This window comes from Homo sapiens, chromosome 2, assembly GCF_000001405.40.
Source record: "Homo sapiens chromosome 2, GRCh38.p14 Primary Assembly".
Taxonomy (NCBI): Eukaryota; Metazoa; Chordata; class Mammalia; order Primates; family Hominidae; genus Homo; species Homo sapiens.
This window is the reverse complement of record NC_000002.12, coordinates 12,966,500-13,518,084: the sequence shown is the minus strand read 5'-3', so window position 1 is coordinate 13,518,084 and position 551,585 is coordinate 12,966,500. Positions and strand designations below refer to the sequence as shown.

Below are 551,585 nucleotides of genomic sequence, written 5' to 3'. Positions count from 1 at the left end.
GGCACAGAAAGGGATCTCAAAGATGTTAGAACTTCTTACATATGTGTGTATAATCTTTGGAAAGTCACATCAAATTAGTGGGCTTCATCTTTCACTTCTAAAAAAGAAATAAGGAATTAGATTATCAGTAAAATCTTTGCTGGTACTAATATTCTGCAAAATTTACTTAGAGGGACATTTCCTCTTAAGGAGAAATAGTTGACCTTTCTAGGAGTGGCAAGTTTGAGCAAATAGGATGCATTCACTTTTTCATTTAATTTCTCTCTGAATGTGGCACAGGTTTTTGCAGATGAGGTCATTAAAGCTCAGAGAGCTTAAATAGCTAGCAATCTACTCCAAAGCCATGCCTTTATCTCTACATTGCAAAAAAGTCAGCACATTTTTCCCCTAGCAACATGAAGATCAGGGTACATAATGGAGCTATGAGAGACACTAAATGTATCAAAATTATTATAATTAGTAACATTTACAGATGAGATGTTAAAAATGCTTTTTACTTTACCAGTTCCTGTCATAAGTGATACCCTATTTGATCTTCATGCAGTTGTTATGGATTGCAAACCTGAACAGACCTAGAGTTTTCAGTTAAGTCTTTCTGAGTCCAACCCCTGATACTGAATCAGGGGATTTTCTGAATCAGGAGTTGGACTCAGAAAGACAAACTCTAGGTCTGCTGCTTACCGGATCTAAAATTTGGTCAAAATGCTGATTTCCTAAGCTAAACTCTAATTTCTGATGTATCCATTTTACTTTACCTATAATTCTGTTGTAATCATCATTTTATAATTTGTTTGACATTCAGTGGTATATTTGACTATCTTTTCAACCAATCTATTTTGTTCATTAAGAAGAAAAAACTTCGTGTCACTGACAAATAATAATTTAAAATAAACATGTATTCAACATATCATAAATACATGTTCTATGTATTTATATTGGGATTCTCTACATGAGTGATCTGGAAACTAAAGCATCCAAAGGGCTAGTTGCAGTGGATCACACAAGGAGTACCAGAGACAGATTAGAAGCACAATTATTCTTTTGATAATAATGGAGAAATTACATTGCCTCTTCTATGTCACATATACTTTTTACGTAAGTCCCATTGTTAATCTTTGTGCTGTTTTTGTACACTGGGCATTATGGAGGATTACATTTCTAATACTACTCTTTATGATTAAAGGTAAATAATAATTATGCTTGTTACTTCTATGTGAACAGGTGGAGAACAGCAATCACCTGGAAGCATGTTTTTATGATTATGGGAGGAATCCTTTAGAGAACCTATTCTTTTTCATTAGGCAAATATAAGATAAATAGGTAAATAGTTGCTTGGGTGGAAGGATGTAACTGATTTTCTGTGGCTTGGACAATACTGCCATTCTTGAGATCCTTGAGTATACATGCTGTAGAGTGGAAATAGACCAGTTTACATAAGGAGCACCAGCACCAGGACTTCCAGACGAGATCAAGATCCCAATCCTTCTACCCTGAGACTCCGTGTTACAGAAAGCAGTTGGTATATTGCGGCACTATTCACAACAGCAAAGACTTGGAACCAACCCAAATGTCCAACAATGATAGACTGGATTAAGAAAATGTGGCACATATATACAATGGAATACTATGCAGCCATAAAAATGATGAGTTCATGTCCTTTGTAGGGACATGGATGAAACTGGAAATCATCATTCTCAGTAAACTATCGCAAGGACAAAAAACCAAACACCGCATGTTCTCACTCATAGGCGGGAATTGAACAATGAGAATACATGGACACAGGAAGGGGAACATCACACTCTGGGGACTGTTGTGGGGTGGAGGAAGGGGGGAGGGATAGCATTAGGAGATTTACCTAATGCTAAATGACGAGTTAATGGGTGCAGCACACCAGCATGGCACATGTATACATATGTAACTAACCTGCACATTGTGCACATGTACCCTAAAACTTAAACGTATAATAATAATAAAATAAAAATTAAAAAAAGAAAGCTGTTGGTATAAACAGCTGTCTTTATATACAGCATGACCTATAGTTGATATGCAGGGAGAAAAAGATAACAAGAGTCTGAAAAAAGAACTTAATAAGAGAAAAATTTTAGTTGGTACCTATGCTAAGCAGAAAGGATTATTGAGAAATGGCTGGTTGGAATGAAATTAGAATAAAGGTTGAACTTGGAATGGTGTTGAAGAAAATACTGAGTATATCAAAGAGCTATGAACTTGAAGCCCAGCAGGAGTAAACATAATGTTGCCAGGAGGAATTTGTACTTAAATATTATTATCGAAACAGAGGGCATAGTAAATTGTGTAGAACCAGTCTTCTAAATGGCACCTAGTAGCAGCATCTAAAGCAGTTAGAGTAATGGTTGACTTACTGTAATCAGTAAAGGTTAGAGTTGACTTAAGATTTTATTGGGAGAAGGAAGATTCCCTGTTAATCAGAAAAAGTGAATGCTTTTGTGTCATTTATAAACACATAGGAGATATGAAAGCATCTGTGTTTAAAGATAATTAAGCATTTCCTATAGTTGGCATTAGTCAGGACAGGGCAGGCACTACAGAGACACAGGTGCCACTCCGATTAGAGATAGTTTGTTACTATCATTTTGAATACAAAACTCTTTTCACACCTCGGTAGGGGAGAGACTATTGGGAGGTTTTTCTTGCATCAGTATGAATACACTGGTCATCTCTGCACCTGGCATTCACAAGGAACTCTTAGTATAGGGTAGACTTGGTCTTTGCCTTTAAGAGATTTACTTCTCCAAGGTTAAACGATGCTTATAGAAATAATGATTAGTGGCATAAAAAAGTTATTTGAAATAATCAGATGGAAAATACATGGAATTTTGAAGAAGGAAAAGATTCCATTTGACTAGTATGATGAAAAGCCTCAATAGAAGGAATGAAGACTGAGGAAATACGTGAATGAGGCATGGAATTTTAATGAACAATGAGAACAAAACTTGTATCCTTTTCTCTTTTTTTCCTCTTGGGAACCAAAGATAGAAGAGCGTTTTCACTATATTCTTTGCAGAAATGCTTTTGTATGTAGAATGCGGATGTTTATTTGGCAAAAAGAAATATGTAACGTATAGGTATTAATTCATACAGAGAGAAATTGCCTTATTCTGCAGAAACCAAGGTATGGTTTCTTTGCGTAGAGCAATTATTTTCCCTTGAAAAGCAAACTACCTTTTAAAAATGAGGCAGTAAGTTTTAGTATCATGTTAAGCAGAATATTATGGCTTTAAAAATGTCTTAGAATCAAATTCAAGGCTATGGTGTTCAGTAGTTGTTAATTTCACTTCACTGAAATGGGTTTTCTTTATTACAAGACATTGAAAGGAAAAACCCAAAAAGGCAGAATGGTGTTATTCCCACTGATAAGGAAGAATCATCCCTCTGATTTGCTGCTTTACTTATCTTGTGAATATTTGAGCTCTCCTCTGGTTGAATATTTATGTATTTATTTATTTATTTCATGAATTTTATTTTTCATTTAGAGCATCAAGAATAACTACTTAAAAGGAGCTCAGCATAAAGAATTGAAGTCTTTTATGTTTTTCCCTTTTACTGACTCTGTAAAAGCAGAACGGTTCCAATTGTTCCTTCCTTTCTTTTCTTTTTGTCTGCATCAGTTTTGTTCCAGGCCTGTGCTTTTCAGGAAGACATAACAATACTAGATGTAGGTGTAATAAACCATACAAATGAGTGCCTCAGTAATCATGTTATATTTTAGTTTAAATAGTCTGCACCACTGCTTGACATTGTTAACTTTTTGGAATAAATGTTTAATGAAATTCTTCTTTACTAATTTAAATCCAAATTCAGAATAATATATTCTGTGAAATTACAGGTCTATGAATCAGGTGCAGATTGTCACAGCATTTTCTAACCACACATTAAAAAAATAAAACCTTTATGCCCAAAGGTCAGCAATAGTTATCCCTAAAGCTGAATGTTCACATATCAAATGATGAAGTGCAAAGTGGCATTAAGTAACTGCATATCAAACACTGAAGAATATTTGGGGTATTTTTTCTGTTTTATTTTTGCCCCCCTCTCCCAAATGTTATTCAGGTGTAACATTACACCTGAGGGGTAAACAATCATTAGTTTTTTTCCCCAAATACTGATAAGGAGATAATCTAATGTAGCCGGACCTGAAATAATCCACATATCGAACCTGGCCTGAGATTCTCTGATAGGTAAACAATGTAAAGAGAGATAGTTGGATATGAGGTGATTCCATTGGACATGAATTTTAAATAGAGTTATACATCACCTGTCTACGTTGTAAGCAGTATTAAGGCCTCAATAGAGGACATTTTATTTAGAAAGATTTACAGCAAAATTCTAAATTTTGCTACTTAAGAAGAATTAGAACGTTTATTCAATTGTGATACTAAAAGAATGTTTTAGTGATCATATCTTCACTTTTCATCTTAGAACCCTCAGAGCAAAATTTAACAACTGCAATAACTGTGAATTCAGGCAGACTTTTTTATGATTATCTTTTTGTATTGATCTAGGCTATAAGCTCTTGAGTAGCTTTTGCATGGTCCAGGCTTGTTTATTATTTTTGTCTTTTATAAATCCACATACATATATATAATATATATATCATATATAGTATGCGTATTATACACACACACACACACACACACACACACACACATATATACAGTATATGTAAGTGGAAAACTGGAATTTTTTACTCAAATCAGTCTCCCCCAAAATTTGGAGACTGGGAATTTTTAAGAATAATTTGGCAGGCAGGGACTAGGGAATGCATACCACTGATTGGTTGGGGTGAAATCACAGGGGTGTGGAAAGTGGTCCTTGTGTGCTGAGTCAGCCCAATATGAGGGTCAACAAAAGTGATTTTTATCTATTTTTACCTATAAGTAATTGGGGAAGTTACAAGTCTTATGACCTTCAGAATAATGGCTGCTTATCATGTAACTAAACCTATATCTTAGCAGAATCCAGGCCCCTCTCATAATCCTAACATTATGGGCTTTCATTAGTACTACAATGGCAGTTTTGGTCCCAAATATGGAAGGAGTGGTTTTTGGGAAGGGTTATTATCATCCTTCCTTTAAGGTTAAACTACAAACAAAATTCCTCCCGAATTTAGTTTAAGCTAGAACCAGAAATGAAGAAGGACACCTTGGAGGTTAGAAGTAAGATGGAGTCAACAATGTCAAAACAATATTCAGGGGGAAAAAACAATCATAGAGATATACCATTTGTTGAATAATATCTGCTAGTGATTTTACCTAAATTAACTACTTTAATCCTGAAAGCAATACAATGATAACAGAGTTAGTAGATTTTAGAGATAAAGAGCTCAACCTTGAAAGAAGTTAACAGTTTCCTAATGTCCCTTTGTTACCCTCATTCAACCAAGGTCTCTAAATGCTAAACAGATGCTCTTCCCACCCCACCCTCATTGAGCAGGCTTCCAGCAATAAGTGGGGACAATGGAGCAAATACACAAACTTAAGTGCTCACCAGTAGTGTCCAAACATATGGTGTCATAATCACCTCCCCTAATAATTCCTGTTCCTGTTTCACAGTGGCCTTTTTCTAAAGAGACATTTGGATTAAACTTTTATTATATCTGATGACCTCCATGTATTGAGAAAATAAACAGGAGAGGAAGAAAAGTGTGGAGGATGACAGAAGTCAGAGGACAGTCATGGGCATGAGAAGCCAAACGATGGCACACAACTATCTCACCTGAATGGAGTCAAGTTCTGGCCCAGGAGGAAGCTGCGTTGTCCCAGATGAAAAATTAATTTGTTTTCCTGCATGCCTCTGAGGGCTTTCTCTACAGAAGTCTGCCTCTTGGAAAATCTTTCTTCCTTTCTCCTTCATTTTATTACTGTGTTCTATAGCTGTGGTCCTACCTAATCAGGTCACCCAATGCCTAAAGCACAGAAAGTTTATAATGCTGAAAAGGGAGCAAATTATCTCATCTCATTTGTTATCCCAGAGACTAATTAGTATGCAAAATGACCATTTTCCCTGGACTCTACTTTTTTCATTATCTATGGAATGACAGAGACACCTCAAGGAAGATAACTCAGTTCGACCACCTGCTTTATCCTTTGGATATCTGTGGATAAGACATGTCAGCAATGCACATTCTCCCAAAGTTATTTGAGCTCTCTTGCAGGCCATTTATAGAGCAGGTCATTCACATAAGCAACAGCAGTGAAAAGACTGGTGAAATCAAGAAAAGCTTCTATAGCTTGGCATAGAAATTAAAACAAACAAATAGACAAACAAACAAAAGCCTCCTTTAGCACTGGTTAGAATAGCCATGGATTTGAAGTCTTGTTGATGCAGAGGGTACACAAGGCACAGGATTACGGCTGAACAAAAGCATTCAAAATATGTTTTAAAGAAATCCATATTTCTAGATTCTCTTGAAAAATAACGATCCCATATTCCAACAGGACACCATTTCACTTGAACTTGGACCTGACATTGGATGTCTCTTTAGATTCGTCATGATATCCCCAGTTTTTTGCAGTCCCTACTATACATAAAATATAATCATAACTATTTAAACTTTGCTTGCTTCTCTCAGTTATGTTAAGTATTAATTCTTGTGCCTGTTGAAATTTGCTAATTCTTCCTTCAGGAAAATGCCAAAAGCAGATTAAAGCATTAGTGTGAAAATGTTAAGAGCTGTGTTTTAATGGATTTTGAATGAGACACATAATCTAACTTTTTTATTTCTTTCATTTGTAAAAACAACTCTGTGGGTTAGTCATTGTATGAGGCAATAGAAATTTATTCTATTTAATTTCCATACGAACAGTTCAAGCTTTCTGTTATCCACATTTTCTGATGGAAAAATTAGATGTGAGAAAAGTAAAAAAAAAAAATCCAAGGTTATAGAATAATTAGAGTTCAAACACAGATCATTCTTGCTCCTGTGACTTATTCAGAAGACCAAAATTTGAATCATAGCTCAATATTTACTCCAGAGAAAACCCTGAAAAAACACCATTTATCAAGAGTGTCATGGGATTCTGACAGGGAGTACTTCCCAGGCAACATGGGTTACTCAAACCCTCTGAGGCGCAATTCCTTCGAATATTTTTTCCAGAGTAATATTCTTCCTTTAGCTCTTCTCATTTTCAAACTTCAACACACCTTGCTATGTATTTTCTCCCAGAAACTTCTTAAACATTTATGGATCCTTCATTTATGCTCATACATTTTCTTCATCCTGACCAGACTTTCTCCCTTGCTTCAACTGTACTCTCAGAAGTCTCTGAACTACATGAAGACATTAAACTATTCTTGATGTTTAGTGTCATGATTGTTCTGATACAGCATTCATCACATTTTATTAGAGCTAGTTGTTTATGATTTTGTATATTTTACCAGATTTCGAATTACTAACAGTAGCATTTTGTCCCATTTTTTAACGCCCAGGAGCTACAACAGCAAATGGCAATTAAGAATTTTTTAATTAAATTTGTAGACTGAATAAAAAAGCATATCAATAAAATAATATATATAATTGTATATTAGTTTGAGAATTATTTTTCTAACCAGATCTTTCATCTTGATTAGACTTTTTCAATATCCAAGAGCCAAAAAGATAGTTGAGTATATTTGAAATAATCAAATTTTTAGGTTGCTAATTAAGATAAAAATTGGTGAGACTAAGATAGATATATAATGAGACTGATACTCTGAAAGATATTCTAATGGAATATAAATACATTTTAACTACTTAGAATCTGGAGGCAAGAAGAATATTGATTTTTCTGCCAAGCAAGCAAAGTTGGATTTTGTATGATAAATGACTGCAGAAACTCATTTATCAAAGTTATTGTGACATGAAAGATGTATAAGATCTGATTTCATATGCTTATCTCAACTTTTTTATAGGTTAAAGAGACATTTATTGAGCATATACAATGTCCTTTGTACCAAGACTATGGAAATGAAAGACTAAAGACATGATTTCTGTTATTCAGTGAACAAGATTGATAAGTCAACAGGACATTGTAATAAAACATCAAACAGTGATAGTCTATGAATTATCTCTGTGTCCTTTGGCAGGCCATGCAATTTACTTGTTTTGATGGCTTCATCTGTAAAACAAGCTAAGTGAATGAAGTACAATTTAGAGATTCTTCTAACTCTGGTATTTATAAACATTTCTATGAAAGAATAGTCTGATGTCTTTACATCTAAACATGTCTCCAGAAGAGCAAATATTAGCTTTCTAAATATTTCCAGATATGTTATGTAAGTCTACAATTCCAAAACTATGTGTTGAAGCATCCTGCAGAACCACAGAGATAACTCTAAGAGACAGTTTACATTTTTTGAAACAAAAGAAGAGATATTTAATATCTTTTGAAAGCTATATGAACTAGCAGCTTGAGATATTTCACAGTTTGCACATTAGATTCCATTGCATTCCTTTCAACAATGTGAAGCTGGGATTTTAGCAGGTGTTGGACTTAGAAGCAAACACCAATATAAAGCAAGAAAATAACTGTGGAACAGAAAATGAGGGTGGTGGTGTCCAACCTGATTCCAGGTTTTAGAGGCAGTACAGTACCCAAAAGTCACTTTTACTAGTAAGTAATTCTGATTATTTAAGAAGGAAACAAAAATGTTTTTTCTATCATTTAACATACATAACATATATATTTTTATTGTTCCAATTTAGGATATAAGTATTTATTAAGTTGTTTGAAACTTTTTAATAAATACATTGAAACTGTTTGGTACTTCTGTTGGCCTAAAACATGCCATGAAAAAATTACTGTGATGCAAAGAGCACAGTGAAATGGGAAAACTTGAAAATATCTAGGGTAAATCATTTCAAATAGGTTTCTCAGTTATAAGCAAAGTGGGTATAACATTGCTGATCAGAGCTATGTTGGAGTCAAACTTTCATTCAATAGATTAAAAATATTTACACTGAGAAAAGACATATATATATATGTTTTCCTAGAGTCACATAGCTAGTTAATGATGGGTTGTTCTATCTCTCCATGTTGTCTATACTAACGGTACACAGATAGACTAATCATCCTTCTACAATCCTTTTACAAAATACATATTTCTACAGAAAGGTTAAATAGAAAAGAAACAGCAGCTGCTAAATAATTTCCATAATTATGGAAATTAGGTGTGAGCACCATTCTCTTGGTAAATTGCCAATATGTCCAGCTGGTAGAAACAATTGGCCAGCTATGCATGAAGAGGACAGTGTTACTTTTTACATAAGACATAGAAATGATGATTTTATGTAAATAAACAATTTTTTACACATGTATTCTCTTGTCTGATTTCTTTTTCATTTTTAAAAAATGTCACCTACCCATTGAAGTAAACAGAGAGAATACAGAAATAATGAAAAATGATTACAAGAAATCTGTCATTTAATCACTCCTATATATTGATAATACCTTGAGGTATACCATGTAATACTTATTGCTTCCTATTAATGAACATTTAAAAATTATTGCAATCACAATGGATGTAAAATTGGTTATTAGTCTAATCCTCACCATAGCCAATTTCCATAAAGTATGTAATCTTTATAAAAAGTATTTTAATTATAGCATGTTGTTCCGATAAGCAGAATTACCATAAATTACTAAGCTTTTCAAAAATAATTGAACATTATATTTTTCTTCAAAAATTTCACTATCATACCCAATTCAGTTAATATGATGGATACATAGACATATTTAATTTATTATCTTCAAAATCTACATGAACCTGACAGTGAAAGAATAAAAAAAGATGTAACCTCAAAATAAAAGAAAGAAAGGGAATGATATAAGCAGTGAAAACAGACAAGAACATTTTGGAAACTGTAAGATGAATGGGTGATTTGTACTTTATGAAGGTTGAACTTCAATCTTATAGGTAGTGTCTACATATCCCTGAAAAATTTAGAAATATACTTTGTCAATATTCTAAATAAAAGTAACTTTAAATGTGGGATAAAAGGGATCCAAAAGGACAGTAGCGATATACCTTATGAAAAACAGGGGCTCAGCAAAAGTCTGCCGAAAGAATTTTGAGTCATGATTTTCCTCTTCCACATTTTGTTCTCAGGACACTAACAGCCAAGCTTATAGACCCCTCCCACCAGTAAGAATAGTGGATTACTTGCTCTGATCCAACTCGGTAGCCCCATACAAAACATCCGTAGGTGGTCTCTAAGAAGGTGCCATAGATACATCCAGGTCTGCACCTCATACCATGGCATAGACCATCAAATAGGAACACAGAGCTTTCAATAATCATTTCAGTGTTCCCTCAAATATAAACAATCTACAAGTGATTACATTTCTGATAAATGTCAGATAGAATAATAAATATTCCAAAGCAAGTATTATAAAAAGAGATAAGACAAAAAAAACTTCAAAAAATGTTAATATCCTCAAAGAGGTAGGTAAAGTTAATATGTGAAGAAAACCAGAACGTTAGGGATCATCATCCCTTTAATAAATGATTTTTTAAAAAGTTGCAGACATGTTTAATGAAGGCAGGGATGATATATTTATTATAAGTTGTGAAGGTAAAATTGGGAGTTTTCTAAGCATTATCACAAAAGTAGAAAAATATAGAGAATTGGAAGAAAAAAATAAGTAAACTAAAGGTTCTTTTCAGGAGATATCTGAATAAAAGTTGTTCCAGAACAAAGAAAACAAAAAGAATGGCAGGAAAATATCAAAGAAATAATATAAGAACATTTTTCATCATTGTAAAATATAAGGTTTTTAAATAGAAAATAAAAACTGAATGCCAAGCATAAGGAATAAAATGGAATAATAGCACATTTTTGGTGAAACATAAAAATAACAACGTCATGATCTCTAAAAGCTTTCAGAGAGAATAAAAAGCCAACCACGTAAAAAGAATCACGGAATCAAACTGGGCTCAACTTAAAAGTGGACAAAGAAAACCTTTAAAATGCTAATGGGAATGGATGTCCAACCTCTATTTTTCACCCAGAGAAGTTTATAATCAATTGTAAAGGTTCATTTAAAATTTTCAAGTAATCATGATGCTATGGTTTAAATGTGTCCCCTCTAAAATTCCCATTTAATGTAATCCCTATTGCGGTGGTGTTAGGAAGCAGAGCTTTTTGGGAAGTGACTAAGTTATAAGGGCTCTATATTAGTCTGTTTCCCCACTGCTATAAAGAAGTACCCAAGACTGGGTAATTTATAAAGGAAAGAGGTTTAATAGACTCACAGTTCTGCATGGCTGGGGAGGCCTCGGGAAACTTATAATCATAGTGGAAAGGGAAGCAAGCACCTTCTTCACAAGGTGGCAGGAGGGAGTGAGTGCAAGCAGGGGAAATGCCAGACACTTATAAAACCATCTGATCTCATGAGAACTCACTCACTATCATGAGAGCAGCATGGGGGAAACCACTCCCATAATCCAATCACCTCCAACCAGGTTCCTCCTTTGACACAGGGGGATTACAATTCAAGATGAGATTTGGATGAGGACACAGAGCCAAATCATGCCAGGCACCATACTTATGTATAGATTAGTACCTTGTTAAAGGGCTGGAGGAAACTGGTTTAGGCCCTTTTGCCCTTCTGCCATGTGATGACACAGATTTCCTCCCCCTTGGATGATGCAGGAACAAGGTATCATCTTGGAAGAAGAGACACTGGGCCATCACCAGCCAGCACCTTCATTTTGGACTTCTCAGCCTCCAGAATAGGGAGAAATACATTTTTATTGTTTATAAATGACCCAGTCTGTGGTATTTTGTTATAGCAGCACAAAATGTCTAAGACACGAGAATATTACAAATAAGCCTCTCATGGACTTAATAACATGAAGATGCTTAGAAGATGAATATTACCAAAATAAAGTGGAAACCAAGAAAGAGGATGACATGTTGTATCCATTATGGCTCTTGGTTGCAAATGAAAAAAATGCACTTGAACTGTTTGAATGAGAAAGGTGTTCATTAAAAGACATTGTTTATTCAAATACTTTGGGATGGCTAGATTGTTTGTTGACTTATACGGTACAAGGCTAGGGGTAACAGAGACAGGGACAGATTCTAACCACTTCTGAGAACTTTCTAATGAAAATATCACTGCTCTTCCTGTCTACAGTGTTGCACTTTCATGCTCCAGACTGAAAATCAGAGGTCCCATGGACTCCAGAAGTCAGTATTTCCACATGCAGCTGCCATACGGTATAGCTCCCATGCACTAACTGCCAAATCAGCAGTGGGTGCAACTTACTGGATGAATCTAAGTCACTATGCCCATACCCTAGTGGAGTTTGGAAAATGTAGATTTTTTTCATTACCCATTGGAAAGGAAGTAATCACAATGTGGAAAATCAAAAGTGAAGAAAAATTTACTTAAACATTGTTGGGGAGCCATAAGTTAAAAATAAAATTGGTTATAACAGTATAACAGTTGTCTACTATGCATGGATTCCACAAAATAGGTGCTATAACGAAGGAAAGAAGCAACAGGATTGTGCAGGTGTGAGACGAATGACAGTCCCTGGAAGAGGACTATGAAGTAGGCGTTTAGCACATAAAGTAAACATTAGCATCAGACAGTGCAGTGGTGGGAATCAAGAGAGGCATCTCCAAGAAAAATAAATGGCTTTGTTGTATTTTCTGAAATGTTTAAATATATTAAGAGAGGATCTTCAGTTCTGGTGGAAACCTGGACATAAATAAGTGATGTGGCTGTGTATGCAGATTGCTACAGATGGTCCCTGGAACATCAATCCTCCCTGTCGTCACATCTGCAGAGCATTCCCCACATTGACCCTGGTTTTGGTGTGTGAATTGCTTTGGACAATGAAATATTAGCAAAACGTACAAGCAAAGGCTTACAAAGTATGTACCTGAACAATGGAACTTGCCTTCTTTTGCTGCTGTTAACTCTTCTGCCATTTGAAGAAGGCCAGGTTAGCCTGTTGAAGATACATGACATATTTAAAAAGCAGTCCTGAATACTAAACATGTGAATTAGGGAGTTTTGGACATCCCAACCTCAACAGACTGACCAGATGATCAAAATAACATGAGTGATTCATACAAGACCATTAGAATTAGTCATTTAAGCCCAAATTTCTCAACCACAGAAAAACAAAATGGGAAAATGAAATGTTGTTTTCACAAGTTAATAAATTTGGGGTAGTTTTTTATACAACAAAAGTAACTGAAAAATAAATGATTGTTTATATGCAAAGATCTCCCATAATAGAAATCCATAATAGCTATCATTGAATATAAAGTTGGAAGGGGAAAAGAGTATTTAATAGAGAAAAGGAAATGCTGGCAAAGACTGGAACTTTTTTAAATGCTATTTTAGGCCTACAGGCCATTTTTTTCTTCATTTTGAATTGATTTAATCACATTTACTTGAAATTGATGACAGCCAGAAGAAAAAAAAAGTTTTTCAGATAAGCACAGCAAAAAATTGATGACTGACAAAATTGTAAACAGATTAAATCATTGTTTTTATAAGTAATAAAATTTGGGGGTAATTTTTTAATGCAGCAATACATATCTGAAAGAATAGAATATATGTGTGTAGTTTGAAATCACCTCTTTTAAATGTAAGTTATAGGTAGCTGTGTCAAAATAATAAAGCTTTCTGGATACACTCTGTTTCCTACTGTGCCTATCACTCAGCTTTGTGGCACAAAGTTTAAAAAAAAATAAAGCCTGGGCGCAGTGGCTTATGCCTGTTATCCCAACACTTTGGGAGGTCGAGGCGGGCAGATCATGAGGTCAGGAGTTCGAGACCAGCCTGGCCAATATGGTGAAACATGGTCTCTACTAAAAATACACAAATTAGGCTAGGTGTGGTGGCTCATGCCTGTAATCCAAGCACTTTGGGAGGCTGAGGCGGTTGTAACACCTGAGATCAGAAGTTCAAGACCAGCCTGGCCAATGTGGCAAAACCCCATCTCTACTAAAAAAAAAAAAAAAAAAATTACAAAAATTATCTAGGCTTGGTAGCGGGCACCTGTAATCCCAGCTACTCAGAAGACTGAGGCAGGAGAATTGCTTGAACCTGGGAAGCAGAGGTTGCAGTGAGCCCAAGATGTACCACTGTGCTCCAGCCTGGATGACAGAACTCCATCTCAGGGAAAAAAAAAAAAAAAAAATAGCCGGGTGTGGTGGTGCATGCCTGTAGTCCCAGCTACTCAGGAGGCTGAGGCAGGATCTGATGGGATCTGATGATTTTATAAACGTCTGGCATTTCCCCTGCTTGAAGTGAGAGAGAGAGAGAGAGAGAGAGAGAACTCTAGATGTCTGCACAAGTTACCCCTCACTATTCAGTTAAGCACAGATCAGAACATACACCTGAGGAAACTACCAAAGTCAAGGCAAGAAACATCCAAAAATATTAGAGGTAACAGTGCCCAGAGTTCTCACAGAGCTGGAACATCCATTCCACCTGCCGTAATGGAAAATGTCTTGAACATGAAGCAATGTGTAGAGTACACAGATGAGTTTTATCTTAGCAGTGGGAAATAATCACTCCTAATCTGAACAGTGCTCTGATTGTACCCAATAAATCTTAAGCTAAAGACACAAAAGAACCAAATGTTTCCCAGGTGACTTAACTATCCCGAAAGCAGAGCTCAGAAATATTTATAGGGATATTAAAATCTCCACACTCCCAAAACATAAATCACAATATCTGGCATCCAGTAAAAAATCACCAGACCTAAAATGAACGTGAAAATATGCCCTATGAGAAAAAAATTCATTTAAAACCAACTAAGAACTGAATTAGCACACATGGAAATCAAATCATTTATTATTATAATTACATTCATTCCATAGGTTCAAAAAGTTAAGTAGAGATACAGAGGATATAAAAATAACCCAAATATAACTTGAGATATAAAAACTACAATGTGTGATACAGGGTAAAGGGCAAATTTGATTATAAGGAGAAAAGTTTGATGATAATTAGATAATTTGATGATAACTAGAAAAGATCTTGAAGATACATTACTAAAAACTATTCACACTAAATGTATAGAGGAAAAAAGCAAAGAAAAAAAACCAGTGTCAGTAAGCTATGGGACAATTTCAAGCAGTTTAATGTACATGCAGTTAGAGTGCCTGGATGGTCAGGAGGGGGGTGGTTAGAAAATTATCTGAAGATGTAATAGCAAAAAAATTTCCAAATTTAACAAAACTATAAACGCACATATCCAAGAAGCTAAATAAACACAAAGCGGAAGCTGTGTGAACTAAAGAGAATATTTTAAAATCTATCAGGGGTTGGGGAAGAAAGGCATACTGTATACAGAGGTAAAAGGGGCAGGAAGATCACAGATTTCTCATTGAAAACAGAATTGAAGTCAGAAGACAGCAAAGCAACATACTGGAATAGACGACAAAAAATAACATAGCATTCATGATGGCCCAAACCAATAAGAAAAATAGAGAAGCCAAGAATCAGAAACGCAAACCGTAATGAGGAGAAAAATCAGTCAAATAAAAAAAAGAAAACAAGAAGGGACAGATACGAGGAAACAAACAGACCTGGATATTAAAACAAAACTTGTAACCATGGTTGAGTATTTACAAGAAAATACAAACCTAATGAAAAGAGAAATTAAACATATAAAACCAAAATGGAACATCTAGATATAAAAAATAAAATATGTGAATTTAAAAATTGTACTGGAGGAGAATAACAACAGATTTAACACTGTGGGGAAAAAATCATTGATTTTGAACGTACAACAATAAAAAAAGAAACAGGCACTATGAGCTTGTGTATGATAGAATGACTGTAAAACACACAGAAATAGAGTATCAGAAAAAGGGGTGAGGCAGGAACAACATCTGAATAAATAATGGCCGAAAGTTTAGTAAATTTGAATATTATGTATACAAAGATCTTAAAAGCTCAACAAATTTAAGAGAATACCAAAACAAACAAAAGTCAAAAAAGTCAAATCAAATAATTTATAAAGAGACAATGTTAAAAATCTAAAAAAATCTTAAAAGTAACCAGAGAATATTTTGTATATGCAGAGTAAAAATGACAGGATTTTCTACTAATTTTGTATCAGAATTATGCAATAAAAAGACAATGTGATGATATATTTAAATGGTGAAAGCACAATGAATAGAAACACAGATTCTAAATTGGATAACCAGTGAAATATTTTTTTAAAAAAGAAAAAAAGCCTATAAAAACCTTTTCAATCAAACAAAACATTAAGGAATTCATCACCAGCAGACCTGAGCTACAAGAAATTATAAAGAATATTATTTATTTATTTATTTAGTTAGTTAGTTATTTTTATTTTTGAGGCAGAGTCTGGCTCTGTCACCCAGGCTGGAGTGCAATGGCACCATCTTGGCTCACTGCAACCTCTGCCTCCCAGGTTCAAGCGATTCTCCTGCCTCCGCCTCTCGAGTAGCTGAGACTACAGGTGTGGGCCACAACACCCGGCTACTTTCTGTATTTTTAGTAGAGATGGGGTTTTGCCATGTTGGCCAGGCTGGTCTTGAACTCCTGACCTCAAGTGATCCACCCGCCTCAGCCTCCCAAAGTGCTGGGATTACAGGCATGAGCCACCTCACCCAGCCAAGAATATTCATGAGGCAGAAGGAAAAGGATGCCAGTTTGAAATTTGGATCTGCGGTAAGGAATGAAAGAGGGGAATGTTAAATATGTGAGTAAAGAAAGCATTTTTCCTCATTTCAAAAATTTCAAAAGTAAAATAATTTGTTAAAAGTAAAAATATAACAATATATTGGATATTTATAACATTATGTAGAAGAAAAAATATGATTATATTGCACTGATAACAGAAGGGGAAGTGGAAGTATACTGTTGAACATATTTTATGTGAAATTCCATAATAATATTTGTATGGATGATGTAAGATGTGCAACAAACATAGCATAATTCCTAGAGTGACTATAAAAAGATAAGATGGTATAACTAATCAGCCAATAAAGAAGAAAAGGGAAGAAATAACACACGGGTAAGCAGAAAACAGCAAGATAGTAGACTTACATCCAGCCATACTGAAGGTTACAGTACTGTGAAAACACCAATTAAAAGGCAGGGATTTTCAGACTATTTTAAAAGCCAATATCAGCAATATTGTTACCAGGAGGGGTGAAGGGAATCCTCAGTTACTGTCTAACTTGAGAGAATCACTTCTGCCAGGAGACAATTAGTAATGTAAAGAAAAGGCTTATTAAAGAGATAAGAGTAGCTACAAGAGGGAAATGGAAAACTCTGGGCTCATCCAAGTGAAAAATGGCAGTATCAGTGGTTATTTAAAGAGAGTGTCCACTCTGAAAGATGAGAGAGAGCGGGTTGCTGGAGAGAGTGAGCCAGCACCAGTCAGTGCTGGAGGACTCTATGAGAATCTTACATGACTATTCATGAAGAGATGTGAGAGGGTGTCATTTGCAATCATGTTTTAGGCTGTCCCCTTGGGCACGTATGCTCCGTGGTTATACACATTGACACATACATCACATGTCTCAAGCATTTAAAATTTCCACCCAAGGGTGTTTTTTTGTTCTTTTTTTTTTTTTTTTTTTTTTTTTTTTTTGAGACAGAGTCTTGTTCTGTCTCCCAGAATGGAGTGCAGTGGCGCGATCTCGGCTCACTGAAACCTCCACCTCCCAGGTTCAAGCGATTCTCCTGCCCCAGCCTCCTGAGTAGCTGGGAGTACAGGTGCACTCTACCACGCCCAGCTAATTTTTGTATTTATGGTAGAGATGGCATTTCACCATGTTGGCCAGGATGGTCTCAATCTCTTGACCTCGAGCCGCCCGCCGCAGCCTCCCAAAGTAAGTGTGATTACAGGCGTGAGCCGCCGTGCCCAGCTGTGTTTTTTTACTATTATAATGAGCAAAAGGCTACTCCAGGGTTAATTATTGGAGAAGTATACATGTTCATCAGTAGCAAAAGTCGGTACCATGATGATCTTGGCCTGGGTCCTGATTGGTAAGTCCCCTTTAGGGCCAGAGGAGCCCAACCACAAGGCCAGAAGTAGACAGTGTAGCCTTTGTCCTGGGGCAGCACTGAAGACCACTGGGCAGAAGAAGCCACAGACAGTGTAGCCATTGCCTTGGGGAGCACTGAGGACCAGTGGGGAGCATCTCCAGGGCTTCCTTTCCAGGGGCTCCCTCACCTGCTCATTTCTGGCTATCTGCCTACACTAACAATATGATGTCCATAAAAAAACAACAACAAGTCTACTTTATTTAAAGATATAGCTGAAATGTAAAAGATGGAAAATAAAAACTAACAGATACAAACACTAAACATAAGAAAAGAGAAGTGCTTATATCAATATTAAAGAGGTAAACTTCAGAACAAAGAATATCAATGAAGATAAATAGAAAGTTTGTAATGATAGATGAGTTGCCTCATCAATAAGAGTTTTAAAAGCTAGACGTTCAGGCACACCATAACAGCTACAAAACTCATGTCACACAACCAGCTAGAACTGAGAAGAGAAATAGTGAACCTAAAATTAGAGCTGGTATGAACAATGCTTTCTTAGTAACTGATACAATGCATAAAAATAAAATAAATAAATATATATGACTTGAAAAGCACTATTAACCAATTTGACTTAATTGATACCTCTAGACCATTCCATCACCAACGGCAGAATAAATTTTATTGTCAAATGAAACTAGAGTAGTAAAGATAGGCCATTTTAGATCGAGTGTGGTTGCTCATGCCTGTAACCTCAGCACTCTGGGAGGCCAAGGCACGTGGATCACTTGAGCTCAGGAGTTTGGGACCAGCCTGGGCAACATGGTGAAAAACCATCTCTACAAAAAAATACAAAAATTAGCTGGACGTGGTGGTGCACACCTGTGGTCCCAGCTACTTGGTAGGCTGATGTGAGAGGATGGCTTGAGCCCAGGAGACAGAGGTTGCAGTGAGCCGAGATTGTGCCACTGCACTTTAGCCTGAGTGACAGAGTGAAACCTTGTCTCAAAAAAAAAAAAAAAAAAAAAATTGGGCATTGACGAGGCAGAAAAAGTGTCTCAAAAAATTGAAAATAATTAAAAACATATGCATTTTATTTTAGGGTCTCGAAACTAGAAATCAATAACAAAATTACATCTATAAAATTCCCAATTATTTGAAAAATTAAAAGCCTTTTTCAAAACTCGGCATGGTACACTTCTGTTTGTCCATTTAATTGTATGTAAATTTTGGCTTAAAATTTTAAAAATGTAAATAAATGCTCACTTCTATTTAATAATTTGAATGTTAAACTTTTCAGAGGAGAGTGTCAAAATTTGCAATTTACCTTGAAATGCATCAAAAATAAGTTAGATTAATGGAAGGGTAGGGGGAGAGATAGAGGAATAGATATGTGATTTTTTTAAAAAAAAATGATGGTACAATCTAGATGGTAGAATACAGGTACTCAACTTTAAATTATTTAAACATTGTTTTATGTTTGACTATTAATTATGAAGAGACAAAACTGACAACACAAAGTTTTTTGGGCAAAATGGAGCAACTGGCATTCATATATTAATACAATGGTAGTGGAAATGTAAGGCAGTTCTAACACTTTGGAAAAGTGTCTTGCAATTTCCTATACAGTTAGTAAATACTTACCATATGATTTAAAGTATATGGGAAGATATATAGGTTGTATGCAAATCCTACACCATTTTACATAAGACACTTGAGCATCTGTGAATTTGGTATCTTCAGGGGTCCTGGAACCAATAACCCACTGATACTGAGCAACCATTAGACTGTATTATTCCATTTATGTGGAAACCTAGAGAATATATAATTACAGCAGATGATTAGTTGCTTGGGGCCGGAGTTGGTAGAAATTGGGAAGAGGCAAGATAAATTTTGGGGATGAAGATGATGTTTTATATATCTTAATTAAGGTGGTGGTCATATGAGTTTACAGATTTGTTTAAATTCAATGAATGTATGTAACTTTAAGATATGTGACTTATTTGATCCAAATTATAATCCAATAAAATAATTAAAGCACAATAAGGAAAACACAGTTTTCTGGAGCTTTCTGATACTTTTCACCTGAAATTTAACTCCAGAGGGAAAGTGTTGTAGTTAATAAGACTTTCGTTTGGTCACAGTGTACTTCACAGTTATTCATAGAATGATGGGATTTTGTGATTGTAAACAGTTTAATAGATGGTAGACTTTGTAGATACTGGGTAGCTAATGTTTCTATATTTATAAATTCATCAAGGTAATTCATCAAGATAACTGTTGCGTTCTGGCTGTTAAGCCTTTTTCTCATTTCCTTGTCTATAATTGAGACGTGCTCTTTTGTTCCATTGCTACTGAAGAATTTGTTTTTTTTGTTTTTGGTGAAAAACGTAAGTATTCAGAAGACTGCTTTAATTTGGGAGTTGATGTTTAAAAACCTATGATCACTGAGAGGAGATGCACTAAAGTATCTGTGTGAAGAGGCTGAAGTTGAGCACTTGGAGAAAAACACAACACTGATGTTTAGTATTTAATATTTGACCGATACTTGCGTGTGCACATGCGTGCACATTTGTATGCATGTATGTATGATGTGTGTGAACGTGTGTACATTCACATGCTTACTGCAGAAGTGTATTTGGACTACAGTGTGAGTTAAGTTGGTTTTAGTATTGTGTTAGCTTCATATTGTCTCCAACAAAAGAACTCTTAAATACACTGACACAGAGAATATACCAAGGCTGTGTAACACTATTTCTGCAACATTCTAGTGCTTGTTATAGAAAAAGAAGGTAAAGTGGCTTGTTCATGATATTTTGCTTATTTTTCACCTAACGTATGACATTTTATATATTTTCTCCCAATAATTCTTTGCTCTACCATTGCAGAGTGAAAACCACTATCAAGTTCAAAGCACACACAGTCATTAAATAAAAGAAAAAGAGTGCACATTTATAGTTAATCCCTGGTGTGAGTATATTTTTTCCAAGTTTAATTAGTGCTGTTTGTTCTCATAACTTGACTACAACAACAAAAATATTTGGCAACAGCAATCTTTCACAAAGATGTGAAAGTAATCAGAAAGCCTATAGTAGCGAGGAGAAGAGTCAGGCATTCTTGCTTTCTAAATAAATGCTAGGTCTGCCCATAGGTAAGGTTGTTGTGGCCATGAAGATTACTAAGCATGTTAGCCCCAGCACACTTCTTTATTGTCCTCTGGCTGGTAGCTTTTTCAGAAGAAATCCAGTAAAAATGTGTAATTAGCCTATTCACAAGTCGTGGTACTCAAGAGACCACAGTCTGTACAAACTGGACTGGCCTCTCAGAAAACAGGAATTTTGCAGGCTGCTTTAAACAGCCCTTTACATCTCCCCATGCTATAAATTATTTATGGGCAAGAGAATGTTTTGTTATGCTTTGAATCTGTATACCCAGCATAGTCCCTGAGATAGGGTAGGCACAGGCATATCTTTTTAATTAAACTAAGCAACATATTTACTTCAAGTATGTAAAGACCAATGCCCTATCATAAAGCGTAACTAATAGACTTAGCAAGAAAAAATCAGAACCTTCCATTATTTAAGACAATACATTTTTGTACACAGTGATGGCCAGACTTGTTTTTTCCTAGAGAAGAATCATAATAAGATGGTAAGTATTATAATTTTTCTGTAGCCATTCATATTTCTGGGCCTTTACCATGAGTTAAATATTGTGCTAAAGATACCTACATATTCTATGTAATTTAAGTTTGACTTGAATCCAATTGATTACAGAAACTCTCAATATCTCCATTTTTAAATTGAAGAATTGGGAACTCAGAAAAGTTTAATAGCTGTGCAAAGACACAGAGCAAGTATCTACTAAGACAGGATTGGAAATCAAGAAGTTAGATACTAGAGTCCATAGTCCTAAGTCCTTTACTGTCCCACTAAACTGATTTATTCTCCCTGCTGGCAATGGAAACATACTCAACAGAAAATAGTATCCAGCATTCCTGATCTAACTTTTCCCATCAGTATTCAACTTTACTTTTTTTTAACTTCAATTCTAAGTTCAGGGGTACAAGTGAAAGTTTGTTACATAGGTAAACTTGTGTCATGGGGGTTTGTTGTACAGAATATTTCATCACCCATGTATTCAGCCTAGTACCCATTAGATATTTTTCCTCATCTTCTCCCTCATCCCACTCCCCACCCTCTGAAAGGCCACAGTGTGTGTTGTTCCCCTCTATGTGTCCATGTGTTCTCATTGTTTAGCTCCCACTTACACAGGAGAACATGTGGTATTTGGTTTTCTGTTCCTGCATTAGTTTGCTAGGGATAATGGCCTCTAGGGAAACCTACATTTATTTTAAATGCTTGAAAATCATTTATTCATTCATTCGCTCATTCATCAGTTATCACACTTATTCTATATATCATGTATTGTGCTCAAAGTTAGGAATACAAAGAAAACCAATAATTATTTATCATACGTTGGTGCAAAAGTAATTGTGATGTTACTTTTCATGGCAAAAACCGCAATTACTTTTGCATTGGCCTGATAATATGCCTTGTTCTGTAGGCGTTCACTCTCTAGTCAGAGAGGTAGTTTGGTAAACAAGACATTTTACAGCACTCTGAAAGAAGGAAAACCTATAAGTCAACTCTACCTCTGCTGTCAGTGAAAATATTCCTACAACCATTACCAGAGGGGAAAGAATATTCTAGGCTGAGGGCTAGCATACGTTATGCAAGATCATTAATAGTTCTGGGGTGCCTGGCTATAAGGAGGTGTGTGTGTTTGAAGCATTGAGTGGAAGCTTCAGTGGGAGATAAGAATAGAAATGATGAGTCATAAGATGTAATCAGAACACAAGTTTTTTTTTTTTTTTTTTTGTCATTGTCTGTTTGTAGCAGCTATTTTAGTGCCGGGGATATATGGCCTCAAACACAAAATACTAATCTTTTAACTTGCTTTTTAACTGATTGACATGAAAAGCAAGCATTCTCACCCCATCATGAGTTCTCACACCATTTCTAACCTCAAGAGATGACAATAAGACTGGAATACAAGGCAAGGATGTCATATTCCGTGGTATCATAGTCATTTCATATTTTGACATAGCTGCTCAAGACATACTATGGAATGTGTAATATTATTGATGACCGGTGCCACTTTAGCCCTATCTTCTAGGAGCTCAAAACTCTGTCTTTGGTGCAGCCACAATGCAATTCTCACCCGGCAGTAAAGTACTCTGTGTTCTGAATGAAATCCCTAAGTCTGTTTTATGTCCTTCCAAGTCTTGCAAGTTTACGGAGCTTACACACTACTCTCCTTGCAATGAAGTGTGGATCTTGCTGTTCTAGCATGGAGTGTGTGAGATCATTCACAGGAGCCGTAACCAGTGCTGTTCAGAGAACATCTACTATAATGAGCATTTATGGAAAATTAAGATATTAAATACAGATTCTCCAAAGAACGCCGCCAAGTTAAATCAACTTTTAAATAAATCACCTAAAGTTCGTCTCAGACTCAAACCAATTAAACACAAGAAAAATGTGTTTGAATATTAGAATGGAATAAAAATGGCGTAAAAATATAAGTAGATATAAATTGTGTAGTTATTAATAGAGATAAGCTAAAATAGGACTGTGATCTGAAAAGATAGTTAGTGTAAATAGCATGGGTTTTGAAGTCTAATAAATCTGTTTTATTTAATGGGTTCACCCTTATGTAAGTAACCACTGGTAATTAATTTAACTTCACTCAGTCATAGTGTTTCCATATAATAGAGCAAAAATGTAAATAATATAAGCAATCTTGTTTTGAGTATGGACTGAAAGATATTTCTAAAACACAGTGTTTGTTACATAAAAGTTCAATGACTACTCGCTGTTATTATAATATTTATTAACCTTACATATAGTACTACATATTTCTGACATTAAAAAATAGAAGATTTTAAATATGAGATATTTGATTTCTAACCTTAGTACAACCACTTAATGTAAATGTATATGAAAATACTCAACAGACCATAAAGCTTTTTTACAACTAAATATATATGATAAAACGTTATAAACAGTCATTTGCTCATTTGATCAATATTTATTTAATACCCATCATGTGCCAGACACTTTTTTAAGATTCTAAGGAAAAATCAGTAAACAAGCAAATCAACTCCTGCCACACAAGGCATAATATCTAATGGGAAGATAAAATATAAATATAACTGAAATAGAATGTTAACTAATGACAAGTTCTAGGAAAAAATTATTTGTATAAGAAGAGCAGAGATCTGAGGGATAAACAGAAGCCAGTTGTGCCAAAAGCTGAAGAACATTCTAGGGCAAGCAAGTGAAAAGGTTGAGCTGAGTCAGAGGAAGAGCCATGGGTCCAGAGTGATACTAGTGAAGAAGTGAACACCATAGGCAGTGACGTGGCAGGGACGGAGAGATGTTGGTCAAAAGATAAAAACTTCCAGTTACAAGATGAACATGTTCTGGGAATCTAATGCACAGCATGATGACTGTCACTAATTATATTCTATTGTATACTTGAAATTTGCTAAGAGAATAGGTTTTAAGTGTTCTCACCATACACACGCACAAGTGCGTGCACACATACACACACACTTGTAACTATGTGAAGTAAAGCATACGTTAATCAGCTTGATTGTGGAATTATTTCACAAGTAATACTTGTATCAAAACAGCACATTGTGTATCTTAAATATGTACAATTTTCTCTTGTTAATTATACCTCAATAAAGCTTTAAAAAAAACTGTCAACCATACTTTTTTTTTTCCAAATTGTTGCATCATGGAATTCACTCTACTTTCTTTGTGCTAGTGCCAGTAAGGAGGTAGACAAAGGATGGCGCAAAATATCAATAGGATCCCATGTATATGAAAAGAATCAGGGATGGAATACAGATTTTTTTTCTCCCTCAACAACTATGTGATAATAAAGAAAACAAAAATAGCAATATTTCAATGTATAATGGCAGAAAAATATCATGAATTGGATAGAGGCATGAATCTTCAGAACTTGGAGGCATAAAGAATTCCATATATTATATGTAATAAATAGAAATAAGTTCACATATTTTAGGAAAGCTTCAGAATACAAAATATGGAGATCTTAGAAACTACCAGAGAGGAAAGATATTTCACACTGTCTGTTGTCTACCTCCTTACTGGCACCAGCACAAAGAAAGTAGAGTGAATTTCATAACGCAATGATTTGGAAAAAAAATATGGTTGCCAGTTTTTTCCAGATTATTATTTATTTTTTTCCAGATTAATCATACACAAAAATGCTATTAGACTGACATATTTTACAAAAGCCAAAATAGAATCCATGAAACCTTTAAGAGTAGTAAATTAAAGTTGTTGAGAAGCAAATCTAAAAAAACACAAAAAGAAATATCATCACAATTCAGAATTGGGATGCAAATATACAATGAATATATGAAGAGACTGTAAATCTCAATAGTAATCAAGAAGACTATGATGAAAGTAAAATTGAGGTACTTCTGTTAAACAAAATTATGGGAGGCCATTGTTTTGGACTGAGGTCTTGCACCAGACCCCAGCAGACCAGACAAAACCAAAATGGAGTTACTCATGTCAAGTGCCACATAATTTAACTGAATCCTAAAGGAAGCAGGTAACTCCCCAGACCAGTGTTTTTCTGAAAATCAAAGATTCGCAGCAATCAATCAGAAAGATCCCAATCTACCTGATTCAGCATAGTAAGAAATTTCCCTCTGCTGTAAATCTTACAAGAAAAGTAAACTGTAGTAACTTGATGTTAACATATCCACTTTTTTTACTGTTCTTTTTCCTTATTCCCACCTTCCAAAATCCAACTGTTCTGTCATGCTGGGCAAAGCACTTATTCTATTTATTAGAATGAGGTGTTACCTGCTTCCAGAATAGCAAATAAAAGCCAATGAGATGTTTAAACTAAATTCGTTGTAATTTTGTCTTCTGAAAATGTCTGGCAACTTATGAAGGGACTCCAAGGAGACCCCGAGGCCCCCTGGGGAATGCAGGTGAGGCACTGCTGACCGCCTTTTTGGGGATTCCTCCCCAAATCTTGAGGGTTGTGAAATCTTCTTGAGTTCAAATTCTGCTCTCTTTGCCTTGAGCCCCCTGATATTTTTGGCTTTTGAATCCACCACTTATTTGTGCTGTGAGAGAGTGTATGGTTTTGTTGTACCAAGAGCACATGACTTTTTGGGGGTTTGCATGGTGATTGATGGGTCACTGACAGTCACTGGAGTATTAAAGGTGATGGATAGCGGTTCCATCAAGTGGCTATGAAGGCATGAGATGTGTGAATCCAGATTTCAGAAATTTAACAAAATTTGACTTTTCTCCTTTTCTTGTTTTTGTTTTGCATGTTTACATAGGGGGAACTTATTGGCTAAGTTGGTCAAAGGCAATCTTCGAGCCAAGACATAACTTGAGTGGTGGACATGAGTCAGGCACATAAAAGCTGTTAGACCACTAGTCAACTAAAAATAAGACTCCCATGTTAAGATAAGCACAATGAGAACACATGGACACAGGAAGGGGAACATCACACTCTGGGGACTGTTGTGGGGTGGCGGGAGGGGGGAGGGATAGCATTGGGAGATATACCTAATGCTAGATGACGAGTTAGTGGGTGCAGCGCACTGGCATGTCACATGTACACATATGTAACTAACCTGCACATTGTGCACATGTACCCTAAAACTTAAAGTATAATAATAAAATAAAATAAAATAAAATAAAAGATAAGCTGGGTCATGAAACTGGAAAGGTGACACCAGGTCACCTACCGGTCTCAAGAAAATTTCTGTTCAATAAAAGAACACTGTAAAAGCATTACAGGACCCAACACTATGGTGTTTTCTTTTTAGTCTTTTATTTTGGCTCCAAGAGACCCAAGATTCAACGTAAAAATAAAATTCTTAATATGTAAAGAACTGAGTACTCCAACTTCTGGCTACACCTACCCTTTACATGTGTTAAGTATTAGGCCCTAGAAGCTGCAAACACTTACAAAAATGGCAAAATCTTACCAGAGATAATTTAGAATTACAAAGGCTATTATGTAGGACATTCCAAATGATCAAGACTGTTCATCTAAGGCATGTGTTTTAAAATAAGGACTCTTAAATTAGGTCCACCCTGGGGTACCTATTTTAATTGCTGTACGAAAGCTTTTTAAAAGGTTTCAAAAAAATTTTGCCTCTTCAAAACATTTCTTACAAAAGGTAAATGAAAAGATAAAGGAATTAATTGATAAGAAAAACTGAATCTGCAAACCTTTTCAATTAGTTACCATTCCACCCAAAAGGGAAAAAGAAAGCTAGATAAAGTGTTTATAAAAGCTAGACCCTTAGGCAAACACAGTTTTCTTCTTTCACCACGTTCACACCCTAGTTCAGAGCTATCTATGCTGAATTCAGGCATAGAAAATACCTTTCCCATTTATTAATAGGCTCCTCTTTAAACTCAGTAATCCAGTTGAGAAAATGAAGCTCAATTTAAAAGCAAAAAGTCACAGACTACAATGAATAAACTAGCGAACAATCACTTAGGGTAATACTCAGGAAGGTTAATCAAGAACTAGGCAATGGTCCCTCGATTCAGTTTCCTTTTGGAGTGGATAAAGTGGTCATGGGTAAAGAAGAGAGATATCCTTAGGGTAAATAAATTTCTTGGAAAGATGAATGGCTCCAAAATATACAGGAGGGTTTGTGGGAAAGTTTGGGTGTGATGGTTAGTGTTTCACAAAAATTTTCATGAGCAACTCAAGCATAATTATTAAAAACAAGTAAATTAGATGAGTGTAAATGGGATAAAAGTTTATAAATGAACTTTTCATGGTTTCAAAAATATTTTTTGGTAACTTAAAGTTTTAAATTTATATTATGTTAAGTAACAGATATTCATTAAATGTCCGAGTGATTTCTAAGTAGGTTAAAATGCTGAAATCTTAATTGCTAAACATACATTTAAGTTTATATATTTAGGCATCTTGTGTTTATGCAGTGTAGATAAGTTAAATATATTTGGATCTGTTAATAAACATGAAAAATTGTATTAGCATATATTTCTATAAATTATGATTATATTACCAAGGCTTTGACTGGGATGTCATATTTGAGAATGTGAATAGGATACCTGGCTTCAAGGGTTCCCAGCCTTACAGCGAATACAAAAATTTCACTTATTGGCAGGCCCAAGAACCCCAGGATATTTCAGAAACTTCAAAAAGAGAAGAATTCATTCTAATATATAGGTACTACAGGCAAAGTCTGAAATCTGCTGTGGTTTGGCTTTCTAACCTTGAGAAACTTTTAAAATTCTAATCAGGGATTACTTATACAAAATTCCAGCAAAGCAAACTTAAAAACAGCCCATGTGGTCAATCACTATTCTGTCTGCACTTACTTAAATAATCAGGACAAGCTTGATGAGATTAAACTTATTTTTCAAACAATCAGTCTTACTGATTGTCTTAGATTTGAGTAGAAATGAGGATGACTAGAAAAAGAAAAATGATGTTTCAGAAGAAAACTATAGTATACCTGTTATTAGATTTTAACTCTATTCATTGTTTTTAAATTTTTATTATCTACCTGTAGACTGGACTGGATCCTGAATTCTTCCAGTTTTCTCCAATCCATTTTTTTTGTTTGTTTTACTTTCATGACTTGGAATCACAAGGAACAGGAATTGTTTTGTCCTTGAAACTTTATAAGCTAGAGATGGATAAGTCAATGTAAATTTCAAAGGACAACCCTTGTACCTGATGTGTGAGCCACTCATAGAATTCACAGAAATATCCAATATTATAACCAGAGACATTCAAATTGCAAACAAAGGCAAGAAGTTGATGATGTCATTTTGTGGGCAGCTTTTCCCAAGTCATTGGAACAAGACTCTCCGTCATAATGAGACTCTAACTACTCTCAATCTTTTCTTTGCTTATGCATACCTCTTTCACTTGTCAGAATAACCCTGTAGTTAGAATTTCAAAATCCCTAGCTTCATTGGGAAACTTGACCAATGGCAAATGAAGGGTCAGTATGGGCTAAGAATTCTAATGGTACCTTCATCACTCCGTAATCCGTCAGAAGCAGAATATTGGTTCACTCTCCTTAACCTACAACATAAGTTGAGAAGAATATTGCCAGGAAGCATTAACCCTTCTGGATGAGCATTATTTTTCAGGTACCTTTTCCCATGGCTTGGAATAGGTACAAATGAGTCAAGGATTAGAAATGTATTTCTCACAATAGCCTCTATAGCAAACTCTACTACAACAGCTATAGTTGCACAACAGACTTTTCTAAATTCTCTTGTTAGAATTGTACTAGATAAGAGAATTGCTCTCAATTACCTGCTGGCTGAACAGGGAAGGGGTGTAAGGTGGCTAACACTTCTTAATTCACATATATAAGTAAGTTGGGCATTGTAGAAACTCAGTTGCAAAAAATTAATCAATAAGCTACTTGGCTAATATGGGTAGATTTCTAATCTGGTTTATTCTTTGATCTATTACATTTTAGTTGATTTGTTTTATGGGAACCCTGGCTAGTGTGCATTCTCCAAGCTCTGTATTAGTCTTCTGATAATCGTAATAGTAGTCTCTGTTATTCTGTATTCTCTCAAAAGTTTTAAATGTCTGCATGCAGCCATTCTTTGAACATCAAATGGTCTTTCTTTGGCTAGATCAACAAAAATTCAAAGTGACATATAACAAGGACACTGTGACCTATGAATGATATGTTGAGGCTAAAAACCAAGAATGGTGGTAACTGAGAGTAGTGATAACATATTAAGTTTTTGTCACACTGGCACTTAGGTGACGGCCTGACTAAACACGGGGAAATGTTAAATAAAAATATGAGAGGCCATTGTTTTGGAATGAGTTTATATAATAGGCCCCAGCAAATCAGACCAAACCAAAATGGAGTTACTCATGCTACGTGCCACATAATCAACTTGAAAATTTAAAGAAACAGGTAAATAATCAAATAGATCAGGTTTATTTTCTGAAAACAGATTCATGGCAATCGATCAGAAAGAGCCAGTGTACCTGAGTCAGCATACTACAAATTTTCCCTCTGTTTTAACAATTATTAGTAAACTATAATAGCCTGATATAAATGAATCCACTTTATTTATTGTTCTTTTCCCTTATTCTCATCTTATAAAAACCAAATGTTTGATCACACGCAGCAGAACATTTATTCTATTTTTAAGCATGACATATTACCTGATTTTAGAATTGCAAATAAAAGCTAATTAGTTCTTTAAACTAAATTAGTTGTAATTTTGTCTTTTGACACCTCTTTATAATCATCAAATTAAGACCTATGATGTGACAAGATAGACTGTCAAATCTGGCAATTCCTATTTTTATGGAAAATAAGATACTAGAGCAAGTCAGCTCTGGGACTGTCATAAAGGCTCTCATTTACATGAAAAAAAGACAAGAACTGTTTCCTAACTATTATATGCAAATCTCTGTTTCTTACTGCGATTAACATTTTGAATATTCTAGTTTTTGTTCAGCAACTTGAACTGAAACTGTAACTGTTTATTAAGAAATACATATATGTCAACTTAAACTATTTACTTGAGGAATTTTCCCATTTGTTTAACTTTGTGCTTTCAGCTAATTGGGCACATATATTTGCTGATTCAGAAGAATAAATTTTCCTCTTTCACTAATAAGAAAATTGGCTCAGCATGTTATAATTGTCTTCACTTTTTAAATTTGCCTGGTTTTAGATTATCATAATATCTTGCTCCTGGGTTACCCTAGTAACTAATCCTCTCCAAATCCCTTTCATTTATCTAATTATCTACATCTTCATCTCTGTCAAAGCAAAGTTTCTATTTACCAGGTGACCCATGTGCTGCTCAATTTTGTTCATTACTTAAAAAATAAGTAAAATAATCACTCTTTGTTGTCTTCGTTAACATTGAATAGATGCATTTGCAAAGTTAAATGGATTTTTTTTATAGTTGAGGTGAACTTCAGAGTCCCACTTTCTCATTCCACCTATAGAGAATTGAGTTTAATTTATAAACTCATTCATTCATCAAAAAGTTATTAAACCAGTGTATCTATTATAATGCTGTCTATGCTGGGCATTAAGATGAATAAGATGTGGTCCAAGTTATATGTAGATGAGTGGGTGTCTGGGGTATGTACAAACAATGAATAATAATGCATAGTGTACTAGTCAGTTTTTACACTGATACAAAGAGCTACCTGAGACTGGGTAATTTATACTAAAATAAAAAAGGTTTAGTTGAGTCACAGTTCCCCATGGCTGGGGCGGCCTCAGGAAACTTACAATAGTGGCAGAAGGTGAAGGGTAAGTATGGCGGCAGGACAGGGTTGGGGGGGAAACTGCCACACACTTTTAAACCATCAGATCTGATGAGAACTCACTATCACAAGAACAGCATGGAGGGAACTGCCCCCATGATCCAATCACCTTCCTCCAGATTCCTCCTCCAACATGTGGGGATGACAATTCAAGATGAGATTTGGGTGGGGTCACAGAGCCAAACCATATCACACAGATTGCCATAAAATTACATGGCATGAACTAGGCTGTGTCTGATTGTGCCTTTCTGTAAAGGCACAAAAACATTGCTAAGCAATTCTAACGCAGGGATTTTAGCAAGATTCATGGAGATGTATGGCATCTGTCGTAGGTGTTCAAAAATGCCTAGAAATTAGGAAGTTAGATGAGAGAAAGGTTCAAATAGGCCATCCAAAGAAATTCTGTGTGTGTTTTCTTCAACACGAAGATATATGGGATTCCAGGGAGTTTACTGGGACTAGGAAACGGGTGTGGTAAGAGATGAGAATAAAAGGATAAAATACAGAGACAAAAAGAGTTGAGTAGCACAGCCTTAGAAGGCGTTGAGTGCAATGCTGAGGATTATTATTATTATTTCATATATGAGTAAATTAAAGAAGTGGAGCAGGATATTTTAGATATCATACCGTCCCAGCTGTTCCAGAAACGGCAAAAGGCTAAGACTTTTTATCTCCACTCTGATGGATTTCTCACTGTTCCACAGAAGAACAATTAGGTTTTGCTAGAAGTCAGAAAGACAGACCATAATTAACATTTCTAAGTGGGCACAATTACTTTTTATAAATTCTGGTCTTCGAATCTTATGTACTTTAATTTTGGACACTTTCCAACCACTAGGGCTTGAATTGAGCTGGATACATTTCTGGGGTTTGAGGAAAGAGCCTATTACTCTACCTGATTGATGGAGGAAATAAACAGAAGGCAATTTGTTCATTCCTTGGAGAGCCAGAGAGTGGCCCCCATAATGTGCAATTTAAGATGAGGGAGATGTCAGCAACAAGATAGTGGATGGTGAGAGCCAACAACTTTCCCAATGGCAGGAGGGAAATTGTAAAATCACTTACTGCTTATTTGCTGTGGAACCAGGCAAGCCATTTTCTCTTCTGCTTTTGCGTACGTTTCCTTTTTAAATAAAATCAAATTACACATATTCATAACTGTCCTATGCATGTTTTTCCTTTTGGGCTAATCTTTCTTTATTTAATAAAGGACATACCATGACTTTTTAAATCTATCCCAAACTAGATTATGAACTATTTTTTGTATCACATTGATGGACTATTTTAGAGAATATAATTGACTAACATTTGTTAATCATTAATAATTTGTAAGGCACTTTCTAAGCTACTAAATGAATTAAATAATTTAATTATAACAATTCACTGAAATTCTTACTACTAATATAAACATTTTGCAGATGAGAACATATACGACCAGAAAGATACATAGACAGATTAATTTTCCCGAGGTAACAATGACAGTAGGAGTGTTCTGTGTCTTGAGTTTGTGCACTTAACCACTAAATTTCGCTGATTTTTTTAAGGTTAGAACCCAAAGATCTAACTTTATAAAACCTAACCTTATCTAACCTTTTACTCTTCAGAAAAGCTAATCAAAGAAATACATTTTAGTGTCTGCAATTTTTAGACGATAACAAAATTTGTTGGTAGCAGAGCCAGAAATGAATCCTGGTTTCTTACTCCTGAGCCAATGACTTATTTATTCCACATGATGTTATTGTTTCCCTAGTAGATGCATAGACACACACACACACAGACACACACATTTACATTGACTGGAAATATATCCCAGGCATGAAGCTGGAGAAAACAACTTATTTTTATTTAAGAGAAGTAGTATTATGTGATAATTAACAGGAGTATTTTGAAAACAAGAAGACAAACAGGATATATAAAATCTGGGGGAAATGGCATTATGGTTGCAGAAAATGTAACAGAAAATGCCAGATTTGTTCATGGGACTTATGAGTGCTCTCACACAAATGCACATATATGTATATAAACATGCACCACTCACGTGTAAGCATATATGTAAATATTTTAAAAAATTTAATTAGTTATATTCTCTCTCATTGGAATTTAGAAATATATGTGTATGTGTGTTTTTGTGTATATGTGTATGTATTCATATATGCATACACAAACACATATATTTCATACACACACACACACACACACACACACACACACACACACACACACACACATATATTTATGATGGTGGCAACAGGTTTACTGAGGAAAACATTCTCCTTAGAAACGATGATACCTAAGGCAGCACCATGAAGCCAGAAAGAACAGGGAGTTTTGCAATCAGAAGAACACAGATGCAAGTCCTGATTATTTAATTATATGACCTTATGGAGGCCATCCAGTCACTAAAACTGTTTTCCTCAATTTTAAAATAAAGAAATTAATCTCTACTTCATTGGGCTGGATTTCACTGAAAACTACACAAAGAGATACATACCCTGGAACAGGAAATATATATATATAAATATAATTTATTTTTTATATCTAAATAAATATAAATATCCTAATAAATATAAATATATCTAAAAATAAATATAAATACATATATTAGGTTCTCTCTCTCTTTATATAAACGTGTGTGTGGATACATACCTTGGAATAGGGAATATATATATAAATAAATATATACTTATATGTAAATAAATATAAATATATACACACCTATATATTTTTATTTAAGAGAATATATATGTTATATATGTATATATTACATATTATGTATTATAATATATATACTTATATCTAACATATATTATATTATATATAATATAATCCTTTTTTTTAGTTTTCTAGTTTCTGCTTTTTTAGTATGTTATATATAAATCAATGGTGATAGAATATGCTTACACCCAAAAGTATTTATATTTAGACATGATAAAAAATAAACCTTTAAATAAATGGCAGGATCTCAATGATAAAATGTCCAGCATCTTTCAGTAACAGAAGAGGGATTTTTGGTCATCTGTGCTTTGTATGCCCCCTGAAGGCCCCACAGGATAATTGACTCCTCTCTCTGATGAGCGGAAGGCAATGAAACGCTGTCAAAATTGACATATGGGCAGGGCACGGTGGCTCACGCCTGTAATCCCAGCACTTTGCGAGGTCAAGGTGAGCAGATTACTTGAGGTCAGGAGTTCGAGACAAGCCTGGCCAACATGATGAAACCCCATCTGTACTGAAAATACAAAAACTCACTGGGCATGGTGGCACCTGCCTGTAGTCCCAGCTACTCAAGGGGCTGAGGCAGGAGAATCACTTGAACCCAGGAGGTGGAGGATGTAGTGAGCCAAGATCACGCACTCTAGCCTGGGCAACAGAGCGAGACTCCATCTCAAAAATAAAAAAAAATATTGACATATGAGGTTGATTACAGGACTCTGTGGGAGCACAGAGAAGGAAAGCCTTGACCACTTGGGAAATGAGAAAATCGAGGTTTAGCAAGAACTTCTAGAGAAAATGACCACTTAGATTATTCTCAGGTAATGCTATTATGAACTTGAAAACTCTGCCCCGCCTGGAAACCACTTAGCATGCATAAGTGAGTGAGAAATAAACACTTATTGCAGTGCTGGCGCAATTAACAACTGTATATTTGGGTTCTATCTTGTTATACCTACTAGCCTATCCAAACTTTATACACACACACACACACACACACACACACACACACGTATGTACACATACACATATGTATTTATATGTAAATTACCCTGAGGTCCACATTTATGTTAATAAATATACTCTTAAGTAACACTTGCACATGTGACCATGTAGAATTTTTCTTTTATTTTAAATTTTAAATTATTGTGGGCACAGAGTAATTGTATATATTTATGTGGTAGATGAGATGTTTTGATATAGACATGCAATGTGTAATAATCTCATCATGGGAAATGGGGTATCCATCCCCTCAAGCATTCATCCTTTGTGTTACAAACAATCCAATTATGCTCTTTTAGTTATTTTAAAATGTACAATTAAATTCTTTTGAGTATAATCACCCTGTTGTGCTACCAAATACTAGGTATTAGTAATCACATCATACAGAATCGGGTATCCATGCCCTCAAGCACTTATCCTTTGAGTTACAAAGAATCCAATTACACTCTTTTATATGTAGAAGTTCTCAAGAATGTTCTAAACAGATTTTCTGGGGGGTAAGATATGCTTTCCAAACAGCGTAAGCATGTCAATTGAAAGGACAATGAATATGTTTGAGTGCCTGTATATATACATAATCCATGGTTGGTGCAAACATAATTGCAGTTTTTGCATTGTTGCAATTTGCCAATCGATATTGGAACATATTCTTAAATTTGGTTATGTTATACATCATTTTAATGGGCATTTTTCACTTTTTTTTTGCTAATGACTTATTACCTGCTGTTTATTTTATGTTTATTTTAGACTGTGGAAATGATGTTAGACAAAAAGCAAACTTGAGAGATTTTCTTATTTGAGTTCAAAATGGGTCATAAAGCAGCGGAGACAACTGGCAACATCAACAACGCATTTGGCCCAGGAAGTGCTAGCGAATGCACAGTGTGGTGATGTTTCAAGTTTTGCAAAGGAGATGAGAGCCTTGAAGGTGAGGAGTGTAGTAGCTGGCCATCGGAAGTTGACAATGACCAACTGAGACCAGTTGAGAGCAATCATCGAAGCTGATCCTCTTACAACTAGATGAGAACTTGCTGAAGAACTCGACATCAAACATTCTATGGTCCTTTGGCATTTGAAGCAAATTGGAAAGGCAAAAAAGCCTGATAAGTGGGTGCCTCATGAGTTGAGTGAAAATAAAAAAAGTTGTTTTGAAGTGTTGTCTTCTCTTATTCTATGCAACAACAATGAACCGTTTCTCAACTGGATTGTGACATGTGACAAAAAGTGGATTTTATATGACAATCAACCAGCTCAGTGGTTGGACTGAGAAGAAGCTTCAAAGCACTTCCCAAGGCCAAACTTGCACCAGAAAAGGTCATGGCCACCATTTGGTGGTCTGCTGCCAGCCTGATCCACTACAGCTTTCTGAATCCCAACAAAATCATTACACCTGAGAATGATGCTCAGCAAATCAATGAGACGCACTGAATACTGCAATGCCTGAAGCCAGCATTGGTCAACAGAAAGGGCCCAGTTCTTTTCCATGACAACGCCTGACCACATGTCACACAACCAATGCTTCAAAAGTTGAATGTATTGGGCTACAAAGTGTTGACTCATCCAACATATTCACCTGGCCTCTTGCCAACCGACTACCACGTCTTAAAGCATCTTGACAACTTTTTGCAGGGAAAATGCTTCCACAAGCAGCAGGATGCAGAAAATGCTTTCCAAGATTTTGTCGAATCCCAAAGCATGGATTTTTATGCTATCGGAATAAACATACCTATTTCTCATTGGCAAAAAATGTATTGATTGTTATGGTTCCTATTTTGATTAATAAAGATGTGTTTTAGCCTAGTTATAATGATTTAAAATTCACAGTCTGAAACTGCAATTACTTTTGCCCCAACCATATATATATATATATATATATATAAAATATTTGGAATTATTTTGTGGAATAAATAATTGAAAAGGAATGAACTAGAATTACCTATATCATCATAGGTGAATCTCATACATTTACAGAAGGGTAGATACATTATATCTTTTTTAATTCTAAATTTCAAAACCATTAAAATACCTATGTATAAATACATACATGCTGCTGATATGTACATATATTGTCAAACTAAAAATGAAATTAAAAATCTTATTTTTAAAGTTCAGGCTCGTGGTGCTATCTGGGTACTAGAGAAGGAGTGAATCAGAGAGGGACAGAGGTATTTTAACAGTTTTAATGATACACTTTGTCTCTTTTAATAAAAGCATACTGGGTACATGAGTCTTTGTTTTCTTATACCTTTTCTATTAAATATACTTAATATATTTTTACATCATTGGAAACCTTCCCCATAAAAATAAACTACAATATATGTGAGGTATGTACCACAGTGCCTGTCACATAAAACGTTCTGAATAAAGGTCATTTTCTTTATGAATTATATCCTATGAAAGCAAAAAATTATGAGGAGTCACATTCAGATGCAGTGTGCACATGAGATAATTTATTGGGCAGAGCTAAAGTCGGAGAGTCAGGACACTCAGGTTTGTGAGACACTGATGTGCTAGTACTCTACTCTGTTAAAGCACACAACAGTTTGTACTATGTCCACCCCTTCATTTCCTATAGTATAGTCTCCACTGCTCTTTTCTATCTCCATAGGCAAAGCACTTTTCTGGACACTATAGATATACTCAGTTAATGTTTACTGAATGAATTCATGAGTCATTTAGTGAATTAATGTCTGTTTCCTTTTTTGCTTTTTCTGGTAAGGTCTATTAACTTGAACAAGGCATGCTATCTCTTTCAGTTTTAGTTCCTTTATCTCTGAAATTAATAGGATCTATACCATGGTCGCCAAGATGCCACTAACTTTGAGATTCATTGTTACATTACCTGGGACTTTTCACAAAAATATCTGTTTCTTCCATTATAAAAACAAAGTTTTCATTTTTTTTTCAAAATGACAGAACTTTTTAAGTTGTGTGGAAAGTAGAGTCCTCTTTAACTAATTACAAATTGTAGATACTACAATAGTACCATCCATCCTTTATCTCGAATTAGGAGATAAGGTCTAAAGTTCAATACCAGATCCCAAAGCACAGAATATGCACCTGGCATCAGAGGAAACCTCAGAATACTTTACATGTCGCAATGCATTTTAATTCAACAGCCCTTTAGTGAAAGTTACATGCAAAATATTGTAAGGGATGGAAGGGATAATGAGATTCTGTCCAGTGAATTCACAGAGCCAGGCACCAGCTTTTAAGATCATATAACCGGCACTCATTTTGCAGAGAAATATTAAATGGTGTAAATGGGGCTATACTCTTTTCTTAGAGTCAGCTAACCACTTTCCCTGGAGTTGTAAGTTATTTAACATTTCTGTTCCTCCATTTCACCGTGAATTGAAAAGAAGTTTGCAATAAACCTCTCGTTTTTCTTTACAAGTGCTATCTGGTTTGCTATCTGCAAAATGGTGAAAATAATATGTCTCATACAGTAATTGTTAGGATTAAGAAAAATATTCTTAGGAAAGCTCCTGGTAGTGTTTTGCCGTAGCAGATAGGGTCACTGTGATGATTATTGTTGTTAGTGTTGTAACCACTAATTTAGATAGCTGTGATATTCTATATGGTATCCCCTTCCCTTTCCCTTTAGCACCAGATGGGGTGAAAACAAGATTGTGAAAATTCTTAAGACTGTCACTTTCCTAGGCAAACTCTGTGTCCATAATCCCTTTATAACCAGTCCCGTTGTAGGTATGGATAAATTAATGCAGGCATCTTACAGAAAATCACCACAAGCATTCAAGCCTCTCTACCGTCGTATACCCAGTACTTTACATATTATGTTTGGGGGTGTGGGGCTCCTCACAGTCTTGTTTCAGACTCTCCATCTTACCCTCAAGGCTAAACAGTACTTGCTATCCTCAAGCTTGACTTTGAGCATTAGGTTAAACAATAGAAACTAGTGTGATGACATCAAAGAAGAAAAGTCATACTTGGACAGAAATCAACAGAATTGTTTCCTTGCATACATACTGCAGTGCTGTGCTGGGTCTGGCATATGACAGAATGCCCTGACCTGTTTCATGAATGATTCTCATCTACTTCCCCAGAGTAGCTTCTCTGATCTCTGGAACAACATCTTATTATGCCACTTGGTCAAATTTAAGTCATAATCTAATTCCCCAGTTGATGAGACAGTTGCAAGAATGTAATAAATACATAACCCTGAAAATTCTGCAGATTGTATTACACCAAATAATATCACAACAAAGCACTGACTTTGTCAAATTTATCCCTTGTAATATCTGTTTTCTCTATTTCACTAAACATGTCCTATTTGGATAAACTCAATACATAACATATGGTTACCTTCTGAAGATATACCTTTCATATATCTCACAGGCACCTAAAAAGGTCACTGGCTGAAGACAGAGAATGCCAATCATGTCACCAATCCCACTCTTGCTAATTTTACCAAAGTAAAAAGCACCGTTCTCGCTGTAATTACATCAACTCTAGAGAATTACCAGGCTTGGCCTACTATCTGTTTAGCCTGGGCCTGCTAGAACTGAACATTAGATGATTTCTCTAAAGGAAAACTAGTTATGCCTGAAAGAAATATTTTTAGGGTTTTAGTGCAGCCATTATGTTCTAAATGGGAAACTATTAGCTACCCCATAGATGAGAAAAGCTTCCTCCCATGACTTGTGGACCTCAGCAAGTCTGTTACAGATATTCCATCAGCGTATCCAATCTTCTTCTAATCAGTTCCTTCACCATTAATGAAGGTGTGAGTACAATGGAAGCTTGACTATGTGAGCACACATGGGGGTTATCTAGTCCATGAAGAAATGTATATTAGAATGGAGAAACAATGACATTACTGTTGAGGGATTTCCCTTCTAATACTATTATTTTGTCTAATTAGCCTTTTATACAACCATTTGTGTTAATGATAAGCAGAGGCTCTTTGCACAAATTGTGGAAGACAGAGGAGAGTACCAAAAATAACCTACACCTGAAGTTGATTCTATGTGAATAATGATGCCTGTGTGATATGTAGATGGACAGATGGACAGAGACGGAGGGCATTGGGAAAAGCAGCCTCCTACATGCAGTCTTTCAGCCCTGACTCAGAAGCATTAAAATAGGACTTGGGCCTGGAACGCTCTCTTACCAAGAGACAGGGAGTCTTTACAGCCTGTGCTGGACCTGTCACCTTGTATGGGAGTATCTCTTCCTGTTTCAAATGCAATGTGTACTCCGTTGTTTTGCTTAAGCGTGTGCATCACATAGAAGCTGACCAACCCCTGCTGTTACACCTGTCCCCTGAGGGGAGAGGCAGGTTCCTTTACTCTGAAGCACAAGAAAGATTCCTGCAGGCCAATGGCCCAGTGTCAGTTGCCAGGAGGGACCCACTGGCCATGGGGGATCAAAGCCCACTGTGAAGCTGACCTTGGACTGTACCTTTTCTATGTGATTAAAATGATCCATTCAGTGCTTGATTGCATTGTGTTTTTCTCAGCGACTTTAATACTGAATAACAAGATGCAGTGGGACAGAAGTGTTTGGGATTCTACTCATGGAGATAGGCAGCAGATGCCACTTGCTTGATGGAGAGAAAATCAGATAGATAAAGTGATAAACCTGTAAACGGACATGAGGAAGGCAGAGATAGAAGGGAAAGATGAATAATTACTCATCCAATTTAAAATTAAGGAGGTGTTTTATTTAAATCTTTGTTGTGGTTGTTGCTTTACTTAACATCACATAATCAGCATTATCTATTTAATATTAGGAGTTGATGCAGATATCATTATATTTGGGGAAGCTGTCTTTCATTTTCATTTTTGCTTCTGTCCCTTTTTTACTTCTATTGTGTGTTTATTTTTGTTTAGTGATAGTGAACACTCACAAAGCTAATTTGATTTATATTTTAAATTGTACTGTCATCAGGACCTCAGTCAAAGACTAATATACTTTTGTGGCCTCCTGGCTTAGAAAATTTACCTTAGTGATATTTTCCAGTTCCATTCTGAAACCTGTCCAGGGATGCCTATGATATGTGATTCAATTTTCTTTATTCCCACATATGTACCAGCAGAGTTTCCATGAACTTAATAGAGAATATAAGAAATAATGCAAGCAGTATATTAAATAGAATCTTCAAAGTTAACCTAGGATGCATGTTTTTCTTTGATGACAACATATTATGCAAATTATTTTGTCATAGTTGTGTTTGTTCTCACATCAATTCTAAAATGAATTATAGATAAATATGATGTGTTAGGTGCTCTATTTGCATTATCAGTTGAGTGTACCATAATAATGTTGTTTAAACTTACATCAAAATTTTCCAAACTGGTATACTCTTTATGAAGCTTGGAAAGCAAAACACATAGTCTAAGGCCCTAACTTAAACCAGGCATTTATACATTTCATACGCTGCAGAAATAATATTTATATAATTAATTTCTTGCAGCATTTACAGTTGGATTAACATGGGTTTTGGATGAAAAGATGTGGATTTGTATTCACTTTCCGGAACTCACCAGTTGTGTAAATTCTAGATTATTAATTAATTTCTAACAGGTATAATTACCTCAGCTTTAAAATAAGGATCAAAACATTGACTTTGAAAGATAACTTCCAGCATTAGGGAAATACATGCAAAGTAGAAAGTCCTGTCCCTGACTCAAACTATGGGTGATGATATTATTGATATTTTTCATAATATTAATACTGTTACTAAATTATTAATATTATTACAATAATATTAATAATGTTACCATCTCCTGATGGTTACTGGAGAAAATAAGTGCTAAAACATCCATATCACCAGCCAAAATTTTATTTCAATGTAAGGCAATACCATATTTATGTGGAGGATTATATAGTCTCCCTTGAAGGTAGGCATCTGCAATGGATTTTGAAAGATTAATGGAAAATAACTAATAGAATAAGGAGGACTTTCCAGTAAATTGAATACACACTCAAAGGGAGGGATAAACAGAAACTTAGACTATGGTTTGGGAACAACAAACAATCCACTATGCCTGAATACATACATAATCTATATGTCTGGAGATGATATGGTTTGGATGTTTTGATCCCTCCAAATCCCCTCATGAAACATTACCTCCAATGTTGGAGATAGACATAGTAGGAGATATTTGAGTCATAGGGGAGATTCCTTCATGAATGGCTTGGTGCTGTCTTAACGTAATTAGTGGGTTCTTACTCTATGAATTCACATGAGATCTGGATGTTTAAAGCACCTGGCACCTCCTCTCTCTGTCTCTTACTCCTTCTTTTTGCAACGCAACCTGCTGTTTTCCCTTGGCCTTCTGCCATGATTGTAAGCCTCCTGAGGCCATCACCAGGAGCAGATGCCAGCACAATGCTTCCTGTGCAGCTTGGAGAACTGTGAGCCCAAATAAACCTCTTTTCTTTATAAATTACCTGGTTTCAGAAACTCCTTTATAGTAATGCAAATAGACTAACACAGGAGACAAATAAGAAATAATGGAGGCCTTCTATTTATAATAGGGCTACTGGCAGAATAGAAATTATAAAAAAAAAAGAACTTCTTTGCAAACACCTTGCAATAGTATCTCAAACATAAATAATTTTTTATTTATAAAGTAAATGTAATGCAGACAGAAGGGAATAGGAAGCTGAAAACTCAACACTAAACTATAGTCTGCCTTAGGCACCCATTAGTAACAAATATTAATGGCCAGGTAGGACACAGGAGAAAAGGCCTTGGGCTCTGTGTATGGTGGAGAGTCAGATTTCTAGACACAAGTATTAAGCTACGTCCTGCAAAATGGTACATTCTTGATTAAAGCATACCTTAGTACTGGTTTCATTCTTTGTCAACTATAGCAAAAAGGAAACTAATCTCCCTTAGAAATTGACTCTGGATGAAAAAAAAGCCTCTTCTAATAAATTGTAATTATTAGACTATACTTTAACTAGTTCACAATATGAATATGGATCTAAGTTTGGGCAGCTTCTAAGTATTTTAAAGGGAAGCCTCCAAGTTAACCTAACACTGGAACTAAGTTTGGGCAGGTTCTCTAGCAGCCCCTTTTAAAAGACTGGGTTTTTCTAAGTTAAGGGTTACTCATCCGTACCACATCTGACCACAAACCCACTGTGTACAGAGAATCTACCTGGGATTGCTTCTGCATCACCCCTTGGGACTTGAGAGAGTAAGGGTGATCATTGCAAACATGAGTCTCATTCTACCTGCAGTGAATGCTATGAGTAACAAAGTCCTTTGTCTCCGACCCAGGAGTCTCAAGTTTTCTGTCAGCATTTATAAAACTGTGGTTTACCTACAACTGTCAGCTGACAAAGAGAGATAAATTCCGAACCCCTTGCAGTTCTTGACAATGACGTTTGCCTTGTAACTAATGTTAGGTGATTTCAGAAGAAGTTACTTTCTTTTTCTAAGCCTATGCTTTCTAATTTGCATAATTCAGGGGGTGGGCATGAACCACCATTCAACATTAATATTTTAGGATTTGATTATTGTAAATATGTCAATTAGCATGTCTGTTGTCATGTTCATAAAACATAGCTGATTATTCACTGAACTTCAGGTGCAAATTGTAAATAAACTGAGTGTAGCTAACACAACAAATAGTATTTAAGAAGTAACTGTCTGCCAATGAAGGGCCCTGAAATCAGTTCAGTGTAGGGTTGATCACAGAACAATCATTTATTTTGGAAGAGGAAATCATGTTAATTTCCCAGAACCTGGTCAATGGTGTTTTCTGTTGGCCAATGCACGTACTATTGCTTAATATATTCTCAAGGGTGGCAGTTAGTCTTAAAGAAGCATTAGGAAGCATCCCAAAATTTAACTACCTTTAGTTCTGTGAAATTTCACAGGAATTAAAGCAAATGGGGGCCTTCTTTGAAGGAGCAAGAGTTAAAGGAAGCAAAATGAAGAATAGAGATTTTACCTGCCTCATTAGTTTCATAAAAGTGCCTGTGATCTAATAGCAAGAAATTTTAATAGTAATTATGTATAAAACTACATTGCAAATAAATGACTATCATTTTTAAGTACTTAACAAGTACTAAACAGTGTACTTACAAAACACTTTTAAAACCACTGTCAACTTTAATGTAAATAGAACCTTGCAAAATAGTCACTTTAACTGAGAATAAGTGATACTAAATGAGAAGCTTAAGGTCATACATGTAAGTGAGGTTGATTCAGATCTAGATTTCTGACAAACATCATGTGAACTTCTCAATACTTAGTTGGAAAGACTTTTTATTAGATCATTTCCTTAGCATATTACCTTTTAATTTGTTGACTTCTTAGTTTTCCCTTTTCCCAGAATATTTTCATAATATGGCATATTTTTAAAGATGTGAAAATTATAGCTTTGCAATTTCAAAATATTTTCTCATATCCATACTAGAAAAAATAGATTTGGCTGGCTAAAATTAAAACAACACACAAAAAAAATTTAAAAAAACAAACAAAACTCTGGAGGCACTGCTTAAAAAAACTCAAGGGAACCAGTTTCTTCTACCTGCTGTGCTATTGTTGAGAGAATATTTCTGAGCTTCTCCTGAAAAGGGACTAATTACAAGAGAATTACACGTAGATGTAGATTTACCCAGATAAAAATTTAAAATGACCCGTAAATGAAAATGTTTTTCTACCAGTGATTTGTGATCTTTGACAAACCTGAGAAAAACAAGCAATGGGGAAAGGATTCCCTATTTAATAAATGGTGCTGGGAAAACTGGTTAGCCATATGTAGAAAGCTGAAACTGGATCTCTTCCTTATACCTTATACAAAAATTAATTCAAGATGGATTAAAGACTTAAATGTTAGATCTAAAACCATAAAAACCCTAGAAGAAAACCTAGGCATTACCATTCAGGACATAGGCATGGGCAAGGACTTCATGTCTAAAACACCAAAAACAATGCCAACAAAAGCCAAAATTGACAAATGGGATCTAATTAAACTAAAGAGCTTCTGCACAGCAAAAGAAACTACCGTCAGAGTGAACAGGCAACCTACAAAACGGGAGAAAATTTTTGCAACCTACTCATCTGACAAAGGGCTAATATCCAGAATCTACAATGAACTCAAACAAATTTACAAGAAAAAAACAAACAACCCCATCAAAAAGTGGGCGAAGGATATGAACAGACACTTCTCAAAAGAAGACATTTATGCAGCCAAAAGACACATGAAAAAATGCTCATCATCACTGGCCATCAGAGAAATGCAAATCAAAACCACAATGAGATACCATCTCACACCAGTTAGAATGGCAATCATTAAAAAGTCAGGAAACAACAGGTGCTGGAGAGGATGTGGAGAAATAGGAACACTTTTATACTGTTGGTGGGACTGTAAACTAGTTCAACCATTGTGGAAGTCAGTGTGGCGATTCCTCAGGGATCTAGAACTAGAAATACCATTTGACCCAGCCATCCTATTACTGGGTATATACCCAAAGGACTAGAAATCATGCTGCTATAAAGACACATGCACACGTATGTTTATTGCAGCACTATTCACAATAGCAAAGACTTGGAACCAACCCAAATGTCCAACAATGATAGACTGGATTAAGAAAATGTGGCACATATACACCATGGAATACTATGCAACCATAAAAAATGATGCATTCATGTCCTTTGTAGGGACATGGATGAAATTGGAAATCATCATTCTCAGTAAACTATCGCAAGGACAAAAAACCAAACACTGCATGTTCTCACTCACAGATGGGAACTGAACAATGAGAACACATGGACACAGGAAGGGGAACATCACACTCTGGGGACTATTGTGGGGTGGGGGGAGGCGGGAGGGATAGCATTAGGAGATATACCTAATGCTAAATGACGAGTTCATGGGTGTGGCACACCAGCATGGCACATGTATACATATGTAACTAACCTGTACATTGTGCACATGTACCCTAAAACTTAAAGTATAATAATAATAATAATAATAATAATAATAAAAGACTATTTCCAAAATTACCACTCAATTAAGCAGACCTTGGCTCACTGCAGCCTCTACCTCCCTGGTTCAAGAGATTTTCCTGCCTCAGCCCCCCAAGTAGCTGGGATTATAGGTGCCTGCCACCACACCCAACTAATTTTTGTAGTTTTAGTAGAGATGGGGTTTCACCATATTGACCAGGCTGGTCTCGAACTCCTGACCTCAAATGATCCACCCACCTTGGCCTCCCAAAGTGCTGGGATTACAGGACTGAGGCACCGTGCCTGGCCTTTACCTAGTTTTTAGAAGTATAGACATTGAATGGGAAAAATCTGGATTTGAATCTCAACTCTTCCAAGTATTAGATACATCATTAAAAGGAAGTTAATATCTCTGAAACTATTTGCCTCCTCTCTAAAAACAGTAATAATAATACTTCCTTTACAAGGACTTTATGAGGATTGTAAGGGGGAAAAATATACAAAATGTTTAGAATAATATATATATATTTTAAGGGGAATCACTTAAGTAAATATTAATAATTTTTGATATTACTATATGATATACTACATACATCATTTTTATGATGCTATCTACCTAAATGAAAGAAGAAAAGAGAGTTAAATAACCTACTTTTATTTTTCTGTAAAAAAGTTTTTCTTAGTAACTAAAGCTGATAAACAAGAAATATTTCTATAAATGTTATTAAGAAATACGGGGTAAATGCCAGGATAAATAGGTTAAAACACTGAAAGCTATTGCTTTCTTGGAACAAGAATTATCAGAAAGAGGTAAGTTGGGTTATTGCTGTTTTTTATTATCAGCCTCGTAATACAATTTATACCCCTTTGTACATGTATCACATTGATAACAATGAAAAATTACATTTAAGAAGAGAAACACATTAGATGGGGAAATGGAAATACGTAGTCAGTTTCTTAATGCACTGGGATAGTTGTTTACAACCTAAAATTGCCAAATTAAAGCAGCTTGATACTTGAATATGGTTGCATTTTCTGAAAAGAAAATCAAATTGAACTATGTTTTTACTTCCATTCTGTATTTTGAAAACATAAAACAGCATCTCTCCCTTCTACTCTTTTGTCTTTTCCAGTCCCTTCCAGAGTTAACATCAATTAGAAGTGAGCGTGCTCCCTTCTAATGATGATTGGCAGGTATTTTCTTTCTGCGCTCTTCTTCATTATCCAAATTTTCAAAATGGGCACAAAGTCTTACCACATTTTTCTTCATTTGCTATGGAAATCTCTCTAAAACAATGTAGCTATAACAAGAAAAGTAAAGAAATTAGAAAGTCATGCATTATTTCATGGAATGGCACTTAGAGATACAGGCATAAAGCCCAGTGTTTTCTATAGAGCTCTTGATGACATAATTACCATCTCATTAGCCAAAAGTTGTATAAGGAGACATATTCTACATGGATGAAAAACATGTCAATAGTCTTCTGGCATTAGTTGCCTCCCTTCACACTGAGGCTACACACTCCCAGACTCATTCAGTAGAAGCCTGACCAAGTCACCATCATTCATTAACTGTCTCTTTACTGAACAGGAAAAATGAATGGAGCCCTCTAATCTGACATTAATAAATTGCAACCATTTGGGGAAGTATTCAAATGTAAAATGCTAAGGTTCATTATTGAAATTATATTTGATGACTTGTGTTTGTTCTGCCTCATTTAAAGATAAAATGTTCACAGGACTTTATCCCTGATGGTGGGTGATAATGGATACTCTAGCCAAATTGTAGAGTAAGTCTAAGCAGGGTTCACTGGGACTAAAATGCAGATCCATAGCCTGTTAATGCTGGGAGAAGACCTGGAGGCCATACAGAAGTAATTTTCAAACTTGTAGAAATCAATATTTTTTCTTTAAAGAAAAATGTACTTGAAAAAAATAGGTGAATCAGATGACCTTGCTCACCTGTTTATCCATTGAAAAAGTGAGGATCAAAAATAAAAGCAAATATGTCACTACAATTCTTTCTTCAGATGCTAATCATAGTCTGTCAGGAAAAATTGCTTTCCTCGTACATCCTCTCATAGCATTTGTAAATGCTTTCTTTATAAGTAAGTAGGTATAGAAAAAATTAATAAATAATACATAATGTTTACTTGGTATTTCTGTATTAAAGGGTTTTCAAATGTGTGTGAGGTATGTGTTTGAGATGAGGGCTGGAGACACACTTTAAAGATAAAGTGACACTTGAAGTGTCTTTGAAAGATGAGTATGGATTGCATCAAATGTGCTGTTATTTTCTTTTGCCTCTTTCATTTTAACAAGACTGTGACTTTTTGAGGAAAAAGCTTTATTTATATTAGTAAATACAATGCTTAGAATGATGTCTGGAATAGAGCATATAAATACAGCTTGCATATTTCAACTAAAGTTTAATTTGAGTGCATACATTCAAAAATCTAAACGTAAGTTAGAAACATGGATTTGGCTTCAAAAACCGCACATTTTTTTCAATATTCATTGGTTGCTAGATGAAGTTTGACTTTGCTGTGGCTACTTTTGATGGAATAATTTTAAAAAAAAATCCCTGTTACATCTCTCCAATACAGTCACTTTTTCTGAAATGTGCCAGCTTTCTTTATGGGACTCATGCATTTGCATAATTCAAATGGACATTGGAATGTTCATGAAATCCAATATTCTACAATATTGCATGTTTAAAAATCTTGTGTGTTTTAAATTCTGTGCTTAAAAATCTGTATTATATTCTGTTTACCAATTCAGGAAAGATTGAATAGATGTTCAACAAGTTCAGAAATAAATATGGCATAATAGAGTACAGGGATGATTCACTAATACAGAAAGAATATTTAAAATGTCAATGAACAGATTAAAAGTATATTACAAATGCTATTTGTGAAAACAAAAAGATGATGGGGAAGAAGTTTTAGCAGCACTCAAAGTAATATAAAATTCCTATGAAAAGATTCTGAAGAACCAAGTTAATGTTTTTGAAAATGGGAACAGGAGTAAGACAATCAGCTCTATGTTTTTTCACTCATTGATTCAGTTATCAAACATAAACTAAGAGTCTACTCTATTTCAAGAAGAGGAGTATAAGAGTCAAAGAAGGCCAGTATCTTTTTACAAGACTTTTCTCATGTCTCCATTGACAAAATTATTATTATTTATTAACTTTAGGAAAGAGGACTATGGTACATGTCAACTCTCTATTGTCTTCACTTTTCCTGTCTACACACGTCACAATCTTCAGAGGCTGCTGTCACCCCCATTATTTTGTTCCTTAAATATAAAAGTAATTGAAATGGTAACATCTATACCAGTGTGTACTCAATAATTATTTGCTATGTATCAACCAAATCTTAATTTGTTCCTTTCAAACATAGTTCAGTAGAAACTCTTTATGCTACATATGTGCAACTATGTACCAAAAATTGTGACAATGTCCTAGGAAAACACAAATAAAAGACACGGCTATTGTCTACAAGAAGTTGAGACTAATGGATGGGGGCAGATACATACACATGAAATTTCAAAAAACAACTTGGCTAGGTATGTTAGTTGAGGTGAGGACTAGTTAAAATGTAGCGTAAAAATAAAGATGATGTTTCATTAGGATTTTGAGCATCTAGGTTGAGTGACTGAAAATTCACTTCAACCAGCAATTGTTCTAGGTGAAGGAAATGTAACTGATGACTCATTGTAAGGCTGAAAACCTTTCCTGATCATGGTGTTAAAAGATTTCCAGGAACTGGCTTGAACAAATGCTCTCAACCTCATCTTCAACTCCATCATACATCTTGCACTCTAGTTCTAGGAATCAACATTCATGAAGCATTCTGCTCACTTTTATACTCCTTTATACTCTTGCTCTTTTATTGTCCATTAGTGTCTCATGCACAATTACCTTGAAGGAAGTTTACTTACCTGTCAAAGCTCAGTTCAAGTAAAATATTCAGTACCAAGTTCTCTCCTTATATACGCATAAGAATACACACATTATGTTCTTATATAATAAACACAACATTAGATTTAAACATCCTCTGGTCTGTGCAATTCATCTACTTTTTTCCCCATCTCTGTTATGGTACATATATTATACACAAAGTTTTTATATGTGGCTCTTCCTCCCCTACTACACAATGGCTTACATTTTTGTGGGGTCTGTGCCTTATTCAACTTGAATTATCTAGTTTTCAAAGAAAGAAGTCCTCTAAATATGCCTAGTGAATAGAATTTGGATAATACAGTATTTTGTTTCTTACTGAGATTTTTTAATAAATAAAAACAAAAAAAGATCAGACTCAAGTTGTCAGAAGTGTAATTCTGTGTTTATGTAATATTGTTTTACCTCAGAACTTGTATTTTGACCATTACTCTAAAAAGTCATACAGCATTGTAATAACAGCACAATAATTTTTATTTAAAGTAATTAGGGGATTACAATTAAAGTAATTGGGGGAAAATTACTTAGAATTTTGCAAATATGCAGAGATTTTACGGTTTTCTCTTTGACCTGCCTAGAGCTAACACTAAAATAACCCATATAAAACTGTAAATTTTCTTGTTGAAAACTGTCACACAAGTTCAACACAATTATTTGAGGTATTCGCTTTGTGTCTCTGTTTTAGAGCACACGTGTTACTATAAAGCAAAACATTTTTCATACTTCCAAATGAGGGGAAAATTCTCAAATTCAAGCAATTCTACAATTTTCTCTAATTCTTCCATAAATACATCTAAGGCATTAAATAAAAACTTAAATACAGTACATTTTAATCTCTGAAACATATCAAGTTATATCACCTCTATCATGTATTTATTTATACTTTTATATTTTTAATGGACTTTATTTTTAGAATGCTTATTAGATATACAAAAAAATGAAACAGGTAATATGGAGTTCCCATATATTCTGTCATACAGCTTCCCCCATTATGAACATCAGATATTAGTGTAATATATTCATTACAATTAATGAACCAATATTGACACATTATTATTTACTAAAGTTCACTGTTTATTCAGATTTTTAAAGTTATTACCTAATGTAATTTTTCTATTCCAGTATCCCATCTAGGATATTATATTACTTAGTTACCATGTTATATATATGTATAGTAACTAAGACTATACATGTCTGTAATTATTTTTGTATGTTTTTTTCTGGATCTATACATAACTAAACAAGGGTTCACACTAATGTCTCTTACTTAGCCCATTAGCACATGGATCAGTCTAGTCTCCTTCAATGTGTTATCTGTAAATCCCCACTCCATCAATGAGAAACTTGACTTCTACAATCTGCCATTTATATACTTAATTGTTCAGTTCAGTAAATATGTATAGAAGTATCAACATTGTTAACCCATATTTCCATGGAAAACAACTTCAGTAACTAGATTGCAGTGCCTACGTATAATTTCTTTTGCCTTTAATCTTACAGTCCTCACTCATTTAAGAAGTTAATCATCATCTTTCCCCTCCTTGTCCCCCACCACTCTCTTCAGTGAGGTTGTTTTTTACATTTATATTACAGTTTAGATTCATTGTCATACTCTGCATTACTTCACGGGATTTTCCCACCTCTGAAATAAATTCTTTCACATTTGCATACATTATAGTTCACTATCTACGTTATAAAGTTCTATGGGTTAAGGGAAAGGCATAGTGTCATGTAGTCACCATTATATTATCATGCAGAATTGTTTCTCAGCTCTAAAACCTCCCCTGCCTTTCACCAGTCTTCTCTCATTGCCTCCAGAATCCATGGCAACCACTGATCATTATACTGTCTCAAATTCTGCCTTTTCCAGAATGTCATATAATTGGAATTATACAGTATGTAGCCTTTGCAGACTGGATTATTTCACTTATCTATGTTAATTTAAATTTCCTCCAGGTGTTTTCATGGCTAGGTAGCTCATTTATTTTTAAAGGTAAAGAATGTTCTATTAAATGTACCACTGTTTATTTTTTCATTCATTTTAAAGAGGGTTTTGGTTGTTTCTAGTTTTGGGCAGTTATGAATAAAGCTATGAAAAATATTTGTGTGGATATTTTGAGTGGCGTACATATTTGAAAGCAATTGAGTAAATACTTGGGAAGATGATTGCCACATCAATGGAAAAACTATGTTTAGCTTTGTAAGAAACCACCAAACTGTCCCCCAAGATGAATGACCTATTTTCTTTTTCCATCGGCAACCAATGAAGAGTTTCCATTGCTGTACAGCCTCAATAGCTTTAGCATGGTCTGATTTTTGCATTTTAGCTATTTTAGCAGGAGTAAAGTGCCATTTTATTATTTTCCTTAGTAAGGTTTTTGTTTAGGTCTGTTGCCCATTTTTAGTTGAGTGACTTGTTTTCTTATGTTGAGGTTTAAGTGCTCTTTGTATATTTTAGATACAAATCCTTTGTCAAATATGTGTGTTTATGAATACTTTAACCCAGTCTGTGACTTGTCTTTACATGCTTTTAACAGTGTCTTTAACAGAAATTTGTTTTTTGTTGTTGTGGTGATGGTGGTTGTTGTTAATGAAGTCCAACTTACCAGTTTTTTTCTTTCAAGGACTGTGTTTTTGGTGTTATAACTACATACTCATTGCCAAGTCCCAAATCACCAAGATTGTCTCCTATATTTTCTTCTAGAAGTTTTATGGTTTTGCATTTTACATGTAGCTCTATGCTTTATTTTGAGTTATTATGTATAAGATACGTGTCTAGATTAATTTTGTAGCATATAGATCTCCAATTGTTCAAGCCCCATTTGTTGGAAAGGCTATCCTTTGTCCATAAATTGTCTTTGCTCCTTTGTCAGAGATCAATTGGCTATATATTGCAGGAGCTTATTGTCTTCCATTGATCTCATTACTGTAACTTTATAGTAAGCTTTGAAATGCAGTTGTCAGTCCTCTGATCTTATTCTTTGTCTTAACTATTGTGTTGGTTATTTAGGGTCTTTTTGTCTCTTCTTGTAAGCTTTAAAATGAATTTGGTAATAACTACAAAGTAACTTGCTAGAATTTGGTTTAGGATTGTGTGAATCTGTAGATCATATTGGGAAGATAAACAGTTTAACTATATTGAGTCTTCCAATCCTTAAACAGGGAATATCTCTATATTTATTTAGATATTTCATTTCTTTCATGAAGATTTTAGTATATACAGATATTGTTAGTTTATACTTAACATATTTCATTTTTGGTGCTATTTTAAATTGCATTGTGTTTTTAATTTTAATTTCAAATTCCAGTTGTTGAACTTATATATCAGAAAACAATTGACTATGGTATATTAATTGTTTTATCCTGTGGTTGTGTTAGACTTCTCACAGTTCAAGGGATATGTTTGGCAATTCTTCAGAATTTTTCTACATAGACAATTATGTTACCTGTAAATGACAGATGGTTTTAGTGCTCTCTTCTCATTCTGTACACCCTTGATTTATTTCCTTATCTTATTGCACTAGTTACAACTTCAGTTCAATATTGGATAAGAAGAGTGGGACAGGACATCCTTCCTTACTCCCAATTTTAGGAGGAAAGCATCTACTTTCTCACAGTTAATTATAACGGATGCAGTAGGCTTATTGTAGATAAAGAATAGGTTTATTGTTGTAGATAAACAATGGATGCAGCAGGTTTATTGTAGATACACAGTAGGTTTATTATTGTAGATAAACAATAAACCTACTGTATCCATTATAATTAACTGTGAGAAACTATTTTGATAAAGTGAAGAGTTTCCCCTGTAGTTCTAGTTTGCCGAGATTGTTGTTATTACATTAATGAATTTTGGATTCTTTCAAATGTTTTTATATCAACTTATATAATTGTATTATTTTTTCTCTTTAGCCTTCGATGTGGTAGATCACATTAATTGCCTTTTAACTGTTAAAGTAGTCTTGCAAATCTGAAATAAATCCCACTGGTTGTGGTTATATATGTATGTGTGTATACACACACACACATGCACACACACACACACACACATATATATATAGTTGGATTTGACTTGTGAATATTTTGAGGATATTTTTCCATGTTAAAAGATATTGGTCTGATATTTTTCTTTCTAGTAATATCTTTATTTGGCTAGGGTATTCTGGTAACAATGATTTCATGGAATTCCTTATGAGGAATTTTCTGATTCTTTTCTCTGTAAGAACTCATAGAGGATTTGTATTCCTTCTTCCTTAAATATTTGGTACTCCAAAGAAACCATCTAAACCATGTGTTTTTTTTTTGCAAACTTATTAATTATTGATCCATTTTTTTAGAAGGTAAAGGACTATTTATATTATCTTTTTCTCCTTATGTGAGTTTTGGTAGTTTTTGTCTTTTCGGGAATTAGTCCGTTTTATCTAAGTTAGAAAATGTGTGTGTATAGAATTGTTTATAGCATTCTTTCATTATCTTTTCATGTACATGGGATTAGCAGTGATAACCTTTCATTTCGGATATTAGTAGTTTGTGTTTTTCTATTTTTTTCTGTTACCTTGGCTAAAGGTTTATAAACTTTATTAATATTTTCAAATAACAAGGACTTAGGCTTGCTATTTTTCTCTATTATTTTTATTTTTAAATTTCTTTGATTTCTGCTATAATTATTATTTTTTCTGCTGGCTTTAAACTTAACCTGGTCTTCTATCTCTAGTTTTCTGAGGTGAAAGCTTAGATCATAGACATGAGACCTTTCATTTTTTTAAGCGTATGCATTTAATATTTTAAGTTGCCTTCCAAGCACTGCTTTTGCTTCATCCCACACAGTTTTATTTTCATTTTAATCTAGATCAAAGACTTTTTAAATGTCTTGAAAATCAACCCATGTATTTAATCTCCAAATATGTTAGAATTTTCCAGTTATCTTTCTGATACTAATTTCTAGTTTAATTCCACTGTGATTAAGGAACATATGTTGTATGATTTATATTATTTTAAATTTGTTAAAGTGTGTTTCATGCGAACTTGATGTGATGTAAATTCTGCTGTTGCTGGTCGAACTATTCCATTATTGTCAATTAGATCAAGATGTTGCTGTTCTTCAGTTCAGCTACATCCTATTGACCTAATTCTGCTCAATCTATCAATGACTGAAAGAGAAGTGCTGAAATCATCAGCAGCAATAGTGGATTTACTACGTTTCCTTTCAGTTCTATCAGTCTTTGCTTTACATATTTTGATGCTCTATAGTTAGCTGTATATTAATAAAGATTTTTATGTCTTCTTAAAGACTTTACCCATTTTTCACTACATAATGCCTACTTATTAGCTCCAATAATTTCACTTATTAGCTCTAATAATATCACTACATAATGCCCACTTATTAGCTCTAATAATGCCCACTTATTAGATCTAATAATAATTTCAATTTTTCATTCATCACTATAGAATGCCCACTTATTAGCTCTAGTAATCTCACTATATAATGCCCATTTATTAGCTCTAATAATTTCTCAGCTTTGTTTGAAATTAATATAGCTACTCCAACTTTGGCTTAATATTAGCATGGTAAATCTTTTTTCTTTCCTTTGTCTTTATTTTTAAGGGAGGTTTCTTTTAGACAACCTATTGTCTGTTCTTATTTATTTTCTGTTTTCATTGCTGTTATCCACTCTGATGAGCTTTATATTTTAATTAGAGTATTTAGGCAATTCATATTTAAAGTAATTATTAATATGGTTGGTTAGTTATGCATATGAGCCACATTTTAAGCTTTTTTCTACTGTTATATTTTTTCTTTTTCTTCCTTCTTTTTCTGCTGTCTCTAGCTTTAGTCAAATATTTTGTATCATTCTGATTTGTTTCCTTTCTTAGTGTATCAGTTATACATCTTTAAAAAAAGTAGTGTTTTTTTTCAGAGTATACTATATATATTTAACTGATCTAAGTCTACCTTAAAATAACTCTATATAGCTTGACATGTGGTGTAGGTACCTTAAAACAGAGATGTTCTTATTTTCTGTACTCTGATCCATGTTATTTTTATTATGTGTTTCATTTACCATATATTATAACCACCCAATATGTTATTGATGCTATTACTTTGAAGAGAGAGTTATCTATTAGATCAATTAAGAAAAAGAAAAATATTTTTATTTTATTTTCGTTTATCCCTTCTCTGAATATCTTTTTTCTTCATGTAGATTAGAATTTTTACATATGTTTTCCTTCTCTCAACAACTTCTTTTACCATATTTTTGCAGAGCAGATCTAGTCGGGACAAATTCCCTTGGTTCTTGTTGGTCTGAGAAAGTGTTTTTTATTCTTCATTTTTGAAGGATTATTTCCCTGGATATAGAATGCTAGGTTGGTGTGGTTTTTCTGGCAACACTTTTAAAATTGCAATCCATTTTCCTCTTGCTTGGATGGCTTCTGATATGTCCAATGTGTTTTTTTAATCCTTTTTTTTTCTGTAAAGATAAGTTGATATTTTCACCTCTGGTTTCCTACAAGACACTATGTTGGGCTTTCTGCAGTTTGAATACAATATGTCTAAGTGTAGATATTTATATATATATATTATGCAACTTAGTATTCTCTGAACTTCCTGGATCTATGGTTTGGTGTCTCTCATTATTTTTGAATATTCTCAACCACTATTACTTCAAATATTTCTTCTGCCCTTTTATTCTTTCTCTCCTCTCTGTTATTCTCGAATATTCTTTTCTGATTTCTTTTCCATTTTTTCTTTTTTATTTCATGTTTGGAAATTTGTATTTACTTATCTTCGAGTTCTCTGATTCTTTCCCCATCTATGTCTAGACTACTGGTGAGCCCATCAAAGACATTTTTTTTTGAAATTTGTTTAAGTATTTTTGAGTTTTAGCATGTCCTATTAATTCATTCCTGAAGTTTTATATCTCCAGTTATATTAGTCATCAATTCCTTCATACTGTCTGCTTTATATATTAAAGCCTTTAACATATTTATGATCATTATTTTAAATTCCTTGTCTGATATTTCCAATATTTTTGTCTTATCTGAATCTAGTTCTGATGCTTTCTTTGTCTCTTACGACTGTGTATTCTCTTGCCTTTAAGCTTGCCTTTAATTTTTTGTTGATGTCCAAGTAAGATGAATCAGGTAATAGGAAAAGAGGTAAATAAGCTTTGATGTGAAATTGTATGTTAACATGACTAGAAGTTGGGCAGTGTTGTTTTTTTGTTGTTGTTGTTTGTTTCTTTTGAGATGGAGTCTCGCTCGCTCTTGTCGCCCAGGCTGGAGTACAGTGACGTGACCTCAGCTCACTGCAACCTCCGCCTCCCAGGTTCAAGCGATTCTCTTGCCTCAGGAGAAATGAGAAATCCTGTCATCATGCTCCCAAGTTGCTGGGATTACAGATGCCCACCACTGTGCCTGGCAAATTTTTGTATTTTTAGTAGAAATAGGGTTTCACCATGTTGGCCAAGCTGGTCTTAAACGCCTGATCTCAGGTGATCCGCCCGCCTTGGCCTCCCAAAGTGCTGGGATTACAGGTGTGAGCCACCGCACCTGGCCCAGAAGTTGGGCAGTATTTAATGTTTGTTATATGTATAGGTGACCGAGGCTCCAATTTCTTCTAATGTTATTTTTTACCCCCGACTCATTGTCTTTACATTTCCCTAAGAACTCCTTAAATAGTCCAGGAGTTGCAATTCCTTTAGCTGTAATTCCATGTTGTTATGTTGGAGCCCTGTTGATGTGATGTTAAGGTATGAAAGAGGTGGAGAAGTACTCTATAATCTTCTTAGTAAATCTTAGACTTTTTAGTAGCCATTGCCCATGACCTTAGACCTTCAAAGTTCCTTAGATTTTTCCTCTTACTTGAGGTCATTGAGAAAGGCTGAAAGGGGCTGAAGGTGGTTAATTGTTCATCCTCCAATTTAAATAAGGCTCAGATAAAGTGTTTTCAATTGGAGTATAGGCTTCTTATTAAGAAAACTCTGGGCATATTTTAAATGGCTATTTTTGTCTTGCCCTACCTAAAACATAATAGGGTTTTTCTTGGCACTTCACTGGGGACTCCTGGTGATTTTCCTGCAAGTAAAACCCATGAATGGGTGAGGGTACTCATAAGACTGATTCCCCAGGAATTTCTCCCTCTCAAAAGCTACTCAGCACTTAGTCTCCAACAATTCACAAAAATTGCCATTTAAATGTTCCAACCAATTTATGGTTCCACCAGCCTCTATTTCAGGTAAGCTAATGTTCGCTGTGATTCTCTGCATTTGCCTATCTCCGGATTTTGGGGTGACAGATTGTCCTGTGACCTCAATTAAATGACGAATCCAAGGAAAGTCATTGATTTTCAGAATTTTTAGCTTTTTGTTATTTGGGGGATTAAATTGATGACTTCCAAGCTGTTTAAATGTCCAAGTTAAAACCAAAGGTAACACATCTCACTTTTTTTTTTCTGTTAATCTTCCACAGTGCTGTCATAGTGGATGCCTAAACACCAAACTGTTCTTTCCAATAGGCTTCTCTTGGTCCCTTTTTCCAAAGATTAAACTCACAATATCCTGCATAATTTATCCCAAACCTCTCTCTTCTCACTGTATGGCATTCAAGTTCTCATTGACTTGGTTTGACTGTTTTTCACAGATCTGTGATTCTGAATGTGTTGTTTTGTATACATCACATGTTCACTTGCCTTTCTTACACTCTCCCTCATCCAACTGGCAAGGCCATAGTCATTTGATTGCCAGTTCTATGATTTACTCCTTAGAAAACTTGCTGCTCTATCATCCATAACATTTTGAATATACAAAAAAGTCTTATAATAAAACTATTATTATCATAATGTGTCAGTCTCTCAGATTAATCCCAAAGCAGTCTCTAGTTCTAATTTATCTCTACTGCCTAAAAGAAGAACAAAATCTAATGAAAGTTGAAAGTTTCTTTTGAAACTTTCAGATACAGTGGCTCACACCTAGAATCTCAACACTTTGTGAGGCCATGGTGGGAAAATCGCTGAAACCCAGGAGTTCAAGACCAGCCTGGACAATGCAGTGAGGCCTCATCCCTACAAAAAATAAAAAATTAACAAGGCATGGTGGCATGTACCTATAGTCTCAGCTACTTGGGAGGCTGAGGAGAGAGGATTGCTTGAGCCCAGGTATTCGAGGCTGCAGTTAGCCATTATTGAACCACTGTACTTTAGCCTGGGCAACAGAGTGAAACCCTGTCTCAAAAAAAAAAAAAAAAAAATGAAGAAGAAGAAGAAAGAAAAACCCTTAGAACTCAGTATCTTTATCATTTAACAGTGATTAGCAATGTGTTGCATATCTTTTTTGCCTTGATTTAAAGTCATACTAAGAATGGAGCATTCTAGATTCTGGTATCATAAATAATGAATAAACAATTTTAAGTGTGTCATAATTTAAAGATGGTGCTATGTCCAAAACTGAGTTGAAACTACAACTTTTCCATGTTGTTTTTAACATAGACATCTGAAATTTAACAATTTACTTAATGTAGGTTTAGCTTACTTTAAGGAGAAATATGCCAATTAATAATAATAATTACATCTGACATTTACTGAGTACTTTTTAATTTATCAAGCATTGTAGTTCAGTACCTCAAAAGCATTATCTTACTTGGCACATAACTCCTTCAGTTCAGAGATATTTTTATTTATATTTTATGAGTGCATAATTTTACTAGAAATGCATTTCCACTAATATAATGAGAGATCCTATCACAGCCTGTCATCATGCAGTGGGCCAGGCTGTCCTGAGCCAGCTGACAGTCATTTAGCTTTGCATTAGTGTGTTGGACAAGTTATTGACTGCAATGATTACTTGATGAAACAAGCAATTAAAATGGATTCTGCCAAGGATGAAAAATAGTGGAAGCCTTATTTGTTTTAAATTTCTGTTCTCATCTCCCATTGCTGAGCCAACCCTGCTAACACTTTACTCTGATCAGCCAATGTAAAAGCAGATATGATGGCCCGAGAGTACAATAAGTGAATGGAAAGGGAGAGACAGAAGCAGAGAAGAAGCATGGGGAAGTTTTGTGCCAGGCACTATCTTAGTCAATTTTAGCAAATTATCTGGTTTAAGCCTCTTAACAGCTTTAAGAGTGAAATTTTCCATATGAGGACACTGATAATCCCAGAGATACAATTACTTGTCCAAGCCCATATAGGTCAATAGGAAGCAATATAGCATTTCAGAATCTGATTTAAGTGCCTAGAGTTCTTTCTGCCATATTACAATATAGTGATTTTATTAAGGGAAAATGTTAAGTTGTCACCTGTGTTTTTAGAATGGTTAACAAAGTGGATAATTTATATATTTGTAGATAGTCCTTGCAAATAATCTGAGGATTCTAAATACCTAATAGAGAACTGAGTTCAACTTGAAGCTAAAGGGATACAGCGAACTGAGCTGGAATCATAAGAGAGGATGTCATCTGAGACATACCATATCCATAGAGTAGGCTGTAAAAATCAGAATTGCTCTGAAGATCTCAGAAATAATTGCTCCTTTAATTTAGAATTTGAATTGCTAAGTACCCCAAATTTTTCAACGGTTTGTATGCAACCTCTGCATTCACCAATTTGCAAGCATATGATCATGACTGCCTCAGATATTGGTAGCCTATGTAAGCAGTTATGCTTTATAATATGCAGTTATATAAGCTTTCATTAGAATAGTTTACACTCTCTTTGCTAAAGCATAAGTTAGTAACTTAGCGTTAGGGGAGGGTAATCACAACAATACAGACATGAGTGGACTCGTGCAGAACATAAATACTCTCTTTGCTTATGTCTATATTACTCAAAGGAACCAGGGAAATAACAAATTCCCAATTACAATGCAGTAAACTTTAAGAGGAGCAGAGTGAGCTTCGTTCTTTTATGGTTGGTGTATTTCCAAAAAACACTTTCTTCTTTCCCAATTCTTTTTCTAGTTTCTGCTAAATTGGTGTTTCTTTAGGTGGAAGCAGTATCTCAGACCATAAAGCACTAAACCCATTTGAAGCACTTAAGTTAATTATTGTATTCATAAAATCTAGGTTGATCTGTCTCATAGCAAAATCAGTTAGCATAATTTTACCTTCTTTTTAAAATGCCAACGAACTATAAGTGGTGCTTCTATGTAGAAATATATAAGTAGAACTGAGTTTTTACTTATAGAACTTATATCAAATGATAAGTGAAGCAAAGTATTTTTATTCTATAACCTGGATTTAAAAATATATAATCTCTGCAATATATATTAAAGAAACTATAATTAATTTTAAGAAGTCAAATGGGGAAAATAAAACAAAACAAAATGTTCCATCCTTAGACAGATGACCTATAATTTATTTTATTTGATTCAAGCTATATCTTTAACTAGTAGTATCAGGATCACAAGTCATTTTGAAATGTCATAAAAATGTTCCAAGTTTGTGGTTTAAAGGACCTTAGAGGGACTATTTGTGGTTTTGTACTTTCTTTGTTCAGTGATCCACTTGCAGGTTATTCTGAACTTCCTTGGGAAAAGATGAAAGTAGGATGGCATTTTGGAAATGATTCTTCATTCTGAAACCTCCTTGAGTGATAGACTAGATGAAGTATAGTTATATATTTGGCAGTAGAAAGCAATCTCTCCTGTCAAATTTCCCATTCATTTTTATTTCTGGATTTATTCTTCCTACTTTTGCTCAAATACCAACACATAAAGAGTGTCCACAGATATAGGCTCAAATAATGCATTGTGGGAATTTAACACATTTTAAAAGACTGAAGGATAGTAAGAAGAGAGTTTTTAACAGATTCCTTATGGAGGGAAAAGAATACTGTTAGATGAAACAAAAATGGAAAAAAAAATCTTTTATTGATAGATGTAGCTTATATTTTCTTCCTTTTCTCCTAATTGAATTGTGAATGTTTTATTATCAAAATTCACAAAATTTTGATAGAATATGCAAAATATTTCCTGAGTTACAATTTCTCATTTAGAAACATTTGCTTTAAATTCTCATACAGATCCAATAAGTGTTCTGTTCATTTTCCTGTTGACTACTTTTTCCACCTTGACTTGGGATACTCCAGAAGAGATATCCTTGTTGTTAACAAGGAAATAAGCTAATATAAAAGGGATATATTAAAGTTAGATTACAGGCCATATACTAAGAACTAAAAAATTGAGTTTGGTGGAAACATAAAAGATTATGTAGTTAAATGCTTACAACTTTCCCTTATATCACTAAATAAACAGAAAATAAAAATATTACAAAGGGTAAAAAAAACAGAAAAGATGCCTGCAACATTTTTAGTCAGATACATATTTGCATAGATATTTCTATATATTCATAGAAATATCTAGCACCTTTTCTTTGGAAATAAGAAAGTATAAAGGAAGAAATTGATTTTGACATTATCCTAGAGAGTTTAAATGGATCCTAACCAAATACAGACACAAGTCAAACAACACTGACCATCCAAGCATTTTACACTGATCAAGATAATGGCAAAAAGGTTGAACTTATGACAAATACAGAAATAAGTAAAATTTGTGTTTTTTTTTAAAGAAATAAACTGTCTGTGATTAATCTTTTTCCATTTTATGAAACTTAAATGACATATCATTTCTTTGTAAATTGTAGACAGGGTGTTTAATTATATAAAAATGAAACCTACATTCTGTCTTTATGGAGTTTATGGAAATAAGGTAATACAGATTAATTTAGGCTAAAGTTTTAAAAATTAATCATTAATATTAGAGAAACAAGGATCAAAAACATCTAAGTAAGCTGTAGCTCAGATAAGAAGGCATAGACCCACTTCTTCTTGCTCCCTCTCACTAGGCACAACCTTAAATACTGCAAATGGTACAAAAAGCAAATAAAGGAGAACTCTGTGGGTGGTAAAAATAGAAGAGCTGGTGTGGGGACCCAGGATTTGAGCAACAACACAACATCAAGATGCCTTGTGTCCTCCCACCTGCCAGAGGAAGGCCATCAATATCCAGTATTTCTTTCCCCCATGACACAGTAGCAGAAGGCAGCCCAGATAGGCCCATTGTTTCTCCAGATCAAACAGGAGTCCCCAGGATAGCACCAGCTGAACTTAAGACATGAGAGTGCCTCTCCTTACCCACCTGCCCTGAGACTGCTTTTTTCTACCAAGTGATACCTAGGCTACAAGACAGAGCCTGCAGGAGAGACTGAACAATACCAGGCAACTTAGCAGGTCATGGAAGCCTCTTTGTCCTCATAGGACTGAGATTCTCCGTTCTTGGTCAGATGTATTAGACTACTTCATGCTGCTGTAATAGAATACCACTGACTGAGTAATGTATAATGAACAGAAATTTATTTGCAGCAGGAGCCAATCCTTCTCATCAAATGTCATATTCATTTTTATTTCTAGATTTAATCTTTTGACTTTTGCTTAAATGTCTACATTTAAAGAGTGTCCACAGATACAATATAGGTTCTAGTGATGCATTCTGGAAATTTAATATGTAGTGAAACACTCAAGGATAGTACAAAGAAAGCTCTCTTATTTTTACTACCTTCAGGTTTCTCCTCTATATTTGTCTTTTCACTACTTCTAGTGCTTAAGGTTGTGTCTCGTGAGAGACAGCAAGAAGAAGTGCGTCTATGCCTTCTTGTCTGAACCACATTTCATTTAGATGTTTTGATCCTTGTGTCTTTTATACTAATGATGATAAAAGAATCAATCAACTAGACATAAAAATTCTAAATATGTACTGACCACAAGATCATATTTGCAAAATAATGTGAAACAAAAACTGATAAAGAGTTGAAAGCAGAGATTCACTACTGTAATTGCAGACTCCAACACTATCATTATAACAATGATAATAATGATAGAATTATTAGAAAATCAGCAATGACCTGGAATATCTAGAATATCTGCACATTTAACTAAGAAGATCTAACTACCACATATAAACACTCCGTTCAATTACAGCAGAACACACAATTTTTTTCAGACCTTCATGGAATACTCATCAAGATAGATCATAGACATAAGTAGACATTAATCAAGCCTCAACAAACTTAAAAAAAGAAATAATTTAAATTGTGTTCTGTAGTTTTTATGATATCAAACTAGAAATAAATAACAGAACAAGAGGAATCTGAGAACATGTGGGAAATAACATATTTTTAAATGATCCATGGGTGAAAAAGGAAGTCTCAAATAATTTAAAAACAAATACATAGATGTGAATGATTTAAAAGATACAAAATATTATGTCAGATAGAACTAAAGAAGCGATTGGAGAAAAACTGATAGCAGTGTAGGCTTACATTAAAAATGAGAGGTCTCAAGTTGATAATCTACATTTCTATTAACAAAAGTAGAAACAGAAGAGCAAAATAAGCTCAAAACAAAAAGAAAAAATAATAAAAAATCAAAGCAGAAATCAATAAAATTGAAAACAGAAAAGCAAGAAAGAAAATTAATATAATCAAATATCTTTCAAATATGTTTATCAATAAAATTGATAAAACTCCAAAAATACTAAACAAAAATAACAAAAAGACAGCTATTGCTCATGTCAAAATTAAAGTAAGAAATAACGCTCTTGATTCTGTAGCTTTTAAAAAGATAAAGAGAATAATACGAACAACTTCATGCTCATAGTTTCATCAACTTAAAATAAATGGACTAATTTTTTGAAAACACAAACTATCAAAAATTACCAAAATAAAATTAACAATGTAAAATAGCTCCATTACAATCAAAGCAATTCAATTATTAATTAAAAGGTCCTGAAAAATAAAATTCCTGGCTGAAACAGTTTCACTGGAGAATAGTAATAAACATTTAAGAAGTAATTATTACTAAATTTATACAAGCTTTACCAGAAAATAGAAATGAAGTGAAAATTTCCTAAATATTCTTATGAAGTATTACACTAATACCCAAGCCAGTGTACAAAAAAGAAAATAATTGATTAGTATCCCTCGCAAATATAGATATAAAAATCTTTAACAAAATACTATGAAATAAAACTCAATAATACATAAAAATAACTATACACATGACCAAGTGTGTTTATTCCAGCAATACAAGGATGGTTCAACATTACAAAATCAGTCATTGCAATGAACAATATCAACAGGCTAAAGAAGAAAAATCAGATGATCATATCAATTGATGCATAAAATTAATTCAGCAAAAAATAAATATTTATAATAAAAAACTGTTAGAAAATTAGGAATAGAGGAAGACCTTCTCCAAATTTTAAAGAACAGGTAAAAACCCTACAGCTAAGATTATACTTAATGATGAAAAACATCCTAAAATCCTTCCTAAAATCAGGAACAAGGTGCTATAGTTTGGATATATGTCCCTACCAAATCTCATGTTGAAATGTAATCCTCAGTGTTAGAGGTGGGGCCTGGTGAGAGGTGTTGGGGTCATGGGAGCAGATCCCTCATGTCTTGGTGCTGTCCTCAGGTTAGTAGGTGAGTTCTCATGAGATCTGGTTGTTTTAAACTTTGTGGCACCTCCTTCCACTCTCTCTCTCGATTCTGCTTTGGCCATGTGACATACCTCCTCCCGCTTCTCAGGGAGTAAAATCTCCCTGAGAGACCCCAAAAGCTGAGCAGATGCCCGTGCCGTGTTTCCTGTACAGCCTGCAGAACTGTGAGCCAATTAAACCTCTTTTCTTTATAAATTACTCATTCTCAAGTATTTGTTTGTAGCAACATAAGAACAGCCTAGCACACAAGGTGAAGATGACTACTCTTACTTCTCTTTTCAACATAGTTCTGGAAGTCCTCAACTAGTGCAATAATGAAAAGAAAGGAAACAGAAGGTATACAGACAAGAAAGGAAAAAGTAAAATTTTTTCTATTTGCTGATAACATGATTGTCTGTGTGGAAAATCCTAAAGGATCTATCAAAAAACAGAGCTAATGATGCCAGCAAGGTCACAAGATACAAGATAAGCATAACACAATCAATTTTTCATTCTAGAAACTAGAATGTGCCCATGAACACTGAAATTAAAAACACAATACCATTCACAACACTCAAAAATGAATTAACTGTAAATCTAACAAAACTGTGCACGACCTTTATGCTGAAAAATATACAACAATGATGAAATAAATTAAAAATCCTAAATAAGTGGAAAGACATTGTGTTCATGGATTGGAAGAAACAGTATAGTAATGAGGCTAATTTTTTCTAAATCAATGCAGAGGTGCAATGTAATTCTTATCCAAAATAGCCCATTTTTGTATAAATATAGAATTATCACTGTAAAATTTACATGGAATGCCCAGGGAACTAAACTAGCTAAAACAATTTCAAAAAGGAAAAATAAAAAGGAATGAATTATTATATCTGATTTCAAGACTTATTATCTACATACATTAATTAATATTACGTGGTATTGACACATAAGCCAATGGAACAAGGTAGAGGGCCTAGAAACAGACCCATACAATATACCTAACAAACTTTTGAGCAAGATGCAGGAACTAAACTGAAAGATGTTCTTTTCAAGAAATGGTCCTGCGGCAATTGTTCATGCATAGACCAAAAGGAAAAAAAAAAACAAAAGAAAAAGAATCCCAGCCTACATTTCATATAACACACAAACATTAAATCAAAATAAATTATATCCTTAAATGTAAATATATAACTAAAAAACATGTTTAAACTAAAAGAAAACAAACCTTCAGGATCCAGAGGAAAGCTATAATTTCTCAGACTTGACATCAAAAGCACAATACATAAAATAAAAAAATTATAAACTATAAACTTTCTCTTAGTGAAAACCAGTGTGAAAAGGATAGACAGACCAAGGTACATATTTGGAGAAAACATTTAAAATTATATATCTGAGAAAGGACTAGTATTTAGAACATAAGAAAGACCTCTCTAACCTCAACAAAACAAAACTATACAGATTGCAAAAGGTCTTGCAAAAATGAACTAGAAAAACCAATTAGAATATGGGCAAAAGACATAAAGAGACATTTCAGTGAATAGGATATGCAGATGGCAAATAAGCATCATATCAACATCATTGATCACCAGAAAATCACAAATTAAAACCACAGTGATATAATATTACCTAATACTACACATCTATTACAATGGTTAAAATTAACAAAAAAGTGACAGCAGCAAATATTGCCATTTCCATAGAAAAACTAAATCACTCATATATTTCCTGTGAAAATGTAAAATGATACAGCCGCTGTAGAAAACAGCTTGGAGCTTGGTAATAAAAAAGGTATACAACTATTATTCAACCTAGCAAGTTGTACTCTTGTGAATTTCTCTAAGAGTGGGGAGAAAGCTCTGTTCACAAAAGCCTATACAACAAATATTTATAGCAGATGTATTCATAATAGCAAAACCTCGGCTCAATCAAGATGTACTTCAGTAGGTGAATGGTCAAACAAATGGCAGTACATATGCACCATGGAATACTACTTAACAATAAAAAGGAATCGATCATTTATGTACATATCAACTTAGGCAAGTCTCCAGAGAATCACACAAAGTAAAAAAATACTAATCCCCAAAGTTTATATTCTGTATTGTTCTATTCATGATGAAATTTTAGAAATAGAAGATAAGTTTAGTGGCAACGTTTAGAAATGAGTGGGAGAAATGGTGGGAGGTGTGTATGGTTATCAAAGAATAGAAAGGAACCTGACATTGTTGTTAGTGTTTAGCATTTTTACTCCTATTTGTGGATAAACACACCTACTCATCTTAAAATTGTATCAGATTTAATACACACATATGTGTGTGTAAGTAAAACTGGGTAAGTCTGAATTAGATCAATGGATTTTATTGATATTAATATCCTGGTTATGCTATTATGCTATGGTTACGCAAAATGTCACCATTAGGCGGAACTGGATGAAGTATACAAGGGATCTCTCTGTATCATTCCTTCTACCACAAGTGAATCTACAATAATCTCAATTAACAAATATGCTGCTCATAAGTGAGAGAGGTTCATATGCCAAATATTTCCAGAAAAAAAAATAGTACTAAATTCATGATACTATAAGGTTTAAACAATGAAATAGTTTATAATTACATAGGAAAGAGGATTTTTTAAAATTTAAAACTCATCAGGATCTGGCATTTACACAAGGAAAAAGGAGTAAAATTAGCTGTACCAAGTATGAAGTCAGATATGAGCTATGATTATGACACAAACATCATGTTTTATTTTCAAGGCCAATCCTGGGTGAACATTTGTCTGTGGCCTAGTATCAGAGACACACGCATCAGGTACAGGTGGATGGATTGAGAAGAGGATTGAACAGAATAAACTAAAATAAAAAGATATGAAATAAATACATGCCTCAGGCAGTGAGAAATCTCAAATATTCTGGAGTAACACAATGTTTCTTATGGTGATGATATAAAAATATATCACTAAGATTATAATATACTGAGATCCTGCATCACCATTATCCCAGAGCTACAGTATGAGTGGCTGATGAATAGTAATGAAATTTTAATTAACATTTTGGTAGCAGAAGATCAGTTCAATAGTCATTTTCATTTAATCGATAGCCTTTTGGAAATTGGGATGCTTGTTTCATGCATGGACCATTGCTTACCACCTGCAGGGTTTATTTGTATGGCTAGCTATTAAATCTCACCTAAAATCATCATGAAGATAAATGCATATCACTTCTGTTTTAAAGTGCATGTCAAGGAAAAAGTTCAAACATTTAAATGGTCATGCTCTGTAATGGAAAAGAAGAAAACAATAGCTTTTTCTATTCAATATGAACCTTCATGGAGAAAATTTAGAAAATATTCTAATTTTATGCTGGTTTAATGTTTAAATAAGCACATAAGTACATTTCTTAGAGTCAAATACTAGTACTTGAGGTAGAAATGATATTTTTAAAAAATATTCTATGGATATGCTTTCAGGCATACAGTGGATATTGTTAGCTGCCAATCCAGTATCATTCTTGTTTTTCTCCTTCCAAACAGAATCCCTCTCTCTTTTCAAACAGAAAGGTCTTGAATATTCACCATTTTCACAAGTCTGTGCATCTTATTCAGCAGCTACTGAGTCTACTCTCGGCTCCAGAGAATAGTTGGAGAAAATTAGAATGATTACATCTTCCCTTTCTGTATTTGAATCAAGAATGGGCACGTCATCTAACCCAGAAAAATAAAACAATATAAATAGTTGATTAGAGCTTCTGTGGAAATCCTCTCTGGTATTTTCAAGGGGGAGGGTCTCAGTTTCTACACAGAATCTGCACAAGGGCCATCCTACCTCCTAAATCTCTTCAGTAATTTTTGGTAATCTAGTGAAGGCATTTCACGTAGGTAAATGTACTCAGTCCTGTAAAATGCCATTTATATATCAAACAATACTTGGATTGATAATCAACCATTCAATTTAAATATATGAATATCACTGAGGACCTTGATAACATTAATTTCCTTGAGGTATTGGAAACAAAAGCTTTATGTAAAGTATTCAAAAAGATTCAGAGTGTTGGGGGTGTGGAGTGGGGGTAGAAAGAGCATTAGAAAAAATAGGTAATGCATGCTGGGCTTAATACATAGGCCATGGGTTGATAGGTGCAGCAAACCACGATGGCACATGTTTACCTATGCAACAAATCTGCACATCCTGCACATGTACCCCACATCCTGCACATGTACCCCAGAACTTAAAATAAAAATAAAATAGAAATAATTGGAGACAACCAATATCCATCAACAGATGAATGGATACACTAAATGTGTTAAATAGACATAAAGTAATATTATTCAGTCACAAAAAAGTTCTGATATATGCTACAATATGGGTCAACCTTGGATAAATTATACTAACTAAAAGAAATGAGACACATAAGAATAAATGATGTAACATTCCACTTACTCGAAATATTTGCAATAAGAAAATTCATAGAGAAGTTCCCAGGGGCTGGGGGAGAGGGAAATAGAAGTTATTACTTAATGGGTGCAGAGTTTCTGTTGGAAGTGATAAAAATGTTTTAGAATAGATAGTGATGATGGTTGCACAGCAATATGAATATAAAATGCCACTGAGCTGAATATTTTAAAATGATTAAAATGACAAATTTTATGTTATTATATATATATTTCACCATGATAAAACCATTTAGACAATTAATGTAGACAATTTTCTGAAATAATTTTCTTTAAAATGAATAAAAATATTTAGTGCTAGTTGAATAAGTTCAACAAAAGTCTTGAAACTATAAAAGTAAAAAGATATTTAATTCCTATAATGATACTTAAAGACAGTGATAAATCATGAATAATGGCATTTTGAAAACGTGACAGAAGAGAAAATTCAAAGAAAAACTGAAAGAAAAGTGGAAAAAAGTCCCAAGAATAGGTTTTCCCTTGAAAAAAATATCAGAAAGAGCTATTATTTTTTAGACTGGACAAAGTTGGCTCTTTGGAAGTAATGAAGAGGTGGGTCTGACTGTATTACATACATATCATTGTGAAGAACAAGAGGTGTGTGTGGCATGTTAAATCATCCTGTGGACTCTATTGATAATTGTTTTTATGTGGAGTGAATATATTATGAGGCTTGAAGTTACTAGACTAAAAATGCTATGAAAGGTTATTCTAATTAAAACCCTTCTAGAAGTGTGAAAGGAGTCACTGGTAAAGCACTTGCTCAAATGATCAATTTAATTCAGATTAATGAAATCTACAAAGCCACAAATAAAACAGAGGATATAAAATATTAGAAGATACCACACTTACATGCTAGATAACCAAAATCAAACTTCTTAGATATAAAATGCCAATAAATATATTCATTTACTCTTAACAAATTAAAACAGAGAACCAAACAAAATTTTTTTAAAAATTAATCAATTTTAATTTATTTTATTTTTAATAAGAGAAACATTTATGCTTTTTCAGGTAGAATCAACTATCATTTAACATATTCTTTTTTTCCTGCCATCTCATGTTGCTCTGACTTAAATTAGGGCTAAAGATATTTGAATATTTGATTGCACCACAATATAAAAAGGGCTAATATAGATATAAACACAAAAGAGAAAAACAAATCAGAAAATGAGGCTCCCTGGGGTGGGTTATATTTGTCTCATGTCCCAGAATATGAATACACAACTTAAATTTAGCAAGCATTAAAGAAGAATCTATGTAGTTAGTCTTAATCCCTAGAAGTAACAAAAATTACAAATATATCATTAATGAGTGGTAAGTGCCATTTGATACTTATGGAATAACTAACATTACAGTACAAAAAACAGATCAAATCTGCATAATATTCCTCACATCTTCTCCTTTTAAATTATAAAAACACACTTTCTTATGTGACAAGATTTTGAGAGACTTAAATGAGATAATGTAAGTAAGTGAAACTGTTCTTTACTCTTAATGGCTGCATTGGATCTTGCATTGGTTATTCATTAAAGAACCACTCAGTAAGCACCTACGTACAAGGCCCCCTTTTAAGAACTGATGACACAGTGCATAAAAGCACTTTATGCATAAAAGTACTTCTCTGCATAGTATCTTTTTCTACCCAAAAGCACTTCTCTGCGTAGCTTTTATCTTTCCTTCTGTCTTCGTTTACTCCCAATGTCTCATCATGAGATTGCAATAAAAATTCTCAATTTCCCCCTTTATTATTTGTGAAAATTATGGACGTATTTGTAGCTATGATCACCTATCACTTTTCTACTAACAACAGAGCTAGACTATGAAATGGCTTTAACTGTGTATGTATTAGCAATTATATGTAACTATAAATTACATATAAAATAATTGTATATGTACATTTTATGCTATGCACTACTTTTTCCTTTCTAAAAAATTTTATACATAGCTCATGACTCTGTAATTTATAATAAAATATATACACAGTACCCTAAACTCACATTATCTTTGCAGCAGGGGAAATCAAAGAGAATAAAATCAAGATTCTTCTCTTTCCCAGAATTTTATATATATATACATATATATATTCCTGTATAAAACAAACAATATCTGATAAACCATGATAGATAAAATCCCAGGTTATTTTTTGATTGACTCATTCTAAATGTTGAATTGAGTTCTCGTAAGAAGGCATTAATTTAATATAAATTTGTATTATTACTACGACATATATTACCACTACAAACATCGAGCAAATATTACCAGCATCAATATCACTTAATATTTTTAATGTTTATTTGACCAGTTAACTTTGTTTACATGAATTGAATTAAGTACTCGTCATTCAACATTTAGCAGATTTTTTAATGAAAAATAAAGACAATAAATAACATATTCAATACAACTTTCATTTATCACCATTACTGAAGACCTACTGTGGACTTCACACTGGGTTTAACATATTTTATTTATTCCTTGATAAATTAATTACATTTTAGCTAATGTTGTTAATGAAAATGTTGAATAGTTTCGCTGTGCTTTAAAATAATCTACATAGCATATTACATTTACAATGACATGAAAACTTCTAGAAACTTTTAACCAATAGATCTATTTTTCATCTCAACTTTTTGAGTAGGACAGTAAAATTCAAAGGGATACAATGATTTGTGTAATTCCAGATAGCTAGTGTATTGTGCTGAAGATTTGAAACTAGGTGCTCTCAATTGTAACACTGCTCTCCTCTCATTATACCTTACTGACATTTACTAAGAGCACTGAATCTTTCTGTCCGAAGCCTTCCACTATTCTTATGCCTCCCCATTTACCTAATTAATGTTTATAAAATGTAGACAGTTTTAAGTGTGTTTTTATTTTTTTAAGTATAAGAAACTAGCCAAGTTAAAAAAAAAAAGCATTACAATTGAAGTGTTTACAATCTTTGATAATCTGAATATTTTCCACATCCATTCCAAAAATTATGTAGGTGAAAGGTATTTTAATGTTAATTTTCAACTGGTAATATGGGGTAGTCATGTAGCTATCATCACTGAAAGAGGCATATTTTTTTTTAAATAGAGACTTTCTAAAAGAATTCTATTTTCATCAATATAAATTGAAATTATTGCCATTTTCAACTATAAATCATTTGCACTGTGTTTTAGGAAGCAGTACTTGTTCCTGTCATGATTCCAGTCCTTGACATTGCCGCTGATCATTAAAACCCTATTTCTCCTTGTATTCATAGAATTCAGATAGCTACCTTGGCAATGCAGGATGTCACATTTTCACGGTATTCACGAACATGGAATGGGAGCCTCCAATTTCTGTAATCAAGATATTTGAGAGTTGATGTGCCCAAGGTCCTCTCTTTAATCAGCTGTGGTACTTCCCGCCCTGAACTCTAATTATCCCTGCAACAGGAGTAATCAAGGCAGAATAAAATCCAGGTTATTCTCTTTGGCCCAGTTTATCTCTCTACAGCCACGGGGAAGGCTGCTGAATCATGTCTCCAAATAAAAAGGTAATTATTTCCTGATTTCTCTGGAGCAGATGCAATGAGAGCAAGGTTGCTTCTACTGGGAGTCCCTACTGTGTTGCCAAACAGCAGCAGTTATCTTAGAAGACAGAAGCAATTACTTGCAAGATGTTCTTGTCTTTTTAGGTAGGGCTGAGTGCTAGTCATTAAAATTCATCTGTCATTTGAGTAACCACTACAGGCCAGGCATAGATATTTTTATATATATGTACATATTTTATATACATATATAAGTTAAATTTCTTTTAAATTTCAGACATTTATGAATGCACTCACATATGCACAAAAATATTAACACTGTAAGGTTTGAATCATATTCAAATAAGAGTGAGGAAAAGCTCAGTGAGTGAGTGAAATGACCAAGGTCACTGAGCTAGTCAGCAGCTCCGTAGTATTTCAAACTTGTGTTTCTATCATCTTTCCACTACGTTTTTATTATGAGCATGTAGTAGTTTGCAAAGCCTTTTTCTAATGCATAACACACGCACTGATATATACACTACAACAGCTTGCCATTGTCATGTTAAATGCTTAGGACAGCAGTTCTAATCTTCTCTTTGTCCTAAAGGGTCCTTGGTGATAGGGGGATCACCCTGGATGTTAGCCTAAATTATTCTTTCAAACTTTATTTAACTCCCAATCTCCCATGTCCAAATGGTATAAAATATGTGAAATTTACCAATTAGCTAAATTTAGCATTCCATTTGTTCTTGATACCACTTGAGGGAAAATATACATTATGTACTTAGTCTAATCATTTAATTAATCTAATTGGATTACTCACTGCCCAGATGGAAAGAAGGATGCCATCACTGCTGAGGTATAGTACAGGCAGCCCCTGACACAAGGTAACAGTGTAATTCTTGAACTAGGGGAGGGTGCTACTGACATCTAGTGAGTAGAGGCCAGGGATGCTTGTAAACATCTGCAACACATTAGACAGCACAACAGAGAACTGTGCTGCACAATTTTGCCCTGAGAGGGCAAAGTGATGTTGGATGAGGTAATTGTCTTTATCTCATGAATTCCTAAGAGACGGCATGTACATGAATAACTGATTCATGCAGGTTTATAAAGATTCAAGCCCTTTCTGTGGCCCCTTATAGATCTGAGGGGCCCTCCAGATACAGACACCATCAACTGAGAAAAGAATTCATTGAGAATGAAAACTGCTCCCTTTGCCCAATCTTGTTTTCTTTTCTTCCCTTTCCTTGTCTTTTACAGGAAGGACAGGAAGCAAGATTGGGCAGAGGAAGCAGTTTTCATTTATTAGGGGATTATTCTCAAAAATAGTCTCCCAATAAATCTTTTGCATGCTAATTCCCATATCAGGCCCTTCTTCCTCTGGAACCTGACAAAAAGGGCTGGTATCTGAACTGGTCTCAGAAAGCAGATGCTAAAATGAGATTTTGCAGTTGGATTATCCACTGCCCTGTTGAAAACCAGGACATCGGCCAGGCGCGGTGGCTCACGCCTGTAATCCCAGCACTTTGGGAGGCCAAGCAGGGCAGATCACAAGGTCAGGAGATCGAGACAATCCTGGCTAACACGGTGAAACCCCGTCTCTACTAAATACAAATACAGATACTAAATACAAAAAATTAGCCTGGCGTGGTGGTGGGTGCCTGTAGTCCCAGCTACTCAGGAGGCTGAGGCAGGAGAATGGCGTGAGCCTGGGAGGCGGAGCTTGCAGTGAGCCGAGATCACACCACTGCACTCTAGCCTGGGCGACAGAGCGAGACTCCGTCTCAAAAAACAAAACAAAACAAAACAAAACAAAACAAAACAAACAAAACAAACAAACAAACAAAAAAACGAGGACACCATCAATGGTGATAAATAAGTAAAGGCCGCCCTGGCACAAGGGAACAGTGCAATTTTTAAAATCTTCAGTGGCGGAGGGATGGTATACACTCAGGTAGAAAAGAATGGTATACACTCAGTAGAAGAGAAATGCACTAGATGATGTGGTGTGATGTGTTAAATATTTGAGAAATATTGGAGACATAGTAGTTATAAGGAGAGTGGAATTGAGTAGCTTTGCTAAACTTGAAGTATGCCTTGAAGAAAAAGATAAAAATAGGATTGATTAATCTGAAATTAAAAGCTAAGCATGAATGCCAGGGCATGAATGCAAGTAGCATGTAAAGAGGATCTCATTTACTGCAGCTAGGGGCAAAGAATGTTGAGGACCAAATCAAAGTCTCAATCATAAGAGTAGAAGAGAGCTGTAAAAAAACTTAAACTCTCAAACTAAGCAGGTCTGCTATAACCACATAAAAACTCAGACCAGGAAAGAATGAAACTCTCATGGAGTAAAAGCATCTGGATTATTACATCTAAAAATATTGTAAACCCATATCCCCTTATATTTCAACATCGTCCGCAGATATGACCAACACATTCCTGTTAAGGGCTGCCTCCTCTGCATCAAGATGACTTAGAGACCTCCCCTTCATACTACAAAGTATTCCACCCTCACAATGTGTTTACACATTCCTAGGTATTCTATTCTCTTGGAAGCAATTGTGAATGGGAGTTCACTCATGATTTGGCTCTCTGTTTGTCTGTTATTGGTGTATAAGAATGCTTGTGATTTTTGCACATTGATTTTGTATCCTGAGACTTTGCTAAAGTTGCTTATCAGCTTAAGGAGATTTTGGGCTGAGACAATGGGGTTTTCTAGATATACAATCATGTCGTCTGCAAACAGGGACAATTTGACTTCCTCTTTTCCTAATTGAATACCCTTTATTTCTTTCTCCTGCCTATTGCCCTGGCCAGAATTTCCAACACTATGTTGAATAGGAGTGGTGAGAGAGGGCATCCCTGTCTTGTGCCAGTTTTCAAAGGGAATGCTTCCAGTTTTTGCCCATTCAGTATGATATTGGCTGTGGGTTTGTCATAGATAGCTCTTATTATTTTGAGATACGTCCCATCAATACCTAATTTATTGAGAGTTTTTAGCATGAAGGGCTGTTGAATTTTGTCGAAGGCCTTTTCTGCATCTATTGAGATAATCAGGTGGTTTTTGTCTTTGGTTCTGTTTATATGATGGATTATGTTTATTGATTTGCGTATGTTGAACCAGCCTTGCATCCCAGGGATGAAGCCCACTTGATCGTGGCGGATAAGCTTTTTGATGTGCTGCTGGATTTGGTTTGCCAGTATTTTATTGAGAATTTTTGCATCGATGTTCATCAGGGATGTTGGTCTAAAATTCTCTTTTTTTGTTGTGTCTCTGCCAGGCTTTGGTATCAGGATGAATGGCCATACTGCCCTAGGTGATTTATAGATTCAATGTCATCCCCATCAAACTACCAATGACTTTCTTCACAGAATTGGAAAAAACTACCTTAAAGTTCATATGGAACCAAAAAAGAGCCCGCATTGCCAAGACAAACCGAAGCCAAAAGAACAAAGCTGGAGGCATCACACTACCTGACTTCAAACTGTACTACAAGGCTACAGTAACCAAAACAGCGTGGTACTGGTACCAAAACCGAGATATAGACCAATGGAACAGAACAGAGCCCTCAGAAATAATACCATGCATCTACAACCATCTGATCTTTGACAAACCTGACAAAAACAAGAAATGGGGAAACAATTCCCTATTTAATAAATGGTGCTGGGAAACTGGCTAGCCATATGTAGAAAGCTGAAACTGGATCCCTTCCTTTCACTTTATACAAAAATTAATTCAAGATGGACTAAAGACTTAAATGTTAGACCTAAAACCATAAAAACCCTAGAAGGAAACTTAGGCAATACCATTCAGGATGTAGGCATGGACAAGGACTTCATGACTGAAACACCAAAAGCAATGACAACAAAAGCCAAAATTGACAAATGGGATCTAATTAAACTAAAGAGCTTCTGCACAGCAAAAGAAACTACCATCAGAATGAATGGGAAACCTACAGAATGGGAGACAATTTTTACAATCTACCCATCTGACAAAGGGCTAATATCCAGAATCTACAAAGAACTTAAACAAATTTACAAAAAAATAATCAAACAACCCCATCAAAAAGTGGGTGAAGGATATGAACAGACACTTCTCAAAAGAAGACATTTATGCAGCCAAAAGACACATGAAAAAATGCTCATCATCACTGGCCATCAGATAAATGCAAATGAAAACCACAATGAGACACCATCTCACACCAGTTACAATGGTGATCATTAAAAAGTCAGGAAACAACAGGTGCTGGAGAGGATGTGGAGAAATAGGAACACTTTTACACTGTTGGTGGGACTGTAAACTAGTTCAACCATTGTGGAAGACAGTGTGGCAATTCCTCAAGGATCTAGAACTAGAAATACCATTTGACCCAGCCATCCCATTACTGGGTACATACCCAAAGGATTATAAATCATGCTGCTATAAAGACACATGCACACGTATGTTTATTGCGGCACTATTCACAATAGCAAAGACTTGGAACCAACTTAAATGTCCATCCATGATAGACTGGATTAAGAAAATGTGGCACATACACACCATGAAATACTATGCAGACATAAAAAAAAGGATGAGTTCATGTCCTTTGTAGGGACATGGATGAAGCTAGAAACCATCATTCTGAGCAAACTATTTCAAGGATAGAAAACCAAACACTGCATGTTCTCATTTATAGGTGGGAATTGAACAATGAGAACTCTTGGACACAGGATGTGGAACATCACACATCCAGGGTCTGTCATGGGGTGGGAGGAGTGGGGAGGGATAGCATTAGGAGATATACCTAATGTAAATGATGAATTAATGGGTGCAGCACGCCAACATGGCACGTGTATACATATGTAACACACCTGCACATTGTGCACATATACCCTAGAACTTAAATTATAATAAAAAAAACTACATAGGAAAGTATTGATCAATTTTGGAGTGTTATCTCAGTTCTCAGACTCCTAGTAAATAATAAAAACATGAAAGGAGGATGTCTTATAAAAACATGGAAAGACTGATAACCCACACTAAGTAAGGTAGAAATGCTGCTTCTGATAGCTTATGCAAAACAGGATTACAAGGCTTAAGTAAATAGGTATTCTAGAGTGGAAATACCATGTAAGCCTGAAACACACAGAAACACACACACACACACACACAGCCCTCAGATTACTGCGTTCCGTTGGTGTGGCAGGGATAAACTATTTACCAAAGTAATTAAGAATGTGTTGGCAGTATGAACTCCAGCGTCATTAAGAAATTCAATGACAGCTCCCTTCCATAGGCCATGACTGCTTGTAGGATATACCACTATAGAACTGGGCTCACTAACAGCAATGGTGATAATACAACACCAAAACAAAGACCAGGAGGTGGCATTTACATGAAAGGAACCAGGTAGATACAGTTATCATATGAGAGTTAAGACTAGAGTAATATCAAAGGAGACCTGACTTGCTGAGAGTTATGAAGTGGTTAATGGAGCATGGCTTCCCTAGATGTAAATTTGAAGAGCATCCAATAAGGGTATTGCTTTTTCTGTACAACCAAATACATCAAGGATAGATGATCAGAAGGATCATGCTTTTGTCAGCTTCTGTACAGAGGTGATTTTAGATTCAGAAGCCACAGACTGAAGATGAGGCTGGGTTTTTGGAAGAGGGACCCAATAATACAATGGAAATAATGATACCTTCAAGTCCTTCTCCAAACGACTTATGGTATTATGTTTAAGTAACCATCAACTAAAGAAAAGGGAGGACTCAAACATTTCAAGACTTTTATGCATAGAATTTTAAGTGGTAATGATACCCAGAAACTTGAAGTATAACAATGAAGGTATCAAAACTAGTTTAATAAACAGTCTGTTCACAGATCAGCCCACAGTGGGACCACTTGTCAATGTATGTATCCTTCACCAGTAGATATATTCCCAATTCCTTAATATATACTTGGAATAGACACAGTTAGTAGTTGCTATATTCTGCACGTTGATTCTTATGCCTTTAGAGTAAGAGTTGTAATGATGGATTGTATGGTTTGGCTCTATATCCCCAACCAAATCTCATATTGAATTGTAATTCCCATAATTCCCAAGTGTCGAGGGTGGGAACTGGTAAGAGGTGACTGGATCATGGGGGAAGTATCTCCCATGCTGTTCTCGTGATAATGAGTGAATTCTCATGAGATCTGGTGGTTTTCAAAGGGGCAGTTTTTTCATGCGCCCTCACTTCTCTCTCCTGCCATCATGTGAAGAAGGTCTTTGCTTCCTCTTCATCTTCCACCGTGATTATAAGTTTCCTGAGGCCTCTCCAGCCATGTGGAATTGTGAGTCAATTAACTCTCTTTTCTTTATAAATTACCTAGTCTTAGGCAGTTCTTTATAGCAGTGTGAAAACAGACTAATACAGTAAATAGGTATTGGAAGTGGGGCTCTACCCTGCAAACCCACAGAGGCGGAGCTGCCCAAGACCGTGGAAGTCCACCTCTTGCATCAGCATGCTCTGGATTTGAGACATGGAGTCACAGGAGATCATTTTAAAGCTTTAATGTCTGTCTTGCTGGATTTCAGACTTGTATGGGGGCCTGTAGCCCCTTTGTTTTGGCCAATTTATTTCATTTGGAATTGGAATATTTACCCAATGCCTGTATCCCAATTGTGTCTTGGAAACAACTAACTTGTATTTTATTTTACTGGCTCATAGACTGAAGAGGCTTGCCGTGTCTCAGATGAGACTTTGGACCTGGATTTTTGGGTTAAGGCTGGAATGAGTTAATACTTTGGGGGATGATTGGGAAGGCATGATTGTGTTTTGAAATGTGGGGACATAAGATTTGGGGAGAGCCAGGAGTGGACTAATATGGTTTGGCTCTGTGTCACCCAAATCTCATCTTCAATTATGGTTCCCATAATCCCCACATGTCAAGGATGGGACCTGGTGGGAGGTGATTGGATCATGGGGTGGTTACCCCCATGCTGCTCTTGTGATAGTGAGTGAATTCTCATGAGATCTGATGGTATTTAAAGTGGCATATTTTTCCTGTGCCCTCACTTTTCTCTCTTGCTGTCTTGTGAAGAAGGTCCTTGCTCTGCCTTCACATCCTGCCATGATTGTAAGTTTCCTGATGCCTTCCAAGACATGTGGAACTGTGAGTTAATTAAACCCAGTCTTGGACAGTTCTTTATAGCAGTGTGAAAATGGACTAATCCAATAGAGAAACCCAAGTAGAATTTTCTGAAACTTCCCTGTACTTTGGCAAAAATATAAACCACATGCAGTATTGCATCCCAATAACTGATGGTACCCATTATATCTCCATTTAATGTAACAGTCTTAGCCTGTTTTTTTTTGTTTTTTTTTAATGAGAGTGGAGTAGTGACAACTCAACCAAGTAGCAGACCCAAATTTCACCCACAGTGTAATCTGATGACTCTGACAATCAGAAAGGGGTTGATCTGCTGCTAAACAATGGTCTCATGGGGCAATATGTTTGACACTCAGGCAAATCACCTGGGCATATATTGGTATTATCTGCTAATTTTGATGGTAAATGGACAAGTGCAGCAGCAGTGATCTAAGAAGGGCATTATAAATGTTGGCTCATATTACTCAAGAATGAGGTGTACATTGTGTCACTGGGCTCAGCAGATGTGCTAGCCAAGGCAGAACAAAATATAGAATAAGAATAGAGGAGAAATATAATGAGTACAAATTGTGGCCTCAAAACCAGCAAGAGGCTGAGGTTTCTTTCACTAATTTTCTATTATGTTTTGTTTTATCCAGGAAAATTGGCCTGTAAGCATCTCCAAAAATCTGTTATATATATGTATACCTTCAGGGTGAACAGGCTGCATGTTTTGATATACCACCACCATCTAGACCCTCCTTTAAAAACATATTCTCCCAGGTTTTTAGAGTGCTGCCAGAAGGTAGCTCTCAGCTGTTAGCAGTCATTGGAGACAATTATCTCACTCAAGATTAACCCAACCTTTTGGGCAGCCTCCATCCAACAATTAGGCACTATCAGAAATATAAAGACCCAGACCTCTTTCTCTAGCTTGGAATAACTCTGTAGTGCCTTCCCAAACTGAGAACTCACTTTGAATTAAACTAAGCCCCTAGGGTATGACTGCATTTTAGGTCACTATTTTTCTATACCTAATTGTTTTCCTCTCATCCCTTTTGCAGGTGATGTTCCTAAGTGAACACTTCTTAACAAATCATTTGCAAACTAATCTTTGTCTAGGAAGCATCTTCCTGGGGAATATAATATGCCATAGATGCCTTATTCTCAAGCCTTTCAACTAAAAGTGGTCAGAAAAGAATTGTATGATTTTTTTCCTTTTATTCTTAACAGTTCTTAGCATGGCACAATTATACAGGATAAATATACATTAAATTAATCTAGTGTCTTTAAATTCATTTTCAATTTAAACATAATAAAATATAAAACTTGTGGAAGTCTGTTTGGATCTAAAATACATGCATTTTCCATTATATCACTTTGCACTAACACCTAACACAATACCTTATGTTGCTTTAGCATGCATTATCTTTCAGAACAGTAACACATCTCAGCATCTGTTAACTCGTTGAAGAAATTCTACCAGGCATTGAAAGTGACACTACAAAAATAAATGACTAGGGCATTGTTCCTGTCCTAGAGATGTTCATGCTGTAGCTTAGGGAAACAAACTAAAATACGGATAAGCACAATATATTGAAATGAGGGTTAAGAAAGGGGCATTAGCAAAGTGCTAAGTGTAAAAGAAGGAACAAGTCTGCTTCTATGGTGCTCTACTGTGAAGTTTTTTAGAAAAAGTGATGATTAACCTAAATGTAGAAGGGTATGTAATTTTTTAGATAAACAAGTAGAGGAAGGTAGACAAAAGGGAAAATAAACACAGGAGACATACATGAATATAGTCTATTTAAACAATGGTGACAAATTGACTTAGATAAAGTGCATGAGTTTACAGGAGGAGAGTGAGATTATGACGCGGGAGAGGCCTGTTAAAGGTGAAAAAAATTTATTTACTAACATTTGTTGAAGCTGTGATTATATTATCAAATGCTACTCTATCAAATCATTCAGCAAGTAATCTGAAGGTTGTATAAGAGTTTTAAAAAACTTGAATCATGAAGACTAATTAAAAGTATATCCCAGTAGTTCAGAGAACAGATGATATATGTCAAGATTTCTTGTGGGAAGTGGGAAAATATCTGTAGCTGTGAGTTAGTGTCTATCTATGTGGCCTGTGGATGGATTGTAGTCTGAATAAGTGTGGAGAGCTTAGAAAATAAAGAATGAGCACATATAGACAGAAATGTGAATAAATTAATCTGGGGCACTTTAAATTTTAGTTGCCTAGGAATATGGAGGTTTGATGTTCAGGATCAATGTCTAGAGCTAAAATTTATATAAATGTTTAATGTGACTCTAATACACACATAGACACACTACTCATTTTATGAGATAAATGAATGTTTGTCATTGGATGAAGTGCCACAGGGGAGTATAAAAATTAAAAGAAAAATAACATTGTAGAACAAAAATCTTAACACAATGTAGACGTAATGAAAGCTTGGGAATAAATAGAAGAAACAAATGGACCTAAAGAAATACATAAGTTTTCCTGGAAGGATAGAAATATTGATAAGTTATTAAATGAATAGTTGTAAATGAACATAAGTCTGGCTTATATTAGGGGGAATAATAAAAAATAAATTTAGTGCATAACTTTAAAATTAGCAGAAGAAAAATTGATCTATGCAATAAAAATTAGAAAAGGAAGTAATGTAAATACACTAAGTGGAACAAATGAGAAACAATGTAGTATGATTGAATGATTGTGTAGCTGTACTTACAATAGATATAAATAAGTTTAACCCATCAATTAATACTCTCAAACTGGTGAGAAATATGATATTCAACAATATATTATCTAAAAAGTTTTCATTTACAGTTAAAAAAAAACCAAAAACCTTAAACACTGTTAAAGGAAAGTTTGGGAAAGAATAGGCCAAACTGTAAATTTAAAAAAAATCATAGGAGGATATTATTAAGCTAAGTCTCAGCACCTAATGTTGAAACAGCACCAAAAATAGAACCAGAGAAGAGGGATGGAAGGGAGGAAGAAAGGAAAGGGGCAAAGAAGAAGGGAAAAGAAAGAGGAGAGAGGAGAGGAGAGGAGAAAGGAAATGGGGAAGAGAGAGAAAGAGGGGGCACGGGTGAGGGAGAAGGAGGAGAAGAAACAGAAATAGAGGAAAAAGAAAAGAATTAATCAATAATAATAAGAAGAAAAAAAACAAGTGATATGGTTGGCTGTGTCCCTACCCAAATACCATCTTGAAATTTAGCTCCCATAATTTCCATGTGTTGTGGGAGGAAGCCGGTGGGAGGCGATTGAATCAGGGGGCGAGTCTTTCCCGTGGTGTTCTCATGATAGTGAATAAGTCTCATGAGATGTGATGATTTTATAAAGGGGCACTAGCTCTCTTGCCTGCCGCCAGGTAAGACGGGACTTTGCTCCTCTTTTGCTTTCCACCGAGATTGTGAGGCTTCCCCAGCCATGTGGAACTCTGAGTCACTTAAGCCTCTTTCCTTTATAAATTACCCAATCTCAGGTATGACAGTGTGAGAACAGACTAATACAGTAAATTGGTACCAGTAGTGTGGGGTGCTGATGAAAGTGCCTTTGCAAAATTATGACTAAGACAGTGAAAGATCTAATTTAATCAGCTCCATCTTGCTTCTAACCTGCACGCTGTCTTTGTTCATTCCTGGGCGTAGGCTAAACTAACTTTGGGAGAAACTCAGTTTACAGTTTAAAACAAAGATGATAACATCTCTTTCCCAAAGCAAACCTCCTTCTTGCCCAGTGACTAGATTGGCTTTGTAGCACTAACATTAGCCACAGAATTAGAAATTATGGTTTAGGAATCATGCAGCTGGAGGCTACAAGATTCTGACCCTCCCTAAACTGCTCCTAAGAGCAGTGCTTGAGATATTTTACAGACCCTGTACTTGATGGATCAGCTGGCACCACCCAAATGGATAAACTGGCTCATCTGATCTTGTGCTCCCTCCTTCACCCAGGAACTGAGTCAGTGTAAGAAGACAGCTTCAACTCCCAATCATTTCATCCCTGACCTATCAGCACTCCTGGCTCACTGGCTTTCCCCCACCCACCAAGTTGTTCTTAAAAACTCTGATCCCCAAATGTTCTGGGAGAAAGGTTTGAGTAATAATAAAACTCCAGTCTCCTGCACAGCAGCTTTGCATGAATTACTCTTTCTCTATTGCGATTCCCCTGTCTTGATAAATCGGCTCTCTCTAGGCAGTGTGCAAAGTGAACCCATTGAGCAGTTACGCTGCTGTAAAGATACCTGAAAATGTGGAAGTGACTTGAACTAGGTAACAAACAGGCAGAGGTTGGAATAGTTTGGAGGGCTCAGAAGAAGATAGGAAAATGTTTGAAATTTCCTAGAGACTTGGAGGGTTCAGAAGACAGGAAAATGTGTGAAAGTTTAGAACTTCCTAGAGACTTGTTGAATGGCTTTGACCAAAATGCTGATAGTATGGACAATAAAGTCCAGGCTGAGGTGGTCTCAAGAGGAGATGAGGCACTTGTTGGAAACTGAAGAAAAGTAACTCTTATTATGCTTAGCAAAGAGACTGGTTGCATTTTGCCCTTGCCCTAGAGATCTGTGGAACTTTGAAATTGAGAGAGATGATTTAGGGTATCTGGTGGAAAAAAATGTCTAAGTGGCAAAGTGTTCAAAAGAAAGCAGAGCATAAAAACTTTGAAAAATTTGCAACCTGATGATGCAATAGAAAAGAAAAACCCATTTTCTGGGAAGAAACTCAAGCAAGCTGCAGAAATTTGCATAAGTAATGAGGGGCCAAAGGCTAATAACCAAGACAATGGGGAAAATGTCTCCAGGGCCTGTCAGAGAACTTCATGCCAGCCCCTCTCATCACAGACCCAGAGGTCTAGGAAGAAAAAATGGTTTCTTGGGCCAGGTCCAGGGACTGCTGCTATGTGCAGCCTAGGGACTTGGTGCCCTACATCCCAGCTGCCCCAACCATGGCTAAAAGGGGACAAGGTACAGTTCTGACCATGGTTTCAGAGGGTGCAAGCCCCAAGCCTTGGAAGCTTCCATGTGGCGTTGAGCCTGTGGGTACACAGAATTCAACAATTGAGGTTTGGGAACCTCCACCTAGATTTCAGAGGATCTATGGAAATGCCTGGATGTCCACGCAGAAGTTTGCTGCAGGAGTGGGGCCCTCAAGGAGAATCTCTGCTAGAGCAGTGTGGAAGGGAAATGTGGGGTTAGAGCACCCCCATGGAATCCCCACTGGGGCACTGACTAGTGGAGCTGTGAGAAGAGACCCACTGTCTTCCATACCCCAGAATGGTAGATCCACCAACAGCTTGCACTGTATACCTAGAAAAGCCACTGACACTCAACACCAGCCCATGAAAGCAGCCAAGAGTGGGGCTATACCCTGCAAAGCTGCAGGGGTAGAGCTGCTCAAGACCATGGGAACCCATCTCTTTCATCAGCATGCCCTGGATGTGAGACATGGAGTCAAAGGAGATCATTTTGGAGCTTTATTTAACTGCCCTGCTGGATTTTGGACTTGCATGGGGCCTGTAGCCTTTTAGTCTGGCCAGGTGTATTCGGAACAGGTGTATTTACCCAATTCCTCTACCCTCATTGTATCTAGGAAGTATGTAACTTGCTTTTGATTTTACATGCTCACAGGTGGAAGGGATGTGCTTTGTCTCAGATGAGACTTCGGACTGTGAACTTTTGAGTTAATGCTGAAATGAACTAAGACTTTGGGGGACTGTTGGGAAGGCATGATTGGTTTTGAAATGTGAAGACATGAAATTTGGGTGGGGCCAGGGGTGGAATGATACGGTTTGGCTGTGTCTCCACCCAAATCTCATCTTGAATTGTAGCTCCCATAATTTCCGTGTGTCATGGGAGGGACCCGGTGGGAGGTAATTGAATCATGAGAGTGGATCGCTCCCATGCTGTTCTCGTGATAGTGAATAAGTCTCACAAGTTCTGATGATTTTATTAAGGGGAGTTCCCCTGCACACACTCTCTTGCCTGCTACCATGTAAGACATGACTTTGCCCCTCCTTCACCTCCTGCCATGACTGTAAGTCTCCCCCAGCCATGTGGAACTGTGAGTCAATTAAACATCTTTTCTTTATAAATTACCCAATCTCAGGTATGTCTTTATTAGCAGCATGATAACAGGTTAATACACCAAGTAAACAAACATGTTGCTAGAACAAAGCAATAAAGAGAGAGAAGGAATAGTTAATGAAGTAGGAGAAAAACCAGAAGTACACAACAAACTGAAATTACAGAGGGATATGTAGAGAAGAAAGAAATAGAATATAGTATCAGAAGCTGCCAAGAGGTCAGCTTAGATTATAACTGAAACATGCTTATGTCAAAGAAAACAATGAAATGCCGAGAGTATAATAAGAAGGGCTCTGAGGAAGGATTTAGAGTTGAGGAAGATGTAACTTTTGTGAAACGACACTTAGCAGGGGCTAGAAATTTTAAATATTTATGTGTTCATCTACCCAAACCGCAGCCTGCAAATAGCAAAGAACACTTAGATAATGCATGTATACCTAAGCAAAGGTATGCTGGAAAACAGGGAACCATTCCTAAGCTACAAGAAATAGTAAAGACTAGAAAACTAAAAACACACTGAGTGATATTTTTTCTCTTCCTTTTATGTCTAACCCCTAATGCTGATTTTCTATTAATCCAATTCCAATAAAAGAGAGAATAAAAAAATTATCCCTTAGAATAAAGGACTAATCTATCTACCCTAAATCCATTTCTACTTAGCATTCAAGACCTTTTCTTAGTTTGTCTTAGTTTTCTGAAGCCCAACCCAATCTTCCTCATTCCAATGACTTCCTCTTACATCACAAGCTATACAGGATATGATAGAGATATAATAACAAAATAATGCTCAGAAAAAGAAGAAAACATACTCCAGCATTTTAACCCAATGAATGTTCATCTTCTAGTTTTATAGAAAGCCAAAAGGAAATAATTTTTTCAAGAAATTTTCCTGCGAAAGATTATTAGAAGCATTTTGGATTTTAGAAATATTTTTAAAAATCAAAACACTTACATGCTAAGGAAAATGGGGCAGCAGGCCATGAAAAGTTCAAGAGTCAGTATTCAATTTGACTATACGTGAAGTTGGGAGGGAAAAAAGATCAGGAAGAAGATTAACTTGGAAAACCAGTAGCTTTGAATAGCAAAAGAAAATCTCTTTAACTAACATATGCCAACATATGTAAGGGTGAGAAACAATAATTGTGAAAAAGATTTAATGCCAGATTACATTTATTTTCTCTGCTAAGTACATAAAAAAGGTATGTGTCACTTGTGGATATTAATTAAAATCAGGAGAAAAGAATACTAATTCTTTCATTATTTCTTCTGACATAGTACCCACTGGAATGTTCCTTTCTTTTATACATACTGTCATAGAATCCAACTAAGTCGATGCAGATACCAAGAGAAAAGACCATTCTTTTTTTATTATTTTTCTCTTAAGTTTTGGGGTACATATGCAGTATGTGCAGGTTTGTTACACAGGTAAATGTGTGCCATGGTGGTTTGCTGCACCTATCAACCCATCACCTATGTATTGTGCCCGGCATACATTAGATATTTTTCCTGATCATCTCCCCCAAAATCCTCCCCCAACAGGCTCCAGAGTGTGTTGTTCCCCTCCCTGTGTCCATGTGTTCTCATTATCCAGTTCCCATTTATAAATGAGAACATGAAATGAATGCCATTTTCTACAGGTCCATAGAATTCCAAAGAGATGAATGGGTAACTAGAATGTGCTAATGGGCTAGTTTACTCTTTCCTTATGAGCGCATAATTGAGCCCCATCATAGGTGAATTTATGCTTATTGTCAATTTCAATCTCCAGCTTGGTCTAGCCACAGTCAAGTACAGAAAAGAAGCTTTCAGAATGAAGATTAAAAAAAAGTCCCCTAGAGTCAGAGAGAACCATTTGCTTGAATCTTTAGAGGCAATCACTAGTGTGATTCTCCACTAGGAGACATCCATTTGTATTGAATCTAACTTGAATTAAAACTTATTCTTTCTAGTAATCATATACCACAGCAATAAGAGGTAAGAGGAAGTATGCCAATGATTTAGAAAATAAAGGTAAATAGATACTTATTATGCATGCGCTAGGTGTTCCTGATAAAATTTGGATACAAGTGAATATCTGGTGTACTTATGCATTATATAAAATGAATATAATTAATTCAAATAAATATTATTCAACTTTGAAAATTATTATTCAGAGTTACTAAATTACTTCAGTTTTTTTAAATAAACACTCGGAAAAAGTAAATTTGCATATGTTATATGTTTCCCCATGAAATGTTAGACACAGCTAAATCCCTTAGAAATGTGGAAAAATGCAGAGGAATAAGGCTATAAAATGATGACCCTGTACAATGCAAGTGTCAAAAAAGATCACTTAACTTGATTTACATGCATCTGAACCATCTGTTTGTTATTAACCCATTTTTGCTGGATGTGTGTCATATTCTATTTATTTCAGAGGCTTCAATTGGTCCTTTCTGTTGGAATGCTTTCTACTACAAGTAATAGAAATCCAGTTCAAAATGGATTGCATATTTTAAAAATTAATTTTTTTATACAATAGGATAAATAATAATGAAAAATTCACTTGTAGTATGCCAAGTCTCCTGCTCGGCATCTTATGATTCTATTCACTTTTCCCTTTCTGTGCCTTTTAGGAACGAGGTCCTACTGTAGAATTCTCCTTAAATTTCACTGAAGCTCAGGTGATTCTAAATTAACCACACCAAAAAGAAAGACTGAACTTAACTATTTTCTTTATTTATTTCTTTCTTTTGTTTCTTTTTGTTTTCTGATACAGGACCTTCCTCTGTCATCCAGGCTGGAGTGCAGTGGTGTGACCTCAGCTTGCTGCAACCTCTGCTTCCTGGACTCCAGCAATCCTCCCATCACAGCCTCCCGAGTAGCTGCGACCACAGTCGCATGCCACTACTCCCGGCTAATATTGTTATTTTTTGTAGAGATGGGGTTTTGGTATGTTGCCCAGGCTGGTTTCAAACTGCTGGGTACAAGAAATCCTCCCACCTTGGCCTCCCAAATTGTTGGGATTCCAGGTGTGAGCCACCAGCCCCTCCAAATGAACTTCATTTGTATCAACTAAATGTAATGCTAGAGCTGTGGACTTGATCACTTTTGCTGAAATCATATGAGAAGAAGGGGCATGTGCCAGAATAAAATGTTCCTTTAAGAAATTAATTATTTGCAGGGATCTAGCAAGATGGCCAAATAGGAACAGCTCCAGTCTGCACCTCCCAGTGAGACTAACACAGAAGGTGGGTGATTTCTGCATCTCCAACTGAGGTACCCAGTTCATCTCATTGGGACAGGTTAGGCGGTGGGTGCAACCCATGGATGGTGAAAGGAAGCAGGGTGGGGCATCACCTCACCCAGGAAGTGCAAGGAGCGGGGGACCTCCCTCCCTCAGCCAAGGGAAGCTGTGAGGGAGTGTGCTACCCAGCTCGGATACTATGCTTTTCCCATGGTTTTTGCAATCCGCGGATCAGGAGATTCCCTCATGTGCCTACACTAGCAGGGCCCTGGATTTCAAGCACAAAACTGGGCGGCTGTTTGGGCAGACACTGAACTAGCTGCAGGAGTATTTTCATACTCAAGTGGCACCTGGAACCCCAGCAAGACTGAACTGTTCACTCCCCTGGAAAGGGGCCTGAAGCCAGGGAGCCAAGTGGTCTCGCTCAGCAGGTTCCACTCCCACAGAGCCCAGCAAGCTAAGAAGCTCTGACTTGAAATTCTCACTGCCAGCACAGCAGTCTGAAGTCCACCTGGGACTATCAAGCTCCGTGAGGGAAGGGGCATCCACCATTACTGAGGCTTGAGTAGGTCGTTTTCCCCTGAAAGTGCTAAGGAGGCCAGGAGGTTTGGCCTGGGTGGAATTCACCACAGCTTGGCAAAGTGGCTGTAGCCAAACTGCCTCTCTAGATTCCTCCACACTGGGCAGCACATCTCTGAAGGAAATGCGGCAGCCCCAGTCAGGGGCTTACAGATGAAACTCCCATCTCTGTGGGAAAGAGTGCCTGGGGGAAAGGGCAGCTGTGGGAACAGCTTCAGCAGACTTAAACTTTGTGGCCTCCCAGCTCTAAAGAGAGCAGCTAATCCTGACAAGGATGATTCTCCCAGCACAGTGCTTGAGCTCTGCTAAGGGACAGAATGACTCCTCAAGTGGGTCCCTGGCCCCCGTGCCTCCTGGCTGGGAGAGACCTCCTAACAGGGGTCGACAGACACTTTATATAGGAGAGCTCTGGCTGGCATCAGACTGGTGCCCCTCTGGGACAAAGTTTCCACAGGAAGGAGCAGGCAGCAATCTTTGCTGTTCTGCAGCCTTCCCTGATGATACCCAGGCGAACAGGGTCTGAAGTGGACCTCCAGCAAACTGCAGTGGACTTGCAGAAGAGGGGCCTGACTGTTAGAAGAAAAATTAACAAACAATAAGCAACAACATCAACATCAACAAAAAGGACCCCCCACCCAAAATCCCCATCCAAAGCTCATCAGCCGCAAAGATCAAAGGTAGATAAATCCACGAAGATGAGGAGAAACCAGTGCAAAAATGCTGAAAATTCAAAAAAACAGAATGCCTCTTCGTCTCCAAATGATCGCAACTCCTCTCCAGCAAGGGCATAAAACTGGATGGAGAGTGAGATTGATGAATTGACAGAAGTAGGCTTCAGAAGGTGGGTAATAAACTCCTCTGAGCTAAAGGGGCATGTTCTAACTCAATGTAAGGAATCTAAGAACCTTGATAAAAGGTGACAGGAACTGCTAACTGGAATAACCAGTTTGGAGAGGAACATAAATGACCTGATGGAGCTGAAAAACAGCACAAGAACTTTGTGAAGTATACACAAGTATGAATAACTGAACCAATCAAGCAGAACAAAGGATATCAGAGATTGAGATCAATTTACTGAAATAGGACATGAAGACAAGATTAGAGAAGAAAGAATGAAAAGGAATGAACAAAGCCTACAAGAAATATGGGACTATGTGAAAAGACCAAACCTATGATTGATTGGTGTACCTGAAACTGACAGGGAGAATGGAACCAAGTTGGAAAACACACTTCAGGATATCATTTAGGAGAACTTTCCCAACCTAGCAAGAAAGGCCAACGTTCAAATTCAGGAAATATAGGGAACACCACTAAGATACTCCTTGAGAAGGGCAACCCCCAAGACACATAATCGTCAGATTCTCCAAGGTTGAAACAAAGGAAAAAATGTTAAGGGAAGCCAAAGAGAAAGGTCAGGTTACCTACAAAGGGAAGCCCATTAGACTAACAGTGGATCTTTCTGCAGAAACCCTACAAGCCAGAAAAGAGTAGAGGCCAATATTCAACATTCGTAAAGAAAAGAATTTTCAACCCAAAATTTCAGATCCAGCCAAACTAAACTTCATAAGTGAAGAAGAAATAAAAATCCTTTCCAGACAAGCAGGCCTGCCTTACAAGAGTTCCTGAAGGAAGCACTAAATATGGAAAGGAAAAACTAGTACCAGCCACTGCAAAAAGACACCAAAATATAAAGACCAATGACACTATTAAGAAACTGCTTCAACTAATGTGCAAAATAACCAGCTAACATCTTGATGACAGGATCAAATTCTCACATAACAATATTAACCTTAAATGTAAATGGGCTAAATGCCCCAATTAGAAGGCACAGACTGGCAAATTGGATAGAGTCAAGACCCACTGGTGTGCCGTATTTAGGAGACCCATCTCATGTGCAAAGACACACATAGGCTCAAAATAAAAGGATGGAGAAATATTTACCAAGCAAATGGAATGCGAAAAAATAAAGGAGGGGTTGCAATCCTAGTCTCTGATAAAACGGACTTTAAACCAACAAAGATCAAAAAAGGTAAAGAAGAGGATAACATAATGGTAAAGGAATCATTGCAACAACAAGATCTATCTATCCTAAATATATATGCACTCAATACAGGAGCACCCTGATCCATAAAAGAAGTTTTTAGAGTCCTACAAAGAGACTTAGAGTCCCACACAATAATAGTGGGAGACTTTGACACCCCATTGTCAATATTAGACAGATCCATGAGACAAAAAAGTAACAAGGATATTCAGGATTTGAACCCAGCTCTGGACCAAGTTGACCTATTAGACATCTACAGAACTCTCCACCCCAAATCAACAGAATATACATTCTTCTCAGCACCACATAGCACTTATTCTAAAATTGACCACATAATTGGAAGTAAAACACTCCTCAGCAAATGCGAAAGAATGGAAACCATAACAAACAGTCTTTCAGATCACAGTACAATCAAATTAGAACTCAGGATTAAGAAACTCACTCAAAACCGCACAACTACATGGAAATTGAACAACCTGCTCCTGAATGACTACTGGTTAAATAACAAAATTAAGGCAGAAAAAAATAAGTTCTTTAAAGCCAAAGAGAACAAAGAGCTAATGTAGCAGGATCTCTGGGACACAGCTAAAGCAGTGTTGAGAGAGAAATTTATAGCAATAAATGCCCACATCTGAAAGGTGGAAAGATCTGAAACCGACACCTGAACTTCACATTTAAAAGAACTAGAGAGGCAAGAGCAAACAAATTCAAAAGATGGCAGAAGACAAGAAATAACTAAGATCAGAGCAGAACTGCAGGAGATAGAGACACCAAAAACCCTTCAAAAATCAATTAATCCAGGAGCTGGTTCTTTGAAAAGATTAATAGATAGACCACTAGCTAGATGAATAAAAAAGAAAAGAGAGAAGAATCAAATAGACACAATAAAAAAATGATAAAGGGGATATCACCACTGATCCCACAGAAATACAAACTACCATCAGAGAATACTATAAACACCTCTACTCAAATAAACTAGAAAATCTAGAAGAAATGGATAAATTCCTGGACACATACATTCTCCCAAGACTAAACCAGGAAGAAGTCAAGTCCCTGAGTAGACCAATAACAAGTTCTGAAATTGAGGCAGTAATTAATAGCCTACCAACGAAAAACAGCCTAGGACGAGATGAATTAACAGCTGAATTCTACCAGAGGTACAAAGAGGAGCTGGTACCATTCCTTCTAAAACTACTCCAAACAATAGAAAAAGAGGGACTCCTCCCTAACTCATTTTATGAGGTCAGCATCATCCTGATACCAAAACCTGGCAGAGACACAAGAAAAAAGAGAAAATTTTAGGCCAATATCCCTGACAAACATTGATGCAAAAATCCTCAATAAAATACTGACAAACCAAATCTAGCAGCAGATCAAAAACTTATCCACCACGATCAAGCTGTCATCATCCCTGGGTTCCAAAGCTGGTGCAACATATGCAAATCAATAAACGTAATCCATCACATTAACAGAACCAATGACAAAAACCACATGATTATTACAATAGATGCCAAAAACGCCTGTGATAAAATTCAGCATCCCTTCATGCTAAAAGCTCTCAATAAACTAGGCATGGATGGAACATATTTCAAAATAATAACAGCTAGTTATGACAAACCCACAGCCAATATCACACTGAATGTGCAAAAGCTGGAAGTATTCCCTCTGAAAACCAGCACAGGACAAGGATGCCCCTTCTCACCACTCTTATTGAATGTAGTATTGGAAGTTCTAGCCAGGGCAGTCAGACAAGAGAAAAGAAATAAAGGGTATTCAAATAGAAGAGAGGAAGTCAAATTGTCTCTGTTTGCAGATGCCATGTTTGTATATTTAGAAAACCCCATTGTCTCAGCACAAAAACTCTTTATGCTGATAAGCAACTTCAGCAAAGTCTGAGGATACAAAACCAAGGTGCAAAAATCACAAGCATTCCTATACACCAATAATAAACAAGCAGAGAGAAAAATCATGAGTGAACTCCCATTCATCACTGCTAATTGCTAAAAAGAGAATAAGATACCTAGGAATACAACTTACAAGGGGCGTAAAGGACTTCTTCAAGGGGAACTACAAACCACTGTTCAAGGAAAAAAGAGAGGACACAAACAAATGGAAAAAAAATCCATGCTCATGGATAGGAAGAATCAATATCATGAAAATGGCCATACTACCCAAAGTAATTTATAGATTCAGTGCTATTCCCATCAAGCTACCATTGACTTTCTTCACAGAATTAGAGAAACCTACTTTAAATTTCATATGGGACCAAAAAAGCGCTCATATAGACAAGACATTCCTAAGCAAAACAACAACAAAAACACAAACAAATGAAAACAAAGCTGGAGGCATCATGTTCCCTGACTTAAAACTATGCTACAAGGCTACAATAACCAAAACAGCATGGTACTAGTACAAAAACAGATATATTGACCAATGGAACAGAACAGAGGCCTCAGAAATAACACCACACATCTACAACCATCTGATCTTTGACAAACCTTACAAAAACAAGCAATGGGGAAAGGATTCCCTGTTTAATAAATAGTGCCAGGAAAACTGGGTAGCCATATACAGAAAATAGAAACTGGACCTCTTCCTTACACCTTTACAAAAATTAACTCAGGATTGATTAAACACTCCAATGTAAAACCTAAAACCATAAAAACTCTAGAAGATAACCCAGGCAGTACCATTCAGGACACAGGTATGGGCAAAGACTTCATGACTAAAACACCAAAAACAATTGCAACAAAACCCAAAATTGACAAATGGGATCTAATTAAACTAAAGAGTTTCTTCACAGCAAAAGAAACTATCGTCAATGTGAACAGGCAACCTAAAGAATGGGAAAAAAATTTACAATCTATCCATCTGACAAAGACCTAATATCCAGAATCTACAAGGAACTTAAACAAATTTACAAGAAAAAAGCAAACAACCCCATCAAAAAGTGTGTGAAGGATATGAACAGACACTTCTCAAAAGAAGACATTTATGTGGCCAACAAACATATGAAAAAAAGCTCATCATCACTGGTCATTAGAGAAATGCAAATCAAATCCACAAGGAGATACCATCTCATGCCAGTTAGAATGCCAATCATTAAAAAATCAGGAAACAACAGATGCTGGAGAGGCTGTGGAGAAATAGGAATGCTTTTACACTGTTGGTGGGAGTGTAAATTAGTTCAACCATTGTGGAAGACAGTGTGGCAATTCCTCAGGGATCTAGAACCACAAATACCATTTGACCCAGAAATCCCATTACTGAGTATATACCCCAAGAATTATAAATTATTCTACTAGAAAAACACATCCACATATATATTTATTGCAGCACTATTTACAACAGCAAAGACTTGGAATCAATCCAAATGCCCATCAATGATAGACTGGATAAAGAAAAGGTGGCACATACATACCATGGAATACTATGCAGCCATAAAAAGGATGGGTTCGTGTCCTTTGCAGGGACGTGGATGATGCTGGAAACCATCATTCTCAGCGAACTAACACAGGAACAGAAAACCAAACACCACATGTTCTCACTCATAAGTGGGAGCTGAATAATGCCAACACATGGACACAGGGAAGGGAACATCACACACCATGGCCTGTCGGGGGTTGAGGGGTAAGGAGAGGAAGAGCATTAGGACAAATACCTAATGCATGTGGGGCTTAAAACCTAGAAGACAGATTGATAGTTGCAGCAAACCACCATGGCACATGTATACCTATGTAACAAACCTGCACGTTCCTCATATATATCCAAGAACTTAAAATAAAATTTAAAAAAAGAAAAAACAAATTACTCATTTGCAGACTACTGCAGGAAACAATGATGAAAGTAGCTTCTGCTACCAAGAAGATTATAGACTCTCTCTTATCATCTCCTCCCTTTTCTAGACCCTACCATGGCACATAATAAAATATAAGGTTTTGGTGGACAATATAAATTTACAATATTTTGCATTTTTATACATAAGTTTACTGAGTATAATATGGCTTTAATATGTAAAAAAAAACATTTTACTGTAAATCAAAAATAATAAAATGCTTAGGAATGAAATTAACTGTGAAGTGTTTGGATAGAATCTTTTAATACTCCGGGTCATCAATAAATAATGCCTATTCTTTCTTTTTGTAGCTGTTATTCGTGTCCCCTGAACTGTGGTCTCAACCACAACCTTGTTCTCCATCAATTCTATCCCTAGGCAGAGCTCTGTTGATGACTGCAGTGCCGTGGCCTTGTGTGTATGTCTAGCCATCACTCTGGCTCCCCTCGACTCCCTGCCAGCAAGTTGGCCCCATTGAGCAGCCCAGCATGGTGCATTTGGTGGCTCTGAGAAATCTGGTCTCGTGAAAAAAAAAAAAATCACAGGCCTCTGAGTTTTCTAATTTTGCCTCTGTCATTTACTCTGAGTCATCATTAAACAAATCTTGTTATTTATTTGAGCCATAATGAACCCGTGAGTTTGGAAAACAGGCATGAAAGTCTTACCTTACTCACAGGCATAAATTAAATGGCATTTCATAGGAAATAAATATTTTGTAAGCCATGATTTGCTCAACAATTGTGAGACGTTTTTGTTTGTTTGTTTGTTTGTTTGTAACTATTGTTTCAACTGCAAAGTCACCAAAAACACTGAGTCATTGAAAACAGAGCAATGGTCCTTAGGAAAAATACAGGGTTAGGTTCCTGTGAATCTCTGATCACAACACTTTTGTCATCTGATCAATACATAACTTTGTTTTATGTTATTTCTGTTTAGAAATACACAATTTTAATATATTTTTGATTTAACATTGAACTGACAGCCAACAACATTATCTGCCTGAACGAGGCTCATCTAGCACATATAGTGTCTGTTTTCCGTAAGGCACGTTACAGCTTTCAGGCACTTTACAGCTTTCTTGTGTACAGGGACACTAAACAACATTTCAGCACTCTGCTTTGAGGCCATATTGAACAACGAAATCACCAATACAAAGCAGAAAATGTGGTACTAAATAGACCACAAACAGACATGTGTTTATAGTACGAGAGCTGAAACAATAAGGCAGATTATCACCTTTTTTACTTCAGCCGTGCATGCCAGTGACTCAAATTTTTCACTGCTGTGAATGTTTTTACAAACTATAAAGGTGCCATGAGTATTGGGGTTATAAAGAAAATGTATTATTAGACAAACTTGCAAGTATGAAATCCACAAATAATCAGGATTGACTTTAATTATATGTGAAGGGCACGTGAATCTCCCTCACAGGTACTAAGCACAGGACACCTTATTCTTGTCTTGATTTCAGATCCCTGTTTGGAACCCCAGTATGCAGTCTTTGTCCTTCCTTCTATCGATGTATTAGTCAAGGTTTCCAGAGAAACAGAACAAACATTACCCTACAGGATTGGCTCATCCAGTTATGGAGGCTGAGAAGTCCTAAGATCTGTAAGCTGGAGACCCAGAAAAAAAAAAATGTGTAAGTTCCTGTCCAAGAGAGCAAGCTTGAAACCCAGAAACTGCCTATGTTTCGGTTCAAGTCTGAAGGCAATAAAACACCAATGTCCCAGCTCACGCAGTCAGGTAGGAGTTCCCTCCAACTCATGGGAGGGTCTGTTTTTTTATTCTACTCAGACCTTCAACTGATTGGATAATCCCCACACACTTCAGAGATGACAATCTGCTTCTCTTCTGATTCTAATGATAACCTCATCCCAAAACAGCCTCACAGGCACATCCAGAATAATGTTTGACCAAATATCTGCACATCCTCCTGTGGCCCAGTCAGGTTAACATGTAAAATTAATCATCATAATTAGCATTACATATTTTATTATCTAATTTTTACATAAATTTTGAACAATGTATATCACATATATGCACATTATAAAACTTAAACCACTTCATGAAAATCCCATCAAAGCCAGAACACCATTTTGGTAATGCTTCTCTGCTGTGGCTCTTGCCCTTTCTGACACACAAGATACAACTAGGTGGTCTTCATTCATGATTTCATAATTCTAAGAGGCCTTGACGTCTCCATCACATGACCTAGGGTCAAAAAGGCTTCAAAGAGCTAACCTTATATGGAATGTTCACTATAGGTCAGGAGCTTTTAAAAATTATTTTGTGGTGTAAGTTCACCACTTTTTTAGCCAGGCTTTGAGTTAGCCACAATTAGTAGCACTATTTGAAAGATGAGGAGCTTTAGATGCAGAGAAATTTGTAAGGAACGCATAGTTCCTATTACGGAAAGTTCTTCCTGATGGAAGGACAGGAATCTGACTTCAAAGCCCGTGTTCCTATCTGCTATGCCTTACTGCCTCTAACTGGCCAGTGCTACTTCCTACTGTTTTTTTCCCATTAGGAGATACATTAAATAAATTGGAAATATTTGGAATATAGCAAATAATTAGCTCATGTATTTATGGAACCTGCAGAGGTCTTTAGTTTTCTAGGGCACAACACAAATGGCTTTCTTTTATCCAGCTTGTTTGGAAAATTCCAAGTCTAGCTGTGGAAATGAAAAAGAGTTCTCAGTCCACCAAAATGATTTTGTTCCCAATCTGATGTAGCCTATTGTGATTTATGCCTTTGAAAAGGATGACCAACATGGTACATAACTGCCATGCCAATTTCAGCTAAATTATCTCTGCCCTTTTGCAGTTTCCCTGTGAAACTCTAATTTGGCTTGTGAAATCAAGTTGTTTTAACAGCAATGCTTTTTCTCTTTTTAGAAGTTTTTTATACAATGGTAAAAATATGTTTACTTTTAGTTTTAAATATAGGTTATGGAGTGAGATATCATTCTTTTTAAAATCAGAAATGACTAAAATCTGAATCATGAAATAATAGGGGGAAATATATCACCACAGCAAAGCACTATGCAGAAAACAATGCACCAAAAGATTTAAAATGTAAGCTATCTATTTAACCTATCTGCCATTCAAAGGCAGGGGTGGTAAGATGGTGGAAAGAGGTAAAGTGAGCAGAAAATGAAGAACAAATCACAATATTGGAGGATCAGAAGAATTGGAAGGGGAGTGACATGATTTTAAGTGGGTTCCAATTGCCTTTGTGTGAATATTAAGAATGCCCTTATAATGATTGTAAAGATGCTTAATGATGTGATCTCCTACTTAGATCTCTAGCTTCACCCCTGGTTAGACTCCTTCACAAACCTTATGCCGGTCATACTGAATATTGTCTGAATCCTTAAAAATTACCTTATGCTTTGTGCCTCTGGAAATCCTCATGTTCTGTTTCCTCTTTCTGTGAAGATCTGGACAACCTGACTTACAACCTTATTTATTTTTATGACATATTTTAGCCTTTGGTCCAGATTGCTGGTCTGTAAGGACCTCACTCATTGGCCCTGATTCTAAAGAGTTACTTATTTCATTTTCTGAAAATTCATAGAATCATACGCTTTCCTCTTTTTATTTTAGAGTCTCTCTCTTTCTCTCTGTCTCTCTCTCTCTCTCTCTCTCTCTCTCTATATATATATATATATATATATATATATATATATACAGTCTTCCAAAACTCCTCTGAAGAAAGGGAAGCATTCTGTAAGACTTTGGGTAGGTTTTTTTTTTTTTTGGACAGAGTCTCACTTTGTTGCCCAGGCGGGAGGGCGGTGGCACGATGTCGGCTCACCGCAACCTCCACCTCCCAGGTTCAAGCAATTCTCCAGGCTCAGCCTCCCGAGTAGCTAGGATCACAGGCCTGCGCCACCACACTCAGCTAATTTTTGTATTTTTAGTAGAGATGAGGTTTCGCCATGTTGGCCAGGCTGGTCTCAGACTACTCTTGACCTCAAGTGATCCGCCTGTCTTGGACTCCTAAAGTGCTAGAATTACAGGTGTGAGTCACTGCGCCCAGTGACTTTGGGTACATTTTGGTTGTTATTTTGTTTTACCCCATTTCTCTGTACAAAATGTGAGACGTGTGAGTCCTCTTAACTGGTGCATGTGTGTGGAGGGAAGCATTTTGTTGTTTAATGCCAAAATGAGATAGATAGAAGTTTAAAGAATGTGACATTTGTAAAGTGTTATCTGTGAAAAAAAGAGCAGGTACTTACCAGCCCCAGACTAGAGGAAGACATCGTGCACTGCTGGCGCTATGGGGGAGACAAAACTAGCAGGGCACTGAGCAGAGAGCCTCAAAAAAAAAAAAAGTGTGCATTATTTTGTGTGTGTGTGTGTGTGTGATGTGATTGTATATATGAGATGTGTGCTTGGGGGGTGTGGTTTGTGTGGTATGTGTGCACATGTGTGTAGTGTAATGTGTGGTAGGTGATGTGTGGTGTGGGTGTATGTGATGAGTGTGAGTGGTATGACTGTGGTGTATTATGTGTGGTGTATGTGTATATATGCATATGTGGAGTATGGTATATGGTGTGTGTGTGTGTGTGTGTGTGTGTGTGTGTGTGAGAGAGAGAGAGAGAGAGAGTATATGAGAGAGAGAAAGGAAGAAACCTCTAAACTATGTTCTAAGCATTTAGTAAAATTACAAAAATAGCAATATTCTTGGTGCAGTTTTCTCCTGTGAAGGTCAGTGAAGGGGATGAGTTTTGCATAACAAAGATGTATAAGCCAGACCATGTGCAGCAGAAAGAAAGCCAGCATGTGAAATACTATTTTATCTTCATGACTACTACAGGCTCTGAAACATATTGGTGCTTAGAGACATTCTTAAAAACATTAATGAATGATGAAAACATTACAAATTGTGTTACAAACAAAAAGTCTTTTGTTAAATACTTGCTCATTATGTTTATAGAAAGGAGAGATAAAGAAAATAGTTTCAAGATTATACGTTTGACAAATGTTTCTGTGAAAATTACTAAAGTCATTTTGCTGATATAAAATTAGTCCTTCAGTTGTTGAGATTGAATTGTTTTTACTGAGCATTATTAAAATTAAGTTTTTTTCAGTAATCAAACTATTTAATTTACAGATGTTCTCTAGGTGTTACTGTACAGTAATGATATTCTGAAGGCAATTATGTAGTAAAAGATTCCAAGCATGTTTGTGATATGTTTAATTCCTGACCCTTGGCTTTATTTAGTTAATAGTCTTTTATTCTTTCATTCATTTGATTTAATTCATTCATTCATGCAAAAGCTACTTATTGAGAGATTTCTAAGTGCTAAGCATTATTTTAGGTGTTAAGGGACATGATAGTGAACAAAACCAGCAAAACTCTGTGCCCTTATGGATTTCACATTCATGTGGTTGCAAATGCAAGAGATCAATACAGGCAAGTGTTAACACAAATTGGAAAAATCAAAAAAGAAGAGGGTGGTGACTAAAGGAACCAAAAGATTGAAGTACCACTTGGTCTGAGAAAATTTCTGGAACCAACTAAGAGAAAATTAGTCAATATTCTCTGTCTGTTTTTTTTTTTCTCCTTCTATCCTCTAAGAGTTTTATCTATTTTTTTCTATACTTTCTTTCTGCAAGCTGGACTTTTGTGCCCTGTAGATAACCACTAACATGATCCAGTCACATCCAAAAACATTTTAATCTCATTTTTGCTTCAAACTCCAAGAATAAGTTTTCTGATTATACTAGGTTGGTCAACTTTTGTCTCAACTGTGACAGATTGGGGGGATAATTAAATGTACTAAATGGTTGCCGCCAATATAATCTTATGAATGAGTGAAAATCTAAAAAGAGTAATAAAACTGTAGAGAATTCTGAAATCTCTTTTTGACACTCAGGGTGTCCTTATGGCTTTATGTCTATTCTGGTTCCCTCTACGTCTGGTAAGAAGTATTTCCCTTTGGGATTCTAACTCCTGTATGTCTATGTGTGGATGCTTACATATTTTTACAATTTAAAGCAATATAGTTAGGCTCTTTATTTTTGGTTGGTAAATGGGTTTGTAAGATTTAAAGCAATAAAGAAGATAACAGAGAAAAAGATGAGCTGGTTTAATTACTCATATATAAACTATTTCAAATATCTTCACATATTCAATATAATATCAAGAAAAAAGGTAAGAGATCTATGCTCATATGAATTGAGGAATATCACCTGGCCATTTTGAGCTTTCATTTTTAAAACCTATAGAACTTTCATTGTGGAATACATATTTATGTGACACATTCTATCTGATATTGTCCAGGTCCTGAGGGGGAAAAATATTTTCTTGCTTTCTTGACAGGGTTTTTGCAAGGATCAGAAAAAAAGAAGCAATATAAAATGACAAAAGTAACGTATAAAGGGCCTAAAAATGGAAGTGATCACTATTAAAAAAGATCATGCTTTTAAGAGGGCGTTGCAAACTCTAAAATGTGGCTAAGTTTGCAACATATTTGTCAGGCTTTCTGGGAGATTACTGAGAGGTGTCTGGGTCATTACCAGCTAGCCATCTGGTGGAATCTAAAGGAATTAGAAGATGAAATCCATTTTTCCTGCTGCATTTATTTGAGCAAGGTGATTTTATCATGCATATCCTGTACCATGCTTTGTATTTTACAAGGCTTGCTGGCCATCACTGCAGTGCAGTGCCCCCAGGACACCATCAATGCTTCCCTAGGGAAAACCTGAACAACAGCTCAAGCTTTGAGAGTTTGCTCACCCGTGGAAAGGGGTTGCAGGAGCCCAGTAGGCATCCACTGCTAATTTGAGGCTGTTGCATTTGTATTCTCCTTCTCACCCACTGAGTTCATTCTTCTTATAAATAAGAGTATTTGCTCTAACTTTGTAGTTCTTCTTCTCCAAAAAGAACATCTGGACATTCTTTGCTGAAAAATATACAGCATACCTCTCCTGAGAATATTTTTCATCTAAAAATGTAATGTTTTAAATCAGGTAATATTAAAGAGTAGGATTAAATATCATAGCTTGATCTCCTAGACTGGGGAAGCACATGGCGTTGCTTTAAACTCAGATGGCAGAGCTGAATTTTTCCAACAAATAACAAATAGCAATTAGAATGTAAGCAAATGAAGCATACAAATTAGATGAAAATACTCTTCTCTTTAGTCAACTCTGTCTCTGTTTTGCCTTAGAACCCAATTGCCATATATCGTACTGACTGATCACTGCTTATTTCTTTAAACTGAAGCCAAAGGTCACTTCTTATAGGAATCTTTCCATGATTCCCTCCCTTTATACTTCCGTTCTTCATCTCATGATTTTTCACGCTAGCATAGTTCTTGGCATATAGTAGGCAATTTTGATATGTTAGTTAAATGAATGAATTGGGCTTAAAACACTGTGGTAGGCAGAATAATGCCTCCTCAGTATGTCTGTATCCTAATCTCCAGAATCTGTAAACATGTTAGTTTGCAAAGGCAAGGGGGAAATAATAATGCAGGTGGAATTAAGGTTTCTCTTCAGATGACCTTGAGATGGCGATGTTGTCTCTGATTATGTATGAACCCAATGTAATCTCAAGGGTTTTATAAGTGAAAGAAAGACACAAGAAAGTGTGATGATGCAGCATGCAAAAGGCCCTACTGGCTGTTACTGGCTTAGAAAATGGAAGAGGGGCAAGAGCCAAGGACTGAGGGCTCTTGGAAAAGAGCCTAGGAGCTGGAAAAGACAAGGAAACATTTTGTTTGTTCTGCAAAAGCAATGCTGCCCTTCTAACATCTTGATTTTAGCCCAGTGAGATCTGTTTCGGGCTTCTGCACTCTAGAATTGTTGAGATAATTAATTTTTTTTTTTGGAGACAGAGTCTCGCTCTGTCGCCAGGCTGGAGTACAGTGGACCGCGATCTCATCTCACTGCAACCTCTACCTCCCAGGTTCAACTGATTCTCCTGCCTCAGCCTCCCAAATAGCTGGGCCTACAGGCTAATTTTTGTATTTTTACTAGAGACAGGGTTTCACCATGTTGGCCAGGATGGTCTTGATCTCCTGACCTCATAATCCTCTCGCCTCAGTCTCCCAAAGTGCTGGAATTACAGGCGTGAGCCACCGCTCCTGGCCCAATTTGTGTTGTTATACCCAAATTTGTGGTAATTTGCTAAAGCAGCAATAGAAAACCAGTATAGATACCGTAATATAGGCTTTTTTGTTTGTTTCCTCCTTTTCTGCTGGTGCCAATGGTGAAGTCATGGGCAGGATCTTTCAATGTCAACAGAAGTATAACCATAGTATTTCCTGATTGAATGTACTTCTTGAAAGTTTAGTAATGAAAATGCATTGAGTTTAGAGATTGCACAGCTCTGAATCCTAGCCCAACACAAGACATTTGTGACCTTGGGCAAATCACTAAACTGTACTGAATGTTTTTATTTGTTTAATGAAGACCATAATATACACTTTGCAGGGGCACTGTGAACACTAAATGATCTGCTAAAGGCCATCGTACACAGTCAAAGTAAAATAAATACACTATGGCAGAGATAATCATTTTGCATGCTGAATGAAAAATGTAATAAGGCATAAGCACCAATATGTGTTGAGAACTGTGATGATATTTCTTGGGGGTGTTAGAACTGACACTGGCCTTGCATGAAGGGAAAGGTTCACACGTGTGGACACAGCACAGAAAGGGCACTCCAGGCTGTTCAAGTTGTGTTCAGGATAAGACATTACAAGCAGCCCAGAGCAGCTGCTGGTGACACCACTTAGTGGCCACAAGGGTGATGCTGGAGCCAGAAGGCTTTGGATTGCCTGGTTCCACAAATTCCAGAGGTTGGCAGTTTAGGGTCATTATTCACAAACCCTTTGTGCCTCCGATTACTCAAATGTAAATAGACAGGAAGCTCTGACAGTTTAATGTGTCAGTACACCTGAAGCACAAGAGCAGAGCACTTATACAAGTCTAGTAAAAATTAGCTAATGTTGGTGTTATTCACTGCATGTGGAGAAGTGAGTATGGGGAAGGTGTTCTGGAATATTTTCAGCCTGGATCGCTTGAGCAGCAGCCTCTTCAAACCCATGGAAAATGTCTTGTATGGAGGAATTTCATGCAAGTGTGGGCAGGAGTGGGCAAGAGAGTTCAACTAGAGTTGAAGTTCAATGAGGATAGAAATTAGATTCTGCTACTGTAATTCACCAATTTATCCTCAGCACTCAATGTCTTGCCAATAGAGGTACTTGTTTGAATGTACTTGTCTAAAGTTTAGACTATAACCTAAAGTCTAAAATTAGGTACTTGTTTGAATGTACCTGTCTGAAGTTTAGACTATAGCCTAAAGCCTAAAATTAGATTTTGCTGTTGTAATTCACCAATTTATCCTCAGCACTCAATGTCTTGCCAATAGAGGTACTTGATTGAATGTACTTGTCTAAAGTTTAGACCATAGCCTAAAGTAGCTTATCAGTCCTATTTTTTGCATAAACTAGGGTGTAATCAGTGTGAATGAAACACTTGAAGCCCATTACATCAAGCCAGATAGACCATAGTTTAAATCATCCAGGGATAGGAGTATATATTTCTCCTCTGCTTGCTTGTATGAAATTGGGTGAGTCATTCAAACTCACTTGGTCTCAGGTTCTACCTTTATGAAATGACAAATCTGTGGGTTGTGTTCTAGTCTGTTACTTTGCATGGTTTTGTAAAATAATAATAATACCATAATTATGTAAATCCCAGTCCAGATTCTATCTTTCTATTTTACAATCTATATAACTTACCCACCATATTTGCTAGGAGTGTAACTAAATGTTACTGAAACATCAAGAGTTCAGTCTAGGTCCTGTTGCTTGCTTCACAGAAAGCCAATCACTGAAACAAGGAGCATTGCCGGGGAAAGGGGCTTTATTTGGATGCTGCAGCCAAGGAGAATGGGACATCACTCAAATGTCCCAATGGACTAAATCTTCTCAATGGACTAAAATTAGACGTAGAAAAATAAGGGAAGAAATGTAACTAAGTATGGAAAAATAGGAATTAGGAGAGTATTAAGAAGAGAAGGTGTTCAACAGGCAGCAGCAGGTTACTTAGGCAACCATTATCGGCAAGGGGTCTGGGTCTGGCATCTCATTGTCCAGGTGCAGTTATCTGGTGAGTTGCAGTTCCTTGAAACTATCTTGGAAGGCTGATAGTTGGTTTCCTGAGAAAGGAACTCAGATAAGAAAAGTGTAACTTTCTTCAGTTTTAAGACTGGGAGGGTCAACTTTTTTCTTTACTTTTTTTTTCAAAAGAAACCATAAACATCAGTTCTATAGGACAATTGGGCCAGTTTCATAAACATTATAACATATAAGCAAAGTGTATAAGACACGTACTGGTCCATAATCAATGTTCAATGAGCCCCTTCCTTATTTCTCAGCCTTAGTAATATTTAAGTGCTTTTCTTCCATAAGTTAACAGGCATAAGGTGTTATCCACAGTCCTGGCAGAAGAGTAAGATGTCTTGTTGAATCTATCCCCTGGTTTATGTCTCCCACACTATTCTTATTTAAATGGAATTATCCTGTTTATCACCTAGGCATTTTACAGATAGACTCTCTGTAATATTAGTGCCATGCAGAGCATTATAGCCATGCTAAAATATCATTTTTCCTGGGAAATAATATCAGTATCAAGGTGTATGGCAAGAAAATATAAATCTTTCAATGGGCTAAGAATTAAAAAAAGAGTAATGATTCTGTACAATTATAGTATAAGAAAAATGAGGGTGGATATTTAGGTAGTGTTGATTAGAAAGTAGAAAACAATCATTTGCTGCAGTGACTGATTTATGGTTTCCTCAGCGCACACATTGAGGTTATTTCCTCCGGAAGGAAGCTGTAGACAAATTCATAATTTATAATATTTAGAAATACACTTGTGATAAAGTAGCTAGTGTTAACAGGAGAACAGGAGAACAGCTATTCCAAGGCTTACGCTACTGTTTTTAGGATGTTGATGGTACTATTTCTATGATCATTAATAATTTTAATGTTTGTCAATAAATCTTATTTTCATACTAATAGCTGCATGAAGCACCATAGGTATAGTAAAAAGAATTAGGGAAGCTGGATTTGAGACAAGCTTCTTTACTCTCTGGCAATGGAATTCTTTCCCCTAATTCCATGAACTTCACTTACCATATCAATAAAATGTGTAAAACATACTGCAATATGTTAAAGCACTGTAAAAATGATAAAGTGACATAGCATAACCATTGATTTGTGAATGTTAGTTAAGGAATACTACAGTATAGTCCTTGTCAAATCTATGAAAAAATATATGTGCATGTGTTATGATATCCAAAGGGTAAGACCTTTTTACATATTAACCACAGGTATGAATTTCAGTGGTTGGTTGGTTGGCTATTTTTTTTAATGTAATTTTCCCAATTACTCCACCCAACATTCCCTGCTCTCCAGTATAATGACTCTCAGATATTCATTTGGGCCCAACACAAGATTAGCTTTTTTATATTTCTTGTGCAAAATTTTCTAAACCGTGTTATTTTAAAAAGATCAAAAATAAGTCTGTTAAGAAAATTGAAGTTATCAAATTAGATTAATAAACAGACATAAACTTGAAACATCCTCTACCACATAATCTGCGCATGGCTGTAGAAAGTATAATTTTTGTGGAGCCTCACAACATTGCAAGTAAGTAACTTTTTCATCCCAATTGGTTATTTAGATTTGTTTTCCTATCTAGAAAGTCTGGGTTTTAGGCCTTTGTCCTAAAAACTTTACACAACTTTAAAACTGAATATCTTTAGTCTTAATGAAACCTGAATGACTGTGTAAATGAATTCCTATATATTTCTACCATTTCATTAAGAGTAAGGTATAGGAAAGTATCACTGAAGCATGAATTTCCTGATCGTGACAATTACTGCCACAATCTTATATTCACACACTCTGTGGTGACCCATTTCTGGGTTGGAAATCCAGAATAGAGTATGAATCATATAAATACACATGATTTCAAGCTTAAGGAGGTTTTATCCTAACTTCCTTGGGGTGGGAAGCATCAAGGAGGAGTTAACCTTACTGTGCATCAGCCTCTAACCATTTTCATGAAAGTGAAAATTTGATTGTCCCAATTAGAAATGAGGTTGTCATGGTTGTTATTTTTCTGATTTATTGCCTGTCAATGACAGACACCAACAGTAGACCTTGGATTCTTGAAATATAATACAGATAGCCCCTCTTACCTTTTAAATTGGAAATTCTTTATTTTTCTTCCCTAGAAAAGGGTATGCTGTTTAGGATTGTGTGTGTGTGCATGTGTGAGTGTGAATATCCAAACATGCTTGTTCACGTGTTGATTGTGGGAACTGGTTGACATGTATCATCTAATTTAAAATTCACAACAATGGGAAGGATTATATTTCCTATCAGTTCATTGTAAATTACAGTTAATAAATGATATAAATTGAGTCAATACCCATAGCTATCTGATTCAAAATATTGCATGTATATCTTTGTGTGCTTGTGCATGAGGGATATATGTATTTACATGTATACTTAAAAAAATGATTGCAGCATATTGCTAATCCAGATCTTGTCAGGAGTCCACCTACAGTACTATGCATAATTTTCCTCTGTCAGTTTGTATCATTGGCCAAAATCTAACAGATGTTTCTAAGAGTAAAAGCACAGGGAACTAACACTGTTGTCACTGATGAAGTACAAGTGCTCACACAGCCATCTATATTTCATGCCTGTGAGGTTGATCAGCCACATTTCTAGTTTGGGAGTCAGGTATGCCTATTCTTATAACTTTTATATTAATAAAACACCATTTTGAAGTTTTGGGTTGACAATAAAAAATGTACCTCAACTAAAACTGATATCCAATGTCCTTGCACAATTTTTTTGAGAACATTATCCTTTCCACAGCAAATATCTTAACTTTTTTTGAAAATTAATTTATCATAAATGGAAAAGTTTATTTCTGGATTGATATTCCATTCTGTTCTATTGATCCAGATACTTATAGTTATACCAATACCATACCCTATTGATTACTGTAACTTTATAGTGAGTTTTAAAATCAAGTAGTATAAGTCCTCTAGCATTACTTTTTTTTCCCGAGTTTTTCTGGCTATTTAAAGGCCTTTACATCTTCAGGTAAATTTTAGGTGAGTTTAAGAATTTTAACAACAAAAAAATTCTGCTTGGCTTCTGACAGACATTGAATTGAATCTATAGATCAATTTTGGGATGAATTGCCATCTTTATAATATTGAGTCTTCTAATCAATGAAAATGGAATGGCCTTCATTTATTTGGATCAATTATCTCACCAATACTTTGTAGTTTTAATTGAATATGTCTTGAAGTTATTTTATTAAATGTATTCCTAAGTATTCTATATTTTTGTTATTATAAAACAAATTATTTTCATAATTTCATATTTAAATTATTTGTTGTTAGTACATAAAAATGCAATTTATTGATCTTAACATCTTGCAACCTTGCTAAACTTCTTTATTAGTTCTAGTAGTTTTAAATGCAGATTTGTTAGGATATTCTACAGAATGATGTCATCAGGGAATAAAAACAGTTTTACATCTTACTTTCTTAGTAGAATGACATTAATGTTTGTTCCGATGGATGGATTGATTGTTTCATTAATAGATTTGCCTTATAATAATGGCGAGAACAACTGTACAATATTGAGTATCTTTCTATGTATTTGTAGTTTTATTTTGGATTTATGAGATTATTTAGAAATGCGTTATTTAATACCTAAGAATTTGGATATTTCCCCTCTCTATTAATTTCTAGTTTAATTACACTATCTACATAAATAATATATTACATTGATTTGAATCACTCAAATTTGTTAAAGTTTCCTTTAGGATATGTCTGTTTTGGTGAATGTTCCACATATACTTGAAAAAATGACATTCATGTGTTTGGGTAGAATGTTCTATAAATATCCATTAGATCCAGTTGGTTGATAATGTTGTTCTAAATTCTTGTTGGTTTTCTATCCATTTATCATTTACAGATAAATGTTGAAGTTCTCTATTGTGAATTTGTATGTTTTTTCTTTCTCTTCTGTCAGATTTTTCCATTTATAAAACCCTTTGTTAGACATATCCCCATTTGAGATTGTTGTGTCTTTTAGGTGAATTGATCATTTTATCTTTATATACTATCTCTTTTTGTTTTGTTAGTTTTATTTGTTCTAACATCTGTTTTGTCTCCAGATTACTATTGATTTGTTTTTGCATGGTATAACGTTTTTCCATGTTTCTAATTGTAGCTTATCTATATCGTTGTTCTTAGGGGGTTTATTTTAGATGGTGTTGGGTTATTACCTTTTAACCCGTTATCCAAATCTAGTCTCTTTTATTAGTGTTTTAAGACCACTTACATTTAATGTAATTAATGATATATTTGGATTTGTCTACTTTTTCTTATTTACCTTCTATTAGTTCCCTCTGCTTTTTATTTATCTTTTTTCCCTTCCTCTTTCTACTTTCTGTTTGGGTTATTTAAACATGTGTACAAAGCGTTTCACTATAATTTATCTAGTTTCAAGATTATTTATTCATTTATTTACACTAGTCTTTTTACACTAATTTGTTGTTCTAGGGATTAAAATTTACGAACTAAACTTTTATCGTCTTCTTAGAATTAACACACTCCAATTTCAACTGAATATAGAAAGCACTTATTTGTACTTCCAAATGTATTCTGTAATCAATTTGTCTATAAACTGTTCTATTTTTTTCCATAAAAATGCATGGTATTTTAATTGAAATTCTAACAATTTTAAATTAATTTAGGAAAAATTACATTTAATATGTTGAGTTTTTCTTGATATGTGTTGACATTCAAAACCACCTTTTTTCAGGAATATTTTTAAGATTTTGGGGTGTTAAAGCTATTTCTTGTTAAACTTATATATGGTTCTTTTATTTATCTCTATTCTATCTTAAGTGGGTCACTTTCTTTCCTTACATATTTATTTTTTGAATGTGCATAAAAAGATACTGATCTTTTGAATATTATTTATATCTCTAGCGAATTTACTAGATCCCCTTATTTTTCTCATAAATCTGCCAATTTTGTTGAGTTTTATTGGCACATTTATGTGTACATTTATACCATTTACATCAAAGGTGACACTACTTCTTCCTTTCCAATTTTTATACTCCATTTCTGGTGCCTAATCACACTGGCTAACTTCTCTACAATGGCGTTGAATTGTCAAAGAGATGGTGGCTTTCCTTGTCTAGTTCCAGACAAAAGAAAATAACAGAAAAAGTAATGAAGAAGCTGCTGGTGTGTTACAACTAAATCAGAATTCTTGTTTGCTGGAGGGCTACATCTCTATCTAATCTACAACTACGTCTACATCTACTGTGTCAAGGAAGTATTTAAGGGCTTTTTACAGGAATTGTCTGTTTAAAGCTTTTTCAGATTTTATTAAGATGGTTATATGATTTATTTCATTTTTTAGAATTTTATATTTAATTGACAATAAAAATTATTCTGTACATCATGTACACTGTGACGTCTATATACATGTGTACATTGTGGAATGATCAAATCAAGCTAATTAACATATCTATCACCTCACATACTCATTTGTGGTGAGAAAACTTAAAATCTATTCCCTTCACATTTTTCAAATATACATTATTATTAACTACAGTCACCACGCTGTGCAATCGATCAGCAGTACTTATTCCTCCAGTCTAACTAAAACTTTGTACCCATTGACCAATGTCTCCCCTCTGTTTTTCACCCCACTCCCCCGACCCCTGGTAGCCATCATTCTACTCTCAACTTCTATGAGTTCAACTTTTTTATATTCCAGATACAAGTGAGATCATGTGGTATTTGTCTTTCTGTGCCTGTCTTACTTTACTTAGTGTAATGTCCTCTAGAGTCATTTATGTTGATGCAAATGACAGAATTTCCTTTCCTTTTCGGACTGAATAATGTTCCATTGTGTATATACATATATATATACCCATTCATCCATATTAAACACTTAGGTTGTTTCTGTATCTTGGCTATTGTGAATAACACGGCAATGGACATGGGAGTGCACATATCTCTTCAGCATACTGATTTCATTTTGTTGGGATATATACCCAGAAGTGGGATTGCTGGATCATATGGTAATTCATTTCTATTTGTTTGAGAAATCTTCATAATGTTTTCCAAAATGGCTATACTGACTTACATTCTCATCAACAGAGTGCAAGGGTTCCCTTTGCTTCACATCCTTGCCAACACTTGCCATCTTTCATCTTTTTGGTAATAGGCATTCTAACAGGTGTAAGGTGATATCTCATTATTGTTTTTATAAATTGTATTTCCCTGATAATTTTTGTACTTAAGCATTTTTTATATATCTATTTGCCATTTGTATGTCTTTTCTTGAGAAATGTCTATTCATGTACTTTGCTTATTTTTAAATAGGGTTATTTGCTTTCTTGTTATTGAGTAATTTGAGTCTCTTATATATTTTAGATATTAACTACTCATGAGATGAGTTATATGTAATTTTTTCCCCAATCTGTGGGTCATCTCTTCATTCTACTGATTTTTTTCCTTTGCTGTGCTGAAGCTGTTTAGTTTGATGTAATCCCATTTGTCTATTTTTGTTGCCTGTGCCTTTGTGGTCATATCAAATAAATCACTGCCTAAACCAATGCCATGGGTATTTGGGCTCTTTTTTGGTTCCATATAAATTTTAAAATATTTTTTCTAGCTCTGTGAAGAGTATTATTGGTGGTTTGATAGGAATAGTATTGAATCTGTAAATCACTTTGGGCAGTATAGCCATTTTAATGACATTGATTTTTCCTATTAATGAGCATGGGATGTTTTTCCATTTGTTTGTGTCTTCTCTGACTTCTTTGAGCAGTGTTTTGTAATTTTCATTGCAGAGATCTTTCACCTTCCTGGTTAGCTGTATTCCTGGGTAGCGTGTGTGTGTGTGTGTGTGGCAATTGTGAATGGGATTTCCTTTCTGATTTAGCTGTCAGTTTAGTTGTTGTTGGTGTGTACGAATGCTAGTGCTTTTTGTACGTTGATTTTATAGCCAGCAACATTGCTGAAGTTGTTTATCAGCTGAAGTTGATATGGATTTTAATGATAAAAAATTCCTCCGATATACAATAAATCTAGACAATAGGTTTTATTGTATTTTTTGAGATTGTATATGTTTCTTTTATATTTCCTGTTTGATCAGAGTATTTAAAATATTTTAATATTATTAAATGCAAAGTATTTTTTAAATTTTGTCATTAATTTCTACTTATATGTGATTTGTGATTAGATACATTTGTGTTACTCATTTTCTTGTAATGTGTCAAGTTTTTCCTTGTAGTCAACTACAGCAAATTTTGTGAATATTCTATTTTTATTTGAAAAGACTTTGTGTGGTTTATTACCTTCTTAATCATGCTCTTTTCATCTTCTATATCTTTACTAATTTTTGTTATTTGTCCTGGAATGAGAATATGTGTTTTCAATTCTTCATTTTAGTGTGTTTCTCTCTAAAGCATTTTTTAGTTTTATTTTCTCTTACAAACTTATTTTTATTTTTTCTTGCAGCTCTGTATTTTCTTCCTCATGAAGACTTTTGCTGCATTTTTGAGGCTATAGACATTAATATCTGGTATGTTTTCTTTGAGTATTAAAGCTTTTAATATTATAAAGTGAACTAGAATCTATTATGATTTTATTCTGAAAGTAAGCTTGCTAGACGCTAATATTTTATTCTTCACTCTCCTCCTACTTTTCCATAGTTCATCATTGTCACGTTTTTATGTTTAGCGTTTCTGGATTTCATTGTTTTAGGTTTGTCTCTAGTGTTCTGCATAGGGTGAGAAAGCCTCTCTAACTTTTTAAATATTATCAATACGTTTGGCTTCAGTTCTCTTGTGGTCGTTTCATTTCTATTTTATTTTTTTCTATCACTTTTTATTATTTAAGTTTTATACTTTCATTCAAATGGTCAAATTCTTATACTTACTTTTGTATGTAATGTTCTCATCTCTGTCCCCCAAATTTGGATACAGTATATTGGTTCCCTACTATTAACTATAATGAACTTTACCAGTCAACTCTTTTTCCTCCTTTTCTCCTTTTCCTCCAAGATTTAATGTGAAGTAAAAATCTTTTATACCCATAGTTTTGTAGTTCAACTCTATCTTCATTATGAGACATACACAATTTACATACTATACCTTTTCCATTATGATGTTCATTTTATTTCAGTTTACCAGAAATAAACAACATTAATTTACTACTCATGACTAAATTTTTATGTTGGTGTCCTCCTGTTTTTTTTTTTAATTATCTGAAGCTTGCTTTCTAATAGATATTTCTCTTTTTAAGTTATCTCTTTAGTATTTGCTTGGCTAAATGTCATCTTACTGCAAACCAAAAACTAAATCCAAATTTTCACAAAAATAGCTAACCCCAGTAATGATTTCTGTATCTGATGTTATATAGATTTTTATTGAGGGGAATTTCACTAGAAAGGAAAGTTTTTCTCTACACCACAGAGTGTGATATCATTACTCGTTGGTATCCACTCTTAATTTTCTTTCTAAGTTGGAGCTTGTCTTTTACTTGTGAGCACTTTCATCACTTCCACTTGCCCTCACTCACTCTTTTCTCCCTTTGCCTCTTTTTAGCACTCCTCTTCAGGGTTTAGCTAAGTGCCACATGTGTTTGCAAAATCTAAATCTTGGGAACACTTGGATATTTCTGCCTATGCAGGTGATTGCCTTTTTTGTTGATTGCTTCTGGTGTGCTTTTTTGGTTCTCACTCTCCATCAAAGATTAGTTGTTCAAGTTATGAGTTCTTGGAGGAAGATGCTATGTGAAACATAACTTTACCATCTTTAGCTGCCATCTTAATTCCACTTGATCATACAAATCTTGCTTTCATATTTGTATTGATTGTATCTCCTTTATGGTTTAGCTTATGCATGTAAGGAATAGCAGTTCTGCCATTGCCTGTAGAGAGATGAAAGTGTTCTTGATCTAAGTGAGTGTTTTCAAGTCAGAATTACTTTTTATATTTTTCTAAAGAAATAATACAATATTTATCATTTAATAAATAGTTTAAAAGTATATTAAAATATCCCTACCATTACTTAAGAAACTGACATATCATGGAGATAATTGTATCCCAATATGAAAATAAAGAAGTATGGATATTTTTGAGGCATAAAAATATGGGTAGGACATAAGTGGCCACAAATATTAAAGTGTTTCTTTTTCTACTTACATTATAGTGTGAAAAAATTAGTCTAGCACTCGATGAGTATGTAAAATAAGTCAATGATTAGGAAGACAGTGTCTGGGAAGCCAACATTCAAACAGCTACTAAACTATAAATTAACTTAAGTCAAATTTCCCAATGCTTTAATAGTAAATTGATACTGTATCAAATAATCATATCTTATTAATAAGGCAGCATCATTACAACTGAAAAAATTATTCAAGGGTAAAATGAATGATTTGTGACTTTCTGAGAAAAATATATTTTGGTTATCTTTAGAAGAAAACAATTGATCTGCACTCCAATTACCTTAGCAAAATAAATTTAAAATTAGATTTGGAGTCAGCTAACAGTTGTGATTTGCATTTCAAAATAATTTATGTTAGGAATTCAAAGTATATTATTTCATATAAGTTGAAATACAAATTGAGACATCTGCCAAATTTTACCTTAAAGATGGGGTAATTCATTGAACCTTTTATGATTTGAAATACTGTTTTTTACCTTTTCTCAGATTAACAAAAATCATGAGAACTGCTTTATCGAACACCAATTTTTGCCAGGCTAAGCATTACATATGCATATACACAAATACACACGCATACTGTGTATATTACATGTATGTAATCTCTACTTCACAAAAATACTTGCAAGAAGAAATTAATAAACCCATTTTACATGTGAAAAAATAGGCTCAACCAGACTGGTTACATTTCCCTCTGTTAAAGAGCTCATATACTGCAGAGGTGATAACCAAACCTGTTCCATCTATTCTACATCTTTCTGATGCTGCTCTACGTTTTCAAACTTCCATATAAATAAGGGTTAGCAATTATATTTATATAGATATTTTGCAGTGTGTGAAGGAGATGAGAAAACATTTAAATTAATTTAGAGTGATCTCATTGACTTTCACTTTCAAGCACCTGTAGTGCCTAGGATGTTCTCACGCAAATAGCTCTTGTCAATACATTTTTTTTTCATATAGCACTGAAGACAATGATGGATCATTTTTCAGTTAAAAATCTAATGTCTCAGAAAGACAGAATCATGAATCTACATTCTTTTAAGGTACAAGAAATAATATAACAACACTACCAGTAATAAGCCTGAGATATGGAAAATTTAGTGCAATAAGTTGTTCATAAATGTGTCTCCATGAAACAATAAAAGGTACAAAGAGAGACAACAGTAGGTGTACAAAAGATGCCCTTAACAGTCTTGTTTCAAAGTCCAGACCCTTTTGAGTAGTAAATAACTATAAATGACCTCCTATTTGAAAATAACAATTAGTTAGCTGACTCTTATTATTTACAATTGTTTAGACTATTCCATCAATTTATCCTTTTACAGTGCTTTCCAATGTGTCTGCTAAAATATTTAGTGTTTTCCTTACTTCCTTTATTGTCTCTCAATATAAATACCACTTAATATGCTAAATACCTTCTCTTCCATTTTCATCAGAAGCTGATTATCGAAGGAATCATACATACATTATCTTCATCTTATTCAATTCCCATTCACTTTTCAACAGACTGAAATAAGAAATTCATATTCACTACTATTTTCAGGGATTGATATCGCTCTACTTTCCCTGACAATTGTTTTCACAACCCTGGAATTTCCTTCCTCCTCTTTTTATATTGCCACAAATTCTTTCACCACTCAGCTAGAACACTCATTTTCATAGACCAAGAAACACAGTTCAGTCATCAACTTGTCATTTTTTTGATGTGTCTTCTAGGGTAAACAAAATTTTGTTAAGTATTAAGGAATTACTTGCTCAAGGGACATTTATTCTCTATTGTCCAAAAACTCTTGAGTCTTAATTTGTTTGCTCTTCCAGTCACCTCTAATGACAGCCCTGCTGATATTTAGCTTAGAGGGTACTTTCCCTTGTTTAATTGAGCTGAAATATATTAGAGAGAAAAACACACAAATCATGGACAAGTCAGAATGTAAAGTTGTTCCTAAAATGGCAGGACAATTATAGTAAAATAGGCCAGGTGCAATGGCTCACGCCTGTATTCCAAGCACTTTGGGAGGCCAAGGCTGGTGGACCACTTGAGGTTCGGAGTTTGAGACTAACCTGGCCAAAATGGTGAAACCCCATCTCTATTTAAAAAAACACAAAAATTAGCCGGGTGTTGTTGTATGCACCTGTAATCCCAGCTACTTGGGAGGCTGAGGCAGGAAAATCACTTGAACCCAGGAAGCAGAGGTTGCAGTGAGCCGAGATCGCACCACTGCACTCCAGCCTGGGCAGCAAAGCGAGACTCCAACTCAAAAAATATGTATATATGATAAAATAAGAGCGAACATATTTTATATCACAAGGCAAGTTAGTTACAGTAAATTGCAGGTGCAGATGAAGTAGTTATCAAGGAGCTTAAGTACTGAATCTGAAAGAAACTCCAGCTTTATTTACAGTGAATACTGTAAATAAGTAGACATTTTCTATATTATTATAAAATTTTTTTGTAAGCATATTTGTATTTATAATTCAGTATTTTGTATTAAGGTGCCTTGATTAACGATAATTTACTATCTTAATTATAAAGATGTATAATTTCTCTTTTTTTTTTCTTTTTTCTTTCCAATGTTTATTTTAAGTTCAGGGATACATGTGCAGGATGTGCACGTTTATTACACAGGTAAATCTGTGCCACGGTGGTTTGCTGCACAGATCATCCCATCAACCAGGTATTAAGCCCAGCATGAATTAGCTATTCCTCCTGATGCTCCTCCTCCTCCCAGCCCCATCCTCTGACAAGCCCTAGTTTGTGTTTTTTCTTGTCATGTGTCCATGTGTTCTCATCATTCAGCTCCCACTTATAAGTGAGAACACTTATTTTGTTTTCTGTTCCTGAATTAGTTTGCTAAGGATAATGGCCTCCAGCTCCATCTATGTTTCTGCAAAGGACACAATCTCATTCTTTTTCATTGCTGCATAGTATTCCGTGGTGTATATGTACCATATTTTCTTTATCCAGTCTATTATTGATGGGCATTTGAATAAGAATGTAAGAATAACATATACTTTTGGGTATATACCCAGTAATGAGATTGCTTGATTGAACGGTATTTCTGCTTCTCGGTCTTTGAAGAATCACTATATTGTCTTCCACAATGGTTGAACTAATTTACATTCCCATCAACAGTGTAAAAGCATTCCTTTTTCTTCAGACCATGGCAGCATATGTTGTTTCTTGACTTTTCAATAATTGCCATTGTGACTGGTATGAGATGGTATTTTATTATGGTTTTGATATGCATTTCTCTAATGATTAGCGATGTTGAACTTTAAAGCCAGAGTGGCCCCTTTCCTCCAAATGACCACAACACCTTTCCAGCAAGGGCTCAGAACTGGACTGAGGCTGAGATGGCTGAAATGACAGAAGCAGGCTTCAGAATGTGGATAAAAACAAACTTTGCTGAGCTACAGGTATCTATTGTAACCCAATGCACAAAAGCTAAGAGTCATGATAAAACAATGCAGGAGCTGAAAGCCAAAATAGGTGCAATACAGAGGAACATGACCAACCTGATAGAGCTGAAAGACACACTACAAGAACTTCACAGTGCAATCACAGTATTAATAGCAGACTAGACCAAGAACATTAGAGGTTGAAGACTCTCTGTCTGAAATAAGACAGGCAGACAAGAATAGAGAGATAGATAAGAATAAAACAGAATGAACAAAACGTTTGGAAAATATGGGATTATGTAAAGAGATGTAATCTACAACTAACTGGGATACTCGAAAGAGATGGGGAGAATGGAAGTGATTTGGAAAATATACTTCAGGATACCATCAAGGAGATCTTCCCCACCTAGCAAGACAAGCCAACATTCAACTTCAGAAAATGCAACAAACCCCAGTAAGATGCTCCATGAGAAGATCATCCCCAAAATATATAATCATCAGAGTCTCCAAGGTCGACATGAAAGAAAAAATGGGAGCCAGAGAGAAAAGCCAGGTCATTTACAAAGGGAAACCCATCAGACTACAGAGGACCTCTCGGGGGAACCCTATAAACTAGAAGAGATAGAGGGGGCAATATTCAACATTCTTAAAGAGAGAATTTTCAACCTAGAATTTCACATATGGCCAAACTAAGCTTCATAAGCAAAGGAGAAGTAAGATCCTTTTCAGACAAGCAAATGCTGAAGGAATTTATTACCACCAGACCTGCCTTATCAGAGCTCCTGAAGGAAGCACTAAATACGGACAGGAAAAACTGTTACCAGTCACTACAAAAACACACTGAAATACACAGACCAGTGACTCTATGAAGAAACCACATAAACAAATCTGCAAAATAACCAGCTAGCATCATGATAACAAGATTTTTTTTTTTTTTTTTTTTTTTTTTTTAGACAGGATCTTACTCTGTCACCCAGGCTGAGTGCAGTGGCACAATCACGGCTCACAGCAGCCTCAACCTGTCAGGCTCAAGCGATCCTCAGCCTGCCAAGTAGCTGCAGCTACAGGCACATGTACCATGCCCAGCAAATTTTTGTACTTTTAGTAGAGATGGGGTCTTGCTATGTTGTACGGGCTGGTCTTGAACTCTTGAATTCAAGTAATCTGCTCACCTTGGCCCCGCAAAGTGCTGGGATTACAGGCATGAGCCGCTGTGCTCAGAAAGATGTACAATTTCTAGTTGGCATTCTTACTGCCCTAATATTAATGAGTTTTATTATTATGGGAAGAATTAAAATTTTGACATTGTGATGGGGCCTTCCTAAAGACCCAGAGCACTTCTGGATATTATTAGATAGAAAAATCTTTTGTAAATGATTATCCAGTGAATAGGATACTATACTGTCCATGACTTGGGGATTAAACTCCAAGAGAGGGTTTTGTGAAATGTGCATTATTTTGTAGCTGAGGAGGTAGCAGCTTCATCACATACCTGGTGCCCATGAATGGGTTATTAGCCAAAGACATTCATGCCTTTCAGCCTCCCCATAAGCTCCAGCTATTTACTAGTTACTCCATAATCACATTTCTCTCTTGTCAGCATTTTAAAAAATAAACTTTATATTAGGTTTGCAATTAGTTGACTATAATATTACCAAGGAATCTGTCAGTAATTTATATAGCTGCTACTTACCAATGTAATCACATTTGCCTCTCTAGTGTAACATTTAAAAGAATGAGACAAATAGTTTTGGTCACTTACAATGTACTTTTAGTTTTTAGTTCTTTATCTTTGTAACTTTTTTTATTGAAGCATAACAAGAATTTGGAAAAATTCTCAAACATCAGAACATAGAATCACAGTAAATCACAATCTGCCCCTGACCCATGATCCTTTTAGGCAATTAACTCCAATGACAACCACATTCTTACCTGAAATCACAGATTTTGCTTGTCCTTGATATTATATTACTGGAATTATAAGATATGCATGTTTTTTGCCTCTGGCTTATTTCACAAAAATCTTTGTGAATTTTATACAAATTTATGTGCATAGTTGTATTTTGTTTGTTTTCACTTCCATAGAATACAAATATACCACAATTCATAAGCTCATTTTATTGTATACAGAGCATAAGTGATAATTCTAGAAAATGTCCTTTGTTGAAGGTATGTACACATTTATGTTTGGTATGATTGCAAATATGAGACACAGGGTATAAATACGTTCAATAGATACTATCACAAAGTGTTCCAATGTGGTTTTTTTTTTCAGTGAAACTCTCGGCAGATTTAATTTTTTTTAATTGTGGTAAAATATACTTAATGTAAAATTTGTTATATTCAACTATTTTTATGTGTACAATTTGTTGGCATTAATTATAACACAATGTTGTGCGACCATTACTACTATCTTTTTCCAAAAATTTCCTCACCTAAACAGAAACACTGTACCCATTAAGCAATATCTTTCCATTTCTGCCTTTCCCCTGGTAATCTCTTGTACATTCTTTTTCAATGAATTTGCCTTGTCTGGATAATTCATACAAGTGGTATCACATAATATTTTCCCAGGCAACTTACATCACTTAGCACAGTATTTTCAAGGTTCATTCATGCTGTAGCATGTATCAGAACATCATTTCTTTCTTGGACTGAATAATATTCCATTGTATTCATATACCACATTTTCTTTATACATTCTTCTGTTGATGGACATTTGGGTTATTTCAATCTTTTGGCTATTGTAAATAATGCTGCAATGAACATTGGTATAAAAGTATCTGTTTGAGTCCCTGGATATATATCTGAAAGTGGAATTATCAAGTTCTATGGTAATTGTGTAGAGGTATTTAGCTTTTTGAGACACCATCAAGCTACTTTTCACAGCAACTGCACTATTTACACTTCCATCAGCAATTTATGAGTATTCTAATTTCTGCACATTCTGGACATTTGTTAGTTTCTGTTTCTTAATTAAATATTTTTATTATAACCATATTAGTATGCATGAAGTAATATCTCATTGTGATTTTGATTTCCATTTCCCTAATGATTAATGATGTTGAGCATCTTTTCATATGCTTATTGGGCATTTATAAATATTATTTGAAGAAATGTAAACTTAAGCCAATTACAAAAATTTTATTGGATTGTTCCTTTGTTGTTGAATTGTAATTCTTTATATATTCTGGATATTGAATGTTTATCAGATATATGATTTTCAAATATTTTCTCCCATCTTGTAGGTAGTCTTTTCACTTTCTTGATAGTGTCCTTTGTTGCACAAAAGATTCTAATTTCGTTAAATAATTTGTTAATTTTTTTTCTTTTGTTTCTTGTACTTTTGGTGTCATATCTAAGATTTCCTTGACAAATCTAAGGTGAAGAATATTTATCTGCATGATTTCCTTTAAGAATTTTATGATTTTGTCTCTTATATTGAAGTCCTTGACCCATTTTGAGTTCATTTTTTAATATAGCTTAACTTTTTTTTTCTGCATGTGGAAATTCAGTTATTGTAGCACCATTTGTTGAAGCCAGCAGTAATTATGAGTGTTTCAATTATTCCACATTCTCATAAAGATGTAGTGTTTTCTGTGTTTCTATTTTTCTGTTATGTAAGGGTTTTATACTTTGGTTATAATTTGTATTTAAATGTACAATTATCTTTACTGTGAAGATCAGTACCCTTTCATGTTTATTGGACATTTGGATGTCCTATTTTATAAAGTGCATGTTCTAGCATTTGTCTCACTTTCCAAATGTGAAATGCTAATTTGTTTATATATATTGGATAAGAGTCTTTTGTGGCTTTATTTCTTATTCTCTTAATGGTGACTTTTGAAATTCTTAGTTGTATTACAGTAGAATTTTTAATCTCTTTTCATTGTGATTAATCCTTTTCTGTGTTAAATTTTTTTGCTAGCCCAAATTCATAAAGATATTTTTCTGTACTGTCTTCTAGTAGTGTTAATTTGTACATTTATATTTCCATTCAATTTATATTTATTTTGTATATAGTATAATATAGGAATCTATTAATAGACTCTTTTTTGAAAATATCAATAAACATACAAGTGGCCCAGCAGCAATTATTGAAAAGGCCATTTTTCTCCTATTGCACTCTAGTGTTTCACTTTTATATATCAGGAAACTGTATGTATGTGCAACTGCTTTTAAATACACTTTTACATTTTTGTGATCAGCTTGCCTATACTTTTACCAATTTTACACTGTGCTAATTACTAGAGCATTGCAATAAATCTTGATATAAATTGGAATGAGTTATTTAGCTTTCTTTTTCTTCTTGAACATAGTTTGACTATGTAAGATCCTTCATATTTCTAAACTAATATTGGAAAGAATTTGCCAACCTCAACAAAACAACAGAAAATTATACCTAGTTTTGATTGATATTACATTTGATCTAAATATTTAGAAAGAATTGTGATTTTTATACTATGTATTTTCATAAAATCACATTGTATATCTGTACGTGTACAGGTTTGTTGTATATATGTATGTCATGTATGTATATACACAAAAATATATTCTGCTATTTCTTACAGAACAGTTTTGCAGCATTTGGTGTCAATTTAAATATATTTTATTATAATTATTCTCAGTTATTTGATATTCTTAATTTTATTATATTTTAAACTTTTATTTTCTAATTGCTTTTATTGTATATAAGAAAAATTAATCTATATATTGACTTTTATACAACCAACATGCTAAATTTATTTATTGATTCCTATAGTTTGCCAATGGATGCTTTTGGATTTTCTATATATGTAATTGTATGATCTCTGAATAATGAGAGGTATTTCCTCCTTTTTAATCTTGTGGTCTTTCTTTTTCTTCTATTACTACACTATGTAGAACTAACTTGTAATATCATTAATAGAATTTGTAAGTTTGGGGACACTTATGGCATTTCTCACGTCAAAGGAAATACATTCAATAATTCACTCATAACTATAAAATTTACAGTATGTTTTTGGTTAATATTCTTTGTCATATTGTATAAATTTCCATCTACTTACACATTATCATGAAAATTTATTGTTGACAGGTGGTTAATTTTATCAAATATTATTCCTAAATATATCAATAATAAGGTGTCATTTTCTTTTTTGTTAATATGTAATAAATTCTATTGATTGATTGAAGAATATTAAGCTGCTCTCACATTCCTGTAATAAACCTTAATTGGCTTTGTGATATATTATCAGTTTTCACAAATATATGAATACAGTCGAGCCTTTAACAACATAGGTTTGAGCTGCATAGGTCCACTTATATACAGATTTTCTTCTGCCACTGCCACACCTGAGACAGCAAAACCAAACCCTCCTCTGCCTTTTCTTCAGCCTAGTCAACATGAAGACAATGAGGATAAAGGCCTTTTAAATGACTCCACTTCCACTTAATGAATAATAAATATATTTTATGTTCCTTATGATTTTTTTAATAAAATTTTCTTTTCTGTAGCTTGATTTATTGTAAGAATACAGTATATAATACATATAACGTACAAAATATGTGTTAATCAACTCTTCATATTATCAGTAAGGCTTCTAGTCAACAGTATGCTATTAGTAGTTAAGTTTTAGGGGAGTCAAAAGTTATGCACAAATTTTCAATTGCATGGATGGGTCAGCATCCCTAACCTTGACATTGTTCAAGGGTCAGTTGTAAAATGATTTCATCAGTGTTGATAATACATTATTCTGTGATTTTTTTCTACTAATGTTGTTGCCAAAGTTTACTATAAAGAATATCATAGCTTTATAACAGGACTTGTGAAGTGTTCTCACGCTTTTTATGTTCTCTAAAATACTTTTTGTAATACCAGTGCTATTTATTTTCTAAAAATTAGAAATAATTCATAGGGCACATCCTGTGTACCTCAAATTGTGTTGAGGGTATTAATGAATTCATTGTTTTACATAGATATAGGACTACTTAGGCTTTCTATTTCTTCTTGAGTCTGTTTCAACAAGTTTTTCTTTTGTGATATATGCATATGTCATATAAAGTATCAAATATATTGGCCTGAAATATTTTTAATCTTGTTATATCTTTAATTTGTAAGAAAGATCTATAGTAATTATCCAGTTTTCATTAGTGATATTAGAATATATTTCTTTGTTATTTGATTTTACTTTTTCTTTAAAAAAATTTCAAACAAAAAAGTGGTAATTTTGTATATACCCAGAAATCTACTATAACAATTATCAAGTCATGATCAATCTTGTTATTTTAACTATACTCTCACCCATTTTGAAACTGCATTACCCATATTATTTTGAATTAAATCCCATGAATCTTATGATTTCATTTATACATATGTTTGTGTTTTTGTTTTTTTTTTTTTTGTTTTTTTTTTTTTGACAGAATCTCACTCACTCTGTCGCCCAAGCTGTAGCTAGAGTACAGTGGTATGATCTCAGCTCACTGGAACCTCCACCTCCCAGGTTCAAGCAATTCTCCTGCCTCAGCCTCCCAAGAAGCTGGGATTCCGGGAGTGGTGGCACATGCCTGTAATCCCAGCTACTCAGGACAATTGCTTGAACCTGGAGGTAGAGGTTGCAGTGAGCCAAGATTGTGCCACTGCACCCCAGCCTGGGTGACAGAGTGAGACTCCATCTCAAAAAAAAATAAATAAAAATAAATAAATACATTAAAAAGTACATAAATTCAACTTCCAGGGTATTTGTCAATTTTCCTAATTTTTTAAAAAATAATTCTTTTCCTGTTTTACTTTTTCCTCTGTCATTGTGGTAGTTAGTTAACACTAATAGGACCCCATGGGTTATGCTTCAGTGTTTATGCCCTTTTGTAGTTACTTCCTCTTGAATCCAAGCTTAGCTTATAACTCAAACACTTTAGAATAGAATATAGCAAAAATATTGCTGTGCAATCCTAGCCTAAGCTTTAAAAAAGTATAAAACTTCCACTTATGAACTCTTAGAAGTCCTAAAGTTTTACATGAGAATTCTAGATGAAACTGTGTAAAGAGAAAATATGAAGAGGTCATGTGGAGAGAGAGAACCTTGAGAACTGAAGAATCCAGACATTCCTCTAATCTAGCTCTTCTAGCCAGACCTCCACTGCCCATATCTCCCTTGATGAGGCACCAAAGGGCTAAAGAAGCTGTTGCAGCCTTTCCAGTAACAGCAGGCATTGAAGGGAGCGTAGATAAGCCCACTGCCTCTGTAAAATCCTGACCCTCAGAATCATGAGAAATAACAAGTGATTGCTGTTTTAAGCCACAATATTTTAAAGGTAGTTTGTTCCATGGAAGAAGCCTAACAAAAGATGGAATGACACCAGAACAGAGGTGCTTCAGCAACAAAATATCAAAATATGTAGCAATGGCTTTATGATCAGGTGGAAGTTATGGACCTAAAAACCTTGAGGAAACTGTTAGAAAGAGCTAAAAACAAACGGACCTTAATGATACTGGCACAAAAATTAGGAAAGCTGCCACCTTCTTATGTGGAAGATAGCAAATGTGGCTAATAAACTTGCAAATCTGGCAAAGAAAATTTCCAGGCAGAGTGGTGAATGTACCAACTGGTTCCTTTAATTGCCTCCAATAAAGAATGTGAGAAGTGAGATGAGCTAAAAGAGGAATTGCGGGAATTTTTTTTCTCGATATGGCCTCAATCCATTCTAGTAGTGTAAAGGCAACATTCTATGGGTTGTTGGTTTCTCTGAAGGAAATGAAAGTAAGCAACAAGAAGGCATCCAGGGAGAAATCATTCCACAAAAGTAATAGGTAGCATTTCAGATGTTATGCCTTTATTAGCATCATCGTATCTTAATGAGAGGACCTCTGGAGGTCTTTCAGCTCTTTGGAAACAGTTCCATGCATATTTGAAATATTGGAAACTGATCCAGAGCAGAAGAATAAATCTCCCAATATCACACAAGCTGGTGAGAAGCAGAGCTGAAAATAAAATCTAGTTTTCCTGGCATCCTTCCTGCTGCACAGCATTGAAGTTCTCTTCCTTTTGCAAAGTGAGACAGGGTAGTGGTAGAGATATCTCAATGCTTAACTGTCAAACTGAACCCAGGCTGCTTGATAGTGTCACAGGGAGAAATAATCTAATGGGCTGAAATGAAGAGAGGAAAATAGTTCTCAGCAAGTGGCATCAGCTTATTTGGTATTTTTTTCTCAGCTTATTGTTACAGACATGTTAATGGCAAATCTGAGAAGGTTCTTTTGTGAATCAGGTTATGGCTATGATTGCTCAAAAAGCTCATTACCAATTTATGAAGAGCAGCAAAACTCATTTTCTCTTAATGTGAAATCACTTCAGCCTGTCAGTAGAGAAACAATTGTTGAAAAGTGAATTGACCACATACGGATCCATTCTTTCTTTTCAAAAGAAATGAAAAAGTCATCTAAAAGGAAAATATCTTGCAATAATGAGATATATGTAACACTCAGCCGGAGTTAAGCCCCAGTTAATATGGTTTTCTGAATTGGGCTACTTTTCTCATTTGCCTACTGTGGGTACCACACAGGTAGACTTCATAAACCTGAGTTATCTGTCTATTAAAGAGCAGCAGGGGCTCTTTGATTCAGGATTTCATTAAAACAACAAAAGGATTTTGGGGGAATAACTGAATTCGCTCTCTGGAATTAGAGATACATAGTTTAATACATACATATTCTTTCCATAAATTGAATGATTTAGGTGATCAAAATGAGTTCTGATCACAATTCCCGGTTCCTCCATGTTAAGAAATAAACAATGATTGTTACCCATAGTGGCTGTAGATATAGCTCTGTGCTGGGTGAGATTGTTTTTCTGTGTTCTGTCTGTGGTTCCTATGACCTCTCTCATGCTCTGTCACTTGGGATATCTAGCTCTTATTCTAGAGTCTTTCAAAGTCTTATTTTTCACACCAGAGCATTTGGCCAAGGTTCAGCATTTAACCACTGCGTCTTTGTCTTTTTTTTTCCTGTAGCTTTATCTTCCACTCTCCACTGAAAATCCCTGGGTATCTACTTAATTGATTAAAGTCAGGAGAGGTTGTGGGCACTGCAGCTTTCTGATATTTTAAGATTGGCATATCTGCATTATCTCTGCCATGACCATCATTGGTCGAATCCCTCACTTGTTTGTTTATTTTTAAGGACTTAATTATTGTAGAGCAGTTTTTGGTTCATAGCAAAATTGAAAGGATGTAACAGGGATTTCCCATAAGTCCTCTGCCCCCTCACATGCAGAGCCTTTCATTATCAATATCCCCTACCAGCGTGGGACAGTTATTACAAATGATGAACCTACATTGACATATCATAATCACCAAACTCCATAGTTTACATTAGGGTTTACCCTGGTTGCTGTACATTACATAAGTTGGAAAAATTTATGATATGTGCCCACCATTAAGGTACCATGCAGAGTATTTTCCCTGCTCTAAAAATTGTCTCTGCTTGGTGTATTCAACCTCTTCACCCCCAACTCCTGGCAACTACTGATCTTTTTACTGTTTTCATAATTTTGCCTTTTCCGGAATGTTGTATCATTGGAAATTTACAGATCGGCTTCTGTCACTAAGGAACATGCACTTAAGATTCTGACATGTTTTTCCGTAGCTTGATAGCTCATTTCTTTTTAGTGCTGAATAACATTCTATCATTTGGATGTAATGCAGGCTATTTATCCTTTCACCTTCTGAAGGATGGATATCTTGGTTGCTTTCCAAGTTCGGGCAATTAGCAATAAAGGTGCTTTAAGCACTCACGTGCAGGCTTTTGTGTGAACAAATATTTTTCATTTCTTTGGGTAAATACCAAGGAATGTGATTACTGGTTAGTATGGTAAGAGTATGTTTAGTTTTGTAAGAAACTGCCAAACTGTCTTCTAAAGAGGCTATAACATTTTGCATTTCCACCAGCAACAAATGAGAGCTCCACTCCAGCATTTGGTCATGACAGTATTCTGGATTTTTCTGGATGCTAATATATGTACTGCTTCTTTGTTTTTTGATAAATGAGTACATGTATCTTCAGAGGAGAAGTGTGCTAGTTGCTTATAGCAAGAGTATAAATCAACATCATCTTCATGAAGCAACAGCTGTATAATTTTAAGACATTAAGATAGATTTATAGTAAATTGATCATGAATATTTTATAGAATATAACAAAAAAATGGATGGGTTTTAGATATAATTACAGATTCCAAAAGTATTGTTTGAAATGAGCCACTAACTCCATTATCCACTGAGGGCAATTGTGTAAAAAATATGAGATCAATAACAATAATAGCAAAAACAAAAACTTGATACTTATAGGTGTATTTACATTTTGAAAAGCTATTAAATTCTATAGTTTTAAATCTAAAGTGCATTGCTCACTGATGTACCTATTTGTGTGTGATCAGCAGACAGGTTTAACGCTTTTTGGTTTACATTTTTCTTCGTATATATGATAATTCACTCAGTTGAGTGTTTCTAAGTGAACATCCATCATTTGTTAATATCTTATAAGGCCATGTAATCAGAGAAGGCCTAATTCTTGAATCTGAATGCCTAAGATATGTGTTCTAGTGTGACCACAACCACACTTTCTAGGTATTTATTGAAAATGAGACTACCACATATCTGCATAAGAACCTTCAGGAGCATGCCATCAGGGGAAAAAAAAAAAAAACAGTATGAAAACAGTGATCAGCAAACTAGACTTCAGCAATCCCCTGAAACAAGTTTTCATCTCAGTACTTAAGAGAAGTCATTCTTTAAAATAATGTGATAAATTATGTTCTGCACTTGATTCTCTAGATTCTAATTTTAAGCCATTAAACACACAGGTAACCATGACACTTCCATAATCTTTTCAAAAATTACTGAAGGTGAAATTAAATCTGCCATTTTGTCTACTTTTTATATTTATCTAAACTCTCTATCAGTTTTCTTATCCATAAAATAAGAATAATGTGGTTTAATAAAGCTTTTGCAAATATTAACATACATGTTGATATAGAAAAATACTTTTTTTTTTTTTTTTGAGACAAGGTCTTGCTTTGTCTCCTAGGCTGGAGTGCAGTAGTGTAAACTGGCTCACTGCAGCCTCAAACTTATGGACCCAACAATCCTGCCACCTCAGCCTAGTTGTCTTCTTCAGTAACAGAGAAAGTTTAGTGGGCATTGCCTCTTCACTCATCTCTGACTAAAATGGAAACAACCACTTAAGAATAAAGTAATCCTTTTGTGGAACATTTTCATTTTACTATGCAAACATCTGAATTTGAACCCATGAAAATCAGTGATAGCCAAAACAGCTATAAAGGATGAAATTTAAGGGGTGGAAGAAGCAACATGATCCTTTTCTTTGCAGCTCATTAAACTCACTGGTTGTATAGTAGAATTCCACATCTATTATTAGGTTAGTTTGGATTGTGTGTTGGGCACACATTGAAGCAGTCAGATGTATAGACTAGGGCAATAAACACAGGTGAAAGTTGAGAATATGACCTATTTTTCTCTGGGATTTCAGAATCTAATTGAGGAGAAAGACATGAAAAAGGCAGCTGATGTATATTTTCATATAAGAAGTAGTCCGTTAAACACAGGTTGTAATGAGAGAAGGCACTATCTAACACAAGCTGGGAGTGAGGGGGCAGTTGACTGAGTAAGGCGGGAGTATTCAGCAGAAAGTGGTTGCTTGCATGGTGTGAGTAGACTTTATACCAAAACAAAGATGAAGGTCATCTAAAGAAAAGAATACATTGGTAGAAGTGGAAAAGCTTATCAATACATACATTCCTAGATAAGAGTCCAACATGGCCCAAGAGGAGGTAAAATAATTAGTCTCCTCTACTCAGCTCTGCAGTGCTGTAGACTGATGACTTCCAACTTCAGGTGTATTACTGTCAAAAGAGAAGCAGAGGCTACCTAAGTGGGCCAGCACACCTACCATATAATGAGTTAGGCTGTAAAAATGGTATTATCGCTAAAAATTTGACATCTACAAAGTTTTTATATGTTCTCTATTTATAACATTTTTAGGGCATAAGGATAGACAAGTGTCTTTCTAGAGATTACCTGGGATAAACACTAGTGTGGCAGGATTAGCAAATGATCATATTCCAGGGCATCATGCTACCACCCTATTTAAATAATCTGATTGTTTCATTACCCTTGAATCAGCTAGCTCTTGCAATTGCTAAGACTGATTGTAAAGGAGTTCAAGCAACATGTCTTTTTAAAAAATAAAAGTAAAAACTTCACGTTTGCCCTGGTGTGGTGGCTCACGCCTGTAATCCCAGCACTTTGGGAGGCTGAGGCAGGCTGATCACCTGAGGTCAGGAGTTCGAGACCAGCCTGGCCAACATGGTGAAACCCCATCTCCACTAAGAATACAAAAATTAGCTAGGCATGGTGGCACGTGCCTGTAATCTCAGGCTGAGGCAGGAGAATCACTTGAACCCGGGAGGCGCAGGTTGCAGTGAGCCAAGATAGCACCAACGCACTCCAGCCTGGGGGACAAGAGCAATACTTGCCTCAAAAAAAAAAAAAAAAAACCTTCATGTTTGTTGTTACAACATTAGGGCAAGCTTTCTATAGAAGAGTAATAAAAGGCCACTAAAAAAAATTTTCAAAATCCTACTACTCAGAAATGAAACCAAAATACAAACATGGTTATTATTTAGTGAAGAGCATTCTACATATTTCTCTGTGGAGACAGACATATGAATAGACATGTAAATAAATAGGATCAATTTATACAATCCCACAAATTAGATTCTGTACACTACATTATGTTTACTTTTATAATACTTAATTTAGTGAAATAAAATAAAGCAGAAGTAAAATTATAGCAAAAATAAACTATTCCAGCACAAAAAATTTAATTCTAAAATGTAGTTCTAAATTAAAAACAGCAAAAGCAAGAAAAACAGAAGATAAAGATAAAAGTATTGTTATTGTGTCACTTTTTCTATAATTCAACTTGAAATAGTGACTTCATATTCATATTTAATAGAAGAGGATATAATATTTGTACCTCTATTCTCCATATGGATTGATTTATTTTGTTACATTGTTAAGTTTACATTGCCAATGCTTTAAAAAGTTATTCTCCTTTAACCAAGATTGACAAAGATTTTGTTTCATTCTAATTTAATTTCCATATTTAAATAGAGGGTAATTTTCGGCATCATTCATTTTACTGAATCTTCACATTCTTGAGTCTGTTATTTTAATTTCTGTCTGGCTTGACGTGTTTTCAAGTCAAGAGTGAGAAGTAAAGCTCCTGGGTGTTTTCTTCCGTTACACTTGCAAGAACACATGACTGGCTTCAGAATTCCAGGGTCACCTTCCTTTCTGTCAGAATTTTGCAGTCACTGCCTCATTGCCTTCCATCCAGCATGGAGCATTTCTGTGGAAAGTCTTCCACCCCAGAGGCCTCCATTTTGATCAGTTTTGGGTATTTATTCCAAAAATATACTGGACTTCCAATTCTTCTTACTGACTTATTTTCCTTTAGCAATTGTATTTCTGAATTTTCAAAAGCTTTTGTGTATTTTATTTTTTGAATTTTTTACTTATTACAGCTTCCTCTACCTTCGAGATGTATAGGTGTTATACATTTTCTCTCCCTGAACATAACTGCATATCATTTTTAAAAGTTTTTTCCTGTGCCTGTATTGTATCTTTTATTATAGATTTACTTGCAATTATTATTATTATTATTATTATTATTATTATTATTATTATTATTATTTTTACCTTGATCCCTGCCTTTCATGTTTGAGGTTATTGTCAAATCTTGGCTATTTATTCATTTTTAAGATAGAGGAACCATAACACTTATTGGAGATGGTATTTGGGTGATGTTACATGTCTGTTTGTGAATTTCTCTATACTTATTACTACCAGTGTATGGATCTGAACAGAAGAAGTTATGAGAGTGACTTACAATTAACGTTAGTACAATGAGATTTTACCCTTCTGTTTGGTAGACCTTATTCTCTTGTTCTGTGAATTGTGTCCCTACACCTGGCCCTTCTCTTGACATATTTCTCCAGAGAATAAATATCTAGTCTTATGCCTCATTCTAGAAAGAATAGGTACTGGACTCTGTGGGATGTAATTGGGAAATGGAAGTCCTTTCTGTTTCTTCTGTGAACTTTCACCCCAGCCACCACCAACTACAGTAGTACTAGTCTTCATTCCTAAATTCATTTGTTCTGCAAAGTTGGATTGCTTCTTACTAGTTTCTGCAATTGTTTGAGGCTTTTTCACTCACAAGTTAGAGAATGAGACTTCAGCTAATTCTTAACTGTGTCTCCTTCTTGTTCTGTGTGTTTTTTGAAGGAGAAAGAAGTCAAAAGTTCTCTACCATCTTAAAGCCAAAAATTCATATTTTATTTGTTTTGCTATTTTCTTCAGAAACATCAAATTTATAGTACACATTGCTTTTCTTGTCATTTCTCTCCATTTTGTAATTTGTGTATGCAGAATTCTAAGATGACATCTAAGAGTTTCACCCCCTGGTGTGTATGTCCCTTGTAATTCCAACATCAAGGATGGGCAGATCTGTGACTATGAGGGATAGTTACTCTCATGAGTATATAAAGCTACATAAGACTTCTTCCTAGCCCACTGGAGAGAGATGCTTCTGCTGGTTTTGAGTAAGCAGCCATGTTGTCATAGGGCGTGGCCAACAGCCTGCAACAACACAGAGACCTCAGTCTTACACCTGTAATGAACTGAACTTTGCCAGCAACTGGATGAGAACTACAGGAAGCCAGTGCCTTAATGGCAGAATGATGGGCTCCTTAGCAGAAGACCTACATAACTCAGGGCTGGGCTCTGGACCCACAGAAATAGTAATTTCCATGTTGTTTTGTGTTGTGTTGTTTTAAGCAACTACATATGTGGCAATGGGTTATGTAGCAATGGAAAAGTACTACCACATTTGATCATATAATTTTATTCCCCTGCTTTAACTTGATGCTATACGTTATGTCAGGACCAATCTTTCCAATGGAATGTACTATATGCTCTGAGGCAGCCTACTCATGTGACTTTAATTTCTGTAATGGTTATTTTATTTTTGTCTTAAGCTTCTCAAATTTACTTTTTATTTTTTCAAATTTCATGGCTTTCTAAACCGTATATCTTTTTTTCCAACTTAAATTGGTGTAATAACATCATTCATTTGTTTTCAATCATAAGGGAGTATTTGCATGAATTCTTCCTTCATTTCCTGAGTGATTTCATTTAGAATGTGTGCTCTTCATTAACCTATTGATTATCATCCTCTCCTCATCACCACCATCAATCACGCTTCTCTCCACTCCTTTCCCCAACTTTCACTCACAGGATTTCAGAATGTGTCTTCTGACTTCCTTCAGTCATTTGCCTATGTTTTTTTTTAATTACCTTTTATTTTAGATACAGGAGACACATGTGTAGGACTGTTACATGGGTATATTGGTCCCAAGTAGTGAGCATAGTACTCAGTAGGTAGTTCTTTAACCTGTGCCGCTTTCCTCCCTTTTCTGCCTAGTCGTGTGCAGTATCTATTGTTCCCATGTTTATGTCCATGTGTGCTTAATGTTTAGCTCCAACATATACATGGGAATATGTGGTGTTTTGCTTTTTGTTCCTGTATTAATTTGCTTAGGACTATGGCCTCCAGGTCCAGCCATGTTGCTGCACGGGACATTATACTTTATGCTGCATGGTATTCCATGATGTATATGTACCACATTTTCTTTATCCAATTCACTGTTGATGGGCACCTAGGTTGAATCCACGTCTTTGCTATTGTGAATAGTGCTGTGATGCACATCTATGTGCATGTGTCTTTTGGTAGAATGATCTATGTTCCTTTGAGTATATACCAAGAAATAGGATGACTGGGTTAAATGGTAGCCTTGTTTTAAGTTCTTTGAGAAATCTCCAGACTGCCTTTTACAGTGGCTGAACTAATTTACATTCCTACCAACTACAAATAAGCATTCCCTTTACTCCAAAGCCTTGCCAACATCTGTTGTTTTTTGACTTTTTAATAATAGTCATTCTGACTGGTGTAAGATGGTACCTCACTGTGGTTTTGATTTGCATTTCTCTGATGATTAGCGATGATGAGCGTTTTTTTCATGCTTGTTGACCATTTATATGTCTTCTATTGAGGAGTGCCTGTCCATGTCCTTTCTCCATTTTTTTAATAGAGTTATTTGCTTTTAACTTGTTGATTTAAGTTCTTTATAGATTATGAATATTAGACCTTTGTCAGATGCTGATATGGTTTTGCTCTGTGACACTCGCAAATCTCATCTCAAAATGTAATCCCCACATGTCCCGGGAGAGACCTGGTGGAAGGTGATTGGATTACGGGGGCAGTTTCCCCCATGATGTTCTCATGATAGTGGGTGAGTTCTCAGAACAGCTGATGGTTTTGAAGTGTGGCACTTCCTTGTTTTCTTGCTCTCTCTCTCCTACCACCAGGTAAGAAGTGCCTTCTTCCCCTTGACCTTTTGCTATAACTGTAAGTTTCCTGAGTCCTATCCAGCCATGGAGAACTGGGAGTCAATTAAACCTCTTTTTTTTTTTAATAAATTACTCATTCTCAAGTAAATCTTTATAGCAGTGTAAAAAAAAGACTAATACAGATACATAGTTCATGAATATTTTCTCCCATTCCATAGCTTGTCTGCTTATTCTGTTGCTGGGCAGAAGCTGTTTAGTTTAATTAGGTATCACTTGTCAATTTTTGTTTTTGTTGCAATTGCTTGGGGACTTAGCCAAAAATTATTTGCCAAGGCCAGTGTTGACATGAGTATTTCCTAGGTTTTATTCTAGTGTTTTTATAGTTTGAGATCTTACATTTAAATATTTAATCCATCTTGAGTAAATATTTGTATTAGTGAAAGATAAGAATTTGGTTTCATTTTTCTGCTTATGGCAAGCCAGTTAACCTAAAGCATTTATCAAATGGCAAATCCTATCCCTATTGCTTGTTTTCATTGACCTTGTCGAAAATCAGATGGTTGTAAGTGAGCAGCTTTATATTTTAGTTTTCTATTCTGTTCCATTGGTCTATGTGTCTGTTTTTGTATCAGTACTATGCTGGTTTTTCACGGTAGCCTTATTGTTTGAAGTTGATAGTGTGATGCCTCCAGCTTTGTTCTTTTTGCTTAGGTTTGCATTGGCTATTTGGGCTCTTTTTTGCTTCCACATAAATTTTAGAATAGTTTTCCTAATTCTGATAGTTTGATAGGAATAGCATTGAATCTGTAAATTGCTTTGGGCAGTATGGCCATTTTAATGATATTGATTTTTCATTATCATGAAACATTAAAACATTCCATGAGTATGGAATGTTTTCCCACTTATTTGTGTCACCTGATTTCTTTCAGCATTGTTTTCTAGTTCTCCTTGTAGAGATTTTTCACCTTCTTGGTTACCTGTATTCTCAGGTGTTTCATTTTCTTTGTGGTTATTGTAAATGTGATTGTGTTCTTAATATGACTCTCAGCCTGGATGGTATTGGCACATATAAATGGTACTGATGTTTTCTACATTGATTTTGTATCATGGAACTTCGCTAAAATCATTTATTAGTTCCAGTAGCCTTTCTCCTGCTTGACTGCTCTGGCTGTGACTTCCACTACTATGTTGAATATGAAATGGTCAGAGTGCTTGCCTTTTTTTCAGTTCTACAGGGGAGTGGTTCCAGCTTTTGCCCATTCAGTATAATGTTGGCTCTGGGTTTGCTATAGACAACCCTTATTATTTTGAGTCATATTATTTTGATGCCTAGTTTGTTGAGGGTTTTTATCATGAAGTCACGTTGAATTTTATTGAAAGCTTTTCTGCATTTTCTTAGATGATCAGATGGTTTTTGTGTTTAAATCTGCTTATGTGGTGAATCATATTTATTGATTTGCATATGTTGATCCAACCTTGCATCCCAGGAATAAAGCCTACTTTATCATGGTGAATTAACCGTTTTATATGCTGCTGGATTCAGTTTACCAACATTTGATTGAGAATTTTTTGTCTACGTTCATCATGGACATTGGCCTCAAGTTTTCTTTCTTGACTGTGTTTCTGCCAGAGATTGAGTTTGAAAGGATTCCCTCCTTTTTTTGGAATAGCTTCAGTAGAACTGGTACCAGGTTTTCTTTATACATCTGGTAGAATTTGACTGTGAATCCATCTGGTCCAGGACTTTTTTGGTTGGTGGTAGTTTTTTTTTTTTAATTACATATGATTCAATTTCAGAGTGAGATATTTCTCTATGCAAAGCTTCAATCTTTTCCTGATTCAATTAGAGACTGTGTGTTTCTAAGAATTTATCAATTTCATCTACAGATTTTCTAATTTTTATGCATAGAGTTGTTCATGGTATTCTATGGGAAACTTTTGTAATTCTGTGGGATCAGTTATAATATTATCTTTGTTATTTCTGACTGTACTTATTTGGATCTTCTCTTTTTTTCATTGTAAATCTAGCTGTTAAACAGCAGTCTATCAATCTTGTTCATCTTTTCAAAGAACAAACTCTTGCTTTTTTTATTTTTTTCTATGGATTTTTGTATCTCAATTTCAATAAGTTCTCTGATTTTAGTTATTTCTTTTCTTCTGTTAGCTTTTTCTTTTCTAGTTCCTTTAGGTGCAAAGTTAGATTGCTAAATTGAGATATTTCTAACTTCTCGATTAGTGCATGTAGGGAAATAAACTTTCCTCTTAACACTGCTTTGGCTGCATCTCAAAGATTTTGGTAAGTCACATTCCTATTTTCAATATTTCAAAGAATTTTTCTTAAATCTACCTTAATTTTGATGTTCACCTAAGAGTTATTCAGGAGTAAGTTGTTTAATTTCCCTATATTTGTGTAGTTTTGAGAGATCTTGATTTTGATTACTATTTTTATTTCACCATGGTTCAAGAGTTTGCTTGGTATAATTTCAATTTTTTTGAATTTATTGAGATTTGCTTTATGATTGAGCATGTGGTTGATCTTAGAATATGTTCCATGTGCAGACGGGAAGAATATATATTCTGTGGATGTTAACTGGGGTATTTTGTAGATGTCTATTAGGTCCAATTGGTAAAGTGTTGAGTTTATGTCCAGAGTTTCTTTCTTAGTTTTCTTCCTTAATGATCTGTTTAGTGCTGTCAGTGGGGTGGTGAAGGCTCCTGCTGTTATTGTTTGGTTGTCTAAGTGTTTTCATGGGCAATGAAGAACTTGGTTTATGAATCTGGGTGCTCCAATATTGAGTGTATATATATTTAGTACAGTTAAGGTTTCTTGTTTGATTGTACCCTTTATCATTATGTAATGCCCTTCATTGTTCTTAATTTTTATTGGTTTAAAGTCTATTTTACATGATACAAGAATAGCAACTTCTGCTCTTTTTTGTTTTTTGTTCACATGTTAGATCTTTCTCCATTCTTTTGCTGTGAGCCTGTGGTTGTTCTTAATGTGAAATGGGTCTCTTGAAGATAACAGATGGTTGGATCTTTTTATCCAGCTTGCACTCTGTGTCTCTTAAGTGGAGCATTTAGCCCATTTACATTCAAGGTTAGTATTGATATCTGTGATTTTAATTCTGTTATCACGTTGCTAGCTGATTGTTATGTAGACTTGATTGTGTGGTTGCTTTATAGTGCCTGTGTGCTATGTGCTTAAATGTGCTTTTGTGGTATGACTGTCATTCTTTCTTTTCCATGTTTAGCACTCCCTTAAGGACCTCTTGTATGGCTAGTCTAGTTGAAACATATTCCCTTAGCATTTGCTTCACTTCACTTTTAAGCTTAGTTTGGCAGGATATGAAATTATTGGTTAAAATTTATTTTCTTTAAGGATGCTGAAAATAGGCTACCAATCTCTTCTGACTTGTAAGATACCTGCTGAGAGATCTGCTGCTAGCCTGATGAAGTTCCTTGTATGTGACTTTACCCTGCCCTTTAGCTGCCTTTAAGACTTTATTCTTTAGTGTTGACCTTGATGAATATTGTACTATGTGCCTTGGAGGTAGTCATTTCATGTCATATCTAGCTGGGGTTCTGTGTGTTTCTTGGATTTGTATGTAAACCTCCCTAAAGAGATGAGGAATTTTCATGAACTGTATCTTCAAATATATTTTCCAAGTTGCTTATTCTCTCTCCTTCTCTCTCAGGAATGACAATGAGTCATAGATTTTTTCGCTTTACAAAATCCCATATTCTTGGAGGTTTCACTTATTTTTCTTATTTTTTTCCTTATTTTTGTCTGACTGAGTTGATTTAAAGAAGTCGTCTTCAAGTTTTGAGATTAGTTCCTCAGCTTGGTCTATTCTGCTGCTAATACTTCTGATTATTTGATAAAATTCTGATAGTGAGTTTTTCACCTCTAGAATTTAAGTTTGGTTATTTCTGAAAATGGCTATTTTATCATTCAGCTCTTGGATTGCTTTACTAAATTATTTGAATTCCTTGCATTGAACTTCAACTTTCTCCTGAATCTCAATGAGTTTCCTGGCCACAGATTCTGCATTCTGTGTCTGTTATGTCACTAATTTCAGACTGGTTAAAAACCATTGCTGGGGAGCTAGTGGACTCATTTGGAGGTAAGGGTACACCCTGACTTTTTGGATTGCCAGAGTTCTTGTGCTAATTCTTTCTCATCTGGGAGGGTTGGCATTTCTTTAACTGTGGTGTAAGTTGTGAATAATCAGTTGGCTTAATTTCTGAATGCTTTTAGAGGCCCAAGGCTCTGTACAGAATCTTTATGTGTGGGTAAATTTTTGACTTGGTTTCACAGCTGTATATATTAGCAGAATAAAATTTAGGTGTTGTAGTTTGGGCAGCAAATCCAGTGAATGAGGCTTAACAGTAATGACTGGTAGCTAGGTTAATACCTGGTCACAGGGCTTTTTGTACTTCTTGTGTTCATAGATATGCTCTGCAGTGGGGAGGGAGTGATATGGTTCCCTCAACAGATCTGCTTGTAAAACTTGAGAGAGCTCCCTCTGATAGCTGGTGCTGTGCCCACATTTTTTTGTTAGGTTTTCTGGGCCACATGGTCTTCTTGGGCAGAAGCTGTGGCAGGGAGATATGCCACATGCTTTTTGGACTGGACCTGAGAAGGGAGGCATGTTCCACTCTTACCCCAGCTCAGGAACCCATGCATCTCACCCCTTTCACGGCTCTGAGATTAGGGGCTCTTTCTCTGTTTGAGTGCCAGCCACAAATCTTGGTTCCATACTCCCAAGCTGCAAACTACAGCCCTGGGGTCACTGGGATATCCCATGGCTTGGGTTCGGGTTCTTTCTGCACTGAGGGATACAGTGTGCTCCAGAGTCATGAAGAAAGTATGCAGGTGCAATTACACACTCAGGCTGGCCTTCCAGGACTGCACTATGCACCTGCTCCTACAGGGCAGCTAGGCATGGACCCTGGGAGGGGCTTGTAGGCAGAAGGGCTTGCAGAGCAGATGCACCCCAGTCCTGCAGGAAAGCTGGCCCAACTCTCTTCTAGCTTGGAGGTCACTAGGGTTCCATGCCTCCCAGAGGAGAATGGAAATCCCTGGGAAATGGGCATCTATGGCTGCTCTTGCCTGCAGTGGTCCAGCACACAAAAGCTCCTGGGGTCTATGCTGTCCAAAGGTCTGTCTCTGCCTGCTCCCCAGGGAGATCCCCCTGCCAGCTCACACATCCACGGTTGTGTAAGGTCCCTTGTAGCTAAAAAATCAGATGCTCACAGCGAGAGTGAACCATCCCTCAGTTCCTTCATTCAGTCCTTTCCTGGAATTGTTTGTGGCCAGGAATTAGCCTTAGCACTTGGGTAGCTAACTCAGGGTTTCCAGCTTCCTCCCTCTTCAGTCTTGGCTTCGGCCTTGCCTCTCCATCCACTTTCAGCATTTTCTCCCTGAATGCCTGTTCAAATTATGGTGGTTTACCTAATAACTTGGCCTCTCTTGAGAGGAGTGGCACTTCCTGGCTGTGTCTAGTCGGCCATCTTGTTCGTCTCCTCTATCTTAAAATGGAGTCAATCAATCCACTACAAATAATGTGATTTGAGGAAGTCCAAAGCTCTAATTCAGGTTTTTATTTGTTTTGTATGCTTTCCTGGTTTTTTTTATTGTTAAAAACTATCTCAACAAATTTATTTTATTCTGTCCAATAAATGTACATTTCATCTAAATTTTGGTATTGAGCTTTTTTATACATCCTATTTCCAACCAAAAAGACTTGTTGTTTTTAAGTAAATGCAACTTAATTATCCTATTTCTATTATTTAGATACTATCATTCCTTCTATCTGGAGGTCTCTGTAATGGTTGTATTAACAGTACTCAAAAGTAATGTGGATAATAATAATTGTGGATTTTGTTCTTGTTTTTAAATGTCTTTAATCATTTCACATAAAGTTGTAAGACTTTGAAGCATTTGAGAATTTCATACAAAACATTTCTGAAAGATAAATTTTCTCATATTTTCTTGGACACGTTAATTGATCATTTTAGCTAGTCTTTGAAGAAATCCATGAAAAAGTACTTGTTACTATTTTTACCCACAGCAGCATAATTTAAATTTGAGTTAAATAGGCTTGTAAACAAATTTGTATAAACACAATGGGAAATGACCTTCCCAATAGTATAGCTAAACTAATAAACTAATTATGGTAGGGATGAGCAATTATAGTCCAAGCAATGTAAACTCAATTCATATGTGGAAAACCACAGGGGCAAGGGGAATACAGTATATAGACAGTGTCAGAACAAGAGACTGCTAGGAGTTCTGGGTTTTACCCTTCTCTACAGATAGACATTGTCTACCCAGCTTCCCAAGAGACCACCATGTAAACGTTTTCTTTCAACTCATCAAGATTAAAGGTTAATAATATTTTATACAAAAATAATGTGTTCTTTTAAAAGGTAGTAAAAATTTCTGGGACAGAGATTATGTTCTTCAGCAATCTTACAAATGATTTATTGGTTTATTTACATAAAATCAAATCAGTGAATATTCTATCTTACATTAGCTGAACTACAATAGCTTCCACAATAAGTCAAGCACAAATTTTAATCCATTTAACAACCTTTAGCAAACATTTATTTAAGGACTCTTATGTTTCAGGGATAGTAATGGTTACTAGGTAAACACAGCAAATCAATCTCAATTCTTGCCTAAAAAGTACATAATCTTTAAGTTTCAAGATAATAGAGCCATATAATCTAATAAAATAAATAAATTCATCTGTTTTATTAAACAATTATTTGGTACCGACTATGTGCAAGCTATTGTGTATATTTTGGTATGTGCTAAAATTCTATGATTCTGTGTATGTTTTTCATGTACCTATTTTTAATAAATTTATATTTTTTCTTAATACTATGACACAATTTGTATTTTTAATCTTTAAAGTCTTTCACTATTATTCAGTTTTTGCCAATATTCCCTCACGAAGTCCTTGTGGCATGTCTTAGCTTTTTTCTGAATGCACTTTTATCATATTCATATGTATTATGAATCTTTCAAGACACAGTTCAGTAGTCATCTCCTCCACCCCACCATGATACTTATAGACATATACACCACCCAAATGAGAATAATCTTTTCCCCTTGTAAATGCTTATAGAATTTTCTCTGTGTCCCGAGGAATTTGCCTTTTGTTACAGTGCATTGTGTATATGCCTCCTCACTTCAATACATTGTGTTTCTGTAGAATAGCGTTCATATCTGTTCATTTTTATTTTCTTGGAATTTAGGGAGAGTTTCTGGTGTATAATGGAGCCTATTATGTGCTTTTTATGTAAATTTTATGTATATTTAATTTGAAATTATACCTTTCAAAATTCTTGACCATTCTTTACATATTTAATAACAAAATTGAAATAAATGAATTAAAAATGTATCACTCGATTATCCTTCCAGAAAATTGTACCTTGGTTTCTTTCAGAGAGAAAATATTTGACAATCAACAAGGAGATTTCTCTAATATGACATATCTGAACCAAAACAACAAGCATAAAATGGGTGATTAGTCATTATATAATATTATAAAAATCTATAGAAATCTCTTAATCAGAACATTTATGAGAAATGTCATAAATTTAAAGTTAATGTGAATTGCTTTTATATTAGTGTATTGTTTGTAAGCTGTCTACCCATAATGTTAATTAGCATGGATATAGTACAAACAGAGCTACAATCTGTACTAATATTTATTCTTTGTATAATTCTACTTAAATTATTGGATGGAAAAAGTTATTTCCAATACAAACATTGAAACATACCCTAGAAATCCGTCTATGTAGTACATTCTTGCTCTGGTTTTGAAAAAAAGCATATCAGGTTGTTTACCAACGGAATAAAATGACAGACGAAATAATGAACATCCTAGATTAACCCAGGCATCTCTACATGCATAGTTAAATGTTATTTTAATATCCGGCCGGATGGCATGTAAAACTGTAGAATTTAATGTCTATCTAACCATACCAAACTTTCCAAATATTGTTGCAATGTTTCTTTTTAAAAATAAAAATACAAATTTTACTTAGAAATCAAATTGAAAAATAAAGTAACTATTGACAACAAATACATGTAATGAAATTTTACAAAGAACACGTTCATATATATATATATATATATTTATGATTGATCACATTAATTGGAGAGTTAAACATAAATACTTTTAGCATGTTTTCTACCCTAGAAAATATGGAAGATAAAGCTCTGTTGTGCCTCTTCATCTTCCTAACTAAGCAAGTATTTTATAAAGCACTGAGGTGTAATTCTCTTTACAAAGTGATAAATCCTTTACACAAAATTGTTCCTACTGAAGATAATAATTCTCCAATTACAGAAGCATCACCCTTTTACAGTCAATTTTGCCCCTCTAATTCCAGCCATTTACTTGAAAACAATTGGGACACAATTTCAAAGTTGGCATCAACTTTGGCAGTAGCCACCCAATTATGATAAAATAATATTTTTAATATAGTGTATTCTATGTAAATAAACAATTTCTTTTACGTATAGATTTATTACAAATATAATTTTAAAGTTTTTCAAACATGCAATTTAATATATTCATTTAGATCATAAATTTTATAATTTACATTGAAATTGGGAAAATTAATTTTATTGAAAGTCTCATTTTCTTTTCTAACGAATTTTGGTAACGCAAAAAATACAAAATTTACCATTTCCTAATTGATGTAAGGTTATTACTTAGGACTCTATCACAGCCTTTGAAATAATTTGATTTATGTAATCTCCTTTGCTATAGAAATTTCACCTAGCAAAAATCTCCACTTTTATTTTTAATAACATTTGCTTGATACTTAACACAAATGTCTTTCAAGCTGAGGAGGCCACATGCTATCACTGCTTGATGTATGTAGAGATTCATCACTCTAAATAATTTGTGCATCACTATATTATATGAAGATATGCTTGATTTTTACTGATATATTTTTGTTACCAGCTTACACTATTTAAAATAAGGCAAAAAAAAAAGAACAATTGAGAAATTACGACAGATTATCCTATTGAATTTGCAATCAAATATGCAAGTTATTTCTTTATCTAGTAATTAATATTAAGATCCTTTTATGTGCAGAACACTTTAGTAATTAGAAATATAATATTCAAGAAAAATAGACACAGTTTCCATCTTCAAAAATTTAGTCACTTTTTAACAATGAAAACTGTGTTTTTAAATAATCTGTGCATATGTCTTTGTGTATATGCATGTGTGTGTAATATTGACTAATTATTTGATGATAAAATATAAGTGATTTATCATAAAATCAGCTTTTACTTTGCATGGTCATACTGAACTTATTCTCAAAAAAATAATAAAAATAAACCAGCTGCAAGAACAAAACAAAGAAATATTTAGAAGTTCCATTTTTTTGAAAGATATTTTAGTAGCAATAAAGTTCATATATTTCAGTTTGTAAGTAATACCTAGCTTGTGACATGCAATTATAAGAAGACCTATAATTCGTTTTTTAGCTATTTTCGCTGTATGGACAACAAAATATATATTACATGACTCTACTAAACATGTCATCTTTATAAATTTTTCTCTCAGTTCTATCTGTTTTTTAAATGTATTCTTTTAGTCCCTACCTTCTACTACGTATTATTTAGTTTTATTTTCTGTAGTTTACTTTTTAACGAAGGTAAGCTTTTGCTTATCAAATTATTTAAGAAAATCTATTTTGACACACCCTAAACAAATATTTATGATGCATATTTTTAGCTTGCAAGAAATAAAAGGATTCTCCAGACAGCTGAAGATAATTATAAGCAGAAACTAGAGTGAGAAGTAAGGATATATGAAATCAGGGAATTAGACTGAAAACAATTGCCTATATCAGCACAATGATCTGGGAATTCAGCCTTTAGATGTCCGTAAGCTAAGGTAGCTAATTTACTGAAAATCCAGGTTCAATTAATCTAGGTACACTAAAAAAGAGTAAAATTTGGGACTTCTTCTTATGAGTTGTAGCCAATTTAGGCTTCAAGGATTTCAAGAGAGGGAGACTTTATATTTAAATTTATATTAAATATTATTTAAAGTAGGCAAACTATTTTCAAAAAATAAGATAAATAAAAGCAAACAAAATAAATTAAAATGACCAATAGTTTTAGATAACCAAAAGCCACCAGAGTTTTGAATAATTAGAAACTGATTAAAATCATTATTAAAATATTTAAAGAAATAAAATATAAACATATGAGAAAGCAAAAAGGTTATTGAAAATTTTAAAAATGATTCAAAAAATGCCACATACAAATTTAAAACTGAGAAAATAAATCATATGCCCATACGTTTTGTAATATAAATGAAATAGGTCAATTCTTTGAAAGATCCAAGCTACCAAAACTCACACACAAAAAAATAGATAACTTGGATGTATTATCTATTTGGATATACATATATACAATTGAATAATTAAGACTATTCCAAAAAGAAAGCCTGAGACCCACATAATTTCACTGGTGAATTCTACCTAATATTTAAGGAGGAAATAATACCAATTTTCCACAATTTATTCCAGAAAATAGAAACAGAGAAGATTTTTCCTAATTCATTCTCTGAGTCAATCATTATCCAATACTGAAACTTATATAAAGCCCTTGCAATACATAAAATGTACAAACCTTTTTTGCCTGTGCTTTGGGGATTGTATCCAAATACCTTTTTCAAGAATAATGTCAAGAGCTTTTCGTATGTTCTCTTCTAGTAATTTTATCTTTTTATTAATGTTTAATTATTTTACCCATTTTGAGTTGATTTTTGTATATGGGGTGAAATTAAGGATTCATGTGGATAGCCAGTTTTTCTAACATCATTTATTGAAGAGACTGCCATTTCCCCATTGCAGGTTATTGGCACCTTTGTCAAAGATCAATTGGCTGAAGACACTTACCTTATTTCTGGGATCTCTGTTTTGTGCCATTGATCTATATGCCTGTTTTGTGCCAATTCCATACTCTTCTGAATTGGAAATATTTGTAGTAAATTTTGAGATCAGGTTGTGTGATGTCTCCAACTTTGTTCCCTTTGCTTGAAATTGCTTTGGATATTTGAGTCTTCTGTGGCTCCATGCAAATCCTAGAATTACTTTTTTTTCTTTCCATTTTTGTGAGAAATGTCTTGAGAATTTTAATAGAGATTGCACTGAATCTGCAGATATCTTTAGGTTTCATGGGCATTTTAATAATACTAATTCTTCCAACCCATAAACACATGATATCTTTCCATTTATTTGTATCTTCTTTAATTTTTGTCATTAATATTTTCAATAGTTTTTCAATGTACAGATCTTGCAACTCCTTGTTTTTCGTATTTTTGATGCGATCATAAATGTTTTTTTCTTCTTTCTTTTTCAGATATTTCACTGTTAGTAAATAGAAACACTACTGATTATTGAACGCTTATTTTGTATCCTGCAACTTTATTAAATTCATTTATTAATTTTAACAGTTTTTTTGGTGGAGTCTTTACAGTTTTTATATATAAGATCATATCATCTGCAGAGACAATTTAACTTATTCCTTTCTGATTTGGATACATGTAATTTCTTGCTTATGCCTAATGCCTGTCACTAGGACCTCCTGTAGACACTTCTCAAAACAGAGGGCATACAAATAGGCAATAGGAATGTTTAAAAATGCTCAACAGCAATCATCAGGGAAATGCAAATTAAAACCACAAGGAGATATCACCTCGCAGCTGCTCAAGTAGCTTTTATCAAAAAGGCAAAAGCTAACAAGTGTTGGTGAGGGTGTGGATAAAAGGGAACCATTGTACATTGTTGGTAGGAAGGTAAATTAGTACAGGCATTTTGGAAAATATTATGGAGTTTTCTCTAAAATCTAAAAATATAGAACTCCCATATAATTCAGTAACTCAATTTCTGGATATATATCAAATAAAATGAAATCAGCATGTTGAAGAGATATCTGCATTCCCATGTTCACTGCAGTGTTGTTCACAATGGCCAAGATATGGAATCAACCTAAGTGTCCATCAGCAGAAGAATGAGTAAAACTAATGTGGTATATATACACAACGAAATACTGTTCAGCCTTGAAAAGTACGTAAATTTATATAGATGAATCTGGAGGACATTATGACAAATAAAATAAGCCAGGCACAGAAGGATAAATACAGCATGTTCCCACATATATGTGGAATCTAAAATAGTCAAACTTACAGAAATAAAAGCAGAATGGTAGTTAAAAGGGATTGGGGGAGATGGGAAGATACTGGTTAAAGGGTATAAAGTTTCAGATAGGAAGAATAAATTCTGGAGATATATCGTGCAGCATAGTGACTGTAGTTAACAATAACGTATGGTATGTTTGAAAACTGCTAAGAGAGCAGATTTTAAATGTTCTCACCACAAAAAATAAGTATGTGAGGTGATAGATATTGATTTAATAATTTCACAATGTATACATATGTGAAAACATCACGTTGTACCCCATAAATGTATACAATTATTGTTTGTCAATTAAAAATAAACTAAAAAGAAAAAACTAGACTAATATATCTGAAGAACACAAATGCAAAATTCCTCAACAAAATGTTAGCAAACAGAATTCAATAGTATATAAAGAGAATTATAACCATAACAAAACAGAATTTATTCAAATATCCAAAAATGACTGAACACACAAACCAATCAATGTAATTTACCATTTCAACAGGCTAAAAAAAAAGAAAAAGTATGTGATTATATCAATAGATGCAGCAAAACCTTTTGGCAAAAATTCATCAATTCATTGACCAAACAAACAAAAATATCTCATAAACTAGGAATAAATGGGAGCTTTCTCAACTTGATAAAGTACACTCATGAAACCTAAAGCTAACATCATAAATAATGGTCAGAGGCTGAATGTTATATCTTTAAAGTAGGGAAAAGGCAATTATAACTTCTGTTGCCACAGTTTTGAACATCTCACTGGAAATTCTACCTAATTCAATAAGACAAAAAATAAAAGGTACTCTTAATGGAAAGAAAAATACCTGTCTTTATTTGCCAATTATATGATAGCCTATATGTAAAATCCTCAAAAATCTACAAGGAAAAATCTTCTGGAGTGTATCAGCAAGCATAGCAAATCAGGGCACAAAGTTCATGTACAAAACTCAATTCTTTTTCTACATACCAACAATGAAATTTTGGAATTTGAAATTTAGAAAACAATATTATTTTCAATGTAGCAGAAAATAAAACATTTATGTATAAATTTAACAAAATATGTGCAGATTTGTATGCAAAAAGTTAAGACACAGATGGAACATGTTAAAGATCTAATTATATGGAAAACATTCTATGCCACTGACTGAAAGACCCCAATATTACTGACACACTTTTCTCCCAAATTGATCTACAGATTTCATTCAATCTCAAATAAAATTCCATCAAACTGCTTTGTAGATATAGACAAACTTATTCTAAAGTTTAAATAGAAAGGCAAAAGATAGCCAAAAAAAGAAAAAAAGTACAATGTGGAGACACAAACTACCCAACTTCAGAACTTATAGTATAGCTATAATAACCAAGATTATATGATACAGTTAAAAGAAACATATAAATCAAAGAAAGAGAATATAGACATAGGACAAAATAAATATGATCAACTGATTTTTAACAAGGACATAAAAGAAAGTTGAAGGAGTGATGGCAGCCTTTCTCAAAAAATGATGCATCACCAATTAGATATCTATATTTAATAAAAGAACCCAAACACAAATTTTACAATAAAATTAACTTAAAACAGATCATACTTATAAATATAAAACGAAAAACTATAAAATGTCTAAATACATGTAAGAGAAAATCTGCGTGGGTGAACTGAGAAGTTTGGGTGCAGTGAGGAGTTTTTTTAAGATAAAACACTAAAAACACTTTCAAAGAAAAAATGACAGGTGTACTTCATTAGAAGTAAAAACTTCTGTTCTGTGAAAGACACTATTGGAGTATTAAAAAATGCACAGACTGGAAGAAAATATTTGTGAAACACATACCTGATGAAGAAATTTTATCCAAAAATGTAAAGACAGACAACCCAATTAAAAAACTGGACAAAAATTTAAACAGTCGTCTAATCAAAGATGATGGGCAGATGGTCAATAAACATATAAAAATATTCCCAATATCATTTGTCATTTAAAAAATGCAAATGAAACAATAATAAAATGTCAGTACATATATACTAGAATGACTAAACTCCAGAAAATACTGACTGATGATATAACTAGTGATGAGCATGCAGGGCAACAGGAATTGTCACTCATTGCTGGTGGAAATGCAATGTAGCAAACTACCTTGAAAGACAGTTTGGTAATTTCTTACAAGGACAAAAATAGTCTTCCCATACAATCCAGTAGTTGACATCTTGTTATTTACCCAACTATTCTGAAAACCTATGTTCACACAAAAACTTGAATGTGAGTATTTATAGCAGTTTTATTTTGACTGAAACTGAAAAAAAAGTCAGATGCCTTTAATAGGTGAATACATAAACAAACTGTGGAATATCCATACAATACAATACCATGTATGTATGTGTGTATTTATTTATAATTTTTATTTTAATTAACATAGTAGGTACATAGTAGGTGTATTTGTTTATGGGATACAAGAGATACTCCATAAATGTATGCAGGCATGCAATGCATAATAATCACATTATGGAAAATGGGGTATTCATCCACTCAAGCATTTATCTTTTGAGTTATGAACAATCCAATTAAACTCTTTTAGTTACAATAAAATGTACAATTAAATCATTATTAACTATAGTTACCCCGTTGTGCCATCAAATACTAGGTCTTATTAATTCTTGCTATTTTTATTGTACCCATTAACATTTGCACCTTCTCCCACCCCCATTGCCCTATTGCCATTCCCATTCTCTGCTAACCATTCTTCTATTGTGTATCTCCATGAGTTCAATTGTTTTCATTTTTCGACCACACACATAAGTCAGAATATGCAATGCTTCTCTTTCTATGCCTGGCTTGTTTAACTTAACATAATGACCTCCAATTCTATCCATATTGTGCAAGTGACAAAATCTCATTATTTTTATACCTCAATTGTTCTCCATTGTGCATAAGTACCATATTTTCTTTATTTACTCATCTGTTGTTAGACACTTAGGTTGCTTCCAAATCTTGGCTATTGTGAACAGTGCTGCAGTAAATGGAGGAGTGCAGATATCTCTTTGATATACTGACTTCCTTTCTTTTGGGTATATCCCCAGATTTTTGGAATGCTGGATTAAATATTATCTCTCTTTTTAGTTCTTTGAGGAACCTCCAAATTGTTCTCCATAGCAGTTGAACTAACTTACATTCCCACCAACAGTGTAGAAGGACTCCCTTTTCTCTACATTGTTGCCAGCATTTGTTGTTGCCTGTCATGAGATAAGCCATTTTAACTGGGAAGAGATGATACATCATTGTAGTTTTATTTTGCATTTCTCTCAAGATCAGTGATATTGAGCATATTTTCATATGCCTCTTTGCCATTCGTATCTCTTCTTTTGAGAAAACTCTGTTGAGAAATGTCTATTCAAATCTTTTGCCAATTTTAAAATCAGATTACTAGTTTTTTTTTTCTACAAAGTTGTTTGAGCTTGTTTTTATACCCTGGTTATTAATCTCTTGTCAGATGGATAGTTTGCAAATATTTTCTCCCATTCTGTGAGTTGTCTCTTCACTTTGTTGCTTGTTTCCTTTGCAGTGCAGAAGATTTTTAACTTGATATAATCTCATTTGTCCACTTTGCCTGTGCCTGTGGGTTATTACTGAAGAAACTTTTGCCCAGACCAATGTCATGGAGAATTTCTGCAATGTTTTCTTATAGTGGTTTCATAGTTTCAGGTCTTAGAGTTAAGTGTTTAATCCATTTTTATTTGATATCTTTGTATATGGCAAGAGATATGGATCTAGTTTCATTCTTATGCATACGGATATTCAGTTTCCTCAGCATTATTTATTGAAGAGACTATATTTTCCCCACTATGTGTTCTTGGCTCCTTTGTCAACAATAAGTTCGTTGTAGATATGTGGATTTGTTTCCAGGTTCTCTGTTCTGTTCCATTTGTCTATGTGTCTGCTTTTATGCCAGTATCATGCCATTTTGGTTACTACAGCTCTGTAGCATAATTTAAAATTAGGTAATGTGACTCTTCTGCTTAGGAGAGTTGTGGCTATTTGGGATGTTCTGTGATTTTATATAAATTTTAGAATTTTTTTATTTCTGTGAAGAATATCCTTGGTATTTTGATAGGGAATACAGTGCAAAATACAGTACATTGCCTCTGTAGATTGCTTTGGGTACCATGGGCATTTTAAAAATATTGATTCTTCCAATCCATGAAAATAACTTTCCATTTTTTGATGTCTTCTTCAATTTCTTTTATCACTGTTTTACAGTTTTTATCACCGAGATTTTTACTCATTGGTTAAATAAATTCCTAGGTATTTAATTTTATGTGTGGCTATTGTAAATGATATTACTTTTTATTTCTTTTTCATATTGTTCACTGTTGGTATATAGAAATACTACTGATATTTGTGTGTTGATTTTGTATCTCGTAACTTCATTGAATTCGTCAGTTCTAATGATTTTTCTAGTGGAGTCCTTAGGTTTTTCAAAATATGAGATAATATCTTCTGCAAACAAGAAAAATTTGACTTCTTCCTTTCCAGTTTGGATGCCCTTTATTTTTATTTCTTGTCTATTTTTTCTAGCTAGCACTTTAATTCTATGTTGAATAATAGTGGTGAAAGTTAGAATCACTGTCATGTTCCAGATCTTTGAGTAATGACTTTCAGTTTTTCCACATTCAGTATGATACTGGTTGTAGGTCTAACATATGTGATTTTTATTATATTGAGCTATGTTCCTTATATACTCCGTTTTTTATAGGTTTTTACCATGAAGGGATGTTGAATTTTACCAAGTGCTTTTTTTAGCATCATTTGGAATGATTATATGGCTTTTATTCTTCATTCTATTGATATCACATTCCTTGATTTGCATGTGTTGAATCATCCTTGCACCCCTGGGATAGATCTCACTTAGTCATAATGAATTATCATTTCAATATGTTGTTGAATTAAGTTTGTTAGTATTTCTTTGAGGATGTTTGCATCAATGTTTATCAGAGATATTAGGCTGTAGTTCTCTTTTCTTTATGTGTTTTTGTCTGCTCTTGGTATCAGAGTAATACTAGCCCCATAGAATGAGATTAAACACGTTCCTTCCACTTTTTTAAAAATACTTTGGGAGTAGGATTGGAATTTATTCCTCTTTAAATGTTTGGTAGAATTCAGCAGTGAAGCCATCAGGTCCTTGGCTTTTCTTTATTGGCAGACTTTTTATTACAGCTTTTATCTTGTTACTTTGTTATTTATTCAGGTTTGGAACTTGTTTATGGTCCAATCTTCGTAGGTTGTATGTGTTTAGGAATTTGCCCATTTCTTCTAGATTTTCTAATTTATTGGCACATAGTTGCTCACAGTAGCCAATAATGATGCTTCGAGTATCCATTGCACTGTTTTATTTTTCATCTCTGATATTATTTTTATTTCTATTATTCTGGGTTTTTTTCTTAGTCTAGCTGAAGGTTTGTTGATTTTATTTAACGTTTAAAAAAACAACTTTTATTAGTTGTTTATATTGTTTTCTTTCTTTCAATTTTATTTATTTCTGCTCTGATCTTTAGTATTCCTTTTTTTAGTAATTTTAGGTTTGGTTTGATCTTGCTTTTCTGGTTCTTTAATATGCATCATTAATTGTTTAAAGTTTTTCTTTTTTGTTGTTGTTTTTATTTTACTTTAAATTCTGGGATACATGTGCAGAATGTGCAGGTTTGTTACATAGGTTTACATGTGCCATGGTGGTTTACTGCACCTATGAACCCATCACCTAGGTTTTAAGCCCCGCATGCATTAGGTATTTGTCTTAACGCTCTCCATCCCCTTGCCCCCCACCACCCTACAGACCCAGTGTGTGATGTTCCCCTCCCTGTGTCTATGTGTTCTCATTGTTCCACTCCCACTTATGAGTGAGAACATGCGGCATTTGGTTTTCTGTTCCTGTGTTAGTAGTTTCCTAAGAATGATGGCTTCCAGCTTCATCCATGTCCCTGCAAAGGACACGAATTCATTCTTTTTTATGGCTGCATAGTATTCCATGGTGTATATGTGCAACATTTTCTTTATCCAGTCTATCATTTTTGGGCATTTGGGTTGGTTCCAAGTCTTTGCTATTGTAAATAGTGCTGCAATAAACATAGCTGTGCATGTGTCTTTATAGCAGAATGATTTATAATCCTTTGGGTATATGCCCAGTAATGGGATTGCTGGGTCAAATGGTATTTCTGGTTCTAGATCCTGAGGAATTTCCACACTGTCTTCCACAATGGTGGAATTAATTTACACTCCCACCAACAGTGTAAAAAAGTTCTTATTTCTCCACAGCCTTGCCATCCATCATCTGTTGTTTCCTGACTTTTTAATAATCACCATTCTCACTGGCCTGAGATAGTATCCCATCAAAAAGTGGGCAAAGGATATGAACAGACACCTCTCCAAAGAAGACATTTATGTGGCCAACAAACATATGAAAAAAAGCTCATCATCACTGGTCATTAGAGAAATGCAAACTTTTCCTTTTTTTATTTTGATGTTGGCACTTATAAACTTCCTTAGTACTGATTTTGCTATATTCCATAGCGTTTCATATGTTGTGTTTCCATTATCATTTGTCTCCAGAAATTTTTCAAATTTTTCCTAATTTTTTCATTGACCCACTGGACATTCAGAAGCATATTGTTTAATTTCCATGAATTTTTTATAGTTAAAATTTCTCTTGTTGTTGATATCTAGTATTACTCCACTGTGGGCAAAGAAAATGCCTGGTATTATTTTAATTTATTTTGAATGTTTTAAGACTTGTTTTGTGACCTTTCATATGGCCTATCCTTGAGAATGATATATGTGCTGAGAAAAAGAATGTGTATTCTGCAGCCATTAGATAACATGTTCTGTACATAATAGGTCCATTTGTTCTACAGTACACATTGTCTGATATTTCTTTGTTGCTTTCATATCTGGAAGATCTGTCCAATGCTGAATGTGCAGGGTGGAGTCTCCAGCTATTATTGTATTGGGGTCTATCTCTCTTTTTAGTTCTAATAATATTTGCTTTATATATGTGGGTGCTCCAGTGTTGAGTGCATGTATATTAAAAATTCTTATGTCCTTTTGCTGAACTGACCCATTTATCATTATATAGTGACTTTGTCTCTTCTTAAGAGTTTTTGTCTCAAAATATATTTTGTCTGATATATATCATATATTATCATATATAATGTATTATATATTGTATATGGTATAGATATGTATGTATCATATCTGTATATATATGTCATATGTGTATCATGTATGTGCATATCATATGTGTATATATACACATATATATTTTGATATATTATGTTATATATATCTCAAAACATATTTTGTCTGATATATATCATATATTATATATCATATATAATCACACTGATATATATCAGTGATATATAATATATGACATATAATATCATATATATCATATATATGATATATATCATATATATCATATATATGATATATATCATATATATCATAGAACATATATAGATAGATCATATATTATATATTAGATATATTATATATGATATATATACATACATACACATGTATACATATATACATATATACGTATACATATATACATACATACGTATACATATATACATACACACATACGTATACATATATACATACATACACATATATGTATACATATATACATACATGTGTATACATATATACATACATGTATGTATACATACATGTGTATACATATATACATACATGCATGTATACATATATACATACATGTATGTATACATACACGTATGTATACATACATGTATGTATACATATATACATACATGTATGTATACATACATACATATATGCATACATATATACATACATATACATATGTACATACATATATGCATATATTATATACACATATATATCATATACATATATGATATATCATATATAATACGTTATATCATATATAATACGTTATATATGATATATCATATCAATCATATATGATATATTATATGTGATATATATATCATATATGTGATATATGATATATGATATATGACATATAATATATGATATATAATATATGATATATAATCATATTATATATCATATGTTATATATAATATATATCATACATTATATATTATATATGATGTATATGATATACAACATATGATATAAAATATATAATATATTATAATGTATGTATCTATTATATTATATATATGATCATATATAATATATGATGATATATAATATATAATCATATTATATATTATATATGATCATATATAATATGATCATATATGATCATATATCAAATATGATCATATATAATATATAATATGATCATATATCATATATGATCATATATAATATATAATATGATCATATATGATATATGATCATATATAATATATAATATGATCATATATGATATATGATCATATATAATATATAATATGATTATATATTATATATGATCATATATTATATATGATATATATGATCATATATAATCATATGATCATATATATCATATATAATCATATATATACACATATGATATACATATATAATATATAGGTACTCCTGCTCTCTTTGGTTTCCATTGACATGGAATTTTTTTTCTATCTCTTTCTTTTCAGCCTATGTGTATCTTTATAGGTGAAGTGTGTTTCTTGTATGCAACAGATTAATGGGTCTTACTTTATCATCCATTTGGCCAGTCTATATCTTTTGATTGGACAGTTTAGTCCACTGACATTCAATGTTATTATTGATAATAAGGACTTATTCCTGCCATTTTGTTAATTATGTCTGGTTGTTTTATGGTCTTCTCTTCCTTCTTTCATTCCTTCCTGTCTTCCCTTAGTAAAGGTGATTTTCTCTGCTGATTTAATTTAGTTTCTTGCTTTTCTTTTTTGGGTATTCATTGTATGTTTTTGGTTAGAGGTTACCATGTGCTTGCAAATACTATGCTATAACCCATTATTTTAAGCTGATAACAACTTAACACTGTTTGCATAAACAAATAAAGAAAACCTACACTTGACTTTGTCTCCCTGCTCTTTAACATTTTGTTGTTTCCATTTACATCTATTGTATTGTCTATGTCTTGAAAAGTTGTTCTAGTTATTATTTTTGACTGGTTCATCATTTAGGCTTTTTAGTTCAGGAAAGAGTTGTTTACACACCACAGTTAGAGTGTTGTACATTCTGTGTTTTCCTGGATACTTACTATTACAGTGAGTTCTGTACCTTCAGATGATTTCTTATTTCTTATTAATGTCCTTTTCTTTCTGATTGACTTACTTCTTTTAGCATTTCTTGTAGGGTAACTTTGATGTTGATGAAATCACTCAGCTTTTACTTGTCTGGGAAAGTCTTCATTTCTCCTTCATGTTTCAAGGATAGTTTCATCAGCTAACTACTCTAGGGTAAAAGTTTTTTTGTTTTTTGTTTTTTTCCTTCAGCTCTTTAAATATGCCATGTCACTCTCTTCTGGCCTGTAAAGTTTCCACTGAAAAGTCTGCTGCCTGATGGAATTCTACTTTATGTTATTTTTTTTTCTTTCCCTTGGTGGTTTTGGGGTTTTTTTCTTTATCCTTCATCTTTAAGAGTCTGATATGGTTTGGCTCTGTGTCCCCACCCAAATCTCATCTCAAATTGTAATCCCCATCATCCCCACGTGTTAAGGGTGGGACCTGATGGGAGATGATTGGATCATGGGAATGGTATTCCCCATACTATTCTCATGATAGTGAGTTTTCATGAGATCTGATGGCTTCGTAAGTGTTTGAAAGTTCCTCTGACACTCACACACTCTCTCTTGCCTGCTGCCATGTGAGATATACCTATTCGCCTTCTGTCATGATGGCAAGTTTTCTGAGGCCTCCCCAGTCATGCAGAACTGTGAGTACATTAAACCTCTTTCCTTTATAAATTACCAACTCTGGGGGAGTTCTTTATAGCAATGTGAAAATGGCCTAATACAAGAAATTGGTACTGAGAGTGGAGTACTGCTATAGACACCGAAAAGAGTGAAAGTGACTTTGGAACTGGGTAACAGGCAGAGGTTGGAATAGTTTCAAGGGCTAAGAAGAAGACAGGAGGACGTGGAAAGCTTGGAACTTCCTGGAGACTTATTGAACGGTTGTGACCAAAATGTTGATAGTCATATGGAAAATGAAGTCCAGGATAAGGTGGTTTCAGATAGAGATAAGAAACTTACTGGGAACTGGTGTAAAGGTCATTCTTGCTATGCTTTAGCAAAGAGACTGGTGTCATTTTGCCCTGTCCTAGAGATCAGTGAAAATTTGAACTTAAGAGAGATCATCTGAAATTGGAACTTATGTTTAAAAGGGAAGCAGCGTAAAAAAATTGAAACATTTGCAGCCTGACAATACAAAAGAAAAGAAAAACGCATTTTTCTTGGGAGAAATTTAAGCCTGCTGCAAAATTTTCATAATAATGAGGAGCTGAATGTTAATTGCCAAGAGAATGGGAAAAATGTCTCCAGGGCATCACAAACCCAGAGGCCTAGGAAGAAAAGATGGTTTTATGGGCCAGTCCTAGGGCCTTGCTGACTGTGCCATCTCAAGAGTTGGTGCCCTGCATCCTAGCCATGGCTAAAAGGTGACAAGGGATAGCTCAGTCTGCTGCTTCAGGGGGTGCAAGCCCCAAGCCTTGGCTGTTTTCATGTGGTGTTGGGCCAGCAGGTGCACAGAGGTGAAGAACTGAGGTTTGAAAACCTCTGAGTAGATTTCAGAAGATGTATGAATATGCCTGCCTATCCAGGAATATGTATGCTACTAAGGGAGCCCTCACGGAGAACCGCTGCTAGGGTAATGCAGGAGGGAAATGTGAGGTTGGGTCCCCAAACAGAGTGCCCACTAAGACACTGCTTACTGGAGCTGTGAGAAGAGGCCACCATCTTCCAGACCCCAGAATGGTGCATCCACTAACAGCTTGCACCATTTGCCTGGAAAAGCCACAGACACTCAAAGCCAGTTCATGAAAGCAGCTGGGATGGGAGCTGTACCTTGCAAAGCCACAGAGGAAAAGCTGCCCAAGACTGCGGGAGCCGACCCTTTGCATTAGTGTGACCTGGAGGTGAGACATGGGGTCAAAGGAGATTACTTCGGAGCTTTAAGGTTTAATGACTGCCCCGCTAGATTTTGGACTTGCAGGGTGCCTGTATCCCCTTTGTTTTGGCCAATTTCTCCCATTTGAAATACATGTATTTACCCAATGCCTGTATCCCCATTTTATATAGGAAGTAAGTAACTTGCTTTTGATTTTATGGGCTCATAGGCAGAAGGGGCCTGCCTTTTCTCAGATGAGACTTTGGATTGTGGACTTCTGAGTTAATGCTAGAATGAATAAAGACTTTGGGGGACTGCTGGGAAGTCATGATTGGTTTTGAAATGTGAAAATACATAAGATTTGGGAGGGGCCAGGGACAGAACAATATGGTTTGGTTCTATGTCCCCACCCAAATCTCATCTCAAATTGTAATCCCAATAATCCCTATGTGTTGAGGGAGGGACCTGATGGGAGTGATTGGATCATGGGGGCTATTTCCCCCATGCTGTTCTTGTGATAGTGAGTGCTTAGGAGACCTGATGGTTTTGTAAGTGTTCAACAGTTTTTCCTATACACACACACTCTCTCTTGACTGCTGCCATGTAAAATGTACCTGTTCTCCTTCCACCGTGATTGTAAGTTTCCTGAGGCCTCCCAAGCCATGCAGAACTGTGAGTCAATTAAACCTGTTTTTGTTATAAATTACCCAGTTTGAGGCAGTTCTTTATAGCAGTGTAAGAATGGACAAATAAAGTCTGATTATTAAGTGCCTTGATATAGTTTCCTTTGGGTTAAATACACTTGGTGTTCTATAACCTTCCTTTACTTACATATTGATATCTTGCTTTAGTTTTGGGGAATTCTCCATTGTTATCTCTCAGAATAAACTTTCTACCCCTCACACTTTCTTTACCTCATCTGGTAGATCAATAATCTTAGATTGCCCTTTTGAAGCTGTTTTCTAGATCCTGTAGGTGTGCTTCGTAGTTTTTTTATTATTTCTCCTTTTTTTATCCTCTGACTGTATTTTCAAATATCCTGTCTTCAAGCTCACTAAGTCATTCTTCTGCTTGACCAATTCTGCTATTAAAAGACTGTGATGCATTCTTCAATGCATCAATTGTGTTTTTCCACTCGAGAATTTCTGCTCGATTCTTCTTAATTTTGTCAATCTCTTTGTTACATTTACCTGACAGCATTCTGAATTCCTTCTCTGTGTTACCTTGAATTTTTTTGAGTTTTCTCAATAAAGCTATTTTCAATTCTCTGTCCAAAAGGTCATGTATCTCTGTTTCACAAAGATTGGTCCCTGGTGTCTTATTTACTTAATTTGGTGGAGTTATGTTTTCCTGGATAGTCTTAATATTTATAGATGTTCATTTGTGTCTGGGCATTGAAGTTAGGTATTTATTGTTTTCTTTGCAGTCTGAGCTTGTTTGCGATTGTCCTTCTCGGGAAAGCTTTTCAGATATTCAAAAGGAATTAGATGTTTTAACTTAAGCTGTATCTGCTTTAGGAGCTACCCCAGGACCAGTAACACTGTTGTTTTTGAAGATTCATAGAGGAACCGCCTTGATTTTCTTGATCAAGATCTGGAAGAATTATCTCAATTGCCAGGTAGAATTCTTGTTCTTTTCCATTACTTTTTCCCAAACAAATGAAGTCCCTTTTTCTCTGTTCTGAACCACCTAAAGCTGAGGGTAGAGAAACCCAAGCCCTCCTGTAGTCACCACCACTAGGACAGCTCTGGGTCAGACTTGAAGCCAGCAGGTTCTTGCCCAAGGCCTGCTATAACCACTACCTGCTACTGCCTATGTTTGCTTAGGGCCCTGAGGCTCTACAATCAGCGGGTGCAAAGCCATCCAGGGCTGTGTCTTTACCTTCCACTTGGTGAGTTCCTCCAGGCCCTGGGCAGGTCCAGGGTTGCCCTCCATTAGACAGCCAGGGACTGAAGTCTGAAACCTTAGAAGTCTACTGGTGTTCTATGTTCTATTGTACTGTGGCTGAGCTGGCACTCAAATCACAAGATGCAGTCCTTCCCACTCTTCCCTCCCCTTTCTAAAGACAGAGAAGTCTCACCCTATAGTTAGCACCACCACCACAGACCCACAAGGAGTACTACTGACTACTGCCAATGCTCCCTTAGGGCCCAAGGGCTCTTCAGACAGTTCATGGTGTGAATGCTCCTGGCCTGAGACTCACCCCTGAGGGCAGTGAACTCCCTTCTAATGCTATCCAGAAATGCTGTCCAAGAGCTATATCCTGGAATTGGGAATCCCAAGACCCTGTTTGATGCTCTACCCCTCTGTGGCAGAGCTGGTACCTAAGGTTTAAGACAAAGTTACCTTTACTTTTTTCTCCTCTTTCTCAAGCAGTAGGATTCTTACCCCATATCCACCACAGGTGGAAATCTGCTGAGTCTCACATGAAGCCAGCAGGTCTCATAGTCTCACCCCAGACCCTTAACATAGTACCTGCTTATCACTGCTGGTTATTCAGGACCCAAGAATGCTTCATTTTGCAGATGATGAATGCTGTCAAGACTGGGTTCTTCCCTTCAAGGCAGAAGGCTCCCTTCAGGCCCATGCTGTGTTTAGATATGTCATCCAGTAGCCAGGTTTTCAGAAAGAAACCTCATGACTCTAGTGCCCTGTCTTGCTGTGGCTGAGCTGGTATCCAAGATGCAAGACAAAGTCTTAGGATTCTGCAGCAAACAAGGCAGAGTTCCTATAGCTGGATGTGAAGCAGAGAGCTCTTTGCACAGGAGATTTTAGAAATGTACGAAAGAGTTTCTCATCTTTGGGGGTAATAGGCAGAAGTGTTGAAAAATCCAACCCTCAAAGACAAAATACAGAGCCTTCTTGGACTGATATTGAATCAAGGTAACTGAGAAATACTAGAAAATGCACCAGATAATTCCACCCTCACACCAAGCAATAGCAACCTAGTCCTGGAGAAATGTGATGTCTGTGGGCTGGTCTGAAGGGGACTAAACATCAAAAAAACTCAATATCAATTCAAACAATTACTAATAGTATATTAACTCAGTTTTCAACATTAATGGCCTGATAGAAGAAAACAGTTGTCTATTTTAAGACATGAAAACTTTGTATATCAGTATCTACCTTTTAAGCAGTCAGTTCGAAATTAAGGGAAAAATTACACAGAAGAATAAAAGAACTTATTAAGAGATAAAGTAGTCAACTAAATCAAACTCAGATGTGGCTAAGTTGTTAAAACTGACAGGAATTTAAATATAACTGTGACTAACATACTAAGAAATCTAGTGGAAAAGAAGGATAGCATTTGTGGACAAAAAAAAGGAATCAGAGCACACTAATAAAAAATATGAAACTGAGTCAAATGATAACTCTAAAATTTTTTAAAATGTTACTAGACATAATGAATTCCCTTGAAAGTGATAAAGTTGGACACAGCTAAGGAGACAAACAAGAAACTTTGAGATAAATCATTATACAACATCAAAGCTGAAAGACAAAAACAAGGACTATGGAAAAAATTTTTAAAAAGTACAGAACATCCAAAAGTTCTAACATACATGTATTCGGAGTCCCAGAAAGTGAATAGAGAATCAAAAAGCCATGTCCTAGGTAAGCGCAAATAAACTGAGAAAATTCATATCCTAGAAAAGGTGTGGGGTCAGAATGAAAGAAGTCCAGAATTTGGAGCGCCTGACAATAGTTTTATTACAAATCTTTAAATTTAGTCAAATGTATGAGCAAGATACCAAAAAAGAAATAAGTAGGACTTCAGCAGGTACCAATATAAGATATTAATAAGCTGGGTAGAAAAGGGGGCATTTCAGCAGTGGCCAATGAGATGTTAGAAACAGCTTGTGGATCAAAAGTTTTGTGACTGTGAAGATTAATACAACTTTTTATGCCCACCAAGATGAAGTAGATATTAGAAAACTTGAGAATAATAGAATAATCTCAGTAGGGAGTATGACCTCTGAAGGGACTATGTAATTAACCTCAATGAGACTGCTTTAAAACAGAAGGGCTTTCTCTACATTTAATTGGAAAATTTATGAATATTTGGCTTCTAATGTAAGATACATACATTTTAAAAGTAAGTATCTAACACTTATATAACACTAACTATGGAACAGATAAAATTCTAAGTGTTTTATTTATACCAACTCATTCATCCTAACAATTACCACAGGAAGTAGGTAACTATGAGGAGTATCCTTGTTTTAAAAATGAGGAAACAGGCACAAAGAAATTTATCAAGATTATACAATTAGAAAATGGCAAGGCTTAGATATAAACTTCTGTAAGAGGCTCGCAAGTTCAAATTTTTAACTACCACCATAGTGAATGGGGGCTATAAAAAAGTAAGGCCCTTTAGAAAAAAACCGAGAAAGTTATGTTTTTATACACATGAGCTAATAAAGGTAAATTCTGGCCTCAATGCATTCTTTACTAATTAGTACATTAAAAAGGGTACCTTTCCTGTGGCCCCCTCTTGGTGTACCATTTTTGGCCTCATTTTATAACTTTAGACATGTAGGGTATCAATATTGATTTTTAAACAGTTTTGCATGTTCCTTTTTATTTCCTTTTGGCACAAATTTTTGGCAATTTGTATTTAGCTTTCATTTTGTCTATGTTTTTTGTTGCTCTTTTTTTAATGTCCGGTAAACATTGACTTACCAAGAAAAATTGTGTAGGTCATGCATGTTGACATTTTGTAAGGTAGCTAAGGATGATGGGATCCATGATGTCTCATTGTGTTTGGCCTTCTGGATATACATCACATATCTTCACTGCAGAAAATTATCTTTTATGTTTGTGATAGCTGTGATGCACTCATTAACTCACTTAAAAAAATACCTTTTCTGTCATTTTTTGGCTTGTGGTGAAAAATGGGCAAATCCAGCATCTGTTCAGTCTATCATCCAAAAAAACATAAAAATTAGGAAAATTAAGTCCACAGAAAGCATATATGTCTTTTTGCTGTCTTCATGCATGTGAATGACAGGTTGGCAGAGTGTAAAATTCTTGGAACAGAAAGATTTTCTCTAAAAACTCTGCATATGTTGCTAAAATCTGGCATATTATCTCCTGACTAATTTTTCATCCTATATAAAAGTTCTGTTTTGCCTAGATGCTTATTGTTTCTTTTTCTTTCACATCAAGACATTCTTTGTGCATTTTCTAGGTGTAGAGGTTTCTCCATTTTTAAAAAATATCTATGTTTACTGCTTTTGTTTGATATATCAACAATTAAGAGGGACATATTAATATTTCCAAAATTAGCTGGGTTTTGGGCCATTTCTCCTTATATTATTATTGGAATATAGAAACTCAAATATTGATCAAATTGTAATATGTATATTAGATATACTGTCAATATAACTAGATCCAGTTCATGCTGTTTCATGCTTTTTCTTTACTTATATTTTTATGATGTAAATATTATCACTCAAACATTTTATCATTTGATTTTTACATTACAAATCATTGTTTCACTGTTTTCATTTAATTATATTAATTTATTTTAGTTGCATCTCCTGAAAACAGCAAATAATTTCACTTTAAAATTTCCTTTTGACCGGCTTTATCAAACGTTTTTAGTCAGATGGTGAGAGTCAGGTTTCTCACTGTTGAAGTGGAAGTTCCCTACAGTCATTGTAGTAAGACCAGGGTAACAGAAATCCAATATTACAAAAAATAGTCAAGGACAACTAAAGATTTAGTGACTGCTTTTCATGCAGGCTAAGAATATGTTTTTGCTGATTTTGAGTTGGACTATTTACAGATATTTTCTTAAACAGAAAAAAATTAAGTGCATGGTTAGCTTACATAAATCCTTTCTGAATGATGGTATATGCTTTAAGCATAAAAGGCAAGTGGCACAGCAAAAGTTAAGTATCTTGAAATCAGCAAGGTCACTCTTGCACAGACTCTGTTAATGCCAGCTGCACATCTCCATCTGGGACTCTGGGGAACCTCAGGCAGCTGAAATGGGCCAAGTCAAATATGTTTCTGTTCACTGTGGCCATAATACTAGCCTCTGTTTCTGGATTCTTGTTTATATAAATCAGGGTATAAACCCCAACTTGCAAATGTATGAACTGAGTCTGGCCCACAGATCTTGTGTTTTGACCTAATTGTTCTCTTTATACCATATAATCAGCCAAAAATTGGATTTATTTATCTGGGCGTGGATACAAAGGCAAAAGACAGAAGTAACAGCAGTTCCTTGCCCCTACTCTGCCCACAATTCAATGTCACTTCATTCTCTCATAACTCAGATTTTTTCTTTTTGCCTCAAGAGTGATGTAACCACTATGTGTGTGTATAATGATTTCTTTCAGGTAGTGATTTTGCAGTGCTCCTCAGATATGCCCCCAGATGTGTCTATTCAGTTGTGGATTGGTTCAAAGGAAAAGAGTGAGAGATTCATGGTCACCACAGTTAAAGAAAAAATTATTTTGACACTTGTTAAAACTGTAAGGAAGACTTCATTCAGGGCTCTCATGATAGATGTCAAAACTATCACAGTAGGAGAGAAAGATGGAGCCTAACTGAACAAACAAAAACAAGTAGAGATTTCCAAGGAACAAGCAGAATGAAGGGTCAATGGACAGAAAATTACTAAGACAGCTGGGCGTGATGGCTCACGCCTGTAATCCCAGCACTTCAGGAGGCCGAGGTGCACAGATCACGAGGTCAGGAGTTTGAGGTCAGCCTGACCAACATGGTGAAACCTTGTCTCTACTAAAAATACAAAAATTAGCCGGCCGTGGTAGTGCGTGCCTGTAATCCCAGCTACTCATGAGACTGGGGCAGGAGAATCACTTGAACTCGGAAGGCTGAGATCACGCCACTGCACTCCATCCTGGGTGACAGAGTGAGACTTTGTCTCAAAAAAAAAAAAAAAAAAAAAGGAAAAAAAGAAAATTGCTAAGAGGAGACATCAAGTGTAGTGGCATTCTTACTAACCCCTGAGGACCAAATAGGATTCTTGCTGAACGCAAGCTAGGGTGATCGGGTATTGCCTGAGGGATGGTGAGGGACGAGAAATTTAATCAGATATCCAGGGTGATTAGACATCAAGGGTGGATGATGGTCTGTAAACTGACAGCAGGATTTTCCTTAAAATTGAGCTTTGCAGGCCCAGGAGATTGTGGACCAAGGTCAAGGCCTAGTGAAAAAGAGCGCAGTGAGGAGCTTGACTCCGTTGTGGTTAAGAGGTGAGTCTTTACACCATGCACCACATAAATGAGAAGCAATTCATGGGATGACTTTCTGAAAACTCAGTTATGGGTTTGCTCAGTCCAGAGCAAACACCATGAAAAATAGGACTCTACCACAGTTGATGCAATATATGCTTTAAAATAGCAAAGAATATATGGCACTCTTTCTCCCATAGCCAGAGTAGAAATGTTTGGGAATGAGGGGTGGAAGTGTTTGACTCATCACTCTTTCAGCTGACTTATAGCACTTTTCTGAGTCTTTGCTATACAGAGATTGTCTTTTCTATTTTTAATTTTAATATATGAATTTCTTTGAAGTACAAACAAGAAGAGAGAGTCTAGTGTATATTTACTTATTGATGGCTATTAACTCAATTTTCTCTATTTAACAATTGAACAATTGTTTTGTAAAATTCTATACTGGCTGAGACTTTCATCAGGAATGCTACCCTCCTCCGCACAAGAGGACCTGTGACCCATAGTGGGCTAATTGATCCTTTTGTCACAGCATTTGGACCATGGCCATAGGTAGATATAAAAAGAGAATGAAAAACGATAGACATCTATTCCTAATGACAGAGTGTTACAATAAGACAATGATAGCTTTGATTCCTGCTTCTGTTATGAGATTAATCATACTAATGAAGTTTACATGCATCATAGATGCGCAGGCTAAAGAAAAAATATCAAAGTAACACCTGTGTAACAACAGGTGTTGCAAATATTTATATCATAGAGTATGCATATCTTGACAGGACCAGACAATGCCAAACTTTTCCAAAGTAGTTCTACAGGTTTACATTTCCATCAGCAGGGTATGAAAATTTCTTTGCTTCATTTTTTAAAATACTTGTTATGCCTAACTTTAAAATTTTTAAGAATGTGGCAGATTTGTTACCTCATTAAGGTTTTAATTTGCAATTATGTAATGACTAATGGGGTTAATAATATTTATATGTTTGTTAATCATTTAGCTTTACTTCTTAATAAACATTTCAACTCTCATGCACATTTTTGATCATTTAGCTTTTTGTTGAGATGATTTATATGTCTAGATTTGAATTCATTGTCAGACAAATGATGGTTACTTAAGAGTGATGTAACCACTATGAGTGACTTTCTTACTTTGAAGGCTGACTTTCTTTCTTAAATGATCCTATTGATTAATAGAAGTTCACACTTTTAATCTAGTCAAATTATCAACATTTGTTTTTATGGTTAGTATTTTTGTAATGTTTAAGAAAGCTTTCCCCATACTGAATTACTTAACCTACTCTGTAATAATATCATCAGAAAGTAATTCCTTTTTGTCTTCCACATTTAAAGTTTTGTTGTTTTCTTTCTGTTCACACACAATTGTCCCAGCTTCTTTTGTAGAAAAGTCTGTCCTTGCCTAATTACTTTGCAATGCAGCCTATGTAATAAGTCAAGAGTCCACAGGTAAACGGGTCTTTCCCTGGGCCACTCTCCTGTTCACATAGCATTTGTGTCTTACGTGAAAAACACAGCCTTCTAATTACTGTAGATTTATGAACAGCTGATATCTGGAAGATATTTCTTTTTTATCATGAAGTGCCAATTAAATCTAAATTTCTCAATTTTCTTTTGGTTTTTAGAGCTTTTTCTTATTTAATTGTTGGAGGTCGTTATACATCTGGATGCTGAAATTTTGTTGGTTATGTTTGTTACAGATCATTGTGATTTTCACTGGGTGTTTGGTATCTAAGGATAAACTAAATCTCTTAATTTAAATATAGTTAAATATATGTCTTTTCTTTCATGGTTAATAATTTTTGTAATGTATTTAACATTATAATAATATTCCGCAATATTAATTTGTAAAATATATGTAACAAAAAAAGCCGCATAACCAATGCAATTCTAAGCAAAAAGAACAAAGCTGGAGGCATCATGCTAACTCACTTCCAACTATACTACAGGGCTACAATAACCAAAACGGCATGGTAATGGTATAGAAACAGACACCTAGACCAATGGGACAGAATAGAGAACCCTAGAAATAAGACAGCATACCCACAACTATCTAATCTTTGACAAAGCAGACAAAAACAAGAAATGGGGAAAAGATCTATTCAATAAATACTGCTGGGATAACTGGCTAGCCATACGCAGAAGATTGAAAGTGGACCCCTTTCTTACACCACAAACAAAAATTAAGTCAATATAGATTAAATACTTAAAGGTAAAACTCTGAACTATAAAAACTCTGGAAGACAACCTAGGCAATGCCATTCAGGACATAGGCACAGGAAAGAGTTCATGACAAAGACATCAAAAGCAACTGCAACAAAAGTAAAAATTGAGAAATTGACAAATGGGACCTAATGAAACTGAAGAGCTTCTGAACAGCAAAGGAAACCATAAGCAAAGGAAACTATAAACAAAGTAAATAGGGCCAGGCGCAGTGGCTCAAACCTATAATCCTCACACTTTGGGAGTCCAAGGCGAATGGATCAGTTGAGGCCAGATGTTTGAGGCTAGCCTGTCCAACACAGTGAAACTCCATCTTTACTAAAATTACAAAAAATTAGCTGGGAATGGTAATGCACGCCTGTAATCCCAGCTACTTGCGAAGCTGACGCATGAGAATCATGTAAACCACCGAGGTGGAAGTTACAGTGAGCCAAGACTGTGCCACTGAACACTAGCCTGGGAGACAGAGCTAGACGCTATCTAAAAAAAAAAAAAAAAAAAAAAAAAAAGAGAGAGTAAACAAACAGGTAACAACATAAAGAATGGAAGAAAATTTGTGAAAGTTATGCATCAGGCAAAGGTCTAATATGTAGCATCTACAAGGAACTTAAACAAATTTACAAGAAAGTATGAAAAGGTCATAAACAGACACTTTTCAAAAAAAGACATACTTGCCGCCAGCAATCATATGAATAAAAGCTCAACATCACTATCATTAGAGAGATGCAAATCATAACCACAATGAAATACTATCTCACACCAGTCAGAATGGCTATTACTAAACAGTCAAAAAATAACAAACGCTAGTGAGGCTGTGGAGAAAAAGGAATGCTTATACACTGTTGGTGGGAGTGTTAATTAGTTCAACCATTGTGGATGACAGTGTGGCAATTCCTAAATACGTCAAACACCATTCAAACCAGCAATCCCATTACTGGGCACATACCCAAGGGAATATAAACCACTCTACTATAAAGACACATTCAGTTGTATGTTCACTGCAGCACTATTCACAATAGCAAAGACATAGAATCAACCTAAACGCCCATCCATGATAGACTGGATAAAGAAAATCTGCTACATATATACCATGAAATACTATGCAGCCATAAAAAAGAAGGAGATCATGACCTTGGCAGAGACATGGATGGAGCTAGAGGCCATTATCCTTAGCAAATTAACATAGAAACAGAAAACCAAATCCTGCATGTTTTCACTTATAAGTGGGAGCTAAACGATGAGAACACATGGACACATAGTGTAGAACAACACACACTGGGGCTTATCAGAGGGTGGAGGGTGAGGAGGGAGAGGATCAGGAAAAATAACAATATGTCCTTGGATTAATACCTGGGTGATGAAATAATCTGTACAACCCTACCCCCCTCCCCAGCCCATGACACAAGTTTACCTATGTAACAAACCTGCACATGTACCCCTCAACTTGTAATAAAAGTTAAAAAATTATGGACCATAAAAAAAGAAACTTAAATTTGAAATCCCAATGTTAATGCCTAAATCGTAACAATTTTAAAAATAAGAAATAAATTTCCAAATTAAAAAAATAATATTTACAATTTTATCTATGCCTTTAGTTCACTTAAAATCATTTATTATGATCTGAGTGATCCTAGCACCATACATTTCTCCCTTCCCCAAAATGCCACCTCCATATATCATGTATGTGTGGGTGAATTTTAAAGCCTGAATATGATGTTTGATTTGTCAATTTGTGCATTTTTTCACCAATACTATAGTATCATAATTATTTATAGAGCTTTATGGTAAGTCTGCATAAATTCTAAGGTAAGTCCTTACATTTTAGTCTTTTTCAAAAATATCATTACTGTTTTTCATTTGTTTCTAATATACCAAAATATAATGATTTTTAATATATTGATATTTTTACCTAGAAAATTTCCTAAATTCTTAATTCTAAAAATATATATTTTAGGTATTATACATTTTCTATTTGTATCATCACCATCTGCAAATAATCACAGTATTATTTATTCCGTTTAAATTATTTTTAATTGAATACTTTCATGCTAACTTGGAACTCTGGCCCAAAATTAAATAAAACAAGCAATAACACATATTTTTGTCTTTTCTCTCTCACAGGAAAAATTATTAGCATTTTAACAGTAAGTATATTTGCTATAGTTTTTAATAAATTTATCAGATTAAGGAAGTTTCTCTAGGATTGAAAATTTTTTATCGTAAATAGATCTTCAATATTATTTGTCCTTTCTGTATGCACTGATTTAAGGTTTTGATGTTTTTATCTTTAATCTGTTAATGTGGAGAATGATTTTTTTTTTTTTGAGGACTAAATAGAATCTTTAGGGATGGGGGAAATCAGTAAGTGTTATATCTGTTATGTGCTGCTGAATCCAGTTTGCTAATATTCTCTTTGGATTATTTGTATCTGTGCTCATAAATTTGAGCATTTTCCTACCCACTACTATCCTTGAGAGTTTCTTGTATCAAGCTATGTAAATCTTATTTTTAAAATTGCATATTTCTTTTTTTCTATTGTTCTCCAAGCTTTTTCTCCCAAGCATCAAACAAATACTTAAAGCTTCTAATATTCATCCAGAAATGGTCCATTCATTTAGTCAGCTACCAATATTTTGTTTCCAACAAAGAAGTTTAACAGCAGAGAAAATGTAGTCAATTTCGGTTTTAAAAGACAGACTTTTATTTTTTAATTGCTGCACATTAAATTATTTTATTTTTGACCTAAAATTTCAAATATACATAGGATATTTTTGCTGGGGTTTCTGTTTATAATTTTGTTAGTAATACAGTCAATAGTTTTGATCTCTATACCTGGGTATGTTTTGATTTTTGTAATTTTTACAAATAGTATTAATTTTGATCCTTGTATACACACTATTTTTTCTTCCTGATGAATTACTCTAGCCACTGATTAAATTTATTTTCTATGTTCTCCTCATTGATCATCCCACTATTTTCAAATTTTTATGTTGTTCTGATTCTTAACGAGTTTATTGTGTCATCCGCATCATTAATTTGATGTATTTTGAAATTTTAATTCCTCTCATTAAACCTTCATTGAAACTTTTAGTTCTGCTTTTATTTTGTGTTTTATGTTTATCTCACCTGTTTCTTTGCACTTTTGATACTGCTGTTTTTCCCGTTTTTTTCTGTCATTATCGATGTCTGATTCTCTTTGATGACATTTGTAACTTCTTTCATTCCGCTGAAGAGAAAAACTTCTTGTAAAAAGTTATTCTAATTAAAATACTAAATCAGTTTTGCAGAGGGCAATTCTCTGAAATTTCAGGTTTATATCCATTTCAGTTTCTCTTTACTGTCATTTCTTTTAAAAATTTTATCTGTAATAAACTTCTCCAAAGCTTATGGTTTCTAAAAACAGGTAGGGCTGTGGCTTCACTCAATCATTTTGTCTTTAAACTTCTGTTCAGATCTACACTAGAGGTTGGATTAGATGTTTACATGTAAGTTCCATCCACAATGTCCTTCACTCACTGTTTGCAATTTCTTTATTATGTAAGAAATCTTTACTGCCTGCCCTGATTAGATTCATGGGACTCTGCAGTAATTTTCTATTTTACATATTATATTCCTTCTACATACATTAATTTTTTATTTAAGAGCTTTATTGGGATATAGTTGACATGAAATCAACTTTACATATATGTAAAGGGTACAATTTGATAAGTTTGGACATATGTACACACCCATAAAATCACCACCAAAATCAAGATAATGAGCATCTACATCACACCAAAAGTTTCACTGTGACCATTTATATTTTCTCCTAACTTTACCCACGTTTCCAGGCAAATTTTGATCTGCTTTAAATTGTCAATTAGGATGTCTTTTTCAAAAGTACTTCATTTAAATGAAATCATATTACTCTCTTCTTTTACTCACAATAATTATTTAGAGGTCTGTGATATTGTGTGTCAATAGTGATTTATTGCCATTGCTGAATAGTATTCACTTATAAATATAACACCATTGGTTCATTCATTCATTTTTGATAGATATTTGGACTGTTTCTAGATTGGAGGTATTTTGAATGAAGCTGCTGTGAATATTCATGAACAATGTACAAGTTTTTGTATGGACATATGCTTTCTTTTCCTTTGCTTGAATGCCTAAGTGTGAAATGGCTGGATCACATGGTACATACATGCCTAATTTTTAAAGAAGCAATCAAACCACTTTTGAAATAGTAGTAATATTTCACATAACCAACCATAGTGTATAAAACTGCAGAAGTTCCACAACATTAGCAACACTTGGTGTCATCAGTCTTGAACTTTGAACATTCTAGTAAGTGTGTAGTGGTACATTTGTAAATTTTGCGTCTAATAAATTATATACTGTAATTTAATTTCTATTTCCCTAATGACTAATGAGATTAAGCATCTTTTCATGTGCTTATTTGTCATTTTTATTTATATCTGATTTAGTGATGTCTCTGTTAACATTTTGCCAATCATTTTATCAGGTTATTATCATACCTTTAAAGTATTTTATGGAATCTGAATACAAAAATCTTTATTAAACATGTGACTTAAAAGTTGCTTCCTTAACTTTGTGGCTTGACTTTTCATTCTCTTAATGCTTTTCAAAAGGCAGGAGTTTTTATTCTTAAAGAGTTTAATATATATGTACACATATATAAGTACATGTCTTTACACACACACATATAAGTATGTAATTTTTAATTTTATGGATCATGATTTTTGGTGTCATAAGTAGAAATACTTAACTCAAAAATTTCTTTTCTACATTTTCTTCAAGTTTCAAATTTTACATTTAGGTACAGGATCTCTTTTAAAATAATTTTTCTATACAGTGTTAAACATAGATTGAAATTGCTAGTTCAATATTTTATTTTCAAACGTGTATCTAATTATTCTAGCACAATTTGTTGATAAGATTATACTTTCTCCAATTAAACGAGTTGACCATATATGTGTGGCAATATTATGGGATGCTCCATTCTGTTCCATTGATTGGTTAGTATAACTTAAGGCCACTATCATTTTATCTTGATAACTGTGGCTTTATAATAAACCATGGAATGAAGTCATTTTAGTTCTCCAACTTCATTCTTCTTTTTCAAAGCTATTTTAGCTATTCTGGCTCTTTTACATTTCCATTTGAATTTCAGAATCAGTTTGTCAATTCCTACAAAATGTCTGCTGAGATATTGATCAGAATTGAACTACATCAATAGATCTATTGGGGGGACTTGACATCTTAGCAATAATTAGACTTCTAACTCATGAATGTGGTAAAAGTCTCCATTTATTCGTTTTTTTACCTCAATATTTTGTAATATTCACATATGTTGTAATATTTATACTTAAATATTTTGTTGTTGATGTTATTAAAAACCATATTATTCTTTACATTCTATTCCTTTTTTATTGCTAGTATATAAAAATACAACTTGTCAACTTGTATATTAATTTTTATCTTGTAATCTTGTTAAACTCATTTATAAGTTCTACAAGTTTTTGTAGATTTTATTGTATTTCCACATACATGATCATGTCATCTACAAATAAAGACAATTTTTCATCTGACTTTTAAACCTGGATGCAATATGTTTCTTTTTGTTGTTTTATTATACTGGCTAGAAACTCTCCTAAAATATTGAATAGAAGTGCTTAGAGCAGGCATCCTTACCTTATTGCTGACATTAGAAAAGAAAAATCAACTTTTACTATTAAATATGATGCTAGGTGTAGGCTGATCATTGATACCTTATATCAGGCTGAGAAAAGTTCATTGTATTTCCACTTAGCTGAATAATATCAATAACGAATGTTGAATGTTGTCATTTTTTCTGTTTCTATTGCAATTAGGTGCTTTTTAAGCCTATAAATATTTAGGTTGATTTAATTTTTATTTTGTGAATATGTTAATTTTTTTAATGTTAAGCCAGCCTGGCTTTAAAGGAAATATTGTGCTATACAGGAAACGTTATACTATCTGTTATGTTTGCTTATTTTTTAATTTTTATTTCGGTAAAATATATATAACAAAATTAACCATGTTAAACATCTTTAAGTTATGGTATCAATTACATTCACCTTGTGAATATCAATTACATTCACCTTGTGAATTAATACATATGGTATCACTTACACTCACTTTGTTGTACAACTAGTCTTCAGAACTTTTTCTTCTTGCAAAACAAACTCTGTATCCATTAAACACAAACCCTGTTTCTTCCTCTGCTCTGTCCCTGGGGACCACCATTCTATTTTCTCTCTCTAATTTTAATTTCTCTAGCAACCTCAAATAAGTAGAATCACACTATTTGTCCTTTTATGTATGGCTGACTTGTTTTACTTAGCATAATGTTTTCAAGGTTCATCCATATTGTAGCATGTGTCAGAATTTCCTTACTATTTAAATGTATATTCATTTTATGTATATTTCATTTTATATTCAAATGAATATCATATATTCATTTTATATATTTATATTTTATTTTATATATTATATATTATATACTTTTTCAAATATATATAAAATATTAATTTTATATGTATTTCATTTTATGTATTGACCATATTTGCTTATTCATTTATCTGTCAATGAACCCCTTGGTTGCTTCCACATTTTGGCTATTGTGAATAATGCTTCTATGCACATAAGTGGACACAGTTCTATTGTACCTGTGCAATCCATATTTCACTGGATTAAAACAATTTTAGCCACTACAGTCTTCCTAGACTCTCTGCTCTTTCTCTTCAACTCTAGGAGTCTGATGGATTCTGCCTGGGTTTTTCTTCCCTGTACCATAGTCTGATAATTCTAGTAAGACAATAATTTAGGGCATTCATGGGACTCACTTTATTTGTTTCCTATTCCTCAAGGATCAATGTCCTGTATTACCTGCTGTCCAGTGTTTTGAAAATAATCATGTCCTATATTTTGTCTCTGAGTGTGTGTGTGTGTGTGTGCATGTGCGTGTGTGTGTCTCAAGTGGTTAAATCTGTATTACTTTATCTTTCCTAGAAGTACGTGTCTAAATTTGTTTTATCATACTAAAATGTTAAATTTTTTTTTCTTTTAGCTTGTTTTAACATTACTAAAATTTATTTTTGTTAAGGATGTTAGGCAGAAATGTAATATGATTTTTCCATGTGAATAAGCAGTCATCAGAGCACATTTATTAAATATTCTGTTCTCATGATTACATGGCATCTGATATTTTATAGCCAATTTAAATTCTCAATACCCATTCATGTATATTACTTTATTACATTCTTTAAGGAAATTTAAATGAGGTGTTGTACTGGTGAGTTTATTTTCTCCATAAAATATCTAAGAAAATTGAAGATCATCACGGTTAAATTACTTGTCCAAGTCTGCACAGAATTCAGTGACTGAATTGGGAATATAATTCATACGAAAGAGCTATGACTAAAACATTTGCCACTCCATTAATCTCTAGGCATGATTCCCCTAATCTGGTTGAAGAAGTGGTTTCTCACTTAATGTAAAACTGTCTAAAAGTGTGCTTACACCTTAAAAGCAAGAAAGGAAAATTTCTGTTTTTTGTGAAGGAAATTTACTTCCAGGATTTATATGTTTATTAATTGTGGCATAGTTTTTTTCACTTATTCATTTAGCATACTCATATTATATCATTTCATTATATCACTTCATTGAATTACATATAATTATATATATAACTGAATCATTTTGTCAGTTGGGTAACTCAGCTCCCTAATACGGTTAATGGCTGTTACTTTCAAGTTATTTTTTAATGGTAATAAATAGTGAATTTATATATTCCAAATTCATGTCTAAATCAAAGTCTTATTAACAACTTTTGGGGAGTTATACACAAAATATTGTATTTTATACTTTTCTTACATTGTATGTTGTATGCTGGCATCATGTATAATAACTTTGTGTCTGTATGCAGTCATATATATAAATGCTCAAAGAAATATTAAAGACGTAAAAAAGAAAATTTAGGGTTGCAAACATTATATCAGATACAATAGAATTTTACTATGTGCTCTCTCCTATGTGTGACTAATTTAAATATTAACTCTATTTATACATTTCCAATCTTAGGCTAGTGCTATTTTTCTCTTTTAAATATGTAAAACTCAGAAAGGCTAATTCACTAGGCTATTTTCACACAGCCAGGAAATGTTATTGTGGAGACTCAAATTGAATCTTACCTAACTTTGCAATTCATAATGTTCTCATTTTATTGTACCCCAAGATAACAGGTGTTTAGTTTTTATATCTCAACAAAATATGTACGCAGTACTACAAGGTATAAAAACATACTAGTAAGTGCCGTTTGTGACTCATCACTTAAGTCCATAGTAGTTTTCTCTCATAGCATGCTAGAGCTACGGCAAAGTATCTCTACTTTGAGATAATATCATTTTTTTCAACAACTGTTAGAATTTTATTTTCCTACCTCCAATATGCTCCAGTGTAATTAATGAGTTTGATTAGAAAGATGAATACATATCTACTTCTGACATTATCTCCTAAGAACAAATGTTTTTACATTTCCTCACACTATCAAAACAAGCATACACACATAGAATAATGTGTATGATCTTGAATATCATTCTTGGTGATTAAATCTTATAACTCGAATGAGTGATAAAATGCTACAGAAGCAGACATTCTGAAAACCTGTGAGGGAATGCCTAGGAGAGAGAAGTGATTGAGAAGCCTACATATGGGTAGAATCATAGAAAGAACTGGGACGTCTGGGTGAATTGCTGACTCCAAGGAGACATTAGATACATGTTCAGATCTCTGAATTACTATTGTCAGGATAATATATGCTGTGTCATCTCAGAAATCTCCCATGGAGCAATTCAGATATATTACAGGAGGCAAATGTTGATAATATGTGGTGAATAATAATCAGCTATCTTTGCTCCTTGATATGATCAAATGGAAACTGAATAACAAAAAATCAATCCAGACCATGTAACCAAAGATTCTGCAATTTTAAAAAGATACAATTTATGAGTATTTTTAGTTCATTTCTAAATCTGGTATTCTGTGATTTTCAAGATAGAAACTTTATTTTCCATATTTATCCATACATTGTAGGACAGTAATTCACCTACAGTATGGGAGTCAGATTGAATAACCTTTAACACTAAATCTTGCAAGTCTCTTAAACTTTTAACATAGAGGTAGCACACTGATTCTAAACCAACTGCAAGTTACCTACAGTTCTCTGGGCATGACTAAGACATACCTCTCTCTATACATATGACAAAGATGTATAAAAGAAGTAGAGGCCGGGCGCGGTGGCTCACGCCTGTAATCCTAGCACTTTGGGAAGCCGAGGCGGGAGGATCACGAGGTCAGGAGATCGAGACCATCCTGGCTAACATGGTGAAACCCCGTCTCTACTAAAAATACAAAAAAATTAGCCGGGCATGATAGCGGGTGCCTGTAGTCCCAGCTACTCGGGAGGCTGAGGCAGGAGAATGGCGTGAACCTGGGAGGCGGAGCTTGCAGTGAGCCAAGATCGCACCACTGCACTCCATCCTGGGCGAGAGCGAGACTCCGTCTCAAAAAAAAAAAAAAAAAAAAAAAAGTAGAAACACAGTTCTGACCCATAATATGAACTTTAAACTGGTTAGAAACTGAAAAACTTGCAATTAATTGCAACTTTGAGGCATCCTGGATTTTGTGGAGATAATCTTTACGGAGTTCTTTCTTCTGCTTTTAACATTCACATGCAATTCCCAGTTTATTTCAATGTTTCTATCCTTTAGAAGTTTTTCATTGCCTCTCATTTTTAAGAATTGGATTTTAGAAAATGTTTGTATCTTCCATTATCAGACTCATCTGTCTCAAAAGACTCAGCTTGCATTCTCTTTAAAAAAAAAAAAAAATGATTATCTGGCTACTTTGCTTTAGGTAAAAACCTCACCTGGAACGGTTCCATTTACCGGGACACTGATCTGGGATGAGTGTCTCCTTCTAGGCACTTGTCAGGTTAATTTTGGTCCCTTGTGTGTTAAGGACAAAATAGTACATGGCAATTTAAGAATGAATGAAATAGCTTTCATAAAAATTTGAAGTATACTTGGCATTAATGAAAAGTTGTACTTTCACTGTCTACTGCTTGTCTATCCCAACAGATTTCACATTCCCTGAATATGGAGCAGGCCTTATTTTTTTCTTCTATTATTAACACATTAGCTTGAATTTCTCCAAAAGAATTTCAAAGTTCTGATAATCACTTCATCCCTGCAGAGAATAATATTTGCTCTCCTTCAGAGGCAAAATGAAATGATAGAAAAACAGTTAATGGGTTCATGACATAAAGGGATGACTTTTTGAAAGACGAAGGGCCATGATAACATTATTTCGTTTAGTTATGTTTTCTAAGCTTGCTTTTCTATGCAACCCAGGGAAGATAATTTCGTCTCTCTCTCTCTCTCTCTCTCTCTCTCTCTCTCTCTCTCTCTCTCTATATATATATATATATATATATATATATATATATATTTCTAAGTGTGTATGTATGTAGCAGTGTATGTATATATGCATCTATATATCTGTCTATCTATCTATTCTTTCACTAATAGAGTGGTAAAAATTTGAGTACTGTGCTGGTTCTTGGAGAGTACAGTGGAAAAAAAAAACAAGCCAAGCCCTTCTGTCTTCCACAAATAGATTAGATCTAACAAGACTCAATAAGTTTCCATGTTTTCTATATGGTTTAGTCCAAATTACCAAAATTGAACATGCATTTGGAATTAGTAACAAAGTTAAAAATGAGGTGGAGAGTTGAGGCTGAAGTCATAAATGATAATAAAAAGGGAATATTTGTCTCACCTAGAGAACTAATAGGTGATGTCTTCAGGCTTTTGAATACCAGTGAGACAACTATTTCCTGACACATGACGTACATGGATTGTTACCAGCCATGTGTCAGAAAATAGTGTTCATTTCTTTAGGTGGCAAATATTGTTTCTAGTACTTATATATCCATAACTGCTATGAGGAAAAGAAAAGCAGAGAAGCACAAAGAGACTCACAGTGCTGAGTGTTGGAGGAAATAATTAGCAGTCTTAAGCAGGAAAGTTCCTGTAAAAGTTTTCCTGCCAGGAAGTCCTGTTCAGAGTAATCAGGTAAGAGAAAGATATAAAAGGCATCAAAATAGGAAAAGAAGAAGTCAAGATATCTCTCTTCATTGATGATATGATTCTATACTTAGAAAATCCTAATGACTCCAAAAGGCTCCAGGAATTGACAAATGACTTCAGTAAAGTTTCAGGATACAAAATCAATGTTCCAAAATCAGTAACATTTCTCTACACCAATAATGTGCAAGCTGAGAGCTAAATCAAGAATGCAATCCCATCTACAATAGGCAAAAAAAAAAAAAACCACAACACACAGGAATACATCTAGTCAAGGAGATAAATTATCTTTGCAAGGAGAACTAAAAAACATTGCTGAAGGAAATCACAGTTGACACAAATAAATGGAAAAATCTCTCATGCTCATGGATTGGGAGAATCAATACTATTAAAATGGCCATACTGGCCAAAGCAATCTACAGATTCAACACTATTCCTATTAAACTAGCACTGCCATTTTTCACAGAACTAGAAAAAACTATTCCAAAATTCATATGAAACCAAAAAAGAGCCCGAATTGCCAAAACAATCCTAAGCAAAAGGAACAGAGCCTGAGGCATCACATCACCTGACTTCAAACTATAAGGCTACAGTAACCAAAACAGCATGGTATCAGTACAAAAACAGACACACAAACTAATATAACAGAATAGAGAACCTGAAATTTAAGTCACACACTTAAAGCCATCTGATCTTTGACAAAATTAAGAAAACTAAGCAATGGGGAAAGGACTCCCTATTCAATAAATGGTGCTGGGATCACTGGCTAGCTATATGCTGAAGAATGACATTGGAACCCTACCTTTCACCATATATTAAAATTTAACTCAAGGTTGATTAAATATTTAAAAAGTAAGACCTCAAACAATAAGAATTCTAGAAGAAAATCTAGGAAACATTATATGACTAATTCCTCAAAATTTCAACAAAAACAAAAATTGATAAGTGGGACCTAATCAAACTAAAGTGCTTCTGCACAGCAATATAAACTACCAACAGAGTAAACACGCAACCTATAGAATGGGAGAAAATATTCACAAACTACGCATGTGACAAAGGTCTAATATCCAGAATCCATAAGGAACTTGAGCAACCAAACAAGCAAAAAAGAAATAACCCTATTAAAAATGGACAAAAGAACAGATACTTGTTAAAAGAAGACATTCAAGGTGTCAACATACGAAAAAATGCTCATTATCACTAATTATCCGAGAAATTCAAATGAAAATCACACTGAGATACCATCTCACACCATTAAGAATAGCTATTATTAAAAATCAAAAAATAACTGACGCCAGGGAGGATGTTAAGAAAACAGAACTCTTATACACTGTTGGTGGGAATGTAAATTAGTTCAGCCATTGTGTAAAGCAGTTTGGGGATTTCTCAAAGAACTAAAAATAGAACTACCATTTGACCCAGAAATCCAATCCCTGGTTATATATCCAAATGAAAATAAAACATTTTACCAAAAAGAAACATGTGTTCGTATGCTCATTGCAGCACTATTCACCATAACAAATACATGGAATCAATCTGGGTGCCCATCACTCGTGGGTTGGATACAGAAAATATACCAGAATACTACGCAGCCATTAAAAAGAATGAACTCATGTCCTTTGCAGCAACATAGGTGCTGCTGGAGGCCATTATCCTAAGTAAATTAATGCAGAAACAGGAAACCAAATACGGCACGTTTTCACTTATGAGAGCTCAAAACTGGGTACACATGGGTATAAAGATGGCAGCAACAGACACTGGGGACTACTAAATCAGGAGGAAGCAGGAGACAAGAGTTAAAAAAAACTAACTGTTGGGTACTATGCTCAGTATTTGGGCATGAGATCAACCATACTCCAAACCTCAGCATCGTGCAATATACCCAGGTAACAAACATGCACATTTACCCTCTGAATGTAAAATAAAAGTTGAAATTATAAAAAATTAAAGGTTAAAAAAATTATGCTGTCCTTGTAGAATGGATAAGCAGGGCCAGAGCTCTGGACAGAAGAGAATGCTGCGTCGTGAACAGGCTGACGGGAGGAAAGGGGAGATGCAAGGAGACCAATTAAAAGGTTTGGGCAGTAACACAGGTGAGATATGGGGGGTACAGAGAAGGTGATGAAAGAAATGTGTTTTGAACCAAAAGCCTATACAATTGCCTAACAGATGGCACAGTGTTGTCTGTTCAGTGAATGAAAAATTATCACTTAAACTTTATTGTATTCATTTAAACTACATGGAGTAGGCATGGTATGATTTTCAAAGGTAGAAATTTTGCTGAGCTAGCTTTTCAAAGCTCCCACCTTTCTTTTTACTGTGCCCTTTGTTTGGAGCTCCCTTCCCCAGGTATCCTCAAGTCCTTCAGCCCTGTAACTACCTTCAGATGTCTCGCCAGGTAGATGTCTCTTGAACACCCTCATAAAGAGGCAGCCCACCACTTTCCCCGCACTCTCTTCCATTTTCTTCATTCATATTGGCATCACCTGATCCATACTATACTTCTTTGTACTAGAGGAAACAGGCTTTTAATTTTTCCTGGAACAGCTCAGATTTAGAGGTTAATTATTAACAATGTCAGCTTTTAGATGATCAACTGGATGTCAGCTTAACCTGTGATGTTTGTTTGCTTACTTACCCCTTTACTAGACTATGAATCCCATGAAGAAAGGAAATTTTTCCAATTGTGTTTATGCTGTATTCTCCAGTGCATACATCAATGTCTGACATATAGTGAGCTGAATGAGTTATTAAGTGAATGAATGTGATTGTGTTCTGATTATAGTAATTTGATGAGCACTCTTTTGTTATTCTTCCCATAGAAGTGAGGTTTATTCAGGGAATAAAGGCTTGTGAAGGACTTTGTAAACAGAACCTATGGAAGTAACTTTTTTGAGTACGACCCCTAGTGAACAGAGAAAGTGTTCTGAGATTTCAGGGTGGGAATACAAAGAAGATTGGAAAGGAAGCTCTGGGTACTGAGCTCCAGGTAGGGAAGTTAAACATCACAACAGTAGATTGAAGTTGCAGATTACCTTGATCACCCTTAAATGTAAGGAACTCTTGTCAAGGAATATGACCATTGATAAACACCTGCTAGATGTTAAGTTTGTCTGTCTTCTGGATGGCCTATTCACATCTTTTAGAATAGGTTTCACTGCTTAAAATAAATAAGTCTTTAAATAAATAAATACCCAGTTTTTCATAAAAACCAGAGAGATCAAAATCAGTTCACTGATTACAGTTGTCATTACATAGTGCAAAGATATTTTATTTTTGAAGGCACTCAGAAAAATCATCCTATACTTCAAAATGTATAGAATAAACTAAAAACAAAAATAGAGCAGGAAAGATAGTAATAAAAGTTATACCTTTAACTTGGTCATTCACCCAAAATGCTCAGTACGCAGTATTACAAATCACATGGAACAAGAAGAAAATGAATAGAAAGAGCATTTGAATGTAAATCTTAATGTGCATTTGAGATTAGTGCCAAAGTGAGAATCAGAAATCTAAAATCTTTGTCCAAAAGATTGGAGAAATGATGATCTAGCCTGACATTGAAAGTGAAGTGCTCTATTCTACAGGGTGTGTGAGGAGGGGTGTGTTTGTAGAAATAGAGAAAACAACAGGTGTTCAAGTTCATGATTGAATTGCATGGTGACTCGGCCTCTAGGCAGCACAAGTGCAGATAATAACTGGTATTATCCAAGACAGGTATTTGACTTTCTAGATCATAGGGAGAAATTTAAGCTAAGAAATTGGAATTATCCTCAATAAGAGAAAATATACACTAAAATAGCAATGATTAGGCACATAACTAAGAGAGAAATCCAATCAATCTTGCTGAAATGATGATTCATAACAGATGACAATGATAAGAACCATGACTGGGCATATTTCCAGTCCCATGAAAACAGCATTAATATAATATAATATAATATAATATAATATAATATAATATAATATATTTTATACTATATGTAATATATATTATACACATAATATGTTATATTGTTATATAGTTTATATATATAATGTATAAAAATATATAATATATATCATATATTATATTATATATTATATATGATATAATATATATCATATCATATATTATATATTATATATCATATATTATATATCATATAAATTATATCATATATTATATATCATATAATATATATCATATATTATATCATATATTATATCATATATCATATATCATATCATATATCATATATCATATATTATATATCATATATCATATATCATATATTATATATCATATATCATATATCATATATTATATATCATATATCATATATCATATATTATATATCATATATCATATATTATATCATATATTATATTATATATTATATATGATATAATATATACCTTATATGATATATTGTATAATATATCATATATCATATGATATATTGTACAATATATCATATAATATATCATATTATATGATATATTGTATAATATATCATATGATATATATTATATGATATATTATATATAATACATATATTATATATTATATATATTATATATAAAAACAGCCCAATATAAATACACTACTCCTAACATAGTGCTTGCTTTAGTCATGAGTGATTCAAGAGCTGACTGAAGCTGAATTCACAAGAGGCGTATGTCAGTGAAAGTGGCTGAAAAAAGCTGGACCTAGCACTATAGTTACTGGACTAAAGTGAAAGCCTGAATTTGAACTTGTAGATATAGACTAATAGTTTCAGAGACTATAAATTTACTTAATTTAAGAAAATAGCATTTTTACCAAGACATAAAAGACCAAGACATAAAAGACCAATTTTGATCCAAGTGTTAGACAAAGGCAAATAAAATGAAGTGTACACCCAGAACAAGGGCAATGAAAAATTAAATGTCTTCAAATACAAATCAGGAGAGAGAGGTTCCATTTACTACTCCTAGATAAGACTTTCACCAATGCCCTAGGGCGGAGTAATTAACAGTTAACATCATGCCTTACATATAAATACCCAGACACACAAACACACACGCTCATATACAATGATGAATATATACATAAACCTATGTGGTATATATATTATATACTCATATATTTCATGTATAATTTTTGTTACTCATTATTTTTTCCTCTAGTGCTATGCTATATCTTCCTAGACTACTTATCCAGAATTAAAGAGTAGATGAAACAAAAACTTTAATGAGATGTAAGGAATTCAGGGAAAGTTAGTTTCAAAGTTTTCAGGGACTATTTCAAATAAGTAAATCAGAACTTGATATACAAACACAAACGTCTAGGATGACCCATTCTTTCTGTAATTATATTCAGGGAAATAGTTCTTATTTTCAGAACAAAGATTTGGCCAGAATATGGGCCACAGAGAGAGAAAGAAAGAGAGTAAAAGAGGTGCCTTGTTCTTTTAGCCTCTTACTTATTTCTGTGACTCCAAAACCTATTAACCTGTTTTAGCCTATGCTCTTAAAAAAACAACAACAACAACAACAAAACCAAAAACGAAAACACTGTGACTGCTAAGTCCAGGATATCAAAAAAGTATTAATGTTTTATGAAATATTAATACACGAATCAGAGTCTGACCCTGCCAGGGGCACTAAGAGCCCATAACAGTACAAAGGTGCCAGATGCCCTTATGGTCTAAAGCAAGCTGTGGATCCACTCGTGCCTGACTCACGGTAAGTTCGCTTCTAGGTAGTGTCAAAAAGTTAATTCTTTCTTACTGTCCTACCTGTGCCTGCCCTTTATAAATGTACCTACCTGATTTATTATTTCTTTATCTTTCCTAGTCAATGACTTTATCTTGAAAATAAAGGAGGGGAGGAATTGTCATTTTCTTAATGACCGCTTCTCTAATTCTTATCTGCTATATTGACAGCAAACCATAATGTCAAGTCACAAAATAACAGTATCTCTGGTGAGAAAATTAGTCCATAAATACCCAGGTTTCATTGTTTCTGGTATTTTGCCAGTGGACTGTTTTGTGCCTTATTATGGGCCATAAAATTGCCAGCAATTCTGAAATTAAGAACATGGACATTATAAATTGGATTACATATAAACTCACAAAGCCAATGTGCTATAACTTCCCTTCGTGGAAATTTCTGAGATTAAGTGAGAGTCTAAGGCATGAGAAATTCACCAATTAAAGCATCTGAATGTTGACACTGAAATAAATTTTAGAGAATAAGTAGGGCAATTAATTGCTATTATTCTCAGCATTTGCTTTAGAAAGCTAAAATAGTATAAGGAAGTAACTATACACTTTGAATTCAAAATAACATAAAACTGATGCTCAGTTTCATTACGTGCCAAGTGTTTCACTTTGCACAAATCATTTACCACTGATTTTCAAATCTCTCATCTGTAGAAAGGAGAAAATGCACTCTAATTTAGGACTCATGCAGATGATTAATATATAATTATATTAGTCTTTGGTATGTGACAGATCCTACCTTTCATTATTAATCATGGAGGTATGACTTGGGTGGTAGTAGCTTAATAAACGTCTATTTATACCTAAAGCTTTATACTTTCCAAAACTCTTTTTGTACACAAGACCTATTTTATAAAAGGAAGGTAAAAGACACAAAACAGCACCTCACCTTTTCTGATCACTTGCTACATGATGGGCCCTGGTTTCATCATTGTACATCCATTACCTCATTTTATTCTAAAAATAACTCCTTGGTATAAACATTATTATTATCAGTCCTGATTTAGCCAGAAAGAAACTGAGGCTTAGAGACATTAAGTTGCTGAAGGTTATTAGCAAGTGTCAGGACAGAATTCAACACCTCTTTGTGATTCAGGGACTGAGTTTATAAGCATTGACCAATACTGCCTGCTGAAAAATCTAAGGGAGTTAAAGCTGAATATGGGTCTCAAGTAAACGACACTGAGTTTGGTTGCTGTGGGTAATATTTTATTATTTCTGTGTAATCGGAAGGATTTGAAAGAATAAAAATATACACATAGCATGCAATGACCTTTTGGAATTCGGAAGCTGCAAAAGAATTGATAGATCATCTTTTCCAATCAATTTACAACATCATTACCATATTCTTTATCATAGTTAGGGAGACATATATGTTGATGCAAAATAGCTTTGCTGTAACTATATATAGCTGAGAGAAATGGCTAAATATAAATTTAATCAATAATATTAAGAAATACATGCACAATTACAATTATTAGGTCAAACAATTCTCTAGGGTTTTCTTAAAGTGTTCTTTTGCAATAAAAATACAGATTATTTTCAATATGATATATGACTTTGAATAAAGGAAATGCTTAATTTGAATTTCAATTTTTAAGCTTGTGATTCACTGAAATTGAATTTCAAAGTGCAAATTGCTGGTTTATAAAAAATCCTATTGCATAAATGATACTGTTGCATAATAAATATTTAATAGTGATTATAATGATACATTGTGGCATTTTGGTAGGCTATTTAATACATATTTTGTGGTTGTATTTTGTATGGCTACTTTTATTCTGGTCTTTTATGAAATTTTCTGATATGTAAAGACCTAGGTACAGACAGAAAACATTTCCTGCTCCAAAATTCTTAATTTAAAAACATAAGATGGTGCCACCATCATGACTACACATTTCCAGTATGTTCTCATTTATAAATGTTTTATTTTTAATTATAATAGATGCATAATAGTTGTCCATATTTATGCGGTAAATGTGATGTTTTCATGCAAGTATTAAATGTGTAATGATCACTAACTTGTACATTAAAATGGTGAAAATAATCATTTTATTTACATATTTTTAAAATAAATAAATAAATGTTTTGATTTCCGATGGCACTGACTGGGTTCCTTGGGGAGCAATCTCTGAGACAAAGATTCATTCATAGAAGTGTGCTGCGAGTATTCGAGTGACCAACATCTGTAGTAGGAGAGGGAAAGGGTCAGGATTGACAAAAAGAAAAGTAGTTTGGGAAACGGTGACAACAAAGGTTCAGGAAACAGTATAGGAATTCTGGAGCTTGGAGAGCCTTGCAGAATTGTCCTGAATCAGGTCAGAGTGGCTGGCCCTTTACGCCCCTCTCAAGCTGTCATTGAATGCAGGCTGCCTCTAGGAAGGTATCACAACTTGTGTGAGGGGGGTTCTCCCCAGCTGAGGGCAGTAACACTGATGGAGCATGTGGTGTATGCTGCTCAGAGTGCCAGCGGTAGGCAGCCCTCGGTTTTCAGCCTTTTTGGAGATTGCCTCAGATGATCCAAGGATTATCACACATTCCCATTGGTCTATATCCAATCACTGACTGATGTGGGAATATCAGAAGCTGGCCTTTTGCTATGGACTGAATGGTGTCCCCCAAAATTCATACGTGTATGTTAAAAGCCCTAAGCCTCCGTGTGACTATGTTGGAAATATGACCTTGAAGGACAGATTAAGATTAAGAGAGATCATAACGGTGAAGCCCTGATCTGAGAGAACTGGTGTCCTTTGAAAGAGAAAGAGACACCTGAGGTTGCTCTCTTGCCACCATGCGAGGACACAGCGAGAAGGAAGCATCTGCATGCCAGAAAGAGAGCCCCCAACACAAAATGAGCCCTGCTGGACACTTGAACTTTCCAGTCTCCAAAACCGTGAGAGAAAAATATTACATTTTTCTTGCCCCATAGTCCATAGTGTTTTTTATGACAGCATACGTAGATGAAGACATCTTGCAGTCCAATTGGCAAGAGTTCTGATTCTGTTTCTCACGGAACTCAGACTTCAATGGATGGAACTAGAAAAGGTATAAGAAAGAAGACATTAGGATGGGATTTGGAACTGGATAACTTGCCCCTAACTGGGAAAGAAGACCCCATCAGTGGTGATAATTAAAGCATATATTGCCCTGGGCAAGGTGACAATACAATTGCTGAAACTCCCCCTTGGTAGTTGGGGTAGACGGTATATACCAGTGAAAACCAATTCATGGGCTGGTGCAGTGTATCAATGACTTGAGAAACATTAAGTAAAATACTAACTATAAGAACAACAGAATCAGATGGCTATTGCTAGGGAAAAGGTAATATGAAAAGGTTGAGATAGATTATTTGAAAATCCAAATCTAAATGTTAAAACTCAGAAGGCTTCCTTGGTAGCATATAAATGGGCCTTCATTCCCTGCAGTGAAAGGACAGAGAAGGCTGAGGACCAGAACCAGGAGTTAATTTTAAGAGGCACTGAACCCCTAAAATGTTTAAACTCTTAATACAAACAAGTCTTATGCCAAGACGAAGGACCTGGTTGGAATGGAATGGGGTCCTGACATAGGCAATGCAGACACCGGAGTTGACTCTTCAGAAAATAATTTAATCTGATTTCCCTGGACCCTTCTGAGAGCACAGCAGTGGCACAGTCCTCTTGCTTGCAGACAATGCAGAGGCCTCTTTCCCGCAATTCAACAAGACAACTAGGCCTTTCTCAGGATATACCACTCCCTCACTATCTGGTCATGAGGCCAGTAGTAAGAATTCTATTAGAACATAACCCAGGTGAAGACATGCTGGGCCTGATAAGGAAAGAAAATGACTATAGACTATTAACGTATACTAGAATAAGCTGTGAAAGTATGCATAGTGCTGAATTTTGAGGGAATTATGTCATACAATAGCTAAGGGAGAGTTTACTGACTTGAAAATACTTTTTTAGGACACAGGATTTAACACTCTAACACAGACTCTGGGAAATTGTGAAATACCCTGTTAGGATGAATTATTGAAGCATGGAGAGAGCAATGGCACACTTTAAGTGTGGTAGAGCCATCAGAGTTGCAATGACAGATGGTAGAAAAAACAGACTGAAATGCTTAGAGAAGTTACATGCTGCAGTGAACATAGGATATCAGCTTGCAGAACTCTAGAAGACTAACTTCCATGAGAGGTCACAAAGGATATAATATTTACTAAAGCAACATCGAACGAACTCACTGGTGAGAAGCACAAAGCACTACTTAGGAGCTGAGTGGAGGCTGTGCTCTATGAGCCAGGGCTGACTGTAGCAGATAGAGGTTGCCAAAGAACTGGGCTACCATTGGCAATGGGTGTGACAGGACCTCCACAGCAGAAGAGGACGGGAGATTTCACTCAGCCATCAGAAGCCCAGTGGTAACAATTATTGCAATGAGTGGCAGAGATGGAGGACCAGCTCAACAGCCTGCAAAAGTTACAGAGATGGTTATAAAACAGGACATCCTTAGGGGTAAAATATATCGGCAGCCAAGAGGGTACTACTCTATTGGTATAATCCAAATAAATCAAGTATATAATTAGGAGGCTGAAAGCCATCTCCCAGATAAAAAGATTTCTTTCTCAGTGTCAAAATCCGAGTGAATTTTCAGACTCAGAATTGATAGATTAAAGAAGAGCCTGGGTCACTGGGACCAAAGAGCCTGCAACCTTCCAACGGTGCATGACATTGCTTCCTGGTCTTTACCTACAGGTGGTTATGGCCATTTAGTTGATCAACTGTCCACTGAGTAAAGGATAATACTCCAAACTTTTCAACACCATTGAACAAAGGAACGAAGTGGACCAAAATATTATCATGCCTCCCTATTAGACTAAGCATATTTTGGAGTCAAGCCATAAATGAATTCTAGTCTGTATCTGGCTGAAATTGGGTCCGTTGAATCCTGGACCCACTCTGATCATTTATGTAGTCTTCATATAGACATACTTGTTTATTAGCTCAAGACTCAAAGCATATCCTCAGCCTACAGGTTTATAGCTATCATACTGGGGAAGGTCAAGTGGAAGCCTCTAAAATCTATCCACCTCATTTCTGCCAAAATAAATAGTCAAAAACAATATCACATCTCAGGTTCAATGGTGGAAATTAGTATCACTTATAGAGACATGAAGGATGCAGGAATATGTTTCCTTAAATATCTCTATGAATTTCAGCAAACCCCACACATACACACACACACACACACATACACACAAATAGGACCTGGAAGATAACAGAGGATTCCTACACACTTAACGAAGTTGTTAGTAGTTTCTATTATTGCTGCTGCGCCAGATGGAGTATCTTAGCTAGATAAGATATTATATGACCTTAGGTAATGTGGCAAATGGTTTCTATTCCCGTTAGAAGAGGATTAGAAACTATCTGCATTCACATGGAACTGACAATGGTATACATTTCAAGTTTTGTCCCTGGGTTCTTTTAGGGATCCTGCATTCTGTTACAGTGAATAGTCTGAAGAGATCGGCCCCATCTGGTAGTTCCTTAATGTGGTGCATTATGTATTGAGAGCAAATGAGCAAGAATTGGCCAGCATGTTGAAGACTTTGATAGGACATCTGTCCTCCATAATACAGGAAATAAATGCTACTAAGACTCAAGGTCCTGCCACATCAGTACAATTTTCAGAGGGACCAGAGGTTTAGGGTATGCTAGAATATCCCACTCCCCTAGTAAATGACAGCATATTATACCTTGCAAATCCCCCAGGAAGGAAGGAGACATAATTCCCAATAACTTACTTTTAGTATTGAGGTAGAATATTATATTTCACCCCAGGAATGCCATTTTGATTTGTATATTGGGTAACACAAAAGTTTGCAAGCTTTGAAAGGAGCCCAAAGGAGGAAAACCATTTTGCAGTATATCTAAGCTGTAGTACAAGTAGCCCTGAGGCTAGGATCATAAGCTCTAGCAAACACCATGATATTAGAATTATATTACAAGTACCATTGGTGGGAAAAAAATGTTTTGAAGAGTTCATTATAGCCACCAATGGGAGAATAAAAATACACACTACTATGGTTCTGGATCAAAACTGCCAACTACATCAGAGAATTAATCATATTTAAAAAGTAGCACTTGGCATACTGTCATAAAATCTGCTGGAGTCATAGAGCTTGACCGTGAGTTAACAAATAACCATACAGCCCTAGATGTCCATCATAGGCTGGGTTTTGTGCGGCCTACTGAGAAATAACGTCAGATGGTGCTAGCAACCACATTATAAAATGGCACAGCTATGGAACTTCAGCCAGTTTCTGCCATGGCCACCCCAGTGTTGGTACAGTGAACTATGTATTCAGTGACCATGCAAACAGTAATGGAAGCCATGGATTCAAAAGGATGAGCTCCCACTTGCCAAGACTGATTAGCCACTGGTGTCATTAATTATATAATTTACCGTAAGCAGAGGGCAACCTTGAGTCCCCAAGATGGGATTATCTCTCAAGAAAACCAACAGGCTCTTGTTGGTAAGTTACTCACCTAGGACATCTCCTATCTCGAAGGAATCAGCATTTCATATTAAAATAAATATACATATATTCTGGGCATTGTTTTGCTTTTCTCACCCTCAGGGACCACTGTCTAATGACTTAGAGAGTGTTTTGTTGTGATGGTATGCGAGCCTACACAGTATTACATTACGCCAAAGGATGCTTGTATAGCAATAGAGATGTGGAAGTGGGCCCATAACTTGAAGTCTACTAGTTATCTTACATATCATACTACCCGGAAACTCATTGTTTGGTAGAACACTGGACCAGCCTCTTGAAGACTCAAGTAAAGCCTTGCTATATAAACAATACTTATGAGGAAGGGAAATATCTTCCAGAATATAGTTACTACACCCCGAATCAAATAAATGTATACATTAGTGCACCCTGCTAGGTGGAATGAATGTTCCCAGGGAATAAGAGCAGAGGTGTTCTTATGTAATTGGAAACAACACACCCAATCTTGTACATGTTGTGTGTCTCATCTTTACAACATTGGCCTTTGTAGGTTTAAAGGTCCTGACAAGCAAAGACAAACTCTTCCCTGGGGACACAGAAATGCTTTCATTGACCTACAGTCTATATTTGCCACCTGGCATCTATTATCTCTAATCCAGAAACTCTCTCTAGACACCATCATTGTAGATCTAGTTCACTTTTATGTGTTCTGTGATACAGTCATTCCCCTGGTACTGTAATGAAGCTTTCCGCACAAGCTCCGATTATCTCATATTAAAAGGATATCAATGGTAAGGCTCGGCATGGTGGCTCACACTTGTAATCACAGCACTTTGGGAGACCAGGGAGAAAGAATTGCTTGAGCCCAGGAGTTTGAGAAGTGCCTGGGAAACATAGTGAGACCCCATCTCCACACACACAAAAATGATAATAATAAAAGTTAGCTGGGTGTGGCGGTGCATGCCTGCAGTCACAGCTACTTGGTGGGTTAAAGTGGAATGATTGCCTGAGCCCGGAAGGTAAAGGCTGAAGTGAGCTGTGATCATGATTGTGCCATTGCACTCCTGCCAGAGCAAGAGAGTAAGATCTCGTCTCAATGAACATAAACATCAATATATAGATATATAATAAATATATATAGACATATCATACATATATATCTATGTATCTGCCAAAAATATGTTTTAGAACCAATCATTATTTTCTTGGTATTCTTTCTCTGTGAGTTACTAGCACTATATTGTGCAAGTCATCACCAAATTTCTCAGAAGTTTAATTTTTTATAATGATGGATGAAGACAGTAATATCTACCTTGAGTGGCTTGTCATAAGTATTAAATAATAAAAACTAGCATTAAAAATATCTAGCATACCTAGATATATGTTATATGTTATAGTTATATGTTTAAAAATTTGTGTTTATTTCATGCCTTATTTATCTTTAAGAAACTTTATAGCCTGATCGGTGCTGATTCTTTTTCCAAAAAGTCACGTAAATTTTTATCAGGACAATGTTTTCTGTAACAACCATTATTTCTTGTCTTTCTGCCATAAGTGGAGCAAAAAGATGTGAAGGATCTTGAGTTTTCATACTTTCTAAATGGGCTAAGAGTACAGATGTCAGAAGCTATGCCATGCTACACTATGAAATATGTTTGTTGAAAAAGTTTCCACTTCAACATGATTTTGGAATGAGGTGCAGACTTTTCCATACAATATCTATGAATAAAAATATTCATTTGGTATTTGATTACTAATTAATCAGATATTAATTGCATTCTCTATTATAAAAGCCATATTGTGCAAACACACACACAAGTCAAATTCCTAAAAATATCCTATATAAAAGGTTTCAACCTCAGTATTTCTATAGATGCTATGAGAAATTATAAAGTATAGTCATTAAAGTAATCCTCTTAAAGGCCAAGTCTGGCATGATTCAAATTAATTTGAAGACTCCTTTCTTAAGTAATTGTTTACGTAGCTAGCTGGTTTAGGAGAAAATGAAAAAACAGAACAAAAACTACACCTTGCACATAAATAAAAATTTATTGCTCAGTAATTATCCTTTCCATACTTGATGCTAATGATTCCTGACAGTTAACACAAATGAAAGCCAAAAACAAAGAAAGCAGCTTTAAGAATATTTCAAGAACATGAAGCAAACGTGGACAATTTTTTTGCTTTTTTTTTTTTTTTACTAATAAAAACCTACAGAAGCATGTTAAATTTCTTATTATATATTTGCCATATCCAACTTTTAAATTCTTTTTCATCTCCACTTTATCTTAGACTGGGCAACAGCAAACTCAAAAAAATGCATCATGGGGTAATACAAATTGCCTAGGACTAAGAGATAAAAACCTAAGATTCATGGCCTAGCCTTGCCTCCAACTAATTTTTTGTCACGGCTTGTTACTCTTTTCCACTTCCCTCTCTGGCTCTTTGTTTGTTAGCCTCTGTGATGCTTAATTTCATGTGTCAACTTGACTGAGCCACGGGATTCTAGATATTGGGTCAAACATTATCCCAGGTGTTTCTGTGAGGAGGTTTTTAGATGAAATTAGCATTTAAATCAACAGACTGGATAAAGTAGATTGCCTTCCCTAATGTGAATAAGCCTTGTCTAATCAGTTGAAGACCTGCATAGAATAAAAAAGTGATCATCCTTTGAGTAAGAGAAAAGTCTGCAGGATGCCCTTCAAACTGGAATGTTAGCTCTTCCTGGTTCTAAAGAAGCTCACAGCCTTTGGACTCAAATTAGGATACTGACTCAAAGATTCTAGACTTGCTTACTCTGGAAAGCTGTCTTCTACATTAAATCTACCTAAAGAGATGGCTGTCTTTTGGACATACACATTCAACATTTCATTGGCACCTATGATAAAGAGGATCTATAGGATGAACTGAAGAGTGCAGATGACAAGGCTCTGCCCCCGCCCTTGTGCAGCATCCAGTAGGATGCTGCCCTAGGTTTCGTGCTCACTGAAGTTCTGGTATAGACTTCCGAGGTGTCCTTTAGATAGATCCCATCTCTCCAAAACTGAGAGAAAGATGCTAGTTGTTTGGATTCTGCATTAGAGTGTGTTTTCCCTTGGGACTAAAAATATTTCATTTAATAATTATCACTGATCAAATTACCTGAGTTCTTCTCTTTGGAAACTAGGTTGAAAAAGCCAGACTCCCATTTTTAGGAAAAAACAAAAATAACAACAACAAAAAGAAAGAAAAACATTAAGATACTTTACAAAAAAAGACAAGGAATTGCTCATGAGTATACACATAAACTATGTAACATTTAGTAACCATCAAAGAAGTTAAAGCTGGAAAAATTAATGCATATGTTATCAGAAATTTAAGGAAGAAATTGCTCATATATTAAGTTACCTGGTCTGGGTATAACTTAGGAGCCACATATTTGGGCATTTATAATAAGATTCTCAGGAATCCTTAATATTAAGTAAAACATACATTTTTTGATGTCTAATTGATTTATTTGGTAGTCACGTAGGTGTGAAGGAGAGTGCCATGCCTGTCTTATCAAGAGTTCCACTTTGGGGTTAATTGCAGTGATAGGATTCTGGGATTTCAGAGCCCGAAGGGATATTTGGAGTTATATGGTTCAATCTTAGTACTTTATATACTGGAAGTTAGAGAAATCATAGGCTATTTCCTCACTTTCCAGGGCAGTGCTATTTCCTCTCTTATCTCTACTGCTCCACTGGAAAACATACAATGAGCAGCAGCTCAGTCCGCTAAGAAATTTTTTCCCTTAAAATTGAGTCTGGTTCCTACCAATCTGGATTTCTAAGTTGTTCTATGATTGGGTTTGTTTATTGCTTGCGGGAGAAAACCATTGTACTCAGCTGCTACCTCCTGTCACCAATATCTTACCTTATTCACCTTCTTGCTGCTCTAAATATCTCATCAATAGTTAATGTCCTTTCCAAATGGCTCCATAAAACAGGCTAGGTTTTATAAGAAAAGCTGTTCAATACGTGTCCAAAACAAATGATGGTTCTCTAATGTTATATGAGGAATTTGGTGCTTCTGCAAGTATCTTTACTGTGTGAAAGATTAACATCTCCAATATAGTTTCCACCCTGTCTTTCACTTTAGAGACTGTTCAACCTCCCTAGTTGCCTTTTCTCCTGATGTCCATGAAGCTGAACATTCCTGGACTGTGTTGCTACTCAGTTCTGAGTAAAATAACTGTGCAAACTTAACAGAATCAGCTCTTCATTTGATCTAGGCCAGGCACAAATATGACACAAAATATTTTATCAAAACTTCATGAGAAACCTTTAAGAATTAAAGATCTGAGGAAATTTTACAGGTGGGGAAACTGACAGTCAAAGAGTTTAAGAAAAGTACAAAGAAATAGTAAACAAAGTTGCTTCACTGTATTCAAAGCAAATGTCCACTTATTTATTGAAGTATTTACTAAACCGACATTTATTGAACACTTACAACTATCAAGGTTCTTTTGAAGTCATATAGTGGCTGCCCTTAGAGACAACAGACGACAAATATTTCCTATTCAGACATTTAAAAATATGCTAGACTCTTACTTAATCTTTTCATGATTGAGAAGGCTTGGAAGAAAAAGTTCTAGCTATGTTAATAGAGATTCTTTACAGATGCACACTTTCTCCCACAAAGGATAGCTTTGCAGGGCCATTTCAAGATATGACAAAGCATGTTTTGGGGTAAAGTATTTTGATTTTTTTCCTTGTCTCATAATGTTATGCCAGAGGTAGGTTGAAAAGTAAGTAACAATATATAAGGTTAAATAAAACTCATCGGTAAGAATGTATGGTTTGTAGGGCATGACTCCCCAGACCCCTTAGACAGGAATTTGGGCAAGATAATGCAAAAAAATCAGAGCTAGTCCTCACAATTTATTAGAAAGCCTGCTAGTTACTGTCAAAGTAAGACATGTAAAAATAAGATATGAATATCACTAACTTTAGAGAAATTGCATCCTCTTATTTGATGAAGGCTCAGTAAACTGGATTACAGTGTGATCGAAAGAGAAACAAAGAAAGATGAGAAGAGAGCCTGTATTTGTATTCTGAGAAACACTGATTTAAAAAATTAGTAGAATAAACAATAGGTAAATGACAAAGGAATTTGAAATGAAAGGCCAGGAGACAGTGGTGTAATGGGGAGCCAAATGAGATTTATAAGGGAGCATAGCAAACAGCAGGGTGAAATGCCACTCTGAGGGTTTGAGACCAAAAAGTGTATTGGGGTAGTTGAACAGAATAATTTTACTGGAAATTTAAAAATTCGTGAAGAACAGAGAGGATGGAAGCTGGAGTGGGACACTGGGTAAAAGTATTGGGTTGGTGCAAAAGTATTCGCAGTTTTTGACATGAAAATGTCAAAATGTCAAATGGCAACAGTCACAATTGCTTCTGCACCAACCTGATAGTTGTGGCCATCATGTTAATATTGGCCAAGTTTTAAGAAGAAATGATCTACTTAAGTCCTATAAGAAGGAATCTCTGCATGCCGAGAAGTAGAAGACAGATGCAAATACAGCAGATGAGCTACTAATCGTAAGTTCCTTGTGGAGATGGGATAGGAGGAGACCCAGAGCACAGGTCCTACACGCAAGAATGCATCTTTCTCCTACTGCTAGAATAAAAGGAAGCATACGCAAATCCTTGCTTAGAAATTAGAGGAAAAAAACCCTGATTAAACAAAGGAAGAATGTTGGGTAGGCCATTTGTAGAGATTACATACTTGAAGAAACTGATTGAGAAAACGTAAGAGCAAATTTATGAGAAAACAGAAATAATTTGTTTGTGGAAATTGGAAGTCAATGTTTGAGTAAAGAGTATAGAATTTTAATAAAAACAAATGGTGTGGTTATATGATTTATTTTTTCTGGAGATTTCTAGCACTCAGGGGTAGGAGTTTTTTGGTTTGTTTTTTATTTTTTATTTGTTTTGTTTTGTTTTGTTGAGACAGGGTCTTTCTCTGTCACCTAGGTTGGAGTGCAGTGGCATGATCTCAGCTCACTTCAATCTCTGCCACTGTACTCCAGCCTCCACCTCCCAGGTTCAAATGATTGTCCCGCCTCAGCCTCCCAAGTAGCTGGGATTACAGATGCACACCACCATACCTGACTAATTTTTGTATTTTTTAGTAGCGACGGGGTTTCACCATGTTGGTCAGGCTGGTCTCAATCTCTGGAACTCAGGTAATCCACCTGCACCAGCCTCCCAAAGTGCTGGGATTACAGGCATGAGCCACTGCACCCAGGGGTAAGTTTTTTATTTTTTAGTGTCTTGGCTAGAGGGGAAATAACAAGGTAAAATGAGAAAGAAGTATAAGACAAGGGTGATAAGTCAGTAAAAATACTGAGATTTTTATCAAAATCACCTAAAATTCACTTATAGGTGAATTTTAAAATTTTAAAATTGTCTATTTTTTTAAAAAAAGATAAGCTACTCCTAAACTTCTTTTAAAATAGACAAGCTATTCCTAATCAACTTTATGGAAGGAGGGTCCTTATTCCAGGAATGAAACGTCTCATAAAATTATTAAATTTTTTTTAAAAAGTAAGTAACTCTGATATGCAGTCAGAGCAGGTAACATTTTTAATATTTCCTGTAATTTCAGTAGAATGGGAACAGAAGTAAAGCAAAAGAAATTGAAAAAAAATAGGGCAAAAGTTCTTGATAACACTGAAAAGCAGGCATGGTTTTTGCAGTTGAGTAAAGGCCATAGAAGAAGGGATCAATGAGACTTTATGCCTTTAGACTCTGATCAGTTTAAGTGATGTCAAGGCTCAGACAGAGCCCATAAAAAATGAGTGGAGGAAGTGGAATTGAGAAGAAAGTTGTCATAGATACAGTCTCTGAGACGAGGCACTTAATGGACCTTATATCTGATGTCAACTTGGAATACATCTCAGCTCTTTCACCTAAGAAGTCTTACATGTTCTGCTTTTTGCTGCAATAACAACAGAACATCTTCCACTCCTTATCCTTCTTCTCAATGTTTTCTACACATACTGAACTTATTTGAATTTATTAAAAACTATAAGCCCTTTAGCTACTCAGAGATTTCATCGAACCCTCTTATCCTGGTTCTCCATGAAGGTTGGCATTTCCTCATTATCCTAATACTGGCTTAAATGGCAAGCACTTTTTCATGAATATGCAAGAATAATACTTTAGCATTAAAGTATATTTTATTAATCTCATCTCTACATCAACTCTAAAATCTAGTGCCCACTAAATACTACAAACATTAGTTGAGTAATAAATATTTCAGTCATTTGATCCAAATTATGTATCGGGCATGAGACCAATATTTATTTAGTATTTAATACCAATATTTTTATTAGAAAATTGTGTCCTAAATGACTGGCCAAAGGCCAAAGAAGTAATAATAAGTGGACTAAATGTGAATACTTCTGAATATATTTCTGTATTTCATCAAAGGCTGCTTCTGTTTTATGACACCGTCTCTCACTATTATTATACTAATACATGCATTTAAAATATCCTTATCTTGTTGTTGGAAGGCAATCAACTCATTTAAGTCATTCAAATTCTTATCCTCAATGTTTTTATCTATAAAATATGGGTTTGGATGATATTAAGATTAATTTCAGCTTTAAGCATAATATGAAATTATGAATTCTCATCATGAGCTTTGTGCATTCAAAATATTTCAATGAGACAAGCATGGTGGCTAATGACTGTAATCCCAGCACTTTGAAAGGCCACCATGGCAGGATGACTTGAGACCAGGAGTTTGAGATCAGTCTGGGCAACACACAGAGACCCTTCCTCTACAAAAATAATGAAAAATAAAAAACTTGTCTGGCAGGGAAGCTGGTGCCTATAGCCCTAGCTACTCGAGAGACTGAGGCAGGAGGATCACTTCAGCCCAGGAGTTCGAGGCTACAGTGAGCTATGATCATGCCACTGCACTTCAGCCTGGGCAACAGAGTGAGATCCTGTCTCTATTTAAAAAAAAAAAAAGTCATCCAAGCTCTGGTATTACTTAGACTTAAAAATTTGATACCTTTGTGTAACCTAGTTCTGGTATCTAATTGTATTCATTTACTTATTGAGAAAATTATGCACTTTCAGGAGGAGAGAAAAAAACCCTAAATTACATTTAAGTTTATGAGAGGAGGCAGGCAGTAGTTAATGCTGTCTAGTTACTTTTGCTGCACTAATCGTAGAAATCAAAACATTCGTATTCTCTATTTTTACTATTACTATCTAAGTCTTAAAAAAGTTAAGGGAGTGTATTACTTCACTTTCACACTGCTATAAGGAACTGCCCCAAACTGGGTAATCTATAAAGAAAAGAGGTTTAATTGACTCACAGTTCCCCATGGCTGAGGAGCCCTCAGGAAACTTACAGTTATGGCTGAAGGCGAGGGGAAGCAAGGGACATCTTACATGGCTGCAGGCAAGAGAGAGAGAGGACAAAGGAAGCTGCCAAACACTTTTAAGGTACCAGATCTCCTGAGAACTCACTCACTATCATGAGAAACAGCATGGAGGAAACTTCCCCATGATCCAATCACCTCCCACCAGTTCCCTCCTTCAACATGTAGAGATTACAATTCGGATTACAATTCAAGATGAGATTTGGGTGGGGATACAGATAAGGGAGCTAATTTAAAACAGCCCCAGCAAGGAGAAAAGGCTTCATGAACACCGAAAAATCAAGCAGAGACAAACAGAGTTGAGCTGTTTTTTTTTTTTAATGAAAAAGCAATTGTACCAACTTTAAGAACCAGAAAACCTCAATTTTTATGCTTTTAGCAAATTGTAATTACAGAAAATAAAGCTTGTAAGCAAGAAGACATTGAAAAGTCTCTCTACAAATCAAGTAATAAGTTGAAAAAATTAAATTTTGTGAGCCAAAAATGACACAGAGATTTTAATTATGAAATTTTATAATTAAAGTTTTATATGTACAGATTTTTGGAAGGAATTGTCTACTAAAACTCTTATTTTTAATAGTTAAATTTAAAATGAATATTCTGTATAGGTATTAAATGAAATTGAAAAAACAATTTTTCAATATCTAATTTAATGAAATATTTAAAAACATAGACACAAATAATTTGACATTGTCTTGTAAAAATATTTTTCAAAGAAACACAAGAAATTATAACCAACAGGATAGTTTTTATGAACACATTATGAACCAGTTTCATATTTCTTACAAAAAAAAAAAGAATTGAGGATATTTTTTATTTGACACAGTTTGCTTTGATCTTGCCAATTATATCAGCACTTATATAGAAAATATTTTCTCAATTAGAAATATAGTCTAGATAGAAAACTAAAGAAGGAAAAACAGTAATTATTTTTAATTATTAAGTGCAACCATTTTTCATAGAGATTGCAAGATATTTTATGAACATGGTTATAGTACCAAAACTAAATAGAAAAATGTACCTTGTTCATAAAATACCAATAACATGAAATTAATAATGAAAGATATACCTAAGAAAACAATTAAAATATATTTAAATATGTTCCAAGATTACTTTTATGTTACTTAATAGACAATATGATGTGTATTTTTTAACTTGCTTTACTGTGGCTACATTTTTATTGATTTAAATTTGTTTCAAAAATTTAATTTAAATATAGCTATTTTTAGGTTTACCAATAGAGTAACAACAATTTGTCCATCAGGAAGTAGATCATATAATTACTTTTATTGTTCCTTTCATTCTCAAAATGTTCTAGTTTTCAGAACAAATTACATAATCTTCCTGCTATACAATATTGAGAAGTTTAGAATAGGCAATAGGAAGCCATTGGAAAGTTCTGTGCAGGGTATTGCTTAATAACTTTCCGGATTTGAAAAAATACCTATAGTCTGTAGCAGATAAAAAGAAAAAGAACTGTGTCAGGTGGACTGATAAGCAGTTATATCAGAGGAATAACCTACCCTAAACTTTTCTTTTTCTTAAAAATTTTAGAAGAGATACATGTATATATATATATATATATATATACACACACACACACATTATATATATATGTATACACACATATATACACATATATACACATTATATATACACATATATATAATGTGTGCATATATATATATATATATATATATATATATATATATATGGTCTCATCTAGAGAAGCATCCTAATATTTTTTTCTTTGCTCTGAAAATCTTTAGAGACACCATTTGAGTTTTTTTGGATAGAAAAATAACTTGATTTTTTTTGTGTGACTGCTACAAATAAATTATCTTTAAGCAAAGGAAGGCACTTAGCTGTATTTAACTTTGCTCTGAAGTTAGAAAGTGAGGATACATTGAATTTTAATAAATCAACGATTATAATTCAACCAAGAAACAGTTTTATAAAGGGATGAATATTTGTTATGATGGAAAGAATCCCTTTGTAGTACAAATTACGACACATGGCGTGTGTTTTGCAAATTAAAATTTACAAAGTTTTTTAGAAGCGTAGAACATCAGTACTCAAAAACCATTTTTTTTTCAATAATTCACTCTGGAACACCAAAGGAATGCATGTAAATTTATTATTTGAGAGTCACTTTTATGGATAGGTACAGTGTTGTGTTTGAGAAGGGAAACTGCTCCTTTGGAAGAGGAATAAGGATGAACAGGACATAGCACTTACCTTTCAGTGGTTCACAAAGTAAGTGAAGACATAGACACGTACATAAACAACAATACCACCACCAGGCTATGAAAAGAATCATAAGAATATTTTGTTTGCTGGAAGGGAGAAGAGAATAAATTAATGTTGGCTAATTCATTAACTTTGCATCTGAAAGTGTCCCATGGAGAACATAAGTTGTAAGTAATTTTACCAGATAAAATACAGAAGGAAGGGGGCAGGGGTCAAGATGTGTGAGCAAAAATAGCTCCAGTTTGCAGTCTCTAAGACAAATGCAAAAGGCGGGTGATTTCTGCATTTCCAAATGAGGTACCAAGTTCATCTCATTGGAACTGACTAGGCAGTTGGCGTGACCAATGGAGAGCAAGGAAAAGCAGGTTGGGGTGAGGGTTCACTGGGGAGCTGCATGGGACAAAGGGACCTCCCTCCCCCAGCCAAGAGAGGCGTTGAGAGACTGTGCTACCCTCCTGGGGTACTACTCTTTTCACATGGATTTTTGCAATCCGCAGATCAGGAGATTCACTCATGAGCCTACACCACCAGGGCCTTGGATCTCAAGCACAAAACTAGGCAGGCCCATGGCAGCTGCTCTGATCTTTCAGGCAGGCATGAGCTGCAGCAGTTTTTACATATTCTGGCGGCACCTGGAACTCCAGTGAGACAGGAGAATTGTCCACTCCCGTGGAAAGAGGGCTGAAGCCAGGGAGTCAAATGGCCTCGCTCAATGGTTTCTACTCCCACAGAACCGCACAAGCTAAGACCCACTGGCTTGGAATCCCTGCTGGCCAACACAGCAGACTGGAGTCCGCTAAGATTACCGAGTTCCTGGGGCAGGGAAGAGGGGCAACGGCCAGTACTGTGACTCTAGTTGGTGGTTTTCGCCCAGCCAGTGCTGGGGAGACCAGGAGGTTTAAACTGGATGGTACTCACCACAGCAGAGCACAGCACAGCACAGTGGCTGTGGCAGATTGTGGCCAGACTGCTTGTTTAGGTGGAACCCGAATCCATCCCTCCTCACAAGGCAGGGCCTCTCTACAGAAATCCCAGCAACTCCAGCTAGTGGCTTGCAGACAGAACTCTCATCTACCTGGGACAGAACCCTGGGGGTTGGTGTGTGGGTGGCCATGGTCTCACATTCAGCAGACTTTATCTTTCCTGTCTGCTGGCTATGAAGAGTATGGGTGATCCAGATGAGGGGGATTCCCCCAGCACAGAGCACCAGCTATGCTGAAGGACAGTCAGACTGCTTCTGTAAGTGGGTCCCTGATCCCATGTCTCCTGACTAGGTGTGACCTTTTAAAAGGGTGCATCAGACACCTCATACAGGAGAGTTTTGGCTGGCATCAGGTCAGTGCCCCTCTGGAATGAAGCTTCTGGAGAAAGGAAAGGCAGCAGTCTTTGCTGTTCTGCAACCTCCACTGGTGACACCCAGGTGAACAAGGTCAGGAGTGGAACCCTAGCAAACTGCAGCAGACCTGCAGAAGAGAGGCCTGACTCTTAGAATTAAAAAAAAAAAAATAGAAACCAACAACAATAACAATATCAACAAAAAAGACCTCATAAAAGCCTCATCCAAGGGTCAACAGCCTCAAAGATCAGAGGTAGATAAATCCATGAAGATAAGGAAAGACCAAGATAGGAACGCTGAAAATTCCAAATGCCAGAATGCTTCTTCTACCCTAAATGATCACAACACTTCTCCAGCAAGGGCACAGAACATGTCTAAAGCTGAGATGGATGAACTGACAGAAGTATGCTTTGGGAAGTAGGTAATAATGAACTTCACTGAGCTAAAGGATTATGTTCTAACCAAATGCTAAGAAGCTAAGAACCATGATAAAAGATTACAGGAGCTGTTAATTAGAATAACCTGTTTAGAGAGGAACATAAATGACCTGATGGAGCTGAAAAGCACAGCATGAGACCTTCATGATGCAATCACAAGTATCAATAGCCAAATCAACCAAGGGAAAGAGAGAATATCAGAGCTTGAAGACTATCTTGCTGAAATCAGGCAGGTAGACAAGATTTGAGAATAAAGAATGAAAATGAACAAATAAAACATCTGAGAACTTAGGACTATGTAAAAAGACTGAAACTATGACTGATTGGAGTGCCTGAATGAAACAGAGAGAATGGAATCAAGTTGGAAAACACGTTTCAGGATACCATCCAGGAGAACTTCCCCAACCTAGCAAGATAGGCCAACATTTAAATTCAGGAAATCCCGAGAATCCCAAAAAGACACTCTACGAGAAGATCTGCCCCAAAACACATAATCTTCAGATTCTCCAAGGTCAAAATGAAGGAAAAATGCTCAGCACTGTCAGAAAAAAAACCTGCTCACCAACAAAGGGAAGCCCATCAGACTAACAGCAGACATCTCTGCAGAAACCCTATAAGCCAGAAGAGATCTGGGGCCAATATTCAACATTCTCGAAGAAAAGAATTTCAAAACCAGAATTTTATGTCAGAGCAAGCTAAGCTTCATACATGAAGGAGAAATAAAATCCTTCTCAGACAAGCAAATGCTAAGGGATTTTGTCACCACCAGGCCTGCCTTGCAAGAGCTCCTGAAGGAATCACGAAACATATAAAGAAAAAACATTACCAGCCACTACAAAACCACACTAAAGTACACAGACAAATGACACTATAAAGCAACTACATTAACAAGTCTGCAAAATTAACAAGCCAGCATCATGATGACATGATCAAATTCACACTTAACAATATTAACCTTAAATGTCAATGGGCTAAATGCCCCAATGAAAAGTCACAGAATGGCAAGCTGGATAGTAAGACAAGTCTTATTGGTGTGCTATATTCAAGAGACACATCTCATGTGCAAAGAAACACATAGATTCAAAATAAAGAGATGGAGGAAAATGGAAGATGGAAAGCAGAAAAAAGCAAGGGTTGCAATCTTAGTTTCTGACAAAATAGACTTAAAACTAACAAAAGTCAAAAAAGACAAAGAAGGGCATTACATAATGGTAAAGATTTCAATTCAACAAGAACAGCTAACTATCCTAAATATATATTCACCCAATACAGGAGCATCCAGATTCATCACATGAGTTCTTAAAGACCTACAAAGAGACTTCGACTCACACACAATAATAGTAGGAAACTTTAACACCCCACTGTCAGTATTACACAGATCATTGAGACAGAAAATTAAGAAAGATATTCAGGACTTGAACACAGCCCTGGACCAAGTAAACCTGATAGATATCTACAGAACTCTCCACCCCAAAACAACAGAATTTACATTTTTCTTGGCACCACATGACACTCTAAAATTGATCACATAAGTGGAAGTAAAACACTCCTCACCAAATGCAAAAGAATTAAAATCATAACAGTCTCTCAGATCACAGCACAATTAAATTAGAACTCAAGATTAAGAAACCCACTCAAAACCACACAACTGCATGGAAATTGAACAACCTGTTCTTCAATGACTTCTGGATAAATAATGGAAGTAAGGCAGAAATCAAGAAGTTTTTTGAAACCAATGAGAATAAACAGACAACATACCAGAAACTCTGGGATGCATCTAAAGCAGTGTTAAGAGGGAAATTTATAACACTAAATGCCCACATCAAAAAGCTAGAAAGACCTCAAATCATCACCCTAACATCATAACTAAAAGAACTGGAGAACCAAAGCAAACAAACCACAGAGCTAGTAGAAGACAAGAAATAACAAAGCTCAGAGTAGAACTGAAAGACATAGAAACATGAAAAACCATTCAAAAAATCAGCCAATCCAGGAGCCATTTAAAAAAATATATCGATAAAATCAATAAACTGCTAGCTAGATTAATAAAGAAGAAAAGAGAGAAGATTCAAATAAACACAATCAGAAATGACAAGGGGTATACCACCACTGACCCCACAGAAATGAACAATCATCAGATAATACTATAAACACCTCTATGCAAATAAACTGGAAAATCCAGAAGAAATGGATAAATTCCTGGACACTTACAACCTCTCAAGGCTGAACCAGGTAGAAGTTGAATCCCTGAATAGACTGATAACAAGTTCTGAAATTGAGGCAGTAATAAATAGTCTACCAACCACAAAAAAAACCCAGGTCCAGATGGATTTACAGCTGAATTCTACCAGAGATGCAAACAGGAGCTGGTAGCATTTCTTCTGAAACTATTTCAAACAATTGAAAAAGAGGGACTCCTCCCTAATTTTGTAAGGCCAGCATCATCCTGATACCAAAACCTGACAGAGATACAACAAAAAAAGAAAACTTCGGGCCAATATCCCTGATGAAGATCAATGCCAACAATCCTCAATGAGATACTGATAAACTGAATCCAACAGAACATCAAAAAGCTATCCACCACGCTCAAGTCAGCTTCATCCCTGGGATGCAAGGCTGGTTTAACATACACAAAGTCAATAAACATAATTCATCCCAAACGGAACTAAAGACAAAAACCACATGATTATCTCAATAGACACAGAAAAGGCCTTCAATAAAATTCAACATCCCTTCATGTTAAAAACTCTCAATAAACTATGTATTGAAGAAACATACCTGAAAATAATAAGAGCGATTTATGACAAACCCATAGCCAATATCACACTGAATGGGCAATAGCTGGAATCATTCCTCTTGAAAACTGGCACAAGGCAAGAATGCACTCTCACCACTTTTATTCACCATGGTATTGCAAGTTCTAGCGAGGGCAATGAGGCAAGAGAAATAAAGCATCCTCAAATAGGAAGAGAGGAAGTCAAATTGTCTTTGTTTGCAGATGACATGATCCTATATCTAGAAAACCACATCAACTCAGCCCAAAAGATTCTTAAGCTGATAAGCAACTTTAGCAAAGTCTCAGGATACAACATCAATGTGCAGAAATCACAAACATTTCTATACACCAACAACAGACAGAGAGTCAAATCAGGAATGAACTCCCATTCACAATTGCTACAAACAGAATAAAATACGTAGAAATACAGCTAACAAGGGAAGTGAAGGACCTTTTCAAGGAGAACTACAAACCACTGCTCAAGAAAATCAGGACACAAGCAGAAGTAACAACATTCCATGCTCATGGAGAGGAGGAATCAATATCGTGAAAATAGCCATACTGCCCAAAGCAATTTATAGATTCAAAGCAATTTATAATCTATTCCCATTTAACGACCTTTGAAATTCTTCACAGAATTAGAAAAAACTATTTTAAAATTCATACGGAACCAAAAATCAGCTTGCATAGCCAAGGCAATCCTAAGCAAAAAGAACAAAGCTGGAGATATCACGCTACCTGAACTGAAACCATACTACAAGCCTACAGTAATCAAAGCAGCACGATACTGGTACAAAAACAGGCACATAGACCAATGGAATAAAATAAAGAACTGAGAAATAAAACCTCACAGCTAAAACCATCTGATCTTTGACAAACCTGACAAAAACAAGCAATGGAGAAAGGATTCCCTATTTAATAAATTATGCTGGAAGAACTGGCTAGCTATATGCAGAAAACTGAAACTGGTCCCCTTCCTTACACATTATACAAAAATCAACTTAAGATGGCATAAAGACTTAAATGTAAAACCCAAAACTATAAAAAACCTAGAAGAAAATCTAGGCAATACCATTCAGGACACAGACACGGGCAAAGATTTTAATGATGAAATCGCCAAAACAAATTGCAACAAAAGTCACAATTGACAAACAGGATCTAGTTAAATTAAAGAGCTTCTGCACAGCAAAACAAACTATCACAGAGTAAACAGGTAACCTACAGAATGGGAGAAAATTTTGCAATCTGCCCACCTGACAGAGGTTTAGTATCCAGAATCTACAAGGAACTTAAGCAAATTTACAAAAAAAAAAAAACAACCCCATCAAAAAGTAGGCAAAGGACATGAACAGATATTTCTCAAAAAAAGACATACATGTGGCCAAAAAAACTATGAAAACGCTCAGCATCACTGATCATTAGAGAAATGCAAATCAAAACCACAATGAGATACCATCTCACACCAGTCAGAATGGCGATTATTAAAAATCAAGAAACAACAATGCTGGCAAGGTAGCAGAGAAATAGAAATCCTTTTACTCTGTTGGTGGGAATGTAAATTAGTTCAACCATTGTGGAGGACAGTGTGGTGATTCCTCAAAGATTTAGAACCAGAAATACCATTTGACCCAGCAATCCCATTACTGGATATATACCCAAACGAATCATTCTATTATAAAGATACATGCATGCATATGTTCATTGCAGCACTATTCACAATAGCGAAGACGTGGAATCAACCCAAAATGCCCATTAATGATAGACTGGATAAAGAAAATGTGTGCAGCCATAACAAGGAATGAGATCATGTCCTTTGCAGGGAGGTAGAGGAAGCTGGAAGCCATTAGCCTCAGCGAAGTAACACATGAACAGAAAAGAAAACACTGCATGTTCTCACTTGTAAGTGGGAGCTGAGCAATGAGAACACATGGACACAGAAAGGGGAACAACACACGCTGGGACCTGTTGGCAGAGTGCTGGGGTGAGGAGAGCATTAGGGAAAAGAGCTAATGCATGCTAGTTTAATACCTAGGTGATGGGTTGATACATGCAGCAAGCCACAATGACACTATGTAACAAACCGGCAAACTGTGCATATATACCCTGGAAATAAATAAATAAATAATTTGCTGTCATTTGCGAAAAATACAGAAGGGAAAGTTAAACATATTTCAAATAAACAATGAATATTTCTTTTCATATAGGTATCTTTATGATCCATGCCATAACTGAGACTTACTTGTAATGATGAATTGAAGGCTTGATGAAGTTAATTAAGTCAGTACTGAGAGGTGACAGCCTGCTGGCAGCCCTTGCAGCCCTCGCTCGCTCGCTCTCGGCGCCTCCTCGGCCTCCGCGCCCACTCTGGCCGCTCTTGAGGAGCCCTTCAGCCCGCCGCTGCACTGTAGGAGCCCCTTTCTGGGCTGGCCAAGGCCGGAGCCGGCTCCCTCAGCTTGCGGGGAGGTGTGGAGGGAGAGGCGCAGGCGGGAAGCGGGGCTGCGCGCGGCGCTCGCGGGCCAGCGCGAGTTCCGGCTGGGCGTGGGCTCGGGGGCCCTGCACTCGGAGCAGCCGGCTGGCCCCTCCGTCCCTGGGCTGTGAAGAGCTTAGCACCTGGGCCAGCAGCTGCTGCGCTCGATTTTTCGCCGGGCCTTAGCTGCCTCCCCGCCGGGCAGGGCTCAGGACCTGCAGCCCGCCATGCCTGAGCCTCCCCTCCCGCCCCACCCCGCCCAGCCCACCGCCGTGGGCTCCTGCGCGGCCCGGCTTCCCCTAGGAGCGCCGCCCCCTGCTCCACGCCTCCCAGTCCCATCGACAGACCGCTGAAAGGCTGAGGAGTGCTGACGCAGCGGCGGGGAACTGGCAGGCAGCTCCACCTGCAGCCCGGGTCTGGGCGGGATCCACTGGGTGAAGCTAGCTGGGCTCCTGAGTCTGGTGGGAACTTGGAGAATCTTTATGTCTAGCTAAGGGATTGTGAATACACCAATGGACACTCTGTATCTAGCTCAAGGTTTGTAAATGCACCAATCAGCACTCTGTGTCTAGCTCAGGGTTTGTAAATACACCAGTCAGCACTCTGTATCTAGCTAATCTAGTGGGGAGGTGGAGAACTTTTGTCTTGAGCTCAGGGATTGTAAACACACCAATCAGCACCCTGTCAAAACGGACCAATCAGCGCTCTGTAAAACAGACCAATCGGCTCTCTGTAAAATGGACCAATCAGCAGGATGTGGGTGGGGCCAGATAAGAGAATAAAAGCAGGCTGCCTGCGTCAACAGACACAACCTGCTTGGGTTCTCTTCCAGAGTATAGAAGTTTGTTCTTTGCAACAAATCTTGTTGCTGCTCACTGTTTGAATCTGCACTGCCTTTATGAGCTGTAACACTCATCCTGAAAGTATGTAGCTTCACTGAGGCCAGCGAAACCACGAGCCTGCCAGCAGGAAGAAACTCTGAAGATGTCAGAACATCAGAAGGAACAAACTTCGGACATACCATCTTTAAGAAGTGTAACACTCACCACGAGGGTCCGCGGTTTTATTCTTGAAGTCAGTGACACCAAGAACTCACCAATTCCGGACACAGTGTCACACAACTACCAAGAGACAACACCTAAATTTCAACCTAAGTGTTTATATTAAGTTAAAACAATTAGGCATTTTGAACTAATGAAAGGAAAAAAAAAATTGCCTCTTGCAACTGATTGTATCCAAGCTTCTTCATATATATAACTGTGAATGTATAAGCCACATACCATAAGAATCCAAACATTTCTACTTTAGGAGTTTATTTGGAAGGTTTTTTTTTAACAGTCAACTGAACTGAATACTATCATTTTTAGAGAAGTCAAATCAAATCAATAATGTTCTAGGTAAATATATCTGGAAGTGTAGTTAAAGCAGTCTTTACATTTGATGACATTAAAAAAGGAATATCTTCATAAATTGAAACGGAACAATGCTCTAATTACATGCCTGACATGCATAGTGTTCATTTCAGGTGACAGAATCTGTTTACTAAATTCTAGGAGCCTATATTGAAATATATAAATGATAAAAATCAAAAATATGAATTACATGAGGTTATTAACATAATAAAAATGATTTTTTTTACTATCACAAAAAAACTATAAATAGGGCACAGGTAAGATTATTTAAATCGTTATGCCAGTAGAATCAGGAGACTGAAAGTATTTAACTTGCATCATTTAGAATTTCTCCTTAGGACGTCACTGAGGTTCACTGCTATCTTATATGGTGACTTTGCACCAATTAGAACAATAAGGGGCTATCTATTCTGGGTGTATACTTTCAGATACATGAATGCACACACAATTCTTGCAAACAATCCCAGGTGTAAAATTTGACAAGAGAAATGTAGGTTGAATCTAAGCACTGTTTGTGCTCATGACCAGGCTTTCTTGCAGGAGCCTCCACCTGTACTACTGTATGAGTCAGGCTAGACTTGTGGAGCCTAAAGCTTCCCGTGATCATTCCCTTCTCTATCTCTTCCAAAGGAAGCAGAAAGACAGAGAAAGAACACATAATTACAGAGGAATAGCATTCACTTCAAAAAAAGCCAGAATGATCCTAAAAGGCACATGTACACACACAGACACAGACACACATACACACACACAGTGAATTGGCAGCAATAAAAGTTGATTTTCACTTGGCAATTTTTTTCTTTTTTTTTTTGAGACAGAGTCTCGCTCTGTTGCCCAGGCTGGAGTGCAGTGGCATGATCTCGGCTCACTGCAACCTTCGTCTCCCACGTTCAAGCGATTGTCTTGTGTCACCCTTCTGAGTAGCTGGAATTACAGGCACCTGCCACCACGCCTGGCTAATTTCTATATTTTTAGTAGAGATGGGGTTTCACCATGTTGGCCAGACTGGTCTCTAACTTCTGACCTCAAGTGATCCACCCGCCTCGGCCTCCCAGAGTTCTGGGATTACAGGCGTGAGCCACTGTGCCCAGACCACATAGCAATTTTCAAGTGACAGGAGAGCCAGAATTGGCAGGAAGGTGGTCAAGCAAAGCAGGGGGTACAGTATTGGAAAGGAGAAATTATTCACACATTGAGTAGCGTTTTAGAAGTGGAGATGAGAAAAAAAGTTTCGCAGAACTGCATTGCTTCTCTTCTCCTTTTTTCTTATGATTGCTTTCTTGAAATCCTCTTAACCCAGAGTTAAGTGGATTTCAAAACAAACCCCTGCTACTCAGCAGAGTATTATTCCACTGGCACTGCTTATACTACTGAAAGCAAAGAACATTTGGTCTTCAGACTTGCAGGTGAATGAGAAAAAACAGGACATAGGTGAAGAATTAATGAAAAATTGAGAAAATAGCCACTAGTAATCTACTTTGTGATTTACAAACTTTTGTTCCTCTATTAAAGAGCATTGCAAAATAATTCATGAATTGAAGTAGTATGTAAATGAAGCCACAATGACTGTACATTTTTACTGATTTTATTTGACATGGTTATTACACAAAATTAAGAGTAGCAAAGCACAAAATTCCTGACAAGCAAAATAGAATTGTTAGCATTACCAGAAGTAGCAAGCTTCTTGACAAAAGAAAGTAATATTACTTTCGTTCTTTCCCTCATCAAGCTTCTTTTTCTCTAATCCCTGTATTCTCTGGAGAGGACAACTGAACCTAAAAAATGTCTGCTGATACTCATGCATGTCCATCATATGTCCTGATGGTCCTGATGGGATGAAACCCATCAGTAGAAGTTAATTCCCTTTGATCTCTAGGCAAAAATTTTACTGTGCCGTTTAAAACCATAAGATCACTTTTCCCAGTGATCTTTGAAAGGAAAACTTGATGAACATGGACCTGAAACTGACAATGATAAATCAACCAATCTCTGACTTGATTAATAGTACATTCTTTAGTCCCTTAATGACTCGTAATTGCCCCTTGAAAAGAGTGAATAGAATGATTTTGGTAACATACAAATTTAGAATGCAACTTTCTGAAAAGAACGTCTTTATCAAAAATGATGACAAATTGATTTTAGAAAAAAGAAAGTCTAATGAGGGTGTAGGCGAGTCTATTACATTCATTTCAGTACTACTCTACAGATATTAATTAAATGCCAATTGTTTTCAAGGCACCATGATTTCAAGTTCTCATCCTCTGGACAATTCTACAAGGACTTTTGGGTTAAGAATCACTGACATGAGAAATTATCATATCTATAAGTGAATTCAGAGTTTCAATGGGGTTTTAGAATTATTTCCTACGATAAAGGTAAATTGATCTCTAGTCGGTGCACTAAAAATGAAAAACCTCAAAAATACATCCCCTCCAAAACTGTGGACAGATTTAACAATCGTTACTTTCCTGTTAGGATGATTGTTTAAATACTAAATGAAGTACATAAGTGGTTGCTTTCACAATATGTAATTGGACATTTACAGCTTGGTACAGCATATCTCTCAAATACAATATGAACACTAGTGCATCTTACAGGACAGAAAGATAATCAACCTTGAGAAATACAATCTATTTAAACATCACTTGAAAGGTGTTCAGTGGTCATTATTATTTTGTTGGAAGTCTCATGTTCAGTCAGACTCTAAAAATTAACTATCCTAAATTTGGTATTGTCATGAGAGCTCTAACATCTGGTAAAAAGGAGACTCCAATGTGATAAGCAGCGCTTTTGCCAGGATAGAGAATGCATTCGTTTATTCATGTATTAATGTAAGGAAATACACACAACATGAAGCAGGCACTAGAAGGACACTAGTGAGAACAGGTAGAATAAGAAATCAATCTTCTCTTCAGGGGGCATTAATTCATTGTGTTAAGGCAAAATGGGACACGTTGATCAATAAATGTAGTGCTTTGCTAGCATGGAAGCATGCTAGGCTGCTCTGGGGATAGGGAGGAAACACATCTTAATTAGACTGAGTTGGGCATTAGGGGAAATCAAATTTGAGTTATAGAAAATAAACAAGAGTTACCTAGATGAAAATAAAGGGAAGAGCAATGCTGAGATGGAACAGTAAGGTAGGAGGACTTATCAGAGCCCCATCGGTCCTGCTGGCATACATTGAATAGGCACAACCTTTAAAAGTGTCCAACCTCATGGCTCCAAAGCAGAATTCACCAACTAACCTTCACATTCCTATCGGTTTGTCACTCAAAGCAGAGCTCCCTATAGCATCGTTGAGGCGTTGGTCTACAAACTATGAATAATGGTGATGTAAGGCAGAAATAGACAATGTTTAAGCTTTGAATAACCATTTTCATTGCTGTGATATTCAAGCACCTGAGCACTAGCCTTGTCTCCTTGGGTAGGATATAGAAAAACATGATCTGTTTGCTACTTATGAGTTGAATTTTTCCCCCAAAAGATTTGTTCCATTCCTGACTCCAGTACCTCACAATGTGATCTTATTTGAAGATAGGATCTTTGCCCATGTAATCAGGTGAAGATGAAGTCATTAGGGTGGACCCTCATCCAACAGGACTCGTGTTTGTATTAGTTCATTCTCATGCTGCTATCAAGAGGTAGCTGAGACTGCGTAATTTATAAAGGAAAGAGGTTTAATTGACAGTTCTGCATGGTTGGGGAGGCCTCAGGAAACTTACAATCATGGCAGAAAGCAAAAGAGTGGTAGGCACCTTCTTCTCAAGGTAGCAGGATGGAGTAAGTGCAAGCAGGGGAAATGCCAGATGCTTGTAAAACCATCAGATCTCATGAGACTCGCTCATTATCACAAGAACAGCATAGGGTAGATCACCCCCATGATCCAATCACCTCCACCTGGTCCCACCCTTGACACATGGGGATTATAGGGATTACAATTCAAGGTGAGATTTGGTTGGGAACAGCCAATCCACAGCAGTGTTCTTCTAAGAACAGGGGAAATTGAACACAGAGATGAATGTCATGTGAATACAAAGGTACACAGGGAGAATGCAAAGTGACGACAGAGGCGGACATTAAAGTACTGCAGCTGTAACCAAAGAATGCCAGGGACTGCCAATAGGACACCAGATACTGGAGAACAAGGAAGACTCCGCGCTCTGTTTCAGAGGGAGTAGGACCGTGACAACACTTGAATTTCAGATTTTTAGCCTCTATAACTATGAGACAATAAAGGAAACAATTGTAGCTATAAATTAGAAAACAAACTCACTGGCCCTGCACCATAGATAGTTTGAGAATTTCTAACGTAGATGAAGTGATACATTAAATCAGAGTTCAGCAGCAGCACAAAAGACAGATAATTAAAGACCCAGAGATAAACAGACTCTAAAGAAAATGAAAAAAAGCAGCATAGTAAGAAAGGCAATGAACCTGGGTGTCTCTTATAGTAGGGCATAGAGAAGCAGAGAGGCTGAGATCTGCCTAAAGGTTGGTTGCCCATGAGATGAGCTGGACCATATTCTCTCCTCCTTTTGGTCCTATAGATTTCTAAATGAATTATCTTCATCTTACCTAGGACATCTTGGGATTTTCAGACATTTTGGGGGAAGAATATTTGGAACACACAAATCAATGGGTGGGAACCAGCAACTCTAAAATGTGATTTTTAAAAAATATATAGATATAAGTGACAAATAGAGACTACACATTTCACTTTCTGGGCATTACAAACTATTCCAACCATTACAGACATTTTCATTTGATGGTGAAGGTGGTAAGTGATATTAATTTCCTCATCTTAAAATAGGAGTGGATGAATAACTGGCCCAATGTCACACAAATAGACAGTGGAAGAACCAAGCTCCAAACCCGGGTTAGTTTGATGCTAGCACTCCTGGTTTTAACCATCAATTGAGTGGAGCCTGTTTTACCTCCTGGAGAAGTTTGAGAATATGTGTATATTATATCTATGCATGTATATACAACATTATCAACCACCTAATAAATGCCAGGCACAGATATCTGTAACAGACAGTTTTCTTTTATCAATTCAAACACTCCATTATTATCGCCATTATACATTTGAAGAAATAAACTCTGTTATTTCAAAAATTTTAGGACTGAAAGAGAAGTAATTGAAACCCAGAATAGACACCCCCACCCAATCGGCTTCCACAGCCCTGTTCCTGCTCTGAGGCCTAGGATCACATAACATAGTGAAGTCACAAAGCTAAAACACCTGATGACACCATGTCCTATGAAGCTAGGTTGCTTTCCTATATGTCATTTTTCTTTCAGTGCCTTCAGCCATATCCATTCAAGCAGTTTGATCATTTTTAGAAGGATATGGAAGTAATATGAACACTTTCCTTCCAACTTATAAATGCTAGCTTACTACATTTAACACCATTTCCTCTGTGAGAGACCATTATCTCTTCACAGAGACCTAAGCTAACTGGGAGACTCTCAGCTATTTGGAAAAAGAGAGCATAGTTTAGAGACTCACTGTCTACTAAGTAATTTAACAAGTCAAAAATCCAGCAACAGATAATTAAATATTCTGAATAACAAAGGACCTTACTAGAGGATTAGAATATTGTAGTAGCTAAGGCCACCGGCCCAAGAGATAGAATGTTTATGTTCAAATCCCAGTTATATCAGCTACCAGATCCAGATATAATCCTGGGAAACTCATTTAAACTATTTATGTCTCAATTTGATTATCTATAAAGAAAGGATAATAATAATAATACCTGTCTCAAGGAGTAAGACAATGTTGGCATATAAATTCACATGTTAGCAATATTTCTTCATATTAGAAGTAGCTCTCAGGTGTCAGTGGGAATTGATGTCTGTGTTTCTGAAGTGAAGCAGTTATATAATTTGTAGTAAAATGTAACAAAATGATCTACCTGTCTGAAATCTGTATTTCTTAGTTGTGCTTTCTTCAAATATCCTATCTTTGATCTCAAAATGTATCACCTCAGGAAAACTGAAGCTGCTCAGTATGGGGTGGGGCTTGAAAACCGAATTTCATCATACATATCACTTAGCCCAGCTCTTATCTTTGCAACGCATATCTCCTGCTTTCCCTTCTTTAGGTTTTCCTTGACTTGTGCCTACAGTGACAACAGATAGTGGCATATTTTAGGAACTGAGAGTCAGAAGACCCAAGTTCTACTTTTACAGTGCATGGTTCCATAATCACTATAATTCCATCAGTGTATTTCCTTGTGACAAAATCTGATTGATAGGTCCTTGTCTTGGTTCATGACTCTTTCTGAAGGCAGATGTAAAATTACTTTGAAAATGCGCAACAATAAATAAATAGAATAGATGAACTTGGGGAATCTATTTATTTAGTCATAAAGACTCAAACAATACAGGTTTGCTGTACATAAAATGATATGTATAAAAATTGCATGGTATCAAGAAAATAGAATGAATTTTAAAATTTATCTTAAAATATATGTAAAACAAAACCAAATTATTTTGGCTAAAATAGACAAAGTATATAAAAAAAGTTTTTTAAAACTCACTTTTAAATGAACATCAAGAAGTATACCAATTCTTCAAATGATGACCAATTCTCTAGTAATGTATTCATCAATGAACAAATTCCAAAGGCTTACCCTCAGCAAGGCAGGTTAAGAAAACAAAGTAGAAAAAAAAAGGAATATATGGTGAGAAAAAAAGTAGGCTGCAAGCATACTGGAGTTTCTTAGCATTTGTCTTATGCATTCTTAACACTAAAACATACGTATTATTTCAACTTTAGAGACAAAGAAGCAAGATCAGAGAAGTCCTCCAAATTGCCCATGGTTATAGAGTTAATTGCATGCAGTCTGGATTTGATCCCAGAAATATTTAGAGGCAAATCCAGACCCTGTTCCATTCTATCATTTGAGGCCCTGGAATCTGCATAAAATAACTAACCTTGATAGAGTGAGTTATGTCTAAGAGATAAAGTACTTAAAAGGCCTTAGGGGCTTTGTAAATAGTAAAACTAAATGTGAAAGAGTCAACAGTATCAGAGCAATAATTGACATCAGTGCTCCCAGGAATGGCCAGGCATGCCTGCAGTAGTGGGGTTTGTAACACATCTTGAAAGAGGGTAAAATAACAAAAGATCAACGGAGGTTTCAAGCATTTCCCACAAAGTTTAGAGTCTTAGAAGCAGGAAAGGTCAGAATGTCCAGGTTATGCTTACTTGATGATATATTAATTGAAGATTAATTGCAAATGAAAGTCAAAGCTATAACAATAACTTTGTTTATAGTTCTTCTGAATAGCCATCTCCAGAGACAGCAAAAATCAAGGATCCTACTTTCATTATCAATATGTTAGTTATTCCATCTAAAACCCCTATTCTTCTACCTCAGTAAGTAAGTACTTGGGGCCTGAAATGGAAAAGATGCACTTATTCCTCATGAAACGTACTGTGATGTTGAGATACACTCAACAGACACATCAGAAAGGTCACTGGAGTTAGCAAATACTCTTTTTTTTTTCTTTCTTTCTTTTATTATTATTATACTTTAAGTTTTAGGGTACATGTGCAAATACTCTTGAAGGGATTTTTAAGGAGATACCACTGGATTTGAATTTGGAAGACTGGATACTAGCTTCTGCCCTAATAAATATACAACATGTTTGACTCTGGATAAGGCACTTAGCATCTCAGTTTTTCTAGCTTAAAATTAATATTAGTAATAATAATATTAGCTAATACTTATTCAGCATATACTTTATAGCAGGATATGGCAAACTAAGACCCAAAGGCTGAATTCGGCCCCCTACTTGTTTTTGCAAATAAAGTTTCATTGCAATATAACAACACCCAATAGGCAGACTGTCTATTGCTAATCTTGTGCTACAACAGCAGAACAGAATAGATGTTACAGAGATGATATCACCAGCAAATCCCAAAGTATTACCCTCTGGCCCTTTACAAAACAATGTTTCCCAACCTCTGATCTACAACAGATAATTCATTTATTCTCTCCAACAACACTATGAAGTAGCTACTGTTATTATCCATATTTTACAAATGAGGAAACTGAAGCACGGAGATGTTTAGTAACACAGCCAAAGTCACAAAGATATAGAGTGGAGGAGTTGGTAGTAACATGACCACAGTATTAAAACTTAGAAATGATACTATAATATGTGCGAAAGTACATTGTAAACATGAGACTTATGAATTGGTTCCTGAGAGGCAGTGTGCCCCCTAAAAATTCATTTTTGAAGCTACATAGATTGGTTTAAATCCCAGCTTCTCCAACTGTTTAATCCAAGTCCCAATGTTCTTATTTGAGAATTATGGAATTATACTTACTTTGCATAATTTCGCTGTGAATTACAGCAAGCAAAAATAAGATACCCTATAAAGGATGGTGCCTAGTGAGTGATACGAAAAGGGCTTACTAATCTGTGTTTTCATGATGTTGTCTACCTCTATGACAATCGTTAACACTGTGATTTATTTCCTTGCCTAACTTCTTTTCTTCTTCACTAAACTGTGAGCTCCTGAGAGGGAAGTGGCCATGCTCATTGCCTTTGTGTCCCCTGATTCTTACACAGAGTTTGGCACAAAGTAGTAGTCAGTAAGAATTCATTGACTAGATGACCAGTTTCTAAAGCACAGAGGCAGTAGGTTTCATCACATTCATTCCATGCTAAGCCACATTACAGAGAGAAAATGTTCTTATTACATTCTAATATCATGGGGATGTAAAGAATGGTGCTTCATTTGTTAGTTCTGCATTATGGCTAAGCCTGAGATTTATTGCTGCATTGGGTAGTCAGCTTATTATAGTCATTTTTATTCCTTCTGGGTAGAATCAGTTAATCAAGATGAAACATGTGTCTATTATTGGATTCAAATATATGCCATATTATTTCTTAAAAGACACTCGTAAATCATCCAGAAATATGCCACCATTAAGAATGCTTAATTTGCCGAATTCTGACTGTTTTCATTGGGGAAGAAAGTAAACTCATGCTAAAGATTGTTGGATGGTTCTGTAATGCTTCGCCATGAAAATTTCTTAAAGCAATTTCTCCTGTATCACCTAGGCTACTTAATGCACTTAAGAGTGACTCCTTCTTCTTATGCCATAAGGCCTTAGACCAATGTGTGTTTTCTGGCCCACAAAACAGATGTAAATGCTAGGTAGGTGTTCTTATTTGGGCCTCCACCCACTTCCATCTGTGAGATGGGAGTCGTGATTCCTCCCTCAATGATTTCTTAGGAAGATGAATTGAACTTACAAAGGCAAGACATCTGGGAGAGGCCTGAAAAAAATCATAGATCACAACATCTGATGATTCTCTTTCATCATTTATCTTTTGTCATCAAGGATGATCACTAAGGTTTAATTAGTAAACTATACAGATTATTATTTTCAAGGAAATCAGACGAATGACAAAACAAACCAAACCAACTAAAGGCCACTTTTAGAGTTTAACACACACACACACACACACACACACACACATATTCAACAAGTATATTCATTTCTATTACATATATCATTCTCAGCTCAGGTTGCTCATATTCAGATTTTCACTCTAATAATTACTAGTCATATGATATCAGTTGCTAGTGACCAAAAATATGTAATAAACCCTCAGTAGGTGTTATATTTTGAGTTATTAATATTTAAAGTATTACTGACTCTCTAGATCTGAGGGTTTTATCTTACATTTTTTCATTCTTTCTGTCCTTTTCTATTTTATTTCAAAAGTGTTTTATTTGCACCTTACATATATCAAGCACTGTGCTATGAACTGGAGATACACAAAGGCCTGTATAATTTTTTATCTCAAGACATGAGAAAGTTGATCACTCCAAATACATTTCAGACAAATGGAAAAGTATAGAAAGTGAAGAAAATAAATGAGTGAATCATGATACAGGCTACTTAGTAGACAGAAGAATAAACAATCTTTTTAAAAAAAAATGCGTAAGAGCCAGTAAATGAGATAGAGAAAGTAGAGGAAACAGTATAATAATTTTTCTGGCAGAATATAGGAAGGCTTCAAAATCCAAAGACTTTCAATCTGAGACTTGAAAGTTGAAGACATTTTGCCCAGATATGAAGACCTGAAGATAGAATTCTGAGAAGAGGCAAAAACATATGGAAAATTCAAGATATGGGAGAAATAAATACAACTGTGTTTTTGAACAAGTAACTTGATATTTCTGTAAAGTATAGATTGAGCATTAGTACTAATTTGATAGGCAAGATCATTTTTGTCCAACAAAAGAATTTAAGACCTAATCTTGTTAATGGAGAGCTATTTAATGATTTTAGGCAGTGTTGTGGCATAACAGTATTTTTATGACAGAAAGATTATTTTAACAATAAGAAGGCAGAGCTATTTGGAGGTTTTAATAATAAAAACAGGGTGATCAGTGTGGAGATTGTTGTAGTCACCTAGGTGAGAGTCAATGGTGACCTGAAGGAAATAATGGTAAACAAAGAAGGAGATAGGTACCTATCAAATTATAAGTGTTTTTTAATTTAATTAACAAATATTAAAGAACCTGTAGCCTAATTGAATTCTGCAGATGATGAAAATAAAGCAAATAAAATGACTTTCTGTCTTCTCACTTCCCAAGTACAGCATGGTGTATGTAACCTGTTAAGCTCTTAAGTGAACTTGCAAATTCACTTATCTTAATAACCTACTATTTGTAAGTTTACCAGAGTGCCTAGCATAATTTAGTGATCAATAACTATTTATTGAATAAATAACTGGTGAAATTTACAAAGCTAGTTAATGCAGGATGCAGAGTAGGTTATGGGAGTGAGATAATGATGTCAGTTCTGAAAATGAATGAAGTTCCCTTGGCTTCATGTTGTAGATGCCTAGCAAGTAATTCCATACAGATATGGAACACTCCAGAGAGAACTAGACTAACTTATAGGGTCATTCACATATAAGTGATGGTGTAGTACACAGTTATAAAATAGACCACTGTTTTTAATGCTCAAATTCTGTTCCACTAACCTGCCCTTTATCCTTCTAATTTCTTTTAATTTCCTTTTTTGTGGCTTTGGATTATCCTCTTTACCTAAAGATCGATATTCATCTATTGTATATCATTGTATTCTCCAACTAAATAATCTTTTGGTGACAACTGGTCTCTTTATGGCCAGCCCCCAACAGAAATGCTTTTCAAATGAAATTATATACAAGGTGAATTTTCTGCACCCTATCCTTGTCATCAGTAACACAAAACACACGATACCCTTAAGGAATAAAATGAGTCTCATTAATTTTTAAGGTTTTTAAATCTTAACTCTTCTGTTGTTTTGTAAGACTAGCCAAAGAAATTTTCTTTAGAATTTAGAAAGTGAAAATGTAAAATAAAAAATGTTTTCTTACCATTGAGTTTATTTTTTAATTGACATATAAAATTATATATAATTGTACGGATAAAATATAATTATATATATAATCTACACCATAATGTTTTGAAACGCATATCCGTTGTGGACTGACTATATCAAGCTAATCAATATATGCATTACCTTGCATAATTTTCATTTTTGTGGTGAGAAAACATAAGATCTTCTCTCAGAAATTTTTGCATCCTCAATATATCTAATTAAGGTAAAAATTAATGCTTCCTGCAATCATTTCTGATATACTTCTTTTTGGGAATAGTAGAGAACAATTAAATTAATCACTTCTTTTACTGCTTTAAGAACACATTCACTGTTATTCACCATTTCATTCAATGACAATTTATATTACATGTTAATTTTATAAGCAATGATAATTTTATTCCAACTAAACCAGTCAGACCTCCCTCCTATTTAAGCCCACCTTTATACGTAGGACTCATCATTTTAAAATCGATGAAAATTATACTGAGGCAATTAAAATAGCAATAAAATATTTAGCACTTCTGAAAGTAATTCACAAATATTTATTCATTTTTATCATGAACTTTAAAGTAACACTAGAGGTAACTTTGAGAGTTTAATGATTCCTTTGCCAATTCATATACTTGGTAATTGTAAGACCTTGAACTCAAACAGACTCAAGTTCTATATTCTGTTCATTTCATTCATCATGCAGCCTCTTAGTAGAGACAACTTGTCTATTGAAAATTCTGCCTGAGGATTATTAACTGGAAATACCATTTGGCTCCTCTGATAATATTTAATCACAAATTTAAATTCATGACTTATCTTTACTGTGTTGATATTCTTAAAACTTTTGATGAATGTGTCTAACTTCATTGCATTGATATAATTTGACATGAAGTACATATTGGAGTTTTAAAATCACCAAAGTGTAGCAGTATTTCAGTAAGAAATTGAGAAAAGTTTCAGAGAAACTGCCATTGATGTGCAATACTAAGTAATGTTGGGTGCCAAAAAAAAAAAAAAAATCCTGAATTGGCCTCAGGAAAGGACAGTTTATCTAAAAATCTGTTCTTATTTTAGAAAAACATGGAAGTGCTCAGGAGAGTTTCATTTTCCACTGCCTAATTTTTGCCCTTTCATTTAAAATCTATTAATTTTAAATATAATGTCTAAAGCTTGATTGAGTCACGAAAAATTAAAAGTCTTCTGCAAAAATAAAGCCTGGTAAACTTGGTTTTTCAAATTGCAGATATATAACCGTAGTGTCCTGAACTAAGGATTATGCCTCATATATTTCTATCTCAACCACAGTAGCACTACAGCAACTGGAAATTACTACATATTAACAAATGGTCAATGAAATAATGTTATACTACTTCCAGGTTTTTGGAGCAACTACTTTCCCATTCTACCTCCTACATACACATTCACACCCAAACACAATAGACAATAGTACCTAGTCTCATGAATGAAAGCCAATGCATTGCACAGACACATCCAAAAGCTCATGTCCAGTCCAGCTAGATGGAAATCTTCCATTCAGAGATTAGAATGCCATGATGGAGAAATACAGAGAAAACAGGGAACACCTATAAATAAGGGCAGCCACCAATCTCATGCTAATGTAGCAAAATATGCTTGATCAAGACTAAGAAAAAAACCCATAATGCACTTGGGCTGTTTTAGTGTTATGGAATGACCACATGCGATTTTCAAAAAAAGCATCACTTTCAAGAAAAACAGTCAAGGAGGAGTTAGAGCAAGATGGCTAAATAGAAACCTTCAGTGATCAGCCCCTCCCACCACTCACCCCCAACAGAAACACCGATTAAACAACTATTCACACAAGAAATCACCTTCATAAGAACGAAAAATCAGGTAAACGATAACTACCTGGTTTTCACATCATATAAGCGAAGAGGCACTGAAGAGGGTAGAAAAGACAGTCCTGAATTGCCTCCATCACCACTCTCCCTTCCCTCTGCAGTGGCCTCATGGCTGAAAGAGAGAATCTGTGTGCTTTGGGGGGTGACAGTGCAGTGATTGTGAGGCGTTGCATTGGAACCTAATGTTGCCGGCACAGTGAAAAACAAATATGGGGCAGAATTCAAATGGCGCCCATGGAGGGAGCATTTAGACAAGCTCTAGCCAGAGGGGACTCAGCTATCCCAGCAGTCAGAAAGTAAATTCTGGCTAGTCCCACCACTGCAGGCTAAAGTGCCCTGCAGTCCCAAATAAACTTGAAAGGCAGCATAGGCCACAAAGACTGAAATTGCTGGGCAAGACCTGTTGCTGTGCTGGGCTCAGGCCAGTGAGCTTGGGGTGCACATGATCCAGTAAAATTCCAGCTGCGGTGGCTAAGGGAGTGCCTGCATCAACCTTTCCCCAACTTCAGGCAACATAGCTTGCAGCTTCAGCAGAGACTTTTTTTTCTTGAGTAAAGGAGAGAAGATAGTAAAGAGAACTTTGTCTTGCAATTTGGACACCAGTTCAGCCATAGGAAAATAAACCACCAAGTAGAGTCCTGAAGCCACATTCCAGGCACTAGACACATAGAGCAATGGAACAGAATAGAGAACCCAGAAACAAATCCATACTTCTACAAGGAACTCATTTTCAATGAAGTTGACAAGAGCATACATTGGGGACGAAAAGCTATCCATATGTGGAAGAAGAAAACTAGATCCCTATCCTTGCTATGTACAAAAATCAAATAAAAATAGACTAGTGACTTAAATCTAAGACCTCAAGTTATGAAACTACTAAAAGAAAACATAAGGGAAATTCTCTAAGACATTAGTCTGGGTAATGATTTATTAAGTAATATCCCACAAGCACAGGCAACCAAAACAAAAATTGGCAAATGGAATCACATCAAGTTAAAAAGCTACACAGCAAAGGAAACAACGAAGTAAAAAGACAATCAAAGAATGAGAGAAAATATTTGCAGACTCTCCATCTGATAAGGTCTTTATGCCCAGATTATATAAGGAGCTCAAACAACTCTATAGAATAAAATCTAATAATCCAATTTAAAAAATGGGCAAAATACCTAAAGAGACATTTCTCAAAAGACAAAGAAATGGCAAACAGATGTAGGAAAACGTGCTCAACATCACTGATCATCAGAGAAATGCAAATCAAAACTATAATGACATATTGTCTTACTCCAGTTAAAATAGCTTTTATCCAAAGGACAGGCAATAATAAATGCTGGTGAGGATGTGAAGAAAAGAGGACCCTCGTACACTTTTGATAAGAATGTAAATTAGTACAGCCACTAGGGAGAACAGTATAGAGGCTCCTCTGAAAATGGAAAATCAAACTACCGTAGGATCCTGTAATCCCACTGTTAGGTATAAAACCAAAAGTAAGAAAATTAGTATATCAAGGAGGTATCTGCACTCCCATGTTTATTGCAGCACTATTCACCATAGCCAAAATTTAGAAGCAACTTAGGTGTCCTTCAACAGATGAACAAATAAAGAAAATGTGGTACCCAATGAAGTACTATTCAGCCATAAAAAAAGAATGAGATCCTGTGACTTGCAACACCATGGATTGAACTGGAGGGCATTGTGTTAAATGAAATATGCCAGGCACAGAAAGACAAACTTCATATGTTCTCACTCATTTCTGTGAACTAAAAATTAAAACAACTGAACTCATGAATATAGAGAGTAAAATGATGGTTTACCAGAGACTGGGAAAGATAGCGGTGTGTGTGGGGGAAATGCAGATGGCAAATGTGTACAAAATTATAGTTAGATAGAATGAATAAGATTTAGTATTTGATAGCACAACAGGGTGACTACAGTCAAATATTATTGTGCATTTAAAAATAACTAAAAGAATATAATTGGAATGTGTGTAACACAAAGAAATTATAAATGTTTGAGGTGATGGATAACCCATTTACACAGAGGTGATTCTTACACATTGTATACCTGTATCACAATATCTCATTCACCGCATAAATATATACACGTACTATGTACTCATACAGACTAAAAATTAAAAAAGAAAGACAGTCACTGTTAATAAGGGATAAATTCTCATAATTTTTTACTCAAGAAAGAAAGAAGATGAATGGCTAAAAGTTGATGTTATGGGCAGAAGAGGAAAATGAAAGCGAGAAAGTGAGAATGACATACAATAGAAATGTTCAGACCTGAATGATTGTCTTCGTCTCTCTAGATAGTGCTTTCTTCAACTGCAGTACACTTTTCAGAACTATTCCTGATCAATTTACCTGTGAACTATGATTTTGCTAAAGTTAGACATTATTTTGGCATACTATTAGGATAAGATACTTCAGAACATAGAAAGACCTATTATGATAGAATAATATTCATCGTAAGAATTTGATATGAAAACCTGTGTGCTAAGAAATTTAACCTTGCCCCAAAAGAATTTGGATTTTGCTCTTGGCTCCTGGAAGATAATCTTTGTTTGCCTGAGGGTCTTGGAGTAGCCAGACAGTAACTGTGATATAGAACTGGAGTTGACCATACTTTAGGGTAAGGAATAGAAATGCCAGAAATACCAAAAATATGATTAGGGTGCGGGCTTTGAATAATAAACTATCAACTGATCTAAAGACTGAGATCAACCATATGTACATCAGTCAGTCAACCAATCAATCAATAATGCCTATATAATGAAGTCACAATAAAAACTATAAACTCAACATTCAAGTGAGTGTCCTTGGTTGATAATACTCTGTGAGTTTTGTCACACATACTTAACCAGCATGCTAGCAGGGAGAGAACCTCAGAAGTTCAGTGCCTAGCATGTCTCTTGGACTCTGCCCCGTGTGTCTCTTCCATTGACTGGTTTTATTTCTGTATCATTTCCCTGCAATAAGCTATATCTATGAAATAACAGCTTTCAGTGAATTCTTTGAGTCTTTCTAGTAAATTTTCAGACCTAAGAGTAGTTTTGGAAATCCCTAGAATTTATACTTGGTGTCAGAATGAGCATGGTCTCATGCAGATTACTATGGTCCCTTTAAACCTGATGGTTGTTTAATTATCACAGTTGGTCTACAGTTTTTCAGGACCATAAAAGAAAGAGCTATCTTTGAGTTCATTTCTATTCGAATAAACAATTTCTTAGCACCTACTACCAGAAGTTATAAGACTATATGTCACAGGTAATATAAAGGAGAAAAAATACAAGTAGCAGCTCTCTAGGGTCTCAGTCTAGTGAAAGAGGCAGGCATACATTGCAATTTTAATGCAAGATATAACGTAGTGTGATGTGTTGAAACAGAAAAACAGAGAGAGAGAGAAAAAAAAAAAAGCAGAGCCTCACATCAGGGAGCTGGTTTGGCACTGACATCCAGACATCGGTGTTGCCAGAATCTGGCCTGGCGCTCTCAGCTGGGTCACATTTTCCTTATGTTGTACATGGATAGTGTAATTTCATAAAACAGCAACATCAAACAAGGCCACCCTGTGACGTGATAGAACGAAACAAAACAGACCATTCTGTAATCATTTTTGATAAATGCCAAAGCATTACCCTAAACTCCCTAATGATCAAACATTTCCTTTCATGGCTAATATGAGCAACCAAAGCTGGCTTTTTGTTGTTGTTGTAGTTGTTATTAATATAAACATGTTCATTTATTTCTTCTGGTTTTGAAGACACAGGATTCAAAATAGAAGCCACCTATGCAATTGTGTGGGTGTGTGTATACAGACACACACATACACACACATGCACATACATATTGTACTGCCATAATTTTGTTAAATGTTGGTTTTGTAAAAATAATTTCAACTTTTATTATAAATTCAAGGGTACATGCACAGGTTTTTTATGTAGGTATCTGTGTAATGCTGACATTTGGGGTATGAATCTTGTCACCCAAGTAGTGAGCACAGAACTGGGTACATAGTTTTTTAACCCAAGCTCTCCTCCTTTCTGTCCCCATCTAGTAGTCCACAGTGTTGCTTTCTCCCATCTTTATGTCCATGTGTACTCAATGTTTAGCTTTCACTTATAAGTGACACCATGTGGCATTTGGTTTTCTATTTCTGCTTTAATTAGCTTAGGATTATGGCCTCTAGCTGCATCCATATGGCTGCAAAATACATGATTTTATTCTTTTTCTGGCTGCATAGTATTCTGTGGTATATACATAACCACTTTTTCTATATCCAATCCACCACTGATGACCACTTGAGTCAATTCTGTCTTTGTTATTGTGAATATTACTATGATAAACATGCAAGTTCATGTGTCTTTTGGGTAGAGCAATTTATTTCCCTTTGGGTATGTACCCAGTAATAGAGTTGATGAGTCAAATGGTATCTGTTTTAAGTTCTTTTTGAAACCTCCAAACTGCTTTCCATAGTGGCTGAGCTAATTTACATTCCCAAGAAAAGCACATGTGTTTCATTTCCTCTGCAGCCTCTCCAGCATCTATTACATTTTGCCTTTTTAGTAATAGCCATTCTGACTGGTGTGAGATGATATCTCATTGTGGTTATGACTTGCATTTTGTTGACAGATTTGATACTATTCCTATCAAACTACAATGTCATTTTTCACATAATTAGAAAAAGACCATTCTAAAATTCATATAGAGCCAAAAAGGAGCCTGAAGAGCTAAAGCAATCCTAAGAAAAACAAACAAAGACAGAGGCATCAAACTACTTGACTTCAAACTATACTACAAGGATACAGTAACCAAAACTGCATAGTACTGGTATAAAAACAGACACATAGACCAATGAAACAGAGTAGAAAACCTGGAAATAAAGCTGTACACTTGCAACTATCTGGATTTTTGACAATACTAACAAAAGCAAGCAATAGGGGAAGGAGTTTCTATTCAATAAATATGCGGGGATAACAGGCTAGCCATATGCAGAGGAATCAAACTGGACCCCTACCTTTCAGCATATACAAAAATTAACTCAAGATGGATTAAAGATCTAAATTAAGTTCTGAAACTATAACATTCTTAGAGACAACATAGAAAATACCCTTCTCAACATTGGCCTTGGCAAGGAATACTTGGCTAAGTCCTCCAAAGCAAATTGCAACAAAAACAAAAATTGACAAGTATGACCTAATTAAATTAAGGAGCTTCTGCACAGCAATTATATATATGATATATATATATATGGATATATATATGGATATATATATGGATATATATATGGAGATATATATATATGGATATATATATGGATATATATATATGGATATATATATGGATATATATATATGGATATATATATGGATATATATATATGGATATATATATGGATATATATATATGGATATATATATATGGATATATATATATATGGATATATATATATATGGATATATATATATATGGATATATATATATGGATATATATATATATGGATATATATATATATGGATATATATATATGGATATATATATATATGGATATATATATATATGGAGAGAGAGAGAGAGAGAGACAACCTACAGAATGGGAGAAAATATTTGCAAACTGTGCATCCCACCAAGGTCAATATTCTGAATTTATAAGGAACTTAAAGAAATCAACAAGCAAAAACCAAAGAACTCCATTAAAAATAGGCAAAGGACATAACAGATTCTTCTCAAAAGAAGACATCCAAGTGACCAAAAAAAACAATAAAAAATTCACAAAATCACTAATCATTGTAAAAATACTGCTGCTTTATAAAACATGTATAGCTTTTGATCTGTCTTGTTCCTTTTGCCATTTACATAAGATTATTAAAGATGTGGAAGCACAAAAACCCTGGGCTCGTAGAGCATACTTAATTAAGAGCAAAACTCTCTTTTTGTTAAACTCTCTCAAAGACCATCTAAAGCTTTCCCCACACCTTTAGTAGGTATTTATTTCTTTTTTCTTTTTTCTGAGAAACCTCAAGTTTCCAATGGTGTATTCTCTCCCTCATTGCAACAAGTCAATAAACTCACCTTAGTTTGACTGTATCTGTGTTTCTGGAAATCTTTGACTAAGGGACATCAACAAAGCTGTGGTATGTGCATAAGTTTGAAGGAAGGAGATACTAAAGGAAACATGACCATCCCTTTTAATACTGCTACTGTGGCACTTGTGCTTCTTGTTACTGGATAAGGGGACTTCATAAAGTTCACATATTGGCTAGTGACTGAAAGAAGATTATAAATGTGTATGTGTGTTGTGTGTATGTGTGTGTGTGTGTGTGTGTGTTTTAATCACCCAAAGCAATGATATATCTATTACAACATTCTGTTTTTGTTTTTATTTTCCTTATAATTTAGATAATACAACTGAGAAATAAAATAAAATTTAAATTAACGTAACTTAAAATGCTGTGATGTTCATTAATTAAATATGTGATAAAAGTGAAATTGAAAAAACCCTAAGGCTTCATGATTACCAAGCGGTAATTAAAGACTATTGATGTTCTTCAATCAGAATATCAAATCTGAAAGGACATCTTACATGAGCTTTTGTATAGTCCTATTTAAAGACATGCAGTCACTTCATCCTACGGATCCAGACCATGCAATTTTATATTTCTCAAAATTAAAATTGTGTGTGTGTGTGTGTGTATATATATATATATATATATATATATATATATATGTAATGTATACACACATAACATATGAACATACGTATGTGTATATATCCACATAAGCATATATAGCTTTATATATATATATAAAATAACCCATATGTGTCTTTCTAATTTATTAAAAGAACATTATTTTTAATAATTTTGTAATTCTATTACTATGTACCCATTATCAAAATAAACCAAACAAAAAATATTTTAAAGGAGTATACTCATGTTTCTCAAATGTGGTTCTATTAATGTATATTGAATGAATACATTTAATTAAATATATATTAATTATACATTATATTTTGCAATAATTAATATATCTGAATTATACATTGTCTTTAATGTATAATTAAATGTATAATATTGCAGGAGAGTCAATAATCAAAGAAAGAAAGAAAATGCTAGGTCCTTGAACTCAGTATTTCTCAGAGCCTTCAGTTTACTCAGGTTTATTGTGAATATACGGCAGGAATGCAAGGCAATGTGCTTTCAAAAATTGTCTAACAATTCTTCCTGTACTCCGTCTCCCCACTCACTTCCTGTTATGGGATTTGGTGTGGTACTAACATTTTACAGGAAGTAATTGAAGCGCAATGACTACTTTTTTTCATTCATTTGTCTGTTTGTAAAGGTTTTTTTTGTCATCTACTAATAGTTGCTGAGTGTTTATTATGCTTGGCTCTGTGGTGGAGAACGGGAAGCAGCGCTAGTGGGCAAACAAAATTGAAGTGCACAATGTTTCTGACTTGTAGGATTTCACAATCTGATTGGGCTAAACACATGAACAAAATGATTATTCATAATGTTACATACTTTCTCAGAATACACAGTTGCTATGTGGGTGAAAAGGATCAAACTGACATTATTGTGAGGATGATTAAAAAATATTGACCTGGGTTTTGAAGAGAGAAAAAGAAGGGATATGAGAATAGCTTAAGGTGGAGAGAAATATCCGAGAATCATAGGAATGGGTGTCTTGTGTGTAGGGTAAAAAGGGAGACGGTGAAAAGGGAGGAAAAGTGGTTTGCAGAATTCAGTGAAGAATAGTTTGGATAATTTATTGCTGGTGATAAATGAAATTGAGCTTATTATACAAAAATATACAAACTTTAAAAACACGATAAATATAATTCCACTCCTTATAAAATCTGCAGTTATATAAATTGGTATAGTAGTTTTGCAATTATTTTGTAGGTTTGTCCTTAAAGTTTTCTTCTTTTGTTTGTTGGTTTTTGTTTCTAAGGAAGTGGTTATGATATTGAATTATCTGTTTCTCTCCAACAAATTTACCCTTGCCTATGACTGTGAAGCCTTTCAGTATGAGGAATCGTGAACTATTCAATTCTGCAGATATAGTGCCCGTTACAGCATTATAAGTAGTAATAAGTAAATATGTTCTGAAGGAAAGAATGTATACATTGCTACTGGAATTTAATCTTTCAAGAAGACTAATAATCAGGAAGATAAAATATTACAATGGTGCAACTCAATAACAGAAATAGCCATAATTGTGAATGCTAGTTTTATATAAGGTTGTGCATTTGAAAAAATTAATTTATATGTGTTTACTCCTCAAAACTTACTCATGATAATGGCATAATGATTATCCTCATTTGTTGATGAGGGAACTGTAGCACAAAATTGTTGAATAGCTCACTTGACTTGAAATTGATAGGACTTTCATCTGAAGACCCTTTGGTTTCAGCGTCTAGGCAATTCACTACTATGCATTCCATCATTGTTTGCATTAAGAGACACAGAGGAATTTAAATAGGAAGAAAGTGTGGATGTAAGAAAAGAACTAATGAGAGCAGCAGGCGGCAACCAAATGTCTAGGCAGATAGAGGCGGGTCCCCTCTGTAACCCCACCTTCGAGCCAAAGACAGTTTAAAGCCTGAAAGCAATGCTACAGGTTAAGTCCTTGGATGGGATTGAGAACCTGTCTTCCCGATCGGAGCACTTTCCTCTGATTGGTCCCCACCCTTCGCTTATTTAACATATAGCTACCCTTTCCGAATTGGTTTTTCTACACTGTCGTGCCCACCTTTGAGTGGTATCTTTTATCTTTGCGCTAATCTTTTTTGCATACTCACAAACCAATCAGCATGCACTCCCCATTCTGGGTCCATAAAAGGCCTTGGACCCAGCCACACAGGAGACTTTCCCACCTTTAGTTAGGGGAACCACCCTCTGCCTCCCCTCTCTGCTGAGAGCTGTTCCTTCACTCAATAAAATTCTTCTCCCCCCTCCTCACCCTTCAATGTCCAGCATATCCTCATTCTTCTTGGGCAGGGTGCAAAAGCTCAGGAACCACTGAACGTGGGTACAAGCTATCACACAGGCGAGCTGGGGCATGCAGCGTGGCAGAGCAAGGCCCGGGCGGGGCGTCATCGATCGAGGGTCCCTGGCTTGCAAAGTGACTGAGAAGAAAAATCCTACAACCCTAAGGAAACATAGAAAGCATAATATGAAAGTAGGGTTAATAGGATTTAAATCCAGTGAAATGACTTAAAAAGAAACACTTTGAAAAGGAGTACATGGTGTATGGTTTGAAATTTTTCATTTAAAAATATGTCTTTGTCACCCATCGCATACCGGGCACTTGGCTAGATGTTGAAGTCTACCTTTGAATCAGAAGGCCTCTGAGTAAGTGAGGTGGCTCAAAGAGTGAAATTATACCATGTAAATAGAAAAGGAAAAATACAGAGAAAAGGACAAGCTTACTATTGAATCCATTATAATTTTTTGACTCACAGCAGAAAACCTTTTCAGTTTTTTCTTCAGAAAAGCTTTGATTTTATTTACCTCCTAAGACTAATGCCGCTAGTAATTTCCAAGAATTAAACAATCCCACTGCATGATGCAATTTACATATAGTGTCTATTTAATTCACAGAACACCTTAGGATATAGGTTCTCAGGAAATAAACACGATTTAGACATTACAAAATTTTACTAAGACTATGCTTGTATAGAAAACAGTTAAGAACTGTCAGACTTAAAATCTCTGTTCTTAATTTATGATCCTTAGCTTAAAAATATATGATTCATTAAAATCTATCTTTCCATAAAAAATTAACGTTGATAATTTAGATGTCACCATTCAATTCAAGGTTTAGTTGATGATGGGCATCTGAAATCGGGTAGAATTATGATGGAAGAGATAAATATAACTCTCCTTTGCTGGCAATATTATGAAAAAAGTTCATTTCTTCACAGCATTCTCTTAGATCCTAAATAAATCTAACTATTTCATAGTAAAAAAAATACTTTTGAAGTCTAGGAGCATTTAATAAAATTTCAATGCCATTCCACTAATTTCAATGCCACATTATTTGGCCTATATTAATCAAAAATTTAAAGGAAAATGGATCAAATGCAGTTGAGAATTATTGTAAATCATAGAAAGTTATAATAAATGGCAAAGGCCTAATAGGTCACCTAACCCAACTGAATAGTGCAGACGGATGAGAAAGAAAAGTTACACAGGGAATTAATAACTCTTCATTGTCTTGACTCCCATTAGATTGAAAAATAAGCACTAGATAATGGCCTCACTTCATATTGCTGTGCCTAGGTGTCACTAGTAATGTGGCTAAGCTTTTCTTTGTTTTATTTTAAATTGTGAAGATGATAAAGCTCAAAGAACACAATACTAGAAATAAGAAATAGAATACTCTTTTCAGTCTTATTCCTGATACTAACTTTCTATGTATGATGAGTAAATTGGTTAGACCCTTGCCATAGGTAGTGTGTCTGGAAAAGCAAAGAGAAGAATGTTACATAGCAGCTTTTTGTTGGTAAATAATTGTCCTATTTATTCGTCCTCCTTCAAGGGAAGACTATTAAGGAGAATATTGCAATAAACAAGTCAATCAAGAGAAATAGGTAGTAGTGGTATTGATGGTGAGAAATGATCGGATTCTAGATGATGACCACAAGATATTTAGTTTGAACAAAGAGTAGGATGGACTTAGTATTTTCTGAGATGAGAAAACATGAAAAAAATGGCTTTGGAGTGAGGGAAGGAATCAAGAGTTTAGTTTCGAATACAGTTGCTTTGAAAGGTCTTTTATATATCTAAGTAGAAATGTTCAGTAAGCAGTAAGTATATGTGCCTAGAGTGATATAATTCCAAGATTATAGAAAAATCAAAATAATAATTGTGGCATTTATTTACTCACATTATAAAATACGACATAATTTAATTGACTCAAGTAGATTAAATAAGTGTAGTAAGTATAATAAAATTATGAAAATATAAAAATTATAAAGATATATGGCCAAAAAAATTTTGGATAAAAAAGTTCTTAGAGTGAATTTTTTTTCTAATTTCCATAACACTTTGATAATTTAAAAGCAAAAATTATGCCTTACCTAGAGCACTACAATTTTCCCCTAATCAAAATCTCCTTCCTATTTGTTTCTCCCCAGATCTAATCTATAATCAAGGTGGAAACAAAAGTGATAAAAGGAAGAAAAAATCTGATCATGCCTTCTCCAGACCAACAATTCACACATTACTCTCAGTCAAAACCTTCAACTTCTCTTATATCAAATCCAATACCTTTTAGGTACTCAAAACTCCTTAATCTGTTTCCTCCTTCTCACTACTTTCATTCAGCACACCTCCCTACCTCACACTGGTCAACTCTGGTTTTGTTGGCTTCTTCATTTGGTGCATCAAAAACCATCTCCCTTCTGAAGGACCTTGAACCCCAGGTTTTCTGTGGGCTTCTCCTGCATGATTCCTCTACACTCCTGCCAACTTTTAAGTCTTTCAAATGCCACTCCCTCTTAGTACTTTTTTCACTACTTACTAAGATATTGTTCACTCTTAAATTGCAAGCTCTGGTTTTACTTTGGACTCTTATTTTATAAATCTTATTAGAATTACAGCTAAATAATCACCTACATAATTATCTGCATAAATACTATTTGCCCTGTGAGATGGACAGGTCCATGAGGGCTGGATCTGTATCTAATTCACTAGTGTCCATGCAGCACTTAGTAGAGTGCTTTTAACATAATAGTGCCCAATAGTGTGAAATCCACACAAGAGACAAAAGGAGAAACCAACAACCATTCCCATGTAATGTCAATAATTGATTAAAGAGGAGGGATTAAAGAGATAAGACCCAGGTGTTGAGCTTCCAGATGTCTGTCTAAGGAAGACAATAGGGATATGGGTGGATGAGTCCATTGCATTTATTGAAATTGCCCTGAGAATGATAGTGATCCTTCCAGAGAATGAACAGTGACAACAATCACATTGTATTTGGATGTTTCTGCTGGTCCTAATTTGGTTTGAAGCTTTAGAAAGCATGTACATTTGATTTTACTAAAGCTGCTTCATAAGATGTATTTAGGGAGAAACAAGTGTATTAAAATAGTTTGGTGCAATGATTATAGGCTTCAGAGTCACGGTTTTGTTCCCATCAGTTTCATTAATTGGCAGATACTGAGGCAGTCATAATTAGATGATCTCAATTTCATCTTTTTTATGTGCAAAGTGAAGATAACCATTAACCAGATTTTTTATGTTCTTTCTTTTTCTTTTTACTTTAATTTAATTTTATGTTCTGGGATACGTGTGTAGGACATGCAGGTTTGCTACATAAGTAAACATGTGCTGTGGTGGTTTGTTGTACCTAGCAACCCATTACCAAGGTATTAAGCCCCGCATGCATTAGCTATTTATCCTGATGCATTCCCTCCCCAGATCATGTTCTTTCAAAATTAAAATCCCATAATTTGAATTGTTTCCATCTCTAGTCTAGTCAACCTTGAAAATCTAGAGTTTTGTATATTAATGCTGTTCTTTTTGGATTAAGTTTTAATTATATTCATTTCTAAATTTTTCGGATAAAAATCTGGATATAAATATCTAAATAAAAGAATATAAATCTGCTGATTTTTCTGTGTTAGTATAAAAGGTCCACAGCTATGACTTGATGGATAGAATGATTCATTAATTAAACTTACAAAGAATCCAAGAAGTTTTTGTTAAAATTGTGTTACAATCTATTAGTGTTAGAATCCATTCCATAGACTCATTAATATTGCTATTCATTTAAAATGGAAATTAATACAACTAAATTAGATTAAATTAATGACTCAAAGATAATTTAATTATTTTGAATTTTACAAAAATAAAAAGAAGAGGAAGATATAGATAAGCCATATGAAATTATGAGAACAATTAGGACGTTTCACAGCTTGTCAAAGCAAAAATTGCACTGAACAAAGTGGACAAAGTCGCGAGAAAGCTTCAGAGAGAGAATGCTAGAATGAACCACGTAATTCTCTATTTTAAAATGGAGACACTCATTCTCCCAGCTTCTGGGAATGTTGGTTACATAACAGCTGTCAGCTAAAGCCTTCTCTGGGAATTGTCTTCTACCCTAGATACCACCTCACCCAAGATCAAGGTCCTTTCCTGAGGGCATACTAAAAACACTGACTAGTTCATGGTGGTGGAAGGCAGGGGGTAGTACAAAGTAACAGCCACTTGCTTAAAATGGGACAGTTTTCAAGGTCAATCACAGCTCCAGGGTTCCTATGGGATCAGCTACAGTCTGTACTGCAAATGCCTCACAGTTCAACTTATATCTGATTAGTCCTACTTCTTTGCTCCTTAATAATAAACCTCCATTATAGCAATTTCAAAATAAGTCTGTTTCCCAGGAAACCGAACCTACGGTAGTTGGTTCCAGAATTTATCTGAGGAAACAGTGTCAAAAATAGTATTTTAGAGCTGATCTCTCTCTGGCATTGAGGATCCCTTAACTGCTGGTAGGAGAAGCATTGACAATCCCTGGTACATTGTAGCACCGCAATTGTTAGTTAAAACCAGTGATGAATGAGGACACACTGGCTAGAACAATATCTCAGGGATTTGAGAGATTAGGACTAAGTACTAATCATAAGGAGAATGGAATTTGATGGCAATTACTGAGTCCTATTAATGCATTTAAAAAAGACAAGACAAAACTGAAAGCATATTTAATAGTTAAAGGCAAAGTGGGAAAGTCAAAGGACCTCTTTAGCAGAATATAGACAGAGCTATATGTGATGTCAGAGAGCAAGGAAAGCTAATGATGAGGGACAGGCTAATTATATGAGTAGCAGAGTTCCAGAGAAGGTTGGATACTGTCTTGTGCAATGCCAAGTTTACGGCCCTAGTTGGGAAGAGATGAATTGAGACTTTAAATTAGCAAAACTGGGTTGAGGCCAGGAGCGGTGGCTCACGCCTGTAATCCCAGCACTTTGGGAGGCCGAGGCAGGCGGATTGCCTGAGGTCAGGAGTTCGAGACAAGGCTGGCCAACGTAGTGAAACCCTGTCTCTACTAAAAATACAAAAATTAGCTGGGCGTGGTGGTGGGCACCTGTAATCCCAGCTACTCAGAAGGTTGAGGCAGGAGAATTTCTTGAACCTGGGAGACGGAAGTTGCAGTGAGCTGAGATCACACCACTGCACTCCAGCCTGGGCTACAGAGTGAGACTCAGTCTCAAAACAAAAAGCAAAAAACAAAAAACTGGGTTGATAAACTTGAAATCATTGCAAACTGAGACCCCTCTAAATCCTCTTGACCTGGCCTGCACCTTCCTGTTAGAGGGCTACAACTCACCCATTTGATGAAGATGTTGAAAAGGCCACTACAATGTGACTCAACACTTGACCCCATTGTGATCCTCTTCTGGCTACTAGATCCATAACAATGATTAAGTTACAACATAATCTGACCAGGCTTCTGCTAAGCCTGCTTAAAAAGAAAGAAATTACATTGTAAGGAGCTGTGGGACCTAGAAAAATTGTATTGGAAAGAGCTGGAAGAGGGCTGGTGCCTGAGGATACTGGATCCAAGGTCGTTTCACTTGATGGTAAAATGTGAAGAATGCAGAATTTACTAATATATGAAGAGGAAAACCTTCACACCTCATCTATTTCTTAATGCATTTTTGTAAATAAGTACAATTTCTAGGAACCTCTTCTAACCAGTCCTATTGTAAGCTCTCCATAGGGTTGACCAACTCAACAATGATCTTCAAGTAAAGTTGTGGGGAGTTTTTTGCTTTTGTTATTGTTGTTGTTTTTGTAGAGATAGTGTCTCCTTATGTTTCCCAGGCTGGTCTTGAACTTCTGGGCTCAAGTCATGCTCCTGCCTCAGCCTCCAAAAATGCTAGAATCATAGCCGCAAGCCATCACATTCAGCCCTCAAGTAAATTTCTTTAACAAAAATGTTGTTTTAAAAATTTATTCACACAGCTGTGATCACCAATGCTTTATCGGAAAAAAGATAAGTAAGGTGATCAAGACATTGCAGAGTTAAGTTAAATTTCATGTTAAACCCTCTCACAAATCATTGTAGTAAACAGCTGGATCTTAGTGATTTCCATGCAGAAAATTTTGCAGTGACTGAATGATTTTGAAATATGCAACTTTAGAGCTACAGAGCTGTCAGAGACAGGTATGGCATCAGGGAGTGTTATCAGAAACATAACATTATTCCCTCTGCAAGCCCAGAGATGATCCAGGCTCTTCATGACTGATTTATGGCATTCATTATCAATCTTTGCTCATTTAAAAACCAGAATGCCAAATGGTTGACATTTAGTAATGCGCCTAGGTAGGAACAAAAACATCTCATCATATCATTTCTGCCCAAAGCACTCATTGCTTTCCAACAACCTTAGTATAAAACCCCAAGTCTTGATATAAAACCCCATAAGCCCTTGCATAATCAGCTTCCTATCTATCACTCCAGTTTTGTTTTCTCCATTTTCAGATCACCTTCCCTACACAGCCTCAGTGAACACCTTGTTCAGAGTAAGCCATAGTCCCTCTTACCTTTCTTATTTTTCAAATGCTGCTTATTGTCTTAAATTCATGCCCTTGGTTCATGTCCCCATCCGCTGCAGATCCTACACACATGCATATTTTGTCCAGTTTTCTTGTACTTGTTCTTGATACAGACATCTTCTCTTCTCAGAAACCTACCACAATTAAAACTTAGTTCCTTTTTCAATGAACAAGCATAGTGCCCTGTATTCGATAAGGGAAGTGACATTTTACAGAAAACTTATCCTGTGAAGGCAAGTGACATGAACAAGTCTTTCTGTCGCTACACTCTTCTTAGCAGGGATTATGTCATATTTATCTCTGGGACTCAAGGTCTCAAGGGTGAAGGGAAGGGCCTCACAGAAAAAAAATCATAAATAAGATAATCAATAAATGGAAGCCAGCATTGTTCATTTGATTAGTTCACTCCCTTTTGGTATGGTGGTCCAACTAATAGTTTAAAAGTCAATCAAAAGTCTTAAAATGAATGTGCTCAAGAAGTTAGGCAGGGTGATAAATTCCTTTCTTCTATTTTACTGAAAGTTTTACCAAGGTATTGTGACCATGTTTAATAAAAGATTAAAAAATGATTAATCAGCTTCTTCCTCTGCCAATAACCCTCAAATAAGCTCATGCAGTACAGCATAGGGGATGACGGATGTGTCAATCAATTTGATTGTGCTAATCATTATATAATATATATGTATATCCACTTATCACATCATACTTCTTAAATATATATAATTCTTATCTTTCAATGAAATATTTTAAAATTATAAAGAGAGGGGTCTGATAGAATTGACTAAGCTGGTCTCTATGCAACAGGGCATAGTTATTCTCATGAAGGCTTCACAGTTTGCCAAAGTGTGGCATTTTTCAGTTTTTATGTTTCAGATTCATATGAAATAGTTCATATTTAAGTTAGCAAAGCCTAACTAACAAGTACAGTGTAGAAGCTTAAAAGTATACTTTATTAGTGTACATAAGGCTTCACTCAATCAAAATATTCTGTTTAAGAAATGAAGAGCAAGGCATGGTGGCTCATGTCTGTAATCCCAGCACTTTGGGAGGCCAAGGGAGAAGGGTCACTTGAGCCCAGGAGTTCAAAACCAGCCTGGGCAACATGTGAGGCCCCATCTCTACAAAAATTATAAAATATTAACTGAGCATGATGGTATGCGCATGTGGTCCAAGCTACTTGAGAGACTGAGGTGGGAGGATCGCTTGAGCCCAGGGGTTGATCCTGCAGTGAGTGATGATTGTGCCACTGCACTCCAGGCTGAGCAATAAGCAAGACCCCATGTCTAAAAAAAAAAAAAAAAGAAAAGGAAAGAAAAAGAAATGAATAGATTCTGCATATAGGACATAAAATCTGAAAAATCTAATCCTGTATCTTGAAGTCAGACACATGTAGTTTAAAATGCCATGTCTACCATTTGCTAACTCTGTGGCCTTTTTAGCTTTCCAATTACTCACTTTATAATGATATGAAACAACCCTCGTGGAGGCTGCTTTAGTGATTAAATATGACATATAATAATCTAGCAAAGTGTATGGGAAATCACAGACAATATCTAATATCAGTCATCTATTAAAATCCAGTAAGTTTCTACTTACTTTAAGTATGCTTAAAAACAACATGTGTGAAATGGAGGTAATAGTAATTTCTAAGCATGTCTATGTGGCATATGCATGTCAGGAATTTGTACTGCTTTTCTACAGATATAATAACTCAAAAATTGTTTAAAAACTTTAAAAATATTTATGAATTATCATTTTTGATACATCCTTTACAACATAAAGAAGAATAAAAATGAAAAAAATATTTCCTGGTTATAATCAAAATGAGGCAGTTTTAAAGTTATGAATTTACTCCACTTAATCAGAATTTTAGGTAAGTTATTAAAATTGCTATAGTTGAATATATCAAGGGATCATTAAATAAAATAAATTGGTTTAAAAGTAAAAGTAGAAAATCACAAACTTACCTTTCTCCCCCAATAGCATTTAAGGTCCTATATTTCAGATCAAACACAAGGAAAAGGCCACTTAGTAGAAATGAACGATAATTCTACCACTCCTTATCAAATGGATTAATGCAAGTTTTTGTTGCTGGGAATTTATTTTAATGTATTTCCTGAGAAGTCAGATAGTATGTTTTCTTATCGGCATTTTTCTGACAGTCTCTTATGACACTATGTAATGAGAACCTCTGAGAAGAAAATTATCAGTTCCTTGCATTCAGCTCCAAATAAACAGATTTCTGTGAGAAAAACTTTCTCTTACCCCAAGTATCCAAAATGCATATTTTCAGTCCTAAGTTTAGTGCACTGAACTGTGACAAATGGCAAGCATGATTCAGCCTAATAGAATGTCGATTTTCAAACGGAGGCTTTACACCATAAGGACTATGAAAGTTATTAAGCCCCAACATGTCTGCTCTGCTTGGTGATTCCTTCTCTCTCATCAGAAAAGACGGATGAGATGTACAATACCTCCATTCAATATTTCCAACATTTATTAGCATAAAGGAGAGACCCATAAAGATGTATTCAGTCTAAGGAAAATGGATGAAGAAAAAAATAAAATAAACTGTGAGTGAAAACTACTAACAAATTTGGAAGGATGGGCATGGTGTTGGGGGTAGAAAAGGGAAGAAGGAGGCTGGTATGGTCTTAAATGTTTGTGTCCCACTGAAATTCATACGTTGCAATCCTAATCCAAGGTGATGGTGTTAGGACATGGGGCCTCTCCAAGGTGATTAGGTCCAGAAGCTAGAGCCTGATGAATGAGATTAATGCCTTTCTAAGAGAGGCCCAAGGGAGCCTTTTTGTACATCCACCATGTGAAAGCCCAGCAAGTAATCATCACCTAGGATCAGGAAACAAGACCTCACCAGACACATAATCTGAGGCCTTGATCATGGACTTCCCAGCCTCCAGAACTGAGAAATAGATTTCTATTGTTAATAACCCACCCAGTCTATGGCATTGTGTTATAGCAGCTCAAATGAACTAAGACAGACAGAGAAACACATACACACAAATACATACACACACACACACACACACACACACACACACACACACAGACAGAGAGATCGTGACCTGCCCACTGAATTGCTCTTAAAGAGAAGAAAATGCCTTTGTTTAGTTGATTGCTTGTTAAAACAGTACGTAGTGCTAATATGAGATTTAAAATTTTACCATTCCTTAATCCCATATTTAGTTTGTTAGAATTTTTGAATCTGAATGGATACTAAGAATCTATGTGACTCCACTTCCTTTGTTCTAGCAATGTATTTTGCCATATGTGTGTGTGTGTGTGTGTGTGTGTGTGTGTATACAAATGCATACATATATTTCTATAGATAGATATAGATAGATATGTAAGTGTGTTTGGGTGTATACAAACAGGGTTTCACAAGTTCTAATATTTTTACTCAACATTTTTAAACTTTGCCATCAAGCAAACAACAAAATATATGTATGGGAACATTTCAAAGAGCTATTGGAAATGTCTGATCAGTAAATTCCAAAGCTTTAAATTCATATTTTATAATGTATATTATTGTATGTGAATTTTATTGACTTAAAATTTCTAAGCAACTTAAATATGTTTTAAATATATAAGTCTAATCAGTCCCTGTTGGGATATTAAATATATCAGTATTTTATAGCATCATGATACTAGCTCTGTAATTTTCATGTCCTCAGTATCCTCATTTAAGTTTGAGAATAATTGTTAGTGAAAATGAATTCTTAACTTTTACACATCTTACAAGCTTCTTTATTTTGGAGATGTAACTATTGTGTTCTATATGCTTTTATTTCCTTTAAAACTGGTAACTAAGATTATATCTAATGAATGTATGTATGGTTTTTAGATATATGTTAAGTGGGGAAGACTTCAAAGAATGGGGTTTCAAAAGCATCCACATGATGTACCCTAAACTACTAATGAGTCAGAAGTTTTCTTGGGTCTTGATGGAGTTTTTCACATGAAGACATTTTGGTTCTGTATTCAATGATTTTAACTGCTGTGGAAGTCAGATGTTTGTCCCCGAGTGGTTTCTGTCAGTCTTGCTCAGATTTTGCTGCAATTGCAGAGAGCTGTCAGGGATCACTGAGTTTCTTGTAACTCCTCAGCTTTTCTTGACATTTGACAAACACAAATGAAAAACTTGCTGACTCCTAAGTTTCAGGATTTCAGTAAATCCTCTGCCATCCAGAAAGGGAAGAAAAAAAATATAGTGAGAAGAAGACAGTTTGAGCATTTTTTTATTCATAAAATTTATATTTATGTTTTCTGAAAATGCACAAATATAATTATATATAATTAATATCTTACGTATTAATTAGAAAATCAGAAAAGTATTACAAAGCAAGCAAGTAAAAAATAGCCACTATAAAGGAAAATCTGATAATATTTTAATACTTTCAAAGTGTTTTTTGCAGGGAATATAGAATTATTTAGTAGGAATTAATATATAGATGGATGTATATAATTTTACATAAGGTTATGAGCATTTCCCTCATTTTGAAAGGATATTTTTGTTTTTCATCAATGTTTGACTGTATCATAATTTTTGAAATCTGTGTTTTTTGTAATTATCACTGTGCAGTGGAGAGACTCTAAGGTAGTTCCCACAAACCCAGGTTGCTGGTATTCACACCTTTTATTACCTTCCTCTCTTTAAGTGCAGCTAGGACCTGTAGCTTGCTGCTAACCAATAGATTACAGCATAGAAGACAGCATATACTTGGTTACATGTATGTGATTACCTTGTATGAGATGGCTATAATATCTATCTTGCTAAAAAATTCTGTTACTGCCTTTGAAGCAGCAAGCTGCTATACAATGAGCTGCCCTATGGAGAGGGCCACATGACAAGGAACTGAGGGTGGACATTTTATCCACCACGATCAAGTGGGCTTCATCCCTGGGATGCAAGGCTGGTTCAATATATGCAAATCAATAAATGTGATCCAGCGTATAAACAGAACCAAAGACAAAAACCACATGATTATCTCAATAGATGCAGAAAAGGCCTTTGACAAAATTTAACAACCCTTCATGCTAAAAACTCTCAATAAATTAGGTATTGATAGGACGTATCTCAAAATAATAAGAGCTATCTATGACAAACCCCAGCCAATATCATACTGAATGGGCAAAAACTGGAAGCATTCCCTTTGAAAACTGGCACAAGACAGGGATGCCCTCTCTCACCACTCCTATTCAACATAGTGTTGGAAGTTCTGGCCAGGGCAATTAGGCAGGAGAAGGAAATAAAGGGTATTCAATTAGGAAAAGAGGAAGTCAAATTGTCCCTCTTTGCAGACGACATGATTGTATATCTAGAAAACCCCATTGACTCAGCCCAAAATCTCCTTAAGCTGATAAGCAACTTCAGCAAAGTCTCAGGATACAAAATCAATGTACAAAAATCACAAGCATTCTTACACACCAATAACAGACAAACAGAGAGCCAAATCATGAGTGAACTCCCATTCACAATTGCTTCAAAGAGAATAAAATACCTAGGAATCCAACTTACAAGGAACATGAAGGACCTCTTCAAGGAGAACTATAAACCACTGCTCAATGAAATAAAAGAGGGTACAAACAAATGGAAGAACATTCCATGCTCATGGGTAGGAAGAATCAATATCGTGAAAATGGCCATACTGCCCAAGGTAATTTATAGATTCAATGCCATCCCTATCAAGCTACCAATGACTTTCTTCACAGAATTGGAAAAAAACTACTTTAAAGTTCATAAGGCACCAAAAAAGAGCCCGCATCGCCAAGTCAATCCTAAGCCAAAAGAACAAAGCTGGAGGCATCACACTACCTGACTTCAAACTATTCTACAAAGCTACAGTAACCAAAACAGCATGGTACTGGTACCAAAACAGAGATACAGTTCAATGGAACAGAACAGAGCCCTCAGAAATAATGCCGCATATCTACAACTATCTGATTTTGACAAACCTGAGAAAAACAAGCAATGGGGAAACGATTCCCTATTTAATAAATGGTGCTGGGAAAACTGGCTAGCCATATGTAGAAAGCTGAAATTGGATCCCTTCTTTACACCTTATACAAAAATTAATTCAAGATGGATTAAAGACTTAAATGTTAGACCTAAAACCATAAAAACCCTAGAAGAAAACCTAGGCATTACCATTCAGGACATAGGCATGGGCAAGGACTTCATGTCTAAAACACCAAAAGCAATGGCAACAAAAGCCAAAATTGACAAATGGGTTCTAATTAAACTAAAGAGCTTCTGCACAGCAAAAGAAACTACCATCAGAGTGAACAGACAACCTACAAAATGGGAGAAAATTTTTACAACCTACTCATCTGACAAAGGGCTAATATCCAGAATCTACAATGAACTCAAACAAATTTACAAGAAAAAAACAAACAACCCCATCAAAAAGTGGGCGGAGGACATGAACAGACACTTCTCAAAAGAAGACATTTATGCAGCCAAAAAACACATGAAAAAATGCTCACCATCACTGGCCATCAGAGAAATGCAAATCAAAACCACAATGAGATACCATCTCACACCAGTTAGAATGGCAATTATTAAAAAGTCAGGAAACAACAGGTGCTGGAGAGGATTTGGAGAAATAGGAACACTTTTACACTGTTGGTGGGACTGCAAACTAGTTCAACCATTTTGGAAGTCAGTGTGGCGATTCCTCAGGGATCTAGAACTAGAAATACCATTTGACCCAGCCATCCCATTACTGGGTATACCCAAAGGACTATAAATCATGCTGCTATAAAGACACATGCACACATATGTTTATTGTGGCACTATTCACAATAGCAAAGACTTGGAACCAACCCAAATGTCCAACAATGATAGACTGGATTAAGAAAATGTGGCACATATACACCATGGAATACTATGCAACTATAAAAAAATGATGAGTTCATGTCCTTTGTAGGGACATGGATGAAATTGGAAATCATCATTCTCAGTAAACTATCGCAAGAACAAAAAACCAAACACCACATGTTCTCACTCATAGGTGGGAATTGAACAATGAGAACACATGGACACAGGAAGGGGAACATCACACTCTGGGGACTGTTGTGGGGTGGGGGGAGTGGGGAGGGATAGCTTTAGGAGATGTACCTAATGCTAAATGATGAGTTAATGGGTGCAGCACACCAGCATGGCACATGTCTACATATGTAACTAACCTGCACATTGTGCACATGTACCCTAAAACTTAAAGTATAATAATAATAAAATAAAATAAAATAAATACGGAAGGAAAAAGTTTGAAATCTTAAAGGAAACAAGGAAATCTAGTAAACCAAATTTATCTGAAAAAAAAAAGAATTACCGTAAAGCTACAGTAATTAAGGCAGTGTAGTATGGATAGATGTAACATTAAGTGAAATAAACAGACTAAAACACAGAAATACACCCATACCTTTATGGTAAGCTGATTTTGTGCAATGATGCAAGGACAACATTCAGGAAAAGAGTCTTTCAGTTAATGGAGCTGAAAAACTGGGTATCTGTATGGGACAAAATAATAAGTGACTTTAATCAAAAATAATCCAGAAAATAATTTTGAGAAGGATTTGTATTTCTACATATTTAAAAATAAAAATTATAAGACTTCTAGAAGAAATATAGAGGTACGTCCTCGAGACCTTGGGCTAGGCAAAGATTTCTTAGAAGGACAAAGAAAATATTAACCATGGAAAGAGAAAAGTGGCAATCTGGACTTCATACAATTTAAATTTTCTGCTAGTCTGAAGATAGTAATAAGAAAATAAATAGGGAAGTCACAGAATGAAAGGAAATATCTTCTATGGACATATCTGAAAAATTACTACTATTTAGAATATAAAAATAACAGAACTCAATAGTAAAAAGAAAAACAACTCTATAAAAAGCGGGAAGAAGTCATGAAACAATAACTCTTAAATAAAGATGTAGAAATGGCCAATAAACACATAAAATTGCTCAATTTCCCAATAACTTTTCTTCATCAGGGATATACAAATTAAAATAGTGAGAAACAACTCCATAATTACTATAATGGCTAAAATTTAAAAAGGCTAACAACATTAAATATTAAGCAACAGAAATCTCATACTTTGCTAATGGGAATGTGAAATTATGTAACACTTTGCAAAACTGTTTGGTAGTTCCCATAAAGTTCAGCCAACACCTACTCTCTGACACAAAACTTTCCTCCCTGGTTATTTACCCAAAAGAAATTAAATATTTGCATGCACCCCCCCACACACACATATACACTTTATACAAGAATATTTATAGTTTTATTTGTAATACCCAAATTGGTAAAAGTCAAATAGCCTTTAAAAGTGAAGAGATAAACATGTGATGTATTTACAAAATAGAATACCACTCAAAAATAAATAGAAAAAGACTGCTAATACACAATAATATATATAAATATAGGTAATATTAGGCTGAATGAAACAAGCCAAAGGCAATGTGCGTGTTGTATGATTCCATCTGTATAAAGTTCTACGACAGACAGTACTAGTCTCTGATGGTAAAAGTCAGTAGAGTAGTTGCCTTGTGTAAAGGGCAGAAGGGAGATTAATGCTTATTTCTTTATTTATTGATGTTCTTTGACCTTTAGAATTTAAGCTTTATGAAGTTGGGATACTTGTGTTATCACCATCTATAACAGTATTATGTGTGTGGGTATTCAATGAATATTTGTTAAAAGAATGAATAATGAGTACATATACATTGTAGCATTTCTATAATAAAGAATTGTGATCTAGCCTAAATGTTCAATATGGGGCAAGATTTATGAATGAATAAATTATGATTTCATCTACAAAATATCTGAATGCATGTAATAAATACAAAATAAATACACGAAGATATAAGTAATTATTTTAAGTTTGAGCAATTATAGGTGCATTTAATTGATAGTTTTCCTTTCCACATAATTTTTACTAAAGGACAAAAAAGCTCTCATTGAAAAAGGGGAATGATGTATTCTGAACACAAATTTTATAAAATATGGTTCCTGGTGTCATATGCAGTCAGCGATGAGATCTCAACTATCCAATTATTTTATTTGTATTTTTTTCTGTGATCATTGTTTTGTGGAGAAGGAGGGCCGTTTAATCGTCTTCATTGGAGTCCATTGCATTAGTAGACTACAGGATTTATTCTTCAAGTTCCTTGAAGAACCCTACAGTGCCTGATCCAAATCCCTAAAGGTAGCCTGAGATAAATATGAATGAAAAACAAAAAGTTAGGCCAGAAGTTTCCAGTATGTTTAATTTACAGAGACTATTGAAACTCTTGTGGACATTGCTTTAGACATTAAATACCATACTCTAGGGATATGCTACAAATATCCTGAAATTCCTGTTACTTCCATGACTGTTAATGGTTTCCCATACCTATAGATAAAATTGCCTAGAGATCACTATACTCTCTAGAACCTGACTCCAGCCATCATTTCAGATCTCAGCCTCTGATACCCTGGACATTATACCTGATTACATTGCTGCAAAAGTACCAATTCTTATTTATGTCTGAGTTCACATAACTTATTATTTCTTGAAATGCCCTTTCTCTCCACTCCCACCTCCTGCCCCTGCCTACCCAAAAATAATCACTTAACCTCCAAAGCCCAGTTTTTGGTCCTTTCTCCAAAGTTTTTAGGTAGAATTCCCATAATATCTATGAAATTCCTCTTCCTAAAATCATCCTCTTAAAATTAAAACAACTTTTTCCCACTCTTGAAATGTATGAGAGGTTTAAGGGCTTATGAAACTCATTAATATATATTTCCCTTGAAAACTGCACTTTGATCCGTCTCACAACTGATTTGGTATCTGATATTTATCATATTCTGGCACTGCATTCAAAACTTTCAATTTAACACACTGTCACAGTAATTATACCAGTGAGAATAATTCATCATTATTAAATTATTATTATAAGACACGTTTCTTGCCCACCAGACCATAGACGAGGAGTATGTCTCAATCATCTTGTTCAATTTATTTAGAATTTCACTTACTCCAGAAAGGCCTTTTCTTACTCTCTTATTCAAAGTAACGTTCCTGGTGATTTGTCATTAAACTTATTTAATTACTGGATAGAGATAAAGATAGTACATTTTATAAAATATAAAATGCACAAAGGCAGGGACATTTACTTTTTGTTTCTTCTGGTATTTCTAGCTCCTCACAGTGTATAGAATAAATTGCTAGATCAATAAATATATGTTGAAAGAATTAATATATGAATAAATAAATGGGTGGTTATAAAACAAGTAAAACCATACAATGAGTGGATATGTAAACAAATTTTTGCTTGTCGAATGAATATTTTGGAATGTCCTACAATGAAAGTCTTTAGCAGTAATAATACAAGAAACAATGTTGTTAAAGAACAAAGCAAGAAGATATCTTAGAATGAAAAGAAACAGATTTTTTAGCTTATGATGCTCTTCAGTGTAATACTTCTGACTTTTACAGTACATAAAAATAGCTTTATTGTGTAGGATTTTATGATGTACTCAGGGATGTTTTTATAGGCATTTTCTTTTATTTTCATAATAGTTACCTGGTAGGTATTTTAAAAATTTTATGGATGATAACCGTAATAAATAAATAAATACACACACACACACACACACACACACACACACACATATATGTAACTTTATTGAGTATTTAAGTGTGTGCCTGGACCTCTTCTGATTGCCTTTCATTTATTTATTTCATCTTTATAAGAATGTGATGAGGTAGATACTATAGCACACTGTACAGAAACAAACTGAAGCTCAAAAATAATTATAAAATTGACTCCATTCTAAAGGTAGAAAATCTCAATTTTTAATTTCAGTTTTCTCTCCTATATCCAAAGTCCCTGTTCTTTCTTTAACAAACTGTGTTTCAACATATATAGTAGCTAATGTACTGTATTAGTCCTTTCCCACACTGCTATAAAGAAGTGCCTGAGACTAGATAATTTCTAAAGGAAAGAGGTTTAACTGAGTCACAGTTCCACGTGGCTGCGAAGGCCTCAGGAAGCTTACGATTATGGCGGAAGGGGAAGCAAACACGTCCTTTTTCACATGGTGGTAGGAGAGAGAAGAGCAGAGCGAAGGGTGGAAAGCCCCCTATAAAACCATCAGATCTCCTGAGACCTCCCTCACTATCATAAGAACAGCATGAGGGAATTGCCCCCACGATCAAATCACCTCCCATGAAGTCCCTTCCCCAATACAGGGGGATTACTATTCAGATGATAATTCAAGATGAGATTTTGGGTGGGGACAGAGCCAAACCACATCATGTACATTAAAAATAAATATAGTCCTCTAAATGTCTTAGAATACCTCGCTATATTCTCTCCATGCTATTTGACAAAGCTGACAGCAATTATGACTTGGTTAACTTGTATAGTGTTTACCCATTTCATTTTAAGTTGTCTTTTAATAAGTATTTCTATTGTACATTTCAAGAAACTTATAAATAACACAAAATAGTCATAGAAGCTTCCCATTTCATTCAGAATTTTGCCTTGTTTCCTAGGATTTGAGCAAATAAAAAATAGTTTTAGAAACATGTAAACAGAGAATAAGAAATAGTAAAATACAAATTAAACTAATTACAAACTCTGTCTTAAAGATATAAGGAATACAAAGCATACAAGTTAATAAAAGTTATATAGGTTGTATAAATAAGTTATAAACTTCTCTCATCTTTCATATTGTTACAGTTTGGGATTACGATGTAACATATATAAATAAAATATTATTTTAAAAACACTCCAGAAAGGTTTTTATTCTTTAATCTATCATTGTGCTGTAAAGCAGGAAATAATGAGAGGAAATATATAATGTGTATTTAAATAAATGTTGTCATCCAAAAGACCACCAGTGTGGCTAAATAGTAGAAAAGAGAGCTTTATTGGCAAATCAATTTGAAAACTTGGAAGAGAAAGTCTTCAGTGCAGAAAGAAGGTGTGCTTTCTTCAGAGAACAGTTGGTGTTTATGCCTCACAGGGCTGGTTTAATACATATTCAGCAGATTTGGGAAAAAAGCTATGCAAATTTACCAGGGGAGCCAGGCACATGCATAATGGGTAAAAATGTATATAACATACATTCCATGTTCATTTTGAGGTGGGGTTTTAGCATTAAAATGAGCTAGAGTTTGGCTTTTTATGTCAAAAGTGAACTGTAGAACACAAAGACAACGTATATACAGCCTCTGTTAGTTGAATGAAACTGGCTTAAGGTCGACTGTTGTTTATCATGAAAGAATGTTTTAAGGCTGATCCTCTGTCCAGTCAGAGATATAATGGTCTGGGTTGTGCATCACAGCGGATAGCTCCTATTGTTAGGGAGTTAAGCCTTAGGAATTTAGAAATTTGTCATGCCAGAGGGGTCCTGAACCCTTGACTATAGGTAACTTTAGTTCCCTTAACCTTAGAACCCGTCTTAGTTAAGAAAGTTGCATCTATTCTGGTCTCTCAGATCATGGATCTTTACATTTTAAAATTAATATTTAAATTATAAAATATTATTGTACACATCTAACTAAAACACATCTGTCTTAGTCTATTTTAAATAGTTTAAATATTTTCCTAATCTAAATATTGTCTATTTAATCAAAAGACAAAATACCATTTTGTTTAAAAAGTTCTTTCATGTATCAACAGAAGGCTTCTGACACAACTCTTATATCTACCAAAACCAAATTTCATTGCATATATATATATATGTATATATATATATATACACACATTTTTTTTTTCTTTGAGATAGAATTTCACTCTTGTTGCCCAGGCTGGAGTGCAATGGCGCGATCTCGGCTCACCACAAGCTCCGCCTCCCGGGTTCAAGCGATTCTCCTGCCTCAGCCTCCAAAGTAGCTGGGATTACAGGTGCGCGCCACCACACCCAGCTAATTTTTGTATTTTTTAGTAGAGACGAGGTTTCACCACGTTGGCCAGGATGGTCTCGATTTCCTGACCTGGTGATCCGCCCGCCTCGGCCTCCCAAAGTGCTAGGATTACAGGAGTAAGCCACCGCGCCTGGCTGCCGTAACGTTTTTATATCAAAATTCTTCATGCATACATAAATAGTATATTCACAATAACATGTTATTATTTATGTATTCATATATTTAATAGGTATGTTAGTTTCTGCTATGTACCAGGCACTTTTCTAAGACTGATAATGTGTTGATTAATAAAATAAATCAACTCTCAACACTTGAGAAATTTTTATCCCAGTTAGAGAAAAGAGAAAATAAATAACAAATGAATACAAAAGAAAGTATTGATAAATTTGATAAATATATAGGCAGTAAAAGTGAGGATGTTATAGAAAGTGGGAAGTATGGTTTGTTTGTACATCTACAAAGGGAAGATATATGTATAAATTTTCCCCTATATAAATTGTTCTATAAATGTTGCCATGCCAAAATCTAAAAGAGTTTTGAAGGAGAGGAAGAGTGATTACGAAGTCCCTGAGATGAAAGCAAGCTTATGTGTTCAAGAAATAAAACGGAGCCAATGGGGCTTGATCATAGTCAGTGGGAAGAATAAAAGAACAGAATTAGATGATCACAGAAAGCTTTATGGACCATGGTAAAAGGATTTTATTTTATTGTATTTTAAAAGAGAGTTTTAAGGAGAGGAGTGACATTATCAGATTAATTTTGTTGACTTAAATAAGGCTGTAGCAATAAAGATTGCGATAAATGGTTAAAAAAAAAGAGAACATATATTTTAGAGACAGAGACTTCAGTATTTATTGATGGACTGAATGTGCTGGTTGAAAAAAGTGAGAAATCAAGAATGGAACTTAGGAACTCACTGTGTGAATGTTGGTTTCATTTATTGCAGGCCAAGGAATCAATAGCTCTGTTTCAGTCATGATAATGCTGAGAGCGCTATTAAATGAGATGTAAAGTAGGCAGTTGAATATAGTGGAACAGAGAGCAAAGTCTGAGCTCTTAAAATATACACTCCAGTCATCAGTATATAAGTAATAGTGAAAGTGAATGGGCTAACTAAGATCATTTAGGGAAAAGAGTATAAAAAATAAATTAAAAAAGAAAAGACAAGACTAAGTACATAGCTTGAAACACTCCAACATTTAAAAGTAGAACGTCTTCTGCTTCTGCTCATAAAGGGTTAACAGCTACAAAAACGGTCTTCTTGTGAAAAATAACTAGAAAATGAAATAAAATATGCAAAACAACTCTTTTCAGACATTGCACAATAGGCAGTGTCTAACTGCAAAAACATGATTCCTACGAAAGGAGAAACAATAAACTGAGCCTTAGCTCTAGAAATTGCCCAGCTTAGCACTTGCAGCAAGTTTCTAGGCTGAAGAATAGAGATGGGAACTCAGACCTCAGAAGTCTTACTAATTTGGGAAGGCAGAGACTAGATTTCAGGGAGACAGAAGCAGCTAGAATGTGTGGAGCTGAATAATGAAGAGGAGAGTGCTTTAGAAGGAGAGCCGCGAAAGCTTGCAGAAGGGTGTTCTAGATTATCCTAAATAAATTACTCCTAGAAGAAAGACTGGTATCCTGACAAATCTTAAGCGAAAATCTGAAAATGATCTAGCTAATCACAAATCACTTAACCATACAACTGAATAAAGTCTTGCACTCTTTAAAGAAATACAACAAAATCCAGCACCCAACAACATAAAACTCACAATATTTGCAATCCCATAAAAATGTATAAGACATGCAAAGAGGCAGGGAAATATGATCCATAATAAGAATAAATTTGAATAAACAGAAACAGAATCACAAAGAATGGAAATGATGAAAAATGACATAAAATAACAGATTAAGTAAGAAATTCCATATCAGAAAAACATAAAAATGGACACTATAAAGATTAGTATGTAAATTCTAGAGATAAAAAATACATTATCTGAAATTTTGTAATGGTACCCCCTAGTAAATTAACACAACTATATGTTTGTTAGGTATTTTCTTTGTTTTATGGCTTTGTTAAAACATGTTTTTATAGCTTATTCTTTATAAAATTCAATGTATCTAAATTCTCTCTCTCTTAAAGATTTGAATAAATTCAACTTTCAAATATCTGGACCTTTAAGTCAGCTCTTCAAAAGCACAATTTCTTCAATAAAAATCAGTCTATTCAAATTTTCCTTCCCTCTTTGACTCAAACATTGGATGATTTAAAATTTTATAGACAATTATCCGTCTCACAGAGATTTTCACAAGACCTCTCAGGTTGATAATAAAATTTATTTCAATTCTGTATATCACTTACTTATTTGTAGTTATTTTCACTCTAATTTCTATTTTATTATTGGCGTGAGTTTTTTTAAATATTTAGGTTAGCTAGTGTTGATTTATGCATTTTATTGTTGTGTTGTTATGACCCACATTGTTCTTTATTTGCGGTACTTTTTAAAAATAACATATGTGCTGGTTTTATTCACCGTTTCCTTGTAATTTATAAATGATGATTTTTTAACTCGTTATTTGGAAATAATGAGAAATTTGTAGACTTTGCAAGAAAACAAATAATGCAAGGAATGCCCCTACACCCTGCATAGAAAATCACATATTGGTAATGCATTTTACTCCATTTGCTCTACCATTTGCTATCAATTTTTTACTTCTTTCCACCTAATCTTGTATCATCTACTTAAATGTATTTTCTGAACCATTTGAGGGTAAATTGTATATATCAAAGCCCTTTACTTCTTAAATACTTCAAGTTTATTAACTAAGAACAGGGCTGCTTTTTACACAACAGTTTACTTTTTGATTATCAGCAAATGTAACATCTAACCCATATATTTTTCAAGTATACTATCTATATTCCAATTATAATTATAATTATTAATTTAGTTTTCTACACCCTTGAGTCAAATACGTAGTTTGATCTTTTTAAAATATTAATGCAAGTGTTGGCAATGTGTTAAAAGTAATGGATACACCTTAATGAGACTTTGAATTATAATACTTTTGAATGTATTTTAAAACATGTCCAAAAATCTTAGTCATGCTCATAAATTTTACTTCTATTAATTTCTAAGAAAATAATGCTGAATGTTTACATATTTTTAAGCTAGAAGAGTGTCCCCATCAATAATATTTATAAGCATTTAAATTTTGCATTTATGTATAAGTATTATTGAAATATTCATCAACAAAACAATCTAAAGGAACAAATATTGGCAGTTATTATCTCTATGTGGTAAGAATAAAGGCATTTTTTCTTTATCTGTGATTGCTAGACTTTGTATAGATATGATATATAGAGGTAATATTTATTGTTTTAAAATATGTATGCAAATTCTAAGCCCTTTGTGTGTATTACAAAGTGTAATCTTCAAATGACTTTTTAAGTTAGATACAATTTTTTATTTATTTGTTTGGATGAGAAACACTAGGCACAGTTATTTAGAATAACAGGTAAGTGATAGAGTGAAGATGTGAACTAGGAAATCTGACTGTCGAATTTGTGCTCTTAAATCCTATGCCATAATAAGTGCTACCTTTGCAAAAGTGGAAAAACATAAACATGATTTTTAAAAGGTTGTTGTATTAAGATAAAAGTGGTTTAAAATAATTATGAATAACATAGTCAATGAAATTTCTGATGAAATTTAATGTTTAATTTTTTCAGTAGATGCGATAGATCAATTTCAAATAAATTCCAAGAAAATAAAAGGCTTTAATGTTAACAGGCTGTTATTGCTTAAAAGAAAGGAAATAACATTCAAGTCTATTGATTGTCTACTGTAAAATATACTGGATACATTTGAGCAATAAAATGTACTTTTGAAAGAGAAATAGCTTTCCACGTCTTGCTAAGGTAATACTTCAGTAGATTAACTATTGTTAAGAAATTTAAAGGCAATGAAAAATTATGGTCCTGCCAGAGGAAGAAGCTTTTGCTGAGAAAGCAGGGAGTTGCACCACCTCCACTCAAGCATAAACATGGCAGAATGACCTTAACGCCTACCTTGTTTTTTAATGTCTGCATAAAGCTCTGAAGTGTGCCAGCAGTTAGGGCGATGAAGTAAGCAGAAAATAATAAAGATGTGGGAGGCCAGAATCTTCACAGTGAATGAATAGGGACTGTTCTAGGATTTATAATATGCAGCTTCAACTTATCATAATCCTCATTCTGATCATGTTATTCTGGCAGACAAGCAGTGTAAGACCTACATAGATATACTTTTATATCCCCTGCCCATCCTATGTGTTCTGAAGTTGTTTGGCTCAGTCTTTACTGAGTTTATTTCCTGTGTGCAGATAGGGTCCTAAGATTCAGAGGTTTCTTTGCAGATATCAGAGCTTTATCACCATGCAGTTCCCTTTTCTTCAGTACTCTGCCCCACAAATCTTGCTCCCTCAGCCTCTCCTATTTCAGATCTCTGTCTCTTTAACTCAGAAAGACTACTGGAATATTTTTGGGTTTGCCTTCCATACTACAGCCTGGAAACTGTTTACAGTCAGTAAGCTGGTACAATCATAGGGCCACTCCATTTGTTTCTTTCCTTTCTAGGAACACAGTTATTTGCTCCTGATTGTTCCATGTCAAAAAAAGGTCCTTTCATAGATTTTGCCACTAGGTACAATTCCCACTGCATTTAATCCTGTATGGGTGGAAAACATTTAATCTTTTCTTTCATAATCAGCTTCGCTGGTTTTGCCATTTCTACATTATTTAGTTTTCACCATGAGTTCCCCAAGTTTCCAAGAGTCATTTCAGCAGAACATTAGGGCAGCCTCCCTGGGACCTAGCCATGGTGCTGAACACTGAGTCCTGGGAGAATGCCCCCGTATGAATAATGCCTCCCTTATCCAACTTTTGTTCCCCTTCAACTGACACTATCAGAATCTTTCCCATAAATACTCTGCTGGCTCTTGCCACTACAGTTGGCTAGATCCTGCAATTTCCTGGGGATATGAACCCTTTCTTCTGTTTCTAGAACCAACACTTCCCCAGCTAGTTGAACTGTGACTTGAATCACCCTAGTTTTTGGCCTGCTGGTCAGGAGAGGAAGAGGGTTTGAATTCTAAGAGAGACATGCATTGCTTTGAGAGTGGAGACTTCTCCATCATCTTCATGCAAAAGGGGGACAGTTGTCCTTGACAGGGAAAGTTAGTCTCCTCTGAAATTTTGGAAGATTCAAGAGAATCTGAGATTTCAAGACTTTTTAGTGGAACAATCCAGAATCTGCCATTACGTAGCTCTGGGTCCCATTCTTCTTTCACCAAAAATGCTGAACATGGCATGTCAGACAATTCTAGATTGAGGATTCAATACTGCCTTTTGCTTTCTTACTCTGACTAAATTATGCACCTAATCTTTAGCTTTTTCTGTCCTCTGCCTGAAAAAGCTGTTGTCAAGAGGGTGGTCTAGCTTTAAAACCTAGCTTTTTATTAATTATCAGTCATCCCTCTTAGCCTTTTGTTTCCTTTCTCCAAGACATCATCTGCCTCCACCACCAGTAATTTAATTTAATTGTCCTTATAATTATCACTACTCCAATATTTTCCTAAAGAATGATAAACTACACCACAAATATATGTATTCTCTCCTTTATGTCATCCTATTTCACCATAGTGAAATTTGTGATGATTTCACTGTGACAGTAAGCCAGGGTCATTCTATCAGTGATTCCCTTACTTGTTGGCTTTCAATGGGCAACTGATCTGTCTCCAATCACATTCTAGATTCTACCTTGTCAGAGAAATCCTGCCACTGACTGTTGCAAATCTGATACTCCAAAAAGTAGACTGTGAGATAGATTGGGTGGAGGAAGTGTATTAGGGCAGGCTTTGAAATCACTACTTGTAAGGAAATGAAGACAACAGGGTTGGGTAGAGGAAAATGTGGGACAGTGATGCAACCACTATAATCCCCAGGACACACCTGGGGCTCCGTGGATGAGAGCATCCTTCAGAACTTTCTCAAGTTGAGGTGAGAGAGTGAGGTATTTATATTGTCACACCAACAAGTTGTCAAATGACCCTGCCTCCTGTAAGAGGACAGGATCTGCAGCACTCCCAGCCGCTGGCAGAACCAGCCAATAAGTCTTGAAGACAGATCATGGTAGCACAGCAGAACATCTACTAAATGATTAAAAAAAAAAAGAAAGAAAGATGGAGTTAAATAAAAGCGGGGGGGGGGGCGGGGAGGTGGGGAAGAGCAAAAGGAAAGGAGAGAAATGAAAAGAGAAGCAGAAGGCAAGAAGATAAAAGCTTGTATGTCTACAAAGATCGTATCACATTGTCAGAAATTTCAACTGAGCATCTCTAAAATGTTTACGATGCTATGCCGGGAATTTGGCAAATATTTAAAATGATTATATCCTGGCTTTTCCCTATAATGACTTCCCAATTCAATTTGATTATACCAGACAGGGTTTCTAAATCTTCACACAGTATCACATATATTAACACTACTTTTTAAAGATTGTTTTGCATTAGAAAAAAGTCTAATACAAGATAAAGTATAAATAATAGTTTAAAAATAAGAAAATCGAAGGAGAAGAACAAAGTCAGAATATTGACAATAACTGAGTTCAGACTTACTATAAAGCTACAGTAATTACGAAACTGCAGGATTAGTGAAAGAACAGACACACAGACCAATGGAACAGAATAAGGACTCCAGAAATACAGATACACACATAAATAAGTAGGAATATACTTTGTTATATATAAACTTTTAAATGTATATAAATATATAATTATAGATTTAAAATTATATATTATATCCAGCCTGGGAGACAGAGCGATACTCTGCCTCAAAACAAATTTTATATATTATTATATATAATTATATATATATATTTGCTTATATATATTTTTAAATATATACTTTTTTTAAGGAGCAAAGGTAATACAAGTGTGTTAAGGTAGTCTTTGCATTGTAACAACTAGAAAACTACCTGCAAATAACTTTAGGCATAAACCTGACACCATTCAAAAGAATAAACTCAAAATGAATAATACCTATTAAATGTACAACAAAAAACTGTAAAATCTTAGAAGATAACATAGAAAAAATCTAGATGATCTTGGGTATAGAAGTGACTTTTTAAAATACAACACCAAAAATAAATCATTAATAAGCTTGACTTCATTAAAACAAAACTTTGCTCTGTGAAATACAATTTCATGAGATTGAGAGAAGACAAGCCAGAGATTGGGAGGAAATATTTGTGATGAATACCTTTGAGAAAGGGCCATTATGCAAAATATATAAGGAACAATAAAAAATAAAAGAACACTATAAAATTGGGCAAAAGACCTGAATAGATAGAATAGATACCTCACCAAAAAAGGTATTCAGACGTCAAGTAAGCATGTAAAAGGATGTTAAACATCAGATACTATCAGGGAAATGCAAATTAAAACAAGGATGAGATAGCACTACACACCTATTGAAATAGCCAAAATCCCAAACACTGACAACCCCACATTCTGGAGAGGATATGGAGCAACAGGAACTCTTATCCATTGCAGGTGAAAATGCAAAATGGTACAGCAACTTTGGAAGACAGTTTGGCAGTTTCTTACAAAACTAAAAATACTCTTACATCGAATCCAGGAATTATGCTCCTAGGTATTGACCTAAATGAATCAAAATCTTATATCCACACAAAAACCTGTACAGGTAAGTTTATAGCAACTCTATTCATAATTTTCAAAACTTGGAAGCAATATGTCCGTTAGTGGGTGAATGGATAAATGAACAGGGATGCGTCTAGCCAATGGAATATCACTCCGCCCTAAGAAGAAATGAGCTATCAAGACATGGAAGGAACTTAAAGGTTCATCACTAAGTGAAAGAAGCCAAACTGAAAAGGCAGCAATATTCCAACTATATGGCATTCTGTAAGAGGCAAAAATGAAGAGAGTAAAAACAAAAATAATTGTCATGGATTAGGGAGAAAGGAAAGATGAACAGGCAGAACACAGAAAATTTTTAGGGCAGTGGGACTATTGGGTATGATAATACAAGTGTGAATGCATAGCATTATACATAACACCATGAGAGAATCCTAATATAAACTATGGACTTTCGGGGACTCTTATGTGTCAATGAAGGTTTGATTATAACAAGTTGCATTACTGTGATGTGGGATGTGGATAGCTGAGGAGGCTGTCTATGGATGTGGACTGTCTGTACTTTCCACTCAATTATGCTATCAACCCAAAACTGCTAAAAATAATGATTATGACATTTAAAAAAAAAACGTAATAGTGCCCTGGGAATCACACAGAAGAAGAGTGATTCATTTTGAGAGCAGATGGGAGATACAAGGTCTCACCAAAAAGGTGAACCCTAAATAGGATCAATAATTAAAGTTTACCCAACAGAGAAAGAATCCTAGTTTGAAGCTTGGATTTTAGTGCACTTATGCTGTGTAAAAAGCCTGAGCTACTCTAGTCAGGCAGTAATACATTTTCTCACACTGGATCCAATATTACATAAAAGCTAGCTTCATTAAATAGGAGAATGAACATAATAAATGATGGGAAATAAAGGTTTCTTATGGGGGTCTCAGCTTATCCTTAGCCATCATGACATTAGATTTTTCATGTTTTAGACAACAGTTAATGGTGCAAACCCAAGATGCCAAAATGACCAAAATAAATTGAGCTAATCTAACATAAAGACACCTGCGATTGGTGTGTAATTGAATTCCAATGGTGTCATTTTAGAACAACAAATATATGTGTTTATCATAATAAGATTATATTGTATTCTTCAGGGCTGTTACATTAAATCTCACACCAGATAGAAAATCACCTAAAATGATTGCATATCAGTAGCCTAGACAAGATTTTCAAATTTATGGGTAGCAGTGACAAAAAAAAAAGAAGTGCTTTGATGCTTCAATGGGCACCATCATGAGCAGCAGTCACATCCAGGAGCACGTTGCCACTTAGTCATTGTAAAGATGTGTTTTCCTTTTGAAAAATTCATTTGATATCTTTTAAGGTGCCTTTTATCTCAGATTTTTTTGTGATTGTATAGAATGGCAATACTGTCCAGTGACCCATCTGATGTGTCCCTTCTACCACATCTCTGCCAAGTAGTTACTTACTCAGACCCTGCTTGAACACTTCACTGTTTTCTAAAGGAAACTAGTTCAAATGTATTCAGGTGAGATTTTAAAACTGTTTGGATTAGCCATTTTCAACACTGGTTCTGAACATCACTTGATGCTCTATAGAACAAATCCACCTTGCTCTTTTACGTAATAGGCTATCAGATATCTGAAGACAGTGTGAGTGATTAATGAACAGAGATTCTATGTGCCACAAAAGAAAGAATATGTCTCTTGCTAGACATTGATTGGTATAAGCTACCATATGGCATATAAGATATCTTCTAGGACCCACTTAGTTTTTTTCTCAAGATATTTCTACCTAAAATAAATTACATGTGTTTTCCCAAGAAGACTATAATTTGCATAAGAGGGAGTATCACATCTTATTTCTTCCCTCAACACTAACAACTTAAGACAAAATATATGAAAGAAAAGAATTTCATGTTTTATTAAAGCTCTAAGCATTTGTGAAGAATTTACTAAGTATTAATCATGTGTCAGACACTACATTTTATATTCAGGAAGCATACAATAATGCATAGTACATATCATCAAGGACCTTATGATGTACTGAAAAAGGAAGTCACAAAAATGATCTCTGTATTGAAAGTATCTATATGCAAAGTACTGCCAGAGCACAAAGGTATGCGATAATCCTCCCAGGGTTGCAGCAGAAGATATTTTAAAAGAGGAGATACTGAATGCAAGGTCTGAAGAATGAGAATTTATAAAGTAAACAAAAGAGGAAGGCATTCCAGAAAGAAGGAAGAATGTTGGCAAAAACAAGAGGCATGAAAGTGTAACATCGGGAGAGGGAATATACTTCAGTAGTTCAGAGAACAGTTCATGTACAAAGTGCAGAGGGAAGTGGCTAAAGAGATGGGATAGCCAAATGTCACTTTCTTGCATGCCAGGCAGAGGAAGTTGCACATTAATTTACAAGCTACAGGAAATCATTAAAGGGGTTATAGCAAAGCAGTGACATTCTTTGTAATGAAATGTGTTACATTTTGCTAACATATTTAACAAAAACAAAATACATATTTTTAGAAAAGTCACTAATAGTTCTGTGGAAATTAAACTGAGACTGGAAGGGAATAGAGTTTTTAAAAAATCAAAAAAAATTTATATCGCACAGATGAAAGGTGAACCTAAGGCAGAAATTTATAGCCAATATGAAGAGGAAGTTAGAAGTTGAGAGATATTAAAAGGGGATAACCCGGCGTACTTGGTGATTGTCTGATCAAAGAGGAAGAATAAAGAACAGGTGGGGTTAATTGTAAGTTACCGTTCTGATTTCTGACTTTTGTGGATGATTGGAAGGTGGTGTCATTCGCTGAGAGAATGAATACAGGGAGCTAGGTCTATTTCGAAAAGAAAGGTTGAGTAAGTTTGACACAGTTTGACTTTAACATGTCAGTGAAAGTTGAAGGTAACAAAGTTTCATTTGCAGTTAGAGGTGTCTCAATAGAGCGGAAGTATCTGCATTGATGAGGAACAAAAGAAAAGAGATATGTGAAAACAGAAGGTTATTGAGGAAACAAAATATTTAAAAGGTATTCAGAGGAAGTAGTAATGATGAAGATACTGAGAATTATAAAAAGAGTCCAAGTAGAACTGGTGAAGAGACTTGCTCTAAATTAAAAAACTAATAAGGCACAGATTTAATATCTCAGTGGATATCTGTCTGCTTGGGATACACTTCCATCTCCTTGCCTCACCCTCCTAGATCTATTCCACTGGCATTCCTCATGCTTAAGAGTCAGATACAGTCTGTGAAAAGCCTTACTTGCCTACAGTTTGCCTACATCTACATAACAAGATATTTTCATACTGGCATTCTGGTTTTCTCCTTATTTATCTATCTGCCCAGGTAGGTTGCACAACCTACAATATAGCTGATGGAGACTAAGCTTCCATCATTTCTGAAAGCCCAGCATGTATCATTTTGCCTTATATACATGGACACTTAGAAAAAGCTTATTGAAGTAGACCACATTAATGTCAAATTGATATAGTTGAAATATCAACTATATGTGTCACCTCCCGTTAGGTGCATTGTTGGTGTGTGTGTGTGTGTGTGTGTGTGTGTGTGCGCTTCCATACCTGGTAATATGAGCTTGAATACAAGTCCATTAGTGAAAGTCCTTGGAACCCAAAGTCACATACATAGTAGCTATATGCTTAGTAAAAGTGTAATGGTACTGTAATGTACAATTAATGTTATGGTGATGTAGTGCTCATGTAAGTGTAATGGTTTGTGGAGAAAATGAAGAAGAGGAAGACAATAAAAATAACTCAATTAAAATGATAAATATTCATTTATATTTCAAAACTATGTTTTTGCCAAGTTGCTGGTAAATGTATAATTGGCTGTACTATTTCAATAGCTTCTTAACTAGATTTCTCCATTCTAGTACCAGCAGAATTTTTAAAAACACACTCCTTCTCTGATCCCAATATAACACCTAGGCTTTTTATTGCTTAATAAAAATAATAATGCTTACTATAGAAAAGGTCAGGCACTGATCTACATGCTTTAAATATGGTTATTCATTTAGTCCTCATAAACCCTATGCAATACATATTATTAATTCCATTTTAAAGATTAGGAAAGTGAAACATGAAGAAACTTCAGTATTAAACAACTTGCTCAAAATTATGCAAATATTAAGTGGTAAATGTATGATTAAAACACATACAATTTGGTTCCCGAGAACTTGTCCTACTAAACAGTGTATTGTTCTTTGAAAAAAAAATATATGTGTGTTTGTGTGTGTGTATATATATATATACACACACACACACACACTATATTTTTTGCACATCTTGCCATTCTGAACCTTGTCCTTTCTTCCTAAAGTTTTCATCTTTCCGTGTTCCTTGATAGGACATTCCATAATTTATTTACCTTCTGGCTCAATTATTATTTTGTTCATAAGGCTATCCTTTCCTCATCAGAGTAAATTTTAAGTCTTTTTCTCATTTTTTACTCTCATTGCACATTGCAAATTCAACTTTTATACCCTCAATCCTGTTATATTATGTTTATATTTCTCTCCACTTCATAATGAGAGTTCCTTATTTATTTTGTGGTGCCAGAAAAACCTCCACATTTTGTGACGTGTATTATCCAGTTTCTGAATCTTTGTTGAACAAAAATAATGGATAATGCAATTTTTAAAAATTGAGAACTAATATAATTGAAATTCTTTTTAAAGTATATAAATGTAAACGTTATTTTTTTGTTCTTGTTTTAAATGTTCTTTTACTATTTCTTTAGCTGTCTTGAGAAGTGGATAATAATCTCATTTAGCATGAAGGGCTAAGAATAAGGAACAAAAATGTCTGCAATTTGCGTTTTAGATTACATATGTGAAAGCAACCTGTAACAGTGAGTTCTGTACTGTGTACGATCTGTCAGGGCTGTCTTTCCCTGAAATAGTACTTTCTTTGCTGATGAGATGACACCAATCAGGTCTGCAACGTTGTGCAATTCCAGAAGCATCATTCACATTTTTCTCTATGTGCACAGATCCCCCAAGGTTGCTTAACTCTGGGCCTTAAATCATCTGACAGCTACTATTCCTATGTTACTATTGGGCACAATAATCTTAGCTTACTTTCCTACCTTTTCGTAATGATACAGGAATAGAAAATATAGTGTCTGCTTCATAGGAGCTTACAATATTTGTTGCATGTATGTGTAGTGCTTGGGGTGTAGAAATGTGGCATTGGGTGAGTTTATTCATAAGAGTATTGGCTATGTGACTGTTTCAAATCGTTCCTGAAATAGAATTTGTCTTATGGTACAGTTTAGGAAGAAGAAGATTATGTTTCATAAGGTTATCCAGGGACCCAGTCTGAGAGGGAAGGTCTGCCAACCTCAATATGTGGCTTTCTTTTCTGGATCTAAGACAGCTTTTCCAAGCAGCTCCACTTTCCACACAACAGGAGAGGGAAAGAGAGGGTCCATAGCAAATATCTTTGTTTCTAAGAGAATTTACTTGAACTAGTGAATTTTACTTCTTCATATTAACCTTTTGTTTTAAACTCAGTCATGTGGTCACTCCTAATGGACAGTCAGACTGAAAAAATTGTGGTGTCTATTAGAGACTTCTGAAGCACTCTGCAGCAAGCTGAAACTCAGATCCTAAAGCTAAAATGATCGAATTAAGAACAGATTTAATGTTTCTGCCTCGGCAAGAAAGATATAATACAGAGAAAAAGGTGACAGGATCAGAACATTTAGAGTGTCTTGTGTGGATCACGAATACCAGCTTTATGTTCCACAACAAGTCCAGGCATAGAGTTCCATAGAATGATGACGCAGGCCACATGTCTCTGTCCTTGCTGGGATTCTGTCTTACAAAAGAACAGGCAGAGTTACATACCTTCCTCAGATCCTCTTATTACATGCTCAATGAATGTTATAGACAGAGTTAATATGGATTTTAAAGATATTATTATTAGTCTTAAATGATATGATAGAAAACTAGGTTTGACCAATGGAGACGTGAAAAGGTTGGACAATTTCCCTCCACAGCAAATAAATGTAAAATTATTTAAAACAACCATTTTAGGAATTAGGAACTAATCAAGGGCAGATAACCAACTGGTAAAATTTATTCTTGAAAAACTGCTTTTGCACCAGGTAAGAATGGTAGGAATTTGGTGGCCTTCTAGGCTGAGGGTGCTCCCATCTCTGCAGCTTTGTTGATAAAATCACAGCTTTACTGAGGCATGTGGTGCTAGAAGAGGCTGGCTGTAAACACTCACAGATTCTCTGGATGAAAAGGCAAACCTGGTTCAAAATAAGTGATACAACCTGCAGTTTCACTGACTTGAGGATGTAGTCTCAGTTAGCCAGACGGCTCATGACAAAAGGAAATAAGATACATATTATTAACATCCAGAATGCAAAAGGGGACATCATTACACATACTTAAGAAAGTAAAAGGGTTATACAGCAATATTATACTCAATGTTCTGCCAAATATTTAGACCTCTTAGATGAGTTGCATAAACATAATGCTGCAAATGAATAATACTCCATCTCAACAAACTTTTATTAAATGAAGAAAATTATTTACTCATTAAATATATTCTAATAAGAAAATTCAAATCCTGACCTCCGGAATTATATCAAACATTTAAGAAAGAAATAATATTAATCCTGCATAACTTTATACAATGCAACAACAGTGAACATATTTCTACTTATTTTATTAATAAAGTTTTTATTCTAAAAGCTACAGACAATGTTCTCTAGTAGCATAACACATTAGCTTTTAAATTTTAAAAACTCATTGCAGAAGAGCAATATATAAGAAAGAATAATATACTAAGGCCAAAGAGGGTTTATCTCCGCAATGAAAGACTGCTCTAACACCTGAAAATCAACATATATCACTGTATAAATAAAATACAAGGTAAATCTATATTATGTCAGTAGATGAAAATTGTCAAAATCTAATGCACATACATGATAACCCTCAGTGGAATAGGAACAGAAGGCAAACTCACAATGGTCATCTACGAAAAAATATGAAATAGCTTCATCCTAAACAGTAATAGACTGAATGATTTCTACCTAAGATTATTAAGAAGGCAAAATGTCCATTTCTGTGACTTCTATTCAACTTAATACTGGAGGTCCTAGCCAGTGGAATGAGACAAAAATAAATAAATTTATACATATGGATTGGTGAAGAAGTAAAATTGTTTAGTTTACAAACAATATTGTCATGTACATAAAGACCAACGCTAAAAAAACCCATGAAAAAGTTATTACAAATAATAAGTAAATTTCACAGTAACAAAATAAAGGTTAACATACAAAAATCAATTGTGTTCTATATACCTATTACAAGCATTCAAAAAATGAAGTTTAAAAACCTTCACAATATCATCCAAAAATTATGAGAATACAATTACAAAACATAGCTAAAAAAATTAACTAGGAGATTACCATGTGTTTACATTGTAAGACATGTTATTGTTATAATGGAAATTATAACCCAAATGATTTATAGATTCAATCCTCAAGAAAATCATAGCAGGTTTTTTTTTTCTGGAAACAGACAAGTAAATTCTAAAAGTTATAAAGAAATGCAAATGGTCCAGAATAGCCAACACTGTTTTTAAAAATTGTGGAATTTTTATTAACTAATTTAAGTCTACTATAAAATTGCAGTAAACAAGATGGTCTATTATTTGCATTAGGGTGAAATAAACCAAAAATAAATCCACACATATGATTAGCTGATATTCAACAAAAGTGCCACAGCAATTCAATTTAAAAAATGACAGTTTCCTCTACAGTTTTGAAACAATTGGATATATGTGTATAAAATAATGAACTTTGACCCTTACTTTACAACATATTACCCAAATTACAAGTAAGTCATAGGCTTAAAAGTAAACCAAAAAGTAAATTTGAAACCATAAAATGTCCAAAAGAAACATAGGAGAAAATCTTCTTATCATTGGGTTAGGCAAAATATTCTTATATGAAATACAAAAGCATGAACCATTAAAAATGATAATTGATAAACTGACTTCTTTAAAATTAGAAACATTTTCTTCTCTAAAGACACTATGGGATAATTAAAATGAAAGCCATAAACTTGAGGAATACATTTGCAAACATATATTGATAAAGAACTTATATCCAGAATATATAAAATACTATTACAACTGAAGAATAAGACAAAAAAAAATACAAAATGGGCAAGAAACTTACATAGACACTCCAAAAAAGAAAATATAAAAATCAAATGTCAAGTAAGCAGATGAAAAAATGTTTAACACCTTTAGTTATTAAGTAATTGAATACAAAAACTGCAAAGAGCATACACATTATATGCCTACTAGAATGCTAAAGATGTGAAGAACCCTCATGCATTTCTAGAGACATTTTAAATTAAAAATTGTACAGCCACTTTGGAAAACAATTTTCTCAGTCTTTAAAATATTGTAGACAACTTACGTTAAATCATAGATCTTCTGTTAGTAACTTTTTACCTAAGAGAAATGAAAAAAAGATCCACACAAACACTTTTGTGCCATTATCTATAGTGGTATTATTCATAATAGCAAAACCTGAATCAGTTTAACAAGTTGTACTATAGCCATGCAATGCAATACTACTCAGCAATACAGGAAGAACAAAAGGAACAAACTACTAACGCATTCAGCAGCAGGGGTGAATCTCACAAACATCATGAAAAATGAAAGAAGTTAGACACAGAAACGCTTGGTGTAAGATTTTATTTATGCATTTTTTTTGAAAAATCAAAAACATATCAGGAAGCATATTAGTTGTTGTCTGGGACCAGAGGTCAGAGTGGGGATTAAGAGTATGAGAAAATATTTGTGAATGATGAGATTGTTCTAAAACTGGATTGTGTTCATATTTGCACTATCACAGAAATTCATTAAAACTCTGAGTATAAACTGGGTGAGTTTCATGGAGTACAGATCAATTTCAAATTGAGATTGAAAAAGATAGTATATGTATCAAATCTCATCCCCCAAAAAGTTGATTTAGGGATAAATATGTTAATAAAGAAAGAAAATTCTGGCTACAGAGTAAAGGAAAGAAAATGTCCAAGGAAAAGTAGAAGTACAGATATGGGAGTGGAATGGTTTCTCCTGGAAGCATAAAATACAGGACTTTGTAGAAGGATGTTAGAAGAAATGACTTGACCTCATCCCAGCATCTAAAGAGAAATCACTGTGCCCGACTACAAAAGTAAAACCAAGCAGCTAATGTAGAGTAAAAATAATTCATTGTTTTGTATATTTATATGACATCATTGGGTAGCAGAATGAATATGAAGCTATTACAATAAAGACATTTGAATTCTTTGGCACTTTTTGCTTAGATTAAATTTGTAGAATTTAAAGTCTTTAGTAGTGATCTGTACAAAGAAGGAGCAAGGGAATATCAAGAGGTCAGTTTGTAAAAGCATGACAATGTTTCGCCTTTCCCCTTTACACAGAGATGGAGATTTCTTCATTCTAGTGGGAATTTGAAGAAGGTTAACTTATTTGCCTTTAAATCATGGCTGATGTCCCAGGGAAAAATATGAGTGATCTCACTGTTAGGTACATTCTATGACTGAAACATGATTTGGGGTTGAATTCTGCCAAATAATGGCCCTAAGCATCCTTTCAGTTCATTGTTCAGTGAGGTGATCATGCTTCTCCTAGGACCCCAACAGTGTATTCAGGTTCAAGCACTAGTGAGCTCTGCAGCTGGTGAGTCCTTCTGAGAGTGTAGTAGACCTTCCTTAAGATAATTCCTTCTAGACTTGGTCTATGCTTCTCAGTACAAGGTCAAGAGGGAAAGGCTTTCTAGAGTCCACCCACACATAGCTTCCAAGTCTAGGTTTTTCTTTAGCTTTTTCCCTATTGTCTCCTCACTTGTTTTCTAGTGAGAGCATTAAAAAGGAAAAAGAAAGAGGAGGAGGAGGAGGTACAACTCATTTGTCAATAAAAATACTAGAAAGGTTTGCAAATTTTGCTAGCATATTCCCCATCAAGGTATATAGCTTAAGTCTGGATTATGTCCAGGAACATAAATATAATCAGGCTGGTCAAGAACTGGTTTCTGGAGTCAGAAGACTTGCTTCAGAAACCAGGCCACATCACCTGCTAGTTGTATAGCTTTAGAAACTGTGACACAATTTCCTTTTCATTAATATGGGATTCCAATGCCACTTAAAGTTTTCCATAAGAGTAAGAGAAAATATTTCTCAAAAACATAGAAATCAAATAAAATAATTCAAAAGCATTTTGAGTGTTACCTGTTACACAACAAGTGTTGTACTTCAGATATTCTCACTTAACTGATCCCACAGCTAATAATATTTTGAAAGCAAATGTTAATTCTCCCACTTTGTTAGCTGTGGCAAATAATCATCTGCATAATTGCTGTGGAATGTTTCAGTAGCATCAGGGAGGGATTTGATCATGGATTGTAAATGATGAGAGACTATGATCACATATGCACACACTTGACAGGGATTCGACGAGGACAAGAAAAAAAATGAAGATAGCACTAAATGGCTTGGCAAGCCAGATTTCTGTCCTCTCTGCCTGTAATATACGGATTGAACTTAATTAGAAATGACCAAGTTCTACCCTAGCTCTGGTTACCACTATCAAGACAAACTGCCCTTTGGGATATCCAGGATAGATTCTCTGCTATCCCAATTCCCCAAGCCAGGAGGTTTCCTCCTGTCTATCACACGACTAAATCACTATTTAACAATATAAAAGTAATTGTGTTGGCTTTTGTTTCATGTCATTTTTCTTTCCCCATCCATCATCTCAATAATTCTGAGAATCCCTGAAATACAGAAAAGTGATAATACCAAAAGATACATTGATATTTGCACTCATCATAAAACAGCATTAATTCAATGCTTAGGGCAGGTGTTGCAAACTGTTTTTCTGTAAAGGGGCACATAATAAATATTTTAGGCATTATAGGCCATACAGTTCCAGTTGCAACTTCTCAGCCATGCCACAATGTTATAAAAGTAGCCAGACATGTAAATGAATCAGTATACCTGTGCTTTAAGTAAATTTCACTTATGGACACTAAGAATTGCATTTCATACTGTTATTATTATTATTATTTTAGGTATATACTAATGTAAAAATCATTCTTTGTTTATGGGCCATACAAAAATGAGCAGCAGGATGATATGGCCTGAAGGCCGTGGTCTGAATGAACCACTAACACTGTCTCCACGCTTCCAAATAATAGCCCACTGCCTCACCAACTGATTGGGAAGATAGACCACTGGATGTTGCAGTGGTGTGGCACCTACTCTTTCCTCCAGATACTGTCTCCTAACTGACCCCTTCAGAGCCTCATCCTTCTTTGCCCACAGGACAAATCAACAGTCAGAGTTGTGTACGTGTCCATCACTCAGTGGAGTGAAAGGACTCTGAACACTTAGGAAAAAGATGGCTGTTTCTCTTTTCCTTCCATGCAGTATCTTTTCACAGATATTTCCCTCTTTTGGCTTTTTCAACTGAAAAAAAAAAAAAAAAACTCTCCTCATATTCACCCCACTGATGGCATGACCAAACCTATGTTCATGATCATGCTGTTTGACAACATCTCCAAGTACGTATCACAAAGGCTTCCTGGTAGCTGGCAAAGTTTTGTGGTATGCCTGGCTGTTGTCATAGTTCTTAATAAGAAATAAAATGTTGCTACACTGCTGTTTTTGCCGTTATCTAATTTCTAATTTATGAGGACAGACATCAATCTTCTTCTAAAACACTTGCATTACACAAAAGTGCTCTGTCTCTATAATATCTTGCCTACTGACCTGTTAAGTGTTCAAGGAAAAATGTGAAAAAAATATATATATTGTGAATATATGCTTGGAAGTGTCATGCTTTAGTGAAACTTACAGCTTTCCCCTTCAACTTAAGTACAAAGAATGATTGGGTAGCACCTTTGCAAAATTTCAAATAAAATCAATGTGGTGTATACAGTGGAATGAGGGCTAAATGTGCTTTCAAAATTATTGGAAACTATCTATCACTACTCAAACAGGTGTTATATCACACAATCAAGTTTTTATTGGAAATTTCGACACCGGTCTCCTTCCCTAGAAAACCTTGAAAGTCTATTTTAAAACTAGTATAACAGCAATGATATTGCAAAAACGATAAAAATATTTTGTTAGTGTCTCCTCTAGTGAAAATTTATAATTATATTTTAACAATCAGTTTTAAAGTAATATGTAATATCTGATTTTACATTTATCTACTTTATTAGATTCTACTAACAACTCATCTTAAATACCAAAAGAAAACTCAAGGAAAGCCTAAGAATGTTAAGGGTAACAAAAGTGGTGGAAGTTTGAAAGAAGAGAGATTAAATCTGATTCCTCAATTCATGAACTGTATAATTCTAGCCAAATGACATTGGAATCACAGGCCAGGAGTGGTGGCTCATGCCTGTAATCCCAGCACTTTGGGAGGCCAAGGTGGGTGGATCACCTGAAATCAGTAGTTTGAGACCAGCCTGGCCAATATGGTGAAACCCCGTCTCTACTAAAAATACAAAAATTAGCTGGGCGTAGTGGCAGGTGCCTGTAGTCCCAGCTACGTGGGAGGCTGAAACAGGAGACTCCCTTGAACCCGGGAGGCAGAGGTTGCAGTGAGCCAAGATGGCGCCACTGCACTCCAGCCTGGGAGACAGAGTGAGACTTCATCTCAAAAATTAAAAAAAACAAAAAAAATGAATCTCAGTTTGCACATTTCAAAATGTTTTCAGAGTTATGGATAAAATATAAAAAGTAATGAATGCTATGTTTTTGACATAGTGCATGTTGAACATCAATATGAATATTAGAGTCATATTTTAAAAATCATTTACTTCAAATTCCAAGCATTATGTTTACATCCATAGAGCAGGAGAGCTGCAAAGGGACTTAGAGATCATCTCTTAACTCTCTCTTAATCTACATCAGATGCAGAAACTGATGGTCAGAGACAGGAAGTGATTGCTTTGAGCACGTTCAAAGAGCTAGAAGCGGTTTCTGGTTTAACAGAGTTGTCTTTAAAGCTCTGATTCAGTGTTCTTTCTCTCTACGCTGTAACTACTTATGGTTTCCATATTTTATAAATAAAAATACAAAAGGCCTATTTATATTTGATTTTAATACTTTTTTAATTTTAGTTTTATTTTTTGGGGAAGTTTATGTCCCGTGAAATCACTGGGACATGTTTATATAAAAAAATTGTTGCTTATCTAAGATTTAGATTTAACTGAGCATTCTGTGTTTTATCTTGTAAGGCAACAGTTTTGAACCTCCCAAAATCTCAACTTCAGCCAGATATTATCACTACCTGGGTAAGTCCTATTCACCCTTAAATCCACAACTCACTGTCTTTAGACTTTATTTCATAGAAACTCATCTTTGCTTCTTCCCATACTCACAAGGCACTTTAATTCTATTCTTCCTAGAACTAATCACGTTCGGCCATGCACTATACGTTAGATGCATATGTGTTTGTCTCCTCTACTCCTCTGTGGGCTCCTGAATGATTGATATTGCTTTTTTAAAAACTGTAAATTAATGTATCTGCAATTTATCTAGCCCAGTGCCTTGGAAGCAATATCATATCTGCACAATATTGTTTAAAAGAGGGGTTCTTATTAATAATAGCTATGTTTCCATGGTTATGCCAGTCCAATATAATTGTCTTTCATCATCATCTTTAACATAATTATCATCATTAAGGAAGCATCATTCATATTGTTCATTCATTATTGAGATGTTCAATAATAGTTTGTGTAACTATGATAATCACTTGGAATTTATTTACTCATTCAAAGCTCACAACAATTTTTATAGATAAATTATCATGGTTCTTACCCATTTTTCTGATGACAGAACTAAGCCCAGAGACTAGAATAAGGAAGATTATTTAGGTTACTCATGATTACATAATAGGAAGCAGTAAATCTGGGCTTCAAACACAAAACCATGTTTTTAACAACCTCTAGACTATAACAAGAGACACAGTATGGTATTTCTCTGCTTCTGACCTCAGGTAAAGTGCAGGGTCTGCAGTCCGTTTAAATTAACAACACCTAGGCTCCTCACAAATTCTAATTCACAAATTATTTTTAGAAAATAACAATGAACTGCCTTGTGTATGCATTGAAGACATCCATCTCAATGACTGAGTAAAATACACTATTTTTCTACCAATTTCTTACAGCTTTGACTGAATTTATCATTGCCAGTTTCTCAGTCTTTCAAGGCCTGTGATTGCATTGTGGCACACATAATGATAACTCTAATCCCTCTTTCTGAGGAAAATGCTGCTCATTTCTTTTGCAGCCCAGAAGCCTAAAGGCTGAGTGTACATAATAATAAATGCTTGTAAATTTATTAAATGTTTACTATGTGTCAAGTACTGTCCGTAATGTCCTGCGTTTGCAAATTAAGGTTCACACCCCTCCCTAAATATGCCACAATTATCCATTCCTACATTAGAAATTAGAAATGAGGACACTGAGACCTGGAGAGGCCAAGCTGTGCTCATCACACAGCTAATAGGTGTCAGAGATAGAGCCAACTACCTCGCCACAGCCCCAAATGCCCAGTCCCAGTAATGACTGCTCAGTGCTCTGAAGAAGAGCACACTGTTTTCTGAAGTACAGAGCATTCCTCTTACATATTTTATGCCACATTTTGTTGAATTCATCCCAGAGTACAAGATCATTGTGTTACTGATGATTAACAAGCGTTTCTCTGAGATTTTACTCATAGACCTCTATTCCTAAGACACAACTCTAGAACAATCATTGGAAAACTCAAAACAACCCTGTTTTTCTGATTCTCAGTACTTAGCTCCAAGCCTTTGGAATCAAGTCTCTCTTCTCATTTTAGGTTTATTTGCCAGAGTCTCCTTAATCCTGCCATTTCCCAGTCTACCCCTTATGCCATCCAGACAGAATGAGATGGGTCTAAATTCTAGGGTTGCTTCTTATTCAAACTCAGGCCATGGCATGTGTGTAAATCATCAGGAATTTTCACTGCATGAGAGAAAGGGGAAATACGGAAAAGTTACAGTGGAGAATAAATGGAATAGGTTGGAGGTAATTATCTTGTTCTTTTAGTTACATGCAAAATTCAAAAGACATGAACAAATCGTTGTTGTTCTCCATATTGATGATTATGAACATTCGGTTGTTTGAAAGCAGCTCTCTCTTTGGAAGATTTGCAAGGACAAATTTTAATGGTTTATGCTTAATTGTGTCCTTAATTAAAACTATAAAATCATAGTACCTTAAATAGGTTTACTGAACTAAAATACTGGCATTTGACAAACAAAAGTGACATATTTTCTTCTCCTCAGAGACTGAAAAACTGATGTTTAGCTCGTTTAACATCATTCAAATAATTTCCTTTAAAATGCATGTATCTAGAGAAAACAAAGTTACATATTTTTAAAATTCTTATAATTTCATATAATTCTTAAATTCAATATTCTAAATGAGGAAACTCAAGTCTATTGGTCATTTTTAAAGATTGTTTAAGGGTGTATTTTTGTATTTCCAATTATAAGCCGTGTGTTCAGTTGTTTCCCACTAAATACTGCATAAGGTGTTATATTGAATCATGTGAAGTTATCATTGTTCTACACTTTTAGACCTACAAAATGGCAATTATACATGGTTCAACTTAATGCATACTATGACCTATAATTATACCCCCCACAGAAGAAAGGCTATAGAAAATACCATATATTCAGAATCACTGGCAAACTTTAAAATTAGTAATTTTCCAGCTTGTTCAGTAACTTTTGAGCGAACCCAACCTTATTTATTTCAAGTATTTTTATATTTTGTCACTGTCTTATCTATTCCATTTCTCTAGTCACATTGCCATTACTTCAGTTGTGGTAGAGAAAGAAATAGGACAATCTCACTGACTAAACTTATGCTAGGTGAGCACTTGAATTTTGCATCAATTTTACATTTGAAAACATATTGTATTTGAAAGAATGAACCTGTATTTTGAATATACATATTATTCAGACATTACTCCACAGTACGGTCTGTGTCAAAGCTTGAAACTGTAGGTAATATAGGTTAAGGCCTCAAGTGTCTACAATTTAAAGTGAGAATATGTAAAATGTGAAGATATAATATATGACAATTTACACATGCCAAATATAAGATTATAGCATGTCCACAATTTTCTGGGCTAGATGTGATTTCAAATATTCTGCCCCACTTGCACTGAAAGTATACTTGCTATTATTGTCTTCCACATTTCATTAATAGAGGATTAAGAAATTATATTCATGGCATCCCAGAAGAGGTCACATGTGGTTGAAAATGCTTAATAGAGTAGCTCACCTTCAAGGACAGGCTACAAACACAAAGAGAATTTTAACCGTAATGCATGAATGAGATAGCCAGTACAGGCATGAAGCGAAGATTTCCATAACATTGAGGTAATGACAGACCGAGGAGATCTGCTAGAGTGGCCACATGCTATATATGACTCTATTGAGAAATTTCACAAAACATATCTTGCTTATTGTACGCAAGTAACGTTTATGGATTTTATAAAAACTTTTTACTTTAGCAGTATTTAGAGATTTACATAAGACTGGCTTTTCCATATTGAGGAATAACAATTCACTAAAAATTCATGCTTAAGTTCATAGTTACTCAGTGTAGATATCGGGTTACAGATGTTGATAATATTTTGTGGTGGGGGGGGCAGTTTTTACCCAGCAAAATGGAAAATAGCTAGATTTTTTTACCGTGTATATATCAGTTTCGGTTTCTAACACTGCCACGTGAATTTCACTTTCTTTTAGGAGCTACATATTCTGAAAAATTGTATTTTTCTATAAAATTAGGATAACAGGCTAGAAAATGGTAAACATTTTTTTAGATACCACCGAAGCGGAGATGAGGGGTAATATTCAGAGGGCTTTTCAAAACCATATGGGATATAATGACTTTGTGTATAAAAATGATGAGCTATCTTATCAAACAAGATGATATAAAAAATCCAAATCACCAAAAAGAAAAAAAAATGGAGCAGAGTTATCTAAAAGGACACTAAGAAGAGATATTTAAAATTACTTAGATAATAATGTAAGCCTGATCTGGTTTTAATAGTCAAAATCATGTGGGTTAGTTCAAAGGAGAATATCATTAGAACTCTACAGAAAAAAATCATGATTGATATTTTATAATTATTAAAATATTAGAAGCCTTTATTTACAAATGAAGCTGCTACAAGAATTTTGGGAGAGAGAAATGAGGTGATATGTGTGATACATAGCAAGTGACCACAGCTAGTACATAGTGAACCATCCATAAGTATCTATTTTTGTAAACATTTATGAATTCCAACTAGGAGGATAGGGCAAAGTGGGGACAGAGAGGAATGCAAATTAATATTACTCATATTGAAACTTTCTTTTTCATTTTAGAAGCCTCAGTAAGATCATTTGCATAGATAACATCAAGAAGCAATCAAAATATCCCCAACATATGCATATGCACACACACACACACACAACTACACACAGCATCAATAGTTCTCTATATGAGCCTTGCAAATGACATAATTATTATGCAAATTTTATATTATAGTTAATTATAACATGTTCAATTTTTTCTACTCTAATATTTTTTAAATGGGAGATGATTGTGTCTATTTTGTTTTAATCCACCAGAATGTTATGCCCAGTAGCTTTACAAACTGTATAAATTTATGAGCTGATGAGGTATTATGGAATGCCAATTTATGAGCTGAGAACACAATTATAAAACACCTGTGAGGTATGCAGCACTCAAAGAGGTAAAAGAGTGAAGTGGTTAATCTCAGAGTAAGAGTACAGGCATACCTCATTTGTGCTTCACTTTGCTGAACTTTTAAGATACTGTGTTTTTTACAAATTGAAGTTCTGTGGCAATCTTGTGTTCAGAAACTCTATCAGCACTGCTTTCCCAACAGCATGTGCTCACTTCATGCCTCTGCATCTCATTTTGCTAATTATTTCAATTTAAGCATTTTTCATTATTATTTTATCTGTTAGAGTGACCTGCGATCAGTGATCTTGGTGGATGTTAGTATTGTAATTGTTTAGGGACACCACTTAAGATGGTGAACGTAATCAATAAATTCTGTGTGTTCTGACCAATCTACTGACTTGCCATTTCTTTGTATCTCTCTCTTTCTTTGGACGTCCCTATTACATGAAACACAGCAAGATTGAAATTAGGACAGATAATAGACTCATAATGGCCTCTAAGTGTTCAATAGAAAGGAAGAGCCCCCCGTCTTTTACTTCAAATCAAAAGCTAAGAATGATTAAGCCAGTGAGAAAGGCATATCAAAAGCTGAAGTAAGTTAAAAGCTAAGTCTCTTTTATGCCAAATATTTAGCCAAGTTATGAATATAAAGGAAAATTTCTTAAAGGAAATTGAAAATGCTCCTCCAGTAAATACACAAATAATAAGAAAGTAAAACAGCTTATATTACTGATATGAGGAATGTTTTGTGGTCTGGATAGGCCAAAGCAGCCACAACATTCTCTTAAGCCAAAGCCTAATCTAGAGCCATGTCCTAACTCCCTTCAAGTCTATGAAGGCCGAGAGATGTGAAAAAGCTGAAGAAGAAAAGTTGGAAGTTCACGGAGTTTAAAGAAAGAAGATGTCTGTATAACATAAAAGTGCAAGGTGAAGCAGCAGGTGTTGATGTAGAAACTGCTGGAAGTTAAAAGACCTAGAGGCAGCAATACCATTCGACCCAGCAGTCCTATTACTGGGAATATACCTGATATGCCTTGGCTCTGTGTCCCCGCCCAAATCTCATCTTGTAGCTCCCATAATTCCTACATCTTGTGGGAGGGACCCAGTGAGAGATGACTGAATCATGGGATGGGTGGTCTTCTCTATGCTGTTCTCATGATAGTGAATGAATCTCATGAGATCTGATGGTTTTAAAAATGCAAGTTTCCCTGCACAAGTTTTCTTTGCTTGCCGTCATCCACGTAAGATGTGACTTGCTCCTCTTTGCCTTTTGCCATGATTGTGAGGCCTCCCCAGCCATGTGGAAACTGTAAGTCCAATAAACCTCTTCCTTTTGTAAATTGCCCAGTCTGAGGTATGTCTTTATCAGCAGCATAAAATTGGACTAATACAATACCCAAAGGAATATAAATCATTCTATTACAAAGATACATGCATGTGTATGTTCATTGCAGAGACAATAGCAAAGACATGGAATCAACCTAAATGCCCATCAATGACAGACTGAATAAAGAAAACGTATGTTCACACCATGGAGTACTATTCAGCCAAAAAAAGGAATGAGATCCTGTCCTTTTCAGGGACATGGATGGAGTTGGAAGACATTATCCTCAGCATACTAATGCAGGAATGGAAAAGCAAATACCACATGTTCTCACTTATAAGTGGGAGCTGAGTAATGAGAACACATGAACATATCAGGGGGAACAAAACACACTGGGGCCTGTTGAAGGGGGGTTGGGAGAAGGGAGAGTATTAAGAGGAATAGCTAATTGATGCTGGGCTTAATACCTAGGTAATGGAAGGCTCTGTACAGGAAACCATTATGGCACACATTTACTTATGTAACAAACCTGCACATCCTCCACACGTATCCCTGAACTTAAAAGTTGGGAAAAAAAAAAAAAAGATAAAAAGAAGGCTGACTCTCTTGTTAGGGACTGATACAGTTTGGCTGTGTCCCCACCCAGATCTCATCTTGAATTGTAGCTCCCATAATTCCCACGTTATGGGAGGGAGCTAGTGAAAGATAATGGACTCATGGGGTGGGTCTTTCCCATGTTGTTCTCATGATAGTGAATAAGTCTCATGAGATCCGATGGTTTTATAAAAAGCAGTTACCCTGTTCAAGCTCTCTTGCCTGCCACCATGCAAAACGTGACTTTGCTCCTCATTTGCCTTCCTTCATATTGTAAGGCCTCCCCAGCCATGTGAAACTGTGAGTCCATTAAACCTGTTTTCTTTATAAAATACCAGTCTCAGATATGTCTTTATTAGCAGCATTGGAACAGACTAATACAGGGACTAATGCAGTTGGTGACTTTAATTTGAAGTAGATGCTCATTTACCACTCCTAAAATCCTATATCTACTTTGCCTATGCTCTATAAATGGAACAATAAGCCTTGATGACAGTACATCTGTTTATAGCATGGTTTACCAAATACTGTAAGCCCACTCTTGAGACCTACTTCTCAAAAAAAGTTCCTTCCAAAATATTTCTGCTTACTGACACTATACCGAGTAACCCAAGAGCTCATTTAGAAATGTATGAGGATATTAATGTTGTTTTCATGCATACTAATACAGCATCCATTCTGTAGCCCATAGATTAATGATTAACTTTGACTTCCAAGTCGTACTATTTAAGAAATGTATTTCAAGATGGATTAAAGACTTAAATGTTAGACCTAAAACCATAAAAACCCTAGAAGAAAACCTAGGCAATACCATTCAGGACATAGGCATGAGCAAGGACTTCATGTCTAAAACACCAAAAGCAATGCCAACAAAAGCCAAAATTGACAAATCGGATCTAATTAAACTAAGGAGCTTCTGCACAGCAAAAGAAACCACCATCAGAGTGAACAGGCAACCTACAGAATGGGAGAAAATTTTTGCAACCTACTCATCTGACAAAGGGCTAATATCCAGAATCTACAATGAACTCAAACAAATTTACAAGAAAAAAACAAACAACCCCATCAAAAAGTGGGTGAAGGATATGAACAGACACTTCTCAAAAGAAGACATTTATGCAGCCAAAAAACACATGAAAAAATGCTCATCATCACTGGCCATCAGAGAAATGCAAATCAAAGCCACAATGAGATACCATCTTACACCAGTTAGAATGGCGATACCATCTCACACCAGTTAGATTAGAACCAGTTAGAATGACCAGTTAAAAAGTCAGGAAATAACAGGTGCTGGAGAGGATGTGGAGAAATAGGAACACTTTTACAATGTTGGTGGGACTGTAAACTAGTTTAATCATTGTGGAAGTCGGTGTGGTGATTCCTCAGGGATCTAGAACGAGAAATACCATTTGACCCAGCCATCCCATTAGTGGGTATATACCCAAAGGATTATAAATCATGCTGCTATAAAGACACATGCACACATATGTTTATTGAGGCACTATTCACAATAGCAAAGACTTGGAACCAACCCAAATGTCCAACAATGATAGACTGGATTAAGAAAATGTGGCACATATACACCATGGAATACTGTGCAGCCATAACAAATGATGAGTTCATGTCCTTTTTAGGGACATGGATGAAGCTGGAAACCATCATTCTCAGCAAACTATCGCAAGGACAAAAAACCAAACACCGCATGTTCTCACTCATAGGTGGGAACTGAACAATGAGAACACATGGACACAGGAAGGGGAACATCACACACTGGGGACGGTTGTGGGGTGGGGGGAGGAGGGAGGGATAGCATTAGGAGATATACTTAATGCTAAATGATGAGTTAATGGGTGCAGCACATGAACATGGCACGTGTATACGTATGTAACAAACCTGCACATTGTGCACATGTACCCTAAAACTTAAAGTATAATAATAAAAATAAATTAATTAATTAAAAAAATGTATTTCATAAGACTATGGATTCCACAGGTAGTGATGCCTCTGATGGATGTTGGCAAAGGAAACTAAAAACTTTCTGGAAAGGATTCATCATCTTAGATGCCATTAAAAACAATAGTAATTCATGAAAAAAGGTCAAAATAACAACAATAATAGGAGTTTGGAAGAAGTTGATTCCAACTGTCATGAATGACTTTAGTGGGCTCAGGACTTCAGTGGAGGAAGTCTCTGCAGATGTAGTGAAAATAGTGAGAGAACTAGAATTTGAAGTGGATCCTGAAGGTATGACTTAATTGCTACAATTCCATGATTAAATTTCAATCAGTGAGGAGCTGCTTATTATCAATGAGCAAAGAAAGTGGTTTCTTGAGATGGAATTTATTCCTAATGAAGATGTCATGTACATTGTTGAAATGACAATAAAAGATTTAGGGTATTTTATAAACTTGGTTGATTAAGCAGCAGTAGGTTTTTGGATAATTGCCTCAAAATTTGAAAGACGTTCTACTGTTGAGTAAAATGCAAGTAAACACCATCATGTGCTACAGAAAATCTTTTGTGAAAGAAAGAGTCCGTTGATGTGGAAAACTTTTTGTCATCTTATTTTAAGAAATTGCCACAGACACCCCACCCTTTAATAACCACTATCCTGATCAGTCAGCAGCCATCAGCACCAAGGCAAGAACCTCCACATGCGAAAATATTTTATGACTTCCTGAAGGCTCAGAGGATTATTAGCATTTTTAGCAATAAAGTATTTTTCAATTAAGGTATGTACATTTGTTTTTAGACATAATGCTATTGCATACTTAATAAACTAGAGTATAGCATAAATATAACTTTTATGTATACTATGAAACCAAAAATTTTACACAGCTTGCTTTATGGCTATATTTATTTTATTATGGTTGTCTGGAACTAAATGTGTGACATCTTTGGGGTACGGCTGTATATGAACTCATAACTCAGCTCTACCATTTAGAAGCTTGTGACCTTGAACAATTTCCTGATCTTTGTGCGTTGATTGTTTCACATGTGTAATGATGAGATTGATAGCCCTTGACTGAGCTCTGAGGACAGTTTCTAGAAAAAAAAAAACCATCTTTTTTGCTCCTAGAACACAAGTATGCATAAATAATAATATTATCTATTATTGCATATTAATCTATAACCTTGTCTTTTCCAGAAGCAATTTTTTAAAAATTAGACAAATTCATACGTTGTTCTGTTATGTTAGAAAAATGAGGCTAAAAAAATTTCAAAAGTAAAATGTAAACAAAGAAATAGAAATGCATTTCTGAAGGTCTGGTATACATACTTTAAAGACCACAAGTTTGGCTGTAAGAATTCTGCTAGCCAAAGTACAAAAAGTATGCTAATCAGAGTTGGCAGTCCAAACGTGAGTTAGTTTCTCAAGAGAAGCACATTTCTTCCTAGAGTTGAAAGCTGAATATTTCCTATAAATTCTCAAAAAGAAGTCATTGTTGAATGTATTGTACTGTTACATCATAACATCTTTCTAGTAAATATAACCTTAAATTTCATACAGCTTTTTCCGATGTTCATTAATACAATCTGTTGGTTAAAAACAGTTCAACAAGGTCACACCTGGGCAAATTCAGAGTTAATTATGAACTCTCTGGATGAGTGGACAATGTATTAGACATGAGCTCTGTTTTAAACACTCTCTATAGCCTAACATCAGTGAATCTCCCTCTCCTCACTGGCTGCATCATTGATTCATATGAGGCTTGCTTCAGCCCCTGGCTTCAGAGTGGGCATGAGATCCAGAAATTCTCAGAATATTTCATGTCTCTGACAAATAACTGATTCAGGAATGCATTGGACAAGGCAAGTTAAATGATCAATCCTAAATTCAAGGTGGAAATTTAGGTTGGTGCAAAAGTAATTGCAGTTTTTGCCATTACTTTCAATATAATCTTTCTATAGGTCTAGATGGAAAGCCAGAAATATCTCTTGTGTAGCACACAAAAAAAAAATCACAATGGTAATCCAAATTGTCTACAACTATTTATCAAATAATACTCCCTCTCTCCACAGATTTGTGAAGCTATTTTATCACATATAAATACCTTAGATATGTATGAAACACATTCTGTTCCCTATTATTTTTATGTCTATTTTTATTTCCCTACACAGATGTAACAATATTTGAGGGAATGTATTATTTTAAATACATTTTAGAATCAAGATGTTAGGTCTCTTGGGAATTTGGTAGTCATTGCATTGAAAAGAATTTAGCTTTGTGAGAACATCTTTACTATGTTAAGAAACACTAGCTGACAAATTGCTAGGCACTCTGTCATGTTCTACTAGCTTATAAGTTAAATCTTCTGGTTTTAAATAATTATATCAAGTAAAAAATTCTACCAAATTTAAATTTAGTCTTGCCACTTTCTGTATTTATACAATGTACTTATATTTTCTTTCTTATTATATTATCAAATATGGCTAGTTATGTTAAACAATAATAGTGAGCAGTGATATTTATTGCTTTAAATCAACTGCTTATGAAATTTATGATTAAGTATGCTTCCTGTAGCTTTTAGATGTGTACATATTATCAGTGGGTTAAATTCCTTCTTAAGATCTTTTTACAATCATAGATAGACATAGGCTTTTATTAGATGCTTTCATTTTTATCTATTGAAATAAGCACCTGTTAGTTTTCCTGTAATTGTTTTACTATGGTGAATTATATTGTTAGATTTATATTAGTTGAACTAACCTTGTATTCATGAGATAAACCTTCACAGTTAACTCTTATACCTAATATTTATTTAGGATATTTTATTTATGTTAATAAGAATAATTGGCCTGTATTTTTTTCTAGTGATTTTCTTACTCGGTTTTCAATGCATTATTTCATTGCTCTCATAAAGACATAGGGTGACTTTATTCTGTTGATCAAATTCTATATTACTTTTAAAACAAATCACTAGAATGATCTGATTTTAATATTTTCTTATCCTATCCTGTGGAAATATCTTTAAGTATAATTTATTCTATAATTTATTGATTTATTTATGTAGAGCGCTATGGATGCATGTGTTTTCATATTTTATTCAATGGATTTGTATTTCTGCTTATAATAAACACATTTATTATCTGGCAGTTCTGGAAGCCAGCATTCAAATTAAGTAGTCTGTAGGGCTAGGTCCCGCTTCCTCCAGAGGTTGTGGGACAGCTTCCTTCCCTGCCTGGCCCAGTGTCTGATGGTTGTGGCACTGCTTGGCTGTGGTTGCTGACTCCAGTCTCCGCCTCTGCCTTCATATGACCTTCTCTTCTCTTCTATGTCTCTTATAAAAACACTTGTTATTGGATTTAAGACCCACCTGGACAATCTATGATGATCTCATCTTAAGATCCTTAACTTAATTACACCTGCATAGACTTTTTTTTTTCCAAACAATGTTACATTCACAGGCTTGGTAGAACATGGGCATTTCTTTCTTTCTTTTTTTTTTTTTTGACCAGGAGTCTAGTTTAATAGGCTTTGGGTCGGAAAGTAGTTGGGGTAAAGTTGGGTTGGTCTTTTTTTTTTTTTTTTTTTTTTTTACTTTTAAGTGCAGGGGTAATGTGCAGATTTGTTACATAGGCAAACTTGTGTCATGGAGGTTTGTTGTATGGATTATTTCATCACCCAAGTATTAAGCCTAGTACCCATTAGCTATTTTTCCTGATTCTCTTCCTCCTCCCACCCTCCACCCTCTGGTAGGTCCCAGTGTGTGTTGTTCCTTTCTTGTGTCTGTGTCCTCATCATTTAGCTCCCACTTATAAGTGAGAATATGCAGTGTTTGGTTCTGTTCCTGTGTTACTTTGCTAAGGAAAATGGCCTCCTGCTCCACGCATGGACACGGGCATATTTTTATGGAGACAAAATTTAACTCACTACAGGCTAGGTTCACAGCTCTTACATTTGTCCTGCACAAAGCAAAGATCCTCACTGGAAAGAAGAAGAGCTCTAAAATAGGAATATTTGGATGAAACCTGCAGCTCACAGATTCCTCTAAACTGTCTGTTCTAGCAGAAGTGACTGTCCACCTCTCAAGTATAGCCTCCATTCCCAGAGACAAGGCAGATCATCTCTCGCCCCCCTTGCATGGAGTTAAATAGTCTAAATGATTTTATTCAGAGGAGTATAATCCATTGATATGATTATTTATTTAGATAGTCTCATCGACTAAGATTCAGTGAGTAAAATTCCATTCAAATTGGCATTCTGTCCTTTTTCATACTGTCATCAATTTTTTAAAAATATATTGTTTCCTTTTTGGACAAAGAAAATATTACAGACTCAACTTATTAGTTACCATCACCAGCTCTGGAATAGTCGTGTTTCTAATTTCTCTTAGTCAATATCACTTGGTATTTTCTGTTTTAATTTATCCATTCTGATTGCTTCTTAGTGGTAGTACTTTATGATTTTAATTTTCATTTCCTGTTGGATATTGACTATTTTGAAGTGTCTGTTTAAGGCTTTTGGCCATTTTCTATTTGATTTTGCCTTTAAAAAATAGATTTAGAGGAGTTCTTTATATATTGAGAGTACTTTTTGTTTCCTTTGGCTTTTTCTCATTTCCTGCCTCCTTGGACAAAGGCTCCGCCAGTGACGTGTTAAATCTCCCACCCACAGCTTGTGCTGCTTGTGCTACCTGGCCCTTTCAGGTATCTTCGGAGAAGTGGAAGCTTTGTGGGGTCCAGATCAGACAGTGCACACACCTGGTGTTTTCTCTATCCAAGGGGGTGCTATTCATGTGCATTCGATGACTAACAGCCAGTCTTATTCATTGTTGCTTTGCTTGAAATGACATCAGGGTCCTCGTTAAATAATGGAACATTATTAAAATGAAATACTTAGATCCATTCAAAAGGAATAAAATGAATCCATGGGATTATTGGGAGCAATATCTAATATTTGCTCAGTGAAAAAATTAATGTACAGAACAGTATGCAAAATATAGATGTATTTGTGTCAAAAATATTTATACACACACGTAAATTTTATATGTTTGTGTATCTCATGCTTATCTCTGGATGGGCAGAAAGTTTTCCCTGGGGTGTTAAACAACATTGTGGATTTAAGAAAATATTTTCTTTTCATAATCATTTATATTTTTTATTCATACCACATGTGTTTCATTTGGCTCAAAGAAGGTATTTATTAAAGAAAATCTGCATACCTACCAATTGGTTTCATGTTTTGTTCATTAAATAATATGCTAGTTATGAAACTAGGCACTAGGATATAATGGTGATAAATTTGCATTAGTCCTGTTCACAAGCACAATTGTCCGAAAAAGAAAACAAGTAAGCAAATAAACAAACAAATAAAAAACAATTTATTATTTCCAGCTACTTCATAGGAGAAGGATATCTTACATTACTATTATCACAATGAACTCCATGGAAAACATTGCCAGAGGTGAGCATCTACTATAGGTTTTCATATCAACCCAGCCATAGAAAACACCAACTATTAGCATTAACACTAAGAAAGATGAGCTGGAAAACCCACAGCCACCTGGAGGTACATCTGGCATTTATATCGAAAATGATCCAGAGTTGTCTTGGCAACATGCCATCACTCAAACAACTAGCTAATTGAACCAATAACCAACCAATGGCCTCTCCACTTCCTGATCTTTGGGCTATTTTATCAATGAGGCATAGGCAAAAAATTTTAAAAATGCTGTTGAGAAAGTCAAGCCTTGGGAGCCTGCTTCACCATGGTTACAGTTCTAATGTGGCAAGAACAGAATAGTAGTAATAGCAATAGTGATATTTGAATACAAATTTCAGATAATAATGACTTCATAATAACAATTATGTTTATAAAATACTTCATAAATTAAACAGTTCTACAATTTCAAAGGAATTTATATCAATATTCTAAAACTGTATCCCTTTAAATCTTGGCTATATATAGCATTATCATTGTCTTACTTACTAAAGCCCCAAACGCAGGAATTATCTTTGACTTTTTCCTTTCCCTCCCTTTCATATCTTGTCAACAACAAAAATAATATTTATTTTCTGTCAAAATTGTCTGTCTCACATCTGTCCTCAGCTTTGCTATTCCTCTATTCGCTGGTTTAAGTTGGGCTTTTATTCACTTTCAGCAGATTTTAAATTTATCTCCTTCCCTTCAGGCTCTTACCCCCAACCTATCCTTCATAATGCAACCAGAACCATTTCTTGAAACACTGGCAAGATACAGCAATTGTCGGTAGAAATGCAGTTGGCATGTTCTATCATCTGGGTTGATACGAAAACCCATACATGACTAGGCATGCTTCTCCGGCAATGCACCGTAAGATCATTTTCTTGCTGAAATAAAGAAAAGGACAATTCTTTGTTGGAAGTTACATTTTTGCAAGACAAGCTTTAGCCTTTTCAGAGTTCTTCTGAACCTTCCTTTATGTCTCTGTATACACTTCGCTATCTTTGTTATGCTTGCTCCCATACAAATTTGTTTCCCATTCTCTGACATTATCACTCTTGCTTTTCTCCTATGTGTTTGCATATTTTAAGTGCATTTGGACAATTTTACTGGTCAATTCCCATCTGTCATTTATGATTGCTTGGATGTTAACATTATCGAAGATTTTTAATAAGCCTTTTATATGTAACATTAATACCCTGTTTTTGTGACATAACCATGTTCAATGTGCTGTTTTGAGCAAGTTAGATATGTTATTTATTTCAGTTCTCTTATAAGCTCATGGAAGCAAGAGTTTCTAAAGTCTCTGTTTTACAAATAAGAATAATGAGACACAGAGGGTTAAACTAAAATTTCCAAACTTGAGCAGCTAGCAGGCAGTAAAGCCAAGATTTGAACTTGGGCAGTCAATTCCAGAGTACTGTTGCTTAAAACCATACTGAAATCCTATTCTCTATAATCCTATAATACTTGGGAGTGACTTGTATGTAAGTATTTTGCATGTAATTCTTTATTTAGTGTTGTACATTTAGACAGAAAATATGAACTTATAGAAAGGACAAAGTAGTTTTTATGTTCTATATGCAGCATCCAAAATAGTTTGTGCTACTTAGAAATGCTGAATGATTCAACAGTGGATTTATGAACATCTTTAATTCCTTTTGAAGAACCAAGATCTTCAACTAGAGAGGCAATATTTGAGAATAGCTTACATTCTTATTCCATTGTATAGAAGTATTGTTAGATAGTTTGTTAATCTAGATGGTAAAGCCCGAAGAAAATTTGTGATAGTTTGAGACATGAGTTTATTTAAAGTACATCAAATCTTGTAAAGCAGAGCTCTAGAGCCCTAGGACTAGAAGGAATATGATCTTCCTTAATGGTTTAATCTGGTAGGCCTCCTTCCATCAGAATTTCAAAAAAAATTTAATAAGATGTCATTATGATAATGTTATCTTCATTTCTTTCTGTTCTCATGAAATTTAATCAGAACTTTAAAATGCAATTTTACAATTCTGAATACACTGCATTAATTTTGTTATCGAATGTACAATTGCAAGAAAAATTTTTGGCTAGCATTAACCTGATTCAAGTTTTCATAAAATCAAGTGATTCCCCATTCAACAACCCATACATCTTCCTATGCAACTGAGGTTACAGAATTTGGAGTTCAAAGAATGAGGTTCAAGTACTGTATTTTTTTTTTTTTTACTAATGGTTCATGTGATCTCAGTTAAATTGATCTCAGTTAAAGGACAGGAGGCAGGGAAATACTGGGTAGAAGAGGGCGATTTCCTACCAAAGACTCAGTTCTCAAGCCTGGAAACTGCTGCCCTGTTGAGAACAGTTATCCCTGTTTTCCCACCCAAATGTTACTTTTTTGGCCCACCCCACTCCCCATGCTGTGTCCATATATACCCTAGACCTCAGCTGGCAGAGAGACAAGCTGCTGAACATTGAGAGAAGAAGCAACTAGACTTAACTTCAGATGCCACAATTTCACACAACTTCACGGAGAAGCCCAGCTGGAGATGGCCGGGCTTCAGGGAAAGATCACCTTCTTCCTGCACCAACCCCTTTCGAGCTCCCCTTCCACTGACAGCCACTTCCACTGCTTAACGAAATCCTCTGCATTCATCACCTTCCAAACTGTTTCTGTGACCTGATTGTTAGTGGATCCCAGACGAGAAATCAGGATACACTGAGTGCAGGAACCAAAAAACGCTGTCACACTGACTCTTCACTGAGCTGTTTAACACATAAGCCATCCCCAGATGGCAAAGCTAAAACAGCATTAATTGTAACACACTCCTAGATGCAGCTGTCGGGCCTGAGCCCAAAAGCACTTTCCCTGGCTCCTGCACCTGCTCACCAGCTGCTCCCCCTCCAGCAAGGGGTTTGAGCACAGTGGCCAGGTATAGGAGCCACACCCCTGTTGCAAGTTCCTTGAGGGTGTCCAAGGAACTCTCCCATCTCAAAATCACTTAACAACCTAACGCTTTAGTTTTCTCCCAGGAGAGATCGTGTGTGTGTGTGTGTGTGTGTGTTTGTGTGTGTGTGTGTGTGTGTGTGTGTGTGTGTGTGTGTGTGTGTGTGATTCTGCTGCCCGGATCTCACAGAATGATGCTTAATTGATTGGGTTGTCTCAGCAGTAAATGGGGTACAATTGTCTCCATCTGAGGAATCTGAAAAGATTGCAACAAAAATGTTGGATTTCTAGAAGCTGTGAGACAAATTAAGAGCTGTAAAACTTTCATTTTAGAAGCAAGAACCCAGCAGGCATGGTGGTTCATGCCTGTACACTTAGCACTTTGGGATATCGAGATGGGGCAGATGGTGGGCAGGGCAGGGTGCCACACACCTGTAATCCCACCTACTCAGGAGGCTGAGGTGGGAGGATCACTTGAGCCTGGAAGGTTGAGACTACAGTGAGTGGAGATCGCACCACTGCACTCCAGCCTGGGCGACATAGTGAGACCCTGTCTGAAAAATAAATAAAATAAAATAATAAAATAAAATAAAAGGCAAGAACCCAAATATAAATATTTTGGTGTTTGAACAAGATTTCAGGGTTTAGATTCATCTGTATAACTAGACTCCACAAAGCAGATGTTTTCAAAACTTGAATTTCCACATTCAGTAAAGACTATTTGTATCAGGATGAGATAATATTTAATAATATACTGATGGATATAAGAAAAATGCCTCTTCTCTGGTTAGAATGGCATTGTCTATACTCCTTGGGTTGGGTAACATTTGCATAAACATGTAATATAAAGATGAAGCAAAATGACATTAAACTCTGTGACAATTTTATAATCACAATGAAAAACAAATTATCTGATGAGTTGTTGTTTACACTTCGGTGTTTCCAGCTAGAATAAGGTTGGCACAGATTCTTAGATATCTCTTCATCTTTGATTATACTTGGCAGACTGCCTTTCCCAGAATGGTGACTTTATAAATATTGATTTATTAAGTCAGGAATCTTTTTGCACTTCAAATGAATATCACTGAATGTTTTAGTGCCACCTTATGTTTAGTTGGGAATTATCTATGATGTATTTGGATATATCTCAGAATATAGTTTATTGGCCAACCATGTTAACATCACGTGAGAAACTGGTATAAATTACAGATTTCTGATCCCACAAAAAAATGAGAATGAAGTTCTAACCATCTATTAAGTGATATGGGCTACAATGTCTCATTAATCCTCTGACCCTCTAATAATGAGAATTTCCTTTGTATTAGATTCTTAAGCCTAGCACAATCTCCTGATTAGTACATGATGGTTAACTCTTTGACTTTAACATTAATAGTTGCTTATTAGTATGAAACATAATTTTGTTAAATAAATTATAGAGTAAATTTATAAATGACACTTTGAGCTGGACTTCAGTAATACTAAAAATAATTATTTCCAGTTAAATTGTACTAGATAATAAGGTTTGCTAATTACTAATTAATCTACTGAAGAATTAGGCAATGGGATGAAAAGTAATATGTTCAGCAATTTCTCCTTGCCAAGACTTAATACCAACATTTGATTTGAATTTTATTAGAGTTTTAAAAGGTAAGTACTACTTTGCCTAGTGTACAGATAAAAAAAATCCAGCTTTTACAGCTCTAGAGAGCAGAACTGAGATTCAACCCCAGTTCTGGTTAATACCGAACCCTTATGTGCTTACTTCAGTATCTCTCCAGTTTTGACTGCTACTGCCTGAAAGATAAATATAAATTACAAGCGTTTTGACCTTAAAATTAATGTGGATCAATTTAAGTCCAGCTTACATAAATGAGTGACACTAATACATATATTTCAAAAAAGAATTTTAAAAGACTAAAAGATAAAATGGCCACCAGACACAAGCTGTCACTTCCATTGAAGAAGGTTGAAATATGATTCCTTTGAATAATAAAAATTCAACTGCTCATAAATTGTAATACAGTACTTGTTAAACACAATGGTGATATTTGCTTAATAAAAGTCCCTATAGTAAAGCTAAGGAAAGCTATCAACTTGAATAGAAAGAGAATCTACTATTAGTAGGTAAGTAGTTTTTTGTTTGATTTTTGTTTTTTTTGATTTGTTTTTTAAATTGCTGCAAAATTTTGCTGATCCCCAATGGCTTTTGTGATTGTATCTGCGACAGGTTGCTCTTAAACAATAATCAAATCCAAATTTTAATATATATAAATATATATATTTATATTTTAATATATATAAATATATATTATTATAAATATATATTTATTATAATATATATTATTATAAATATATATTATAATATATATTATTATAATATATATTATTACAAATATATATATTATTATAATATATATTTATTATAATATATAAATATATATTATAATGATATATATATTTATATATATTATATATATTTATTTTATATATATTTATTATAAATATATATTTATTATAAATATATATAATATAAATATATATTTATTATAAATATAAATATATATATTTATAATAAATATATATATGTTGCTTTAAATAAAACACTTCACCATTGGTAACATTCTAAACATATTCCAGGAATAATTGTGACAATTTCTCCTATAAGAATAGAAAATGAATGCATCTGTTAACCTCCATAGTCTCAATAGAAAACAAAAACCAAACTTAAACTTTTGATGTGTGCTCTGTGTACTGTAAGCATCCACAATAAATATTAAAAATAGCATATTCACAGAAACAAAATATGAAGCTGGTTCAGCTACATTAAAGGCAAATTTTTCAAATTGTTCCCAAAATTGTTCTCTGTACTTCCAGGCTGAGGCCATTGACGCAAAGTGCATTACCTTCCCAGCTTGAGTCGGCTTAAACAGGTGCTATGCAAATATAAAAACTCATTATCCTTCTTGATAGAAGCTTATTGTTAGAGGACACAAAGACAGCAATCCTTTCGAGTCTTTGATTTTCTCCCCTCACATGTATTTATATTTTAGAAGACAATTTATGTAGCTTTTGAAAAATATTCACTGAATATTTAAGCACCAAATTTCATACTAAGCATTTCTACTGATGGAATTTGAGTTAGGAAAACAGAATTTTCTTTATAGGCATGGGTCATAAAAATTGTAAGTACCGTTAATTGCAAGTTGTTTATTTTGGAAGTAAAGAAAGATTTCCGTATGCCTTAAAATTACATTTTTAAAAAATGTGTTTCTATCAATCACAGATAATCTGTTACAAAATGATTGATGATGATATTGTGAATTAGTAAAATTTATCACAATTCACAGAGGACTTTTACATGCATGAGAATATTGTCCCAGAAAAACTTTGTGATGGAAAATCTCATATTTATACTGTAAAAACTGAGGCTCAGACAGATTAAGTAAAGTCTTGGAGTCATACAGCTAATAATTGACAGAGCTGAGATTAAAACCCAGGTTTCTGGCAAATAACTCCAGGCTCTATCCACTGTAGCACAAGTAAACAACCTCCCCGTAATTACTTCCATTAAAATATATAAATACGTGTGTGTGTGTGTGTGTGTGTGTGTGTGTGTGTGTGTTTGTATCTGTGTGTGTGTTTATTTTCTGGTCAAGTGTCACAATATAGACCTTTACTGAGGCCACGTAAGGATTGCCCAATTTTTTTTTAATGTATTATGCACTGGAAGATGCTAAGGAAAATTTAACATGATTCCTTCCCTTTTCTAATTCCTTGCTTCTAAAAAAATTATCTTCTTGAGAAATTCTATTCTCAAGCATTTGCTCTGGGAAGAAATTGCTCTCAACAGAATGTGTGGACTCTAGATGCTGAAAGTTGTAATCTCCTGTTTAAGTAAATAAATCTGTTGGGTATTTTTTCCCTTCCACCTCAATATAGTATTAACTAACAGCCCCAGGCTAATCAAGGCTGTGTTTAAACTGAAACAGTGAATTTCAGGAATTGTTGAATTTCAGGATCAAGACACTTAAAAACAGGCCAAAATTTATACTGACTCAAATAAACTAGTACCCTTGGAAAACTGACCGAATGTGCTTCAGAACAATATTCTGCTCAGTGTTACAAACAGGCATGTGATATTCCAGCCCTTAAAGTACCTCCGGCCATTTTTAGGTTTTTTCAAAATCCCATATCCCAAGTCCTGTATATATTGAAAAAAAAAAAAAAAAAAAAAAACAGCAAAACAGCGGAACAAGAATAATTTCTATGATGGTCACAGAACCAAATGTGCTCCAGAGATCTCGCCTTTTTATCCCGTTTGTGGATGGATATGGTGTCACCTTCTCATTCCTACGAGTGCAAGTTCCTTAAAGGGCAAGGGCTCATTCCCCAGTTCAGCCAACGCTAGGAACCACTAGATAGGCTGAACAAAACAGAGCCTCATGGACTCCTGGGACATTAACTAGCTTTCAGTAAGTAAGCCACTGAATCAACATACACACCTTGAAAATGGAAGAGCAGTCTTTGGTCTGCTACCAAATGCAGATGTCCATTTCTTTCTATAGCCAAGAGGCTAACATCTCCAGTCAAATACATTCCAATATACAAATAAAACATTTGATTACTTCGTGAGAGAATGTTTTAGGGAAGACAACTAGTGCCATGCTCCTCTTTTCTTCTAGCTTATGTTGATTTCCAACCAATCACTGTGTTAGCTTCAGTTACAGCTGTGGGGTCAATCTTGATGAAATACTCTGTTTATGAATCTTGAAGAGTATGAAGATATTCTGCTTTTACATAAAATTCGATTATATTGCTCATGACTGCAATTTGAGGTTCTCTCTGCCCCTGATATCTTCTCTTTTTCCAAACTAAGTGGCACAGGAATATAGGTAGTTTAGTTTAAATAGTTGCATAAAACATGCTGGCCTGCAAATCAAATCTTTACTTCCGTTCAACTGAGCTTTACCTCCTCCAGTTCCCAGTATTGCAAACGTCTGACATTTGCATAAACAATGAATGCACGTACACACATGCAAACGTATACAAACACAATATAGAGAGAAGGACAGAGATCATTATCAGGGTATCCTGAATGGTACTCTATATAGAGTTGTCTTTCCAGGAAGCAATATTGAATACTTAAAAAGTAAATACATAGGAAGTTTGGTCCAAGAGAAAATGACTAATTATTCCTAGGATCTATCATGTCAGAAATTGAATCAGGGATTAGGGCTTAAACTTTGCTATTTCATTTAATCTTCCCAAAATTCTTTTATTCATATCAAAAAGGCTGAGCCTGGGTTGGGACAAAGAATGTGGCATTAAATAACTTCTTCAAGCATTTTTGGTGCAGGGCTATGTTGAAAACGCTGGTTTTCTCACTCCAAAGTTCGTGTTGGTGCTGGTGGTGTAGTTGTTACTTTAGTTTTCTTTTCTTCCTCCTGTAGCATGCTACTAGGTATTTGCATGGATTTACATTATTTTTGGGAAAAACACTCAGAGACTATTCAGTGGTGTCTACCTGACATCAATACAGTTGCTGTCCATTCCCTAACAGAACGTGCACCCTGCTATCATCTCAGAAGCCTATGGAGCCCCTTCAATCAACACCATGGGATTGCTCATCAGAAGTCCTTGCCAGAGAACTGATTCTTGCATTAACCCTTATTCAGACCTTGCCAAATTCATACTTAAGATTGATACTGAGTTAGGGCAATTTATAGCTCTTTTCTTTGTTCTCTGTTATCAAAGTTCTAAACCTAAACCAAGTTAGACAGCAAAAAGCAAAAATATACAAACATATATACTTAAAAGTTCATAGAAAATTATTCACTAGGTGACATCCCATATTATTCATTGGCTTTTAATTGAAATCTAATATGTAAACACATTATAAATGGTTCACAGTATTTTGTAAAACCCGAGTCAAATGACTTGTGGTTTGCTCACCAGTGTCGGCTTTTGTCTTTATATTATAGAATAAATTTTACTTGAGAATATAGGATCAGAAAAGAAATAACTTCTTATTTCTGCAAAGAATGAATACTTCAATTTGTTTTAAGTGACATGGATATAGAAGTCAGTATGAATCTGTTTTATAGTGAATGCCTAGGAGGGTAGGCTAAATTTACTTCTCAGTTGCTAGATTGCTAAAAATCTTTTCACCATTTTTAATCTGTTAGATTTTGCTCTCTCTTTCTCTCTCTTCTGCTTTTGGTTTCTTTTTTTAAAAAAATATTTACATAAACTGTAACACACATACACATCAGCTAAGATGGAAGAAGTACCTAATTTGGCAGCTGAATGTTATTAAATTGTGTGCTGTTTAAGGCATTTTTTTCTCAATCTAGGACTTACTGTGCTTGAATCAATGTCAAGTACTATGAAAGACATAAAATTCAAGAAAATGTTGTCTTTCTCCTCCAAATATCTGTAACTAAATATATGCCAACTGAGCCTCTGAGAAGTGCAAAATTACAAGTGCAGATAATATTCTGAAAAGACAGGAAGAAAGCACAGGTGACATTAATAATCACAGACTTATGTTGTCTAATTTTGGGCCAGAAACTATTTAATGTGCTTTACATTGATAAATGTATTTAATCTTCGCAACCAAATTATTAATTCTATGCTAACATTATCATTCACATGTTTCAAGTAAGTGGTGAAAGGACATGATGCAGTCTCACGGCTTGTAAGAATAGAACTGGGATTCAATTCAGGCAGGCTGGCTCTTCTGTCTCCAGGCCTAAGCAATATTCTTTGCTGCCACTCAAAGATCAGAATGACTGGGGCTAGACAGGGGAATCAAAATAGTTTCTTAGAGAAGGTAAGTTTTAACTACACAGAAGTTAGGTTTCAAACAAAAATGAATTATTAATGTTGCTGAAAACAAATTTTATAGTTTTATGTGGTTTCAACTTTTCTTCCCTTCAAAAAATCCTTTGTATATATCAGCCGTGTGTGGGTGCATGAGTGTGTCTGTGTGTGTGTGTGTGTGTGTGTGTGTGTAAAGGATTGGTGCATGAGGGAAAGGAGGAAAAAGATTTTACAGGCAAATGAGTTGTTTTGATTAATAATGAAATGGATTTATTCAATTGCAATTTTTAAAGTCTCATTCAAATCAAATAATATAATGCAGATTTTAACTTTCTTTTCACTTTGTCACTATGGTACAAAGTTTTTGAAAAAGAAAAAAAGCAGACCTTCAAGTTCACTTTTGGAGAGGGGAAAGTGGAGAATAGAATTGTGGCTGGCATTTAGAGTTCAACTGCACTTCTTCAGAAAAGTTGTCTGTGACACGTCACTGGGGCAATGACTTAGCAGGAGGGCAACACTGGGCCACTGGATATGCTGCTGAAGACTTCTCTAGCGGCTTACCGTTCCCGAACATGCTGACATTTTATGGGGACTATTAGAAATGCATGAATTCTGCACACAAAATGTCAACTGATATATTAAGAAAGAGCAACTCGCTATAGTTACTAGCAGTAAAATTTCTCTAGCTTTAACCCCATTCTCTGCTTTATAGATATATTGTTATGCCTGTACCATTTCAGATGAGATCATTTGACACCCAAAATATACATTCAAGTTAAACCTCTGCAATATGAGAGTGAAATCCCATAGAAAAAATGAAAGGAGTATCATTTTTCCATCTTTAGATCAGAAACCGAAGTCATGGATTATGAATTTTAAATAGTCAATATGTCATTCAAAAATCATTCTAGATAGAAATATGACATCTTTATTCAACTTGCTTATTACTTTTAAAGTATGTTCTTATTGCTTCTTCATATGAATAACTTTCAAAAATTGGATAGTAATACAAAAAAATTAACCCCAATTGTAAAGCTATTGAATTGAATAGCATTTTTATATTGAATTTTAGAGTGGGTAATGCTGCAACACACAATGTCTAGAAATTCAAAGAAAATGAATGCTTGAAAATAAAACACATGCTTAATCTTTATGTAACCTTTTCAATATGAAACAGCCAAGGAAGATTTTCTCCATGGAAAATCAGATTAGCCACAAAATTGGTTGCTGCAGTACATAGACTACCATAGAGTCAACTGAGGCTCAGCAGAATACAGCTTGTGTGTGGTGCTTCCCTTATCCATGACGCAGCACGTGTGTGCTGTGGCCTAACAGATATATGAGTGTGTTTCTAACATTAATGTATGTTACCCCAACCTCCTTATCACACATAAGCCTGCTCTGCACATACATTGCTTGCTACTGTTCCATCAAATTCATTCATTCATTCCTACTTTCTCACTACAACTTTCAGGACCCCTTTCATATTACAAATATAGTCATGCATCCCTTAACGACAAGGATATATTCTGGGAAATGCATTATTAGGCAATTTTGTTGTTGTGTGAACATCAGTTGCACAAATGTAGGTGGTATAGCCTACTACGCACCTGTGCTATATGGTAGAACCTATTGCTCCTAGTCTACAAACCTGTATAGCAGGTGACTATGCTGAATACTGTAGGAAACTGTAACCCTATAATAAGTATTTGTAATACCTAAATATATCTAAACATAGAAAAGGTACAGTAAAAATACAGTATAAATGATTTAAAAGATATACTTGTATAGGGCACTTGCCATAAGTTGCAGGACTGATGGTTGCTCTCTTTTCACGTTTTTCTGCCTGCTTGTATTCTAACCCTGTTGGCAGCTGATTAGATTGTGCCTATCCAGATTAAGGGTGGATCTGCCTTTCCCAGCCCACTGACTGAAATGTTAATCTTCTTTGGCCACACCCTCACAGACACACCCCGGATCAATACTTTGTATCCTTCAATCCAATCAAGCTGACACTCAGTATTAAGCATCACAATGTCACTAGGCAATAGGAATTTTTCAGGTCCATTATAAATTTATGAGACCATCATCTTGCACGTGGTCCCTTGTTGACCAAAATGTTACATGGTGCATGACTGTACATGTAAATCGTGTCATCTATGAATAAGGTACTTACACAGGACTTTCTGCAACTCTACCTGATACGCTAGTAACATGTAAGAATTAAATTAATAAATTAATCATAATGTAGTGAAAATAAGTTTTATTTAAGGTAGAAATATTTAAATTTATTTTCTAGATATAAGTGAAATGACTGAATTCTTCCTCAAAAAGAAATAGATGGTTCAATAGAGAAAACCCACAGAAAAACTTGAAGTTACATCAGTTCACACATATTCACTCAGAAAAGCATTGCCTATTGGAATAAATGAGAATGTTACTCCTCTCATTACTCATAACAGGGAAAGCTGCCATTTGCAAGTAATTTAGATTTGAATAATGTGGTATGTCTGGTACCTACAGTGTTATTCAGTTTCTCTTTTGTTGATGACCTGCCATGTCAACTTGTCTTTTGCTGTTGTTGTTGCTGCTATTCTAGAAAATAGGGATTTAATTACACTTTTCAGAGAGTATGTTGTTGGAGCAGAAAAGGAAAATGGACTTAAAATGAAAAATTTAAAGACATATTTAGTGGTGCCCTGACTCGTAAAATTAAAAGCAGTCTTTCTATTGAAGTATGCAAGAGGGGCTGCTGCATTTAAGAGGGGTATCATTTTCTCTATTGAATAAGATAAATTCCAGAATATTTCATACACTATTAAATTACATAAAATGCACTTATGAACATTAGTCAAAACTTGTTAATCGTTTTTGTTTCTTTTTAATTGTTAGACATGATGCCATCAATCATCCCACAATTACTAATTAAGTGTCTACTATGCACAGGATGATATGCTAGGCACAGTGAGGAGATACAAAGCATACAAAGGATAGGATATGGCAGAGTGTTGTAGATTTTTATTTCCAGATTCACACCAGCTTGTCTTTGAATCCTGCTCTTCCACTTACTAATGAGTGATCATTGGTGAGGTACTTAACACTTTTAATGTCAGGTTCCTCATCTCTAAAATGGTGATGAAAATAGTTTCTGAGCCATAAGAATTTTTTGAAATATAATGTAAATGTGCACACAAAGTGTCAAATACTCTGTGCTACTAGCCTGTAAAGAATGCTCAATATTTTATTATTATTAGACTAACCTAATCAATACTGATATTCATTTAACTTCATTAAGGAATTAGAAGCTAAATCAGTAGAGAAAGCATGCACTTAAAAATATAGATAACAAAACTGGTATACTGTAGAATATCATTTTATGGGAAAAACTCTCAGAATATAAATAAATCCTGAACTTATGCAGGAAAAAGTATAAATATGCCATTAATTATCCTGCTCTAGCCTGAAATTAATTTTCTAATTAAAAAGAAAAAGGCCAGATGCATGGCTCATGCCTGTAATCCCAGCACTTTGGGAGGCCAAGGCAAGTGGATAATCTGAGGTCAGGTGTTCAAGACCAGCTTGGCCAATATAGTGAAACCCCATCTCTATTAAATATACAAAAAATTAGCCAAGCGTGGTGGTGGATGCCTGTAATCCCAGCTACTCGGGAGGCTGAAGCAGGAGAATCGCTTGAATCCAGGAGGCAGAGGTTGTGGTGAGCCGAGATCGCGCCATTGCACTCAGCCTGGATGACAAGCATGACAGTACATCTCAAAAATAAATAAATAAATAAATAAGAAAAGAAGATTTTTTTCAGTCTTGGAGAAATAACAGTAAATATATTAATAAAATACTTTTATAATACATGAACATAGCAAAAGATAAAGAGAAGACAAGAAAATTTTAAAGATGGGAATGACTAATCACTATAATCCCAATACTCACGGATTGTCATGTTCAACCATTTAATGTATTTTCCTCTAGTCTTTATAGTGTAGTTTTCTACATGGATGATATTCTATTGTACATTAAATTTTATGTCTGCCTTTGATGTTACACATTATAGTATCATAATTTTTCACATCTTTGGAATTTTTTTGTTTGAAGATATACTGTAAATAAACACAGAATATTATAATAAATATTATATATAATAAATGCATCAATCTGTATTTTGTCTGACAATTAGAGGATATGACCACACATACTAGTATAATTGTGATGTTCAAGCAGTTGTTTCTTTAAAAAGCAGCATTATTATTTTTTAAAATTATTAAGAAAATCTTCATCAAATATAATAAAATATTTTGAGTTATTTATTAAAGAATTAATAGAACATCATTAAGGAACAGGAAGATATTAGGTTATTTACATTAGCCAAGAATCTCATGAGCCAAGAATATTGAGATAGAAGCATAAATTGTAAGATGATGGTAGTTTTAAGACTGCCTGAACATGAATAGTTTATGCTTGAAATGGCATAAAATAAAACTGGATTTTGTTGAAGGAAGTAGGAAAGACAGATGACATGGTTTGGCTGTGTCACCATCCAAATCTCATCTTGAATTGTAACTCCCACACTTCCCGTGTGTTATGGGAGGAACCTGGTGGGAGTTCATTGATTCATGAAGACCAGGCTTTCCTGTGCTGTTCTCATGATAGTGAATGAGTCTCACAAGATCTGATGATTTTAAAAGCAGGACTTTCTCTGCACAAGCTCTCTCTTTGCCTGATTCCATCCATGTAAGATGTGACTTGCTGCTCCTCCTTGCCTTCTGCCATGATTATGAGGCCTCCTCAGCCATGTGGGAGCTGTAAGTCCAATAAACCTCTTTCTTTTGTAAACTGCCCAGTCTCAGGTACGTCTTTGCCATCAGCATGAAAACAGACTAATACAGTAAATTGGTACCAGTAGAATAAGGCACTACTGAAAAGATATATGAAAATGTGGAAGTAACTTTGGAACTGGGTAACAGGCCGAGCTTGGAACAGTTTGGAGGGCTCAAAAAAAACACGGGATAATGTGAGAAATTTTGAAACTCCCTAGAGACTTGTTGAATGGCTTTGACCAAAATGCTGATAATGATATGGACAATGAAATCCAGGCTGAGGTGGTCTCAGATGGAGATGAGGAACTTGTTGGGAACTGGAGCAAAGGTGACTCTTCCTATGTTTTAGCAAAGAGACTGGCAGCATTTTGCCCCTGCCCTAGAGATTTGTGAAAGTTTAAACTTGAGAGAGGTGATTTAGAGTATCTAGTGGAAGAAATTTCTAAGCAGCAAAGCATTCAAGAGGTAACTTGGGCACTGTTAAAGGCATTCAGTTTTATATGCAAAGCAGAGTATAAACATTAGGGAAACTTGCAGCCTTACAATGCAATAGAAAAGAAAAAGCCATTTACTGAGGAGAAATTCAAGCCTGCTGCAGAAATTTGCATAAGTAATGAGGAGCCAAATGTTAATCCCCAAGATAATGTGGAAAATATCTTCAAAGCATGTCAGAGGTCTTCATGGCAGCACCTCCCAACACAGGCCTGGAGGCCTAGGAGGAAAAAGTGGTTTCCTGGACCAGACCCAGGGTCACAGTGCTGTGTGCAACCTAGGAACTTGATTCCCTGCATCCCAGCTGCTCCAGCCATGTTGAAAGGGACCAATATAGAGTTTGGGCTGTGGCTTCAGAGGGTGCAAGCCTCAAGCCTTGGCAGCTTCCATATAGGGTTGAGCCTGCCAGTACACAGACGTCAAGAATTGGGGTTTGGGAACCTCCACCTAGATTTCAGAAGATGTATAGAAATGCCTGGATGTCCAAGCAGAAGTTTGCTGCAGGGGAGGCACTTTTATGGAGAACCTCTGCTAGGGCACTGTGGAAGGGAAATGTGGGGTTGGAGCCCCCACACAGTGTCCATACTGGGGCACCACCTGGTGGAGCTGTGAGAAGAGGGCCATAGTCCTCCAGACCCCAGAATGCTAGATCCACCAACAGCTTGTACCATGCACCTGGAGAAGCTGCCAACAATGACAGCCTGTGAAAGCAGCTGGGGGGGGATCTATATCCTTCAAAGCCACATGGGAGGAGCTTCCCAAGACGATAGGAATCCACCTCTTGCATCAATGTGACCTGGATGTGAGACATGGAGTCAAAGGAAATCATTTTGAACTTCAAGATTTGACTGCCCCACTGGATTTCAGACTGTATGAGGCCTGTAGCCCATTTGTTTTGTCCAATTTCTCCCATGTGGAATAGCTGTATTTACCCAAATGCCTGTACCCCTTGTTGTATCTAGGAAGTAACTAGCTTTTGATTTCACAGGTTCATAGGTGGAAGGGACTTGTCTCAGATGACACTTTGGACTGTGGATTTTTAAGTTAATGCTGAAATGAGTTGAGACTCTGGGGGACTGTTGGAAAGACATGATTGGTTTTGAAATGTGAGAACATGAGATTTGGGAGGGGCTGGGGGAATGATATGGTTTGGCTGTCTTGCCACCAAATCTCATCTTGAATTGTAACTCCCACAATTCCCACATGTTGTGGGAGGAACGTAGTGGGAGGTAATTGATCCATGGGGGTGAGTCTTTCCTGTGCTGTTCTCGGGATAGTGAATTGGTCTCATGATCTGATGATTTTAACAGCTGGAGTTTCTCTGCACAAGCTCTCTCTTTGCTTGATGCCATCCATGTAAGATGTGACTTGCTTCTCCTAGCCTTCCATCATGATTGTGAGGCCTCCCCAGCCAGGTGGAGCTGTAAGTCAGATAAGTCTCTTTCTTTTGTAAATTGCCCAGTCTTGGGTATGTCTTTATCAGCAGCATGAAAACAGACTAATACAAAAGATTTTGTTTTCTTAAGTGATTTTCTGTCTCAACCAATAAAATAATTTCTTAAATGTCCTAATAATTTGCAAATTAATTTACATACAATATATTTCAAGTTACCTGAGCAAAGTACTGAAATAATCATATGTTGTACCTTTAATCAATGAGTTGATAAAGTCTCAAAGAGCCCCTTCCTACCTAAAATTCTTTGTTTCATTTTGATTTTACATCTAAAAAATACATTTGCTGAGAATACAGTGTGTGGGATGTTTTTGTTCTCAAAATTCTGTACACTTTGTTCCATTGCCTTTTTAAAATTGTTTTATCAGAAGTGAAGTTGATACAAAGGAATCTATTTTCAAAAGGGTAAGGCAATGTACCAGTTACTATGGATGCGTGCACAAATTATCTCAAAACTCAGTGGTGTAAAACAACCATTTATTATGCTCATAAATTTCGTGTTTCAGAAATTCAGACAAGACACTGGGTTTTTTTTTCTCTCTGTTTTACAGTGTGTGGGGCCTCAGCTAGAAGACTAAAAGGTTGCAGCTGCCATCATCCAAGAGCTCATTCATTCACGCATCTGGCCTCTGGTTTGGGATGCCTCAAAAGCTAGGAACTGAAGCAGCTAGGGTTCCCCAGGAATCTCTCTCTGTTTCTCTGTATCTGTTCTCTCCGTGTGATCTTTGTAGCACAGTAGCCAGCGTGTTCACAGTAGCCATATATATGGCAGCTTAGGGCTTCAAAGGCACATTCCTTGATAAAGAGAGATAGGGGAAGGGAGAGAGAGAGGTGAGGAAGAGAGAAAGAGTTAGATCACCTACTATGACCTAGCCTCAGTGGTCAAATCATGGTATGCAGTGGAACTCTATTGGTGGAGGCAAATTCAAAGCTCCACTCAGAATAAAAGAGAGGAAACATAGACACTACCTTTCTACTGAAGTGTTTCAACACCACATTGTAATTAGAATGTAGTATGGGCTGCTGTTGGTTTGTCCAGGTATGGAAAATACAATCTGCCTTAGGATAAAGACTTAATGATAACATCATATTTGAATTCCAACTATCCATTGTATAATTAGAAATATTTCATCATTACCTCTGAAACCCCTCTGTGCTTCTCTTTGAATGTCTCAACCTCCTTCCCTTTCTTTCACACTTCTCCACCTCCCTGTATTTTATATTTTTCTCTATAGTTTTACCATGTGTGTTTTCATGCTATCCCACAATGAATGCATATGCATGCACGTGTGTGTGCAGATCTGGGTTTTATATAATAAAAATAATACTGAATGAATTCTTCTGCAATTTTCTTGTTGTCTTCCTTAACCCATGTTTCTAAGATCCATCCTTATTGTTGCAGGTACAAGGACACCTTGAAGATATTCTAGACCACTGCAATAAAACAAATGCCAAAATAAGGTGATTCACATACATTTTCTGGTTTCTCAGTGCATATAAAAGTTATATTTACAAGATACTGTAGTCTATAAGCAGGCAACAGCATTATGTCATAAAAGCAATGCACATATCTTAATTTAAAAATACTTTATTGCTGAAAAATGCAAATGATCATCTGAGCCTTCAGGTAGTCTTAATTTTTTTGCATGTGGAGGGTCTTGTCTTGATGCTGATGGCTGCTAACTGATCAGGATGGTAGTTGATGAAGGTTGGAGTGGCTGTGCCATTTCTTAAAATAAGACAGGAAAGAAGCTTACCACATCAATTGACTCTCCCTTTCCTGAAAGATTTATCTACAGCATGTGATGCTGTTTGATAGCATTTTACTTGATAGAACTTCTTTCAAAATTGAGGTCTCTTGTCTCAAAACCTACCACTGTTTTGCCAAACAAAGCTGATATAATCTAAATCCTTTATTGTCATTTCAAGAATGTTCACAGTGTCTTAGGAATAGATTCCATTTCAAGAAACCACTTTCTTTGCTCATCCTTAAGAAGTAGCTCTTCATCCATTCAAGTTTTATCATGACATTGCAGCAATTCAGTCAAATCTTCTGGTTCCACTTCAGAGTCTAGCTCTTTTGCTGTTTTCACATCTGCAGAGATCTTCTATACTGTTGCCTTGGACTCCTCAAAGACGTCCATAAGGACTGGAATCAACTTCTTCTAAACTCTTGTTATTGATATTTTGACCTCTTCCCACGAATCATGAATGTTTTAAAGGCACTTGGAATGGTGAAACCTTTCCAGAAGGTTTTCAATTTCCTTTTCCCAGATCCATCAGAGAAATCACTATCTATGAAATCTATAGCCTAATAAAAAGTATTTCTTAAATAATATTACTTAAAAGTTGAAATGACTCCTTGATCCGTGGTGCAGAATGGACACTGTGTTAGCGGGCATGGAAACAACGTTAAACTTGCATCTCCATCAAGACTCTTGGATGACCAGGTGTAATGTCAATGAGCGGTGATATTTTGGAAGGAATCATTTTTTCTGAGCAGTACATCACAACAGTGGGCTTAAAATATTCAGTAAACCATGCTATAAACAGATGTGCTGTCACCCAGGCTTTGTTATTAAATTTGTAAAGCACAGGTAGAGCAGATGTAGGATTTTCAGAATTATAAATGAGCATTGGCTTCAACTTAAAGTTACCAGCTGCATTCATTCCTAACAAGGAGTCAGCCTTTCCTATGAAGCCAGGCATTGACTTCTCCTCTACAGCTATGAAAGTTCTAGATGAAATCTTCTTCCAATATAAGGCTGTTTCATCTATACAGAAAATCTATTGTGTAGTTCATCCAACTTCATCAATTACCTTTTAGGTAGATCTAGATAACGGGCTGCAGCTTCTACATCAGCACTTGCTGCTTCACCTTGTGCTTTTGCGTTAGAGTGAAGGATTCTTTCCTTAAGCATCACAAACCAACCTTGCTAAACTCCAACTTTTCATCTACAGTTGCCTCATCTCTCTCAGCCTTCATAGAACTGAAGAGAGTTAAGACCTTGCTCTGATTAGGCTTTTGGCTTAAAGAAATGTTGTGGCTGCTTTGATCTTCTATCCAGGCCACTAAAACTTTCTACATATCAGCAATATAAGAGTGTTTTGCTTTCTTATTATTTGTGCATTCACTGGAATGGCACTTTTAATTTCCTTCTAGAGCTTTTCGTTTGCATTCACAACTTGCCTGTTTGATGCAAGAGGCCTAGTTATAGCCTATCTCAGCTTTTGATGTTCCTTTCTCGCTTATGATTTCTGGCTTTTGATTTAACACCAGAGACATATGAGTCTTTCATCTGTATACTTAGAGGCCATTGCAGGGTGGTTGGTTGTCCTCTTTTTAATATTTTTTGTTTCGAGGAAATAGAGAGGCTTGAGGAAAGGAGTGAAATGGGGGATGATCATTCACCTTCTTATATGGGCATGGTTCTTGATACCCCAAAACAATTACAATGTAACATTAAAAATCACTGATCACAAATCATCATCACAGATGTAATAACAACAATGAAAAAGTTTGAAATATTGAGAAAATTACCAAAATGTGGTACATAGATATGAAGTGACCACATGCTGTTGGAAAGAGGTGCTGGTAGAATTTTTTAAAGTGGGATTGCCACAAACCTTCAGTCTGTACAAAATGCAAGATCTGTGAAGCACAATACAGCCAAGAACAATACAACAATATATGCCTGCAGCTTAAAAACAAGCATTTTACATGCCTTATACTATTCCATAGAGCATATATTCCACAAATTATGTGTTTAATTGGTGACAGAGTTTGAGTTGTTTCCAGTTTTGTTTTATTTATAGGACTACCATAGAGCAGCTATAAATATTTAAACATTTTTGTGTATGTTTTTGGTGGACATGTAAGAGTTTTCTAGCTTATAATCCTAGCAGGGAATATTTACAGCGATACCAATGAATATCCTGCAATATTCATATTGTCATATAAATTTTATGATGTTTTATTTCACATTAAGTCTTTAATACACATGCAATTTGTGTTTATTATGTGCCAAAGTCTAAAGCTTTTTTTCCTGAATAAATTTGGAATATTTTCTAGCATCATTTATCAACTTTTAAAATAAATGTTAACTTGGAAATCATTTCAAATTTAAAGAGTATTGCTGAAAATAAAAATAATACAAAGCAAATACATTATTTACCTACATTTCCCTATTATTCATATATCTAAATTATGTGTGTATATATACATGCACACATATACATAGATATGTCTGTTCGTCAATTACATTCCTCATGACTGTTTACCACTAAATAATTCTATATATATTTCCTAATAATAAGGGTATTATTTTACATAACCACAGTAGTTATCGAATCTACAAATTTACATTGAATTTATACTTTTATCTAGTCTATTCCTCATATTCGACTTTTCCCAGGTGACCCCTAATTATGTTGTACATAGCACTTTCCCACTCTAGTAACAGAATCCAACCTCTGGATCAGATACTATAGAGCTGTCATGTCTCTTTAGCTTGACACTTTCAAAGCCATTCTTGGTCTTTGGCAATATGGTCATACCCAAAGAAGTTGAAGTCCATCTCCTTTTTAAAGAAAACAATCCTCATTTTGTTTTTGACATTTTCTCCTGACTAGGATGAGTTTATGCATCTGTGGTATGTCTCAAGGTTTCATATCAGCAGGCACATGATGTCACTGATGATAGTAACGTTAAGCATCGGTAAAGGTGTTGCTCCCATTCTGCACTGCCAATTCATATATTTTTTAAATGCTGTTGTTAAACTGTTTCTCAAAACTAATGTAAAGAGTCAATGGGAGAACACGTTAGCATCATGCAGATATTGTGACCTCATAAATATTTCTCCCTATACAGGGTATCCACTGATGATTTTTGCCTGATCTCAGCTTTACCATAATGACAGCAATATGATAATTTTCCATCTCCAGGACTCATTTCATATTTAGTAGTTAGCTTTCAGTATTCTACTGCAGTCAAGAGCCTCCATTTTCCTATATGTATGTATGTGTGTGTGTATCATTTTTATGATCTATTTTTATATATTCATTATTGAATAATCACAAATTTCTACATTTATTATATTTCTACATTAATTATTATATTTCAACATTAATTATTATAATTTATTACTGGACTTGATTATTTTTGTTGTTCAAATCCTCCCAGATTTGGCCCATGAGAGCCTTGGAATCTCCTCAATCTGGTTCCTGCATATTCATTTCATGCTCCCATCTGATCTTCTGGCTTGACAGAATATTCCAGGTTATCTTGGATCTACTCTTCTCTAACCCTACAATCAATTACTTATTCAAGGTGCACCAGTTACTGTCTGTTAGTACCATTTACTTAAAAGCCTAACATTTTTTCTATTTATCCCTATTATAAATCAAGCTTCCATATATGGGTGGGTACTATCTTGGATTTATTCTGCTCTGTTAGTATACTTACATAAAACTAAATGTATACTAAAATAGGCTTAATTACTATAATTTCATATTAGTTGTCAGGCTTTCTGATTACTTTTCAGGCGTGTCTAAACTCTCATTCTTTGCACATTCCCATAAAATTTGGAATTAGATTGCTAATTTGAATAAAAAAACAGTCATTAGAATTTTGATTGAAATTATATTAAGCCTTAGATTAATTTCTAGAGAGTTGCACCTTTTTTTTTTTTTTTTTGCAGGATTCTGTTTGTCTTTTTAATTGAATAACTTAGCAGAATTTTCTCATTGTTAATCATTCTGGGTTGGTTTTCCCAGCACATAATGCACCCTTAATTATATACATGTAAGACATTTTGCAATTTCAGAAACATGTTCTTAGATTATGTCTTTAAATAAAAACATAAATTGTTTTAGCTTATTTTCTTGTATGAACCCCAACTAGACACAGCTTATAACTCATTTCCCTTTTTAAAAAAAATATTATTAACCTTGGCAATTTTTTATTTCCTCTTTTTGCTTTCAATTCTAAAGCAAATTTATAGCTCTTATGCTTGATATATAGATCTCCTTAGTACTCAGAGTTGCCACGTAGGCAATGCTAGGGTAACTAGCTTTTGTGGTCTGCATGAGACTGAGGCATTTACTGGGATGGAGGGAGTTTTAAGGTTTAAAACAAAGACTGTTACTGGCAAATGGACTAATTGATCATTGTGTAACTAAGGGTAGAGTTTCCCCTTGCCTAATCTAAGGGCAATATTACCACTGTGTGCAATAGAAGTGGTATTATTCTTGTTTTCCATGATATTTAAATAGGTAAGTGGCATGATAGAGGATAAATAAAGCAGTATTCTTAATTAAAATTATCCCACTAATAATTCCATGCACAAATACCTTCACCTGAAGATTGTACTGAATAGTTAAGGAAGAAATAATGCCAAACTTTTACACTTTTTTCAGATAAATTGGAAAGAAAATGAAAGATGCTCTGCCTATTAGGTCAGTTTCTTTATTTTTAGACCAACGTAATGCTGATTAAGAAATGCATGACACAGCTCTTGCAAAAAAGAAAAATGATAGGCCAGTCACGTTCACAAATTAATTTTAAAATCTTAACAAAGCAAACAAAATATAGCAAAATATATCAATTATTCAAGTTGTGTTTAGTTCTGAAAGTAAAGTTAGGGGTATTTTTCTATTTCCATACTGCTATAAGGCAATACCAGAGACTGGGTAATTTATTAAGAAAAGAGGTTTAATTGGCTCATGGTTCTGCAGGCTGTTCAGGAAGCATAGTATCTTCTGCTTCTGTGGAGACAACAGGAAATTTACAGTCATGGCAGAGGTAAAGGGAAAGCACGTCTTACATGGCCAGAGAGAGAGGGAACATGTTGGACACATTTAAACAACCAGATCTCATAAGGACTCACTATCATGATGACAGCACCAAGGAGGAAATCTGCCTCCATGATCCAATCACCTCCAACTAAGCCCCATTTCCAACAGTGTAGATTACAATTTGACACGATATTTGAGTGGGGACACAGATCCAAACTATATCATTTCACCCCTTACCCCTCCCAAATCACATGTCCTTCTCACATTTCAAAAGATAATCATGGCTTCCCAACATTCCCCCAAAGCCTTAACTCATTCCAGCATTAACTCAAAAGTCCAAAGTCTTATCTGAGACAAGGTGAGTCTCTTATACCTACGAACCTGAAAATCAAAAACAAGTTAGTTACTTTTTATGTTTTTTTTTGTTTTTTGTTTGTTTTGTTTTGTTTTTTGAGATGGAGTCTTTCTCTGTCACCCGGGCTGGAGTGCAGTGGCACAATCTCAGCTCACTGCAATCTCCACCTTCCGGGTTCCAGCAATTCTCCTGCCTCAGCCTCCTGAGTAGCTAGAATTACAGGCACGTGCCACCATGCCTGGCTAATCTTTTCGTATTTTTAGTAGAGATGCGGTTTCACCATATTGGCCAGGCTGTTCTTGAACTCCTGATCTCAGATGATCCACCGGCCTCGGCCTCCCAAAGAGTTGGGAATACAGGTGTGAGCCACCAAGCCTGGCCAAGTTAGTTACTTTTATGATATAATAGGGGTATAGGCATTGGATAAATATTCCCATTTGACATGGGAGAAATTGTCCTAAAGAAAGGGGCTGTAAGCCCCATGCAAGTCTTAAACACAGCAAGGCAGTCATTAAATCTTAAAGATCCAAAATAGTCTACTTTGACCCCATGTCTCACATCCAGGCACACTGATGTGAAGGGTTGGCTCCCAAGGCCTTAAGCAGCTCTGCCCCTCTGGCTTTGCACTATTCAGCCCTCACTGCTGTTCTCAAGGGCTGGGTGTTTACAGGTACACAGCGTTTGCTGTCAGTGACTCTACAATTCTGTGGTCTGGAAGATGGTGGCCCTCTTCTCACAGCTCCATCGAGCAATGCCCCAGTCAGGACTCTGACTCCAACCCCACAATTTTCCTCCTCACTGTCCTAGTATAGGTTCTCCATGAGGGCTCCACCCCTGCAGCAGGCTTCTGTCTGTATATCCAGGCTTTTCCATACGTCCTCTGAAATCTAGGCAGAGGCTCCCAAGACTTAATTCTTGTACTCTGTGTACCCACAGGCTTAACACCATGTAGAAGCCACCAAGGCTTAGGGCTAGCACTCTGAAACAGTGGCTTTAGCTGTACCTGGGTCCCTTTGAGCCATGGCTGGAAGTGGAGTGGCTGAGATGCCAGGAGCAGTGTCCTGAGGCTGCATGGGGTAGTAGGGTCCTGGGCCTGGACCACAGAATAATTCTCCCCCATTAGGCCTCTGGGCCTGTGGTAGGAGAGGCTGCCATGAAGTTCTCTGAAATGTCTTTGAGGCCTTCTCTTCATTGACTTGGTTATCAGTACTTTCCTTCCTTTCACTTCTGCAAATTTCTGCAGCCTGCTGGAATTTGTTCCCTGAAAATGGGCTTTTCTTTTCTACCACATGGCCAGGCTGCAAATGTTTCAAATTTTTATGCTTTGCTTCCTTTTTAAATATAAGTTCTGGTTTTAGATCATTTCTTTGCTCATGCATATAAGCATAGGTTTTTAGAAGAACCCAGGCAACATCTTGAACACTTTGCTGCTGAAAAATTTCCTCCATCAGTTACCCTAACTCATCACTCTCAAGATCAAAGTTCCATAGATCCCTAGAGCAGGGGCACAATGCAGACAGGCCTTTGCTAAAGCATAGCAAGAGTGACCTTTACTCCAGTTCCCGATAGGTTCCTCATTTCTATCTGAGACCTCCTCAGCCTGGACTTATTGTCCATATCACTATCAGCATTTTGGTTACAACCATTCAACAAGTCTCTAGGAAATTCCAAGTTTTCCCTCATCTTCCTGTTTTCTTCTGAGCCCTCCAAACTCTTCCAACCTATACCCATTATCCAGGTCCAAGGGCACTTCAACATTTTCAGATATCTTTATGGCAATGCCCCATTTCTCAGTACCAATTTTTAATTTTTGTTCATTCTTGCACTGCTATAAAGAAATACCTGAGACTGGGTAATTTTTAAAGAAAAGAGGTTTAATTGGCTCACAGTTCTGAAGCCTATGCAAGAGGCATAGTGGCTTCTGCTTCTGAGGAGGCCTCAGGAAACTTACAACATGGAAGAAGGCAAAGGGGAAGCAGGCATCTTAAATGGCCTGAGCAGGAGCAAGAGTGAGAAGGGGAGGTGCTACACACTTTGAAACAACCAGATTTCATGAGATGTCACTATCACAATGACAGCATCAAGGGGGAAATCTACCCTCATGGTCCAATCACCTCCCATCAGGCCCCACCTCCAATACTGGGGATTACAATTCCACATGAGATATGGGCGAGGACACAGATCCAAACCATATCAACTATTTTGTAATTTCCCTCCATAATAGCATGAGAAAACTCAGAGGATTATCGCAATGGATGCAGAACAATCCATTTATAAACACTCATTCATAATTAAAAATAAGAATCATTTTCATTCTGATACAACATAGCCACAAGAAATGAAAATGAGAAAGCATTACACTTGGTGGAATGTTGAAAGCTTTTTCTTTGATCTCAGGGACACAGAATGGATGGGCAGAGTATACACTTTTATTCAATATATATTTGCAGCCCTGGATAGTCCATTAAGAGAAGGAAAATTCAACAAAAGTTATATGGATTAAAGCATGAAATGAAACTGCCATACTATTTGTTATGATATTAGCATTATGTATGCAGAATATCCAAAATAATTTGTAGATGATTATTTTAGAACAAATCAGGTTGTAAGCAATTTTGTTGGATACAAGATCTATTTGCTTTTTCTAGTCTGCACTCTCCCATACAAATCCTTCATAAGTGGAGGAATGTACCATTTTAATATAATACAAGACTTAATATTGTAATAATGTCACATTTGCCCAAATCCTACCAGATTTACCCAATTCAATCTCTAATAAAATAGTTTGTTAATATTGCCAAGCCAATACTAAAAATCATGTAGAAGGGCAAAGGACCAAGAATAATCAAAATTAATATTGAATAAGAAGAACAAAATGGGAAAACTAGACCCTATTGGGTATTAAGAATTCTTGTAAAGTTACTATCATTAAGACAGCACAGTATTTGTGTAGAAATAAGCAACTAGACCAATGAAACAAAATAATGAGCCCACTATGTGAGAAAGACAGCACACGTACATGGATATTTAATATACAAAATGTACCCTGAGAGTAGAGGAAAAGTAACAGTGTTTTTTTTTTTCAATAAATGGTGCTGGAAATAGTTGGTATTCATGTACACATCTATATCTATGGCTTGTACTGAAATCAATTCCATTGGAGTGTAAGTCTGAATGTTAAGGTAAGTAAAAAAAGCTTTAGAAATACAATACACAAAAATATTTTTAGACTTCAATATAGGAAAATATTTCTCAAATAGAACATGTAAATCATTAATTAGAAAGAAAATATTGATAAATGTTGATGGCATTAACATAAAGATATTTCTTCTAAAAACAACATTAATTAAATAAAAAAGTAAATATTGAAAATATATTTCTAACTTGTATCTTTGACAAAGAGATTGCATCTACAAGGTATAAATAAATGCTTCAAGTCATAAGGCAAAGAAAGGAACCATAGCAAAAATATGCATAAGGCAATTGAATAGCACTTCACAGATGAAGATATACAAAAACAATTTCGTGTCACTTAATGATGAGGATATGTTCTGAGAAATGCATTGTTAGGCAATTTAATTTATTCCTTGTACAAACATCGTTGGGTGTACTTACACAAACCTAGATGGTATAGCCAACTACACACTAGGTTATATGGTATAGTCTACTGCTCCTGTACAGATTTTGTCTTCTTAACATAAAGTTTACTAAGAAAGGTGTGTTAAACCTCCCACTAATGATTATGGATTATTTTTCTTCATAGTTCTGTCAAATTGTGTTTTCTGAAATTAAAAATATATTTCTATATTCAGACATATTAAAATCTTTTATATCTGGTTGACTGAATTTTACCATTATAAAATGTTCTCTTTTAAAAATCTCTGGCCATGCTGTCTACACTAAAGATATTTAGGATAGATATTCATATTGAAACAATATAGATTTTCTTCTCTCTTCAACTAATTCAATTTACTTATTTATTTTAATACATTTTATAGTGTACATTTAAGGTATACAACATGATGTTATAAGACACATAGATATAGTAAAAACGTTGCTATAGTGAAGCAAATGAATATATACATCATCTCACTTTGTTGTTTTTTTTGTTTTGTTTTTGCTTTTGTGGCAAGAACGACTAAAATCTACTCACTTAACATAAATCTCATATATAGTATTGTTTTATTTAATGCTGAGCTACATAATTACTCAGGATGCTGCATCATCCATTGTGCTGCTTGTGTGAACTCTGGCTTCCAATTCAAATGTTGTAATTCTTTTTTTTTTTTTTTTTTTTTTTTTGAGACAGACTCTCCTTTTATCGCCCAGGCTGGTGTGGTACAATGGCACAATCTTCGCTCACCGCAACCTCCACCTCCCGGACTCAAGCGATTCTCCTGCCTCAGCCTCCTGAGTAGCTGGGATTACAGGCACGTGCCACCGTGCCCAGTTAATATTTGTATTTTTAGCAGAGACGAGGTTTCACCATGTTGCCCAGGCTGGTCTTGAACTCCTGACCTCAGGTGATCCCCCTGCCTTGGCCTCCCAAAGTGCTGGGATTACAGGCATGAGCCACCGCGTCCGGCCGATATGTTGTAATTCTTAACCAGAGTATGCAGGAAAATATTTTAAAAACTTCAACTTCAGGTCATGTTAAATTAACTATTCAAAGTACTTTATAGTTCAAATGTAGAACAACACATCTGCTAACAATGTCTTCCCTTGAAATTTCTTGATCGCATCACAGAATTCCTGAAGGAAATGAGAACTTTTTTAGTATGGACCACATTTCTGCCATCTACACACTGCCACCAGCTGGTAGTGTAGATGAGAGGCCCGAAGGCAGAGAAAAAAGAATAGTTATTTTCATGTCTCTCAATTAGTATGGCTTAAAACTGGTCATTTACACATGGCTCTAGGTCTATCACCATCAGAATATTAACAGCAAATGGTTTTGTAGAAAAGAATCATTTTGTCTTTATGGCATACCCAGAATACTCATATTATTTTGATATTCTCTTCTCCCATTTGAATTACTGTAAGTCAAATTATTATTATTTATATACTAGTTCATCCTACCACATCATATATGTTTCTTATCCTCTTTTCTATATTACATAAAATTTTTGATATGGTTAGGCTTTGTGTCCCCACCCAAATCTTATCTTGAATTGTAATACTTATAGTCCCCACGTGTTGAGGGTATAACAGGTGGAGATAATTGAATCATGGGGGCAGTTTCCTTGATGCTGTTATCATAATAGTGAGTGAGCTCTCATGAGAGCTAATGGTTTTACAAGGGGCTTCCCCCTTCACTGGGCACTCACTCCATCTTGCCGCCCTGTGAAGAAGGTTCCTGCTCACCCTTCACCTTCCACTAGGATTGTAAGTTTCCTGAGGCCTCCCAAGCAATATGGAACTATGAGTCAATTACACCTCTTTCCATTATAAATTACCCTGTCTTGGTATTTCTTCATAGCAGTGTGAGAATGGAATAATAAAATTTCTTTCTCACTGTGTATTGATATATTTTTTACCTATTTTTCAGCTAACAAAAGTTCTTTTCAACTGTATCTAATATTTTGGGCTTTTTATTAAATCATGTATTAAATCTTTGGGCTTTTTATTTAAATCATGTATTATTTAGTTCTATAATTTATATTAGACTTTTTAAAGTTTCCCATTCTCTTATGAATATTTAATCTTGTAATTTCTTAAAAATGATAATGATAGTTATTATAAAGTCTATGTCTGATTATTTATAACTGTATATCCTTTGGATCTTTATTGTCTTCTTTTTTTGGTATTCTGTTATTTTTTCCAGCTTGTTCAAATGCTTTTTTAAAATTAAGTGTCAGATATTATATATGAAAAATCATGCAAATAATTACAAACTCTGGATAGTACTGTTCCTCCAGAAAGAGTTTATTTGTTTTTTGTTTTGTTGGGTTTTTTTTTTCTTTTTTTTAGGCAGCTAGGTTTGCCTTTATGCTATCAGAGGCCGAGATTATTTGAGGTCAGATTTAAGTCCCTGGCTCACTTTTTCTCCCTAAAGGGGTAACCCTTTAGGGTTATAAGCCAAAGTCTGATTTTTTTTTAACCAGATCATCTTCTCCCTGGAAGTCTCCGAGCTTAAACTTTTCCCCCATTCCCCCAAGATTTAGGAGACTGAAGAAAGCCCTTCCTCCTGCCTTCACATCTCAGCTCCATTTTTGCTGTCGTACTTAGTAACTGCCTCATGGGGAAAAGGGCAAACTCCGCCCTTCTTCTTGCCTTCTTTCTGCATCTTGGTCTGGCAAATTCTCAGTGTTTTGATAGCTCTCCAGTGCCCTCAAACATATTCTTCATCTCTATGGTCTAATTTTGATTATTTATATTGAAATAAATAATCCGAAACAAGCAAGTTGGCCATTACTAAACTATAACTGTCAGATTGCTCTGGATTTGAAGCAAATAATTTCTATCTTATTATAATTCAAACTTTAGTATGTTATCAACTTTATCTATAATTTGTCATATAGACAATAAACACCTTGGGAGCACATTTTTTACTAAATATAAAACTGTGTAGTGAGGCACAAAAAGTTGAAAATCACAGAAACTAACATCCAAGAATCTTCAGTAACTTATTGTGAAAGTTTAAAAGTAGTATTTAGATATAAGTAAATATTAGTAACAGAATAAAAGCAAAAATCAAAATTGAAATTACATTCAGGTTCAACTGATATTGACTAAGTGACCTCTCAAATTCATACTAGGCACTTTTAACAATATTCATAAAAATATATGAGGTAGAATTAAGACTCAAAACAACAAAATGTCTTAGTATCTCAGAGCTAGATGATGTTGGACTAAGGATTTGAAACTATATTGTGTGTGTATGTGTGTGTGTGCCCCTAAAATCTTCATGTTCTTTCCATTTTCGTATGCTTTTTCACTGGGCTACACACTTTCAGACTAATTACATAGTTAATCTCTATTTGGGTGGGGAACAAGGTAATATCTTTGCTACTGGCATGATTTAGAACAGAATATAAGTAAGCATGCATAGCAAATCACCTTTTTTCTCAATTATTAAAAAGCTTCAAGCATATATTATTAATTAACTTAGCTTCTACCCTTGCTCTTTAGCCACAGTGAATTTCTTCTATTTCTATATTTTCATACAGGTCATGTATTAAATGGTCTCTCGCCTGTGTAGCTCCTGAGTCAATGAGAATTGTATGGTTTGCGGGTTAACTTAAACTTATATTTATAAACCAATTTATTTGTTGATTCCCATGAAGTCAGAATAATTTATTTTACTGACTATAACTTAGGGAGGAAGGCACTAGTATATTTTCAAAATGGAATCCAAATTGATTCTTAAAAAATTTTATAAATTGAAATTGCTCACAATAAACAGGCATTTTGCAAATGAGGCAGAAAGACATCCAAATTCTATTTACAAATGTTCGTATATGCCTATCTAGCAAAAGTAGCAGGTGTGAATGATCAGATTATGAATTTATGAATTAAAATTTATAATCTATTTTGTAATTATGTCATGACAAGATAAAGGAATAAACAAGATATTTTATAACAATGGCTATTATTTTGACTAATTAGTTGAGTATTCTAAATTTTGTCTCAACACTTAGATTTAATTCTATGGAAATAGTTATTTTACAAAGCAGTCACACATATCAATTTCTTATACATTTATACAGTTCTATTCTTTACCCTTTACTGATACTTTATCTTATTCACTTGACAAAAATCTGTAGACATTTTTTAATGTTAATATTTTGGTTCTAAAAAATCCTACCCTTTTCTTACCAGTCAATAAACCTCCACTAACCGTCACAGATATTTTTACTGTTAGGCATCCTATCTAGTATTTGAAAGTAAACACTTCCTTACATTTGGAGATAAAATGATGTTTTCCTTCTTAGATTACTCATGAAATGTGTCTGTACTCTTCTAGTAAGTCAGGATATCTGGAAGACAGAAACAGCTTTATTCTTCTCTTTGACTCAGGGTTCTTAAGAGAGTGTTTGGTAAATGTTTATTGAATTAACGTTTTACACAAGTCTGGGATATAAGTAGTACAGTTTTATATTATTCCCGGAACTTCCTGTCAACCCATATGTTTCTATCCATTTATTCCTTTGTTCACTTATTCATTAATTTGTTCATTTACATTTACTCATTAATTCATTCCATGAAAAATATTGACAAAGTGTCTTTGACCTGACGCTTAAATTATAAGTGCCATTTGAAAATACAGAGATGCGTAGAGAAAAGCTTGATTAAAACAATATGATAAATATTAGAGATGGAAAAATAAAGAATTCAGTTTGGTTGGAACAAATTCTGGACACCTATTCTACTGCCAATCTCAGCCTGGATTAACCTGTCCGTCATCAAGGATAAAGGAATGAGTGCAGCCTGACCAATTCACTGCTACTATTACAAGTAGCAAATCCAACCCACCTAGGTTTCAGGAAAATGAACTTAGCACATTTCCATGTCTGAAGTTTCTTCTACGGAAGAATGCTCATAAGCAGAACAGATGAGACAACATGTATACAAAAGCATGTAGTTTATTACCTATGCTGACTGTGACCAGTTAATGAGTGAACCAACAGGTCTGCACCACACTCAGAGGGCATGTTAAGTCCAAAAGCTGAAATTAACTATTTTAGATTTATTCATACTATTTTCACATGATTTGATTAATTTTCTATAGGACAAAACATCCCCAATTTATTCCCAGATCTTCTCCCAAGGTAAAATAACTGGACAATGTATCATTCTGGCAAAATAGAGTATTTATGTTTTTAACACGATTTCTTCTCATTACAATGAATCAACCTCTTGTTTACGTAGCCAAATAAGCATGGCATGTTGAGGTAATCCTCAGCTAGACTCTTTGTCTTATGCGGTCAAACTCCAGTTTTGTCTTGGTTAACCTTAATTTCGTGTTTTCAAGAAAATAATATATTAGCAGTTACTTCTTCTAGGTCCCATTTATCGATAAGTTTTTATTTACGTCCTTCCTTTCTCCTAAATTCACTGATTTATTTTCTATTTCAACTCACTATTCCTAACATGTTTCTCTCCTTCAATACAGCACAGTGTTCCTCTGTGTTCTCCCTCTGGGTTACATAGTCTCATTCAACCCAAATGATATGTAAACAAAAAGAAGAAATAAAGTTAGAAGTATGAATTAGGTGCAGGGTCTGAGGTCATTAAAAACCTATCTGGGGAATTTGGACCCTTTTCAATGAGCGAAGGAGAATCCATAAACATAACTAAGTATTGGAGAAAGATAATTCAACAATTGCTCTTCAAATTACCATCTGACCATCATGAATTCAGCTGGCTTGGAAGGGCATAAAGCTGCATATTCATGCCAGTGAGAAGGCTTTTAAGATTGTGCAGTGGTAATTTGTGAGGGCTTGGATTGAAGTAGTGACGGCAGTAACAAGATGAAACAGACAGATTTAGATATCAAAGAGCAGTGCAGGCAGAATGAGACCCTAAAGAGCTGAGTCATACACAGAATGGGAGATTGGACATGAGACTAATTCTTTTTTCTCACTTGTAAGTGGGAGCTAAATGATGAAAATACATGGACACCTAGAGTGGAGCAACACACATTGGGGCCTTTTGGAGGTAGAGAATGAGGAAAAACAACTAATGGATACTACTAGGCTTAATACTTGGGTGATGAAAAAATCTGTACAACAAACCCCTGTAACACAAGTTTACCTGTGTAATAAACCTGCACTTGTACCTCTGACCTTAAAATAGAAGTTTAAAAAAATCTACATGAGTGAGAGAATGGTGATGACATTTACAAATGTTAAAAATGCAGAAGTTTTCCAATTTTGACTTTAGGCTTTAGAAATAATGAAGTAATGATGAGCGGGTTGTATTTGTCCAACCAAGGGATGGAAGTTTCAGGGAGAGGTCAGAGCTAGAGATTTAGTTCCATGTGCCATTTACATTTGGCTGCCACTCATGAGCTTTAATGATTTTTCCAAAGAAAAACCACCAGGACAAAGTCAATAGTCTCCAACATCCTCCCCCAACTATTAATATAGTAGCTATCCATAAACATCCTATTGAAATAATCTTCTGAAGATAACCCTAGGAAAATGTTGCTCTAGAATAATTTATTATAGAAAAAGGGTATGTGAAGACGTATTAGAAGACCTATAAATATTCTCATTCTAATAAAATTTGATGCAGAATCTAAGCTTTTATCTGAGAGGGCATCATGTATTGCAACAAGTGTCATTCCAGCTAGATACTACTCTCACTAGTATAATATCAATCATGTTAGTAGCAGGCTAAGTCATATTATTATGCTAATTTTTGACTGACAAGTGATTTTCAACTCTGTAATTCAGCAGCATCTACTTGACTTGTGGGACCTTCTGCTAGATCAGTACCAACCTGATACCTTGATTTTCATGCGACCTCAACCCATAAACTTTGCAAAGTTTAACTACGTTCTCCAAGTCCTCTGGTATTCTGTCTTTTTTTTTTTTTTTTTGGCGTGGGGGGAGCGGGGTGGAAACCATTCTCCCAAATACATCACATATTTATTTGATTTGTTATTTAGTCCTAAGCTGCCTTTAAAGCTCTAACAGTAATAGCTTTATTTGAATTGATAAGTTTTTTGTTGTTTGTTTTCAGTAATGCTACAAATAGAAAAACCACATGCATTATGGAAATAATCATAACCTTTCCACAAACATGCTTTGTCAACATTCTAATATTTAATCAGATATATCTGAAAACATATATATATATATATCAGTTTTCTTTTTATTAATATCTTCTATTCTGTCTGATTTCCTGGGAGTATACCACCAGGTTTAGAAATTACTCATATATTATTTACACACACACACACACACACACATATATATATATATACATAAAGCTATTATTTGAAACCTATTTTCAGAGAGCATTGCTTTAAAAAAGTTAAAAGAAATTAGCCAAGCCAGGCCCAACGCTCTACTTATCCTTTGATACTCACAAATATTCCCGAAAAATATTTATTTTTCATCCATGTTTGCCATCTATCTCTACTACCTTAAACTTTTTATGTTAATAGGATCAATAATTTTGGATGATGATTTTCAATTTTTTTATGACTCCAAATACTAAAAGATAGTTATTGGGAATTTTAAAGGTCTTGTCCTACAAATGTTTCAAACAACTTTGTATCTTGACCTATTATTTACTATTCAGATACATTATTTTATTTTAATTTCATTGTAACTTATTTCTTTCCTGAAATCTAATGTAGATATGTATATGAAGAAGTTGGTTAAAACTATATTTTCATACTATCATAGTACATATGTTTATATTTTATGTATATAAATTTTCTTGAGACAAGCGAAGTTGTTTTTTTATTATTTATATGTTATCTAATAATATTTAGGTAAAAACAAATATTTGATGAATAATCATTATTTTCAAGTACTTGCCTATTTTGTAAATTAATCTAACTACCAGTTATTGTAAATTGCACAAATATATCATTACTCATTTTAAGTCCTCATCTGGATGTCATTTCTCATACCAAGTTTGCTCCTTGGAATTGTCTTAACTCTCTTTACAGAAGAGTTTCTTCCAAAGCCTTAAAAACTTTCTATCAGAAAGAACATCGTCTGTGAAGTCTTCCTAGTGGTTGATCACCACATTCATTTAATCTATTCTCTATTTAGCTCTCATAGCACAGTTCATCACAAAGAGTAAATAACTAAAAATACTTTCTGAATTTCGGTCAATGATGTTGTTTTGCATAAATAAATTTGCAAATTTTTTGTTTCTCAGTAATTCTATATATAGTTCCATCTCACATCAAGAGTAAAAGTGAATTTGTTACTTATCATAATGGCATTTCTCAAAATATTTAATGTACCGAAAATTAAATCAAATAATAATGTATACAAATTAGTTGTTGATACACTTCTGTTGCATTTAATGCAAACTACTTGAGGATCTGTGACGATCCTCAAAAGGCTGAAAGCAAATTAAAAATCCATGACCTTATCAGAGTGTTGGAAGAAAAAAAATCATGGGTTTTAAAGTCAAATTGTCATTGGTGTGGTTTTGAGGAATTACTTAAACTCATGAGGGAGTTATCTCATCTGTAAAATAAGAATCACGAATAAGTCCTCCTTCTTTGTATAAAGATTACTTTTCTCTCCTCTCTGCTAGTCTTTGAGTTCATCCAAGCCATTGTCTGAAAGTTGCATCATCCCCATCCCAGTGCAGAATTTAACACCTAAAATTGACTCAACATATGAGTGAGAAAAAAGGCAAATAATGAGATTTTTTAATGCCCATGAAGAGGAAAAAGTAATTCGTAGGTCTGATACCATTAAGGAAGGACTCCCAGTAAATAGGAGTACTGAGCTTGACACCAGAGTGTGTATGGGACTGAAAAAAAAGGAAAGAATATTTCAGTTGTGCTTCCTCTAAGCCAAACGTAGACCTTCGTGGTAACTACATGAAAGCATCTTCGGCGTGTAAAAGTTCATAAAATGTTCATTAATAAATGTGTTTATGATGAATCTTTCTAGATATGTCAAATCAGTGCAGGACATATGTTTGTCTAGCCTAATGAGTAGAAGTTCTTTAAATTTCTGATCAGCATGCCTACAATGCCAGGATTAAAAAATAGTTAGAAATTAATTACTTAAAAGTATTCTTTGCCTTTTCTTTTTTTCTCCATCTCTCCTATTTTGAATCAATTTGAAACAGAAAGCATAGGGAGAGAATGTTTCATAGGTCATTGTGCCCTCTTGTGGTAATTCGATTTGGCAGATAAATACTGAAGAATCAGGCAGGAAGACAAGAGGCTGCTGGACCCTCTACCCATCCTGCCTGCAACAGATGATGCTCCTCTAGGCATGAAAGCCAAAGTAGCCACTAATGCATCTGAAACTACAGGTACATGATAAAGAGAGAAATTTGACAGAACTAAAAAGAGTTCAATTGTACCCACACTTTCTGAAAAAGCATTTTGTTTTTAGAAGCTGCATAACCTTTGGCTAGTTACTTAATCGTCCTGAGCATCACTAGCCTCTTTTTGAAAATGAATATATTCTCCTGTCCAAACAATTCCATAGGAATTCTGTAAAGATGTCATAGGTTATTTTTTATTAAAGTATTTCGTTATCTAAATGAACAAAATAAAAGGGCATATGATTACTATATTTCGTGGTGCATACTATATATATATATATGCCATAAAAATGTGTAAGTTCAAATAAGATGCATTTAAGTGTATTCATAACTTGCATACACATTGGATATTGAATATCCAATAGCATAACTTTTTTATTATTGACTAGAAATATTGATAACTTTTAGCACAGAAAAATATTAAAGTTGAGAAAATAAACTACTGTATTTTGTGTACAGTTATATCTACTGTTAAAAGAAAGGCTTTAGACAAAATAAATTTAGCAAAGCCTATTTTAGCAAATTTATGAATCAAACAGCACAAAGAACCATGAGAGGTTCAGACAGCTCCCCCCAGCGCATGGGAAGGCAGTATTTATAAACGAAACAAGGAAGCATATACGTATATAGCTTGTGTGGTTGGTTGCAGCTGAGTGTTGACTTTCTTTATGCAGGGTGTGATGAGGCATTTGCCTTATATGGACATGGCCTGAGCAGTTGGCAGCCTGTGATTGGCTGAAGCTTATCTCATGTAAGCGACTGAGACACAGCTACTTGTTACAAGATTATATTCTTAAAATTAGGCTGCAGTTTGCTACAAATTGATTCAAGAGAAGAGGCATTAGGCCACATTTAATTTAACACTACCTATCTACTCCTTCACTAAATATATACAAACCAAATAAAACAAGAATTTCAATTCAGAAAAAACTATTAATTTAGCAAAGAAACATTTAGGTAATTATAACATGTGTTTTTATTTATTTATTCAGCAAGTGATTAAAAATAGTACGGCAGTCTCTGCTTATCAAGGGTTTTGTTTTTCAGGGTTTCAGTTACTGCTGTACAGTAAAAGAAGATATTATGAGAGAGAGAAAGATACACCATAGTCACGTAATTGTTATAATAATATGTTGTAATTATTCCATTTTGTTACTAGTTATTGTTGATCTCTTATTGTGCCTAATTTACATATTAAACTTTATCATAAGTATGTACGGGGAAAAGCATAGTGCATATAGGGTTCAATACTATTTATGGTACTATTCTGGCATCCACTGGGTGTCTTGGAGCATATATCCAAGGATAAGGAGGGATTACTGTACCCTTTGTGCAAGACATTAGTCTTGGAGTAGGGAAAACATGGTGAGTTCCCACATGAAGCTAATGTTTTAGGAAATAAACATAAATAAATAATTATAAGTGTAAAGATAGAACTGTGGTAAATGCCAGAACATGAAATATATATGTATGAGAATGTTTAATAAAGAACATTTTATTAGTTCAGAAAATCCTGAAAAAGTGACGCCTGTGCTGAAATCTAAAAGAATAACAAACATTAGAAGAGCAAAGGATTAAGGATGGATTTGGGAGAAAGAGAAATATTATAGGAAAAAGCAGTTTTTAGTGGGGGGAAATACACATTGAAAGATTGAAAAGATCAGAAAGTCAGAGAAAATAATGGCTTTAGACAAGCAGGAAAGCTCAGGCTTTAAGAATACTTTTATTTTAAGACTTGTTCTTTTTATAATTTTAATTATATAGTTTATTCCTGGAGTTCTGTAAATAAAAAATAATTTCAAAAATCAGCTGAAATAAAAGAGGGAATTCAAAACAACCTACTCCACCCCGACACACATTTGCACAAATGCACACTCACAAAATTACACTCTTTTATCTGTTCATCGAGTGTAGTGGATTTTTTTTTTTTTTTGAGGTGGAGTCTCACTCTGTTGCCCAGGCTGGAGTGCAGTGCTGTGATCTTGACTCACTGCAACCTCTACCTCCTGGGTTCAACTGATTCTCTTGTCTCAGCTTCCCAGTAGCTGGGACTGCAGGCATGTGTCACCAGGCCAGGCTAATTTTTCTTTTTTTTTTAATAGTAGAGACAGGGTCTCACCATGTTGCTCAAGTTGGTCTCTCGAACCCCTGACTTCAAGTGATCTGCCCAACTTAGCCTCCCAAAGTTCTGGGATTACAGGCTTAAGCCACTGTGCCCGGCCATGAGTAGTGAAATGTTTTAAAAGAAAATTGAGAATAAATTTGTCTTTGCTATCTATTGTTTGAGCATATTCTTAATCAGATAAATTTATGGTTACGTGCTCTGTAGAAAATGTGTTTATCACCATTATAAGATACTCTTCTCTCAGCTGTTTCTTCTTGCAGCTGATTCTCTGTTGCACAGAAAGCTTCTGGCAGATCTCCCTCTATTCTTGGTAGTCCTGCCTTGTTTATTCCCCTCCCTCAGAGGATGGGCTGGATCTAGTTAGTGAATTGCTTCTAACAAATAGAATTTGGCTAAAGTGATGAGGTGTCTCTTTTGTAATTAAATTACAAAAGACGGTGATTTCATCTTGCTGGCACGTTCTCCCTGGATCTCAAGTCAGACTCTGATGGAAAGGGTCACCTGCCAGGGAACTGAGGGCAGCCTCTGGCCAGTGGCCAGTGGGACCTGAAGACCCCACTGGCTTACAGCTCCAAAGGAACTAAGTCGTGTCAGCAACCACTGAGTAGCTCAGAAACAGAACTTGCCCCTGCCCCAATCAAACATTGAAACGACTTTGGCCCCAGTCAGCATGGTGATTGCAGCCTCATCAAGGCTGCAAGGTGAGTACTCATGCGAAGTCCCTAGTTTGCCTGGGACTGAGGTTTCCTAGGGTGCAGGACTTTCTATTGTATAATCGGGAACGTCTTGGGCAAGCCCAGATAAGTTGATTATCCTGTTTGTAACAAAAAGTCAGCCAAAGTACCCACAGGAATTGTGAGGGGACTGTCGTGGGGTGGGGGGCGGGGGGAGGGATAGCATTAGGAGATACACCTAATGCTAAATGACGAGTTAATGGGTGCAGCACACTAACATGGCACATGTATACATATATAACAAACCTGCACGTTGTGTACATGTACCCTAAAACTTAAAGTATAATAATAATTAAAATTAGAAAAATAATAAAATAAATAAATAAATAAATAAATAAATAAATAAATAAATGTATGCAGTTTTGAGCTGTTAAACGTGAGCATAGTGTGTTAGGCAGCAAAATAAAACTGAGACATATATTCAAGGCTCATCCCAAATGTCAGCTCTTAGAGGAAAACGTCGGATTCTCAAATACCAGCAAGGAGACCCCTCCTCAGATCCTCTACAGTATCCTGTGCCTCTCTTTATCAAAGCATCCAAAAATACCATCTCATAATTGTCTGCTTGTTTTTCTTGCTGTTTCCCTAGGGTAAGATCACTTTGCTAGTGGAACACTCCAAGGACAACTTTGTAATATTGCCAGAGTAGATTTTGAAACAGAGTGTATATGTACATAGGATCTAGTTAGGTGACCTAACACTTTTCTGCATACCAGAAAAGATGACACTACTTGGGGGACGCCGCTTACTAGGACTAAAAATACTTTAGCTCAATTCAATTTTGATCTTCTAAGAGTTATCCACAGATTTACTATATCTTTTTCATGATGATGAAGTAGATAAAAACTTAATCACTGTTAAAGGCAAAGCTAAAATCTAAACCCCTTACTATATATTTGGAAGAATATGATTAAGATGTAAAAGAATATGGATTTCATGGTCAAGGATATTCTAGAATAAACTGTGTTTAAGTAACAAGAAATCTATAATAAAGTCAGTTTAAATACTTGTTCTGATTACATTCACATAGAAATAACTTCAAAGTCAATTCTTATTTCATTAACAATATTGGAAAGTAAATTTCGTATTTATTTTCAAAATAAATACAAAATGCCTGACTGAAGGAAGCAAATATGACAAAATAATTAAACTTTGTAAACTCTAATTTTATCTATCATGAGTGAATAGTCTTCCTCAGACATGTGAAAATAGGGTTTTGCAGCAGATGATACTATATTCTCTAAATTTAGTTGACAAAAACACTAAGTTACATGATTAGCATTGAATTCAGTCTCTGTGGGCCACTTAGCTTGTGTTCATACCATGGCTTTTGCTGAGTTCCCGGGAGTTGCCCTTCCAATCTGTATATACAGTCATGCTTTAACAAAAACATGCAGAGCGTGGCTAAAATAATGTGCTAGTAACATATTTCCACGCAACAAAAACACTTAGTGTTTTTTATTCTTTGTTTCCCTTAAATATGTTTTTATGTAATCAGGGTTAATTATTATAGGTTTTCCAAATACAGTCTAATTGAGAATGTACATTTTCCAATTCCTAAACAAATGTTTATCAACCTGATATGTTAATTAAGAACTCTATTGCAACATGGTGAGACTCCATTTCTACAAAAAGAAAAAAAAAATCAGCCAGGTGTGGTGGTGTGCACCTTGCAGTCCCAGCTACTCAGGAGGGTGAGGCAAGAGGATCACTTAAACACAAAATTTGAGGCTGCAGGGAGCTGTGGGCGCACTATGGCACTCCAGTTTGGGCAATGGAGCAAGACCCTGTTTAAAAAAATAAAATAGAACTCCACCTACCTACAAATTCAAATTCAGTCCCCAGATTGTCAGATTTCTTGACTGGATGGTTTTGGGCTTCAGTTAGTTAGTTTTCTTCTACTATTTTTTTTCATGGAAGAAGGTGGAAAAGAAAAAAAGTAATAACAAAATAAAAATGAAAGATGTACTAAGGGGAGAGAGTCATGAGCAGTTAGAGGAAACTGGTATCATATAGAAATGAAGCAAACAGAGAAAAAAGGAATGAACATATTAGTCTCTCATAAAATTTAAGGAAGCAGTTACTACTACATTAGAGTGAGACGTTCCATTCCGTGAGCTGTCTATTACAAAACAGAGCAAACTTTTGAGCTGCCCAGAGCATAAAGTGTAATGAATATTCAACACTTACAGCCTTATAAGAGTCAAATCTTCATGTGTTTATCCCACCTAAAACCTTATTTGCAGTCTTGTGCTGAAAATAGGAGGTCGGCTAATAGTGTAAATACTTTAATGAGATTTTGAGTTATGATACAAGTGCTGTCATGCGCAATACAAAAATTTATTTTGTTCGTAAAACAGTCATGTGTCTAGTTGTCATGTGAAAAATTGCATGATACTTCTAGACTTTGGTGTTATTCTGATCCCTTGCACTTTCTATAGAATTTGCAATCTTCATCTCATACAGTCTGAAAACTATCAAGGAATTGACAATGAATAAAGCTGTAAAATTTATTCATTTCTAAAAAGGTTATGTAAAATCTTGCTTATGGATTAATTTTTGATTCAAAGACAGCTATTCATTTTCTTGTGTCAAAATGAGCTATATTTTGGTAGACAGGTCAGAAAACATTTTCTCTATGGTATCTACTATTTAATTAGAAGTTAGTCATCAATTATAACATGTATGTTACAGTACAGTATATTTAGAAAGTTGGAAATTTAATCTCAAAAACAGATTTTATTACATACTCTGAGTCATATGGCATTCGATATAAAACAAATTACATTCGGGGAGTTTCAACAGCATCCAAATTGAGGATGCACATGGCTAATTGGGCAGGACTGGATCTTATTACTCATTTTAGCTTCCCATCTATGTCTTACATGTAATGACATTTTTACTACAGATTATTGTTATTATTTTCTGAGATAAGTTCTCACTCTGTCCCCTAGGATGGACTGCAGTGGCACAATCACAAGTCACTACAGCCTCAATCTCTGAGGCTCAAGTCATCCTTCCACCTCAGCATCCTGAGTAGCTGGGATCACAGATGCGTGCCAGCACACCCAACTAACTTTTAGAGTCGGCCTTTACTACATATTCTTGAATTAAATATAGCCAAAACCACGAGTTAATTTTATACTTATACTTTTCTTAAAGGAAATATAACTTTTTTGTTAAATTACATAATAATCTAAATGTCAAAAGCAGTGATCAACACAAGGTCACTCTAACAGACTGGGTTCGAGATCAGAAAATCAAGATGTTTCAAATTCAGACACATTCATGAAATTTTCATGTTAAGGATAAAGTGAATAAATTTCATTGTTAATAAAAGGGAGGATTAGCTGTGGCAATAGAAAAGGTGTTTCATGCCACTTTTCTCTAAATATCTGTGTTTTGGCTGAATTGTTAAGTTCGTGGGCATTGAATGTTTTGTTTCCTAACTTCTACATTTAAAAAAGGTGTGTCTTGAACACTCTCCTAAACTAAACAAATCCTGCTCATAGTCGAAGTCTCAGTTTAAAGGCTACTTCTTCCAGCAAAATTCCTTGGTTTTTCAAATATCCTGGATGCTTATAGGACACAGTCCTTAAATATTTATAGGATACAATCCCCTATTATTTCTTGCTACTGATTTCAGGTACCTGTTGAGTTACTCATCTACTAAGAAGCATAGCATTCAAATTTAGATAGGCATAAAATTACCTTGCCAACTTATCTACAATGCAGATTTCTGATCCACATTCCTGGAAAAATTTAAGAGATCTACGATAATATCCAGACATCTCCATGTCTAATAAGATCATGTAACCATCTTATCAAATTTAGCTGTACTTGATTTCATGCAAATATCATTTTTCCTACTTCTTTCAAACATATTGTGAGGACTTTATTTTTCTGCCCCAGGCCAAAAATCTCCTGTATTTTCTCTAATTATTTTCAATATCTTGTGACACTGCCAGGCATCTTAGAAGCACTCAGTAACAAAATAGTAGGCTATAGCTATTTTATTTCAATCTTCATTTGTGTACTATGCAAATTTTTACCTAAGTATGTCATGAGCATTCTGTTTCACAACCATAATTACCTCATTGAATTAAATTTGATTCTGTAATTATATGGATTTAATTCTTACAAGTTTTTTTAAAGCTTTATTTCTACATGCATGTATACTTTTATTTGTGTATTGTTTAATAAGCTTATGTTTTCAAATCAATTTTTCAGTAAAGCTACATGTATAATAAAACTCTTAATAAGTTGTACATGTAAAAATGTCTTTTTCTTGCCTTTACTTATTAACGTTATGTGAAGGAATATAAAATTTTGAAGTCACATAATGTGTTCCCCTCAAAGTATGCTAAATATTTCTTTTGTCTTACATTACTCTACTAATTAGAAGTAACTCAGAAGTCATTTATTTTTCTCTTTTAAAATTAGCTACAGCATTCTTTGTAGTGTAAGATGTTGCACCTTTTACTATAAAGTTTAGTTCATTATTCACGATATAGAGTGTTGTGGTCGTTAATTTCATTTCTCTGGAGTACAATGAGTAACACCTATCTAGACATCCATGCCTTCATTTTAATATCATTGTCTTTTATGTTTGACATTATCATAACGTTTCATTTGATACATTTTCTTAAATTTATATCAATTATCTCCATGTGTGTATTTGTCTGTTTTCCATTTCTCTCATTTTTCCTCAAATCCCATCAATTGCTTTGTTAATTTCCTTTATTATTGTGATTCTCACAAGTCTCTCCTGCAGGTAATTTCTTCACATTTTGATTTGAGTAAACAAAATGAATATAGCAACGGTATTAACTTTTACCTTAATGTATGTACTTAGCCATGCCAGTTCCCTGTTTTTTGAGCTTATGTTTTTTCCTTCATTTATGTTTAATCAAATATTTCATCCTGTCTATGTCTTCTTTAATTTTCCTAAAGGGAAATATAGTTATATTTAAGTCATTTCTCTATTCTCTAACATATACTTTTAAAAATTCTTGTTTCTCAATATTTTGAATGTTATTTCTTATGTCTTTTAAAAAATACACTAATGCCTGTATTGTTTTGAGTTTGTGAGAACATGAGTGTGTGTGCTTTCATGCACATGGAGGTTCATGATATTTGTACTTGCGTTAAATCTATTTTGGACGGGTTAAATTCTATGCCTCTTTGACATTCTATTTGATAAAAACTGTACATGAATGGTGGAACCTACATAATTTCCCTAATTCTTTATCTGCAGATTTTAGAATTTTATTATTTGATTCTGAGTTGAAAGTTTGAATGTTTTATGCTAATTTTAGTTTTATGCTAGTTTTAACCCATCAACTACATAAGAAGAATGGAACTCCTTCAGTGATGAAGGAGTGGCCCTTCTCTTAATTTAGTACCATATATTTTGCTATTAGAAGCCTTGGATTTCATGGTAAGAAAAAAATTTATAGTTTTCTGGGTTAGAACATTATTGTCTATGTTCAGCTCATTTTTATCTGCAGCTACAAACCTCATTCCATGCTTACCTGGGCAAATATTTAGCCTTATTCTTTCCAATTGGATCAATTTTGCCGACATAAAAATTGCTTACAAACATGGGATTTTGCTTTTATCTCTGCCTTCCTTACTTTCCATTATGAATAAAATAGGCCTATGTGTTGACTCCACATCTGAATTCTTTAAGTTAGAGCTTCATATTAAGGCTCTTACAAACTCTTCTTGGCTCTTCTATAAGGTGATATAAAAGTTTCCATCTTCCTGCTCTCTTGCCAAAATTATTCTGGGTTTTAGGATTACTTTTCAAATTCTGCAATATGAAACTCTGGTCACTACCACTTTTAACATAGTTTTTTTTTTTTTTTCCTAAATTGTTTTCTATTGTTGTGTGTTATGCAGATGTATTTCAGAGATACAATTTGATCAACATGAACTGAAGGCAACATCTATGTCATAAGTACTGAAAGAAAAACAAATACCCTCAAAAATTTATGTTGGGCACAGCTGTATCTAGGCCTGACACGCAGTTATCAGTTTCCATGTCCTGCACAAGGCTCCCCATATTGTGGGGGCTGCCATGAGGAAGTTCCTTGCCCAACTCCCTAGTTCTGATGGAGCATGAGAATTTCCACGCTTCACACCCCTCCCAGCAAATTTAGGGACCAGCTTCAGGCGACCAACGGTGTAGCCACAGCATAGAATGAGCTTCTCCATGACAGACCAACCCACCTGTGTGTCTTCTGTCTTCTCAAAAAAGGAAGTTAAAAAAAAAAAAACAGTTGCAAAGTACTTTGATAAAGTATTTTGGTTTTATTTATAGCATTACTGAATGTGTAAAATATGTCAAATACTATGCAAGTGTATTTATAGATTATAGATTATTTATTCCTCATAACAACTCTGTGATATATGTATCATTACCCATGTTTTATGTATGAAATAACTAATGTTGAGGAAAGCAAGATTTAAAAAATTTCTCAAGGTTAAATTGTTGCAGTTAGGAAAGTTAAAATTAAAGCCTACCTGTCAAATTTACAATATCTCTGTTCTTTCTATTTTATGATAAGTTTTTTAAGCTCAAAGCTTTTTAATCTAATCCTAGCTTTTAACAGTGGACCATTAGTGGGAGAGAGAAAGCAATCTAAAACAATAAACATTCTAAAATACATATGTACACTAGCAAAACTACAATATTTTCCTGCGTTTCATACATACATTAAAAAAACTAGACTACGCAGAAAAGTGTAAGTAAAATGAATATAAATTTTTAAAAAGAGCTATTAAACTATTATAAGTTAAATAGTTGAAGTTCTTTTGTACTATAACACAAACAGATAGCAGATATTTTGTTTCAAATAAATAAAAACATCTGATATTAAAGTTCTTTCTGTTTATATTTAATAGTTATATGTAGTATTCTAAACAAGACTTTTTATATAATATTTCCAATTTTTATTCATAATTTGGAAAGCCATTATTCAAAACATATATAATTCTTTTACTTTGGGCCTGGGAAATTTTATTACTCTTTTCTAAAAAAGGATTTCAGTTCAGTAGAAGATTAATATAAGCATCATGCATTCATCTGTTAAATTCCAAATGAGCTCTGATATATCTCTGGGATAAGACACATGGTCCGGAGAAAATTTCAAAGAGCTGCCATGATATAGGGAGATAATTGAACACATAAGAAAAATTAGAGAAATAGAGTTGATCCAGGTTCAACTATATCAGTAAAATCTAGATATTTATAACATGGCAATATTAATAATCTACTTGAAAGTTCTTTAAAATAAGTATCAGTAGTACATAAAAGTTAAAGAGGATTTTATGAAGTGCTAGCCTACCTTCTAAAGTTCCTCTTATTAATGATGTAAAGCATATTTGATCTAAGTTTATATTCTGAAAATACTCAGGGTTGGGAGGAGTTTAGAGGTCACATATGCAATAACTTCATTTTAAAGATTAGGAAACTGATGCTCAGAGTGAGAAAATGCTTTCTTCTAGATGCATGACTGAAATTTCACATTATGTAATTTAAAAATATATCAAAAAAGGAACCTCAATGTACCAATCAATAAAAGTGGATTAAGCCTTACTTTGTCAGAACAGCATCATTTGGAATGCATGAGGGCTTTGGTTGAGAGGCGATGCGTACAGAAATTGTCCTGCAACCTCATTATTCTGCTACTACTGCACATGTGCTACTACTCCTAGTAATAATATGTATAATTTCTAAGCAAATTCTGAGAAACAAATACTCTGTAGGACAATTTATATATGCTTTCATGATATTACATGAAAAATATTGTTCTTTTTTACACCTTAGAAAAACGTTTCAGTGGGTATACATTGTGTAACGCAGATCACTTCAGTAGTGATTCTGAAAGTCCTGGTAATTCTACCTAAGCCTGCAAAACAAGACATATTTCTTAGATGGCCTCCAATATTTCTGCCCTCTGTTTTACATGCACTGAATAATCTCCTCCTTTGAGTATGAAGAGGACCAGTAAAAATGTAATATATCATTCCTGTAATTGGTTAAATTCTATGGCAAAGGCAAAGGGAATATTTTTAGAGGCAAGTAAGTTCCCAAATTTGGTGATTTTAAGTTAACTTGAAGATATTTTATCATTATGATGTTGACTTTGTCACATGGAAGCTCTAAAGAAGACCGGGGCCCCTTTTGAAGAGGAGATGTCGTCAGTCCGCATATCCCCAGAGAAGAAAACAGCCATGCTTTTTACTGCTCATAGAGATGGACTACCTCTAGTGCCTGAAAGACTTTGTCTAACAATGACAAGGTATTAATTCTGTCAACAACCTGAATGTTCTTATAAGAGAACCTGACCTCCAGATAAGAATGCAGCCCAGTCAACAACCTGTGTGCAGGCTTGTGAGACCTTGACTAGAGAACCCCAAAAACTTAGAAAATATTTGTTGTTTCTGAAAACACAATATATTTGGTTTGCGGGACATAATCATTCGTCTTCCCACTGTCAGGCACTGGACCATACTGTCAGCTCATTGCTGTTGTCCATGGGTTAATGAAAGTGCAGCAAGATGCACTTTGGATGTGCTTTCCACAGCAGGCCCCACAGTTTGCACCTCTGCCCAGAGACTTGAGTTTCGATTTGCATGCATAGTTTTTAACAGTTCTCTCCATGACTGCACAGCTTGGTGGCCCAGTTAACTCAAGTCTTTAATTTATCTGGTTCATCCATGAACCAGGATCAGACAGCTTTATGGGACTTGAGGCATCAAGGCCTCCAAGAAGTAAGAGATGTTGGCACAGAGTTTATTTTGGGCATAGCTGTATCTGGCCTGGCAGGCAGTTATCAGCTTTCATATCTTGCAAAAGGCTTCCCATCTAAGGCAGGTTGCCATGAAGCAGTTCCTTACCCAACTCCCTAATTCTGGTGAGGCATGAGAATTTCTATCCCTCACACTCCCTCCCCTCAAATTTGGGAAACAGCTTCAGGCTACCAGCTGTGTAGCGGCAGTATGGAATTAGCTTCTTCAAGACAGAGCAACCCACCTGTTGCTCTGGGTCTTCTGTCTTCTGTTTCCTTCTGTTTGATGTTGCCCTGTGGACAGTGGAAAATGGATACCATATTGATCTTGCATATGCCGTCCTGTGTAAGTAATACATTATTTCAAGCTATTGGGCTCACTGCGACTTTTCCAGAAAAACATATGAAACCACGATCAGACAGCTTAGCAGATGCAATAGTTACTACTGTCTAGGTCCTGCTGGACCATTGAAAAATGTGTCACCTAATGTGGGGTCAGTAAGGCCCCAGTGGCTTTTTAGAAAAAGGGCAGCAGAGGCTGTGTGGATGAGGTTATAGGGAATGATAAGACTCTCTGGGACCTGGTAGCACATAACTCACTCAAGCAAGCTGGGGATGGCATCAGCGTCCTCCAGTGTCCTACCTGTGAAGGGGCTGCATAGGCCAGGTTAGGGGATATGAGAAGACTTCCCAAGGTCAGATAATGTGTGCTATCTTTAGTGATAGCAGTAATTAGGAATTACCACCCAGAGTGGGAGGGCAGTCAGTAGACTGAACAATAAGAAGTAGAATTGAAAGCGGTTTTCCAAAGAGTATCTTGGTTTTCCTTAAAAGTGGATTTGTTGATGCTGAGTTTTCAGCCAGTAAAACTCAAAGTGAGTGTTACCCTGTGCGTCCTGGTGTGAAGTCGCTCCTTATGCATCCCTCGTCTCTCCTTCTCCCATCATCCTCTCCTAACCAGCTTTAAGGAAGGACGCTTTCCTGCTGCTCTGGTCGCCCTGGCCAGCTGGCCTCCTCTACACTCTACTGAACTCCCTGAATTTTCAGACAAGGAGAAAAGACGGTGTCTTGGTAATTGCAGCTGTAATTCCTGAACTGTCTCGGTTAAACATTTTTGAGATTTTTTGTTTTAATGCAAATTTTATAAGCAAAATTTACAGTAAAGAAAAACAAAACTTAAAGTGGCTCATGAGTGAGAACTGCAAGCCTATTCAAGAGACTATTGTAAAATCATAGAATTGAAATTTATATGTCACATGCTTGCACTGTGGATGTGCACAAAGTGTTACAGAAAATTTTTCTGTTTGAGGCACTGCCACAAACTGCCCTACTACTTTCCACCAGTAGGTAAAAATTTAGCAAAATGTCACTCCTTTTGACATCTAAAGTTATATAATGTACTGTTAGTTGGCAGGTTGGAAGCCTCAATCTAAATGGTGCTATCATGTGTCTCCCAAGAGTGGTGGCTAATAAATCCTGACAAAATATAGAGGCTTGTTTCTTGGGGCTGTATTGACTGGTCGGCCATATGGAATCCTTCTGTCAGTCAAGGAACAATTGTTTAACAAATAAAAAGGATGTTATGTTTCTAATAAAGTCAACATTTTATCAGAGTTTATGCCAGGCATAAACTCAAATACACTTTATGCCGGACTTGTAACCCCTGCCAAAAGCTTGTTCATTTGTCTTGCAAAGAAAGAGGTCACATGTCATGCGGCGCTGGTCCCCCTTACTTGTAATGGTTTGACTAGAGTTGAATTTTCACCCCCTTTCAGGGTCATCAATGGTTCCTCAACATTGCTGACACTTTTTCAGGTGACAGTAGTGTAGCTAATCAATCCACTGTCTTCATCATTGTGGTCTTAAAAATAAATTCCATCATATTGTATTTGATGTACATTATACACACTGAAGTATTTGCAACTGATACTGTTCAGTACATTGTAAAAATAAATGTTTCAAACATGTGAAACATTTCTTGATTTCACTAATTAAAACATATGTTCTAGATGAGAAAGGATTTTAAGAGATATTCTCAATGGGAAAATGCTATGACGTGAACAATGATGGGGGATAAGTGGACAATCAGGAACCCATAGGCCCTATCGGTCCAGCCATGTGGGAGGTACAAGACTACTATGCTGATTACAGCTGGTAAAGGCAAGAAGGCTTAAAAATGTATCCAATTGTTTGTGCAGCCTACCCTCCCAGTTTGGCTGGTTAATTCCTAATGAACGATTTAAGCTAAGAATGGAAATGACTGACAATGTGCATGCAATACTACCTAAGCATCTATAGAACGTCCTACCCTCACGAAAAGGTGTCCAGTCATCTCCCAGGCACAGCTACCCCTAAAGTAAATGTGCTAGCATCTCATGCTTCCTGGGGGGCTTGGTATGGCAAGTTTTCTGAGGATGTCTGTGTTGTTGGACTAGGACCCTCAATTCCTAGAGGGGGCCTTTTCTATAGGCTGTTACTTCTCTGAGGATATCAGAAGAGAATCTCTCACTTTCAAAAAGCAATAACACAACCCCAAACAGTACAATTTTTGAGTGGATTTACTGACTTTTACATGCTAATAGCCTGACAGAAGAAAAGATGCACCTTTGCAGGCCTAACCTCAAATATGGAAGTCAATCCATATCAAACAGAAATCTGCATTTACCCATACACAGTTGAAGAAATATGGAAATAGTAAACAGAAGGAAACAGAAGATTGAAGATGTAGAGCAAGAGGTGGGTGGCTGTGTCATGGAGAAACTAAATAGTAAACATGAAAATTAAACATGACAAATTTATCTTATCTGTATCTATTCAAATGATGATTGACAGTCTAAAGCAAAAATAGTTGCAATATGTTGTTTAGTTTAAAACACATGGAAAAGCAAAATATGTTACAATAATCCAAAGGACAAGATGAAGGAAATATGAATATATGGTGGTGAAGTTCTTTTATTATTTGTGAAGTGGCATAAGTTATTAAAAGTAGACTGATAAAGTAAACATGTCTATTGTAAATCCCGGAGTAACTACTTAAAAAAGATGTATACATAATAGGCTATGATGGAGATAAAACTGAACTATAAAAAAACCCCAATAAATTCAAAAGTAGGCAGGAATAGAGGAAAAGGGAAACAACAACAAAGTAAATAGAAAATAGAAATCAAATAGCGACATTACTGATATACCTACAATTGTACAACAATTATATTCAAGTTAAATAATTTTAAAAAGGAACAAACTATGTGCTGTTCGCAAGAAATCTATGGTAACAACAATGATAGCTATAGTTTAAAAATAAAAAAGATGGCAAAAGAGATATATTCTGCAAATACTAATAGAAAACATCCTAGAATGGCTATGTTTGTGCCAGACAAGAGAAACTTTATGAAAAGAAATAATGCCAGGAATAAAAAAGGGCACTGCATAAAGATAAAATAATCACTTCATTGGGGACTGATAATCTTATTGGTACATGTAACTGACAGCATTGTCTTCAAAATATATAAAACAGAAATGGAACTGAAATGAAAGAAAACAAAACGTACAATTGAAGTTGGAGACTTAAACATTTCTTTCTCTAAGGGATAGTGACATGGTTTGGCTGTGTCCCCACCCAAATATCAGCTTGAATTGTAGTTCCAATAGTCCCCATGTTTCAAGGGTGGGACCAGGTGGAGGAAATTGGATCATAAGGGTAGTTTCCTCCATTCTGTTCTCATGATAATGAGTGAGTCTCATGAGATATGATGGTCTGGCATTTCCCCTGCTTGAGGTCATCCTCTCTCCTGCCGCCATGTGCAGAGGTGACTTCCACCATGATTATAAGTTTCCTGAGATCATCCCAGTCATGCTGAACTGTGAGTCAATTAAACCCCTTTCCTTTATAAATTACCCAATCTTGGGTATTTCTTCATAGCAGGGTGAGAACAGACTAATGCAATAAATTGGTACCAAGGGAATGGGGCACTACTATAAGGATGCCCAAAAATGTGGAAGTGACTTTGGAACTTGGTAACAGGGGGAGGGTGGAACTGTTTGGAGGGCTCAGAAGAAGACAGAAAAATGTGGGAGGGTTTGGAACTTTCTAGAGAATTGGAGGACTCAGAAGACAAGAAGATGTGGGAAAGTCTGTAACTTCCTAGAGACTTGTTGTATGGCTTTGACCAAAATGCTGATAGTGATGTGGACAATGAAGTCCAGGTTGAGGGGATCAAGACGGAGATGAGGAACTTCTTGGGAACTGGAGCAAAGGTCAATCCATGCTTTAGCAAAGAGACTTCTGGCATTTTACCCTTACCCTAGGGATCTGTGGAACTTTGAATTGAGAGAGATGATTCAGGGTATCCGGTGGAAAAAAATGTCTAAGTGGCAAAGTGTTCAAAAGAAAGCAGAGCATAAAAGTTTGAAATATTTGCAACCTGATGATGCAATAGAAAAGAAAAGCCCATTTTCTGGGGAGAAAATCAAGCCAATTGCAGAAATTTGCATAAGTAATGAGGAGCTGAATGTTAGTCATCAAGACAATGGGGGAAATGTCTCTCTCCAGGTCATGTCAGAGAATTTAATGGCAGCCCCTCCCATCACAGGCCCAGAGGCCTAGAAGGGAAAAACGGATTCCTGGGCTGGGTCCAGGGATGCCCTGCTGTGTGCAGCCTCTTACATGGTGCCCTACATCCCAGCCACTCCAGCCATGGCTAAAAGGGGCCATGGTACAGCTCAGGCTGTGGCTTCAGGAGGGTGCTTCAGAGCTTCCATGTACTGTTGGGCCTGCAGGTGCACAGAAGTCAGGAAGCATTGTTTGCGAACCTCTGCCTAGATTTTGAAGATGGATGGAAATGCCTGGATGTCCAGGCAGATGTTTGCTGCAGGGGCAAAGTCCTCATGGAGAACCCCTGCTAGGGCAGTGCAGAAAGGAAATGTGGGGTTGGAGCCCCCACACAGAGTCCCTACTGGGGCACCACCTAGTGGAGTTGTGAGAAGAAGGCCACCATCCTCCATACCCCAGAATGGTAGAACAACTGACAGCTTGCACCATGTGCCTGGAAAAGCCACAGAGACTCACCACCAACCTGTGAAAGCAGCCAGGAGGACGAATGTACCCTACAAAGTCACAGGGACATAACTTCTCAAAGCCGTGAGAGCCCACCCATTGTATCAGCATGACCTGGATGTGAGACATGGGGTCTAAGGAGATCATTTTGGAACTTTAAGATTTAATAACTGTCCTATTGGATTTTGGACTTGCATAGGGCCTATAGCCTCTTTGTTTTGACCAATTTCTCCCATTTGGAATGGGCTTATTTACCCAATGCCTATACCCCCATTGTATCTTGGAAGTAACTAACTTGTTCTTGATTTTACAGGCTCATAGGTGGAAGGGATTTGCCTTGTCTCGGATGAAACTTTGGACCTGGACTTTTGGGTTAAAGCTGGAATGAGCTAAGACTTTGGGGTACTGTTGGAAAGGCATGATTGCGTTTTGCTATGTGAGGATATGACATTCGGGAGGGATCAGGAGCAGAATGATATGGTTGGCTGTGTCCCCATCCAAATGTCATCTTGAACTATAGTTCCAATAATCTCCATGTGTCAAGGGCAGGACAAGGTAAGAGGTCACTGGACCATAAGGGTGGTTCCCCCATCCTGTTCTCATGATAATGAGTGAGTCTCACAAGATCTGATGGTTTTATAAGCATTTGGCATTTCTCCTGCTTACACTCATTCTCTCTCCTGCTGTCCTGTGAAGAGGTGCCTTCTACCAAGACTGTAAGTTTCCTGAGGCTTCCTGAGCCATGCAGAACTGGGAGTCAATTGAACCTTTTTTCTTTATAAATTGCCCAGTCATGGCTATTTCTTCATAGCAGTGTGAGAACAGACTAATACAGATAGAATAAGTAGAAAGAAAATCTCTAATAACGTAAGTATCTTGACCACAGCATCAACCAACGTGACCCAATTGATGTTTATAGGAAAGGAGAGCAAAAACACAACTGAAAATCTACTTTTTTCACATAGTAGATTCACCATGATAAACTATATTCTGTGTAATAAAACAAACTACCAAAAAATCAAAGTAACTTGTACGTTTTATGGAATGGAATAAAGTTTTAAATCAACATAGAAAGATCTATAAGATATCTGGAAAGTTCTAATGTGTACGAAAATTAAACCACACAGTTTCAAATACATCATGTAACAAAGAAGAAATCATATGATAAATTAGAACGTACTTTGATTTCTATAAGGTTTTTAAGAAAACATAAAATTTCAAATTTGGGGACACATCTAAAGCAAAGGAAAATATATATAGTCAAATACTGGTTTTATAAGGCAATACATGCATCATATAAATAAGCTTCTGATACAGGCAGGAGGTAGGGAAATACCGGGGAGAAGAGGATGGTCCTCAATGAGGGCCACACACTTAAGCTTGGACCTGCAGCCCAAAGTGAGAACATGCATTTCTGTTTTCCCACCCAAATGTTGCCTTTTCCAAAACCACCCTGGCCCACCCCATGCCCATCCTGTACTCATAAAAACCCCAGACCCCACCAGCAGAGTGACAGAGTGGCAGAGTGGCAGAGTGGCAGAGAAGGAGAGAAGAGAAGTAGTCAGATCTTAGAGAGAAGTAGCTTGATTTCAGAGGGAAGGCTTGATGGTAGAACCTTGGAGAAGAGTTTGGCTGGGGATGGCTGACCTCCAACAGAAGATCACCTTCCCACTCCATCCCCTTTCTAGCTCCCCATCCGACTGAAAGCCACATCCACTGCTCAACAAAATCCTCCACATTCACTACTCTTCAACTCATTTGCACAACCTGATTCTTCTTGGATGCCAGACAAGGCCCTGGGTGCAGGTGCAAGAGGCTGTCCCATTGACCCTCCACTGAGTTGTTTAACACTTAAGCCATCCATGAATGGCAAGCTAAAAGAGCACCCTCTAATGCAGGCCCTCTGGGTCTCCAAGTGTCATGGGCAACCTCCAGATGCTGCTGCAGGCCCTGAAAGAGTTCTGCTCCTGCCAGTTGCCAAGAAGCCCTCATATCAGCCTCTGTACCTGCTCACCTGCATGCTCCCTCTCCCACAAGGTGTTGAGAGCTATGAGCTAAGTAAATAAGCCAACCTCTTTGCTTCATAGTCTCATGAAGAGATCAAGGGAACTATCCCATTTCACTTCTACCTTAACAAATTATTGTATAAAATAAGCCAATTAAATCCAAAAATTTGGAAGGAAAAAATAAAGATAAGAGTAGAAATAAATAAAATATATATGAAACTAAAACTAAAGCCTGGTGCTTTGAAATAGTAAATGAAATTGATTAAATATTAGGCACATTAATATAAAGAAAGGGAAAATATACAACTTAGAAATACCAAGAGTTAATGGGGTGTTTCACTACTGATGCCACAGATATTAAGAGGATCATAGGGACATACTAAAAACAACTTTATGCCCATAAATTTGATAACTTTGTTAAAATGGGCCTTGTAAGTTACTACTACCAAACTGCCTCATGAAAATAGATACAATAAATGACCCTGCTATCTACTAAATAAATTAAACTTGTTGTTTAAAATCTTTCAAAATACAAGATATTAGGCTGGAGGGGTTTACTAATGAATACTGTCAAAGATTTAAGAAAGAAATAATGCTAATTATACATGATCTCTTTCAGAAAATAGAAGAGGAGGGAATGCTTTCCAAGTCATCTCTTGACAAGCATTATTCTATTACCAAAACCAGGAAACATTTTATGAGAAAAAAATAAACCAATGTATCTCACTACTGCATATACAAATATCATTAAAATATAAGGTTAGTTGGGAGGGAAAGAGGTGGGAAAGATCATTAATCATATATTAACCATCATTAATTATATCATAAATATAAGGAGTTGGGAGAGAAAGATGTGGGAAAGAGGAAGGAATGAGGCTTAAAAGCAGGCAGCAAACATTAAAAAATGGATACATGGATAAAGAACACTTAAGAAAAACTTGTAACTAACATCGTAATTAATTAGAGCAACAAAAAAACTCATGATAAACAAGATTTCATGAACTCAAGAACAAGGTAAGAATAGCTGTTCAAACAACTTTTATTCAATACTGTATTGGAAGTTCTTGCCAATGCAACAATAAGAGAAATAAAAGACATAAACTTTGAAAAGAAAACTTAAAATTAAAAACATTTTTATTCATGAGTAACAAGATTATTTATCTAGAGAATCTCCGGGAATTTACAAAAGTTAAAACAACATAAAAGAACTGAAAAAGGAACTTAGCAAGGTCAAAGCAAAATATAAAATCAATACACATAAATCAGTCATATTTCTAAAGACTAACTATAAAAAATTGGAAAACGACATGTAAAACACCATTTCCAAAAGCAAAAAAAGAGAAATATAAAATACTAAGGAATACATTTAGCAAAAGACATATATGCCCTTTCTTCTAAAACCTACAAAAATTACTAAAACATTGAAGACCTAAATCAGTAGAACTATCACAATATTCATTAGATGGAAGACTGAATATTAATAGTTTGTCAATTATCTGCAAATTGATCTATATATTCAACAAAATTCTAATTACATTTATAACGGGCTTTCTTTTTGTATAAATGGATAAGTAAATAGTAATACAAAATGCAAATTATGTAGAATAGTGAAAACTTTCTTAAGAAAGAAACACAAAGTTGAAGGACTTACACTGTATAGATTTAAGGCATAATGTAAAGTTTTATTTACTAAGACAGAATGTCACTGGCCAAAGAAAAATAGACATAGAAGAGTGGGAGACAAAAATCTCAGAAATAGACTCACAGATATTTGGTTAATTGATGCTTTGTAAAAGGACCAATGCAACTTAATTGAGTATAGTTACCCTTTTCAGCAAATGATGCTGGAACAACAGGAAAAGTACATGGAAAAATTTGAAACTCAACTCCTTTCTCATACTATATGCAAAACAAAATTAATTCAAAATGGAATCTAGAAAAGCATAGAACCACAAACTGTGGTGCTTCTAGAAGAAAATATAGAGAAATATATTTGTAACATTAATGTAGACAAATATATTTTAGACTAATACATAAAACTGTAACCATAAATGAAAAGCAAATGATAAACAGGCCTTCATCAAAATTTATAATCATCCTTATCCAAAGATACCATTAAGAAAATAAACAGGGAATCCACTGACTGAAAATATTCATAATACATATACCTTAAAATATGTTTGTCCAGAGTATATTTTAAAAACATACAAATCAATAATGAGATGACTAGTAGCACAAAAACATTGCCAAATTTCTTCAGCCAATACTTCACAACAGAAGATATACCACCGATCACTAAGACCACGAAAATATCTCAACATAATTAAACAAATGGAAATTCAAATAAAACACAGGTAGCATTCCACACCCACTAGAATGGCACTAAAATTAATTGATTAAAAATAAATAAATTAAGACAAGCAACAGCAAATGTTAAAGAGAATATGAGATGGCTGAATTCTCTACATCAGTAGTGTGAGAGGAAAAAGTATAATGCCGGAAAAGCTTTCTGTTTCTAGTATGTATTTAAGGGAAATGAAAATAATTGTCTCACACCAAGACTTGTACTAGACCATTTATAATCTTTCTATAATAGATCCAAACTGGAAACAACACAAATATATGTCAACAGATGACTGGACATGCATGTTTAAAATGTGTAATGTGCAACATTGCTCAGCAATTAAAAACAAAGAAAATACTAATGTACTTAACAATGTAAATTAATTTTATTAGCAAACAAGCACACCAAAAAAGTCTGTGTAAGATTAAAGACTGAAAATGCTCATAGGTAAAACAAATGTTTCCATGAGTTAATGCCAATGACATACTGTAAATTTTTTTTCAAATAATTGAAATTTTATCATAGAGATTTACTCTATAGGAAAGCCTGGAGGGCATGTATATCTTCAGAGGTCATTATTTCCTGATGAATCTATTCACTAGATATGTACGATTACTGTTATGGTGATGAATATGATTATTAAATTAAGGCAAAAAGAGTTAACTATTTTTGAGATTTTTTTTTTCAATTTAAGGTCATTGCATGTAAAGTTTAATGTAATCTAAGAATAAAACACAGACATTCACATTTTCTGCCCAGTTCTTTAATCACTCTTATTTAACCTCAGAAAAAGAAGGACAGGCAAGAAACAATATGGAAAAACTACAGTAATAAAACCTAAGAAAATCCTTTGCTATAAGAAAGAAAAACAAATTATTTGAAGCTTATGCTTCCTAGATCTCATCCATCTTTGCAGGTAAGTGAAATTGTCCAGGTAAGAATAACATACTATTTAATCCTAGCAATCCTGGAATGTTATGTGTCTATTATCCTCTCTCCCAATCTTAATATTTAGCTGCCTATCTTGTGATGATGTCTGCATTTCAAAGACATTTTCTAAACAATGCATTTAATAATGGACCATTTGCTTAAGGTCAGTAGTTCAAACTTCATAATGGTTATAAGTGTGTAAAAGTGGGTTAAATATTACTTTACACTTACATAACCAAATGCAAGTTATAAGGACTATATTTTAAGGGAGGTTATTATGACCTTGGTGGTCATACTTTAATAAATGATTCCCATATTCAATAGCTAAAATTCGAGCATTTTAATTGGAGGTCATACTAGATTTTTCATTTTAATCTAGGGACTAATAGGTTTTTAATATTTGCTCTCTCACTTCTACTTCAATACTCACATTCCTCTGTTCTCTTATTTAATGAAGAGAGAAATATGGTTATGTTCTTCAGACTTTCAGTGTAGATTGATATATATATGTAAAGATTTATAAATATGGGACATATGAGCTCTGTTAGACATCATTCAACACATTTTATGAAAAATAACTTTCTTATAATGAACATTTTTTAGTCTGAGGGAGCTTGAACTGAAATAATACTATCATAGAGGAATTAAAAGAGGTGAAATATACATGGATATAATATATCCATCTACTTTTATTCTCATTGACTCTCTGAGTTGAATAATTGATAATGTAAATAACAGGTTTGATAATCAAACAGACCTAGGCTCAAACCCACACTTAAGTCCTTAACCAAAACTTTCTAGAATCTTGGACAAATTACCTGAATATTATCTAGTCTCAATTTTCCCAATGAGGAAATGATAGTACCACCCTTTTGTTATTGGTTATTTTTGGCAGGGGGAGGAACAAACTCAATAATAATATATACATAACATGTACTCCATAAATGTAAGTTTTCTTTCTTGCTGAACTCCCGGGTAACCGAAAGCTCCAGTGTCTGAGGACAGGAGAAAATGGATGTCCTCCTGTACACACAGAAAGGAAACTTGCCCCCTCTTGACCTTTGTCTTCTATTTAGTCCCTACAGGGATTGAATGATCCCCAGGCGTGGGTGAGGGTGGTCCTCTTTATTCAGTCTACCTATTTAGATGCAAATCTCTTTCAAAAACACTCTCACAGACACACCTAGACATGTTGTTTCACTAGCTATCTGGGCATTTCTCAAACCAGTCAAGTTGACACATAAAATTAACCATTATAGAATTGAAGGTGTTAAATATTCCTACCTGGTTAAGCTTGATGACCACATATCACTATGTCATATTTCATAATGAGAGTGAAAACAAATCATTTCAGTTCATCAACCAAACCTAAGCACTACCATGTTTTGTTAATATTAAAGGGTATCATAAGCTGGAAAAGATAGAACCTGAAAATATCACATTTACTCTTCCTGTGAGCACAGGAGAACATTCCATAATAAAATCACAGGCCCTAGTCAATGTATTATATTGCCTCAGTTGAGGACAGTGTCTAAAAATGAAAAACAAAACAAAACAAAACAAAAAAACAAAAACTTCATCAGCTACACCATTGCTACTTTAAGAAATTATTTCAAGATCTAGAAATAAAGAAAACACTTCCATATAATAAAAAAGGCACTGGTTGGCCAGTTATAGTTCTGCAGATCTTGGAAAGGTGAGAGCCTTACAAGAAAAATAATGGAGCTGCTTTTGCCATAGAGGAAAATATGAGAAGTTCTATATTCTGTGGGTCTCAAGTTATTATGTAAAGTATCATTCAGATAAAACTGGGTGAAGCAAACACACACTCATCACAGTAGCACACATTAATTCAAATGTCAACCTTTATACCAAGTGCTTATCTTTCATGAGAAATAAGATACAAATTAATTTTCTTTGTCTTCTCCTCCTATCCTACTACTTTAAAATATAAATTTTCCTTTATATTTTTACCCTTCTAAAATTCCTACATCAGGGTTTGGGGCCTGTAGTTGCTGAGAACTACTGCTTGTCCTAATCTCAGAATCTACATCTAGACATTTCTTTCAGAACATAAACAGCCAAAAACTCTGTCAGTAGGGTTCAGTAGAGTTCCCCTGTAGAGGTTCTGGGAAGCCTAAAGAAGGCCTGCTCTGTCATCATCTCATGACCTATGAGGTATGGAAGCACACCCTCCTAATTTTTCCTGCCTGGTTCCATAGCAAGTTTTTGTCTGCAGGTAGTGTCAGGCCTCTGAGCCCAAGCCAAGCCATCACATCCCCTGTGACTTGCATGTATACATCCAGATGGCCTGAAGTAACTGAAGATCCACAAAAGAAGTAAAAATAACCTTAACCGATGACATTCCACCATTGTGATTTGTTTCTGCCCCACCCTCACTGATCAATGTACTTTGTAATCTCCACCACCCTTAAGGAGGTTCTTTATAATTTCCCCCACCCTTAAGAAGGTTCTTTGTAATTCTTCCCACCCTTGAGGATGTAATGTACTTTGTGAGATCCACCCCTGCAAAACATTGCTCTTAACTTCACCGCCTATCCCAAAACCTATAACAACTAATGATAATCCACCACCCTTTGCTGACTCTCTTTTCGGACTCAGCCCGCCTGCACCCAGGTGAAATAAACAGCCATGTTTCTCACACAAAGCCTGTTTGGTGGTCTCTTCACACGGACACGCATGAAATTTGGTGCCATGACTCGGATCGGGGTACCTCCCTTGGGAGATCAATCCCCTGTCCTCCTGCTCTTTGCTCCATGAGAAAGATTCACCTATGACCTCAGGTCCTCAGACCAACCAGCCGAAGAAACATCTCACCAATTTCAAATCTGGTAAGCGGCCTCTTTTTATTCTCTTCTCCAACTTCCCTCACTATCCCTCAACCTCTTTCTCCTTTCAATCTTGGTGCCACTCTTCAATCTCTCTCTTCTCTTAATTTCAATTCCTTTCATTTTCTGGTAGAGACAAAGGAGACACGTTTTATCCATGGACCCAAAACTCCGACGCCGGTCACGGACTGGGAGGGCAGCCTTCCCTTGGTGTTTAATCATTGCAGGGATGCCGCTCTGATTATTCACCCACATTTCAGAGGTGTCAGACCACGCAGGGACGCCTGCCTTGGTCCTTCACCCTTAGCAGCAAGTCCCGCTTTTGTGGGGGAGGGGCAAGTACCCCAACCCCTTCTCTCCGTGTCTCTACCCCTTCTGTGATTTTCTTGGGCAGGGGAAAGAACCCCTCAACCCCTTCTCCTTCACCCTTAGCGGCAAGTCCCACTTTTCTAGGGGGCAAGAACCCCCAATCCCTTATTTCCATACCCCAACCTCTTATCTCTGTGCCCCAATCCCTTATTTCTGCACCCCGACCTCGTATCTCTGTGCCGCAATCCCTTATTTCTGCATCCTGACCCCTTTCCCACTTTTCTGGAGGGTAAGAACCCCCAAACCCCTTCCTTCCATGTCTCAATGCTCTCTTCTCTCCGGGTTTGCCTCCTTCACTATGGGCAACCTTCCACCCTCCATTCCTCCTTCTTCTCCCTTAGCCTATGTTCTCAAGAACTTAAAATCTCTTCATCTCATACCTGACCTAAAACCTAAACACCTTATTTTCTTCTGCAATGCCGCTTGACCCCAATACAAACTCCACAGTAGTTCCAAATAGCCAGAAAACAGCACTTTGAATTTTTCCATCCTGCAAGATCTAAAGAATTATTGTCATAAAGTAGGCAAACAGTCTGAGGTGCCTGATGTCCAGGCATTCTTTTACACATCAGTCCCTTCCTAGTCTCTGTGCCCAATGCAACTCTTCCCAAATCTTCCTTCTTTCCCTCCTGCCTGTCCCCTCAGTCCCAACCCCAAGCGTTGCTGAGTCTTTCTAATCATTCTTTTCTACAGACCCATCTGACCTCTCCCCTCCTCGCCAGGCTGAGCTAGGTCCCAATTCTTCCTCAGCCTCTGCTCCTCCACCCTATAATCCTTTTATCACCTCTCCTCCTCACACCTGGTCCGGCTTACAGTTTCGTTCTGTGACTAGCCCTCCCCCACCTGCCCAGCAATTTATTCTTAAAAAGGTGGCTGGAGCTAAAGGCATAGTCAAGGTTAATGTTCCTTTTTCTTTATCCCAAATCATATAGCGTTTAGGCTCTTTTTCATCAAATATAAACATCCAGCTGTTCATGGCTCGTTTGGCAGCAACCCAGAGATGCTTTACAGCCCTAGACCCTAAAAGGTCAAAAGGCCGTCTTATTCTCAATATACATTTTATTACCCAATCTGCTCCCGACATGAAATAAAACTCCAAAAATTAGAATCTGGCCCTCAAACCCCACAAGAGGACTTAATTAACCTCACCTTCAAGGTGTACAATAATAGAAAAAAGTTGCAATTCCTCACCTCCACTGTGAGACAAACCCCAGCCACATCTCCAGCACACAAGAACTTCCAAACGCCTGAACCGCAGTGGCCAGGCATTCCTCCAGAACCTCCTTCCCCAGGAGCTTGCTACACATGCCGCAAATCTGGCCACTGGGCCAAGGAATGCCCGCAGCCTGGGATTCCTCCTAAGCCACGTCCCATCTGTGTAGGACCCCACTGAAAATCGGACTCTTTAACTCACCTGGCAGCCACTCCCAGAGCCCCTGGAACTCTGGCCCAAGGCTCTCTGACTCCTTCCCAGATCTTCTCAGCTTAGCGGCTGAAGACTGACACTGCCCGATTGCCTTGGAAGCCCCCTAAACCATCATGGACGCCAAGCTTCAGGTAACTCTCACAGTGGAAGGTAAGCCCTTCCCCTTCTTAATACGGAGGCTACCCACTCCACATTACCTTCTTTTCAAAGGCCTGTTTCCCTTGCCTCCATAACTGCTGTAGGTATTGACGGCCAGGCTTCTAAACCTCTTAAAACTCCCCAACTCTGGTGCCAACTTAGAAAATACTCTTTTAAGCACTCCTTTTTTAATTATCCCCACCTGCCCAGTTCCCTTATTAGGCTGAGACACTTTAACTAAATTATCTGCTTCCCTGACTATTCCTGGGCTACAGCCACATCTCATTGCCACCCTTCTCCCCAACCCAAAGCCTCCTTTGCGTCTTCCTCTCGTATCCCCCCAACTTAACCCACAAGTATAGGACATCTCTACTCCTTCCCTGGCAACCGATCACATGCCCATTACCATCCCATTAAAACCTAATCACCCTTACCCTGCTCAATGCCAATATCCCATCCCACAGCACACTTTAAAAAGATTAAAGCCTGTTATCACTCGCCTGCTACAACATGGCCTTTTAAAGGTTATAAACTTTCCTTACCATTCCCCCATTTTACCTGTCCTAAAACCAGACAAAGCTTACAAGTTAGTTCAGGATCTGCACCTTATCAACCAAATTGTTTTGCCTATCCACCCCATGGTGCCAAACCCATATACTCTCCTATCCTCAATACCTCCCTCTACTACCCATTATTCTGTTCTACATCTCAAACATGCTTTCTTTACTATTCCTTTGCGCCCTTAATCCCATCCTCTCTTGGCTTTCACTTGGACTGACCCTGACACCCATTAGGCTCAGCAAATCACCTGGGCTGTACTGCTGCAAGGCTTCACAGACAGCCCCCATTACTTCAGTCAAGCCCAAATTTCATCCTCATCTATTACCTATCTCGGCATAATTCTCATAAAAACACATGTGCTCTCCCTGCCAATCGTGTCTGACTGATCTCTCAAACCCCAGCACCTTCTGCAAAACAACAACTCCTTTCCTTCCTAGGCATGGTTAGTGCGGTCAGAATTCTTACACAAGAGCCAGGACCGCACTCTGTAGCCTTTCTGTCCAAACAACTTGACCTTAGTGTTTTAGCCTAGCCCTCAGGTCTGCGTGCAGCGGCTGCCACTGTTTTAATACTTTTAGAGGCCCTAAAAATCACAAACAATGCTCAACTCTCTCTACATTTCTCATAACTTCCAAAATCTATTTTCTTCCTCATACCTGATGCATATACTTTCTGCTCCCTGGCTCCTTCAGCTGTGCTCAATTTTTGTTAAGTCCCACAATCACCATTGTTCCTGGCCCAGACTTCAATCTGGCCTCCCACATTATTCCTGATACCACACCTGACCCCCATGACTGTATCTCTCTGATCCACCTGACATTCACCCCATTTCCCCATATTTCCTTCTTTCCTGTTCCTCACTCTGATCACGCTTGATTTATTGATGGCAGTTCCACCAGGCCTAATCGCCACACACCAGCAAAGGCAGGCTATGCTATAGTACAAGCCACTAGCCTGCCTCTTAGAACTTCTCATTTCCTTTCCATCGTGGAAATCTACCCTCAAGGAAATAACTTCTCAGTGTTCCATCTGTTATTCTACTACTCCTCAGGGATTATTCAGGCCCCCTCCCTTCCCTACACATCAAGCTTGAGGATTTGCCCCCACCCAGGACTGGCAAATTGCCCCGAGTCAGATAACTAAAATACCTCTTAGTCTAGGTAGACACTTTCACTGGATACCTCCCTCTACTACCCATTATTCTGTTCTAGATCTCAAACGTGCTTTCTTTACTATTCCTTTGCACCCTTCCTCCCAGCCTCTCTTTGCTTTCACTTGGACTGACCCTGACACCCATTAGGCTCAGCAAATTACCTGGGCTGTACTGCCGCACTTCACAGACAGCCCCCACTACTTCAGTCAAGCCCAAATTCATCCTCATCTATTACCTATCTCAGCATAATTTCCTGTAGGAAAGGAAAAGTCCTTTCCTACAGGGTCTGAGAAGGCCACCACAGTCATTTCTTCCCTCCTGTCCGACATAATTCCTCAGTTTAGCCTTCCCACCTCTATACAGTCTGATAACAGACCAGCCTTTATTAGTCAAATCAGCCAAGCAGTTTTTCAGGCTCTTAGTATTCAGTGAAACCTTTATATCCCTTACAGTCCTCCGTCTTCAGGAAAAGTAGAACGGACTAAAGGTCTTTTAAAAACACACCTCACCAAGCTCAGCCACCAACTTAAAAAGGACTGGACAATACTTTTACCACTTTCCCTTCTCAGAAGTCAGACCTGTCCTCAGAATGCTACAGGTACAGCCCATTTGAGCTTCTTTTTATTAGGCCCCAGTCTCATTCCAGACACCAGACCAACTTAGACTGTGCCCCCCAAAAAAACTTGTCATCCTTACTATTTTCTGTCTAGTCATACTCCTATTCTCTGTTCTCAACTACTCATACATGCCCTGCTCTTGTTTACACTGCCGGTTTACACTGTTTTCCCAAGCCATCACAGCTGATATCTCCTCATGCTATCCCCAAACTGCCACTCTTAACTCTTGAGGTAAATAAATAATCTTTGCTGGCAGGACTATGCTGAATCTCCTTAGGCACTCTCTTATCAGATGTCCTAGGTCCTCCCAATTCTTAGACCTTTTATACCTGTTTTTCTCCTTCTCTTATTCCATTTAGTTTTTCAATTCATACAAAACCATATCCAGGCCATCACCAATAATTCTAAATGACAAATGTTTCTTCTAAAAACCCCACAATATCAACCCTTACCACAAAATCTTCCTTCAGCTTAATCTCTCCCACTCTAGGTTCCCACGCCGCCCCTAATCCCGCTTGAAGCAGCCCTGAGAAACATCATCCATTCTCTCTCCATACCACCCCCAAAAATTTTCGCCACCCCAAGACGTCAACACTATTTTGTTTTATTTTTCTTATTAATATAAGAAGGTACGAATGTCAGGCCTCTGAGCCCAAGCCAAGCCATCACATCCCCTGTGACTTGCATGTATACATCCAGATGGCCTGAAGTAACTGAAGATCCACAAAAGAAGTAAAAATAACCTTAGCTGATGACATTCCACCATTGTGATTTGTTTCTGCCCCACCCTCACTGATCAATGTACTTTGTAATCTCCGCCACCCTTAAGAAGGTTCTTTATAATTTCCCCCACCCTTAAGAAGGTTCTTTGTAATTCTTCCCACCCTTGAGAATGTACTTTGTGAGATCCACCCCTGCCTGCAAAACATTGCTCTTAACTTCACCGCCTACCCCAAAACCTATAAGAACTAATGATAATCCACCACCCTTTGCTGCCTCTCTTTTCAGACTCAGCCCACCTGCACCCAGGTGAAATAAACAGCCATGTTGCTCACACAAAGCCTGTTTGGTGGTCTCTTCACACGGACACGCATGAAAGGTAGTCCTTCACCCTCCCTTGCTATTGCCAATACCTCATCAGCGAGTGTTAACATGAACTATCACATCTACCATATATTAAAAATTTGTGGCCATCATGTTTTAAATATGTATTTTTTTGTTCCATTCTCTTTTTCTTTCCTCTTGGAACAACAATTAAAAGCAAGTTAGAACAATGATAGTGTCCACCGGGGCACCTATTCATTATTCCCACCTGTATTTCTCTGTACTTCACATGAGATAATTCTACTGATTTGCATTTAAATACAAACTTTTCTTTTCCATTTTCAACGTGCTGTTAAGTTCATCCAGTGTTTTATTTGTTGTTGCCTGTTTGTTTTTCATTTTTTTTAAATTTCAGAAGTTTATCATTTCTAGAATTTTTATTTGTTCTTTATTATATAGTTTTCTTTTTTCTGATGAGGTTCTCTATTTTTCCTCAGTGTTAACCATTTTTCCTCTTAAGTCCTTGAAGAAGTTATTAATGACAGCTTCTTCAATGTCTTCTTCAACTGACTCCAACATCTGGTTCAGCTCAGAGTCTGTTTTCATTGCTACCTTTTCTTGATTTTCTAGACATTGTAAGGAGACTGGATTGTGGTGTTCACATGGAATGGGTGTTGTATTATGTTCTCACAGGTGGATGAATTCCTGGCATATAATTTTGATCCTACCAGGTGTGCTTCTATTTTTTGTTAGAGTGAGTCTGTTTCTTTTCTCCTTAGTCTTAGGATATGTTTTTGTTTTGTTTTGTTTTGTTTTTGCTTTTGTTTTGAGACAGTCTCTCTCAGGCTCCCAGGCTGGAGTGCAGTGGCTTGATCTCAGCTGACTGCAACCTCCACCTCCCGAGCTCAAGCAATTCTCTGCTTCAGTCTCCTGAGTAGCTGGGATTATAGGCATGTGCCACCATGCCCAGCTAATTTTTGTATTTTTAGTAGAGACAGGGTTTCACCATGTTGGCCAGGCTGGTCTTGAACTCCTTACTTCAGTTGATCCACCCACCTCAGGCTCCCAAAGTGCTGGGATTATAGGCTTGAGCCACTGCGCCTGGACAAGATATGTTTTTTTTAACTATAGAGCAGAGCTTTTACTCTTAAATCATTACATTTCTGACTTCTCAACTTAATGCCCAAGGGTCCCAAAATGGCCTCTTTTTGTGGCTGGCTTGGCAATACAGTATCTCTTAGAATTTCTTGTCTTATGATATTTCTATTTATCTCTGAACCCGACAAGTGGCACTTTCTGATGGTCTTAGGGAGCTTCAAACGATGCATGCACTCCTCAGCTCTCAGCCCAAATTACCTATGCTTGACTGACTCCAAAGCCAGTGCTCTTCCCTTGGCACTTCTTGAGTATCATAGACGTCCACAAGTTCCTCTGCGCCACTCTATTTTTTCTCATATTCTTTGCAAATACCGGTCTCTTCAGCTGCCCTGAACATCCACCTTCCCAGAACTCTTGCCTTGGGCTCCACTTCCCTGTGCCACAGCAGCCAGTGTCTTCCATCAGATAGCCCAGGCAAACATGGCCCCCAGTTTACATGTTCCCATTCTCTCAAGTATCTCATAGCTGTGCTGCCTGCAATCTGATGTATGAATCCAATTGCCTCATATATATTGCTCCATTTTATAGTCTTTATGGTGGATGAGCAAATACTGTACTAGTTACTTCATCATGGTTGCATGGCAATAGTCCCCATTTCCTCTATATTTATAGGTACTTTATTAATTTCTTCTAGTAGTAACCAGAAATGCCCTCCAATTCTTATTTTTCACCCATAATTAAATAGTTTTTCTCTAAAAAAATAAAATACTCATAGTGATACTTTTAGAAAAAAGTCAAAGTCAATAATTTGAATTACTTTAACTACTATTATTACACATTAAATTACTCAGTTCTTACACAATACTAGGCATTACGTCTATCACTCTATATGAATTTCTCATTAACCCTTACCAAAACTTTATAAATACTCTTTCCATTTCAAGTGTGAGAGAAATGAAACACAAATAACTCATTAAGTTCTCTAAGATAGCTAGCACCTTTGAATCCAGGAGAGAAACTTGGGATGTTTGTCCTCAGAGCCCATCCACTTGAGCATTATATCATTCAAGGTATAATAAATAACAATTTAAACTGAGAAAGGACACATTAGAGATCAGTACCGAATATTTAGTTTTTATGGAGAAAAATTTTAAAGCCACAAAATGGAAGCATAACATTAACTACTATTTATAACAACAAAAGGAAAAGAAAGTATACATTTTAAAAATATGTCAAGGTAAAGAAGGTATCGAGGAAAAAATAGGCTTAGTAATTCATGCGTAGAGGAGTAAAAGTAATGACTATAAATAACTCATAGTTTGAACCCATTTCTTCTTCTTTTTTTTTTTTTTTTTGACAGATTTTTTCTCTTGTTGCCCAGGCTGTGCAGTGGTGTGATGTCGGCTCACCACAACCTTCACCTCCTGGGTTCAAGTGATTCTCCTGCCTCAGCCCCCCGAGTAGCTGGGATTACAGGCATGCGCCATCACACCCGGCTAATTTTGTATTTTTACCAGAGATGGGCTTTCTCCATGTTGGTCAGGCTGATCTCAAACTCCCGACCTCAGGTGATCTGCCCGCCTCAGCCTCCCAAAGTGCTGGGATGACAGGCGTGAGCCACCACACCTGGCCTCTTCTTCTGTCTTTAAAGAAAAAGACAGAAAACAAATCTCAAAAATTAGATGCAGGCAGGCAACTTGTATAAGAATTTCAGCTTGCATAAGATTTGTAAACCGACATGAATTGGCAACACAGTTAATTAGGTTATTAAGGGAAGTAACTATCACCACTAGGAATTAAACTAGTTTTCGATAATTTACTTGTTTCTGGCAGGACTTTGGGGGGAAAATGAGCCAAGTGTCATAGAGGGAAGATGGCTGGCTCTGGGCCCAGCCGCAGAATGGCAAGCATGTTGACCTTGGACAGGTCATTTATCCTCTTGAGCCTCTGCTTTCATCCACCAAACAAGGACCTTGATGACATGATATTTCAAGTACTTTCCAGCTCTACATTCTAGGTATACTTTATCAGTGAAATGAACAGAATATCTTAAATTTATTTTATCCAAAATAAATCAATCTATTAAGTGAATGCCACTTAATAGAATTCCGTTGCATTATACTAGATTTCATTACAAGTAAATCACTAATGATAACTATCTTTGGGATTTAAGGCAATCTCACAGCTAATTTAGAAATCATTAATAACTGGCCATTACACCACTGGCACCCATTGAAAAGTGCTTTCAATAATCCTTGATTCAAGTTTTGTCTGTGAAAGCTTTTGTAAATAGTTAGCAAAGTAACCTTGGGAAACTCATCTAGATAGGAAACGTGGACAATCCTGAGCATCTGGACATCATAATTCCCTGATAAAGTGGATCCTCTGTGATCAAGAAGTGAGAAAAAATTAGAGACTCTAGAGTCAATCTACTGACTAGAAGTCGTTTTTCTGTCTCTTAGAAGCTGCGTGACCTTTGGCAAATTATTTAATTTGTTGAGCTGTAATATCTGCATCTTAGAAACATATTACTAATGACAACATCTACAATAGAAAGTGGAGGGTTGCTAATATTGGAGATAAATAATTGAGCAAGTATGTTAAATGTCTGCTAATTGGCTGTTTTTATCCATCTTTTTATTTAATTAGTCTTAAAACGAAGCTGCTATTTTATCAGGTACACTTTTATTTTAAATTCCTAGATATCCTTTAATTCACAACAGAAATAAGAAGCTAAGACATGAAAGATAGCAATAAGTTAAAACATTTCTGACAGGAAAAATTTATAAAGTGGCAGTGGATGTGCAAATATCAGCTTAACTAAACAAGAATTTACAAGAGTGTAAATGTCATTAGCACATACTCAATATAGTGTATTTAATTTTTTTGAAAATAAAGATAAATTAACTTAGATTAAAACGAAGATTGAATAATTGGTCACATTATAATCATTAGAATGAGCTGTCTTTATTACTTTTAAATTACTCTGGATTTCAGATTTAGAATGAAGGCAATATTCTACCCGTTATTGGCATTTATTCTTTCATTTCTTCATTTAAGAAAACTCTTACAGTTCACTCTCTAACGATTGTGCTAGATGTTGGAAAGCTATAAAAATGAGTAAAATAGGTCCCTGCCTTGAGGGAACTTATAATGGCAATGTGCAGTCATAACAGAGATAAAAACATCCTGAGGTTAGAGATGATTTTGTCTGAGAAGATGAGAAATTACATCCCAGAAGAAATCACATTTTCACTGGGCTTTGAAGTAGCGAAGTACTTTGATAGACAGCAAAAGCGTGAGGAGCAAAGTCATGGATTGGTGAGAAGTGAGGCATAGTTTGGAAACCCATCATGTGTATGACTGGAGAGTAAAATGCCTAGAATGTCAATTGTGATAATGTGGACATTGTCAATGGGTGCTAGATTATGGAAGCAGTTGAATGCAATATTAAGAAGTTTATGCTAAATTCAGAGAGCAATTTGGAGCTACTGGCATTTTTTAAGTGGGTGAGAAATGTTGATAGAATTAGGTTTCGGAAGGGGACAGATTTACAGCAGACCAGTAAGGATGATGATGAGAGGAAAGGAGATACTAGGTAAATGGATACAGTGGAAACGAAAAGCTGGAGGGTTGGAGAGTATGGATTCTTTCTGTTGTGCATGGCAAACCTGTCCAGACTCCCAGCCGCCATCTGAACAGGACCCAGCTTGACTCCGAGCCTCTGATGTTTTTCTCACTTATTGATGATCACAGAGGATCCACTTCTTCAGGGTATTATAATGTCCAGATGCTCATAATTTTTCATATTTCTGATCCTAGATTAGATTCCCAGTCACTTTGCTAAATATTTATAAGAACCTTCAAAAACAAAAATGAAGCATCTTAGTTGGCTGTCTCTGCCCCCGCTCCTTTGCTCAGTAACCCTGGCTTCCTTGCAAGGACTGCTCTCTGGTCTCACTTGGCTGCTGCTGTTTCCTTGAGACCTCTGAATCCTCTCTGTCCTTGGAGTTGGTCCCTAAATCTTTTCCATCTCCCAAATCCCAGATTTCTCATCGATCATAGAAATCCTAATAATTTGGATGTAAAACTGGGAACCCAATCAAAATCTGAACAAGTGATGCCAAAAGAGGTTGTTTTTATTTTCAGAAGCCTCTTTCCATAGTCATGTCACCAAACGCTCTCCTTCCAGCTATCCACATGAACAGCTTCCTCTACACCAAGATTTTTGTCCAGATATTGCCTTCTTGCAAAGGCTCTGCTGACTTCCTGTTTAAAATTTCAACAGCCCATCCCTCACCTAGCTCAGCAACTGCTATAGCATGTTTCATTTTTTTAAAACTTCACTTTTCCTATTTTATGGCCTTCTAACATACTACTAATTTATTGTATTTAATTTTCATCCGTTTCCCCTCAATCGCCACAGAAGGCAAGCTCCATAGAGAGTGAAATTTTTGGTTGTTTTATGTTCCCAACAAATAAAAGGTATCCAATAAATGCTGTTGAATGAAGCTAAATGACAATTATAAGGTATTCAGTGTGTCAAAAAAACTTTTAATCAATGTGTGATGTGGCTTGTTTAGGAAATTTAGGGAAGTTGAATGAGAGTAGAATATTGGTTTAGGCTGGGTTGTAGAGAGCATTGATTTAGGCTGAATATGAAAATAAACTGGCATTCTTCATACCTTCAGTGAACAAGGCTAAAATAAGCTAACCCACATTGACAAGAAAAGAGCTCAGAATTATATCTCCTCAGTCGAGTATTTGCAGAGCTACCACTTAGCAAACATTTGTAACTGGCTGGGTTGAATGGGGGAATTTCATATGATGTGAATAGTATATTCCTGTTTAATATCTGTAGAAAGCAGAAACAGTCCCCCAAAGATGTCCACATCTTTATCCTCAGAACCTATGAATATGTTACATCACAAGGCAAAGGGAAATTAGTGTTAAGATTGAATTAAAATTGTTAATTAGCTGATCTTAACCAAGGAAGATTGCTCTGGATAATCCAGACGTAATTATAAGAGTCCTTAAAAACGGAAGTGGGAGGCAGAAGAGGCAGTCAGAGAGATATGATTTGAGATTTATTCAACCTACTGTTACAGGCTTAGAAAATTGAGTTAGAAAGCCATGAGCCAAGGAATGCTGGCAACCTCTAGAAGCTGAAAATGCAAGGAAACTTATTCTTCCTTACAGCCTCTAGAGGGGAACACCAAGGGAGACTCATGTCAGACTTCTGACCTGCAGAACTGTAAGTAATAAATTGGTGTTGTTCTAAGCTACAAGGTTTATAGTTTGTTATGAAAGCAAAAAAAAACTAATATAGCACTTTTCATGAGTGAATAATGATAGCTAAACTAATCACCACCCTTTATGTGATTTATTCCATGGCTATTACTTATTAAAGAGCACTCATGTGATTCCATATGCATGCAATTCTGATTTCAGACAATCACCGCTCTGAAAGTTTTGAAAATCTTTCTATATTCTTGGTAACAATATTTCTAGAATGTCTGCTGCTAAATAAAAAACTATAGACTGAAAATAAATTACAGGGCACGTTTCCAATCTCAGATTCTTGCTGTTATCTTAATCTTATTTCTCTTCAGCTATGTTTACTACTAGAAACATCTGTGAGAAGGGCCAGATGTGAAATAGCTTGGAAAACAGTTTGCTGAGAGGTGCTCTACCAAATGACTGCATCAATTATTTTGACTTGGGAAACAGTGAAGGTAGGTTTTAAAAACTGCACAGGCTGCATTGTAAAAATATTCTTCAAAGTTTATTTGTTTTTGAGATAGTTTCTATTTTTGCTCATTAGATGAAAAGCGTGGCTACATTATAGAAAGAGCATTGGATTAAAAATCAGATGATTTTTCTGTTACCAGATCTGTGAAATTTAGGATGTATGTTAACTTGGTTTTTGTATTTAAAAAGCTGCAAAACTTTAATAAATTAATGTGTATGACTATATGACTTCAAATTGAGATATTTAAATGTGAGTGAAAACTATCATAAGTAGTGGAAAGGACATTAATTCGATAGTCAAGAGACGAGGTTTCATTTGTAGGAGGAAGAGCATACATTTTAGAATTGGTTTGAATCATTTCACTATTGGCCAGCTAGGCTTCAACATGTTATTTACTGCCTTTGGTCCTCTGTTTCCTAATTTTTAATAAGGATAACAACCCAAAATGTAGGTACTCTTTTAGAGATTTATTGTAATAATGCTATTAATTTCCTAGCGCAATTTCTTCTTTTAACAAATGAATAGTGCTAATTGGAATAGGTCCAAGCAAGTTTCTCAGTACCAACTCTCATCTGCAAGACTTAACTCTCAATCTTTTGTGAGAAGTGACTCTCTTTTCTTCTGTGAGAATTAAATAAGGCAACATCTGAATTTGTCTAATACAAACAAAGTATTCGATAATAGTTTACCAAAAATTACAATTAGATTTCATAGATCCATCTAGTTCTATCTAGGGCTGGGAAAATTAGGAAGGAATATGGCAACACATGACTATTCCCTCAACCTCATGCCCCTACTTCGCACAGTGCATTTTCCTCTATTTCAAAAGAAGTCTAAGTATAAAGTTGACGTTGGGGATGAATGAGATGGGCACATGACTTTCACGGAAGATCAAAATTGGCATGCAAATTGTGGAAGCCACCAAGGGTTTGAGTCAGCTACCATGGTAGAGTTATAGCAGCACGGGAAAAGAAAGCTCTAACACAGGTTGTAACATAATTACAGCTAAGTTCAACACTGAATAAAAAGACCAGTGTAAGAAGAGCTAAGGGACAAAAGAGAACCTGAAGTGGCCTTTCTCATCTCGCTTTTGAGAGAAGGTAAGGATTAAAAAGTAACTGACATTACTTTCTCTCTCTGTAGGCCAAGGGTACTTACCCTTTATGGTATCATAAAGCTCTTGGGTAATTTAGTCAAACATGATGACCTTCCCTTAGCAAATTTAAATGAACATTTGCACAGAAATGCAGAGATTTAATGGTGACTTGAAGCCCATCCATGGGCTCCAGGTTAAGATCTCCTGCTATGAGTATGCATTTTTAATCAGAAAAGTACTTGGCAAACAGAGAATCAGGGCTCAATAAATGTTCAGTGACATTCAGCTAAAAAAGTTTAATGTATCTTTCACAGAAGTAACAGTTATTTTGCCGGGTTTAGAAAAAAAAATGTCCTTAAGCTGAGAATTATTCTTTTAAGATCACTGCTGATTTGACCTTTGAGATTATTTTTCCTTCAATAGTTTTATGGTTTACCAAATTCCCAGGTGTAGATCAGTTAAAAGTTTAATACATTTCCAGACAAGTAATAGAGGTATGTCTTCTTTTTAGAAACAGTTGAGCATCACTGATTTTATTTCAAATATATTGATATTATAATTTAGCTCTAAAATATCATTTTTTTCTGTTTCTGCTGGGGTTGCGGGGTATGCATTCAATGTTATCTAGCCCCACATTGATCCCTGTGGTGCCTCTTCTTAGATACTTTTCTTAAACACAATTTCTCACATTCTCAGACCCGTGAAGTTAGGGCTGAGAAAGGTCAATCCACTGGCCCACGCTGTCAGCTCTACCTTAGTATGAATGGCTGTATTGATTCATCTCACACTGTCACTACTCTTTCGATTCTAATTGAAGCCACTGACAGATTAATGTAGTAGTCTACAACTCCTCTTCCTACCACAATTTCACAATTCATTCTTAACACTCACTGCTCAAAATCTTCTAATGGCTTTTTATCATTCCTACAATATGTCTCAAACCCCTATCTTGCTCTACAAGGCCCATGTGGTATAGTCTTTGCCCTGGTCATTCATACCACCTCAGATAACACATTTGTTTCACTCCATCTAGAACCACCAAGTCTGCTTGATGAAAATTCCAAGCTGGTTCCTGCATGGGGTTCTGGCCCTTGCTGTTCATCTGCCGAGAGTGCTTGTCTCCCAAATTTTCTCATGGCTGGCTACTTCTCAACATTCACATCTCAGCTCAAACATCACCATTTTGGAAAGCATAGATGCCTATGTCAGTCACATCATCTACAATAGGTGCCTTACACACCATCATCCCCCCACACCATTCTTTCATTTTCATTTTCCTATTATCTTAACCTGTTAGTATCTATGACTTTTTTCCTACTTGTCCGTATATATTTATTTATTGTATTACCAAATTTCAGTTTAGTCTATAACAATGTGAATCCCCAGAGGGTAGAAATTTGTCTTCCTGACTGCTCTGTTCCCAGTATATAGCACAGTAACTGACACATGTTATACACTTAGCAAAAAGTAGTTGGATGGATGAATCAATAAATGAGAAAAATCAGTTCATTCTCTAATTAATTAATTAATTAATGTATTTTTAACCAAACTTCCCTGGGCATGAACTATGTATAAAGCAGAATGACAGGCAGTAAGCCATATACTAAAAGCAAGAGGAACCATAAATTCACGCATAGTTCATAGTCGAGATGCCCAGGTGTAATAGAATGTAGAATGTTCCAAGTACCCTAAGACAGATGCAGATAATTTGCTTTTGGAGTTCAGAAACAAAAGGTAGCTGTTTATAGCAAGATGGATTGAATCACCTGGTTCATTCCTCCAGTAGTGAATAGCAGCCCATCTGCTACCTTAGGTTCTAGGAAGCTTAATGTGGCAGCAAATTCATGGATAAATTGGATGGGAAAGAAGCCGGAGGTAAGAAGTGTAGCTCTGAAGACATCAGCAGACAGTGAAGAGGAAATGAAAGGGTCATGTGACTTGGAGATTAAGCAAATGCACCAGAGGAAAAGCCTGATACATAGTTGGTCACATTGCATTAAGGGAATTGCTTTCTCTATATAGAAATTAATTTGATATCAATTTTATTGATTTTTGGCACTTTACTATCTCTTTATTCAGTTTAAGATGCTCATCATTAAGAATGTGAGGACTTCCTCTTTGTAAGGAATTATTTAGACTGATGGAGTCTTAGAAGCCAGCAGGACTCCATAGTCAACCTGAAGATGGATGACATAGTAAAGGTTGATGATGGAATCTATTACAATGTCCTTGAGGAAGACAAAAGAGTCACAAAGTCTAACATATAGTCTTCCCCCAAAATTAGGTCTTCTTTTAGAGTACCCTAATTCAGAGAATAGCAGCACAACTATTTTACTGTATAAGCAAGGTTTCTGGGAAAAAAATCCGACACATTTCACTTTCCCTCACATATGACATGATCCAGTTTAAGTCTGGGAGAATGAAAGCTTAAAGCCAAGGAGTGTATGACCTACTAATAATAAAAACTGACCACTAATTTACAACTAAGGACAATCGATATGGAGGTATTATATTGGATGTAATATCAATCAGAATTACAAGCACATGGACTTGCCCAAGATAATTAAACTTCAAATATAAATTGCTAATTTGAGAACTCATTGAAGGATGTAACGGTGGAAGCGATACACCTACATTTATTTTGGAAAACTGTTTATTATTACATGAACAGCTTGAACCACCTCCATTTACATATCATCATCTTTTGAAGTAAAAAGACCTGGATCTGACTTCCTTCCTTCTTTCTTTCCTATTCTTTTATTTTTAAGTTTATATCATGAAATGCATATAATAGACTATATATAATATGAGTGTATAAAGTCTAAAGATAAAATGACAATATAATAAACTACTATCCAGCCTAAGAAAGACACTTCTGGATCATAATTCTTCCCTTCATAAAAAGAAAACCATCGCACTGAATATTTTAATCATAATTTTCTTGATCTTCTTTATAGGAAAGTTTTACCCATGTCTGGCCATTCTGTAAATGAAATCCTATCATAAGCTTTTTTAGTGTGTAGTTTTTTCTTCCTGCAAAAGCTTAATTTTTATGTCATCCATCAAAAGGCCTTTTACATATTTTACATTATGCACACAAATAATATATCTATAGTATGTATTTGCAGTTTAATTAATAATGTTAATGAAACAAACAGGTATATACACACAAACTGGTTTAACAACAGAAAATTACCAATAATTTTAATTGGTAATTTTCAGTCAGCTTCTCTCTGAGCATAGGAACCGCTATCCAACTTAGAGAAAAAAACTTTTTGTCTCTTAATTTTTTTTTGTTTTTTCTTAGCATGTGACCACAAATACATGCATTCCTTTACAATATTTTTAGCTTTATGTATTTTAACATTCATGTAAATGAAATTACTATAAATATTCAAAATTACTTGACTTTTCTCTTCAATATTTTGTATTTTATATCCATGTTGTTTCATGAAACTATAGTTAGCCCCTGTGCATTGCTGTAGACTATTTTACAATTTGACTACACTATGATTTACTTCTCTGTTTTTTGGTCTTCTAACTGTTATTGCTGCTTCTATTGTGGATGATGCTGCTTTGCACTTTCTGGCACACCTCTCCTGATATACATGTGCAAGAGTTTATTTCGGTTATACATATTCTTACATATTTACTGTGAAGTTATGAATTAGAAGTAATCAAATTTTCCATGTAACTTTGGATTATTATTTCAACATCTTTGATTCAGGTATACCCTATCATTTTATCAGTGTTCTTGTTTTATGTTGCCAAACTTGATATAGGCTGGTATCTTAAGTGTATTATTTTTTCATTTCCCAATTGAATAAGGGTAAAGTTATGCTCATTTTGTTTTTCAATCTCATTCCACTTATTGCATTTGAGGTTAAACAAATGTTCACTGGGCCGGGCGTGGTGGCTCATGCCTGTAATCCCAGCACTTTGGGAGGCCAAGGCGAGTGGATCGCCTGAGGTCAGGAATTCGAGACCAGCCTGGCCAACATAGTGAAACCCCGTCGCTATTAAAAATACAAAACTTAGCCTGGCATGGTGGCAGGTGCCTGTAATCCCAGCTACTCAGAAAGCTGAGGCAGGAGAATTGCTTCAACCTGGGAGACGGAGGTTGCGGCGAGCCAAGATCGCGCCATTGAACTCAAGCATGAGTGACAAGAGCAAGACTTTGTCTCAAAAAAAAAAAAAAAAATTCACTGGACATTTCTGTTTTCTTGTCTATGAAATCCCTTTTCATCCATTTTGCCCATCTTTCTATTGTGAAGTCAGTCTCTTGTATTGATTTACAGACCTTCATTTTGTGTTCTGGTTATTTTGTCAGGTTTACATATAACAAATATTCTCTAATTTTTTGCTTTGTGCTTTCACTCTCCTTACGGTAGCTTTTAATAAATAGAGTTTTTTTATTTTTGTGTGCTCAGATTTATATGTCTTTCCTTTAACTTGTTTCTTCTAAGGTGTTAAGTTTTTGTCATATATAGATTCTATAATATTAATTCTTTTATAAAGTTTTTACATTTAAACTCTTAAATGTTTAAAACCTTATTTTTGTGAATATAATGAAGTGATACTTTTTATTCTCTCTTATATTTGACTAATTGTTCTATTCTTTTGAATCATCATTCTATTCCCACTGATTTTAAATCAAAATCTATCAAAAATTAAACACGGATTTATCCATATGTCTTCCATCCTCTACCATCTTCAATTACCTATAACTGCACAAAACCAAAATCAGGTATAGTCTTTATTACTATACGTTTATTATAAGTCTTGATATCTGCAGCCAAGTCTTATTATTTTCCTTTATAAAAGTATTAATAAATATTGGCTCTTTGCTATTCTGAGGAATATATTATTTGAGTTGTCAATTTTCAGTCATGCTCCTCCCAGAAATGCTTTCTGAGTTTATTAGAATTATAACAAATTAGTATATAATTTATTATTAGAAGTTGAAGTTTTTATAATATTTACTTAGGTAATCCTTAATGGCTATAAAGTAAAATTGTCTGATTTTCTCTCTAAGGTTCTTGCACCATTATTTTTATTCAAGGGGATCTTAGTTTTGTTTCTATTAAAAGTAGTATCCATTTTAAATGACACATTTTATAATATAACTATTACTGATAATTAGAAACACAATTTACTTTTTTCTTGTGTGGATTAGATATCTGACAAACTTGTTCAACTCTCTCATGAATTTCATAATTATCTGTAGATTACATTAGGGTACTATATAGAAAAAAAATATTTTCTGGAAGTAATGATAATAAGTTTTTCCTTTCCCATCCTCCTAATCCTTCCTTCCTTCCTTCCCTTCTTCCTTCGTTCCTTCCTTCCTTCCTTCATTCCTCCCCTCCTTCCTTCCTTCTTTCCTTCCTTAAAGATTTCTTAGTTTTAAGTTATATACCTGGTTAAAATGTTGTAGAGAAATGTTGTAGAGAAGGGGCGGAAAACATGCAAGCATGCATGCATGCACAATGACTGGGAAAAAGGAGAATTTCCTAAAATTGCCTTTTCTTTTTCTTTATTCAATTAGAAATGTTATAAAAACAGGATAAAGCAAAAATGACTATCAATTATTTAAGCTTAGAAGTATTCATAATTGCCATAATTCTCTGCCAGATATTTGTCCAGGAGTAGTAAATAAAATTTGTCTCCTATAGAGAATGTCAAGGACTGTCGTAGGGAAGTGAAAAAATATGAAAACTAAACTTCGCTTACATTGACAAATTCATTATAAATAGGGTCTCAGAGGAAAATCACTGTTATGTATTTCTTTATGGGTGAATCATAAGTAAAAATAGAAAAAATTTTATGTCTGTTCGATTATGAACTAAATTCTGTCAGGTAAATTCCTATGATTTTCTTTGAAGTCAGCACTAATTAAACTCATTCACGGTTCCTCTGTGAATGTTCAATTTTACTACAATTTTGACTTTGATTAATTTGAACACTGAAGAAAAGACTTTTCAGAAACCATGTGAGCAAAATGTTTTCTCCAACCCAGTAGCACTATTCATTTAATCTTTCTACAAGGTATACATAGATCAGAATATTTCATTGTACCCCATAAATATAAACAATTATTTGTCAAATAAAAATAAGTTAATGAAATAAAATAAAATAAAATCTGCACCTAAAAAAAGAAACATATTTGGAAACTGAAACTATGTGGGTATTTCTAATTACAGCAGTTACGAACCAACATTTCTCTCTTGTTAACAAAGTCACAGTACTGAAGTAGTCTGGCCTCTATGACTTTAGGAAAATTGTGGGGTTTTGCATGTAAAACTTTATATTTGCTTAATATTTCTACCTTTTGTGCAAGTTTGCTCAAATGCTACCCTTTTTCTGGAGATATGTGTAGTTTGATTTAGAATGAAAAACTTCTGAAAGTTTGATGTGAGGATACAGAGCTGGGCAGATTCCAAGATTAAAGAGAAGAACCACGACATAAAGAGGTAGGAAGCCTGAGTTGTTGCTGTTTTGAGGATGACTAGTTGTGTATTCTGAAAATGACCATTTTGTTTGTCTTGATCTGCTTTCCTCTATCTTTAAAATAACAGGGATATGGGACTAGATCATCTATGACAATGCCTCTCTTAAAAATTTATACCAGTATAATTGGCACAATTAAGCACTGAATAAATTAGATGAAACTCAGCCACATCAAATCCAGTACACAAGCAGCAATAAGAGTGAATCAGTCCCACGCAGCTAAGTGCAATGAGAAAAGCAGTGGACACTTCTATTTACTCCCTTCTATTTACCTCTTTGGTGTATTTTTGGTTATTTCTTGGCTTTCCTATATCCCTAGTTTCAGAAAACCATCTTAGCATGGCTTCTCAGTTATGAGTTGTCCTTGGCTAGAGAAGGTCTAGGCTGAGGTTTCTCAATGAATACTCAAGAGTTGTGTTGAGTGTAGTAGTTACAAGTTGGCTTCATAGCTATAGCACCGCGAATTGCCACATCTGTAGCATAGTATTAGTGATTGCAATAATAACACTATTTAGTGGTGCTCTAAAATTAGAAAAGATAATGCCTATGAAGTGTGTGCTCAATAAACGTTAGACACTGTTAAAATTATAATAACAATTATTATTATTTCCCAGAGTGCTTGTTAAATTCAGATTTCTTGGCTTCATCCCCATTGGCAACCTAGGAGTGTAATTTTAGTGAGAAGAGATTGCAGTGTGGGGCCTTCCATGTGCAGAATCATGAATCACCATCAATGACCTCTTTTTCATAGCATAAGGACAAGAGGTTTTATATCAAAAGATAAATGGGCCATCGTCTCTTATAAAACTTGAATTCTACTCCAAACTCCAGGTGTGAACCTTGGTAAGTTTTTTTAATTTCTCTCCATCTGTACCATTTTAAAGAGAAAGTAGTTATTTCCTCAGGGCTCATAGTACGGAAAGAACAAGTTAGTACATGGAATATGCCTCACAGAAGCTCCTCATCCATTTCCCATTAAAAGCATTTCACAACCATAGCCATCATTTTCTATCCTAGTATTGGTGACTTGGTTTAATTTTGGTGTGGAATAATTTATTGTGTTGAAAGAGTATCCTAAGGCCAGCACTGTCAGATAAAAACATTGAAGCAGGCTGGTTGTAAAATGGCCTTCTTTGAGAGATGACATTGAGTCATCTTTTAAATGTCTTTTTTGAAATGAGAAAAAGCATAGTGAGGATGGTATTAGATCACATTCTACCAACAATTTCTCTTATTACCTGAAGTTACTGAGTGATAAGGTAACCTCACTGAGTCAAGTAGAGAAGCACACTGGGAAATTTGTTTTTCTTTTTCATATTTGTTTTTCTGAGATTCTTTATAGAATAAAAATATCAGCATTTCTACACAAAGTAGAAAAAATGTGGGTTAGCCAGTAATTCCTACATGTTTGTGATAGGAAACAACTGTTGTACAGAGGGGAATATGGTACCAAATATGATTGCATTGATCTGTAGATTGATTCAAATAGAACTGACATCTTAAAGGTAGCAAGTCTTTCAAGCTATGAAAATTGTGTATAAACTTCCATGTATGTAGGTCTTCTTTAATTTCTCTAATGTTTTAGGTGGGAGTGTGGAATTCATTAGAAGTACAGAAGTTTTTAAATCTTTTGTTAGATTTATTTCTGGGTATTTGATATTTTAAAATAACACTTCATGTGGAATAATATTTAAATTATTATTTTCTATTTTCTTGCTGCTAGCATGTAAAAACACAAGTGCTTTTGCTCTATTGCCCTTGTACCCAGCAATCATGGTATATTCACACATTTTTAATTTTTTCTTTGTAGATTCTTTTGGATTTTCTATATACACAATTTGTTAACTTCGTTTTTCATTTTCTGATCTTGCCTTATTTGAGAACATCAGGATTAATGCTTTCAATATTTCATGATTAAATGTGATATTTGCTTTTTTATAGTTAATCATTAAAATATCATAAATTTCCTTTTATTGTTAATGTGAAGAAATATTTATAATATTACATATTAATTTCTCCTTCTGCATCTATAGATATGACAAAAGGATTTTTCTCCTTTTATTCATTATAGAATTACATTGTTGAGTTATGTTAATGAATTTTGTTAAGTACCTTGTATTCTTGGAATAAACTACAATTTGACTTTATGCACTATTCTATTGGTAAAATGTTGGATATAAAATGTATTATTATTATTATTATTATTTTAAGGGACAGAGTCTGACTATGTTGCCCAAGCTGGAGTGCAGTGGCTGTCCACAGGCACAATCCCACTGCTGATAAGCATGGGAGTTTTCTACTACATTGTTTAGTATTTTTGCATCTATGTTTAGTCTGTAAATTTTTTTCTTATATTTTTCAGATTTGAGTATCAGCCTTGTAAGTTAGAAGCTGTCACTTATATTTTGTTTTCTGAAAGATTTTGTTTTAAGAGTTGTATTATTGCTTCATTAAATATTTGCAAGAATATGTGAGAGTAGCCAGTTAGACCTGTAGCTTATTTACTTGGACATATTTTAGTGTGGAATCAATTACTTTTAATATCAAACAATAGACATTTTTTATTTCTTACAGTTTTAGCATGATACATTTTATAGATTGGAAGACACGCAGTATTGTAAAATATTGGCTATCTTCAAATTGTCTTATAGATTCTACCGGATGCTAAATTCAAGCAAGTTTTACTTTTGTGGAAGTTGACAAACTGATTTTGAAATTCACTTAGAAATGCAAATAGACAATAGTAGCCATGTTACTCTAAAAATCAAAGAAAAACTAATGTATTTATATTTCCAAACTTCAGTAATTTTTAAAATATTTAAATCTTTAAAAATATTTAGGCCTGGCGTGGTGGCTCACGCCTGTAATGCCAGCACTTTGGGAGGTCGAGGCGGGCAGATGACGAGGTCAGGAGATCGAGACCATCCTGGCCAACACGGTGAAACCCCGTCTCTACTAAAAATACAAAAAGAAATTAGCCGGGCGTGGTGGCGGGCGCCTGTAGTCCCAGCTACTCGGGAGGCTGAGGCAGGAGAATGGCGTGAACCCGGGAGGCGGAGCTTGCAGTGAGCCGAGATCGTGCCACTCCACTCCAGCCTGGGCGACAGAGCAAGACTCCGTCTCAAAAAAAAAAAAAAAAGAAAAAGAAAAAAAAAATTAAAGGAGTGTGATGTTCGTCCAGGATAAACTAATTGAAAACGAAAACAGAAGAATTTAAACACAAACCTGCTAATAAACACTACTCTCAAATATGTAAAGAAAAACATGGCAACTCAAAGAGTGGGGTGAAGAAGGGGGAGCCTGATGGAAATGTTCTGGAATGGCAGGCAGAAATCTCAGAATTAATCACAGCCTACCTTCAAAGCATCTCTCTCCAACCTGCTTTCAGAGGACTCTGGTATGTTTCTCCTAAAATATAAGTATCATCATGTCGCTCCCTGAATAAAATTGTATAATGCTCTCTTTTACAACTAGCCATTGTTTGCCTAGTATATAAACTGTTTTTTGTTCATGTCTCTAGCCTCAAACATCATCACTAATACAGATGGTCCCTGACTTGCAATGGTTTAACCTACAAATTTTCAACTTTAACATGGTGTGAAAGCAATACACATTCAGAATAAACTGTATTTTGAATTTTGATTTTGATCTTTTCTAAGCTGAGAATATGCAGTAGAAAATTATCTTGCAATGCTGTGTGGGCAGTGAAAGCAGGCTGCAGCAAACGCAAGGGCACATAATTGATACTCTGCAGTGTACTGTGTTGCCAGATGATTTTGCCCAAGTGTAGACTAATGTTAAGTGTTCTGAGCATGTTTAAGGTAAGCTAAGCTAAGCTATGATGCTCAGTAGGTTAGGTGTGTTAAATGCATCTTTAATATTTAATATATTCAACTTACTATGGGTGTATCTGGACATAACCCCATCATAAGTTTAGGAGCATCTGTACTCTCATGCTTTGGTTAGCTCACCCCTACCCGCCTACGTGTCTAGTAGAAAGCCTGATACACCACAGGAGACAAAAAATACACATCTGAGGTATGAGCAAGCTGGTAACTGAGGCAGTAGGCTATTGGAATTCCCAAGTCCCTCTTTAAAAACAGACAAAGCAACCAAAACAAAATACATGGAAAGCATACAAAAATCCAGGTGACTAGGTATCTTCACAAACTCTAGTATATTTTAATGAGGGGCTAAATAACCACTACCAACAAAGTGGACATCATAATAGCAACTAGGCAGAAAGAATGGAGGGAAGGTCCTGAGAGCTGGAAACACAGAATCTGATCATTAACAAGTATTGACTCTAAAAGATCACATGAAGCATGAGTAGCTGAGCCCATCTGAGAACAGGTGAAACAAGGAAGGGGCTTTGATAATGAGTATCACAACATGCCTGACTGCCCATGGGATGCTGTGTCTTATGCATATTTGAGCTTAACAACTGAAGCACTGTCCAGAATAGAAACTAAACTGTCCCAAACTAAGGAGAAATTGCTTAAAATAAAATTAAATTGAATAATACAGAGACACGAAAATGCAAGAGAAAGAGAAAATCCCAATGAAACCTGAGAAGGCAAATCTCAAAAACTACAAGAGTTAATCTGTGAATATTTTGCATTAGCAACATGATAAGAAATTATAAAAGTATGAATCTAGGAAAACTATCCTGGTCTAACCTCTCTTCTTAAGAATATAGTTAAAGCCATCTAATTTAAATATGGGAAAAGTAACAGAGGTTGGATGAAAGTACAATAGAAACACATACCATCCCCTAAAACTATTAAAATCAAGCAAACACAAACCTTTCACCTACTATTTCAAAAATGGCTAAAAATTTTAAGAAAATGATAGAAATTAGGAAATTACAGTATGTTAGATTTATAAATTACAATATTAAGAAGATTAGACAAAATAATCTGAAATGAGGACTGATAGAACTGAAGAAAAAGCAAGAAAAAAAGCCATTTCAGAAGTTAACATTACACTAGAAGGAATGAAAGAGCAAATGAATACCAAAAATTTTGCCTCATATAAAAGAGAATGAGGAAAAACTGTAATTTTAAAATTACATTTTTTAAATAAAAAAATTGCTTAAAATGATATGAAAGAAGTGACAGATTTAATAGATAAATAAGAAAAGTAAGCATACATAAAATAGGGGTTTCCAAAGAATTCCAGACAATGAAAGAGGGCACATGTTGTAAATCATAATTTTATAAAACTTTTCTGGAATAAAGGATATTTAAATATAATCTTAAATACATGTACCAAGATTATCAAGTAAGATTACTGAACTTTCAAAATGAGTAATAAAAAGTGGGAGATATTCCAGCTCCTCCAAAAGAAGAGCTACGAAAAAGAGAACAAAAATCAGATCGACATCAGAATTTCCAAAGGGAACACCTTCCAACTTACGTAAAAATAAAAAATAATGATTCTGCTGGAAAAACTATATAAAGGAAGGAGAAAATTCTCAACTGCCTGATATAAAAATGTTCAAAAAATAGGAACAGCTAATTCTCCTTAAAAAGAAAAAAAACAGCCAAATGGCTCTTTAAAATACAAAAAGATCCACATAAGCAATGGAAGTTAAAGCTACACTAAAATACAATTTTTTCAATTTTTTTTGTAAAAATTTAGATTTGTCAACATACTCTGTTGGCAAAGCTGTAGGGAAACAGATTTCTCTCATATATTGCCAGTAGCAATGCCAAAAGATATGAACCCTACGGAGGGGAATTTGGCAATATCTAGTAAATTAGATATGCATTTCCTTTTTCAGCCAGCAATGTCGCTGGCAGAAAGGTATCACAGAGGTATACTGCCACTAATATAAAAAAAGATGTATGCACAAAGCTATTTACTGTAGCACTATTTGTAATAGCAAAAGGTTTGAAGTAACCTAAACGTCTACTGGAACAGTTAAGAAATATATAGTACAGTTACATAATGGAATACTCAGTATATATATGAAATGGAAGATAACTGTATAAAATATACAAGATGGAGAAAAGTATAGTTTGCCATTGTTTTTCTAAGAATGGAGCAATCTCCAATACAATAGTTATAAATACGCCTTTGCCTTAGGATGGGATATCTAGGAAACCCACCTTAAAACACATATCGAAGATACTTGAATTGATAAATTTATATTTTCTGTAAAACAAAATAAGACAAACATTTTATTTGTCACCTTAGAAACAGGCTAGGGAATGTAGTTCTTATTCTGAAAATCAAGTATCTATTCTGCATATTCTAATCAAATTGTATCTTAGGATAACCAATAGTTGATGAGAAGTAGCTTTTCTTTTCAGATGTATTAAAGATAACATATGAAAAATAATGATAAAATTATAACATTGATATTTTAGAATCCCTAATCAAATAATGAATGCAGATGATATTTATCAATGGCTGTTAACATCAGAGAAAATAAGATGATGAGGCCATGCATGCATTCTGCTAGAAATGCAATACATTACATGCAAAGAAGTTGGAACATAAAACATAATCTGAATCTAATCAAGTTTCCAGCTCTAACTAGCAATTTAGGAAAAAATACAGAAGACAGAAGAACGTGATGAAGGACTCTGTGTAGGTAATATCATTAAAATCCACACTGTGGAACTCTGAGGAAAAATTGACTGCTATATTAACATAGAAATTGAAACAAAAACACACACATAAAAACGATACAGTCAAAAGGGAAACCCTATCATGTTTTGCAAAAGGTTTGAGACATGTTATTCAACACTTGCAATATATGAGCTTTACTTTATCCTGATTCAAACAAGAAAAAATATAAAAATGTGAGATGCGGTGGAGGAAATTTGAACACTGACAAGATCTTAGATGCTATTAAGGAAGTATTCTCATATTTTTGATGTCATGTAGTACTTTAATCATGCTTTACAAAAGTCATATTTTAGAGGTACACAGTGAACTATCACAAATCAAATTAAGTGATAACAGAAGATTGCTTCAAATCAGCTGGAGGTGGAAAAGCTGGAGGCATCAATGAAACAAAATTAGTCATGGGTTATCGATGGTTGAAACTAGGTGAGACATACATGAGCTTATTATATTCTTTCTACTTTTGAGTATACATGAATTTGTCACATAGAAACACAAAATGAAAGAGAGATACTCTAGTTTGAAACAGAGAAGACTGTTTTGCAAATAGTCTCTCAGAGAGTCGGACGTAAGTCCACGGTGCGATAGCTACACTATTTAGAATATCTCATCTTCCTGTTTCTGGTAGGAACAAAGGAAAAACTCAAGAGTTAACCAAAGCTTTGTCATTACTAGATCCAAGTAGTGGTGATGTCGCTCCTGTGCACGTGTCATTGGCCAGAACTAGTCACATGACCCTGCCATAAATGCAAGGGCTTTGGAAATACAGTATTCCACACCACAAAGTGGGAAATGGGAACAAATATTGGGAGCACTACAACTTTGACCACCTATCTCAATGGAACTTTCATAAGGACTAACACTTTATGCATCATTTTAAAGTGTATAGCTTCATGTCATTCTCTAAGCAGACTTGAGACACTGGAAAAGGCTCCTATTCTAAGTAAAACATGAAGAAAATGTTAAGAATTTCCTGAGTTCACACAATTAAGCAAAGTACATTCAGGACTTCTGACTTCGAGTATTTTATTTCCACCTAGTGCATTTTTATAAAAATTAAATAAATTTGTATATTGAGAGTTGCTTTGTATACTATAAAGCATTCAGTATATTAGTTAATTCCTCTCCTGAGAAAAGACACTCACCATTCTTTGTTCTTTTATGTGATGGTCAGTCAGATGCAACCACAAGAGAAGACTCAGAAAGGTTCAGAGAGTCTTAGAAACAAGAGCATGGCACATCAGGCAGAACCACTGGGAAAGCACCTGCATTGGTCAAGAGGCAGAAAGAGAAGGAGCAAGAGGAGATCCCAGGCCACAGTCCTCATTGGAATTTCTGCAGGAAAGGCAAGACAGGGCAGAAATTTACAAGAAAAAAAATCAAACAACCCCATCAAAAAGTCGGCAAAGGATATGAACAGACACTTCTCAAAAGAAGACATTTATGCAGCCAACAGACACATGAAAAAATGCTCATCATCACTGCCAGTCAGAGAAATGCAAATGAAAACCACAATGAGATACCATCTCACACCAGTTAGAATGGCGATCATTAAAAAGTCAGGAAACAACAGGTGCTGGAGAGGATGTGGAGAAATAGGGACACTTTTACAATGTTGGTGGGACTGTAAACTGGTTCAACCATTGTGGAAGACAGTGTGGCGATTCCTCAAGGATCTAGAACTAGAAATACCATTTGACCCAGCCATCCCATTACTGGGTATATGCCCATAGGATTATAAATCATGCTGCTATAAAGACACATGCACATGTATGTTTATTGCAGCACTATTCACAATAGCAAAGACTTGGAACCAACCCAAATGCCCATCAATGATAGACTGGATTAAGAAAATGTGGCACATATACACCATGGAATACTATGCAGCCATAAAAAAGGATGAGTTCATGTCCTTTGTAGGGACATGGATGAAGCTGGAAACCATCACTCTCAGCAAACTATCGCAAGGACAAAAAACCAAACACCACATGTTCTCACTCATAGGTGGGAATTGAACAATGAGAACATCTGGACATAGGAAGGGGAACATCACATGTTGGGGCCTGTTGTGGGGTTGGGGGAGGGGGAAGTGGGGAGGGATAGCATTAGGAGATATACCTAATGTAAATGACTAGTTAATGGGTGCAGCAAACCAACACAGCACATGTATACATATGTAACAAACCTGCACATTGTGCACATGTAGCCTAGAACTTAAAGTATAATAATTAAAAAATAATAATAATAATAATAATAATAATAAAGGTATACCCCAAATGAGCCTCTTGCTGTCTCTAAGAATTGGCTACTCTGTAACCCAAGTAGGGATAGTGTCTCCCCAGCCAGAAAGGTTTTTACGATGTCAGAACTTTATAATACACACAAGATAAAAATATTGAATCAGAATACTCATTAATGTTTCTCCATGCCATATGTGTGGGTGGCTTGGTATACTTTGGGAAAAAGGTGCTGAAAGTCACAGTAAAATCCTATTTGTACCCATGGGCTTACCTGATCACTTATATGAATGATGAAGTCTATAATTTGAGGTGTCAATCCACTGGAATAATTAGCCTGAAGTAGACCTCTGCGGTGCTCATAGAATAAATAGCCACAAACCATTTCATAACAGAGACGACAGCTTCCCTGAGTGCCCCATGCAACTAGGCTTTCTGGTTCTTTACACATATAGAAAACAAAGATTGGCTTGAATTATATGATATTTCCCAAAGCAGACCTATGCAAATGAAGAAAGAAAAAAAAACTGACCAAGGTGCACAGCATATTCACTAGAATTTGCTCAATTACGAGAGCACAGTAAAAAGCCCTGGAGTCAGTGAAATACATACAGAATTCCAGCTTCTCTGAATGACTCCCCATTCTACCAATGCAACAGGAGGTACTAAGTTTCTAGACCCTTTCTGATGGGGTTCCCACTGGCTAGGAGTCAGTGACACAGTTACCTTTATTCCAAAAGTTTGGTTTGTAAAAACCAAATATTATCAGCTAGTTAAAGCCTTTCTCAATTGCTTTAGCTGTGAGAAGATCCTTCTCTCCATGGTTCCTCAATGTCCCCCATAATTTATGCCTATTTGTTATACTTTATAAAAAAGTTGTTTAATTACATTTAGTTCTTGACGTACTTGTCTGTATTAATGCATGTAAATTTCAAGAAGGAGGAGGCGAAATTTGTTTTCTCTCTATTTAGGCCCTGTACCACATTGATGAGAAGTAATAGAGACCAATAAGCCCACGTTGAATGTATGATCTTATGAATGATGGAATGCAAAGTGAATGAATGCAAAAAACATATTTAGTAAGAAAGATAATATCTCAAATAGAATTGACATAAACTCAAGTCTTCACCCTTTAGAAAATAAAAATGTTTACTCCTAGGTTGCTCAATGAAACTAATTTCAGTACTAAACGTGTTTTTCTGAAAAAGGGGTTTTCTACTAACTTTCTTTAATATCGAAAGGAGAAAAACATGGTTTAACAGCCGATTTCACATTTTCTCAAATCCTTCACACTTTAGCACCAATGCCCAGCTGACTGGGACTGTCCTCTGTTGTGCCAGTTCTTGGCTGGAGGAAGAGTTAGAACGTGCAGCACTTTGCTCAGCAGAAAGTCACCCCATTGTGGACTTAGGAACATGTTTGGCTGAAGGATGATATTTGGCTAGCTGGTGGGGTTAGCGGAGTCCCCACTGAGTCTGGAAATCACGTGTTTAGCAAGAATCATGTTTGATTTTATGGTTTATTTCTTTGTTTAATATGTGTCTGTATTATAGTACTAGTTAAATTTCCATATTTCCATATCTGTTTTTCCCCACAATATGGAAGCTCACTAAGGGCTTGGGTTATGAGGTGCACATTTTTTTTTAATCTCTGCAGAAACAAAAGAGTGACTTTCATATTGTTGCTGGTCAATTAAATATTTGTTTATAAATTCCTAGGAGACACTCAATGTAGTCCTAAGTTACTGTTTAAGAACTGAGGTTGATAAAGAATGTGAGGCATTATTACTGAAGAGTCTACATATACAAAGTTGATGCTTTTAATAGTTGGGGAAGTGTATAAGAGAAAAATTTTATTTCTCCTCACTATCTCTTTTTGCTTTTTCAAAAATAATATGGGCAAAGAATATGAGTTTAAAATTACTGAGATTTTCTTTGTGTGTGCCTTCCTCTTAGTGCATATCTGCTATTTTGTTTGCTCAGACTCTTACCTTTGGAGACATCATCTCTGGAAAGGGCTGATTCTGCCTTTTACTCCCATCACAGGGAGGAGCAATAGACAGATTTGGCTTATCAGAGAACTTCAAATCTTGGCTACAGTGAATGAATGACTAATAGATAGGGACACTATTAAACTCCAATCAGAATAACTCTGGGATTTTTCTCTTACAACTATTAGAAAAGATTCTCTCTCTAATCAAGTCTGTAAACTGGCACCACATGAGATGAAATGACATCAGCCATCTTGCTTATCAAGTAGAATCTAAGAATAAGGGAGGCTGAGTCTTGATAATGTCATTAGAAGCCATCATTTCAGCAGTGCCTAAAGCTGAAGTGTTTCTCAACATTCTGTTCAAGTGATCAGCAACATTTCTCTTTATTGGTTAAGCTGATGTAAAATAGGTTCTATCAACAGCAAGTGGAAGACTGTAGATAAAATAGTTCTGGAACTTATTGCCTCTAATACATATTTTTTCTAGTATTAACATCTGTCACATTGAGATAGTACAGTCAGTGTTTTTTAGTATTTCATCATAGTTTGATTGTCATCATTTTCTTCTTTCTTACTAGTGTACATGATAATGGTCGGCTGGGTGTGGTGGCTCACACTTGCCATCTCAGCACTTTTGGAGGCTGAGGCGGAAGGATTGCTTGAGTCCAGGAGTTTGAGACCAGCCTGAGCAACATGGTGGAACCTGGCCTCTACAAAAATTAGCCAGACAGGTGACACGTGTCTGTAGTCCCAGTTGTTTGGGAGGCTGAGGCAGGAAGACCACCTGAACCCAGGGAGGTCAAGGCTGCAGTGAACCATATTATCCTGTCACTGTACTCTAGTATGGGTAAAAGGGTGAGACCCTTTCTCAAACAAAAACAAAAACAAAAAACCCTATAATTTTTAGAAAAATAAATAAAGAAGAAAATAATATGTCTTCCAATTCATGGTGTCTTAGGCACGTGTCTAGTTTGAATTGAGATGTGTTTTAAGGTAAATTATACACACCAGATTTCAAAGTCTTGGAATAGACAAAAGAATGTAAAATATCTCTTTAGTAATTTGATATTAATTAGATAGTAAAACATTTTGGAAATAATTGGTTAATTAAATATAGCCTCAAGTAATTTCATCTTTTTACTTTTAAAAATGGGTCCACTAGAAAATTAAAAATTAAATATGTGCCTTGCATTGTAGACTTACATTATATTTCTTCCGGAAGGTCCTATTCAATAGGGTATAAAGATTTACATGACTTTACACATTAGAGTAAAATGAATGATTTTACTTTAATTCTCACTGTCACCATTTATTCTCCTTTTGATTTTTAAATATTGTGCCAAATGCTAACAAAATGAGGCATATGTCCCTAAAGGTTTTTTTGCTGGTTTAGTATTCTTTGGGCAAATAATATGTCATGTGTATCTTCTGTATCAAGTTATTATTTTTTTCACTATGTTATTTTGGCTTGTTATTAATACTGGATACCTATTTTATATATTGACAAATACATCTTTAGTAGTACTTTATTTTGCTTTGTTTCAAATGATAATTATTTTCTCACCCTCATACTGATAAAAAATACCTACTTCATAAAGTTTAAAAATATAGGAAATCTCAAAGAATAAAAATTAAAATTGCTTATTAATCCACTGATGCATTAACTATTATTAACATGTTGTTTCTACCATTATATTTATTTATGTTCTTAAAATAACCAGCCTTTATTCTATTTTCTCTTACTTTGGCTCACTTTTCTCCTCATTTTCATTTAATATTATTATTTTTTATTAATGTTAATTAACTTATTATAAATTAATATTGATTAGTACATTTCTGACACGTTGAATTTCCACAACATGTTAGTTTTTTTCTTGGGTTACATAGTGTTCCCTAATATGTATGTGTCTGGATTTATTTAACTAAACATCTATTATTAAATGTGTAATTTGCAACCAAATTTTAATTACTACAAAATGCTGTAACAATTGTCTACATTGGGGCATATTAGATTATATCCTTAGATAATAAAAAGTAGAAAACCTAGTAGGATATAAAACTCAAAATGTTTTCAATAATTTTGATATATTTGCATATTTAAATTTCCCCTCAAGAAATATTAAGCCCCAAACAATATCACTTAAAATCCCTGTAAGACATTTATAGATATATTACTGCACCCCCCCATTTTTTCATAGTATAATCTTAGGTTTTTGAATTCAATTAATAGTCACACAGTGTAAATCCCCTATCTTTGTCCATTTTGTGTTGCTATAACAGAAAAACCTAGGCTGGACAATTTATAAAAGAAAGAGGTTTATTTATATCCCAGTGATGCAGGCTGAGAAGTTCAAGGGGATTGTCCTGGCTTCTGACAAGGGTGTTTGTGTTGCATCATAATGTGGAAAAGAGGGTGAAAGGGCAATTGGACATATGCAAACAGGCAGTGTCCCAGCGTGTACAGGTCAGTGGCACTGCAGGCCTGTCCCTGGAAAATATTCTGTCCTCCTAGGTCTCTGGGCCTGGGGTGGGAAGGGCCACCTGAAAGATCTTTGAGATGCCTTTGAGGCTTTTTTCCCCATGGTTCTGATTCTTAGCACCTGGCTCCATTTTACCTATGCTAATCTCTTTATCAAGGCCCATGGGTCCTCCGCCAGCCCACTCGAATTCCTCTCCTGAAAATGGTCTTTCATTCTCTGCCACACAGCCAAGCTGCTAATTTTCTAAATGTTTTCACTCTGCTTCCTTTTTAATTATAAATTCCACCTTTAGATCATTCCTTTGCTGTCAACTGAACGTATGCTGTTAAACATAACCGTACTGCTTTATGAACGCTTTGCTACTTAGAAATTTTCCTGCCAAAAATTCACAAAGTGCTAGTACATGGACATAATGCAGCCAAATTCTTTGTTACAGTGTAACAAGCATGGCCTGTTCTCTAGTTCCCAATACCTTTTGTGACCTCATCAGAGTGGCCTTTACTGTCCACTTTTCTATTAGCATTCTGGTCACAATAATTAAACCAGAAGTTCCAAACTTTCCCTTGTTCTTTTTCCTGAGCTTTCATCAGAATCACCCTTATGCTCCATTTTTGACAGTACAGTCTTTTTCTAGCCTGCTCCTCCAAACTCTTTAACCTCTACCCATCATCCAATTCTAAAGCGGCTTCCACATTTTCAGGTATATTTAGAGCAACACCTCAGCGCTTGGTAGCAATTTTTGTTGTAATCCATTTTGTGTTGCTAGGACAGAATACCTGAGTTGGGGTCATTTATTTTAAAATGAGATTTATTTAGCTCATGCTTCTGCAGTCTAGGAAGCTCAATGGCATGGCCTTGGCTTCTGGAAAGGGCTTTCATGCTGCGCCATAACACGGTGGAGAAGGTGAAAGGGGAAGTTGGCACACGTGAACAAGCAAAACCTAAGAAGGGTGCTGGCTCCTGACTTCATAACAATCCACTCTTACAGGAACTAACTCATTCCCACAAGAACTAATGCAGTCTCTGCAAAATGAAAACTCATTCACTACCATGCAATTTGTAACAAGCCACCCACAAAGATGGAGTCTTCATGACCCAAACACCTCCCATCAGGACCCACCTCTCACAAGTGTTACAGTGAGGATCACATTTCAACCTGAGTTTTGATGGGGACAAAGATACCATATTCGAGCCATAGCATCGTCCCATAGTATTTCTTTGTTCAGAGTTCTTTTGTATATTTTCATTTATTTGTTCAAGGAAAAGTATTTTAATGATATAGATATATTATTATGATTAGCTAATTTTTATCTTTACTGTTTAATGTTTAATATCATAATTTATCCATTCATGATTTTTTTTACAAATAATTCTTTTTCTATTTATAAAAAATTAAATATACAAAAAGCATAGAAAATAAAATAAAAATATTTGGGAAACTAACTGAAAAATTCAACAAATAATATTTTCCAGGTTTGATTCATATTTTAAAAAGTGATAATATCACTAATATCCTAAAGTCCTGTATTGTCATCTAATTCCACTGACTCCTTTCAAAATGGTAGCCACTACCTTAAAGTTGTATTTTCTTGCTGTTTGTACTTTATAAAATATATGAAGCCATAGAAACACAGTAATAATTTCTGGGAGAATATTTTCTATATATTATATAATTATCTACATAGATTGTTAAGCCTAATACTCAACATTGTTTTCAACATCATTCATATTAGTACATTCATTTAGCAGCTAAACCTAATAAGTTTAAATGAGAATTTTGTATTTTATTTTTTTCCATTCTTTCCCTAATGAATTTTGGTTGTGTGTTTTGGTTGGAACAAAAGGCAACATAACAGTGGACATCCTTAGAGAAGCATTCTTGTGCTTATACAATACTCCTGAATACATTCAGTTTATCCCCCTTGCATAGGCTGGTCCTTCTCAGTCTCCTTTGCTGAGGATACTTCTTCTTCAAGAAATATAAACAGTTGAGTGTCTCAGGACTGTTACTGCACCTTTGTTCTTTGTCTCTAACCACTCCCTGAATACGATCCTTTGTCTCTAACGACTCCCTAAATATGAACATGCAATACTAAATAAAATATCATTCATATGCTCATAATTTTCCAACATTTTTCTTCTGCCCTGAACTTTCAACTGCTTACTTGGCATCATCACTTGCAAATCTAATAGATACCACAAATTTAATTGTGAAAGAGGATTTTAATTGCCACACTGTTCCAAACCTACTCTTCCATAGTCCTTTGTCTCTTAGGAAATGACACTATCTCATATCTAGCCACTGAAGCTAAAAAGCTGGAAGTGGAGCAGCCTCCTAGCAGTATGGAACCTATTTCTTTCAAATACTATTTTTAAACATTGAGCACGTCTTGCAGAAACTTCCTTCAAAATATATTGGCAACTCTCTTTCTATGCCTAGAGTCTTGGAGCTCACAGCTATCATCCAATCAAAAGTGGCTTCCACACTTTCAGGTATATTTTGGGTATATACATCCTACCTAAATAAAATGGAGGAGTTTTCTAAATGGTATTCCTTCGACTTTTTCAAGACTCTATAGCAAATTATCTAGAAAATAACCACAGTGAGTTTTCAAAACTGTAGCACTGCCCTGCAGAAAATAACTCTCTAATAAACTTTCTCATCACACTTAGAATAAAAAGCAAATGATCCATTGTGGCCTAACAGTCTTCACATGTTCTGGGATGTTTCAGTGATTTTATCTCCTTAACACTCTTAACTTCCCTCAACATTGCTATAACCACACTATGATTCCTTATCTAACTAAATGATGCTTCTGGATCTTAAACTTGTTTCTCATTCATCCCATTTCAATATCAACTCATTGTCACTTTCTTGGTGAATCCATTCCGAAACAATCTAATTTAAAATAGCACAGCTTCCATGCTGTGTTTCCTTTATTTTGTTTTAATGTTTATTTGCAGCACTTTTATAATGTATGTTTACATATTTATTTCTATTTTTGTCTTCTCCCACAAGAATGCACATTTCCTGTGCATAGAAAATGTTTCCATCTTATTAACAACTATAGCCCTAGCACAAAAAGAAATGTTCAACACTTAATAAAAACTTCATAAATATGTATTTAATTATTCATTAACTAAGTAATTAATTAAATGTTCACAAGTAGAATTATTGACTGGTAATTTATGCACATAATTGTGTGTACAACATATTGGAAAATTATCTTCAAAAGTGGCTACACAAAATTACTTTCTAAAAAACAATATTATTTGGTGATTTTTTTTTACCTGTGTGATTATTTACTATGTTCAGACTTCTTCATGGTGCCAAAACAAATAGTTGTAAAATTATAACCACCTGAATTTTTTATTTGCCTTTCTTAGTACCGTGAGGTTGAACAGCATTGCATTTGTTTCTTGGCCATTCAGGATTCCTATTTTGTGATTAATTTATCTCATATATCTTCAGAGTATTTAAAAATTCATATTCTTTTCATTAATTTTGGAAGCTGCTTTATATAGTTTGAATATTGATTTGTTAAGAGGAGCTTGTGTGCAACTAACTTATGCTAGTATTCCAATTGTAAAATAATTTGTGATTTATTATTTTGAACTAGGTACAAGAAAAGTTTTTTTATATTTTCTCTTACTAAAATTAGAACCATTGAGCCAGCAATCAGACTACTTAGTATCTATGCAAAGGAAAATAAATTATTATATCAAAAAGATATCCATACTTGTATGTTTATTGCAGCACTATTCACAATATCAAATATATGAAATTAACCTAACAATCAATGGATAATTGGATTAAAAAATTGTGGTATATGTGTGTGTATGTGTATATATATATAAGCCATAAAAAGAGAACAAAATTGTATCTTTTGCAACATCTTGATTGGAACTGGAGCCCATCGAATGAAATAACTGAAAAAGAAAGTCAAATACCACTTGTTCTCACTTATAAATGGAAGCTAAATAACATGTACACATTGACATAGAGCGTGGAATAATAAAAACTGAGAACTCAGAAGGGTGGGAGGTTGGTAAGGGACGGGAAATGTCTTTATGGGTACAATGGACACCATTCAGGTGATGACTACACTAAAAGTCCAAACATCACTGTTACATGATATATCTATGTAACAAAACTTGACTTGTAACCCTTAAATCTATAAACATAAAAAAATTAAAATTAAAAAACAAAATTTTAAAGTTTTGCTTTTCATTTTTGGAACTTTAATTATCCTTGAATTATATGTTAAGGTATGACCTTTTATTAGTCCATTCTCACACTGCTGTAAAAAACCACCTTGGACTGGGTAATTTATTAAAAAAAAAAAGAGGTTTAATTGACTCACAGTTCCTCAGGCTGTACAGAAACCATAGCTGGGGAGGCCTCAGGAAACTTACAATCATGGTGGACAGCAAAGGGGGAGCAAATATGTCTTACTATGGCAGAGCAGGAGAGAGAGAGAGAAGAGGGAAGTGCAACACACTTTTAAACAACCAGATGTCATGAGAACCCACTCACTATCATGAGAACAACAAGGGGAAAACCCACCCCATGGTCCAATCACCTCTCTTCAGGTCCCTTTCTCAACAGTGGGAATTACAATTTGACCTGAGATTTGGGTGGGAGGACAGAGCCAAACCATATCATTTAGCCTATGGCCCCTCCCAAATCTCATGTCCTTCTCACATTTCAAAACACAATCATGGCTTTCCAACCATCCCCCAAAGTCTTAACTCATTCCAGCATTAGCTCAAAAATCCAAGTCCCAAGTATCATCTGAGACAAAGCAAGTTTCTTCCACCTATCAGCATGTAAAATCAAAAACAATTTAGTTACTTCAATGATATGATGAGGGTAAAGGCACTGGGTAAATGCACCCAGACAAATAGGAGAAATTGGCCAAAACACAGGGCTACAGGCCCCCTGAAAGTCCAAAACCCAGCAGGGAATTCATTAAATCTTAAAGCTCTGAAATAATCTCCTTTGACTCTATGTCTCACATCCAGGTCAGACTGATGCAAGGGATGGGCCCCCAAGGTCTTGAGCAGCTCTGGTATAATAGCTCCGCAGCGTAGAGCCTCCTCAGCTGCTGTCTAGGGCTGGCATTGAGTGCCTGTGGCTTTTCCAGGTGCATGGTACAAACTGTTAGTGGATCTACCATTCTGGGGTCTGGAGGACAGTGGCCCTCTTATCACCACCCTATGAGGGCAGTGCAACAGTAAGGACTTTTTGTGAGTGCTCCAACCCCACATTTTCCCTCCACACTACCCTAGTAGAGGTTCTTCATGAGGGCTCTGCCCCTGCAACAGACTTCTGCCTGGAGGTCCAGGCATTTTCATACCTTCTCTGAAATCTAGGCAGAGGCTCCCAAACCTCAACTCTTGTCTTCTGCACACCCGCAGGCCAAACACCATGTGAAAGCCACCTAGGCATGGTGCTTGCACCCTCTGAAGCAATGACCCAAGCTTTACCTTGGCCCCTTTTACTCATGGCTGGAGCTGGAGCAGCTGGGATGCAGGGCTCCATTTCCTGAGGCTGCACAGAGCAGTGGGGCCCCAGGCCTGTCCAAGGAAATCATTTTTCCCTCCTAGGCCTTCAGGCCTGTAATGGGAAGGGCTACCGGGAAGGTCTTTGAAGTGCCTTGTAGGCATTTTTTTCCATTGTCTTGGCTATTGGCATTTGGCTCTGTTTTACTTACGCAAATTTCTGCAGCCTTCAATTCCTCCCCAGAAAAATGGGTTTTTCTTATTTATCACAGGGTAGAGCTGCAAGTTTTCCAAACTTTTATCCTCTACTTTCTTTTTAAATACAAATTCTAATTTCAAGTCACTTCTTTGTTTATGCAAATAAGCATAGGCATTTGGAAGCACCTAGGCTACCTATTGAATGCTTTGTGCTTAGAAATTACTTCCGCCCGATGCCTTAAATCATCACTCTCAAGTTCAACGTTCCACAGATCTCTAGAGCATTGGCACAATGCTGCCAGTCTCTTTGCTAAAGCATAGCAAGAGTAACCTTTACTCCAGTTCCCAAACTCCATCAGAGACCACCTCAGCCTGGACTTTATTGTCCATATCACCAGTATTTTGGTCACAACCATTCAACAAGTCTCTAGGAAATTCCAAACTTTTCTACATCTTCCTGTCTTCTACTGAGCACTCCAAATTGTTCCAACCTTTGTCCTTTAGCAGTTCCAAAACTGTTTCCACATTTTCAGGTATCTTTATATCAATGCCACACTTCTCTGGTACCAATTTTCTGTCTTAGTCCATTCTCATAGTGGTATAAAGAACTACCTGAGACTGGGTAATTTATGAAGAAAAGACATTTATTTCACTCACAGTTTCTCAAGGCTGTATAGAAAGCATGGCTGGGAAGCCTCAGGAAACTTACAATCATGGCAGAAAATGAAGGGGAAGCAAGCAAATTTTACCATGGCAGAGAAGGAGACAGAGAGCTAAGGGGGAAATGCTACACACTTTTAAACAACCACATCTCATGAGAACTCACTCACTATCATGAGAATACATGGGGAATTCACCCCTGTGATCCAATCACCTCTCACCAGGTCCCTCCTCCAACATTGGGAATTAGAACAGGACATGAGATTTGTGTGGGACACAGAGCCAACCCATGTCACACCTAAAGTTTGAATATACTTGTATATTCTTTTATACACAAAGCCAACGAACATGATCATTTATGATCTCCTATTTCACCCCTTAGCTTGTGATACCTTATTTAACATATATGATCTGTCATATGTGAAATTACCATCTATCTGTGGCTATGTTTCCAGGTTCTTTATTGTGTTCTATTGGACTTTATTCTGCTGCTGTACTATTTTAATTATAATCGCTTTATAGGAGCTCTTTATAGCAGAAAAAATTCTCCCCTATTATGCTTTTCTGAACAATATTTGGTCCATCTTGGGTCTTCACATACTCACATATAGAGTCAGTAGAACAATTCTGTAAAGAAACCTTGTTAGAATTTTGATTGGGGTTTTACTTAAAAACAACTTAATTTGGCAAGAATTGACAATATTAAACCAGAGACCCATACTGCATTTAAAAACTAGTAAAGATGATCTTTGACACCAAAATATATATATAAGCTTTTAGTTTATTTGGAAAAGATCTGTTTGGGGAAGGAAATATTATTTTTTAAAGCTGAATTGGACTGTAATTCACCTATTCTTCAAACTATGTTCATAAACATATTTTCTTTATTTAGATTAAGGCTAAAAAACCAGACACATTTATACACATTCTTCAGCAGCTATGTGGGGATATTTATGGAGAGAACCCAGAAAGAAGGTCTCAGTATTTTTCCAATTATCTCAAGCACTGAATATATATTTACCTAAGCACGCAGTTAATTACTGCCACAGCCAGGGAAGCAGGTCACATTTTTATTTTCTACCGTCTATTTAACAGTCTATTCTTGATAATGTAGAGAGGTTTACTAACATTCTATATTTCAAGCCTTAACTTCAGGCTTAATTTTTGCTCTGGAGGATTATGTCCATAAATTTATGAGATAGAGCAATGTTCTCTAATCTCCTGACCTCCTGGCTCCAAAACACAGATGCATATTCAGCTCTTCCCCAGGAGGGTAGTGACCTGCTGAGAAACAAAGAGAGAACTGTCACGGAGTCAAGTTGAAGGTTTTAACAAGTTATACCCACAAACACAGAACAGTGAAGTATAGAATATAAAACTTTTGATTCTGAGGAATTGAGTTTTTATTGCAGATGCTGGGGAGAGATAAAATTCCTTCCTGATAGTACATTCTTGTCATTGTAGCAGAAATATGAAAATGATATTAAAGCATCTCCAGTGAACTTTATTTTATTTCTGTGGAGGGAGGGGAAGTGACATGTTTCTTTCTTTGAAATAAATTGGTTCCTTTAATTTTCTTCTCTGCCAGCAGTGACAGATTATTACAAATTTGATCACACATAACACTGGGCTGACTTTAAATTATGCCATTGCAAGGAAAACAGAAATGCTTTCGTTTCTTCCCCTCCAAGGCAATTTCAGAAAACAAAACATTAGAAATAGTTCACTAATTTTATAGAGAAATGCTAACATTTTTCAATTAAATTACACCAATTGTGTGTTTTTAAATCTTTAATAAACACTTAAAGCTGTATCTCATAATAGCATTATAAAATAACACAGACAAACAACACAAGGATCTCAATGAAATGGAGTTTTCCTTAAAACCAAGCAACCAGTGAATGAATAAAATTGCTGGTAAAACTGAAAACAACAGTATAACCCAAGGAAAGATATTTATTAGTCTGTTCTTGGTTACTGATATTCATGGTTTTAGATGTACTTTCTTGACTTGGTATAGAGCATATAAAATGGGAAAAAATTAAATACTGAATGAAAAATATTGTAGGTTGTAGGTTATAAATTTGCAAGGTGTCTACTTTCCCTATATTATTATTTTTTAATGGGGAAATTTTACTCTCAGTGAGGAAAACAAGGCACTAAGCAGGGGGAAGTCCGCCAATCAATAATAGGATGCATGGGGCAAAAAACATGGTGTGGGCTTTGCACCAGTCACAATTCTACCCAGATGTCTCTGTACCTGGGGGTTGTAGGAGCTTTGATTGGTTGAAAGCAAATGCTGGAAAATTTTGGTTTTCATCAGGTATACCATCTGTTTCCCATATTGTAAATCCTCTTTGCTGTTCCTAGCCTTGGATACTCCTAACTGCAACCTTTGCACATTCTCTCTTCTTACTTCCTTGTATGTAATCTTACTTCCTCCTAAAATAATAAGATTTTAAAATTTCAAACCCAACTGAGATCATTTTTGGTGAAAATCACTGTTAACTGATGGGTTGATAAACCACAGGAAATCTCTTATTTCAAGTCTAGCTGTTTGTCACAACAGACCACTTTGAAATTCTGTGTAGTGCCAATGCCCAGGATCTCCTTTCTGCTTACTTCTTTGATTTCATAAATATTTCTTTCTCTGCTCATCTCTTATCAAGTCTCTGCCCTCCATACATAATTCCTCACAGAGGTCAATTATATTCAATCATATTGTTTCCCCATATACACGTAACTCCAAATGATTACTTCTACCCCCATTTTCTCCCCAGTCTCTCCCTGTGTTTGGGTTTATAAATCAAATTAAGGCTGAAACATTTACCCAGCTATTTAGCAGGGGCTCAAGCTCAATCTGTCAAAAACATCATATTCCCCAAATATTTTCTTTGAGTTTCATTGCTCAGTGTATACAACCACTAAGTTACCCAACTAGAAAGCCATAAATCTATTGGGCATTCTCCATTTCACGGGTATATTCAATCAATCACTGAGAAAACATAAAGCATCAAATTTTAAAATCAGATTTATGTCTATCATAAATAAAGAATGCAGTTATCAGGCAGAACATGGAGAGAGACCTGGGACCACCCATGTGGCTTCCCAGGCCCTTCCTTCTGGCATTAGACATGCTCGCTGGCCCATCCTAACAGTTGAAGTCTCTAAGTGAGGTCTGTAGGTCACCTCACACATCTGGTAGTGTTGAGGTTATGAAACATCTCTCTTTAATACCTAGGTCATTACAGGACTTATATGACACTTTCCAGAGGACCGTGATGCATAAACCCCTTGAATCAAGACTTGTTTGCCACAAGCAATCTTAAACAAGAGACAGCTCGCAAAGAACATCACATAGACCAGGTCTCTCCTTCTAGCAAATGTCATGAGTTTATTCATTAGGAGGTCAGTTATCATGTTTACAATGAGATTACACTGGGTAACTTGCCATATTTTCAGTAAGTGTTTCCCCCAAAAAGGAGGAAATCGGTCAAAGTCCAGCTGTTTTAATGCCTTCTTCCCCAATAAGCAACTTTTAATGATTTTTTTCTTTAAACTTACTTCTTTTCATCTTATTATGATTATGTCAAAAGGCCGAAAGTTATAGATATATTTTTTACAAAAGGAAGTTTTACTTTGAATAAAAGTATTTCGAGGAACCCATCTGTTAGATGTAGAGGAGATGAGAGGCAAGGACTGAGGGAAAGCGGGCTTTTCCAGATTTCTGAATGAGGTCTTTAGCAAATGGCCATGAACTCAACCTCTGGGGTTCTGGACGTCTGGACTGCTCATTTACCTTATACCTACACACCATCTGAGGGACATTGATCAAATTGACACTGGACAAAAACAGTTGGAGTTTGGTTTTTGTTGTGGTTGTTGTTTTCTCCACAAGCAAGGGAAACCAAACCCGGCCACTGATACATTCCTTGTATCTATATATTTCTTACATACACAATATATATTCAACCTTGCATTATATCAATCACTTCTAATTGCTTGCATAAACACTTAGAAGAACATAGTAATACTCCATTTTATAATGAAGTGAGACTCAAGAGATTAAACAGTTTTTCCACAGTCAAACTATATTAGACTCAGAGTTGAAAAATCTATTAGGCTTCTTCTCTATTCTGACACAATGACCCTCTTACCATAATTTAAATGACGCCCTAATTGCACGCTCAGCTAAACCATTCATCTTCACCTATTGCCAACTTATGGGTTTATTTAACATTTTTAGCAAGCTTATCTAGATACATCCTACTATTTCATGTCTCCATTCCTTTATTCTTGTTCCTTTCTCTCCTGAAATAAATTGCCCACTCACTTCTTCGCCTTCTGTGTAACTCCTAGCAACTCTCAATTCCTTTTCTTCACCCTTCCTTTTATCTTTCCCTCCTTCATTCTTTTCTTTCCTTCTTTATTTCTTTCTTCTTTTTTATTCTGTCTTTCTTGCTTTCTTTCTTCTTTCTTTCCCTTCCTTCCTTCCTTACTTGCTTCCTTCCTTCCTTCCTTTCTTCCTTCCTTCCTTTCTCCCTCCCTCCCTCCCTTCCTTTTATTTTTCCTTCCTTCCTTTTTTTTCCTTTTTATTGGTTGAACAAATAGTTGTTGAATATATTGACAATATATCAGATCCCTGTGAGGACTCGACAAACAATGAAAACAAAGACATACTTCTTACGCTGGAAAAACTCTATTTATGGAGTAGATGAACCTTTATACAGATCATTTCAAAATGGTATGATAAGGGCGATAAATGAGGTAGTTACAAAGTACTTTACTTAGGCTGTTGAGTTTCTTGTCCAGAAACTCTCCCAGACTCCACCAAGGTAGGAATGGCTCCCCTTCTCAATGCTTCCATAGTACCTTCTATACGTCTTATCATTGCAATAACCATATTATTTTCTCTCTCTCTTTTTTTTTTTTTCTGAGACAGCATCTTGCTCTGTCACCCAGGCTGCATTGCAGTGGCGCGATCTTGGCTCACTGCAAGCTCCTCCTCTGCATTCAAGTGATTCTCCTGCTTCAATCTCCTGAGTAGCTGGGGTTACAGGCTCCTTTGCTAGGCTAATTTTTGTATTTTTAGTAGAGACGGGGTTTCGCCATATTGGCCAGGCTGGTTTCGAACTCCTGACTTCAGGTGATCACCCACCTTGGCCTCCCAACGTGCTAGGATTACTGATGTGAGCCACCTTACCTGGCCAGTTTTCTTTATATTATCTGTTTGCCTGTCTTCTGCACCTGAGCATTAGTTCTCAAGGGCAGGAATCATGACCTATTTATATTTATGTAGCAATTTGCTGGAAATGTTAAATAGCAATAGAGAAATATGGTTATGGATAATTTATTTTGTTTCTTAAATATTTAATACTGTCATACAATGTATGACATTTATAGAATGTTTTAAAAAGAACTGATAGGAATACTTAGAAAAAAAAAAAGCTTGTCCACCACAATCAAGTTGGCTTCATCCCTGGGATGCAAGGCTGGTTCAACATATGCAAATCAATGAACGTAAACCATCACATAAAAAGAACCAATGACAAAAACCACATGATTGTCTCAATAGATGGAGAAAAGGCCTTTGACAAAATTCAACTCTCCTTCATGCTAAAAACCCTCAATAAACTAGGTATTTATGGATTTTGTATCTCAAAATAATAAGAGCTATTTACGACAAACCCACAGCCAATATAATACTGAATGGGCAAATGCTGGAAACTGGCACAAGACAAGGATGCCCTCTCTCACCACTCCTATTCACCATAGTATTGGAAGTTCTGGCCAGGCAATCAGGCAAGAGAAAGAAATAAACTGTATTTAAATAGGAAGAGAAGTCAAATTGTCTCTGTTTGCAGATGACATGATTATATATTTAGAAAACCCCATCGCCTCAGCCCAAAACTCCTTAAGTTGATAAGCAACTTCAGCAAAGTCTCAAATTACAAAATCAATGTGCAAAAATCACAGCCATTCCTATACACCAATAACAGACAGAGAGCCAAATCATGAGTGAACTCCCATTCACAATTGCTACAAAGAGAATAAAATACCTAGGAATACAACTTACAAGGCATGTGAAGGACCTCTTCAAGGAGAACTAGAAACCACTGCTGAAGGAAATAAGAGAGGACACAAACAAATGGAAAAACATTCCATGCTCATGGATAGGAAGAGTCAATATCATGAAAATGGCCATACTGCCCTAGAGACAGACATAGACAATTAAATGTTTGTTAAATCTAATTGTATAGTGTCATTTTGTTTTCTCATTCTATGTTGTGCTACTAACTCTTGCTGTTTATGCTTTCTTAGGTAATGAAACAGATTCCATCACCAGTGATTCTTTGGTGTATGCTATGTGTTTCAGCCCTTGCTGTAACAGAATTCCCTGGACTAGGGGGTTTATAAGCAACCAAAGTTTATTTCTCCACAGTCAAGGGCCCTGCAGATTTGGTGTGTGGAGAGTTCCTGCTTCCTGGATCATAAACAGCACCATCTTGCTGAGTCCTTCCACGGTGGAGGAGGTAACAGTACTCTTTGGAGTGTCGTTCACGAGGGCGCTAATTCCATTCATCAGGGCTGCACCCTCATAACCTAATCAGCTTCCAAAGGCCCCACCTCCTAATACCAATGCATTGGGGATTAGGTTTCAGCATATTCATTTTGGGAGGATACAAACATTCTGTCTACAGCACTATGAAACATAAGGTTGTACTTTTAATTGTAATTTTAATCACTCTCTCAATTGTGGATTTATATCCACCTTGTTAGCTGAGATCTACAAGTTCCTTAAAGTCAAGGATTGTCTATTTCCATACCTTACAGGCTACCTCTTCTTGGACCCTCTTCTTGGTGTCTTTTAGACACCAGATCTAACAGAGAGCTCTTGAGTGTGGATTCAGATGTGCCTGTGCTTGAGTTGTGGCTTCATAGCACATTCGTTGTATAATCACGTACAGGTCATTTCACTTTTCTGTTTTGAATCTTCATACATAAATATAAATGGAAATCACAATATTGTTCTTATATAATTATTATAAAATGTAGAATTGATAAAAACCATAGCAACATTTCAATAATTGTTGCTTTCTGTTCTCCATTTGTCTAATAGATTCTAAGTGCATAAAAAGCAGGGCTCAATTTGTAATTATCTTGGCAACAGAGTGATGAAGTTATCAATCCATGCTTGCTTAACGAGTAAGAAAACCAATGTCTGTTAAAAGGATTTAAATATTATATATGCAAGCCATTGTCACAGTGTAAGTCCTTAATAACCATTGCTTTTCATCCCTTTGTAAGTAAAAAGATTTTAAAAATAAAAATATAATCTTACATTTAAATATACATATATTTGATGAAGGTGTCACACGTCTGATTTTGAAGGCAGTAGGTCACCACTTACTAAAAAGCTAATTTCGTTATTTTTAGTTCAGAAAATATTATTTTTTTCTACCAAAAAGAACTGTTCTACCTATCTAAATGGTACTGTTCTTTTCTGATTGTCCTAAAGCCCCAGATGGGCTTGTTGTTTTCAGAGCAACATGTCCCCTCACATTTAAATGAAGAAGAGAAATCTACGAATCTTTACTGACCACTTCTACTTCCAAACTGAAAACCCTAACAACCACCTCAAGCATTCACACTTGATGTTGAGATCTTACAGCATTGATTTTTTTTTCACAGTTCAGCAAAAGATAGGTAAGAACTATTTACAGTTTTTCTTTTATTTTTCTATTTTTCTCCTAAAATATTACAAAGGATTTATCACTTTACCAAGTTTATTTTTCTATGGGTATTTTCTCCCTCCCCGACTCACTGGTTGAAAAAAAGAAAATACTTCTATTGAAGACATGAGTGAGAGAATCATCAGCTTTCGTGAGAACTGCCAGAAAGGGTATTGTAAACACACCTTGCCCTTATTAATTCTAATTTTTCCCCAGAGTACTTTTCTCTTTGTGCTTTGTGCTCTTTTCAGACCAAGAATAATTAAAATGATACCCAGTTTTCCAAATACAGACATTTACATTTCAATGTATTGTAATGAAAGAAAAAAATACAGCCATGACAAAAAAAAAAAAAAAGGCAATACAATGTTTTGTGTGTCTTGCACATGCCTGCATTTTGTGTTTTGGTTAGAATATGGAATAGGAATTAGGTTGCTCAACACTGGAACATAAACTGGCATTTGGTGTAGAACCTCTGGCCTTCTTTCATGCCTCAAAGATTCTACTCTTTCACCAAATATTAACAGAGAAAGGATGCCATGGAAGATCATCTGCCCCTCCTCTGGAACAGGCGGTAGCAGCATAAACTCGTGATGTGACTGTAAACAATACGGAAATGAAGCAGTCTAAGAGGGAAGCGCCGTTCTCTCCTCTAACTGATCTCTCACTACAAAGCTCAAAGGTAATCAGCGGACTTAGAGAATGTTTAATTAGTCCCAGAAATAAGGTCATGGAAATCCATTTCCATGTGCCTGTGTGTCTACAAATAACAGCAAATAAAGAGGAGTAATATTTTCAAATACATGCTTAATTTATGCAGTATTTGGTGTTTTTCAAAAATTTAACCAGCATTACGTAAGCACATAGTTTAAAGAAAAAACAAATTGAATAGTTCTACAGGTGCCTGTTAAAAAAGTCAGCAGTTCACCATGCTGACATGATGGTCCAACATGCACAAACCATGTTCCCGTTCCCCAGTGGCAACTGCTTTCAATTCCTTTAGTTGATATTTTGCAATTTTTCTCCACGTCTCTTAATACTATGATCCTAATACAATCATACTATTATTTTTATTAAATCAATATTCAATAGGTAAGTTATAATGAGTAGGTAAATGTTGTTCATGGCTAAGATATATAGAATATTATGATTATCATTCATTTCCTGTGAAATGTTTTGCTGTATTTTGAATGCTATTTCAGAGATAATAATTATCCTATTTATTGACCTTGCTTATTTCTGTATTTTTAAGTCTATGTTAACCGCAATACTTCTTAAAGTGTGTACAGTTTTCTTTACCTAAATCCAAAAACATTACTTTATCTATATGATTTCTTTGGAAAGCATTTCCAGTGCATTTTGAACTCATTCCATATGCACTGACTGTTCTCTAGGCCTTTGCAGAACAATTATCTACAATCTTGCTTCACCTTTTCCTTGTGGATTCTCCATTTCTAATTTGTTTGAGTCTCTGCTTCCTAGATCCTATGTTTTCTTATATTTGGTTTTATTTCTCCTTTTGGTAGAGGTAGAATATAGTATCTGGAAATATCTTGAGAAAAGGCATATAGCACATAATTTTTTGATACTCCGGATATCTGATAAATGTGTTCTCCTCTTACACTTAATAGTTTGGATCTAGAATTGTAGGTTAGAGATACTTTTTTTCAGAAATTGGAGTCATTACTGTTTCTGTTTTTCAGTGTTCCCGATAAGAAGTAGACTGCATTTCTGATACTTGTCAATTGTTTAAGGTAATTATTTCCTCCCACCTCTTCAGGAAGTTAATACAGCCACATCATTGCTCCTATTACTTTTCTATTGCTCAATTTTATGTGTTTAGGTATGGTCCAAAATATGAATGTCTGGTCTGAAATATGAATCTATATCTCTGTGTATCATTTTTATTTTAGCCATGTACTTCCAAGACAAATAAGTTAGACTTCTAACAGGAAAATCCATACCAAAGAATGAAAAGGCCCTATTAGAAATCCAGATGTCCCAATAATAGCACAATTAGAAAAGAAATCATAAATGTTATGTTATGATATGTTTTAGAGCTCCTGTATCAACAATTACAGTAATCTTATATCCAGTAGTTATGATGATAGAACAGAAGTGTCTATGTAAAGAGAAGGGCAGATACTATTCTGTAAGAAAGAGAAATTTGAAAATATAGAATTGGGGAAAGTGGTCTTATACATAAAATATAGAAACCTTTCTATATTAAATATTCAAAATATGTAAGTAAAAACATAAAAGATTAAAAGAGAAAGGGAAAGAAAAAGACAAATACTACCAGCAAAAGTATAAATTTACAAGTCCCAGGGACATATTAAATGTATTGACTTTTTTTCATGTAGTTTCCTTAATTTAAATGGAAATAGAAAAGATGTTAAAAATCACATCTATAGTATATGCTATACTATACTATACTATACTATACTAATCTATATTATACTATATGATACGTAAATACAGATAACTTACTACAAAACCCTCAGTCAGTTTAGAATGATGAATAGTGGCATAGTTTCTGGAGCCGAGGTGATGAACTGAACTCATATAACCTTTGGCAAGTCACATCACCTCTTACTTTCCCACCTGCAAAATGGATATATGAATTTCTCCATTTGTATGAGGATATATTTCCAGTATGAAGATATGCCCCATAATGTGATGTTAAATGAGTCCATGACAAGTGCTTAGGAAAATATATGCAAACGACTACTTTAGAAAATGTATATTATCAGTTGTAGTTGTTTTTATTATTGTATTAGTACAGATTACAAAACCAGTTCAGAGTCAAAACATGGTCATAATGAATAACATGTAAACTATTCGACTCTATTTTGAGTGACCTTGAATCTGTACATTTCTTTATGAACTTAGTTATTAACATCTCTGAAACTCCGTTTCTGCATCCGTAAGATGTAGCAAATAAATTTTACCTTTTAGTAGTAATATAAATATCAACTGTTTCAATATAAATGAAGTGTTCAGTATAATTGGGTGGTTACGTTTTGCATTTATGATAGCTGTACAAGAAATCTGACAATAATTTTTTCCATCAGGTTAACCACTCGACATTGAGTTTTTTGTTTGTTTGTTGTTGTTGTTGTTGTTTTTTGAGACGGAGTCTCGCTCTGTCACCCAGGCTGGAGTGCAGTGGCGCGATCTAGGCTCACTACAAGCTCTGCCTCTCTGGTTCACACTATTCTCCTGCCTCAGCCTCCTGAGTAGCTGGGACTACAGGCGCCCGCCCCCACGCCCGGCTAATTTTTTTGTATTTTTTAGTAGAGACGGGGTTTCACTGTGTTAGCCAGGATGGTCTCGATCTGCTGACTTTGTGATCCACCCGCCTCGGCCTCCCAACGTGCTGAGATTACAGGCGTGAGCCACCGCGCCCGGTCAACATTGAGTTTTAAAAATTGTATGCTTAAAATCAGGGAGCCAGAGTTCGCAGTACTCCCTCATTTCAGTTCCTTGAGTTTTCCCTTTTGTTTCTCTCAATAATTTTTCTATGGGATAGTAAAACTGATATTCTCAACAAGGAAGTAGCAAAAATGTCACAATAAATCAGCAATGCTACAATGGTGCTTTCCTGTGAAGAAAGATTAAAAATAAACCCATGCAGGAGATTACTCTATGAAAAGAGTGCCATCATTCTGGGAATACAAAATATTTACAATCCAAGTGGAATAGTGACAGGAATGCATTTAGGCTGTGTATGGAGCAGTGTGAGCGAGTCCACATAGATATCTTAAACCTAGGAAACTGTGTCACTTCTTAGAGAAAACGTGGCATTTTTATAAGTCTCTCAATAATTGTTGTAAAGAACAGACAAAAGATAATCCACTTCCAACTTATTGGTTAAGGAAGCCTTAAAGGAAGAGACAGAATGTGAGGTGGAATTCTGAGGAAAGGTAGGATTCTGTAGTTAGAGATGGAGCCTGGCCACTCCATGCTGGGGAAGGCCAAAAAATAATAATAATAATAATAAAAAAATAAGAGAGACAGAAAAAGAAAAAAATAGGGGAGAATTTTGAGGGCATTTTAGCAAAAGTGAAGTGTTTGGACAGAGAAGGCCCAGAAGAGGTGTCTGAGACTTTTTGGTCCTGGGCTGGGCACATTTATTTCTCTGTCTCTAGTTCTGAGTGAGTACTTGACACTTAGCAGGTGCAAATATTTTATTTTTAATTGCAGTATAGTTTTCAGTTAGATTTAAAATGACCTAGAATGTCAGGATAAACTAACAAACCAAAAAAGGAACCTGTATTACAGGCTATGGGAAGTAATTGAATGATTTTTAGCAGAATAGGTATAAGTCTTTCACTTGCAGAAGCATAACCTAGCAGCCCTTTGGAGAATTGTATGAAAGGAAAGAGGCAGTGAGGAGGTTACGGTAACTGTTTGGAAAACATGATGAGGCCCTAGACTTAGATGAGATCAGTGTTTGAGTAAACAGCTTTAAAAAAAAAATAGTACACATAAAATTGGTAAGATCTGATAGTGACCAACAGGCTAAATGAGGGAAAGAACAAAAGTAAGGATGGCCATGCTGGAGCTCAGATGATGGGAAAAAGAAAGAGGCACCAGTGTCAGAGCTCCCCTGATTGCACTTTATAGAGTTTATGACTTCTGACATTGGGTCTGCCTATGAAATATGAAAGTATTATTTTCAGCATATCCATGGGCTTTTAAAAAATTAATATTTATTAAGATGTAATTCACATTACAAAATTCACCCTTTTAAAGTATACAATTCAGTGGTTTTACATTTATTAATTCAGTTATTCCTCACAGTCCCAAGAGGTAAGTATTAATAGCATCCCCAATTTGCAGATGAAGCTGAGGCCAAGAAATATTGAGTAACCTTCTCTAAGCTTTGAATGAAATAATAAATATAAAATACAGGATTTATTTAACAAAGCAGATATTCAATGAATGTGAATTATCTTTCCTCCTTTATTATGTAATTAAGAAGCAACTTGAAGATTGTCATAATATATCAATCATTACTTTATTCAGTCTTGACCTAGTCACTGTTCAGTTCCAGGCACATGTGAAATGCCGGGTTTACAGATATGATTAACTATTTCCCCTATCCTAAAAGATGCTCACAAATACCTGAGTAACAGACTCAAACAGTAAATAAGATTATGAATAAGTAAATAAGGAGTGGTTGGATACCAGTTATTACTGTGGGTTATCTGCATTCAGCATGGCCTATAAGTTAAAGAAAGCAAAGTAAAACCAGTTTTTCAGTCCAAAAGTATTATGTAAATTATGTACTCTCGTAAGTGTTGTATACATACATGAAAGGAGTGAAACAGTGATTGCTCATGGAGTTTTTCCACTCAACAGAGAGATAAAGCAGAAGGCCACAGTCAGTTAAAGGAGTAACATTTGCTTTCTATGAGAGATAGGAATCCAGTTCAGAACAAATCACCTCCAGCTGGGGTAATCCAAGAAGACTAGAATTAGCATTGAAAGGAAAGCAAGAATTTAGAAGCTGAGAGGAGTAAAGAGGACACTCAAGATAAAAATACACTTAATCTAATCCAGGCCACACATATTTATTAAGCATAAAAATTATGATAAACATAAGGAAATCACAAGAGAAACATAGATGAATGCGATATAAATTCTACACAAAAAACAGCTCACCGTCTAACAGGAGAGAAATAATTACATAAATAGAGATTAGAGTGATGAGTTCTCTGTGAATGAATTCACACATAGAGGGGTGAAGAAGGCCCCAACTGAGAATTTGGCCCTCCGGGAGGGTCTTGCTCAAAGCATTCTTGAATAGTGTAGCAATATATAAAATAATGACTCTTTGGGGTACCTCAGAAGCCAAAATCAGCAAGGACAAATCTCAATACAAAATGTACAAAGGAGAAGCAGAAGCCAAAGGCAGAGGCAGGTTGAGACATGAATCAAAGGAAGCACGTTGGGAACAAAGTAAAAAAGCACTGAAGGGTTGTTGCCAAGGGAGCTGGAGTGGTCAGGCTGGCTGTTATTGATTGATAGGTTGAGCTATGGACAATGTGCCTCCTTACAACTAAGAGTCAGGGCAGACATTGTGCTAGTAGTATGAACAGTACTCTCTGATCAAGTAGAGGGACTGGACAATTTTGTTGGTCAAGGACAGAGGAAACACTTCACAAAGGAGGTGATATATGTATTGGCCTTTGAAAATCAGGCAGATTTCTTTTAGATAGAGAATGGGGGCAGGAAAGGTCTCTTTATGCACAGGACACAGCACGATGAAAGGCTCAGGGCATATGAGTGCATGGCTGCATGGGGATGTTCAGGGCATATGAGTGTTCTGGCATTTTTAGCACATTGCATGTGTGGGAAAAAAACAGTGGGAAATAATGCTTACAGAGAATTTCAGAGAACTCTAATTAGGTGCAAAGAGGAAAAGGCAGCTTTGTTGCAGAAACAGTGTAAGATATTTCTTAATATTCAATTTATAACTATTTTTTCTTTAGGTCTAAATAAGATTATCTGTGTTAACAAATTGAATGAACGTCATTTTTTGAAAAGAAAGGTTTACCAATTCTATGATGGTTAATTTTATACGTTATCTTAGTCCATTCAGGTTGTTATAACAAAATACCTTAGACTGGGTGGCTTATAAATAACGTATATTTATTTCTCATGTTTCTGGAAGTTTGGAAGTCCAAGATCCAGACTCAGATATATTTTGTGTCTGGTGAGGACCCATTCCCTCATAGATGCAGATTTAACTGTATCTTACCTAGTGGAAGAGGTGAACGAGCTCCTTTGAACCTATTTTTAAGGGCACTAGTCCCATTTATAAAGGTTCTGACTTCATGACCTAATTACTTTCCTAATTATTCCACCTTGTAAAACCTTCAATGTGGCAGTTAGGATTTCAAAATATGTATGTTGACGGGACATAAATATGTAAATCATAAGCATGTGTCAACTTGAATGGGCTACAAGGTGCCCAGACAGTTGGTGAAACATTATTCAGGATGCTTCTGTGAGGGTGTTTTGAGATGATATTCTCATTTTAACCTGTAGACTGAATAAAGCAAATTACTATCTTAATGTGGGTGGTCCTCATTAAATCAGTTGAAGGTCTGAAAAGAATATAGTCTGAGTCTACCTTAAGTGAAAGACAGTCTATCCCACCTGGTGGCACTCAGATTGTTACATCAGTTTCTTCTTGCATCCAGACACAAACTGAAACATTGGCTTTCCCTAGGTCTCAAGCTTATCAGCTTTTAGCCTGGAACTATGCCATCAGCTTACACCATCTGGTTTTTAGGCCTTCAGACTCTGAGTGGAACTGGAACTACACTGCTAGCTTTCACGGTAATCCAGCTTGCTGACTCACCCTGCAGATCTTGGGACTTGTCAGACCCTGAAATCATTTGAACCAATTTCCTATAATCTCTCTTTCTCTCCCCCTCTCTCTCTTTCCTTCTCTCTCTTTCTCTTTCTCCCTCTGTAGCTGTAGTTATTCTATTGGTTCTGTTTTTTGAAACCAATGGAATTTGACTAATTTGACTAATACAAATGTCAATAACTTCTTTGTTATAACCCACTACCCATGCATTTTTTTTTATCCAGGTCAACAGACTCATACTTTTAAACACCTCATAATTTCACAAGGAGCAATCTGAGATGAAGAATCTTTAGAGCAAGAAATAAACAGGAAAATGTAAAGTGTCCTGACAACATTCCTGACACATTGGCTTCCTTTGGATGACAATGATTGCCTCTGTCTCTTCCTGCACACACACACACACACACACACACACACACACACAGACACACACATACAACTGTGGCCTAGAGAAAAGTCTGCTAAGGATTTGGGGTCTAACAAATCTTAGTCCAAATTTTTGCTCAATTTTCTACCGCCTGTATGATCAGTGGCACATGACTTAGTCCAAATTTTGGCTCCATATCCTATCACTTGTTTAATCGGAAGCAAATGACTTAATTTTAGAAGCCTCAATTTATTTTTTGATAACATGAGAACAATCAGAGAATGTACCCATAGGTGAAAATGAGATGAGCGTACGAAACACTTATCACAAAAAAACTAAAAGTATCAGTGCTTTCCCCTAATCCTAGTATGAACAAATGTTAGTTCTTCCTCCTCTTTCCTCTCATTCAATTCTCCTGCACATCCTTCCATGAAGAAAACATCATTATAATGGGATGAAAAATCCTGTTGTAAACTTTTGGCTTTCATTTGTGTTCTGAGCACACATCAGATTCAGTCATGCTCCAGTCTAATACTCATCGAAAGAACTGAGATAAATAAGCTTTCATTATCTATGGCCAAATGTTTAAAACACCATACAGTCACCATCCAACACAGAGGTAGCTGCACTCCTGAAATTTTTTGATTACTTTTTAGTATGTATAAAGTCATTCAGATAATAAGATCTCAAGAAGAAGAAAGCTAAAGGATGATGGAAATTTATTCCTCAGGATCTTGGGCTATGGTAAAATGTGGACACACACACATACACACACGAACACACACACACACTTCAATAAATATTAACAACCACCTACAAATATGTTTTATGGGCTTTCATGAAAAGCCTTCTTCAGGAGCTTCGCAAGGTCACCTGGTTAATCTCTAAATTAATCTTTGTGCAAACAAAACTCTTGTAAGCTGTCTAGCAGCTGACCTTAGAAACAAGGCAGTATATAAGCCTCTGGCAGTCCCCTGTGACCTTGACGGATCTTAAATATTTTTCTTTTCTGTTCCCATCAGTGCTGTGCATGCTTCAAGCTATGCTCACTGAATCTTTGTGTGTGTGTACGCATGAGAATACAGTAATTTTTTTTCCAGTCCTTTCAATTAAAACAAATTCTTCAAATTATAAAAAATGCCAATAAAAAAAGCTTTCAGGGACAAGGCCTATTAGAATTGTAAAAGAAGTCAGAGATCATTTGGCCTGAACCCCTTTTTTTAAAACTGTGTAAAATTATAGAGAAAAAAATAATTTTCTAGCATCTATACTATGTGCTAAATGTGTTACCCAAAAAGATATGTTGAAGCCCTGACGCGTAGTCTCTGTGCATGTTGCTTTATTTGGAAAGAGGGACCTTGTAGCTCTAACTAGTTAAAATGAGATAATACTGGAACAGTATGGGCCCTTAATCCAATATAACTGGTGTTCTTATAAGAAGTGGAAATTCTTATGTGAGGACAGAATCACACAGAGGGAAGACAACCATGGGATGGCTGCAGTCGAGGTTGGAATTAGGTGACTACAAAACAAGAAATGCCAAGGTTCTAGGTTGAAAAAACATGCAATGGTAGCAGTGAAATGTGTGAGAGTTTTAACAGCAGGTACCTGAGAGAATGAGTTGAAGCTGCATATACACAGTGTTAAAAATGCTGAATGTTCATATAAAAATATGGGAAGGGACGATTGAAATCGTGATAGGTCACACATCACATCTCTGCCCCAGCTCTTCCTTGGTACCACTCTGTGCACTGCACTTAATTACTGTAAAAGGGAAGTAGTAAGCATCTGAACTGTTCTATTGATGATTTGTTGCTCTTTTTGAAGAGAAGAAAATAGAAGGATTTTAAGCTGAACATATACCACTGTATGAACCATACTTGAAGCCAATATACCAATATGGTTGTGTATCAGGGGTAGAACCAATCCAAACTCCTAGACCTAAGAATAGGCTTTGGGAAATCTGCTTAAATATTCTAACTCCGCTCTCTTGATCTATAGAATGTGCATAATAATAGCTTCTATATAATTGTATTATGAGGCTTAATGAGGTAATGCATTCAAAGTGATTAGTTCTATTCCTTCCCTACAACACTCTATATATTTAGGTGCTATGAAGAGGATAAGTGGGAAGGAGGAGAGACTGAAATGGGAATTAGGGGGTGAGTAGAGTGTCAATGTGAAGAAATAAAGAAGAGACCCATGAGAAGCTTTACTTAAATTACGAATAAGAATTTCAGATGTGTTTATAATTCCATCCTTATTCCCTTTCCTTCAGAGAAGAAAATTGGAATTGTACAGAGGACTGAGGTGGAGAAAAGACAGAGTCTAACGTCATATTTGGATCCTTCATTTATTCCTCAACTCAGCCATCACTACTGTCTTATTTCATTCTCATGCTGCTATGAAGAAATACTGAGGTGGGGTAATTTATAATGGAAAGACACTTAATTGGATCACAGTTCCACAGGGCTGAGGAGGCCTCAGGAAACATACAATCATGGAGGAAGGGGAAGAAAACACATCCTACTTCACATGGTGGCAAGAAGAAGAAGTGTTGAGCCAACAGGGGAAAAGCCCTTTTCTCATCAGATCTCATGAGAACTCATACACTATCACGAGGACAGCAGCATGGGGATAACTACCCCCATGATTCAATTACTCCCACCAGATCCCTCCCATGACACATGGGTTTTATGGGAGCTACAATTCAAGATGAGATTTGGGTGGGGACACAGCCAAACCACATCAACTTACTGAATACTTTCTGTGTATGTCTAATAATTTTGATATAGTTCTACTGTCTTTCCCCTGATGGCTTTGCTTAGGGATGTTTATAAATGAAATTACTCATCCTGTCACCAAATTGTGATCAAAGATGAACAGATCTGACTCATTGTGGTGGTGATGATAATAATAATCCAAATTCTATCCCCTCTGTTGTCAGTTTAATCCTACCATAACATGGTGACCTGGGGATTAAGCCTGACTAGCCACAGGGCTAACACAGGGGAATAATTCATGAGAATGACAATTCAGACTCAGCCAAGGTTGCATTTTTATCAGTTCATTGTTGAACCATCAATCAAATGAGACCAAAGGTAACCACAATACCGAGGATACACAGAAGCTCACATTGGGATTAATCTTCTGGTCCTTCTGATCTCACAGGGACAGCTCTAAGTTATGTTATTTCAATAGCCCTCTTAGAATAACATGGGAAGATCCTAAAATTGCTGCCTTGAGGTAGGGGAGGAACTCCACGTCAGTCTTTCAGAGTTCATGCCAGTAACACATTAATAACAACAACAACAAAAAAAAACGTGCACTGAAGCTTCATACTTTAAATGCCATTTGTTGTTGAATCATCGAGTCTACTTAAATTTTTCTTCTAACAGATCACAGACTACCATGGTAGATTTACTCTTATAATTCATTTAATAAAGAGACTTAATTCAAAGATTTATGAAAATAATAACAACAAAAATTGTTTAAAGTTTATTTTTCTTCACCAACTGCTGTCCTGAGACATGTTGCATAGGTTCTCCCTCCATTCCCTGTTGAAGGTATTTTAGACATAGCCCATAGGTTTCCCAATCACTTTTTAGTCATAAGAACACAGGTCATTTTAGAAATGAAAACACTCTGGATTCAGGAATATCCAAGATTTCAATCTTCAATCTAGTTCACAATATCTCCTTTTCCCCAAGTTAAGGAATATAAGGTGGAGAAATAAAATAGTTGTACCTTCAGTATTTATTTTTCATGTATATCTGCCTCCATACTTCATGCAGCAGGTGGGTGGGGCAGGAGGAGGTGCAAAGATTAGAGAAGAGGGAAATGAATTCTACTGAGCTGGTTCTGTCTGTGGTGTTCTCTTGCCCAACAGTACCTAGTCAGCATACTCTCTGTGGGGCAGGAGTTCTAACATTAAATTTTGAGTGTACACAGCTGTAGCTTCCTTAGAACTATTTCTGTCCCTTGCTCTGTCATGGACACCTTTGCACTGGTCAGCTCTGTGGGGACAGGAAATGCACCCTTCAGACAATTTTCTCATCTCCCCAGGTAGCCCTATGGGAAGAATCCATTCAGAGTGATGTCAGAGACCGTGTTATAATTCCAGTTCTGCACCCCATTGTTTTCCTTCCCTATGCTACAACACTTAGCAGCATCTACTCACTTTGGGGTATACTTCCTGCCTCTTGACTTTGGATTTGTCTATTTGACTTACTCTGACCAATAGAATAAAGATGAAATGATATTATACCCATGTTAGCAAAAGCCTCGGCAGGATTTTCATGTTTGTTTCTTCTTTTGTTCTCTGTCATTACCAGGAGAAGAATATCCTCAGCCTAGACTGTAGTTATGAAAAAGGTGATGACAAACACGAAGCAGTGCCACCAGCCACACCCAGCCTAGATGACCAGGTACTAGCTTGCACAGGCAGACCTATGAGTGGGCCTAGCAGGGACCAGCAGGGAAGCCAGCCTGGGCCTGTCCTGTGTTATCTGAATCCTATCCAACCTTCCATCTCATGAGCCAAACAGATACTCCTCATTGTATAGCACAGAGATTATGTGGATGTGTGCTTAGGACAGTACTATGGTGCAGTTATTAACTGACACGATTAATTACCTTTGTGTCATAATTCACCTACCTGAAATCCCTGCACTTTTATTATGTCAAATATGGAAAGCATTTGCTGCTGCTATGCTTCTTGTCCTGACTTTATAAATTACTTCCCACATCCATTCTGTCCTTTCTTATATGGGAGGTTGGCAAACATTTTCTGTAAAGGGCCTGCTAATACATTTCTTACAGATTGTATGCTGTCTGCCTCCATTTATCTATGCTATTATAATGTGAAAGCAGCCGTAGAAAACAAAACAATAAATGGTGAGATGTGGGTATGTTTCAGTAAAATTTTATTTATAAAAGCAGACAATAGACTGGGTTTGGACCATGGGTCATAGTTTGTTAACCCAGCTTTATGGTAACAAAATCTGTTACCATGGTAGCAATGGGCATATGACTGCTTTGCTGAAACATTATCATATTCCTGCCTACTTTCCAGATACATGGCAAAATATCCAGTCAATTTACTGTCATAAAAATATTATTTAATATCCTTAAGTCCCTGGCACATCTCTGGCCCTTCTCCCACCTTTTCCCCTGGTAGAACTTGTACCAAAAGGAGAGAAGATGCCTACACCTAGAGGAGTAAGCTCAAAAGAGCCAGGGTCTCTGACAAGTTCATGAACTCACAACCAGTTTGGTCTGCATAGTTATGTCCTTCTTTTACATTAAGTATTTTTTCTTTTTTTTAAATCCATCTAAATTAAGACTTGTCTAATGTATGTAATAAAATAAAATTCTAAATTTTGAAAAGAAATTTGAAACAACAACATAAACCATGGTAAAAATTATTGGGAAAAAGGATTTGTATTAGTTCTCTATTTCTCAGTTCACAAGTTACTCCTCCAACATTGATTTTCCTGTGTCTGATGGTCAGGAATTTGGGCCTAGGATGGGTGCCTCTGACTTAAGATTTCCCGTGGGGTGATAATCAAGATGTCATCTGGACTGCAGTCTCATCTGAAGGAGAGGATAATCCACTTCCAAATTTCTTGATGTTGTTGTCAGCAACACTCAGTCCTTCTCCGTTTGTTTGGCTGAGGGGCTCTATTTCTTGCTGGCTTTTAACAGGCATCTTCCTTTAGCCATTGGCCAGACAGCCTTCTCCATAGGGTTGCTTACAACATGGATTGCTTGCCTTAGAGGAAGCCAGTGAGAGTCTGACAGTCTTTTCATAATCTAATCACACCCATCATTTTTGCTGTATTCTGTATGTTCAAAGCAAATCACAGATCCATCCTATACTCAATGGGAGGGGGTTATATAAAAGCACAAATACTGAGAGATAGGGATCATTTGGCGGTCTTGTATGTGGCCTGCCATTGGAATAAATAATGTTAAAAGCTGCAATAGAATAGAGTACAATAAATGTAATGGAATAAATGTAAATATTGGAAAGGATATATTATCAAAAGAATTTGAAATCCTAAAATAAATCTATAATTCCTAGCAAATAATGACCTAAATTTCATAGCAAAAATAAAATGAACCTCAAATAAGTCAAAATATGAAGATTAGTTATTACAAAGTATTTGAAAACTTTGTTCATTGAAACTATTACCAGGATCTACTGGATTAATAATTGAGTTTTACTTAGTTTCAAAAGAACAGATAATTAAACTGTTTTAAGTAATCCTGGGAGCTAGGAAAATGTTTAAAAATCCTCAATACCTTTTGTAAAATCAAGACATCTTTAATACAATAACTAGGTAAAAATATTGTTATTAAGAACAACATAGAATAGTATTTTTGTGAATGTAGAAGCAATAATTTCAAATCAAGAATAAGGCATTATTAAAAAGAAGCAAGTACACTGTCAGCAAAACAATAAACTATAACCAGATAGAGCTTATTCTAGTAGTACATCAATAAATTAAAGAAAGATCATATAATCACAGCTACAAATGAGAAATTTTAGTGTAATAAACACTAATAAAAGTCATCATTTGTTGTTATCCTAAAAGATAAAACACTAAAACTATTTAAATTAAAATCAGAAACTGGACACCCACTATCACCATTTTCATTTAAATTGTGCCTATCAGATTCTAGAAAATGCATTTAGAAAAATAAGATTGCTGATATAAACATTGGAAAGTAAGTATTTTTCTCTATGATATGTATACCCAGAAAATTCAGATTTTTCTGCCATGAAATTTCTAGTATTAAAAATCAATAGTTGGTCTATTTTCTAGCAAAACACTAAGAGAATCAGGGAAAATATTCTATTTCCTAGCATTCAAAATTATCCACTAGCTAGAAATAATTTTTAAAGTATAGAGTCCTGAATGAAGCACTAAATAAAAAATGTATTTATAGATACAAAATAAGTTCTGCACAAAAGAAGACACATATCATAGTCTTCATTTTAAGACTAAATGAAATGTCAATTTTTACAAGATTAGTATATAAATTTATGTCAATTCTAATTAGTAACGTGACATAGTGTTTTGCCATTGGAAATAATAATTTGAATTATTATAAGGAAGAAAAACTTCCTCAAAAGAAACAAGAGATTAGTGCAAGAGAACATTAAAGGAAGAACTTGCTTTATTTAGATGTATAATAATTTATAAAAATACTGAGGTCAAATCAATGTATCCTTTGAATAAAAATAGATACATGAATCAATCAAAGAAAATAGAAAGTTAAAATTAAATCACAGTATATACGATAATTTAATATAATAAAGATAGTATTCTTATTCAGGGTGGAAAATATAACAGTAGAAATAACTTACTATTAATCTTTATCATCACCTTAAAAAAACAGAGAGATTCTTCAAAGATACTAAGTTTTTCAGGAATAAACAATGCAGTGGGAAGATGTGTGGGTGTATTTTGGGAGGTAAAGAAAGACGAAGGTTTTTAAAAGAAAAATAAATAGGTGTATATAAGCTGTTTAGAAACAATTATCCTTGGCTACAGGGATCAATAACAAGGGTGGTTGTCAGGCCAAGGTTAGGCAAGCAGTTGCCGGGCAGATGTCCTCGTAGGAGTATTTTTTGCACAAGGTTTTGGTTTCAGCAGAGCTATTTGTGATAGGTCTTGTTAACAGGAAGTTTGTGTGTGGAAACTTCATAGACTTCCTGGTTCCATTTTGTCAGGGTTTGACACAAGACACTCCATGACAAATTTAACCATATAAAAACAACTTTGGATCCTACTTTTTATTTTAACCACACAAAAATAAATCCCACAAATAAAAATAAAAGTTGAAAAATCATGTAAGAATTGAAGGTGAATATAAATATCATCTAGAAATTAAAAAAAGATGTCAGTCAAAATAAAGAAACTCAGAAGATGTAAAAGAAAATGTAAATATATTTGACTTCGTACAAACGAGAAACTTTTTAATGGCAACTTACATTGTGATTAAAAAGGGTCAGTAAACAGACAATGAATCTTTAAGGATGGAATATAGATAAAAGATTTTTATATATACATATATATTATGTACTAAGAACTTTTATGTACGTACAAAATAATACAGAAAACAAAATGGAAAAGGTGGCCAAAGGATGTGAAGAAGCCAAAAATAAAACAGCATATCCAAATGATCAATACACATGTGAGAAAAACATCCAAGTCACTAGCATCAAGGAAATGCAAATCAAATTAACAGTAACGTACTCTCTTTACATTTAAAATACTGGTACACTTTATTAATATAAGAGCTACAATACACAGTATTCCCAGGACTGACAATATTGTGTATTATCAATACTATTTCCCTCACACATTGTGACAGAAATTTGAATTGTTACAGAGTTTTTAAACAGTAGTCTAGCAACACCTATGCACATATAAGAGTAAATATTGCCTTTGACCCTGCAATCCCACTTCTGAAAATCAATTCCGCAAAATGAAAACACAAATATGTCAGGGTATAGATAATGGAATTGTTATTAAAACATTGTTTTATGGAGGGAAACATTTAGAAATACAGTGCAAGTCCTTCAACGGGAGGTTGTTAGAATAAATTATGATAGAATCACCACTGAAGTATTGAATACTGTGCAGTTATTAAAGCAAGATGCAGAAAAGTTCATAACATGATCTCACAAAGGAAAATAAGCAAGGAGCAAAGAGTGTATGAGTTTCAGAGTATATAAAAGCATATAGAGCATATATATATATGTGTGTGTGTATATATATATGCACTTTATATATATATATTTTATATATATGCACTTTAAAGTACACATACACACACACTCGGGTAATAAACAAGGTAATTCATGCAAACAAACTAATATTATTTTACCATTCTGAATTGTTTAGTTTGTAACAAAAGGGGAAATTTAGAAGACAGAAAATGAAAGCGGCAGATACAAACTAAGACAGAAAAAATATAAAACAGTGATATCAGTTGTGCATATTACAATCATATGTGTGCCTTCATGCAATTATATGTACATGAATATATGCAAAATTAAATTAGAAATATATATGAGCATGTACAGATAACAAATTTGGGGAATCCTATTTGGTTCCAAGGTTCTGAGACACAGAGAGAAAAATCAGTTAAGCAAGTTCCAAAAATCAGTTAAGTAAGCACAATTCATGCAAAAGCTTGGATTGGACTCAGCTCCCTCCCAGCTGGAAAAGTCAAATATTGATGCTATAAAAGAATGTTTAGTCTTCAAAAGACCACATAAATGTATCATAAATTCTCAAGCTTAAAGGTTCACTGTGGAATTGTCAAGGCTCTTTCTTGTATATGAACAGGAATTTTGTACTTTATTATTCATATCTAACCTAATTGGAGAATGCAGGAATTCATTCAGCCCTTAAATTGTGATTATCAATGAACAAACAAGTATGTATCATAGAGGAACCTATTCTGGTAACCCTTTTATTTCTTAAATAACTAAAAATGCATGCACTCTATCTTTATTACTGTTCGATGGTCAGTTGTCATTGTTACTAATAGAAGTATACTTTCTTGCATAGCACTAATATTTTATCTTTTAATAGGACAAGAAAATCTTTTCAGAATTTGGTATTATTAATATGTTTGATTTGGTGTCTTGGAGAATTACTTTTGACTTGTCTTTATTTGTTTTTCAAATATTAAAGAAGTTTTGGAAAATAAAACACATTGCCCCAGAACACACAGAATAAATGAGCAGCTGACCACTGTCCAATTTCAGTACCCAGGGTAGCATGGAGAAGAGGACTGAATCTTTGACGCACCTGTGCACATCCATGTCAATCACGTGACACAACAGAGCTGCATTAGCCCCATAGTGGGGAAATCCTTTCTCAAGGATTTGCTAACAAATTACATTTTATCTTCATTGCTTTCATGCCCTTGAAGATGAAAGAGAATACATTCATGCTTGAAATAAAGCAAGAATAGTTTGATTAAGAGACAACGAGGAAAAGAACTTGTCTTGAAGTTTTATCCACAATAAAAGAGAGAAAATATGTACATAAATTGAGACATTCTCACTCACTATTTTATGCCTGACTGGCATTATTAAAATGAGTTTTTTTGTAGTTTGCTGAGCAAACAAACAAAGAAGTGAAGCAATAGTATTAGCAACCATTTATTGAGCTCTTACCACATAGCAGTCATATTACTGTTTCAAAGCCACATCACTTTTACACATTTTAGACATTTTTACAGCATCATAGTGATGCTGTGCTGTGTGTCTTAACTGGCCATTTTACTAATGATCAGAGACATAAGGCGAGTTATTTACTTCTCACGGGAATAAGTGGAGCAGCCTGTTTTAAAATCCCATTTGTTGGAATTTTACCTGCCCCCGGAAGCAGTTTGGTTGTTGGGGAGGGATGGATAGGGAGGGATGGGGTGGGGAAGGGCAGGGAGGAGTGAGTTGAAGAAGAGGAGTACCAGTTGTGATAGTTTTTGCTGTGGCAAACGTTTCCTCCAGTGTATTGCAAAATCAACAGTGAGAACAAAATATTATTCGTTATGCTCTACAACATTTCATAGAATCAGTATTTGACTTTTGAAGCTGTTACAGAGCTGAGACAAATTGCAGCTTTTACATTAATTGTGCTCTACAATATTGGAACCACTTTTCTTACATTATCCTGTTCTTAGATATAAAATGGGTAGAAATATGAATTCTGCTAATGCAAATAAGAAAGTAAGGCTCAGAGGGAATTAGTGGTTTCTACGTATTACAAAGTTAAAAGAAAGTCAGGCTTCAAAGTCTGAAAATGATTTAGTCCAAGCCCTCAGCTCTGAGAAAGTTGATCATCTTCCAAGAGAGAAGTGAATTTCCCAAAGTAAGACAATCAGAACTGACTGCAGCCCTAAGCTCCTTCTTTTCTTAACTAAGGAAGACTGTACTATAACCAATAGTGAAATAATGATTTATTGCACAGTTAGCAGTACAATGGAAGTTCATGCTTTGGAAGAGACACTCAGATCCTTCTTAGTCCTTGTATAAGTTACCCTATGGGTTAAAGAGTCTGCACTTTCTGAAGGACTGACCCAGCCTCAATCTTTTTTGGTGCCAAGACTCTATCTAAACTTTTCTGCAGAAATCACCTGAACTCATTGTCAGAGTCTGTCCAGTTCTCTTCCTTGTCGGTCCTTAGGAGAGCAAACACTGCTAATTGTGTTCAAGGCAGAGTTAGTGAAACAGAGCTTGACAGTGAGAACTGGGCATATACAAGGCCCCCTCATAGCACAGGGTGAGGCTGAGTAATGGGGAAAGAAGCAGTGTGACTTGAAGGCCAGAGACATTCTTCTGTCTTGACCTCTTAATAATAAGAATCGGCCTAATACTATCATGGATAAAGCACTGTCCCCAGAGAGGAAGGGATAAAACAGCTGTGCATGTGCTCTTCTTTATCACAAAGAGTATGTAGAAAATTTCTCCGTATAGCCAAGGACTAAGGCAGTTCTCCTCCCACCTCATCTTTCTCGCTTTTAGTTCTCAAGGGTAATTATAGAATGTGCTGAGAATACAACATTCTGAGATAAGGGAGGACTGGCCAGAGCAGCACTGGCTCTATTTTAACAACCCCTAGAAACAGGATGTTCTCCAGCACTTTAGTCTGGTGTGTCACATTGTCCTAGAGTATAAAACCAAGGGTGACTGCTCTCTGGGACTCCTTACCTGCTGTACAAGTGGAGCACAGGCAGACGAGACTCCGTCTTCCCTGGGAAGCTGTCCTGGGTGTTGGGGAACTGGCTCACAGTGAACCCTAAATCTCTGTTGTTCCTTGCTGCCTATCTGTAAAAAATAAATACACTTCATGTAACTTCTTGTGTGGGGGCCTGTTCTGCCTGGCCAGACTCTGAGAAGCTGGTAACCAGTGCACAGTGGACCTGATTCAGAGGGTTCTCTGTAAACTCTATAACTTCTCTAAACTCTCCCTTTCAATTCCCATAATACCCTGATCTTACAGCTATTCTAACATGTATTATTAATGTTTTTCTTCTTTATAATTGTTTCTCCAACTAGACTGTGAGCTTCTCAAAAAATGGACCCTCTAATTCTTTGTATTTCAGCATTTATAAGGGAATATTTAACATATTAATCACTCTGTCTACTCATGTTGAATGAGGGGTTATATTTAAAAATAAGTAATACGCAATTTTGGTTTAATAAATTCCAGTTCCAATTCTATATTCTAATTGGATACATTGAGTTTTGGCCAACGGAGTCCTAGTTAACAGTTCCATTATGTATGAGACTCAACAGTAGGTCCGGCATGTCAGCACTGTGACCAAATAAGTGAGTAGTATTTACCCAAAATCTAATTGTGCTATGAGTATTTTCTTTGAAGGAAACTAACTCTATGGACCTTATGATGGAACAAATGTTTTTGCCCCATCCAAATTCATATGTTGAAACTTTAACCCCCAATGTTACAGTATTTAGAAATGGTGCTTTTAGGAGGAAATTGGGGTCAGATGAATCATGAAGTTCGGATCCTCATGATGAGATTAGTGTCAGTATAATAAGAGGCAACAATCTCTCTCTCTTTCTCTCCCTCTCTCTCTCTCACACACACACACACACACGCACACACACACACACACACACACCAAGGAAAGACCATGTGAGCAAACAGCAAGAAGGCAGCCATTGTCTACAAGCCAGAAAAAGAAACCTTGCCAGACTTTGACCTGGTACTTCTAGCCTTCAGAACTGTGAGAAGATATATTTCTGTTGCTTAAGCCTCTTAGTCTATGCTATTTTGTTACGGCAGTCCAAGCAGACTCAGACAGATCTCTCTCATTTTGACAGATCTGATAAGAAGCTGTTAAATTGTACAAATAATAAATTTTACTTGATCTCAGAAATTAATAAAGTAGCTTTTCATCCTAATTAAAACAGCAATTTTTTGAAATCTACAGGACTGAGGACTTACAGAGGCCCTTTGGAGTTTGGTGTGCTTCTGCTCATTTCTATATAAAAATTTGTTAATTATATCTTTTATACACATAAAATTATTAAAGTTCTTCATAAATATAATATGCAATTAGGAGTTTTATACCATTGACTATAAACACAGCATTTGGATTGAACTTATCGAATTTTTAAAACTCACCAAATGGTAATTGTATTAGTCTGTTCTCATGCTGCTAAGAAAGACATACCCAAGACTGGGTTGCTTATGAAGGAAAGAGTTTTGACTCACAGTTCCACATGGCAGGGGAGACCTCACAATCATGGTGGAAGAGCAAAGGATGTCTTCCATGGCATCAGGCAAGAGAGAATGAGAGCCAAGCCAAAGGGGAAACCCCTTTTATAAAACCACCAGATCTCGTGAGACTTATTCTCTACCATGAGAACAGGATGAGGGAAACCACCCCCATGATTCAATTATCTCCCCTGGGTCCCTCCCCCAATACATAGGAATTATGGGAACTACAAGTGAAAATGAGATTTGTGTGGGGACACAGCCAAACCATATCAGTCATCAAACTACAAGGCTGAGGAATCTCATTTAGATGTGAACATTAATATGATATAGGCAAAGACCATTTTACCACTTAAAATAGTTTTTCAGGAGTGACATCAGCAAGGTGATGGAATAGGAAGTCTAGCCTTCCCTTCCCCTACAGAAAATTTGACTACCAACTATTCACAGACAAGAACATCACTTTGGAAACCCCAAAAACTGGAAGCAAGCTTGAGATACTTGCACAGTACACAGAACTGGAAAAAATAATCCTAATTAGAGAGCAAGAAGAATGGTCTCAGTTCAATCATACCACCCTCTCCTTTTTCCCCAAGTTGGTACAATGCCAGACAGAGAATATTTCCCTAGGCTTACAGTTTCTACAGAAAAAAAAGAGAACATGAGGCAGGCAACCAGCTTCCCTAGCATTCTGAGGCACTTCCCAGGACACTCACTCCATTCTCACCTTACAGAGAACACTGGGAAAATGGTACAATTTTACCACCCACGTGTAAGGTAGAAATAAAGAAATTAACCAGCTCATGGGTATTGGTGGTACCTCTGTTCCTACCAGTTGCAGTGTTCAATCAGAGATATCAGCCAATCTCATAGTGCATCTACAAAGCTGATATGGTTTGGTTCTGTGTCTCTACCCAAATCTCATCTCAAATTGTAATCCCTACATGTCAAGGGAGGGATCTATAATCCCCATGTGTTGAGAGAGAGAAGTGATTGGATTATGAAGAAGGTTTCCCCCATGCCGTTCTCTTGATAGTAAGTGAATTCTCAGGTGATCTGAAGGTTTTATAAATGATAAATTTTCCTGCACTCTCACATGCTCTCTCTCTCTCTCACATGCCACCATGTAAGACATGCCTGCTTCCCCTTCTGCCATGATTGTAAGTTTCCAAGCTATTGCAGAGTTGAGTCAATAAAATCTCTTTCTTTATAAATCACCCAGTATCAGGTAGTATCTTTATAGCAGTGTGAAAATGGACTAATATAGTTAGTTAGTACTAAGGTAGGGAGAACTGCTATAAAAATACCTGAAAATGTGGAAGCGACTTCGGAATTGGGTAACAGGCAGAGATTGAAACAGTTTGAAGGGCTCAGAAGAAGACAGGAAGAAGTGGAAAGGTTTGTAACTTCCCAGAGACTTGTTGAGATGGTTTTGACCAAAATGCTGAAAATCAGGTGGACAAAGAAGTCTGGACTCAGGTGGTCTCAGATGGAGATGTGGAACTTCTTGGTAACTGGAGCAAAGGCCACTCTTGCTATGCTTTAGCATAGAGACTGGGAGCATTTTTTCCTGCCCTAGAAATCTGTGGAGCTTTGAACTTGAGAGAGATCATTTAGGTTATCTGGCAGAAGAATTTTCTAAGCAGGCAAAGCATTCAAGAAGTGACAGACAGTAAAAGTTTGGAAGATTTGCAGCTTGACCATGTGGTAGAAAAGAAAAACACATTTTCTGGGTAGAAATTCAAGCCAGCTGCAGAAATTTGCATAAGTATTGAGGAGTCCAATGTTATCCACCAAGACAATGGGGAAAATGTCTCCAGGGCATGTCAAGAGATCTTCATGACAGCCCCACCCATCACAGGCACAGAGGTCTAAGAGGAAAAAATGGTTTTGTGGGCTGGGCCCAGGGACACATCCCCTGCTCTTTGCAGCCTCAAGACATGGTGCCCTCTGTCCCAGTTGCTCCAGTTCCAGTTGTGGCTAAAAAGAGCCAAGGTACAGCTCAGGCCATTGCTTCAGAGGGTGCTGGGCCCCTCATGGGTGTTCCACATGGTGTTGGGCCTAGGGAGGCACAGAGATGAAGAACTGAGGTTTGGGAACCTCTGCTTAGATTTCAGGGATGTATGGAAATGCCTGGATGTCCAGGCAGAAATCGGATGCAGGGATTAAGCCCTCATAGAAACATGAAATTATGAAACTACTAGAAGAAAGACTTGGAGACTAGGACGTTGGTCTAGGCAAAAATTTTTTGGTATAAGATCTCAAAAGTACAAGCAACAAAAGCAAAAATACACAAATGGGATTATATCAAGCTAGAAAATTTCTGGACAACAAAGAAAATAAAGTGAAGAGACAATCCACAAAATGGAAGAAAACATTTGCATACTATCTGTCTGACAATAGATTAGTAACTAGACTATTAAAAGAACTCAAACAAATCAATAGCAAAACAAAACCAGAACAAATAATTCAATTAAAATATGGACAAAATTTCTGAATAGCAATTTTTCAAAAGAAGATATGCAAATGGCCAACAGATATATGAAAAAAATGCTCAATATGACTAATCATCAGGGAAATATAAATTAAAACCACAATGAAATATCATCTCACTCCAGTTAAAATGACCTTTATTAAAAAGGCAGGGAATAACAGACTCAGATGACGATGTGGAGAAAGGGCAACACTGGTACACTGTGGGTGAGAATGCAAATTAGTACAGCCCTCACAGAAAGCATGGAGGTTTCTTAGAAAATTAAAAGTAAAACTACCATAAGTTCCAGCAATTCCACAATTGAGTATATACCCAAAGGAATTAAAATAAGTATGCTGACGAAATGCCTGCAGTATCATGTTCATTGTAACATTATGCACAATAGAAAAGATACAAAAACAACCTAAGTCTCTATTAACAGATGAATGTACTAAAACATATGGCATATATACACAATAGAATACAATTCAGCCATGATAAAACTGGAAATACTTCTTTTTGAGACAACATGGATGAACCTAGAGAAAAATGCTTTAAATGAAATAAACAAGACACAGACAGACAAATACCATATCATCTCATTGTGAGTAATCTAAAACATTTGAAATCAACGTATAGAGTAGAAAGGTGGTTACCAGAGGTTGGAGCAGGGAGGGGTGGAAAGGGAAAGGGGAAATATTGGTCAACGGGTACAAAGCTACGATTATATCAATGTATTGAAGCATCACATTGTACCCCATGAATATCTACCATCATTATTTGCCACCTAAAAATAAAATAAAATAAAACAAAGAAGTTATGTAAAATTGTCTGAGTTAGATTTTACAACAACCCTGAAATTATAGGTGTATATATTTGTACAGGGCTGCTGTGATACTGTATCTCCTACCAAGGAGGCTCATCCCATCTGATGGAATCCAGTATTAAAGAACTGTCCCCTTAGGTTTAATTGCATTTGTCACATCATGTGTCCTCCAGCTGTTGATAAGAGGAAAGTTGTATTTAAAAGAACTGGATATAAGATACAGAAATCTCTATTTTTCTGTTCACAAATTTACCCTTCATAAAGTACACAAGTCTTCCAAACCCAGCCCAATTCCTTTGCATAATACCTTGATTTGCTAATTTTCCCAGTGTCCCAAGTTGGACTCTGGGATAAAGCCAGGGTAATCCCTGTCATCACAATGTCATTGAATTCAGCACTAATGAGACCTCCTCCTCTCCAAACCTGTCTCCCAAGCTCCACTTCAATGAACTCTAGGCTTACAACCTTGGAGATCAAGAGCATCGTTTAACATGTAATTTCAACCTGGGTTTCATAGAACTCTACTACTGTGGTGTACTTTGGCATTTCTTCAAATATTTGATTTGAATTTTACTCTGTATATAATTTGACAATTTTTGAGTGTCTTAACACACAGTCAAATGTGCTACATAATAATTTAATACTTCAGAGATCAGCAAAATGTCAAGTTGAAGTTTCATTGACTAGATTTACAGGAACTTTTATTATATATTTGAGCTTAGTGAAATGCTACTTTCTTCTGGTTTATAGATATAACCCAGGAATGGCAAAGAGAATTCTTTCTCAAGGAGCAAGCATTCAAATGTTGGATTTACAGGCTGTCTTTCATAGGCCCTCTGAAGGCTGTACTGTAACCAACGCTTTTTCCACCTCCCTAGATTAGCTGTAAACACACTCTGGTCCTTGTTAGTACTACTTGGAACTCTAAAACAGATGAATAGATGTCATCGAGTTTGATGTTACCTTCTTCCAGGGCCTTTGTTTATGCTTGAACCGATAATGTAGTGCACTAATAGCTCACTATCCAAGGTGTATTAATCTGTTCTCACACTGCTAATAAAGACATACTCAAGACTGGGTAATTTATAAAGAAAAGAGGTTTAATTGACTCACAATTCAGCATTCCTGGGGAGGCCTCAGGAAATTTACAATAATGATGGAAAGCAAATATGTCCTTCTTCACATGGTGGCAGGAAGGAGAAATGTCGAGCCAAAGGGGGAAAAGCCCCTTATAAAACCATCAGATCTCATGAGAACTCACTCACTATCACAAGAATAACATGAGGGTAACCACCCCCATGATTCAATTACCTGTAGCCAGGTCCCTCCCACAACACATGGAGATTTTGGAAACTACAATTCAAGATGAGATTTGGGTGGGGACACAGCCAAACTATATCACAAAGGGAGTGTCATTCACGGCAAAGAAAGCAGTAATTTATTTACTTATCATGACAAATTTCTGGGAGACTGCAGGAAAGTGCCTCAGTCTAATAAAATCACAGTATATCATGTTAATTTTCCAATGGATATAGGTAAATAATTTAAATAAGGAATTTCTCTTCTTGATTCACACTGCAGCTGGTATTTTTGGCCACCGAAGCCATATCCCATCTGATTTCAGGACTTTGACTGCTGCCCCCTAAGAAACACCACCTCATCTCTCTGGCCTCTTGAGCTGGAATAGCCTGTGAGTATATTTGTAGACACTACTAGTAGCTTACCCACTAGCTATTCTTTCCTTTGTACTTTGTTACATACTATGATTTAATTCAAGGCAGCAGTTGGCATTGCTGAAAGAATATTCTCCAGCCTTCTTTGCAGCTAGAAGTAGACATTTAATTCAGTTATGACCACTGACATATAAGTAGAAGGCTGAATTCCAGGAAATGGAAAAAATGGGTCTGACTGCTGTTTTGTATTATTTTTTTTCCTTTTCTACCTCCTCTTTTTCTGCTTCTTGAGATACAGATGTGATGGTATCATCATCCTGTCAGTCTTCTTAGACCTTGAAGTGACCTTGAACATGGAATTCTAGTTTTAACAAGGGTGAACAAGATGAGAGAAAACTTCGTATCTCATACTGTGCTGCTACCACTATATTCCTAACTTCCATCTTTAAACAACTTATATATGAGATAAAAAAACAGATGTTTATACATGTATGCTACCGTTATTTTGGCTTTTTGTGTGTGTGTGTGCTGCTGAATCTCTTCTAATGCAAATTTTCTGAACCAAGCTGTGGAACTCATACTGTGCTTGAATCCAGAAGATTTCAGGAACCCTTGGCCAGTTGAAAAAAATAAACATCATCTTCCTGCTCTTTCTACTGTCTTCAGGATTCCTCAAGAAGATAGACATGTCCCTGAATCCTAAGACCTATGGCTTGGATAATATACTTTCTGTTGTCTTCTTCCCTGATGTGTATGCAGACTTCTACTTTCATTTAGCTCTTGTGGTCTTCCCCCATGTTATATGGAGTCTTGATTGTTCTTCATAATGTCTACATGCATACCTTTCTTAAATTACTCTATCTTTTCCCTATGAGCTATGGCTTGACTATATTTATGTTTCAGGTATAAGGAATATGAATTAAAACAATTGATACTGAAGACCTATGTTTTCTGCAATGCTTGGAACTAAGGGCAGAAAGAAAAATGAGATATGCTCATCTGACAGATTCAATCACTCTGTCCTTCTTAACAAATTAATATCTTATGTAGACCACTAATACATTCATTACATTCTATTAATATTACTAATAATTAATACATTAGTAATTATTCTATTAATATGGTACACTTAAAATATTAATTTCTTTCTCATATAATACATTATGAGATATTTGAAGGAAATGTATTTGGATATTATATTTGTGCATAAAAATAGTTTAACAGACGACAGGTAGCAGAAACTTTATTCCACATAAATGATTCTGTATGTCCAAAAGTGCTGATGTATACAAGGAAAAGAAAGAAGGAGTTTCATTTTAGAAACTTGGATTCAATATCTACTATCAACAATAGAAATGGAAGATAAAATGCATAAATTATATGGCTTCCTGAAAAATAAAATGACAACAATAATATGGAGGAATAAGCAAATAATTAGGGCTTAATAAATATAAGCATTCATTCCTTCTTTCCCCTAAGTACTTTCTACTACCACTCTGAGCTTAATTTTCTTGTTTTAAAATGGATGGAAATAACTACACTTGTCTTATAGGCTACTTTAATGGGGTAGAATTAAATAAAGTGGTACAGTGGTGGAAATGTGCTTTATCAATTCTGAAGCGTGAGAGTATTTTGATTATCATTTAGAATTATTGTGCCTGAGTGATTGCTCTGTCATAGAGCCAATGCACGCTATGTGTAAAATTCAAACCTCTTGACTCAGAATTTAGTGGTTGTTGGGACAGAGGAAGAATAATTAGGTACTTATTAAGGTTACATCAATAATTAATTGCAGCTTTATTATCATTTTTCCCTAAATGGAATTGTGCCTACTGTGTTGGCACAAAAGAATAAAAAGTTATTCAAATATCCAGCTGATGAACTCTAGTCAAATATCCGGAAAATTGGCTAACAGTGTTGTCTTGAGAATATGAAGTTCATTTTGTCTGGAAAAAAATCAATTCCCAAATGAAGCTGTGAAAGTATTGGTTTTAGAACAATGTGTCCAAGAAAAATCTAGTTTTGCTACAGAAAGTAATTGGGACCCCTCCCTTGGCACAGCACAAGTCCCCAGTGCCACACATCACTCTGCATCAACAACTAATGACTTTTCCATTTGCTGGGCCAAAAGAGAGAGGCAAAAATGTTCCTTCCCAAGTTAGCTTTCCATATGAACTACAAAGAATAGATTAATGAGAGAGTCCCTTGTGTAGTTCCACTGGTTCCACTAAGGAAATTGTATTGTTTATTCACATCTAACTTCAGAGTCCAGAATCAAAATTGTATTTCACTTAGATCCATTAGAGACGTCAGCTTGTGTGGTTTATATCTGATTTTTTTTTTATGATAGAATGTAACCATTGCATAGACAGGGACTTTCAGTGTTTCAGGCACATCATCAAGTCCAATAAGTACATATGGGAAGAATGCATAAATAAACATCCACTTTGAGGGTAGAGTTTTTATCTAGTTCACTTCTGTTTCTCTCTTCCTCTAACCTTCCCCCATTCTCTTGTTCCTGGCATGGTACCTATATCATAAGGAAACTGTTAAAAGAAAAACAAACCAAAATTGCTTTATTAAGGAGGAGTGTATAAAAGAATCATAATACTATGCTCTTGTCCAAAAGTGCTGGGAGAGGAAGAGACAAATAGATATATTTTCATATCAGCACAATCTAGAAGTTACTTTTCCCCTCAAAAGGGCAAATTCAGCATGGCATAATTCCCAGGGTAGTGACAGGACACAGGCATTCTGCAGTACATGCAGTAGAAGGCAATCCTTTTCATAATGATTTTTTAACTTAAATAAAACTTTGAACAAAAACATAAACAGAGATTTTTTTCTATCTATAGATACAAAGATCTAATTTAAGAAATACAAATTCCAATGTATGCTATTACTGTGTGTCAAAAAATAATCTCAATGCTTTTTATGCATGATTTCATTTAAGCCTCACAGCAACTTTCTCATATAGATGATTTATGGAAGGCTTTTCCGACAGAATGTCTAAAGGATGAAATTTTTATGATCTTTATTTCTAAACGAAATGTTTATGAGATTTTTTTTTAACTACAGTGGTGTCCCAGATAAAATGATACCCTTGAACGTGGCCTACTGCACTTTTCCCAACAATATCCAGTAGCAGCTGACTACACGTGATAAGCGAGCTGTTACAAACTGAAGGTTTGTGTCCAAAATTCATATGTTGAAATGTAGCCTACCCCAATAGAACGATATTAGGAGGTTAGGTCTTCGGGAGCAACAAGGCCGTGAGGGGGGTCCCCATGAATGGAATAAGTGCCCTTATAAAATGAGGCCAGAGAGCTAGCTCACCCTCTTTCCCTATGTGAAGATACAGTATGAAGTTGGCCACCTGCAGCCCAGAAGAGGACCCTCACGAGAACGCGGCCATGCTTGCACCCTTAACTCAGACTTGCAGCTTTGAGAGCTGTGAGGAGTAAATTTTTGTTCTCTACAAACCACCTACTCTCTGGTACTTTGCTACAACAACCCAAAGGGAGTAAGACAGGAGCTAACAACAGTCAGCTCCCCAGACTCATCAAAGCCCACTGTATGCAGGAGCCAGCACATCAGCTGGGGGTGGGGGTATTCCCTTTTTATATCTACAATCAAATGAAAACATTGTGTTCTTCATCAACTGAGAAAATGTTTACTTTTCCCTATCTTTGTTTCCATTTCCAATAGTTTTGTTTCTGTTAGGGCATCCAGCCCACAACGTCTTGATTTCTTCTACAGAAAGAGGCTATCATTAGTAATTCCACTTTAGAGATGAGAAAATATGAATACAAAGAGGAATTTAAGTCATTCACTCAAGATTACATAAATAGTAAGTGTGCAGGCTGGATACAGAACAACTGCGGATTCACTAAGGAGACTAAAGAGAAATATAAATTTATCCAACTAGAGCAGAACACAAACTGTTATTCTAAAAAACCACATTTTTTGTTTTGTTTTGACAGTTCCCTCCTGAAGAAAAATTCTGTGTGACTGTCAGAGTCTTACCACATCTGTGTTGTGTAGTGTATAAGTATGTTGACTACATTTTATGGTGTTAAAAAAAAAGCATAACTACTGTACTGAGTTGAAAAGTGTCTCCCCAAAACTTATGTCCTTCCCAAAACCTTAGAATGTGACTTTATTTGGAAATGGGGTCATTGCAAATGCAATTAGTTAAAATGAGCTCATACTGCAGTATGATGGGTCTTGAATTCCATATGACTCAGCACTTACATGAAGAGGAGAAGAGAGACACAGGACAGAACATCAAGACAGAGGCAGAGGTTGGAGTGATGAGTTTGTAAGCCAAGGAATGTCAAGGAGTGAGAACAACCACGAGATGGTTGGAGGGAAGCACAGGACAGGTCCTCCATCAGGCTGTCCAATAGGAACCAAACCTGCCAGCACCCTAATTCTGGACTTAGCCTCCAGAACTACAAGAGAATAAACTTGCTTGTTTTAAGGCACTGCAATTTGTGGTCATCTGTTACAGCAGAACTAGGAAGCTAATACAACTACTCAATTGATTTGAAAAGTTTTGTTCACACAAAACCCTGCACATAATAAAAAGAAATGTGCAATAAGGCACAAGAAGACATGGACAAATCTTAAATGTATGTTGTTAAGTGAATGAAAGAAGCAAGTCTGTATGAAAGAAGCTACCTACTATATGATTCAAATTAAACAGTGTGCTGGAGTCAAACATTATGTTTAGCTTAATAGAGATACAGATGGTTAGGTGAAGAAATATTTAAAGATATGTGTGAATATACACAGGTTAGTATACACACATATATTTCCTATTTGTGTCAGTGGTGAGTGTCTAAAAGCAATGACACCTCAATCACAATAAGCATACCTCAGAGCAAGATCCTGGTTTCTAATACTATTCTTCAACAAATTGAACCAGGGTTCTTTGGAGAAATGACTGAGTTTAGCACTGGGCAAGAAATTTACAAGATGAACCTGGAAAATTTTGTAGTGACAGAAGTGAAAAGAAAAAAAGGTGCTCACAAAAAAAATCCACAAGGATGTATGTCAAAGGGACACAGAAGCCAACTGAAAAAGCTCCCAAAGGACAAAGTTGAAAACCCTGCAGAATAAAATAAATGAACAAGTGATGGATTATTACCCAAAGTATAAAATAAATATCCATGAGTTCATATTAAGTAAACAAGCAAATAAATAAATGGGTAGAAGAAATCTCTTGTGCACGAGAATTCTAAATTTAACAGCTCCCACATTGTATATCAATATTTGAAACTATAGTTAGATTGATGATTGGTTATTTTATATGTAATCCTAATTCTCATGGTGACTTTGTAATGTTTCTCACTTGAGGGTTGTTAAGGTCTTTTGTGACTGATTTTCTACCAGCCCTCTCTATGTACTTGATAAATATGTAGCAAAAGAATGGATGACTGATTGAACCTATGAGTGAATGAAACCCTAAGTTACACATAATATAAAGTAAGTTATTAAATGTATAAACCAAAACCAATATTTCAGCTCTGGAGAAAAATTATAGTGAATAAATTTCCTCAAATAGTAGAAATAAGGGAAATTTTTAAAACTATATATTTTAGAATAAAGATGCAGGCAAGACCTATGCTTAAAATCTAACCCAAACATCTAATAGCTGTTTAACCTTGAAAAACAAGTATCTGACATCACTGAGATTCAGTTTCTCCTTCCAAGAAAGGAGAAAATGACTTTTACTCTGCCAAACTCACAGGCTGCTGTGAAGACCAGATGTATTCATAGATGTGAATGTACTCTATAAAGTGAATGCACTATGGCAAGTAATTATTATTGGAGTGCATTGAAGTGGGAAAAATGCTTGACTATGAATAGAGGGCAGTGCAGAGATTAAACAGGCCAAGAAAGACATTGAGTGGAGAACTATATTGAATAAAGAGAACACAAATGAGCACACATATGCCTGTGAATGCATCAGGTTCATCGTAACTTCAGATGGGATTCTTAGTAGTGGAGCTGAAGTTTGCAGTGTTGTATATTTGTGGGGCACAACATCACATCTCTACAAAAGTAGGGCACTTTGAAGACAAAAGATGAGGAGCAGGGCTCCAGAATGTCTCAACAGAACTGGGGATGTATGGCACCATTAGGTCTATTGTCTATTATCCATCTCACTTAAATTTCTTCTGGTGAAGAAGAAGATATGACTTCCCACTGCAGAGCAGATTTTGAAAAAAAAAAAAAAAAGTTTAAGCGTTTTTAACACGGGCCAGTAATAAAAACTATTAGGGTTTGGGAGTCATGGAATTTGGGGAAGGAGTGGTTTCTGCCAAAGGATAGCTAGTTACTTCCTGAGCACAAAGAAAGAGGGAACCTTGGAGTGACATATAAATCTTTGTCTTACAAGTCAGGCATAACGTTTTTTATGGTTTAGTAGTTTTTGTATATTATTTTAGCTTTACAAACATTCTAGGGTGTAGAAAACATTGGTACTCAGAATGTGTTCTGTGAAAAGGAGTATCTTCAATTTTGAGAAAAAAAATAGTAAACACAATAAACATAACAATAAAAAAATGCTGCCACCAAGTTCCAGATACTCTACCAGGTGTCTCATTTACCTAAATGTTAATTCTCATGGCAAGTCAGAGTAAGTATCTAATCTCCATGTAAAGATGAAGAAACTAAAAGTAAGAGAGGCTTTATAAAACATGTCAAAGATCACTCAGCCAGTCACACAGTAGGTGATAGAATCAAGCATTCTTTCCACTATACTACACTGACTCAAACATATTTTGAGAGGGTTGGTCAGCCTTATTGTAACCAAAAATCAATTCTGGCATGATGATGTGGAGAAAATTAACACCTAGAGGGCACTTCCTATGTCCTAAACACATGGCATACCTGTTTCTCATTTAATCCGCAGAGCAGGACTTGGAGCTACAGGTCACTATATCCAATGACACATGAGGAAACAGTACATGGTGGATTTTAGGAACATACTCTGTCCTTCGCAACAAACACTGCTTGGCAGTAAACATTTTGTTTTTCGCTTCTGCCAGAAACCAATTTAAATTATGTGGATGTTCCAATCTACTGATGCTCACCACAACGTGAAATCACTGAATTTTATCTTCATTGGCTAAACCATGCTGACATCTTTAACTCTCTGTTTGTCACTCTATGTTTATTGTATTTCTTCTCTGCACATGAATAATTCTATACAAACAAATGGCTATTTATCATAACCTTTAATATCTTCATTTACCGACAAATGCATGCGTGTTTTAGCCAACTCTTTGCATTATTATTTAATAAGCACCTTTTGCTTCTTTCCACAGGCTGCTCTGTAGTGAGCAGCGTAATCCTGTTTCTCTTTGGCAAATAACACTTCTGTTTGGCATTATTAGGTTTTACTTTCTATGTCTCACATAACTGAACATATGAAAAGTACAAATAATGATTTAAAAAATTATATTGCTGAGAAAAAAATGATTTGCATAAAGAAGCCACATATATTTATGACAGAATAAAAGAAGGAAGCAAAAGAAACACATACATTGCATACATTGTTTCTGGAAATACTACTAAAACTTCTTAGGGGAAGACAAACATAAGGGGACTGTAACAAAGCATCCAAGTATACACTAGCTCTAGTCTCTTTTGTAAACCAAAATGTATCTGAGACAAGTCTCAATCAATTTAGAAGTTTATTTTGCCAAGGTTAAGCACACACCTGGGAGAAATAAACACGGAATCACAGATCTGTGCCTTTCTCCAAAGATGACTTTGCAGGGTTTGATATTTAAGGGGGAAACATGGACTGAAAGAAAGAGGAAGGGTATGTAATTCACATGTTGCAAGAGAAAGGGAGTAGGCAGGGGAAGAGCTGAGTACATGTTTGTGTTACACTCAGTAAATCAACACTTTACAGAAGATAAGGTAAACTTGAGTAGCTACCTGTAAAGACATTTAACCTTTTATCTGTAGCTACCTGCTTAGGAACAAAAAGGAAGGCAGCTTCTTGCATGACTCTGTTTTCAGTTTATTTATTTTTTCCTTTTGACATAGTAAATTGGGGTCTTGACTTTGTATTTTCCTTTCGCATTTCACCCCTTTTCTTTCCAAAGTCTTTCAGAGAAAGCGTTTTAGAAGAAAACAAGTCTCTGGTCTCGGGTTTGGTCTGATTTCTCATGGCTAGGATGGTTTATTCCTAGACAGAGAGGTCTCACGTTGTTCGGAAAGCTCATTTTTAGTAGGTTGTGAAGCCTCACATCCCAAAAAGAAAAAAAAAGTGGAAGGAAAGAGAAAGAAAACAATAAGCACAAAGGGAGAACAATCCTGGAAAACTGAGATAGGCCACAGGACTCTGAAGTTCATATATCAGTAGGCAGGTATGAAAATGATTTACGTATATAAATAAGTTGCTATTATTTTCTTCCAAAGCCTAAGTTGTCTAGCTTCAGTTTGCAAGACTTTAAGAAAAGTATGGCTTACTTTTAGTGATTTCAAATCAGGGAAAATGAGAAAAAGAAAGAAGAAAATAATCAATATATTATCTGAGACTTGTAGCCAGGAAAAAATTCAGAGTTCAGTTCAAATTGTAGAAAATAGTTAAAATTGAAGAAAAAAAATTAGGCAAGGCTACAATGTAATAACAGGTGTTCTACAATTTATTGTGAAACACAATTTTTTCTTTCTCCGATTCTCCAATTTTATTAAAGACAAAGTCATATTAGGGCCAATTTATTTGTAAAATAAGTTTTAGTCCTTGGCTTGATTATTTGCATAAACCAAAAATAATCATTTGCCATATAGTCTCTCTCTCTCTCTCTCTTTAAATTGGCTTTGCAGGAATCTGTTACACAAGGAATCTAAGACTAGTACTTTTTAAAAGCCATTAGCACAGCTAAGGATTTATCTGTGCCTGCAGATAATTGTGTGAATTGAGTGAATTCATCTCTTTTCAAGGTCCAAGAAAACTTAGGCTTCCTGGGACTGTCAGAAAGTGACATTCTTTATTACCACAGGTCAGGACCCTGTAAAGGACAAGGTATAGGGCCAGTTTTTCCAAGGGACTTTAATCAGCTCTATAGGTCAGCCTCATTTTCTCAAGGCAATCTTTTGAAAATGTCTTTCCAATCAAAGTCTTAGTGAAATAACCAGTGTCTCCAATTATGCCCTGTTATAAATGAAAACAGATTCTTATTTAACTTATGAAAATAAATAACTTGTCATAAACTAAGAATATTCACAAAATACTTTCAAATTTTGGAGAAATTTACTTGAGATAAAGGAGGTATTTTCAAATTTTGCTCATAAGAGTATACTTTAATCAATTGTTAAAAGTTGTAAATGGCTTAAAAGAGAAAGTTTTCTTGATTGAAAAACTAAACAAAAGAATCAGCAAATGTTTTAAACAAAAAGTCATAAAAGATTATTTTTCACTTCTATTAGTTCAGTTCATGCAATTAACTCCTGTTCTGCTTGATATTGAGTCAGCAAACCTTATGAATATGTCAGCTCCCCATAAGAGTCTTGAAAGTTCCTGTCTCTGTTCCAATGGCACATCCCTAAATTGATCAGAAATCTATAGTTAAGAATACTCCTCAGAATTCTGTAGCTGATTATAAACTGCCCTACAAAAGGATCAAAGTAAAATAACAATTGTGGATGACAAAAATCTTAGAACAGCCATGGTTAAAGACACAACTGACATGGAAATTAGGTTATTTCTTTTGCATTCAACAATTTTACATAATAACCATAATATAGTCATAATTACTATTGGTGGCATATACTAAGATATATTAGAATCACAGAAATCTCATAAAATTTTGGAACACATATTAGTAACACAGTTATATATAGTCCAAAGAAGGTTAAACACAATTTCATACTTGACAATGCCTCCTGTATGATTTTATTAGACCAAATAAGCCAAATATGTCTCATTTGAACTTAAGGGGACATAATATCAAAAAATTAATGAAGTCAAAAAGATTGAATTTGGAATCTGATTTTGGAAAGTTTGTCAAATATTATAAGTTTAAAACACTTGATATCCCAAAACAGGATCACAGGTCACTGTAAAATAAGTCATTCATTTAGCCAAAGTGATGACTCAAAGATTTAAAAAAGCCAAAAACTTTTGTTTTTTGATAGAGGAAACTTACTTTCCTAAATAGTAAGTCCTAAGAAAGACAGCATAAGGCCAATTTATCTGTCTCTCAAATTTTATAAACAAATCTATTAAATTTTAATTATTTTGGCCACAAGATAAAATTTCTGTAAACCTTTTAATAAACTCTTACAATTATTTTTTAAATTAAAGAGTGGTTGATTCTCCAAGAAAACCTTATTAATCTGACACAGGGGCTCAGATGCTGGTCTTGCATCAGTGTGCCCTTGGTATTAATGTTTAATTTATAGAGAAACTCTGAACTAATTTTATCTCTCAGTATTGGCCCTTACAATCTCTCACTCCCACCTCTTCTGTGATAGTTCCTGAAATTAGAGGTGTTGAGTAGTTTTAATAGCTGTCTCATATCTCACAAATGTAGAGATAAATATAAAATTTTTTGAGCAATAAATCTAAACAATAATGTATGTTGAAAATTCTGAAGACACTTATAACTTTATTTTACCGATACTTTTAAAACCAGCTTATTTATTAAAATTTTACTTAAGTCACATGAATTTAAAAAGCATTTGAGCATATTTACTTAATTTATGAGTACCCCTTTATTTTTAAGCCAATTTGGTACCTTGTGCCACAACAAATAACAAAACACATGTACATGCATATAAACACAACTAAGCACACATACACACTCATACAAATAAAGATCCCATAGCTTTTGCTTTGGAACTCTAGCCATGAGGCATTAACACAAACTCACCAGTTTATAAGAAAATGGTTGGATGCAAACAGTGGGTTTTAACTCAACACCAGTAGAAAGGTCCTCTAAACTAGGAAAAATAATGTATAATGAAATACTACTTCTTTATGTTTTGTATAAACTTCACTAAAAAGACATCTTACACTCCTACTATTCTCTTAGTGATGCCAATTGCCAGTGAAAAACCTAGGATTACTTAATTTAACATAACATTATTTTAAGATTTTAGATTGCTGGAAAGATTTTTGAGACTAAATTTATCAAATTAATCATACCAAAGATTACTAATGTTATGTTATATGAATTGAAAGGCCTCTGAGCCAGCTTCTATTAGTCTGATAAAGGCTTACTTTTCTTTAAGCTAACTAGTTAGAGCTCTTTCGTAGAACTGGTAGAGAAATATTATTTCCATATGAGACATGTAAACATATACACAGAACAGAATAAGACAGAGGCAGCTCTTACATATTTAAAATTTTTTCTTTGCCAATTTTCAAATATTTTCTCTTCCTTACTTTAGACTATTAATCTCTTGGTTATCTGTTCCATATCCTGAACAATTGTTAATTAGGCAACTCTACATTTGCGTCTCCAAAAATATGACTCAGTTGAAGTAAGGTAGAAAATGTACATCTCTATGGTACAGATTTAGATCTAAACAAAGGCATAGTCTGTTATGTAAACTTTAAACCACTGACTTCTACCCAGTTAAAGTTTCTAGTGATTAGGTGCAGAGACAGGCATGCCTTTACAAAATGGAGATTTCCTTTAAAGATGTAAATTTCCTTTACAAAGAGTTTTATTTAAGTGACTTAGTTTGATAGGTGGTATTTCCAATACAGCTTGATTAGATTACTCACTTTAGGGTGCAGCCCTTTAAGGAACACGGCCAGGAAAGCATACACTATTTTCTTATTTAAATGCCCAAAGAAACAAGTAGCCTTCTGTAGTAATTACTATTTCCTATAAACTGTCCTCAGCCACCCCTAAAATTGTAGCCCTTGTCTGCCATTACACACGCTAAGGTTAAATCCTCTCACAGTACAAGGAAATATCTGGTACCCGCAAAGCCAAGGAAGTCAGGTGATGCAAAACAAGAAAGAAGAGCTTTAGAACTAAGAAGAATCTGCCCATGCCTCCTGAAACTCCACAAAGAAAGCAGATCACTCCAAAAATGAGCAAGTGGTACCTTTCTTCTGAGTTTTTTAAGGGGTCCAAGTCATTAAAAGCTTTTTTACTTGGTACCAAAGATGGCAAAAGGGGAAGGAGGCATAAGGTGGAAGAACAGTGAATGAAAGAATAATTTTTAAGGAAGAAAGTAGGCCAAGGGCATAGGTCTTTTCTTCTTCTTCTTCTTCTTCTTCTTCTTCTTCTTCTTCTTCTTCTTCTTCTTCCTCCTCTTCCTCTTCCTCCTCTTCCTCTTCCTCTTCTTCCTCTTCCTCTTCTTCTTCTTCTTCCTCTTCATCTTCTTCTTCTTCTTTGCAGCTGAGAGGAATTTTAACCGATTCAGAGACCTTGTTCCCCATAATTTGGAATTCTCATTCAGATGTGACCAAGTCAGGTAGAGTTGGTGAAATCTGATGGGAGAAAGACTGAAACACTAGCAATACAAAACCAAGCAAAAGAATTACAGAGTACTCAAATGATAAAGAGAAATTAAGACCAGATAGATACTAATCTTACCATTCAGTCATTAAGGAGCATTTCCAAGACAAAGCATTTCCATTGCCATGGAAGCAGGAAAATCAGCCTTCTTTGTCAGAAACGAGTACAACTCCAGAAAAGGAGTTACACAGCAACATAAACCTTAGATCATAACGAAATTTTGAGAGATCAAGGATTTTTCTGGAGGTGTGAGCTTCTGGACCTCAGTGAATTATTGTATAGATTTGAGGAATGAAGATAGCCCAAGCTGGTACCAAACACCAACAGGAGATTTGTCAAACGTCAGGGCCACTTCCACTCAGAGTCCCTTCCATTGGTCACCAATTTGTAAACCAAAAAGTATTAGAGACAGGTCTCAATCCATATCGAAATGTATTTTACCAAAGCTAATCTCATACCTGAAAAAAATGAACATGGAATCAGCAAAACAGTCTGTGGTCTGAGCGTTTTTCCAGATACGATTTCAAGGGCCTCAAAATTTAAAGAGGAAAGAAGGAGGGAATAGTGATCCACAATTTGCAAGAGAAGAGGAGCAGGTAGAGGGATAGTCAATTATGTATTTATGCTCAGTAAATTGGCACTTTATACAAGATAAGGTGAACCTATGTTCACCTACGGAGATATTTAGCCTTTATCTGTAGCTATCTGTTTTATCTGTAGCTTTATCTGTAGCCATCTGCTCAGGTACAAGAAAAGGCAGTTTCTTGCATGATTCAGCTTTCAACTTAATTTTTTTTCTTTTGGCATAGTGAATTGGCACCCCAGGTTTTTATTTTCCTTTCACACTTTAGAGGCCCTGGGGCACATCCACACAAGTCTACTTGAGAACTACATAAAATGTTGCTGCTGAATTCTTAACATCATCTTGGAAGCAGCTTCAGTTTGAACCTCTGTCCAGCTACTCTGCATGGACAACATTTGGGTTACCAGCAACATGGGGCTACCAAGAAGGAGAAGTTAGCCAGAAGTACGCTAGGATCGGAAGAACTATGTCTACTGCAAACGTGGGCTCAAAATCAAGCTCTTGCCTAAGTGACTGAGAAGCAATAAATACCTCTTTCCAATTCCAGAAGTGTTGATACAAAAAGACCCAGTCAGCAAACAGGAGTTAGAACCAGACAGGTGGTGACTGGAGAAATTATGGCTGAGAGATTTCAGTGACTGAACTAGTAATTTTTTTCAGATTTTTTAAAAAAGAGGTTGACTATTCTGATGAGTGAAGGATATCTCAATACCAGCAACACTACCCTGTCTTATAATGTGACAAAGTGTAAAATGACAACAGCAATGAGAACCTTACATAAAATAAACTCAAACCTCACAGTGCTTACAGAAATCATGTGATCTGATATGCATTTCATGAAACCTGTTTTTTTAAACCACATCCTGTCATAGAAAAAAGCATACGGCTTATTTGATTTTATGGATCTAAAAAAGGATCTGGGACTATGGAGAAATGAAGGTTTTGAGTGAGAGAACAAGCCAAGCAAAACCCAGTTGGCATTAGGACTCTAAAAAGAACTGTGATTCAGGTGAGAATCTGTGACCAGAGTAGGAAAAAAACAGTTGGTGATCCCAATCTACGGTTGGGTCAACATACAAAATGGGAAAGTAGGGGCAATTTAATTAAAAAGTGCATTAACAACTTTTCTATGCGAAGCACTGTATCAGGGATAGATACTTCACAATCCAATAGAGACTTATCAGATACAGACAGAGTAATCTCTTATATGTATTGAGCTCTCACCATGTGCTTAGTGTCCTATGTAAGTTGAAGTCAGTTAATCTACAATAAAACACTAAGCAATAATTTGATATTGCCCACCTTTGACAGGTAAGAAAACTTACCTCAAAGAAGTCAGTCACTGAAATCACTCAACTGTCATTTCTACAATCATCACCTATCTGATTCTAATTCTTGTTTGCTGAGTATTGACCCCAGGCTCCCATAGTGGCAAGTGGTGGAAATACTTTGAACCTGGCCAGTCTGTTCCTGGAGTTCATAATATAGCACAACGGGAGAGATACTATGATAAAGGAGCACTGAATGCCCACACAGAGCAAAATTTTACCTTTCCTTGAGGTCATGCAAGGCCACACAGAAAGTGAAGTTCAGGTTTACATGCATCTGGTTAGTAGCAAGTGGGACTCAGAAAAACAGAAGTAGAATGGATGAGGAGGACAATCATTTCTCTACTTGGGCTGGAAGAATGGCTTAACATGAAACCAACACTTGTCAACCAGTAGGGCTCATCTAATGATCCAGCTGTCTGAGAATGAAGGACATAGGATTGGCAGAAAGAGTATGGTCTCCTGTAGAAATTATTTTCTCTCAAATAGTTCATTTTTTAATAACCTGCTCTTTTCCCATTGTGATCATCACCTTTAAAATAAAAAAAGAAAGAAAGAAAAAAAAAGCGCCTCTAAGTATCTTTTAGAGCCCAGAAAGGGAAGACACAGTATGATCTTGGTAGGTTCTCTACACCTAGAAGCTTACTGTAGGAAGACTATTTGGTGAAAGAAAGAGAATCAGGAATCCGTGTCCAGGCTGCTAAGAGAGAATGACGCCCTACCACTCTGACATCAGGAAGCCCCTTACACAGCTGAAGCCACCAAATCCTCAGGATTACACTCAGTTCTGCTCTTGGCCTTAGTTACAAGTTCTCCTTTGGTCCCTTGGTGCTGCAACTTAGGAGCAATTTTTACTATTTCCTATCACTTAGCCCCCAATGCCATCATGCACAATATCTCAGCCAGTTTTCCCAGGGACTTTGTTATCTCAGTGTGTTCAGGCTGTTATTAAAAAAGTGCCATAAACTGAAGAGCAGACATTTGTTTCCCAAAGATCTAGAATCTGGAAGGCTGAGATGAGGGTGCCAGCATGGTATGATGTAAGTGAGGGCCACTTTCTGGGTTTCAGATGACCATCTTCTCACTAGGTCCTCATGTCATGGAAAACAGAGATGGAGCTTTCTGAGATCCCTTTCATAAAGGCATTAATCTTAAATATGAGAACTCCACCTTTGTGACCCAACCATCTCCCATAGGCCGCACCTCCTCTTACCACCACATTGGGGACCAGAATTTCCACCTATAAATTTAGGAGAGAAAAACATTTGGTCTATAGCATTCATGCACAGCACACTGATAATTTTTTTCCTCAACCATTGGGCTCAAGTTCACATAGCTGGTGAGGATGTCAAGATTCCGTCTTGCTCCATTCATTGAAAGTATGATCTGGTTTCACTACCCCAACTTGAACACCTCTGGAAGCAAATACATTGTACTACAAATGTATTGCAAGCAATACGACAATCACAATAAAAGTCCAATCTTTTCTCCTAAGCTCAATTTCCACAATTTAGGTAGAGAAACCCTGTCTTTGTATCATCTCCTCTTTCTGACCTGCCTGGAGGTTTGCCACTCACAGGCTTATCTGGCTCCTCCCTACCTATGAAACTTCACTCTACTTCTCTCTTTTTGGGAAATGCTTTCCTTTTTTTTTCCACCTTGGTAAGATTCTTCCAAGACACACACAAAACAATGTTGTCTGCCCATAAAATATTTTTTGAGAATGCTCCAGAATTAAATTCTTATTTATCTGGGCTTCTATCACTCTATGTTTATTCTATATTGTTTATTTACATATCTGCCTCCCCTAGTAAATTCTGACCTTCTCAAGAAAGGAGAAACACTATTTCCATACATCTGTGTCCCCAGCATCTGCAAAGTATCCACCATAGGATATAGCATAAAACAAATCACTTTCACTCAAAGCCTGGCACTGACACTGTTTTCTGTGTATCCTTGTTCTTGTATTTAGTGTTTGTAACACTCTAGTTTCTTCTCCTATGCTGTGAACATAATAATCATGAGAACCCCATAGCCTTTTAAGGAATAAATGAAATAATCCATCTAATGTGGGAGAACAAGCCTGGCACATAGGAATGTTCAGCTATTATGAGGGGCAGAGTCTGGCATGTGCTCTTCACTATTTCTTTTGCACACGTGTATAGCAGGTGTCAAAGTAATAAAGCCCTTCTGTGTCTGCTCTTTCATTTATCCTCACCCCAATATCATGTGGGTTAGGAGAAGCAGGGATTCAGAAAAAAAAAAGATATCTAACATCTTTTGATAACTTAGGCATTAAGATGAATTCCAGGGGAGAAGATGGGGGAATTAACCTGTTATGTGCTGCTCCAACAATGAGTTAAGCAGAATTTGTAAGTTAAATTATCAGTAGCAACAGTAGGCACAAAATACTAGTAAAACTTACTTGGATTCAATCACCCTATCCAGTCACTTGTAGAAATTTTAATCAACACATAGATAGATATTAATAAATACAGTATATGCTACATATATATCATATGTAATACATTTTGTATCATATTATATATATATTACATACAGGCATGTGCATATGTGCACATACATAAATGGCTGGGTAGTGTTTGTGAAATTCAGTGCAATGGGTTTACTACATGCTCCTTATGAGATTAGGGGTGAAAATGGAATAGTGGCCATGTCAGATCCTATAGAATCCCCAAGTATAATTACTGAGCAAAGTATTTTGCTCTTGTACTATAAAAGTGCTTTAAATTAGACAACACTTTGAAAAGCTCTCTCTGACTATGCCAACCTTCTGTAATCTCTTTAATTAGTTCATATTATCCTGAAATTTCCTACAGCATTTTACTTGCTTTCTACAGAACCAAATATTTCCTTAAGGACCTTAACAATAGAGTTTTATATTTTCTAACTCTCCTTATAGGTTGATTAGTTGTAAAAACATTATATCTTTTTTTGTTGTTGACTTGCATAGTATCGTAGCTTGGCACAAAAGATAATATAGTGCCTTAATAATATTTGAATGACCAGTAGTTTTTGACCTATTAGTTCATTTATCACATCAGATTTCTTTCTCAATCTACTGCTGATTTAAATCTATAGATTATAGCTATGGAGTCCTTTCTCTCTCTCTCTCTTTCTCTAAATTTATCTATTGGTAATTATATATTTGGTTCTTCCACTCTGTGTATTCTTATATTTTATGTCCTAGTTTATTATTGATAAACTGTTCCTTTCTTCCCTCTGCTTCAGCTCAGGGTGAAAAATTTTAAGCTCAGATTGCAATAATAAAAAATTACCAGAAAAGAGCTTTTGACTCCCCAGATGAACTACTATTATTTTAATTCATAATTATAATTACAGCAGTGTTCATTGGGATAATTTTCCAATACCCTCAAACAACATTTTTTATAATCATGCTCATTGTTGCTAATGTACTATAGATCCTGGGAAGAACCAAGCTATTAATTTGGTACATTTGAGTTTGTTGCCAGCTGGAATAATTAGTTTCTGATACAGTTAGATTGTATTTAATAGCTCATTGACGCCCAGATGAATTTTCAACTGGAATTGTTTTAAAATTATGAGGAACAGGGCAAATTGGAAAGAAAAAATGAAAGTCCAAATTCCCATACATTTATCTCTAGGTTCCTTTAAATATTATTATTCTAAATCGGAATATAATAGGAGAAGGGAATAAGGGGATGTGTGTTCTATCCTGGATACAATATATATGGAACTGAATGGAGAAATGTAGACTATAGATCTTTTAGATACATTCTGAACCTCTGGACAAGTCAATCCTCTGGTCCTCAGTGTAAATCCATGTATAATAAAAAAAAATAAGAAAATTCCTCTGTATGCTTTCCTTTCATTCTTCTTCTCATTTTTCCATTCCTATACTTCCTTCCTGCCTTCTGTAATAGTTATGTCAAATATGACTCATACAATATAACAAAACACAATTTTATCTACCATCGTTACTATAAATTGTGTTACATGTAGATAATCTTTCTCCTTCCAAAAAAGAAATGTAAGCAGATTCCATACATGTTTTTCAAGCTCATCCTTAAGTAACTGCATAATCATATAGTCATTTTTCCTGTTTAAAAAACCACTCAGTTTTTAATATTTCTAACAAATATTTGAAGTAAATGAATGTTTCCTTCAAATAATAATTTCAGAATAAAACTCCACCCCCTTTTACCTATAGCTTGTGCTTGCCTGAAGTCTGCCTTCACAGGAAGTGATCCTCTCTCTCTCTCTCTCTTCCTCTCTCTCTCTCTCTCCATCTGTCTGTCTCCTCAACGTCTCTCCTACTCCATAGCTGTTATTTAGTATTGCATATTTGTAACGTGGTAGAGAAAGGGAAATAATACAGTGGAACTCGTTTTATTTGGCTGGATGGCTCTAGGTATACACATGATTAGAATTGATATTTGTGTGGCAAATCTGTGGGTTCTTTGAAAATTTTCTTTTTTTTTTTTAGTTTTCTCCAGCAGTTTCCTTTATACTGAGGAAATACATCTTTATTTCAGATCCCTCTTCTTCCTTGGCATAGGCTTTCATCCTCAAATTCTTGTCTTGAGGTTTTCTAAACCCTCCTCAGTGGCTGGGCAGGACCTATTATGACTCTATGCCTGCTCTCTATTCCAATTGGCTTACATATGAGCCCAGGAAACATATGAGCATCCTGGAGCCTGTGGTTCTGGAAGTGTGGTGAATCTTAGCACAGTCATCTCTATCCCGCTTCCACAGGCAGCTCTAACTTCAGGTGTTAATTGGGCACCAATTTAGAATGTCTTATAAATACCTTTCAGGTCTCTTAGTGTCTCTCGAAAGCCCCTCCTAAGCTTGAGTAGGAGGAGATGGCAGCCTCTCACACCACACACTGTGGCAACAGCTTCCTCCAAAGAAAACTGTGTACACATTTTCTCTCTTTCCCTAGTCAGGTTCTACTTGAATAATTAATGAGAAGATTGATAATATGGAAATGTATTTTACAATTTCTACCTTATGTTTAAGATCTGATTTTGTAATTTCTTATACAGTGGAACTTGGTGGCTTGTGGATACCTCAATTGAAACATCGTATTAAAACTCCACCTTATTTTATTGATATATCTTGATATAAAATGAAAAAGAGAGAGAAAGAATAATATTTTGTGCTACATAAAAAGAAAGTGAAATTCAAACTTCTGTGTACATAGATAAAGCTTAATGGGAACATAGCAATGCTAATTTTTTTACGTAATGTCAATGGCTGATTTCAGGCAACAGCACCAGTTTTAATTGAAACAGAAAACTTATGTCCTGCAAAGTCAAAAGTGATGCAGGACAGGCCAGCTCCAAAACTGAGGCTTAGCATGGAAGGTTCTTGGCTTTGCCCAGGAAAAATTTCAAGGGTCAGCTAGTGATGTCAGATAGCACTCTTTTATTGAACAGGGAGAACTCATAGGCAATGTGCCCAGAGCCAGCTATGTATGGGCTCTTGTCACCTGTATTTATAACCACTTATCCCCACTTTCAAATTGAATATAACTTAAGGATCTGGTCATTGTAAACTTGTTAGGAAAGGGGTGGTAACTTCCAGGTCATTCCCATGAAAAAGAGTGGAAACCTCTGGGTCACTGCCATGAGGTTTAGAAACTGTAGTAGTGATGGTGAAAGTGTCTTATGCTAATGAGCAATGAGAGCAGCTAGGGATCATTTTTGTTACCTTCTGCTGGTTCCTGCTAGTTTTTTTTACTTTATGCTGTCTGGACCAGATCATGTTCTCGTCAGCAATGTTTTGACCAGAAAACAAGTCCTGCTTCATTCCCCCCCTCAGAGATTAGATATTCCTCCTTAATCTTAAGGGGGTTGCAGAAGCATGGAGGTCCATCTTTTGTAAGGGCTTCCTGCTGATTTTATGGGTGTAAACCTTGCCTAGCATTGGAGAAATAAAAGTCTCTAGATACCTGATATAAGGAGCCCAATGGGAGGATATTTTTATTCTCTAGGTCAGAAGACGGAAGAGGCTGGAATCCTTGTGCCAGCATTGTCTTTATGTGGAAACCAGAAGATGTAAACTTTACTAAGAGATTAAATAAACAAGGAAATTACAATTAGAAGAAAGATAAAAATTAATGTTCCCATGCCCATAGATGTTATTTATCTATGCGTTTGTAAATTAATAGTTTTAGGTCTTTCACAGTTCACAAGTGTAGGTCATGGTGTCCTCCCCTTATGTCTATGAGGATGATATGGTTTGGCTGTGTCCCCATTCAAATCTCATCTTAAATTCTAGTTCCCACAATCCCCATTTGTGATGGAAAGGACCTTGGGGGAGGTAATTAAATCATAGAGGCAGTTACCCCCATGCTTTTCTAGTGATAGTGAGTGAGTTCTCATGAGATCTGATGGTTGTATAAGGGGCTTTTCCCCTTTTGCTCAGCACTTCTCTTTCCTGCTGCCATGTAAAGAAGGACATGTTTGCTTCCACTTCCACCATGATTGTATGTTTCCTGAGGCCTCCCAAGCCAGGCTGAATGGTGAGTCAATTCAACCTCTTTCCTTTACAAATTGCCCAGTCTTGGGTATGTTTTTATTAGCAATGTGAGAATGGAGTAATACAGTAAATTAGTACTGGGCAGTGGGCACTGCTGTAAAGATACCTGAAAATGTGGAAGCAACTTTGGAACTGGGTAACAGGCAGAGGCTGTTGAACTTCCTAGAGACTTCCTAGACACTTGTTGAATGGCTTTGACCAAAATGTTGATAGTGATATGTACAATGAAGGCCAGGCTGAGGTAGTCTCAGATGGAGATGAGGAACTTGTTGGGAACTGGAGTAAAGGTCACTCTTGATATGCAAAGAGACTGGCAGAATTTTGCTCCTACCCTAGAGATTTATGAAACTTTGAACTTGAGAGGATGATTTAGGGTATCTGGCAGAAGAAATTTCTAAGCAGCAAAGAGTTCCAGAGGAAGCAGAGCATAAAATTTTGAAAAAATTTGCATCGTGAAAATGCAGTAGAAAAGAAAACCTCATTTTTCTGGGGAGAAATTTAATCCAGTAGCATAAATTTGCATAAGTAACAAGGAGCCAAATGCTAGTTGCAAGGACAATGGGGAAAATGTCTCCAGGGCATGTCAGAGACCTTTGTGGCAGGCCCTCACTTCATAACCTCACAGGCCTAGGTGGAAAAAATGGTTTAGTGGGTTGGGTCCAGTGTCCCCCTGCTGTGTGAAGCCTCAGGACTTGATGCCCTGTGTCCCAGCCACTCCAGCCATGGCTAAAAAGGGACAAGGTACAGCTCAGACCATGGCTTCAGAGGGTGCAAGCCCCAAGTCTTGGCAGCTTCCATGTGGTATTGGTCCTGAAGGTGCACAGAAGACAAAAATTGAGGTTTGGAAACCTCCGCCTAGATTTAAGAGAATGTATGGACATGCCTGGATGTCTAGGCAGAGGTGTGTTGCAGGAGTAAAGCCTTCATGGGGAACCTCTGCTAGGGCAGTGCAGAAAGGAAATGTGGGTTTGATCCCCCACACAGAGTCTCCACTGGGACACTGCCAAGGAGAGCTGTGAGAAGAGGGCCACCGTCCTTCAGAACCCAAAATGGTATATCTACTGACAGCTTGTGCTGTGTGCCTGAAAAAGTTACAGATTACTCAATGCCAGCCCATGAAAGCAGCCGAGAGGAAGTCTGTAACCTGAAAAGACACAGAGGTGGAGCTGCCCAAGGCTGTAGGAGCCCACCTCTTGCATTAGTGTGACCTGGATGTGAGACATAAAGTTAAAGGAGATCATTTTGGAATAATAAGGTTTAATGACTGCCTTATTGAATTTTGGACTTGCATGAGGACTGTAGCCCTTTGTTTTGGCCAATTTCTCTCATTTGGAATGGATTAATTTACCCAATACCTATACCCCCATTGTAACTAGGAAGTAACTAACTTGCTTTTGATTTTACAGGATGATAGGGGGAGGTAACGTACCTTGTCTCAGGTGAGACTTTGGACTTAGACTTATGGGTTAATGCTGAAATGAGTTAAGAAATTGGGGTATGCTGGGAAGGCATTATTGAGTTTTGATATGTGAGGACATGAGATTTGGGAGGGGCTGGGGCAAAATGATATAATTTTGCTGGCCTCTACCCAAATGTCATCTTGAATTATAGTTCCCACAATCTCCACATGTGGGAGGAACTCTGTGGGACATAATTGAATTATGGGGACAGTTACCTCCAGGCTACAGTTTTTGTGATAGTGAGTGAGTTCTCAAGAGATCTGATGGTTTTATAAGGGGCTTTTCCCCGTTTGGGGCGGCACTTCTCCTTCCTGCTGCCATATGAAGAAGAATGTGTTTGCTTCCCTTCTGCCACGTATTTACCCAATGCCTGTACCCACATTGTATCTAAGAAGTAACTAACTTGCTTTTGGTTTTACAGACTCATAGGTGGAAGGGACTTGCCTTCTCTGAGATGAGACTTTGGACTTGGACTTTTGAGTTAATGCTGAAATGAGTTAAGAATTCTGTTGGAAGGGAATGATTGTGTTTTAAATTTTAAGGACATAAGATTTGAGAGGGGCCAGGAGCAGAATGATCTGGTTTGGCTGTGTCCCCACTCAAATCTCATCTTGAATTATAGTTTCCTTAATCCCCATGTGTTGTGGGATGGACCAGGTGGAGAAAATATAATCACAGAAGCAGTTTCTCCCTTCCTGTTCCCGTGATTATAAGTTCTCACGAGACCCGATGATTTCATAAGGGGCTTCCCCATTCACTTGGCTCTCATTTTTCTCTCTCCTGCCACCATGTAAAGGAGGGCGTGCTTGCTTCCCCTTCCACCATGACTGTAAGTTTCCTGAGGCCTCTCCAGCTATGCTGAACTGTGAGTCAATTAAACCTCTTTCCTTTATAAGTGACTCATTCTCAGGTATGTCTTTATGAGAAGCATGAGAACAAATTAATACAGGGTACGTATAAGAAATACTTAAATCTGGACAAGTATAACCATCTAGTAACTCTGTGAAGTTCAACAGCAATGGATGTACTTAACAATACCTAAAAGGGACCCTTCCATTTTATCGGTAATTGATCCTTGCCAAATCTTTCTTTCTTTCTTTCTTCTTTTTTTTTTTTTTTAGACAGAGTTTTGCCTTGTTGCCCAGGCTGGAGTGCAATGGTGCGATCTTGGCTCACCACAACCTCCGCCTCCCAGGTTCAAGCAATTCTCCTGCCGCAGCCTCCCGAATAGCTGGGATTACAAGCATGCATCACCACGCCTGGCTAATTTTTGTATTTTTAGTAGAGACGGGGTTTCTCCATGTTGAGGCTGGTCTCGAACTCCTGACCTCAGGTGATCCGCCCGCCTTGGCCTCCCAAAGTGCTGGGATTACAAGCGTGAGTCACCGCGCCCGGCCCAAATCTTTCTTTTTAAGATTTTAGTAAGACTAAGTTTTTTGTTTTAACAACACAGTTTTTTTTTTCCTTTCTGGAAAAGGACAATACTCTTTCTTCATCACTTTGAAAGGCCTTTTGAACATGGCCTAAATTTCAACATAGGAGGCGCAGAATTAGGTAAATATATATACACACACACACATATATACGTATATATATAAAATATATATACGTATATATAAAATATAAGTGTATATATAATATATATGTGTATATATAAAATATATGTGTACATATAATATATATGTGTATATATAAAATATATGTGTATATATAAAAGATATGTGTATATATAAAATATATGTATATATAATATATACGTATATAAAAAATATATACGTATATATCATATATACGTATATATTATATATGTATATATAAAATATATGTATATATGATATATATGTATATATATAAAACATATATGTATATATGTATATATAAAAATATATATTTGTATATAAAAATATATATTTGTGTATATAAAATATATATGTGTATATGTATATATATAAAATATATATATAATTCCTTGTTTTCCATCATTGCTTGTATTCATTTTCTAAGTTTTTTTGGTATTTCCTTTGGCCTAAGGACTTAGAGTCAAAAGACTTATAGCAAATTAAACATTCTAGGCCACGTGGGAATGGGGGTGGGTAGGCGCACATTAGCCCTTAATATATTTTGAAGCAATATTAGAGTCAAAAACTAAAGACAAAAATAAGCTTGTATATTAAGAAAAACCAAGAGCATAGAATTACGCTATCTTTAGGGAAGGCCCTGCTCCCATAGGCCTCCAAGACAATACACTTTAGCGTCAGGCTGCAACAATAGGCAGGCCTGGAGGGGAAATAATCAGAGGAGCTAATGAAACAGCTAAAAGGGTCAGCCATCATCCCAGGCTTTGTTAAAGGGAGAAAGAGCTGAAAGCAGCAAGACACAATAGTTGAACCTCTGAGACATAAATCTGAGAAGTTTTAAAAGACACTAGTTATTGTATTAGAAGCAAAATTTCCCCTAATTTAATAAATCAATACCTTAAAGAAGCCTAGTTAAAATATATAGCCCATTCTGCAGAAAGTCTACCACAAACAGCATCCCTTCAACCGCAGCCAGCGTAATCATACATAAAATTCCCCGTCACAAATTCCCCTTTCCCAAACTTCATTATGACCCATAATGACCATCCATGACATGTCTAGACTCAAGGACCTGTCCTACACCACCTCCCTCCCAAATGACCAGTCACTTTATTCTAGGACAACAATCCACCACACAAAATCCCTCCTCATACAAAATAAATCTCTTTTAATATCCCTCCCCTCAAAAAATACACCTGCCACCTGTAACGCTCCTCACAGCTCTCTTTTCTACTCATTGGTTTCTTTATATTTTGAACCTCACTTTTAGTAACTTCCAAGTTAGACAAACTTTTTTTCCCAGTAAAAAATATATCTTCTTTGGCACATTGTACATAAACCTAGGAAGCAGGAAATCCTGAATTGCCTATTAGACATTGGCATTTTTTATGAGAACCATTTTACAATTTTAAGATTTAAAAACCACGGAAAAACTCACTATTTAAAGCCATGTTAACTATTTTGAAGGCTGAAAACATCACTGGTTTACCTAGGCAAAAATCTTAAATTTAAATGTTAGAAGACACAAATTTCCTTCAAACTAACAAGTTTAGGCTAGCCTTATTTCTTTAATATATGAGCACTTTTTAATTTATAAGCCAATTTAATAGCATGCTAGACCCAAAACACATTACACAAATGAAGTGACCTATATAAGACAGCCAGAGCAAACTTATTGACAAAAATGGGACCTGTCTACCTGGCCAAATTCTGTTTGGCCCAATAGGTATGAAAGGCAGGAAGAGTGAGGGAAAAGGATCCCATATCAGTAAATAAGGAAGGGAGGGGGCAAACTGCATTGCTAAAGGGGAGCCCTTTCAGTCCCTGAGCCAACAGAGAGCTCACCCATCAGTAGAGACACTGAAGAAAATGTTTGGGTAGCTGCTTGTCTGCCACTGCGGGAAGCTATCTGTCAGGTCAAGGGTCCAAGACCCCTAGTAAATTTACCTGAGCAAGTCAGCTCACTGGGGATAGTGGAATAAGATTAGCTCTAGTATTGATGAGGAATCTTTTCCTCTCTCAACGGGGATGTGTAAAATATTCTCATTGACAATGGCCTTTTTGCTTATAGCAGGCACACTGATTTGGCCCAGGGACCGGCAAGTTGCGGGCTCTCAACTGGGATACCCAAAAGCCAATCTTGTGACACTTTCTTGAGATGGGTAACCCTGAGAGGGTAGGGGACTTAAAGCAATTGTTAACAATTGCACTTTTTGGCTGCTTCTTTTGGGTTTTCTTACCTCATTTGTACTTATTGTTATGAACCTTAAAGGCCATGTGTTAAGAGTTTGCTCACAGGGTTTTGATGTCCCATATCCTCCTTTTGCAGTTTTCTCCTAATAACAGGGGCAGATTGAATAACAAAATGCATACATGGAACACTTGCCCCTCTGGGGAGTTTTGGTCAACCAAACAATCCTGAAACAGAGCAGGATTTTCACCTCTTCCCTGAGTTACATCTCTAACTTTGTCACAATTGGCTGGCTTAACCACAGACTTTTTCCTCCCCATTTTTTTCTGTGGCAAAGCAAGTGGACATCAATACTTGCAAGTCATGACAAATTAAATTAAACAAAATGGTCAACAAAACAATTTTTTCGATAAACTTTTCTGGATTTTTTTTAATCCAGCCAAATTTCTCCTTGTATAAAGCCAAATCAGATAGAAGATAGCAGATGTACTCTAAGGGTTTCCCCATTTCCATCAGCTATTTCCCACAATGGACATAGGTTAAACTTCAAGAGCTGATACGTAGCTCTACTTCTGATGGTACGGTTGGGCTTACTTTCTCAGGGAGCAGGGGATATAGGCTGAGGCTACTTGGATAAGGGAGAGGGGTGTGACCTATTATCATGGAGTGGACTCCTGCATTAGAGAACTGGCAGGAGTGCCCCTCACAATTAGGATACTGAGGAGGCTCTGGAGAGGCCATTAGTCTTCTACAGAGAGCGGCTAGGAGAAGATCCCCTAAGTGTGGCTTTCTGGTCCCTGGAAGAAACATGAGTCAGTAAAGGGCCATAAAAGCCTGTATGTAAGGGATCTCTTCCCGTTTTCCTTCTTTATTTACGAACAAATCTAATTATAAAATAACATTTGCTATTTATAATATTTATAATAGAATTTTTTCCAATAGCCTAAAAGACACCCTAATGGCAAGTCCAATGGGATGCTCCTCAGGACTAACAATGATTTCTACTGGACACAGAAGTGTTTCTAAGTCTAGCGAGAGGGAAAGCAATTGGGCTATTGTTATTTTTCCATTTTAGATTTTCACTTCCTGCAGAGAAGGTATATCTATAGCTAGCAACGTGTTATGCAAATGAATTATAAGTATTTGCCAGTGAACAAAATATGACAAAAATAACTATTTTTATTAAGCAAAGTGTAGAAAGAAAAGTATAAATAAAGTGGCAATATGAAAATAAAATGCTGTTACAGAAAATAACTTTAAGGTAGAAAACAAGAAAAGGCAAGACCAAGATTCCCTAGGCTGGGGCTCTAATCTCACAATCCTGGAGGGAATTTTATTACCCAAAACCCCAGAGCATCCATGCGGCAGCCTACAATACCAAATGCAAAAACCCAGAGTACCTTGGTATCGGTTAACAAGGGTCACCACACCAAATGCTGAAAATCTCACAGCCACCAGTGAACCCCAAAGACCAAGTTGGTGCCGCTGAACAACGCGATTGGCATCCCAGAATCAACACGAAGGGGGACATCTCACAACCAAGAGTCTTGCATCAAACAATTGACCAAATACAGTTAACAAGAAGCTAAAGCAAAAACTGCAAGTGAAACATATATTTCAGAGCAAAAAAATGAAATGAAATAAAATGGTCAAGAGAATAGTGAAATGGCATTAGAGAAGAAAGGACAAAGGGAAGGGGTAACAAGTATGTCGTTGGTCAGGCATGCTATGGGGAAATTCAAATTTGCTGTGTAGCCTAAGGCCTTGTTTCTTGGCTCACCCAATATTGGGGTAGACTCACCTGCCTGCAGGAGCCAAAATAGTGCCAACTTGCCTACTGGTCTCCTACTTAGGGTCCAGGTAAATGTCTCCTCCCCGGGTTTACCTGGCTTTGGTACCCCTGTTTCAAAGATCGACTGTAGTAATCACACCAACCTGCTAGTCAAGTAATTAAATTGGGAAATCCATCTCACCTCAGTAAGTTCTAAAGAGTAATGACTCATAACATTGCCTAGAAGGCTGGGTCCTGTATAATAGACTCTGCTCTTGGTAAGTCATAGCCTGGTTTAAGGGCCTTCCTCCCAAGAATCACATGTGCACCCTTCATACCAGAAGACATGTGTTTTGCCATAGACTACAGAATGTCTGGTCCTTTAATATGTGTGGTGGTTCTGGGTTAGCTTTCAGTCATGAAATAATCTGTCTCTGGAAGCTTTCCTTGTTTTAAATTAGACAATTCATAATGCCCTAATGTAATTAGTGACAATTAATTAACCATATTATATCACTTGTTGCAGATCATTTTAATGGAATGGGTGTTTCTTGGGAATGTCATTGATTGACAGTCAGGAAAATTCCTAGTCTCTAAATTTCCTCTCTTCCCCCCATCTTTGTCCTCATTACACCGCAGTTTTCTATTCCACTGCCTTTTCATACCAGCTCTTTCCAATAACATGAAGAATGTAAGCAGATTTCTGGCCCACAGAAAGTAGGGCAGATACCTTTAAATTATCTAAAATGTATCTGAATAGCAAATAGTACTTTTTCTTTGAAAATGAAAAGCATTCTTTTTATGCATAAAAAAGTATGCTCTCTCAGAGGAAAATCCGTTTTCATTTACATATACTTTAGTTTAATAATGGTGGTTAATGAACTTAAAACCATGATTCTTAAAGCCAAAAATAAAATAAGAAGATGAAGAGCATTCAATTCAATAAAATGTAAGTTAAAAAGTGAAGATAAAATCATGTTTTGCCAACTACTTACATCATCTTTATCAGGCTCGCTACAGGAGGATTTAATTTGGAAAGATAAAGTGCATTGACTTAGTAGTGAGTCTTTGGGTATTTGGCAGAAGAAGGAAGCCACTAACAAGAAGCTTATCTTTTATAAAGGTTAATTCTCAAGTGGAGAGATTTATAGACTGAAGCTCAATCTTTGTGTCTTTTTTTTTCTTTTTCTTTTTCTTTTAATTTTACTTTAAGATCCAGGATACATGTGTAGAATGTGCAGGTTTGTTACATAGCTATACATGTGCCATGGTGTTTTGCTGCACCCATCAACCCATCATCTAGGTTTTTAAGCCCCACTTGCATTAAGTATTTGTCTTTATAACCAGTACTACTTCCTTTAAAAAAAAAAAAACTGTTGAATTTAAGTAATGTAAAAATGTTAATTAAAATTATAGAATATAGGTGTAACTTCTTAACAGATTCACATATTTATTGTTAAAATTAGTGGAAAAATTAGGATGATTTTTAATTTCTTCTTTACCGATTTTAATTATTTCTCAAATTATCCTGGGAATAAATGCACATTGTTTTTTAAAAGGGAAAATAGTAAGTATGTTCTTTAAGTGTGAGACAGTGTGTATGTGTCCTCACACATAAGGCAGAGTGGATTCAATTATATCTCTTTTCTACCAGCAAAGAGCCCTTAAAATGTGCTATCACAATCATTCTTTTGCCCTGAGAAGTAACAGGAAGATTAAAACCAGTGGTAATAATCTTCACCAGTAAAAACAGTTTGTAGTTCAAATTATGTCTCTACTGTGGTCCTCAATCTGCCCAATTAGAAAAATGATATCATTGGTCTAATATAAACTATGCTTCCATAGGACTCTAATGATCTCCAGTGGTATACACACTAAAAGTTTCTCACAAAAGCCTTCTGTTTGTTTCTTATTTGTGTTGGTGAGAGGTAGTAGATAGGGTGGGGAGAATTATTAGCAAATAGACAACGAACACGGAAATTAAGCAACATGCTCCTGAACAACCAATGAGCCAATGAAGAAATTAAGAAGAAATTGTAAACATTCCTTAAAACAATTAAAATGAAGTACAACATTCCAAAACCAATGGGATACAGCAAATACCGTACTAAGAGGGAAGTTTATAGCAATAAATACCTACATCAAAAAAATTTGAAAGACATAAGCATACTAATACACCACAAGAAACTAGAAAAATAGGAACAAACCAAACCTCAAATTGGTAGTAGTGAAGAAAGTAAATATCAGAGCAGAAATAAAATTGAGACTAAAAAATGCAAAAGATTAATTAAAGAGTTGGTTTTTTGAAAAAAAATTTCAATTGCAAACATTTAATTAGACTAACTTAAAAGACCCAAATAAATAAATTCAGAGACAAAAAAGAAGACGTTACAACTGATACCACAGAATACAAAGGATGATTAGAGAATATTATAAACAACTGTATGTCAACAAATTAGAAAATCTAGATGAAATGGAAAAATTCCTGGACACATGCAGCCTACCAAGAATAAATAGAAAATCAGAGTAGACCAATAACAAGCCACAAGACTGAAGGAGTAATAAACAGTTTCGTATCAAAAAAAAAAATACCTAGGACATGACGGCTTTACTGTTGAATTCTACCAAACACATATAGGAAAAAAATTTGAAGAAAAGGGAATACTTGCAAACTTATTCTATAAGACCAGCATTACTCTGATACCAAAACCAGACAGAAACACAACAACAAAAAACTATAGGCCAATATCCATGATGAACAGAGATACAAAAGTTCTCAACAAAATACTAGAAAACCAAAAACTAACCGTGCAATCCATTTATGCCTAGTGTTCCATCAGTGGAACGCTAAGCATGTGGGAGTTATTTATATCCTACTGCTCAAGGTTATTGCCATGGTCTGATTGCAAAAATTCAAAAAATTGCAAACTCAGGCATAAATACATTAAAAAGATCATTCACCATTGTCAAAAGGAATTCAATCCAGGGAGGTAAGGACGTTTCAACATATGCAAACTAAAACACGTGATAAAACTGTATAATCATTTCAATAGATGCTTGAAAACACTCAATAAAATTCAACATTTCTTCATGATAAAAACTATCAACAAATTAAGTATGAAAGGAGCATACCTTAAAATGATAAAGGCCATATATAGCAAATTCACAACTAATGTTATACTGAATGGGAAAAATGGAAAGCTTTTCCACTAAGATCTGGAACAAAATAAGAGTGCCCACTTTCACTGCTTTTATTCAACATAGTATTGAAAATCTTAGAGCAATTAGGCAAGAGAAATAAATAAAAAGAGATCCAAATTGGAAAGAAAGAAGTCAAATTATCTTGCTTGCAGATGACATCATGCTATATTTAGAAAACCCTATAGAGTCCATCAAAAAACTCTTAGAACTCAAGAAGAAATTCAGTAAGTTTGAAATATACAAAATCGACATGCAAGAATGTTGTATATTGTGTATAGCATTTCTATACACCCACAGCAATCTGAAAAAGAAATTAAGAAAGCAATCCCATTTACAATAGCTACAAAAATGATACATACAAGCAAATATAACTGAAGTGAAAGATCTATAAAGAAAACTATAAAACACTGAGGAAATAAATGGAAGAGAACACAAAGAAACAGAAATATATTGCATGCTTATAAATTGGAAGAATTAATATTCTTAAAATGTCAATACCACTCATTGTACAGATTCAATTAAATCCCTATTAAAATGCCAATGAAATTCTTCCCAGATATAGAAAACACAATCTTAAAATTCACTGGAACCACAAAAACCCCTACTATCCACAGAAACTTTGAGCAAAAAGGTCAGAGCTACAGGTGTCACACTAACTGATTTCAAATTTTATTACAAAGCTATGCTATAGAAAATAGCATGGCATTGGCATAAAAACAGATACATAGACCAGTGGAACAGAATAATAAGTCCAGAAATACATCCATGTATTTACAGCCAACTCATTTTCAACAAAGGTACCAAGAACATACACTGAGGAAAAGACAGTCTTTTTAATAAATGGAGTTGGGAAAACTGGACGTTCATATGCAGAAATACGATTCTAGACTCCTATCTCTCACCATACACAAAAACTCAAAATTGATTAAAGACTTAATGTACTACCTGAAATTATGAAACTACTAGAAGAAAACATTGAAGAAATGGTTCAGGACACTGCTCTAGACTATGACTTTTTGTGTAAGACATCTAAAGTACAGACAACAAAAGCAAAGATAGACAAATTGGATTACATTAGGCTAAAAAGCTTCTGCACAGCAAAGATAACATCATCAGAGTAAAGAGATAACTTACAGAATGGAAAAAAATATTTCCAAATTATCCATCTGAGAAGGGATTAATAACCACAATAGAGAAGAAACTCAAACAAACAAACACAAAAAAACAAATAATCCAATTAAAAAATCGGCAAAGGATCTGAAAAAACATTTCTCAAAAGAAGACATACAAATAATCAACAGGTGTATGAAAGATACTCGACCTCACTAATCATCAGGAAAGGGCAAATCAAAACCACAATGAGATATCATCTCATCCCATTAGGAATGGCTATTACTAAAAAGACAAAAAAAATCAGAAGCTGGTGAGAATGTGAGTAAAGATTAACTCTCATACACTGATGATGGGAATGTAAATTAGTATAGCCACTATGGAAAGCAGTATGAGGTTCCTCAAAAAACTAAAAATAAAACTGCCATATGATCCAGCAATCCCACTGCTGAGTATATATTAAAAATAAAGGAAATTGGCATATAGAAGCTATACTTATACTTCCATGTCTATAACAGCACTATTCACAATAGCCAAAATTCAACCTAGGTGTCCACAAATGAATGCATGGATAACGAAAATATAGTACATACACAATAGAAAATTATTCAGCCATAGAAAGAATGAAATTCTGTCATTTTCAGCAACATAGTTGCAATTGGAGTCATTATTTAAGTGAAATACACCAGTCACAGAATGACAAATATCACATGTTATCACTCACTTGTAGGAGCTCAAAAAGTAAATCTCATGGAGGTAGGCAGTAAAATGGTGGCTACCAAAGACTGTGAAGGGTATGAGGCAAGTGGGGCAATGAAGAGAGGGTACAAAAATGCAGTTAAATTGAAAGAATAAGTTCTAGTGTTTGATATCACAGTAGGATAACTATAATTAATAATAATTTATATTTCATAGTAGCTAGTAGAAAAATTTGGAATGTTCCCAAGACAAAGAAATGATACATATTTGAGGTGACGAATATCCCATTTATCCTGATTGCTACACATTGTATGCTTGTATCATAATATCACGTGTACTCCAGAAAAATGTACAATCATTACGTATCAGTTTTAAAAATTAAGAAAAAAATGCAGAGTAGTTCTATCACCACAGGTATCTCTATAATTTTGTCATTTCAAGGATATTATATAAATGGAATCATACAGTATATCATTTTCTGGGAGTGACTTTTTCACTCAGCTTAATTTTCTAGAGACTCATAAAAGTTGCCGCATGTATCAACAGTACAATTTGTTTTCATTTCTGAGTAGTATTCCATTGCGTGGCTGCACCATGCAATGTGCATAGGGGTCATCTCTAGTGTTTGGTTGTTATGATAAAGCTACTTTGAACATTTGTGTATAGGCTTTCATGTGAGCATAACTTGGAATTCCTCTGGGATAAATACCCGAAAGTGCAATAGTGGGACATATGATAATTACATATTTAGTCCTCTAAAACACTGCCAAACTGTTTTCCAGTGACTGTGCTCTCCGCCAGCTCTGTGTAAGGCTTTAGTTTCTCCACCTTCTCAGCAGCATTTTGTTTTGTCATATTTTTATTTCAGCTATTCTGATAGACGTGTAATGATATATATTTGTAGTTTTCAAAACAATTATAAGATAAATTACAATCTCAATTTTACCAAAAGAAATGAAAGATGGGCCCTTTTATTGTCACTTTTAGCCAGGTTAATTCCATTTGACATAGTAAATCCACTTCCTGGAATCTACCCTACTAGTAAGGAGACAGTTCCCTCATTCTCACTCCAAAATCAAATCCTCTCCTGATTATTTAGTGTTCCAGGACAGTTTGCCAATACTTAAGGACGACACACGTCGTGGGAATGTCAGCCTCCTCGTATTCTGGACAGTTCTTATTTTTTAGTGCAAATATATAAATTGGCATTCTTGTCCATAGGTCAGTATCCTCGGGTAAGTCCATCTGAAGCAGTCCTGAAGATAGATTTGAACTGGGTTTACTGACAAGTCAGTTTCTAATAACCCATCATCACAAAAGCAAGACCCAGGGCCTTGGAAGAGTTTTCTAAAATAATAATACTCAGAGCAAAGCCATGGCAACCAGCCCCTCTCATGGGGACTGCTCAACATCCCTGCAGGCAATGTATTGGCACCTTCTGCAGTAACTATTCAATTTTACAGGTGAATCTTTCATACAGAGAAACTTGATAGCCATAGATATCATCTCAGAGTCTGGATTTTTTAAAACGGAAAATCTTCTTTCTTGAGACTAATACCACTCAGATTTAATTTCTAAAAATGTTTATGATCCCAGCAGGTATAAAATTAATGAGCTGAAGAGAGAGATTAACAGCAGAGTCTAAGTTAATTCTCTCTGAGCAGGAAGTATGAAGATTTACTTATTTTCTTTTTTTTACTATACTTTAAGTTTTAGGGTACATGTGCACAACATGCAGGTTTGTTACATATGCATACATGTGCCGTGTTGATGTACTGCACCCATTAACTCATCATTTACATTAGGTATATCTCCTAATGCTATCCCTCACCCCTACCCCCACTACACAACAGGCCCCAGTGTGTGATGTTCCCCTTCCTGTGTCCATGTGTTCTCTTTGTTCAGTTCCCACCTGTGAGTGAGAACATGCAGTGTTTGGTTTTTTGTCCTTGTGATAGTTTGCTGAGAATGATGGTTTCCAGCTTCATCCATGTCCCTACAGAGGACAAAGATTGAATGAAAAAATTTTAAAAGTACTTCAGAACTTTCTTCTCCTTTCTCTCTCTTTCATACATCCACATAGACATATACACATAGAAGTAGATTAAATATCATATTATTCCTACTGGAATTAATAGAAGCCAATGGACAATTTCTTATCTTGAGTATCAAATATATCCAACCATATTTGCCAAAATTCGATTTAAAAAATATAATTGTGTGTCTATGAATAAATGAAGAAGACAAAGAAGAAATGTTTCATTGCCGCTTCTCTTTGTGTTATTAATAAAATCTCTTATAATCCTTGGAATAATCTTTGGAAGTTACACAATAATTGTTTCCAAAACACTTAAAGTAGGATTCATCAGATGATAAATTCTTTATTTTTGATGCCTATGTGTCTTATTGTTTCTATACCTCATTCATTAAAAGCATAATAATTAATGCTAATGTTTTGTGTTTGTCAAACACCTTTTTTAGGTGTTTTCAAAATAACAGGCTTCATGTGCATTAGTCCTTTAAACCCCTATAATCCTATATCTTAGTTACTAAAATGAACCTTTCTGAGGAATGATTACTGTTCACATAACTTGTCTAAAGTCTTACAGCCAGAAGGGGTGGAGACAGAATCCAAACCCAGTCTCTACTAATATAATCATCGGAGTTGCACTGCCTCCTGTGCCTAGTACCTTGCTAGGTATTAGATAGACACTATAGATACTTGCTAGATAATAACTTGTTTAATGATTATTGATAAATATAAGCAACTATTATTTCTCAAAGTTCTAAAATTTCTTCCCTGTGTGAGGGAAATGAGACATTATGGAAAATAAGAACTAGCCATCAAAGCTAAATACAGTAAAGGTGAAGAAGAAAGCCTGCTTTGAAAGTAAGGCCTCAGGCTACCCCCAAGGATGTGCAGGTTAGAGGTGCAAGAAGGCCCCCAAATGAAGGGGTGAGTGAGGAATGAAATCCAGCTCTGCTCAGCCTGTGCTGGCAAAAGAAGAGCACTTTGTGTAGTGCATCTGCACAAAGAAAGCACATTTTTAATTGGTCCAATTGAGAAGTTTATAAAATTTGGCCAAAATTCTAGCTGCGCCTGTACCAGAGAGGCTCCCATTCCACTCTCAGGTATGTCCCAAACTCATTGAGTGAGCTTGGACAAGCCTAGTTTATTAACTTCCTCCTCCCACTTTGATGCATCCACATATGATGTTAGATTAGATAGTACATGTAAACTTGTACAATAAGATGCAAAGCTTGGACTTTTGTCTACTGTAGGTTTTCAGAGCAGACTAACAACAACAAAAAATTCACCCATGTACTTTGAGCTTTCACTATAGAATGATTTCTGGTTCCTGAGGCAAAAGAGAAATTAAAAGAAGAAAAAGAAAGAAAGAAACTATGGAGTGGAGAACATAGTCATTCAAAATTGCCACTCAGTTGGGGTCTGATCCATGAAGGGGACAAGTCTAAGATTTCAGAACATTAGTTTTCCTTGCATTTTACAGAAGCAAATTCTCTCTCAATGAAAATTCACCAAGGTCTGAAAAAAAATGGAAAGCATATAAATCTTGTCTTAAAAAGTTTGATTTGTGACTTCAGGGTTTAGCAACAAATCTATCGTAAAAAGATTTCATGTTGTCATTGTTTAAAGTCCCTCATATTAAATATGTCATCTCTAATGGTAAGACAGGTAAATTTAAAATTGATTTTGAATTGAAGAAAATTGGAAAGGAATTTAGTGAAATTATTATACTGTCAAGAATTCTTCACATTCTCAATAATTCAGAGGCTAATTATTCTGTTCCGAAATTGTTCAGACTTGGTGTTCTGCATCCTCCTGTGGCTTTTCTCATTTGACCACCTCATTAGTGTCTCCTTTGAAAAATGTACAGGGCAATGAAAAGGACACTCTCCTCTGGCATGATGGGCAAAGAGGATGGGGGCACTGACCTCCATGAGATTTGAACATTTTCCAGGATTCTAGCTAGCTGCAAATTGACTACATATTATAAATCATTCGATCATTATAATATCATTGCATTATAAATGTGTACACATATAATTTTTACAAAAGCACGTTCCATTTCCTTAAAAACATATGTAAGTTGCATTGACAAAGCCTCTACTTCTACTTTCTCCCTATCTTCTTTACCCTTAGGCTACTAAACAGTTAAAAATCACAGTGTGCTAGATTGAATAGTGTCCTCCAAAAGTTCATGTCCACCTGGAACTCATGAATGTTACCTTATTTGGAAACAGGGTATTTGTCTGTGTAATTAGTTTAAATGAGATCATACAGAGTCAGACCTCTGAATTCAATGACTGATGTTCTTGTAAAGAAAGAGAGATTTGAAGACAACAGACGAGACACACAGGAGACCATGTGAAGATGGAAGCAAAGATTATAGTCATGTTGCCGCAGCCAAGGAACACCAAGGATTGACAGTAACCACCAGAAGCTGGAAGAGGCATGGCCAAATTCTTCCTTAGAGTCTTTGAATGGAACATGGTCCTGCTGACCACCTGATGTTGAACTTTTAGCCTCAATGACTGTGAGAAAACTCATTTATGTTGTTTTAAGACACGTAGTTGTGGAATTTTGTTGCAGTGGCCTTGGAAAACTAACACAGATTATATCTAGAGATGTTCCTCCTAGCACAAGAGTTTTGGAGGACACGAAAGTGCTGTCTCCACTACTTTTGGAAAAGGTAAGATGTAAAAAAATTGATAAACAAAAGGAGGAAGGCTCTCATTTTTGATTGGATGGACATAGTTCCATGTGTATATCTGTATTTCCACCTCTCTAAGCACAAATCTCTTTCACACTCTAGTTGTTTTTTTATCTTGACTCTTTTTTACACTCTAAACTCTAAAGAGGCAGTATAAAGGTTTGACTTGTGACTGCTGTGTCCCTGGAACCATGTAAAGTGCCTAGTACACAGTAATGGCTCAATTCATATCTATGGAAGGAAGGAAAGGAGGGAATGACAGAGAGAAAATGACAAACTCTCTATAAATGAATTTTAATTTTTCTTCCTATCAAACTTGTCTCCCCCAAATTTTGATGATGCCAGCAAAACCTAGAAATTCACTGCTGTGTTCACAGAGTGACTAATGAGTAATTCAGCCTTTTATTATAAAATATAATTTACCATTTGTGGTAATGAAGTCATTAAATTTTACAACATCTATTACATTCAGCATTAGAAAAAGGAAATAATAATGGACTTAGTGTCTATAGGGATTCTAGAAATAAGGTTTTTTTTAACCCTATTCTTGTATAAATGAAAAAACACAGGTCCAGAGAGATGAAGTGGTAGAATCCAGGTGTCCTAACTTTCAGCTTTGTGTTTTTCCTGTTACATCACCTTGTCTTTCAAGACATCAAAGGTGGTGTGCAAGGCAGTCTACATCAACAAGAATATGACTTCTAATCCTTCATGTCACCCCACGATGCAAAGAATTGAACTCGATTAATGTCAGACTTCTCCAAGTTATCACTGACAGATCATCAGAAGTGCCCACCACCAAAGTAGTATCATGTACTCCTCTCAAAGGCTGTTGTGAACTAAGCCAAGACCAACTTCTGTGTCACTCAGCTTCCTAATCGGAATATGATCATACTTGATTCTCCTGTGTTTTCTAATTCTTTACTTAAGATATTGCTGAGCACCAAATGAAACACTAGCTGTGAATACTTTGGAGAATGAGGAGCCTTTCATATGTGTTTCCAGGAACATTTTATACTTGGATAATATTATCATTATCCAAGATTTTTGATCAGAAAACTGCTTCTCTGGTCTCCAGCTAGCCTCACCTCACACGGTTCCTTTCCGATTGCAGCACACACTTCATCTTTTGGGCTCATCTAAAAATAGATTTTCTCCCTTTATTTCTTCATCTCACTGCTGAAAACAACCCTGATGCATTCAGCTAAATGCCAAGTCAGACTGATTCAGTCCCATTTTATTTTGATGTTAATTTAGGATATAAATAAATGTTAGTTCATTGTGGCAGACAAATGCTCTTCTGACATATTAAAGAGGCCAGCATCTCAGGCAAAGAACTGGCAAGATTTTAAGATTTACAAAATAATTTGCTGCAGAGACCACTTGATGTCAACATGGGGATTGTCAGGGTTGACTTCTTGAAGGAAAAATAATATAATTCACTCTACAAACAATAATGATCCAGAATTTATTCTTTGCCTCAAAATATCCCCAAACTTTATCAATGGTCAAGTTTATTTTGATCAGCTCGGCCTATAGTAGACTGTAACAGCTGGCCCATAAGTTTCCTCAGTTTACCAATAAACAGCCATAATTAAAATAACATTGGGATTCATTTTCCAGGCATTTTATTAGCTTCTCTGAATTGATTAATGCTTCATAAAGTCGTTTGAGGGGGAAAAAACAGTGATTCCATCCTTGATGAGTGTCTATTTTTGTTTTTTTAATTTTATAACTACTAATTTATATCACAGTGCCACCTATTGGGCTAAATGGGCTTTTCTCAACAAGAGTCAAACTTCACCACTCACTGTTTCGGTGTCAAGAGAGCCACCAAATTAGTTTATTGCCATTAGTAGGCATGGTAATTATTCAAAGGAATATTTAATTTCAGCACAGCTGAAAGCACTGTAAATGGTATGGAGGCATAGGTAATAGCAAAGAAATAACTGGATGTACTTAGTGCAAGTTATTATTATTGTGATATCATATTAAAAGACTTTTATTAAATAAAGCACTGCAGCAACATTTCTTGATTTTGGATTTTCATACTCTCTTGAAAAATATGTAGCATATATAATGGAAGCAAATGAAGTTTTAAGTGAGCCAGACTCCCCCCAATACCCCAGAAATATTGAGGAGATATTTACTCTGTTTTCCTTTGCATCTTGTAATGACGCCCATTGTAGCACACAAGCACAGAAAACAGCAACATCTAGCTATCATCTGCTTGCATGTCAGTCTGCCAGATTATACTGTAGAGTTAGGAGGGTAAGGTCTATGCTTTTTTAGATCTGTATTCCAGAAACAGCTACAGAGCTTGGCCGAGCAGTATTCTCCAGAGAGTGAGGAGAGTCTAATAGAAACATAATTTTCAGACCTCTCTGCCTCATCAGCACATTATCCTTCCTGGTTCACATGAAGAAAAATGTCCATTGGTAGAAAGAGTGACAAATTCAAAGAAAGCAATCATTACAGATAAAATTTGGATAATATGAGTTTTTTTGTTTGTTCGTTTGTTTTTGAGATGGAGTCTTGCTTTTTCACCCAGGCTGGAGTGCAGTGGCGCAATCTCGACTCACTGCAAGCTCTGCCTCCCAGGTTCACGCCATTCTCCTGCCTCAGCCTCTTGAGTAGCTGGGACTACAGGCGCCCACCACCACACCAGGCTAATTTTTTGTATTTTTAGTAGAGACAGGGTTTCACCTTGTTAGCCAGGATAGTCTCGATCTCCTGACCTCGTGATCCACCCTTCTCGGCTTCCCAAAGTGCTGGGATTACAGGCGCGAGCCACTGCGCCCAGCCACGCCTGGCTAATATTTGATTTCACCAAGTTGGTCAGGTTGGTCTCCAACTCCTGACCTCGTGATCTGCCAGCCCCAGCCTCCCAAAGTGCTGGGATTACAGGCGTGAGCCACCATGCCCAGCCAAGATTTGGATAATGTTTAATGTCACCCTGACCTATTTGAAATCTTAGTTCTAACTTCAGAGCTACCACATTAATATTTAAAACATTTAATCAATGAGTTTCATCTCTTTTGTTGGTATTGCGCTTTTTTCCCTGTATTGTATAGGTCTTAAATATCTGCATTATGTTGAGAGTGTGCTAAAAGAAGGATCTTCATTTGAGCATGTACATCCAGAGGAGACATTGTCCAGATTTTTAAATTCCATAGGTAAAAATCTCTTTAAAAAAGTTTGTCTGCAAGTATCTTAAAATTCACAAATAGTTCTTTCCCTCTTTATTAGAGAAACTTACATATCTTACCTGTTACAAGTTTTACTAAGGTGATTTGGCCCAGAATGTGAAAACCTCTAAGGAACCAAACAAACATGATCTCTTTTAAAGATTATTAATTAAGGTCCCATAAACCTATGTTCTGTGGGGTGTGGTGAAGTGGCAGATATAAAACTTAGTAACAAAAAAGTATCTTGGTGTATGTGAATTAAGATATATGGTATACTGGTATGTAGAAGTACTAAGAACATAATACATTTATATTCTTTGCCTCCTCCATCTCCTCAGTATCTTCAAAGAAAACATTCCTTTTGAGGCAGAGACCCCTGAGAGAATGAGACTCGTTTCTTGCAATGCTATAATGAAATACCTGAGACTAGGTAATTTATAAAGAAAAGAGGTGTAATTGGCTCACGGTCCCGCAGGCTATATGGAAAGCACGGTAACACCTGTTTCTGGGGAGGCCTCAGGAAACATTCAATCATGGCAGAAGGTGACGTGGGAGCAGGAACCCATTAAAAGGCAGGGCAGGAGGAAGAGACAGAGGGGGTAGGTGCCACACACATATGAACAAACAGATCTCATGAGAACTCTATCAGGAGAATAGCAGCAAAAGCATGGTGCTAAACCACCCCCATGATCCAATCATCTCCCACCAGGCCCCACCTCCAACACTGGGAATTACCATTCAACATAAGATTTGGGCGGGGACAGAGATCCAAATCGTATCAGAGGAAAACCAAAACAGATCTGCCTTGCCAAAGTAGAAATATGTTAGTCGTGTGGATTTTTAAATGTATTAGATTTGTGCAAAAGTAATTGCAATTTTTGCCACAATTACTTTTGCGCCAACCAAATAACTAGAAAGTTTTCTGGGACTTTTACATTTTTACATTATATTAGATAATATATAAGGACAAACTTTCTATGTTATTATTTTCAGATTCACTGTGGATTATTCAATAAGGTAGTCAAAAAATTCAAATCGTATCATAAAAGTTTTTCCAATTATAGTCAATTCTCATTTTATTTTTTCTTAAATACGATTATCTTTTCTACTTCCAAAAAAATAACTTGATAATTCTCAAAAATTAATTTTTTTGCTGTATTCTTTTTTAAATGCAATTTTTGATAATGTTTTATGTCATTAAGAAATAGATTTGTTTCATAATTATAAAATTATATCACATATAAATTCCATCTTTAAACTGTAAATATGTTAAATATTTTAAACTGTAAATATGTTAATAATTACTATTATTGATAATAATAGTAATTATAATAATACTTTAACCCAATCCAAAAATATTATTATAACGTACAACATCTCAGGAAACAAAACAAATGTAAAAATCTCAATGAATACACTCATTTTAATTTCGATAGGTATGATGAAGTTATCAGTAAAAGACTTACAAACTTATATGCTACATGAGTATTGAAATATGGGGAGAAAGTAAAATTGAAATATGAGTTCAAAGAGAAAAAGAAAATGAAAGTTGTCTGTGTTAAAGAAGAGCTTGCTCATCTACTTTTAAATGAAGGACGGTGGATATCAAATTATTATAAGCTTTATGTTCCATTAAATACTATTAAAATAGTAATGTTATTGTTCGATGTCACTATTTACAACTTGTCAGGTACTGCATCCTTTCAATATAATTAAAGAAAACGTAAAAGTTAACATAAAAGACCTTTAAATGGAATACGTGGTTTTTCTTAAGTATACTATATTAGAGCATGAACTTCTCTGAAAGAAAAGAAATAGTGACGGGCATGTAGTAGATGTTTAAAAAAATTTAAAAACCTCGTTGAAATAGGAGACAGTTTACTATAGTTATTAAAGCTCATGATTCTCTTCAATATTTGGCTATAGACAGCAAGCTTCAATAAGCATTTCCATGGGCAAATAGACTCATTTTAAGCATGGATTTAACAACTATATCAATATTTCCAAACTAGCATTCCCTCTGTTTTTTACCTGATAAATGAGTATATTTACCAGATAAATGAGTATATTCCTACAAGGATTCCTACAAGTATATTCCTACAAGGATTTATCCTCCAAATAAATGAGTATGGTCCTACAAGTATATTCCTGCAAAATGTATAAATTTGTGTGGCCCCAGCATGAACAAGGCTATATGACCAGGATAGTGTGATCTTCAAGTCTCTCACCTCCTTCAGAGTATGAGCTGAGGAAACTAACTCCACCAGTCCGACTTCAACGTGTTAGCCTCAGGCTCACGGATAGAAGCTCCTCCAATTAACCCTGGCTGCAGCCAAGCAGCATTCTGTGGCTTTAACCAAGATCCTCATGTTCTTCAGAAAAGAAAGAGAATTCTGAAAATCGTATTTGAATTGTATTCATTATTGATCTCTTTTCAAACTAATATGCAATATGTATATTTACATTATGATATCATAAATATGGACATGTTAGAGAACATCAATGATTTCAATTATGGGAATGATTTTATCAATTGATTTATATAATCAATTGATATCATTAATATACCAATTGATTGATGCAGAATAAGGCTCCTGTTAACACAGCTGCATATATCTGAATTCCTTGAAATTGTGTTCTGATTTTAAAAGTTGTGGATATTCTATAACTACTTTTTGTTTTAAGTCTGAACATGTCTACTCTTGTTTAATTGTACCAATGAGGCAGACTAACAGTTAAGGTGCACACTACTGCATAATCCACCAGGCAAGGTCCACGTGAGTGTGTCTGGCATTTTGTCATAGCTTAATATTTGTTTGTACAGTAACCCATCCAAATAAGAAAATAGCATGTTATTTTCTTACAGATTTACCATTATGATTAAGTTGTGCTTTATCAGATGTGTTTTTAATTATTATGGTATTTCTATGAATTGGGGTGATTATTTCCTAACATATTTACAAATGTCATATTTCCAGCTTATATGATGAATTCTTAAAATTTTAAATACCCAGCTGTCCAAAACAAAGACAATTTTAAGAGTAATCTAACAAATACTACAAAATTCATGCTCAAGCTATTTGACACAGCTTTTGTGTCTGAAACAGTTTATCCTATTTGACAACAGTATATGAAACAAGGAAATATGCTGAAAACTCTCAACAAAGTCAATCAAAAATAGGGAAAACAGGAAAATAAAATAATGGCTCTCATGTAGTTTGATGTTGATAAATATTGTTCAAGTTCTAAATATTTGGAGCCAGGCACAGTGGCTCACACCTGTAATCCCAGAACTTTGGGAGGCCGAGGAGGGCGGATCACGAGGTCAAGAGATCGAGACCATCCTGGACAACATGGTGAAACCCCGTCTCTATTAAAAGTACAAAAATTAGCTAGGCCTGGTGATATGCACCTGTAGCCCCAGCTACTCAGGAGGCTGAGGCAGGAGAATCGCTTGAACCCTGGAGGTGGAGGTTGCAGTGAGCCAAGATCGTGCCACTGCACTCCAGCCTGGCAATAGAGCGAGACTCCGTCTCAAAAAAAAAAATTCTCAATATTTCATAAATATATTCAAATTCTCAATATTCACATGCTTTCATTTGTTTAAAGTTAAAAATTGTGCATTATATATATAGAATAGATGCAAATAATAAAGGTATATTCATTTGAATATGTATGTTCATTATAAATTAAAATAATTGATTGAATCGATCATTTAACTGTGAACCTAGCATTTTAATAAGAGCTAGAACAATATCAAATACTTTCACTTTCTTATATCCTTTTTTGCTAGCTCTTCCTTTTACCTCCTCCCTTCCCCAAAACAATCAAAATTCTAAACTTTGTTTATAATATCCTTAATATAAGTCATCTCTCCCTTTCATATGTAAAAACAATGCAGTCAGTTGTATTTGTGTTTGAGGTTTCTAAAAATTGCATCATGCTGTCTTCTACAAAAAGCTTATTCATGTAGCTGTGTGTAGTTGTTCATTTATTTTGACTGCTATATAATATCCATTGGGTGACTATATCATATCACTTATCAATTCTTCTGTCAAACAACAATTTTGCTATTATAAATAATGCCATAATGACACTTTTTGTGTATGTATATATAGTTCTACATATACAAAAATACACACAATATTTTGTCTCTAGATAATGCACAAATAAATTGAATTGCTGAGTCACAGCCTAAGTGACTGTTCTGTGTTATAACATGATACTAAACTGTTTTACAAAACTGTAAAATTGCCTTAAAAAATTGTACCCAACTGTACAATGGATGTTGTACCAACTTACATTCCCATCAGCATTCTGTTGTATTACTCATCAATCCATATGATCACAAAAACATAATAGTATAAGATATTGTATTTTATTGTCATTGTATGAGTATAAAAAGCTATTTCATAACAGCATTAATTTCATTTCCATAACTACTTAAGAGGCTGAACACCTTTTAATGTTTTTTAAGCCTGCCTCCATAGGCATGATATCTGCTTATTTCTTTGCTCCTTTTTTTAAGATTTTATATTATGTCATATTTTTAATAACTTTTTAATTTTTTAAATCCTCCTATATGCTTGTAATATTAATCATTTATTATTTATATGTATTTCAGCTATTTTATTTCAGTTTGTAAGTTGAGTTTTTCTTTCTTTTAATAAAAAACCTCTTTTCCATTTTAATATAGTTAAATTTTCTGAAATGTTCCTTTTCCTTATAGTTAATATTTTTTGAGTCATGTAACCCAAAGGTCATTGTGATTATCTTCTCAGATTTGAAGAATTTGCCTTTCACATTTCAGTTTTAAATCTATCTGGTGTGTGTGTGTGTGTGTGTGTGTGTGTGTGTGTGTGTGTGTGTGTCTTGTGGGGACATAATTTTATTTTTCTATCTAAATTATCAACTTTTCCCAGCAGCATTATTAAATATTTCCTTCTTATCTTAGTAATGCCATTTATATAAAATATTCATAAATGTTTGGGTCTATTTCTGGGATTCTTATTTGTCTTCTTTTTATTGCTTATTTTGTTTATCCTACTTCTATTTTCACAGTGCCTTAATTAATATGTCTATATAAGATTTGATAAATGATAGCACGATTACTTTTTTTCTAATTTTTCTTTTACAACAAAGCCATGGTTGCTCCTAAACATTTGTTTTCCTATGTAACTTTTAAAATCATCTTCTCAAATTTAAATTATTTGTTAATGTTTTCATTGAAATTGGATAAAATCTAGCCCTTATTATGGGGGAAAGTAATGATTTCTCTTTATTGTTATAAGATTTTTCCAATTATGTTGGTTTCTTTAAATGTAATATCATATTCTTCTTAAATAATTTATTATTTCTTAAATTGTATTTATAATTTACTGGCTTTAATCTTTGATGCTCTACTGCTATTATAAATGGTATCTCTTTTTAATCATATTTATGAATTCATAATTACTAATTAAATTTAGCTATCTTGATAGTCTCTGATATTTATTGTTACTATTATGTTTTTAGTGCTCTGGGTTTTCTATTAGACAATTTAGTGATTTGCAATCACTATGATTTGTAATCACAGTTTTAATTCATACAATTCAAATTTTATAATTATTTTATTGATTGATTAGGATCTACAGAACAATGTTGAATTGTTGTGAGTAAAGTGGAAATTTTTGCCTTTTTCCTGATGTTTAAAGGAATGCTTTCCAAAAACTTTGCCTATTTATGGTAGTATTTTAGAAAGTTTTTAAACATAGATGCCCTTTGTCAAGTTGGGCAAGACTTTTTACATTCCTAAACTTCTAATAGTGTTTTTGTAAATTTATGTTACATTTATATCAATCTTCTTTTATTTATTGACATCATTGTAATTTCTTCTTTCATTTTGAATGCAGTTGATATGGTTTAACTGTGTCCTCACCCAAATCTCATCTTGAATTGTAATTCCCACAACTCCCATGTGTCATGGGGGAATCCTGGTAGGTGATCATTGAATCATGGGGTGGGGGGAGGGTCTTTACCATGCTGTTCTCATGATATTGAATAAGTCTCATGAGATCTGATAGTTTTAAAAACGAGAGTTTTTCTGCACAAGCTCTCTTCTCTTGTCAGCTGCCATGTGAGATGTGCCTTTCACCTTCCACCATGATTCTGAGGTCTCCCAAGGCATGTGGAACTGTAAATCCAGAAAACCTCTTTCTTTTGTAAATTGTCCAGTCTGGGGTATGTCTTTATCAGCAGTGTGAAAATGGACTAATACAGTAGTAAATTTTATTTTCTAATATTGAATCATCACTTTATCTGGAATAAAGGTAAGTTGGTCATGATGAACTCGGTCTTCTATGTAGGTTTGGTTTTCTAGTATTGTGTTTAGAACTGTTATATTCTACATTTTATACAACTATTGATAATAATACAGTGTTAAAGACGGCCTTAAGGAATAAGTTGAATATTATTACTTATATTTGCATGATGTAGACTAGAAATATGTTTCCCTTCAGACAAGGAAACAAAAAAGTGATTTAATACAAGGTTCTGAAAAGTGTTACCTCAAATTGAGTAAGGCAATAAGTGGGCACAGAGAAGTATCATGTAGAGCTGAAATTCTTATGTTGGGTTGCACGGCTTCTTTATGCTGTTAATAAACAAGCAGATGAAAATTACGTGACAAATTTTAATTTCAACCTATTTAAAAACGGATATTGTGAGATCCTTTATTTTAAATGTTCTATTTATGTAAGTGATTTTATGACAAGTGTGATAAATGCACAAGTCTTTGAAAAGCTCTATATAAGCATGAGAGATTTTTATATTGAAAGGAAAAATATTTAACTTGAACCACACTATCGATACGGTTTAACCTTGTGAAAATTGCACAGCTGTCTATAAGTCATTAAATTTCTATCTATAAGTCATTAAAATAATCACTGAAGTATAATTATTCTATTTTTTTGGCTTGATCTTCAGAAAATCAGAACATATTGTGGAGATTTACATATTTTAGAAAAGTCATTATGGTAAGTTTCTCATATTTACCACTGATGGTATTCCAAAAGGACTCCTCTTCAGAGGTTTTCTTCACCTATGTTTTAAGTTCTGAATAATTATTTTTCCATTGTAACCATATTCTATTAACATTTTCTTATGATACAATAAAAAGAAAAACATTCAATAGCTCTAACCCAAAAGGATAGCATGGGTCCATACTGACAGGCTACAAATGAGCATTTCTTTTAGTATTTTAGTTTGTTTTACATACAGCTATGTGCTAAATGATTACAGAAGTAGAAAAAGTATCTAAAGCACAGTGTGTTGTTATTGTTCATTAATTTTAATATTTTATAGTTCCAAAGTAATATATGCTATTTTAAAAGATTTTTTTTTTTTTTTTTGAAATAGAGTCTTGCTCTCTCGCTGGGCTGAAGTGCAGTGGTGCGATCTTGGCTCACTGCAACCTCTGCCTTCCAGGTTCTAGCAAATTCTCCCACCTCAGCCTCCCAAGTAGCTGGGATTACAGGTGCATGCCACCACACCTAGCTAATTTTTGTATTTTTGGTAGAGATGGGGTTTCATCATATTACCCAGGCAGGTCTTGAACTCTTGACCTCAAGTGATCTGCCCACCTCTGCCTCTCAAAGTGCTAGGGTCACATGCATGAGCCACTGTGAAATTATGTACTTTATAGAAAAAAAACAAATAAATTCATAATCTCCCCTCATCAACTATTCAAACTTCCGCATATTAACCTCGTAAACATTCTTGAAATTGATCTTCCATTCATTTTTTTCATTTTCACGTAAAAATACCTAAAGCATTTTAGGATCCGTTAAAAACTGCTTGCTGACAAAGGATATACCAGACATTCTAGAGTAACCGGAACTAGTATTTGTTCATTTGTGTTAAGCCACTGTTTTAAGTAATTTAGTAATCATAGCTTATTTAATCTTTAAAAAAAAGCTAGATATCATTATTTTCTTTTTAGAAAAGTGAACAAGTTTAAGCTATTTGCCAAGGTTAAGCAGTTTGTCTCTGTGGTAGAACTAAGACTTGAATCTATGTCTATCAACCTTTAAAACTGTGGCTTTTTACAAGAAATCAGAGGGAAGAATGTATATGTTTACTACTCTCAGTTGGAAGGCTGCTTTTCAAAAGGAGCTTAAAGAGGAAAAAGACTTACTCCTGATCATTGACTTTTGACATGCATAACAATTTTCTAAACTAAATGGAATTGTTCAAATTGATAATAAATTCAGAAAGTTTGGTCATAGTGGCCTCTTCTGGTGAAAACGAGAATATCAGAAATACTTGTGAAGAATCATAAATAAATGTTCAATATGAAATTTAAATAAATCATACCAAATATATTTTTACTTATTTAGAAATTATGTTTCCTTATAAATACTAAGTCAAAACATGGTAATATTAATGGTAGCTTCTTCTGGGTTTTTTTTTCTTAATGTCATCAAAATGTATTATTTTATGAGGAAAGAGTACTTCACTGGACAAACTCAAAAATAAATCTTAATGCTGTGATCTTAGGTGAAGACTTAAATTCTTCTATGAAAAATTGAATAGAAAAGATTGAGATAACAATAGCAAGAGATATAAAAACACTAATATTTTCATGGCCATATTATGGTTTACAAAGAAATGTCCCATATGTTATTATAATAATCTTCATAATAACACAGTGAAATTCACAAAGCAGTCTTACAGATCCCAAGTTATAAAAAAGGATAATAAGGCTTAAATATTTTCCATGTTTTGACTAATATACCTCCTAATGGTGAATCACGTTGTATACCCAGATCTTCTCATTCAAAATTGAATGACTTTTTGCTACAGAACATTATTTGCAAGGTTGTGATGAATCCCATCAAGTCCCTGCATATGAAAACCTTTGTTAACTCAAGTTACTATACCTGTTGTCATTATGGACCTTACAATGTCAGGATAGAAGGACTGAAAGACTACCCAGTCCAGTCATTTTCAAAATGTATTTATCTGTTGATCTGTCACATTCTTTCCACAAATACTTTGAAGTAGAAAGTAGGCAAACTTATATTCCTTTAGGTATATACCCAGTAATGGGATTGCTGGGTCAAATGGTATTTCTGGTTCTAGATCCTTGAGGAATTGCCACACATCTACCACAATTGTTGAACTAATTTACATTCCCACCAACAGTGTAAAAGAATTCCTATTTTCCCACAGCCTCGCCAGCATCTATCGTTTCCTGACATTTTGATAATCACCATAGTGACTGGCATGAGATGATATCTCATTGTGGTTTTGAACTGCATTTCTCTAATGATCAGTGATGTTGAGCTATTTTTCATAAGTTTGTTGGTTGCATGAATGTCTTCTTTTGAGAAGTGTCTGTTCATACCCTTTGCCCAATTTTTGATGGTATTGTTTGTTTTTTTGTAAAGTTGTTTAAGTTCCTTGTAGATTTTGGATATTAGACCTTTGTCAGATGGATAGATTAAAAAAATTGTCTCCCATTCTGAAGGTTGCCTGTTCACTCTGATGATAGTTTGATTTGCTGCAGAAGCTCTTTGGTTTAATTCTATTCCGTTTATCAATTTTGGGTTTTGTTGAAATTGCTTTTGGCATTTTTGTCATGAAATTTTGCCCATGACTATGCCTGAATGGTATTGCCTAGATTTTCTTCTAGGATTTTTATAGTTTTGGGTTTTACATTTAAGTCTTTAATCCATCTTGAGTTAATTTTTGTATAAGGTGTTAGGAAGGGGTCCAGTTTCAATTTTCTGCATATGGCTAGCCAGTTCTCCCAGAACCATTTATTAAATAGGGAATCCTTTCCCCATTGCTTGTTTTTGTCAGGTTTGTCAAAGATCAGATGGTTGTAGATGTGTGGTCTTATTTCTGAGTTCTCTACTCTGTTCAATTGGTCTATGTGTCTGCTTTTGTACCAGTACCATGCTGTTTCATACGGTAGTCTTGTAGTATAGTTTGAAGTCTGGTTACATGATGCCTCCAGCTTTGTTCTTTTTGCTTAGCATTATCTTGGCTATACAAGCTCTTTTTTGATTCCATATTAATTTTACAATAGTTTATTCTAATTCTGTGAAGATTGTCAATTATAGTTTAATGGGAATAGCATTGGATCTATAAATTACTTTGGGCAGTATTGCCATTTTCACGATATTGATTCTTTCTATCCGTGAGCATGGAATATTTTCCATTTGTTTTCATCCTCTCTGATTTCCTTGAGCAGTGGTTTGTAGTTCTTGAAAAGCCCTTCGCTTCACTTATTAGCTGTATTCCTAGGTATTTTATTCTCTTTGTAGCAATTATAAATGGGAGTTCATTCATGATTTGGCTTTCTGCTGGCCTGTGGTTGGTGTATAGGAATTCTTGTGACTTTTGCACATTGATTTTGTATCCTGAGACTTTGCTGAAGTTGCTTATCAGCTTAAGAAGGTTTGGAGCTGAGATTATGGGGTTTTCTAGATACAGATCTTGTCATCTGCAAATGAAGATAATTTGACTTCATCTTTTCCTATTGAAATACCCTTTATTTCTTTCTCTTGCCTGATTTCCCTGGCCAGAACTTCCAACACTGTGTTGAATAGGAATGGTGAGAGAGGACATCCTTGTCTTGTGCTAGTTTTCAAGGGGAATGCTTCCAGTTTTTGTCCGTTCAGTATGATATTGGCTGTGGGTTTGCCATTAATGGCTCTTATTATTTTGAGGTATGTTCCTTCAATATCTAGTTTATTGAGAGTTTTTAACATGAAGTGATGCTGAATTTTATTGAACGCCTCTTCTGCATCTATTGAGATAATCAAGAGGTTTTGTCTTCAGATCTGTTTATGTGATGCATTTATTGATTTGCATAGATTGAACCAGCTTTGCATCCTAGGAATAAAGCCAACTTGACTGTGTGAATAAGTTTTTTGATGTGCTGCTGTATTTGGTTTCCCAATATTTTATTGAGAATTTTTTGCATTGATGTTTATCAGGAATATTGGCCTAAAGTTTTGTTTGTTTGTTTGTTTGTTTTTTCTGTTGTATCTCCACCAGGTTTTGGTATCAGGATGATGCTGGCCTCATAGAATGTGTTAGGGAGGAGTCCCTCCTTTTCAATTGATTGGAATATTTTCAGAAGAAAGAGTATCAGCTCCTCTTTGTACTTCTGATAGAATTCAGCTGTAAATCTATCTGGTCCTCGGCTTTTTTTTTTTTTTTTTTTTTTTTTGGTTGGTAGGCTATTTATGACTGCCTCAATCTCAAAACTTTTTATTGGTCTATTCAGGGATTCCACTTCTTCCCGGATAAGTCATGGGAGGGTGTATGTGTCTGGGAATTTATCCACTTCTAGATTTTCTAGTTTACTTGCATAGAGATGTTTATAGTATTCTCTGATGGTTGTTTGTATTTCTGTGGGGTCAGCGGTAATATTTCTTTTATCATTTTTCATTGTGTCTATTTGATTCTGCTCTCTTTTATTCTTTATTAGTCTAGCTAGTGGTCTATTTATTTTATTAATTTTTTCAACAAACCAGCTCCTGAATTTATTGTTTTTTGAAGGAGTTTTTGTGTCTCTATTTCTTTCAGTTCTTCTCTGAGCTTGGTTTTCTCATGTCTTCTGCTAGCTTTGGTGTTTGATTGATCTTGGTTCTCTAGTTCTTTTAGTTGTGATGTTAGGGCATCAGTTTGAGATATTTCTAGCTTTTTGATGTGAGCATTTAGTGCTATAAATTTTCCTCTTAACACTGCTTAGCTGTGTCCCAGAGATTTTGGTGCATTGCTCTTTGTTCTCATTGGTTTCAAAGAACTCCTTGATTTCTGCCTTAATTTCATTATTTACCCAGGAATCATTCAGGAACGGGTTGTTCAATTTTCATATAGTTTTGTGGTTTTGAGTAAGTTTCTTAATTTTGAGTTCTAATTTAATTGCACTGTGGCTTGAGAGACTGTTATGTTTTCAGTTCTTTTGCATTTGCTGATGAGTGATTTACTTCCAAATATATAATTGATTTTAGAGCAAGTGCCATGTGGTCCTGAGAAGAATGTATATTCTGTTGTTTTGGGGTGGAGAGTTCTGTAGATATCTATCATGTCTGCTTGATCCAAAGGTGTGTTCAAATCCTGAATATCTTTAATTTTCTGTCTCGCTGATCTATCTAATAATGACATTGGATTGTTAAAGTCTCCCACTATTATTGTGTGGGAGTCTAAGTCTTTTTGTACATCTAACAATTTGTTTTATGAATCTCAGTGCTCCTGTATTGGGTGTATACATATTTAGGATAGTTAGTTCTTCTTGTTGAATTGACCAGTTTACCATTATGTAATGCTTTTCTTTGTCTTTTTTTTTTTTTTATCGTAGTTGGCTTAAAGTCTGTTTTGTTGGAAACTGGGATTGCAAACCCTGCCTTTTCTGTTTTCCATTTCCTTGGTAAATTTTCCTCCATCCTTTTATTTTGAGTCTATGTGTGGTCTTTGCATGTGAAATGGGTCTCTTGAATAAAGGCTACTGATGGATCTTGACTCTTAATCAAGCTTGCTATTCTGTGTCTTTTAATTGGGGCATTTAGATAATTTACATTTGAGGGTAATACTGTTTATATGTGAATTTGATCTTGTCATTATGATGTTAGCTGATTATTTTGCAGACTTGTTTATGTAGTTGCCTCATAGTGTCATTGGCCTGTGTACTTCAGTGTATTTTTGTAGTGGCTGGTAATGGTTTTTCCTTTTCATATGTAGTGCTTCCTTCAGGAGATCTTGCAAGGCAGGCCTAGGGGTGATGAATTCCCTCACCATTTGCTTGTCTAAAAAAGATTTTATTTCGGGCTCAGCACAGTGGCTCATGCCTGTAATCCCAGCACTTTGGAAGGCCGAGGTGGGTGTCACCTGAGGTCAGGAGTTCGAGACCAACCTGGCCAACATGGTGAAACCTTGTCTCTACTAGAAATACAAAAATTAGCTGAGCATAGTGGTGAGCACCTGTAATCCCAGCTACTTGGGAGGCTGAGGCAGGAGAATCACTTGAACCTGGGAGGCAGAGGTTGCAGTGAGCCGAGATCATGCCATTGCACTCCAGCCTGGTCAACAAGAGAGAAACTCCATCTCAGAAAAAAAAAAAAAAAAAAAAAAAAGATTATTTTCTCCTTTGCTTATGAAGCTTAGTTTGGCTGGATATAAAATTCTAAGTTGGAAATTCTTTTTTAAAGAATGTTGAATATTGGACCCCAATCTCTTCTGGCTTGTAGGATTTCCACTGAGAGGTTTGCTGTTAGTCTGATGGACTTCCATTTATATGTGACCCGGTCTTTGTCTCTGGATGCCCTTAACATTTTTTCCTTCATTTTGATCTTGAAGAATCTGATGATTATGTGTTTTGGGGTTGATCGTCTCATGGAGTATCTTACTGGGGTTCTCTGAATTTCCTGAATTTGAATGTTGCCCTATCTTACCAGGTTGAGGAAGTTTTCCTGGATAATGTCCTGAAGTGTGTTTTCCAACTTGGTCCTATTCTCCCTGTCTCTTTCAGGTACCCCTATCAGCTGTAAGTTCAGTCTTTTAATGCAATGCCATAGTTCTTGGAGGTTTTATGCATTCCTTATCATTATTTTTTCTCTAATCTTGTCTGCCTACCTTATTTCAGCAAGATAGTCTTCAAGCTCTGATATCCCTTCTTCAGTTTGGTCTATTCGGCTATTGATATTTGTGTTTGCATTGTGAAGTTCTCACGTTGTGTTTTTCAGCTCCTTCAGGTTATCTATGTTCCTCTCTCAACTGGTTATTCTGGTTAACAACTCCTCTGATGTTTTATCATGGTTCTTAGCTTCTTTGCAATAAGTTAGAACGTACTCCTTTAGCTAAGTGAAGTACATTATTACCCATCTTATGAAGCCTACTTTTGTCAGTTCAACCATCTCAACCTCAGCCCAGTTCTGTGCCATTGAGGGAGATGTGTTGTGATCATTTGGAGAATAGGCACTCTGCCTTTTAGAGTTTTCAGCACTTTTACACTGATTCTTTCTCATCTTCTTGGGTTCATCTACCTTTGATCTTTGAGGCTGCTGACCTTTGGATGGAGTTTTTGTGGGGTCTTTTTCATTGATGTTGTTGTTGTTGTTGTTGCTTTCTCTTTGTTTTTCTTTTAGCGGTCAATGCCCTTTTCCATAGGGCTGCTGCAGTTTGCTGAGGGTCCACTCCAGACCCTGTTTTCCTGCGTCCCTCCTGCTCCTGAAAATATAACTAATAGAGGCTGCAGAACAGCAAAGATGGCAGCCTGCTCCTTCTTCTGGGAGCTCTGTCCCGGAGGGGCACAGACTTGATGCCAGCTGGAACGCTCCTGTATGAGGTGTCTGGAGACTCCTGTTGGGAGGTCTCACCCAGTCAGGAGGACAGGGATCAGGGACCTGCTTAAATAAGCAATCTGACTGCCCCTAGTTGGAGCAGGTGTGCTGCGCCATTGCCTGGGCTGCCCTGACTCTCCAGAGCCAGTAAGCAGGCAGATAAGACTAAGATTCATGATACTGCAGCTGCACCTCCTCCTAGGGGCTCCTCTCAGGGATATCAGAGTTTTGTTCATAAATGCCTGCCTGGGGATGCTGAATTTCCTGCAGGGAGGTCCCACCCAGTGAGGGGGAGTGGATCAGGGTCCTGCTTAAGGAAACAGTCCAGCCACGAACTGCCCCAGCCGCTGTGCTGCACTGTGGGGAATTGCTCCCAGTACAAACCGCGCTGGCGCTGGCGGCAGGGGAAAACAGCCGACTAGAGGCGCAGTGATGGTGGCTGTCCCTGCCCCCTGGGAAACTCGGGGTCTCAGTGCCTGCTCCAGCCGCCGCCTACCTGAGCAGCCGCCAAGAGTCTGCACTGCTCTATGCTTGGGAGCCAAGAATCCTGGTTGGTGTGGGCTCACAAGGGGACCGCCTGATTTGCAGGTTGCAAATCAGGAGGGATCTCCTCCAGCCAGATCTGTGGGAAAAGTGGGGTTTTCAGGGAGAAGGAGCAAAATCCCTCACCGCCTCCCTTGGCTGGAAGAAGGAGCTCCCTTTGCCTCGTGCAGCTCCCAGGTGAGCCCTTGCTCCACCCTCCTTTTCCTCGCTCTCCGTGGGTCGCCATAACCACTTGGTTCTCATGAGCGATCCTTGGTACCTCAACTGAAGATGCAGAATTCACTCACTGTTTTTATCCTTTTTGGTGGGAGCTGCAGAGCAAAGCCATTTCTATTCGGCCGTCTTGGCTGCTCCAACAATTTCTTTAAAATAGCATCCAAGAGAATAAGTTTAACAAAGGAAGTGCAAAGCTTATACTCTGAAAACTAAAAATATTGTTTGAAGTCATTAAAGGAAAACTAAATAAACGGAAATATATCCTATATTCATGGATGAGATGACTTAATAATTTTAAGACAGCAATACTCCTCAAATTCATCTATATGCTCAATGTAATTCCTATCAAAATCTTAGCTGAACTTTTGCAGAAATTGACAAGCTTATTCTAAAATTCATATATAAATTCAAGTGACCAAGAGTAGCCAAAACAATGTTGAAACAGAAGGACAAAGTAGGAGGATTCCACTTTGCTATTTCAAAACGTACCAAAAAGCTACAATAATAAAGACAGTGTAGCAGTGGCATCAGGATCAATATGCAGATCAACGGCAAAGCACTGAGGGTCCATAATTCACCCTTCCCATTTACAATCAATGGATTTTTGACAGCATATTCCACAGGGAAACAAGGAGAAAGTAGTATTTCCAGCACATGGTGCTGGGATAACTGGGTATCCACATACAAAAGAATGAAGTTGATACCTACTTCATACAACATGTAAAAACTAACTTAAAATGCATTAAAGAATTTAATAGAAGAGATAAAACTATAAACTCTCAGAAGAAAACATTGGGATATTTGTGACCTTGGATTAAGCAGTGGTTTCTTAGATGAAACATTTAAACGTTTATCCAAATTCCGAAGTAAGGAAACTGGTTACAGAGAACCATGTATTGTAGGATTCTGCTAATAGGAAACATCCAGAATAGGCAAATCTATAGATGCAAAGTATATTAGTAATTGAGGGAACACATCAAATTTTTAAAAATCCACTTAGGGCCTCGGCAGTTTAGTCGTGATAGAATTCTTATAGCTTGAGAACTGATAGAACCTGAGTAAATAATCAGATTTGTAAGAGGCACCAGTGGAAGTGAATAGCATAGTAACAGCCAGATCATTGCAGGCTGCTAGAGCTTCACCACTAGGATCAGAGGCACTGGCATCCCACAAAATCTGGTGAACTAGCAGCTGGATTTGACCTGAGACTAAATAATGAATTTTTCTGGTAAAAGACGATCTGGCAACTGGGTCCTATTGCAAGACTTTATCAGAGTCTGCATTTTTGACAAGTGGCAACAAAGAAACAATAAGAATGTCTGACGTATGGACAAGTATAGGCAAACTTAGGGATTCTCAGAAATATTGAGGGCATTGCGCTTTGGGAAAGAGACTAGAGTTTCTGTTAATTTGGCAAGATAGAACTAGTATCATTAGAGTATTAAAGAAAATGTGATATTGATACACACTGGCAGGGTCAGGAACATGGTGGTAACATATTATTTATAGTCTTCATATTAATCCTTCAATGTATATTATGTGCCTTTTACAATTTAAGAACGAGACTCATAGAGGTTAATACATTGCCCAAAGTAGTAGGCTAGTAAGTGAAGGTGTATGCATTTAAACTCATACTTATGAAGACAAAGTCTATTATCTTTTGACTGGACTAAGGAGTCCAGGCTGTTCTATAGGATCATTAATGTTTATGGATATTGAGGTCCTTGAAAAATCATTACAATCCTATGCCTTGGGCAAAATTTCAAAAGTTCTTCCTGTTACACATATCAGCAATACCCCAAGCATTCTTTAAAAATAGATGGTTCAAAATAACTATTTTATTAGACTCATTTATTACTGTAAAGTTCTTTTAATTTAGAATTCAATTATTCCAATGTGAGACCCAATTATTCATATTCAGTCTCCCTCAGAGTATGGGAATAAATACATACATTATTTGGTGTTTCATATTTAGAAGGATTGCAAGTGTTGCTCTGAAATAACTAAAGTGAATATTGGCTGAATTTCCTTGTGACACAAATAAGAAAATTTCCTTCCTGTTCACACATGACCACATTTGCATAATGCATAGACGTCAAATATCCATTAAGCAAAAATACATAAGACATGTTTTGGTAACATTTAATACAAATGCTACTTCTTAAATGAAACTTTTTAGCCCTTTCAGAATTCTGTGTTAGCCCTTTGAGAATTCAGTGGTTTTCTTGTCTTCTTCTTATTTCTTCAACATTTCCCGATTATCATTGTCCTCACTCCAAAGAGAAGGATAACTTGGAAATGCTCTGAAATCTGGAGCTGCGGTTTTGCTACGCTCTGTGACCTCCGCATTCCAAAGCCAGCACAGTTAATAGTTCAGAAAATGTTATAGAATTGGTTTACTTAGGTTGAGTTTAAATAATTTATTTTTTATTTTATTTCATTATTATTATTATTTATATATTTTTTGAGATGGAGTCTTGCTCTGTTGCCCTGGCTGGAGTGCAATGGTGCAATCTTGGCTCACTGAAACCTCTGCCTCCCGAGTTCAAGTGATTCTCCTGCCTCTACCTCCCCGGGTAGCTGGGATTACAGGCATGTGCCACCACGCCTGGCTAATTACGTGTTTTTAGTAGAGATGGGGTTTCTCCATGTTGGTCAGTCTGGTCTCGAACTCCCAACCTCAAGTGATCCGCCCATCTTGGCCTCCCAAAGTGCCGGAATTACAGGCATGAGCCACCATACCCGGCCTAAATAATTTATTTTTTTAAAAAATGCTTTCAATATTAGGCATATTTTGATTCCTGTTTACACTGGGTAGAATTTGATAGAATTCTTATGATCGCCGACTAAAACAAAGACGAACAAGTCAGCAGCCTGTGAACTTGGAAAACTGTGAACCCTGTTTTTCTACTCTCAGCTCTAACATAATGAACGCTTCTTGAAGAACAGACTCACTGTTAGTGCTGGGGGTGTTTATTTATCCTTTTTCGCCTGTATCCCGTTTGCCTGGCTGGAGATAGCTCTTGCAGTAGGAACCTTTGTCAGGGGATGCATGCACTTTTACAAAGTGGAAAAGAATGCTCCCCATCAGTACTTTGAGTTAACTGTTTCCAACAATCTGTTTTTTTTCTGTGCTGTCAGTTATGATATATCTTTCATCATACAGCTTATGTGAAACCTCTTTGAGAAACTCTGACCTAACAATCAAATTGGACTCATTGCCCTTCAGTGTTTTCATTGTAACCAATAATGCCTTTTATCAAAGTTGTTATTAAGTTGAATTGCAGTTTCCTATTAATATGTCATCTCCCTCGTTAAGTTGTAGATTTTGGGGCAAAAGAATTGTGCTCAGATAGAGCTTAGAGAGGTTGGGATAAATACCCAAGCCTTGAATTCAGCTGACCAGAAAAAAACTTTCATGATTGACTCATTAATCAAAATTAAGCATTTTTAGTTTAGTTTAGAACAGCTTATTTAATAATCACCCTTTATACTTGTGTGGAGCTGTTTTATTCAGATTTTTAGAATGATAATTTCTTCTTTTGATGATAATCTGTTTCTACATAAATTTATCAGTTACATAGTCCACATAAAAGAGTGTGTAATTTCACTTAATAATTCCCTGTGCCTCTGCAGGATCTTAATTCTCAATTTTTTTAAGCATTATGTTTTTTCTATTTGTTCAAATGATAAACTCAAATCATCTATTTTTCATTGTGTGTTACCCTTTGGCTCCTAATCCTTTGATATACACTACGGGATCAGCCCCACAGCTTTAATCCCATGGGATTGAGCAGAACGAGGCTTTAGAAATCTAACTAACTAAACACCCTCCTGCGCATTCACACACTTGGTGGGTGGACCCCTCTCAATTTCCAGGTAATATGTGATTCTTCTCTGCCACAAGTCTGTAGTCCCACACATAACCTCAGAATTTCTACTCTATTTTCCACCTCCTGTTTTTCTCCTGTTAAAGCCAATTTAGTCTACCTACTTAAGAGACTCCAATCTCTCCTACACTTCTAAGAGCTATTCTGGAAAGTTGAGAAGTAACTTCTTCCCACATGTTTTATTCCCTTAAGCTCTCTGATGGTTAATACTGAGTGTCATCTTGATTGGATTGAAGGATGCAAAGTATTGATTATGGGTGTTTCTGTGACGGTGTTTCCAAAAGAGATTAACATTTGAGTCAGTGGGCTGGAGAAGGCAGACCCACCTTTAATCTGGGTGGGCACCATCTATTAGCTGCCAGCCAATGTAATGCAGGCAGGAAAAACATGAAGAGGCAAGACTGGCCTAGACTCCCAGCCTACATCTTTCTCCACGCTGGATGCTTCTTGCCCTTGAACGTCGGCCTTCAAGTTCTTCAATTTTGGGACTTGGTCCTCAGCTTGCAGATGGCCTATTGTGGGACCTTGCGATCGTGTGAGTTAAAACTTAATAAACTCCATATATATATATATATGTGTGTGTGTGTATATATATGTGTGTGTATATATGTGTGTGTATATATGAGTGTATATATATATACATATATACACACATATATACACACACATATATATACACACACACACACACACATAAATATGTTATTTTCCCCTGACAGTGGGAACAAGACAAATATATATATATATATATGTGTGTGTGTGTGTGTGTATATATATATATGGATATATATATAGAGAGAGAGAGACCATATATATATATATAATCTCCTATTAGTTCTGTCCCTCTGGAGAACCCTGACTAATACAGGCTCTTCCCACAGGCATGTAATAATAAAAACATGCTCAATTATTTCCAACACAAAACAAACAAGTAAAACCCTATCTTCTTTCCATCATTCCTTAGGCCTCTTGCCATGTTTTCCCTTCCTTTTTTAGCCATAAAGGCCAAGAGACTTGACCTCATTCACCCACCATCTTCCTTCCTACTCCACAATCTGCATACCAAACGCAGTATTTCTCTCAAATTGTTCTCTCTAAAATCAACATTGAACTCTTCTCATTAAATCTAAGGGCTTTTTCTGTCTGTCATATTTGTATTTTAGGAAGCATTTTTAATCAGTTGATAACTCTCTCTCTCTTTGAAAGCCACTGTTTTCCCTCATCCCTTTTTATTGAGGATAAAATCAACAGTAAAGCGTCAAAATCCTAGGCAAACCACTCAATATTTAATTTAATTTTAATTTTAATTTTAAGTTCTCAGGTACATGTGCAGGATGTGCAAGTTTGTGACATAGGCAAACATGTGCCATGGTGGTTTGCTGCACCTCTCAACCCATCACCTAGGTATGAAGCCCGGTATGCATTAGCTCAATAAATGTTAAACACCTGTACATCCATAAAACTACCTCACAAATCAAAACTTAGGACATTTCCAGCACCCCGACAGTTGCTCACAGACATTCCAAAATTTACCCACTACCCTGGCTCTTTAACCTTAGATTAGTTTTCCATAGTTGTGAATTTCACATAAATAGAATCATATGGTATTTATTCTTCATTGGAGGCCTTGTTACTCTACAGTATTTCTAAGATTCATCCATATTGCTGCATGTAGGAGTAGTACATAGTATTTCATAATTGTATATCTTTTTCAGTGAGAAAATATAAATGATCTATTCTACAGGTGATAGATATTCAGGCTGTTTCCACTGCTCTGAACATTTTTTTCTGTTCTATTTGTGAATATGAGAACAAGTTTCAGGAGAGAAATTGCTGCATTATAAGTTTTATTTTATGTAGCTGTAGAAGATAGCTGAGAGTTTTCAAAAATGGTTACAGCCGTTTTCCCTCCATCCATAATATCAATATATGAGATTTCTATTTGCTATGTATCCTCACCAAAATATAGTGTTGCCAGTTTTTTAAATAATAAATATTATGATGGGCATCTCATTGTGTTTTTAATCTTTTAAAATCACATGATTAATGATTTTGAATATGTTTTCATATGCATATTGGCCATTTGAAAATTCTCTTTAGTAAGTAGCTTTTCAAATTTTTGCCAAGTGTTATTTAAATGGAATCTTCTGTCTTTTTCATGTTTATTTGTAGTGTTTTTATATAAAATATAACATATTAATAAAACAATATTCATATGGGCATTAGATATCCTCTCTTAAAATTTTTAAATTAAATTTTCTTTTTTATTTGCGTTTACCCATATTTTATGTATGTACATATATATATATGCATAAACACATGTATATGTGCATTTATATTTACTTAAACCTATATACCGGATGTGAATCATTTGTCAAATATGTAAATATGTATCTTTTCAGTCTCTGATTGACTTTTTATACTTTTTTTTTTTTTTTTTTTTTTTGAGATGGAGTCTCGCTCTGTCACCCAGACTGGAGTGCAGTGGCACGATCTTGGCTCACTGCAATCTCCGCCTCCCGATTTCACGCCATTCTCCTGCCTCAGCCTCCCAAGTAGCTGGGACTACAGGCGCCCGCCACCACACCCAGCTAAATTTTGTACTTTTAGTAGAGATGGGGTTTCACCCTGTTAGCCAGGATGGTCTCGATCTCCTGACCTTGTGATCCACCCGCCTTGGCCTCCCAAAGTGCTGGGATTACAGGCGTGAGCCACCACACCGGGCCAACTTTTTATACTTTTATGATTGGCTTTTAATGAATAGATATAATAATTTTAATAAAAACTGCTTTATTATTTTTTTGTTTAGTGCTTTCTTTATTCTGCTAGAAAAAAAGTTTGCTTACTCCTAGATTAAAGATATTCTTACCTGTTTTCTTCTAGAAACTCCATACATTTACCTTATATGCTCGTATGTATGCTCTATCTTGAATTAATTTTTGTGTATACCATGATAAGGTCAAGATTTGCTCTTTTTCCAATATGGATATTCCACTGGCCCAACACTACCACTGAATATATACCATACCTTGCCTTTTTTGAGCAATTATTTCTATTTATTATATTTAATTTGAATATCTGTATTAATACATCCTTACACCAATAGCATATTATCCACATTCCTGTAGCTTCATAATGGCTTGATATTTAGTAATGAAATTTCTCCAACCTTTTGTTTTTCAGTATTACTGTGCTTATTCTAATCCTTTGAGTCTCAGTATATTCTGTCAAGATTGAATTGAATCAGTTTTTCCATTTCTATAATAAATAAGCTACATTATTTTGATTGGGAATGCAAAGAACTTCTAGATTATTTGAAGAGACACCTCTAAAGTATATTGAGTCTTCCATTCCATGAAGATGTATGTATATATTACGTTTTTAGATTTCCCTAATTTATATCAGTAATATTTTTCAGTTTTCATTACATATGTTATTACATGAATTATTAGGTTGATGTTTTTCTGTGCTATTGCAAAATGTATCTTTATACTTTACTTTTAATTTTCTATTTTTACAAATAAAATTAATTTTTATATTGACCTTTTAACTAACGATCTTGCTAAATTTACCTATTAATTATAATATTTTAGATTATTTGGAGTTTTCAAAATATACAATCATTACATCTGTGGATATTAAAAATTCTCTTTTTAGTTACAAATTTTATATGTGTATTTTTGTCTTTTTCCATTAGCTATTAACTCTAGTACATTGTCCAATAAAATCTAAAATAGTGAACATACTTGTCTTGTTCCCACTGTCAGGGGAAATAATATGCCATTTCATCAAGTATAATGTAAGCTCTATTTTTGTTTTTGTTTTTGGGAAGTCTACCATTTATCAGACTAAGGAAGTTTTCTTTCGTTGATAATTCACTGAGAATTTAATATAAATAAGTGCTGAATAGTATCAAATAATTATGTGTATGTATTATGATGACCACATAATGTTTTATCATTTTTTTCTCTTAATATGGTCAATTACGTTAACTGACTTTCAAAAGTTAATCCAACCTCTTATTCCTGGATGAACTTTGCCTGACTTTGTGGTGTATTTTTATATACATATCTTGATTCAACTTGCAAAAACTACTTTAACATTTTTGCCTATGTTTTAGTAAAAAATTTTGAGCTATAATTTTCATTTGGTGGGTGTGTTCTTGTCCTCTTTTTGTACTAAGTATATGCTGGCTACATAAAATAATTTGGAAAATATTCTTTATTTTACTATCCTCTGATAAAGTTATGTACCATTTTTTATATATACATATTCTATTTGTTTAATATTATATTTAACATTATGTTCGTAGTCTATACAATAATCTACTAAGAATAGCATTGATAACAATATAAAAATGCTTAATATTCTATGAATATTTTATTTAATAGGTATAAATTTATTTCATTTTGTGTGCACGTGTCAACTTGGGAAATTGTATTTTCCAATAAACTTGTTGATTGCATCTACACTTTTAAATTAATGTCAAAAATTGTCTACAATATTGTCTTATTAAACATGTCATTTGAATTTGAGTAACATACTAATCTTTGCTTATGATGTAGTTTTTACTTGCTTCTTTCTTTTATCTTGTTCAGTCTTGCTGGCATTTGCCAATTTTTTGGCTTTATCGAATAGCCAAATGTTTATTTTTTTATTTTATTTATAATGTTTATTCTCTATCTTATTGATTTTGTTCTTATTTTTATTATGTTCTTTCAATTTTCTTTGGATGTAGCTTGCTATTCCTTTTGTAAACTTCAACAGACGAAAACTTAGCTGACTGAATTTCAGCCTTTCTTCTTTTTTAATGTATGCTGTTAGGGCTCTCCTTTCTTTTCTAAGTACTATTTTAGCTACATCCCACAAGATTTGATATGTTTTCATTTAATGTCATTCACTTTGAAATGTCTGAGAAGGAAAACCCTTGTTTGATGAAAGTCTCTTCCCTCTCACAGGTTTTGTCTCGTATGCATCCCAAGATTATAGAAGATTTATTCTGGCTTTTTGAAGCCTTTGGATTAGTTATTTCCTTTCCTCTCTCTCCGTCTCATCTTGGTACAATTCAGTGAGTCTTATGAGGCAAATTAGTTGCCTTTAGAGATTCCCAACTTTCCCACCTGCCATGTTGGTCTCAGTTGATAAGGGCTCATTGGTTTCTCCTTCTCCTTAAGAATCATCTGTATGGACCACACCCAGTCCCCAGTACACACCCAGCTGCAGTAAATGCCTCCAGGGAAAGAAACAGCTGTTTGCAAGTCTCAGCTCACCTCTGAATTATAATGTGACTTCTCCAATGCCATCTTGCCTTGTTGATCCAGTGCCTGGATTTTTTTAGTTTTCCTCCCACAACTTTGGAAGAGAGTGCCCTTTTTCACGCTCTTTTGCCATTTTCACATTCAGGACTTCAAAAACATCAGAATTCTCAGGGATTTTTTGTAAACTATCTTTCTTTTATTCTATACTTTCTGATTACAATTCCAGTAATTTATCTGACTTAACTGCCATCTGCCTATTGTATATAATATAAATATGTTGCTTTTTTGTAATTATATAATAAAAATTATATAATTACAAATTATATAAATTATATATATTATTATATATAATTATAATATATATTATTATATATAATTATATATATATTATTATATATATTATAATATATATTATTTATAATTATATATATTATAATATATATATAATATATAATTATAAATAATATATTATATATATATTATATATATTACATATATTATTATATATAATTATATATATATTATATATATTATTTATATATTATATATAATATATATAATATATATATTATATATATAATTATAATATATATTATATATAATTATATAATTATATATAATTATATTATAAAATTATATAATTATATATAATTATATTATATGTATATTATATATAATATAATTATATGATTGTATAATTTATACAATTATATAATATGTATATTATATAATTGTATAAATTATACAATTATATAATATACATATGTTATATTTATATTATATAAATATAATATTATATTTTCACTTCATGGACGTGTTCTTGTCCTCCTTTTGTATTAAGTATATGCTGGCTACATAAAATAATTTGAAAAATAGTCTTTATTTTACTATCCTCTGATAAAGTTTACATAAATAAATATATACAAATATATTTGGTGCTGATATATAAATATGTTATATAAAGTAATATATAACAAATAGAATATATACATATAGAAATGGGGCATAAAATGTATTATATATAAAATATATATCACACACATATACATAACATATATGTATATATTCAATTTGTTAAATAAATATATGTTTGTTTCACTTCTTTCATTTACTCCTCAGACAATATTTATATATAGAGAGAGAGATATTTCATTTGAATCTAAAACTTTAATTTTCAAAGTTTTACTCATTTTTTTCTCAAACCTTTTCTTGTGTCATTTCCTACACCGGTGAACAGCACTAACATCCCCAGAGTTGCCCAGACAAAATCCTGAGCATGGTTAACTTCTCCATCTTTCCCTGTAATGCCTGAAACATCTATTTCTGAACTGCTTCTAAACTCCATCCTGTTAATTTCATGCCCTCTCCACCACTCTAATTAGTCACTCAGCATTTCCTTCTTAAACTTCGGGAATAGCCTTCTACCTGATTTCAGTCTGTCTGCATAAATCCAGCCATGAATAACATTTTAGATAAAATATGATCATGTTCCATCCATGTTTTAATGCTTCCATAGATGTCTATTTACTTTAGATTAAATGTCAGCATTTTAATATGTTGTACATTTATGATGCCCATTTTTCTGCATTACTATGTGGCCCTGTTTTCTCCTTCTGCCATTCTGTTTTGTTTCTGTTTTCCCTCATGCACTGTTGCTTCTCCTCCTGTGCATGTTATATTTTCATTTCTTGAAATGCTTTCTGTCACCCCTCCCTCACTAATTCCCCTCGTTATGACTAACCCATACCTATCCTTTAAATTTCAGCTTGGATATCTCTATACAAAACTATGTGAAAAGTTTATTGCTCCAGGGACAGAAAAAAAGAACTGACTCCATCAGTATATATCTGATAAGAAGAGCTGGCTCCATCAGTAGATATCTGAGAGGACTGTGGACTTCTATGATTAGTACTAAATAGTCCAGGATTCCAGCAATGGCACGCGATATCATGACCCTATTCTATTTAGCAGGCCAACCAAAGCAAGAGAATCCTCATGAACTGCTTCCACTTCAGAATTCCATGAGAAACACCCTAAGTTTAGCTGTGTTCTCACAAAGCTACTCAGACTTGACACCCAAGGATACTCCTGTTCACATATCCACTTTCATTTCGGTTTCAGAGAAAAACTGTCAGGAGTTTGAGACCAGCCTGATAAACATGAAGAAACCCCTTTCTCTACTAAAAATAAAAAAATAAAAAAAAAAATTACCCAGGCGTGGTGGCACCATTGCACTCCAGCCTGGGCGACAAAGCGAGACTCCATCTCGATAAAAAAAACCACAAAATAAAAAACAACACAAGAATGCTCTCATTCTTTTTTTTTTCTTTTTTTTCAGAAGGAGTCTAGCTCTGTCATCTAGGCTGGAGTGCAGTGACATGATGTCAGCTTATTACAATCTCTCCACCTCCTGGCTTCAAGCAATTTTCCTGCCTCAGCCTCCCCAGTAGTTGGGATTACAGGCACTAGCCACCACACCTGGCTAATTTGGCTAATATCTGTATTTTTAGTAGAGACAGAGTTTCATCATGTTGGCCAGGCTGGTACTGAACTCCTAACCTCAGGTGATTCACCCGCCTCAGCCTCCCAAAGTGCTGGGATTACAGGCGTGAGCCACTGTGCCTGGCCAAAATGCTCTTATTCTTAATCACAATTGCAGTACTTAAAAACTGTTAGAAGAATTAAAAATTTCATTACATTATATTCTGACTAAATTATTAACAATTAAAATAAATACAGAGAGAGCTATTTTTCCATCCTACCTTCTGCATAGTACAATGGACTAGAAGAGATTTGTGAAATGAGAAGGCCAGATTGCAAGTACCCTTTATTATTGGTCATTAAAACTTGGGAAAATCACCTCAAATAAACCTGCATTTCTTCATCTGTGAGATGAAATAAGATACAAAAGCCAGAATGAAAATATATGCAGAATGTTTCATAAACTCAGTGTAGTATTGTAATTATGCTTGGTCAATCAATAATGTTCATCATTCTAGAGCAAAAAATTACACTTTAATATCACTTAATATTTATACTTTATTAATATTTTGTGTATTTGAGGTGAAACAGTTATTACAAAAATAAATTAATTCAAGCATTATATACTATAGGGTAACATTGAAATCTTGGGCTCATTTCTTTTTCTTTGCAGTGCTATACATTCAAATGCAAGCCAATATTTATAAAGGTACCTACATTTTAAAATTGTATTTTAGTTATATTCAACATTTTATTTTAAAATATCTTGCATGTTACTAATATTCATTCTAGTTATGTATGCGCATGCTATGATTTAATATGTCCCCTCCAAAATTCAAGTGTTATCAATGTATCAGTATTAAGAGGTGGGGCTGCTAAGAGGTGATTAGGCCATGAAGGTTATTTTCTTATGAATGGAATTAAGGTTCTCCTAAAAGAGGCTTCATTCTGCGTTCAGCTTGCCCTTTCACCTTCCACCATGTGAGGACACAGCATCCCTCCACTCTGGAGGGTGCAGCAACAAGGCGCCATCTTAGAAGCAGAAATCGGTCCTGGGAGACAACTGAACTTGCCAGAGCCTTGATCTCGGACTTCTCAGTCCCTAGAACTGTGAGAAATAAATTTCTGTGTTTTTTTTTTTTCAATTATAAATTATGCAGTTTCAATTATTGTGTTATAGCAGCAAAACTGCACTGAGACTGCATGTATCTGATGTTTCTATTCCAGATTAATACAGAATTTGTTCTTCAACATAGCTCTCATTCTCTCTGTGGAAATTCCAGTTTACTCACTTATCTATGTTTTTCTTTTTCTCATCAATATGTGTGATAGTCTCAGGAGGGTGTTTCTACCATTTTTATTAAGCTGGTGTTCTTGACAGCCCATAGCATCTGTCATTTTCCCAGGAATATGGCAAATCCCACTGAAGGTGCCATCAACATTGGTGCTCAACTTAAGTGCCACTATTGTTGTAAACAGGAATATTAGTGCCTATGCTTCTGATGCCCAATATGAGGGTTCTTGGGTCTGGCTAAGGGTGTTGTTACCTAGTTGTTCCAGAAACTGATGGGATGCTCTTTCAATTTTCTAGATCTTCTAACTTTTACTTAACTCTTTTATTACAACCCTTCTTTGACTTTAAGTCCAGGTCCCCCAAAGGACTCAGAGAGAGAAAAAATTAAGACACAGACAAGGTAGTGTCTCAGAATTATATATACTCTCTAAAACTCAATGTACTGTCCTTGAAATAAACTTGTATCCTGGAGTGCTCTCTTCCTTAGTCCCAGCAGGCTTTTTAAGCTTCCTCAAAATAGAATCTAGGTTAGCCTAACCAACCATACTTGCAAACATTCCTCACCATGCCTGAATATAGGGGAATACCAGGCTAGATATCATTTTGGATCTATGGCTTTTGAAAATACCATGCTTTTCTCTTTTGTATTTGCCAAATGAGTAGTTGTTGCTTGAAGTCACAGCCCTGGTTGCTGTCCTTTATCATTTCACATATAAGATATAACTCCTAGCCCCTTTGTCAACATTGTAATAGCATGACGGCGTAGTTCCACAAATCCAGAAACTCTCAAGCAGCAGCCTACAGTTTATCATACAGTAATGTTGGTCCACAGTTGGTTATACAAGTGAATCATTAAGAACTTCATCTTATTTAATGAGGCCTGATATAGATGATACTGTCTGCATAATTATTATAGTAGAGCTTATTAAGGAACAGAACATGTAAGGATATTTTTAATGGCCCCTGAAAGACAACTGGAGACCATCATTTTAAAGATCATATTTAGCCAACAAAAATCCTTGGTTTGGGGAGGTGCTAAACATTTTTAAACCATTTGAAGCGCCAAAAGAAAGGTCCTATTCTGGTCAAGAGGAAAGACAAGGCTTAAAGTATGAAAAATAACAGGGACTCAAAGTTGGATACTTCCAAAGCTTCAAGTTGAATCTACAATAGAAAAGTGTCCTTAAGTAATACTATCACCTTCAATGAACCAGTTTTGTCATTTGTAAAATAATAATTATTTGAAGGATTGTTCTAAATAAAGCCGGTGATAAAAATAAAGTATCTAGCATAGTATCTGTACCACAGAAGATAACCAAAAACTACTAGTTGTTGTTAAAACGATTGGCTTTGTTATTCTCTAGCCATTCCACACTAGCTATTAAAACATCCGTAAAAATTGCCATACCTTTCAGATTATATAATATTGAAAAGATATTGAAAAAATGGTACTACTAATCACTTAGTTGAGAGGAGTTTCACATCTGTCATCGATGGAATATGCTTGAATGTCAATTTTACATTAATATAGTTTTTAATTAAAATTGTATGGAAAAAATGCATCATTTTTCTTCTCCCTAAGTAACATCTATAATTAGCTATTTTATTTCCTAAGAAAGTAAATTTTAATTATAATAAATTCTATGGAGTATATATTTCAAAAAAAGCCAAAGGTGTCAAATTAAGTACTGTAAGATGTTTCCAAGTTTTCCTTTTAAATATTCGTTTGCTCTAAATCATGACTTTTGTTGCCTAAAAACCAGTATCAGCAGAACATGACTAGTGACTGTTTTTATGTAAATGAGCAAGAATTACCAAGGTACCAGCAGAACTAAAATCACTTTTTTGGGTTCTTTCAAAGAATACTGTTAATTGAGCAGTTATTATGCACCCTGTGCCAGGAGAAGATAACTGAAGGAAGGAAAAGGATTCTTTAGTGAAGTGGGCTTTAACCCATAACTTCTAATGCCTAATTCAATGTCTACCTTCTTTTCATCACAGACTGTCCTTACGAATGCCAGGACACAGCCCTTCTCTCCTTACCCAGGAAATATGTCTCAGGACATTGCTACTCAGCTAGATCTTGATTTTCTCCTCCAGGAGAATAAAAGGAAATTTACAGAACACAAAGTACAATGGCAAGAGGACAGAAATAAGTAAACAACATGTTACCCAGGGCAATTCCTCTGAAGTGCAATGTTTATAGATCTTAGGTAAGGGGAGTTGCTAAGAGTTAGGATGAGAAATCAGAAGCTAAGTTTGGAGCTTACTCCTGTGATCCCCATAACCTAGGGGGCTGAGATGGAAGGATTGCTTCAGGTGCAGACCAGCCCTGGCAACATAGCAAGACCTCCACCTCTAAAATGAATTAAAAAAAAATAGCTGGGTGTGGTGGTGTGCACCTGCAGTCCCAGCTACTCAGGAGGCTGGGGTGGGAAGACTACTTGAGGCCAGGAGTTTGAGGCTACAGTGAACAATGATCACACCACTGCACTCCAGCCTGGGTGAGAGAGCGAGACCCCGACTCTGAAACAAACAAACAAACAAAAAAAACAAAAACACAAAGCTGAAGTCTATTTATTTGAATGACTTATTGTTAATAAAGGTTAAATCCAACTAAGTGGCTTTGTTCCTTTTGACAATTATCTGTCTTTGTATGTCACAGCTACTTTATCTTCATGTTAGCTTGCATTTAGTTAGGGTTTGATGGTTTGTTCTTTCCTTCTTTCTTTTTTTACTTCCTTCCTTATTTTCTTTTCCTTTCATTTCTCTTTCTTTCCTTTCTTTCTTCTTTCTTTTCCTTCTTTCTTTCCTCTTTCTCTTTCTTTATTTTTCTTTCCTTTTCTTTTCTTTCTTCCCTCCCTCCCTCTCTTTCCATTGTCCTTTCCTCCCTTCCTTCCTCCCTCCTTCCACAGCATTATTTCTGCTGCAGTCCATTGGTCCAAGTAAGTCACAGGGAGTGGGCCTGGTGGCTCATGCCTGTAATCCCAGCACTTAGGGAGGCCAAGGCAGGTGGATCACCTGAGGTCAGGAGTTCGAGACAAGCCTGGTAAACATGGTGAAACCTCGTCTCTACTAAAAAAAAAAAAATACAAAAATTAGCTGGACATGGTGGCGCATGCCTGTAGTCCCAGCTACTCAGGAGGCAGGAGGCTGAGGCAGGAGGATCACTTGAACCCAGGAGGCAGCAGTTTCAGTGAGCCAAGTTTGCGCCACTGCACTCCAACCTGGGCAACAGAGCAAGACTCCATCACAAAAAAAAAAAAAAAAAATCACAGAGCCAGATCAGATTCAAGGGAGGGGGAATGATTCCATCTCTTGGTGGGAAGAGAGATAAGGCCATACTGTCAAAGAATATGCAATTCTGTGCACTTCTAACAGAGACAAGAGAGGTGAAATCATACATACTAATCACCTTTGTTTTTACTGGCTGAAATTTCATTGCCTCCTTTTATTGAGGAAGAGAGAAATCACTTTGTCTTCTTGTGTTTGGCAAAAGACTAACACAGACAGAATGCCACAGAGGATACAGCCTGTCTTTGAGATGAAAGAAAAAAATGTAGGCAGACCTCTAATATTAATTCCTGCCCTGCCTTTTTTTTATATATTTGCTCACTCAATTATCTTTATACCAGATGAATATGGAAAGGGAAAGTTTTAAGGAGAGAAAAATTATGGTTTACACATATTGTGTTGAAATGTCTGTGAGATATCCAGCTGGATAACCTGATATTGATGTTACCTCTGGTGTTCCCTGTCTTTGTTTCAAACCCTTCTGCCATCCTCAACTATAGGCATAGAACAAAATCATTACTCCGTGTTACAATCTGCCAGCTGAGATTGCTCTGTCCAAGAAGAAAGGTCTGACCACACATGTAGTCTTTTGACTATGTTTTTGTTTTCTTCTAATGAAAAGACGCTGTATTTTGTCAGTGGAGAATAGTAAGTATTCTAACATTGGATCCATAAATTATAAAGCGGACTGAAACACCCTAGCAAGTTCATTTTGGAATAGAGACTTAGCATGTAACTACTGCTTATAATTATGTTTGTATATATATTTGGTCTTGTCAAGAGTGAGGAATTTTACTAATAACAAACATAACGGAAAGCTATGCCCTAACATGATGTGCTCTATTGACTGCTTTTACATTGTGTAGACAATCTATATGGGTTTTGGCAAATTAGGTACTTTGGCAATCATTTTCTGAGAATAAAAAGTATATTCTCCAGGGTTTTAAAAGCCCAACTCCATATCAGACTGGATTGTTGGTTTACTAGTTCTGGGGTCACCAAATTATGACTCACAGTTGCAATCTGAAATATTGGCTGTATTTGTGAATAAAGTTTTATAGGAACAAAGCCACACCCATTTGTTTACATATTGTCTATGGATGCTTTTGCACTGCAATAGAGCCTGTATGTCCTGCAAAGCTGGAAATCTTTCCTTTCTGTTTCTTTACAGAAAAAGCTTGCTGATCTCACACCTATTTCAGCACCAAGTTACTTTCCATTCTCATTCTCCAGAATTCTAAGATTCTATGAATCTATCCCGTAGGCTTGGGAGTTTTATAGGTGTTTTGGGAGAGGGGAGGCACGGTGATACACGTGTCCTAGAAATGTCAACCTGATGGTGTTTAAAGGTTTAGCAGAAGCATGGAGAGGACAGTGGCAAGATAACAACTGTTATTACAGATCCTAAGTGAGTATTAATTTCTACCTAGAAACTCAAAATTAAAATAATTATTACATAAACTGGACATGTGAGGCATCAGTGTATAGTATCTTATTTAACAATTTTGTCTTAAATCAACACTACTTACAGACTTAATTCAATGAGCATGCCTGCCATCGCTGCTGTAATATTTTTTTTCCCCAGTAAACGAGTAGAGATATCATGGAGTGGCTAACTCCAGGAAAAACACATACAAAATTTAAAGGTTAAAGACAGATAAATCCTCAAAAGTGCAGCTTATAGGAGATGCTGTTTATATTTTTCTATTAAGATATTGCTCTTTTCCTGTTATTTGCATTTCCCTATAATGTCAGCAATCAGTAAAAATTACTAGCAATAGCTTATCAGTTAATGACAAGAACAGCTGGGTCCTATCTCCCTTGATACATTTTAATCAGGTCATTGAAAGGAAACTCAGCAGCTGAAAGCTATCTATTTTCTTTGCAATGATTGCATAATATAATTAAAAGTATTTTATCAGTATCTCATGGCAGAAGAGAGAAGCTCTATGCGTGTGGCCTCATAGATGTGAATTGCCAGCATTTTTAACACTTGAGGAACTTGTCACATAAATCATTACATCATACTCTAAGACTCCATTAGCTTTTTGATGCTCGTGCTTGCTGGCTAGTCAGTGAAGAGACTTAACTACTAGTGTCTGTAGAAAGAATTCACGCCCTTCACTCATCAACTCTCAAAGTCACACAAAGATACAGATATATCCAGAAAATATCACATGGTGCACATCCCACAGTGGGGGGGAGGGTAGCCTCTTGAGATTGAAGCTGAAAGAATACAATTCTCTTTCTAGTGATACTGCTTAGTAGAGGCATAAAGTGAGGAAGTTAGTTGCATTTCTGAGCCCAGTATCTTCATATAGCAAACAGGGCTTTAAATTGAATTCCTAACTTACACCATTATGTCCTTCGCAATGAGATGCCTTTGAAGCAATTACACACGTACTACATAAAGGGGAACCTGTTAGCAAATTTAATATATTAATTATCCCAATATGTAGTGTGTTAGCTCTTTTTCACTGCTTTAAATTGGGGTATAATTTCTATATACAAAACTGTACCTATTTTAAATGTTCAGATGAATGTGTTTTGAAATTTCATACTTTCATGTAACTCCAAAAGAATAGATAAAAGATACAGAGTTTTCCACCATGACAACAATTCCCTTGGACCACTCACCAGGCAATTCTAGCTGCCTGCCTCACAAGAGAGGCAGTCACCTTCTGATTTCTGCATTGCCTATTTTTGATCTTCAGATAAACAGAATTGCGATATGTGTTTTTATGTCTAGTTTCTTGCTCTCTATATAATGTTTCTGAAACCCAACCATGTAGTTGTGTATATCTTCACTCCTTTTATTCATTTTCAATTCTATGAATATACCACTATTTGTTTATTTATTGTACTATTGATGGATATTTGTGTTATTTCCAGTTTTGGGCTATAATGAATCAAATTGCTATGAACATTCTTAAATAAGTCTTTTTGGGACACTTATTTTAATATATCTTAGAAAAATATCTAGGAGGGACAACGCTGAGGATTAAGGGAGGTGAATGCATGGACTTGATAAGAAACTGTTGACATTTCTTCCATAGTGCTTATCCCATGATACACACCCAGCAGGAATATGCGGGTGTCCAGCTGCTGCACATATTTGCAACATTTAGTATTGTTTGTGTTGTAGCCAAATCAGAGATGTGAGATGTGGGAGATGGATCCCCCACTCCTGCAACAGGGTAGCACAGCAGGCTCCAAACCCGATCAGCAAATGACTTGAGAAAACAAGGAGGGGTGACCGGTTTGGGGGTCGATGCTTTTTGAGGAGTAGAGCTGGCATGAGGGTTACTGCATGTAAGTCAGAGTTTGCATGGTTCAAACTTTCAACTAGCTTCGCCTTTGTAATGTAAAGCTTTCTAGTAAGTGTAAAATGGTATCTTCTTTTAGTTTTAATTTAATTTTATCCAATGACTAATGATGTTGAACAAATTTAAATAACCTGCTGACCACTCATACCTTCCTTTATTATCAGTTGCAAGCTATTGCCGATTTAATTGTTTTATTTTCTTTACATTGGTGATGTGTTGGAAGCTTTATGTTTTGAATATGAGTCTTTCACAAGATATGTGTGTGTATAAATATATATATAAACATATGTACATGCACATATACATGTAACACATGCACACATAGAAAATACTTTTCATGCAGAACAATTTTGCTGGTGATGATTTATTACAGTAGACCCATAAACAACATGAGGTTAGGGGGAACCAACTTCCTCCATAGTCACAAATTGATGTATAGCTTTTGACTTCCCCCAAACTTAACTACTAATAGACTACTGCTGACAAGAAGCCGTACCGAAAACATAAACACTTTATTACCATGTATTTTGTATGTTAGATGTATTACGTACTATAGTCTTACAGTAAAGTTAGCTAGAGAAAAGAAAATGTTATTAAGAAAATTATAAGGAAGAGAAAATATATTTACTATTTATTAAGTGAAAGTGGATCATCATGAAAGTCTATATTCTCATCTTCACGTTGACTAGGCTGAGAAAAAGGAAGAGAGGTTTTGGTCTTGCTGTCTTAGAACTGGTAGAGGCTGAAGAGGTAGAAGGAAGAGACAGGAGAGAGAGGCACGTGGTGTAACTTTATGGAAATACATCATAATTTCTGTCAACATTTTTGCTTTTTAATTTATCTACAAATATTTCTATATGGTACCAATTCTTCCCCCACCATTTGTTGTAGTCTCAGTGCCCATATCCTACAAGGGTCTATCTATGCTGTAAAAGCATTTCAAAGTAGTCTTGAATAATCAGAATGATTCTTCCAGATTGTCTAATAACAATTTGTTTTCTGCACTGTTTTTTCCATCTCCCTCCTCATCATCTGATACTGGTTCAGAAGCACTCAACTCCATCCAAGTTGTCTTCTGTTAATTCCTCCAGTGTGGTATCTTTTCACTTTTGAATTTCTCTCAAGACTTATACCTTGAAACCCTTCACACCCACCTTTTTTTTTTTTGCCATATGCATAATCTCTTTCATTATTTCTTTGATTGGCTCTGTTGTAAACCCAGTGAAGTCATTCACAACACCTGGACCCAGTTTTCTCCCATAGAAATGTATTGTTTTGGGCTTGATGGCTTTCATGAATTTTTCCATAGCAATAATGGCATTTTCAATGGTGTGACCCTTCTAGACATTCATAATGTTTTCTCTATCAGTGTTCCCTTCCACAGCATTGACAATCCTTTCCATAGAGTACCATGTGTAATGAGCATTAACAGTCCTTCTGACCTCCCGATCTAGAGGCTGAATTAGAAACACTGTGTTTAGGGACAAGTAGATCACTTCAGTGATTTCAGTGTTGACCTCTAGGGCTTCTGGATGGCAAGAAGCATGATCTATTATCAAAAGCTTTAAAAGGCAATCCCTTACTAGGAAGGTACTTCCTGACTTTAGGGACAAAGCATCAATGGAACCAGTTAAGAAGGAGTTTTGATTGTCCAGGCCAACTTGTTGTACAGTCAGAAGACTGGCGGCTGGTGTTTATCTTTGTTCTTCAAGACTCAGGGGTTAGCAGCTTTACAGATAAGAGCAGTCCTCATCAGAAACCCAGCGGCATTTGCACAACATATTAGAGGTCAGTTATCCCTTCCTGCTTTAAATCTTAGTGCCCATTTCTCTTCCTTACTAATAAATGTCCTTTGTGCCAATTTTTTTTCCAGGTTGAGCAATTTCATCCTCATAAAAAAACCTGTTCAGACCAACATCCTTCCTCCTCAATGGTTTTCTTAATAACATCTGGGAACTTGTCTGCTGTCTCTTGGTCAGCATAAACTGTTTTGTTTGTTATCTTGACTTTTTTTTTGCTGAAATCTGTTTCAAAATTATCAAACCATCCCTTTCTGGCATTAAATTATTTAACTTTAGATCTTTTACCTTTTTATTTTTATTTTTTTTTTTTTGCTTTAAGTTACCATATAATGACTTTGCTTTTCCTAGAATCATATTCAAATCTATAGGTATGCTTTGCTTATGGCAATCCTGCACCACATAAAAGCTGCATTTTCAATATGATATAAAAGGATATTTCACAAAAAGTACAAGATTTTTGCACCTGTTGACATAGCTGCAGCAACAGCTTCAGTCCTTATGCTGGATTCATTTATCTTTAAATGGTAGGAAACCGCAATAGCAGACAACAATCTATGGTACATATCAAGCAATTCAACTTTTTCTTGTAATGCCATGACTTTTCTTGGCTTCTTGGAGGCACTTTGTATGGGGTCCCATGGTGTAATTCAAGGTTATAGGATTGCACTAAACATGATGAAAAATACATAAGAACTGTGAGAACTCACTTTTTACCGTGGTACACAATTTACTGGAGTGATGAGCTGCTCAGGTGGAGGTTTTTAGCATAGTATGGCATTCTATGCAGATGTAACATGAGCTCACCACAACAACAACAGGAGGTGGCTATGAAATGATTACCGTAGTACAGTATTATTACACTTAATTTTATGCAGTCAGAATTTGATTCTTCATCTTTACACTTCTTTACATTTCTCTTGACTGCAAATGGTGCCATGTATGGTTTACAAGCATTTGTGTGTTTAAGTTTTGATAAATTTTAACTTTTTATGATAGATTTATGTACTATTTTATGGTAGCAAATGAAAAAGTAGACTAGTATCTGCATGTATTTTATGTATTAATGACATACCTAACATTTTCTTAATTTATTTTTATACTTCTAGGCTACGTGGTTAGTCTGCAAGTTTTTGCAAATTGTCACAAATCTCCAAAATTTTTCAAATTATTTATTGAAAAAAATCCACGTATAAGTGGACCCACAGAGTTCAAATCAATGTTGTTGAAGGGTCAACTGTAGTGTGTTTCTGTTTTAAACTTATATTTCTTTATATATTTATGGAAGATATTCTCACTATATAAGTCCTAGGCTGAAAGTTCATTTTTTTCTCAGCATTTTAAACATACCATTCAATTGTCTTCTATTCATGATGATTTCTTACGATAATTTAGCTATCACTCTTATTATTTGTCCTTTTATGTAAGCTGTCTTCTTTCGTGTTTTTATTTTTCCTTTCTGGCTGCTTTTAAGACTATTTCTATATCTTGCATTTCCCCCCGAGTTTTGACTAAGCTTTTCCTGGGTATTTTTTTTTTTTTTTTTGTATTTATTGTGCTTGGGTCAACTGCTTGGATTTGGGGGTTGTTATCTTTCAATTTCGAAATTTCTTAGGTACTACCTTCTCAGATGTTATCATGACTGGTCTTCAAATTCACTAGTATGTTCTCCTTTCATGTCCTGTCTGCTCTTTAGCCCACCCAATGACCTTTTTATTTCTGATATTGGGTTCTCCATTCCTAGTGTTTTAATTTTATGAATAATATTTTCATGGATATGCTGAAATTACCTATTTCTTCACTCTTGTCTTTCTTCCCCACTGTATTTGTTAAAGTAATTATCTTGATGATTTCAACATCATTGTTTGATCATTCTTGCCTCTAGTCCAACTCTGGTCCTGCTTGTATTGACTTGACTATATTTTATCTTAATTGTGGGTTGCAATTGTCATCTCTTTTGCTTTTCTCATTGTTTATATCTGTGTGCTAAGGATTATATGTAAGAGAACAGTACAGACCTGAAGAAAATAATATTTATCTTCCAAAGAAGTACATGACCGTCTGTTAGGTTGTCAAGGCAGTGGCTAGGTGAATCTAATCTGCACTGAAGCTAGGTCTGAGCTTTGCTGCAGCACTGACTAGTTCTCAAATCATTTCAAATATTTCAAAGGCAGAATTAAACTTTTCACTTGGCATGACATTGCGATTATCCCAACAAGATTCTGGAGATTTCTTTGTTTTTTCGCCTTAGCTATCAGCCTTGAAGGCTGATAGAAAATACTTATTCACCTCTATCTTCTGCTTGCCAGCTGTTTGCTTACCATGCAATTTTCTTTGCTTTATATTTTCTCCACTAGCTTTCTGTGTATCAAGAGACTTCTCTCAATCTCACTGCTCTGCCTTCAGTTCTCAGAGAGCCATTGTAGTGGAGACCTGCTGTGTCTCAGAGTGATTTACTTTGGCTCTCATGGTCTAATCCCATTTTTCAGAGGGTCATCCATTGTCTTGCATTTAGAAAGGTTCTGAGTACTAGGGAATCTCTCCCCACAATATTATCCAACCACAAGCCTCTGTCACACTACCCTGGAACACAATTCTAAAAGCCAGAAACTGTGACATCAAGACAGTCTAACAAATACTTAAACTGTTTCTTGACTGGGAAATTGCATTACCCCTTAATGGATGTATCCATTTCTAAATTTGTTAGAGAGGGAAATAATGCCTTTCCTTTGTAGATGAAATTAAACAAAGTGCTTTAAAAGAAGTGTAAAGTATTATACAAAAGTAAGGTCTTGTTAGCATCATATGTAATGTATTCAGATGCCAACAGCTGTTTTTCAATGAACACTTCCTAGCACCAGGGAAAACACTTTATGCGTGTTTGTTCAAGGACCAGAATGCTCTGACAGCAGCTGGCAATTTCAAAGACCAAATCAAACCAATTTTTCACTGTTAGGAAATTTGCTTCGGAGCCCTCTTATTGTATGTTCAGAGTAATATATAATTGTGATTTTTAAAAAATTGATTTGAGATCCTGTCTCAGGAAATTTACTTATGGTCTCTTATTCAAATCTGAAAAAAATGAAAAGATAATAAACTGTTATCAGTACAAATGAGGGCACTAAGACTCAAGTATCATGTCCCAGTTAACAGATAAGAGCAGGCTTTAACTTACAGTCTCAGTAACTCCAAATTCTTTGTCCTTTCTATCACAGTATATTGATATTTTGAGTTTACACTACCATATTATTTCAATCTCTTTTCACTGTACTTTCAGATTCCTTTAAGACTTTAATTCACCTTTAAAAATAGAAGTTTTTAATGTCAGTTTTAACATTAATTTTTCAATTTTGCTTCTCTCTTCAAACTGTAGCTCTGTAAATAAAAAAATAAAATCAATTTTCTCCAAGTTCAGAGCATTTTCTCTTCTTTCTATCCAGGTATGTCTAAGTTCCATTATTTTAAAGTATCAGCACAATCTCTGACTGTCTATTAAAGGGATCTGTTTTGCCAGGATATTCAATAGAGTCAATGTTTATCCCTGTAATCTATAATTATTAGTGAATTTCCTCTCCCATCTCCAGGATGCCATCTGGAATTGCTCTTTGTTCTCTGCCCTGAGGCAAGATATCTACTGCTGACCTGTTTTCTCCTTTCTGAAACTCCTATTTCTCCAAGACAACTCTGGTTCATAGGAAATGAACCACACATGCACACAGAGGAAATATGTGTACGCACACATGTGCGCGCACACACACACACATATTCCACAAGTGATTTTATCAGAAATAAAAGCAGCATTTTGAATAAAGTGTGATTTATTTAAAGAGGCACACTCATTCTTATTCTAATCTACTGCTTTCCTTTTCTTAAATCAGCAATTCTTCTAAACTCTGAGAAAAGTATATAATTTTTGTGCTTCGTCAAGGATCATAGAAATTCATACAGAAACAGACATAATTCTTTTGTGAACTGTTTGTGTGACTCAAAATGGAATATTTTCATCAAACCTTCAGGAATTGGAATACTTGTGGATACTCCTAGCTAATTTGTGTTTGGTTTCTGTTGTTTAGTTATGAACTTCTAGGCAATAGACATGGCTTCAATGATTGCGGTTGAAATGAATTAGTCTGTATAACTAGTTGAAAGATACCGAACATTTTATATTACTTTATTTTTGTTTTTTCTTGGTTTTTTGCTTACTGATCAAGGAACCGGCCAGGCATTCACTCAACTAATACTTTTCATTGCATAATATTCTTATTTGTCATCAGGAATATGCATTAAAATTATCAATGAAGCTTTCAAAATTGTAAATTCCCTGCCTCAAGCGCTAAAGTTTATGATACAGTATATGGAGTGGAAACACAGGTTAAATGGGATGGGCTCCCATGAATAAGGGTAGATACAGACCATCGATCACACTTTGAAGTACTTAAATACAGTAGGGGATGTGCCCTAATGATATGAGGAACAGGGAATGCTTTTGAGGGAAAGCAATGTCTTAGCACTGTTCTAAAGAAAAGAGCATTCACCCAGGGAAAGAGAAGAGAAAGAACATTCCAGACAGAGCGAGCAGCATAAGAAAAGATCCAGAAAGGAGATGTAGCTTCCAATATTTGAGAATTTTAAGTAAAAATTATTGGTGGGAGCGGATGACTAGAGATAAGATCACGTAGGATCTTATAAACCATGTTAGGTATTTAGATTTTATTCTTATCACACAGGTCAGATAAAATATGTAAATATGTAAAATGAATCTCATAACCAAATAAACCTCGTATTCCTCACAAGCTATGACGCTTTTGGCAAGTCACGTAAACTCTCTAATCCTCAATTTTCTAATCTCCTGAATAGGACTAATAAAACCAACCTCTTGTGTAGTTAGAAGAGAAAATGCTATTACAAATAAAAAGTATCCATTTCAGTACATTTTAATAGCAGAAAACCATTCGCAGTCAGTTTTCAAGTCTTCTCACTTGAGCCAGCAGCATTCAGGCTGTAGCTGCCACGCTGCTTAGAGCCCTAGCTCAGGGAGGGGCAAAGTGAGGACCTAGCATCAGTCAGTGCACAGAAGGCTGTGGGGAAGAGATGAAAGGAGGAGCACCCCTGACCAACAATGGCATCCATGCTTACTTAGATATTTGAAGACAGATGATCCAGGCTTGTTAACTCAATTTAGGATCTGGGGTGGGTGTCTTTGTGACTCTTGATCTTTCTTCCACGGTTATAAATTGGTGGTGATACAACACCAAGCAAACTACAGCACTGAGCAAAAGCTCTTCATGGAAGCTTCACAAGGGGAAGAAAGAAGCAACATAGAGAGAGAGAAAAATAGGCCTCCACAGATGGACCTTCATGTACCATTATTTAGTGAGCTTAGCTTATACTTTCATAAGATAATCGTGATGACATGAATGGTTTATACTAAGCATGACTATTAGGACTGGGTGAAGCACCTTCCTTCCTTTTATATCCTCCTACTCATCTGATAGCTGAACAAAATTGGGCTTCTGTCAACAAGGAAGAAAATGAACAATGGATGCTAGTCAACAAATAACACTATTTGACATGGATTAGAACATCTTAGAACATCAGGAAAGAAGAGGAGAGTTAGATATGGGAGACAGTCGGCCAGAAGCAGTGAGCCACGGGGTTCAATGATCAGAAACTAATATCCGGAATAGACAAGGAACACAAACACCTCAACAGCAAATAATAATAATAATAATCACATTCAAAAGTGGGCAAAGATTCTAAATAAACATTTCTCAAAATAGGACATACAAATGGCCAACATGTTTATTTAAAAAATGTTTAACATCAATAATCATTAGAGAAATGTAAATCAAATCCATATTGGGATATCATCTTATCCTAGTTATAATGGCTATTAGAAAAATTGCAAAAAAATAAAAGATACTGGCAAGGATGGGGAGAAAGAGGATCACTCCTACGCTGCTGATGGGAGTATAAAGTAGTGCAGCCATTATGGAAAATAGTATGGAAGTTTCTTTTTTCCTTTTTTTTTTTTTTCTGACACAGAGTCTCACTCTGTTGCCCAGGCTGGAGTGCAGTGGCACGATCTTAGCTCACTGCAGCCTCCGCACCCCCACCCCCGACCAGGGTTCAAGCGATTTTCACGCCTAAGCCTCCCAAGTAACCGGGACTACAGGCATCCGCCACCAAGCTCAGCTAATTTTTTGTATTTTTAGTAGAGATGGGGTTTCACCATGTGGGCCAAGCTGGTTTCGAACTCCTGGCCTCAAGTGATCTGCCCACTTTGGCCTACCAAAGTGCTGGGATTACAGGCAGTGTGAGCCACTGCAGCTAGCAGGAAGTTTCTTTAAAAAAACTAAAATTAGAATTACCCTATGATCCAGCAATCCCACTACTGAGTGTTTATGCAAGCTAAATAAAATCAATATATCAAAGGGATATTGCACCCCCATGTTTATTGTGGCATTATTCACACTAGTCAAGATATGGAACCAATCTAAGTGCCCATCAAAGGATGAATGGATAAGGAAAATGTGATACATATGTGCATTGGGATACTATTTGGCCATAAAAATGAATAAAATCCTATCATTTACAGCAACATGGATGGAAATGGAGGTCATTATGTTAAGTGAAATAAGATAGGCACAGAAAGACAACACATTCTCACTTATATGTGGGAGCTTAAAAGGTGGATCTCATGGAGGTACAGGAGATAGAGAGTAGAAAAGTGGTTAGCAGAGGCTAGGAAGTGTGTGTTGCAGGGAGTGGGGATGAACAGAGGTGGGGTAATGGGTGCAAACATACTATTAGATAAAAGAAAAAAGTTAGAACTTAAACATCAGAATGTTTAATAGCACTGTAGGATGAGTACAGTTAACATCAATCTGTTGTATATTTCAAAATGCTAGAAGAGAGAATCTAAAATGTACAAACACATAGAAATGATAAATGCTAGAAATGATGGATATCCTAAATAACCTGACTTAATCATTACGCGTTGTATGCATTTAACAACCTATCACATGTACATTACAAATATGTACAAACATTACATATCTTTTTTATTTTTTTAAGAAACCAAGTCTAAGCAGGTGCAGGGCAAGAAGGATCCTATTCCAGGCAGATGGGAAAGAGACTGCAAACCTCTGGGGAAATCCAGAGCAAAGAGACCAGGAAGGTCACACAGACCTAGGCTTTATAGAAAGTATCTCTAACTAGGTAGAAGAAAAATGAAATAGGGCTGTACAACCAACATCCAAACAGGCCCCAAATACCAGTGAGGATTGTAGGTTGGTCACCACCTTTTGGCTTGATGACCGCTTGACAGACAATAGGGGTCTTCGCTACAAGCTTTCCCCTCAGCAACCTAAGGCTAGCATCTGAAAAGTGCTATGCACCTTGCCAACGTTCAATGAACATCCAACCACACTGCGAGTGTCTTTAAATAGAAACAACTTTTATCCAGAAGGGGAGATGTTAAACAAAACAAAACAAAACAAAAAACCCTACAACTTCATCACTGAGAACAAGTAATAAAAGTGTTAAGGTCTCTGCTGATAAAGGATAGCAGTAAGGCAGATGACTTAAAAATGCCCTCTGGTTTAGCAATTGTTCACATACCTTTTTTCTCCCAGAGGAGTCACCCTCCTTGATTTCCTTAGTTATAAGAAATAAGAAAATAGGTGCACAATTCTCGAGGAAACATTGGTGTTCTGATCTACTGAATAAAGTTATTGCAGCAACAATATCAATGGGAATGGGGGAAGAAAGCCTCAGTCTGTTGTCTTTCTGGAGGTGTGTGTGTGAGTATGTGTGTTGTGTGTGCGCACTTGTGTGTGTGTGATTGAAACACAACATTGAGTGCCTACCTTGGATCAGGCCCCTGCCAGACGTATTACATATATTATTTCAAATCCTCTTCAAAATCCTGTGAGATCATCATCATTATCCCTTCTTTATAGATCAGAAAATACATTCAAAGGGGTTAAGAACGTTTCATCAAGTCCTGTTCAAATCTGATAGCCAGTTGCACAGTGAACACCAGATCCACCTGGGGCTACAGTGTGGGCTCCTTCCACCACATCACAGCAAGGCTGGGCAACAGCTTGGGGTCTACAGTGCTGAACTCTGTGGTTGTCTGAGGAACGAAGTCAGGGCAGGCCGAGGTTCCAGCAGGCAGTGGAACCGGTGAGAATGCTCTTGTGCTGAAGAGCCACCTTTTCAGTTCCACGTTCCCCTCTGTCCTCCACAAAAAAGCCAAAAATCCATCATGGATCAGGGTAACACTGCATTATTTACTTGACAAAGGATTTCTGCAAAGAATTTGACCTTGAGCTCCTGCCCTTTCCCTGCTTTCATTCTATGTGGACTCCAGTGACTATCCTTTAAGGAAATTACAGTGAATCAAAGCCAGATCGACGTTAACGTAACTGAGGACCTAAGCAATCTAAGAAAAGATTCTCTATGAGATCCATTTGGCAAAATTAACATTTATTGGGTAATGGTACAAAAATATTTTGATTCACAATACGTAATTTGATTCACAATACGTAATATGTTACGTAAACATATTGGTACATAGTAATCATATATATATAGAGAGAGAATCATATATATATAGAAATCATATATATACACACACACACACACATATATATATACACACACATATGTATATTTTTAGTTGAAACACTATCTGACCAACCAGTTAGCTTAGTTTGGACACTTAGGTCATTAAATGATATCAGAAAATGAATATATATATATATATATATATATATATATATACACACACACACACATACACATGAATATATATATATATACATATTTCTATCCCTTTGGTCTACTGATGTGATTGCTTCAGAACTGAATAAGTGTCCTCTGTAGGATTACTTTTCAAATAATTCCTTTAATTAATCCATTAACTTCACTTGCCACCTGGTCAGAATTCAGCTCCTCCAACTCTGAGGGTGTTCTGTCCAGAACTATAGCAGGAGAGAAGAATTTCAGTCTATCACATACACATTAATTCATTTTAAACACTTTGCATTTGATCCTTCAGGATATGCAAGACTACATTAGTCAACCCAAGTAATATAAAGTAGAGACGTGCTAGTCTTTTCTTAGCCTTGAGAATACGCATTCTACGTTGCTATAGAATGGAGAACACATTCCTATTCTAATTTATTTCTATTCTCATCTTTGAAAGATATGTTAATTCCTTGTAGTTCTCAGGGGTGATATAATCCAAAACAGAATTAACTGAATATCCTATTTGAAAAAGTGCTATTGCTAAATGGCAACCATGCAGTTCTATTGTGTGAGTCATAAGAAATCAGCTTGCATGGGCATGCCGGCTTGGGAGCATCAGCCTGCTTCATCCATGCTCTGATTTGAGAGGTGGAAGTGCTGGTGCTTTCTTCCTGTAGCTCTTTGAAGATCAGCTGTGGGAGTCGTGAGCAAAGTCTAGGGGCTGGAGGTTTTCCATTGTAATCCACTAGCTAACCAGACAAACCAATGCACATCCCTGGGCCTTCAAATGTTGTAAGACCTGGCCTTGCCTGTAAGAGGACAGCCAGTGGCCCACCTCTTGAACTTCCCTACCTCCCGCTGGTCCAATATAGATGCTGACTTTTGAACTGTGGAAGGAACGAACTGTGTATAGAGAGATGTTTACAGATGCCCAATTGTCAGATCATCTTTATTTGCAGGGCAGTCACGTATATTGGGCAGAGTTTGGGCTTTGGAATCACCCAGATAGACAGACACTAGAATCCCAATGGTTAGTACCTTGTTCAGGGACCTCAGGCCACTCAGCCTCTCTGAACCATCATTTACTCATCTGTGGGGATGACTGTCAGCTGTTTGATGAGGATTTTAAGAAGGCAATTCCAGTGTGCTTTCCCAAATTGCTAGATCATAAAATTCACCTGCAAAGTCTGTCCTCATTCAAGAGATCTAGAATGTTCCCCAGAAAATTTTATTTTTTGAAAGCAAGTTTGGGAAACATAGATAACTTGTTAATATGAAACATTAAATACATTTTTAAAATGTGTATCCTTTTTCACAGAACATTTAAAAATTATTAACGTTCAAAGATTAACAAAATCTAAAATGACAAAGATTTTTTGATCCAGTCATCCGTGAAGGCTTTTTAAAATCTGTGAATGGAACCATTGTTCTTAATTCTCATGTGTCCATTCTAATATCCGAGCAAATCTCATTCTGCTGAAAATCTTCCTTGCCTGTTTTTAAGATGATGAACAGACTTCATACAATCCTACTCAGTACAAGCACTGCATTTTTATTTACCTAAGTAATTTCTTTGATTCTTCTAAAACTAAACTCACATGAGTTATTTTTTAAAATCACAAATATGAAAAATGTTACACTTTAATTTGACTTACTCCTAACTAAGCATATATATATATAATTCTTTTGATGTCCAAATATCTCCCAAGGAGGACTGATGACATTTGAAGCATATTTGCCCACCAAAATAAATAAATAAATAAATAACGTTAAAGTATTAGTGTGAGTGTGATCAATATTCTTCCCAACTAGAGATTCCCAGAGTTTAACTAGAGTCAAATCTAAAGATCACAGATTTTTTTTGTAAAAATCTTAGCTTTTCCTTCCAATAAATTCACATGGTTTTTGCCTCATGAATTTCCAATACTTCATCCCCCATCCCAGCAGGCAGTAAAGTCCAACCTTTTCATTCAGGGTTAAGGTTGCCCTGAGCCCTCCTGAACTTTCTAGCCCTGCCTCTTGTATCCTGCACACCCAGCCAGATGTGTGGGGGACACCCTGAGCTAACTGACCTCCATGCTCTTTTATGCCAATTCCCTCCACCGTAAATGAGCTTCTTCACTTTCGATCATCAAAATGTGAAGACTTGCAAAAAGTCACTGCCAAGCCATTTCTGATTTTTCGACTATGCCCAATGCTGCTTGGTCCACAGTTAGTTAACTTTCACAGGCACGTTTCTGTAACATTCCCGCTGTACTTCCCACATGAGAAATGCTGTCCTCCGGTTTGTGTTCAACTTACTGGGTGTAAAGCCCGTCTGCATACAAGCTCCTTGCGACTGTGTGACTCCCTGTCTCCACGGCCAGCGCCTAACACTGCTTCAACCCTGAAGAGTTGTACAACTTTTTTTGGTGTGAACTAAAATCACCAATAAAAATGATATTGAAATGATTGAGCTTGTTCAACTAGTCAGAGAACAGCTGGGTCCATTTGGTTTTACATTGGCCAGAATTAGTCTCAGCTGCTGTGTGAATGATTATTTTTAAATGTAAATATACGGGATTCTGGAGCTTCATTCTGTCCTGGTTCTTATGACAGAATAGTCTCTTTATTCTGCTCCCATTCCCTGAACTACATACAGCTTTAATGCATTGATAAATCCTTTGCAGGGTGTTTTGTCTGTCGCTGGTAGCCTTGGAGTTACAGGAAAAATTCTAGGAATAATCACCAGGTGGCGCCAGAGCCACATTACAAAGCGCCTCTGAGGTCTCCTCCCAAGAACGGGGTGTGTTTGTCCTCTAGCACTAGGTGGGTTTGCTCCCTCCCTAGATCTTCCATCCAGGATAGTCCTGGAAATGATCTTGATGCTATCTGTTCCTCGTTACAGCAGACCTGCTCAACTTCAGCAGCTAGAAGGAGGATTGTCTTTCACCAGCTGCAGGAGCCTGTTCCCACTACAGTGAGATAATAATTTCGTTTTTTTCAAGCCAAGAAGTATTTATTGAAAGCCAGCTATGTGTTTTGTTTTATTATCTCTTGATTTAAAATCTAGCATTTTGCTGCTGTAAGGGAACTTAGAGTTCTTCTATCTATCATTATCTCCAGTTCTATTTAATAGGGAGAGATACTGAGGCTTAGAGAGGAAAGGTTACCTGGCTAATACTATTCACCGAGTTTGTAGCAGCAACCGTATTTAAGACCAGACTTCCCAGCTACAAACCACCTCCTTCACGCTCAGTGGTGCTCCAAGGCAGCTGGACTATAAGCATCTCGAGCACACAGATGTGGTCCCATTCTTCAAGTCTTGACATAGCAAAATGCCTTTTTAGATTCTCTAAGAGATGTGCAATTGATTGATGAGTAAACTGACTTTATTTTTTAAATTCTGATTTAAAAGGGTAAGTATTTGACTCAGAAATGCAAAGATTTTCTTTTCTTTAGGAATATTATGAATTTTTAATTCAACCCAGTATTTTCGATAAAATTTAAGAAAATGAAACTTCCAAGAATTGAATAACAATCTCTTGGAAGTCATATTTAAGTGCTCATTTGTGTCTTTAGCAAGTCATGGGTATGCGGCATATCAGAAATGTTCGTAGGAGGTTTAATTCTTACAACACTGAAATTGTTTTTAATGACATGCTAAAGCATAGTTACTGTGAAGACTCACTCATGTTTTCACAAGCTACGTAGGAAGTGCCTTTTACATGGCAGGCACTGTTCCAGCTCTGGAAGTTCAGCAGAGAACAGAAAAGATAGAGGCCCCAGAATTCACAAACTTATATGCTGATAGCAGCAGACCTACAATAAACCAAAAAAATAAATAAATAAAATAAAATACCACAGTATGCGGGAAAGTGATCGGGGCTGTGGAGGAGGAACAGAGGCAGGAAGGAGGACAGGAAGCACTTAAGGGAAAAGGCTGCACGGCCATAAAGGATATGTGCAGGAAGAAAAGGCCAGTGCAAAGAACTGGAGACAGGAATATGCCTGATGTATTGGAGAAGGGCAGGGAAGCCAGTGTTTCTGGAAGGGCGTGAGCAAGAAAGAAAATGCCAGCAGTAAAGAGAAGGCCCGAGACTATGTTAGCAGTTTTTTGTTTTGGTTTGGTTTTTGTGTTGTTGGGTTTTTTCTTGTTTGTTTTGTGTGTGTGTGTGTGTGGTTGTTGTTATTGTTTGTTTGGTTTGGTTTGGTTTTGCATAGCCAAAGAAGAGAGACACTGACTTTAGTCTCTGCAACAGGTTCAACTCTTATGAAATAATACATGGTTTTCCTTTTGCCAATGTAGAAAATACATAAAATGTCCAGGCTGCTAATTGAGCTTCAGGACTTGGTAACAGGGGAAAACTGTCATCTCAGAACAAGTAAAGATTGATTAATATCAAAATAATTTCCATCTCAGACTGGAAATTCTACCTATCTATTGGAGCTGACAAGCAAGATTGATCACCTAAACTAAGTTAATCATAACAAATGAAAATGTTGAGGCACCTATAATTAATTACTACCCAAATGAGATTCCCATCTTTGCTAGAGATAACCCCTGAATATATCAGGTCATCCATCTTTCAGTTCTTCTATTAGAGTCATAATTTCATTTTCCTGCTGGTTCCTCTCAGAACCCACCACGTGACTATGCAGGCAATGTGTGTGTTTTTCCCTTCAGTTTTTAATATAATTATATGCAACAAATATGCAACTAAAGAAAATGTTGAGTTCTAGGAAAATGAACGTCATTCTCTACTTAAAAACTGGTGAAATGGACATTCTCTATTTAAAAACTGGTGAAATGACTTTGAAATTCATGATTTCTTTTGCACTTTCTATCTTTCTGATCTTTCTCCCAAACACTGTGAATTGGATGTTTTTGTTATCATTATTATTATTCATACCTTACATGTGAGATATGGTGGTCAAAGTGTTTAAAAACTTCTCAGTCCTCTTCACCCCCATCAAACTGCAATTTGTTTTTAACTTGCTTAATGTCTGTGTCCAGCTTGGTCTCATTCACTATTTTAAACCCAGAAATAAGTTCTGTGCTAGTCATAGAATGGCAAAATAAATGTTTGTTGGATTGAACTGACTTGATCGCCATGGAAATCAATTATGGGGAGACCTGCACTAGCACCCCAGCTTTACCACCGACTTTGTGTCCCTAAGCAACTTCTCTGGTTCTGTTTCCACATGTGTATGACAGAAATTTCAACCTTGTTGTACATAACTTCATTTTCTTAAGTGCTGGCCTTCATAACAATACAGCAGAATAAGAATCATTGCTGCCATTTTTACAGATGAAATATAGAGTTGTCTGGGGCATATATTATAATAACTAGAGGTTCTGCAGTTTAAATTCCTCCACATGCCTTTGTATTTATTCACACAAGTAGAATCAAATTGCGATTTCCAATATTCTTGAACAAATTGTTGCACCTTGCTTAGAAAAAAAATCTGTACTTGAATGCTACCTCCCTGAACCCAACCCTTTCTGGACATGTTATTGATTCATTAAGGACTTGGATTACATAGACACTCAACATTTAATTGCATTGCTATCAAACATGTATCTAACAAAATAATATATAAGGTTGTTTAGGTTTCTAACTGTGTAATTATACTGTTCTATGTATGTAGAGTTTATAAAACCATTCACATGTTACAGTAGCCGTGTTCATCAAAGCTCTGGAATTGGCAGCTCCTTTCCATATATGGGAACTTGATCAAGTCCTTTTGCTGCCTTCCTCATACATTTCTTAAGAGCTTGAAATTATCAATGTTTGCAGTTTATAGCACAATAGCAATAAGAAGTAAGTGCTTATCAAATGTCAGTGTAGTTTTCAATATCATCATGTTTGTCATCAATGTATTTTTTCTTCCTAAGAGCCTGGTGGAGTCTTCGGAGCAGATGTGACTGTCCTACTTGTATAGAGAAGAGAAACTGAGGCTCAGAAGAGATGCCTGGCTGAGTTTAATAGGACTGCAACAACAATTTTGCCTTTCTACTTTCTGGTACAGTGGTCTTTCCTTTGCCATCATGCCTCAGCATATCCATGTTAGTAAATTCTCCCAGTTGGGGAAAAGCTTGGCAGCAATGAAAGTTAATGTGATGAATCATTTAGATGGACAGATTGGAAAAATGTTGTTCCTTTTGCATGTGATGTTCTTGCCAGAAATCAAGTAGGTGGAGTTTTTGAAGCGTGATCAGTTAGATAAGTATGGTGGTTTTAAATAATCAAGCATGGAGCCATACCGGTTATGTTTAATTTATAACAAAATCAGACAATTCAGGCATGATGTTGAACTCATTGAGCTTGGCTCACTACTACATTTCTCTCACCAAAAGCAATGACTATAAAGAGTTACAAATACCATGACCTTATATCATAAAGCATAAATTATTCCAGGAAGTTTTCCATTTAAGTCAACTTCTCAAAATCTTAGGAGAAAACTACCAATATTCAGTTCAAACCCCAGAGGCTTAAGGAAAAATATTAATGTTGAAATAGCAAGTAAGTGGTAGTATCCTCGCTGTATGCACAATTGCATCTGCTCGGGGGTTAGTCTTTCTTTAGCTCCTGTCTACAACTCACACCAGTCTCCATAAAAGAAATGAGGTCTCACTGATACCATCTAGCTTAATGAGATAAAAATCCTGGTGATCTCTGCAAGAAAATAAAACTAAGATAAACTAGTATCTGCTACTGATAAATATTTAACAGATGTGGTCCAAATCCCTCTGCCAGCTGGAGGAAGGAAAAAAGTTCTATTTTACTGCTTGGATATAATTATTGGCCACATTTCTCCAAGCAAAGACAGTGACATTGGCTCACTCCCCAGGAGAACTTTCTTCTGATCTTGGCACTAGGATTTGCTTTTCTTTAACAGATTGCAGCAATATACCCTTCATTTGACCCAGTTTATTCATTCAAAAGATACCTGGAGCCAAAACCATGTATGAGAAATAGCAAAGGAAGAGGCAGGCACAAGCTGTGTTTATATACCCACCAAAGGACTACAGCAAAACACATATATTCTAGTCAGCTCTGAGTGCACCTGTCTGTGTCAACAGTAGACCAGCGTGGTCTGGCAGATGACCATATGACCCAGCTGATTCACTCCGGAGTTAGAGGAACTTTTCCCAGACCCTGAAAGTCACCTTTTTAGACAACTTCGCAAACAGCCATCCTTGTTCACGGTATCATGCCCCTTGTCACTGCTAAACAGACCGTTTGCAAAGAAATTTCCTAAACATCACCACTGAGGCTCCTTCCAGCAATGACTCTGGTCCATCATTGGGATTGCTGAGCAGCTGTTTCATAACATGAACAAGGATGTTTTAACCATGTTTCTTGACCTGGCCATTTGGATCCCAAGGATGTTTTGGTCCAAGAATAAATTCCAGAGCTTAGGTAGGTTACATACCACAACTATATTCATTTCCTACTTCTATTCTTTCTCTGTGCAATCCTTTTCCTAGCACTGTAACTGAAAGTATTTTTCTAAAACATTAATGTGATCATACTATGTCTCTGCTGAAAAGCCATCAATCACTATCTACCTATTACTGACAAAAACATGACATTCTGATCCCACCTGATCTGCTCTTTCTCATCAACAACTCTTCTCCTTATGTAATTTCTCACCTGGTGACCAACCACACCCTGCATGTGCTATACATTCATTTATGCTTTTTCACCTGCTCAAGGCCCCCAGAATTATTTTCAAGTATTATTTTTCCCAACACAAAGCATCAGTCGATACCTGTAGTAAGTCTGAAGCATCTCAGAAGCATTTATTGACAACCCAGTCTTCTACTCTCCTCTGCCTCCAAACACACAGCACATACATTTTGTCCCAAACATTTGTAGGCCATCATTGTCTTTTGCCTGGCATTTCTTTACTAATTAATATATATTTTTATTCATGTGTGTATATTTATCTCACCAATATTTGGGAGCAGAGCCTATGTGTTATTTTAGTTATACAGGTTGTTGGGTGATATGGCTGTGAACCTGATATGCTATAGATTATAAGGGGAGGTGGAACCTGTCACACTTCCTCTTCCTCCATCACTGGTTGTCTGTCTCAAAGCTCACCGAAGAAGACAGGAAAACTTGTCAGATGGGGAAGGATGTGTCAAGAGCATGCACACAGATTTACTCTTCAGCTAGAAGCTCCAATTCCTAGATGATCTGAATCCAACTCAGAGTGCTTGCACCTGTTTCCTGCCACACAGCTAGAGCTGGTGAGTCTGATTTAAGTAATTCTACAGGAAGACAAGGCTTACATAAGAATAAGTAGTCGAGTAGACAGATATTTCCTCCATGGAATCTGCCTTGTTCAGAAACAAGTTTAATCAGTTACTGACTTATAGTAAGAATGTGAATGTCATAATTTTATTAAAAGTTTTTATAAATAATTTCATTGTAATTTAAGCATCGATGAAAATGTGTTGTATATGGTCATGTACTTGCTTTGTTTTCTTTTTGTTTATTCTATCGACTTTTACGAAGCACTTACACTGTGCATGAAGACACATGGGATAGAACACTATCCCTGCTATTGAGGAATCCCCTGTAACCATTTCAGTGACAGAACAGCTGAAGCTCAGTATGGTCAAGCGACTGGCCACTGGCCAGACCTGATTGTCATGAACTTCAGTTAAGGTCCTCTGATTCCCATCACAGTCTCTTTCCACTCCTTATGCTGTTTCATGGCCCATGTTCAGGGAGTGACTCTGGTCTGCCTGGATTTCTGAAATCTTATACGGATGGCTGGTGAGCTTAGAATAAAGATGCAACATGAGGAGGCGTACCTGTTTCCCATATGACTTCCAGGAGGCCAGGAGAGCAGTCTTCCCGAGTCAGGCAGGAGCACTGTGCCTAAAGCAGCTTCCCGGGGAGAGCAGTGACGTTCCCGGTCTCAGAGAATATCTGAACCCCATCGCCCCCACCAGTTTACCTTTCAAAATGCTTCTTTCCACTGGCACGCAGTGCTCAGTAAGACCTCACAGTTTCCCTGGGCTGTGGTCCAATTTGATTACCTCCTTTTTCCATGCTTGGAAGCTGCTATGCAATAATCTTTTTAACCTCTGCAAAGCCAGGACAAATGTGACAGCAAAAGCAATGTTAGTACTTGAGGACGTTTTCTCCTTTTAGATTTTGAGGATTTATTTCATGTTTATAAAGAGAGCAGAAAAACTCTGTCACTTTCTGTTGGTGTTATCCTGGTCATCTCAGAGCTCTCATTAACTCTTATCCTACCCCCAGCAGAAACTAGAGAATTCTGAGGAAAACACACTTTCACTTCATGGAAATATCTCAGCCACTCTTTCCAGCGTTGCTTTTCCTTCCATCCTAACCATCTTGTTTTGATCTTAAATATCTTCAGAATCTGACTTTTGAAATTTATTTTTATATCTCTTTCCAGCCACTTTTGATTAATCTCTCAATAGGGTAAGCAACATGATTTTCTTTTCTTTTTTTTTTTTTTTTTTAAAAGCTCCAGCTCTGGCTTCTGGCTGGAGTGCAGTGGTGAGATCTCCACTTCCCAGGTTCAAGCAATTCTCTCGCCTCAGCCTCCTGAGTAGCTGGGATTACAGGCACCTGCCGCCGTGCCTGGCTAATTTTTTTTTTTTTTTTGTATTTTTAGTAAAGACAGGGTTTTACTATGTTGGGGCCAGGTTGGCCTCCAACTCTGGATCTCGTGATCTGCCCGCCTCGGCCTCCCAAAGTGCTGCGATTAAAGGTGTGAACCACTTCACCCAGCCAATTTTAATTTTAAAAAATTCTTGTAATAGTTCTAAAACACCCTGAGTCCTGCAGTCTTCAGCCTTTGCATGAATTTCCTCACCACCATGACAGGCAGGGCCCCAAAGTTTCCCAGCTGAATTTCATCCAGTATGTTCCTTTCTAAGAGGAGAGATTAGACAGGCACAGAGGAGAATAATGAGCTGTGTCAGACTAAAAGACTTACTGAAAAGTTCTAATTATTTTTCTTCAATAGACTAAGCATTTTAGTTTGTTTTTTGACAAATGTGGCAGAGGTCACCTAGGTGTCCCACAAACATGTTTCCTCTTGTTCCAAAAGCCACTACTTGATATTTCCCAGCCTCCCTTGAAATTACATATGACCACATGTAACTTATTTAACCAATGAAAATGTAGATAAAAGTAATGTGGACAACCTGTAGGCCTGCGTTATAAAAGCTTTCTACAAACAGACCCCCTGTCTCTCTCCTTTGCCCACAGGCTGATTCATAGGACTTTATTATGCTGGGGAATGGTAGAAAACATAAATAATAGATACTTAGGTAGGTCTTTAGTTTACTATTAGAAAGCCATCACTTATTGGACTTTAGGTGGCTGAAAAATAAACTGATCATGTTAAGCTACTGAGGTTTGGGGGTTTATTTGTTTCAGCAGCATATGTTACCCTCAACTATTATACAGATAGACACCTTGGCCTTGGCTTAGTGATTGGTTTGTGGGTGGCAATTGTGTGCGTGTGTATATATATATATATCTGCAGTCTTCTGGCCAAACATATATATACACGTATATATTTATTTATATGTTTAAAGGCTGCCTCAGATATATATATATGTATGTATGTGTATAGATATGTATGTATGTATGTGTATATATATATATGTATGTATGTGTATATATATACACACACATACACACACACATATATATATATATTAGGCAAGAAGACTGGAAATATTTGTTTTTCTATGACAAACATTGGTAAGTAATTGCTTTAATTTAGACTACTTGATTTCTGTAACTCTCAGGGAAAGTAGTTGGAAAAAGTCACAGTGACTGTCAAATTCTATTGACTGTATTTGGCACAGTATTACAAAAAAAGGGGAGCTCAGGCAAGTATTGCCTGACTTTTAAGTAGATATCCAAGACAACTGGAAAAAATCCAAAGGTCCAGAGTCCTACAGCATTGAAAATGCAGGCTGCTACCAGACTCCAAATAGCAACACATAAGATTGAAAGAGATTTTTAGTGACTGGAGTCCAGTAAGTCTTTGCAGTTGAACTAAATAACTCCAATCGGGGGCAGCCTTTAATGCACACAATGGCCTTCCCAACTCTCATTTCAGATAGCATTGAGGTGGCCACCATTAAGTTTGGAAGAAGAATAGGAAGAGGTCGAAAAGCAAAGAAATGAGAATTATGTCTAAGAAAGGACTTTGTGTTTATAAGGACATAGAATTGCCTTGAAGAAAATCTGGAACAGAGGTTGACATAGTTTGAATATTTGTCCCCACCCAAATCTTAAGTTGAATTATAATCCCCAGTGCTGGAGGTGGGGCCTGGTGGGAGGCATTTGGATCATGGGAATGGATATATAACATATATATCATATATAGTACATTGAATATTTGTTCAGTAGTCATTTTAATTTGTTTTTGTTTCATTTTGACAGAGCATGGGGAACTGGTGACACTAATATTTCCAAAGAAACCAGTCTCAGCTAAATTTGGGGGAATCATGTACAAAAGGAAATTGAGAATCAACATTATGTGGGAAATAAATTTGCCATCAGTAAAAGAGAGAAATAATTATAATCAGAAATAAGCTGTTATTGGAATAACACCCATAGAACAACTTCTTATCACTGTTTTCAAGGAGTAAAGGAAGCTGCCTTTTCCTTGGTTATACAAAGTCAATGAAACACACACACATGCACACACACATGCATGCACACAAACACACACGCACATTCTGGTGACCAATATGTCCTTCTTGTTGGAAGTCTTCAGAATTTAGATCACGAATGTTGCCCACTTGTAAAAACTCTAGAGTATCATATGGCAGTGGCTTAGTACTTGGAATTTTCCATTAGAGTTAGTTACTGTCTAAGCATTATCCGAGTTGTGTGAAATAGTTTGTCTACAATTAACTCTTTAGTCATTCCTGAAATGTACACTGGTATAATATTCGTGTCATTGAAATTAGAAAGACCACTACAATGATGACAATGACTATTACAATGAATATAATGACAACTGCGATCACTTCAACTATAACTACAACTATTATTATTACAATTACTAATGCTAGTGTAATATTGATAATAATGATAAGGTCTATGTTATTAATAATGATAACAACAGTCAGGTATTGTGCTGTTCCCTGCACATCCATTAACTTATGTATTCCTCACAAAGCCTTTGTAAACAATATTATGACTTTTGTTGTAAGGAAGAATATAAACTCCATAAAAATAGATAACTTACTATTGGTGTATCTCTAGTGTCTAGATAGTAATTGATTTAAAATATTTCCTCAATGAATATTTTTTCTTTTCATTTCTTGCTGGAAAATAATAATAATAATAATTATTATTATTATTATTATTTTTGAGATGGAGTCTTGCTCTGTCGCCAGGCTGGAGTGCAGTGGCACGATCTCAGCTCACTGCAACCTCCACTTCCTGAGTTCAAGTGATTCTCCTGCCTCAATCTCCCCAGTAGCTGGGACTACAGGTGTGTGCCACCACCCCCAGCTAATTTTTGTATTTTTAGTAGAGATGGGGGGTTTCACCATGTTGGCCAGGATGGTCTCAATCTCTTGACCACGTGATCCACCCACCTCGGCCTCCCAAGGAAAACTAAATTTTCTTAATAATAAAATAAGTTGGGAAGAGGGAAAAGAAGATGGGCTAAAAAGAGGCAGAGGAGGATTAGCAAGAAGAAGTAGGGAAGGAAAAAGAGTAGAAGGAGGAAGACATAGGCTAATATTTGAGCTTTTGGCATTTCCCATGTAACGTGCCAAGACTCACACATTCTCTCATTTTATCCTCACAACTACCAGATATGGTACGGATGTTTTATTAACTCCATTTTCATACTTAAAAAAATGGTTCTTAAAGACTTTGACTAAATTGCTGAAGATCACACAGCTTTGAATGTTCTTTTTCTGATTTAGCTTCCTGGGTACAAAGATTAAAAGCGCTCTTTGGTTGTAGTAACAACTTCTGATCTTCTAGAGAAGTTATTTTGGCTAAATTTCCTCTGAATTTCCCTTTCTACAACTTGCTTATTTCCAATTTTCATATGCCTTAATAATTTAAGTTGTTTTATATATTTCTTGGAAAAATCAAGACTATTATAAATAAATTCATAAAAGTAAATCAATTAATAATCTAAGACCAAATATTATAAACAAATAAAATAATAATAAAAGAATCCAATAATAATCTGCAGGTTCTACATTAAAAGTAAAGCAAATGTAGAAGGTGAGTTTTACTTCCTTGATTTTTTTCTGAATATGTATCTTCAGGAACTTATTTCTCAGTAAGCTTAAGTATAAAACCCAGAATTTCAAGCTCCCTTACAAAGAAAATGCTGATAATTTCCAGGGAAGCCCAGCCATCCTCTGAATCCACCTGACTGCCCAGACACCATCCAGCCTTCTGCTGAAGTACTTCTTTCCCACATGTGTTTATGAACCTGTATTTCTCTCAGCTCTGAGGTACATCCTGAGACTCACATGTGTTCTACTTAATTCTACTACATGGCAAGAGGTCAACATTATTATTGGTTCTTTCCTCTCTAAGTCTTAAAACAACCACACTTCAATCTAGGCTAGAGTTTTAGGCTGCATTCTATTTTGAGACACACACTGTCAGTAAAAGCTTTTAAGAGTAACTGGTAATTATGTATCACATATAGTTGTGAAATTTAATTTGTTTGAGCAAAATACCTAATTGTCTCTTTTTTATAATATTTCTCTTTATGTAATATAATTGTTATAATTACATTTCTACTATACACATACAATGATTTTAATTACACAAAAAAGTCATATCTTTTCATAATAAATATAATTAAACATTCAGTGTAGAAGTATATGATGAAATATATTTTATAAATCAGAGACCATAAGATCTTTATGTGTTAATGTTTTATGATTCCTGAAAGCCTAAAACAGTTGAGCTAATATAGATCTACAATAAGTGATTTGCAATGCATTTGTATAGAACAAAACCTTTTTGCTCTTTAAAGTCATTTCACTTTTAAGTCTTTGGACACCACAACAGTTTGCCTGATGAAGAATAATAAGCAGTCATATAAACTAAAAAGGTCAATTCTGCACCTACAATTTCCTTAGCATGTTTAGGACAATTAAGATACATAGTATCTTTGCTGTGTATGCATGTATGTGACTTTGTCATTGTTTTGCTGTTGTACTTATCAATTTCTCTCATCAAATATTTACATGGCCCAAATCTGACATGGCTTGTAGGCTCACATTATCATGCTGGTATTAGGAACTGGGTCTCCCTCTACATTTTGTTATGACATCTGTATCCCAGTCATACTGTTATGTCTACCATTTCACCAATAAGCCTGAACTACCTCAGTGTCTTTGTTAAAAGTTTATTTCTTTTTATTCCCAAGGATCAATTTAAATATTGTGCCTCCCAGTGAGCTTTCTTGGATATTTCTAATCATGAACAACCCATCTACTTCCAATAACTCTATGACAATATTTTTATGTGTATCTACTTATCACATTCTCTTCACTAACCTGTTGGTGTAATAAATTCTAACTAAGATAGTGGAAAAAAGGGTATATACCTTTTTTTTCCAAATCTGTGCTAGTCACCAGAAGAGGTGACTAGCACAGATTTGGGAGGCCAAAGAAAGCATAAAGAATAATTTATGTTCAAACTAACAAAGGAAGAATGAGAAGAAATTAGTTGGGTATCGAAGGCACGGGCAAGATAGCACCCAAGCAAATGGGATAGCCTTAGGAAGACACAGAGGCATGAAAATGTTACGTAGCTGACTATGTGAATCCTCCATCAATATCCCCTAAGTCCTTATAATTGCCACAGCCTGAAACACTTTTTCAAGCATCTAAGCCTGTATCTTTCTGCCTGGAGACTATCTCTGGTTGCTGGAATCTGTTCCGCCTGTGTGCAAATGGCTGGAAATACCAAGAAACTAATCCCCCTCCCAGGATTTAGTGTATGGATATCCTGGCTCTCTTGCCTCTGAGACTGGACAACTCAAATGCATGTGTTCTACACTGGACCCCAGAGCTCCACAGTTAGGTTAAGCTTTCAAAACCAACAGCGGTAGCATGTTCACTAATCCATCCATTACTGACTGCTTTCCTTCTTTGTCTTATTTTCCTATTACCTCACTGGTGATTTCTGACATCAACTCCCTATTAAAATGTATGTGTGATAGTCTGAATGTTTTTGTCCCCCAAAATTTATATACTGAAACCTCAAACCCCAAGGTCATGGTATTAGAAGGTGAAGATTTGGGCAAATAATCAGTCCCCTTAAGTGAGATTAATGCCCTTATAAAAGAGGCTTCAGATAGCTCCCTTGTCCATTCTATCTACCATGTGAGGACACAGTGAGAAGTTGCTGTATTTTTTTTTACCATAAAATGGGCCATCACCAGACAACAAATCTGCTGGTGTATTGATGTTGGACTTCCCAGCTCCCAGAACTGTGACAAGTAAAGTTCAGTTGGTTATAAGCTAAACAGTTCATGGTAATTTGTTTTAAGAAACTGGATGGACCAAGACAACATGTAAGTAAACCCTTGTCTCAAGGTCTGCTTTTGGATAAACTCGAACTGAGACACCATGCCATAACTGATGAACTGAAAGAAGTTCAGGTTGGTTGAAACATGGAAAAAATGGAATAAAAATGAGGAGCATGCATATAGAAAGGTAACAACCAGTGTGTGCAAGAGCTCTGAATAGAGTACATGTTATATAATTGATCTGAAAGGCATTTGGATACCAATGTTTTACTAAAAAAGAGGGGTACAGTTAAACAGTACATTTGTGTTTAGAAAAAGTATTATTCTGGCCACAAGAAAAAAATCAGTTTGTGTGGGGACAGCAGGGACAAAACTGAAGGAATGGTGATAACCTTGGAGGTTTTAAAAGTGACCAAGGTTTGAATTAATAATAATAGCCTGAACTTTAATAGTGGAAAAGTGAATGGGGGAAATGAGGTGTTTTGATAGAGATTTAGTTAATGTACATTCAAATGACACTGATAAAACTGAGTGACTTGATCAAATGTAAAGAGCAAGAAATGGACATCTACTCTGCTTACAGCATGGTGACTATAGCTAACAATATCGTATTGTACACTTGAAACTTCCTATGTGGGTAAATCCTAAGTGTTCTCATCACCAAAATGTAACTGTGTGAGATTCTGGTTATGCTAATTAGCTTGATTGTGGTGATTATTTCACGATGTATACATATATCAAAACATCACATTGTACACCTTAAACAGGTACACTTTTTATTTGTCAATTATACCTCAACAAAGTTAAGGAAAATTAAAACAAGAAAGAGGGTTAAATCAAATAAAATTTCTTGGGAGCTGGTTTGGGGAACTGGGTGGAAGGTGATGGCATTTTTTGAAGTATGAAACAAAAGAGGAGAAGCAGGTCACTCAAAACTTTAGCCAAACTGAAGAAAATGTTTTGTTTGAGACAATGAATATGAGGTCCTAATTGAACTTATAAATAGATAGATTAGAAATAAATAGACATATATAGGCATACCTCAAAATTGTGGATTTGGGCCAAGATTACTATATAAAGTGATGATTGCAATCAAGCAAGTCACAGAAATTTCTGTTTTGGTTTCCCCATATATATAGAATTTATGTTTATGCTATACTGTACTCTTCTGTGTGCAATAGCATTATGTCTGAAAATAATTCACATATCTTAATTTAAAAATACTTTATTGCTAAAAATGCCTGCAATCATCTGAGCTTTCAGACAGTGGTAGTCTTGTTGCTGGTGGAGGGTCTTGCCTTGATGTTAATGGCTGCTGACTTTTTAGGATGATGGTTGTTGAAGGTCAGGGCGGCTGTGGCAAATGCTTAAAATAAAACAGTGAAGTTTGCTGCATCAATTGACTCTTCTTTTCATGAAAGATTTCTATGTAATATGCAGTTTTGTCTAACGTCATTGTATCCATGGTAAAATTTCTTTCAAAAGTAGAATAAAGCCTCTCTAAACCTGCCATTGCTGGACCCACTAAGTTTATGTAATATTATAAATCCTTTTTTGTCATTTCATAATTTTCACAGCATCTTCACCAGGAGTAGATTTTACCTCAAGAAACCACTTTCTTTGCTCATCTATAAAAAGAAACTCCTTCATCTATTTATGTTTCCTCAGGAAATTGCAGCAATTCAGTGAAATCTTCAGGCTCCACTTCAAATTCTAGTTTTCTTGCTATTTATACATCTGCAGTGACTTCCTCCAGTGAAAACTTGAACACCTCAAAGTCATCCATGAGGTTTGAAATAAACTTCTTCCGAACTCCTGTTAATATTGATATTTTGACCCCCGTCATCCCCGTTAATCACAAATGTTCCTAATGGCTTCTAGAATGGTGAATCCTTTCCAGAAGGTTTTCAATTTACTTTTCCCATATTCTTTACAGAAAACACTATCTATTGGAGCTAAAGCACTATGAATATATTTCCTAAATAATAAGACTTGAAAGTTGAAATGTCTTGTTAATCTATGGGCTACAGAATGGATGTTGTGTTAACAGGCATGAAAACAATATTCGTCTCCTTATCCATCTCCATCAGAGTTCTTGGGTGACTGGGTGCTTTGTAAATGAGCAGGAATATTTTTGAAATTTTTTTAGTAATAGGTCTCAACAGTGGTCTTAAAATATTGAGCAAATCATGTTGTAAACAAATGTGCTGTCATCCAGACTTTGTTGTTCTATTTATAGAGCACAGGCAGAAGAGAGTTAGCATAATTCTTAAGGGCAGTAGAAATTTTTGTATGGTAAATGAGCACTGCCTTCAACTTAAAGTCATCAGCTACATTAGCTACTAACAAGAGAGTCAGCCTGTCCTTTGGGACTCTGAAGCCAGGCACTGACATTTCCTCTCTAGCTATGAAAGTCCTAGATGGCATATTTATACAACAGAAGGCTGTTTCGTCTACACCGACAATCTGTTGTTTAGTGTAGCCACCTTCATCAATGATCTTAGCTAGATCTTCTGGATAACTTGCTGCAGCTTCTACATTAGCACTTGCTACTTCACCTTGCACTCTTATGTTATGAAGATGATTTCTTTCCTTAAACATCATGAACCAACTTCTGCTAGCTTCTAACTTGTCTTCTGCAGCTGCTTCACCTCTCTCAGCCTTCATGGAATTGAAAATAACTAAGGTCTTGCTGTGGATTAGGCTTTGACTTAAGGGAATGTTGTGGCTGCTTTGATATTCCATCCAGACCACTAAAATGTTTGTCCTATCAGCAATAAGGCAACAGCCTTTTTGGCTTTCTTTTCATTTGTGTAGGTAACACTTTTATTTTCCTTCAAAAACTTTTCCTATGCATTCACAACTTGGCTAATGGTTTGGCACAAGAGGCCTAGCTTTTGACTTATTTCAGCATTTAACATGCCTACCTCACCAAGCTTAATCATTTCTAGCTTTTGATTTAAAGTGAGAGATTTTTGGCTCTTCCTTTCACTTAAACATTTAAAGGCCATTGCAGGCTTATTAATTGGCCTAATATCAATATTGTTGTGTCTCAGGGAATAGGGAGGCCAGAGGAGAGGGAGAGAGATGGGAAACAGCTGGTCAATGGAGCAGTCAGAACACATACAATGTTTATTAATTATATTTGATATTTTATATGGACATGCTTCCTGGTGCCCAAAAACAATTATAATAGTAATATCAAAGATCATTTATTACAGATCACAGGAGATATTAATAATAATAAAATCTGAAATATTGAGGGAATTATCCAAATGTACAAAGAGGACATACAGTGAGCACATGCTCTTTGAAAAATGATTCCAATAGACTTACTCAACACAGGGTTGCCACAAACCTTAAATCTGTAAAACACACAATATCTGTGAATTGCAATAAGGTGGAGTGAAATGAAATAACACATACCTGTATTTAATAAGATTTATGAGTCACAAGTCCAGCAATATAATGTGAGCTGGAGCTCTAGATTTAAGAATTATTTATTTACATGTTAATAGAAGCCATGAGAATTATGATTTCATTCGATGTGATTCTGCTGAGCAGCACTTCTCCTTTGATTATTTCTGCCCCCTAGAGGATTAAAAAATAATAATAAATGGAGTGTTTTCTGAATTTTTTTTTTAATTCCCCTTGTCACAATGATGAGGAGAAGACATTTGTATCCTCTAACCAAAAGCAAGTGTGACATTGCAACAAAGGGAAGAGAAACAAAAAACCAGGCTCATGAGTATTATAAAGTTCCAGTTAGGAGGGAAAAGTTCAACATGGTAACTATAGTTAATTTATTGTATACTTGAGAACTGCTGAGAGTAGATTTTAAGTGTTCTCAACACACAAAAATGATAAGTATGGGAGATAATGCAAGTATACCAAGTTAATCAGGTTGAATTAGACATTCTACAATGTATACATATTTCAAAACATCATGTTATGCACCATAAATATATTCAATAATTTTTATTTGTCAATTAAAAAAAGTCATGGCCACATACAGTGGTTTGTGCCTATAATCCTGCACTTTGGGAGGCCAAGGCAAGAGGATCACTTGAGGCCAGGAGTTTGAGAGCAGCCTGGGCAACATAGTGAGACCTCATCTCTACAAAAAAATAAACACATTAGCAGAACATGGTGACATGTGCTTATATTCCTAGCTACTGACAAGGCTGAGGAAGTAGACTGTCTTGAGCCCAAGTCTAAGGCTGCAGTGAGCAATGAACACAGCCCTGCACTCCAGCCTGGATAACAGAGAGAGACCTTGTCTCTAAATAATAATAATAATAATTTTTAAGTAAAATAATGTTTATAAACTGTATCTATTTCTGTAATAAATCATCAGTGTGGTTATTAGTTTTATTCCTAAAGTTTACTTAAAAAAAGCAAAATTCTGGCCGGGCGTGGTGGCTCATGCCTGTAATCAATCCCAACAATTTGAGAGGCCAAGGCGGGCTGATCACGAGGTCAGGAGGTCGAGACCATCCTGGCTAACACGGGGAAACCCCGTCTCTACTAAGAATACAAAAAAAATTAGCCGGGCGTGGTGGTGGGCGCCTGTAGTCCCAGCTACTCGGGAGGCTGAGGCAGGAGAATGGCGTGAACCTGAGAGGCAGAGCTTGCAGTGAGCCGAGATCGCGCCACTGCACCTGGGTGACAGAGCGAGACTCCGTCTTAAAAAAAAAAGCAAAATTCTGTATTATTTTAAGGAGTTAGGAATAACAATCTTACTTATTTTTATTTATGCAGTACTAAAGACTATTATTGAAAAGGTAATTATTAAAATTCTGATTCTGATTATTTTCTTGAAATAACAAATTTTCCTGAAACAATGAGAAAAGGAGAGCTTTTGGATTTCACTTAGTGAACAAAGGTCAAATATCAAAGATATCCTGGTAGGCAGTAATGTAAGTGAAATATGTATTTATAAGTATATAGCCTAGGACCTAATTCATTTTTTAGATATAAATACAAAATGTGTTTTGTAAAATTATAATACACATTCTATTTTTCAGAAACTAAACTATGTGTATTAGAAAAAATTTTTATTTAGTTGTCACTGGATACTCATGAAGTTATTGACTATTTTGGAGTATCATATCACTCATGGAGATGCTGCTTATGACATTTAAGTTACCAACGTAATATACCTTCATCAATTTGAATTTTTAGCTCTTACAGCACAAATATGAGAGAGATTTGAAATTTCTTTTGATGGACTTAGAAGGCACAATGATAAGGAATATACATAAAAAAGTACTATAAAGATTTTCTTTTGTATCTGAATTTCCAGTTGTGTTCAACTTGATTATGATACTCCCCATGAGGGTTTTATTCATGACTTCTCTGCAGCCTCCTGTATTATATTTTCTTTTTTCCAAGCCATTATTATCATCTTCTGCCTATTAAAGGATATTGTCTCCACGTCTTTTCAAGTACTGGAAACTGAATTTTGGGATAAAAAATGTGTTGTCTGTGATAATTTATTACTTTATTCCATGCCATATAATAGGGAATTACTCCAGCACTGTGTATCAGATTTCTTCCTTTTATCTTATTAGACTATCTGTAATTCATATTGGTATGTTATTTCTACTGAAATTAAAGATAATTCCTTTTTTTAATATCATAGACAAATTAGTGAGGTTTGTATTTATTTAACATTGTTTTAAATCTAGTATCCAGCTATAGACTTAATTTCTTATTTCCTACACTACTTGATCACAATGTCTTCTCCTCATCTTAATTTTCTTAAATTTAAATATTTGCATTTTTGCCACATAAACTCTTTAAACTCCTTAATCCATTTTTCATGTGTCACCATTTTTATTTCAAAATCTTACCTGGTAAAACTATATCTCTCTTGACTTTCAATGACTATTTCGTAAAAAGAAAGTCAGTTTCAAACAGTCTATTTTTAAACAGGTATTAACAGATGTAATTCGTCCTTAGTGGTGTAGATAGCTTGTAAAATTTTATTTTCTTGGTAATTTTCAGAAGGCCATACCTACCCATTTGAATCTTTAGTTTTTCAGGAGACTTGTTTTTGTCTGAGCAAGTGATTAAGGACAACCCTAAAATAGAGCAAATAAAAATATTATCACAATGGAATTGATTTTTATTGGTCACTGTTCAAAGAGATAATTGTATTCTGTTGGATTAAATCTCATATTCCAAATGTCATTTCCTATCAAAGCTAATTTCTCTGCTCTCTTTAGGGCACTGTGGACACTGGGCATTTCCACTGTAAATAAAGGAACAGCATGATTTCAGGGAGCCTTTCTGGTATAAAGCCTTTTCCTTTTTTTCAAGAGTCAGAGAAATAAAAGGTAACCCTTATCCCATGAAGAAGAGCAGCCACATTTAAGATGACACAAATGACAAAGTATCATCTAAAGTTAAATTATCTGTTTGCTTATGAATTTTTCTGTTTCTGTTAATGATAGGGTTAGACTTTGTGTCCCCACCCAAATCTCATTTTGAATTACAATCTTCACAGTCCCCATAATTCCTACATGTCAAGGGAGAGACCAGGTGGAGTAATTGAATCATGGGAGTGGTTTCCCCCTTGCTGTTCTCGTGATATTTCTTCTCATGATATCTGATGGTTCTATAAGGGGCTCTTTCCTCTTTGCTCGGCACTTCTTCCTGCCACCTTGTGAAGAAGGTGCCTTTCTTCCCCTTCACCTTCCACCATGATTGTAAGTTTCCTTAGGCCTCCTCAGTCATGCTGAAATGTGAGTCAACTAAACCTCTTTCCTTTATAAATTACCCAGTCTTGGGAAGTTCTTTATAGCAGTGTGAAAATGAACTAATACAGTTACCCTCACTGTAATTTAAGCTATACATGGACAGGAAATGAGTTTTGTTTCCTGTTGTATTCTCAGCACCTAGAATTGTGTCTGGTACATAACAGGAATCCAATAAACATGTGGTTGAATGAAAAATTATTTACCAGATTAATTAGATAACATTAATGATATTGTGTGTGCCTTCTAACCTTTACAAGTTGAGAGAGTGTAAAAAACATGCAAACCAAAAACATAAGGAAATGGCAGGAGCAGTAACTAATTTGAAGACTTACCTTTCCTTATATCTGATACTAACTAGCTGTATAGTAGGATATAAATGGTTTCTCCTTAAGAATTGGTTTTTCCATATAAAATAAAAGGATTAGAATAAATCAATATTTTAAAATATACCTTGAGTATTTAGTGAAATGTATGAACTATTTGTTCAGAGGGAAAGCACATCATACGCACAAAAATATGCAATGATTTTCAGGGGTCCTATGACCCCAGGTTATAAAAACAATATTTCCTTGAGCTTTAATATTTTAATAAATCTAGGATGCAAAAATTATCATCATGTTCCCCCACAATTCTTAGAGCTGTGAAAGACAGAATAGGCATAGGAACTCATGTGGAAATTTGCCAAAAGTCAAACAGACTCATTCTAAAAAAAATCAATTCTTTCCACTATGCCATGCTTCTATTACATGCACTTCCACAAACACTGGATCTATATGGTATGATTAGCATGTCAGAGCAAAAACAGAATCTATCATGGCAATAGTATTTGCCTGTATATTCTTTTTCTTATTTGTATTTTTTAATTATGCGCAAAATATAGAAACACTGTGTTAGTTACCTAGTGGAGAAATTACTCCCAAGTTCAGTGGCTTAAAAAATAAACATTATCGCATAGACTCTGCAAGTCAGAAATCTGGAAATGGTTTAGCTAGGTCCTCTGCTTTGGGTTCCTTTACAAGGCTGCAATCAAGGACTCAGCCAGGCCCACAGTCATCTCAAGGTTCACTTGGGGTAGGACCTGCTTCCAAGCTCACCCCGTGGCTGTTAGCAGGATTTGGTTCCTTCAGGACTATAAGCCTGAGGGCCTCAGTTCCCTGCTGGCTATTGGACAGAAGCTTCCCTCAGTTCCTTGTCATGTCATCCTCCCTATCACAACCAGCATGTGGGAGAAGCCAGGGAGGACACCAGAAAAGCACGATCTTTTATAACCTAACCATAAAAGTGACACTTCATCACTTTGCCATTAAAAGCAAGTTATTCTCCTCATGATGTTCAGTGCACACTCAAGAGTGTGAACAGTAGAAAGTTGGGATTATTGAAAACTATCTCTAAAGCTGCCCACCACAAGTATACTTGCATTACATTGATGTTTTTTAATTCAAATTTTGTAATTACTCTCAAGAAAACCTTGATTGATGAATGCATGTGGTATTTCAGAGAATGTGTTCATTTATTCCTTCAAAACCATTTAGTATTTGCCACACCTTGTGCCAGATACTCAGAAGAAACTGGGTATCTCACTCTTTGCCGTCACGCAGCTCAGTTTCTGTGTCAGGAAACAAATGTTTAACAAGTCCATGAACAATGCTGTAATGAGGGACATCTGTGTGATCAGAACCTTTCCATGTCAATGTATCCTCTTTGTGGTAACTTCGAAGTATGTGACTTGCTATTACCCCGGCATTAATTACATTTTTATGCTTAAAATTTGTTTTATTTGTTCAACCAAACTACAGTCAGCGAAATGTATGGACTATTTCTTCTGAGAAAAAAACACATTGTATGCACAAAAATATACAGTGATCTTCAGGGGTCCTATGAACCCAGGTTATAAAAACAATATGTCCTTGAGCCTTAATATTTTAATAAATTTAGGAATTTAATAAATACATTTAATACATCTACTCCATTATAGTAAAATGGAAAAAGGAACACGAGAACAAATTAGTAAAATTATAACACTGTGATACAAGTCTGGCACACACACACACACACACACACACAAGGAATGGTCACATCCTTTCTCGAGATCAATAAGGAAAGGTTTTCATAGGGAAGGTGGAGTCAGGTTTGATTCTTGAAAGTTAATATCCCAGCTGTATGGCTGGATGTCTGTGTTTGGTGGTACCATTTAGCAAGGCAAGGAAGACATTAAAAGAAGCGGATTTAGATGTAGTATGAAGTATTATCTTATATTGCATTGGTCAGGGTTTAATTGAAGAAAAAAAAAGGATCCACACTAGTTAAAACAAAACAGGATTTAATAAAGGTAATTAGGTTCTTGCAAAATTCCTAGAAGAAGCTGGCTCTAAGCTGAGGTACATGAGGACAACTTTAGAATGGAGAAAGACAAATGTCCTTTCCTGTGTATCTCTAGAAACGCCATGCTACCAAATTTGCACTATTTTCACATCTGTGATGGTCGTTTTAAAGAAGTCTGGGAAATACAGTCTTTGGTTCCTTTGATTCTGCTAAAAGGGAATTGAAATGTAGTAGCCATTCTCAGCATTAGTCTCTCTCCTCTCTCTCTTTCTCTCTCTGTCTTTTTCATTTGTGTCAATTTGAGAAGTACAGTTTTGTGGCATAGATATATTACATAGTCATGAAGTCTGGACTTTAGTGTAACCATTATCCAAATAATGTGTACTGTACCCATTAAGTAATTCTTCACATTTTAATTTTGAATATGTAGTTTGCAGTGCCTGTGGGACTCCCTTGTGGAGATGCCCCACAAGCATTGGATATGCAGGTCTAAATTCCAGAGACAACAGAGGAGTAAGACATCTGTGGGCTGCTGAAACTCTGAAAATATATATCACTCGGAAAGAGGGTGAGAAGAAAGAATAAAGGCTCCTAATACCTATTTGGCTACTATATGTTCATTTTAGAAAAAAGCCAAAAACATTAGAAACTCAAAGTTGCCAAGTACCAATTAGAAATCTGTTTCACCTTTTATGTGATATTTGAATTTGATTGTCAACTTCTGGGCTTAACTGATGAGTAATTACATTGTACTAAATAGATCCTCAATGTACCTAGCCCATTGCAGACAGCTCTGTGTGATACTTCTGTTAGGTGGAGTCGAAATCATCCTCCTCATAACTTTCACTCTCTTTTTTATTCCTGCACTTTGGAGTTTTTCAGAATATGTTTGCGTCAATTTCCTTCAAAGGTCAACCAGAAATTGAAGGGAGTTCATAAGTCTCTGATTTGGATCACAAGCCTTTAGTTCCTTTGAATGCTTGGCAAAAATGTTTGTGAAGAGACAGAGATCTTGGAGGAATCTATTTCCGGTTGCTCTGTGGGTTTCCAGTGCTTTGAAGGGCAGTATGAAGCCTGACCACTGCCACTCTTTCTTCCCCACCTCCACCTCCCCATACCCTCCCAGGGCATCTACCTCCCTCCGAGGTGGCGGCCCAGGTGCCACCTCTGCTCGCCTCAGTGGGTCAGTCATGCCACAGACTGGTCTGTACATTTTCTTCCATGACCTTTCAGAAAAAATCTTGCCATTTTCTCGCCTCATTTGTCTCTCCTGAAGTGTGTCCTTCCCTGGACAACATCAGAGGGCTTAGAGAAAATCTGATGCCTGTAAGTGAGTGGCCTCGGGGCCAGAGATGAATGAAAATACAAAGAAATAGATCTCAGGACCCCATGTTAAGGATACGATTTTTGGTTTTCAAAATATGGCTAGGAAGTTTCAAGCAAACCTAAGTACCTGGTGCTAACAGTAGGCACAGCAAGAAAAGGCAGCTATAAAGGTCTAGAAAGCAGAGTGATATTAGGCCACATTTCATTAAAAGGAACTGTTTTGCAAAGGCAATTCTGTAGCATGGTAAAACCAACTATATTTTTAATCTACCATGCCCTGTAGGTACTATGCTAGATCCTTCACTTACGGGTTTTATTTAATACTTAACAGGAGAATAGTCATTATTTTCCCTTTAATGTAAACAAGAAAACTAAAACTCACATAAGTTACGTAACATGTTGTAATAGTCTGTTCTCACATTGCTATAAAGATACTACCTGAGACTGGATAATTTATAAAGAAAGTAGATGTAATTGACTCACAGTTCAACATGGCTGGGGAGGCCTCAGGAAACTTACAATCATAGTGGAAGGTGAAGGGGAAGCAGGCACCTTCTTCACAAGGTGACAGAAGAGAAAGAGAGAGCAGGGGAAACTGCCACTTTTAAAACCATCAGACCTCCTGAGAACGCCCTCATTATCACAAGAACAACATGGTGAAAACCGACCCCATAATCCAATCACCTCCCACCAGGTCTCACCCTCAATGTGTGGGGATTACAAATTGATGTGAGATTTAGATGGGAACACAGAGCTAAACCATATCACAGTTACCTGTATTAACTACTTAATTCTGACAGTGTTCTGGATGACATAGCATGCTGAGAGGCAAGGTGAGTTGCTAGGCTCAGATCCTTTTTGGTCTGTTCTATTGCTCAGTGGATTAATATGACCAGGGTTAAGATCCAACATAAATTCTTAGGATGCTTTCATTTTACTTTATTTTCTTCAGGTCAGAAAATAGGTTTAGCTTTTCCCTGTCCTTGCATCTATAAATCTCTACCCAAAATGTAGAGATTGTAATAAGTGCCAGGTGATTAACTTGTTAAGACAATTAGGGTATTGTTTAGGAAATGTGGGTTGCATTCTCAATTCTTTGGAGATTGGCTACCTGCTTATTGATTTAAAGACTATTATCATTTCAAGAGATCTAGAGTCCAGTGACCTTGACCCAGTTCCTGTTAGCAATTTTTAATTTGCAGATGAAAAACCTGAGACCCAGAATGATGAAATGATGAGGTGCTTTGTCAAAGTCATTGAACAAATTAGTAAAAGAAAATAGGCCAGAATTTGGAACTATGGAAACTTATATCCAAACTTATCCCTCCACTTGAACTAGAGACTTTTGTTCCTTTCTGAGAAATGGGGTTAAAACATTACCCATAGGTAAACATTTGATCACATGGCCAGCAGCTGGTTTACACTGACTATTAAGCAGTGATCTCTGCTCTCTCTTAGAAACTTGAATTCCTAAAAGGCGGTTGCAGGACTTACTCATCTTCCTGTATCATATTCTTCCATCATCTTTTTCCTGAATGGGATATTAGACCACTTGGAAAATTTTTACAAATGCATATTGTATCCATGTGTGCAATACAAGCCCTGCTTCAAATATGTATGTACATTGGCAACCTCTTCTGTTCCTTTCAGGAAGTTGAAAACAGATGTTTCAATTAAACTAGTAACTGTGCTTCTGTATTTGTGTCTGGAATTCAAAAAACTTCCATCCAGTGGATTAAAGTCACATTCATACAATTTACCTGATGAAGTGGGAGAATAACATATTTGATATATTCAGAAATATTTTGTCATTGGAAGGTATTTTTCATTTACCTAAAAAGGTATTTGAAAAGATATGTATGAACCAAGGACTGAAATTCCACTTTGCCCAATTATTATACTTTAACAAATATCTCCTGCTCTAAATCATTAGGACTGCTATGGACTGAATATTTGTGTCTTCTCTCCAGAAATTCATATGTTGAAACCCTCATCACAATGTGAGGATATTAGGAAGTGGGGTCTTTGGGAGATAATTAGTCCATGAAACTGAAATCATCATGAATGGGATTAGTGCTCTTATAAGAAGATGCTAGAAAGCTAGCTATCCCTCTCTATGTCATATAAGCATACACAGGATGGGTGTCTATAAACCAGAAATGGGGTACTCACCAGGACCCTAACAATGCTGGCACCCTGTCCTTAACCTTCTAGCTTCCAGAACTATAAGAAATAAATTTGTGTTGTTTAAGACACCCAGTTTATGATATTTTTAGAACAGCCTGTGCTAAGACAAGGACTTATTGATATGCCATATCATATTGCTTGCTAATGCCTTCCAGGTAGCCTCCTTTGTCTACATAGGAAGATGCCAATCTTCTTATACATCAATAAACCATGTTTGTTTCTTGTAATCTTCAGGAACTATCATAGTAAATAATGTATTTTTATACTGGGTGTTCACCGAATACCTCCTTTTTCATTTCAGTGAGCGTTTGTTATCTATTACATTCCAGGCTCTTAGAAAGTAAAATTAAGTAAAAATTGGTTCCCGCCTTCAAAGAGCTCCTATTTTTATGAAGGGTACATACATGGACTCGGCAGTATACAATATAATAAATGTACATTCTACAGACTATCAATGATCGTCTCTACGTATACCAGACTTTATGTTAGAGGTTAGAAATACAAATATTAATAGAATTCAGCCTCTGCCTGGGAGGCAAGAGGCACTCTCCAGGAGTGCCCAGTTTCCTGTTTTCTCCCTCTTTCAGTCCAGTGAGAGAGACATGATGGCCCAGCTTGAAAAAGAAATTGAGGATAGCAAGTGTAACATACCAAGCATTCCACGAGCAGGTAAGTTACAGCACATATTGGAATTCCGGCCTCCTGATTTCCTCTTTATGGCTTGCCAACCCTCTTCGTCAGCATTTGACATGGGAACTCTGGGCTAAAAGATAATAGGTTCATACTAGGCCTGGAGGGGCTGGAGGCTTAATGAAGGGGAGGGCAGGATATAGCTGTGGAAACCTGCTCTGTCTTTATATTCTAACGTCCTCTCTTTCACTCTTCTGTTAGTGAGAAAGAGAGATCTGTAAAAAAATATGTGCTGTTACCCAGCTTCCACACCCCAATGAGAACAGCAACCCACTCCTCCCCTAGGGGCTCAACTCAGTCCTTCTGCTTATTAGGTTTGTTTTTACTTAAAAAAAAAAAAAAGTGTGCCTGCAGCTTGTTTTCATCTCATAAAGACTGGTTGAACACCATGAAAATTGGCATTCATTTTTCACCTGATGATTTTATTGGCCACTATGTTTTAATCTAACATTGACACTTTGCTTGCTTCTGTTCTCTTCTCTTGACCTTGCCTTTTATTTGATCTGAAATAACCCAATTAAATTAGCTTGGCACTTGCTGTTCTGCAGTAAAGCACACCGAGGCTTTGCTGGTGATACTGGGATCTGTTATTCGTTTCAGTTGTTCACAGTTAAGCCTAAGTCCTCTCTGTCTTCAAAATGTAAGAGAGGCCATTCCGTCATTCATTCATTCATTCATTCTACAGACTTTCATTGATCATCTCTATTTATAACACACTTTATGTTGGAGGTTAGAGATACAGATTTTAATAGAATTCATTCCATGCCTGGAAGGAGCCAGAATGAATATGGTATAGAGTGATGAGTGCTTGAACAGAGGTGCACAGACTGTGCTATCAGGGCACAGAGAAGGTAGCAAGAAAAAGCACATGGAAAACTAGGTTTTATGGAAGAAAAGGAATCTGAGGTAATGTATTGAAGAATAATGAATCAGATGATGGTGAGAAGATGGCCTTTTCAGGTCAAGAATGGGATGTGCAAAGGCACAGATGCATGAACATGTCAGTGTATTCAGAGACTGATGTGGTGTGTGGTCACCTAGAGGTGAAGGCGGCATAGGGTGAGCAAAGTGAGAAGGGTCTGCTTGGGAAGGTAAGGAGCAAATAAAAGAATTTGAAAGCAGGCTGAGCAGGTAGGTGGACATTTACCCTGAAGGCCAGTGGATCCGATGCTAGAGTCCATGTGCTGATGTTAAGAGTTCATAAGCTACCCGAAATGTCATATATTTTGCCTACATACGCATATTATGTGTTGGGAAGAGGGAGAAAGGAAGACGACTTACAAAACTGTGATGAACTATTCAAAGACTTTTTTTGCCCCAAATAATTTGAAGCCATTTCTGTAGGAAACAATGCACCATTGTAGAGTGTTAAGATGATGAGAAAATGATTAATTGAAGTGCTTGAGAAATTCTTAATATGCAATCAAATTATTTGCTTCCTGTGTCTTTAACGTAAATAAGTGCAATTGTTGTTTTCATAGTGTGCCGAAAAATACTTATTGTGATCAGTCAGAAAAATTTGAAGATTTTTGACCAGCTATACAGACTCCTTCTTAACTTTTGGCAACTTTGTTTGCTTCCAAAATTGGTCATCTGGGAAATTTTGAAATAGGTATTATTTGAAAACAAAGCACTCTATTTGAAAGTGCTTGCTGACTCTTGCCCATAGGCAGCATGGCATTTCAGGCAAGGGTGTGTCGCAAGGTCTCTGGGTCTGTGAGCCATGGCTCTGAATAAAACATGGAGTGGCTGACGCATGCACTGGCATTAGCCTCATCTTTTCCATATTCATAGCTTCTACACAATTTTTAAACAAATGCCTGTATTTTCATCATGAGCAAAAACGCAGTCTGGAAGCCCCCTTGGGAGCTTATGCAAGAGTTTTACACAGGATTTGAACCTTGAACCTTTTCTACCTCTACACTGCATGAATGATGTAAATTCTCCACAGTTTGGGGAAAATGTGATGCACATCAGTAACAATTACCATTTTGGTCACAAAATAAATGATATATTTTTCTGATAAATAAGTGAAGCAAAATATCCAACAGTCACTACTCTGTGAGACTTGATTCAGAGAGAAAGTGATGGCTATCTATATTTCAAATGACACATTTAATAGAAAGAACAAAAAAGGAGACCCTATGACCTGGCAATCTTGGGATTTGACAGACGCATTTCAGAGCCTTAGTTACAACCTAGTCTAGTTAAATGAAATTGAGGTCTAGGTTTCATTATTGGATGTTAGAAGTTAAATTGCAGGTAAATAAATATACAAATTGGAATAAAAAGGGCAATGCCCCAGGCAACTGAAGTTAGGCTTACTAAGTGCAAGTGCTTTTTTTCTAAGTATGATCTTACTTAAATCCCACAATAGCCCCATAAGGTTTTCATTATGTTTTACTTCCTTTTAAAGATTAAGAAAAAAAAAAAAAAGAAGACCCAGTAAGTGGCTTTCTCAATTTAGTCAGTGATAAACGTGGATTCTGTGTGTTAGTTTGGTAATGATTATTGTTATAGCAAAATCCCCCAAATTGCAATGACTTATCAAAATAGAAGTTAATTTCTCCCTCCTGGAGAGTCCAACATAGATGTACCTTGGTGGTCAGAAAGTCTTCACCGTCTTAATTCTGGGATTTGGTTCTTTCTAACTTGTAACTGATCCATGCCCAAGTCTATGAAGTTCCTGATTTCTAGCCAGGGCACAGGGAGGTGAGGAAGGCTTACCCATTTTGCAATATTACAGCGCTGAAAACTGTCACATCAGCTTGCTTAGAAGCAGGAAGGATTTTACAATATTGTTCCATTCTGGGCAAGCACTTCCCAGAAACAACTGCATACTATAGAACAGTAGTTGACAGTTTTGGTAGACGATTTGTTGTCTCTGTTAAAGTTTCTGTCCCTAGTTCAGTTTATTATATGAAGTTAGTGGTATTCAATGCAATCAGATCCAAATCCGTTTTATAATAAATAGTTGAATACTTTCTTTGTTATCTGGAATTATAATGGATAAGTTATACTACCTACTTATATACAAGTTTTCGAAAAGTAAGTAGAATTTTTCATGTAACATAAAAAAAAGTAACAGGCAGTTATGACAAATAATAGATGTTTTAAGACATGAATACTGAAAAATAACCACCCTAAAAGATATAATGTATTAGATATTTGTGCATAAGTATAGAATCACTGTATATGTGATAGCGACAAACACAAACTGACTTCTGTTTTGTATTAGATATTCAAATTTCATTTGCACTGATGCCTTTGTTTACATGATTTTTCCAATAGAGCACAGCAAGTCTTAGTAAAGTTTCAAGAAAAATAATTTACAATCTTCCTTCAGTACAGAACAGAAGTATCTTCATGTATTGCATATTAAAACCATGAAAACATTACTTTGTACTTATATGTAAAATGAGGTTGGGTTTTTATTCCTAAATAATTATAAGTGGGTTTTTTTGTTTGTTTGTTTTACCTACATGAATGGGCAAATGGTTGAGTGCATGGGGTGTGTTTAGTAGTTTCACAGTTGGCAACCCAATCCTGTCTTTGGCCCATTAAATTTGAATAATGTCTTACCGATTATTGTAAACAACAGAGGGATCGTCCAAAATTTACAAAATGCTACCCAGAGAAGTCATATTGCTTTCTTGAGTTTATATATATATACACACATACACATATATATACACATACATATATATGTATATATGTGTATATGTATGTGTATATATATATATATAGAGAGAGAGAGAGAGAGAGAATCGTTTTAGATTTACAGAAAAATCATGAAAATAGTACTAAAAGTTCCCATAGACCCGCAACCAATTTCCCCCATTAGTGACATATCCTCATATGGTACCCGAGTCACAATTTTGAGCTAAAAATGGATATATAATTATTCATTAAGTCCAAGTTTGTTCAGATTTCCTGATTTTTGATAACCTAGAAAGTTTTCAGTACTCGTCAGGTTATTTTGTAAAATGTCCTTCAATTAGGATTTACCTGATATTTTCCTCATTATTAGACTTGCATTATGTGATTTGGGGAGGAAGACCATGAAGGTAAAGTGTCCTTCTCATCATATCGTATGAACGATGCCTGCTGTCACCATGACTGCTCACTCTTGATGTTGACCTTGCTCACTTAGCTGAAATAGTGTTGGTCGAGATTCCTCACTAAAGTAACTCTGTTTTCTTTTTTCCATACTGTACTGTTGGAAATGAAGTCACTAAGTACAAGTCCAGGCTTAAGGAGCAGGGAGTTATGCTTTACCACCTTGAGGGAGAGGATCAACATAAATTATTTGGGGCTTTTCTGCATGGAAAATCTCGCTCTTCTCTGTGTTTTTTAAGCTTATTCAATCATTTATTTATATGTACTTATATGAATATATATCCATAAGTACATACTGATATACATAAAGATTTAAAAATGTTAAAATATAAAAGTTAAATATAAAAAATAAATTAAAAAGAAATACATTTGGGAATCAGAGAGGAGAGACAATTTGGTGTATAATTCAAACTATTTAATTTTGTTTTTCAAATTGAGTTTTGGCCATTGTTGCTCTCTCAGTTAGTGTTTTGTTTTGTTTTGTTTTGTTTTGTGAGATAGAGTATTGCCCTGTCACCCAGGCTGGAGTGCAGTGGTGCAATCTTGGCTCACTGCAACCTCTGCCTCCCAGGCTCAAGCAATTCTCCTGCCTCAGGCTCCCAAGTAGCTGGGATTGCAGGCATGCACCACCATGCCCAGCTGTTTTTTTTATTATTTTTATTTTTAGTAGAGACAGGGTTTTGCTATATTGGCCAGCCTGTTCTCAAACTTCTGGCCTCAAGTGATCCACCAGCCTCGGCCTCCCACAGTGCTGGGATTACGGGCTTGAGCCATCACAACTGGCCTCAGTTGACTTTTTTTTTTTTAATATATATACCCACAATATTGTGGGCTCTTCTTCTCCCCCGTCCTTTTTTTTTTTTTCTGAGAACTCTCTTATTTACTGATGCTACAAGATGCTCCAGGCTTATCCTGTATATTTTTTGACTAAGTCCTGGAATCAGCCATTTCTCCAAGGAGCCATAGTTTCTTTCACTGGAGAATCAAATCAAAAACCCAAATCTGTATGCTAGGTGTCCTCATTGCTACTGAGAGTCATGACTTCTAGGTCCTCTTTCATGACAATTCAAAAACATAAATGTGTGTATATTCACCCCTTGTGTATACACACATATCTTTATTTTTATATGTAACCATTTATATTTATCTAAACAGGAGTTCTTACTGATGTTGGCAACTCTACTCCATTACCACATAGATCAGCTTAACATTCTCCTCCTGCTTGTCTTAACCTCTCCCTGAAGCAGTGAGAAACATGGCTTGCTCTGTCTTCCATCCATTTACTTAATTATTCAATTCCAGCATAAATGTACAATGGTGTCAGAATTGTTAACTTGTACTCCTGGGGGAAACAACTTTTCAACTAGAATACATAGCTTTTATACAGTTATTTTTTGCCTTTAGTCTTACAGATTTCTCTCACCCTCTTCAGAGTGGTTATTTCATACATTTAAACTACAGTTGGGTTATTTTGTCAAAGTTTGCATTCCATCCTTAAATCCTTCATTTTCTTTTTTTTTTTTTAGTTGACATGCACTAAAGTTTGCTCTCTATGCTATCATTTCAATAGGTTTCTACAAATGCATTGTGTTATTTATCTACTATTACCTTACTGTAAACAATAGTTCACTACCTAAAAAAAAAAAAAAAAAAGAAGTTCTTTGCTTCACCTATCAACCCTTGAAAATTGTGGTGGTCTTTTTATAGTTCCTATAGTTTTCCTTTTCCATAATGTCATATGAATAGAATCATAAATTATGTAGTCTTTTCAGATTGGTGTCTTCACTTAGCAATGTGCATTTAAGATTCCTTTATGCCTTCATGTGGCTTGATAGTTTATTCCGTTTTGTAAGTTAATAGTATTCTGTTGTATAGATGAAGCATTTGTTTATCTATTCTCCTACTGAAGGACACCTTTGTTGTTTTCAGTTTTTGATGATTATCAAAGAACTGCTATAAACCGTCGTATGTAGGTTTTGTGTGTCAGTGTAAGTTTTTCAATCAGTTGAGTAAATTCCTGGAAGTGAAATTGCTTTATTGTATGGTAAAACTATGTTTAGCTTTAGTGCGACAAGGACAAACTGTTTTCAAAGTGGCTGTGCCATTTAGCCTTCTCACTAGCAAGGGATTCATTATAAAATCATAATAATAGTCCACATTCAGTATTCTCAATTGAGATATTAATGTACTTGGGTAGAGCAATTAGTTTTAAATTTCAAGACTGTCTTGCACATTGCAAGAAGTTTAGCATTCCTGAGCTCCTGGTGCTAAATGCCAGTGGACCCTCAATCACTGTTACAACCAAAAGCCCCCTCAATATCGTTTAATGTTCTCAAGCAGAGGGGAGATGTACCACCACATGATAAACTGCATTGACCTCTATAAAGAGTTTATAATAAATTTGAAAAGCTTATGTCATAATAAGAAAAATTAAAGATACAAAATTAGCTCTTCAATGAAAAAAAGGTGTCCAGATTATATTAAAAGCTGAAATAAAATATATTAACATATCAAGGAAAATCAGCTCTATATGTTGGACTATGAGTAAATTGGTACCAGTAGAGTCAGGTATTGCTGAAAACATACCCAAAAATGTGGAAGCAACTTTGGAACTGGCTAACAGGCAGAGCTTGGAACAGTTTTGAAGGCTCAGAAGAAGATAGGAAAATGTGTGAAAGTTTCGAACCTCCCAGAGACTTGTTGAATGGCTTTGACAAAAATGCTGATAGTGATATGAACAATAAGATCCAGGCTGAGGTGGTCTCAGATGGAGATGAGGAACCTATTGAGAATTGGAACAAAGGTGACTCTTGTTATGTTTTAGCCAAAAGACTGTGGCAGTTTGTCCCTGCCTTAGAGACTTGTGGAACTTTGAACTTGAGAGAAATGATTTAGGATATGTGGTGGAAGAAATTTCTAAGCAGCAAAGCATTCAAGAGGTGACTTGGGTGCTGTTAAAGGCATTCAATTTTAAAAGGGAAACAGCATAAAAGTTCAGAAATTTTGCAGCCTGATGATGCAGTAGAAAAGAAAATCCCATTATTTTTGAGAGGAAATTCAAGCCAGCTGCAGAAATTTGCATAAATAGCAAGGAGCCTAATGTTAATCCCAAGACCATGGGGAAAAGGTCTCCAGGCCGTGTCAGAGAACTTCACAGCAGCCCCTCCCATACAGGCTCAGAGGCCCTGGAGGAAAAAGTGATTTTGTGAGCTAGGCCCAGGGTCCCTGTGTTGTGTGCAGCCTAGGGACATGTACCCTGTGTCCCAGATGCTCTAGCCATGGCTGAAAGGGGCCAATGTAGAATTTGGGCTGTGGCTTCAGAGGGTGGACCCCCAAGGCTTGGCAGGTTCTACATGGTGTTGAGCCTGCCGATGCACAAAAGTCAAGAATTGAGCTTTGGGAACCTCCGATGCCTGGATGCCCAGGCAAAAGTTTTCTTCAGGGGTGGGGCCCTCATGGAGAACCTCTGCTAGGGCAGCGTGGAAGGGAAATACAGAATCAGAGCCCCCACACAGAGTCCCTACTGGGGCATTGCCTAATGGAGCTGTGAGAAGTTGGCCCCCATCCTCCAGACCCCAGAATGGTAGATCCACTGACAGCTTGCACCATGTGCCTGGAAAAGCCACAGACACTCAATGCCAGCCTGTGAAAGCAGCAGGGAGGGAGGCTGTACCCTACAAAGCCACAGGGGTTGAGCTGCCTAAGACCATGGGAACCCATCTTTTGCATCAGCATGACCTGGATGTGAGACCTGGAGTCAAAGGAGATCATTTTGGAGCTTTAAAACTTGACTGCCCCGCTGGATTTCAGACATGCATGAGGCCTGTAACCCGTTTGTTTTGGCCAATTTCTCCCACTTGGAACAACTGTATTTACCCAATACCTGTACCCCCATTGTATCTAGGAAGTAATTAGCTTGTTTTTGATTTACAGGCTCATAGGCAGAAGGGATTTGCCTTATCTCAGATGAGACTTTGGACTGTGGACTCTTGAGTTAATGCTGAAATGAGTTAAAACTTTGGGGAACTGTCAGAAAGGCATGATTGGTTTTGAAATGTGAGGACATGAGATTTGGAGGGGCCGGGGCAGAATGATATGGTTTGGCTGTGTCTCCATCAAAATCTTGACTTGAATTGTATCTTCCAGAATTCCAATGTGTTGTGGGACCTAGGGGGAGGTAATTGAATCATGGGGGCCAACCTTTCCCGTGTTATTTTCATGATAGTGAATAAGTCTCATGAGATCTGATTGGTTTATCTGGGGTTTCTGCTTTGCTTCTTCCTCATTTTCTCTTGCCGCCACCGTGTAAGAAGTGCCTTTCATGTCCCACCATGATTCTGAGGACCCCCCCAGCCATATGGAACTGTAAGTCTAATTAACTTTCTTTTTCTTCCTGGTTTCCAGTATGTCTTTATCAGCAGTGTGAAAACAAATTAATACAATAACTAATTTTTTCCTTATTTACTCTCTTTTAATTTTTATTTTGTAATTAGTGTATAGGAAGTACTCTTTTAAGAGAAAAACAAAGAATTATTCAAAAATGATTCTATAGCAAAATAATTCAGTTTATTATATTGTGTGGATTGTGAACAGCTCTTTCTGAGAAAGGGATGTTCATATGTTTTAGACATTCTTCCATTCTTTTTCTGAATCAAGGCCAATGTTCTCATATACTCTGTTTGATTGAAAATGGTGACAGGACAAAAACGAGAGACAGGGAAAATGGCAGAAAACAACCAGAAGGATTTTTCTCCCCCATGTTCTGTGTGTGCTTCCAAATGGATTCTGCAAGGATAACAGATGATCTCAACTGACTGTACCTTTCCTTCTCCAATTGTTTTGAATCTCCAATTGCAATTTAAAACACCAGAGCTTTCTGTTTAAGATATAAATTTTCTTCACATTATATTTCAGAAAGGGAAAAAATGAGTAAAGTTAACAATATAAGGCATGTTGAGAGGAGAAGACTCTTTAAAACTATTTTAACTTCTCATAAGACAGGTAATTTTAGCATAAGACATTTTGCCTGGCAACTGTTACCAGTGGATTTGAATGTTAAGGGAGATGTTGTAGAATATCATATCCTGGCTATTTTCCACTCACTGATGAAAACTAGTTGAAGACATTTACAAGAGCAAAATGATGTCTGTAGGGACTGCTAAGAACATTTTCAGCTGAGCTTAGGGGGAAAAACGTACTTTTGTGCCAGACAGATCTAAGTTACAAACCCGTCTCAACTTCTTTCTAGCTCTATGCCCTCAGACAAGTGAGTCAATCTCTCTGTGCCGCAATTTCCTTATCATACAATGAAGATTCTGACTGGTTATTGAAAAAATTAAATACGTAAGATTTCTAACACCCTTGAAGACATATTTAACATATTCATATTTTCCAGGACCTGAAGTTAAGAGAAGGAATTAATTTAAGTCAGCATCAAACCAATGTTTGCTGCTCTTTTGCTCACTGGCTTTTAAGAAATTGAGTATTTTCTTACTTTAAAAGAGGAAAATAAATCATATTGTAATCACCTTATACGTTTATCAGATATCTATTGCTTTATAACTAGTCACCCTAAAAGTTAGTGGCTAATAACAAAAATCCATTTATTGTTTCTCATGATTCTGTGGGTTGGCTAAAACATTCTGCTCAACTTGCCTGGGCTTAATCATGCGTCTGCATTGAGGTAGAATTTCAGCTGGGGTAGAAATGTTGAAAACGGTCTCATTTACAGGTCTGGTGATTGGCTCTGTCTATTGGCTGGGTCTCCTTGGTTCTCTCCAACGTGGCCTCTCATCCTCCAGTAGACTAGACTGATCTTGTTTATATGATGGCAAAGGCATTCCAAGACACAAGTGTACAAGCCACAAGGAATTCACACAACATCACTTTTACCCCCATTCTATTGCCAGAGTGAGTCACAAGATAGCCTGGCTTCCAGAGGCAAGGAAACTGATGCCATCTCTTTATGGAATGAGCTACAAATATCGCAGCCACATTTTTTTCAGTCTACCACAACACATTTCAGGACTTTTAATAATTAATTATCACAAATGCTTTGTGAGATGAACATTGTTATTCACATTAATTAAATATTAGCTAGCAAATTTAGAATGAATTATAGTGTATGGTGGTTAAAGGTAAAGATTTTGGAATCAAATTGTCTTGATAAGAATTCAAGCTCCCTCTATTCCCACTCTTAAACAAATTGAGTGAACTCAGGTGAGTCACTTGATTTATTAGTTTCCTATTTTTGTTATAACAAATTACTAAAAACTGAGGTGCCAGCAGGACTTAGTTCCTTCAGGAGGCTCTAGCAGAGATTATTTTTCCTTGCTTTTTCCAACTTCTAGAGACTGCCCACATTCCTTGGCTCATGTTCCCACATCGCTCTGACCTCTCTTTCATCATTACACACAGTCCTGACTCTGACCTTCTTGCCTCCCTCTTTATAAGGACTCTTGTGATTATATTTGGCCCACCTGGATAATCTAAAACAAGCTGCCCAACTCAATTTTCTTAAGTTAATTGTATCTGCAAAGTCCCTTTTGCTAAGTAAAGTAACGTATTCAGAGGTTCAAGGGATTAGGATGTGAACATCTTTGGGTGGAGCAGCCCCTTTTTCAGCCTAAAACACTTGGACAAGTCATTCTCCACGGCCTCAATGTTCTCATCTGGTCATGGGAGTAATAATAGCTATATCATAGCTTTGTTATGAAGTTTCTGTGAGTTAAATATAGGTGGTATTTACAACAATGTCTGACACTGAGGAAGCTCTCTATAAGCAACAGCTATTGCTACTCTCATTATCATTACAGCTTCACCTGGCTTACTAAATGGGAAGTAACCATCTAAACTCATATTTGGCTGCACATGAATTCTGAATAAATCATTCATTTTTAAATAATTGATAATTTTTATATATTTTGTCACTATTCATGCATAGTAAACATATCAAACTGCCAAGAAACAAGTGTCTGGTTAGAAACCTGGTTGAAATTGTGCAAATATAGAAAAGGGGCTAAAAATGAACTTTTAATAAATATAGTCCATGCACAGTGGCTCAGGCCTGTAATCTCAGCACTTTGGGAGGCTGAGGCAGGCAGATCACCTGAGGTTGGGAGTTTGAGACCAGCCTGAACAACATGGAAAAACCCTGTCTCTACTCAAAATACAAAATTAGTCAGGCGTGGTGGTGCATGCCTGTAATCCCAGCTACCTGGGAGACTGAGGCAGGAGAATCATGTGAACCCAAGGGGGGTGGAGTTTGTGGTGAGCCGAGATTGTGCCATTGCACTCCAGCCTGGGCAACAAGAGTGAAATTCCGCCTCAAAAAAAAGAAAAAAATTAAACTTAACAGAACACATCCTGAGTGCTTACCAGGTGACCCTGTACAGCTTACTTTCTCATACATTGTCTTATTTATCGCTCCCAAAGTCCTCTCTTATTGGTGACTTCCTCATCAAAGTACACATTATTATTTTCATCTTACAAATGAGAAAAACAGAACTCCAAATGGTTGAGGATACTCAGGTCCCAAAGCAATTCAAGTCAGTCTCACGATGAAAAGCCTGCTCTCATCCCATCCAACTGGATTGTCATAAAAGGAATTTTTATCAAACAACTTCCAGCATATATTGCAGTTTACACTTTCACTTGCCTTGTTTGTGTGAAGAGAAGTCATAAGAATATTCTTCCCTCAATTTCTCCAAATAAATACGAAGGGAAAAATCTAGTGCAGTCAGGATGGCAATCTTACAAGCATGGCCCTTGGTAGCCCAACCTGGAGACAGCCCGAAGAGGCAGTCCTCTAAAAGCTCTGAAAATAGGTAGGCAAGTCTTAAAGTCAAAAAGGCACTCAGTCCACGTCAACTAATTGCATTTTAGAAAAGTGAGTATAAATAAAGGATTTATTGGTGGGCACAAGGCAAGTGGGGTATGTGGAAACCTGTTTTTACCAGCGTGGGCAGTTACCAGCCTGAGTGGTCCTCACAAACGCAGACATCGAGCCCACTAGGTCAGGGTTTGGATACGGTGTTGTTGCGTACAGGATTCTTTAGGGTTTAGAGGAAAGAAAAGAAAGTGAAAAGCAAACCCAGAGGATACTTGGAGAGCGGCTGAGACTAATAAAGAGTAGGAACATCTTTCATATTACTTTGTTATTTGGAAAATGTTATCAAAAACCAAAGGACACATGAATTCAGGAAAAAGTGACAGCTATATTAAGTTTTTATATAATTTAACTCATACAATGAAGCTGAGAGTTTATTACTCCCATTTTACAGATGATAAAGCTGAGTCTCTGGGATATTACATTGGTGCAAAAGTAATTGCGGTTTTTGCCATTAAAAAAATGACAAAAAAACACAATTACTTTTGCACCAACCTAATAATTAACTTTGCTGAGATCACAAAGCCGGTAAGTGACAGAACTAGAAACAGAGTCTAGGTATTCTTGCTCTGAATCCAACATAATTGCAGAAACATCAGGTGTGTGTTTGCCTCCAAAATGTTCACCAGTCTTTCTTACCATTGTGGTATCTATAGATAGAGTTCAAAGGTATGAGAAAGGGTGTTTATGAATGGCTTGTTAATGGAGGTATGAGCAGAGTGAAGGGAACCGATGAGGCACAGCTACACCCTAGCTCCAGAGCCTGGCAATAGCGGGGAGCAGCTACTGCCTGTAGGCCTGGAAGGGAGAGAGGAGGAAGCAAAATTACAGAACCCTGGAGTGCTGGAGCCCTGAGAGAAGGGTGCCCCACAGAATCTGAGTGTTGGCAGAGATGTAGCTACTTTCAAGCCATGGGCCTGAGGCGGACAGGGGTTGTGTGGATAAACCCTCAGACTTCTCTTTTCCCTTGTTCAGTGTCCCTCTAGGTTCTCTGATTGGCTGAAGCTACTCTAAGCCAAGAGATCAAAGAAGCTGATAATGTAGAATGTAAGTTTGTCTCCTGGGCCACAATGGAAAGCAGAGACTGTAGCTGGAGGAGTGAATAGAGGATATGCAGCTCTGGTAATTCTCAGTACAATTCCCAGTGGTCCACTCTGCAGAATGAACCAAGTTCCATTTTGCCCAACTTCTGGCAGTCCACATTTGGACTGTGAGCTCACCTACAGATAAATCGTACGTGGATTGATGCAGTAACTGGATTTGTAGCTGCTAAATCTTATTTAAGTGAGGACCTGTCCAGTACATGTGAAGACCACCCATCCACTGAAAGTGATAAGTGAAGCTGAATCAATACTAGACTGAATCAATACTGAGCTGAATCAATACTTTCCCAATTTTGAGGAAATCTTGGAAAATCTCTGAGAAATGTGGTAGTAATTATTTTGAAGAATTGGAAAACTTTATAGCTGATTATGCTATGTGTGGAAGATACAACAGGATTATAAGAGAGAGAAGACAATATCCTTGCTGTGTCCAGAAGGCTTTAGCCGGGGTGTCCTACTGAGAGATGACAAACTTAAGGTTTTTCTCTTCCCAGACATTACTGGACAACTAGCTATGTAATTAGGTCTTATGCCGAAAAGACTGAAAGGAAAACATCTCAGATCTAGGAATGTGATCAAGAAAGAAGGCTGGTTAAAGAATAACATGGGGAAAATGAATGCAGTGAAATGGTTCACGCACAAGTTCTAGGAATTCAGAGTGCAACAGCAGAAATGCGATTTTTGTTAGATATTTCAGAAAGTGATGTGAGTCCCTGAGGTCATACTGCAGCGTTCAGGTTCTGTTTGGCCTCCTGCACGAAGCTTTCCTTGATTGGAAAAGCTGCATACTCTGAAGCACATCGCATGTGTCCTGTCTGTAGTTCATTTCATTTCCCCAGATTTGTTATCATCCACCATCACTCATACAAGCCTACCTTCTTCATGCCAACCTTTGTAATCTTTCTACCTTGCTAACCTGGTCATGTCAAGGACCAGCTAATAAATAGCAAAGTTGTACCTTGAGCCAAGGTATCTTGACTCTTAGTCCAGTGCTCTTTATATACCTCTGAAGTCTTATTTGAGCTTCAAAATTATGAGTCTGTGCTCTCAAGATTTTTTTGAAAATGTACTTAATGTTGCCCCTAAGCTTTTATGAGAAATAATAAAGTTCTTTCCAGATTGAATATCTAATAACTCCATTTCATTTTATGCTTTCTCATGTATGGATGTCTATAACTGGAATGCTATTTGGGCTACTGAGATATTTTCTTAATTCTCTGTTTTGTGTTAGTTCTTTTTGTTTGTTTATTTGACAACCATATTTTTGCACCTGAGATAAATCTGGCATTCTATTCAACTTCAATTTCAAAGAGAATCTGAGAATGTACTGGTAGAACGATATTTGAATACTAATATCTTGGAAATACAGAAATAAGTATCATACATTTTGTTACATTCTGTTTGTG

The 551,585-nt window shown here is 35.7% G+C and overlaps 4 long non-coding RNA genes across 6 annotated transcripts, besides 2 other annotated features; 1 reads left to right on the top strand and 3 right to left on the bottom strand.

The window, feature by feature from the left end:
- Window positions 5,126-5,658: an enhancer, noted in NCBI's record as "NANOG hESC enhancer chr2:13652552-13653084 (GRCh37/hg19 assembly coordinates)". NCBI's record gives its function as "activates a minimal SCP1, AML or CMV promoter by ChIP-STARR-seq in primed H9 embryonic stem cells {active_cell/tissue: H9 hESC(primed)}" and the evidence as "EXISTENCE:reporter gene assay evidence [ECO:0000049][PMID:30033119]".
- Window positions 114,852-160,784, bottom strand: LOC105373437 (uncharacterized). Its single transcript, XR_922813.1, has 4 exons — window positions 160,732-160,784; window positions 130,856-130,963; window positions 117,086-117,177; window positions 114,852-115,374 (listed from the first exon to the last, which is right to left on the bottom strand). It is a non-coding gene; the product is annotated as an uncharacterized LOC105373437 (long non-coding RNA).
- A 25,617-nt stretch (window positions 160,785-186,401) lies between these two features.
- On the bottom strand, window positions 186,402-517,296 carry LOC105373436 (uncharacterized). Of its 3 annotated transcripts, none has more exons than XR_001739293.2 (5): window positions 517,068-517,296; window positions 247,119-247,206; window positions 233,066-233,254; window positions 227,529-227,669; window positions 186,402-188,250 (listed from the first exon to the last, which is right to left on the bottom strand). It is a non-coding gene; the product is annotated as an uncharacterized LOC105373436 (long non-coding RNA). The 3 variants fall into 3 exon arrangements; XR_001739292.2 differs by lacking the exon at window positions 186,402-188,250 and adding an exon at window positions 226,118-226,471; XR_001739291.2 differs by lacking the exons at window positions 186,402-188,250; window positions 227,529-227,669; window positions 233,066-233,254 and adding an exon at window positions 242,713-243,872.
- On the bottom strand, window positions 304,457-416,805 carry LOC105373484 (uncharacterized). Its single transcript, XR_001739294.1, has 2 exons — window positions 415,663-416,805; window positions 304,457-304,791 (listed from the first exon to the last, which is right to left on the bottom strand). It is a non-coding gene; the product is annotated as an uncharacterized LOC105373484 (long non-coding RNA).
- On the top strand, window positions 511,072-551,303 carry LOC100506474 (uncharacterized). The gene is made up of 6 exons (NR_038434.1): window positions 511,072-511,214; window positions 514,134-514,261; window positions 515,477-515,661; window positions 516,344-516,497; window positions 536,967-537,048; window positions 550,052-551,303. It is a non-coding gene; the product is annotated as an uncharacterized LOC100506474 (long non-coding RNA).
- Window positions 536,756-537,259: an enhancer, noted in NCBI's record as "OCT4-NANOG hESC enhancer chr2:13120952-13121455 (GRCh37/hg19 assembly coordinates)". NCBI's record gives its function as "activates a minimal SCP1, AML or CMV promoter by ChIP-STARR-seq in primed H9 embryonic stem cells {active_cell/tissue: H9 hESC(primed)}" and the evidence as "EXISTENCE:reporter gene assay evidence [ECO:0000049][PMID:30033119]".
- Window positions 551,304-551,585: the final 282 nt, after the last annotated feature.